At 42.8% G+C, this 567,640-nt stretch overlaps 2 protein-coding genes across 8 annotated transcripts; one reads left to right on the top strand and one right to left on the bottom strand.

Moving 5' to 3' along the window:
* Positions 1–81,365: 81,365 nt before the first annotated feature.
* On the bottom strand, positions 81,366–153,067 carry CHM (CHM Rab escort protein). 4 transcript variants are annotated; one of them, XM_060270452.2, is made up of 15 exons: positions 152,926–153,067; positions 142,899–142,965; positions 133,150–133,222; positions 132,419–132,543; positions 128,345–128,747; positions 124,279–124,395; positions 122,280–122,400; positions 120,451–120,676; positions 109,360–109,437; positions 101,147–101,251; positions 96,830–96,893; positions 94,632–94,728; positions 89,519–89,611; positions 87,315–87,484; positions 81,366–84,145 (listed from the first exon to the last, which is right to left on the bottom strand). In XM_060270452.2, exons 1-15 carry the CDS (start codon positions 152,972–152,974, stop codon positions 83,954–83,956), a joined length of 1,980 nt encoding a protein of 659 aa, XP_060126435.1. In that variant the 5' UTR covers positions 152,975–153,067; the 3' UTR covers positions 81,366–83,953. The 4 variants fall into 4 exon arrangements, with proteins under 4 accessions (XP_060126435.1, XP_060126434.1, XP_088520725.1 ...); XM_060270451.2 differs by lacking the exon at positions 152,926–153,067 and adding an exon at positions 152,652–152,887; XM_088664599.1 differs by lacking the exon at positions 101,147–101,251.
* Positions 153,068–183,631: 30,564 nt separating this feature from the next.
* DACH2 (dachshund family transcription factor 2) lies at positions 183,632–486,813 on the top strand. 4 transcript variants are annotated; one of them, XM_060270328.2, is made up of 13 exons: positions 183,899–184,742; positions 336,882–336,997; positions 349,698–349,769; positions 379,691–379,822; positions 411,694–411,849; positions 417,420–417,592; positions 431,224–431,359; positions 434,657–434,737; positions 470,461–470,606; positions 472,262–472,409; positions 474,775–474,918; positions 476,060–476,125; positions 485,877–486,813. In XM_060270328.2, exons 1-13 carry the CDS (start codon positions 184,195–184,197, stop codon positions 485,912–485,914), a joined length of 1,956 nt encoding a protein of 651 aa, XP_060126311.1. In that variant the 5' UTR covers positions 183,899–184,194; the 3' UTR covers positions 485,915–486,813. The 4 variants fall into 4 exon arrangements, with proteins under 4 accessions (XP_034969735.1, XP_034969733.1, XP_060126311.1 ...); XM_035113841.3 differs by lacking the exon at positions 485,877–486,813 and adding an exon at positions 476,257–479,459; XM_035113844.3 differs by lacking the exon at positions 349,698–349,769 and having other exon boundaries at positions 183,632–184,742.
* Positions 486,814–567,640: the final 80,827 nt, after the last annotated feature.

Below are 567,640 nucleotides of genomic sequence, written 5' to 3'. Positions count from 1 at the left end.
CTAGGAACCAACTCCTAGGGGCACTCCAAGCGGCCGAGGTCCCTTCACCTCCTCCAATAAAATATTTGAGGAGGCCTCTCCCCCCCACCCCCGCAAAAATTGGTGAGCATTGCCACTCAAATAGTGTCTAAAATTCTTTTATTCTAAGCCTTCTGAGTAGTATCTTGTGGCAATGAATTCTATATGGGTTTCCCATGGGCATCTGGCAGTGTGAACAGGACTTCATGGACCATGATTCAGCAGAGTGAATATTCTTAATTCTTCCAAGTTACTTTGCTATGAGTTGCATACTACTTTTATTTCTATATTACATTTCTAGCCCAGCGTTTCTCAACCGCTGTTCCGCGGCACAGTACTGGTTGGTGTACCGGGAGCCGCTGGCGACGAGAAGGGCGATTTGCTGCCCTGTCACGTGACTGGCGGCCGCCATTAGGGGTGCTGACCCGCCGGAAAGGAAGCCGGCCGGGTCACGACGGGGGCGGGGCGAGCGCAGCTCTCAACAGCCACCACCGCGGCTGTTTGTCTCGCTCTCGCTCCTCTTGCTGGCGGCGCCCGGGAGTTTTTGGGTCGGCGCGGGAGTGAGCGGCCTCTTCGGCAAGGAGTCCTGCAGAAGGTGAGGTGCTCTTCTTGCTAGCCCAGGGGTCGGCAACCCACGGCTCCGGAGCCACATGTGGGAGCCTCAAAAGGGAGCCTCACCAAGAAGCCCCAGCCCACACAGACAGGGACCGATCGGAGGTCAGTCCGTCGTTTGTTCCCTTCCGCTGCAGAAACTCCGCCACCGGGGCTGCGCGCACGGGGAGAAGGCGGCGAGTGGCTCCGCCAAAGACATAATGCAGAACAGACCCGCAAAGGAACCCCTCAACAGTCTTTTGCCATTAAACTCCAACTTTTACACCATGCACTTTTTGCACCCGTGTGTGTAATGATTACGTCTCCCCTCCAAACTAAACTAAATATAGGGCGGCACAGAGTTGGTGTGCCGCGGGATTTTTTTTCATAGAACAAGTGTGCTGTGGCCCCAAAAAGGTTGAGAAACACTGTTCTAGCCTATCCTTCCTTCCAAAGGAGTCCAAGGTTGCAAACATCAAAACATTAAAATAATGCAATTCAAAATAATAATAAAAAACATTTTAAAACATTAAAAAACCCAACTGAAAACAATTCAAAACATTTAGAACATCTAAAGAAGTTTACAACCAATCACATGTTCTTGCAGTTGCTAATTTCAAGGTTGCCATGGCCAGTATCTTTCAGACATCAACTGTCTTGGTAGACAGGACTGGAGTTTCACTTTTGCTGAAAGTCGAAAGTGATGATCAAGACACTAACACCACATCAGGGAAGCATTCCGTAGATGGAATTACCACCAAGAAGCCTCTGTCATGGGGGAGCACCTCCATATAGCACAGGAACATCGAAAATAAAGTTCACTGGATTATTTGGGGTCAGCCAAATGCCCAATCAACAGGTCATTTGGTAGAGTGCCTACTTTCCAGATCACACTCAGCACTGGTCAGGTTGAATCAGGGGTACTGTGTCCAGTTCAGGGTGCTACATTTTAAGAGGGGCATTAATGAATGGGAACATGTCCAGAGAAAGCCAAACAGGGTCTGGAAACCAGTTCCCATGAAGAACAATGGAAAGACTTGGAATATTTATCCTAGAGAAGAGAAGGTTAAGGGAGGAGACATGCTAGTGGTCCTCAAATATCTGAAGAGAAAACTTGTTCACTGTTCCTCAAGAGGATATACAGTATCTAGAACAAATGGGGAGAAATTCAGCTATTCATTAGAAAACTCCTAATGGCAAGAGCCATTCAGCAGCGGAGCAAGCTATCTTAGGAAATGGTGGGTTTGCCTTTGCTGGAAATATTTTAAGCAGAGGCTGGCTGACCCACCTGTCAGGGATACTGTAGAGGCATCCTGCACTGCAGGTCCAGCACTGAGCAGTGGGTTGAACTAGATTACCTTCAAGGTACCTCCTGATTCTAAAATTCTGTGATTCTTACTGATACAGTGGTACCTCTGGTTATGAACTTAATTTGTTCTGGAGGTCCGTTCTTAACCTGAAACCATTCTTAACCTGAGGTACCACTTGAGCTAATGGGGGCTGCCGCTGTGCGATTTCTGTTCTTATCCTGGGGCAAAGTTCTTAACCCGAGGTACTGCTTCCGGGTTAGTGGAGTCTGTAACCCGAAGTGCTTGTAACATGAGGTACCACTGTAGTGCTTCTTTCTCAGTAAGTCCACTGGCCCTGATCCTGTTGGCATAGGGACACTGAATTTGCTCTTAGAAGGAGTGATGCAAAACAGAGAGAACCACTTGAACTGGATTTATGCCAGGAAATAAGAGATGCTCAATATTTTTAAAAAGGCAAGTGAGCAACCCCCTCCCCCCAGTGCAGCAGGACTGGCTTACCACGTTTTGAAGGCACTGAAGTAGTGCCCATTGCCATCTAAAGAGCCGCCCCGCCCCCACAAGCATAAAGATCATACCCTAAAATTACATGAAAAGGTAAAGAGACCCCTGACCATTAGGTCCAGTTGCGAACAACTCTGGGGTTGTGGCGCTTATTTTGCTTTATTGGCCGAGGGAGCTGGCATACAGCTTCCGGGTCATGCTTCAATCCCTAGCATCTTTAGGTAAAAAGGTAAAGGACCCCTGAGAGTTAAGTCCATTTGCGACTGGGGTTGTGGCGCTCATCTCGCTTTACTGGCTGAGGGCGCCGACGTTTGTCTGCAGACAGTTTTTCCAGGTCATGTGTGACCAGCATGACTAAGCCGCTTCTGGTGAACCAGAGCAGCACACGGAAACGCCGTTTACCTTCCTGCCAGAGCGGTACCTATTTATCTACTTGCACTTTGATGTGCTTTCGAACTGCTAGGTTGGCAGGAGCTGGGACCGAGCAACGGGAGCTCAGTCCGATGCGGGGATTCGAACCGCCGACCTTCTGATTGGCAAGCCCTAAGATACAGGGTACCTAAACCTATTACTATCTTATATTTTCCCTGAATTCTTGCAAGAGACTGACAATGGCTTCTGCCTCATGTTAGCTTTTAAAGACAGCTGTTAAAATGTGCTTGTTGAGGGCAGAATAACACCAGTCTCGCCTCTAGCAAGCTTTTTGTCTTGGTAACATAATAACCATATCTGTACTGTAATTTATCGGCATGCAATGGCTGCACTGTTATTATATCCCCATAGACGGATCTTGAAGCAGGCAATGTAAATTAGTTATAGTATTCATTAAAGCCACACGAGAGCAATCCCATAATAAGTGTGTATCTTTTTCATATGCAGTTTACCAGAGACTGCTAGAGAAATGTTATTTGGCAAGGTAAGGATGGTGTGAATTAAGTGGCTATAGTGTTATGCTATGCAATATGTCAAGTGTGAGGGCCTTTGGGCCCTCCAGGTGTTGCTGAACTACAACTCCCATTATTCCCATTAGCCATGCTTGCTAGAGCTGATGGGATTTACAGCCTCAGGGGCACCGCAGGGGGTGCCACAACTATGATGTAGAATGGAAGGTGAGAGGCATGGGAGGGGGGGCAAATTTTGGCATGACACAGGGGGATGCTGACATTTGAGACCACAAGCAGAAGGTGCCAGGTTCAATCTCTGCTGGCATCTCCATATGGCCAAGAAAATTCACCAACATCTTAGTGTGACTTTCTCCTGATATACACATTTTCATGTGCAGTTTTGCCTAACATGCACATTTTTTCCAAAGCAATATTTTCTAATATAATTGATTTTTGAATGATATTTTTTCCACTAACACATGCACATTTCTGCACATTTTTACCCTAGCACATGCTGTTTTCTACACATTCCTTGGCTGGAGAACTGCATTGCAAAATCAGAAATGTGCCTGTTTCGAATGACAACTCTGTTTTGGTTTGCATGTTGCTTTGTGTGAATCAGGTAGGCTTGCTTTTAAATGCAAGCAGAAAAAGAAATTTCAGCAGATGCAGCTGTCCCAATATAATTTGAAGCAGTCCCAAAATTGTACCCCACCCTTCTGATGCTAATCCTCTAATCCAGGCACGTCCAACAGGTAGATCACGACCAGTAGATCACTGGACATCTGTTTTTGGGGATAGACTCCCCCCCAAAAGCTCAACAACTTTGGCTCCCCTCTTCCCTAAAAAATGCTCAACAACTTTGACCCAAACCCCTAAAAAACAGGCCTTCCTCCGTCCAAAAATAAGCTGCCAGTCTTTAACTCTGTGAGTAGATCACAGTCTCTTGGGAGTTGGCCACCCCTGGTCTACTCCATGTGCGGGGAACCTTTGACCATCCAGATGTTGTTGAACTACAGCTCCCATCAGCCCTAGCCAGAATGGCCAGTGACCAAGGATTATGGAAGCTCACATCTGGGTGGCCCAAGATTACCCACAGCTGCTCTGGAAGGTCTTGCTAGACCCTTCAGACACCATCTATTTTCCTCTTCCTCACAATGCTACCTGAAGCTGGGAGCTTCACCCTACTGCATTGCAGCTAAGCCACTCAAATTTGTAGGGAAGGCCATTCTCTGAGCTTCCCATGCAAATGTATTTCACCTGGGCTCGCAGGAACAGGGCACTTTTTTTAAAAAAAAATATTTTTTGGGAGTAGGAGAGATCATATCCAGCCAACACCCTTTAATTGGCAAAGAACTTTGTGCAAGATCAGCACCTCAACGCCACAAGCTGTTGTAAGGAGAGGACAGGGCTTTTGTTTAAGAGAGTTCTCACACATGGGAAATTTTTTACAGCCCTACCAATTTAAGGCATCTGACTCTTTTGTTTTTTACTTTTCTCAAAGATAAAAAACAAAAATTATCACAAATGCATTAAGTGAAGCTTTTCCTAACATGGAGAGCCAACAACAGGGATGCTTCACCTCCTGAAATTCTGTCTGGTCTGTGGTTCCCAAAGGCAAAAGTGGCAAAATCCTAAAGCCAGACAATGAGCTTCTTTGCTGACAAGCAGGTGGAAAATATACTAAGAGCCTGCAGTCTGCTTATTATACCCAAGTGCAGTCATCGCTTGCAGAAATCAAAGGGGCAAAAAAACAGGCACACCAACACACTAGTCATCAGTAGTAATAATAATGGTTCTGGGTGTTTTGAGCCAATTACAACTCTGCCAAACTGGAACCTATTCATACCCAGACATTATCTTGCCTTCAAGATACCAGTTTTGGGGAGGAACATGCAAAAACCAAATATACTTTATTTATCTTTCATCATTCATACTTCAGTACACAAAAATTGTCATTTCCCCCCCCCCCTAGTAAAATGTGAGTTGGAGGAGGAGGAGTTATCAGCCAGCAGCATTTCTATTTACGTGATTGCAGCCTCTGCCAGCTCATGACCAGGACTTCGTAAACAGAGGTATTGGTGAGGGGAAGGCCCTGAACACTCAGTGTGTGTAGGACCAAGAGATATGTGAATGGCAAGTGAGCTGCTGCAGTGACCTGCAACAGCTGTGCCACAGTTGTCTTCCTGCTTGAGAATGTGCAAAACTACACCTGCAGAAAGGCACCATCTTAGGGGGTGTGTGCTGAGTGCCTTGGCACCCACAAAATTTCCACTGTGGCTGCTTGGCCAGGTGACCCAACATGTCACACATGTGACATCATATGGACTCCAGAGAAACGGGTTGGGACCTGGATGGGTGCATGCATGCGTGACCAAGGGGATGTGGGCCTGCCTAGATAGCTCAACGACGGCTGCCACAATTTCAGTCTCGGGTTGCAGAGCAGAGGAGAGGCCGGAGCAACATGAGGAGACGCATCCAGCAGGCAGGAGGAGACCCTGCTGAGGTCAGAGCAGGGCTGTTGGTTGCAGTCAGAAAAGTTGCGCTTGTAAGGCAGCAGCTCTTAAAGGCTTCAGCATCCAAAGCGGTCATAGGGCACCTAGCAGGTTGGAGATGGGTGACACTGGGCAGCTCTGAATCTTCTCCTGCCTCTGATTCTTGCCCCCTGGCTGGTACAAATCGCTGACCCCCTCTCCCAAGTCAGTCTCCAGCCTCTGTTCCCCGAGTGCAACCTGCCAGTAATCTGCTGGAGAAGCAGTGCCAGTTTCCTGCAAGATCTCACCAAAATTGTGAGAGATCTCACCAAAATCTAATGAGTTCTTTTGCAAAATGCACATCAAAGTCTGAAGCCCCCCCCCTCCCCTGGTTGTCAGAATAGCAAGAACCCCAAAGATGGTTATTCCTCTTCTCTAAATTATGCTGTTAGGATTCCTGATCTGCAGTAATTTTGACCTAGGTGTGTACTTGTATATGCAGGTCATTCCACTAAGAGTCATGTGGTGCAGTAGACCACACCCACACCCACACACCCCTGAGGCACTGTTTTGCACCTGGCTCTATGTGGTGGGCCAGAAGCAAAATCCTTTCTCTGGTTAAAATGGTGCCAACAGGTGGATTTCCCCTGAAAGTAAATAATTTTCCCAAGTGACACAGCAGAGCTTAATTTCCCCCCTCTCCTCTTCCTGCTATTTGGATTCTAAAACAAACAAACAAACAAACAAACAAACTGCAAGTAGAATGTGAAGAGGCACAATTGGGTGACAAAGTACACCTCTCTTTCCTGGTCCATGTTTTAAAATGATTACAAGTCGAAGGACACAGATGGGCACAATGCCCAGAAATACTGAATGGCACTCAAAGAAGGGGGGCATGTCTTAACAACAAGAAAACAGCAGGCTGCCCTGCCTATGTATGCCCCAACTCCCCACCCACCCACTCCTGTCTTTAAAATTCTGTTGTAGCCAAGAAGATTTAACACAAGCTGAACAAGTGAGGATGAAGAGTGAGGATGAAGAGCAAAGCAAAGGTGAAGCAAAGGTGACGTGGACAGAAGATGGTTACAAACCCATCTGCACCAGGGTGTGGAGTTAAGGTGATTAGTATGGAATTCTTCTTAGCTACATAAGTCATCGTTCAGGATGTATTCAGTACATTTAGTCAACTAAAGGATGACTTACGCCAATGTGAGCCTGCCCAAATGCTCAACTCCAGGCCAGGTTCAAGGTTGTTGTGTTAATTCACAAAGCTCTAAGCAACTTGAGTGGCAAAGTTCCTTTAAGACCAGAGGGTTTGACTGATAAAGCGATCTTCAGTCATCTCACCCCTTGCTTTTTCATGCAAGACCATTTGCAGTCATTTACAGTCGTCAACAGCTATCAGTCAGTCAATCACCCATACCCCTCCCCACCCTTTCTCTACATATAAGCATCTGGGGACTTCTATTTCAGTGTATCTGAAGAAGTGTGCATGCACACGAAAGCTCATACCAAAATAAAAAACTTAGTTGTCTTTAAGGTGCTGCTGGAAGGATTTTTTTTATTTTGTTTCCACACAGAGAATGACAGCTCCGTGATTTTTTTTTGGGGGGGGGGGCTCCTCCTAACATCTCGCAGCATCCTTAACAACCCACAGCTTCCAGAATTCTTTGCAGGGAGACATTATTGTTTTTCGAGTGGCATCAACGTGCTTTAAATGTACAGTGTGGGAGGTGAGGATCAGCAGTGGCTGAAGATATGTGGGAAAGTACTTGGGAAGGAGATGTCAAAAAAAATTCTGCTTGCTGACCGTTTCTGCCTTTACCCCCACACCACACACACACACACACATCTCTCTAAGACAAAATTCCAGCCACATATTGGGAATTGCGTTTTGTGGGGAGTTCGTGTTGTGCACCTCCTCTAGTGTTTGGGGTGCCACTCAGGGCATCTGTTGCAGACCAGGTACTGTCGACAAACGCTGTATAAGGTCAGGGTGGACTTTGGTCTCTTGCATTTCAGCGGCACCCTGTGCATGGTCAAATTCAGCACCCCCTCTTCTCTCACCTTCCGTTCCACTCAATTCACTATGTCATTGTTGCAGTGCTATGCAGCGCCCCTAGGCTCGGTTTCCAGTGTGGCGGAATTGGTAATGCTGCCCAAAATCCGCCTCTGGTGAGGTAAAGGCAGACTTACTGGCCATTAATACAGAGGTGGAATGCAAGCCCTGTTTCAGTGAAATATATATATTTGAAACCTGGCAAGTAAGAGAAAACAAGGGGTGTGGAAAAGACGGAGTCTGTGCGCAACTATCTGCAAGGGTGCACATGCATGGACGGGGGGGGGGGGCTGGGGGAGACATTTCATACATCACATAGTCCCTTCCATTTCTAGGGATTATAACTCTGTGAGGGGAAATCTCAAAAGTTGTCCCCTCTTGTGGTTTATCTCCGCACATCTTTATGCCTTGTCCACCCTTTCCTGGGTCATTCCTGGCAGGGGGAGCTGTTTGTCCTGCACCCAGCCTCCATTCAAGGAAACAGCTCTCTTATGCCCCCCCCCCCATTACAGCCATAGAAAGCTTTGGCAGCACACTGGCAGTAAAACAGAATCAACTCAGACCATCAAAGATCTGGGAGAAAGGCAACTCTTTACCTGGAATCACAAACATGCCAACAGCAGCAGCAGGTGGGCCTCAGAGGGGAGAGCATTCCACATAGGGGGAGCCACAACTGAAAAGGTCATGCCCCTTGGGGTCACCCTCTGAGCCTCCCACAGGGGAGGATTCCGAGAAAGGCCTCTTTTTATGAAGTTATGCTTTCAGTAAATGGAAGGGTTCCGCCCTCCCCTCTCCCGCCATACTAGAACGTGGAGCTCTTCCCATTAAATTGTTTGGAAGTAGATTCTGTCCAGACAAAAGAAAGTACTTTCACATAAGATATCAATGGCATATAAAATCCAGTGTTACAAGATGTGGGCTGTGCCCGTTATAAAGCGGATGAGAGCAATTCATGGGAATATAGGTCTATAATTCCTTTTATTATTCCCTCAGGTGTGAGTGCTGTTGCCTATGTTGCTCAAGCAACAACACCCAACCACAAGAAGGAGGTACTGGCAGGCTTGGGGGAACCCAAGGTTTGCAGATGTAAAAAATAATAAGAAAAGGAAATCCTTAGACAAAAACACTAAGAGGGGAGGGGAGTAGCCTATCGAAGCCTGAGCATGCTCAGCAGCCACAGGATGTTGACTGTAGGAAAATGGCAAACTGGCTGGGGAGAGGGAATGACATTGTGTATCCCTGAAAACGGAGGGCCCTGAACAAGAACAATTTGTGCTGCAGCATTGTGTCACAGGTCCTGCTTGTTGACTATCAGCTAAGACAACTACATAGTTCAGAGTCTGTGTGTATACTGGTAGCTGAAGCAGGGCAACAGTGGAGGAAGGCTGCACTTCTCAAAGATGTCTGGTTGGCCAGTGTTGGAAACAGGATGCCAGAACTGGTGGACATTTGCTCTGATTCAGCAGAGCTCAGCTTAAGTCCTTATCCTCAGGCAGTTTCAAAATGTGAGTGCAGGCACATTTTAACTGCCCTGTTCCGGTTTCATCAGGATCTTCACAATGTTCTGGGACCTGATCAGGAATCTCAAACATGCAACTCCTTGCAATATGTAGTTCAAGGAACCTCTCCCCCACCCACTTGTGAGGTGTTTCAAAAATTCAACACACAGTCACATTATCTGATCCTACCATGTTGGATCATGATTAGTCCCACCCACCCAGCCAGAGCTACAATTCCCAGAAACCTTAAGAAACTACATTTCCCAGAATTCTGTGTGTGGAACAGTGTGTTTTAATTGTGCACAGAGACATTGTTTAGCATGTCTTCACAGTGTTGTGAGTCTCTTTTCCATGTACAGCTTTCTTGGCCCCATGTTACAGCATTTAAGATTTCACAGACACCCAAGAGCTGTCATCTGTGAAGCTGTCAGGACAGGTCTTTGGGGCAAAAAGCCTAGGGCCCCACTCAGCAGAATGAACAAAAGGATCTTTAAACACATCAGGGCAGACATACTGCAATTTAAAGTAAAGAGTCTATAATCACCTAATTGCATCACTCACTAACATGCTGAAAATTCACAGCTCCCCGCTGTGGGCTGGGGTGGTACATATATTGCAAGGGCAACCTTGTCAAACCAGACAGATTTCACGTCACTGTCAACCCACCAATTCCTGGCTCCAGCGTGTATGATCAGGGTGAGTGCAAAGCTTGTGCTACTCATGAACCATTCACCACAAAGTGACAGCTGGTACAGGAGTGAATTTTCAAACGTTTGACTGTTTCCCAGTATTTGTGTGCTTTGTACCCAGGAGGAATCTGAGAGCACTGTTTCAGCCGCTTGAGTAGAAGAAATAATTGTATAATCGGGAGTCAAACTGGTTTCACAGAAACTCCACCCACCAAGGATCAAAGAATAATAGACTGCAATCATCATCACTAACCGAGAGGGAATATAAAAAGGCCTACACCTGTTACATAATGCACACTTGTTGATTCATATCTCATAAAATAAATTATGCTAAATCCGCAAATGAGATGATGCCTAGGCAGCACTGAAATGCAAACATAATTTGCTACACTGCTGCAATTCAGGACTCTAATTGGTCCTGCAAGGCTACCTCAAGCTTCTGCCGCAATGCAGGCTGCGTAGAACTTGGAAGCCCGCAGAAACTGCTGAGTAAACACAGAAAGAGAAACTCAGTTTCTTGTCTGTTTTGTGCCTTGATCTAGTCACCTTTCAAAGCAGTTGTGAGCCAGCATAGTATTTCTTGTGCAGTATAGTTTTGACTGCATTTGTGAAGAGTAGCAGGACAGTGGTACCTCGGGTTACAGACGCTTCAGGTTACAGATGCTTCGGGTTACAAACTCCGCTAACCAGGAAGTGGTTGCTCCAGGTTAAGAACTTTGCCCCAGGATCGGAACGAAAATCGCTCATCAGCGGCACAGCGGCAGCAGGAAAGCATGCTTCAGGTTAAGAACTGTTTCAGGTTAAGAACAGACCTCTGGAACGAATTAAGTTCTTAACCTGAGGTACCACTGTATATGTAATGCATGGGGTGAGAAGGAAAGGAAAATCTGTCCTGAGTAACCACCTTCGCTGAGCAACCTTTGCTGAGAGAAGGGAGCTGGTAGACATATCAGCAGGCAACTAGCAACTAGAGATGGGTGGATCTTCCAATTTTGGTTTCTCATTTTTCTAATCTTAAATTTAGTTCATGACACCTGAGCATCAGTTTGTGATATTTTGTTTTTTAATCCTCATGAAAAATTGTCAGCGTTTAGTGTGCATGTCACCTAATATCTATGCTGTTTGCACTAATATATACATTTTTTAATGCACACTTACTCACATTACTGGTTTGGAAAACTGTGTGGCAAATTTTGGAAAAGTGTGCATTTCAAAATATTCCTGTCTTTCAGTCCATGCGCTATTTCAGAAACAACAAGTTAGGTATATTAATCTTTAAATGAGAAATGGACTAAATTTATTTTCCATTCCTACCAGCAATATGGGCCCATAAGTATTTATTTAATTGCAGATTTATAAGCTGCTTCAAATCCAATGTACAATTAAATAAAATGCAAAAGATTGCAGGCACAATTAACTCAAATCAGCAAAACCATATCTACAATCGCTAGATTAACATTCTATAAAATAACTGGGTCACACTTCAGGGTAAGCCTTCCTAAACAAAAATATCTTTCACAGCTGCCTAAACATCAAGACACCATATGTTTATATCTAATTTCAGTTGGTTACTGATTCCAGAGGGCTGGAGCGTCAATACTAAAAGCCTGGTCTCATACTAAGTGTACCTCTGGGGCATGTGGTCCTCATTGCAATTCCTCATCTAAGGTGTAATTGTCACGCAGGGAAATAATGCAGTTGAGGCGGCCTGTTAGGTTAGCAGGTTTTGAGTTGTTTAGTGCTGCTATTGCTAAAAGCAAAACCTTGAACTGTGCCTGATAGCAACACTCACATTTCAGTTCCCTGAGGAGAGGTGTTCCCTGGTGTTGATGGGATGCCCCAGTCACCTACCTAGTTGCTGAATCTGTAGCAGCTTTGGAACTAAGGTGAAGGGAAGCCCCACACAGAGTGCATAGCAGTAGTCTAGCATGTACACTCCCCCCACTTGCTCAGCATCATCAAGTGGTTCTTCTCTGGAAGGGCTTTACCACTTGCTTGTTTTTGATTGAGTAAGCTAGCCCTGAGTCATAGGTTATGAGCAAAACCTGGAATTCTGTGCGTCCAGTCGTTCTATGGCAGAAGGTTTTGCAATGATGTTCATCACGCCACATTCTTCTCGTGGCTAATGTTCCAGTGGACACGTGCAGGGAGCAACCATAAGCACAACTTATGTGGCCCAACCCTTCAGGGTTATTGTGACTTGGTTTTTAATACATTCTCCCCAATAACTCTCAGATTAATTAATTAGTGACCCCACCCCCCACAGATTTTGTGTCCTTATGGAATCCTGCTAATACCTTATTGTGTGCGCATCAATAGGGCTGCTTTAACTACATATGCTACCATATACTACCAGGCATTGTAGTTTGCTAATACTGAGCCTGGATGGCAATTGATTAATATACTGTGGATTATAATATGCTTCGTGTGTTAATTTTCTTGAAATTGTATTTCATTTTGAGCTGCCCTTGTAATACTGACAAAGGGTAGGTATAAAAATGTTTTTTAAACAAACAAACAATCAGCACTCACTGATAGAGATGTGACAGATATCTGCTTCAGTTTTACTTAATTTGTATACTTTTATTTTATTTTATTTTTAAATGCATTTTAGGGTGGTATACTGTACAAAGAAAGTTTAAATTACAAATTCATTATAAAACATATTCCATGATACAATAAAATTGGGTTTGTTTTTTTTAAATAAGCTAAAAATATTATAATCTAAAATGCCTTGGCAAATAAAAAGGATTTAACCTGGTGCCCAAAAAGAAGAGTATTCCATAACTGAGGAGCCACCACAGACAATAAGGGTTTGTTGGTGCAAATGTTAACAGAAGACCAAATCAAGTTACTGGTATATTGGGTCAGACCTGAAAAAGAAGCTTGTGGTATCCCAAAGGCCAAGGAATAAGAGAAACACTTCCTGTTGCCTACTGATCCCCCAGGAGAAAAGAAAAGCTTTTAGGGGGGGCACCAACCCTTAATTTCAGAATTAAAAGAACAGAGGATCTGCAAAGGAGGTTCTGTAGATGTTTAACCCAATATAGGTCAAGGAAAGGGAGTTTCTGAGCATTCACTCACACCCATACAGGTATGGCATGATTTCTCTCTCTGCCTCTTACACTTTTCTTTTCTGGCAAGCTGCATAGCCTACACTAAAACTGAATCATGTTGTTCAAAGACCACATCAAAGATGAACTGGATGGAATGTTCTTCAATGGGTCTTGAGTTAGAAACACAAAGCCGTGTGCACATGGATCAATCATGTGTGCATGGATTCCATCCAGTTCATCTTTGATAAGTGGCTTTGAACATTTTTCATATTCTCCTTTGAGCTACCCTCACGTTGTGGCGGCACGGAGTTGCAGCTCTGTGTTTGGACTCACGACACACGTTGAATGGTTCATTAATCCAGTCTATATAACGTTTACTGTGCATGTATTTGTTTAGATACAGTTGTACTTTCACCCATTCCATGTCCACAGTATTTCCTTTTTTAAAAAATAATAATATTCATTTTACAAATACAGTGGTGCCTCACTAGACGAATTTAATTCGTTCCACGGGTCTATTCTTATAATGAAAAAATTGTGTAGCAAATCCCATAGGAATGCATTGAATATTTTTTTTTTTAAAAAAAATTGCCCATAGGAACGCATTAATTGAATTTCAATGCATTCCTATGGGAAACCGCAATTCGCTAGACGAATTTTTCATAAAATGAATTTGTCTAGCGAGGCAACCTCCGCTAGAAAAATCCTTTCTTTAAGCGAAAATTTTGTCTTACGGGGCGTTTGTTAAGCGAGGCACCACTGTAAACATAACAATTTAAACATAACAAACACATACAAAAAAGACAAAAAAGAAAAGTAATAAAACAAAAAACAAAAATCGAAATACTATACATCCTTTTCCATTAATATTGTAGAGGGGGGACTTCCTCGAGTTCCCCCTATCTGCGGTTCATTTAAATTCATCTTTAGCAATTTCCAATACATTATTTAAAACTCCTTCCTATTTTAAATATCTCATTTCACCAAATTATTTAACATAATTCACATACTTGCAGTTTCTATTCACTTCTAAATCTAATCTCAATATACAATTTTACCATATTTTTTAAAATACACTTTAAAATCTTTCCAATCTTCTTCTATCACTTCTTCTCCCCAGTCATGTAGCCTCTCAGTCATTTCCGTCATTTCCATGTACTCCATCATTTTCATTTGCCAATCTTCCACTGTTGGTAACTCTTGAGTCTTCCAGTTCTTAGCTAATAATACTCTTGAGCCATCGTAGCATACAGAAAAAAAGTTACATCTTTCTTGGGAATCTCTTTTCCAACTATACCTAGTAGAAAGGATTCTGGTTTCTTAATAAATGTGTTTTTCCACACTCTCTTTAATTCATTATAAATCATCTCCCAGAAATCCCTTACTAGTGGGCAAGTCCACCACAAATGATAAAAAGATCCTTCATCTTTCTTACATTTCCAACATTTATTATCATGATTATGATAGATCTTGGCTAATTTAACTGGTGTAAGATACCATCTATACATCATCTTCATTATATTTTCTCTTAAAAGATTACACGCAGTAAATTTCATATTGTGCTTCCATAACCTTTCCCAATCTTCCATTAAAATATTGTGTCCCACATCCTTAGCCCAAAGTATCATAATGTTTTTTGTTTGTTCATCTTTCGTATGCCACTCAAGTAATAACTTATACGTTCTGGAAAGTATTTTTGTTTTTGGTTCTAACAATTCTGTTTCCAACTTTGACTTCTCTGTTTGAAAACCAATTTTCCTATCCAATTTAAATACTTCATTAATCTGATAATATTGGAGCCAGTCGTCAAGCTTATTCTTCAACTGTTCATATGTTTTTAACTTAAACTGATCTCCTTCTTCTACCAAGATATCCCTATATTTTAACCAACTGGTTTCCATCACAGTATTTCCAGGTCTTGACTTGCACATGGCACCTTAATATGTTTGTTGTTTGAATGGTTACTAGCCTATCTCTATTCTAGCTTTTATTCCAGTAAATTTGGTTTTATATTGACTAGCCAGTTTGTGGTATTGTTGTTTTGCTGTGTTGTACTATTATTATTGTCACCACATTTGATACTTGGTGTATATAATTTGCTATAACTGCTCCCCTGCATTGGCACTCACCTTTTCCATCAATGCTAAGTGGTGGAGGATCATGGTCAAGCGCTTGCCACCCCAGGCAAGACACTAGCAAAAGGTAACCCTTACATGCCCTCCAATGCGATGCAGGGAAAAACCAGGATGCCGTCTTCCAGGGCCACATTCCTATGTGAGTCACATGATCCACGCTAGATCGTGGCCTGGGTAAAAGCATGTTTTTCGGGCACAGCGCCCCAAATGGCCACCATGGTCTCACAGGGGGGAAACAGGATGTCCCAGTTTTTGCATGACAGTTGCAGGGTATGCTCTTAAGCATCTAGTTTCCCTGCACATTGAAGGCACTTTCTACTTACAAACTGGCTCCAGTAAGGAGCTTTGAAGTGGTACATGGAGCCATTATTGTCCATCGTTTACACACATGTTTCTTTTGCACCTCCCATAATTTCATCTCAAACAGGTTTTTCAGGCTTTTAAAACTCTCTCCAAAACCTGTATGCCCTGTTACCCCAAGATGATAATCGGATGAGTGTCATCATAGTCAACAGTAGCTCTCCCACATCAACTTTAACATAGTTCTCACAGCATTGTTCCCACCTTAGGCTATCAATGCCCGTTTTTTCCTTGAGTATCGTGTGTTTTTATATTGGAAGCCTGCGGGTAGGGACAGTCTTGTTTTGATGTATATAGGCCGCTCTGGGACCCACAGTGGCGCTGTGGTTAAACCACTGAGCCTAGGGCTTGCTGATCAGAAGGTCGGCGGTTCGAATCCCTGTGACGGGGTGAGCTCCCGTTGCTTGGTCCCAGCTCCTGCCAACCTAGCAGTTCGAAAGCATGTCAAAATGCAAGTAGATAAATAGGAACCGCTACAGCGGGAAGGTAAACGGCGTTTCCATGTGCTGCTCTGGTTTGCCAGAAGTGGCTTTGTCATGCTGGCCACATGACCTGGAAGCTATACGCCGGCTCCCTCGGCCAATAATGCGAGATGAGCACGCAATCCCAGAGTCAGTCATGACTGGACCTAATGGTCAGGGGTCCCTTTACCTTTTACCTTTTTTAGGCCGCTCTGGGAACCTTTGGGGATGAAAAGCAGGGTACAAATTCTCTAAACAAATAAATATGAGACAAAACCAATGAGGGTAACAAGTGGACCAGGTTCCATTGTGGGATGTTTGCTAGGGACTGTAATGGGATTTAGGTCTGCCTAACACAGCAGGTCTTTTTTTATGGGATGGCCACTTAGGCTTTGCCCCCAGCCCCAAGGGAAATATAACACCCCAAACAATGCTCTCTAGCCATTAAAATGTTTCTCCTAATGTTCAACTGAAATGTATCCTCATATATCAAGCTAATTAGATCTAGTCCTGCCCTTTGGGTAGAAGGGAAACAGCTTCTGCCTTCCTCTGTGTGGCAATTATGGGTGGGGGAAGAAAATCAATCCAGTTTGCATTTAAAGCTGAATATGTTGAATTTTCACTTGCCAAAGCAATATGTGAACCAAATCACAGCACTTGTCTGAATTTTGCAATGCAGTTCTCGCAATGCAGTTCTCCTATCAAGCAACATTTACAGAACAGCATATATTAGGGGAATGTGTGCATAAAGATGAAGATACTAATAAAAATAACACACAATAAATAGGCATTATATTAGTGGAAATTGCTTGCAAAATGTGTCAAAACTGCAGGCAAAAGTATGTTTATTAAGAGAAATTCTCACTGAAATGCTGATATAATTTCACACAGTCATTTTAAATAAAAAAAGTTCTAATTGCTGCAAAATGTGGAGTTTAAGAATTTAAGAATGGAAAAATGAGAAAATTATTGAAAGCATGAAAATACAAAATAAAAACACAAAATACATAATAAAAACAAGAACAAATCAAATCAATAACCCTCCTCCAACAAACACAATTAAAAGGACATAGAATGTTAATCAGTCAAAAGCCTGGTTAAAGCCTGCTTTCGGCTGGTGCCTGAAGAGGTATAAAGAAGGTGCCAAGCAAGCCTCCCTGGGGAAAGCATTTCACAAACAGGGAGCCACCACAGTAAAGGCCCAATCTCATGTTGCCACCCTCTGGACCTGACATGGAATAAGGGTCTCAGATGATAATTGCAGGATCCAGGTCAGTTCATATGGGGAAAGGTGGTATTTAAGGTATTGCAGTCCTGAGCCATTTAAGGCTATATAGGTTGAAATCAGCACTTTAATTGGCTAACTGCCAGCCAGTGTAGTAGGGCCAGGATCAGTATAATATGCTCAAACCAGCCTCATGCATAACACATTGCAACAATCTAACCCAGGCATCCCCAAACTTTGGCCCTCCAGATGTTTTGGACTACAATTCCCATCTTCCCCAACCACTGGACCTGTTAGCTAGGGATCATGGGAGTTGTAGGCCAAAAGATCTGGAGGGTCGCAGTTTGGGGGTGCCTGGTATAACCAGAGCTTGGGCAACAGAAGTAAGGCTATCCCTGCAATATTTAGCTTTTCAATGTCATCTGAACCAATTCCCACATCCCTACCTATTTTTTCCACATCACTAACTTTAAACACTGTTTTCCCTCTGGAATGTTCATCTATGTCAGGGCCTGCTGGCCAGGCCTGATGGGAGTTGGAGTCCAACAGCGTCTTGAAAGCCACAGGTTCCTCATCCTTAGCCTTTATCCTTTGAAAGCACAACTTAATTCTGCTTGGAACTCTGAAAGCACTCACATTTCCTGAAGTAACTCTTGCCAGCTGGAATCATTACTCACTCAATAACTCAAAGTAATTGCACAGAAGACTTATAATCACAACTTTGCATGGATCAGTTTATTCTCTTAGTATTATTAGATTTCTTAAAAGTATAAAATGTTGTGGATCTCAACATATTTTTCTTTATATACCCATTGAGCACTTTACAAATTACTTTCCATGAATTATTTTCTGAGGACTTATTTCTCTCAATGAGATCAATTTTCCATTATGGTCTACCAAAATTACCTTCCTTTATTGTTCTTCGATGAATGGACAACATTTGAGACAATAATAATAATACTACCATTTATCCCCCGCCCTTTCCTCTCACCACCCAGAAGCTTACATTTCAATCAAAAGTGCCGTTATCTCTGTGTCTGGTATTTTTTACTGCAAATAATTGAATACAAAAATGTACGCAATGTCGAGGAAGTAAATGAACCAAAAGAAATAAGCATTTGATATAAAAGCAGTATAGCATAAAATGTGCAAAAAATAAAATAAAAAATAAGATGACTTAGCTTACTGAAAATAATATGAAATTGGATGATTTCACTGGGATATTTAAACTTAATTTTGCACTTGAAATCTTTTAGCACATAATGGCATTACAAAAAGAAGAAATGCCAAGTCAAATAAATGGCTTTTCTGTAGTTCTAGTTTTTAGCACGCACAGGCACAAAGTTTTTTGGTAATGCAATATTCCAGGCTAGCGATGATCACAGGTTCGTAGCTTAAGGCAGATCTACACTTTATGCTTGACGAGAGAAGATTGCTGCAGAAAATGGCATCCCTGTGTTGAATTATTTTCTTTCCCCTCTTTTACAACATAGGATGGCACATCCTGTTATGTCATCAGAGCATATGGTTCCTCCATGCTCTACCATTAGACAGAGGTCACATCTGCCCCATACATTGTAAAAGGAATACTTAGAAAAACATTAACAGCAGACGAATTGTAGTTTGTTAAGGGTGTTTGGAACTGTAGCTCTGTGAGAGGTAATCTACAGTCCACCAGGATTCTTGGGGGTAAGGGAGAAACATATACTTTAAATGAATGGTATGGGCATGACCAGAATAACACAGATACCTCAGGCGATGTATCTTGGGGGGGGCAGAGAGGTGGAAGCAGCAACCCTCTGAGTTCCTAAGCTTGAACCCCCTGCATTCTCTAACTAGCTGACCATGGTGAAGGGTGCTGTTTCATTATCAGTCCAAAGTTTATTGGTCAACTAGGTAAAGGTAAAGGGACCCCTGACCATTAGGTCCAGTCATGACCGACTCTGGGGTTGCATGCTCATCTCGCATTATTGGCCAAGGGAGCTGGCGTATAGCTTCCAGGTCATGTGACCAGCATGACAAAGCTGCTTCTGGCAAACCAGAGCAGCACATGGAAACGCCGTTTACCTTCCCGCTGTAGCGGTTCCTATTTATCTACTTGCATTTGACGTGCTTTCAAACTGCTAGGTTGGCAGGAGCTGGGACCAAGCAACGGGAGCTCACCCTGTCACAGGGATTTGAACCGCCGGCCTTCTGATCGGCAAGCCCTAGGCTCAGTGGTTTAACCCACAATGCCACCTGGCATTGTTTCATTATAGCCAATGAAACAAATGCCCCAATGAGCAAACAAATATAATGAAAACAGCATAATAAAACACGTGTAATAAAACACATGTAATACATAAAAGATTTTTGCACATGTGGCATACATCTCAGGCTGCAAGGCTGCAAGACTTGTAGGCTTTCCTGAGATGAGCCTTTTTTACTGCAAACATAGCTATATTAAGCATAGCAGGCTTAGCCACAAAATTAAGCAGATGCTTAATTTTATCAGTGTCACTAAGGGTGGCGGTTGGCTCTAGAATTTTATTTAAATATTTTGCCCTTGGGGTTTCATATAATGTGCCATGCAACACATATTGAATGATGTCCTCTATTATCTGACATCTGCAGATACAGAAGCACTGTTCTCTAGGTGCTAAAGTCACCTTCTGTGCAAGGAATGGGGAAGGGGCAAAACCCTTTTCTTCATCTCAGGCAGCAAGGTGTCTTGGGTTGGCCCTGCCTTTCCCTTTCATTACCAGGGCAATCAAGGGTGCAACATTTTACAGGGGATGTAAGGAGGCACTGTTTTCTATTCCACCTTCTATTTGTCACATACAGCATTGTTTCCACGCTGCTGCAGTTCATCTTCCACCAAAACCGACATTATTCACCTTGCTGTCCACTGTGGCAAAATTATGTAACTTACATAAGCAATTACCATATTTTTCTATCTATAAGACGCCCCTACGTATAAGACGGCCCTTATTTTTGGGGACCCGGATTTAAGAAAATGGGGGGATCTATCCATGTATAAGACACCCCCAAACTTTGGACATTATTTTTTAGGGGGAAAAACCTAGTCTTATACACAGAAAAATACAGTAAGTAAATTCCGTAAATTCCATTGGCGTCATGTCATCGCACCCCATTAATTGCAATGCAATGGAAACACAATGCCAGCCAAACCCTTCAGGTGCCCCTATTTTCCTGGGATGTCCCTGATTTAGAGAAGCTGTCCCGGTTTCTGATTTGATCCTGGGATGTCCCGCTTTTCCATCTGAAGGCAATCCTGTACAGGGATTTTTTTAAAAAAAAATGTTTAATGTTTTATTATGTTTTTATATGTGTCGGAAGCTGTCCAGAGTGCTGAGGCAACCCAATAAGATGTGTGGGGTATAAATAGTAAAATTAGCATTATGGAATAGGACGTTCCTATTTTCATCAGAGAAATGTTGGAAGGTATGCAGTGCAAATGATGAGGGGGGATTACCAATTAACAATTACACCATCAATTACAGACTGAAAACAGCAGCAGCAAATACTGAATAACGGAGCACCTGCAATTTCCACTCCAGTCCCTGTTTTTGTCAGAATTATCAAACAGCCCTTGTCCAATTGATAAAATAAATTCAGGAAGGATGGTTCCACCAAGCCATGCTAGGAGAAAAATGAATAGTCCCATATTCAACTGGGACTCCCTGTGAGCAATCCTCTTTATTCTTCCTGGGAATACTCAGGGATGGTCCAAGATATATTGCTGCTACACCAAAGTCCCCACCTACAGCATGCATTTAAAGTATGATTACATTTAGTAATCATGGCCTGATTCTGCAGCCTCTTCTGGTGCTCTTATATTCATGTTGAAATCTTTAACAATGCATATATTATTCTAATAACTTTACTTAGATTTCAATAAGGTTTTAATAGTTTTTAAGGAGAGGAATAACAGTGTCACATAAGCAATGTAATCATTTGCAAACATGTTTATTGAAACATATTCATATATTGGATTAACCTACATTCCTGTTTTGTGCAAGCTTTCTATTATTCATAGCAACAGTAAAAGGTAAAGGGACCCCTGACCATTAGGTCCAGTCGTGACCGACTCTGGGGTTGCGCGCTCATCTCACATTATTGGCCGAGGGAGCCGGCGTATAGCTTCCAGGTCATGTGGCCAGCATAACAAAGCCGCTTCTGGCGAAACCAGAGCACCACATGGAAACGCCGTTTACCTTCCCGCTGTAGTGGTTCCTATTTACCGGTATCTACTTGCATTTTGACGTGCTTTCGAACTGCTAGGTTGGCAGGAGCTGGGACCAAGCAACGGGAGCTCACCCATCACAGGGATTCGAACCGCCGACCTTCTGATCAGCAAGCCGTAGGCTCAGTGGTTTAACCCACAGCGCCATCTGGGTCCCATAGCAACAGTATATGTAAGAAAAATTATCTGTATCTATTAAATGCTGGTGAATTTTTGGAAGGCCACTTTTTAAATAAAAAAACACACAATTGCATACTGATGCAGAAAAATGGGAAAAGAAGAAACTGAAATTGACAGTTGTCCACCTCTATCAATGGGTCAGCATCCTCCAATGCATTTGTGGGCAGGAAGCTAGCTAAGGGGATGCAGGGCTTGCTGTAGCTGGTGCACATTTAACCCTGTCCTTCAATACTTCATCACCACTCCACACCTCCAATCTGCCACCTGAGGTAGCTGCTTCATGCTGCTTAAAGACAGGGCCAGCCCAACCAAAGACTCTCCTTTGGTTTACAAGCTAGCAAAATTTGTATGGCAGAATAGACTCCCATCACCCACACACAGCAATGTGAATGAGATCCAGTATAGTGCTGTGCAATGGTTTAAGTGTTGAATTTAGACTGCGGAGATCTAGGTTCAGTACTTGCTTGGGCACAAGGCTTGGTAGGCAATCTTGGGTCAGTTGTTGCAGAACTAACCTACCTAACAGGGTTGTGGTGAGGCAGAGAGAGCATGAATTTTGACACCCTTGAGCTCTTGGGAAGAAGAAATATATATATACATAGTCCATGCTTGTCTGTTGAGGCCAGGATTTGTTTTGCTTCACTTAAGCTAATCCCTAATAGTTGGGTGAGTTCAAGGGATCAACAGCCACTTAATTAAAAACTAGCCACCAGACAGTTTCAAAGGGATAGATCCATTTACACAGGTGTGTACACAACATGCCACATCACAGAAGCCTAGAATTTTGTAAACACACCTCCTTCCCCTCCTTTCTGGAGGGAGATGAGCTCTCTTTGTGCACTCTGACCTTGGTTTCTGTGGAGTCCCTCTTGATAAGGGCTCAGCTGAGAGGGTGGGGTAAAAGAAATAGCAGCTCTACAGATGAATTAATGAAAGGGAGACAGACTTGTGGGTTTTCTGCATTGCAGGGAGCTGGACTAGAGAACACTTGTGGGTTCCTTCCAGCTCTACAATTCTATATTTCTATGATTCTGTGCAGAAAGAAATACCTTGGCGAAAGGCGGAGCCTTTTTTGGAAGGGGGAACAGGGATATAAGAAGGCAACAATTTCCATTCCAGCGTGTTCTCATCACAATCAGTGCTGCTCCTATTATACTGCAGTTTGGCTTCTGCCAAATGCTGCATTCTTCATCTCACTATTTAAAGTAAGTTACACAACTAACATAATTATTTACATAACCTAGGTAACTTACACTGATAGGCAGGGTGTGTACACTCCCCCCCCCCATATTTGTTTTTCGTTAGCCCACTTGATTTGAGCTGCTATGACGGTGCCCAGATGGAGGTCTTTAGACAATTAATTGATGTCGATTTTCAGACTTCCATTGAACTGGTGACCAGGAGTTGCTCCAATGTGATATGTGAAGGTTTCTCTGCACTTCCTGGGAGAATTGCACTCATATGTGTCCCTTATATGTTCACAGGAGTTGAGATGGCTTCTGGCCAAATGTAGTTTGAATTCTTTGCAGTTTATTGGAGGTTAAAGAATGTTATGGCGCTTGGTGCTTATTATTGTTGTTTTTATTGTTATTATACTAACTTTCCATACAAAAGTGATGCAAAGTGGTTTACAAAAATTGTATAAACATTACAACACACACACAGCTTAAAAACAGATCTATACAGATGTGCCCTAAAAAGCTGGCCTCACTAAAAGACACCACAAATACATGAAACCATTCAATTAAGGGCCAGAAGCCAAGTTGAAAAGGAAAGTGTCTTTGTAGCGCTTAAAAAACAGATGAAGATGACACCAGGTTGCCTCCCCAGGAAGAGGCAGCATTCCACAAGCAGGGAGCCACCACTAAAAAGGCTTGTTCTTCTGTTGCTACCCTCCATATCTTTCATGCAAGGTGCACAGGGGAAAGGGTCCCAGGTGATTGCAGCGCCCATGTAGGGAGAGGCACTCCTTCAGCTTGGACATTGTCTACTGGATGCCCAAAGGTAGAGGATACAGGCACACTTTTCATTTGACTGTCCTTTGATTTTAGATCTCAGGATTCCTTAATTTGAGTACCTTGTTGTTGGAATAAGAAATAACTCTGTTAAGGAAAACTTTATTAATATGGACCAGAACAGATTACTATGTTATATTTAGGACTTGTAAGAGTTGGACACGACTAAACAACTAAACAACAAGAACTCGTAAAAGTGGCTTTAGAGAAGTAGAAGATACTTACTGTTTTAGATTATAATGCATGTTAATTCCTTCCAACTGGTTGCAATGGTATAATTTTTAATCATATTGTAGCATGGCTCAATGCATTTTGGATGTGCATTATTCTTATTGCCCATGAGTGCAAATTGCCTGATTGGCTAATGAACAATAAGCTTCTTGTTACATACATACATACATACATACATACATACATACATACATACATACATACAAAAATACATAAAATAGAGGGCTGAATCTCAGTGGTACAACATCTGCTTTGCATGCAGGAAATACCAGGTTCAATCATTAGCATATTCAGGTAGGGCTGGGGGGAATATCTGCCTCAAATCCTGGAAAGCTGCCATACAGGTAATACTGAGCTAGATGGAGTATAAGGCAGCTTCCTCATTTGGGGATTTGTAGGCTGATTGCACCAAGTAGTACCCATCCAGACATTGCTGGACTCCATCTCTAATCATCCCTGACCAGTGGCCAGGTTGATTGGAACTTGTGGGAGTTGGAGCCTATCAGCATCTAAAGGGCCACCAGTTCCCCACCCCTGCAGTACATCCAACTGTATCTGCCTATGCATATTAAAACACGTGTATCTATATTAACACTAATGCGTAACTCACAATCGTTAGCATCCCTATAACAGGCCCTCTAGTTGTTGTTAGGCTCCAACCCCTTCAAGCCCCAGCCAGCATTCTCAATGGTCAAAAAAGGTTAGAGGTGTAGTCTAGCAACTCCTAGAGGGCAACAGGCTTCCTACCCTTGCCCCAGAGTGTGTGGCTCTTTCTGGCTCCATTGTTTTCCCCAAACATCTGGTCCTTCATGTGTTGGTTCAACAATATCAGATCATCAGGGCCAATCAGAGGATGATGGTCAGGAGAGCCATGCGGCTCAGGGGCTTAAACTCCAAAGGAGCCTCAATTTTAGGCCTTTGTTAATTTTTTGGTATTTGATCAGTTTCACAATCTGTTTTTAAGGACAAAATGTGACACATTCTCTGAAGAGAGTTCAAATAGTCTTGCCATGCCTAATATCAACTGTGACAGTACACAGAAGCTAGCTCTCCCCCCGCCCCCGAATAATTAGTGCATTTCCACAGGAAACAGAAAAAAGTGTTAAATAATTTTTTAAAAAATCAAATTATATATATATCACTCTTCTTCTTATTTTCTTCTCCGCCTTAATTTGTTTTCATGAGCTGTTGTTGTTGTTGATGATGATGATGATGATGATGATGATGCTGTTGCTGTTATTGCTATGGCCCTCAAAAACTGGAAGTGGTCTGGGCCTCTCTCAACCTCTGAGTGGGCCTGCAGGTCTTATGGTGGGATTTCAAAGTGTCATAGTAGAGGAATTTGCAACTGAAATGGATCTCCTCCTCCTGACTTTGTCCTGCTTCACCAACTCTTACCAAGAAACCAGCCTGTCCCATTTCTTAACTCTTATACCCATTTTTCTTGCTTTATGACATGCATAATGAGACACACGTGACACCTCGTACAGAAGGGGAGTCATAGTATTCAATGACTATTTCTCACACTTCACTGGTGCCATTTATTTTGCTACTTGGTACAAACCCATGTTGTTCCTGGAACCGTGCCTATAGAAACTCAGCAGTAACATGTTTGTGTTATATATAATTAGGCGCATGCTGTAACCTGTCCACAGCTGCTGAAGAACATCTTGCACTATCAAGAGAACATAAATCAGACCTGCTCTTGCTCACTCGTCCCAACTTTACCTCCAATGCTTTGGGAATCACAATGAAAATAACTTTGGAAATGGCAGGAGCTGTTTACAAACAACTCAACTGGGAAGAATTCTTACATAAGATACAACCTAATTATTCCTATAGCTCTGGGATCCCCAACTTGGCACCCTCAGATATCCCCCATATGCCTGCAAAAGCCCCCTACTCCTCTCACTTTTTAAAAACTCAGTTGTGTGTGTGGTTGGTTGGTTGGTTTTTTTCTGTCCCTTTTGGGGGTGGCCTTTTTTTGTCTGTGTTTCATTTGTTTGGGAGCATTTGTGTAGAAGTTTAGCCTGTTATGGGGGAGATGGTGTTTATTCCCTGTGAAATTGATACTTTCTGTTGGACCCCCCCCCCCAAAAAAAGTTGGGAACCCCTTCAATATACCCCCATCTTTCTGGGTTTCCTCTTCTCCTCCAGAACATCACCTAAAATGGCTCTCTGCTACTTGAAAAGAAAAATAACTGAATAAGCAAAATATTCCCCTGCCGCACCCACCACCATCTTGCTAGAAGAACAAAGTAGGCTGAAAGTCCATGTAGCCTCATTCAGCTTTCCTTTCCTTTGGATGAGAACAGCCATGTCCTTTTTTTCCTTGACAGCGGAACTGCAGCAACCATGACTCCTGGGAAAGAGAATTCCATAGCACAAGAAAGAGGGACCCTGTCCACTGTGATGCGTCTTCTACACTCAAGTTTGACTAGGAAGCGGTTAGTGCAGAATACAGCAGTTTGACTGCTCACGGAGGCAGAATATCACCATCATATTATGCTGCTGCTGAAATAATTGCACTGGACTAAGTTCAAGGTGTTGGTACCAGAATACAAAGCTGTACACAACTTGGGAACAGAATATCTAAAAGATTGTCTCCTCCCTTAAATACGTGCTCAACCAATCACTGCACTCCGTGGGAGATGGCATCCTGTAGATCTCATCTTAGCAGGAGGTCTGTTCTGCACAATGTTGAAATTCATTCTCATTACATATCAGAAAAGTGGCATATGTATGTAGCAATCCTTGTATAGTCCACAGCTTCCAGCAAACTTTTCATACGGAAGATGCTGTAGTGTTGTTGTTTTTAACTGCCACTTCTGATGCGCCATAGCTCCATGGTACAGTGACAATGTGCCAAATGGGTCACTTCTTTGTGATGGGTGTAGCCACTGCCACATACTTTCTGTTGGTGCAACCGAGCAGTCAGTGCAGATTCCATAGAATAAGTGTAATATGACTACATGCCCAAGCACCTGTCGATACTCTGACTACAGCGATTGGCACTAGCCGCAGTTTCCAGACCATCTTTAGGGGAAGGTCCACATAAAGTGCACTATAGCAATCTCATCACAAGGTTGCAAAAGCATTGGGTAAGGCTATTCCACTCCAGGAAAAGCCAAAGCTTGTGAACTGGTCATAACTGGCAATAGGCACTCCTTGTCCCCTGAAGCCATCTGGACTCCAAATGGCAGTTCTGCTGGATCCAGTGCTGAACTATGGGTTGCATCCAACCAAATCCAACTCGGAGTAGATTCCTTGAAATAAATGGATCTATGTTAGTTATGTCAATTAATATCAACAGGACTGCTCTGAGTAGGATGAGCATGTACGGTCACACCCACACCATATGCATTTAAAACAGGCTTCCTCAACCTCAGCCCTCCAGATGTTTTTGGCCTACAACTCCCACGATCCCTAGCTAGCGGGACGAGTGGTCAGGGATGATTGGAATTGTAGTCTCAAAACATCTGGAGGGCAGAGGTTGAGGAAGCCTGATTTAAAACATATCCCTTCCCCCAAATAATCCTGTGAACTTAAATTTGTCAAAGGTGCTGGGAATTGTAGATTTGTGAGGGGTAGGCTACAATTCCCGGGATTTTGGGGGGAAAGCCATGTGCTTTGAATGTACAATGTGGATGGGACCCAAGCTGGACCACAGTGGGGACAGGGAGTAGACAGAGTGAGGTAGCAGTCAGCTGTGTGTTTGTTATAAAATACAACATTATCGAAAGAAAGTAGAGCTATTCAAATGAGATCACATTCCTGACACCAGCCCCTCAGGGCAGTGCCTGTGTGAGCAGTTGTGGGAATGATGGGGGGAAGAAAAGGAAGCTCCATCAGGATTCAACAAGAGATGTAGCCAAGTTGGATGGGCCAATAGAGCACTGGGCCTCAAGGGCTTCCCAAACCCAGGGTGGGGTTGGAGGTTGGACAACTTTAGTATTAGACCCGGAGCTCCAAAATTCCTGGATCGAAAAAAGCTGGGAACTGCCTAGGATGCCATTCCCTCTATGTAAATGCGTGACTCACATCATTCAATTAGCTTCCTTTAATAGTGCAAATCAAAGGGTGAAGCTAAATACATTCCTAGGCAAGTTTCAGCTTATTGCACTCTTTGATGTTCTAAGTGTTGTGTTGATATTAACATTTTCTTAAGCAAATCTGCACTTAACTGTCTCCACAGAGGAAGAATCTCTTTCACAGTTATCATTCCCTCTTAATTAAGGCAAAAAAAGTGGGCTGGCGGTTTGTTTGGGGGTTTTTTTGTTTTTGCAAAACAGCTCATTCATTCATTTATTAAATTTCTATCCCATCCTTCCTCCTAAAAGAGCCTTGAGCAGCAGAACAAAACAGCTCAACAACACAATAAGTTTAGGAAAGTGTTTTTTTAAAATAAATAATAATAATCAGACATTGTCACAGCTTGTGGAGCCCCAGTCACCTAATGCATAAGGCAATGGCCTCCTAAGCCACAGATTGTGGGTTCAAGTCCCATCTGGGGTAAAAAAAAAAAATTAGAAGCTGGGATAGCTCAGCTGGTAGAACATGAGGCTCTGAATCTCAAGTTCATGAGTCTAAATGTCTGTCTAAATGTCTATAGAAGAGAGATGCACTTGGGGAGGGGAGGGTCATAGCATGGTGGGGCACAGGGGCAATTGCCCCAGGTGCACAATTGTTAGGGGTGCAGAACACCTGTTGCTCCCTCAGTACAGCTGAACACTTCTGTCACTGGGAACTGTTGAAAGAAACAGCTTCTCCATGCGAACCAAGAAGTGACCTCTCTAGACAACAGAATGACCCTTCTCTTCCTATCTCTGCAACTGCGGTCTCCTGGGTGATGTGGACACTGTTAGAAAGTTGAATACATACTCTGTCCATTTCCCTCCCACCCACCCACTTTGTGTGGCCCTCGATGCTCGCAACCCATGCTATGCCATTGGAGGAGTGCATTCCATAAATGGGGAACTGCCACCCAAAGACCCTGAACTGCTGCAACTACTATTTTGCATGTATTGCATACTGTTTATTATGAATTGTGTGTCTTTGTTTCTCAATTTGATCCTTTTACATGCTTCTGTATGTATTGCAGTATTTTATGCATTGCGACTTGCTGCTATTGTTTTATATAGTTTAGTAATAATTTATTGTAATGGTTACAAATGAATTTCTGTTTAATTCTTATTTGCCGATATTTCGAGAGTTAGTTTTATTGTATACTGTTATATTCTAATGGATTGTTGAATATTACTTTATTTGATATAAGCTTATTTTAAAGTTATTTTGTTATTGTGATTTTTTAATATTGAGTCAGGTTGTGATCTTTGTTGTATATACAAAGTGAAATTGAAAAGTGAAAAGGGGTCATGTCAGGGGTCATGACAGTAATACCTTTATTAAGGAATCAAACCACTGGGTACAGGTGTATCATCTGGAGCAAAGTATCACATGCATGCTATTCTTCCATTTTTGCATTGGTATCTGTGATGGCCGCCTCCCAACTATCCTGGTCATGTGCTGTTTGATGGGAGAGTGCTCCCAGCTAAAACAGAGTGAACCCCTCTATGCACCCCATTCTTGCCCTTTGAAATCCCCAGCTGCCACCAGATCCCTTAGCTGGGTCAATACTTTGGCAAGGCCAAGACCACAACAGGTTCATGAAACAAGTCCTGAAATTTACTAAACCAGAAAACGGTCTATGGAATTTTAAGGGGAGGGGGAATGACATACCCTCCAAGTGTCCCATTTTAAGCGGGACATCCCAGTCCTGGGTGTCTCATCCTGTGCTCTGGCCGCTCAACACCAGAGCGCAGGACCAAAAAACAGAAGGAGAGCTTACCTTGACTCACACAGTACCACTCTTCTTCCTCCTTCTGTTTGTGGTGCCGGTGGTGGTGGAGGAAGAGGCCGCGCCGATTGGCACAGTGTCTCCCGATGCCACACAGACCAGTGCAGCTTCCTGTGGCTGAGGAGGAGGAGGCTGTGGAAGAGCAGGAGGAGGGCAGTGGGCAAATGTAGGAGGGGTAAGGGAAGGGCGAGTGGGCAAGCAATGGTGTCAGTGGGATGGGGGGATGCCCCAATTTGTTCTCTCAAAAACAGGAACCCAATATGTTACCTTTGTGGGAAAATAGCAAAATAAAGCATTAATAATAAAGTAGAAAGAATGGGGAATAGCATTAATAGCAGAAAAAAGAACACAGGAATCTGCCTTTTATTGGCTCAGCCCAGTATTGTCTATGGTGATTGACAGTGGCTCCCAAGGGTTTCAAGGCAGTGGTCTCTTCCAGGCCTACCTGGAGTTCCCAGGGATTTAACCTGCAGCCTTTTGGACACAAATCCTGTGCTTTGCTAGGGAGCTATAAGCCATTCCATGACTGCTATGAAATGAGCCTTATTCCATTGATCTCATTAGTCAAATTGCCAGTGAAATCTTATTTCCTTTAAGCCACCCAAAAGCAGTGTGTGTCTCCCACCCCCACCCCCTTATAGTGAGTTTTGTGCAGATAAAAGGAATAATAAGAAAGGACACCCACTTTGAACATTCAGTTGTTTTCACTCACTGGCATTTCCCTAGGAGTGTGCCAGTAATACTCCTAGTTCCATCTGATGAGGAGGAAGCCTCCTGCTGAGAGTGCAGGGGGACGAACAACAAACACCCTCCATGCCTGCTGGAAGCAACTGTGTTTGCTGCCAAATGCAGAGAGCTATATTTCAAGAAAAGCACAACCATATGCCATATTTTTTAACACAAATGTTTCCTGTGGTTAGGCAATTAGACTGGGGACCCTCAGCTAGAGATCTTGCTGGGCTTTCAATGGGATATGTGTGAAGCTGTCCAAAACAATCATAAGAAGAGCCCTCCTGGAACAGGCCTGTGGCCATCGAGTCTAGCATGCTGTTCTCACAATGGCCAACTACCGTAGATGCCTATGGGAAGGAAGCCCACAAGCATGACCTGAGCAGTACAGCACTCCCTCTCCTCCTGCAGATTCAAGCAATTCAGAAGCCACTGCCTTTGACAGGGGAGGGTTAAGAGACACTGGTGAACGTATCCTTCATGACTGCATACAACCCCCACACTAGGCCATGTGTGAGTTTTTGCCTGAGCCATCCTTGGTCTTCCCCACACCGTGGTCTTTCATCTTCTCTTCTCTTCCTACAATCCAGTCACTGCCAAAGCACACCCAGTTCCTGGTGGTATGTGACTTCTTTGCCCTATCTGAAGTTGGGACTCATCTATATGATACGGTAATGGCCACCAATGTAGATGGTTTCGGAGTTGTCAACATGATGCCTGCAGGCACCACTGAGCCCAGTGTGGGATGTCCTATGACACCCACAGGTGTTAGTAATATCCCCTCCAAAAATGAATGGGAGACAGTTTGCTCTTCCGGTTTGCACTGTCACAGATTCTCCTACATTGAACACACTGCCCTAAACATCTCCTTACATCATTGGATGCCAGGACAGGGCACCATCCGTTCTGAATAGAGGAGAAGTGCAAGGAGATTCTCTCTGTGAGTGTAGTGTGGTGGCAGATGTCCAGGGCCTTTTTGATGGAAGGGGTATGGAAGCAGCATTTTAGCTATGGCAGGCATTTTGCATTATATATATCATTCCCTCACAGCAGCCAAATTTTGCTATGCCAGCTGAAAATAGTTTGTACTTTGCCATGCCCCCATAACAGCCATGGTAGTTTCTCAAAATTCCAAGGGTGCCCATTGGCCCCCAAAGGTTAGAATCATAGAATCGTAGAGTTGGAAAAGACCACAAGGGCCATCCAGTCCAACCCCCTGCCAAGCAGGAAACACCATCAAAGCATTCTTGACATATGCCTGGCAAGCCTCTGCTTAAAGACCTCCAAAGAAGGAGACTCCAGCACACTCCTTGGTAGCAAATTCCACTGCCGAACAGCTCCTTACTGTCAGAAAGTTCTTTCTAATGTTTAGGTGGAATCATCTTTCTTGTAGTTTGAATCCATTGCTCCGTGTCCGCTTCTCTGGAGCAGCAGAAAACAACCTTTCTCCCTCCTCTATATGACATCCTTTTATATATTTGAACATGGCTATCATATCACCCCTTAACCTTCTCTTCTCCAGGCTAAACATACCCAGCTCCCTAAGCCGTTCCTCATAAGGCATCGTTTCCAGGCCTTTGACCATTTTGGTTGCCCTCTTCTGGACACGTTCCAGCTTGTCAGTATCCTTCTTGAACTGTGGTGCCCAGAACTGGACACAGTGATCTCTGGACTGGACAAAACCTGTGGAGGATAAGGATATCAGTGGATACTCATCATTGTGGCAATGTGCTACTTCCAGGTTTGGAGGCAGCATGTGTCTGAATGCAAACGGCAGCAGAGAGCTATTATCCTCAGGTCCTGCTTGAGGTCCTGGAGGCATCTGGAGGGCTTCCTGGAGACACTGTGAAAAACAGGATGCTGAATGTATTAGAGTTCTTATTTTATTCTTATGCCTTAACCTGGTGAGGTAATCCCTGGGTGGAGTAAGGAAGAGGAAGATGCCCCATAATCAGTGGAATTGCTAGGCACTTACCTAGTCTATTGAATGGCCAGTAATCAATGCATAACCAAATTTCCTGAGTGGTGTAGGTTAGGCAAATTGCACTGCTCCATCACCAATAATGGAGGGTGGAAAAAGAAGAGCAGGTTGCACATGGCACAGACAAATGCCTAGCCCATGGTAGGTGGAGGAGACAATGGGTGTGGGTGGTTGTGGCACACCCCAGGAAGGAAGGAGCAATCTGCTCTTGTTGGGCCAAGCAGCAAAACATTATGGGTCACATTCGGCTACCAGTTGCCAACCACTGAACAGGGCCATCCTGTCCTATTTCACCACCTGACGCAAAACAGAAAGGTGCCGCCCCTGTTCCTCCGAAGCCTCTTTTACTGTGGTAGCATGGCTGCAGCAGCAGGGACAGCTGTGGTGCCTGCGAGGGATGCTGCCCTATGGGATTCTGCCGCCCGAGGCAGCTGCTTCAGTCTGGCCCTGCTGTTGGAAGAGTGAAGCAATTTTTAAGGGATTCTAATGGAAAGCAAGAGACTGGTTGTAGGTGGAGATGGGGAGAAGGCGACTCGCTTAACTGATAATAAATGCCCTGCCATGTTGGCAGGCAAGGAGGGAAGGGAGAGGAGGAGGCAACATCATCTGAAGGATGACAGATGAGAATGGTTAATTGTCTTCCCCACCCAAGGCTCAAGGGAGTTTGGGGATCTAGGCCTCCTTTTCTACTTCCTCTTGACTGATCGTGAGACGGTGATAAAACTGCACAACTGCTAAAGCTATGTGGCTGTTAAAGTCAATTCATAGTTTCAATTCCCAATGTTTTCTCCCCTTGAAAAACGTTCTCCAAGCACAATTACCTTTTGCCCGCCTGCTATTAACAGAAAGACGCAACACATCTCAAGGTGTGCCGTTTTATCCAGATCTCTCGATTAGAGAAGAAGACACTTTCATAGAACAGGTTTAGCATTATCTTAGCCAGGAGCAAGGCTTGTTATTACTGCATTGGAGCAGGTCATGAAAAAGCAAGCCAACCATACCAGGATGCCAGTTCAGCTCCTCACAGAGGACAACAGATGTAGCTGCCTTGCACTGAGTCAAACCACTCGTCCAGCTAGATCCATATTAGTCAAATCTGACTGTCAATGGCTCTTGGGGGTCTGAGGTACAGAATGGTCTTTTACAGCCCTGCTAACTGAGATAGTTTAGCTCAGGGGCTGGGAAACTTTTTCAGGCTGAGGTCCATGTTACCCTGGAGGAAAATGTTAGGTGCTGCATTTCAGCAGTGGGCAGAGCCAAGTTCAAAAATAGGCAAGGGCCAAACCCACACACAACCACACTCCTTACACACACATTTCCCATGGAAGCAGAAGCATATATTTAATTCTTAGTCAACTCAAGTACTACTTTCTATTTTCTCCAAAGACTTCTTTTTAAGAGATAGTTTACAGAAACAAAAACCCCAACATCTCCAACACTGTTTATCTGACCTTATCATGCAATGAAATGAAATTCAGTAATTCCAGCAGAAGAATGCAGATAGGGTCAGTGCAAGCCAACTTACATATTCTCTATGCATTTGGGCATCTCTGAATGTATTGCCACCAAATTTGGCACAGTGATTCCTGAGATGAAGGAGCTTGGTTTTGTCTACAATTGGATGCCATTTTGAATCAATATGGCAGACCAAAGCATCACAAACTGCACTGATTTGGTCACCTATTAAGACATCATCATCAAATTTGGCATGATGCAACTGAGATCAGGGTGCAGGTTTTGGTCTACATTTGGATATCATCAGATACCATTTGGAATCAAGATGGTGACCTGAACCTATCAAAACTGTACTGATTTGGAAACCTCTTACAACTGCCATGCACTCACTGGATGAATTATATTCAGAGGACAACCTGGCGTCCCCCAAAGTAAAATTTGATAACACTTATATAACTAGATACAGGTAGGTAGCCGTGTTGGTCTGGTGTAGTCGAAACAAAAAAAGAAAGAAAATATTTCCTCCAGTAGCACCTTAGAAAACAACTAAGTTTGTCAGTGGTATGAGCTTTCGTGTGCATACCAATGACAAACTTAGTTGGTCTCTAAGGTGCTACTGGAAGAAATAACGTATATAACTATTTTGCAACACTTTTTAATTTATAGTTTATTAGGGTTTTCACATTATTACAAACAGTACAGCCTCTTACTCCTCCTCTTCCCTCCCTCCCTCCCAGTTCTCCTCTCTCTTCCCTCATGCCCTGCAGTTGTTGTTGCAGCATTTTCATAGAGCATGTGAGTTTTTATATGTAGTTTTCAAGAATATACACAATTATATTGTTGCACACCATCCCAATCTCTGAGCGGTGTGAGATTCCATGTTTTCCAGATGCTTACCAAGGGTTTGGTTTCCTAAGAATGAGGACGGCAAGGATTGTGATGTCCTTAGGATATATGATTTATTGACACATATGTACAACTTGAGCCTATGATGGAGAGGCTTACAGCATTAACACCCCAAGAAGGCACTGCTTCTACCAAAGCCACAGCCTTGGATTTCAGCAGAAATCAGGCATGGCTCTGTCTCTCAGGTGCCCAGCCTGCAGCCTGCTTTAGCTTCTAGCTTACACACACCATTCTCAACTTTGGCCTTTGTCTTTCAAACTAACAGGCAGTTGAGGGAGGAAGTCAACCCATTCGGTGCACAGAACCACTTCCTTTGTTACCTTAACAACCCATACTTAGACCATTACCAAGAAGCTCCCTTGGCTATTCTAGCATTTGAATCCTTGTTGTATCTAGGAATTGGAAGAGACTCAGGCTGTATATGGAGCAACTGATTGGTTCAAAATTAAGAAAGGAGTACGACAAGGTTGTATATTGTCTCCCTGCTTATTTAACTTATATGCAGAATTCATCATGCGAAAGGCTGGACTAGATGAATCCCAAGCTGGAATTAAAATTGCCGGAAGAAATATCAACAACCTCAGGTATGCAGATGACACAACCTTGATGGCAGAAAGTGAGGAGGAATTAAAGAATCTTTTAATGAGGGTGAAAGAGGAGAGCGCAAAATATGGTCTGAAGCTCAACATCAAAAAAACCAAGATCATGGCCACTGGTCCCATCACCTCCTGGCAAATAGAAGGGGAAGAAATGGAGACAGTGAGAGATTTTACTTTCTTGGGCTCCTTGATCACTGCAGATGGTGACAGCAGTCATGAAATTAAAAGACACCTGCTTCTTGGGAGAAAAGCAATGGCAAACCTAGACAGCATCTTAAAAAGCAGAGACATCACCTTGCCTACAAAGGTCCGTATAGTTAAAGCTATGGTTTTCCCAGTAGTGATGTATGGAAGTGAGAGCTGGACAATAAAGAAGGCTGATCACTGAAGAATTTATGCTTTTGAATTATGGTGCTGGAGGAGACTCTTGAGAGTCCCATGGACTGCAAGAAGATCAAACCTATCCATTCTGAAGGAAATCAGCCCTGAGTGCTCACTGGAAGGACAGATCCTGAAGCTGAGGCTCCAATACTTTGGCCACCTCATGAGAAAAGAAGACTCCCTGGAAAAGACCCTGATGTTGGGAAAGATTGAGGGCACTAGGAGAAGGGGACGACAGAGGATGAGATGGTTGGACAGTGTTCTCGAAGCTACGAGCATGAGTTTGACCAAACTGCGGGAGGCAGTGGAAGACAGGAATGCCTGGCGTGCTATGGTCCATGGGGTCACGAAGAGTCAGACACGACTAAATGACTAAACAACAACAGGCATACAGCTTACCCTCACCCCCCCAACTCACAACACTCTGCTCACTTTATCCTAGTCTATGCCTTTTGTACAAATTGCTTTGCTAGAGAGTCACATTGCAAAATTCAGAAACTTAAAATTTTGAAGGTTGGCTATGTCTCAGTTCATGTATTGTTTTAGGAAGTGTGAATGAGGCGGTTCCGGTTTCCGCCGGCAGGAATGGCGGACCTGTTTTCCATCCCTCTGACCTTCGTAAGGAATTTGGCGGTTGCTAGGGGAGTAAATGGCAACCCCCTACCCTCTCCGGGGGTTACGGAGAGGGGCCGCTGGCCCGCAATGCCCCCAGACCCACTCCGACTGTTTATGGAGTGGGGGGAGCTTGGGCTGAAAAGCACTTACGAGGGCCAGGACTCCCGGACGCTAATCTGCATGGCGGGGATTTCCATGGTTAAAGAAGATAATTAGGCTTAAATCTATGGACATACTTCAGAAGGAGGGGAAGAAGCGCTGTTTACTGCTGAGAAATCTATGCTGCTGAGGGAGAGGAGTTAAAGGCTGTATATCATCTGGAAGAAGGATTGATGGGGACGGAGCGATAAGGGAATGGAGTTTTATTTTTCTTCATATGAGTTACTTCGTACCTTCCCAGACGCGATGTCCTGGCTTGTTTGGAGTGAAAGAGAAGCAAAAGACTGTGTGAGTTGAACTTTATAAACTGTTGTTACTGAGCATAATTTTTAAAGATGTGGAGTTGCCGATGAGAAAAGCCCCCCCCCCTAGTCGGACGGAAGGAGTCCTGGACGCGTACGGAGGATTTATGAGCTGTGACGCACTTTGAATTGGAGCAGCGACCTGAAGCTAAGTTCAGCTATAGGGCAAGGAGATCCATTAATTTACTAAGAGTTTATGGTTTGATGTTTGGGTCTTCTGCCTGGAAAAGCTGTAAATTTTATAAAGATCGTTAATCTTCATGGCTATGAGAGAAAACGAAAGTGATTTGAGCTTTTTAAGATGGCGCTGCTTCGACGCAACAGGGAGCTTCAGACTAAGAAGATTTATGGGGAGGCTGGACTGATTAACCCACACAGGAGAAAGAACATTTGTGAAACCTCGTTTGATATTTATCTCAGCAGCTGGGAAACAATCGGTTGAAAGTGGAAAACATCTATGTGACTGTAAGGGGAAGATCTGGATTATTATGAACTTGGAGGACGATTTGAACTTTAGAAAAAAGACGGCAGTGGACGGTTGCGAGGAATCCCCAATTTCTTGAAGCATGGGAACCCAAATAAAAAATTCTTTAGACGATTTGGCACAACATTCGGTTTGATTGATATATATATGTGTATAATTTGAAATAATGAATGTGATATAATTGGTTTTAATTGGAAAATTAATAAAATATATTTTAAAAAAAAAGGAAGTGTGAATGAGGCATGTTTGCCTTTAAATGTGAGCTGAATCAAATTGCTCACCCGTCCATAGCTGGGACTGATGTTTAGGGCTTAATGTTATGAACCCTTGTCCTGTCATACTGTATGACAGCTTCAATACTTGCCAGCTTAAATTGTTGCTGAAATATCTTATAAAACAGGTTGTTAATCAGCACTATTACATCCTGTTGTCATATAAATATAGCTTTTAATTGAACCCTCACACATCCTTATGACTGTTCAGCTCAATGTTGCATTTTTTATTCTTATTTTTTGTATCCCGGGGGTAGCCATTGGGCCTCTACTGACTTTAAACAAAAACAAAAACAAAGGAAAGGAAATGATTGGCAACAGGATTCTTTTTAATTAGATGTTAATGATGATATTACTTCTTTGGTCAGGACACTAATGCAACCCTTTGAGTTTATAGTTTTTAAAGCATACTGGCTGGAATCCAGATAATTTATTTTAGACTTGAGCTTCATCTGAAGTGCTCCCTACTGCAGCTCTAACTGACAAAGAGGCGAGCCTCCCCCCCCCCCTTTGGACACAGAACTGAGGCTTTCTTTTCACCTTGCCGACAAAGATATGCCGTGTTTCTCCAAAAATAAGACACCGTCTTATATTTATTTTTACTAAAAAAAAAACACTCTATGGCTTATTTTCAGGGGATGTCTTATTTTTTTCCTCCTTCTGCCACGGCTGGCATTGCTGCTGTGCCTATCACTATGTCTTATTTTCAGGATATGGCTTATATTCCTTCAATGCTTAAAAATCGTGCTATGGCTTATTTTATGACTACGTCTTAAAATAGGAGAAACAGGGTATGTGAAATGAGCCAACATGAAGTGAAACACATTGTTGGAGTGTCAGAATGCATAGATAGAAGACACAGAAGAGTTCTAAGGGGTTTGTTTGACTTACTTGCTTACTCTACAGTAGAACTGCATGTTCACTTCAGAAACAAGCAACTATGTGAAATAAGCCAACATGAAGTGAAACACATTGTTGGAGTGTTGGAATGCATAGACACAAGACAAATAAGCGTTCTAGGGGTTTGTTTGAATTACTTGCTTACTCTTGAGTAGTACTGCATGTTCACTTCAGAAACAGGCAACTATGTGAAATAAGCCAAGCAGGCTGAGGTGTAGCACAGCAGGCAGCATCCCTGCCTGTCCTCTCCAGCTGCCCTGCTTCTAGGGGGGCAGCTGCACCCCCATGGGCGTAGGCAGGGGGCAGGAGGGGGCAATTGCCCCCCTAGAAGCAGGGCCGCTGGCCAGCTTGTTCCGCTGCCCGCCCGGTGCCATCTCCCTTCTCTCTGGCTGGCTGTGGGGCGGGCGGAGGGAAAGCCAGGCAACCGCTTTGCGCGGCTCTGGGGCTTTCCCTCCACCTGTCCCGGCGATTGCAGAGGGGGAGGAGGGGATCAGAGCAGCCCGATTTCGGGCTGATCCTGGCTCCCCCTCGCCCCTGCCGATCGCGGAGGGGAGGAGGGAATCAGAGCAGCCCGATTTCGGGCTGATCCTGGCTCCCCCTCGCCCCTGCCGTTCGAGGAGGGGATCGGAGCAGCCCAATTTCGGAGCAGCCCTCCTCGAACGGCAGGGGCGAGGGGGTGCCAGGATCAGCCCAAAATCAGGCTGCTCTGACTCCCTCCTCCCCATCGGCAGGGGCAAGGGGGTGCCAGGATCAGCCCGAAATTGGGCTGCTCCGACTCCCTCCTCCCCCTCCGCAATCGGCAGGGGCGAGGGGGAGCTAGGATCAGCCCAAAATCGGGCTGATCCTATCCCCTCCTCCCCCTCTGCAATCGCCGGGACAGGTGGAGGCAAAGTCCCAGAGCCGCACAAAGCGGTTGCCTGGCTTTCCCTCCGCCCGCCCCACAGGCAGCCAGAGAGCCGGAACCAGGCAGGCAGCGGGGCAGCCTGGCCAGTGGCCCTGCTTCTAGGGGGGGCAATTGCCCCCTCCTGCCCCCTGCCTATGCCCATGGGGGGGTGCAGCTGCCCCCCCTAGAAGCTGGGCAGCTGGAGAGGACAGACAGAGACGCTGCCTGCTGTGCTACGCCTCAGCCTGCTTGGCTGAAGCGAAGCGGCAGCGAAGCTGCCTCCGCTGGAAAAAATCTGGATCTGGACCTGGGCTCACTTCAGCCCACACTCCTTCAAGTCACAGCGAGCACAGCACAGAAAGTGCTGCCCCACAATGCTCTGCGGCCTCTCATTTGCATACATGCAAATGAAGTGCTGTGGAGCATTGTGGGACAGCACTTTCTGTGCTGTGCTCGCTGTGACTGGAAAGAGTGTGGGCTGAAGTTAGCCCAGGTCCAGGTCCATGTTTCCTTCAATGGAGGCAGCTTCGCTGCTGCCTTGTTTTAGTCTTGTTTTAGTCACCACCTTGTTTTAGTCACCGCTGCCATTAAAAACATCGGGCAAGGCAGAAGTGCAAGCGTGGGTGCCTCCGTGAGCTGCCTTGCAAATGGCCCCCTTTCCTCTGTGGGGCGTGGATGTTGACCATGCCTACTGGGGGGATCCTTGCCACATCATTGCCAGCTAGCCAATCAGCGTTCTAGGGTTTTATTTGAATTACTTGCTTACTCTTGAGTAGAACTGCACATCAGAAACAAGCAACTATGTGAAATAAGCCAACATGAAGTGAAACACATTGTTGGAGTTTACGAATGCATAGACACAATACACTTAAGCGTTCTAGGGGTTTATTTGAATTACTTGCTTACTCTTGAGTAGAACTGCATGTTCACTTCAGAAACAAGCAACTATGTGAAATAAGCCAACATGAAGTGAAACACATTGTTGGAGTGTCAGAATGCATAGATACAAGACAAATAAGCGTTCTAGGGGTTTATTTGACTTACTTGCTTACTCTTGAGTAGAACTGCACATCAGAAACTAGCAACTATGTGAAATAAGCCAACATGAAGTGAAACACATTGTTGGAGTGTCAGAATGCATAGATAGAAGACAAATAAGCGTTCTAGGGGTTTATTTGAATTACTTGCTTACTCTTGAGTAGAACTGCATGTTCACTTCAGAAACAAGCAACTATGTGAAATAAGCCAACATGAAGTGAAACACATTGTTGGAGTGTCAGAATGCATAGATACAAGACAAATAAGCGTTCTAGGGGTTTATTTGACTTACTTGCTTACTCTTGAGTAGTACTGCATGTTCACTTCAGAAACAGGCAACTATGTGAAATAAGCCAACATGAAGTGAAACAAATTGTTGGAGTGTCAGAATGCATAGATAGAAGCTTGCTATACCCAGCATGGGGCAGGGGGATGCAGCTGCCCCCCCCCCACGAAGCAGGGCAGCTGGAGAGGACAGGCAGGGACGCTGCCTGCTGTGCTATGCCTCAGCCTGCTTGGCTGAAGTGAAACGGCAGCAGCGTAAGCAAAGCTGCCTCCGTTGAAAAAAATCTGGACCTGGACCTGGGCTAACTTCAGCCCACACTCTTTCAAGTCACAGCGAGCACAGCACAGAAAGTGCTGCCCCACAATGCTCCACGGCACTTCATTTGCATGTATCACTTCAGAAAGAAGCAACTATAACTTACTTATTTGACTTACTTGCTTACTCTTGAGTAGAAATGCATGTTCACTCCAGAAACAGGTACCTATGTGAAATAAGCCAACATGAAGTGAAGCACATTGTTGCTGTGTCAGAATGCATAGATAGAAGACAAATAAGCGTTTTAGGGGTTTGTTTGACTAACTTACTCTTGAGTAGAACTGCATGTTCACTTCAGAAACAAGCAACTATGTGATATAAGCCACCATGAAGTGAAACACATTGGAGTGTCAGAATGCATAGATACAAGACAAATAAGCGTTCTAGGGGTTTATTTGACTTACTTGCTTACTCTTGAGTAGAACTGTGCATGTTCACTTCAGAAACAAGCAACTGTTTGAAATAAGCCAACTTGAAGTGAAACACATTGTTGGAGTGTCAGAATGCATAGATACAAGACAAATAAGCGTTCTAGGGGTTTATTTGACTTATTTGCTTACTCTTTAGTAGAAATGCAAGTTCACTCCAGAAACAAGTAACTGTGTGAAATAAGCCAACATGAAGTGAAACTCATTGTTGGAGTGTCAGAATGCATAGATAGAAGACAAATAAGCATTCTATGGGTTTATTTGACTTACTTGCTTACTCTTGAGTAGAACTGCATGTTCACTTCAGAAACAAGCAACTATGTGAAATAAGCCAACATGAAGTGAAACACATTGTTGGAGTGTCAGAATGCATAGATACAAGACAAATAAGCGTTCTAAGGGGTTTATTTGACTTACTTGCTTACTCTTGAGTAGAACTGCATGTTCACTTCAGAAGCAAGCAACTATGTGAAATAAGCCAACATGAAGTGAAACACATTTTTGGAGTGTCAGAATGCATAGATACAAGACAAATAAGCGTTCTAGGGGTTTATTTGACTTACTTGCTTACTCTTGAGTAGAACTGCATGTTCACTTCAGAAATAGGCAACTATGTGAAATAAGCCAACATGAAGTGAAACAAATTGTTGGAGTGTCAGAATGCATAGATAGAAGCTTGGTATACCCAGCATGGGGCAGGGGGATGCAGCTGCCCCCCCTGAAGCAGGGCAGCTGGAGAGGACAGGCAGGGACGCTGTCTGCTGTGCTACGCCTCAGCCTGCTTGGCTGAAGCGAAACGGCAGCAGCGGAAGCAAAGCTGCCTCCGTTGAAAAAAATCTGGACCTGGACCTGGGCTAACTTCAGCCCACACTCTTTCAAGTCACAGCGAGCACAGCACAGAAAGTGCTGCCCCACAATGCTCCACGGCACTTCATTTGCATGTATCACTTCAGCAACTATAACTTACTTATTTGACTTACTTGCTTACTCTTGAGTAGAACTGCATGTTCACTTCAGAAACAAGCAACTATGTGATATAAGCCACCATGAAGTGAAACACATTGATGGAGTGTCAGAATGCATATATAGAAGACAAATAAGCGTTCTAGGGGTTTATTTGACTTACTTGCTTACTCTTGAGTAGAACTGCATGTTCACTTCAGAAACAAGCAACTATGTGATATAAGCCACCATGAAGTGAAACACATTGGAGTGTCAGAATGCATAGATACAAGACAAATAAGCGTTCTAGGGGTTTATTTGACTTACTTGCTTACTCTTGAATAGAACTGTGCATGTTCACTTCAGAAACAAGCAACTACCCTGTTTCTCCTATTTTAAGATGTAGTCATAAAATAAGCCATAGCAGGATTTTTAAGCATTCAAGGAATATAAGGCTGAAAATAAGACATAGTGATAGGCACAGCAGCAATGCCGGCCGTGGCAGAAGGAGGGGAAAAAAATAAGACATCCTCTGAAAATAAGCCATAGAGTGTTTTTTTGAAGAAAAATAAATATAACACGGTATGTGAAATAAGCCAACATGAAGTGAAACACATTGTTGGAGTGTCAGAATGCGTAGATACAAGACAAATAAGCGTTCTAGGGGTTTATTTGACTTACAGGCAACTACGGTAGTTAAAGCTATGGTTTCCCCAGTAGTCATGTATGGAAGTGAGAGCTGGACCATAAAGAAGGCCAATCACTGAAGAATTGATGCTTTTGAATTATGTTGCTGGAGGAGACTCTTGAGAGTCCCATGGACTGCAAGAAGATCAGACCTATCCATTCTGAAGGATATGAGCCCTGAGTGCTCACTGGAAGGACAGGTCCTGAAGCTGAGGCTCCAATACTTTGGCCACCTCATGAGAAGGGAAGACTCCCTGGAAAAGACCCTGATGCTGGGAAAGATTGAGGGCACTAGGAGAAGTGGACGACAGAGGACGAGATGGTTGGACAGTGTTCTCGAAGCTACAAACATGAGTTTGACCAAACTGCGGGAGGCAGTGGAAGACAGGAGTGCCTGGCGTGCTATGGTCCATGGGGTTACGAAGAGTCGGACACGACTAAACGACTAAACAACAACAACAATCTGGCGTGTAAAAATAAATTCCAGCGGTCCACATGGGTTAATTTATTTATATATTGCCCCTTCCTCCAATGAGCTCAGGGTAATATGCATAATTTTTCTATCACTGCCCCTCATAGTAATCCTATAGGCATCCCCAAACTTAGCCCTCCAGATGTTTCGGGACTACAGCTCCCATCATCCCTGACTACTGGTCCTGTTAGCTAGGAATTATGGGAGTTGTAGCATACCTGCCAAGTCCTGGACGGAAAGATCGGGGATCGGCAGCGTGCAACACCGGAAATTGCGTGAACGCAACTTCCGGTGGCGCTTTGCCCTTCTATGGGCACCAGAAAATGGCGGCACTGGCACCGGAAGTCGCTTCTGCGCATGACCGGAAACACGTAAAAGCGACTTCCGGCGCCGCCATTTTCTGATGCCCATAGAAGGGCAAAGCGCCACCGGAAGTCGCTTTTACGCATTTCCGGTCATGTGCGGAAGCAACTTCCAGCGCCGTCGTCGCCATTTTCTGGTGCCCATAGAAGGGCAAAGCGGCACCAGAAAAATGGCCGCCGGCAGAAGCCGATTTAAGGGAGAATATCGGGATTAAAAACTAAATGGGAGACCGCCGGGAAACGGTAGGAAAAAAGGGGTTTTCCTGTTGGAAACGGGATACTTGGCAGCTATGAGTTGTAGTCCCAAAACATCTGGAGTGCCAAGTTTGGGGATGCCTGCTATAAGGGATATTAGGCTGAGAGACAATGATTGACCCCGGGCCACTCAGTGAACCTCCTGGTAGAGTGGGGGATTCGAACCTGGGTGAGACTAGTTCAGCAATGTAACCCCCTGTTACCATCTTTGAAACCAAAGATGGGGAACCTGCAGCCCTCCAGTTGTTGTTGGACTTCATCAGCCCTAGCTAGCATGGCTAGTGGTAAGGGATGAAGGGAATTGTAGTACAGCAGTGTCTAGAGGGACAAAGGTTCCCCAAACCCTCCTTTAAGGCACAGATTAGCTTCCCCCCTCCCCCAACAAGTCAAAATAAAAACACTTGAGTGTGTCACACTGGCTCTCAATCGCATTGTGAAACTGGGTGTGGATGGGCAGGAGTGTGGATTCTAGAAGGAACCCATTCATTCATTGTTTTGCACCTATATTTCTGGGTGGCGGCAGCTAGGCTTAAGATAACAAACAGGGCAACGTTAAATATATAACAAGCTTTACATAATTACACTGGAATTCACCTGATTCCAAAGACAGGATGAGCTAGAAATCCAGTCCGATTAGCAAAACTAATGTCATGGTTTTGTTCTGGATTTATCAAATATTTCAAAATTATATCAAATAATGGCAACTCTTTTTTTAAAAAAAAGGTAAGCCCTTATTAGTGCATTTCCGAACACATATCCATATTATATGCTCTGTGAAAACCAGGCATTTTTCTGTTAAAGCAAATCAAAAAGGGAGCTAAATGTCTCCAAATATTGCACCTCAAATGTGATCCAACAAGTGGAGAATTAAACACAGGGACACACATTTCACCTGAGACTGCAAACACACCATACATTGAAAACACATTAAAAACATGAAGCCCCACAATAATCCTGGGAACTGCAGTTTGTTAAGGGAGCTAGGAGCTACAGTGGGGTGTGTGTGTGGTAAACTACAGCTCTTAGAAGTCTTGGCGGATGTGCTGTTAATGTGCTTTAAATTGAGTGGGTTTTTCTGGTGGTAATCACCATTACACAGTACTGACACCTAGTTTTCCTAGAGATGCTCAGTCACATGGGGATTGAGCAAAGCCCCGCCAGGGCCCAGCTGCCACCCCACCCCCGGGACTGGCTGAAACACGCAAACCCTGCTCCTCGAGGAAGGCAAGAGTGGTTGGTGCAGCATGTGATGTGCTTCCCCCTGCTTTGCGCTGCACTCTCCTGCTGGCCATGTGTACCCTGGTTGTCTTGCTGGTGGTGCTTGCCATGGTTGGGGTGGGGTGGACTCAACAGTGTTCCTAACAGTGAGTTATGGCACTCCCCCCGAAAAAAGCACTGTTTAAATGCCTGGTGCGTATGCAGCCCGATTTTGATCCTGTATTTCTACCATTTTCACGTCTCCCTGAGACTCTGTTACAACTGCAGCTGGGATTCTCTTTACGCACAAAAGTGGAAAGCAGCAGAAATGCCCACTGGAGAAGAATGGATAAGCAAGGTGATGGACTACAGAAAATTGGCAAAGTTAACAGCTAAAATAAGAGAAGCCAAGGATGAAGGTTTTGTGGAAGAATGGAAACCCTCTTCAGATTTAAAGAAATAGTATCATATGATGAGCACGCGAGCAGGATTTGAACAATGAGCAACAGAAAGGATTAAAGATTGCAATAGTTTTGTTAAGGTTTAAGAGACAGATAGGGTGCACCAGAGAGAGAAACAGAAGCACCGTGGGAAAGGAGGTGGGAAGTTTTTATTATGTATAGAAATGCATGTGTGGAATTTTTGGAACACTTAGTAAACGTTTTATATATATATAGCCTTGATAAATCTGTATGGCAACTTGGTGGTCCAACAGTTACATGATATGCTCAGTTATGTGCCAATCCCTAAGGTGTGTGTGTGTTTGCATTTTAGCATGAAGAAAATGGGCCACAGGGTGTGTATAATGGAAATTAGGGCTAGCTGGGAGAACGCAATGATAAATATCTGTATGCTTCAAACAACTGCAGCAGCAGAATCAAAAGGGCAAGGCAGAGCCTCAGTACACATGGGGAAAAATCAGCTTGTGCGGTAACATCAAACAGTGAGCTTGAAGGACTTGTTCCCACAGTGCCTCCTCCACACCACAGATTTTCACAATTCAACCACACACTGATCACGTTTTATCCACACAGATCCATCCATGGACCTGCAGAATGTCCACATTCAGTGAAGGAACCCTTAATCAGGGATAGGGAACATTGTGTATGAGAGCCAAATGAACCTCTCAATCCAGCATTCAGGACTCATCTGTGACACACACCCTCCTGAGCCACACCTTGCACCAGATCTCCTTTGCACCCTTCCTTGGGTGTTTTCACCTGGCTAGGTTGTGTCCGCGAGCTCTGATAATGGCTCTTGCTTGACTGGACGTATATAGGGTGTGTGCATAGAAACTAGCCTATAGCACAAATGCAATAGCCACATTTCTTGCTCTGCCCGCTTTTGCTTTTTTGGCCCTGCTCACCACTGGCATGTGGCTCCCAGATGGTTGTCCAGAAGGGCTTTTGGCCCTTGGGTTGAAAAGTGTTCACCACCCCTGCCATACGCCATACTATCCCCACATATGAGATTATATTGTTGAAACAACATATGAAGGAGCCGGTGCAGCCAGGAAGAGCTACACACTCTAGGGCCAGGTTAAGGAACCCGTGGCCCTCACAATATTGCTAGACTACAACTCCCACCTGCTTTGCCCATTGAGCATGCTGTTTGGGGCTGGAAGGGATTGGAGCCTGTCAGAGCAGGTGTCAGGAACAGGTCAGCAATAACTCACAGGGTGTCAGAGAAGTTAACTCTTTATTCAAAGAAATGAAACAGCTCAGGAGGTCAGGCTTAGTGGTCTCACCCAAGGACCACTTACAGTTCTCATGTCAGCACCCAATTTAGGGCAGTGTGGCTGTCGAGCTGAGGAGGTGCATCATCATCATCATCATCATCATCATGATCATAATAATAATAATAATAATAATAATAATAATAATAATTAATTTGTACCCTTCCCATCTCCCCAGACACTCTGGGTACCAACCCATTATTGTGAAAATAGGAATTGGGGAGGGGGGATTTTGTCTTAGCTCAGGATGCCATATTGACGAAGTCTTCCCCTGCTCTTGTGCTTCTTGCCTTATTCTTGCCAGAAGCCCTATGGGAGAAGAAATGTAACACAAGGCATGTGTTGTGCAATAGTGATTAATACACTGAAATATTCAGAGATGGCAGTATCAAATCAGTGGCTTCCACTCTTTATAAAGACTTGAGGAATAAGATTATCACTCCTCTTATTGTCCATTCCAGGTCACCCAACCACTGCCACAGTGTCCTTTCTCTTGGCAGATCAAGATGAGCAGGTGACAGCAAAGTTTGCAAGGTTTTTAGCTGGGGCAATCAGAACAAGAGCCACTATTTGGCTATTGATTCAAAACCCTAAAATGTATTTTATATGATTGACTTTTTATTTCTATTCTTTGTATATCGTATTGTTGTTTTATTGCTATGGCTGATGGCTGACGCGAATAAAGATTCATTCATTCATTCAGTAATTATGCTTCTTGCATACAGGAAGAAGAAAATCAGATTGAATAATGCAAAAACTCAGGGCCTGAGTAAAGGGCACTGGGAACTGTAAGTGGAAGCATTTCCTGTGACCCATCGTCTTGCAGCTGATTTGTCATCATCATCATTATTAGTCACATGCTGCACATAAAAATGTCTCCAAGCAACTCACAATTTTTGCAAAGGACATAAAGCATGAATAAAAAAAGAATGCATTACAATTAAAAATGTATTAAAACTGATGGTTGCTTTTATAAAAAGAAATCCACATTCAACCCCCAATAGAACAGCAGGAAGAGCCATACAACATAAATTCTATTGTATAAGAACAGATAAAAGCAAAATAGCCTTGCTTTGATCAATGCATTCAGATCCAGCAAAAGAACCATTGCTTTTGGCACTCTCAAATACAGGTGAGGGATCGCAAGAGCCACCTGCCTCATTCATTTAAATGGAGAGAGGCAACAGATCTGTGCTATATAGGGGTGGCTGGATCAGTCTCTTTCTACTCTATGCCAGTTTCACATGTGTTGATTTATAAGTCTGTTCCCTCCGGTTTTCACACTGGTCTGTGAATTTTTGTGAATTTTTAAAAAACTCTTCATGAAAATTCCCCAGAAGTTCTCCTATATTTTCATACCTTTTCATCTGCAGTTTTCACTGATGTATATAATCAGCAATCTCTCCTAACAGAATGCATTTTTGTATGTTATTTTCACCAATATATGCCTTTTAAGCACACTTTCCCTTAACATAATGCAAACTTTTGTAAATTTTGGTTGGCTGAGGAATGACAACACAAAATTCAGAGAAGGGCAAACTTTGAAGGGTGAATGCCTTTCAGTATATGTATTGTTTTGAAAAGTATGGGTCAGGTAGGCTTACCTTTAAACATGAACTGAATCAGAAGGATATCTCCTATCCTTGAATTAGTCTGGGAGGTGTAAAATATTTCAGTTTGCTTAAAAATATTCTTCTTCATCCTTGAATGAACAGTGCTGATTATGTGTGCATTTACATACCGGTACATGGATAGGATTTTTTTCACTGGTATTTAGGGTAGTTACAATTTGAACACACCACAAAGAAAGCAACCGAATAAAATACCAGATTAAAAGATAATGTACAATAACAAAAATGGGCTGCAGCCCTAAACCCCTCTTTATCTGGAAGTAAGCCTCATTGAATTCAGTAGGACTTAACTCTGAGCAGACTTGGTAAGGACAGCAGCCTAAAATTGTAAAGCTTTAAGGGAGGAGGGGGAATAAAAACTGAGTATCATGTTTGATTTTGCACACATGGGCATATTTAGGAAATATACTACTATGTCCTTTGCAACTACTCTAAAAAGGAGTGCTAATTTTAAGTAATGCCTAGATAGTACAAAATCTTAAAGAGTCAGCTTTAAGACCCCCAATTTAACATAACATGCTGAGAATCAATAATTTGGGTATGCAAGACAAGGTGCTGTCTCAAGTGAAAACTAAGAAAATAGCTCCCTCTGCCGGGCTGTTTAAGCAGTTATTTGTTCCCTTTCTTATACTTTTTTAAAAGAACATTTCACGGGATCACTCCCAACTCCCCACCACCATCCAGGCCATTGTGTTTCTCCAGAGTAATGTTTGTTCCAATTTAGCAGGAAAGACCAGGTTTTCCATGGGAAAGGAGCAGGGCTGGATTTAGGTTTGATGAGGCCCTAAGCAACTGAAGGTAATGGGGCCCTTTATATGTCCAGCTGTCCTTTGTCAACAACAAATTGTCACTGGTGTGTATGTGTGCGTGTGCGTGTGTGTTTGTGTTGGATATATACTATATGGTAATTTATGGACCTAATAGGTATCTAATTTGCACATAACAAAATATGTATTTTATCAATGTAATTGTTGAACTGAAATACAATTAAGAAGAAGTATATTAATAGTGTCTTTGTCCATGGAGTTTTCTTGGCAGGGATACTGGTGTGGCTTGCCAGTTCCTTCTCCAGGTGGATCACGTTTAGTCAAAACTCTCCACTATGACCTGTCCATCTTGGGTGGCCCTGCATGGCATAGCTCATAGCTTCTTTGAGTTATTCAAGCCCCTTGGCCACGACAAGGCATTGATCCATGAAGGGGACCATAAAGAAGGCTGATCGCCGAAGAATTGATGCTTTTGAATTATGGTGCTGTAGGAGACTCTTGAGATTCCCATGGACTGCAAGAATATCAAACCTATCCATTCTGAAGGAAATCAGCCCTGAGTGCTCACTGGAAGGACAGATCTTTCCCAACATCAGGGTCTTTTCCAGGGAGTCTTCTCTTCTCATGAGGCTTCAATACTTTGGCCACCTCATGAGAAGAGAAGACTCCCTGGAAAAGACCCTGATGTTGGGAAAGATGGAGGGCACAAGGAGAAGGGGACGACAGAGGACGAGATGGTTGGACAGTGTTCTCGAAGCTACGAACATGAGTTTGACCAAACTGCGGGAGGCAGTGGAAGACAGGAGTGCCTGGCGTGCTATGGTCCATGGGGTCACGAAGAGTCGGACACGACTAAACGACTAAACAGCAACAACATATTAATAGTGAAACACAATTAAGAAGTATATTCATAGTGAAATAATTATTAAGCTCTAACTGTATGTAGGTTTTATTTTATTTGTTTTTTATCTTGAATTTTGGAAATGTGCATCCATTTTTTTCCTTTAACTTTAACTTTTTTGGGAGCCCCCAAGATAGTGGGGCCCTAAGCTATAGCTTGTTTAGCTTATACGTAAATCCAGCACTGGAAAGGAGTGGGGCAAGGCGGAAACCTCTCACATTCGTGCCTAGGAAGCACAGGTCAAGCAGAAAACTGCTCAGCCCCCTGCTTCCGAAGCATGGGACAAGCTTAAGTGTGGAGGAGCCCTTAATCACCTTTCAAATGTGTTTACTGGAACAAGGTTTTATTTGGATACTATGTGTATGTGGGGTCATGCAAAGGGTTAAATTTAAAATATTAAATGATTTAATTAAACTGTGTTGTTACATATTTTAATTATGGGTGCTTATAATGTTTGTGTAATTGTTTTTTTACTTGAGGAAACTACCTAGAAGCCTGCTCGGGCACTAAGCACTGTTTCTCCAGGAGAGAACTTTCTCTGTGGCAGAACAAAACTGTGGAACTCCCTGCCCATAGAGATATATCTAGCATCGCCATTGTACAATTTTCACCATATACTGAAGATGCACCTCTTTAACTTGGCCTTTAGCAATTAAGGTGCTTTGGGTTTTTGTGTGCCTGTGTGTTTTGTTGTTGTTGTTGAATTTACATTGTTCTGTTCCCTTCTGGAACAGTTTTACATGTTTTAATGTTGCAGTGATTTTTATCGGTTTTTAAATTGTATTTTCTATTCATTGTGTATATTAGTGGGGGATGAACCTTAGTGGAAATAACATGCAAAAAATGCATTATGTTAGGCAAAAATTGCTTGCAAAAATGTATATGTCAAACAAAACTGCACACAAACGTATGCATATTAGGAGAAATGCGCCCTGAAATCTGGTGAATTTTCATGCAGACTTTTAATAAAATTGCAAACTGATCTGGAAATGTGAGGATGTGCACTGAGATAAAAAGAGAGAGATAGAGAGAGAGAAAGAGGGAGAGAGGGAGGGAGAAATTGAGATAAACTAAAGTTAGTCAGTCAGTAAAAAAAGAAAAATGCAAATATTTGTTTTTCCCAGCAGGGGTCAGTATGTAGCAGGATTGGTTTACGAGACTTTAGATAGAAAGCAACAGTTCAGATTCAGTGTTTGCAAAGGAAGAGAAATATATATTTAATAATGGAATAGTAACTGGGTGAGGCACAAGTTGGCAAGCTGCTACTAAAACAAACTTGTATTCAGTTTGTTTGTTTGCTTGCTTGCTTGCTTGCTTGCTTGCTTGCTTGCTTGCTTGCTTGCTTGCTTGCTTGCTTGCTTTTGAAGGATGAGTGGGGAATCTGTGGCACTCCAGGTGTTGCTAAACTACAGCAACCTCCCATTCCTGAACATCAGCCATGCTGGCTGGGGCTGATGGGCAATGGAGCCCCAAACCATGTGGAAGACCATGGGTTTCCCACCCCTGTTTTAAAGCCTTCCCTGACATCTTTTTGAAGTAGGTATTGGACCAAACCTGTGACATCCCTCCTGGCAGCCAACCAGCCTTGCAAAACACATTAGCCAAAGGTGGAAGAAGACATTCTTAACAACAACAACAACAACAAAACAACAATTTATTTTAATAATAAATTAAATAATTTATTGTTATTAGTATTATTATTATCAGTATTATTATGGCCTTGGTCCAGTATACCTGAAGGAGCGTCTCCACCTCCATCGTTCTGCCCGGACACTGAGGTCCAGTGCCGAGGGCCTTCTGGCAGTTCCCTCGCTGTGAGAAGCTAAGTTACAGGGAACCAGCCAGAGGGCTTTCTTGGTAGTGGCATCCGCCCTGTGGAACGCTCTCCCACCAGATCTCAAAGAGAAAAACCACTACCAGACTTTTAGAGGACATCTGAAGGCAGCCCTGTTTAGGGAAGCTTTTGATGTTTAATAAATTATTGTATTTTAATACTTCTGTTGGAAGCTGCCCAGAGTGGCTGGGGAAACCCAGCCAGATGGGCGGGGTATAAATAAATTATTATTATTATTATTATTATTATTATTATTATTATTATACCTCACCCATCTGGCTGAGTCTCCCCAGCCACTCTGAGTGGCTCCCAATCAAGTGTTAAGACAATACAGCATTAAATATTAAAAACTTCCCTAAACAGGGCTGCCTTCAGGTGTCTTTTTAAAATAGGATAGCTGCTTATTTCCTTGACATCTGATGGAAGGGCGTTCCACAGGGCGGGTGCCACTACTGAGAAGGCCCTCTGTCTGGTTCCCTGTAGCCTCACTTCTTGCAGGGAGGGAACTGCCAGAAGGCCCTCAGTGCTGGACCTCAGTGTCCGGCCAGAACAATGGGGGTGGAGATGCTTCTTCAGGTGTACAGCAAAGATATATACAATGTCTTTTAAATATCAGTGTTGAGTCCAGGAGCATTTCAGACTTTGTAACTTGACCACATACAGCAACTGGAAAATTGGCTATGCCCACACCATACATTTAAAGCACTTTTGTACCGCTTTAGCAGTCATGTTCCCCCCACCCCTCAAATCCTGGCACACAGTTCCTGCTTACTGAATGCAATGTGTTCTGTGGAAACTGTTCGTTAGGTGAGTGTTCACATAACAAGTCCATGATTTCTACTATTTCCTATGGAAATATTTCTCAAGTGGGATTTGCCTGATCTCCCTCCCCTCCCGCTCCATGGCTTCTTCCTGAAATGGCTGTAGCCATCAGCAAAGAGACACAGGAAAAAAACTTATTTGTCTGAACTTTCCTACTCCCTGATTCATCCAGTCTTGCTTCTCTCTCCCTCTCCTCATGGTTGCTGCCTGAAAGTACCTGCTGCTGACCTTCTAAGCATGGGTAAACAAGAAACTAAACAATTCTGTTATTTGGATAAGTGAATCTGCAGTGCATATAGTGAGGTTTGGGCATAATTCTTTATGTGCAGAGAAGTGAATTTTTGGATAGTAAGTGTGTGGATAGCAGGACCTGTGTGTAGTTTATTAAATGTGTTGAGAGACTTTATTCAGCTCATGTAGCTGCAATACCAGCACCCTTAACAAACTACAGCTCCCAGGTTTCTTTGGGGGGAACCATTACTGTTTAAATGTATTGCTTTAAATGTATGGTGTGGATGTGACCCCAGTCAATCATAAGCAAACTACATTCTTTGTGCTTTTCAGAGATGTGTGAAGCCCATTGGATAGCTATATTCAGATACACATGTCACATGAAGAGATGGAGATCAGGCTGTTAGGATCATCCTACTTGCATGTAGGACCCTGGTAGAGACATATGCCCGACTGGCATGTTCTCTCCCACCTGGTCGGTCGGTCGGGGGCTTCAAAAGCTTTCTCCAGCCTGCACATCACAGCGACTGATACCAAGAGGCATCAGCACACTTAGGGACCCTGCAGAGTATTGGCGGTTCGCGTAACAGATTCAATAGCTCGGCATTTTGGCTAATCTATGTTTATTTACATATAATACACTCAGAGCATTCTGACCTTGCTCCTTTCCTCTTTCTCATCAGACAAAGAGAAAGAAACAAAGGACAATAGCCCTACATTCCAGAACGTGGTAGTAGTACAAAACCTCCTGTCTCTGTCACTTCCCACAATGTGGAATGAAAACATACACCGTCATGTGATAGACAACAATCCCATGACTGCAAACACAGAGCAGGAATCCTAACATCAGCCACTCCATATTCACAAAGGCCAAAGTCCTCAAAGAATCCCTCATAAATTGATATTTCACATTTGTTGCCTAGAACTTCATCAACAATCTCTTAATATCAAACTTCTAAACAAAATATATATATATTTGAGATTCAAGCCAGAAGTGGAAATTTCTCCAAGTGGTACGACATTTTATTTCGGCTATCAGAAAGTGCTCTCCTCTCACACTCAGTGGCGGAGCTTCATGCTCCGGCACCGGAGGGCAGAGAGCAGGTGGGGGCAGGGCTGGTGTGCGTCCCAGGGACGGGGCGTGCTGCCCACAGGGGCGTGGCACACATCCTGGGGTGGGGCGTGCCACCTTCAGGGGCGGGACATGTGTCCGAGGTGGGGCACACCGCCTGCAGGGTGTGTGTGTGGGGCAGCTGCGATGGCACCCTACTGGGATTACGCTGCCGGGGGCGGTGCGCTCCCCCCACACTCATCTTCCTCCGCTAGTGCTCACACTTTAAACCTTCTCGTTCTCTGCATTCTGGGAATGGCAGAATTAAATCTGTTGAGCACAATACCGCAAAAGTGAAACGCTTTTACATGCTGCTGATATCTTCGGGAGAGCACAAAGTACTTAATTTTGGCTGGATCGCACCCAACTTGTTTGCTGGGGTAACCGATAGGCGCAACAGTTAACCAAATTAACCAAGCGTGTATCTCGGAAGCAAGAGCAACTGGGGTTGCAAAGTCCTCTGCTCAAATGGTGACCGTCATTGCAAGAATTGACGTGGCATTTGGAACCCGACCATTGTTTCCATCTGTATATATTACAAGAAGCCATACTTAATTGCATGACAACGTCCTATTTTTATGTCTCAGTGCTAGCTTGGCTGCCCGTCAGTACCGAGGATGGATGATGCTCAGTGAATGAGGCAGCTATTCAATAGTTCTTTTCATCTTCATCATTCAATGTGCAGCTCCCCATGCCTTATCATCCAATCCCCGCACAGGCTACAGAACCATTCATTTCCTTATTGCTGTTTGAATGTTCCTCGTCATCACCATGGTGTCTGAATGTCTCCTGCATTAATGAGTTCATCTTCAGAACTTCCCCCCTGCCCAGACACAACATTCTTTTCAATCATATTTAACAGATGAGGAAACTGAGAACTCGGAAGCAATATGTGAATCCAGGAGCTCTAAAACAGACTGATGCTGTGCCCGAAGACTCTTTGTATGGCATCCATACCCTATGTGTTCTTTTATAAATTCATCTTCTTTTTACATATACCTTTGTTTGCTTTGTCCCAGTAGCAATTTTGGTGTAGGCTCATTTTTTTAATTTAATAGGTTTTGAAACCATGTTTTAGGACGTGGATGTTGCTGGACTACAACTCACATCATCCCCAATGCTTTGCTGGGGCTGATGGGAGCTGGAGTCCAACTGCATCTACAGGAACCCCAAATCCCCATCCTGTCCCCTCGGAACAATTTATAAAATTACAATTCTATAGGGCTGTATTCAGCAATTGAGTAGGGAAAAGAAGGACAAACTTTTCATGCTGGCGACACACTTTTTAGACATGCATCAGTTTGCAAAACAGTAATTCAGTTTTGCCAGCAAACCGGAGGTTAAACTAACCCCTTTCTAGTCCCGGAAGGAGCGTGAGGAGCATTTGTGTGACACAGCTACGCACTGCAGCCAACACACTGATGTGCTGCAACACACAGTTTGGAAAGCTCTGGAGTAGACCCATTGAAATGCATCAACACAACTAACTTAATTCCATGAAGTTTTACTCTGAGTAGAACTTACTTGGGTACAACTGACAAATTTCAGGCAAGAGTAATGACCACAGATTATAATGGTATATAGCCCAACGAAAGATAACAAAGTAATATAGCCCTAGCAGAATAAAACTAATATTGCATGCCCTCCAACATTTCTCTAATGACAATAGGGACGTCCCATTCCATAATGGTGATTTTACTATTTATACCCCACACATCTTACTGGATTGCCCTAGCCACTCTTCTTCTTCTTTCTTCTTCTTTGGCGAGTACTCATAGCCAAGTAAGATTGTCTGCCATGAACACGGTCTTAACAGTGAGTCCGTAAGTGACTATGGAGGCCAATTCTGGATCCACACGTTCTTCCACAGTGGAGATGTAGGTTTCCGGGTGGGAGTTGATCACGGTGAGGATTTGCCAAGCGTGCCTTCCTCCTAGCACTTTTCTCCCTTTCGTCCTGAGTTAGAGCCACTCTAACATATATTAAAACATAATAATATATTAGACATTTAAAAAACTTCCCTATACAAAATTACCTTCAGGTGGCTCAGGGGTTGGATAACTCCATACCCTCCAACATTTCTCCAATGGAAATAGGGACATCCTAAGGAAAAGCAGGACATTCCGGGATCAAATCAGAAACCAGGACAGCTTCTCTAAATCAGGAACATCCCTGGAAAATAGGGACACTTGGAGGGGCTGATGTGGTAAAACAACAGCAATGGAAAATCTTAACTAAAAGCCAAAATGGTGGCCATGAACTACTGACTGACTATTGATGGTGGTGGGATTGAAAACTGGGGCGGGAACAGGGGAGGAAAATGAATGTAGGGTAACATAAAAGGTTACACTCCACAGTGCTAGATTTTATCATTCATTCTGCATCTTCATGTCTACTTGGAATTGCTTATTTTTCACACATTCCAACCTTAATAGGTAATAATAGATAAGACCTTTTGCATATATATTTTTTTTTAAATGCATCACGTTACCAAATACTACAATACTATCTAATTGGATTCAGTAGGACTTGCTGTCTTGCAAGTATCCACAAAAGTCTAGTCAAGGGCTGCAGTCCTAAATATATTTAACATTTTAACGCATTAAAAAAGAGCACCTTCCACTGCCTACATGACTAGAGTCAAATGATGATGACATCTTAATGGTACCCATCTGAAAAGCAGCGATCAGAATCAATTTGTTTGGCAATCATGCAGTTGTAACGACTGCTTAAGGAAGGAATCTCCTATAATAATTGCAATGTGTACCATTAATGGATTATTATCATTGCAGCAGCTCCTTGGTACTCAAGTGAATTAGATCGCCAGGTGACTCAGTCTTCTGTGTTAACCCAGACTAAGTATTTCTCATAATTATGTAACAGAGTGGTTGCAATGGTCATTACTTGGCTTTGGGAATTAAGAAAACATAATGAGGATCAGGTCTGTAAAGTGATAGTTACACATCCTGGCAAGGACTTTGCCCAAGTTTGGATGTGATTAGTCCTCATTTTTAAATTGGTAAGTATGAATCCTAATATAAAAACATAGGAAGGGCTCTGCTGGATCAGGCCAATGGCCTATTTAATTTAGCATTCTGCTCTCAAAGTGGCCAACAATATGTCCCGATGGGAAGCCTGCAAAACTAGAGCACAACAGCACCCCCTGCAATTCCCAGAAACTGACATTCAGAGGCATGCTGCCTCCAACAGTAGAGGTAGGTAAAGGTAAAGGGACCCCTGACTATTAAGTACAGTCGCAGATGACTCTGGGGTTGTGGCGCTCATCTTGCTTTACTGGCCGAGGGAGCTGACGTTTGTCCACAGACAGTTTTTCCGGGTCATGTGGCCAGCATGACTAAACTGCTTCTGGCGAAACGAGAGCAGCACATGGTAACGCCGTTTACCTTCCCGCCGGAGCGGTTCCTATTTATCTACTTGCACTTTGACGTGGTTTCAAACTGCTAGGTGGGCAGGAGCTGGGACCGAGCAACGGGAGCTCATCCCATCGCGGGGATTTGAACCGCCAACCTTCCAATCGGCAAGCCCTAGGCTCTGTGGTTTAGACCACAGCGCCACCCGAGACCTAACAGAAGAGGTAGAACATAACAATTGTGATTAATGGTCATTTATAACCTTATGCTTCAAGAAATTACCTAATCCTACTCAAAAACTGAGGGCAGAGAATTATCTGCAGTAGTAGTTTTTTATGCTAAACTTAAGCACACATGTATACCATACCATTGTTTTGGTATGGTTCCAAAATGCATTGCATAACAAAGAGGATAGCAGGAAATAATATACTTGCATCCCCTGGTGAAGATTGCACCCCGAGGGCAGCGCAGCAGCTCCAGCATTCTGTCGGCATACACAGAACTTGAGGAACAAGCATGGGCTTTGCAACTCACATCTATCACAGCAGCTCCTCTCCTGTGGGACAGAGAAAAATGGTGCTGCAGAAATTGAACTCCCTCATTTCTATGCTGCGAGAGCTCATATTCATTTCTGGGAATGTTCATAGCTTTGGCGAGGTAGTTTTTCTCTGCAGAGACCATAAGCGAAGCCACAGATGACCTGGTGAGGACACTCCATCAAGGAAATCATGGCTCTCCAGGCCTCATATAAGTGATGCCCAACTGTCTTCATATCCTATTAGAATGCTCCAGGAAAATGTGTCCAGGAACTCTTAATACCTTCAACTTTGGATTTTTAACTTGTCCGCTGTCATCAGCTGCTCCTGCCGATGGATGAATGGTTTATGAGCACAATCCACTGATAGCTTCATCTCTTGAGCCCGAGGCAGCATTGTGCATAGCTTCAAGAATTTTGCTATGAGAAGGGGCTAAAGGTACATCTGGGAGTGGGAGAAACAATGCAGAACAGCCAGAGCCTAAATGTAGAGAGCCCAAAGGGCTTCAGCTCAGTGATGGAGCATCCACTTTGCATGCAAAATGTCCCAGGTTCAATTCTTGGCATATCCAGGTAGAGCTGGGAGAGCTGGGAGAGAACCATTGCCTGAACCCCGAAGAGCCACTTTTAGTTGGTGTACTGAGCTAGGTAGACCAAATGGTATGACTCGGTATAAGGAAGCTTCTTATGTTCTTATGTTAAAAAGTAATTGGATGATATTAAATATTCTCTCATTCTCTCTCTCTCTCTCTCTCTCTCTCTCTCTCTCTCTCTCTCTCTCTCTCTCTCTCTCTCTCTCTCTCTCATACTTATATTCCACTTTGCAGCCTCAAGAGGCTCCCAAAGCAGATTACAAAATATTCTCAAGATCTAATACAAGGGTAGAAATTGTATGGTGTGTCCATATGAAACCATGATAGTTCCTGCAGAATTAACTGCCTTGTTCTTCCCTGGTGTAATGCCAAAAGCTTCTGAGGCAATATATCTTCCCAATATATACATTTCTGTGTGTTTTTTCCCCTAATATGTGTCTTCCCAATATATACATTTCTGTATGTTGTCTTCCCTAATATGTGCACTTTTAATGAATTTGTTGTTGTTTAGTCGTTTAGTCGTGTCCGACTCTTCGTGACCCCATGGACCATAGCACGCCAGGCACTCCTGTCTTCCACTGCCTCCCGCAGTTTGGTCAGACTCATGTTGGTAGCTTCGAGAACACTGTCCAACCATCTCGTCCTCTGTCGTCCCCTTCTCCTAGTGCCCTCAATCTTTCCCAGCCTCAGCTTCAGGATCTGTCCTTCCAGTGACCGTTTTTTTAAAATGAATACTTTCCCTTAATACCAGCATTCCTGTACATATTTTTTTTGCATACATACTGCCTTGCAAAATTTGGAGGAGAGTGAACTTAAAAGGATGCCTGTGTTTCATTTCACATATTGTTTCTGGAAGAATGAATAAGGTATGCCAGGATCCTTCTCTGAATCTTCAGCACTAGTATTTAATATATATATATATATATATATATATATATATATATATATATATATATATATTGAAGTGCTCCTTTCTCCTAGAAAAGTAAAGAAAAGCATGCTCATTGTATTTTACCTGGTTTTCCACAAAATTAAACCTATTGCCCTTTGGTCTTCTCAACGTTGACTGTAAAGCAGAGATGGGGAACCTGCAGCCCTCTAGATTTTGTTGGACAAAAGCTGCCTCACCATCAACCTAGTTCATTAAAGTTGATGGGTGCTGGAATCCAACATTTGAGGGGGCAATGGGTTCACCTCCCCTGTGAAGCAAAGGCATTGGGATAATTGACAATCCCTAGGCCCTTATTTTAATTTTTTTGTACTTTTATAAATTAAAACCAACAATAAGCGAAAGACCAGATTAAAACATATGTAAACATTCTATATGACTGGATAGGCTTAGGCTTTTGGGCTGGGGTGTTGTTTCCCAGGGGTGGGGGTGTTGCTGTTCAAGATACTGTTTGTTTTTTTTAAAAAAACAGATCTTGTGATTTACCCGGTATGTGGAAATCATTCCATTTGGTTGTGTGTTTTTAAATGTTTTATTTATTGTTCATGACTACTTTTGTTATGTTGCAGTTACGTTGTTTTTTCATGTTGTAAGCTGCCTTGAGCATGGTTTGAATTGTGATAAGGTGGCATGCAAATAAAATTATGGAAGGATGGATAGATGAATGTTTGTATTAGAGGATGTAGGTAGGAGCTTCTGTCTGGTCTTGCACCAGGGAAGAACAAGGCAGCTAAGGCTCCCTAAACAATTCTGGTTCCACATAGACACCATTAGGGTCTATGTTTCGTTTTCTCTCAGTTCAGTTCTCCTGTCTTCAGTTTATTTATCCACCTTTCCATATCAGCTTGCAAGTTTCTTTTTTAAAAGCATGCAAATCTAGCAGAAGTTTAGCACTCATTAATGTCTGAATTATTTCTGGGTGGGGGGTGGGAATCATTTACAACCCTGTTAACTTGGATAATCACTATAGTTTGCATTGTAATATTCCCACGGTTTTCATGATCGTACCACTGCTGCTCAGATGATGAAATTTGGGGTGGTGTCTTTCCAATTTTGTCCTGCCGTGTAAGATTTAGTGCAAGTTAGTGGTACAGTGGTACCTCGGTTTACAAACACAATTGGTTCCGGAAGTCTGTACTTAACCTGAAGCGTACTTAACCTGAAGCGAACTTTCCCATCGAAAGTAATGGAACGTGGATTAATCCGTTCCAGACGGGTCCGCGGAGTACTTAAACTGAAAGTACTCAAACTGAGGCATACTTAAACCGAGGTATGACTGTATATTGATTAAAGAGCCACAGTTCCATATTGCTAGCAGGTACTGGGACAGAATACATAGAATAGCATTCATAGAATTTTGTGTTGGAAGGGACCCTGAGGATCATCTAGTTCAACCCCCTGCAATGCAGGCATCTCAACTAAAGCATCTGTGAAAGATAACCATCCAACTAGGGCTTTAAATCCTCCAATGAAGGAGAGTCCACGCCACCACCTGAGGGAGTCCGTTCCACTGTTGAACACCTCTTTCTGTCAGAAAGTTCTTTCTGAAGTTTAGTTGGAATCTCCTTTCCTGTAACTTGAAGCCATTGGTTCAGATCCTCCCCTCTGGAACAGCAGAAAACAGGCTTGCTCCATCTTCCATGTGACTCCCCAAGAGCAGAGCAAAGAATCCAGTGTGGCTGGAAAGTTGGATTTTAAAAGTGGAGGATGGGAGGAACTTTGGTAGATGCCTTATACTACACCAGGCTATTCTCTGTCCACCACAGAGTTATTTAACGTTGGGTCCTCAGATGTCATTTGGACTACATCTCCCATCATGTTTAGTGAGCTTAGTCAATGGGCAGGGATGGTGGGAGTTGTAGTCCAACAACATCAGGGGACTCAAGGTTGAAGAAGGCTAATACAGGATGGTATTATACACTTTGACTGATGGTAGCTCTCCAGGGTTTCCGGCAGAGCTCTCCTTGTTCCTTTAAACTTGAGATATCAGGGACTGAACCTGGAACCTTCTGGTTGCAACGCTTGTCCTGTACTACTTAAAGGTGAAGGGTAAAGGGGCCCCTGACCATCGGGTCCAGTCGTGTCCGGCTCTGGGGTTGCGGCGCTCATCTCACTCTATAGGCCGAGGGAACCGGCGTTTGTCCGCAGACAGCTTCCGGGTCATGTGGCCAGCATGACAAAGCTGCTTCTGGCAAACCAGAGCAGCACACAGAAATGCCGTTTACCTTCCCGCCGGAGTGGTCCCTGTTTATCTACTTGCACTTTGATGTGCTTTCAAACTGCTAGGTGGGGAGGGGGCTGTGCTACTTAGCTAAGACAAAACAAGGTGTTCTGAGTCTCTCTTTATCTCTCTGGTGAGGAGAGAAGCAGGAGCTGGTGAGCTGTAGGAATAAAGTCTAAGTAACCCCTTTGGCTGAGTTGCAAGGTGTCCACAGTGGACCCTTTCCCTCCTTTCTTACAGAATGTAAGGCAGGCATCGCCCAGCTGGTACCCTCTATATGACTTTGGACTACAACTGATGGCTTGGTGGGAGTTGCAGGCCAAAGAAACTGGAGGGCACCAGGTTGGCAAAGGCTGATTGAAGGTCTTTGTTCTTCCCATAACAAAATTCCAACAGAATTCAGCTAAGTCCCATCTGCAAACCTTGGGTTGTTCTTGTCCCTGGGATGAAGAACCACACGGACGAAACACAGCTATCTGGTAGGAGAGAGGGAGGGGGAGAAAGAGAAAGCGACTGTGTAAAAATGAGATATACGCGTGTAAATAAAACATTGATGAATGAAGGCCCTGAAAGCCAAGATGAAAGTGAAGCAGAACAGACAGGTAAATCATTTTGATACTTATGTTAGTGCTGAAATTATGTTTCTGTGCTTTTTGAGGGTGCTTTTTTTCCTCCCCTGTTCTGCTGACAGTGGTGCAGGTGACAGAAAATTTGTCCAATTGTGTTGCTGACACAAAGGGAGGTTAGCAAGCAGTTTTGAGTTTTGCTGCTGAGAAAGCATGCTTTGGAGCTTGGAAGGGATGGCAGAAACCTGAGCTCTTGCTTTTTCACACACAGCCCATATATATTGCAACCATATACACATGTACTTGGGAATAAGTTCTCATCTTTTCAGTGGTGCTTACATCAGAATAGGCATGGATAGGCCTGCACTATAAGTCACACTGTTTCAAGTATGTTAGCCTGAAGTTCCAACATCATCTCATTTTCACAAGAAGATTTTGGGTGAACCTCTGGGATTCGGCTAAGGGTCAGAGATAGTCCTAAGAAGTTGCCTTCTATCAAGTGACACCATTGGTCCATCAAACTCAATCCTGTCTACACCAGAGGTGGGGAGCATTTGGTCCTCCAGATGTTCTTGGGCAACAGCTCTCATCATTCCTGACTATTGGCCCTGCTGGTTAGGGCTGATGGGAGCTGGAGCCCAGATGGGACAGGTCGCCCATGCCTGGTATAATACATTACAAACTTATTTTGCTTTCACACCAGTTTAACACTTACGGCTTTCTCCCAAAGAATCGTGGGAACTGTGGTTTGGGGAGTTTGCTAAAATTCTATAATGATCTTCACAAAAGCATTGTTCCCAAAGAAGAGGGTATTAATGATAAACCACTTGGATATATATTTAATCAGTGTGTTTTTTTCTGGGGGGATGCAGGGGTACGCATACCCCTAAACATTTTGTGAATCTAAGTTTGACCTTGTTGAGGGGCAGTATTTCAATGTGAGTAGGAAAATGATAGAAGCCCTGAACATTTTTTTTAGAAAAAAAGCACTGTATTTAATATATTGAGCAGTATAGAAATTAAATAATCAAATCAAACTAGTTTAAGATTGAGATGTGTGTGTATGTGTATATATATGGTGGACACACATTTATTTACTCAGTGTTGAGACTCATGCACACAGTTATATCTAGAAAATTCATATCAAGTATTCTGCAAAAGATGTATAAAATATGAAAGCTGATATGAAATTAGTAGGATTCAGGACAAACAATTACAGTTGGTGAATGACATTTCCAAGAGCAGGACTGAGCTCTGGGGATCCAGAGTGTTGTTATTTTAAGTTGGATTCAGTCACACACTGACAAATTCAGGTTGCACAATTAAAGTTGATTTTCAGTCTCATGCAACAAACCTGCTCTTCACCACCACCAAAAGAATTAGAAATCTGGTGATGAGGAAATGTGCTGTAAAGCATGGGATAACATTTAATACAGTGTCATATAAAGGTAAAGGGACCCCTGACCATTAGGTCCAGTCGTGACCGACTCTGGGGCTGCGCGCTCATCTCGCATTATTGGCCGAGGGAGCCGGCGTATAGCTTCCAGGTCATGTGGCCAGCATGACAAAGCCGCTTCTGGCAAACCAGAGCAGCACATGGAAACGCCGTTTACCTTCCCGCTGTAGCGGTTCCTATTTATCTACTTGCATTTTGACGTGCTTTCAAACTGCTAGGTTGGCAGGAGCTGGGACCAAGCAACGGGAGCTCACCCCGTCACAGGGATTCGAACCGCCGACCTTCTGATCAGCAAGCCCTAGGCTCAGTGGTTTAACCACAGCGCCACCTGGGTCCCACAGTGTCATATAGCCTGTCCCAAAACCAACTAGAATGAATGCTCAGCAAATAGTTACCACCATCCAACATCCAGCAAACTTTGTGCAGACAAATCAGGATCAACACTGAAGCAATCCAGGGCAGCAGCTTTGTTTGTGTGTGTGTGTGTGTGTTTAAGTCAACTGCCCGTCTTTTTCTATGACATTCAACACACACACTCTAATCAACCTAACAAAGACATCACCAGCACATTAATTTTATAGGTTCCTTTGTGAGTCAACAAAGCAACCATGTACAGAATTATGTGATTTATTTCTGAATGATTTGGCACTATGTAGCAGTGAACCAGACCTGTCATATCATATGCACTTGGCACATCCAACAGACAGCTGTGGGTGACATCCCATGGAATTGGTTTACCAATGCATGAGTGAATGGCAGAAGGAGGAGACCAAACAGCAAATGTCAGGCAGTAAGCTTTCAGGGGCTGGAATGTGGTGGCTTTTAAAATCTTCTTTTATTCAGGCAAATCCTCAGTCAGCATGTCTGGTTCCTCCAGGCATTTTCCCTTCATGTGATGAAGCACCATCAATCAACACAAAACAGAAAAGGATGTAAGAGCTCTTGTAGATCAAGCCCAAGGTCCAACTGGTTCCAACATCCACTGCCTCACACACTGGCCAACAAGATGCTTCTGGGAAGATCACAAGCAGAATGTGAAGGTAATAACCCTCTCTCCTCCCAATCACTGGCATTACCTGAGCAGTAGTGGCTGGAGCCCACTGGCATTGGTGGGGCAAAAGGCTAAAAAGCTAAGAGCAGGCGGAGCCCAAGCCAGTGATGGGAGGAGCCAGATCTATTAATAGAGCCAATTAATAGTGCCAATTAATTCTAGTTTTGTCCCCATACTCTCCCCAGCTGAGTTCTATCATTACTTTTGCTATTATTAATTATTTATTTATGCCCCAACTTTTCCCTTGACAGGACTCAAGGCAGCTTACAGATAAAAATAAGAACCACTAAAAACATAGGAAACACAATCATGAAAAACAAACAAAACAATTAAATGTTGATAAAATTAAAACTATAGTACGTACTTATACATTCCAAAGCTGTTTGTTCCAATGCCGAACAGCTTTTGCAAATAGCCTTCCTAATATTTAGTGACAATCACCTGGTTTAATGTTAACCATGCTTTATTTAACCCTATGTGCAAAGCAGGACAATGAATCCTGATGTTTTGCACAAAGGTATACTTCTTTTGATTTGGTCTGTACCTAACAATTTTGTTCATTAAATTGTAGATGTTGGTGTTTGTCAAATTATTCCCCTCACAGAAGTGAGGAACTCTATGCAGGTTAGCTATAGGGAGCCTGCACTGGCTTTGGTCTGTATCTTCAGTGCTTAATGATCCTGAATTTCCCCTCTGTTTACATAATTCAGTGTAAAACGGAAGATGTTCTATTGGATTATTGCAAGGTGTTCAGAAATCTCCATATAATATCACAACTTGCTATAATTTGGCACAGTCTATCACATTATATATGTCTGATGACTTGGAGAAATTGCTCTCAAAATAGGATTGGAGTTGTAAAGAAAGCAGTAGGGAAAATATGATTTTTCATACTGTAGAGCTTGGTGAATTTATATAATCACTTAAAAACTAAGGAAGCTTGGCCTTTAGTTGTATTTCCCCCCTCCCCCTCCCTTTGTAGTTATTATTGCCTCATTATACAGTCATTTGTACAATGTTTTGGCAGACATTCACTGTTGCATAAATTAAAGTCACTGAATCTAGTTTTTGCCTACAGGTCTTTGATGAAAATACCAGGAACATTTTTATTTGAATGTCAAAGTTTGTCAACCATTAAACTGATTGATTTTTCATTATACAATTCAATAGGAGAGGCAATCTCCAGTCTGTATGCAACATTACACTGAGAGATATACTCATCTCTGAAAAATCCTTCCTGCTTATGCTTTTTAAAAAATGATATTCCTAGCACGGAAGAACCACATGTTCCTAAGCCATCTCTATACATGAATTGTTTTGTTAATATGCCCAAGACAGGTATGCTACCGTAATTCAATTTTCATGAAAATAAATGAAAAGACATAACGTGGATGCAAAATTTCACTTTAACAACTTTTCAATGGGCTTCAAATGATAAGAGGATAAGCAAGGATTTCCTGAAACTATCGGGGGAAGCAGTGAGAAAGAGAGAGAAAGTGTGTAACCAAGACAGAGAGAAACCCTCCCTAAATGCTAATCTTACTTCTACATTGGGGGGAGGGGGAGACATGAAACCACATTGTAGATTGGGATAGAGAACCCCTTACAGTGGTACCTCGGGTTAAGAACTTAATTCATTCTGAAGGTTTGTTCTTAACTTGAAACTGTTCTTAATCTGAGGTACCACTTTAGCTAGTGGGGTCTCCCGCTGCCACAACGCGTGAAGCAAAGTTCTTAACCTGAGGTACTATTTCTGGGTTAGTGGAGTATGCCTGTAACCCGAGGTACCACTGTATGGGCCAAGGGCCACATTGCCCACATTGATAACCTTCCAAGGGCCACAGTCCAGTGGTGGGCAGGAGCCAAGGGAGAAAGTGGGACGGACATTCCAGCCATAAAAAAATCACAGGTTTCCACATATACAAACACCTCCAACCAGAGAAGCAATAGGTACTATCACAACTGATGGACAATTTCTAGCAAGGCAAAAGCAATTAAAAAAAGCACAGAGCAGTGCCAATGAAGGGTGAGACCTGGTGAGGGGTCGTGGCCCAGGGAGAGCCTCAAGGGGCAGACAGAGAGATCAGAGAGGCTGCCTTTTCTCTGATTAAAATAGGGGCATCCTAAGGAAAAGTGGGACATTCTGGGATCAAATCGGAAACCAGGACAGCTTCTGAAAATCTGGGACTGTCCCTGGAAATAAGGGGCACTTGCATTTTACAAAGCAAAATATCATCCACTTTTGTATGTTAATATGTGCTGGTGTGCACATTGTGACCTAGTATGTGCATATTTATACATATCACTGGGCTTGGAAAACTGCATTACAAAATGCTAACTTCTATGCCACAGGTAGAGAACCCGTGATCCTCCAGATGTTTGCTGCACCATAACTCCCATCAACATTGGCCATGCTGACTGGGACGGATGGGGGTTGGAGTCCAGCATTAAAACCCTATGCAGGTTGGGAGCAGGATCTGCATAAAATTGTCTCACCCATCATTTCTCCAACTGATCACTGTGTTCTGCAGGATAAGGCCTCCTCCAGATGTTGCCTCAACAGGAGGCCTGTTCTGTAGAGCTTTTTTGTGCAACAACTCTTGCCCTTTGGAACATCCTCTCATAACATATCAAACAGGCATCATCTCCACTGGCTTTTGGGCACCTATTCAAGATCTTCCTTTTTCAACAAGCCTTTTGAATAGAGATTGCTATCTCAGTTCTGTTTTGGAAATTGTTTTCATATGTGCTTTTTGCTGTTGATGGTCTTAGGATGTTTTCATTGTTGATCACTTCCGAATGGGAAGTGATCCATGAATGAAATTAAACAATTGAAATAAGTAACATATGGAGAGTGGCTGTTTCCCCATTACTGTGCTACGCAGAAGTACAGAAGACCCTCCAAGAGTCCTTATTTTCCAGGGACAGACAGTCCCAGATTTTCAGAAGCCATCCCAGTTTCTGATTTGATCTCGGAATGTCCTGCTTTTCCTTAGGATGTCCCTGTTTTCATAAGAGGCTACGGAGTTATGTGACCCCTGAGCCAAGGGGAAAAGTAACTATACAACGTTTAGAAGACATCTGAAAGCAGCCCTGTATAGGTAACTTGTTTAATGTTTAATGTTTTATTATGTTTTTATATATATTGGAAGCTGGGCAACCCAGTCAGTTGGGCGGGGTATAAGTAATAAAAATTATTGCTATTATTGAATAGGTCATCCTTATTTTCATCGGAGAAATGTTGGAGGGTATGGTACAGAAATATTATAATGTCTGGAGTGTGAATTGGCTCTTTGACAGTCAGCAAATCTTTCTCTGGTGAGTCTACTCTATTGGGGGCTTGTCTGGGGGTGGCAACATGGGCAGCAAGTGTGTGATCAAAGCCAGGAGGCAGTTTCAATTTCCCACAATGCTTCTGGCATACAATGGCTCTGAGGGCTGACTGCCTGTGTAATGTGAACAAGGTCTGCAAATAACCCTCATTCTCAGGCTCTTCCTGGAAGAGGAAAACTATAATGATAGGCAATATAAATAAGCAACCTAATTTTGTACTGAGCAAAAGCGGTTAAAAAACAAACACTGCTTCTTGCATATGGTAATAATTTTCTTAAACAAGCTGGATCCTTAATAAAGCCAAAAATGAATATCTGGTTCCAGTTACTTCAAAAATTATTTTTAATTAAATTGCACAGTCAGAAGTCCTCTGCTGCAAAAAATCACGACTGCCATCATTATCTGCCCATAAATAGCCAACTTTGCAGATTAACACACAGAATGTTAATGACACTGGCATTAAGTCCCAATTAAACAATGAAGTAATACATAAATTATGACATCTCAGTGGAACATATACCCAAGTGAGATGCATTTCAATAAAACACCATTTTATGTTAGATTTCAATAACTTTCACTTCCTTCTCCTTCTCTGAAAGTACTGACAAAAACTAAATATTCTGATGCTCAAATAAATACCTTTTTTAATCCAATAACAATGTGGAATTGATGTGTGATTCGGCAGGGGGGCGGAGCGGAGAATGTGGTCTACCAAACATCTGCTATCACGTATCATTACAGTTAAATTTGATTTTCCAGCCTGAAAATTGTTTGCACCTGTCCTCAGCTTATTCTAGCATACAGTGTATCATTAACACTTTCTGTTTGTTTTTGCTTTCAAACAAACACTTTACACCATTAAATGGGTGCTGCTACGTGGTGTGTCAGAAAACAACCAGGTGGTGGGTAAATATGGTGGACCTCGCAGTGAGTAGGCAAATTTTAATGATTCATTTTGGTTTTTATAGTGAGCCCCGTGTAACATGCACCCCTAGAGATGGGCTGGCTCCCCCAAGTTCACCCTGGCTAAATTTGGCAACGACCTAAGCTTTTTCATCCCCTCCCACTCCAACAATCTTTCCCAAGCCAATATAAGACCTGAATAAAGAAAATGACACCCCCCCCCTCACCCTCTTAAATCTCTCCCTGGTTTGATGCAATGGAACATTGAACAGAGCAGGGCTTGCCAAACTCTTTAGAGGTCTGTGGGCACATTTGAACTTTTCGGCTTGTGCCATGGGTGCTGCACCCAACCTCTGCTAACCTTTATCCTGCTCACACTCTTGGATCAGCCCCCGCCCCAATCTACAGGGACACTGAAAGAGAAAGTGCACCACACACTGCTTTCCCAAGGTATCTGGTTGAAAGCCACATCCAGCAGAATTAGTCTGAGCCTTGAATAGCACCTAGAGCTGAAATTAGAAAAGGGAAGAGCATCATTCTCCCAACTTCCTTCCTCACCTGTATGTACTTTTCACTGCAGAAAAGGATAACCACCCTCACCGTCACATAACCAGTGAGTGTGGGAGCTCAGAGGCTTCATGGAGCCATGTTGGAGACCTCTGGAATGGGGAAAGTTGCAGCGGTACAGTTAGGCAACATTAGATCCTGGACTAAACGGATTGCAGGATCTTTTGTTGGGGTGGTAATGTGTATTACTTCACTTAGATCAGAATAATGTTATAGCTGGGGCGCCAGAGTCTGCTGGTTAATATTAGGAATGAATAAATGGTAGCATTTAGATAATATTTGCAAAATTGAAGGGAAGATACAGACTGCAGCAGTTCCCCTGAACTGTGCCAAACACGGAAATTCCCGGTTCTGGCCACTGAAAACTAGCCTGGCTGGTTTGGTTGAACGTAAGCCATTACATTTTGTGCTTTTATATTGTATGTTGTGAACCACCCTGAGATTTGCAGGCGAAGGGTGGTAAATAGATTGGATGACAACAACAACAACAACAACAACAACAACAACAACAACAACAACAACAACAAAACAATGGCCACACAGAGCTACACATCAAAGAAGGTGTTTGGATCTGCGCTGTAAGGTGTTGCCAAGGTGACGGGGAGGGGTCTGATGCCATAAATTAAAATTTGCCCCTTTTTTACTCAAGGTTTAGAGAAGAGGATGTGTTATGTTTGACTAGGTGTTTTGGAGAAACCTATCCATTCATGGATCAAACCTATCCATTCTTAAGGAAATCAGCCCTGAGTGCTCACTGGAAGGACAGATCCTGAGGTTGAAGCTCCAATACTTTGGCCACCTCATGAGATGAGAAGACCCCCTGGAAAAGACCCTGATGTTGGGAAAGATGGAGGGCACAAGGAAAAGAGGACGACAGAGGATGAGATGGTTGGACAGTGTTCTTGAAGCTACCAACATGAGTCTGAGCAAACTGCAGGAGGCAGTGGAAGACAGGAGTGCCTGGCGTGCTCTGGTCCATGGGGTCACGAAGAGTCGGACACGACTAAACGACTAAACAACAACAACAACAACAACAACAACAGGTGTTTTGGAAAGGAGGAGAAAGGGAGAACACCATATGGGGCAGAAGGGCAGAAGTCATTAGAGCTGGCTGGGAAGCAAGAACAAGGGGGTGGTGCTCTGCCTGCAGAGCTGGGCTGCTGTGAAAAGCAAGCTGCTCTTGAGATAATAATCCTGGAAGATCTGCAGCCCCATCATTTAAACTCAGGTATAAAAAGGTAAAAGGTAAAGGGACACCTGACCATTAGTCTAGTCGTGACCGACTCTGGGGTTGCACGCTCATCTCGCATTATTGGCTGAGGGAGCCGGCGTATAGCTTCCAGGTCATGTGGCCAGCATGACAAAGCCGCTTCTGGCAAACCAGAGCAGCACATGGAAACGCCATTTACCTTCCCGCTGTAGCGGTTCCTATTTATCTATTTGCATTTTGACGTGCTTTCGAACTGCTAGGTTGGCAGGAGATGTGTGTAATGAAGCCATATCACGTAAAGACACCACAGCCTCTGCTGTGTCTTGCTTCTCAACAGTCCCCCCCCCCCGAAAAATAGGTGCTGTTACTCACCATGAAGTTGTTACAGTAAGTTTTACAGTAACTTTTTAAAAGAGGGACCAGTACTGCGTACCCTTGAGTACCCCCTGGGGGGGAAAAGAAAGCATTGCTTCTGAATGGGAATATGATTCTGAGTGAGCACCTGGAACCCCTTTGTACACTGCTCAGCAGAAATAGGGTAGCACACAACCTCACATCAATAATATAAGCTGGGCCTCCTTTGTTTGAAGGCCAATGGTTCCTTCTGCTGAATGGGGCCCTTGATGTCTGCCCCAAAGTATTGTCCAGGTGGCACCACCTGTTGTAGGGGCAAAAACTGAGGGTGGGAAATAGGAAGCCCAACCCAGGCACAGGACCCATTGAGATGAGTTCCTCCACACACCCCTGGTTTTCACAACTGCCAATACACACATACATGCATTGAATGTAAGGAAGCAACATCATTTCGTTGAACTCAATGGAAATGATGTGAAAGGCCAGGGAAGTTAGCAGTTCTTCTCTAGCTTAGATCTGAATACGAGCCTGTTTTGAGATACCTCTTTTGGCATCTCCAATACAAACAACATGCAAGAACAGAAATAAGAAAATAATGCACAAGTTGCATCATTATTACAGTTATAGTCTCTATTGTGGTGTTTCCAGGGATGCTGTGGGGTACTAGTCACATTTCTCGTTTCCCCCACCCAGGTTGAATGGGCATAAGATTTGGATTTAGTGGTCAATCACAAACATATATCCAGATCTGGCAGAGGGTGAGTACAGTATAGGATTTCTGGGTTTAAAATCCATTCTCTGATATATTGATATCTTTATCTATATACCTATCTATGCATAAAATACTAGTTTGTTTGTGGAGTAGAGGACTCAGTACACATTTTCCATATAATTTATTATTTCTCAGTCATTTGAATTTGTTAAATCATAGCACTCCCAGTTGGGAGATCACAGTAAAATTAATGTGTTCACCTAACGAATAAGATTCCCCCAAAATACCCCATATCAGCAAAGAAGAATTCATTTTTTAAAAATTGTCTCAGTAACACTGAGTGTTTAATCCATAGTGGAACCTTTCAATAGATTTCCCCACAAAATACATTAATACCAATTTCTTATTATCATTGACTTGATTTTTCTTCCTGAGCCCATTCCTTAATAAAGTATTTGCCAACCCAGAGCTCTCCAGATGTTTTGGACCACAACTCCTATCAACGCCAGCCAGTACACTGGGAGTTGCAGCTCAAAACATCTGGAGAGCAACAGGATGGTGGGGACTGACTTAATATATGTACCACTATCTCAAAGGAATAGCCAAAGAAAGAAGTTAATAAAGATATCTTTCCTATCATTCCCAGCCCAGAGAACATTTCAGTAATACCACACTTTAAAGGAATGAGTGCATTGCCTACATTGCTTGGGGGGGGGGGGGCAGATACTTCTCTGAACAGAAGGTTGCATTGTCACATAAAATATTGAAATTATGGAATGAAAACTGAAATGTGCGTAAGAAGGGTTGAGCAAGAGAAGGTTGGAATGTGAAGGTTTGTTTGCGAGAGAACCATGAGAAAAGGACAAAGCAGCATGTAAGCAAGAAGAAGATAAGGATGAAGGACGAAGGCCATTGCTATGTCAGAAGGTAATTAAGCTACGCCACATGCTGTAGCTGGGCAGAAGAGCTGTTGTTTGGGAATGCTTAAACTATAAGCATCCTGTGTCTTTTATATGGGGTGGCCGTTTCCTCTAAAGGCAGGTCAAGAGGTGTCCATTGCAATGCTAAGGAAACCTCTGGAGTCCTGATTTTATTAGCTGTCCAGGCTGAAGCCACAGAGCACTGAGTATTGAATGTACATCTCATATCTTAGGTGGATCTACATCAGGACTTCACTTAGGCATTTTGCTTGTGAAAATATAATGCCTCATTAAAGAGGTATTAACTCCCGCAACCATTATAATGGATTTTGCAAGATCAGAACAAGTCTTGCTAGGGGCTTTCTATCCCTGTCTTCAAGCATTTCACTGCCAAGGAAAACTGTGTGTTAGATAGAGTGGCCACTTATGCAATGCATCATGGGGCGGAAAGAAGACAAAAGAGGGCACAAATTTGCATATAATTTGGATGTGCTAAATAATTTGTATGGATACAAATTTAGAAATAATTACTGCAATTTAAATAAATACCTGAAGGAGCATCTCTTTCTCCATTGTTCAGTCTGGATGCTGAGGTTCAGATGTGAGGACCTTCTGTCGGTTCCCTCATTGAGAGAAGTGAACTTACAGGGAACCAGGTAGAGGGCCTTTGTGGTAGTTGTGCCCTTCCATTAGATGTCAAGGAGATAAACAATTATGCAACCTTCTGTAGACAACTGAAGGCAGCCCTGCATCGGGAAGCTTTTAACATTTGATATATTGTGTGTTCTGCTGGAAGCTGCCCAGAGGGGCTGGAGCAACCCTGCAGCAGGGTACAAGTAACAAATTATTATTATTATTATTATTATTATTATTATTATTATTAATCCAAGACTCTCAGCCAAAATTAACACTTCTTCAAAATTGAGGGAGTGGCACGTGCCATCTTAATGAGAATAGTAATGGGCTTTCCATAGGCTCAACCCTGCTGGCCAATCTCTACCAACCTTTGAAATTTCACTACATAAGGGACACACCAACATGCTACCCATGTTGCCCATGTGCCTATGGAAGTCTTCCCTGGTGCCAACAATGTCTCCCCTCTTTCCCATGCTAAACTTAGGCTTGCAGTCAATATAATCATAGAATCATAGAGTTGGAAGAGACCACAAGGAAACACTATTTGTGCTGTGTGGTTCTAGAGTGCATGGAATGTCCTCCTCAACAGTTTCTCCAGCTTGTAAATGTGCTTAAAAAAAAGGTCGTTTCTGACCTACTTCTATATCCTTAGGAATATAATCCGATACCTCTATCTCTATGAATGAAAGCTAAGTTTCCTAAGAGGCTTAAGTTCGTCCCATATCCCCAACTCCATGTTTGTACACTGCATGATGGAATTGCAGAAGAGATACATCCTGTCTGTTGGAGCATTCAGAAAACCAGTCACCATGAGCAGAGAGATCAGACAGAGTTTGGGGGAATATCCCTTCTATAAGCACTTTCAGGCACAACTTTTCGGAGTTTGCTCAAGTACGCACAGCTGGGTTTGGTAATGCATTGTGCATACATCTCATCTTTTTCTTGCCAATGTATGCAACTGGCATGGAATTTATTGTCTGTGAGAGTTATGACAAGAGAAGCATTTTCTATTAAAGTCTCCTTTGATCAGACCTCCCATGCAGCCAACAGCAGCAGCTTCTCCTTGATGAGTCACTGTCAACTTTCTAAATCTCAAGTGCTATGAAGATTTACAACATTCCTGTATGGATTCCCATCCACATTCTGATAAGCAGCAACTGCCAGCCTGTAAATAAAGATAATGGTGGAATTGCTAACAAGCTGTGCTCCCACCTAGTGCTTTATTGATAGATCTGACTCCAGACTCCCATCATTCCAGAGGCTGACAATAGTTTTTGAGGGACAGCCTAGAATGTGTCTGGGAAATGGCTGTAGTGAAATGAGGTGCTCTTGCAAGTCCAAATGAGCATAAGATAAGAACACAGGCAACAATACGATTCTCAGAGTAGTTTAACAATCTAGGCCTCTTCCCAGGGAACTCTGGGAATTGTAGGTCTGTGATGGGAATAGGGACCTCTTAACAACTCTCAGCACCCTTAACAAACTACAGTCCCCAGGATTCTTTGGGGGAAGCTGTGACTGTGGAATAATAAAGGTATAGTGGAATAATTAAGGTAAAAAAGTGGAATAATAAAGGTATAGTGTGGGTGTGGCTTTAAAGCAAGTATAAAAACAAAAATAAAACAGGGAACCAAAATTCCTATTCTCATATACAGTATGTATAAAATGGCAGATCCCATTGTGAGAATATTTTGGCCTGATCCAGAAGAACTCTTCCTATTTTCTTTTGACATTCCCAGCCTTACCTAGAGAGGTCAGGGATCAAACCTGGGGCTTTCTAAACATAAAGCATAAGCTTAGTTTGATAGACAGCCCTTTGCAAGGTAAATAAGGGTAAGTCCTTGCAGAGCCCTCTCTGCCCCCTGTCCAGTGCTGAGCCACCAATTCCACCAATTCCTCTCTTCTGTATTTGACACTGGGGAGGGGTCATGCTTCCCCCAATTTTTTCCTCCCACAGGAAGATAAGGAGATACATTTTTCTACTTCTTCAGCAATTATTTGTTCTTCATTGTGAACTAAGAACCTGATAATAAGAGAAAAACCAGCATTGGTCATCTTCAGGGAAAGAAAATTTCATTGTGATTCCCAGACAGTTTCCGAATCAACCCACCCACAGCCACGTGGATTTCTTTCAGGGGTCAAGTCTGTCATTGACACAAGGAGAATTTACACATGCAAGTCCCATTAGCATTAATGGGAGTTACCTACATAAATCCCCCCTTGCAATAATAGGAGGAAAAGGTCCAGTTAGTCTTCAGGCATTCAAGTTCTAATGATTACCTGTCAAATGGCCCAAAGCACAATCATTTGAGGAGGCTGGTGGGGTGGGGGGAAGAGAGAGACAAGAGCAAATGTAGCCATTTGCTGGCTAAGAAGGCTTCCAAGAGATAGAGGATCAATTACAGGCAGCAGAAGAATGATAACAGCATCCAAGTCTGGATTTAAACTGACAAAACTTGACTGATTCAACAGTCATAAAACAATTACAAACCTCGAATTCACCAGTGCCAGGGACTGGCTGGATGACGAGGAATGCTGGGAGGCACCAGCTGGTGAACCTGCAAGGGCAACCCCAGAGGAGGAAGATTCAGAGCCAGGGAGTTGGTGATGGGACACTGAGGAGAGATCAGAGGCAGAAGATTGGGAGAAGGGGCTGGATGCTGTAAGGGGCTACAGGGTTTAGTGAGAAGGGAAGAACCTGTGACAGGGAGCAGTTCAGACGCTGAGGATGAAGCAGAGGGGGGTGGGTCAAGAGACTGTAGAACAATCCTGGGAGCCCCCCCCCCCGGTCTCCTAGAACTTGCAGAGTAATGAGAAGAGCAGAACAGAGGCCAGAGGTGCACAGCCACAGTCTGAGACTGCTTGGGAAACATTTGGGAGAGGAGGAGCCTTAGAAAGGGTAACTGGCAACTTGGCAACTGCTCCAAGACCCACGGGGAAGTGTTGCTCAGTTGTATGCTGTTTCCTTGAATAAACAGCTAACTTCACTGACAACGGAGGCCTGCTTCTTTCGTGCTGGCCTGCATCTGATTGCAGCCCTGAAAACCAGCCTGTAATATAGGATTCACTTTTAGACTGCAATACCCTCCCAGAGGGCAGACATCAGAACCTTTTGCAGCCTAAGGACCACATTTCCTTTTCAGTCACCTCCAGGGGGCCATATGCCAGCTTATGTACTGGATTCTACACTCATTCACACACCCCTCTCTGTCCTCCATCCATTCAAACAAGAGGTGTTCTCAGATTTTGAGGACTCATTCCAGCTAAGTGAAAACACCCAGGATGCAACGGAAAGTCAGTGAGGGCTGTGGCCCGGGGAGATTTCTGGGGGCCAGGCAGAACTGAAGGGCTCCATTCAGGCCCCTGGCCTGAGGGACCCCATGTCTGCTTTACACACCTCCGTGGGAGTAACTCTCAAGAAGGATGCACACTATTCATGTAGCCCTGTTCAGGTGAACGCATATGAGCATAAGCTGGGGACAGGATGTGCATGTTTTTCAGACCTTCTTTAGCCTGATAGTGTGAGAGAGCTTCTTAAATGTGTTAGCAAAACTCTATGGTGCTGGATTCCCAACGATGGGAAGGGAATCACCTTCACATTGAAAGGTCTGAAATGGACTCGGTATGGGTGGGTATGCTGAGGCTTGGGAATTTGTGTGCCCCTGTCATCCTCTCCACAGTTTAAGCCTGCATGTCTGAATAGGGTTTGTGGTTAATTGCACAAGCCCTAGAGCTGAAACACTGGGTGATATTCAACTGAGTTTTAAACACAGACCCACTGAAATTAATGAACATGATTAAGTTAATTTCAATGGATCTATTCTGGGTATATAGTTGAATGCCACCTGTTTAGTTTGAAATTAATCCATTGTTTTGAACTATTTAAAAAAGTTACAGGTAGGTAGCCGTGTTGGTTTGACATAGTCGAAACAAAATTAAAAAATTCCTTCCAGCAGCACCTTAAAGACCAACTAAGTTTTTTATTTTGGTATGAGCTTTCGTGTGCATGCACACTTCATCAGATACTTAGTTGGTCTTTAAGGTGCTGCTGGAAGGAATTTTTTAAATTTTGTTTAAAAAAGTGTTCCTGATTAAATCAGATAGGAGACCCCCCAAAAACTGAAACCAATTTCATTGCCTTAATGTTTTTTAACAGGCCATTTCAGCTAAGGCTGTGCACTCCATACATTTAAAGCACCCCCTACCAAATCCAAGGGATGGTAAATTTCTAAGGAATTGCAGCTTTGTTATAAGTAAACTGCAGTTCTTCTTCTTGTTGTTGTTATTTGGCGGGATGGTGGTGCTTTAAATATATGATGTGTACACATCTTAATAATTTGGAAAGACCAATTTGGAATAATTTGGAAAGATCTGAACAGACATGTCTGGACTTCTTTAACTTAGTTCCAGCTATAGTAAGTCCAGCTCTCCCCTGCCTTCTTCTGCTTAAAAACAAAACAAAACATTGGGGAAGGAGAGTTTGTGTGTCCCATCTTCAGCTGTGATTCTAATCCACTAGACCAATAGTGCAATGATCAATAGTCCAATAATCACAAGTTTTATTTTATATGTGTTACCTCTTTTTTTAAAGGAATAATTCAAACCTGAGGTATCACTTCCAAATGGGATAAAAAGGCGTGAATATTGAATGAGCTCCAAGGTGCTTGAAGGATAACACAGCCACTCATTTAAAAATTCAATTAACCTTATCTTTCTCAAACTTGATTAATAATCCTACAGATAAATCATCACTTTTTTATAAAAAAAAGCTGTATTATCTTTTGAATATACTCTGTAACTAACAAGCCTAATAGTGCAATCCTATGCTATCTACTCAGAAGTCCCATTGGGTGCAGTGGAATTTACTCTCAAGTAAGTGAATGTAGGATTGCAGCCTTATTTTATTCCACCTACCCAGGGCAAGTCTACTCTTCTTTTGCAATGCTTAATTTACGAAATTCAGAGCGAGTGTTTCAACACATTATTCCTGGGGAAATGAAAGCGCAGCCGATATTGCATAGCAAACCATTGGGTACTCAACTACCCCAGCAAACTCATTCAAAATGCACATCTGCCATGTGAACAAGTCATGAAAATAGTTTGTACACATCCAGTGTAGTGTAAAATCAAAGCCTGAGAACATCTGCAGTCTTTAATTTGCTCTGAAAGGCAAAAGCTGAGCATTTAAACGGTTTAAAACGAAAAAAAGACATCGCAGCGACTAGAACAAGCAAAACATTTTTTCCCTGCATGCGTTCTTCTTTTTACTATGCATCTCATTTCTGGTTAGAGAGCCATGACATTCTTGATGCAAATCAGTCAGGGATAGATGAGCAACTTGGGAATAGGGAAGACCAAAGCTGCCTTATGCCTGAGTCAGACCATCAGTCTATCTGCCTCAGTGCTGCCTACATTGTCAGGGTCTCTCCAGAGTTTCAGTTGGGGAAAACTTCCAATACTAGCAGATGCTGGAGACTGAACTTCTGCATGGAACTTCTGCATGGAAAGCAGATGCTCTACTACTGAGCTACGGCCCTTCCTCTGAAGGGAGAGGGGCAGGGACCCCCTTAAACATAGAGAGGGAGGAGGAAGGAGGGTTCTGAGGTTTGCTTTCTGCCTAATTTGTTTTGACACACCATCAAAAGTTGGGGGAGGCAATGTCTTTTACCTGGTTCTGGGCTCCCAAGTGGGAAATTTGTGTGAGAGACCTGCTTCCATGTCAACCTTTTGGGGCCTGGTGGCCCAGTGCTCCCCCTCCCGGGGGTACTCAAGGGTACACAGTACTGACACCTTTTCTTTTCTAGAAGAAAAGCACTGTGGGGGCCCATCTGCAAACCAGATAAATTGTTGTGCCCCACCACCACCAATTACAACACTGCAGCCCATTCTATCAGCTACAGTAGAATGCTTCTTTCAAGCCTAATTTAGCGGGGGGGGGGCATGTGAGTGCTGGGAAAGGCCTCTGTGAGTGCAGATGGATGCCACGCTGATAAGCCCTGGCTCCAAGGCTTCCATGATTAGCCCCTTGTTTCTGATACTATGTTTTATTGCAATGGGAATAGCTGTTCTAACCCCCCGATCTGCGCTGTGGGGTGGAGTGTTAGCTCGTGGCAGACTTGGGTATGTGAGTGAGCTGGGCTAGAAGCAGGCAGAAGCCAGGGAGTGAGAGCTGTGCTTGATTTCTGCTCGAATCCAAGGATGTGGCTATAGAAGCAAGACCAAACCTGCTGGTATCTCCCTGAGTTCCAACAGGCCCTTTGTGCCCCACCTGTATCATGTTAAAGGAAAACCTGTTAGATTAGACCAATGGTCCAGCTTCCATCACGTTGGCTGAGGCTGGGGGTAGTTGGCATCCAACAAAATCAGGACTACTGATTCCTCTCCTCTGATCAGGCTGAGTAATCAGATTCACACTGGACAGGATTGCGGAAGTGATCTTCTCTGGACCTCTGCATCTACAAAGCTGGATGCAACTCCCATCTTCCCTGCTGAATAGCTCTCACCATTAAGGAAATTTCTCTTAATGGTTAGTTAATATGATTCCTCACCATTTCACCCATTATAATTAGTCTGCTCCATCTTCTGCATGACAGGTCTTCAGCTATTTGAAGACAGCTGTCACATCTCCCATGAATGTTCTCTTCTCCAGCCTAAAACATATCTAGCATCCTGCTTCTCACAGTGTCCAATTGGATGGGTTAGGGTTAGGGTTAGGGCATAGCTGCCAAGTTATCCCTTTTTTAAAGGGATTTTCCCTTATGCTGAATAGGCTTCCTCGTGAGAAAAGGGAAAACTTGGCAGCTATGGGTTAGGGTTAGGAAGATTGAAGGCTGCTATCTTTTCAGTGGTAGTGGTAGCTTTTGTCAGCTGTGTATGTAGAAAGTGTCCCTGAAAACTGGGGAGTGGGAAAATCTTTGTGAAGTTTATAAGCGTGGGGACCAACCTTAATAACTTTGGATTGTACCGAACTAAGTTCTACTCAGACCAGTTAGTCACGTCAATTAACTTCAACAGGTCTGCTCTTTGTAGGGGTTACACAGGATACAACCCATTACGATGTAACCTGGGACCATTCTTCCTTTTACTTGCTACCCCCCCCCCCAATTTTTTAACACCTTTCTCCACCCTGCATCTGTGCAGCTTCCCTGGCCATACCTGGAGTCTCAGTAGAAGAATGCAATGATCTAGCTTTCTCTCAAGGCAATCCAAGAAGGGCAGATGGACAGGGAGTCTGTGGAGATAGCAGAGTGTGAGAGGCCTTTTTTAAAAGGAAAAAGTATAAAAGAAAAGCCTCCATGGTCATATTTAGTTAAGCACCAACTTTCTGCCACCCCCTGAAAAATTCAACAAAATTATCTGCCTCCCACCAAAAAAAAAGCAAGAAGATGGCTGCTGTTTTTGTAGATGGCAAAGAGTTCCATGAAACAATTCGAACAGAACATCTACACAAAACAGTAACAAAATAAAGTGACACACCATTTTGCATTAATATTCACAACCATAATGAAACATGGAAACACGCTTGCAAGCAAACCTTTAATTTCTTATACTAAAGTTCATTTCCAAATTTTTAAAAAAGAAATTTTCAGTAGGAACTTCATTCTTGAAAGCTCTTGGGAGCAGGCCCTCATTTTGGCTCCCGTTTTGATTTGTAAACATTCAAATATAATTGGGCTACATTCATGCTTTCTGATTTATGCATAGGAACAGCAATGGCAAAGGAAAAATAGGCAGACTCTCTCTCTTACCCAGCATAAATAACAGCTTAATTGTAAACACCACAAGAACTACGTAGCGACTGAAATGAATTTGAGCCACTGTTTTTGTACAGAAAGGCTGTGTGCCAGTGATAGTTGGATCTTGCTTTACTGTGCTGAACGTAATTGTTATGTTTATGGAATAAACTTACTTTTGCGGCACAAAGCAATCACATAGGCTCAAGCACTGAAGGGCTGTATCACGGACCAATGACCTAGCTATCTCCCACCCAAACTGCATATTGATCATGAGGGGCATTTGTGGCCTTTATTAAGGAGCTGAATTTAAAAACGTCAGTGCAGTGAGCTACACAGTAGCTGAAATGCTACCTGGGCTTTACGCAACACAATTTAAGCTCTGCTACCTGAGTTTGTCTACCACAGCCTGTCTCTTCTTACAAATATTAACTGTGAATACAGTAGTACCTCGAGTTACAAACGCTTCAGGTTCCAACTCCACTAACCCATAAATAGTACCTCAGGTTAAGAACCTTGCTTCAGGATGAGAACAGAAATCGTGCTCCGGGGGCACGGCGGCAGCAGGAGCTCCCATTGGCTAAAGTGGTGCTTCAGGTTAAGAACAGTTTCAGGTTAAGAACAGACCTCCGGAACGAATTAAGTTCTTCTCCAGAGGTACCACTGTATATCTGTTGCTTCATCCTGGGTTTTCTGGGTGACCTTATGCAAGTTACTTGTTTCTAGCCTCAGGCTCTCATCTGTAAAATGGGAATAGCAAGATAGCACCACTGGAAAGACCAACAAGAACGTAAAACATTTTTGCATAATCTAAGTGCTGTGTAAATGGTTACTAATTATGACTTATTAGTTGGCTTTTTAGATTCAACAGCACAGAATCACCTCTTGTCCTTTTCTCCTGTATAGTCTTATTGGATTCTTAGACAGATTGTCTTATATATTTACAAAGGCCAGTTTCCAACTGTCTCTCAAGGATGAGGAACATGTGGCCTCCTGGATGCTGTTCCGGCTACCACTTTCATCACCTCAGTTGATTGGCCATGCTTGCTTGTACTGATGAGAGTTGGGAGCCCAACAATACGTTGTGTGACAGGTTTCCCATTCCCACTCTAGCATACCCAAGAAAGAATATTAGCGGCTAGGGGGTCTTTCAGAGGACACTTGCAAAAACAAGCCCCACTTCACTTTTCAACTCAATACTTTTGGCTCAGTACTTTTGAGCAGCAACTTGTGCTGTTGTTGGGGGAAAACAAATAGATGGTAAGAAATATAGCTCAGTTCTTGAAAGTGATCCAGTGAGCAGGCGTCCAAGTGCTTCCAAACAACCATTTCCAAGAAATCTATTAAAAGATCTATTTATTTTGCATTTCTACTGAGTATATGACAGAAAAGCTTCAAAACTACTTCTGTGATATTCTGCACAGCCAGTCAAACAAACAAACAAACAAACCAGACAGACAGACAGACAGACAAACAAACAAACAAACAAAAAGAAAACACTTGAATCTTTTCCTTTTGGTGAGCTACTGCTAGATCACCAACAACTGAATGTTCAGTGTTTAGTGCAGATGTAGCAAAGTTCACTTTCCTCTAGACTTCAGGCTCCAGCTTCACCAGCCCCAACCAACATGGCTAATGGTCAGGGATGGTGGGAACTATAGTCTTGCAACAACTGAAGGGAACCACAGCGGTTACTCCTGGCCTAGCACCTACTAGTCTACCCCAAGAGCTGTTTCCAGTTAATGGAATTATTCCCCACACTTCCTGTAGAGCAAACTGAGTTCCATATGTTGTGCTGCTGCTGACTTTGGCAAACTGCAATTCTGTGGAATGAGGGAATGCTTTATTTACAAACTGATAAAACTGTATTTCCAGGAAAAATGAGTCAATAATGGAGTTATGTTTCAGGAGATGGCTTTGGACAAGACTCTCCTGTTCCAACTCAAATCAAGCTATTAAGCAACTCTGTAAAATCCCGCTAGGATTGCTGGGGTTACATTTTTTTAAAGAAAAATTTAAAACAATGTTTATTTACATTTTAAAATACAAACATATAGGCCTACGAACAAACCAAAAACACAAATCATGAAGTACAAATACAAACATACCTACCAAAAAAAGAAAAAAGAAAACACAACCCTTTAAATTTGACTTCCAATCATTTGCATATTGTTTCCCTTAATCATTATACATAACTTGCTATTCCTCAAATAAAAATTGAAAATAAAAATAATATATATCCCCTTGTGTATCTCAATTGCTGGGGTTACATTTTGTGTATGACAAACTGGTTGGTTGGTTGCACTTTGGACTGGGTCAAGCTTCCCCAGACACCATGGTGAAATGAGTTCAGTCTTGGCCTTGCCATCCATTCACTCTTCAGAGGGTCTTTCATTCTCTTCAGTGCTTTTCTCAGGCAAAGTCTCTGGATTGGCCTCAGATGGATTACCAAACCCAGGATCCTCTGGCTGAGTCCCATCTCCATCGTAGATGATATCTTCTGGATTTGGGGGTGGTGGGCAGAATTCCTCACTGGGAAACATCTCTTGAAAAATGGCCTCGGCCTATTTGGAAGGAAGCAAACATTTAGTTAACCTGGTTTGCTGGTTGAGATTACAAACCAATCCACATGCATACTGTGGTGTGTCCACAAGCAACAAAACCACATTTCACATCTGCCTCGTCACATGCTTGTTCATAATACTGCTGCTAAGAGATACCCAAGTACTTATTCGTTCATACTCAGGTCCCCCTAAGAAACAGAAAAATGAGAAAATATTTGCATGCACACACTTGGACTTTACTCAGATCCCTTGGAAAAGCTGTAGAATTCATTTGAGCCTGAAAAAGCACACAGAGCTAAAAGAGGAAGTGGAAAAGTGTGTCACTCTTCCAACTTCCTCCTTCCACTCTATGCATTTTTCAAGGTAGCAAAAAGGTTGCCACCCTTACCATCTCAAGACCAAGGAGGGCAGAGAGTTGGGACTCAAAGGCTTCGTAAGTGCCAGGGGAAAGATGACAAAGGCATCATTTCACCTACCACCGAGTTAAAGATTTTTATATATATATATATATATATATATATATATATATATATATATATATATAATTATGGGCACAATGCTGTCAGGGTTGAACACTTCTAAGTCCCACTGATTTCAAATGAAAGCGAGCTAAGTGAGCAGCATATATTTTTACATTCTGATATCCAGATAGGACTACATAGAAACATTTTCAGCCATTTCTGTCCGAGTAAGCATGCAAGGATAACATGCACAACTTCTTAAGCTCACAAGGCTATAGCAACTATTAATTTTTAAATGACTCAGGCCAAGTGAGAATATATGCAAGAAATTTTAAGCAGCTGCAGTTCCCCTCCCTATGGCCATCATCAATGGGCTTTTTAACAGAACAGCTGACACAGCCTGAATGCTCACATCTGATCTGTATATTCAAAGGCTAATAGTAGCCTTAATTTTGTTTTACAAGGCAATAATCTGACTGGTAAGAGGATAAAAGATGAAGATCAAAGACTTATATTGGAAGCAGAAGGCTTCTGTGATAATTTTAATAAATTCCTCCTTCATTTTTTTTATAAAAAAGATAACTGTTGGAGATTTATTTATTTCTAGAACTGGGTGAACTCTAGCAAAATCTTCTTAGATTAATTTTTTTTTGGGGGGGGGGGAACGCCCAACCTTCCTCCCTGCTCCCAAACGACCAAGAAAAGTTATTTTTTTTTGGGGGGGGGAGGAATTTGAAGGCTTGGAGAAATCACCTCTACCCACCTGTCTTCCTACAACACACTGTCTCCATCATAATGGAACTAGGGTGGAAGAAAGGAAACGGCACAGACAAGGAGAGAGGAGACTGTCTATTCTACATATCCTTCTCTTCTGCTGTCTACCTTTGCTCCATTTCTTCCCTCCTCCCATCCCCAATTCCTCAAACCCATATAAGCCAGCAGAAGAGGGTGGGGGAAAATGATTGTGCATATAAAAAGGGCCGAGGGAACCATCCCATTGTCGGGGTAGGTCATTTCCCAGTTCACATTAAGAAGCTATAATTACGGTAAATGTCCCTTGGTATCTGAAGAAGTGTGGATGAACACGAAAGCTCATACCTATGACAAACTTAGTTAGTCTCTAAGGTGCTACTGGAATGATTTTTTTTTAAAAAAAATATTTTGTTTTGTCCCTGGGTATGGAAGTGAGAGCTGCCCATAGACAATCAATTGATATATGCAAGAGACACACAGCCCCCTCCAAACCCAATAGAGAAGACTCCTCACTCTCTGTAACTCAGCTTTTACTGTGTGAAGCATTTAGCTAACAGCTAATAGAAATTCCAAAGCAAATGCAGTTTAATGTTTCCATATGGCAGGCTGGAAGGGCCTGGAGCTGAGAGAGCGTGGCTTAAGACAGCCCCATGGTGTATTTAACACTGAGTACTGCAGGTGAGACTTGTTCATAACAATCCTGAATGGTTTATAACAATCCTAAAGTGTTCCCTATTTCTCCTGTCCCCATTTAGCAGGTCGGGCTGTGAGAACAGCAAGCAACAACCTTGCAGTGTAGTTCGCTGTTATATGAGCAGCAAGTGGGAGAGGGAGAGAGTAGCTTAAGGCAGCGCTGCAATACAATACAATACACCCTGCACACTGTAAGTCAAAGGAGGGGCTGAGACTGGTTTAGAGTCTCTTGTTCTTTAAGTTTTTATTTATGCTTTTCAAATTTATGCATTTCATTAGTTTTACAATCAATTTAACATTTCAAAGTTTGACTTCCTTCCACCTCTTTCTTTGGTTCCTGAAACTTAATTTTTTAATATCTTCTGCATATCCAAATTCATTTAATTTGCTCATTAAATTATCTACTTTAAATGCATATTCTTATGAAACTGCAGGTTATTACAATAATCCTGCTAATGTTTTTATCCGTTTGCAATGTATCTGTAAATATTCAATAAACCATTTCCACTCTTTTATTAAAGGTTTGTTATCTTGATTTCTTATTCTTCCAATAAATTTCACTAGATTGGTCTAGAGCAGTGGTCCCAACCTTTTTTTTGCCATGCCCCACCTGAGCATCTCTAAAATCCTGATGCTGCCACCCCATGACGTATAATTCTTATTATTCAAAAAGTGAACTCCTATTCACATGGAGGAAGCCTAAAAGGCCATTCACTGTTAATAACTCATTCTCGAATTTCCTCCCCTTAAAAATCAAATTGCCCCCCCCATGGGGTGTGTGCCCCATGTTGAGAACCACGGGTCAAGAGTCTCAGTCAATCCCCCTGCCTCTCTCAGGCTGCAGCAAAAGGCAGTTTACTGCTCTCAGACCTCCTCCCACACCAAGTCCAGCACTCAATTGCATGCAGTAGCCTTGTGCTCCACTGGTACTTGCAACAGACATTAGTCAGAGTTCTAAAAGTAAATAGGACTCCTGTCTTTGATGCTAGCTTGATCTTTTTTCAGCCCCCTGAGTCACATCTAACTTACTTTAATTTTAATTACCGTAACAGGATTTATATGTGGTTTAATCTTCCATAACCTCTAAGTGGTCTACATGCACACCATGGACAAGTTGCAACATTTTGTTGCAGAAACCCCACTCTATTGCCTCTATTTCTTGACTGGCCCACAAAACAAAATAGGTATTACAACCCTGAAGTGTACCATCACCCTGAAAGTTCCTCAGTCAAAAGCTGAAAAACATAGGACACCTCCCTTACCTGTTTGACAGCACAGTCATTTCCCAATGCGTTGTCTGGCCCAGAACAAACATAGATGTTGGGAGGCAAATTGGCATAGGATGTCCTGTCTACACCAGATGAGTCTCTCATGTTGAAATATACCGACCAGAGAATCTGAGGCTTTTGCCCTTCTCCTGCGCCTTCACTTTCTGGAACAACGGGGGGAAGACTTTACTCACCGGAATTAAAACGCAGCAAGACTGGTACAGTACAGCAAAATGGGCACTGAGATCAACTAAGGAGGACGAGCCCACTCCTTAAGCACTCCAGTATGGGTTTTAGGGCTCAAAATGGAACCAAGACGACACAGGCTGTTCTATATAGCAAGCCACAGACTAGCACGCCTTCAAAACAATGGAGGATACCCACCTCTACTGCCTCAGGAAGCAGTGGCTGACCTCATACACAGGATCTTACTTAGGTGGTATCTTTCCCACACTTTTCAGGGGCCCTGTACAGATGTGTGCATATATAATTCTGTAGCAATGAGGGTGGTATGTTGGACTGAGAAGATCTGGCTTCAAATCCACACTTAGGCATGAAGCTCACTAGGCAACTTGCGGCCAGTCGCTATGGCCCCAAATGCACATCATACTAAACCACAGGTTATAACAAACCATAGTTTAACATGAACAAGCAGTGTGCTGGTACACCCTGCTCAAAATTTCCTGTGGCACATCTCCCCTGCTCTGCCATGTCACAGACAACACAAGCACATCTTTATCATCTGAACTTGGGCTCTTCGTTTCATTTCCCACACACAGAGACCATGAGCAGTCAACCAGGATTTGTTATTGGCTTTCTGTTTGGGAATATTAAGTCTTGCTGCTCTACATTTTAATTATGTATACAAGAAGCAGTAGCCAACCCTGAGGCTTTTAAGGCAGGGAAGAGGGGGAAACACACACCCCTGAAATAAAATTTAAAACAAATGATATGCTCACATTGCTTAAAAAGAGAGAAGCCTTTCATAATGGATAAGAACAGAGGTTTGAAGGTATTTTTAAAAGGCAACACAGGGCAACTAATCTCTCTCAATTTCTTTCTTTCTTTCTTTCTTTCTTTCTCTCTCTCTCTCTCTCTCTCTCTCTCTCTCTCTCTCTCTCTCTCTCTCTCTCTGTGTGTGCGTGTGTGGCATGTGTGGCATGTGTGTTTAAACAGATGTATAATGATTGTTCTCAAGGAGAGAGCAGTTTACTTTTTCCAATCTATTTGGAAAGGATAGTCAACCAGCAAAAAGATGTGGGGCCTGATGCAGTGCATTCTTTAAAAAATATTATTAAAAGTTCCTAGTACTCTTTAAAAAAAGAAGTTACTTCTTCCTCATTTAGGCAAGAAAATGAATAGAGTCCTCTTCTTCAGGTGACTTTGCTTCTCTGACCTGCCATGGCCCAGTGCTCACTTTATCTGGTGATTCATTTTCAATAACTCCAACAGTATTTGTTCTGACATTTTAATTAAAATATGACCACTACCTCATCTTGATGATAAAAAGGCCTATGTGTCAGTGAAAACTAGCTTCTCAGTGCCTCAGTGCACCTGAGGACCCTCCTGATCACAGAGTTCCTCCAAAAGAATTTCAGGCAGCTTCTAAACAATACATCACTTCAAAACCAGATCACTTTAAGCATTAAGATTAATGTTAAGAAGAAGGCAGGAGGGAAAGGACAAGATGATGCTAAGTGGCAATCTAACCACTTTTTTTATATTCCGATGTGGTTTTTTTCAGATCTGTACAATGCTGGTTTGGTTTCAGGTTTTTTTTTTTTTAGTTAAATTGCGGGAGATGAATTGGGAGCAATAGAAAACGGATTTGCAGTGTTTATATGAACGGGAGTTGAAAAAGTAATACCTGCATAAATAAATAAACAGCCATACAAATTTATAGTGTGATTTGTTGTTATTCTGCATGATTAAGTCCCATGGCATTCCAAAGCAAGTGCCTCCCCAGACAATACTGAACTTGGACAGTCCCCACAGGAAGACCATGGCACATCCAGAGAACTAGCTTCTTATTTTGTCTGATAAAGCACAAAGTAAATAAAAAGATGCACACACATAATCAGCCAGGCTATTGACGTGACTTCTGATACCTAAGTGGAAGAATGGCTGTCAATCAACTTGGGCTGAGAGAAAAGATTGTAAAGCATGACTTTTGTTTTAAAGTAAAACAAAGCATTTACCTGTTTCTGTACTTTCACTGAACAACTGGCTCACAACAGGCTCCAAATCTTCTTTAGCAGTTTTAATGGACGAACAAGTTAAATGCACCAAATCTGTTGGAATGGGATAGAAAGGTACTTTTAGGATGCTCCACAGCCTGGCATTCACAATTTCGACTATTAGCGTTAAAAGTGTAGGTCAGCTTGGAACTGGGCTGTATCATGTGGAGACAGGTCAGTCTTCTGAGGCGAACAAGCTGCAACTTTCTTGGGACAACAGCATTCAATGGTAGTGATAAGGCATGGTAAACTTCCTCATTGCACTAAAACGTGGTCATGTGAATCCACCCTGAACTGCATTTAAAATTGCACATAGCTTTGCAATTTAAAATAATTTCCAACCCAGGTGACAACAATTAAAAAGAAGAAGATGCGAGCACCACCAACTGAAATCAAGTCATGAGTAAAATACCTTAAACACTATTTCAGCTATTAATATGCAAAAATCAATCTTTGTCCCTCCCCGCTTTCTAAAATAACTGGATAAACCTTTAAAAACAAAATAAAACCCAACAACACCCTCTTCCTAAAAATTTCAAAGAAAGAAGCTTGCATTTTGAATATGAGCAAGAGAGAAGTTTCGAATGCTGAGTCCGGCCACTGCCATTGCAAGCCCCCAATAGCATCCAGTTCCTCTACCAATTGTTATGGACAATTCTAGATTCCCTTCCAAGGTTTCCCAGAGCAGGATCTCCAGAAGTGATCAATACAAATAAGAAGGCTCTATAGAGGGCAGAAGGCCAAAGGCCTATCTGATCCAGCCACTCTGTTCTCAAAGTGGCCAGCCAGATGTCTAAAAGAAAACTGCAAGTGGAACCTGAGCATAACACACACTCCCCACCTGCAATTTCCAGCAACGGGCATTCAGAGTTATACTGTAATAACTGGAGGTAGAACTACAGCCACTGTGGCTGGTTGCTGCACCTCTGTGGGTGCTCTCTCAGAGCATTGTTTAGGTTAAAAAAAAACACCTGTCCACACTCTAAATTTGAGATTTATCTTGATTATTTGCTTTGCTTGTTTTATCATTTGAGTTTTTGGAATCTACATTTTAATGCTTAACTTTTATTATTGTTTAACCTATTCTTCCCAAACACCTTCAGAATTCTTAAAGAATGAAAAAGTGATATAATTTTTAAAATAAATAAGCAAATGCAGAGAAAACTGAAGCATTTGCTATTTTGTATAACGTTTGCCATAAAAAAATCTATTAAAACCACAATAATCAAAGTTCACTTTAATTTACTATATAATTATCTGATCACATGTGATGTTACTGCTATGAGCCATCAGCATGCTCCCACCACCACCACCTTGGCTGTGTGTCTCTAATGTAATTGGGTCTAACTAAATTAGTTATACAGTGTGCCACTGCTGGTCTTTGAGTAATTCATTTAGGGCTGGGGAAGTATATAGCCTAAGGCAGTGGTTCCCAATTAGCTATGTATTGTGGACCCCCAATTTTCAGAAAGCCAAGCCATGCCCCCCCCCGATGGGTTACGTGAACACCCTGGGGTCCATGGACGACCAGTTGGGAACAACTGGCCTAAGGGAAATCCTACATCAGTCATACTCTGGGTATACCAACTGAAATCAATGGACAGAAGAAGAAGAAGAAGAAGAAGAAGAAGAAGAAGAAGAAGAAGAAGAAGAAGAAGAAGAAGAAGAAGAAGAAGAAGAAGAAGAAGAGATGGAGGAGGAGTTTGGATTTGATATCCTGCTTTATCACTACCCAAAGGAGTCTCAAAGCGGCTAACAATCTCCTTTCCCCTCCTCCCCCACAACAAACACTCTGTGAGGTGAGTGGGGCTGAGAGACTTCAGAGAAGTGTGACTAGCCGAAGGTCACCCAGCAGCTGCATGTGGAGGAGTGGGGACGCGAACCCGGTTCACCAGATTACGAGTCTACCGTTTTTAACCACTACACCACACTGGCCCATTGATTTCAATGGGTCAACTCTGAATATGACTAGTGTTGGAAAGTGCTCTCAGTACTTAGGGCATGAAGAAGGGAGTTTGGTTCCACTCAGCGCGCAACATCAATTATATGCATGTCTTCTGCACCATGTGACCCAAGGTCAGGTGTATCTGCATGCTTATCTTGCATAAATGAGTGGAAGATATCAGCCATGTTAATAACCATTAACAGCAAACATCCAAAAAAATAAAATAAAAGGGGGAAATATTATTTATGCTTTGTCCAATATCCAGACACAATTAGATCATGACCATGCCTTCATACACATCTGGCCAAATCACAGATTGTTTCATTGCATTTGTTAATTATAGATGTTTGTATTTTCATATGCTTGTGTAATTATATACTTGTAAACTGCTCAGAAAACTATTTTGGCACTACGTGGTAATTATATAGATAAATAATAGCCAGGTAGATATTTGAACATGGAACTCCATGTCCAATCTGAATGCTATATTCATGACAACACAATGACAATAGCAAACAGTTTGTAAAATGGAAAAAAGCATATAAGCTAACGGGGTGGGGTGTGGGGTATTGCACTCATTGAAGCTAAAGGAACACTTTAAAAATGTTTGAGAACAGCCATAACCATATGGGGCAAGCAGGGCAGAGGAATGTGATGGGTGTTTACCCTCCATTTGTCAATACAGTTGTAAACTCATTGACTAGAGAAGAAAGCTAAGTGCTAATGCCTTGCAGATATGGGCTTCCTGTGGTGTGTTATAATAGAGTTTATATATATTTATAAAAATTAGCTAACCACCTGTCATTTTAATGAATGAGCATTAGCAGTCCAATTGACCCTGAAGTGTAAATACATAATTATAGACTTTTTAATAAAAGCTTATTAAAGTGATTTTTAATAACAAAAGGTGGTGGTGGGGAAAACACACAAAGTCTATAGGCAGTTTATAAGAACAGCTACTGGTACTTCTCAAACTAGTGCAGAACTTCCTTAGTTTTCATTGTTTGCAATTTATTCATCTTGGAAAGTAGAGGAAGTGGGTGACTCACCTATACTGACACTGAGTTCTTTAACTAAATGGATATTCAGTTTTTTGGGACACACAATGAGCAGATTTAGTGTGAGCTTGTGGCATTTTGAGACAGCAGCTGATGACACACTACCTGGAAGGGTCCTTAAGTGATACTTGCCCTGTCTCCCACACACACTGTAAGCAACTGGGTATGAGAAAGGTCTCTCCTCTCTCACTAGTTATTCCAGCTGCCGCCACCCCATTCCATTACGCAAGCAGGATAGTTCTACCTGTAAAATGAACCCCCCCACAAGGTCAATATATCACTGATAATACAGAAGTTCTATTAAAAAGAAACATTCCCCAAGCAACTGGAAACAGTTATGTTTTAGACCCCCTTAGTTTATTATGTTCAGAGTAGAACTTTAATAGTAAACGTTCCATTGTCAAGAAAAGGCAAATGGATAGGAAATTAAATTGCCAGGGCAAGCATTTGTTCCAACCTTTAACATCCGCATTTCAATGCAGTTTATTTGAAAGATCTCTTAGAGGAAATGCCACAAAGCCCTTTTCAGGAATGCCATTACTTTTCTATACAATATATTATATACTGTTAAAACACAGAAATCATCAAAAAAACTTTATTGCTATATTAACAAGGTCCCATTTCCTTTAAGCTATTCTTATGCAAATACATATATATTAATCTCATTTACTTCTGCTACATTTTGTAGCTGCAACCATTTAAATAGGTAACAGAATTGGCTACATGTTGGGTTTTGGCCTGGCAGATAAAGGGCTTGGGAGATTGGTGCAAACAGAAGGTTGCAGAAATACTGGGGATATGGGATAATTTTATATTGAATCTTCTATCAAATTTCTCCAAATTTTTCAATGCAATTCTCTAACTAAGTTGTTCTTGTTGGCATCTGTTTGTCTCAAAAGACAACCGAGTGTGCCTCCAGAGGTGAATTCAAACTGCTGCATTAGCAGCACCAAGCTGACCTCCCTGGAGTGCTAGCCTGGACACAGTGTGTGTGGATGTCCTGAGATGCCCAGATGACAAACCTCACATCTCAGCCTCACTGACGTGTACCAAAGGAAAGCAGAGCAATATGTTTGGCAGCAGCTTGGCTGAAGGAGTTGCCAGAAGGAGGCATACAAGGCGCCATCCAAGCGTCTTAGGGTTTACTCTTGAGCCTTTCCTACTCCTGAAAGAGAAGGATCAACAAGGTTTAGGATCAGAGTTTTCCTTCTCCTAGATGGGCTTCCTTCCCAGGTTGACACGCCCTATCTGCCCCTCCATAGCATGTGAAGAAACTGCCTTCTTAACCATTGAACCCACAATCGGCCTTGTCCACTCAATCCACCAGAGCCTGTCTTTGCAAGCAGGGGAAGTCTCTAACTCACCAAGGGTTTGAGACCCACCAGCTACCCTCACCTGGTCTAGCCGGCAGGTCAAAGCTGTTCCCGGCGTGTGGCTGCTGTCACATGCTGACAGTTTGCAGGAGCCACAAGTGAGAACTGAGTGCAGGGTGGGGACCAAAGGTGGACCAACCACCCCAGAAGGAGCATGGCGTGTCCCCCACCAGAGGTATTACTTCTCCCGTAACACCCCAAGTAACAGGCACAAAAATAAATATACTAGAAAAAGGATCTATAAAAGGGCATATAGGTGAAAACAGCAGACAAAAAATGCACCATATTAGGAAAAACAGCTTGCAAATATATAGAGAGATTTTCAGGAGAACTTTTTTTATATATAAAAAAGAATTTGCAAACAAATGTGGAAAACTGAATTTAAAATTAGAAAAAAAGAGAAACAGCGAGAACCTGAAACTGACAGATTTGCTCATCCCTAAGAACACACACAGAGGAATCTATGCCAGAGAGCAGCTGTTGGTGACAGGTTCCTAGAGTGTATCTACTGCTGTATCTACTACTACTACTTGCAAGTCCCTTTCACACCAGTGTAAGTCAGGACAAATATGCATGCTGCTATCAAGCATGTATTGGCTACATTCCTGAAATTTAAAAGGTATTTGCCATTCCCACTGAGAGTTGGCACTTCCCTTCTTGCCACAATAACAAAGAACGAAGTCAGAACATGTACTCACATGTATTTTTCATGCATGTCATGGTTGAAGAACACAGTTCTATGAGGCAGACAGCAGGCTGACCTGGCTCCATAGGTGGGACAGTCAAAATGGAAATCTGGAAAGAAAGAAAACAGAATCTCTTTTAAAAGTCTTCCAAAAGAATCCATCTAGTAGTTCTTTGCAGGCTACAATGCAAGGCCCTTTTGCCTTTGCACCAGCATATTTAGCATATTTTAAACCCAAGTCTGCCAAAGCGCTATTCAAAAAGAGACTGGGGGATGTTTGCCCCTGCTGCCTAATTATGCCTATTTTATTGAAAGCCACAACCACTGTGCTCTTCAAAATGGTATGCTTTGCTTAAGAAAAGTGCAGCATTTAGATTTCAGCAATAAATGATGTCCACTAAAGAAATGGCCACTATGGAAATGTGATTGGAGGCACTGTATTTGTTCAGGTGGGATGTATTTGTGGAGGTGGAACATATCCCTTGCTGTAAAATTGATTGTCCCATTCAAAGTGAGACTAGAAATAATAATAATAATAATAATTTTTATTTGTATTCCTCCCTCCTAGTCAAATAGCTTTATCTACATTGACTGCAGAGATTTTCCAAATTTAAACCAAGCAACTTTATATGCACACTTATGTAATAGGATTATTTTAAAGAATCTCTGGTATTATCTGATTTGCAAAGCTGATCTGTTAAGGCTGATCTGTATGCTTGTTCCTGTTACAACCTAGTTTACAGTTTTAGATTTGGAAGTTATACAGAGATGCAGTGGGGTGTAGAACGTTGACCTCGAATCTGGAAGACATTTGTCCAAATGGGATCCTCCTAATTGAGGGTCCTGGTTACGTGCGGGCACTCAGGGCACACCAAGGGTTAATCTAGATTGAAGGGTGTGTCCCAAGCCCTAGCCATGGCCCTGGATCACACCAAGCTGTCTGGGCCAATTGCCTGGGGGTGGTGTGATCCCAGGGGCTGTTAAATTTGGCAGCACAACGTAATTGGGGGCATTTGCTTCAAGGTGCCGAACTCTCACCCTCCCTCCCTCATGTTAGACAGTGTTTTTTTGGCCTTGCTTTGGATTGGGTCACCTGTTTTGGAACAGGGGCTGGGTAGGAATTTTTCCATTTGGCAGATTGGCTATACCCTCTCATCAATCGTCACAACTTGTAAGGTAGCAGTTAGGCCCTGGCTCATTGAAATGTGGGGGAGGGGAGGGTATTCCGGTAAAGGAATCTGGGGGTCCTGGATCTCGACCAAAGCCCGCTTGAGGGGCTAGGGTTATGCCAGGACCACAGGAACCCCAGGGTGAGCTTCGGTTGGTCTTCATCGATGTTGATCCCTCATTTGGTTTACCCTTTTAGACTACCAATCAGAAAGGTGGAGTCAGTTATAGTTTGGAGCCAATGCCTAAGCCCAATACCGCTCACATGGTTGTATTTAAATAAAGTTGTGGCCAAAAATTTCCCAATAAAACTAAAATAAGTGCCAATGTGAAGTTATTTCAAAGGAGGTGGGATCCTGAGGGCCTCGAAGTGCAAATCCTCACTCAGCCATGAAGTTCACCAGCAAATTTAGGTCAATCATAGCCTTGGTTTAATCTACCAATAGGGTTGTTGTAAAACTACAATGGGATCACATCCAACCATACCAATCCCCTTGAAGGAAGGCCATGGTTTCAAGCAACCTGTTGTTTGTCTGGGCCTGGTATATGTTTGGATGGGAGACTGCTTGGGAACCCCAATGTACATGCTTGAAGACTGCCATGCTGGAAGAAAGCTGGAATTATAATTGCAATAGAGATCCAAATATAAATGAGATATATATTGTGCAGAGAAGTGGGACCAGATCTCTAACTTGATGTTTATAAGCTCCATCTATCTGTTAGGCAGGTTAGATCCAGGTTAAGTTGTTGTATCCAACTTATTTCTTTGATTTCAATGGGACTAAAATATGATTAACTTAACCTGGATCCAACACATAACCTTTGCTTAACTTCATTGATCAAGCATCTATGATCTTGTTTGTCCATTTCCAAGTTTTGAGCATTCAACTTAAAAACTCTTCTGTTTCCTGGCAAATGTGTCCAATGGTGACAAAGGCACTTAAATGGCTTTACAATGAATGGAAATTGTGATTGAAAATACAGTCACAAGCAAGCAGCTGTTTATAAGGCAGAAAGTTACCAATGCTTAATGGATGGGCTAACCTGCTGATCTGAGCTTGCCTTCAAAATCGACCGATCAGTAATGAGAACCGCTCTGGAGATCTGCCTGTAAGTGAATAAAGCAATTATGGTCTATCACCAAAACGTAAGAAGAAAGCAGCCATATGGATTCAGGGTTTCTCTCTCTCCAAAAATAACTATTACCACCATGAGAAACTAACATTCCACCAGCTTGCACATTGCTAATGACACATTTGCATATGGCCAGCTTAGCTAAGAAATTAACAATGACTCAAGTGCATGCAATATATGAAGGCTGCCAGATCTGACTCTTAATATTTATCAAGTTATAATGAATATACTCAGTACTCCGTATGGAACATAATGTTTACTTCACCCATCACAGAATCACTCTAATAGCAAATTGTTTTAGAGTGTAGAAATATGCAAACACATCAACCAATACAGCCAATGACTGAGAGCCAAAAAACTGTGCAGCTAGTGGGAATATACCTAGAGGCTTTGGGCTTATGTTTCTCCCACAACATGCCACATGGCAAACTACCTTTGAAATGAAGGGGACATTCAACACAGCAGCTTGCAGTAAGGTGGAGGGTTCTGATGTATTTTTAAAATTCCTCTAGGCCAGAGGTAGGGAACCTGCATTCCATCTCCCATCCGCCCCTACCAACATGGCCAATAGTCAAGGATAATGAGTCTTGGCATCCAACAGCACCAAGAGAGCAGCAGGTTCTTCATCCCTTATATTCACCTAAAATAGCTATTTGGATCTTTGCCACTACAAATATGAAAAGAATAAGAAATTTATAAATGTGGAACCACTTCCAAAAGACAAATGTAGGAGAACCTAAGACCAAGGACACTTCTGCCACCACCAGCTGAACAAAACAGAGTGTGTGGAGGGCACAATAATCTGCTGGAGTAGTCTGCTACTATTAGAAGCTGCTGCAGATATAAGTCATGGATCTGTGTGCTGTTGATCCACATGGAGTCTCACCAGGATTGCATGTTTTGTTCTATATTGAGATATACATAGAAAGCTACCTTATAGAGTCAGGCCATTGGTTCTAGCTCAGTACTTGTCTATACCAGGTGCGAGGAACATTTCACCTTCCAGATGTTGCTGAACAACTCTCATCACCCCTGGTCATTGGCTACACTAGCTGCAGCTGATGTGAGTTGCATTTCAGCAACATCTGAACAGCCAATGGTTCTCCAGGGGGTTTACACTGATTGATAATAGTTCTTCAGGGTTTCAAAAAAGGGACATTCCGAAGCTTACCTGGAGATTGAACCTGGGACCTTCTGCAGGCAAAGCAAATGCTCTACCACTGAGCTACAAACCTTGCCCTGAATCGTTCCTGGGCTTGTGACTCTGCCTACCTACGCTAGCCTTCATTTTCCTCTCATCAGGAATGACTAGAAAGACTCCCAGGCTATAGATTTGATTGGTCAACAACAGCACTCACTGGTTTTTGGCATCGGGATCATGATTATGGTTCCTCGGGCTCACTACAAAGTGGCTTTCAGCTCAGCTCTGCCATCAATGAAGTGTGTACGGATAGCATCTTGCCAATGTTAGTGAAAAACAAGCAGCACAACAGAACTGAAGGGGGGCGGAGGATGTGTGATTATCTGGCAATCAACATGGTGTTTCTCAAAAGACACATCGGACCAAGCTTCCTTATTAGATAAAATAATGGGTTGCATAGGCAAGGGGAAGTTATACCTCTGTAATTAAGATTCTTGGACTTCAAGCCAGAATTTTGATCTAGTTCCATGTTTTCTTTACTGAAGAGACTGAAACCACTGCCGGGGGGGGTGGGGGGGTGGATCATGTAATGTGATGAGCTTGAAATTGGCTGAAGAAGTGCACATAAAGGAGGAGTGTGCAAAGGAGGAGTAATAAACAGCCTTATGACAGACTGGAAATGGAGACTTCTGCATGGATCAATAGTGGCTATCACATTATTGGATATCTTCATCTACAACGAGGATGAAGAATGAAGTGTATGTACCACATTTGTAAGAAATCCTGTTTCTCACAGCAGCCAGCCAAATGCTTTGGGAAAGCCCACAAGCAGGAGGTAAGTGAAACAGGCCTCTCCTGCTGTTTTTTCCTCAGTAACTGGTATTCAGAGGCATTTTGCTTGACTTCCTCCTGGAGTTTATCTGTAAGACCTTAATGGCTACAAGGTTCAATAAATTTAATTGGGTTTTTTTTAAAAAAAGAAAAGACTAAGGTAAGTTTTCAGAAAGCAAGGGGCTCTTTTTTTATTTGGACATCACAATGCATTCAAAAAGAGCCCTGAGGCACCAGACCAAAGACCCACCTAGTCCAGCATCTCCATAGTGGCCAACCAGATGCTTTCCCTCATTCTTGCCTCTCAGCAACTAGTACAAGGCATGGTGCCTCCAGATGCAGAGGCAGCATGTCTATGAATACCAGTTCCTGGGGGACAACAACAGGTGAGGGCTACTGCCCTCACAGCCCACTGGTGGGCTTCCCAGAAGCATCTGATCAGCTGTTACTGAGAGAGTAAGGCTCTTACTAGGTCCTTATCACTCCACTGTTTGCTTGCTATCCCAAAAGCATGAGAAGCAGCAGCTAGACTCTTGGTTCTTGTTTCAGCTCTTCAAAGTAATGTTTGAAGCTGACCTAAAGTTCAAGCAATGATTGAAACTTTCCTTATAAATAGAGACAGTGAGCTGACATAGAAGGAAAGTGGAGGGAAGTACCATTCCTTTAATTACCTTGTTTTGGTTAAATACCTTCTGAAGCATCCAGTATTAGCCATTGAGAGAGAGAGGAGACTGGATCAAACAGGCCATTGGCTTGACCCTCAAGAGCACTATGGCAGCTTTTTAACATTCTTAAATAGCCATTAGCTGGCTACTAATTGCCTCAGCAAAGGTTAATGGCATAAATGAAGCAGAGACAGGGAGGGGGTGAGGGAATAGGTGTAAAATGCAGGAAAGTTCAATTCTTTGTGACTTCAAGAGGCATCTGAGCTACTCTCCTGGGTAACTGGTCCAGAACCTGAACAAGGACACAAATGCCAGGGCGAATTGCAATATAATACAGAAGAGTTTTTTCCCTTAGCTGGTGGGCCAAGTCCCACGTTTTTTGTCAAAGCTTAAAGACAAATGCTCAGGGAGGTCTGAGTTTCCCTGTCTGAAATCAAACATTTAGGTAAAAGCTGCAACTGCTAATAGCCTCACCAAGGAAAGAAAACAGGTACAGATATAAGTATCTGCCTTTCCCAATCCACCTCTTCACCAGTTTACACATATGCATTTCCTCGGGAGATTCTATAAGCCCTGCTTTCAAGCCAGTTTTGGCACACAGTACTTTGGTTTGGAGATCTTGATATAAACCATTGTTTTGTTCTGATAATGTACTGTAGCAGGCATTAAAGGTAAAGGGGCCCCTGACCATTAGGTCCAGTCGTGACCGACTCTGGGGTTGCGACGCTCATCTCTTGTTATTGGCAGAGGGAGAATGCGCACAGCTTCCAGGTCATGTGGCCAGCATGACAAAGCCGCTTCTGGCAAACCAGAGCAGCACACAGAAACGCCGTTTACCTTCCCGCCGGAGCGGTACCTATTTATCTACTTGCACTTTGCACTGCTTTCGAACTGCTAGGTGGGCAGGAGCAGGGACTGAACAACGGGAGCTCACTCCGTCATGGGGATTCGAACCGCCAACCTTTCTGATCAGCAAGCCCTAGGTTTAACCCACAGCGCCACCCGCGTCCCTGCAACAAGCATTAGGCTTGCATTGATCACCCACAGAACAACTGTAAGGAGGAATTCTGCAGCTTTCAGTTCCATTTTATATTAACCACAGTTAGCTATGTCATCTGTACCCCAAACTGCAGTTAATATTAAAATGGATTGTGGAAACGATACAACTTCAAGTTTATGAAGCTTGCTTACTTCAGCTAACCATAGCTAAGATTAACCACAGTTTAGGGTTCAGATAATATGCTAAAGAGCAGTTTAAGTGGAACCTTCTTCTGGAGGAGTAAGAGCTAGCCTCATTCAACACCATGGTTTGATGTTATGCCTGAATGAATGCAGTGCCTCTTGGGGCATGACTACACATAATTTATTAAGAAGGAGGGTGTCTCCAGTGCATGTATGCACAAGAGTAGCGAGTTAGGGAGTGGAACAGAAAATGAAGACATATGTAGGTCATCTGTACATAGCTTGCATTCATTGTTCACATAGCACTATGTGACAACTGAATACCTGGAATGGGTGATTGTAATCTTTAAGGCTGGCAGAAAGGGGCATGAAATACCTATTAGGCTTCTCTTCTGTCTTAATACGTACCTGTAGGACACATTTGCACAGGTTTCCTCTGAAAAGTAACTATCTTCCACAACAAAATAGCTGGCACTTATTCTTTGACCAAAATGATCAATGACTGCCTTGCACCTGTTAAGAGAAAGATGGACAGATAGAGGGGAAATCATTTCCTTTTGACAGGCATATTTATGAAAAGCAAATTGAGGAGGCCTTCATTTTATGCTTCAGGCAAGTTACTAAGCACTTTTTATTTTGAAAAGCTTTAAGAAATACAAGAGCTGGAAGGGACTCCAAAGGACACCCAATCCAGTTTGCTGGTGACGAAGGAGACATGCTGCTAGAATACCCCAGATAGTTGGCCATCCAGCTCCCGCTTAAATAATTCTAATGAATGAGAGTCCATCACCTAAGTCCTAAGGCAATCTGTTCCACAGCTGAACTGTTTGCCCCATCTGGGAATTGGTCCAAATCATCTGTGCAGCACCCCTTTAAAAATTTGAAAACAGCTCTCATATCACCTCTTAATCATCTCTTCTCCAGGCTATAGATACTTAACTCTTTCAACCTTTCTATGTCAGACTTTCAGCATAGGTTAAAGTTGACTTTTCTGATTTTAAAGCAAAATGGTTTTATTGCAAGAAATTGATTTTAGTAATTGGGCTGTTTTTACTGCTTTGTGTATTTATGATGATAATGATGATGATGTTAGCTACTTTGATTTGATTTTAGAAAAGGCAGGCAATAGCTTATGTTTTATTTATTATAAAATAATAAATAAAACAAATGCAAGTCCCATTCAATGGGCCTAATTATTTCTCCCTGAATTTGCCCAATCACTATGTTATAAATATAACCTACTGAAGAGAAATAATTAATGTATTAGAACATTTGATTCATCTTGGCCGTGGCAAAGTTTCTTTCAGTAGTCATACGAATCAAAGATCAACATATCCATTATTGAACAAATAACGCTTTGGTCTCCCTTCCCTGGGGGGTTGTCTGTATGAATCTGCATTTTATTCTGAATCCATGTTATGGGTTGTCATGGGTTGTTGGACTGCAACAACAACAACAACAACAACAACAATTGATACATCGTTTCACAATGTCATACTCCATCATTTTGGAAGAGGCTCCTCTTTGAACACCTCTACCATGTACACTGTTTAGCAATACAGGCAGCTTCATTGGGGGTAAATGGGACACTGCCCCACCAGCCTCAGTCTGCCCTCAAGCAGCCTTCACCTGCCTGCCATCTTAATTACAACCTGTCCAAGAGAAAACACTGACTGGCAGCTTCCTCCTCCTCCTCCATCTGTGCTGTAGAACTCAGCAGCAAGGAGGATGGGGACAAAACGAGAATGAGTTGGCTGTGCCTGTCGTTGGCTCTGGCTCCACCTACTGTTGGCCTCCTGCCCTACAAATCCAGTTGGGCACCACTCACCACTGCAGCTATGACAGCTTTGTGATCAAGGGTTTTTCTAAATCTTTCTATATAAATAATTGAAATCATCTAAATAAATAAGTATGAGGTAGGGGGACACGAGACCGTCTTGGTCTTGAATCCCATCCCCAGAGTCACTCACCTGGCACTGTCCTGTGATCCTTCAGATGCCTCATTGTTCACTGAAGCCTTTGAAAGTTTTTAAAAGTTCTGAGTTTTAGCGCAACCTGCCATTTTAAATTGGGCAGCTTTATTTGTTCATTGTAAAACTGCAGAAAAAGACTATCTCATTGGAAAAGCGCCCTGGGGGACTGTGGTGTCGAAAGATGGCATATAAATACAGAAAACCAAGAAATAACTTAAACCGAATTGGGCAGACATATAGGATCATCTATTCAGCTTGCAACGTTACCCTGATTTAATTTTAACTTTTTTAAAAAGATCACTTTAGAGTTGCTCATTTAAATGCTGCTAACAAACAGCTTGGTCAAGCTGGCACAGTTCATATTTAATTATAAGCTATTCTATTGTTTATGAAACAATTTCTCCCCTCTCTCTGAATATTCCAGTGGGAAGAGTGGAGGTTGATTAAATGTCATGTTGCAGCACTCAAAATAAGCAAAAAAGCAAGTCACTAGTTCTTTATTTCCCCACTTTTTTCCCTTTTCTCCTTCATTCAGTGATGCTTAACAAGTCGGACATACAGTAAGGTTTTATCCAAAAAATAGGAAGGGATAGTATATGCACACATCTTTTAATACTGATTTCTACTTTTACTTCAAAAGGGATGATCAGCAGAAGAATTCTTTCTAGTGCCACGTTCAAATAAGGAAAACACTTATGCAATGACATTATCAGGTCTTTGTCATCTGATATGTTAGGACAATGAATCATACAGAACCCTCCATTGACCTTCTTCAATGTGTCTAGATAAAAGGATGAAAATTAGAATCCATCTCCTTGCCAAGTGCCACCAGTTATAAATGTACTTTATAGGGCTCATTATCCAAACTAATGGACTAAGGGCGACATCCTTGAAATGGACTTACCAGCACTGACAAAGCCACTATGCAATATTTCAGGAAAGATATGTAAATTACAGTGTTTGCTATATCTTTTTTTTACTATGGAAATATAAATTTACATTTGTCACATCTCTTCAGTTGGAGGCCGGGATTGTTTCATTGGAAAACGCACTTAAAACTGTGCTAGAAGTAAAATGCGGGCAATTATTTTTAATGTAAGGCCTGCTCAAAATATACAGACGTAAATTAAAATACCTTAAATCTTATCAAATGGAGCCACATAAGCAAGATCTATGCAGCATAAAAGAACTGAGACACAAAATTAAAAAGGAAAGGAAGCTTATAGGGAGCGGAAATTCAATTTTCGTCCCCCTAAAGGCAAAAGTCATGAGGAGATTCTCATTCACAAGCAAAGCAGGCAACAAATTTGATGGGTATCCAGTGGCATTAGCAAAACGAAACAAACCCACCCCCCTTATTTTAACTAGAATAATGCTGTATATGGAAAAAACTTTTTTCTCCTATTTCCCTCCTCAGCATCTTGTTTAAGATATAAAGCCACACACCCTCACTTATTGGGGCACGTAAACATAATCTATAATAATCTAGGGCTCTGTGGCTTGGAGAGATAATTAAGAGACAAGACAGGACTGCTAAACTTATAAACTGTGTGTGTGGAACCTCTGGCCCTCCAGATGTTGCTGAACTCCAACACCCACAATCCCTAGCCATTGGCTATGCTTGCTGGGGCTGATTGGAGTGGTAGTCCAGCAACACCGGGAGGGCAAAAGATTCCTCACACCTGCTGTAAATCTTGATCTACTATGTGCCTCACACGGCCATTTCTTAGGGCCATGGGAGCTCTAACGCTCCTAGGGCTCTGTGGAAGCAAGGGCTTCCACATTCACTTCAATGGAAGAAAATGTTCCAGTTTCCTTTTGTATTTGTAATTCACTCCTGCCATTAAAATTAATGGGGCAGACCAGACATGTGGGATGTTCCATGCTCTCACAGTGAAACACATATGGAGACAAATATTAGGGGTAGGGGTAGATGTACATGGAGCTTCAGTCTCTCTCTCTCTCTCTCTCTCTCTCTCTCTCTCTCTCTCTCTCTCTCTCTCTCTCTCTCTCTCTTTCTGATGCTGGGAAAAGCTCTTGTGTGCCTTGAGCTTGTAGTGCTCAACATCATTTCTGAGAATGAGATGACCCACCTAGAAAAGAGCTCCATGTGTTGCTTTGGTACACCCCCAAAATTTTCAACCCATGGCAGGAAAATTAGGAAAGAAACAATACTTGTGGGATTCTGATCTTCCATTAATGCTAGTCCTCAAGATGCCTTCTACCTTTTGTCATTTTGCATGAAAGCAATATGATGCAGTTCATATAAAAAGGTTATGATTACTTTACTTAATCTCAGGAAGTGCCATTCCATTGCTTCCATTTTATGTCAGCTTCAGTGATTTAATGGCAGAGAAACTGCAGGACATGCCTTGCACAGAGTTAAATCTTTGTGACAAGAGCATTCTTTCTTAGCGTTCCTGTAATCTGTCACATGACATCCTCTAAAAAAATGGAAGTTATGCTTCAAAATAATAAGCGTTACACTGAAGGTAACCAGGCAAACATTTTTTTTCATTTCCTTTGCTATAAGCCACCTTTTCCCAGTATCTCATTGAAGACCTAAAGGTAAAGGGACCCCTGACCATTAGGTCCAGTCGTGACCGACTCTGGGCTTGAGGCGGTCATCTCGCATTATTGGCCGAGGGAGCCGTCGTACAGCTTCCAGGTCATGTGGCCAGCATGACTAAGCTGCTTCTGGTGAACCAGAGCAGCACACGGAAACGCCGTTTACCTTCCCGCTGTAGCGGTTCCTATTTATCTACTTGCATTTGCACTGCTTTCGAACTGCTAGGTTGGCAGGAGCAGGGACCGAGCAACGGGAGCTCACCCTGTTGTAGGGATTCGAACCGCCGACCTTCTGATCGGCAAGCTCTAGGCTCTGTGGTTTTACCCACAGTGCCACCCGCATCCCAAGACCTAATCTTGAAGACCTAATCTTACCCAAATCTGCTCTGCCCAAACCTAAGAATGAACTTTTGGATCAGAAATATATATACACACAAAATCAATCTATAAAGCAGCCTAAACACAGTTAGCTCCATATTAGCATGTAAGGAAGTTTTCAGACACTAGGGAAACAGTCCCCCCCCCTTTCTGAATGTGAATAGGCCACAAATAGGCACAGTATTCATGGCTAGTAACCACTCCAAACCAAGTGAATGGGCAGTAAAATGGCAAATGCAATTCAGTGACAACAAGTGTAATGTTGTGCATATTCATTTCACATGCACTTGTGGGGTTTGAACTGATGGTGACGGGCCAGGACAAGAACTTGGAGTCATAGTAGATAGCTCAATGAAAATGTCAGCTCAGTGTATGACGGTGACTAAAGAGGCAAATTCCATGCTAGGAAAAGAATTGAAAATAAAACTGCCGACACAATAATCCCTTTATACAAATCTATTCTGCAACTGCATTTGGAATACAGTACTGTGTGTGGTTCTGGTTTCCTTGCCATAAAAAGGATGTTTTAGAGTTGGAAAAAGGCTCAGAAAAGCGCGAGCAAAATGAGCAGAGGGGTGGAGTGACTCCCCTATGAGGAAAGGTTGCAGCATTTGGGACTTTCAAGTTTAGAGAAAAGGTGAGTAAGAGACAACATGGTAGAAGTCTATAAAATTATGCATGGCATGGAGAAAGTGAATAGTGAAAAGTTTATGTCTCACACACATAAAACCAGAACTCAGAGACATCCAATGAAGCTGAATGCTGGGGGATTAAAGAGAGATAAAAGAAAGTATTTTTTTTCCCATGCAGTGCATAGATGAACTATGGAACTCACTCCCACGGGAGGCAGTGGGATAGACAACTTGGATGGCTTTAAAAGAGAATTAGACCAATTCATGGAGAAGGTAATCAATGGCTACTAGCCATGATGGCTATGCTCTGCCTCCTCAGTTGAAGGTAGCAATGTTTATGAATACCAGTTGCTAGAAACTGCAGGAGGAGAGAGTCCTTTGTGCTCGAATCCTGTTTGCAGGTTTCCCACAGGCATCAGGCTGGCCACTGTGAAAAGATGCTGCTGAACAAGACATGCCATTAACATGGGTGGATTGATCTGTGAGGCTGATGTGGCATCATCCTCTTCTTTTCAGTCTCCCCGCTTCCATGTGGGGAGCTGGCCAGATACTCATCTTACCCCAACCCTCGTAGGCCAACTGTAACAGGTGGGTGGAGTCATCCACCTGCCAATCACCTGATGTCATTATGACAGGGGACAACTTCAGAGGGGTTAACTTTCAGTGTCAATTGAGATTGAGCTTCTTTGAAGGCATACTATCAGTGCCAGCTGTCACTAACAGCACAGCTTCAAAGTACCCCTTTCAAGCCCATTTGCATTCAAACCACACCTGCAAATAGAGAGGAAAAACATCAACTTGCAAGCACAGCAATGGACTTCTAAAGCATGCTGTTAGGCAAGGGCTTTGCAAGTACTAACTATCGGCTGATCACTGGCCCTTGCAAAGGCCTTGCCTAGCACAGCACACTTAAAGGAGGCTGCTGGAACAACTAATCAGTGGTGACTACAAACCCACATTTGCTTCCCTGCACCCGACATCATATATGACACAAACAGTAAGCAATCTTCCTTTCCCCCATCTTCAACGGGACAAAAGAGCATAAGAACGGCTTGTTGGATCAGGCCAAATGCCTATCTAGTCCAGCATCATGTTCTCAAAGCAGCTGACAAAATGACCCAATGGGAAGCCTGCAAGCAAAACTAGGGTCCAACAACACTCTCCCCACTTGTGATCCTCACCAACTGGAGGATGTGCTGCTTCCAACAGTGGAGGTAGAAGAAAGCTATTAGGGGCTCCTAAAGTGGAAGGTTGGGATAGAAATTTAACAAATTTTTAAAATCTAAACAAACACTTTAATAACCATTGACAACCTTATTTCCCGTGCATTTGTCTAATCCTCTTTAAAGCCATCTAAACTGATGGCCATCTCAACCTATTTCACTGTCCTTCTCTTGAGTTGTAGGTGGAAACAACTAGCAAAATCAATCCAGTCACTGCCATGTGGATCACGTTTGTAGAAATCTTAATTGTATGGGTGCATGGGTGACTGAATATACACGGAATCATAGAACTGTAGAGTTGGAAAGGACCCTGAGAGTCTTCTTGTCCAAACCCCTGCAATGCAAGAATCTCAACTTAAGCATCTATGACAAACGGCCATCCAACCTCATAAACCTTCAAAGAGAGTCCACCATCTCCTGAGGGATGCGAGGAGACTGGGTCTTACATACATATGTGGTGGTTTTGCAAATCTGTTTACCAATTTTTGGTTCTGGTATTTAAAGAATTGAATTTAATATACAAAACAGGCCTACAACCTTCCCCTCAACTTGGTTTACTTGGAATAAAGGACATGTCTAATCCACCAATTGCTCATAAAAGTCCTTATACCACTGGTCTGTCTAAGCCACTACTGCCAATGCTTGCCGGCATTAGTTGTCCAAGGTCCTAGGCAGACATCTCTCTTGGTCCTGCAAACCTCATATCCTTTAACTAGATGTGGGGGAGGGGACAGTGTTGGCAAAGGCTATTTCTACAGGTGAAGACTATCTAAGCAGAACATCAGAGGTCACTGAACTTTTCATTGCCTTACTCCCTGAGCTGTCAGTTTTTCCAGTATATTTTCAGTAACTGGAGATAAAACCTGGGACCTGCCACACACAAAGCATGTAGTACCACTGGACTACTCTCTCTCCTTAACTGATGGTTGTTGCATTTAGCTGGCAGGCTATCAAGCAAGCAAATTGTGCATGAGTTGCTCTTGCTTAATTAAGTAGGGTTGGGGGAAGGCTAGCTTGTAGTACATCACACACACACTGAGGAGCATTTAGTCACAATTCTAGCCAACATATGCAGATACTGTGTGTGATTCAGACTAAGCTATGCTTAAAGTGGACCTACTGAGATCAGTGAGCTTTATGTTCATTACGGCAGATGTTCCACTGATTTCGGGAGGTCTCTTCTAAGCATAAGTCTGGATCCAATACATTCTTTCTAATAGACCCTTTCACAGGAGTGAATTCCATTCCCACAGCAAAAAAAAAAAAATCAGCCAATTTTGATCCAACTTTTTAAAAAGTTGCCCAGAGGCCCGATACTATTGTAAAAAGAATTCATCCTACAGTAAGAGGGCAGCATAGTTTATGACAACAATCTACCTAAAAACTCATTAAAGCCTTTTCTCTTAGAGTGACATGCATTATCAGCAAAGATTAATCTGATGAGTCTTTGGGTGAGCTTCATTTTTAAAAATGCAATAACAGAGGGCTTTGTTGTCATCTGATGAAAATCAATTAGAGTAGGTAAGGCCACAAGGAAAACTAACATCACTCATCACCAGACCCCCGGCAACCGAAATGATTTGTCTTCCAAGCTTGGGTGATCAGGAAGGAGGCTGCAGTAATATCGCAGGGAAATTAATTTAGTTTCTATATTCTAAACCCACTTTCCTTGTTCTGGAGGACCTATACACAAATTACTTTTAATCAAGGTTGATGTGTTATTAATACCAAGGAAGATCTTTGAAGAACCATTTTTAAAAAATTGACTCCAGCATTTTTCATCTTGCAGTTCTGTGTATATATATTTATATAAAAAGGAGAGAAAGGTTAATTCTTGCTAGCCTTACCTTCTAGTTTCTTTGTCCACCACAAGGCACTGCACAGGATGGCGGAGACAATAGACACCACCAAATACAGCACACATCCTAGAAGAACATCAGAAAAAACAAACAAAAAAAATGAGGGGTGAGGTGTGAATAAATTTCAATTCCCAGACCCTCCGAGTGTCCCTATTTTCTAGGGATGTCCCTGATTTAGAGAAGCCGGCCTGGTTTCTGATTTGATCCCGGAATGTTCCGCTTTTCCTTAGGACATCCCTATTGTCACTAGAGAAATGTTGGAGGATACAGAGTTATCTGACTCCCGAGCCATCTGAAGACAATCCTGTATAGGGAAGGTTTTTTAAATGTTAATAATAAGGATAATTTTATTATTTATACCCCGCCCATCTGGCTGGGTTTCTCCAGTCACTCCAGGCGGCTCCCAACAGAGGACTAAAAACAGAATAAAATTTCAAACATTTAAAACTTTCCTAAACAGGGCTGCCTTCAGATGTCTTCTAAAAGTCAGATAGTTGCTTATTTCCTTGACATCTGATGGGAGGGCATTCCACAGGGCAGGCGCCACTACCGAGAAGGCCCTCTGCCTGGTTCCCTGTAGCTTTGCTTCTCGCATTGAGGGAACTGCCAGAAGGCCCTCGGAGCTGGACCTTAGTGTCTGGGCTGGATGATGGGGGTGGAGACGCTCCTTCAGGTAAAGTGGGCCGAGGCTGTTTAGGGCTTTAAAGGTCACCAACACTTTGAATTGTGCTCGGAAACATACTGGGTGCCAATGTAGGTCTTTAAGGACTGGTGTAATAAGGTCTCGGCGGTCACTACCAGTCACCAGTCTGGCTGCCACATTCTGGATTAGTTGTAGTTTCCAGGTCACCTTCAAAGGTTGCGCCACGTAGAGCGTATTGCAGTAGTCCAAGCGAGAGATAACTAGAGCATGCACCACTCTGACAAGACAGACTGCGGGCAGGGAGTGTCTCAGCCTGTGTACCAGATGGAGCTGGTAGACAGCTGCCCTGGTCACAGAATTGACCTGTGCCTCCATGGACAGCTGTGAGTCCAAAATGACTCCCAGGCAGCGCACCTGGGAGCGCTCCCAGGCAGCGCACCAGGGAGTCCCCCACACCTGCTCGCCCCATGTCCCCCAAAACGAGTACTTCTGTCTTGTGAGGATTCAACCTCAATCTGTTAGCTGCCATCCATCCTCCAACTGCCTCCAGGCACTCACACAGGACCTTCATTGCCTTCACTGGTTCTGATTTGAAAGCGAGGTAGAGCTTAATTTTTAATGTTTTATTATGTTTTTACATATTTTGGAAGCAGTCCAGAGTGGCTGGGGCAACCCAGTAAGATGTGTGGGGTATAAATAGTAAAATCATCATTATGAAATGGGACGTCCCTATTTTCATCGGAGAAATGTTGGCTAGCATGACTTCTATCTTCTCTAAAAAAGGTAGCTTGCAATGATTCAAAATAATTCATGATGTACGTTATGTGACTAAAGCCACATGAAGGCCACAATCCTATGCATGCTTTCCTAGCAGTAAGCTCCATGGAACAGAGTGGGACTTGTTTCTGAGTAAATGTGTTAAGGACTGCAGTGCAAATGCAAATTTGCATCTTACTAGACTTCTTAAGAAACCATCCCTTGATGGGAATATAGAGCTTATTTAATATTTCATTTATTCATTTATTCATTTATTTTTACAATAATTTGTTTATGGATTTTTTTTACAAAACAAAGCTGAGCAAGGCCCAAGAAACAGGCAAGGATTCACTAACCATCTCAACCCGTCAAACCTCCCCAGCCACCCCACCAAACCCCTGCCTCTCCCCCACCCTGCCCCTGCAATCCAATCAACATTATCCATGCACCTTTTAATAGCAGTTCATTTCAGATGGAGCTGCTCGCACGCCATAATAAAACGGGCTGGCCAAGATAACTTTGCCATATACTTTGCTCCTCTCTGCTACCAGAATAAATCTAACCCTAAAATAGCATTCCTCTACTAATATTTCTGATTTTATAAAAGGAAACGAAAATCAGACCCATTCATAAGTGATCAAGACACGTGGATGATGTCTTTTAAAAAATGAGCCAAACAATTCTCTCTCAGTTGAGAGCAAGGTCACAAAACGGGGGAAGGGAGTTAAAATACAGTAGCTAAGAAACTGAACACACACAAGAGAATGCTCAGGAGAAACCAAGAGGCACCAAAGAAATAAATGAGGTCCTGGTCTTCTTCTTTAAGTGTGTGTGTGTGTTCAAAAAGAATAACATTTCCATAGGAAAATCAATTAGATTTGTTTGCTCACATAACTGGCAATTAAACACAGCCAGCTAAACATGTGTGTTTATTAGACAAATGTTTGTCTAAAAACGGTAAACTAACGAATGAAGATCTAATATAGGGGTGGCCAACTCCCAAGAGACTGTGATTTACTCACAGAATTAAAAACTGGCAGTGATCTACTCCCTTTTGGGGGGTTCAAGTCAAAGTTGTTGAACTTTTTTAAGGAAGGAAGCAGACCGATTTTGGGGGGGGGATTTTCAGGTCAAAGTTGTTGAGTTTTCTCAGGGAGGAGGTAAAATGTTGAGCTTTTTTAGGGGAGCCACGGTTGTTCAGCTTCGGGGGGGGGGGCAATGATCTACTGCAGACGTCCAGTGATCTACCGGTAGATCACAATCTACCTGTTGGACATGCCTGATCTAATAGAAGCAATGAGGCACGGTCAATTTTTCAATTAAATCAGTCCTAGAGGTTTTTATGCAGCATCTAGATGAATCAATGTGTAGAACAGATATCTAGCACAGTATTGCACTTGGAAATTTATTTAATAATAATAAACATGTGTCTGTGTATGTTTCACACACATACAGCACATATTATGCTACACTATATTACATTATTTATTGATAACTGAACTCGTTGCCCAGCCTTCCAACTGTGGAGCCCTGAGATCAGTTGCTGGAGGATGCGGGGCATAAATGAAGCACGCAAAGCTTCAGGGAAGGGCAGAATGCAAATTGCCCAGTATTTATACCAAACCTGGCAAATCCAGAGGTTTCATGTTAATCGCAAGGGCAAATATTATATATTATTTTAAAATACGTACCCTGCTTTGCAGTTCTGTGAGTTTGAGGTGGCTTACCATTAAACAACAATAAGACACCAGCATTGAACGAAAGGAGAAGTAGTATGTGAACAACTTATGCACAAAACAGCTTATTATAAAAGACTCTGGGATGGGTCACATTAAGTGGGGATCTTAATCTAATCTACTACATATTTTTGGAAAGTAGTTTGCCTGCCCACCTGTCCGATTGTTCTCTATAGGTTTGACCACCTCTTGTGATATTGTCATCAAATTCAGTACGGGGTTACCAAGGTGTAGGGAGAAGTCTTTGTTGACACTGGGTCACTAGCCACCATTTTAAATCAAGATGGTGAACCAAAATCATGACTTCACTCGGTTTGGGGCATAAGTCTGTGTCCTACTGAGGTATTGTCACCAAACTTGGCACAAGGGTTCCTAAAGTGGGTACAGTGGTCTCTGTCAATGTTTAGATGCCAGGCACTATTTTGATTCAACATGGTGGACCAAAATGTGACTCTGACATGACTTTATCCACTTTTTGGCATGATGGGTCCAAACTCAAAAGTTACATGATTCATTTAAAAATAACTTATTTTTATTTGGTGTCTACAGTCTTCTGAGTAGTGCCCAGCAACTCCCTGCTAATCTCTTAAATGGAGATCACACTGACAGACATAAAACAAAAATCCAGCAGTGTAGGGCTGCTGGCGAGTGAACAGAATCTGGGCAGGGGGTGGGCACTTGAAGTGGGCTGTGCCTGCTTCAATTCTGCAAATGGGCACTTAAGCATAGGTGGGAATCTTGCTTAACATCCCCTGTGTGTACTGCAAGGTCAGGGAACGTGGGGCCCTCCAGATGTTTCAGACTCCAGCTGACATGGCCCATGGCTGCAGAAGATGGAAACATGTGGAAAGCTACCCTGGTGTTCTGGATTTCCTGATCACTTCAATAGCAAGGGCAGCTGCCTGCCAACAACATCTTGCAGTGCAAGGAATATCAAAGGCTCCCAGAAACATATAGGGCTGTATTCAACCAAGTCCTATTCAGAGTAGACCCACTGGAATTAATGGGACTAAGCTATTCATTAATTTCCATGGGTCTAGAATTGGATACAAGCCATGGAGATCCTGGGCAGGATGCAACTAAGATGTTGCTGCTAACGGAAGCCAACACAAAGACTCCTGCTAGCTCAATGGGACTTTCACCCCCACCCTCCTTCCCATGTTGCCTCTGTGACTTCTCCAAACCTGCTCTGAAAAGTGGGGGAAACCCTCAGAACAGAGTGCAGGGGGAGGAGGGGGAAATTATTCCATCAGGCAAGCAAAATACCTGAGTTGGTGGAACTATCTCCTTAGTGCTACATTTAGCACCGCCTCCTGGATTTTTATTTGTTACAGCTTTGTCCCATGCATGTAATTTGTCCTCCTACCTAGCCTTGCAACAGTCCTATGATTTGGGTTACGTTGAGTACGGTAATCCCAGATCACCAAGTGAATTGCATGATGTAAAGTTGATTTGGTCTCCATAGCCCTTGACCAATGCTCTTGCCATGACATTTCAGTTTGTAATGAAAACAAACAATTTGCCATCTTATCTATTGACTACACCAGCACACTGATGTAGCTGTATCAGAGGGAGAGGTGAAACACCAAAGCCCTCATTACTAATTCGGTTGGGATCAACTTCTATCTGGTTCCTATGTAACACAATGTAAGAACTGGTTCCAGGTTTGCTTCTTTTCCTCTTCCCATCTCAACCTTTCTGCCTTTGTTCCATAACTATTTGATTCTATGCCAAAAAGACTGTATGTAATTGTAGTAAATATATGAAATAAGACAGGTGAAACAATTTGGAATTCTCTAATGCTCTTTAAAAGTCAAAATCTATATGAAAATCAAGCAAACTGTCTTGTCAATTTCTTATTCTACAATAGGATGATTTGGCTAGAACCAAAGTACAAGGTAACTCTGATACTATTAACCCTAATGACAGACGTTTAAACTGATTCTCCTCTAATTAACTGGCTACTGTCTCAGCCAATAATTCAGGTTTTGCTGAAAGATCGCGCCTGTTACGCACTGTGTTTCAACTTTGCCCTGGTGACATCAAACTGCATTACAGCTAAATTAACAGTTGCGAAAAATTTTGGCCTAGTAATTCCCCGCCCCCCGCCCCCAATCATCTCTAGCCTTTAAATGCCATTTCAATTCCTATCAAGCCAAGGAATCAGCAGCTGCAATTTCAAATACAGCTGCAAAACAATAGACCCCATTAATAGCTGAACTTTTGACAGCACATTCACAGTGATTTATGAGTTTGTATATAATTTGATTATTCTATTAATTCTACTGATTACTGCTGGAGCTAATACAGTGAAGGTCACTCCCTAAAATAAATCTTCATTACATTTCACAGAAAGTAACTGCCTCCAACTGGTTGTTTTCTTTAATTAAAACACTAATGTTACAAGGAAAGAAAGAGGCTTCAGGGTTACTGCATCTTTTGCCACAGGAGGACTATGCTATTGTAATGTGATGCTCCTGGACCTGAGTATTTGGGGAGGGAGTGGGGGAGGGGATGCAGATATCTATCAGATATCTTGATTTTTAACTCACCACACACACAGGCACACAGGCACACAGACATTGTTTGGATAACAAATAGGATGCCTGTGGGAATATTATATATATGTGTGTGTATATGTATGATTAGCGAGACACAGGTGGTGCTGTGGTCTAAACCACAGAGCCTAGGGCTTGCTGATCAAGTCGGCGGTTCGAATCCCCGCGGCGGGGTGAGTTCCCGTTGTTTGGTCCCAGCTCCTGCCCACCTAGCAGTTGGAAAGCACATCAAAGTGCAAGTAGATAAATAGGTACCGCTCTGGCGGGAAGGTAAACGGTGTTTCCATGCGCTGCTCTGGTTCGCCAAAAGCAGCTTAGTCATGCTGGCCACATGACCCGGAAGCTGTCTAAGGACAAACGCCGGCTCCCTCGGCCTATAGAGCGAGATGAGCGCGCAACCCCAGAGTCTTCCGCGACTGGACCTAATGGTCAGGGGTACCTTTACCGTGTGTGTGTGTGTGTGTGTGTGTGTGTGTGTGTGTGTGTGTGTATGATATCCTGGTTGTTGTTTTCAGCAAAGATCTCCAAAACGCTCACAAAAAGCAGCTGAAAGCAACAACAAAGCGCTTTTAGTTGTTCATAACACCACACAGGCATTATCTAGTTGCAGGTAGATAATTATCTAGTTACAACAACTGTGCATGGTAAGTCAGTGTTAACTACTATCAACAATATTACATGTACAGGTACTGAGAATGAGGGAGCATGGCATGCCTAAGTGCATTCAGCGACTTCATAGCAGAGATTAGATTTGAACTAATACACAGCTCGGATCACAATCACAACACGCATTTAAAGCACTTTTGTAACACTTTAAGAGTTACAAAATCAATAGCACCAAATTCTGCATCATGTTTAGGACATTTAACTGATATATTCAAAACAAGCATCCAGTTCAGCTCTGAAAACTTCAACATCTGCACGCTAGCAGCTATTTCTTAAATGCTAGAATTATTCCAAACAATGTTTCGCGAGAAGGATTTCACTGCTCAACATGGGATCGTGGAGTGCCACACTCACAAAGGACTTTGTATGCTTAGGAGGGCATGTTTCAACACAAAGGTTATTTTCAAATTAAAAGTCTTGTCCTGTCAAAACTTGAGAAATAATATGGGCAAGGACACAAAAGCATTCCATAGCTTTATTAACGACAGCGCTCACTGATCTGTGAATAACCCGAGAAGGAAAAAAAATGAAGATTATTGAGTTACTTTACCAATCTATCCATCCATCACTGGAGAACAGGGCTCAGAAGTGATGGATTATCTCACCTCACTGATGTTTGTCCCAAACTAAGGTTCTCTTCTCAAGGGAGGGGGGGCACACCAGCCAACTCCAATCACAACGGTGCTATCCACACCCTTATATCTGTCATCAATGCAAAACTAAGAATAGAAAATGCTGAAACCAAACGATTTCTTTTAACGATAAACATGCTGCTTAAAATATGAAAAAGTATTGCAAAGTTCAGAAAGTGGGAAACATAGGAAACCACCTTATGCCATGGTAGACTATTTGTTCATCTAACCCGGTACTGCCTACTCTGACTGGCAGCAGCTCTCCAGGCAGAGGTTATTTCCAGCATCTGTTACCTGATCCTTTTAACAGTGGATGTGGGAGACTGAACATGGGACCTTTAGCATGCCAAACATGTGCATCTTATCAATGATCTATAACCATCCTTGCACTTAAGCTTCAAACAAGATAGTCTGAGCTTTTTATTCCAAGCTATGAAGCCAGCTATCTTGTCTATATTCATTCACGCTTTTACCACCCAGTCCTACAGGTCTACTTCCCTTAAGATGAGAATGAGAGCTAGAGCTGTGTGTCATCACCATACAGATAACATTTCAGCCCAGAACTTTCATGCAGATGTTTAAAAAGCATGGGACGCAAGGTAGGACCACATAATAACTGTTGGATGGAGAACTCAGATGTTTCTACTAAAAGCTTTAATGCTCAAATGACAACAATACATAAGCAAAACAGGTATCAAAGGCACAGCAGGTGCAAGACATGCCTAACAAGCTAAACATTGATCCAACAAGTCACACACACCCACACCCTTGGCTCCTATTATAAACTAGTGGGACAGGTACTGCTTCAGTGCAGCAAGTGGGACGTTTCTTTGGACTGGGCAAGCAAACGGGAATACCTTTGGGTGGGCTAAACCTGAGTGGTCTCTTTGCAGTGGCATGGATCTCTCAATGTTCTAAGCAATGGAAAAGGTGTAGTCAGACTGATCAGCAGGGGCCTCCTTGGGGACTGGAGGGTCACCCAGGTCATGGACAAAGAGCAGTGCAAGGAGTTGCACTGGATCTGGAGGTGAGGCTGGCCCAGAGTGCCTGGGTGATGGCTTGCTGAATCCCTGCCTGTTGCTCTATCCTTGGGTGGTTCCACTGCAGCCAGTCCCAACCACCTGGCCCCGGTCACCAATGAGCAACTCCTCCAACATGTTTTATTGTTTTATTGATGATTTGTTAATTACAGAATATGATTTATGCTGTATTTGTGATGTTATTGTTATCTATTGTTTGTAAGCAGCTTCGGGATTCGTTTGAATGGAAAGCAGCATAGCAATACGTACAATCAATCAATCAATCAATCAAATCAAAACCATATATCATGGTAGACAGTACTGAAAGCTGCTGATAAATCCAGAAGAATTAACAGGCTCATTCTCCCACTGTTGGTCTCCCATTACAAGTTGTTTACTATGCCAACAAACCATAGTTTGATTGAAAGGGAACTGCACTATCCAAGCAGACCTTGAAGCAGAGTTGCTACAATGCTCTTGAGCACCAGAATAGAACATTTAAAACTGGCTGGTCATTACCCAAGATAGAGGGGGTCCAAAGCTGTTGTTTTGAACAAAAGCAAAAATGAAAGATTATGCACCCATTATAAAGGATTGAGAGTTTTGTTTCTGTGACCGAGCATATTTTCACATGTCATTCTATTAAGAAACCCTAGTCTGGATCCAAAGGTTCTAATCAAAACTCTTTCTGATGGAGGAAGGGAGCCTATGTAAGATCAGTGGATCTTACAAACATCCATTCATCAGAAAGAAATTGTATAGTTGTAAAACCATGGATAAAAAGCAAAATCACAAACCCAGTTTCTATTGCATAAATCTCATTCTGATAAGCTCTGAAAACAAAAATGTGAACCTCGCATATGGAAGTTACATAGTAGCATGAAAAAGAATCCCATTCACTGAGGGCAGTTTCAGAAATAAGAACCAATCTTATTCACTCAAGGGACTACCACAGTTCTAGTGAGCCTTGTAGAGTTTATGCAGAATTCACTCAGAATGGAAGGATATGACTTACAAATGTCTTTGAATCATTCACATAAATATGCATACCTGCCATTTATAACAGTAGCCTTGATGAGAACACACAGGGTAACTGACTGCAAGAAACGCTTAAGAGGGTTACATTAAAACAGAATATGAAGAGATGGTTAGAAATCACAGGACAAGTGACACCTTATTCTGATAACCTGGCGATAAAAATTGTAGGGTATGATGTATAGGCAGAGATGTTACCACTTGGAAGACTGACTGAACACTAATCCTAGAAGTCTTAGAAACGCTGCTTAGAATTAGCAACACAAGCTGGGGCAAAGGTGGTCCTGTACATAAGAAACAGAATCATTACAAGTTGAGATCTTTAAATAATGAAGTGGCTACCTTCCAAGTTAATTGATCGTGCGCTAAGAGACCATTTTAAACAAATATTTTTAATTTTTAATGCAAGACAATTACCTTCTTACCAGACACAGCACCAACATGCTTAAACAGCTGCCAAGAGCCCATCACTGCTGCCAGGAGTGCCCGGGTCTCCCTTTTCTGGCACTCCAATAAGTGCCAGGCAGCCACCATTGTGATTGCCTACGATGTCCCTGATGCTATGTCACTCTGGTGCACCACAGGCAATCAGAACCGCAGCAGCCTAGCATTCATTGTAGAAGCACCACTGCTGCCACCCTCCTGGTCCTCTAGTAGGCCTCACCTTACCTGCCCTTCATGTCTGGTGGAAAGAAATAGGAGGAGGACAGGGGCTGGCTGGCTGGTGACATGAGAGACGCACCAGAGGACCCCCTTCAACCTAGAGCTACTTGCCCTTCCTCCAAGGAGTTGCCAAATGGCAGTACAGCCTCTCAGCCACTGGAACCTACTTAATTAAAAAGCAGCTCCATATATTCCTGGGTCAGGATCCATATAGCGCAACAATGTCTATATTGGCTGGTAGCAGCACTTCAGGCTTTCAGACAAGAGTCTTTTCCAGCCCTACTACATACAGATGCTGGGACTTTGGGCATGCAAAGCTGATGCTCTATCTCTGAGCTGCGCCGCTTTCCCAAAGCACCCTTTAAAATCGGTTAGGGCAGTGATTTTCAAACTTTTCCTCTGGGCCACTTGAAAGCTGCCATGGGTCTTGACATGCCACTTAAAAATACACACACCTTTTGTTGTTATCCAAATCAATGAACTTACATAAGTCATATCTTAAATGATTGTAGTCTTGCTGTTCTAATACAATGGGTATGTGTCTGGTTATGTAAGCAGCGTTTGGTGAAGTTTATCTCCATCAGCAGGGAAAAAATCCAACCAAATACAGAGCGAGGTGTGGGTATTTTCAGCTGTTCCACAACCTTTCTATGAGCCACCTGAGTGCAGCTCAAGGACTGCTAGTAGACCACAGGGCACAGTTTGAGAACCTCTGGACACAAACAGGGATTTCACAAAGGCTACACACTGACTGTCAGAAACAAGTATCACACATCATAACCTAAGGTCGTCATTCCTGGACCACACAGCAACTTTCTATATTTATGGAGAACCTTCAAAAAGCTGCTTTGAGGCTTGATGGGAGAGAGGTAGGAAAAGAAAATTTTACTGACGGGAAAGGAAAACACATGGATGGCGGCTGTAAACTGAATTGAGAGACACAAGATGACTTTCAATGCCACATTTAACTGCTCCCAAGGGACAGCTCCAAATTAAAGTTTCATATTTTAAAGCTCCAGTTAATGAATTAATAATAGAAAACAATGTACTAGAGCTTTAGGGATTGGATCAGTCCACAGGGATGCAGGTGTCCCTCGTAGGCTATTGTGATGATGATTGGGGGGGGGGAGAAAGGGGAGGAGCCACAAGTTTAATATACTGTTGCCATCTCAGTTCTTCCACACGATTCACCGCTAAACAAAGGAAGCCCTAAGGAAGCGCCGAATTCTTAAAAGGCTTTATTTTCCACGTACAAATATGTAAACACAGGGAAATGAAAACAGTTAAGTGTCTAAAAGGAATTAAATCAGATTAGTCAGTATTCCCAACTGACTGGCTTTAAAAAAAGAAAAGAAATAAAACATTGCTTACCGGCAAAAGCACTGTGGGATCTCTCCTTGGCCATACAAAGGAAACAAGAAGGGAGTGTTTCCGTAACGCCCAAGGCACTGGAGGAACTTCTGGGTCGCCTTCAGGCCATCTATGGTGTAGCAGTCAGCCTCCGAGACCATCGCAATGGAATGCAAGATGAAATGCTGCAGATTGGGAGTCAACTTCTGGGTTTTTAAGTAGTCTGAGAATTTACAGTCCTTCTGACCTGTTTCAGGGAATAAAAGAAAAGTCCAGCATTAGTCACTCCGGATAATTATTTACAACTACAGCAACAAAACAACAACAACAACAACAACAAAAACCAGCCAATCAATCAATACAAGGCACACTACAATCACAAAAGGACTGTACTATGTCAAATACTGTGTTAGTCATCTTTTAGGCTTCTGGCATCTCTCAGAACTCTACCAGGCAACACTCAAACACTAAGCCTCAATTTGTGTTTTTTCTTTACTGGTTACATTTGTTCCCCACCATTCCTCCAAACCTATCCATTCTTAAGGAAATCAGCCCTGAGTGCTCACTGGAAGGACAGATCCTGAAGCTGAGGCTCCAATACCGGTACTTTGGCCACCTCATGAGAATGTTGGGAAAGATTGAGGGCACTAGGAGAAGGGGACGGCAGAGGACAAGATGGTTGGACAGTGTTCTCGAAGCCACCAACATGAGTCTGACCAAACTGCGGGAGGCAGTGGAAGACAGGAGTGCCTGGCGTGCTCTGGTCCATGAGGTCACGAAGAGTCGGACAGGACTAAATGACTAAACAACAACAACATTCCTCCAAGGAGTTCAAGGTCATACACACACTTCTTCTCCCTCTCTCCATTTTATCCTCCCAGCAACCCTGTGAGGTAGGCTGAAAAACGGGGACTGGCTTAAAGTCACCCAGTGGACTTCATGACTGAGTGGGGAATTGAAACTTGATTTCTCAGGTCTTAGTCTGACACTAACCATTACACCATACTGGCTCACACTGTTTTGGATCCATCCCTCCCTACCCAACACATTTTTTTAAAGCACGGCAACCAATAACCCCATTTCTGCTGTTATCTCTCGCCTCAAGAAACAAAATCATCGCTCACAGCTTTGGAACCACATGTACTGCCTGGATTAGAAATGCACTTAGACGGATGCTCTTAGCCCAGAGATGGAAGGAAGACAAAGTTCCCACCAGAGAGGAATGGCAGACCAAACTGATGGACTATGCGGAGATGGTGAAAATGACTGGGAAAATCAGAAACCAGGAAGACCAGCATTTCCACAAAGAATGGGGGGAATTTATAATTTACCTTGGAGACCACTGTAAACACTTGAACTCTTTAGCAGGATTTGAATAACACTTGTAGTGTAACAAGAACCAGGTATATATGGGATACTTAAAAACTGGAGTGACTTAAAATATGCAGCAGAAAAAGCACTAGCGACGGAACCCATGGAAGGGGGGGGGAAGCCCAGAGATTTGGGTAAACCTTTGTTTATTTACCTTTTTATTACTTATGATTTTGAATGTGAATTTTAATTTGTAAAACCAAATAAAAAATATTATAAAGGAGGGGAGAGAAATGCTCAGAGCTCCACATGCTCAAAGGCTTCAACATCAACTCGAATGATCAGGAAGGTTCCGCACATGTCCCAGAGGAGCGTCCACCAACAGTAATGTGAATGGAAAGCCTGCACACATGGGGCTTCCTTCAGCACATCAGAGGTAATAGGGAGATCTTGTATAGCATCTGAGAGCCAAAAGGTGCAGACATTTAAAGATCAAATGAAAATGCCCAGTGAGATTCTCCTGTTCAACAAATAGGTACCTTGATATTCATCAGGGTGCTGCTCATAATCCAGACAAAATGTAAGAAATTTCATCAGCATTCTTTTTTCCACCATGGTCAACTGTTTGCTGTTGAAGACGTCCGCTCTAGAACATGGAACCTGAAATATAATTTGGAGGTTCGTTTTCCACCATTTCAAACACAGTCAGGCCAGGAAATGATCTGTGTCACAGAACTGGAGAAATCTGTATTTTTTTAGTATTATTTTAAAACGGGATTTTTCTGTGTGAAAAATGCAATCTCTTGCACACATCATGGATAGATACCTCAACCACGCTTAAGAGGTCTGGAGTGGGGTGTGGGTTATGCACTCTCTTCCTTGGTCCCATGGTTTGCAGGCACAAATACCCCCTGCCCTCTCAGAACCATGGCTTGTTCCTCAAAATTTAAATGCTGATTGAGAGGGAACCTTGGTTTAATATTAATCATGGTTACATAGGGAGAGGGAAGAATTTCTTAGCCATGGTAAAGAAGAATGGGGACATTACATTTACACCTGCCTTATGAGTCATGCTTTCTAACAGTCATTATATTCATGCTTAGCCATTCAGAGTATTCTGAAGATTATCAGCATGGATCACAACCTACCTTCCCTCCAGAGGGAAACTGCCTGCTTTTCAACAAGTTTAAGGATTGTTTTTTGAGCAATCACTCAACTTTTGAGAAATCTCTTGCAGCTCTTCCTTAGTCCTATAAACTTGTGTTCAGATGTCTGCAAAAACTCATGTTTGCTGCCTCTTAGACTTCTTTTCTCCCATATAATAAGCCACTAATATGCTATTCTTCTAGACAAACACTTGATGTTGGTTCATGTGATGGTCTTGCATTTTAAACAACCTTGTTTCAATGCTGGGCAATTGTGTCCTTCAAGGACCTCACCTCTTGTCCTCACAAAAACTATAATGATTTTGGTTGATATGATTTTCCAGTCAGCATCCTGTTGACTGCAGAGTTACATTAGAAGACATTTCCTTTCTTAGTTCTGCTAATAAGCTCTAGCACCTCCTTCCCAACTGAATGCAAATAATGAATTTGGAAAACTGCACTATTTGGAAATCTATTGCTAATATTAGCTTTATTATATCAACAGTCAACTGGTGAGAATGGGAGATTTGGAGCACCAATCAAATTAATTCTCTTTTTCCAATTCCTTAACATATTCCCAAACCTCAGGTACATGTGCTCCCTCCTCTAGCCTTCTCCACTCCAGTTCCCTTCCCAACTCCTTTTGCTGGGCAAACCTTTATTATCTGAATTGGTAAACTTTTAGTTTGCACTTGCCCTCCAAACCACTACAAGGCCATTTAAAACCATATTTTCCAACTATGGGTTGCAGGGCAAATCAAAGTTTGCTGTCACGGCGTTGACAAACTATGGTTTGCCTGAATAAGAAAGTGAGAGAGAACTTGAATAGATAAGGGGAAGAGAGAAGGTGGAGGGGAAACTGTGTGTGAGCTTGAAACTTTGATCCTAGGCCTGCATCAGCAGTTGGTATCACTAGGAATGTGTCAAAGCCCATGCTTCTACTGAGGACACACTGCCAACTCCAGATGCCCACTGGCTCCACTTCTCTCTCTTCCTTACAAGCAGTGATAAGAGGGGAGGGATGTGAATACAGCATAGACTTTCACTTGACTTGTACACTTCCTCTGGGAAGTTGTGAAGATTGGGACCAGAGGGAGGAGGCAAGTGAGTGGGTAGCAGTGACAGTGGTGAGGAGTAGATGGGCCCATTCAGAAAGGGGGTCCCAATGACAGCATCTTATTCAAGGCGCTTCAAAACATGCACCTGTTCCTGCTTAGACAAGCCAGATCAGGGTTGGTCATTATATCAAAACCAGTCCATGAATGAAAGAGCGTATAGCAGAGAAAGTGGTAGAGTGAAAGGAATTATAGCTACATAAAAACTTATGTTTGTCAAATTTGCACTTTCACATGAATTACAAGCTCAGCTTTTGCAATTAGGTCCATCACAGTACCTGTTCCACTCTGCCTTCTCGAAATGCAAGGATCCGGGTGACATTTTTGAACTCGGCATAGCGACTAACATTTGACTTAATTAGGAGGTCAATCAACAATCCTCGGGAGTACAGTAACTGCACAAAAGAAAACACACACACATATATATTTGAAGACAAACTTAATTTCAATTATCTTCTTTCTAGCATTGTTGAAGAGGAACACACTGTCAAGGCTCCACATTTTTGCAAATTAAAAGTGTCATTTATATGATAACAGTGGGACTACTACTTCTGTATCTTAAGCCTTTGAATAAAAGTAGTAAATGCTCCCAGTGCTATAGCCAAAGTGGGAGAAGTGAAAAACAAGAGGGAAAATGTCAGCATGCTTGGGGGAACCTTGAGATTTCCACAAGTACAAATAACCTTTATTCTTGAAAAAGTAGAAGGAGCAAACCGCCACTACCCTACAAAAACAAAATAATACTGCCCAATGAGAATAAACTGCCACCTAATGCAGCTGTAAAAGTAAAAGAGTAAAAGGAGAAGGAGATGAAATGCCTTGCTTTAAGAGAATGGTTGGCTGAAACAGCAGCATCGCTTTCAGGGTGGAGGATACACAACAACATTTTGTTGCAGTTGGAATTTGTCTATATACTAATACTATGTACTGTACTACAAAAGTTCCAGCTTCAGTGTGGGCTTGAAGCTATTAGGAGGATCATGCCTACTTGGTTCAGGACTTAAATTAAAAGGACATACTCTTCCAGATTTGGTGGAGGGGAATAAGGATGCTCCCCTACACTCCGTAACTCCACGGGCAATAACTGCTGCATATCTGACTTTACCTTACTGAAAAGTTCACTCCTATGCTCACTTGAAGCAAAGCCAGAGGCTTCAAGGTGAAGAAAGGATGGAGAATAAAGGTAAAATGCAAAGAGTTGAAATCTGGAAGGGCTGCTTCCGATTTTTCTACGAGTGTCCGAGTAAGTGGGAGAATCATGCTTTTCAAATTTCCAGGTCATACCTGAAGAGGGAGGGGAGAATCTACTACAGACTAAATCCAGGAGGAGGAGGAGGAGGAGGAGGAGGAGGAGGAGACACATAATTCACACATTCTCTCACACATAGTTTCTGGCTGCTTTGACTATTGTCCAGAGAGAGAGAGAGAGAGAGAGAGAGAGAGAGAGAGAGAGAGAGAGAGAGAGAGAGAGAGAGAGAGAGAGAGATATGAAGGATGTGTTTTTGCTGAAATAGTCAAGAGAAAAACCTAGGGGAAGTCAGAGGAGAGGCACAAATCCTTTCATGCAATCTTGGCAGAAGAAGTCATCTACATCAGGGATAGTCATCATGAATTCTCATCATCCTTGATCCCCAGCCATGCTGGCTAGGAATGATGCAAATTGTGATCTAGCAGGTGGAGGGTACCACGATGGCTATACTTGCTTTATATAGTGAGTTACTGGGTATCCAGCCCCGCAACACACGAACTAGGGTCCAAATGGTTTACTCCCACTGATATGTGAGTTCCAAGCACTTTCACGGGTGCAGTATTTACTTTGGACTGTCTCATGGGGTGCTGGTTCAAAAGGCCACCTTAATCTGCAGAGGAAGGGCAGTTTTGCGGTGAGCTAAAGAGCCTCTGTGCATGAACAAAACAGTAAATGCAGAGATTGGGATCCCAGCCAAGGAACTGAAAAGAGCAGAAGAAAGGATGCAGGCAGGCTGCAAGCCATCTGGTAATCAGAAATAAAGGGAGGCAGCAACCAATGCCAGTTTGGTCTACCTGGAGGTGAGGACAATGGAAGAGGTAGAGCACTCGAGACCGAATATCCTTTCAAAATAAGTGACATATTTATTGTAAGGCTCCCTGAAGTCAGAACCAAAGAGGATACAATATGCTTCTGAATACCAGTTACTAGAATTGCCAGAATGGAGAGTACCCATAGGCATTTGGTTTGTCTCAGTGTGAACAGGATGTTGAACTAGATGGGAATTTGGCCTGATCCAACAAGGCTTTTCCTATATTCTTATCTTTGGAAGTAAACTTCCTGGAACACAGGGTGCTTCCAACCAATCTGTTTATAGAGCATTTATCCTGATTTATTTGCAGGGAGATCAGATGACATTGGCTATTTAATGAGCATTCATTTCAAATTATTTGCATGGAGGTTAGGTGGTGCTGCATTAAAGCAAGTGTAATCCCAGGGCATTTTCTTTTCACTTTCCTTACTGCATAAAATCTGATTATTTGGGGGAAGTAGGTTTGTTGCCCAAGAGTGTGAAACCAACTGAACAATCTGAATTTTGCCAGGGTGCAACTGAACCCCACCCTAAATATTTGACAGTCAGGAAGTGCCCTAGGTTTGATAAATTAGAATAGAGAATCTTATGGGAGTTCTCCAAAAGCTACCCATGCTATCAAGAAAAAGCTGGAGATCTTCTTCCCATTTCTACTGCATAACATACTTACCAGTTTTTGGAGGTTTCAAACTTGTACATTCTGGTTGCATTTGGACAATGCATTAGCTTTTATCGACTCGTACAAAACCTCTTTGGCTCCTCCCTTTGTGCAAGCAGGGAAAACAAACTAAGAAGTTGCAATGTTTCCTATTATGTGTCAATTGGTAACTATGGTTTATGGCTTCCAAACAAGCCAGGTTTTGAAACCCAACTTCCTTACACTTACGCGTTTGCGGGTGATGGGAAGCTCTAGTTAATGGTGGCTTCCTGGTTTGTTCCCTTGGTTGTGCATTCTTTATATGTTTTCTCTCCCTCAATTTCCGTCTTTTTTGAGGCTTAAACTACTTCCTCATTTCCTCAATATCCCAGCAAGCAGTGTGCTCACAACGGTTACAAGTTAAAACCATAAAACTTAATCTTCTAATACCTTTGCTCACTTTATATAAGCTAAAAATTTATTACACATTCTGGGAAGGACATGAATGTAAAAAACCACAGTGCAAGATGGATGACTTAACTTTTTAAAAAAGAAGAAGCAATGCTCCACTGAAGAAAGTTACTTATGCAATGCCATCACTCTCAAAGTCTCGAGGAGAGAACTTTGTAAGGCCTAGCAAGAGATGTGGGAGGCTGGTTGCCTGATTAGAACAAAATCCAAAGGAAGCTCACAGGGGCACGATAGGGCAAAAGAGGCCAGAGTTGCAGAATCTGGGAGAGCTCTGACTGAGCGACTTACTTTGCCAGCAAACCCCCACACAGTTAAAACAGGTGGAATGTGGGGGACATAGGAAGCTGCCTTATACCAGCTCAGACCATTGGTACATCTAGCTCAGTATTGTCTCTAATGGGCAGCAGTGGTTCTCCAGGGTTTTAAGCAGAGGGCTTTTCCAGCCCTACCTGGCGATGCTGAGGAATGAACTTGGGACCTTCTCCTACCATGCAAAGCAAATGCAGTGGGGGACTGTTTGGAAAACTCAAATCCAATGACATCTGGGAGCCATAGACCTAGTTTTGGGACTCTTTGGACCCTGTCTCTGTTTAGCATTGCCACAAGTACTATGTCTGCAACTTTACACGACTTCATTAAGCATGTGTACCGAATCATAACATTTGATTCTCCCCAATAGTTCATCCTGCAATAATATTTCTCGCAGCAAGGTAGAAGAGAGTTAGAATAGTACGACAGCACAGGAGAAGTTGTTTTTTTGTTTTCTGGAAATACAGTTTCTTAAAAAGCACATAGCTTTCAGAGAACATGTAGTACAGTTCTCCCTACAAAAACCCAAATCCCTGATCAGCAAAGCAATATTCCTAAAGGAAAAGGTGCAAGAAGTATCTTGTTTTGAGACCCAATATGGTTGTACTATCCCAAAAGCAAAGCGTGCTTTTAGCAGATACTTTAGCTTTGGTTCCTTTTTTTTAAAAGAGAGCATGTGTGTCTATTTAAAACCCCCACAAAAAGTTCTTTTATAAAGTAACCTATGTTCTTTACAGCAGAATACTAGGTCCCGGTATCATCATAATTATCTTGCATTGCCTGTGAAGTTTCCAAAGGAATATTTTTCAATGAAGCAAACATAGGGTGCAGGATTATTAAAGAAAACATAGGCAATGAGTTCCCTACCTTAGAAATTAAATCAATATTAAATCGTCTCCCTTCTTTAACAATTTGGGAATAAGTAATTTTCCTTGGTTCAACTGCAGCTTCCACTATTGATGCAGCTTCGTTATTTTCCACTTCCAGTACTGACTGACCAGGTGTTACATTGTCACAGGGATTCTCCCCCAGAGAGGTCACTTCAACAGCTTCGTGGTCAGCTGTACATTCTGCTTCACTTCCTGCAGCACTGTCAGGGAATGTTTCTTCACCTTTGGTCCCCAATGGCTGATCCTCCAAAGGACAGCACTCTTCCTCAGCCTCTGGGGTGCCAGAGACCTCCTCTACAACCTCACTAGAAGAAGAAGCAACAGAGGCAGGGGCCTTCGGAAGTGCACCAGCTTCTTCCACATCTTCAGCAAGATCCTGACTGATTTTTCAAGGAGAGGGAGAGGGAGAGAACAGATGAAAATCAGTCCCCAAAGCTTTCTTGCAACATTCTGGGTACAACAGCTATTTCAACCAACTGATCGAAACATTATAAGAGCCATGTCTGCTTTGCCTAGTCAACACAGATACACAAAACAAGACATCTCATCTCCTATATTTCTAACTTTCAGAGTGTGAGTGTCGTAGCTTACGTTACCGAAACAGCACAACCAATTAAGACAGTGGTAGCAATCGGTTTGGAGAAAGCCTCCAGCAGTATGAAAAATAGCCCCACTAGGATAAAGCACACTCATTGGCTAAAGGATACTGACTGATGTTGGGCAGAAGGGACAAAAGAAGATGGAGCAAAGCAGCTGAAATTCTGAATAGCAGCATTCCATAATGCAATATTTTGTTACAAGTCCCAGGTAACGGCGTGAGTAGAGTGCATGTGCACAGGTCTCATCCCCAGCCACTGACTGGCTGAACTGCTGTGAAGTAACAGAATGTTTTAGAAGGGCTCAGTGGGGAAGTGCCAGCAACAAAATGTTAACAAATACAATACAGCTTTGTTGAGGGAAGTGAATGACCAGCTTGGATGGAAGAATATCACACCACAGGGACTATGAATAGAAGGAGCTGTGCATCATGGATTGTGTGCAAAGCCATAATTTGGAATATCATTAAAAGTGGCTTATGTGTACATGCACGCACACACATATACGGAAACAAAATCTTCATCTTTATTACCGATCCACCCATGGCCTTTAATGAAACATAATGAAGGCATGCTTTAAATCTTACTGCTGTGACCATTAATCTTGTGGCTGCCTATCATGATAAAGGTAAGGAGGTCAAAAGAGCAAGGTCAGCAGATGTAACAAGTCTTTGGCATCCTCCTTTCTTCCTTAATGGCAAAATCCTTAACATTCTCCTTCTAAGGCCACACTCCACATTTCAAGCTCATTTTCCTTTTTAATCTTCAACTTCAATGAAGTCTACCTCAGCAACTAGCATTTTTGAACTTGGGATTTCAGCTTAGGCTACCAGCAGAGATGAATCAAATCAGTGTCATTATTAGTGGGGGGCGGGGGAGGAAGAGTTCAGCAACCATTTTGCATTATCTTTTTATCTCAGCCACTTAGCTATTAATCCTCCGAGTAAATGTTTTAAGCCTAGCCGTCAACAAATGAACTGCTATCTGAAAGGTGATCTGAAATGATACAGCAGTAAAACTTCAGTACTTATCAATAAAAGGCAGAGTTTCCCCAGTTGCCAGAGGTAAAAGCTATTTAATTTTTCAGGTCTTCTTATGTCTATCTCTGATCTAATTAGCAACCACACTAGTTTTTTTTTTTGCAAGAGAAGCCCCCGAGTGAGCTGGACCGAAATAAAACTCATCACATCACTCGGCCCAGGTAAGCTTTATAGGCTTCACCTAAATGTATTATTTCAGAAATATTGTTTCCAGTAACAATGTATTTTCAACTCAGGGCTGAGGGGTTAGGCTACATGTGACAGGCAGGGTTTTTGTCATATATATTTTTAACACAGCTGCAGGGGTGAGGGTGGGCTGCAAAGTGAATTGGAAAAACAATACTAGGTGAGAAATATTTTGATCCTCTCTACATTTTCCACGATTAAAATGATTCCTCCCCTGAAAGCTGCTATTGGCCCTAAGAGGGGAGGGGCAAGGGGAGGAAAAGGAAGAGACAGAGGCTGTTCTCAGAATGCCTCCCTGGCTTCTTTCGAGTTTATCCTCAAAACTCACAGTTTCCAGGAAGCCTATGGAACAACCTCCTACTCCCAACTACAGATATGGGAGGAATGGTTCTCATTTTAATGCAAATTGACCAAATTATCACTTTCTAAAACAATATGTAAACACAGCTACATTCAGACGTACATTAGCTGCAGCTATTAAACCTGCTGACGGTGTGACTATTCAAGGATTCCCAGCAACCTTATAACAACAACCAAAATATTTTTGTATAAAACTTAATTTCTCAACAGAACTGTAGCTATAAAAACCGGGCTGGGGGGGGGGGGCAGGAGAGACACCCAAGTTTAAATCTTTTGTGCAGACGGAGATTTGTTTGTTTGTTTAAACCTGTAATACTAATTCACAAGGATACATCTGCAGCACAAATTGTGGTGTAAATTCTGAACATTATCTAGCGTCATTCATTAATTAATGGTACTAACAAAAGAATCTCTCAAAGCCAACGTGTCTTATTAATGCCTCGTAACAGCCACCCCTTCCGATAGGTCAAAAGAAAAATTGCCAACCAGCTGGTTAATTTATGCAGCACAGGTGTTCACTATTTATTTTTCAACCATTTGCCTTTTTTTCAATACCGCTTGTTGCGGAGATGGTTTTCTTCCACTTTGATGGATGCACTTTGTTCTGTGGCCATTCATTTCGGTTTTGTGCACTATATTACCACTGCAACCCAGCTGTTTTTATTCTTTCAAAATAAATGTTTAATGGCAACTTCATAGGAGTTCAGGGAAATTAAGCAACAATGGCAAAAACTAACTGAAGCATGTAAACCGTCAGAACTGCTGTGATCAGCTCTCTCCCTCAAACATTAAGTTATTAAAAGGAAGAGGTTTTTTATTTCCAATTTTAATTTTTTAGATACATAACATAAACTCAAATAACACTTATTCAAGACAAAGAGCCTGTTCTGATGTAACAGGCAAACTGTCTTCAGTACTGGTCTGCATGGCTTGGATATGGTTCGCTTAAACCAGGAAGTGAGTGAATTGGTTCACATGTAACACTAAGCCAAACCATGGTTTAGGATGGATGCACAAGGGTTCCCACAGAGGAAGTGCACTCTTCTTTTGGCCTTCTTGCAGGTGTGCTGCCATGAGCTATGCTACAGTTTAGTTAAGTGCATTGTCCAAACTCAATGCATGCCTCCATGAAAAAACCACAAACTATAAACCCAAGAACATACCTTGGTTCTAGCTTGTGGTTTGCCAGGAGCAAGACATTCTGTCAGCCCAATTTTGGACATAATATGAAGCCAGACAATGAGTCTAAAGAATTTACAGGAGTTCACTATTCACCTCTGAGTCCAGTTCAAGGTGCTGGTGCTCACCTTTAGGGTTTCAGATCCAAATACCAGAAGGATCTCCTCTCCCTATCAAAGCCTGCCTGTACTTTAAGATCTTCTGGGGATGCTCTTTTCCACACTGAAGGAAGCTTGTCAAGCAGTGGAATGAGACAGCCTTATCTATAGTGATGCCTCAATTACAGAATGCCCTACACTCACAAATATACCAGACACAGAAATTGCCTTCTGATTTGTTTGTCCAGGAATTCTAAGCTGATATTGTTTAGCCTGCAATTACATTTTTAGCTATTTCTTTTATTGTTGTACATTTTATGATTTTATTTATGCTCTGCACCCCAATTTGGTATCTGTATAGATGAAAGATATGCTACAACTATTCTAAATAAAATAAAACAAACTGCTTGTGGCATCTCTGAAGCCAGCTGTGGCCACAGCAGTGAGCGCCAAACCTTCCTTTCTCGGGTCTAAGTTGGGGGAGCAGGTATCACCATAGAGGACCAAGCTCACACAGTTGGCCCATTGGCTTCCCTCAGTTCAAAATGTGCCTCCACACACACCATTTATGTGCAGAACAGGAAGCACTCACCTGGCATAGCAGAAATCTTCAACATGCTGAATGGTTCGGTCTGCCTTGTTCAGAGGAATACCTTCTTCGTTTTCAAGGATCAGTTCTTTCCAGGGGGTGTTATCCTCACAAGGCTCAGCCGTTTTCTTGCAAGAATATGCAAAAAAGAACAGAAGTGTTTCATTAAAAAATTTTTAAAAAATGAGCAAATGATGTTTTGGTTTTATTTAAATGTTAAGAAATTTGAGAAATAAATATTTGATTCACTTTCTTTAGCAGTGTGAGGGGTAGGGGTTATACCAGACCCCCTCCATAGACTGAATTTTTCCAGTCTATGTACCCTTCAAATGTGTGTGTGTGGTTATGAAATGAGAGGTCAAAGGAAACAGGCCTGGAAAGTTCCTATGTTCGTGCTGTAATTTAAAAAAGAAGTTGCAGAGGATTGTAAATGAAATTCTGGGCAGCAATAGAATCTTAACACCAAAATGTTTATTGAAATATCTGAAATGCACAGCAAACAAGGAAAACTCGGAAGTTGCAACAGTAATGATTACTGCAGCCAGACTAGTCACAGCAAGAAATTGGAAATCAGATATATCAGGTGACATTTTGCAAGGATATAAAAACATATGGGATATAGCATAGTTGATAAAACCTACATATTCTAAAATAGATATTGAATGATATTTTCCCCTGAAGTTTTTAACCAAAAGGCTGAACATTTAGCACAATACAAAATCACTACTGCTTACCTGGTTCTCTTTTATCCAAGACAATAATCCAGAGAAACTAAAACTTGCCCAGTTTCCTCCATAGTATTGTCTTCTATTGTGGAGATGGGGGAGGGGAAGGGGGAGAGAAAAGAAGAAAAGAATAGCTAATGGAGTAAGCTTTCATTTTTGCAGATTCTATTGCAATTATTTAAACATAATTTACAAACTACTTAGTACTTTTTAAAAAAAACCAAAAACCTCCTTGCAGTGAACAACAGAAAAAAATGAATATCATTAAAGCAAATATACAATGCAGAGTCAGTAAAAGTAGTAGTATACACATAAAAACAGGAAATAACACAGGGTCTGATCTTATGGTTCACAAGCAAAATGAAGTGAGTAAGTTCTGCTACCAAAAAGGCTTCTGTTCCACAGGAACAGAAGAAAAGCAAAAACACACCACAGCAATCCCAAATAAGTAAAGTTTACAGTTTCTAATTCATATACATGTAGCATTGGTAGAATTTTGGGTAGGATGTTTTTTGAGTGTGGGGGTGACATTTTGTTTCTGCTTTTAATAAAACCCATACACTCTGAAAATACATTTGCATTTTTCCACCTTAAAAATGATACCCCAAAAAAGAGTCTCAATTGTAGGACAAAAGAATAAGATAAGATATTCCTAGCACTTCTGTGCATAACCACTGTCAAGTGCTCTGTATCATTCAAGAACAGCAGCACCATCAAAGGCTGCTCTTGAGCTGAGAAAATAGAAGGGCCAGGTTTTCTTCCAACTCTTAATTTAGTTTCTGTAATTAGCATATTCCAAATCTGCAGAAACCTGAAAGCCCCTGGCCATCTGGGGGGAAAGGGCCACTACAGAAAAACATGGGCACTGTGGCTTCTAAATTTTTGACAGAGCCTCCTAAAGCAACTCAGATTAGGTTGGCTACTGTTAAACAGCATTTTTGTCCCCACTTAACAATAAAAAAGCAGGTTGCACAAAGAAATGTCGAGTTATATGACCTGATAAAAGGATTCAAATCAAGTGTGCATTTGTGTGCTGTGCAGAATGTACTCAGCTTGCCACAGAGAAGCACAAGTAGCTACAGAGGGCACTAAAGGGTTACCCCAATCCAAGCTCAAAGGAAATCCCACTTAGCATATGCATTCACACATTTAAAGTACATTTACGCACATGTTTAAGGGAGCTGAGAACTGTGGCTCTGTGAAGGGTAAACTACAGTTCCCTAGATCAGTGGTTCCCAACAGGTGGTCCGGGGACCCCCAGGGGTCCGCGAGCTATGCCAGAGGGGTCCTCAAGATGCTATTAGAATAAAAAATATATTAAATATATTTAGTATGATAACAGATTTTTTGTTTTGGCCACTCCCTGCATGAGCAGAGTCTAGCGCAAAACTAGAATTAGATAGAGGCAGTAGTTCTGCTGTATGCCATTAGGTGGCGCTTTACAAACACTACTGTTTTGCAAAGAGGCAGCGCGCGCATTCTACTAACGCTCACCTCCCCAAGATGCTTTGCGCGCGTCGGCTTCATTTGTGCGCTACTGTGCAGGTACCCTGTCTTCTCCATTCCCCTCCCTCCTCCCTGGCGCGCGCTGCCTCTTTGCAAAACAGTAGTGTTTGTAAACAAAGCGTTGTTTTTCGCGGAAGCTACAGTTCGCGTAGTTAAAAATGGACCCTTGGTTAAAAAGTGGTTCATCTCATTAAGAACTGAAAATTAAAACTAACTGTATACTGATGGAGTACTCTGTTGTAACTGTAAAAAACGTATAAATATAAAATATAAAAAGACTCTTAATTTGGCTCTCACTTTTTAATTTTAGGATTAGGAATTAATGGGGGTCCTTGTCACAATAGCGGCTCGATGAGGGGTCCTCGAGAAAATTTTGTTGGGAACCCCTGCCCTAGATTATTTGGGGAAAGAGAGGAGGGAAGCATGCAACCCCAAATCTTGTGCATGCTTGCTTCTATAATGTGAACCATGGTTTAGTGCTACATCTGAAGCACGTTTCTGTCTTCCAGAGACAGGAGACCTTCATAACTGTGTGGTCAGAAGAACGGTGTCACTGATGCAAATGCAACAGTAGACTTGCAGGAGGGGGCAAGAACAGTTCTTTTGTAAATGTTGATTAGGAAAGTTACACCTCTCGATGCCGTAATAGTCCTGGAAAAACAAATCAAAACTGCTGATGCCTGAGAAGAAGTTTCTGTTACTTTATGATTTCTCCAGAGCGCAGCCTGCATTTGTCTCTCCCCTTTTTGATCTCTGGAGTGTGTGTGCATGTCTCCTGTCACCTTAATAAGCTTTCTCTTGTTACTGACCCGGTCAAATGGATTTTAAGGCAAGAATGTATAAGGACTTCTGGGCCTAATCTTAAATTTCAACTAATCACTTGGCTGAAGCACTTATTAGATAGGGATATAGGGAACCTGTGGCCCTTCTGCTGTTGCTGGATACAACTCCCATCAGTCCTGGTCACAGGCCATGCTGGCTGATGGGATTTGGAGCCCAACAAGATCTGAAGGGCAGGTGATTGGCATCTCATCCCAAAATGGTTTGAGGGCTAGTCAGCTTCTTTGAACACCTCATATTTTTCTTTAAACTTTTCATATCACTGAAAAAAGAATGAATTACCAACGTTTGATCATTTTCACACATTACATCAGCAGGAGACCCAGGTCAACTTTAGTGTAAAAGCAATCTGTTGGACCAGACCAACGGTCCAACAGTCTGTGGCCCCTGGGAAAAGCTCACCACCAATCTCCTCAGTTTTTCCATACACACACACGAGGGAAGAGGAAATTCAAGGCCAAATGGAGGTTCCATGTAGCTGTCATAGTCAATAGATGCTGATAAATACTAGGAAGACAGATCTATCTAACCCCCTCTCCCCTTTAAAGCCATCTAAGTTAATGTGGCAGTGAAATAAGAATAAATGTGTGCCCCAAAAGCCATTTTGTGATTGCTTCTACTCAAAAAGGGCAAGATCAGAAATTTGGAACAGGGTGAGTTTTTCCAGTATTTGGTCTACATGACCAACATATGGCTTTTGCCATGAAGATCAGGGCGATCGTACATCAGAGCTGATTTTATAGATTATCCCTGCCCAACAAAGGAGAAAATAAAGTTTGAGCCTCCCACAAAGATAACTAGGTGGATGGCATGGTGGCTATTCAGATAAACATCCTAATATTTTACAACCAGTACACTACCACAACAATGAATGGAAAATAAACATATTAAAAAGAGAGACTTTCCTTCCAAGAATGAGGGATAAATTTGGCTTGGAAGTATTCTGTTCTATCTAGTATTTCACTAAGGCACCTATAGTGAGCTTTTGGTAATACCCAAACTTACTTTTATGCCAACTGGTTTGACTGATTAAAAAAGCAAAGTGAGAAAGCTGCCTATTCCTGCATTGCAGGGAATTTGGACTAGAAGATCCTCAGGGTCCCTTCCAACTCTAGAATTCTATGATTCTATGAATGAAAGAAGTAAGCTGACTAGAGAGTAGTGCAGGGGGGTGGGGAGGATCTATCTATTCCCACCTGCCCCCAGTTTTCCAGTTAGATTTAGATAAGTGTATAAAGGGTTGGAGCCAAAGCAATTTTTACTTTGTGGTTACAAACCTTTGTGCACTTAGTAAGCTCCACCAAACTAAGCATGCAATATTTTGCACACTGCTATATAAATTTCATAAATATGCCGAACAGGACAATTTTATATGCCAACTAAGGTATAAAGAAACCATTTTATGTTGTCAAAGCAGTAATAAGATTAAGTTTGATAAGAAAAAAAGTGTTGCATATGTTTATATTTTCCCCAAAATCTCCAGTGCCCCCACAAAAAGAACTAGGAAGAAATCCCCCACCCTCAGCTTCAAAATTTCTGGAGGTTTTACATCCCTAGTTCAACAGCTTATTTCTTTGTACTGTGACAAAATGATTAGACTCATAAACCAAATTTTACTGTCAGACACGAAATAGACAACCTGAAGAAATATGCTGCCTTCCCTTTGCTTTGGTTATTCCACCAATGCATCCAGAATTTACGAACAAGAGCAAAGTCCCCTAAAACAAGAACATTTGGGGGAAGGGGAGGGGAGGAGGGAGGTCACTAGGAAGAAAGATCTTCATGCATAAACAAATCGCTTTCACAACTGCATTCAATTCTCAACTTTCACAACTTCAAATTTAAAGTCAATGCCAAGTCTCACGTTCCGAATTGCAAATTACTTTTCTAAATCACTTAGCATCTATCCTTGAAATTTCACACGTCAACAGCTCATTAATATCTACAGTAAATGTAGCTCTCTGAAAAAGAACCACATTTTTTTTCCCCAAAAACATTTTATTGAGACGGATAGCTAGCACCCAGAAATAGAGCCCCCTTCAATTACAATTTGGCAGAAGCTAACTTTGGTTTTAAAACATGACTACCGGAATTTATGGCCAGGCTGCAATGGAAGTGACTATTTTGAATAAGATTAGCTGTTCTTGATGGGGGATGCTTGGACAGTGTTTATAAATCAACAGAGGTGCTACTCAGTGGTTTATAATGGTCCACTTCAGACCATCTACCATCATCACATAAGCGGTATATTATGATAAACGCAAAACAGTGGCGGGAGATTAAAAGTAATAAGATCCACCCAGGGTAATGAATCCAGGCGGCACTGGCACACAAAGTACTTCAAAAGTTTCATTTGACTCACAGTTTCTCGCTGCCCCCCTCCTATTATGCTTTCTATCCAACTCCTATCAGAAAAGAGAGATTTAAAGTTTACACAGCATAGCGAGGATCAGATTTACAAGTGGGACCAATATTCCATTCCTCCTTCTTGTATGCCATAACACCCAAGAATATTGTTTAGGATTTATGGATTTAAATTTTGAGGAGCAAACCCAAGTGGTAGTTTTCATCTTTTATTTCTCCAAATTTTAGTTTTATTTATTGATGGAGGCCTATCCCTGTCTTGCAAACACTCTTAGAAGCAACAGGCAGCTGTCCAGCCAGGATAAATGAAAGTGGGAAATGTGTTTTATGCAATTCGATCTGGAAGGACTCAAAACACATAGCTACTGTAACGGGAGGGGAAAACATCCCATTGTATGCTGCATTTCAACAAAAAATGAGAATTATTAGATATGTTTTACTTACTCAAATTGTTAAGACAGTGCTTTAGACAGCTGACAATTCTTAATACATTTTTCCAAGTCCATTTCTCATTTACTGGGAGATTGGAAACCCACTTGTTCTAGATAGGGTTGCACTCCCTCTGAAGGAGCAAGAGTGTAGCTTGCGGGGTACTCCTGGATACATCTTTGTCATTAGAAGCAGAAGTATCCTCTGTGGGTATGAGTGCATTTTACCAACTTAGCCTGGTTCACTAGCCTGATCATTTTAGTTCATGCGGTGGTAACCTCAAAGTTTGATTGCTGCAATGAATTTTACATGGCGCTGCCCTTGGGCCTGGTTTGAAAGCTCCAGCTGGAGCAGAATGTAGCATATGGATTGCTGATTGGGGCATCTGGCAAACAACATATGACAATATTGTTTTTTTAAAAATGTATTTATTGAAGATTTTCAAACACAAAAAACATACAAAAATACAGAACACAAAAAGAAAACACAAAACACAAAAAGAAAAAACAAAACACAAAAAATACAAAATACAAAAATTCTAACTTATATCTTGATCATAACACTTTGGACTCCCTCGACACCCCCCACCTTGGGTCCCTGCTACAATATTATTTAGACAGTATTCATTGTTATTTAACACATCTTAAACATTGCTCTCTCAATCCTTTATTTCTATATTCAACTATAATTCCCAATTCTATTTATATCACCTTTAATCTAATATTTCAAACCAAATATTTCTATTTTCCCTTTCTTCATTCTATTAAAATTTTCCCTTCTGCCTATAGTTTTTACTTACAACGATTCATCATTCTAATATTAGCTCTTATATCATAATATTGTTTCAAACATAATAATATATCTCCCCCCCCTTCCCCCAGATCTAGATTCTCCAAGAGTTTTCAGCGAAATCCATTTGTCATACCAGTATTGGGCCTTCCATTTCATCCATCCTAATCAACATATATATTCTTTTAACCCACTCCCACCCTTTCCCATAACTTCCACAGGACATTTTTACCCCACTTCTGCTGTTTCCTCCCACATCCACCTGTACCTTCCTTTCTAACTTCCCAGAGCGTGCCCTGTCCTCCTTCTCTCACTAGGAGGGCAAAAGCCCACCCTGGTTCGTCCTTGAGGTGTTCTTGCGTCAAATCCTTTTTCTGTTCCACATCTCCCACTTGTGGAGCATTCTGCCATTCTTCTTCCTCCTCCTCTTCAAATTGTACAGCTTCTTCATACACCATGGAAATGTCCAATGTTGGTGATTCCTCTTTGTCCTCAGCATCCAATTTTACAGCTTCATTTCCAGTTCTATTTTCCGTGCAGCTTTCTCCATTCGCTTCTCTTTGTTGTTTATTATTTTCACGCAGCTGCTTAGTATATGAATTCAGTTCCTTTCTAATGTCAAAAAGTTCTAAAAGAATCTTTTGCCAAAGCTGGTCTTTTGCGGATGTTGGGTCTAGAGCCATCTTTTCTATTCCAGTCCCATGGGAAAACAGCAAATTGCACAACAGGAAATAGTGTGAGGCTTATTCCAAAACATTGTACTGGGTACAATCTGGGTATCTTCTCCTTTTAATTTCTTTCAATCACACCCCCCTTCTTCTTTTTAGCAGTTCCAATCACAGAGTCCAATCGCTGATCCCTCCAGGGACCTAGATCTGGCTTCCGGGGGGGGGGGGGTTCTTTTAAGTCCAATTGTTAATAAATTAGATACTTCCTTTCACCTTCCCGGCAAGGGATCAGGTTACTGTATCACAGTCTCTCAATTAGAAGAGGCCGACTCCCTTTTTAAACCTCTTCCGTGGCCAATTCTGTCTAATCTTAGACTTTTAGAGTTCTTTTACTCACGGTTTCCGAATTTTAATTTCTTTTGCTATGGAAGAATCCACCGCTCTCCGCCGCCGGCACGAAGCTTCGCTACTGCGAGGGTGACAATGATGCTCAAAATGGCCCCCACGACTACCAGCCCACTCTAACCGGGGCTCTTGACCGAGCTTACCGGAGAGTAGAGGAGTCAGAATTAGGGCGCTGCTGAGCTCTTCGTCCCCATAAAACACAATATGGGGCTCTTTCGGGTAGCGTGTCGCTTTCGCGGCTCTCCCCCCCCTCGCGGAGCCGGGTTGCCTCGGAGCTCGAGGCGAACCCCGCCGGACAGCACTGCCAGTAGACTGGAAGTCCCATATGACACTATTGTTAAAGCATCTGCGCTGGCTGCCCATCTATTACTCAGCCAGCTTTAAGTTCCTTGTACAGTATCAATTTACAAAGCCCTGAACAAGTTATGCCTGAACCCCTATATCCCAGCTCAATCAACGGATACGGGTGGCGCTGTGGTTCAAACCACTGAGCCTCTTGGACTTGCTGATCAGAAGGTTGGCAGTTCGAATCCATGCGATGGAGTGAGCTCTCATTGCTCTGTTCCAGCTCCTGCCAACCTAGCAGTTTGTTTGTTTTTTATTAAAAAAGACTTTATTTCGTTTAAAAATATACATAGCCAACCCAACAGTTTGAAAGCACACCAGTGCAAGTAGATAAAAAGGTACAACTGCAGTGGGAAAGTGTTTCCGTGCACTCTGGTACTCATCATGGTCCTCCGTGCACCAATAGCGTTTTAGTCCTGCTGGCCACATGACCCAAAAAGCTGTTTGTGGATAAACGCCAACTGCCTCGGCGGCCTGAAAAGCGAGATGACCGCTGCAACCCCATAGTTGCCTTTGACTGGATTTAACCGTTATCCCAGCTCAATCACTGAAATAATCTGCAGGAGAATTGTTGGTTGTTCACTGAGTTGTTGAGGCTCGATGGACAATAATAAAATGAACCTGTAGTGTTATTGGCCCAGTACTATGAAATATTTTTCCAACAGGGATTCAACAGGCACCTTCTGTGTCACCTTTTAACACCTGCTGAAAACCTCTCTATTCCATCAGGCTTATGGGACAAGAAGCTACAGTTAGAACTGGATATGGAACAACTGAGTGGTTCAAAATTGGGAAAGGAGTACGACAAGGTTGTATATTGTCTCCCTTCTTATTTAACTTATATGCAGAATTCATCATGCGAAAGGCTGGACTAGATGAATCCCTAGCCGGAATTAAGATTGCCGGAAGAAATATCAACAACCTCAGATATGCAGATGACACAACCTTGATGGCAGAAAGCGAGGAGGAATTAAAGAACCTTTTAATGAGGGTGAAAGAGGAGAGCGCAAAATATGGTCTGAAGCTCAACATCAAAAAAACCAAGATCATGGCCACTGGTCCCATCACCTCCTGGCAAATAGAAGGGGAAGAAATGGAGGCAGTGAGAGATTTTACTTTCTTGGGCTCCTTGATCACTGCAGATGGTGACAGCAGTCACGAAATTAAAAGACGCCTGCTTCTTGGGAGAAAAGCAATGACAAACCTAGACAGCATCTTAAAAAGCAGAGACATCACCTTGCCGACAAAGGTCCGTATAGTTAAAGCTATGGTTTTCCCAGTAGTGATGTATGGAAGTGAGAGCTGGACCATAAAGAAGGCTGATCGCCGAAGAATTGATGCTTTTGAATTGTGGTGCTGGAGGAGACTCTTGAGAGTCCCATGGACTGCAAGAAGATCAAACCTATCCATTCTTAAGGAAATCAGCCCTGAGTGCTCCCTGGAAGGACAGATCGTGAAGCTGAGGCTCCAATACTTTGGCCACCTCATGAGAAGAGAAGAATCCTTGGAAAAGACCCTGATGTTGGGAAAGATTGAGGGCACTAGGAGAAGGGGACGTCAGAGGACAAGATGGTTGGACAGTGTTCTCGAAGCTACGAACATGAGTTTGACCAAACTGCGGGAGGCAGTGCAAGACAGGAGTGCCTGGCGTGCTATGGTCCATGGGGTCACGAAGAGTCGGACACGACTAAACGACTAAACAACAACAAATTTCCACAATAGTTAGCCGATTTTTGGTGGTAACCTTTTATAGTGTTTTTACTGTATGGCTTTATATGTACAATTGTTGTAAACCACTCTAATATTCTTTAGGAATAACGGTATATAAATAGATTTATTCACTGGAAATACATGCAGTTTTGAAATCAGAAGTCTATTTTAAGTGTATTCAAGAACATGTAAAATAGTGTTTGGTGCTGCCTATGTCTGAGCATTCCTACCAATCCTCTGCCAGTCCCAATTCAGAGAAGGGTGATGTTCAATTGTTATTTCCTCCCTCACGGGCTAATACCATGGCTAAGGAGAGATTTGCAGGCTCTCACACACTCTCCCGCAAACGTCCTCACTCCTGGAAGAGGTGAACAACTGACATATGAGAGTCCATGTTTTCCTACATATTTATTTAAAGTATTTCTTATCCATCATTCAACACAAGGTCCCATACAACCAAGGAGATACTGAAAGGAGTGATGGAATCTCACCCAAAAGCTCCAGTGTAGACTGCAGAAAAGGGGGGTACTTACACTCATTCCAGGGGAATGTGTCTCAGATAATATCATGTTGTTTAGTGATCACAACAAAAATAAATGTCCCTAAAGGTATCATACAACAGTTAATACAAGGTGAAACCACAATCTGTTATGCCAAGAAGACAACATGTAACAAAAGATGACAATTAGTTAGAAGACTTACGAATCCACATGGAGAACCCGCTGGCCACTTCTTGAACATGCGGCTGCTATGATAGATTCAGGCAAACCTGTAAAGGAGGGAGACATGGGCACCACTGTTATACCAGACCAGCTGAGAGCTGCCCCTTCTGGCACATCCTCCCTACATTCAGAGGAAGGAATCATGGAGCTTTTAATGGGGAGGGTCTAATATTTTAAAGTTCTCTTTTCCACCCTTGTTTACCTGTTCTCCCCCAACTTTAGGCACACATTCCAGCCAGGCAAAAGCCTGGGGAAGGCATGGCCTAGGTTGAGTCCCAAGGGCCATATAAAGCAGTCCAGAGGGCTGCATTTGGCCCCAGGGCGCAAGGTTGCTCGCCCTTGTTCTATGTGCACATAACAGGGTTGCCTTTGCTTCTGCACTGTAATGGAAAGCGACACCAAAGCTGTCTATCACGTAAGACCATAAAGAAGACCAAGCCGAAGCCTGTAGATGAGCTTTACGCAAGTTCAGCAAAATGACTCCATAACAAGATCAGAAATCGGTATGAAACCAGGAAGCATTCTAATCTATTTCATATCTTCAGGTGCCCTTAAGGTAGAAATTCAGACTTTCAGCAACTTTTTAGTCATTTTTAAGGCCTACCTTTTTGACAGATAGTGGAAGATTTAATCTCAGCTGGCAAAAGGGGGGGGGGGAGTTATAAAGGTTCAATGCAAGTTCCCAACATCAATGGCTGTTTTGTTGTGATGGAACACCATTTTAACACTTGGGTTTTACCCCAGGGTGGGGAGGAGAAAAAGGATTGCTATGCTAGGAATAGATGAAAGTTTATTTTGTCTAGTAGACAATTCCGAAGGCATTGGGAGTTTCACACCACAGGCCAAGATTCTTTTTTCCTATAGCAGTGTTTCAAACTTACACAAGTGTCCCCAGTTCTATGAGCCAATTAGCATATTGATTTCCATTGAAGAAACACTATTTGGGCGAAGCTTCCAGCTACTTTCGTTGACACATTGCCGGTATCTAGGAATGGCGCATTGCAACAGACAACGCCTGTAGTTTATGCTTGTTTGGCTACACAAGCTTTTCAAATGCCTTTAAATCTTAAAGCAATGCATACCAAGATTTCAAAATCACCATCTGTAATCAAGTAACAACCACCTTGCATTTGCTACATTTCATCCAGAAATCCCCATGAGCTATTTTACAGGCTTTTTGCTGTCAGATTTAAAAGTAGTATTAATAAAATGTTAGCAGTTTATAATCTAGGAAATGAATGCTGGATACGACTGTAAAGGAAATGGAGGCAAAATTACCCTTTTCCAATTTGGGATGGGGCAACCTTCCAACTAAATTTGAGTTTGTCTAAATAGTACCGTACTCCTTGTTTTGTCACCGTAGCAATGTGGGGGCCACTGCACTAAAAACTCTTCCTGACCCACAGAGATGTAATGGGGTGCCCCTGTGCCAGGTTCAGTGCACACCAGGGCTGCCCCAGGGCATCAGATGTTATTTTCACAGCCCAAAAAGGCATTAAGCTGCAGCATCTCCCATACCACAAAACGTAGATTGAGAAAGGGGTCCTGCAGACGGGTAGTATGTCAAACAGAAAACTGGTTTACACAATGGAACCCCCTTCCCCCCCAAAAGAAAACATTGACTGTGGCTCTGCAAGTGAGATATTCCTGCTAACTTTAGAGAACTGGCTCCTTTGCTGCTCTAATGATTTAGTTCAGCAGAATCCTAGTTCAGTAGAGTTGGCAGGGGTCACTATGGTCATCTAGTCCAACCCCCTACAATGCAGGAATCTTTTGCCCAACATGGGGCTCAAAATTCAACAGAGCACCTGGGATTGCACCTTTTTCCTTAGAAATTCCTGCCCACAGTCATCCCTGGGGGGGCTCAAACCACCAACCTTCTCGTTAACAGCCAGGCACACTAAACCACTGCGCCACAGAGACATTTCCATTATTCTGTAACACAGGGTTGGCAAACATGTGGCCCTCCAGATGTTGTTGGGATGTAACTCATATCACCCCTGATCATTGGTGCTGCTGGCTGGGGCTTGAAGGGAGCTGGAACCTAGCAACATCTGGAGGGCCACAGCTTCCTCAACACTTTTTTAAAAATAAAATCTTCCTGGTGAGCCCTACAACAAAGTGGCAAATCTTTTTCAGGCCTCCACGATTAAAGTGTCTCAATTCTAGCTCAGGGTTGGGGAAGTTGTGGCTCTCCAGATGTTGCTGGACTCCCATCAGCCCCAGTCAGGATGGCCAGTGACTGGGGCTGATGGGAGTTGTATTCCAGCAACAAATGAAGCGCCACAGATTTCCTCACCCCTGCCAACCATCTCCACAGAGTTTTTGCTAACCTTGCATCACAAGCAAGCAGAGCTATAACTTAAGCCAATAAGTTCAGAAGCTCACAAATCTGTATGGCATTAAATAAAATAGCTGTATGACAATATGAAAAACAAATTCACACCATCTAGTTTTGAGAGTTCCCTACCCCCCACCCTGTGCCAGATGCTTAAATATTTGCTTGCGTGAAATGAAGCCCAATTGCTTACAAAAATTTGAACTATGAAAACATTGCAGCAGGAAATGCATTATGATGAAACTGAGGAAGATCATGCCCCCAAATATTCAGTAGTTATCAAAACATTTAAGGCTTTCAGTGATTTTCAGTGACAGAGAGAGTGTGTGTGTGAAAGAGAGTGTGTGTTTTGCAGGGAGCTAAAACCGGCGCCCCCAATGTTTCACTTTGTACCTCATCTTTTGGTTAGTTTGCCACAATAGATTTTTAAAACTGTATTAGTATCTGGAATTGATTTTTCTTAACACTATACTTACATAAGATAAACATAAAATAAAGTACTACCACCACTCCCGGCATATCGAACAATAAATAATAGATTCCCCTGACAGGACTTTGATGACTGGGCAAAGCCCAAATGCTTTCAGCCAAAATCATATGGAGCCATAAATCACTCTTTATTTTATAGAATATTTCAAAATGGATCCCTGCTTTCTACCTTGAAAGTCATTTCATGTGTTATTTATAACTAGTGAAGACTAGAAAAAGAAAAGAGGGGGGGGGATGCATGGAACCAGGAAATTTACAGTGACTCTTTTTTTATAAAAAAAAAGAATAACTTCTTTTTCAGAGAGAGAAAAAGAGGGGGGAATAGATTGACTCAGGCACAAAGAAAGAGAACCCAAACTCCTTTCAGAAGGGAATCTCTTTTATCTGATAACTTAACAGATGTGTGGTTTAGTTTTACTGGTTGTAATGCTAGGACTCTTGTCCTCATTTCAAGCTGTGGTTCCCGAGGAGACATGGTGGAGAGGAATCAGATCAGGATGAAGGGTAGAAGTAACCATGGACAACTGGGGATGGGCCCAGAGGAACAGAACTGGTCATATCATAGTCCCAGAATATTAAGGAGTCATCAAGGGAGGAGGGCTCTGGGGAGGGATGCAGGGGATGCAGTGGAAGGCATCCCTCTGGGGAGGGATCCCATTCTGTCTCCCTGTCATCCACCTCAGTGCTTCGTGCTCACCTTGTCAGCGGCTTCAAGGCCAGCTGCATCTCCAAATCTGCCTTTACCTCCAAAACTACCAGGCCCTGCCCCCAACTTACTTTCCCAAGAGGAGACTTCTGCCCCATCTGCTCCAGAAGCGTTGCTAATGCCTCTTCTGTCATCTGGGTCATGGAGAAGCCTGTTCGCGTAGACAGATGTCACACCTGGGCCAGGTAAAACCCCTAAAACCCTGTGTTATGGAACTCACAACTCAGACCAAAGTGCATGCTGGGAAATAGAAGCCAGTAGCTGTGTCTCCAAGGCCAAGGCAAGAGCATGACGTCAGCAGCCAACATTCTATAACTGCCACAAAGGCCATTCCTCCACAAAGCCCAACGCCGGGATCCTGCCCCTAGCCCCCCCCCCCCGCGTCCAACCGTCACAGACAGAGTGTGCCACGCCGACATCACGCCAAAAACCACCCCCACCCCGCCGTTGCCTCCCCCCCAACGCCAAATACCTGACATATAGGCCAGGATACGCCAACACCGGCACTGGGGGAATCACAGGGATGCATTGGGGGGGCGGGCAAGGGGGGGAGTCACAGGGATGAGCCGAGGGGTGGGGAGGAGGGGGTGCAGGGACCACTCACAGGGCTGTGCCAGGGGAGGGAGAGCGATGGCTCATGGGTCACGACAGGGTGGGGACAGTCACAGGGATGAACCGGGGGTGGGGGGGAGTAGGGGGCAGAATAGCTCATGGGTTGGGACAGAGTGGGGGGAGTCATAGGGATGAGGCACAGCAACAGGTGGCCGGGCCAGCTAGTTCCTATATAATGGAATTGCAGGGGGCATGTCACTTATTGGATCAACATCTTAGCTTAACTGGCTTTGCATGGAACCTGCTATGTCTTCTAACTCTTGCCTTTTTTTTTTTACTATGTACCAATTTCAGCAATTAGGATTTATATACAACATTCATATCTACAATCTGAGTTCAAGTTCTTCATTCAGTGAGAACCAGGACACAAGTGTTCCTCTTACACTACTTAAATTTCAGCAGTAACACAACAACACACAACATTACACATGCTGCCATTCTCTCACCCTTTCCACATATTACCTCATGATTCACTATATGGTACGGTGAATACTACCCTAAATTTCAAGAGGGGGTTGTGTGATTTATTAATACCACAAGAAACAAACAACGTTAAAACCAAACAGGGAAAATACAGAATGAAGACAAGTCTTGCATTTTCAACCTACAGGCCTAGAGTTTAAAAGTTTTGCACTCTCGGAATCCAAACTTGAGTCCCATCAAACTCTACTTAAAAGGCTGCGCTTAGAAATTATCTATTTATGTTCCAAAAGTGTTGTGAGCTAGAACAGGAATGGGGAGCCTCAAGTCTAAGGTCCCAGTGCTGCCCCAGGCCACACACACACTAAGCCACAACCTTCACGAGCCCTGGCTTGCACTCTCCTTGAAATTTTCTGCCTGGCTACAATACATCCTTGGATCAGAGGGGGAATATGTGAATTTGTAGAAACTAACCTTCTGTACATAGGGAAATTCGCATTCATTGTTTTGCCCATTTTTGCCTCTGGGTCTGCCTACCCCCCCCCCCCGGCACACAGCTCCTGAAAGGAAATGTGGCTCTCAGGCTGAAAAAAGTTCCCTATTCCTGAGCTACAATATCTGACAGTAGCATTCAATAGTGAAAAACACAAACACTTTCAGAAGCATGCAGCTGGAGCTAATCAGCCCACTGATCACAATATTACCTTGTATTTAAGCCACAGGCGACAAGGAACTGTGTGAAGGCAACTGTATGAAATTCCATATACAGTGTATAAGAGTGAAAGGGCTGGGAGGGAAGGGGTAGAGCACTACCTCCCTCCTCTGCAACAAGCAAGAAACACAGAGGGCAGTCAAGGGGCAGAATTCTCCAATCATCCTCTGCCAGTCCCCAGCAAACTAGCGTATAGATACAGTGGTGCCTTGCTAAACGAATGCCCTGTAAGATGAATTTTTCACTTAACGGAGAGATTTTACAAATTCGTTTTACAAAAAATTCATCTAGCGAATCACGGTTTCCCATAGGAATGCATTGAAATTCAAGTAATGTGTTCCTATGGGTAAAAAAATTTTTTCCCCCAATGCATTCCTATGGGATTCGCTAGACGAATTTTTTGTTATACGAATTGACCCATGGAACGAATTAAATTTGTCTAACGCTTGGTTTAATACCTTAAAATGTTCTGGAAGTCTGTTCTTAAACCAAAGCATTCTTAAACCAAGGCGTGCTTTCCCATAGCACTGGGGGACTCAATTTACAAATGGAACACACTCAACAGGAACCAGAACATGTTCTTATTCCAAGGCAAAGTTCACAAACCGAAACACCTACTTCCGGGTTTGCAGAGTTCTTAATCCAAGTAGTTCATAAACTAAGCTGTTCTTAAACCAAGGTACCACTGTATTTCACAGGCTAGTTACTTCTGGCAGCTTATTCACAAGTCTGTACTAATACAAGCATCCTTATTTAAACTGGAGTAACAAGAACTTTGGTGGTACCAATATACCACCAAGGTACAGAGGAGGGCCACATTTCCTAGCAGGCAACCTTTTGGGGGCCACATGTCAGTGGTGGGTGGGGCAACATATCGCTTATCTTTACACTATGGGCTACATCCCAACTACACAAAAGTCAGAGCCTTCTACATGTACATCTCTCCATAGGTAGAGGAGGCATGCCCTGGGGAGAGTTCTGAGGGTCAGAGAGAAAGGCTTGGAGGTGCTGGATGGGGGCTTCTCATTGGCACTGTTTACTTTCTGCCAGGAGCCGAGGACTGGGTAGGAGGCAAAGCTCAATTGTGATTCTATTAGTAAATAAAGTCCTAAACGACTTGGTGTTATATTTAATATTCATCATACTCAGAGCAGACGCACTGAAATTTATGAACAGGACTAACTTTGGTCCATTAATTTCAATGGGTTCACTCCAAGTAGAACTTAACTGGATACAAACAGTGTGGCTGAAGCACCTGATAAAACGCTGGTCTACTGCCAACATTCTGTCCCAGAGATGAGGAACTTGTGGCCCTCCAAATGTTGTTGGACTACAACTCCCATCATCCTTGACCCATCATCCTTGGTCATAGAGGAACATTTGGAAGGCTGCATTCACTTCCCTAGGCTAAGTTCTCCACTGCTGACCTAGGCGAATGGTGGGCTCTCCCCTACAGAAATATTTGGGGAAAGCTAGAGCATCCCCAAATAACAGCGGTCTAGCTTCTGGATTTCCTGTACCGAGCAGGGAGCTGGACTAGACGGCCTGCAAGGCCTCTTCTGTGTCATTTATCTCCCAACTTCAGGCCCAAATTCATAAAATGGGAAGCATTATGACCAACCTACCTACCAACCACACAGGACTATTTGGAAAGTGAGGAAAAGTCTGCTGTGGAACATTATTTTAAATACATTCAGCATACAGCAGTTATTTGATATACACAGAGCACAAGTATTAACAGAATGTCTCCAAACACACACACACACACACACACACACACACACACACAATTCAATTCACTATGGCATTAGCTTTCATGGACTGAATATTGTTGTTGCTACTCATTAATCATCTTCCACATTATGCCCCATTGTGAGGCACAAAAATATATATTCCTGCGTATAAGACTACTTTTTTAACCCAGGAAAATCTTCTCAAAAGTTGGGGGGTCGTCTTATACGCCAGGTCATATTTCTTATATGGTGAGTATATCCCAAACTCTATATTTTAACTGGAAAAGTTGGGGGTCGTCTTATATGCCGGAATATACGGTAATAAAAACAGCACCAAAAATAACAGAAGATGAAATTTAAAAAACAATACAAAGTGGACACCTATAGCAGAGATCTATTCATCCAGCTGAGAAAGCTTGTCAGAGCAAAAATGTCTTCAATTGTTTCCAGAAAGTGCAGATGGGGGACACCTGTCATATCTCAACAGGAATGTTGTGCCACAGAACAGGGCAACCACAGTGAAAGCCCTGCTCCATGTTACTGTGGAGTGGGTTTCCAATATCTTTGAAACTTGAAGGAGAAGCTCTCCTGAAGACTGCAGTGGCCTACCAGGTACATAAGGGACAATGCATTCTCTCAAGATCCAACAGATACTCTTAAATGGATAAGAAGCCAGGGTGAGGGGAAGGATATTGTTAGGGTCTGATGCACAAGCAGCTGTGATACAGAAGAAAAAACATATGGGGGAGGGGACCAGGGGAGATGTGAACACAAGGTGAAGCTACATCCTTCATACACAACCTCTGGCCATGGTCAGAGTTAACTGTGATTCATAGAAACAAAATTGTTGAGTTGGAAGACATCAAGAGGGCAATCTAGTCCAACCCCCTGCAATGCAAATCTTTTTGCCCAATATGGGGCTCAGATCTACAAACCTGAGATTAAGAGTCTCATGTACTACTGGGATTGCCAATTTTACTTCTGGCTTGACTTCTATGCAATGGCACAACAACCAGAATTCTAGCTGGTGAAGACATTTCCATCACTTCATCTGCAGGCTAGGAAAAAGCTTCACCTGCTTTTGCTCATAACAATACTTGGATGCCCTGCAAAAAGGGAGGTTGGCAACACTAGCTCAAAACCTTGCTTGTCTGTAGAATGTGTGGGTACATGGAAGCAAGTAGCTTGTTTTCAGCTTCAGTTTCCTCTTTGTAAAGACAACCACAAAAACCCAGATGGTTGGTGGAGGTACCCTGGGTGAGAGGCAGGGAAGCAAAGAACTCCCAGGGTGAGAGACTGGGAGAAGAAGAAAAAGCTCCAAGTGAGAGCTGGGAGGCTACACCACCTTCTGTGTGAGACAAAGGTTAAGCGTTGCTTTTGAGGGAAGACAGCGTTGCTTTTGAGGGAAGACTCTGCATTTTCTTTTCTCCATTTAGGTTTTTATTTAGATTGGTTTCTTTTACCTTATTGCATCATGAAAAGGTTTTTTAAAACCCTATTTAGAAACACACACAACCACCACAACCAAACTTCAAAAACAATAATTACCTTGTGAAAGTGAACACAAGGACTTCATTGCACAACTCATAAGGTGGTGTGCAAATTATTATTTTTACTAATAATAATTATACTGTATTAAACATAGGAACTATACCAAGTAAGAGCTGTTTGACAGTGAGGAGGTCTGCCTCAAGCAATGGCTGTCTTTTGTTGGAGGTGTTTAAGCAGAGGCTGGCTGGCCATCTGTAAGAGATGCTGCAGTTAAATCATGCACTGCAATGCCTGCATCAAGCAGGGGTTAGACCTCCAAGGTCCCTTCCAATGCCATGATTCTATGACCTGGCCTTAACAACAAAGTACAGTCATACCTCATGTTGGGTGCGCTGTGGGTTGTGTTTTTCCAGGTTACAAACGTGGCGGACCCGGAATTGTTTCGCCGCGTGTGCATGCGCAGAAGCATTCTGTGTGCTTCGCACATGCGCAGATGCACTCTATCAGGCTTTTGCACATAAGCGCTGCTCGGGGTGTGGACTTTTCGGGGTGCAAGCAGCACCCCGGAACGGATCGGGTCCGCAACCCGAGGTACCACTGTAAACCACAGTTTGTCACAAACTATGGTTTAATTGTGAGAGTGACTCCCTGTGCGGCTCTACAACTGCATTTTTATGTTGTGAACTGCCCTGAGATCTGCGAATGAAGGGCGGTATTTAATAAATTTATTCATTAAACAAATTTTATAATTTCACAAACAAGCCAATACTATGGCTTGCCATGTCACCTGAACGCTGAACGCAAGCAAAAAACAAACCAGGGTTTATTCTCACATACTCCTATCCGATTGTTACTTTGGGATGAAGGGTGGGGCATTAATTGGATAAGTAACAATAATGACATCAAACAGACAGGAAAGTTGAAGCATTTGAGAAACCCTATATTTAATGAACTGAAAGGGCCTTTCGCTGAATCTACCAAAGCTGATTACATGAGCAGTGGAACGGACCCCTCAGAAGGTGGTGGACTCTCCTTCATTGAAGGTTTTCAAGCAAAGGTTGGATGGTCATGGAGGCTTTACAGTACAGTATTTAAGATTCCTGTGCTGTAGGGGGTTGGACTGGATGACCCTCAGGGTTCCTTCCAACCCTAAAAACCTGTGAACAGGCATTTCTTATAATAGGTTACTGTGGTTTTTAGGAGGATGGGGTTGCAATCCTAAACCCACTTACCTTGGAGCGAGCCTCCACTAGTAGCCCTTACTTTTGAATAGGCTGCACTGTACGACATTGGGAAAGGGGCGTGAGGTAGGGAAAAGGCAGGGGGAAACGGAGGGCAGGTAAAATGGGGTCGGGGTCTCCCCCTGTGCGCCTCCTGCTGCCCCCAAGCCCATCTCTCCTCCATACTCCAGCATCTCACTTCCTAGAGGAGACCGGCCACCCGCCAGCCACGTCTGATTCCCACGTTACATACACACGCGCGCAACCCTACCCACCCCGCCCTTACCCGTTCCTATGACCACCACATCAAACTCCGAGGGCAAGTTATCCGCCATTTTGGGAGGGGGAAAGCCGCCGATGTCCGCCCCGCTAGAGTGTCAGCTCCTGGCGGAAGTGAAGCTGCAAGGTAGCTTATGGCACCGGACGCTAAGGAGCGGAGGTTGTTGGCGGGGTGGCGGTGCATTGTGGGTGATGTAGTCGTCCGCCTAGGCCTGACGAATAACTGTTTTACCTGGTCAAAAAAAACCTCTCTCCCAGGTAAAGAAGGGAGGGAGAGAGGCGGGAACAATTATTTATTACTGTAAATGTAAATGCAGCCCTTCATCTGAAGAGCACAGGGAGCTTCACAGTATAAAAACAACACCATACTATGGTAACGGAACAAAAAAACAGTAACCCTCCCCCCCATCAAATGTCATGAATTAATGTGGCGCCAGATATTCTGGCCTCCAAATCCCATCCGCCCCAGCCGGGATGGTCAATGGGCAGGGATGATGGGAGTTGTTGTCTAGCAACGTCTGGCGGAAACTTTTTTGCATACAGTACTTACCTATAGAAATCAACATCAGTTCGCAGATGACGAAAAAAGCGTGAAAACTGAACTTCTCTTCGGTTAATGTAAACTAAATTAATGTAAACTAAAACTATGCTGCTCAGTGTCAGTTTGCTTGGATGGAATTTTGCTTTGCTTTTTTTAAAAATGATTTATCTTAGAGCCACCAGATTCCTGGATTGTCACATTTATTGTGAGAGATCATAATCAACCTTACAATTTGCTACTTAAAATCTAAATTATGTCATAGACTTTATCATAGACTTTATGGCAGGTTTTCTTAACAAAACATCAAAACTTATATTAATCTTTCCTCAAACACATATCTATTTTAAAAAAAAAAAAAAAAAACTTTGAAAAAACTTAAAAAGTATAAGAACTCACATTAGGTAGTCAAAAAAAAGTAATTTAAACAAAAAGCTTATATAAAATAAGATATGTAATTACTTAACGTTTAGCTTCTATTGCACATTATATCCACTTAAGTCAATAGAAAAAGTATAAAGTATAAAGAGATGATTACAGGTAGGTTGGTCTGAGTGTTGGTCTGCTGTAGGTGAAACAAAATAAAAAAAATTCTTTCCAGTAGCACCTTAGAGACCAATTAAGTTTGTCATTGGTATGAGCTTTCATGTCCATGCACACTTCTTCAGTTGATGTTCGAGATATGCCCTTTGGGAAATTTGGTTTTGGCAAAGGCAAAACAACATCCTTGAAATCAACGCTTGCCTTATCTTCTACAATGGGGAAGACAAAAGTACAAGATCCTGGTTTTTCCCTGAGATATCACACTTGATAATCAATCATATTATATTTAGAAATGACTTTGGCCACATAGTAAACAACAGTTTTTTTTTTTCCAAATTGAATGAGTTGAGAGATTTCATGCAAACTTGTATACAGTGGTACCTCGGTTTAAGTACACAATTGATTCCGGAAGTCTGTACTTAACCTGAAGCGTACTTAACCTGAATCGAACTTTCCCATTGAAAATAATGGAAAGTGGATTAATCTGTTCCAGATGGGTCCACGGAGTACTTATACTCAAACCGAAGCGTACGTAAACCGAGGTATGACTGTATCGGGGCACTATTGTATACTTGCGGGGCACTTTTATATGTATTAATGTGCTCCGTGTCTTAGTGTATCAAAGTGCCCCACAGACATGTAAAAAAACAAAACAAAAACTAACAATCATTAATAAAACCACTGAACTTATTTAAAATTCATGTCTAATCCTGATTATCTGTACTGAGTGGAATAACTTACCTTTGGTATTTTTAAATCTTAACTAAAAGACGTAAAACCGTGTTGGAACACTTTTACATTTCACGTAATTTTTTTAGTTGGCCATGCTAAAAACACACCTACTCTCATCAAACACCAACAGCTAACTGGCGGGCGGTGCGGTCGCAACTGTTGTACTCACGCATGTATAGACACATTTTAGTGATGTTGCGACACAAATAACATTTCTCAATATTTAAATACTGTTGGTGTATCAACATGCCCCATGCATCGATGTGCCCCACTTCCCCCCCCCCTACTGATTTTATTAATTTGTTTCATAAAATTTATACTGTACACTGCTTGATGATTATTTTGAATTCAAGAATTCAAGAAAAGCATGCAAAAGTAAAAATGCCAAAAAGATTAAAATTACTTCAGCTTCCTGAGCATTTAGGTAGGCTTGTGGAACAAAAACATTTTAAGCAGGCACTAAAAAGAGCACAGTGAAGATACCCATTTGATATCAATAGGCAGGGAGTTCCATAGTGTAGATGCTGCCACACTAAACAACTGAGTTCTTACAAATTGCCATTATCAGAACTTTTCTGCACTTCATTATCGTCTGACTTCACTAGCTCCCCCCCCCCACTCCATCCTTACAACACATCTATTGTCATTATTATTATTATTATTATTATTATTATTATTAAGGTTATTAGTTGCTTCTTTTTTACAAAAACAATTCACAGTGACTTGTAAAGGTAAATAAATAGCATACATTAAAACCAGCTTAAAGCAAAACAAATAAAGATCGAAAACATTCATTTAAAAAACAAGATTAAAGTATTCGACCCTCTGAAGGAGGCCACAGATAATTAAAAGCTAATGTTCTGGAGGGGGGGGGTTGCTGGGTACCTAAAGATATACAGTGGTACGGTACCTCTACTTACGGTCACCTCTGGTTATGTATCCTTCGGGATACGCACGCGGCAAACACGGAAAAATTTCTGGATTTCGCTGCGCACGCATGCGCAGAAGCGGTCCCTCCAGTTGCAGAAACCTCGGGATCCGAACAGAGCTCCGGAACGGATCCCATCCGCAACCAGAGGTACCACTGTATAATGATGGTGCCAGGCGAGCCTCCCAGTGGAGAGCACAAGGATGCCTAGAAAGTTGAAGTTGAAATAATTTTAATCTGTTTTAATATTTTAACTTTTGCACGTTTTAAAGTATGGTTGTGAAGTTTTCCTGATTGTATTGTTTTATCTTTAATAGATGACTTTAAGGGTGTGTTGTTGTTGTTGTTTTAAAAAAATCAAGCTCTGTATAATTTTTTTATACATATACATATACAAATAAATAAATTCCACTGGTGGAGAAATATTCTACTTTGTATACCAAGTTATATGCACAGATGCAGGTTTTAAACATTCTATGTTCCAATTACTATAATTGAAGGAAATACATCTCACCAAAATGGGGAAGAATGTGCCCAGATAACCTATGCACCTTCTGCTGCTGCTGCTTACGTGCTTAATGAACTTTAAGGCTTCCGCAGCTCTCCCTTTTTAGTGTTCCTTATCTTTACACTGAACAATAGACTAGACATGCCTTCTAGACATGCCTAGACTAGACTCCTTCAAATAGATAAGGCATGTCCAACAGGTTGATCGCGATCTACCGGTAGATCGCCAGGGTTCTCCAGGTTGATTGCAGGAGTTTAAAAAAGAGATCGCCCGGTTGCTCCTGAGCGATCGTGATGCGCCCCAACCCTGGCGCTATGTCGTATTGGTGCCATTGGTGTCGTATTGTTAAAGGTTCTATTCCCTTCGTCTGCAGCAGAGTGGGGGGGAAGAAGAAATGGGTGTGGACTGTAGGGTGAGCGATCTAAAAAAAAGGTCAACAACTCTGGTTCTCCTCCACCTAAAAAAAGCTCAATGACTATGGGCAATGACAATGGGTAGATCACTGCCAGTTTTATTATACAGTACTGGGAGTAGATTGCAGTCTCTAAAGAGTTGGACGTGTCTGAAATAGAGGACTATTCTCTGCAAAGTAGAGTACGACCCTACTAGGGAGTATGCTTAGGATTGCAGTCCTAGGCCCCTGACCCATGTGCTACATCAGCTTCTCTTTACCATTGCATAATGTAATGGCATTCAGAATAGCTAAGCTACAGCGCAGCAGTAGAAAAAACACGTGCCTTTCATTAAAAGCTTCCAGGTTTGATCCTTTGTGTCTCCTGGTAGGGCTAGGAAACATCCCCTGGAGAGCTGCTGCCAGTTAGTGCCAACAATAGTGAGCTGATTAATAGCTGCTGGGAGCCATAAGTGGGGAAAGTGCCATTTGACTCAGATCACACTTGAGGTTTTTTTTGTGTTTTTTTTTTTTTTTTTTGCTTTGGTGGCAAGCTGTGAGAACAGGATGCTGGGTTAGGTGGACCTTTGGCCTGATCCAGCAGGACTCTTATTACATTCCAATCTAAGGCACCTTTCTATGTTTTCCTATGGGAATCTCAGACCTAAAATGATCCCTGTTTAATCATCTCATGCTGTCCATGTTTTTCAGTGCTCATGGTTGGGCAGGTTTTCCTGACTGAAGGCCTGCCTTGCTTGCCAGAAGCAGGATGTTGTGCTAGCTGCGGCTTAACATGCCTGGGCCCCCGAAATGTGTGTGAGGAAATACTCAAGTCTTAACACCCGACATCATAAGGGGTAATAACCTGACTGGCAGCCCATTAACGCCTTGTTATAAGCCCCTTGCTTATTCACAAGAGAACACAAAACCACTAATGGAAACCAGAGACCACTTCAGCCTTAGGAATCTGTTAGGCACAGTACAGCTAATGCACAGTCTTGTTGTCAGGCTGGCTAGAAACCTCAGAGATGGAAAAAAAACAAGGGGATTTCCATCTTGATAATAATAAGAATAATGTAGAAAAGGTAGCCAACCAAAAATGACCAGAGGACTGGAGCTCAGCTGCATATTATTTAATGAATAAATTAACTGACACAACACCACTTAAGAAAGAGAATTAGACCAGACATCCCCAAACTGTGGCCCTCCAGATGTTTTGGCCTACAACTCCCATGATTCCTAGCTAACAGGACCAGTGGTCGGGGAAGATGGGAATTGTAGTCCAAAACATCTGGAGGGCCGAAGTTTGGGGATGCCTCGATTAGAAAAATATGATTGTATATATATGACAATAAGAAATATAAGCAGCCTCTTTGCAGTAGTGAGCAACCAATTGCAGTAGTGAGCAACCTCTTATCTGACAAGAACAACATCAAAGGCAGATTTAGGGGAGCATGACTGGTTTAGTTGCAACTATGATGTAGAATGGAAGATGAGAGACAGGGGGGTACCAAATTTTGGCATTGCACAGGGCACTGCTAAATTTGAGGCCCCAAGGTCTGCCACAACAGCATTTGCAAGTGGAGGCAGCAGAAGGGCACTACTTGGAACTTGATGTGTCATGGATTTATTAATCTGGAATATAGATCAATGTGCTTCCTTTTTTAACCTGTCTAGAATCCCCGATTCCCCGCAATCCTTGGAAGCAAGCACTACTGCTTTAACGCTCAAATAAGCGTACAGAGGATTATTTATCTGTTTAAATTACAACTAGCATACCATTATGGAAAACGAGCGAAAGGAGTTTTATTCTAACTTTAGTTCACTATACCCATGCACATGCGCAAACACAGCAGAAGTATAATGATTTGTCCTCAAAATGCTAGTAACTTTTTTTAAACACCAGAGTATTTTATTTATATAGAAATTAAATCCCTCTGTTTCCCATGAATAGTCTCGAGGCAGCTTTCAGTGGTGCACCACAATAAAAACACAATAGCAAAAACAGCAGTAAGGCCACAAAAGTGAAAGTAACAAAGCCAGTCAATAAAACTGCCAATATCCATTAGAAGGATTTCAGTTGTTTAAAATGGGGATTGAAAACCTGTGGCCCTCCAGATGTTCCCGAAGTACAGCTTCCCTCTCCCTAGCCATTGGTCATGTTGATGGGAGTAAAGAGTTCAGTAACAGCCCTGCCCTAAGCCTTGCTCTTTGGACAGAGGTCAATCTTTTCCAGGCCTCCACCACTGATATGTCTTGCCTCTTCCTCAGGGATGAGGAACCTTTGGCCCTCTAGCTGTTGCTTGATTCCCATCCCTGAGCTAGAGACAAGGCAAGCCAGTGGCAGAGGCCTGAACAAGATTGGTCTATTTGTTGCTCAGACTAAAGAGCAGGATTGATCAAGAAGCTTTTGTTGTAGGGGTGTGGAAACCTCTGGCCCTACAGATGTTGTTGGACTGCAACTCCCATTGACGTCAGCCAATGAGCAGGGATGATGATCAGAGCCGTCTTAAGCACATCTGGCGCTGTGGCGCAAAAATCCCTCTGACGCACCCCTCCCTTTCCCCGAATTTAGAACTTGGGGCCCAACTTGCGGACCACCTCACAGCCCCAGGAGCTGCCGCCCACAGAAGACGCCGCCGATGGCTAGACTGCTGGAACCCCGTGCTCGCTTGCGAGGCTCCGAGGCGCCTCCTCCTCCTCCGCTGCCTGACAACAACAGCCCACTGCTGGCACTCTCGCTGCTGCTCAGCGGCCCAAGGAGCAGGAGGTGTTTGCCACGCCACCGCTTGTGCCCCGGAGAGTGGTGGTGGGGCGGCGGGCACTGGTGACGTGGAAGAGGCCCCTCGGGAGCTACTCCCACTCCCTCCGCTCCCTCAGACAGTGGCTTGGCGGGCGGCAGCTGAGGGGATTCCCGTGGCTGAGGGAGAGGAGGAGGTGGTGGCGGTAGCAACAGAGGAGCCATAGGGCTTAGTGGCTCATTGCACCCCCAACCATCTGGTGGTGTGCAGGGAAAGGGGAGGCCGCCAGCAAAGCCGCACAGTTCCCCCACTCGCTGGGGCACCTCTGAGAGGCCGACGCCCTGGCGCAATGAGCCACTAGGCCCTATGGGAAAGACGCCTTTGATGATGAGAGTTGTAGTCCGGCAACATCTGGAGGGTGGTAGGGGAATATGACAGTTGCAGCCCAGCCACTGAGCCAGAGGGAGGTATCAGCATCCCCATGGGAACCCCAAAGTTTGCTGCAATACAAATTACACACAACACACAATCCCTAAATCTGAGGGGGCAACCCTTGAAAGAGAAAAGGCCAACTGAGGGCCAATCATGCTCAATAACTACAGTACTGAATTTTGAATGGCAGTTGGGAAATAAAAGTGGGGTGGGGTGTGTGGACAGAATGTAGTACAGTGGTACCTCGGTTTATGAACACAATTGGTTCCGGAAGTCTGTTCATAAACTGAAGTGTTCATAAACTGAAGCAAACTTTCCCATTGAAAGTAATGGAAAGTGGATTAATCCGTTCCAGACAGTCCGCGGAGTACTTAAACTGAAGCGTTCATAAACTGAAGCAAACTTTCCCATTGAAAGTAATGGAAAGTGGATTAATCCGTTCCAGACGGGTCCGCGGAGTACTTAAACTGAAATGTTCATAAACTGAAGCATGGGTGTAATTGGTTCCGGAAGTCTGTTCATAAACTGAAGCGTTCATAAACTGAAGCGAACTTTCCCATTGAAAGTAATGGAAAATGAATTAATCTGTTCCAGATGGGTCCGCGGCATTCATAAACCGAAAATTCATAAACCGAGGTGTTCATAAACCGAGGTTCCACTGTATCCTGCAGCAGTGCATAGAGGGCTGGGCAGCAGCACTTCCTCTTTGATGGCAAAAAAATACACTGCAACATTTTGTTGCAGATCCCACCCCTTGTTACCTCTCTAGTAACCATAACTTTGCATATTTCTAAGAGCAGACACAGTTATTACCTTTTGTAGAACAACCAAGCTGGAATGCTTGCAAACATCAAGATTTGTTGTGTGCATGCGTGCGTGTTTTTAAAGTGAGAGCTATTTTATAACATATACAAAGGGAGAATTATTTTGCTGTCAGCAAATCCTGGTTTCCAAAGTATCGGAGTATTTATCCTAGCGGAACATGCTATTGGCTGGCTGCTTCCCCGAGTTTCTGTTAAGTTCATTCATAAGATGGCAGTCGATGCAATTCTATTTCATGATGACAGTCATTAGTCACTGAACCAGAAACCTTTCTTAGTACCGGCTGAGTTAGCCAAATGTTTATCTAGGTTCCTTAACGGCAGGATTTGTTGATCTTCTACAGTGCAAAACTATTAGCTTGTAGTATCAGCATCAACTGGTGAAAATCTAATAGAAAGTGTGAAGCAGGGGGTGAGAGAGACACAATGTATGAATAATTTTTATGGGAATGTCATGGCCCTTTAGAAAAATGTCATACACTGTTCCACACCCCCCCCCCTTGCTATTTAATTGCAATGTCATAGTAACAGAAAGCAGCATACCCAATTCTGCACGGCTGAATAAGCGCATTCAATAAAGAAGATTTAACAGAGTAAATCAAACACTGGATTAAACATTTTCTGCATAACAGACCACAAAATGGGCATTCATTTTACCAATAGATCCTCTGCATTAGAAACAAATAGAAGTGCCCACCGACATAATTAAACAGCACATTCAATGGCGTGATTGAAGAATATCCTTATATTTTATTGAACAAGCACCCCAGTCAATTACAATTGCCGAAACCTATTCAAGAATGAGCAAGATTAAATGCAAAATGCAGCCATTTGCATTCAATAAATTAATTTGTTTTCTTTTGTACATTTTTAATCGGCAAAAGTTGGGAATCATTTGTAATCCGTGGATGGCATTTTAACAAATGAGCCGTTTAAGTGCAATTAATTAATATGCATGGAGGAGGGGGGGAGGGAAATAATAAAACATGCAAATCTGGATTTAATATTCCATTTTTTAAATTCTTCTTACATTCAGAAGCGGCTCCCATTAAAAGTGATTTCCCATTACAGTACTGCAATGGCTTTGAGCAAACTAAAGGGAACATAGGGGCAGGGGGAAATCACAGAACACAATTTTTTTGGGAGAGCCTTTCAGTTCTCACACTAATAAATATCTGTTTGTTGCCATTGTTAAAAAGAAGTAATATTTGAGACTCAGCATTCCGATGCCTCATATGACTATAAATTAGCTGAATATTTTTACTTCCATTTCACTATGAGACAAAAGTTGCACAGTGGCTCAGGTGACTTTTGGAAATATAGCATTGGAGAATAATCTGCCAGTTTCACTGTTGCCTGCTCGTAGTTGCAAACATAGATTGACAGTGCAATCCAGTGCAATACTCAGACATAAGATCAACTAGGTTCAATGCAGCTTACTTCCTAACAAGTGTGTGTGTGTAGGATTACAGTCTAATTTTAAAAAATTAAAATACTATAATTACATGCACATCTGAAAATCAACACAACCCACATAAATGCCTACAAGTCAGCTATTGTTCTCAGACAATAAGGCAGGAAAACTTACTCACACACTTTAAAATTCATAAGCCACATTGTGCTATTTAACTTAGGGTTGGCAACCCGTTGCAAATCTTCCAGTTAGTTAGTGCTCTTGTTTTCAACCAACTGATGAATCAGACTGCAACATTCCAATTAATGGTTGATGCGGGTTTTTGTTTTTAAAATTAATCTCCAGACTGTAGGTGATACTTCGGCACAGAAGTGTCACACTGAAGCACACGCAAACACACCCATCCCACTCATTGCTCAGTGAAAGGAAAGCCCTCTTTATTACTTTCGATAGACGTGTGAAACAGGCAAACACCATGACCCTCATCACTTTGTGAGTTTAGCTGATGATTTATGAGACAGCGCGAGGTGACAGGGCTAACTATGACTCTATTCTTCCCATCAGCTGGTGGTCTTCAACCACAATATAAAACACACCAGCTAGTTAATATTGGCACAGACAAAAGACAGCGCTACTGATGTGCATGGGATGTGCATTGTTTTGCATGGCTGAGGCCTGCAGTCACGCAAAGGCAATTTGGGAAAACGCTAAGAGGATTCTGGATCCTAAAGTCTCTACTCTATCTGCTGTATATTAAACAGACCAAGTTTATTTTTTTTAAAGGTGAGAATACTTAAGGATGTTGAAAGAGAAGAGGGATGGGGACCTGCAGCTTGTGGGATAGATTGGATTACTGCAACTCATTCTATGTGGGGCTTCCCTGGCGTTTGAGCTGGAAACTGCAGCTTGTGCAGAATGCAGCAGCATAGCCACTGACAGGACCGAGACCCTTTCTGCATATAACGCCTCTGCTCAGAGATCTATAATGGTTACCCATTCACTAATGGGCAAGTTCAATGTGTTACTATTAATATATAAAGCCCTTAATAGCTTGAGTCCAGTTTTGCCTTGTATATGCCGAGTTAACTACTTCAATCTGCTCTGCAGAAGTGACACAGTGCTGCATAATACTCGTCCTATACTTGTAAGTATAGCAGCACCCCACAGTTGGAACTCCTTGCATATTGACATCAGGCAGGTGTCTTCACTGTATTATTTTTGGTGCCTGCTTAAAACATTTTTGTTTAGACAAGACTATCCAGGCATGTTGACGTTTACATGTGTCTTATCATTTGTCAAAGGATGGTCTATGTTACAAATCAGTCCTAAAATGAAGACCCATGTTGTTAGATCTTTATCATTGAAGCCTCATCCCATATAGCTGTTTAACGAGTCCTTTTAATCCCTCTTATTAGTTTTACCCACCCATTATTTATGCTTAACCAAGTATTTTATGCATATGTTTTAATCTATGGTTAGTTTTTGCCCCTAGTTATTTAATGATTATTTGTTCAGATTCATATTGTTATGTTATTTAAATGTTTTGCTTATGCTGGTCTGTGACCGAATAAAGTAAATTCATTCATTCATTCATTCATTCATTCATTCATTCATGTGTCTTATCACTTTTGGTTCCAGGGCAGGTAGGCATGGAGGGGAGGGCCGGAACTTTTCAGCAACTTCTCCTGGGGACAGTTTGCTCAGAATGAGGAGCTGACTATGATGAAGGCAATTTATAGGGTCTGGTGAGTCATAGGAGCATAAGAAGGGTCCTGCTGGATCAGGCCAACATCCTGTTCTCAGAGTGGTCAACTAGATGCCTCTTGGGAAGTCCAGAAGGGCCTAACTGCAGCAGCACCTTCCACAACTGTGATTCCCAGCACATCATCTTCAGAGACCTACTGCCTCCAACAGTGAAGGAAGAACATAGTCATCATGGCGAGAAGCCACTGATAGCCTTCATGATTCCATGTGGAGTCAGCTGACAATCAGAAAACTGTCTAGCAGGCACCCTTGATCTACAAGCTTTTTGCTGAAAAGGCAGAGCAAGGGTGTGACAAGAAACAAGGCACTGGTCGCTACAGGTCCTGGTTTGAGACCCACCTCTCCCTGTGCCTTAACTGGCGCGTTGAAAATATCTCTTCTCACAACAGAGCCAGCTGCTGATCTCAGCAAACCTGTGGGCTATGCAGTATATTTCTGTTTCTCTTGGTATAATTGACAGCTCAGCCTGGCCCTTTTCTGTCCTACTAGTCACCTTATCCACATATTACTATTCCAAACCATCTTTTCATCGCGAAGCCAGTGTGTTTTTGCAATGACATTTCCCTTCAGAAATGGCAGGGGAAGGAAGCTACAGACAGAAAATGAAATTGTCTGAGAAGTGTGGCGTTCTTCAGAGGGCATGTAAAAGTTGGGCCATAAATCAAGATTTGTGAACAGGGATAATTCACAGATCTTGATTTATTAGGATAAGTATTGCTGTACTATTAATAAGTATTACTCTACTATTTTATTCCATTTTCAATGACAGATTGAAATATCTCAGAATTGTTCGAATTAGTTGTACTGGTGCAACGGAAGTAAGCCAGAGCGGGGGGGGGGGGGCAGAAGCCAGGCTGCTCTTGAGATGTCTGTGTGAATGAAAATTGTATTGGAAGCAGGGTAAAAGGAAGCACAATTGATTGGTGTTTTCTCTCCTATCACTTCTATATCTGAAGGCCTTTGGGAGTGCCAGTGTAATATGGTGGGAATTCTTTAAAAAAATAATACATAGGGCTGCCATATTTCAAAAAGTAAAATTCCTAAAATTTAGGAAACCACCAAAATTGTTGAGTTTCTTTAGGGAAACATCCCCCCAAAATAGTGATTTTAAGCTGTTTCTGTTGCTTTTTCCATTTTGTCAGTTCGGCAACCCCCCCCCCCCGATGCCATTTTCACACCTGAAAACAGGACATGTCAGGAATTTTCCTGACGTATGGCAAGCCTAACAGTGCACTTATTGCTCCAGGGCCGAGAAACAGCAGCACCCTTCAGACATTCTTAGCCCTTATCAACTCAGCTGGTTACTGTGGTGGTCTGTGAGAGAGCTTCTCCTTCAGATTATCCTTCAGATTCCGAAATTCTCTGAAGCCTAATCCACAGTACTTCAGAACAAGGCTTTTAGTGTTCCCTGGGATAGTATTCCTGTCAAGCTATGACAGGTCCTCACTATCTGCGTTTTCCTGAAACAATTGAAGACAATTGTTCAAACACGCTTTCTAACCTGGAGAAATAGGTCTCTACCATGGATGTCTACTTGAGCTTGTTTTTAAATTTATTGGACATTATTTTATTTGTTGTTTATATTGAATTTTGCATGTTACCTTGAGGTATGTTTGTAAATCAGAATATTATTATTATTATTATTATTAAGAAGCACGGAAATTATTATTTTTTAAAGAACTAGTTATATACTGTACCATTTACAGGTAGGTAGCCGTGTTGGTCTGAGTCGAAGCAAAATAAAAAAATTCCTTCAGTAGCACCTTAAAGACCAACTAAGTTTATATTTTGGTATGAGCTTTCGTGTGCATGCACACATGCACACGAAAGCTCATACCAAAATATAAACTTAGTTGGTCTTTAAGGTGCTACTGAAGGAATACTGTACCATGTTTAACATATCCAAAGTGGAACTAATTCCAGTTCATTTCATTCAGTTCCCATTCGGTACAAAGTCATCCAAATAATTATTGGCAAGTTTACCCCCAGCAGTCAGAATGTTATGAGCTGCTGTGCTGAAGTAAAAAATATATACTTAAGAAGACTTAAATATCAACACTGAGAGTAGAATAATAATTGTTTAATTTATTTCTCCCAGCTGTAATGATATTGAAGCTTAAAGACTCAAAGACTCTAAAGAGTAAACAAAAACACATGTAAGAGAATCAACTTGAAGATGAACCAGAAATCATTCATAGTTCTACCCACCAAACAAACTTAATTCATGTTCAGTTTACTTGGCAATGGTGGGAACTGCTTTCATATGAATCAGAGATTCTTGAACCAATTCAATACAATTTGTTGAGCCATACTAGTTCATTCCAAGCCAGGGGGTGTGAACTTGAATACAATATTGGGAGAGGGAGTTATTCCCTGCCTTGCATAATTGACCACAAGATGTGCACATGCACACCATTTGAATAGACATGCCCATCAATTTTGGGGGGGGGGGTCACCCCCTCGAATATTTTATTGGGGTGTGTGTGAAGGGACATTGGCCCCTAGGAGTTGGCTCCTATGTTCCAAACACTAGTTCTACCCACATTATTGCCATGAAGGATGTCATATAGAAGAGGGTGAAAGGTTGTTTTCTGCTGCTCCAGAGAAGCGGACACGGAGCAATGGATCCAAGCTACAAGAAAGAAGATTCCACCTAAACATTAGGAAGAACTTCCTGACAGTAAGAGCTGTTCGACAGTGGAACTTGCTGCCAAGGAGTGTGGTGGAGTCTCCTTCTTTGGAGGTCTTTAAGCGGAGGCTTGATGGCCATATGTCAGGAATGCTTTGATGATGTTTCCTGCTTGGCAGGGGGTTGGACTGGATGACCCTTGTGGTCTCTTCCAACTCTATGGTTCTACGATTCTATGTTTTATGGATACGGTTTTTATTGATGATTTTAATATTTCTGGTAAGCCGTTTTATTACAATCAAGTGGTATATAAATGTTGTTAAAGAAAAACAAAATAAATATGTAAAAAAAATTCAAATCCAATCGAGATTCACATATAGATTTTCGTTTAAAAGGCTTGTTGAAAAAGGAAGCATCCAAAAGGCAACAGAGATGGTGCCCATCTGATATGGAAAGGGAGGGAGCTCCTAATGGGAGGTGCAGCAACTCTAAAGCCCTGATTCCTACCTCACATGGAATGGATCTCCTGAATGGTACCTGTGAGATGCCTCTCCTGGAGCGATGAATTTGGGTGTACAGTATAGGCAGGAGACTGCAGTCAAATAAAACTAGCAAGCACTGAACTAGTTAGTGCATAAAGGGGTAAAAGATCACAGAGTTGTATTGCTAGATGGACTCAGCTAGGGTATGCCCCCTCTCCTCTGGAAAGGGAGGAAGTGAAGCCTACTTCCTTTCTCTTTGACTGTCTCTCTCTCTCTATCCTGTAATCCACCAAGCAGGACATGTGTAAACTTTCTCCCAAGTTTACAGCATATGTTTGGAACTATATTCTGCACTTTCTACCCCACAGTATTTTGCTTGTGTTATGAGCTGGCTGCTCTATGGAACAATGCGTGACTGAGACCTTAAATCTGTAAGTAAAGCCTTTTGAACTTACTTAACAGTGTGCAATCTGCTCATTGCAAGAGGGGTAAAAAGAGGTCAACTGCTGTGTGCAGCTGAATGGGATAAGACAGATCTAACAACCTATAGTCCTCATGCTTCACTGTGCTGCATATTTTTGTGCGTTTAATCCTCTGTCTGGAGCTGTCTGTGTGCAAGTCCTTCAATTTGAATCTAGGCACCGAGTTGTTTCCTTTTGCACCCACACACGTGGGTCCACAGGATTCATATATTTAATTCCCCACAGTTTTGGTGCTGTCTAACTCTGTGGCAAATATAGAGAGGAAGATAGGAAGATCTACTTCTGATGCATACTTCAAAAGAAGCAAACATTTTCAAAACCCACCGGTCCATCTTGTTAAGTGTAGAAAGAGTTGGCTAATGTATAATTTATGACAACTGTGGTGTGAAATGTGTAAAGCTACAGATTTTAAGTTGTGGGACTGCATATTCTTACTCTTTTTCTTCTTGCACTGTTGTACCTAGGAATAAAAACGATGAGGCCGCGTGTCAGCAGAAGGCAGCTCGTAAAATGCCAGCCCTTGAAAAGAAAACCTTTTGCTTAGAAAATTCTAACACAAGGAAGGGGGTTGAAGGAGAAAAGCTGAGAATTTGTTAATCTGGAAAAAGTTATGAAACTGCTTAAAAGCTCCTTCAGAAAACGCACCATAAATATCATCATACAATTAAAAAAGGTTTAAGGTGATCCATAAAGTTGAGTGAATTGATGTCTCTCATATGCAGTATTTTAACTTAGGCTTCAAGAGAGAAACCATAAACAAAAAGCTATAAAGGCATCAGAAGAAATGGGTTCTTGCAAGCTCAGATTCTTGGGAAGAAGCTTATGTTAGAGCCAGAACAGTAGATTTTGTACTGACGTGTGGGTATGCGGGTTGAAAATACTTGTCCCTTGTATGCATGGTGCAAGAACACCTTTGCTTTTCCTGTGGAAAATGCAAGTGCCACCAGCACAGAACTTTGGGTACCGCTCAACAAAATGAACAGGAGGGCTCCAAAACAGGTGATGTGATACACACTACCATTTAAGGAAGACCATTAATTCCAGAGTCTTACATTGCCTGTCTATATCACTGCGTGCTCTGGTCCATGGGGTCACGAAGAGTCGGACACGACTAAACGACTAAACAACAACAAATCACTGCACAGGAGTTTGGTCCTTTGCCAGGGACTGCTTCTGCATATTTCTCTGCAAAAAAGCGGTTGTTTAAATGAGCATAGGTCGTTCACAGCAGACTGCAAGCACAGGGATTTTGTATTCAAGTTTGCATAACATGCTTCCATTCCACTGCCTTCTACTTATTCTTTAGAAACCTCAGAGCAGATTGGGTTGCAGTCTAATACCAACTTCACTGGGGATAAGCCCCATTGAAAGCAATGGGAACATCTTGCTGGCACCCAACAGCTGCCCCTCCTCTTGACCATGTAGGACCTCCCTAACTATCTACACCAGCCTTTGCTAACCTGGTGCCGTCCAGATGTTTTGGAAAGCAACTCACACCAGCCCAAGCAAGCACAGTGCTGACTGGGGCTGATGGGAGTTGCATGTCTGGAGGGCACCAGGTTGGAAAAGGCTGTTCTGCATTTTTGTTAGATGCAGCTGTGTGTGGAGAAGAAGGAGACCCACTTTGGATCAGGACTGTGTATTGGGGGAAAGTTTGTTAAGGATGCTGAAAGGCATTAAGGCAACCCTGTAGCGGGAAATTTTTAATGTCTAATGTTTTACCATTTTTTATGTGCTGTAAGCTGCCCAAAGGAGCTGGGGAAACCCAGCTGGATAGGTGGGGTATAAATAATAACGTTGTTGTTGTTGTTGTTGTTGTTTTTGTTTTTGTTATGAGACCCATAGTAAACAACAGTTCCTTCAATTCTTTGGGGGAAATAGTTACTCTTAAAGTGGCATAAGGTTGCATTAAATGTATGGTTGTTGATGTGAGTCTAGACCAATACATGGCTTCCCCCAAATATTCCTGGGAACAATAAATTGTTAATGGTGCTGGGAACTGTAAATTCTAGCTCCAGGATTCTTTGGGGAAATCCATGTGCATTAAATGCGTGCTATGGGTGTGATCACAGACACCAATATGATTTGGTTACAGGTAGGTAGCCGTGTTGGTCTGGATCGAAGTAAAATAAAAAAAATTCCTTCAGTAGCACCTTAAAGACCAACTAAGTTGTTGGTCTTTAAGGTGCTACTGAAGGAATTTTTTTTTATTTTACTTCAATATGATTTGGTCACTGTTGTTCCTGACTTTCAAAAAGAAATGTTTCACATAACAATTGGTGAAATGTGAATGAGTGGCTCAAGAAATGCATCTTTTCTATTGATAGTTCCACCCTGTGCATGCTTACTTAAGAGCACGTCCCACTGAACTTTGTGAAGCTGACTTCCGATTTGAAGTGCATGAGATTTATTTGGTTTTTTTTCTTCCTGTGCAAAGTGTTTGTACTTTGACAGAACTGCCGAGACTTCCCTACTGCAGAAGTTAGATTTTTCAAGGCATGCTTTCAAAAGAAGGGGAGAGGGAGAGAGGGAGGGAGAGAGAAGAAGAAGAATGGGAAAGATTGCTTAAAATGGGCACAATCCTATTAAACAAGTGAAATCTTAATTTGTATTTGTATGAAATCAAATGGAGTGAATTATTTGGAGATGATTATAATTGTCATTGTCATCAACATAATCATCATCATTATTTTTTTTTGTAAGTCTAAGTGGCTGATGCAAGATGAATTATTTTAAAATATATATTCCCCCCCACATGCCATTGTGATTCTCTCTTGTGGCAATGTGCTTGAAGCTGGTACTTGCTTTCTTCAGCCCCTGAACTTTTCACAATGTAGCTGTCATCTTTTAACAAGCATTTAAAAGGAAAGAGTCTAAGAATGGAAACTGTGGTGTTGTTTGTAATTTTTAAAATATTTTTTCCATTTTTTAAAAAATACACTTCATAGCTTCATTTCTGCACAGTTGAGAAACAACAATGTAGAAGTAGGACCTGCAACAAAATGTTTAAGTATCATAAAATCACAGAATTGTAGAGGTGGAAGGTACCACGAGGGTTATCTAGTCCAACCCTCTGCAATGCAGGAATCCTTTTGTCCAATGTGGGGCTCAAACCTACAACCTTGAGATTAAGAGTCTCATGCTTTGTTGTCTGGAGTTCCAGGCAGCCATGCCCCTTTTCAGGATACTCCATTTCATTCCTTCTCCCCCTCTGGTTTTCAGTCCCTTGCACCCAACAGGCAGTTAGGATTCTGCAGCCTCTGAGCATGCTCAGTCCCCAATGGTCTGTTTTTGTTTCCCACACACAAGGGCTTCTGAGAAAATCCATCATAGGAATGCTTGCAGTAGCAACATAGATGATACGATTGCTGCTGCTATTAGTAATTGTTAGTCATTCGTTCTTGTGCATTGTGTTTTATTTTTATCAATTTTTGTAATTTTATCTACTTGTATAGCGCCCTGTGGCTTGTGTAAAATGCAGCGTATAAATCAACTCCTACATAAATAAACAAGGAACATTACAAAATATAAATACCATAATGCTTAAGGATGAAAAATGGGTGGAGACGTGGGCAGGCAGGTGGATGGGATTGTTCCAACAAACCTTCAGTTTCTTAAAACAAACTGCTTCAAAGGCAAGGCACGTGAGTCCAATCCACTCTCACAACGCCCCACCATCTGCACCCTTTTAAACAGTCATGGCCAGGGGTGCCAACTTGAATAAAATATTGGGGAGGGGGGAAGTAAGCCCCGCCTTACATAATTGATCACATGATGCAGTGCACACACACAGTTTGAATGGCAATGCCCAGTGCTTCTTTTCGGGGGGGGGGCGCAGGGGTACACGTACCCCTAAACATTCTGTGAATCTTTGTACTTTTGTCCATTTACTGTATTTATTTCCCCCGATTTGAACTATAAAATGGTGATATTCTTGAGTCAAAATGAGAGTACTCCTAAACTTTTTTAAAAAAAAAAAAGGAAAAAAAGCACTGGCAATGCCCATCATCTTTTATTGGGGGGGGCAAAGATTCCTAAGCACCTAGGAGTTGGCTTCCATGGTCATGGCTTACCCCAAAGAATCCTGGTAAGTGTAGTTTGTTAAGGATGCTGAGAAGGAAACCCTCAATTCTCCCACCCCCTCCAAATGTTATGGAAGAGGGAGAAGTGTCTCTATCCATTTTCTGCACACCATGCATAATTTTATAAACATCTATTATGTCACTTGCCTTTTCTCTAAGTCGTCTAAACCAGTGGTCCTCAACCTTGGGTCTCCAGATGTTTTGAGACTACAATTCCCATCATCCCTGACCACTGGTCCTGCTAGCTGGGGATCATGGGAGTTGTAGGCCATAAACATCTGGAGGCCCAAGGTTGAGGACCACTGGTCTAAACCACTGAGCCTCTTGGGCTTGCTGATCAGAAGGTTGGCGGTTCGAATCCCCGCGATGGGGTGAGCTCCCGTTGCTCGGTCCCAGCTCCTGCCAACCTAGCAGTTTGAAAGCACACCAGTGCAAGTGGATAAATAGGCACCACTGTGGTGGGAAGGTAAATAGTGTTTCCATGTGCTTTGGTTTCTGTCACGGTGTTCCGTTGTGCCAGAAGCAGTTTAGTCATGCTGGCCCCATGACCCGGAAAGCTGTCTGTGGACAAACACCAGCTCCCTCAGCCTGAAAGCGAGATGAGCACCACAACCCCAGTGGACCATTTTACCTCTAAGCTTTGTTGTTTAGTCGTTTAGTTGTGTCCGACTCTTCGTGACCCCATGGACCATAGCACGCCAGGCACTCCTGTCTTGCACTGCCTCCCGCAGTTTGGTCAAACTCATGTTCGTGGCTTCGAGAACACTGTCCAACCATCTTGTCCTCTGACGTCCCCTTCTCCTAGTGCCCTCAATCTTTCCCAACATCAGGGTCTTTTCCAAGGATTCTTCTCTTCTCATGAGGTGGCCAAAGTATTGGAGCCTCAGCTTCACGATCTGTCCTTCCAGGGAGCACTCAGGGCTGATTTCCTCAAGAATGGATAGGTTTGATCTTCTTGCAGTCCATGGGACTCTCAAGAGTCTCCTCCAGCACCATAATTCAAAAGCATCAATTCTTCGGCGATCAGCCTTCTTTATGGTCCAGCTCTCACTTCCATACATCACTACTGGGAAAACCATAGCTTTAACTATACGGACCTTTGTCGGCAAGGTGATGTCTCTGCTTTTTAAGATGCTGTCTAGGTTTGTCATTGCTTTTCTCCCAAGAAGCAGGCGTCTTTTAATTTCGTGACTGCTGTCACCATCTGCAGTGATCAAGGAGCCCAAGAAAGTAAAATCTCTCACTGCCTCCATTTCTTCCCCTTCTATTTGCCAGGAGGTGATGGGACCAGTGGCCATGATCTTGGTTTTTTTTATGTTGAGCTTCAGACCATATTTTGCGCTCTCCTCTTTCACCCTCTTTAAAAGGTTCTTTAATTCCTCCTCGCTTTCTGCCATCAAGGTTGTGTCATCTGCATATCTGAGGTTGTTGATATTTCTTCCGGCAATCTTAATTCCGGTTTGGGATTCATCTAGTCCAGCCTTTCGCATGATGAATTCTGCATATAAGTTAAATAAGCAGGGAGACAATATACAACCTTGTCGTACTCCTTTCCCAATTTTGAACCAATCAGTTGTTCCATATCCAGTTCTAACTGTAGCTTCTTGTCCCACATAGAGATTTCTCAGGAGACAGATGAGGTGATCAGGCACTCCCATTTCTTTAAGAACTTGCCATAGTTTGCTGTGGTCTAAAAAGTCCCAAATGCTACAAACTTTCTTCATAGGGGACTTGCTCCATCCCCTTGATCATTTCGATTGCTCTTTTCCCCTGAAACTTTTCCAACTATAGAATATCTTTTATGAGTTCAGGCTACTTCAGAGTAAATGAAAACAGAATGTGGCAGAGAAGACTCTTCTTCTATATGTAACAAGAGTGGTTATAGCAGGCACAGAAGCATTCAGTTACCTTCAGGAACTGATTGCAGAACACCGCTGAAAGAATACTTTCCCAGGCTGTCTACAAAGATTACAGCAGAAGGAATCTCTGGCCTCCCACATATTGTTGGACTTCAACTTCCACCCACCGCACTCAGCATAACCAATGGCCAGGGGTGATGGGACTTGTAGTCCAAGGATCAGAGAATGTTGTTTCCCACCCTCTGTGCGTGTTTGCCTTACCACTACAGAGAGGAAAGCAAACAAGCCGTTTTCCTGCCGCTAGGTGGCAGTGCTTTCGGGTCAGGGGCTGCACGAAATCTAATGGCAGATACAGACAACGCAAACTGGGGATTGTGTTATGTTTGGCTATCTTGCAAGGGGAGAGAGAGGAAAAAATAGGATGAAAAGTGTCTTAGAGAATACCTAACAATTTTCTGATCGGAAACATTTTCCTCCAGAAATAGAGATATGCACCATTCTTCTTTCTCTCTTCTTTGGCGATCACTTGTAGCCGAGTAAGATTGTCTTCCATAAACACAGTTTTAACAATGAGTCCGTAAGTGACTGTGGAGGCCAATTCTGGATCCACATGTCCTTCCACAGTGGGGACATTGGTTTCTGGGCGGGAGTTCACAGTGTGGATTTGCCAAGCATGCCTTCCTCTTAGCACGTGGGATCAGGTGTTAAACAGGGTTGTGTTATTGCCCCAACTCTATTCATTATTATGCACCATATATTTAAAACACCCTCTAATACTGTAGTTTGTTAAGAGTGCTGGGAACTGTAGTTCTGTAAGAGATACAATTCACTCACAGGATTCTTTGTGGGTGGGTGGGTGGGAGGGTGTATTAAATGTATGGTGTGTGTTCTGTCTCAGCTTCATGTATCATGGAATGATGAAAACCTGTTGTTCCATACCCCCCCATTTTAAAAAAGGGCACCCATCCATAAATCTGACATTTACAGAAAAGTTATCAGGATATGTTATATATTATGTTTTTTGCTTTGCTTTTTATATGAGATGGTGGTGATGATACACCAAGAACTGCCTTTCCCCACATGAACCAACCAAAAGATTTAAAAAATAGAAAAAGAGCATGCCAGTGCAAAATATATAAAAACATCTGATTGCACCCGAATCAACTAGGATAGAGAAGCACGGCTGCAATCTAAAACCCTTCCTTGTTCAGCCCCCCCCATCAGTAATTGGCACACAGAATTACTTTGGGGGGCAGAGAACAGAAGCAACGGAAAGCCCTGAAAGCCCTGAATCATGTCCCAACCTCAACATTGCATCCTCTGCTGCATTACTTATTGATGGCATTTTAGCACACTTTTCCTGCAAGGAACGCATGGCAAGGCACATTGCCCTGTTCCTACACCCAGCCCTGTGCAGAGCTTGCCTGAGGCCCAGAGTGGGAGTCTTGTTAGAATAAAGTTGTAAATGCTATCAAAAAAGCAGCCAGTCCCTGGACTGGCTTAGCCCTCTGAGGCCCCGGGCAAGTGTACCTGGCTGCCCCCCTCCATGCTCACAACCACTCTGTTAGACTGCGAGAGTGGCTGGACCTACATCTGGAGTTGTTGCAGCAAGAAATGGGAACCATCTCTTCTGTATGTGGCCTGGAACATCTTCTCAAGGTCTGGACCAGCCACCCCAGCTGGTGACTGGCCCTCCAGGACAGGATGGGCTCTAAAAGCCTTGTTCTTTGGGCTGGACCTTTGCCTGAGCAACAATGGATCTTCTTGGCTATGGTGTGCTCCTCAGCTCTGATGCACCTCTGACAAGCTGCTTAGGTTTCAGCCCTAACACCATAAGTGGTTTCAAACAGTGTGCTTCCACTAGCACAAGGGCTTTGGGTTGTGCCACAGAACTCCCTTTTCCTTATTCTCCGCCCCCCTCCCAACCCTTTGGAGCAGATCTGGGGAAGATGCAGTGGATGGGGAGCATGAGTGAAAGCATTTGCCAATAACGTTTTCATTAATCAAGAACGCAAGTCAGAGGTTCGAAGACGATCAGATACTCTCATCATTCTGTCCATAAATTATGCTGACTGGTGGTCTGGTGCCATTACTCCCATGACCCACCGGGCAGCTTCTGAAAAACCAAAGTCTTTGGGTTCCAGGGGAGTATGGTTGCAAAGCTGAAACTTAAATGAATCATTACAGAAGGACACCACCAGGATTGGAGCCTGTGGCTTCATTTGACTCAACACGGGAAAGCTCGTCTGGCCAGGACAAGAAAAGATTGATAGCTTTTTATTGATTCTGTGGGTGGGTGGGGACTGCATGGCCGTTCGTAGTTGGTGGAGCGATATGTCTGGTCAATTCCAATAACGCCAACGAGTTATGCCATTCCTGAGCAGTTGGAGCACAACTTTTTAGAAGCATAAGTGGCCATTCAAGATTGAGTGATAACAGGTGCAATAACAGATAGGTGGCCATCTGTCACGGATGCTTTCGTTTAGGTCCCTGCATTGCAGGAGGTTGGACTAAATGACCCCCAGGGTCGCTTCTAACTGTACGGTTCTATGATTCTGTGAGTTTATGATTATGTTCACAAGCAGAAATCCTAGCACTAGCAAAAACATTTTGTTGGTGCCACGAGCAACGGTGATGTAGTGGGGCAGGATTATGGAGAAGGATTGTAGCATTGCCACTTCGTCTATGGCAGGAGTGATGCTGTCATCTACCGGAGGTGGGTTTTTTTGCCAATATTTTGATCTTGCAGGATGGCATACGGTAGCTTTGCTCAGCAGGCTAGACTCAAACAGTGACTGGCCCAAAGTCACACAGTGGCATGCCAGGGATGTGAACTTAGGTCTCCACGGCCAAAGTCTGTTAGGCTAAGTAATTACTACTACTACTACTACTACTATGATTTATATCACCCTTTATCAAAAGACCTCAGGGCAGTGCACAACATTAAAAACACTGCTTGCCAAATCGTAATTTTATGACAGTTGTGTGATCCTAATAGACTGGCCACTATGCTAAGTTTATGTATGTGAGGGGGGGGGATTTGCAATAGATTTAAACTGTTTTTGTATATGTAACTGCTTTGTATATGTTTGTGTATGTTATTATATTGTAAATCACCTCAGGATGCCTCATGGAAAGTGATTAAAGGTAAAGGGACCCCTGACCATTAGGTCCAGTCGTGACCGACTCTGGGGTTGCGCGCTCATCTCGCATTATTGGCCGAGGGAGCCGGCGTATAGCTTCCAGGTCATGTGGCCAGCATGACAAAGCCGCTTCTGGCGAACCAGAGCAGCACACGGAAATGTCGTTTACCTTCCTGCTGTAGCGGTTCCTATTTATCTACTTGCATTTTGACGTGCTTTCGAACTGCTAGGTTGAAAGTGATTAGTAATACATTACTACTACTACTACTACTATTGTTGTTATTATTATACATCCTACCTTTCAGATCCCAATTGAACACTCTAGCTACTACAGGGTCAACACAACAACTGCATTTTTGGATTCCCCTTGGGTGTGTGACTAGGGACTCTGTTTGGGGGCATGGCTAGGTGTGTATAAGGGGAAGCTGTCATACTGAGCTCCTGCACGTCAGACTTTTGAACTGGTGAATAAGCATTCAAATCCAGCTCACCCCAGTCATAGTTCAACACACTAACCACCCTACCACACTATCTCTTGTGACAGTGGATGTCAGCATGTAGCTTTTAGCTCTGAGAAGCGCACCCCAGGAACTCTTGCAACACTGCAGTGAATGTTGGTGCTCAGAATGTCATGTGTTGGTTGCCTCTCTATAGACTTGCATGGAATGCAAATCCACCCCCACCCCACCCTCCACCTTAGCATTCTCCCCACCCCTCCCTTAACTTCAACAGAGCTGTCAATCACAAAAAGAGCATACCTAATACTTAATAGGGAATGTCACATCTTAGAGACATTAGAAACAGATGTCCCTGCATCACTTCACTGCTGATGTATGTAATAGAAATGACACTCTAATTAATTTAATGCAGTATAAAAGGACTGATTATTTATCATGGCTGACAATAAAATTAAGAAAACATTCAATTACAATCAGGAGTAATTCATTATTTATTGATTTTGCATTATGCACATATTAATACAATGCGTTTAATTACACAGGAGAGGGTATCATTTCTCTATTGGCAATCAACCCTTTGGGTCAATTTCATCCCCCCCCCCAATTTCATTTCAATAGGGAGTTTTAGGATATACTTCTAGCTATACCAATCTGTGAAATACCAACCTGGTGCCCTCCATATGTTTTGGACTACAACACCCATCATTCCCAGTCAGCAGATATGTGGGTGAGGGCAACCATAAGTATCCCTAGGTGTGGACAGTTAAGTATGTATGTTTGTGTGTGCACATCTCAATATAGTAGCCTCAGATCTGCATCTTAGCATTGCTAGAGACTGCTGCACGTTCTGAATCTATCACTGTAAGGTGCTCATCAGACATAGGGATGGGTTCATCTGCCAGTTTTATTTTTGCTTAGCTTCTCATCTTTCCACTCTTTGGTTCAGTTTCCCACATTTCTCAGTGAGTTTGTATTTTAAGGGAAAAGGTCTCACAAAAATTCTTCAGTATTTTAATGTGCATTGTGTGTGTGTTTGCAAACAAATTTGCTGAACATGTATTTTTTTTTGTATTGCTGGCTGTGTATGCACTAACAGCTTAAAATGCAACCCCTGGGCTGCACTTCAAATTGCATTTGCACATTGCTGTACACACCAGAGAGGGGGCAGAGATGCCTTCATCCAATGAACACTACCTGCATCCACACACCTTCAGCTCCCAGAACTCCTTTTAATGAAGCTGTCATCTGCACATGTGAAATGGCTGTCTCAGAGGTACACACATCAGCCTAACTGGGAAGTGAATGTGGCCTGCTTTTAAACTGGATGGAAGCCAATTTGAGGGGAAATTAGGCAAAGCAACTGTATTGCGCAAGAAACTACAGGATATTCATGGATTTTGACTAACGTCACGTGTACACAATGATGTGTGCTTTTTAATGCACACTTTCTCATAATGCATGCATTTTTGTACGTTGGGGTGGGGTTGGAGGACTGTGTTGCAAAATTTGGAGAAGTGTGGGTTTTGAAAGACAGCTGTGTTTTGTTACAGGTAGGTAGCCGTGTTGGTCTGACGTAGTCAAAACAAACAAACAACAAAATTCCTTCCAGTAGCACCTTAGAGACCAACTAAGTTTGTCATAGGTATGAGCTTTTGTGTGCATGCACACTTCTTCAGATACACTGAAACAGAAGTCACAGTGGTAAACAGTCGTTAACAGTCGTCAACAGGTTTACCACTCCTATCAGCCAATCACCCATTCCCCCCACCCTTCTGAGTAATACCCCTCCCCACCCTCTGACTATACATAAGGGTCTGGTGACTTCTGTTTCAGTGTATCTGAAGAAGTGTGCATGCACATGAAAGCTCATACCAATGACAAACTTAGTTGGTCTCTAAGGTGCTACTGGAAGGAATTTTTTTTTATTTTTTGTTTCAGCTGTGTTTTGGTTCATCTATTGTTTCAGTATGAACAAAGTAGGAAGGAACTGAACCAAATTTCTCCCCTGCCCTTAGTCTGCTGGGATACATGCTGGAGACATGGTCATGGGTAGAGGTCAGACACCAGATCAGGTGAACAGAGTAAGGACCATGTTCTGGCTAGTTTTGTTCGAAGCTGCCTAGGAGGGGTTTGTTCTTACAAGCAGCATATAAATTCTTTAAATTAGTAACTGAAGATGCCTACTGCACATACATGCATGCTTTCAATATTTGCCAACCTGATGCCCTCCAGATGTTGTTGGACTACAACTCCCACCAGTCTCAACCAGTGTGTGCTGGGTGGGTCTGATGTGAGTTATGGTCCAACAACACCTGGAGGGTATCAGGTCAGCGAAGGCTGTTTGGAATACTAAAAAAGAACATTTCTCCAAAATGGGTTGAGGAGAGTGCTTTTACTAGGGACTACTTGGGACATTTCATGGTAAAAAGGCAGCAGTTGGAAGGTATGGGTATTGAGGTCTGAAGGGACCCAGAAGTTTGCAGTCTCACAAATCCCTCCCCAACCCAACTATTCTGTCTGCTATAAAACATAAAATCCCAATTAGTTGCTCTTTTTGTAGCATGGATGCTGTCAATCCATTTTTTATTTGTACTGAAAAGTGCTCTGATATCCCCCCCCCCCCGGTTGCCAATATCAAGTGGATAGGTTAAAAGTTAGTTTTCGAAAGCTCAAATGGGAAGATTTATTAGATTACGAACTATCACTTGTGATGTGGGGCTGCTGGGCCTCCATTTTGGAGGGAGCCTAAATAAGCTGCCAGACCCAGGAGGCTGCATAAAAGGGTGCCTTCAGTTCACAGCAGGAGTGGCCAGACTTCAGAACTGCTGTATCTCTCTCTCTCTCTGTGTGTGTGTATGAACCTCCAGATTCACCATGCAAAAACTCCCAGATTAAATCATTGGCATTTGCAGATAGAAAGACCCTCCTGAAACCCTAAGAGTCAGTGTGGACTAGGGGTGTGGTGGAAGACCTCTGGCTTGCATGCCTAATTAAGCCTGATAAGCCACTATGAGAAAAGGATGCTGCACTAGATGGGCCATTGGCCCAAACTTGTGGCCCCCCAGATGTTGTTAGATTCAGCCTCTCTTTAGGCCAAACCAGCATGACCATTGGTCAGGGATGATGGGAGTTGTAGTCCAACAACATCAGGAGAATCACAGGTTCCCCATCCCCTGAATTATAGATTATGATAGGTAGGGCTGGGTACAGGTTTGAGGGGGCCCTGAGCAATGCGCCCCCTTCTCCATCAATGAGCCCTTGCAGACTTACCTGGTGGAAATGGAACAGCAGTGTTTTTAACCAACATTTTCACTTTTTTCAAGAGACCAAAGTGATGCATAATCTGGGGAATTAAGATGGACCCTGGGGCCCAATCCTTTTTATTGTGCATTCAAGATGATGTGTGCCCATGATCACAATTGCAACTGGAGCGGTTTTACATGATCCTGCTTTCAACACTGTTCATGCTTTCAGGGCGGGAACATTTCAGGGTTCAGGGCAAACCTATAGCTTTATTTCAAACTGTGCATTCCTGCTGAAATCCTGTAACTTTTCATACAGCAGATGTTGCAGGTGTGTGTACGTCCTACTTTTGTTGGTGCAAGTGTGCCCTCCAGGTGACAATAATGCAGTAACATTGGGGAAGCATCGCAGGGCAACTAACAAAGCAGAATGAGGTGTGGATGGTCCAGTATAAACCCACCAGAAATGCACTCTTATTGTGTCCTTGTAATGATCTGTTTTTTAAAAAATATTTTTTTATTGAAGAAAAAGAATTTCGAACAATACAAATTACCAATAACATAGCCCATTACAATTTTCCCCCTTTCCCCCTCCCACCCCTCCCTCTCTCACCCTCTAAGGACTTCCATCAGCTCCCCTCTGATTTGTTTGTTCATATTGTTTTCTGCATGTTATAAAATTGTACATATCAATCATATGTTCTACTAATAAATTGTGGATGTTTGTTCAAAACCTGCCAAGGAGTCCAAATCCTTTTGTTGTCTTTTAAAATAATTTGTAAAAAGTTCCCATTCTTCTTTGAAGTCACAGTTGTCCTTCTCACATAGTTTGTATGCCATCTTTGCCAACTCCGCATATCTCATCAGTTTTTCTTGCCATTGTTCCTTCGTTGGCTCATTCTTCCATCTTTGTGCTAACAAGACTCTTGCCGCTGTTGTAGTATACATAAATACGTTTTTTTATTTTCCTTGGCAGGTCTTGTCGCAAACCATGATCTCTGATCATTTGGATCATCCTTTTGTGTGAACACAGTCAATACACAAAAGATTCAGAGTATTTTTAAAGCGCCCAATATATTAAAACTGGGTCATATGTTGGAGCATCTTTGTTTTACCCTGAAAAAATTATGGGAAATAATCCTGTGGACTAATGTAGTCAGCTCTTCCATGCTCAGGTGAGCTGGGCCATTGCCTGGTATTAATTCACAAACCTTGAGCCTTTCCTTAGAGTAAGTGCAGTTCTTTTCTCCATGGATAGTCGCTTCTCAAGGGTACCGTTTTTTACTACAGCCTTTATGATTTTATATTGCTGCATGCCACTCTAACATGCAGGGTGGGAGGGAGTTGGGGGTGTGTGTGATGCGCAAGACTTCATCTGGCCTTGCAAAAACTCAGCCTTATTTAGAAATATATTTAGCCTATGGAAGGCATTACAGTCCAAAGCTTGGGGGGGGGGCTAAAATCCCAGAGAGTGGAATTTGATAGTCTCATTAATCTGCAAGCAAAAATTCCTTGAAAGGGAGGAAAGGAAGGAAAACAACAACAATGCAAAACCTATAAATCAGATTTATATTTCCTGCTCAAAGACCTTTGCATGTTTTTGTTTTTGTTGTTTGCAGCTGAAGATACAAACCTTAAAAGCGGATGGAACATGAGAGACAAAATCCTTTGGCTGGCCAGGAATTCTTTGGAATGTTTGAACTCACTATTTCTCAGCTTTTGTTCTCTCTCTCTGGAAATGGGGGTGTCACAATGACCTCCCTTGGTGGGTTATTGTGAAGATGAATGATAGAATGGCTGCAATGTAGCTTTGGAATCCTAAACCCAGGGGTACGTTGCACTGAAGGTGGGAGGTCTAGTAGGTGCAAGGGCAGAGTAATCTTAAAAGGGGCTAGGGAGGAACAGTGTAGGAGTGGCAGCACCTGTCAGTTTCAGTTCTATCCTTTTCTCAGTTTAAATTCTGTTCTTCACATTTCTGCAGCTATTATTATTATTATTATTACCCTTATGAAAACTCATTAGCATTTTTAGTGCTGATTCCTCCCTAGAAACACATTTTTGTATGCTGTTCTCCCTAATGTACACTTTTTTGCAAGCAATTTCCCAAAACATAATGCATTTGGGGTGTTATTTCCCCCTATACAGTATCTTCATTTTTGTGCACAGCTTCCCCAAATATGTACATTTTGGGTAAACGTTGGATGATTGGAAATCTACATTGCAACATTTAGATCAGTTTGGATTTTGGTCCACATACTGTTTTGGAAACTGAATTTGAAAGGTTTGCTTGTAAACGAGTACTGTATCAAATTTCTGCCCCATTCCTTCCTCCACAGAGTGGTAAGTTCACCAGTGCACCCGTACTCCTGCTGTCTCCTGAACTACAATCTGCTTCACGAGGTTAACACAGCAAATGCTATTTGCAGGGTTAATGGGAGTTGTACTTCAGCAACATCTGGAGGGCCAAATATTCCCTTCATCTGAGTTTAAAGAAGAGTTCTAGGGAACTAAAAAAAAATATGCTAATGATTTGGTAATATCTTGGTTGGTCTTAATAAATATATGTAGTATGATAGTGTGGATTTGGGGTTAGCATAATGAAAGGAAAAGTCCAACCTATTTACTTACAGCACAATCTTGCTCATGTTTACTCAAATGCAAGTCCTGGTTCCAGGGTATGGTTTGAGGCTACTACAGTACTTTAATAAAGCCAAGTAAGTCTTGGGTTTGGTCAAGATGGCAGATTACTAGTGAACCACATCTTCTGGATAGGGCATGGTGCTTATAACGCCAAGGCTGCAGGTTTGATCCCCATATTCATGCATTGCGGGGGGGGGGAGGGGGGGTTGGACTAGATTATTCTCAGGGTCCCTTCTAACTTTATGATTCTATGTATGTATGTATCATAGCTGCCAAGTTCTCCCTTTTTTAAAGGGAAATTTCCTTATGCTGAATAGGCTTCCTCGCGAGAAAAGGGAAAACTTGGCAGCTATGGTATGTAGGCTTGAGTGCTGGGTAATAAATCCCAGGATGGTGGGTAATACATAATAAATAAATGTAATAATAAATGCAGTAAATGTATAAGCGTACACATTGTGTTCGAGGGTGCTTTGTCCCCGGTAAACGTGGCACAGGGTTTCAGATTCGTAGCAGTTGTGCACTGACTTGAGTGTCTGAGTACTCAGAAAGTAACTTCTAGTTTAAGCGTGCACGAGACGGCAGCTCTCCTTGTCTCGCATCCCTCAGTCGGATGCCTTAAGTCCCGCTGACCGAGATCCTCGGCGGAGGGTCACCCTCGCAGAATCCGGCTGCACCTCTTGCGCACTTTCCCCTTGGCTCAGAAATTCAGTTGGAAATTCAAGCGCGCTCCCGCCCCGCGGCTTTTATTTCCCAGTCACCTGTGCCTCTGGTTGGGGGAGCGCGCAAACTTCCCCGCCACCCCTCAAGTTTTAACTTTCTTTCCTGCCTCTCGCCCCCCCCCCCGCCCCATCTCCCGCCGCGGTTTTCTCTTTCTCTAAGTCTTAAAAGGCGTCCCACCCGCCGCTCACTCCCGCAGCTAGAACGCCCAGCCCTTTTCCAAAAGCGCAACCTCGGGTCGCAAACTCTCTTCTACTTTCCCTTTCCCTCCTCCTCCCCCAGCTGGGTGGGAACGGTACCCTCCTCCCGATGCGTCCCGGCGCTCCATTCACAGGTACCCAACGCTCGGGGGCAAGGGAGAGAGGGCCCCGCCCCGCCCCGCCTCGCCTCCCTCTCCATCCTTAGCCAGTGGCTGGCGGCCAGGCTGAGACCCCGACGCGTCGCATTGGCCGCCGGCCGCTGCCGCTCCGCGCTCCTCCTCCGCCCCTTCGCTGGGAAGTGGGAGGCGACTCCGCGAGCGGCTGGGTCGTGGGAGTGCGTGCGGGGTGTTTTTTCCCTCCCCTCTCCCCCACTTCTTCCCCTTTCTCTCCTCTTTCGCTCAGCGTCTCCGTCTCCTCCGTTTCCTCGAGTGTTGCAAACAGTTTCGGGTGGAAAAGTGGAGCCGGCAAGGTTGGATGCTGTAGCTGCCGCCGCCGCCGAAGATCCAGGCGCCCGGGGCGGAGTAGAAAGCATGGCCGTGTCTTCTCCCCCGATTATCCCGGCAACTTCGAGCGGCGGCGGGGGCAGCGGCGGCACCGGCAGCGCCAGCACCGCCGCGAGCGCTGGAAGCTTGTTCCGGGCGGACGCGCTCTATCCCTCCAGCCCGTCGGAGTCCCCGCGCCTGACGAGCAGCCTCATCCACAGCTTCATCGCGAGCACCGCCAACGCTGCCACTGGCGTGCCGGGCAGCGGAGCTGGAGCTGGAGCAGGAGGCGGCGGCGGCGGGAACGAGTGCAAGATGGTTGACCTGCACGGGGTGAAGGTGGCTTCATTCCTGGTGGACGGGCAGGAGCTGATTTGCCTGCCGCAGGTCTTCGACCTCTTCCTCAAGCACCTGGTCGGAGGGCTGCACACCGTCTACACCAAGCTCAAGAGACTGGACATCGCGCCCGTGGTGTGCACCGTGGAGCAAGTGCGTATCCTGCGCGGGCTGGGCGCCATCCAGCCCGGCGTCAACCGCTGCAAACTCATCACGCGGAAGGACTTCGAAACTTTGTACAACGACTGCACCAATGCCAGGTGAGAGAGTGAGAGAGAAAGAGCGCGTGCGTGGGTTTGTGCCTGTGATGGGTGGGTGTATTTTTTAGGGGGCATGGGATATGGCGGTTCAGGCCTCTCCCTCCACCGGGGTCCCGACCGTAGCGAGGAGCAGAGAGGTCCCAGTCCGTCCGGCCAAGTCTCCCTTCCCTGCAAAAACCGGGTCCGTTTGTGGAAAGCGTCGCTGAGCAGGATGTCGAAAGTATCCTAAGTGCTTAGCTCGTTGTCTTCCTGAAGCTGAATGAATGTTGCGTTCTTCTTCTTCTTCATCACCCGCTTTTTTATTTGGGAACAAATCCCGTTAGGTTTCTGTGATGCTTGTTTTAAAAAGTAGGGTACGCTGCTTTTTTTCTTTGCTTCAGATCACAGTTCTGTATAAATCCGACATCCATCTAATTGCAAAGTCTTAGGGCAGGTCAACAGAATTGTGTTTTGAAGATCCCACGTGTGCACAAAAAGTTTTAAGCCTTGTCCAATTTGCTTGAAACCCAGGAAAATGAGCTGAGGGAGTAAGGAACTACCTTTGTGAGAGATGCAAACAGGTCTTGTGAAGTGCAACTTGCTTGGGTTTTGATTAAGAAAGAAAAAAGTTTCTTTGAAAGGGAACTTTTAAAACTCTTTGGAAGTGACTTGCCTGAGCAGTTGCAATTAAAACCAGTGTGTGTGTGTGTGTTTGGAACCTTAAGCAAACTTAACTTCTGAAAGTTTAGCTGCATTGTAAGTAATGGGAGTTGTTAGGTAAGTATGTGCTCATCATCATTGATGATTTGGGGCAGATTTGAGCAGACCTACTTGGACATTAAGCTCACAGAAATCCTAAATGGGGCTTGTTTGCATGGAAGCTGTAGGCGAACCTACTTAGGAGTAAATTAGGCTGCAGCTGTAGGCAAACTAAGTTAGGAGTAGTGCTTGTCAAAATCGGTGAGATTTGACCCAGTACATCTAATGCTTACCGGTAGTAGATGTTCAGACAAAGCGTTTATCACAGGTGCCCTGTGCTGGGTGCTGTTATCTTACCTGCAACTGAGTGGCAAACTCTGGGATGTATGGCCAATTCACACATTATGTTGGACACTGGTTCTGCGGGTAATATCCTAGTACCTGTATATAAATGATGGGTTTGATATTTGCCCGGTGATCAATATTACGCATTTTGGTAGGAAAATTCTCAAAGGGTAGAAAATTTTTCCAAGGGGAAAGAAAGACTTAGCATCAGCAATATAGTTCTTTGGACATCACTGGGTGCACTTAGAGGAATATCTTGTTGATTTCAGCAACCTTTACTTCCAACGGAAGGCGTTTAAAGAGTGGTTGCTTAAAACTTAGCTTCCTTGAAAGTAAGCTACGTACTTTGATTGGGACAAACAGATTTTGCTTCCCCAAGCAAATAGGGTTAGGAGTGGGGTGTTTAGTATGCACTTACCAGGAAGAAAGTTAAAACAAAAAGAATGCAACTTGTATAACTGTAAAAAGTGGTAAAGTGTTAGGGCCAGCCTCTTCCTTTTGATAATGAAACCCTATTTGTGCCTACCCAGAAGTAACTCCCATTCAGCTCAATGGGACTTGCATTCAGATAGAGTGCACATAAGATCACAGCCTAACAGTGCAATCAGCGGTGAATTCCACTGAGTTCAGTGGGCCTTGTCCCTAGGTAAGTGGTTATCTGATTGCAACCCTTACGATGCAATAATTAGCATGTTATATTAGGAACATGTGTGTTTAGGGTTGCAGCTTAAACGAATGAGCAGGTGAGCATACCTGCACCTGAGTTTTAGGAAAAGGAGCTGCAGGAGCCTTGAGATGCTGCCTGGCTTCCCTTTGCTTTTCCTGACAAGTTTTTGTCTGTGGGGAGAGTCCCCCTCCCCCTCCCTGTCTCCTTCTTTATCCTGTTCTTCATTTCAGGATAAATTCAACATGGATTGTTCTTTTTCCCTCTGCCACATTTTTCTTAGTTTTGTATAGTGTGTTGTCTGAATGCTTGCCCTGCCAGGTAGCATTATTGGGGTATAAGTGACTAAAAGCCCCGGGGGGCACTTTGGAGTCTGCTGTCATGTACCCTTGGTGCAGTAGGTGAAATGGTGCGGCAGGCCAGGGAGTCTCTCTTTGTATTCATCCCCCCCCACCCAGAAAATTGCACCAATTGCTCTGTGTTGTAAGATTCCAAACATGGCACAAAGTTGGTCAGTCCAGAAACTGTGGCTGCTTCTTACCTCTCAGTGAAAGTCTTATTGGACCAGCTCAGCCTGGTGTAGACCCCCATATGGTCTCTTCATTGACCCTAAATCTCATTGACCCTAAATTTTCTGTCCTCATTAGGATGCTCTTTGCCCAAAGGAGATTGTGGCTGAATTAGATTATGCAAAGAAGTGTGTCCCAACTTTTCCTAATAGTGATATAATATACGGGCTTGAGATATTAATGTTGGGGGTTATCTGGTATCTTTGTCCAGAGAATAATAAGGTTCACAGTTGTGATGAATGTTAAAAGGAGAGAAGTGTGTTTTTCAAATGTGTAGTAATAAATTTCTTTCTTTTTCTTTTTCTTTTGCAATTGTTTGGCAATCATTTTTTGCAATAGTTTTAACGTGCATGAAAGGATATACTTCTTTGCATCAAAACAGGACACGCATACTTCATCTTCCTCTGAAGACGAAGAAAGTTCCCTGTTAGATATTATTTTCTGTGAAACTTTACCTGTTAGGGTTTTGCTAGAGGTTGCGAACATAACTTGTGATGCTGAAGCAGTTAATTAGCGCTGCAAATGAAGTGGGGGGGAAATTTACAAGAGAGCATTGTGAGATAGGAACCTAAGAACTGAAAGAGAGTTTATGGACTAACTGTTGCTCAGCATAATTCCGGAACAATATCTTGCTATTTAGCCCAATGAGTTAGGAGGTCTGTTCTGTCATCTCCTTTGGAACTGTTTAAAAGCAGCTCGGCTCCAGGAAACTGTGAAGAAGCTTCTTCAAATTTTAGGGTGCTTAATTCCATTATTAATTGATAAAGAAATGCATGCAATGTAAGCAAGAATCTTCAGGAATCTATAATGAAATTAAATAAATAAAAGCTTGCATTGGATCCTAAAACCTAAATCTATTAAATCACTTTTATTAGATTCCTCCCCACTCCGATCTTCTTCTGTGGAGAAGGACCTGCGTTTAGAACCTATTATACATTTGCACATGAGCAAATAAAGCATGTGTTAGTTAAAAAAACCACATGGCAGTTTGATTAGGTCTATTGTGACTCATTGTGAGGTAAATGTTTTGCAACTTTTTTGTCCGCAATAGGAGCCTGGTGGTTGGTTACATGTTACCCCTTAGAACTTTTTATAGGAAAGTGTTGATCTTACATACAAAAGTGGGACTTGGATAACACGCTTTCTGCAATTGCTGGGGAAGTGTCCTACTCCCTTAGAAACTGATAATTTCTGCAAGACTAGGCTCTTGATCATCACATGTTAATTGTCGGTTTGGCAACAGGTAAAATTCTAGAGCTGCTCAGAGCACTTAACTCTTGCTTACATCCATATCTATTCAGTAATTTAGGTGCATGTGTGACGGAACAAATTTTACTTCGGGGTTGATTGTTTATAAGCAAAGTCTGAGGTTCAAACAAATGGAGACCACAGTGCATATACAATGTCTAGCTTTTATTTAGCAGGTGAAATCTAAAGAATTACTGCTTTGCACACTAAGTAAGTCAAAATCATGATCTAATCTACTCACCCAAAGGTGATGCTCCCATGCCAAACACAAACTGCTTGGTGACTCTCAAAACCAATTTGTGATATGGCGGGCGGGGGTCTGTTTCAAGAATAAAGAGTTTAAAATTTCACAGGTTGGCTCAAATTCCTGGGTAGTTCTTTAGATTGAGGAATGCAGACTTCAGGCTTGCAGGACCTTCTTGGTATTTTACTAGAATTCTGAGATCTCCCAACTGTAGTCAAGTGACAAGCACTTTGAAATAAAACAATTCTGAGCCCAGAATTTTCTTTTAAGTACAGAATTCAATTGAGCATTTGGTTCACTCTGAGTTACTCCTACCTTCCTTCATTTCACAGTACTTTTTTTTTGGAGGGGGGAGAAGTGGGAAAAGTTTTTGTTGTTGTTGCTGCCCCTGCTAAACAATTAAGGGACAGGAATCTTTGCTGGTCCAATATAAATCAGAATCTCTACCAGTAGATTTACTGTCCTGCCTGCTTAAGATCCGGTTCTTGGTTCTTAACTAGCACCATGCTAGTTGACCACTGCCCTTAGTTAACAGGGCAGCACATTTTGCTGACAACATAACTGCAAAAAATCCAATGGGAATTGCAAAGTTCTTAACAAATGTATTTTGACATTCTTGGGTCCAGTCGGCACTGAGTGGGAGATGGGCTCTTTGAGCCATTGATAAAACCTGCTGGAGGGGAGTTATGAAATCGGGTGTAATAATGGATAAATCTGATGGGGCACCCTGAAAGCAAGAGGCTTGGAAGCATGGAGAAACATAAAATGTGAATATGGGAGAGCTATTTGTGCAGCAAAGATACAATACAGAGATAGGGAAAAACAGCTGCTGCCTCCCAAAGCGAAACAGGAAAAACTCAAAACTGTTATGTGTGTTTTGCTAGTTAGATTTTTTCAAGTCTGCTCCTACAGCTAACTCAGTGGCTGATATTCCTAATTGTTTCTCCTATCTGCTTAATTTCAACTCTCTGATCAACTTGTTCTGATAGCAATTATCAATCTTACCGGAAATGAATTGCTGCATTTTTATATTAATCATCCTGTGAGATACTTGTTTTCAGTTTTGACTCAACCACCAGATCAAATGAATCCATCCATCAAAACAAATCTACTTCAGATTTTGATTTCAGATCTGTGTCATTACATGTGTGGATCATATGTACTGGAATTTTCTATTATGTCAACATTTCTGAGTTAGACCTGCACATATAAGATGAATCCAACAGTCTTGCAGGGTCACCTACACTAGTTCAGTGCCTGCACCTGGAAGGTGGAATTGTCAAGATGATACTATTGAGCAGGTGGGATAATTTTCCCCCTATATGCATTTTTCAAAAATATTGCTCAGTCATTGCACAAGCCAAGTTATGGGCTATTTTGCTCGCCAATCACCAACCCCAACAAAAAAGTTACAGACACTTCAGATTGCCCTGATATAATGTCAACTTCAGTGGGGGTTTGAAAAGCTGTTTTGAAGTTTCACATCCTTTTCGTGCAGTAGGATGAAATATTAAACAGGAATACCTTAAGCCAAGTCGAGGGAGAAATGTTTCCTTATATGTCTCTCTGATTTTTAAAGTGGAACTCAGCTACTGAATTTGTGACAAACTATAGCAAGCATCTCATGCACTCAGATCCTAAATGTTCCATGGAAGTCCTGTTGAAAACATACACTGCTATAATTTAACATTGGGGAAAGGCTGTAGCTCAGTGTTAGAGCATCTGCTTTGCAGAAGGTTCCAGGTGTTACACCCAGTGTCCAGGTAAGATGACGAGAGACTCTTGCCTGCTGGGAACTGGTCCCAGTCTGTGGTGGAAGTACTGAGCTAGATGGAGCAGTGGTCTGACTCAGAATAAGGTGCAGTTTATGTGTTAGGATTTCAGACAATGATAATCTGCCCATATATTTGTGTGAGCGCATGCAGCTTTTGGAGATGGCAGGAATATAATTTTGTGTGTGTATTTCTAGAGTTGTTTCAAATTCCACCAGTCAGCATGTTGTGTATTATTCTCACATCTTATCACCAATTGCAAGGTGGGTAAGGTCATGTTTTCGGCTGAAATATATTGTACAGTATGTGCTTAATTAGAAGTCAGCCCCATTGAGTTCTGAGTAGATATGCATAGGATCACACTGCAAGAAGTTTCTTACTTGCACTCTGAATTTTAGAATCAATGTTAGAAGAAACTTTTCTCACATAAGCAAGGAAGGGTGATTAGAATAGAATAGTAGAATAGAAGAAGTGTGCCTGCACACGAAAGCTCATACCAATGACAAACTTAGTTGGTCTCTAAGGTGCTACTGGAAGGATTTATTTTATTTGGTAGAATAGAGACTGTAAATTAGCTAACAAGTTTTACAAATAACCTTTTGCTCCTTTCCCTCCTAATAATGAGTAAGCATTGTTAAAAACAAACACCAAGAAACTCCCCTGAATCTGGCCTGTACACACTTTATTCTAACTGTTTCTAGTTGTAGGGTCTGTTAAAAGGAGTCCAGTAAAGTCACTGGTTTTTTTAATGAGAAAAACGATGTCAAAGTTATAACTCCAGGATTTATGCGCCACTCTGTAGATTTCAGTGCACACATTGTTCACCAATGCTCACTTAAATAAATGGCATGCTTCTCCCTACATAAATTGTCAGCAGGGATTTAAATTTGCCCCAAGCTGTATGTGGAAAGTGTTAATTCTGTTGGTTTGGGCACAGATGTGAATTTGGGGGTGGCAGTCTAGGGGGTCATGTAATGCAGTGGCTAAGAAGTGAGCCTTCAGTTCAATTCTTTAATCTGCCACCAATTAGCCTTGTGGCTTTAGGAAACCACTGTTCTCTTACTCTCCACCTCTTATCATTTGTAAGATGGGAATATTAATACTGAACGACCTTACAGTGGTGGTCAAATTATGAGAAGGAAAGTGATGGAGGGATTAATCCACCCCGGGAAACTTCCCCGTACTAGCCAAATTATTTCCCCTCCGTAGCATTTGAAATACAGTAGCAAAAAGGGCCAGTATAAAAGACAACATGATTGGTTTTGTTCTGCCTTTTCCCTCAAATTTGAGCACCACATTACACGTCTGTTAGAATCAATGTGTGTGAAGCATCTTGAACACTGAATATACACTATAGAAATGCTTTGCATAGTTAGTAGCATTATTTTACCAGCATTTTATCAGCTTATTCACAAAGTCTCACTGAAATTAATGGGATTTACTTCCTAGTAAATATGTTTAGGATTGCAGCCTACGTGTCTAGAGACATGGAGAAAGAGGGGTCCCCCCCCCATTCTCTTATGAGAAATTATCAATACTTTATAAATCTCGGGAGATTTAATGTGCTTCTGTGTGTGCATTTCAGAGCAGTTTTGGCATTTGTTTGCCTTTAGCACACTGAATGTCTTACTGGCTCATTGATAAAGAAATCTAATTTGAAGGAACAGTGATTTAAAACAAATCTTGTAATTTATGAGAGCTCTAGATTTCTCCAGCTGCAGATGAAATCCCCCCCCCCCTGAAAGGGAAATGTTTGTACGTTTCTATTAGATGTTTGAGTTTTCATGGAAGCAATTTCTTCACAAACTCTCCCTACCACCTCCTCCTCTCTCCTCCCCCTCCCCAAAAATACGACATTCTGTGCTCCTGGAGCCAAAGCAAAATAATTAGGCATTAATGATGTTCTCGCCACATATTCAAAAGGTCTTTGGAAGCATTTTCCCTCTCCCCGCATCTCTTTTTCTCCTTTTCACCATCTCAACCTGCAGAAGAACTCTTCAGCGTCACTTCAAATCCGACAATTCTGAAAAGATGTAGGGATCAGAACGTGCACACTTTTAAAACTCATTGGCTCTGGCAAGGGAAATTGAGCATTTGCACCCAATAAGCCTGATTGTGGAACTGAATGCAAATTGTGTTTTGATTTATCTCTTTTTCGCTTCCCCCCCTCCATTTGAATTGATCTTGCATTAATTTTGCCAAGCAGCTCTGTGAGGCTGCAGATGTTGCCCTGTGTTTAATAAATCAACGAGACGGATCTGAATGAATCACTTCAGATGGATTCTCTGCTCGGTTTGATGTCTAGATGTTATTCTTAGCTTGTTATCGTGACAGATGCATTAATGTTCCCATACACTGCCAGCAATGTCAAAGAGATTGAAGCTTTTAAAGTGGCGGTAACCTCTCTCCCCCTCCCTCCCTCTCTCCAGGTTTTCTAATGGGAAAGAATCTCACAATCCCCCCCCCCAAAAAAAAACCCCAAACAGTATTTTTAGGAAGAGGAGGAAATCATAAGTAAAGCCATAAACTTAACCGTGGCGTAAGATGATTCTGGAGGGTGGGTGAAGAAGGGGAATTAACCTCTTGATTAGCCAGCAATTCAGGGTTAAATTTGTAAGAATTTATTTCTGAATGATAAATTATTGCACAATGGCAGGAATCAATATATGTATCTAAATATAGCACAAGGTCTTTTAATAGCGTAACCATTTTATCAACATTAATATTTCATTGCAGAAGGAAAAGGAGGAGGGGAAAAAAAGAGGATGACCAGGATAAGTAATATAAGATTAAGTATGTTGAAAATGAAAATGTTGAAAACAGAACTAAATTGATTGCTTTTGTTGCCATGGCTGAGGGTGGGCTTTTCTCATTTTGGAGGTGGGGGTTAATTCAGTTGGACTTGACATTTCTGAGGTTGCTTCTCTTGAATCCATCAATTTTACACTAATTTAAAACGGTCTCACACATGCACCAATACCTTGGTTGGAAATGAATGAACATTTGTTGACTGGCACATTCTGGTAACTTTTCCTACAGAAGTAGCACTTCGCATCACAGATCATAAAGTTGCGTAAAGTACCCTGACGGCTGCTGCTTTTTTAACAGAGCGTGCTATTTTAAGTTCTAAACATGCTGGTGGAAAAGGAAAGATATCTTGGTTATTGCACTGTAGCATTTCACCCTACCGTACTAAATCCAATTTATTACCTGGCTTATAATATTTTAATGGCCTCTTCGGACCCCCTGCCACCCCCATGACCCTTATGACTGACATATGAGGAACTAGTACTTTGTATGGGATCTGTTTCTGTCTGCGTTAAGGGTTTTAGAATGTTATTCAGCCATAGCTGAACACTTTTAAATCCCGTTGATTTCAAGGGGGGATTAAGCATGCACTTCAGTCTACCTCCTACTGAAACTGATGGGGCTTAAAAAGTGTTTATAGTTGGCTGGATCATGCCCTTGGTGCCCTGCCAAATGATGTGGGAGGAGAAAATTTCTAGTGCTTTATTTTTCTACGGCAAATTTTATATTTAAAATAAGTTTGTTAGGAACAACAAATGGGTGTTGATTTCAAATGTAATAATAAGGAAGTTTGACAGTTTCAAAAGCACTTGTAGGTTTGTTTATTAAACACAGTACAAGTAAAACAAGCATGTTGAATTAAATTTGTAATTAACATGGAGTCCAATAATTACCGGTTGCACTTTCACCCAACACTTAGCCATGTTGGCTGAGTATGGTGGGGATTGTAATCCAAAAAAATATGGAGGGCATCAGGTTGACAAGGTCTGATTTAAAACTCTAGGTTGTTCCGCAAACTGTGAGCCATCTTACAGGCAACGGAACTATGGCTAGTTGCTCCAAAGCAGGCGTCAGCAAACTTTTTCAGCAGGGGACCGGTCCACTGTCCCTCAGACCTTGTGGAGGGCTGGATTTTTTTTTGGGGGGGGGGGGAATGAACAAATTCCTATGCCCCCCACAAAACCCAGAGATGCATTTTAAATAAAAGCACACATTCTACTCATGTAAAAACACACTGATTCCCGGACTGTCCGCCAGCTGGGTTTAGAAGGCAATTGGGCCAGATCCCACCCCCGGGCCTTAGTTTGACTACCCATGCTCCAAAGACTGGGTCACTTTCCTGCTGCTCTTCCATTGTGCTTCTATAGCTTGATGAGCATTTGGAATTGGCTGGCCAAACGAACTATGGTTAAGTGAGGCTGCTAGGCTTGGACATAACACCAAACCACATTTAAACAAGCCATGGTTTATGAGCCAACAAAAAACTGTTGAAGTTTGTTTCCAGAAAACTAACTTTGGTTAAGCCATGCTTTGGCTAAACAACTATAGCTTAGTTCAATGTTCAAACCTCGACAACATCTTCTAATGGAATTCATTTATCGTCATTGAACCAGTGATATTTAAAATAGTCATATGGTCGTAGATGATATTGCTGTGATGTGTTTGCGTTTTTTCCCTTGCTGAGACTTTCAAAGTTCTCTTCCTCCTTACATCTGTTGAATTTTTCCATCTCTCTTTCAGTTTTGAGTAGATGTTTCTTTTATCTGAGCCCTTTTCTTCAGATTCTCCTGATGTAAGCTTTTTTTTTTGACTGTCCTCAACTGCTTAAACCTGCAATATATATATTAAATGGAATAACTGGTGTAAAGACACTTGTAAAGAGGAGATTTTTTGCCTTGTGTTTTCACCTGAGCAAATGTAAAGTTCTTCTTGATGTTCCAAACAAAGGGTTGCCGCTAATGCTAGTCCTATGTAGAGTAGACCCATTGAAATCAATGTGAATGCCTAACCCGGACCCATTAATTTCAATGGGTCTGCTCTGAGTTGGACTTAGGTGGATAAAACCCTATGTCTGCAGTTCTGCATGCAATGAAGCAGCTTAAATCCCGCTGATGTTAAGGGGGCCCATGCGGCTTAACTGTTTTCAGGCCCGCAGCCAAAGGTGTTCTCTTTCCCATTCATTAAGCCCCTTTATACGAATCCTTCGCTGCACCTCATTCAGTTGTTCTGTAGGTTTTTTTTTTTTTTGCTGTTGACCTTCAACAACAACTTGTCTCTGCGATGAGAACGCAACAAGCTGTGAAGAAAGGACAGACCTGGTTGGAAAAGCCACAAATTTGAACTCTTAGTGCTCTGAAAAGAAGCTCTAGCAGTGCAGCCGGGCGCATTCTTTGCTATGTATGTGCAGGGCAATTTATTTATTTATTTTTTAAAAAAGAGTGTTTTGATTAGACATGAATTACTAAGTGCAACAGCTAGTCTAGCATGTAATGGTTCTCAGTGATTACAGATTTATTCTGCTTGATATATTAGAGACATCCCTAGGGGCAATGCGGTTTTGCTCTCCGTGGCCACCGGTTAACGCACGCTTCTGAAAGGCAGCAGAGTGCGGGGAGAAACTTTTCCCCACCAATTCTACAGCTGGAGAATTAGAAATATTAATAACCACAGCTAAAGGCATTATGTCTGTCCCTGAAAGGTCCCAGTGTATGCCTTTTTATATCCATGTAATTAATGACCTAGCGATATAGCATCCCTTGTATATGTCCTTTTTCACATGAACTTCTCTGTCGTCTCTCTGCCATAAGTGAGAGTAAGGAGATTATGTTTCTTATGTCTGTATGCTATTTTGACCTTCTAAGCCTGTTTTCCTTGTTGTAGTGCGTTGCGCCAGACCCCTGTTCTTGATCCAGCTCTATGAATTCTCAATAAAAATCCAAAGTCATGCAAAGAATTAAATTGACAGCATAACGACAGTTCTTATGTCCATGCAACATTTCTTTTCCTTTTAGGAAATATATATATATACATACACTGCTCCTTATCAGTAGTTCTAATGTAGTTTCGCAAACGTTTAAAGCTTTACAAAATGTTCAATTACAGTTGTGTGCAGTGATCATATCGGGTTCCTCGTGGCTGATCTCTGGTAACAGCGTTTAAACTGCAGTTAGAGACAACATGCTATTTATGCACTGGGTTAAAAAGGAAAAGAGTAATATTGATCTGCCTGTGGATTAAAGTTTTCTTTTCTTTTTTAAATCGGTAACAGCTCAAACACAAAAGGCTTCTCCTTCCCCCCCCCCTCCCCTCAAACCCCTTTATGATTTCTCAAGCCTGCCATTGATCTACTGGTTTTATTGCATTCATTATTTATTAAAAGAATTTGCAAGCTAAACATAACGCTAAGCTAGTTTGCACAGAGGGACCGCACTTAGGAAATTGAATGGAGATTGCATTAGGGATGAACATCTGTGCTGTTTTTCCACTTGTGTATTTATTGGTTTGTATAAAAGGTGTATTGGATTAACAGTTATAACTGTTATGGCATGAAGCTTTCTCTCTGAGACCCCAGGCAATTTAGTTGTTGTTAGGGAAGGTTGCCGCCTTTACTTATTGTAAAACCCGCGACAATCTCAGACTTGGCATGTTCTCTCTTTTTTTTTAAATGCAGCTGTTTCTGTTTGGATATAAAACACAATACATTGATTGTATGATACATGCAATACCGCAGATGATGTACCATACAGACGGCCACTCTCTCTACTTTCTGGTGACGACAGGTGTAGTTTTGTAAATTAGTTAGCTGTCGCATCAGATGTATGGAAATAAACTTCATCCTACAACCCTAACCTCACTTACTGGTTACTAAGCACCACTGCAACTCATTGGAGCTTACTAATGAGTCAATATGTATAGGGTTGTGTTGCATGTCTTATTCTCTTCAGAATTTGTGCTATATTATTTTGACTTGGTGAACCACTCACAGCTCTGGTGGCAGCACTCTTCACTAGTTGCAGCTTCTGGATAATCTTCAAGGGTAGCCCCACATAGAACACATTACAGTAGTCTAATCAGAAGGTTACCAGAATATAATTTCCCCTTGCAAGGCTCTAATGCAGGTGTCAGCAAACTTTTTATAGTCCACTGTCCCTCAGACTATATTTTGAAAATAATAATAATGAATGAATTCCTATGCCCCACAAATAACCCAGAGATGTATTTTAAATGAAAGCATGCATTCTACTCATGTAAAAACACGCTGATTCCCAGACCGTTCGCGGGCCAGATTAAGAAGACGATTGGGCCAGATCTGGCCCCTGGGCCTTAGGTTGCCTACCCATGCTCTAAAGGTATATAAATGGCTTGTGAATCCTCCACATAGGCCTCCTTGTGACAATGTTGAATCAAGGAGTGCCCCCAAGCCACACACTAGTTCCTTCAAGGAGAGTTCAACCACATCAGCGACAGGATGTCTTCTCGGTCTCCCCAAGACCCACCAACCCAGAATACCTTTCATTTATCTGCATTAAGACTCAGTTTATCAGTTCCCATCCAGCCCATTACTTCCTCTAACACCGCCAGATTCAGAAGATTAAAAACCTGCATATTGATTGCAACTTCATATAGACTTCATATCATTGTATTAGTTTGATATCAATGGATGAAATATGAAATGGGATAAGTAACACCCAGGAGCAGGTAATGTGTTGGCTGAAGTGCTGGTTTCTATAGAGTCCTTCCCTTATTGCTTAATCTGGCTCTTGCTGCCATTTCTCAGAAGCCCTCTAAATGTCTAGGTTGAAATGCCAGCTGGAGCAGGACTGCTTATTCCACATGCTCTTTGGGTGGAATATCCAACCTTGTGTGTCATTTAGACTTTGTGACACATGTACCCACCCAAGGCCTAATGACTTGTCTGCAGATGAGCTGTTATTTATTACAGTCATGTAGAATAAAATTGATTGTCTTCTGAAATTAATCTTTCATTTGCCTCTAGCTCTGTTTTTAATACAGGACACACAGTTGCCTGTTTTGCAGAAATACTGTTTAATCACATTAATATCTCCCCCTCCCCTTTTCTCTCTTCTTTTCCTCCCCCCCTCCCACCTGCCCGCCTCTGGGCTGGGGAAGATAATTGTACAAACGAACAGCAAAATCTGTATCTTTAACTTCTCTTTATGATTAAATTATGCAAATGACTTATCTCCTGCCCTTCCAAGCAGTAATCATCTAATTAGGAGTGATGTGTTAAAGGGACAGTTTTGAATTGGGAGGGAAGAGTTGGAGAAAAAAAAAGAGAGAGAGAATGAGACATGGAAGGACTAATTTTTTAGCCCTAATGCAGGGACAGATATGGATGGCAGGTCTGAAAGCTATATGCTTAAAAGCTCTTGTTACACTCTGTGCAGGTGTTATGCTAAAAGGGGTTGTCTAGCACCTAGTTATTCATTGCCTGACTTCAAGGATCTGCTTTGCAATATGATGCCCCCCAGATCTTGTTGGACTCTCAGTTCCCATCAACTCTGACCATTGGTCTTGCTGACTAGGGATGATGGAAAGTGGACTTTGCAACATCAGAGGAGCACAGGCTCCCCACTTCCATTTTACTGCCTTGTATTGAGTTCTTTGGTTCAGAGATCATTATAAAAAGGGGATTGGCTTGCTTTGAATGTTGAGAACCAGTCCCCAGTGGCAGCCTTTTGCAAGCCTGGGTTCCTAGTTGTTGCTGGACTCCAAGATCCACCATTGACTTTGCTGGGCATGATGGGGACTGGAGCCCAACAAAAACTGGGAAGCAAAGTTTGGGGAAGAACACACTGTTGCCTGTCTGATGCAGACAGCAACAAGGAAGGAAAGAAGTGATGCTGCTTATAGGTATGAGCATCAAAAGTATTGAGGCAGACAGAGAAGAGTAAAATTGGTATTGAGCAGACCTAAATTACACAATCCTCTCAGGAGCTACTGGGTTAAGAACCAGAAACACTCAGCCCATTATGGTGAGCTGTGCTATGGAGCATCTTCTAGGGCAGTGAAGTATTCTAAGACTTTGGTTTCTCTCGCCATAGGTTGCCATTGGGCACTTGTAGACCAAGGGCTATAGGAATGTAGGAAGCTGCCCTATACTGAATCAGTCCATGTAGCTGAGTGTTGCCTGCACTAACTGGCAGCAGTGCTCTAGGCTTTTCAGGTAAGGGTCTCAGCAAGCCGTACCTGGAGATATGAGGGCCTGAAGCTGGGACAATCTGTATGGAAAGTAAATGCTGTACCACTGAGCTATGGCCCTGTTTGGGTTGGGGTTTGGGCAGTTGTGGCTTATCTGGCTTGGGAGCATTTTGATGTGAATCCTCACCTCTGACTCTGTGGCGCAGCATCTGGTTTCTGGCTCTTCTCTAGCAGCTACCTGTGACAAATATTTATGGCTATGCTAGGTTAGGAAGAGCTAGGGATGTGTGGTAATTTTTATTCAGTTCACATTTAAAGGCAAACCTTACTAATCTACACTTTCCAAAACAATGCTTGAACCAAAATAGCTATCCTTCAAAATTCAGACTTTGCTGAATTTTGCAGTCGAGTTCTCTAACCAACCAATATCTACAAAAATGCATATATTAGGGGAAAGTGTCCATATAAAACAATACATTACTGAAAATAACATAGACCATATTTTAAAGCATTCAATATACATTGCCTTGTGCTGGCATGGCCAAACCTGGCCCTTCAGCTTTTTGGGACTACAACTCCCATCCCATCATCCCTAGCTATTAGGACCAGTGGTCAGGGATGATGGGAATTGTAGTCACAAAACAGCTGGAGGGCCAAGTTTGGCCATGCCAGCACAAGGCAATGTATATTGAATGCTTTAAAAAAATATCTGTATATTAGGGAAGATTGCATACAACTTGCATATATTAGGAAAAATTCAAATGAAAATTCTACTGAATTTTCATGATGACTTAATTTTTGTTGTTGTTCCTGAATTCAAGATTGTGGAAATGGGAAACTGAGAGAATTGAATTAAATTTTATTGCATATTTTCCCCTACTGTATAAGTATTTGGAAATATTACTTGGCTGGAGAACTGCATAAAACACAGGATTGCTGTGTTATACTTCATTTATTGCTTTAGGAAGTGAAAATTAGGTAGGATCACCTTTAAATGTGAACCAAATCAAATCCTGCCACCCACCCACCCCCCACCCATCCCTTGCTGCAGGCCTGTAATCTTAAAATTTACAAACTGTACCACTGACTTACCCAAAATATAATATGATCTAAATGAACAGGATTTACCTGCAATGAAACAGGTTAAGGATGGGAACATGAATGTGAACCTCTCAATTTATTTCAGAAACAGTGGGACAAAACAACCCACTGCCTCAGAAACGCACCTTGCCACTTCTGCGCGCCCCCTCCCCAATTTTTTTATGTTGCATCCCTTGAATTATTATTGATGCACAGCTGTCATCTTAGCTTCCAAGACAGCTGCAAATGGTGTGATCTTTCTTTCTAGGTGTGTGATCTAGGCAGAGGGAAACTTCAAGCGAGCTGTGTTCATGCTGCTCTGAACCATTTGCCATGCAAAAATAAAAAGGGTTCATGTAACATGATAATCCTGGGCAGCTTGTGCCTCTCTTTGTATCTACATCTTCCCCTTCATGCTGTGACAATGGTGGTGAATGCTAATGAAACAGTACATAGGTTAGCCCCCAGAGCAGTAATTTTAAGATAATTAGTTAAAGAGTCTACAAAGGAGGAAACACGAGTTCTTTTTTACCCCATAAAATAGTCCCACTATGCGGCTCATACGAACGACTTGGATTATTCACTATGTGATCTCATAGAGTAAAATCACTCCACGGCTCTGTGCACAGGATGACTTGCATCAAAGTCTAAATGACCTTCACCAACTTGAGTATTCCTTTTGTTGATTCCCAAGACCAGATTCATACAGCGGCCTATGAACCAACCACCATTTGGGGCCTCGGGGTAACTGTGGCAGCAGCTCTCTGAACTGATGGAAAGCGGGTATGGAGAGACCCCTTCTGGTCCTCTGTGTCCTCATGCAATCCCAAACATTGGCATCTTTTAACAACAGGAAGTATCAAGGATGTCGGAGGGACTTCCTCCTTCCTCTCAGCACCAACTTGAACAAAATATTGGAGGGTGCTCCCTGCCTTTGTGGGAGATGATTATTCATCACACACATTATTGCAACGGACACAGTTACCTTAGAACTGCCAGTGTTAACCTTGCTCAGTTTGGGGAAAACGAGCTGTAACAAATAAATGCCAATATTATCTTACTTAGGGGAATTAGACATACTCAAAAAACTTGTGCCCCCCACAAACAGTATTGTAACTCTGAGAAAATGCAAAGGCCCCATGTCAGCTGGCTAATGCTTGTAAACTGCTTTGAAGATGAAAAGGAGAAAATAAATTTTAGCTTGCAAATAGTGACATTTCCTTCCTCAAGAAAGGCTAGTTGGCACACAGATTGCTCCTATTTATTAGCTGTGATTTATTTGTGAAATTCCAGCAGGGAGCCATACAAAGGTCTCCAAGTTGCAGGCTGAGATAAATTGTGCATTTTGAAATGTATTTAGCTAATTAAAATGAAAACTGCATTAAAAATATATTAAAAAGGAAGTGGGGAAAATCTTCAGTGGCTTGAAAGTTATTTACACTCAATGGCTGAAGCTATTTACCATCCGTGCTTGCTGAGGAATATCTTTGGCCGATACACCTGTGCTTGCAGTCTAGATAAGCTGTTGTCCCTCTCAAGAATAGCTGTTGGTACGTTTTAATTCTCAAGCATGTGATCAGGTCCACTCAACAAAACTGTTTAACACTGCCAGTTTTAAACTTTTTTTAGGCCTTGAAGAGGACATTTAAGATGTATTCTATTGACACGGCTGTGAACTGCTCGCACAATTACCAACAGGTACCATTGATGACCCTTTGCTTGCTAAGGACCATCAAATGGTTGGAAGTAACAGTGATTTGCATGTAGCACAAAGGGAAAGGGGTGAGTTGGAAGCAAGAAGTTCCTGTTTCAAATCATAATACCCTATAAATCAGGCTAGATCAGATAGGGTTGCCATATTTCAAACAGTGAAAATCTGGACAGAGCTCCTTTTCCCGGACATTTATCCCAGACACTGCCGCCGCCTGCAGTATTCTGGATATGTTTGGGAAATTCTGGACGTATGGCAACCCTAGATCAGACCTGTTCCCAGTAGTGGACAGTTGCCTTCTCTGTCCTGAATCTCCTAATCAGCTTAGCAGGATATGACTCTGAATTCTATTCTTAAAATGAACTGTATTTCTATATACGTAATAAAATGTAACAATGCTGTCAGGTATGAAAAGGGCAAAATTGGTGACACACAAACACAGTCTTGGTGGGGGGGAACCTGGAGAGGAGAGGACTTAGGAAGCTCTGGGGACCTGGGGACCTTCAGTCTCAGCAACAGCTTCATGGGGGTAAGACCCCCTGGAGTTGAGTTGCTGTGCTCAGTAGGCCTGACACTCCCATGTTGATGGTGTATTTGCTAATAAAGAGTTATCTCCAACTTGCATGGTGCAATTTATTGGTGGCTCACTCCTGACACCTGTCAGCCATTGCTAAGCTTTTCAAATTCAAGGCCCCCTAGAATAGAAGTTTGAGTAAAGCAATGTAAAAAAGGAAATGGAGAGGAAAACAGTGGTTTTAAACAACAGCAGTGATTTGAATAAAGTACCTTTTAAAATGATCATTTCCCTCTCAGGGATCCACTACCCTTGCTTTACTCAAACCTCTGCTGTTGTTTAAAACTGCCAATTGCCTCTCTCAGTATTTCTCAGCCCACTTTTGTCAAAGTTCTGCTGTTTAAGAGAGACAACTTTCCCCTTTCAGTACTCAGCTTCTCCCTCTTCCATTCCTCAGCTGCGTCATGTGAGAGAGATAAAAGAGGTGGAGCCATCTAAAGATTCCATAGTTCCTTCTCACCATGTATTTTACTTCTGGTACCATATGAAGTGCTAGGTTCAATGTAGCTTTGTACGCATCACATGTAGACAAAGCATGTAATTTAGAAGAGATATTTCATTGCCTGCAATACAGAAATGATAATGTTGGCCTACTTTGCAGGGCTGTTTTAAGGATTCCCCAGGTGGCGCTGTGGTTAAACCACTGAGCCTAGGGCTTGCTGATCAGAAGGTCGACGGTTCGAATCCCTGTGACGGGGTGAGCTCCCGTTGCTTGGTCCCAGCTCCTGCCAACCTAGCAGTTTGAAAGCACGTAAAAATGCAAGTAGATAAATAGGAACCGCTACAGCGGGAAGGTAAACGGCGTTTCCATGTGCTGCTCTGGTTTGCCAGAAGCGGCTTTGTCATGCTGGCCACATGACCTGGAAGCTATACGCCGGCTCCCTCGGCCAATAATGCGAGATGAGCGCGCAACCCCAGAGTCGGTCACGACTGGACCTAATGGTCAGGGGTCCCTTTACCTTTACCTTTAAGAATGTACCAAAGGTACCTTATTAGGGTTGCCAGACTCAATAGTGGACAGGACTTCTGTGCCTTTAATTGCCCTGCTCTCTTTTGAGTCTGGAAACATTAAAGAGAAACCAGCAGACCCTTTGCTTGGAAATTAAACAAAGGGTCTGCTGGTTTCTCTTTAAGGTTTCCAGACTCAAAAGAGAGCAGGGCAATTAAAGGCACAGAAGTCCTGTCCTCTATTGAGTCTGTCTGGCAACCCTAGTTGGAATGTATCCTTAAACTCTTACAATGCCTCTTGTGGTGGAAGCCCCAGAGACAGTGTTCCTGTGGGCACCCCACCTACCCTGGCAGCACCTGCAACAGTGTCTTCTGGTGGGATCTCACAAGATCTTGCTGGAATATTGCAGCAGCTTGTGCTCTCCATGAGATCTCAGAAGAGCTCAGCTAGGCTATATGAGATCTTACCGGTACCCACTGCGGCTGCCGCTGTTTTGCAGGTGCTGTTGTGCAAGGTAAAGGAGGGAGTGGGGCAGAGCGAGGTGGCACCTTCCCATTCTGCGTCAGGAGGTGAAATGGGACGCCCCACCCCAGCCTCTTGGTGGTGTGGATAGAGAATAGGGAGGTGTGTGTGTGGAAACACAATGCAGAAAATTAAGAGTTGCATGTATTTCTCTGTCCACTTTTTCCTCTGATCACACCCTCCACAGGCATGTGGTCCAAGGGAGGTTGCACATAGGTGATGTGGCCTTTGAGCTGTAGAACATTCACCACCCTTCCTCTTCATAGAGACTGTTATTTGGGTAGCCTACTTCTCCCCCCCCCCTTCCCTCTGTAAGTGTGCATTGGTGAGCAACCCTCCTGGCTCCTGCAGCACACGGAGGAGAAATTGGCAACTTCTTGATTTCTTGGTGTGTTTTAAGAGATTAATTGAAATGGATAATTAAATCATCTTGTGCCTTAAGTCAGCAGCTAATCGAAGCCTAAGAAACCCAGATTGCATTCTGCAAATGCATGCTCTGGGTGCAAACGCCCTTCCTTTTAAAGACTATCGTTGAGCGTGGATGGCAGTGGAAATTTTACTCTTGGGACCCACCTGCACCATACCTTCAAAGCAGCTTCATATCATTTTAAACAGTCATGGTTTCTCCCCAAAATCCTGGTAACAGTAGTTTGTACTGAGAGTTCATCATCACTATTCATCATCATAATCAGTTTTAGTAATAAAAATTTGATCTGTAATTCATCCTTCATCCTAAGGTCCCTCTCACATGCCTCTTAGAAATCAGAATGGTACCAGCAATGTGTTATTTTAGGCACCTCCTTAAGACTTTTAAAAATTCAATCGGTTGACATTAACATTTTCAGGGTGGCATTGTTGGATAAAAACAACAACACCTTTTATGTCCAGCACATGTAATCTCCACTGAGCATCTGTTTGTCTTTGCTCTTTAGCTCATAGGAACTGAGAGTGCAACCTTACTCCTTAACAACTGGTAATCTGTTCCCCCCACTCATTTGCTGGGTCCGAATGGCATTTACAAGGTGAGCTCCCACTCAGAAAAGCTTGTTCTCATGGAGTGGTTGGACACAGAGGAACAGTGGGAGGAACCAGCTGGGGAGCCCCTAAGCAAAGAAGGCTCAGAGGGCAAAACGTCCCGGAGATGTGCTGCTGTGCACATTAGGCCTGACACTTCTGTGTCAATTGTATTTTTGTTAGCGAAGAGTTAACTCCAACTTGCACAGTGCAATTTATTGCTGGCTCGCTCCTGGGAAAGGGGTTAGTGTGTGTGTGTGTGTGTGTGTGTGTGTGTGTGTGTAGGGGGCGGCAGCAGCAGGGTTGATGGTCAGAGTAAGCAGGGGCGCATCCTGGTTAGCAGCTGATGGGCATTGGAGCTCAGGAACATCTGGTGGATCACAAGATCACCACAATTCTGGTGTCAGGTGTGTTCATAAGTCTGCCCTGCCCTATTTCCATGTCTATCTTTTTAAAAAAGCACAAACATTCACATTAGGCAGTATACAGTGGTAGTCCTCCTCAGAGTAGACCCATTATGTTTAGTAGATATGACTAATTTAGGTTCATTAATTCCATATTATTGTAGAGTTGGAAGTAACCCCCTGCAATGCAGATATTTCAATGTGTCTACTCTGAGTAGGACTTTTCTGAATGCTATCCATGATTTTTGAATGTATTTCCCCCCACAAATTGTCCATTTTTAAATGCAATTTAATCTAAAATATAGGCTTACACATTCAATTTGATACATTTTTCAAACCAATAATGGTATCACAAAATTGGGAGAAGTGTGAAAAACTAAGGATAACTATGTCCTGATTTGTGCTTTAGTCCAGAATCAAGTTGATTTACTTTAAAATGCAGACTGAACAAAATCCTCAAGCATATCTAGTTGGCAGTCACAGAACATCCAGAGTTAACACTGACTATTTTAATGTCTGCAAAGACTCCTATAATTGTTGCTTTCAGTCCACAAGTGATACATAATCAATGGCATTTTCTCCCATTTGCATTGTGCTTCCTTTGCATTGGAATGAATGCATAGCAGAGTGTCAATGTAATTTATGTAATTAATTACATAAATTGTGTAAGTTAAATAATTCCACCCCAATGAACAGCGAGAGAAATAACATAGTTTTCAATGTAAGATGATCTGTAGCATTATGGAAACAGTGCTGTATGCAAAGAATAAAGGGCCATTAAAGAAAATGATGCCTTCTTACATCTATAGCCACCATATTTTATTTTATTTTGGCACTTCCTTAAAACATAATTATTTAGCTATTCAGGTATAATTCCAGTTTCCGTTCTTCTTTTCCTAGTGTTCTGCAAAGTATTTTTGTTAATTTTACTTGTGTATGTTGCACATTTTTTATATGAGGCTTTGCTTTGGATGAAAAAAAGCATCCACCTTCTTCATCCGGCTTCTGTGTCCCTACTGAGCATCTGCTTGTCCTTGCTCTTCATAGTACCTTGATGTTGCTGGGGATCCTTTTCCTGGTCCTTTGCTGGGTCAATCTGGCATTTTGAAAGATCAGCTGGCATTCAGAAAAGCTTGGCAACCTTTGTTAATCTCTCCAAACCCAAGGCTCCCTACAACACAGTTCAAAACCCTCTCTCCTATAGGCTTTCCGCTACCACCTGACTCTGGTTCTTGCTGAGACTGAACAGACTCATGTTTTAAAATCTCAGCTGAGATGCTAGTTAGTGTGTTGTGCAGAACAGATATTATTTCCCTGATCAAATTTTAAAATAATTTTTATTCAGAAATACCATCAGTGAAATCTCTTAACTAGAGTTAATGGGCAGCATTCAACTAAGTTTTACTCAGAGCAGAGCAATTGAAATGAACAAACACAATCCATTAATTTCAGTAGGTCTACTCTGAGTAAAATTTAGCGGAGTGATACCTTTTATCTCTTGCTTTGTCTACATGGGATGCCTACAAAGCTCCTCCTGCCTTGCTCTGTTGGCCTGCACAAAAATTTCAAAATGTCAAAGAAGTATTCTGTTGATTCCTCATTGCTCTACCTGTAATCATGCATTTTTTTAAAAAAAAACTTTAACAAAAATCCTGCAGAAGTCAAAGGTGGTGTGTGTGGATGTGTGTGTGTGTGTGTGTTGAGTGGGACGCTCACACTTGCACCGTAAAAACCTTGTTTATTGCCACCATCCGTCTTCAAAGATGCACCCCACAATGGGATTTGGTAAAGCCATTACAAGGTGCCGTATGAGTTCCATTTGCCTACAGTAAATAGAATGTCAGAAGTGTCAGAGGGAAATAAATATCGGGCTGGTTAAAAGGGAGCAGAGATGGCTCAAAGCATCATTGAAAGGATTGATTTATCTGGCGTGCTGTAATGACTGCAGATGTGGATCTGTTATTCTAGATGAGCAATGAATTTGATGAGCTGATAACACGGGGGCTAGCAAGGCCTGGTTTTAATTACTGATGAGGAATTTATTTGTGAAGTGTTGTGATTTACGGAAGGTTTGTTCGGTTATTGACAGGTGACCTTGGGTCTCCCCCCCCTTTTTTTGAGTAAAATAAAGTGGCACACCTCCCTGGTCCCTTCCTTGCCCACCTCCAACAACAAAAGATGATGTGCTTTTATCTGTATGGAAAATACAAAAAGGGCCATTTTCCTATGATACATTTTTGGAAATTATGCCTGTATAAATATATTCCTTTTGTGGAAACTCTTCAGAAGCAGCGTCACTGTGAGACAGAGCAGGGTTGGCTTAACCTGAAGCCCTCCAGATAATGTTGCCTTACGGCTCCCATCATATCTGATCATTGGCCATGAGGTAAGTGGATGTGTCCAGCTGATTCTGGCAATGCATTGTGGGTAATGTTAAGGACAAGAGAGTGAGAGACAGGCCATTCTAACTGAAGAGGGTACCACACTACGTTTGCCCAACTCTTGTCCATGGCAGTTACAGTTCTTTGCCACTGCAATGACATAGTTACAGGGGACATAGCTCAGTGGTAGGAATGTGTGATTTAGTGATAAATAATTGAAAATCCACATTGCGATAACCGATTCAAAATATCTGCCTTCTAGATGAACAACATGAAACCAGCTTTTGTCCGTTGCTCTGCTGATTCTGCTCTCCTGCAGGGGGCAGCAAACCACAGAGCAGGTATAGACCAAGAACTTGCCTCTGGCAATGCTTCCATAAGCTTCTCTTCCAGAAAGGCTACATGGTTGGTAGGCAGCAGTGTCTGCACTTGGCGCAGATAGAGCTGCACCGTGATACTAAGGAGGAATGGAGGAGCTCCCAGTAGTCACCGCTTGCACAAGAAGACCTTCGATGTGAGTGGGAGCTGGGGGGTAGCCCAGGGAGAGGGTGTGCTGCAATGTCACTGATTGCTACAGAGGGCTGGCTGGCTACTGAGCCAGTTCAAACAGATTTGAAGTCCTCCTTCCTCCTTATTTTCAGACATTGGGCTGCTTCTCTATATCACTATGTTTAGTGGGTTTGAAAACCTACTCAGCCCTACTCAGTGGTAGAGCATCTGCTTTGCATGCAAAAAGTCCCAGGTTCAACCTCCAGCATCTCCCAACAGGGCTGGGCGAGAAGTTTTTCATAAGACTGTTTAAGATCTCTGGATGACGGAGAGCATCTGGACCATCAACTTTGGGCTGGATCTATACTGATTGTAAAAACACTAAAAAAAACCCAACAACCGTTATATAGCTCTCAATGCAATTTAACATTGGCGATTTTTACTTGCTCTACAGCGCCCTCTGGTTTCGCATGTTTATAATGCATTTATAACTTTTTGACTGACCAGTTTAGATGAGTCCTTGGCCTATCTGATATACCATTTTGGGATGAAGCATCATTTCTGCACACAGACCCTGGGGATGGACAAGGGTTACAAGAACCAGTCGTTCTTGTTAGTGGATTACTGCCTAAGAGAGTATACGTAAGGAAGCCCTTGAGACTTTGGGGAACAAAAGGCCTGTATACACTTTGCTGGACTTTTGCTTTGGTTCATTCCAGTCTTGACAGTGTCTGCCTCATCAGTTCATGTTAATTCATTGCTCTTCAGTGGGTTTTTATGATACCTTTTCGTTCTTAATGTTTTGATTTGTTAACTATCTTGAAAGGTGGGATGCAGAATAGTTTAGGTAAACAAACGAAGGTGGCACAATAGATTCCCCAGGTGTTAATCAAGGGGATGCTGCCCTTTGCAAAATTTGAGTGCTGTTTTACATTGCCTCTTTTTAAAAAGGATCCTGTGATTACCACGACTACTGCCGTGTTTGAATGCGGTACTTTATGTCCCTCCTTCTTTATGTGTGAAAAAAACGTAATCTTCCCAAGAGGCCGTGAGCTTAAAAGACACAATGTTGTACAGTGGTAACTCATATAGAACACAATTGGTTCCGGAAGTCTGTTCATAAACTGAAGCGTTCATAAACTGAAGCGAACTTTCCCATTGAAAGTAATGGAAAGTGGATTAATCTGTTCCAGGCGGGTCCGTGGAGTACTCAACCTGAAGCGTACTTAACCCGAAGCATGGGTGTAATTGGTTCTGGAAGTCTGTTCATAAACTGAAGCATTCATAAGCTGAAGCAAACTTTTCCATTGAAAGTAATGGAAAGTGAATTAATCCGTTCCAGATGGGTCCGCGGCGTTCGTAAACCGAAAATTCATAAACCGAGGTGTTCATAAACCGAGGTTCCACTGTAGTGCCTTCTTTCCTCCTGTTAATGCTGTGATACTGTACAGAAGGATCTGCTTTTGAATGTTGTCAAGTCAGGTAGTTAAAGCTGAGCACTTAGAATGTCTTTATAAAGAAGACCTTTAAAAATAATTTAACAGGAAGTCATCTGGCAGAGCTACTACTTTTACATGTGTTTTAATTCCTGGGTTCTCTTGGGAGAAGGTAATTAGAAGAAGGAATTGCATGCTTTGGTGTCACCCTAATTTCTCTCGCCTGTCTGTTTTGGAAGAAAACGTTTCCTACAATGCATTTGAATGGGCTCCTGCCCTTTCCAATTGGCTAAAGTTAGCTGGAGCAAAGTTGCCAGCCAGATGGGCCCAGGGTATTGTGAACACATCCTTAAGAATGTTAGAAGAGCCTGCTGCATCTCAGAGTTTTAACCTTTCTGAGCACATTGCTCCCTGTTCTATATTCTTTCTGATGCTCCCTGTGGCAAAAAAAATCCCACCCCGTGCTGGTATTTCGTCATAGATAAGTTATGCCAAAAAGGCAAAGCCTAGAAGACAGGCAGAAGGTAGAGGGAAAGGAGTAACATGGAGGAATGACACGTATGAGTATCATTTACAGCAGGGGTTGGTAAGGTTTATCTTGCCTGGGCCGGATTGGTCCCGCGGAGATCCCTCCGTGGGCCGGATCATGAGCGCGCCCACGATTTTCTGCGAAGACTATTTTTGGCACCACGGAAATGAGTCCCTGCGCTGCGTCAGTTTAGTGCAGCACGAGAGCGGGCAGCTCAGTTCGGGGGCAGCTTGTGGGCCGGTCAAACGGCTGCTTCCAGCCCATGGGCCTTAGGTTGGTGACCCCTGATTTACAGCAACATGGTGGTATAGTGGGTCAAGATGTGACAAAGCAGGCATGTGCAGTGTGAAAGGAGCATTCGAAAATGGGACACAAGCACTAGCCTTATAATCAGTGAAACTAATCCAATTAACCCCACGTATGAATGCAGTTCAATCTGGGTCAAGGCCTGGTTTTCATACCAAGTCATTTTTGGCTTCCCTTATGGGTGATCTTTATTGTGGTAGGTGAAGTGGCAGTTTGGCCCTGTTACTCTCACCTGCTCAGTGGCTTTTGATACCGTGGACCATGGTAACCTCCTGGATTGACAGTTCAGGATGGGCATTGGAGGCATGGCAATGCTGTGGTTTCATTGCTGCCAGGTGAGTCCACGGGGACTGTTCTTCAGGGAGCGCTCTGTGCTGAAGCAGGATTCAGCTGCCAGTCCAGTCAGGTTCTGTATGTAGAACTGTGCGTGCGCACAACCGTCTTGTCGTTTGCCCGAGGCAGCAAATGCCTTTGGCCAGCCCTAAGGGTTATACAGAAAACTGAGAAATGATGTGAAAAATCAGGTCTTAGAAAACAAAATAACCCGAGGTCTTACACCAGCAGATGCTAAGCTTCTTGGGACTTTGAAAGCTGTGATCCTTGGTTTTCTCTCACCCCACTCTTTTTGGTGGGATGAACAAATTCCTCCCCTGTGTGTGCTGAATTAATTGCGAAGTCAGAGAAGTTCATTTTGTGGAGTTATGTGATTATTATGTCTGATCCTGTGGGTTCCCCCCACTATGCAAAGAGGAGATGCTTCCCTCTTCTGTGAATAACAAGGGCTTTATTATCAAAATACATGAAGAGTTTGACTCCAGGGACCGTGTTATAATTAAACATCTATTGGACTGTTTTAGACTATATTTGTGACTTAACTCTTGCCTTTAAGCAAATGTAATTAGAAAGACTATTAGATAATACTCCTTCTGAGGGTGAAACTTATCATAACCCTGACAGAACGTTCAGTGTGACCTCCCCACCCCCACCCCCCTCAAACAACAGCAGGACTATTATGTGCCTTGGATCAGTATACAGCAACAGACTTCAACATTTTGTTCCACTGAAAAGCAACAGCAAAGGGCATTATGCTGCTTAAATCTCTTTAGAATGCACCTGTCACTTCACCCTCCCCATTCAATTGAATAATAGTTCAGTATTGTGCCAAAAAAGGGAAAAGGATAAAAGGTTAATGAATTTGGACAGCCAGGTAAGTGCACCAGGGCCCTGTGATGGGTGTGTATGTGTCACCAAGCCTCACCCCCTAAGCCAGCCCTGATCTCCACCTTCCTGAAGTCCTTTTATATGGCTGGAATGTGTCTTTGGACTGTGATACTCTGTCCAGGCAAGCAAAAGGTCCATGGAGACTTTTTGTGTTGTGTATGTAGATCACAGGATCATGGAATTGTAGAGTTTGAAGGGACCCCAAGGGTCATCCGATCGAACCCCCTGCAATGCTGGAATATGCAGATACTTTGTGAATTTGTGTGGTTGGAATATAGCCTACTGTAGAAACTGCTAGGTGGTCCCTGGAATGTTTCCTACAATGGAGTATGGCTCTCAGGCTATGGTTTTTAACCTCACCCAAATAACTTTCCTTCAACCTAGGGATGAGGGTGTGGCCCTCTAGATGGGTGGTGGTGGATGTTGTTGGACTGCAGCTCCTCTTCAGCCCCAGTCAGCATGGCTAATAGTTTGGGCTGGTGTTAGTTGGAGTCCCAACATCTGCAGAGCCACAAGTCCTCTGTCCCTGATACAGGACAGTTGTGAGGTCCAACAGTCGGAGGAGCGTGAGCAGGTGCAGGTCAGGCTTCCTGCCAGTCTAGCCCAGTACTCTCTACTCATGCCTTGATAGCTCAGTTGGCTAGAGCGTGGTGCTGATAACACCAAGGTTGCAGGTTTGATCCCCGGAGGGGCAGCTGCACATTTCTGCATTGCAGAGGGTTAGACAAGATGATACTCAATGTTCCTTCCAATTCTATGATTCTAATGGACAGCAGCTGTCTAAGGTCTTGGGTCCAGAAGTCTTTCTAATGACTTGTTACCCGCTCCCATTAATTGGAAAAAAATAGACGTCGAGCCTGAGACCTTCTTCATGCAAAGTTTCTGATCTAGCCTGGTGCATAAACTGGTGCATGTTAACATGCCAAACCACCTTCCACAACCTTGGGTTTAGATGTTGGTGGGCTACAACTTCTGCCAGACCCAGCGAGCATGACCAATGCTCAGGGATGGTGCGAAGGCTATCTACTGTAGCATTCAATGCTCCATTGATAGGCCAGTTTGGAAGTGATTCTTTGAAAGCAGAAATGCTCTCTTGTAACAAAAACTCCCCCAAACCTCTTCATAGCATTTGTTTTAGAATGCTGAAAATGTCAAACTGTTAAATGCCCCCCACCCCTCAATCAACTGTATTTTGGTGCTGCTCCAAATTTTGGTGTAGCCTGGGCTGCGAGTGCAAATATTTTGAGGTGGGGAAAGAGAGAGGAGCTGCTGCTACTCTTCCACTGGTTGTGGCATAGAAGCAATGGAAGGTGCTACAGCACTGGAGACTACTACAGTTTCTGCTATTTACTCATTTAGCATGATGTTAACATTCTTCAAATATTAGAAAATATGATGAGCAATAGAGTTCCCTTGAGAATATTTGCATGGATTTAAAATGGTTTTTCACATCTTATTGGGGAGATCCATCTTTGCTAAAGAACAGGCAACTGTTAGAGTACCCATCCAAATGTGTTTTTTTTTGCCATGGAAGGATTTCTTATATCATTTAATGTCAACCCAGATGGAGATTCATCATAGTGTTGTTTCCTCTTATTCATCATTCTGTCAGAGCAATCATACCACTGAAATTATGATTTCACATTGAGTGGGTTTTTCCCCATTGTGTGCAGAGTTGACCTCTGATAGAAATGAATGAAAAGGTTTTTGCTGCAGGGTTGGGAGTGGGCAGGAAGTTTGGAAATGTATATTGGTTTGCCATTTCTTCAAATGATTGTCAGGATGGGAAAATTAGACACTGCTCCTTGACTGCAATCCAGCACACAGTATGGAAATAAGTAGCAACTAAAGAGAAGAAAGCAATCTTTCATTTTCCATGAAATTCTATATTGTAATTCCTCTAGCAAAGGGATGTGGAACCTACCGTATGGCTCTCCATATGTTGTTGGACTCCATCTCCCATCAGCTGCAGCTAGCCTAGACAGTTATCAGGGATGATGGAAGTTGGAGTCCTACTAAGATCTGGATGACCTCAGGTTCCCTATCCTGCTTTAAGAGATTTTGTGACGGCTGTGGAAGTTCCTTGGCTGAAATCCCAGAAAGGTACAGCAGCAGGTGGTCTTGGCCATTGGCTGACTTGCTTAATCCTCAAGCACCCCAATGCGTGACATCAACCCAAATAGCGGTGTGCTTTGCCAGGGAGATTCAGAATGCTATGTTTGTTCATGCTTTGATTCATTTTAGTTTTAACATAATCTTATTCAGATTTGTACATTCTTCTTTTGTTTTAGTCATTTTAGCAAGTGATAACCTTTCATTTTTTTAAAGGTAATTTGCTAGGGGATTTTAGCATTCTGAGTTTGTTCATGTTGGGGAGAGGAAGCCACTTCCTGCACTTTCCTTATGTTCTCTCTTGGTGGTTGTGGGGATTGGGCCAAAAAAGGAAGAGAGCAAGGAAAACAGGCAGAAGTAGTGAAGGGGGGTGGCTCACTTAGAGCAGTGGGCAACTGAGGCCATCTTGCCCAATGCTCCACCCCCCCAAAAAAACCTTGCAGCTCATACTAGTACATAGGGAGGAGATAGTATTCCAAAAAGGGGCTCATTCCTGATTCTCCAAACCACACTTTGAAGGATCAGAAACATTCTGCCGAAACATCTCATATTGTTGGAGTCTTTGAAGTGATGACATCAAGGTAGCTTGGCTTGGGGGGGGAACCTGCCAAGATTTTTGTATTTATTATTAATAATTGCCTTTATTTTCTGTCCCGTGACCCAGTGTATCATTCTAGAGTGTACTGGTTTTCCAAGGCACCTTATTTGCCCTTAACAAGTCTGCAAGGAAAGGAGGAGGAGGAGGGAGTAAAGGAGCGGAGACCCATCTTTAAAACAACAATCAGGCTTTGTAAGGTTTCATTCCAGGCTAATGGCTGGTGAAATTGTTCCGGGTAGTTAAAATGGAATGAAATGAATTAAGGAACATGAAAGGGAGCAAGCTGGATACTTTATTGCTTTTCTTTGAAGGCCCAATAGCTGCGCCTGGTGTGTGTATATAATATATATATATCTGTGTCAGATATTTAAAGTCCAGTTCTTGAGGACCAGGGCTATAAATCCAAAGCTACAGTGTACCATTCAAATGAGGGCAAGTACTCAAAACACACACACACCACATGCTAACAACACTGAAGCTTAAAGTAGCATTTTGCCCAATGAATGTAAACATAGGCTTTTACCTTATACCAGGTTATGCTTTTTGCTCAGGATTGTCTTCTTTTGACTGTTGCCTACCTGAGCCCTTCCATCACATGCTACTTGACCTCCTTCACTGCAGATGCCAGGTACTGAACCTGGGACTATTTGCATGCAGAGCATATCCTGTGCTGCTGAGGCATGATTCCTGCAGAGATCTGTGCTCAAAATACAGAGGACACCTGGGCCTAGCATGCTTAACCTTTTGTGCCCTGCCCTTCTTAGCATTGCATCATTACCTGAGGTTACCTTACCTGGAGATGAGGTTCCGAGAAGTCAGAACATGCTACGCAGCTCTAAACCACAGTCTGGCCCCTCTCTTTGGGAAGTTCAAGCCATGGTTTGGGATTCTAAACTGGGATTATTGTAAACCATGGCATTATGTCTAAATCGAGACTGAATTCTCTCACCCTTCCAGAATTCTGAGATTTTGGCTAACATTTTCATCATGCCTTAAAATATATATCATAAGAACTAGTGACCTTAATGCCAGTTTTCAGAACACAGAATTCTGTGTCATATACCACATGACTGTGCTTTTGGGGGATTACTGCAAATGTAGTGTCCTGGTAGCTACTACCTACATAGAAGGAACTGTGGGTAAGAGTGGACACCAGCTGGTTCACCGGCTGATAGATCTTGGCTTGAGGATTTTGCCAGAACTGATTTCTCCTCCACCCCCCACTTTCTCCATGGAGGAAAGAATATTTCCCAGGAACTAGTCCTTATTTGCTGTCTCAGCAAATCTTATAACATTTCCCTTTTTCTTTTTAGCTTGTGATTTCCCCCCTTTAAGTCTCCTGCCTAGAAACCTCTGAAAGGTGACTTCTCTCCCCTACCCCTCCTCATGCACAATCCCTGCTGAGAGCTAAAGAAGCCCCCCTTCTCCCAAACAGGGCAAGGGATAAGGGAGCTTAAAAAGCACCTGGTATGTGCAGCCTCTTTTTTTTTTTAACACAGCTGCAAAAATAAAGTGTCCTATCAGGTTGGGGTCACATTTGTCTAAGAAAAACTAACAGGAGTATTTCTTTTGTCAACACAGGAGATGAGCAGGATGATAAGGGCAAATTATACTCCTCTGATCTGTCCCTCTTAGAGAAGTGACTGGAGATTAAAGCCTCGGTCTGGAATTTCAATACATCTATGCATTTTTCATGGAAGACAATGTTTGTCAAAATTGCTGGGAAAGAAGGGTCAGAATTTTTCATGAAAAAAGCCACATTGTTTTTCTCTCACACTTTCATCTGAGCTGATGTGCATGGCTTAGTAGGTTTGGAAGAAAAAAATGCAACCAACTCCTTCCCCCACTTAACGGATGTTTTAATTGTGCCTTTTTGCTCTCACTTACTTTTTGCCCGGTGCTTTCTAGTCATTCTAGACTTTCCCAGTCCGTGTATGAGGACTGTCTGCAACTTTCCCCAGGAAAACCTGATCTTTCCTAAATGGCAATTCAGGAGCCCAAGGATTATAAGTACCCCACGTTTTTCTGTAAAACATTGGAAGAGTATGCAGTAGTAGTTGCTCTCTCACTGAGGAGTGTATTAAATCAGTGGTGGCTGGTCTGGGGACCTCCCAATGTTGATGGACTACATCTCCCATCATCTCTGACCATGGGCCAGTCCATTAGTGGTCAGTGGGGTGGTTCATGCAGGGCAGCCTTGCTCAGTTGCCTTTCCAACACTGAGCATCACTGCTGGTTCCTGAGAGGATGAGGTGGAGAGAGAGCTCAGTTTAGGTACAGCAGTGGGGTTAATCTGATATGATTATTCATCACCATCATAATTTTCTATTACCCTAAGGTCCCAGGGCAGGTTACAACATCAAAACACAGTATTAAATTGAGTTCAAAACAACTTACAATCACAGAAATAAGGTGTGTCCTAAAACTGGGGGTACTGTTCAGCGTTGTTTATATTTGAGTAGACCCACTGAGGGACCCAGGTGGCGCTGTGGGTTAAACCACTGAGCCTAGGGCTTGCTGATCAGAAGGTCAGCGGTTCGAATCCCTGTGACGGGGTGAGCTCCCGTTGTTTGGTCCCAGCTCCTGCCAACCTAGCAGTTCGAAAGCACGTCAAAATGCAAGTAGATAAATAGGAACCGCTACAGCGGGAAGGTAAACAGTGTTTCCATGTGCTGCTCGGGTTTGCCAGAAGCGGCTTTGTCATGCTGGCCACATGACCTGGAAGCTATACGCCGGCTCCCTCGGCCAATAATGCGAGATGAGCGCACAACCGCAGAGTCGGTCACGACTGGACCTAATGGTCAGGGGTCCCTTTACCTTTTTAGACCTACTGAAGTGCAGGTGGGCAAGTCCGTGGATCTCAGTAGCTCTACGCTTGAGTAAATTTTGGACTTCCCATGGACTTCCCCTTCGGTGTAATCCTGATTTGAGGCATGCATGAGAAACACTTTTCTTTTTTAAACGTCAGCAGCAGCATACACATTCTGACATTTCTGAAACTTTGAATCGGTGTTACTGTAAAAATATTTATCGTGCTTCAGCTTCAAAAGCTGCCATTGAGTTTAAAATATGGCAGGAGTATTTATGTAATGGAAAAAAGCTGTATTTCGGCTTGTGTTTACTTTAATAAAACAGCTCACTGCTTTCCTCTGATAGTATCTAGGCTTGGATAAAGGAGCGATAATTGGTCAAGGAGCATAGTGAAAGAGGGGCCTCTTGTCTTATCTAACATGGCAACATGGCATTAATCAAAATATCAGCACTAAAAAAAGTGGAAATGTTTCCTTTGAATTTCATTGAATGTGTGTGATTTTGGGGTGGGGCGAGAGTGGTTGAGTTTTATATTAGGTTTTTTTTTCATTTTCAGCTTTTACCTTTGCTAAAACAAAAACCCACTTTACAGTTCAGATTGTAGTTTAATCCTACGGGAATAAGCCTATAGTCACAAGCTGTGATCCCTTAGTGGGGAGAATATGTGATTCCCTTAGTGGGGAGAATATGTTTGTGGGGAGAATATGTTCCGTGCAAACCATAGTTTGCCTAGTTCAGAAGTAACCATGGAATAATTACAAAGGTTTTTTATCATTAAACTTGTCCATGTAGTGCCAGCCCTGCTGTTGGGCACCAGTGTGAAGTGACCTGCTTCAGGAAACACTTAGGGAAGGATAGATGAAGGGAGAAATTGGTGTCAAAATGCCGCATGGAATACTTTTTTTCACCTGTTTGGCCTCGCTCGGACTGCCATGGTGCATTTTCATCACAGCTGAGTAATTCGAAGAGCCAGCTGCCCATCCGATTTCCTCTTCCTTCCATGATCAGGGATGTTTATCTATAGCTGACCACTGTATATTTTATGGTAGAACTGGACTCAACAGCTGACTACTACTTATTGTTATTATTACTACTACACCTTATTATGTGCCCTTTACTCTAAGGTACCAGGGTGCGTTGCAACAATTAAAACACAACATCAATTATTTTCATTATTATTTTTGGAAAAAGTATTTTTTATTATTATTTCATTTTATGATGTGTAGAAAGCAGAGAGAACAATTATAATAACAACAGACAGAAACTAAAAGATGAAAAAACAAAGCTATAAAATAGTTACATGGAAAGAGTAGTTGCCCATGAGTTAAAATAACCAACTTTTTAAAATCAACTTTATCAGATCATAAAGTATAGCTATGCTCCAGATTTGCGAGGCTTGTGACAAAGGTTGTCTTGAAACTATAAAACGTTAATATTAAGACACAATATTACAAAATAGTTTAAAAACAACTTTAAATTCCCCCCAAAACTTGAAATCAGTGGTGAGCTATCAAACCTAGATTTGCGAACCCCTGTTGAGATGAGATGCTAGAACAAATTCCCCCCAACCTGGCTCCTTCTGGATCTTTTGGACTGTAGCTCCCACTAGCTTCTGCCAACGTTGCCTGGTGGCGATGGAAATTGTGGTCCAGCAACATCTAGAGCATGTCACATTGGTTGCAGCATGCTGTGATCTTACAGCATTGTGCATGGCCTTAATGGCCATATTTATTTTGTTTACTTAAAAGTATTTTTTTGTCCTGCTCTTCAGTCAAAGAAAGGCTCCTAGATGGGTTTGCAAGCATTTCTAAGTCTGGGGATTAAAATCCAAAAAGCATAGGCATCAAAGGGGAATGGAATTAGGAGAGAAGAGGAGAAACTCCAAACACCAGTTCTTCTTATTCATTTATTAAATTTCTATACCACCTTTCATCTGAGGATAACAGGGCGGTTTACAATATAAAACACAGAAAGGCATAACTTAGTAACAAGCAGAAACAGTTACACCCACAATACAATACAATACAATACAATACAATACAATACAATACAATACAATACAATACAATACAATACAATACAATAGTGTTAGAGAGAATAGGTGACTTCTCTTCCCGCTTCCCGCCACAGGAAGTCCGAACATGAGTTGGCCTTCCTTTGCAATTGCAATTAGCATTGATTGTCATACCTTGCTGACATGCCAGCCTACTTTCACTGAAAACCTTCAAGGAAGGAAGTTCTACAGACTTGCTTAGCAGCTTGTTGTGCTCTGGCAATGCAGTAACTGGGACAATCAACAGTCTGCTTTGCCACAGCATAAGCATGAACCTTGCCATGCATGTGGCACGGTTCATCTGTGGGTTGCTTTCACCCCCAGTTTGGTGAAGACTTGTGTCAGGTCAAGACATTCTCTCTCCCTCTCTATATATACATATGTGTGCACACGCGCGCGCGCACGCACACACACACACAGTGGAACCTTGGTTCCCGAACGCCTCTGTTGTATGTTTTTGTTCTCAAACGCCAAAAACCCAGAAGTAAATGCTTCTGTTTTTGAGCTTTTTTGGAACCCGAACATGCGACACGGATTCCGCTGAGTGTAAGAAGCTCTTGCAACCAATGGGAAGCTGCGCCTCAGTTTTTGTATGTTTCGGAAGCTGAACAGGCTTCCGGAACAGATTTCGTTCGAGAACCGATGTACCACTGTGTGTGTGTGTGTATGTGTGTGTGTGTGTATGTATATGTATATAATGTACACACACTAGACCATAAACAGTTCTCTGCCCATTGTCCTAGGATAACATCTGTTGCATGTGTGATTTCACCTTTTATAGACCCACAAGTGGCCTTGTACTTGATGTGACTTAGGAAATCTAAGAAGCCAAAAATTCAGTGCTGTTTTGAAAGGCTAAGCCTACAATCTAGATTTAAAACTATGTTTAAAACTGCTCCTTGATCTCTGAAGCTTTCATGCAAAATTTGGTTGCGATAACTTAAGAGGTGTCCAAATACGCAAAGAAGGAACAACTTTCCAAAATTCATATTAGATTCGGTATTTAAACCAGCCATTGTTAGAAGTGCTTGTATTTCATTACGCATACCTTTTTAGAGTGATCCCCTCTCCCTGATTAGCTTGCTGTTTATATTTATTTTTACTCATGAAAAATTCAACAGATGGTGCTGGGTTAATTTTGTTGTAAATTAATCTTGCAGTTCACCGCCGGTCTTCTTTTTTTAAAAGGAGTTTAAAAGGCCACGAAGGCAAAAAAAAAAGGGGGGGGGAGAGAGAAGAAGCTTGAACATGCTGTTAGGATATAATATCACAGCTGAAATTCTACAGTATATTAGTGCAGTGGATTCACAGCCATTTCATACTGTATAAAAGAGTTGTACAATATTGATCCTCCTAGATTACTACATTTGCTTTTAAAGGCAAATGAAGCATTAACACCTGGGCCCACAGCATTGATCATAATGTTGGCACTGTAAAAGCTTTCCCGCTGTTAGCGGACTTCCAAGGTAATATGAACAACAGCCTACTTTTTTTTAATTAGGTGATGGGCAGAGCAATCTTATGCACTAGTTTCATGGCGCATAAAGGATATGCCACTGCTGTGGTGGTGGAGCAGTTTCTGTACCCAATGTGTGCGCTCTGCCTGGAAGGGAAAAACGCACATTCAGGAAATATGTAAATGTTTGCGCTGGTATAAGTTGTACTGTCAACGAGGGGCCGTGGATCATAGGTGTAGAGTAGGGTGGGGAAGTGGATCCTGCCAGCAGGCCAGATCCTTCACTTCCTGCCCCCTGCTCACTGTGGGGCAATTCTGGCAAGTGAACAGGGGCTGTCAATCACCTGGTGTCCCAAATGATGGCAGGTGCCCCCCCTCTTTTTTTTTTTTGCAAGGCTCTTTTGTGTTCATGCACTTTATATTCATTCACGTTGCAAACAGGAGGCATCCCACACAAAGAAAAAGCTTGGACCTTGAAGTAGAAGGCCACATGTTGGATTTGGAGCATAGGAAGCTGACATACCATTGGTCCATTTTGCCCAGCGTTTTGTCTACACTGACTGGCAGTGGCTCTCCAAGGTTGTGGATAGTGTTCTCTACCAGCCCTCCCTTGAGACACCAAGGATTGAACCTGGAACCTTCTGCATGCAAAGTGCGTTTGCTCCATCACTGAGCCACTGCCCTTCCCTCATTGCTCTTCAAACACTGCAACTAAAACAAAAATCTTACGCTATTCTTTACCCTTACTATTTTCTAAGTACCCCTCTGGCTCCACGCATTAGTTGTCCATGCATTTCTTATTTTAGGAATATAGGAAACATATGCTGAGTCAGACCAATGGTTTCTCTGAGCCAGTGTGGTGTAGTGGTTAAGAGCGGTAGACTCGTAATCTGGTGAACCGGGTTCGCGTCCTCGCTCCTCCACATGCAGCTGCTGGGTGACCTTGGGCTAGTCACACTTCCTTGAAGTCTCTCAGCCCCACTCACCTCACAGAGTGTTTGTTGTGGGAGAGGAAGGGAAAGGAGAATGTTAGCCACTTGGAGACTTCCTTGGGTAGTGATAAAGCGGGATATCAAATTCAAACTCTTCTTCTTCTTCTTCCTCCTCCTCTAGCTCAGTATTGCCTTCACTGACTGGCAGCTGCTTTCCAGGGTTTCAGGCAGGAGCCCAGGGATTGAACCTGAGGCCTGATGTGTGCCAAGTGGATGCTCTGTCTCTAAACTGCAGTGGTCTTGTTCTGTAGGGCCAAAAAGGGGACGTGCCAAGGGAAGAAATGGATCCAAACTACAAAGAAAACTACATTGGCCTAGGAGCTGGCATAATTCACTTCCCTTTTTTATTTCCTTTTCACTTAGAACAATGGGAGAGGGGAAAGTAAGAAAAGAAATCCTGGAAACAGACGGAGGGATGTAAGAGTACTTGCTTGTCCTCTCTTCCACCCTGCCTGTGAGTGTTGGATTATGCAGAAGGACTACCATTCGCTTCCTCCCCACAACCTTAGGTTTGCCATTGCAGCCTCGATGTCTCCTTTGAGAGGAGGTTTTATGAGGATGAAAACATAGCAAGAAGAATGTATGTGCACTTTTTTATTAAAAAAAAAAGTTTAGTGGAAACTTCAATCATTATTAAACAGGAAAAGAAAGCGAGGATAGAATTGCTCTCTGCTCTTCTGGAGACATGTCCTTCCTTCTTTCTTTAAAGCGATTCTTAGCAAAACCTCAGTTTGTAGCAGTTTGTTTAGCAAGAACGGCAGAGCTTACTGGGATTAAAGATGAAAAAGAAAGAGCTGAGGGAGGAGGCGCTATTAACACCCACAATGATGGGGCTGACAGATCAGACCAAAAGTGGCACCGGGGCAGAGAGGCATCAGCCCTCGTAATGGAGACATGTCTGGTGGAAAGATTGCTCTATCACGGTGATGGGTTCCTAGCATGTTATAAATCTAAGATTGTTTCTTTCCTGCCACAGAGATGAGCAGGCTCTTTCTCCCCTTCTAGGATGAAATGTCGGACCGAGACAAGGAGCTGAGATGAAAGCGCCCCCTCCCCTCCACAAATAAAATAAAAAAGTGGAGAAAGTTATATTTTTAACATAAATCTTTTGTGGCAACTCTATTGGACCCTCTTGCGATCTGAAGGATTAAAGCTCTACTGTTCCACCTGGCCCTGGAGAGAGGGAGAGCTGACCCTCTCTTTTTTACAGCCCTCTTGTGCATTTTTGTCTCTAGGGCATATCTATATCTATATATCATCTATATATCTATATCTATATCTATCTATATGGAAAAAGGATATGTTTTGACATATCAGAAATGCCTAATTCTTTGGGGCAAAATAAGCTTGCTGTCATCAAGGATCATCGTTATGCAGCGTGTTAGCGACCTGTTTTTAATTTTATTGGTAGGTACATATGAGTCAGACCATTGGTCCATCTAGCTGAAGATTGTCTATCCTGAGTGGAAGCGGCTCCTTATGATTTCAGACAGGGAATGTTCCTGGTCTTGCCTAGAGATGCTGTGTCTTCAATGTGGGATTTCCTGCATGCAAAGCAGGCGCTCTACCGCTTATATAACACGCTTGTTCTCTAACCTCTCTCCCGTCCCATATTACTCACGGACAAATGCCTGTCATATGTTGCTTGTGTTTACTCCGCCACACTGTTGTTTTGCTGATACTATTGCTTTCTAGCCCACCTTCCCTACAAGGAGCTTGCATGGTTCTCCTCTTTGTTTTACCCCACAACAACCCTAACAAGGTAGGATAGGCTGAGAGGTAGTAAGTGATCCAAAACCATCCAGTGAGCTTCATGGCTGAGTTGGGATTTGAACCCTGGTCTCCCTAGTCCTAGTCCAACACTCTAACCACTACACCCTACCCAACTCCCTGTGTTAAGTCAATACTTTTTGGAGTAGAGCAAGAGAGATGTGGAGAATCAGTGGGAGGGAACAGGGAAACATTTGCCCTCCTACCTGGTCTCAGTGGGGCTACAGATGTGGGTATGTATAGGATCACTCTGCCTAGTTTTCATAAATAGTCTAGAAGAGCTGCAACTCAAGTATTTTCAGCAAAATGCACTGTTTGGTTGGAAGTTATCTGGTGTGGGCTGGGGGAATAGAAAAGGACATACCCCCTTCTACATGCATGCAGGTTAGTGTTTTTAAAACATTTCTGCAGAGTGTCCTTGCAACAGGTACAATTGTTTGTCAGACAATGACTAGAAAATAGCGCTCCTGGGGTATGGTCTGAGGCAGTGTGAGATATATAAGCTAGGTGCCAAATGCCTCCTTAAACCAGGGTTCCAGTCACCAATACAGAACGCTTAGTTGCAATTTTGGGCCAGATGGCTCAAAAGGTTGTATTTTTCAATATGACTTTTTGGTTCCTGCTTCCTCCCTTCCCTATGCTGCTGCCTAATTTTTTTTTGGGGGGGGGTGTACTGCTATGTGCGGGAGAGGTGATAGAGTGATAGAGTTTCTCCTTTGCAAACAGAAGGTGCTAGCTTCAGTCCTTGTCATCTTCAGCTGGGAAAACTTGCCCAAGACCTTAGCAAAACACTGTCGGTCAGAGATGCCCTAGGTACTCGACTATATAGGCTGTTGATCTGACTCTTATTTAAGCATGTGCAAAATGCCTTCCTGTTGGAAATTCATAGCTATGGCTAGCCGCTGGTCTGCCACCTACATGGGTTTAACCTTGGGTGAGGGATTCTCTTTTTGTCAACAGCTGTATCCCTGTTGAGTTGTCCCTGCAAACACCAGCCTCGCCCACTTGTAGGAAACTCTGAAGAGAAAGCTGGAACTCTTGCTCTTATAATTTTGCTCAAACATTATAGTGATAATGGGCAATGTTTTTAAATTTGTGTTTTGAATTGGGCAACACATGCAAATGGACCGTGGCCACCCCATCCTCGATTGCCAGCTGCATTATTGTTTTTCAGCCTGTGGGAAGTTATTTAACTTCAGCCAGCAAGCTCATAACTTGCCTTTATAAATGCTAAACCTCTTTTAGCTTGGAACAATCAATGTTTTATAAATATTAATTAACCCTCGCAAAGTCCCTGTGCCTCATGTGCTCTGTTTTTTAACCTTAAAGAGAGAGGTTCAGACACAATGTGGTTAAGAGCCTTTTTTGTGTGTGCAAAAACCGTTTAAAAAGGAGAGGAAAAAAAAAAAGAGGAGCCTGCTGATTCCTAGTGAGGATTTGTCAATGACACAGCACACGTGCCGTTTCCGATGAGGACAGAGTGAGAAATTTGCCGGCCCAAGGCCACAGGGAAAATGAGTGGCAGACTAAGAAATAGAAACCATGAATCTTTACTATCTTTTTCTCCCTATGTTTTAACTACTGACCAAGCACTCCCGTCAGCATGTACAGTTTGAAAGAGACACTGTGCAAGGGCTCTTTTTTAATGAAAAGGTAACACTATGGAGCTTGTTACAGGTAGGTAGCCGTGTTGGTCTGAGTCGAAGCAAAATAAAAAAATTCCTTCAGTAGCACCTTAAAGACCAACTAAGTTTATATTTTGGTATAAGCTTTCGTGTGTGCATGCACACGAAAGCTCATACCAAAATATAAACTTAGTTGGTCTTTAAGGTGCTACTGAAGGAATTTTTTTATTTTACTATGGAGCTTGTTTAAGGAAACGAAAGCTTGTGTGAGGGTTGCTTGGGAATCTCACATCATTATTGTTGTGAACCACTGCTTAGTTACATGATGACAGGCAGGGAATTTTGGATCACTCCCCACCCCACCCAGAATAGGGCAAGTCCCCTGTTTGTGGGGCATGGGGATTAGGAAGGAGGCAGAGGGACATACTACCTCCCAATGAAAGAGTTTTCATCGGAGTCTCAGTTGATAGCACTAGCAAGGGATAGCGAAGAGGGCACCAAAGGTGGTGGGATGGCACAGGTGAGTCGGGGGGAGCTGCCATTTTCTGTTATTGCTTCATGTGGCAAAAATGTCCTGAGCTGGTGCTGGTTTTGTGGGAAATTAGCCTTTTCTCACCTTTCAGTGTGTCTTTAGCCAATGATTGACATTTAGGAAAGTAGATCTAACCAACTGGACCAAGATAAGGCGAGAGTGTTTCGATTCCCAAGGGAAAGAATGTCTTGATTTGTTTTAAAGCCTTTTTCTGCTGGTCTTCCCTGGTGGAGAAATGATTGTTGCTGCCCCATAGAAGGAACTCAGAATGTTAAGTGTACCTATGATTGGGGAACAGTGTGTCAATTAAAAATACAAAAATGAAAAGCAGCAGCAAAGAAAGGGATTCATGCTCTTTGTAATGGGTTTTATTTCCTGCAAAAAATTGTGACACCCTCTCCCGTGGGTAAATATTTTAAAAATTACTCCATGGATGCTAATGCAGATAAAGTCCATCACAGAGTCTACTGGGCCCAGATAATCCAGTTGACATTGCTTGCTGCTGACACTTACCACCCCAGTAAGTGGCGCTATCACCCCTGGCAAGCACCTACCCCTTTCATATGTATTTTTAATCTAAAATACACCTTTTAATACACATCTTTGTAATTCTCTTCTCCCTCCAGAGAACCCTGTTGTTGGCATCCATCTGTCTTAAGAGACAATGGAGTGTGCCTCTGGGAGCGAAGTCAAACTACAGATTTGCAGGAGTGCAAAAAATGAAGGTTAACTGATTTCTGATCCCATGTATTGGTCCAGAAAGCATAGATCGGGCCTGCTTACTTTAAAAAAAGAGCCTGCACAAAATCTATGGCCATCCTTAGTCTGGAGTTGAACCCCTCCTGTGGCAATTCCTCAGCTTATGAGAGAGAGACACTACTTAGAAGTATTTCTAAAGGCAGCCTTCGCCAACCTGGTGCCCTCCAGATGTTTTAGACTGCAAACCTGGCCTCTTCTGGTAGGTCTGGGTGAGACCCCCACACACCTCAAATTCTGGAGAGCCATTGATAGCCAGTGTAGACACTGCTGAGCTAGACAGACAAGTGGTCTGATGTCCCAATTTGGAATTGTACGGAAAATTCCCCGTATGTGCACGTTTGGCACATTCACGACCACTGACGTGCACACATTTTTGGGAACCAGAAGCGGGCAAAGCGGGCTTGTGTGCTTCCTGCTGTGCATCCCACGGTGCCTCAGAATGCAACCCCTGCACAGATGTGAAGTTTCCTGTATTCTAACAATGCTGGAGAACACCAGATTAGCGAATATCGCATGTTCTTTTTCTACGCAATTTTCCTTAGGATTGCTTCTATCAATTCTATTCCCCCCCTCTACCATGACCCATTCCATTTAAATTCTCTGTATCCTGGGGAATACATAATATTATCCTTCAGGTTGATGAGTTATGGCTTTGTTGTGTGTCCATTTTGACAGGTAAGGTCAGTAATTATGAAGTGCAGGGCTTTAGCTGTGGTGGCACCATGTTTGTAGATTTTTATTATTATTTTCTAGTCCTATAGATTATGTAGATTCTACCTCACCCAATGTCCAAGTCAGCTTGCCATTGTTATTCAATTAACATCCACCATGAATGAAAAATTATGACACCTCAGATAGTGTTAATTAGGTCCCAAGGTCAACTACCAAAGCACCTTTCTTAATAAGGAAGCCACTCCAAAAAAAGGTGGTGATAATCTAGGGCAGGGGTCCCCAAACTAAGGCCCGGGGGCCAGATGCGGCCCAATCACCTTCTAAATCCGGCCCGCGGACGGTCCAGTAATCAGCATGTTTTTACATGAGTAGAATATGTCCTTTTATTTAAAATGCATCTCTGGGTTATTTGTGGGGCCTGCCTGGTGTTACATGAGTAGAATGTGTCCTTTTATTTAAAATGTATCTCTGGGTTATTTGTGGGGCATAGGAATTCGTTCATATATTTTTTCAAAATATAGTCCGGCCCCCCACAAGGTCTGAGGGACAGTGGACCGGCCCCTTGCTGAAAAAGTTTGCTGACCCCTGACCTAGGCTATAGGACTGGTTCAGTTACCCTTGTGAATGTTGCCTTTTGTGAAGGCTTCTTTCCAGATCAGTAGCCAGATTTTTTTTGGGGGGGGGGGACACTAAGTGAAGGCACATTAGCCTTATATACTTAACATTATTTAATGGTATTATTTTTTCGTGAGCACTTACGTATGTTTCCTTCAAATATCCACAAGGAAAGGAGCTAGATTCTCAAATCCCAAAATTCAAAGAATATACCATATTTTTCCGTGTATAAGACTAGGTTTCCCCCCTAAAAATAATGTCAACAATTAGAGGGTGTCTTATACACAGATACACCCCCCACTTTTTCTTAAATCTGAGTCCTCAAAAATACATGGGAGCTTCTTACAGACTGAAAAATACGGCACTTAACATAGGCCTGGAACCTACAACCCATTCATAGCTACAGAACTGCCTCTTTCTCTCTCTGATGTTTTTTTTTTCCTTTTAAAAGAACTAATGGAGAGAGATGTGATGGACACGACGTGCAGATTTTAAATAATGGATTGTTTAATGGAATCATGAATAAATGGTAACAGATTTGTCTGTCAAAAATTAAATAGTGGTATTTCTTTGATTAATATCAGAATCTAATCTAAAATAGTTTTAGCCATTTCATACAGGTGACATCTGTGCTTAAATATAATTTTCCTCTCCCTGTTCTGGCATGACTGTTAATTACTTACTCAATGTAGTTCAACATTTAGTTAATAAATATGTCAAGCTTTTACCATGGTGTTCTTTTTGCAGAGTTGTGAATTTGCAATTAGTTTTAGATTTACTACATGGTGACAGACAGTGCTGTATAAATAGAGGTTAAACACACAATTTACATATTAATTTCATGATTCATTTATTCAATGATTTATGTGGATATAGATTGTATTTAATCTCTGTGCTGTAGTTGTTTGAAGCATGACGAACAGAGTCGCTATACTGGCAGAGCAATAATGATCGTTGCATTGAGCTACTGGAAACTTGGGAGAAGAAAAAACACCCGCGAAAGATTTGGAAACATGAGTGTTTATTAGCCTTAATGCTGGGGAGGTGGGTAGGAAGAGGGATAAAAAAGTAGATTGATAGAAAGTAGGGATTATCTTTTTTTAAAAAAGGCCCATGGAATAAGGATTGTATGTGTGTATTTATACATAGCTACAGGAAATGCAAGTTGTACTCTGAGGAAAGCTGATTTCTGTGAGGTGCAAATTTGCATTATGAAAATTCCATCATTTATTGCTTTTCTGAAAAACACAATTTGTATATTCATCTTCTTTGGAAAAATCTAACTTGCTTATGGCACACAGATGTACAAATACAACCAGAACTGGGCAACGTGTAAGGGTCTCATTTAACAATTGCTTAAATCATGAATGCCACCACCCTTTGTATACTTTTTTGAGAGCAGTTGCTATTGGATTTCATAGGACTTGCAAGTACCTAGGACTGGACTGTAAGAATCTGTTTATAGATTCAGTGGGATCTAACATGTAAAACCATTTTCGAGCTCTACTGCTTCCATCTACAGCCTTGACCCAGTTTACTTTGAATGCAGTTTTTTCTTACCGGTACATGGCACTTGTATTGAATACACACTTTTTTCTGAGTTATTACACAAGTTCATCAAATGTTTTGCATGGTGTGGTAAGTACTAAAAATGCACTTTTCCTAAGATATTGCGACAGGAAATACAGGATGTTTTGATGCACCTCCGGGTGCAATACTCATGATGTTTCATTGGTGCAAAAACTCTTGCATCTGATACTGTTCCCCTTCCTGGCTTTCCTTGGTTGGCTATAGGATTCTTCCATATGAGCCCACCCGTGAACTGAGACCTTGCAGCATGTGCCTTCTCCAGCTGAATCAAAGTGGTGGCAGCAATGATTCTTAGCACGGATGGCAATGCTGTGGAACAGGCATCCCCAAACTGCGGCCCTCCAGAGGTTTTGGCCTAGAACTCCCATGATCCCTAGCTAAGAGGACCAGTGGTCGGGGAAGATGGGAATTGTAGTCCAAAACGTCTGGAGGGCCGAAGTTTGGGGAAGCCTGCTGTGGAACCTCCCTCCTTAAGGACATTTCCCTCCTTTTCTGCTATTGTTCAGACGGATGGTATTTTTCTAATGGGCTTTTGGGGCTGAATGATCCCCCTGGATCTGCACCTTTTTGCTGCTGTTTAATGCTTGCTTCCTGATGTTCGGTGCATTGCTGCCAACTTTCATTTTGCTCTCTTGATTATTGTTGTAGTGATAATATTTGTACATTGGGCTTTTAAAACAATGACTTTGCTGCCTTGTGGATTTTTGAATGGACATGCTGGGTTGAAATGATAAATCGAGGCTTATTGTAAGGGTGTCTTTCTCGCCACAATTGGAGTTAGCAGGGAGGAAGCTCCTTTATTGATTTTTTTTTTTAAAGCAGGTTGCAGACTTCAAATATGGCTTTCCGACCCCTTGAAATTGGGAGCCGTTAAGGAGCAGAGATGGAAGGGAGCAGGTGCCAAACAATATTTAAATGACAGTCTCGGCAAACTAAATATTGAATTGCCGTGTCATTTTTTGTGAAAGAATAATCTACTTAAAGAAAATCGTTGCAAACTGTCCCTGACATTTGTTCTGCAGAAATTATTTTCACTTTATCTTCTGCAGTGAAGCTCCCCCTTCTTTTAATCAGCCCAACAGGTTGTTGAAACTGCTTGCAATGAAAGAAAAGAAAGGGGGTGGGAGAAGGTAATTGACTCTTTTATCAAATGTTTGCAACAAAACAGACTCTTTGAGTCATAAATGAAGATTAAAACTCTTGATGGCAGGGATGAATAAATAAGAATGATTTATTATCCGAAGCATCAATATGCCGTTGCTTCAGAATTTATTTTACAAATGAAGGCTGTAATCCTATAATATTTAACTGGAAGTAAGCCCTATTGAATTTGGGAGGGGGGGTGCCTTACATCTGAGTAGATATGCATACAATTGTGCTGTTAAGAAATAAAACAAAACCTGTTCATCCTCCCTTTCCTGCAAGGATGCAGGTGCTTCTTGTCTTAACCAAGCCAAGGAAGATGCATAAATGTGTACTTGAGATCAGGAAACAAGGTAGGTAAATATGTCAGAGGAGAGACCGGCTTCTGTAAGACTTTATTTGAGCAAAAGATACAGTAATAAAATAACTGCGTCAAAGCAACACTGTGTGTACTTTACAAGGGGCAATGTGGGTTTACCTACGGTGTACAGTCATACCTCGGTTTAAGTATGCCTCGGTTTGAGTATTTTCAGTTTAAGTACTCCGCGGACCCGTCTGGAACGGATTAATCAATGGGAAAGTTCGCTTCAGGTTAAGAAGTACGCTTCAGGTTAAGTACAGACTTCCGGAACCAATTACACTCATACCTTGGGTTAAGTACCCTTCAGGTTGAGTACTCCACGGACCCGTCTGGAACGGATTAATCCACTTTCCATTTCTTTCAATGGGAAAGTTCGCTTCAGGTTAAGAAGTACGCTTCAGGTTAAGTACAGACTTCCGGAACCAATTGTGTTTGTAAACCAAGGTACCACTGTACTAATTTGTAAAACGTCAGTGCCTTGAAATGGAAAACTATCTTAATCTCTCTTAGTTGCTGGATATTGGGACTCTCACAACAGACAACATTAATGCGGAGGTTTTGTAATTAAACTCTCCCTGGATATTTTGGGGGAAATAGGCCAAAAACAAATGTCAGTGCACAAGTGGATTCTCTTGCCTCTGTGACACGCGGCAGCTAAGGTGATGCTAAAATGGGTTTAGTTCCAAGGACAGATTGAGAGGCCTGGAGGGCCACATTTGGCCTCTGTGTCTGAGGTTGCCCACCCTAGACTGGTCAGAGCATGGACCATTTGCCAATTATTGGCCTATTACATAGCAGAGCCCCTATTACCTAGGCTTCGGATGCTGGAGGATCCAGAGTGGAGAGGACCTGAGATGAAATTGAAATTGAGGCATGACTCTCCATGCTGTCTTTTCTGAATGCCATTCTTTCTGAAGAAGGTACATAGGCAGCAGTATGCTATTGTGCTTGGATCAGGAAATCCCTGCTTCGTTATGATGTTTAGTGAGTGCTGTTAGGCAAACCTTGATCTCTTCCAGCCTATCACCACAGAAAAGAGTCATCTGTATGTTGGCTTGAGTTCCTTGGAGAAAAAGTGGATATAGCACTGTAACTGGTACATAAGCAAATTGCATCTTTTATTTATTCCATGTCCTTTCCCTAGAGCAGTATTCTTCAATCTTGCCTTCAGCCGCAAAATGCATGGGGGTGTTTTGGCATACAACTCCCATCAGGCTTGTACTTTGAATAAGCTGGCTAGAGATCATGGGGATTGTTGTTCAACAAACATATAGGGACTCAAGTTTAAAGAGCACTGCTCTAGAGCACTGCCTAATTTTACACATTTTCAAGAAGCATATACAGACTCTAAAAAGTATTCAGGGGAAGAAAGTGATACCCCTCAAGCACACGCACACACACACACACACACACACACACACACACAGAGGCTGAAAAGTTGACCATGCGAAACCAGCAAGTGGAATTCAAGCACAATAGTGTTCTCCCCACCTGTGGTTCCCAGAAACTGTTATTCAGAAACATTGCTATCTCAAACTGATAGCAAGCTAATTCTTACCTTTAAGAAGCCAAAACAGTAAGGCTAACCTTGGTCTTGGAAATAAACAAATGTCCCTCAGTGTCATGCCAGTGATGAGTCTTCAAACCTCCAGGAGTTGGGTTCCTTTTTTGCTGAGTGGTGAACCGGATCCTTGCAGCTCAACACCACTTTCCTCACTTGTGTTTTATAGAAACTAGTAAACAGGGGGATGCTGTATCTGCCAGTGAAGATTGTACACAGTCATGATGGTTAGTAGCCACTAATAGGTTTTATCCTTCTTGGATTTTAGTGTAAGCTCTTTTTAAAGGCACCCAAGTTGGTGGCCATTAGTCCATCCTGTTGCAAAGAGCAGAATTTGTGGAAATTCAGAATTCTCTGCCAAGGGCATTACAGTGGGATTCCCTGCTAGTAGACAGCCTTAAAACTTTTGGATTTACCACATCACTGATCATCTGAACAGGTCTTTTGACACGTAAAGATGTTTTATAATTGTATATGTGTGTGTTTTTTAAAATAAGTATAGCATAGTGTTGCTTTCACCTGCCCGTAGAATTGCCCTTTCTTGGACCTTGATGTGGAAAGATACTACTTTGAAAGCTCAAATACTGATTTTGCACTATTTGAAATGTCTCACGAAGAACTGTTTGTTCACTATTTGCATGCACTGTGCAGAGCTAAAACATATCTGTCTCCGTTCAGCCTGACTTTTCATATCCACCAGCTGTGAGTCTGTTGTTGCAGCTCCGTAAACCTCTGACATCGTATAAAGCATTCTAGAGCTCTTTTGTACTTTGTTGTAAAGGTGATCCTTGGAAATTGTTTGTTGAATAACCCCATGGTATACTGTACATCATTTTTATTCTTTGTAATAAAGATGGAGAGGCTACATACCATCTGCACAAAGTTGGTTGGATGCTTGTATAAAACATTATGTTCCACAGCCACATAGATCTCAGGAGCTGCAATATATTCCTTCCCTTGCTATTTCCATTCCAGTGGAAACTCTTCCCAGTCTCCATGCAATGCAGCTGGGAATGTTTTCAAGGTTGGGTTGGACTGAAAGTTTGATTGGGCGTCTGAGGATCTATTTTTAGCTCCCCAAAACTGTGTGAGTGATTTGGAAATTATTTCAGAGGTTTTGTGGTAGTGGTAGAGTTTACTGTGGCAGTTAGTGGCAGCATTTTCTCTTTTTATATAACATAAGACACACACAAGAGCAGACACTTAGTTTAAAGTCAAAATACCAGCAGATTTTTTCTCAGGCAATGAATGGGCAATAATTGAAGAGGATACAGACCCGACCCATCCTCTGATGGAAGGAAGTGATATTGTTTAGCTATCCATGTGAAATGTGTAGTGCTTAAATCAGCTTAACTTTGGCTGTATAGAGTAAGGAGTTTATTCATTTCATTCCCTTGGTTGTCCAAATACACAAGTTGTAGTGGTGTTTGTGTATTAATTATTTAAAGCAGGTGTGGTTTACCCAGACATTTGGCTTTTCAGATGTTGCTGAACCACAACTCCCATCATCCCTGCCAATTGGCCATGTTATCTGGGGCTGATGGGAATTGTAGCCAAGCCACATCTGGAGGGCCAGAGATTCCCCACACCTCCTGTGTACCAAAGAAAGTCAACCTGTTTTCCGAGGGCCTCATCTGGCCCCAATGCCTCTTGAAGCTCCCCATGCCTCCACCCCATTCCTCCTCCTCCTCCCTTCTTGTTTCTTTCCCACTTATTTGTCCAGGATTCTAAAAGTGCCTCCCTTATATAGAAGGGATAGTGTTTTATTTTTCTTACAATTTTGTCATGGAATAATTGCTTTGTACTTCCAGAATCAAAATTTGTAACATGAAAAACAGATTTCCACTCCACAAATTTCCACTCCCATTCTGTTGCTGGTTCAAATTCCCCTACTTGCTTAAGATGTTCATTAAATAATTTATTAATTAAATTTTTGTATGTCATGCTCCTCCCCCTAAAGGAACACAGGGCAGCAGACACACAAAATGATGAAACAGTTAAAACATTTAAAACAATTCAAATACAGATGCAGTTTGGGAAAGATCCTTACTTAAATGACATGCTAGAAGAGGAAGGTCTTCAGTAGGCAGTACATTTGCTAGAAGATTCGTTGAGTAAATGATTAGCAGCACACTCCCATTCATAGTTACTCAGAAGTAAGACCCATTGGAGCTTATGATCTAGTAAGTATGTTGAAGGGTGTTGCCTAATTTAGTAATGAACGGACAATAAAACAAACAAACAAACAATAATTAATCAAGCAAGCATACTCTAATAAATAGAGCAACTTGGCTATGAGAAATCAAGTATTGAGGAATATATACATGCAGGCTTCTTAAAGTGGTGGCTCCTGTTTGTAGAATCCACTTCCCAGGGAAATGTGCCTGGCACCATCATTGGCAGTATTTAGGTTCCAGGCTGAAGCATACTTATTTATTGGTGCTTAAGTTAGTGTCTGCTGTGAAGCTCATCTGCATAGCTGTCAAGTTTTCCCTTTTCTTGCGAGGAAGCCTATTCAGCATAAGGGAATTTACCTTAAAAAAAGGGAGAACTTGACAGCTATGTCTTTTAGTGAGGTGGGGTATGTCTTATTATTGTTTTGTTGGATGAGCATTTTAGGATTTTTTTGTTGCATGTCGTTTTTCTTTCTTTTTTGCTTTGATATGGTTTTAGCTTTTTGTAGTTTATCATGTCAAGACACAGCAACATCTTCGAAAAACTATCTCCCTCCCCAAACTCCAGGGCAGTGCGGAGAGGCAGCTGCTGCTTTTTTTGTATAAAGCAACAAACAAATATTATTATTAATAATAGAGTATATCCAATGTTAGTCCTAGTCAGAGTAGACCCACTGAAGTTAATAAACATGACTGCCTTAGGTTCATTACTTTCTGAGTAGGACTTTGTTCAATATAACCTAATTTGTATTTCAACCTGAAAAAAAATACTAATCCCCACCTTTTCACAGATAGTATTGGGTATAACAGCTCACTATTAATTTAAACGTAATTTAAACTGTATTTATTATGGTGATTATAGCAGCTGTTTAATTATGATGAAGGCAGTGGATTTTGTGACAACTTGGGAAATAAGGTAACAATGCTTTCACTAAAAGATCCCCACAAGTATTTTGAGGGAATAAATAGAAATTATGAGTTGCGTTCATAATTGAATGGGGTACAAAAAAACTGTACTTGTATCATAAGAAGTTGATTTAAGTGAAGACTGTTTGTCCACCTATTTTGGTATTGTCTACACCAGTGGTTCACAATTAGCTGAGTACTGTGGACCCCCGTTGTTTTTCTAGAGCCAAGCCATGGACCCCCACCTATCAAAATTGATGGGATTGTACATTCAGTTGTACAGTATCAATATTCTATTCCTGCATAATTTCCCATCTGTTTCAAATAGGTGCTTTGAGTAGAGAAACTGGTAGAGCCAGGAGCCAAGATGAAATGTGGAAAGTGAGAGGATGGAGCTGGAACAGAATCTGGAGTTAAAAACTGACTTCTCAGATCCTAATATTTTGGTGGTTTTGGTGATCAGACCAGAAAAATTCTAGTTATTTGGCTGGTATTCCATTCTGTAAAAATGACTCAACATTGTCATTCTGAATGAACCAATTATATTAAGTCCCCCACCACTACCACCACTGTGAAATCAGTCCGTGGAAGCATTCTAACTTTTAAGAAACAATGCTCCCTTATCAGGGTTTATCCTTGTGGCCTCCCCCTGCCCATGAGGCATGGATACTGGTATAAGGAACCAGCTTATCACATGAAGATTCACAGCCTGAAATCGTTTCAATGTTTTATGAGGTCTCTCCTAATTATAGCTTTTTAATTAGTGCAAGTCGTTAGTTTCTGATTAGTTTACAAAAGAATAAAAAGAGGAGGTTATTGCTCTTTAATAAGACTCCTAGATTTGAATTCTTGAACATTAAGTGTGGTGGTGGGGGGCTGGGTCTTGGGGGCTGGCTGGTACACAACGTAAGAAGTCCTCCAGGGTTGTAGCCAATGAAGTTTTTACTCACAGTGCATCCATCAGGAATGGTAATAAATTTCATGGTCATAAATTTCAGTGGCTCTACTCTTAGTAGGCATTGGCTACAAGCCCTACCTCCCTTCTTGAAGAATACTTTACTAGTTTTTTGTCAGTGATATGTGGTCTACTTCAGCTTCTGTAGAATGGAATGGAATGGAATAGGTTAGTAGGGATCCTGAGGGTCATTTAGTCCAACTCCCAGCAGTGCAGCTGGCCAATAAGCTGGATTGAACCTGTGGCCTTGGCCCCATGCTCTAACCCACAGAGAAGATGCTCTAGGTCCAGAAGTGGAATGACAGACAGAGGGGGTGTGGTCAGGAGTATGAGTTTCAGGAAGCATAGATCCCATCTGCACTATACATTTAAAACAGTATTATACCACTTTCATCGCTCTCTCCCAAAGAAAGTTGGAAATCCGAAGCCTCCCATATTAAATATCTTTTGGAAGACAGGTCAAATGATATTACACTGGCCGTGGCAAAGTTTCTTTCAGAGGTTATAAGAAACAAAGATCATTATGCCCAAAATAAAACAAAATGACTGCCTTGGTTTCTTCCATCTGTCTGTATGGCCGTTTTAACTGTATCTTGTTTTGAAATTGTTTTGTGGGTCTTTGGACCGCAATAAAGTATTATTATTATTATTATTATTATTATTATTAGTTGACAGCAGAGTTGGCTCCAGGTGAATTTTGCTAGGGAAGGCTCCCACCCCCAATCTGGGTGCCACCACTATGAAGGTTTAATGTCTTGAAGAAGGAGCCCTGCTGAAGACCTTAGTCTACAGCAGGGTCAGGGAACCTCAGAGCCAAGTGTGGCCCTCCAGGTCTCTCTATATAAACAGTTCCAGTTTGGAACTTATCCTATGTTCTGAAAGAAACCAGCCATCAAACTTATTTCCAAAATATGCTTAGCCTTGCAAGTTAAATGCAGAAGTTTCTAACAGAAGTTGCTATGCTCCTTTTGTCTCTACCTTCCACTGGCATGGGGCCTCGTGAGAGTTGTTCTGGAAGTGAATGTGGCCTTTAGGTTGAACAATATTCCCAATACCTGGTGGACAGGTAGACCCTTGTGGAAATAGGTGTTCTTCCAGGTGCCTTGATCCCAAATCATAAATGGATGATGATATTTCTTTAAAATTCTTTAACAACGCTAGTATTGTTATTGTTTTTATTATTATTACCCAGCCTTCAGGACAAGGGAGCCTTAAAGGTCAGAACCAGCACTAAAACAGCTTGAAAGCCATTATAATTTATAACAGCCATTGACAAACTGAAGTGTATTTCTAATTTGCTTTTATTTTATTAAGCTGGGCTGTGCATTTGTTCTGAGGTTGGGGACAGCAATCCCTTTAGTAAGTAAAAGTATTAGGTGCTTTAAATTTATTTTGTTATACATACGTAGAACATTTCACTCAACTCAGGGCTCGAGGTGGTATCCATGGGAAGCGGGCGGCTTAGGTGGTCTCCCATCGGGTACCAACCAGACCCAAACCTGCTTAGCTTCAGCAATATAACTGTACTATGTACATCCAGACCAGCTTATGAGGTTGCTCTTGCCTTTTATGCAGTGGTACAAGCACATTTCCTACTGTATGACATCTGAATAGGCTCTGATTCATGCTGAGAGATGTGGTCTCTTAAGCTATACAAGCCTTGATCAGAAATACATCTGGATATGCAGTTTTTGAGCCTGACATGTGTGATGCAAATGGCAGTTATAAGACTGTGCCAAAAATCAGCCTCCTCCTCCTCCTCCTTTTGTTTTGCTTTCCAGGTGGTGTATATTTGGAATCCTTGTGCTCTTGATTGTTATGTGCATTTTAGATTTAGACATCCTATTGCGATATTTTTATACTTTTCCTTCAGGGATCGTTATTCTACTGCATCCAGCACAGGAAGTTTCAAGGTCAGCATTACTTGAACAGTTGTAATAGTCCCAACAGAAAGATAAATATATATTGACTGTAGCTGAAGCTACGAATCTTGCAGTTGCTGAAGGTCAACGACCCCTCTGAGGTGCTCTTCAACCTTCAAATGTCTATAGGTTAAATCGCTGATGAATTGCCACACGCTTCTGAAGGGTGGAAATGCATAGACACTAAGATTGCAACCCTGAGCATAGCAAATCATGCACAAGTTCCACAGAATTCAGTGAGACTTATCCATGCATTGCAGATGGTAGATTTGCGTGTGTGTGTGTGTGTGTGTGTGTGTGTGTGTGTGTGTGTAGTAAAGGGAGGAGAGACAGAATAGAGAGCAAACCAATATTTATTACAACCAAAGACCTAAAATAGGGTGAAGTAAATTAAACAACAACAAAAAAACCATAATGGCTTTGCATTCACTATGTCAAAGCTTTTTGCCCCATTCTTTTGATTACAAACTGTTTTAACTGATTTGAATATTGTATTTTTCCTTCCATATCACCCACCCTAGGATGTTATTGTGAAGGCCGGGTATGCCACATGGGAAGGGGTGTTGAGCTTCTACTTTGCGTGCAGAAGGTCTCAAGTTCAACCTCTGGCAGTTCCTGGTAGGGCTGAGAGAGACCCCATCTGAAACTGTAGAAAACCAATGCCAGTTACTGTAGATCAGCTTTCCCCAACCTAGAACCCTCCAAATGTCACTAGGCTGCAACTCCCATTGTTCCTGATGATTGGCCATGCTGACTGGGGCTGGCGGCAGTTGGGAGTCAAACAAATCTGGGAAGCCCCAATTTGGAAGAGGCTAGGTAAACAACATTAAACTAGAGAAGTCAATGGCCTTACTTGATATGCATTTCTGAGTGCAAGCTTTGGCAGGACCATTCTGGGGTCAAGGGGACATGCCCAGTTCAGAACAGGAGGCTTTGTTCACCAGCTTTAAACCCCTAATGATGTGGAAGGCACTGTTCTGTTGATCAGATAAAGTCAATGGGACTTACTTCTGAGTACTGTATATATGTATAGCATTGCTCTGATCAGGAAATCCCCTCTCCGCTGGTTGTGTGGTGGGGTGCAGAACTACTCAAATGTAATCAGAACCACTCAAAAGTCAATTAGCTGTGGAACCTAGAAGTGGCAACTCAGTGGTCCAAGGCTGTGTACCACCTGACCCCCATCAGCTGCTGGTGATGGGAAGGAAAAATGAATAAGTCTATATTTTCAGGGAACCTGTTGTTTTATGATTCTGCGGATGTAGATTGAATTTTAGAATTCCACATTGAAATGTACTTCCTGCCGTTTGCTTAATGTTTTTTCCCCGTGCCTGTTTAGCACCAGTAATATGAAAGGCATATTTACGTATAAATTTTAAAAAATATTTTAAAAATTAATCCCTAACCTTCATGAATATTGCACTGTTGACCCATTTATTTAACAGCTTACTAGAATACGGCCTAGTGCACCTCAACCATCCAATGCATTTTTAATTCAGCCCCATGGAGAGCAGATGCTCAGTTTCACCTGCGTAACAATACTGGACCATAAGCAAAGTTATGAAGACCAACCTCAATCAAGATGCAGTGCTTGGATCTCTGGGTAGTATCCTGCTGTAGGCAGCTGTTCCTTCCCTCTGTATATTCTGAGGCAGGGGTGGACAACCTACTGTCCACTGTCTAATTTCAAAAACCCTCTACAAGTGAGTAGTTAGACCTCCATAGATAGATAGATAGATAGATAGATAGATAGATAGATAGATAGATAGATAGATAGATAGATAGAGTGGTCCAGCGCTTTGCTTTTGCCCATTCTGAAACAGAATGGCCCATCTATAGTGACTACCCATCATTGGACTTCTGATTCTCAATTGAAAGCTGCAGTTTGCAGAGTTCCTTTGCTCTGTTCCAGATAACCCACCCTTCAGCTTCTCTGGTCCTCAGTCATGCAACACTTTATTAAGTCCCTTTGCAAGGGCTATGCTGTCAGGGCACGTGCTTCTGTGGGTTCTGTTCATACTTATTTGGAAAACAATGGAAAAGAAAACGGGAAAGAAAACTGTGCACTTTCTGAACTTTGGCAAAGAACTTCAGGACTTTCCGAATCTGTCAGAGTTGTCACATTGACACAATAGTGTGAGACTAGTGGGGAAATTAGCATTGGTCAGAGATTCCATTGTTTTACACATAAAAACTTAAGTGTTATATATATTCCAACATTTTAATTTTTAAATGTTCATCTTTCTCTTTCAGTGCTAAGGGGAAAAATATTCTTGAAATATAAAGGAACTGCCCTGTGGTCAAAGATAGTCTTAACTACCTGTCAATCAAAAGGAGAAATTTGTTGAGACACTTAATTACAAGATAATGTAGTCATCAAAATGTCGTTGTGGTAACTGACAGCTCATTTTGGACTGAAAGCGGAGAGCACCCTCCCCTGAGGTCAGAGATGTTCTGAGGTTAACTCAGTAATGACAAGTCCTTTATTATCACATTATGACATTGAAAAAAAATTGCAATTATACTAATAAATTAATAACAGTAATAAAATGACAGTCATAATTGCATAATATACATGTTGTCAACTACATTTTGGGGACATGGTTTGAATTTTTATTTTAGCAGTGTTATCTTATATGAAGTCATTCCAACTTAGCACAAACATTCCTTGCTTCTGAAGCTTTGGGTGGTTGCACGTCCAGCAGCTTTTCAGCAAGAAATAGGAACAAAGAATGTGAACATTTTGAGGCCCCCTCCAACTAATAAATGTCTGAGGCCTTTCCCAATCGCTTTCCTTCCAAACATGTGTATTTATAGATTTTGCTCTGAGAATTCCTATCCCATTCTATCCCTTGATTTCCCTTCTCTTATTAGCTGGACTTAATCTGCATACAAGGCTGATTGTGGCTTAGCCATTACTCCTTTTTATTGATACCATTCACCGGTGGAATATATAAAATAGTGAGTTCTTAGAGCATATATGGAGTGCTTCTTATTCACTGTTGCATAATCAATAAAAACCCTGCTCCCCACTCATTCATTTCAGGGATTCTTTTGAAATCCTCCCATCTGGTTTTGAATCTTGATCTTGGAGTTCCAAGTTGTCTGGTCTTTTCTGTGGAGTGATAGCAATGCTTTAGGGACCTGTCATTATTCTGTGCAGTTTGCTGCAGCTAATTGGTTCAACCCATTCTCCTCCCCCAGCCCAATGCACAGAAATGATTGCACACACTGATAAAAGGGTAGCTGAACAAGGCAACTGGATGCGCCTCTGCCTGTATGTGCTATGTTTCATCAGCTATGAGCATTTCTAAGAGAGGAGCAGAGGGCAGAGTAAATGAAAGGAAATGCAACTTGTGGTAGACTATATATGTACCATTTCTAGAATTAATTCTAATAAATCGACCATGTTCAGCCAGAATGTTAGCATGTAATAGTGAATGAACCCATAGAATGGAACCAGAGATGTTCATCCCATGTTCATTCCTCCTTCTCTGTGCCAATGTCAGGATTAACACATGATGCTTTGAGCAACCAGCATTTGCTCCAAAGGAACTATCACACAGTGCACAACACTCCTGATGCAGTTGGACTACTATCCCTGATGACTGACAATGCTTGTTGAGGGCTGATGGAAGTTGGTGTGCCATATATACTGGAAATAAGTATATATTGGAACTGATCAGGCCTTGAGAATAAGTTGAACACGTGTTCGAAATTGCAGCATCTCACAGTCGATGCAGCACTCCATGTGGTTGCAGAAAGTCCTTGTTCTGTGTGCTTTGCCCAAATCATTCTTCCCATTTGTCCATAGTTTTATTCCCCTCTGAAAGCAGTTCCCATTTTTTCCTGAGTGGGCATTTGAAGACTTCTTTTACATTTAAGGTAGTGTGGGATTTTGAGTTCATCTTATTGTCATAAGGTAAGCAAGGATGGTGTATGTATTTTCCTTTAGAGTAAACATTTCTCCAGTAGCCTTCAGATGTCCACACTTTTTGATCTGAAAAAAGCCCTATGAGAGGAGTGATAGCCAAGGGCTATTACTAAAGGCACTTGGGATTGCTGTGGACTGCGGGTAAATTGTTGAAGGGAAAAAAGGACACTCAAAAACACCTCTTGACCATCTCAGAAGTTAAAGCAAACACATAAAAATCCCAGTCTCCCCCACCCATGAGAATTTCACTCCAGTTTTTAAATTCAATTTCTTTTCTCAAGAAGAGGTGGAGAACGGTTGAAAAAAGAGCACCAAGCTAGCCCTTATATTCAGTTCAGCAAATGAAACAGCTCATTGTGTCCACATAGTCACCTCCTCCATTGATGAGTATGAGGAAGCCATTGCAGATGCAGTGATGGAGCCCGCAAGGACTCTAGGGCAATTAGCATTTTACAGCAAGTACTCAAAAGTAAATGATTTTTAACTTTGCTAACTGAATGTGCTTCTGCCTCTCCAGTTTAATGTCGGGAATTAGATTTGCATTGATGCCACTATACAAATGGAGTCCTGTTTCCCGTCTGCTAAATGCTTAGAGGGGATAGTTTTCTTACAGAGAGAACTTGGTGCGAGCAAGCTGGATTTTATTTTTATTATTATTTTTGCTTACTCAGAGAGGAAACGTAAGTGAAATTCTTGTTGACAGAGGGTCTTCTCTTGCTCACCTTGAAGTCTGTGCCAAAGGTCCTATTGATTTCATTGAGTAGCACTGTCCACCTTTGTTCTGGCTGGATCAAGACATGCTCTTGGTGACAAGTAAGCATAACTCATACCTGCCCTTGGGGCCAGCCCTACCATTAGACAGAGTGAGGCAATCAGCTGGTAGATACTGTGGGTGGGGGCAACAGCAGCCCCCCCCAATGCTATTTCTCATGAGCTCCACCTTAAACTAGCCTTCTCCTGCAGATGAAGGGAAGGATGTTGCACCTCTAGTGTTGAAGCCAGGCTACAGCTGCGCTATACATTAAAAACACTATTAAAGGGTAAAGGGACCCCTGACCATTAGGTCCAGTCGTGACCGACTCTGGGGTTGCACGCTCATCTCGCATTATTGGCCGAGGGAGCCAGCGTATAGCTTCCAGGTCATGTGGCCAGCATGACAAAGCCACTTCTGGCAAACCAGAATAGCACATGGAAACGCCGTTTACCTTCCCACTGTAGCGGTTCCTATTTATCTACTTGCATTTTGACGTGCTTTCGAACTGCTAGATTGGCAGGAGCTGGGACCAAGCAACGGGAGCTCACCCCGTCACAGGGATTTGAACCGCCGACCTTCTGATCAGCAAGCCCTAGGCTCAGTGGTTTAACCCACAGTGCCACCTGGGTCTTTAAACAGTCGTGGCTTCCCCCAAAGAATCATGGAGCTGCAGTTTTTAAGGGTATTAATTTCCTCTCACAGAGCTTTAACTCCCAGACTTCCTCAGGAAGGGGGATTAATTGCTAAACCAATCTGAGCTAGTGTATTCCCCCATACCCATCTTGGAGGAATGGGAGAGAACCGGACTCCAAAAGGATCCATTCCAATAAACGTCTGGAACACTCCCCCCTTTTTATTTCTGCAGTGACAACAGAGGAGCATTGGTGGCAGCCCTTTCTGTTGGAGCTGAGAGGGGGATCCCCAAGGCAGATCCCCTTCTGTCCCCTCTGAGAAGGAGATCCTCAAAATCTCATGGTCTCTGGAACAGCCTCTCAGCGACTATGGGATTGCAACCAGAATCTTAAACTTGGAAGATGGGTACGGACTGTAGAAGTTCCTACTTTATGCAAAAGACAATAGATCTTCAGAATAGAGATGATCCAGCCTAATGTCTGGATTTGACAAATAGCCAAACTAACCCCCCCCCTTTAGTTTTCTCATCCTTTTGGCTGCATTTGCTGGACCGAATTTTCTTTCTGGTGGCATCTGCCCTGTTCACTCTCCTTTTTCTGACTTACATTATGCGATATCTCTGGGGTGCGCTTAAGAAAGGTCACCATCTGTGTACTTGGGGAGGGAAGAAGAGGAGAGATAGAGGTGCAACTCCTGGAACCAGGAGTTGAGGATTTTCTGATACTGAGCACAAATGCAAAAACGGCAGCATCCAGGGATTAATGAATAGCAGAAAGTGCTTTAATTTATTTGGAAGCAGTTTGTAAATGGTGTGGAGTGCAACACAAATTTCCCCCTTGGTGTATTTTATTCTGGAGAAAAGAACCTGAGCCCCGGGCCCTCAGAGAGATGAAATATATGATACATGACAATTGGCTGATAGAAGATCCCTTCCTTTTCAGCAGGAGGGGGGTGAGACAAGGAGACCTAGGCCTATAGCTTTCTTTTATGTTAATAGTAAAAGTTCTTACTCAACTGCAGAGTGCCCTTTCTTTATCGCATAGCACAGCAGAAACCTGGTGTATTTGATGTGTTTTACGAAGCATGTGTATCTACAGATGGTGTTTTTGGAACATGCGAAATATCCAGAGTTTGGAAAGTTCATTTTACAAAGGAAATAGTGCTAGTTGAAGTTCAGCATGCATGTCAAAGAGGGAACTAATTCCAGTTCACATTTGATAATCAGAGTTACACCCACTCATAGCCACTCCCCTTCTAAGATCATACAATTATAATTATACAACAACAACAATAATAATTGGGGGTGCATTGCAAATATCAACACAGATCTCCAACTAGATTTTCAGCTAGATTTACTATTTTCTGTGCATGCAGTCTGGGTGGCTCCAATCAACACAAAAGGTGAGGTGGCTTTTGCTTGGTGGCTGGACAGCTCCCCTTTCATGCTGATAGGGTGGCTGTAAGATGCTGGAGGCTGGGACCCTGCTGCAGAAATAGTCAGGGGTCTTCAACCTCTCAGTGACCCTAGACAAGTACACCTCTTCTGGAGAGCTGATGTCCATCCTAGTGTACAGTACTGAGATGGACTAGATGGACTATGAGTGTGGCTCCATATCAAGCAGCTTTTATTATTCTGTAGATGAGGGGAAATCAGTGGATATAGTATATCTTGATTCAACAACACACACACACCCCCAATTATATTCTAGCTGTTAAACTGTGGGTTAGATTGGACAGTACCCACAGAATGGTCATCAGTGGCTCCTTGTCAACAAGTGCAGGGTTCTGTCCCAGGCCCAGTGCTGTTTAACAGGTTTAAGAATGACTTGAACAAAACAGTGGAAATGATGCTTATCAAATTTTCAGGTGACACAAAACTGGGGTGATGGTTATAACTAGCATCTTAAGAAGTCAGAAACAGGATTCTAGGTAATCTTGACAGGATGGGGAACTGAGTCCAAACAATAAAAATGATTTGTAATAGATAGAAATGTAAATTGCTGCGTTTAAGTTGGAAGAGCCAGGTGTACAGCTACAGGATAGGAAACCCCTGGTTTGAAAACAATTTTCAAAATGGATCTATTGATTTTAATCATATTGCCAGCTAAACATGAGACTGTGGTGTGATGCAGCAGCTAAACGGACTGATGCATGTCTAGGCTACATTGATTAAAAATGTGGTGTACAGATCCTTGTTTGTTAATGTCTATTGTCATCAAGATGCCAAGTGTATCTTTTTAACCATGATGCCCAGGAACTTGCATATACAGTTGTACCTTGGAAGTCGAACGGGTTCCGTTCCAGAAGTCCGTTCAACTTCTAAAACGTTCAAAAACCAAATCGTGGTTTCTGATTTGCTGCAGGAAGCGCGTGCAGCCAATCAGAAGCCATGGAAGCCACGTTGGATGTTCGGGTTCCAAAAGAATGTTCGCAAAGCGGAATAATCACTCGTGGGTTTGTGGCGTTTAGGAGCCAAAACGTCCGAGTTCCAGGGCGTTCGGGATCCAAGCTATGACTGTATTTAAAATGAAAACTGGATTCTCAGCTGATGATAAGAACTTTTAAGTTGCAAAAGATTTAGCAGGTGGGAAGCCTGCCGTTCAGGTGTGTGTCACTCCTTGGATAGAATGGGTCCTTTGTGTTTGCAGTGAGGCTTAAAAGAATGCCATTATTGCTTTCCTATATCTGTAAAATGTGCCGTAATAACACTTATTGAGAGTCACTTTTGCAAGGGTAACATTTTGAAAGGGCCACTTAGCAGGAAAGATAACCCCCCCCAACACACCCACATGCAGGAAGAGCATGTGTCTGAGTCAGATGTCCCCAAAGCTTCATTCATTGTTGTAGAAATCATAATTGTGCAGTTACACGAACCTGAAGTTCAGAGATGCTCCTTTGTGCTTTTCCTTGTAACAAACGACCCTTTTAAAGGTTACTTGTATGTTGTGAACAAATCCTTTTCTTACCCCTGTAGCTGTGTTTGGAGGTATATGATGTAGCACCCCTGTTGAAGCTAAGCAGGTCTGGGTCCAGTCAGTTCCTGGATGGGAGACCACCTGGATGCATGTTGCCTTGAGTTACTTGGTGGAAGAAAGGTAGGGTGTTTTTGTACAGCTCTCACTGATTTCAGTGGGGGGATCACAGTTATACACTGTGCCTCATGTTACTTAGTGGGAGGGGGTTGCCATTTGGATTTTCCAGTTCAGTGTCAGGATCTGCTGACCACTGCCCCATATGGTGATGTGCATGACTGCAACCTCTTGCTGAAGAGTCAGGAGCAACTGATCATTGCCCCCATCAGGTGAAGTGCACAACTGCATCCTCTCGGTAAACAGCAGGAGGTGTTTTGACTCTGCCTAATAGGCTGCATGTTGGTAGGAAGGGAATGTATAAAAGCTTCCTGCCTCCGTGGTGCTTTGCTTGAACAAGGCCTTCTGAAGTTCTATTGCTCCTAGTCTTGCTCTTCTAGTCCTGCTTCTTGGCTTGTGTTCAGGTCCTGTCTCCTGGTTTCCCCTCCCTCTCTGATTCCTGGCACCAGCTTGCTACCCTGTCCTGACAATCAAGCACTAAAATGCCTTGAGTAGATCATGTCTCATGAAAGCCTGAGAACAGTTTTGCTAAGTGAGCCCATTGGTTCAAGAACACCTATCATTCCGTTTCTCACAGTCGCCAGTCAGATGCTTCTGGCATGCCCACTAACTGGAAATGAAGGCAACAGCCCTCCCCTGCTCCCTAAGCAACTGGTATTTCATGCTAGACTACCTCTGAATATGGTGATTCCATTTAGCTGTCATGGTTAATAATAACTGATAAATACATTTTCTGCAAATCTATCTCTACCACCCCCTCGCCACCCCCACAAACAGCACCTCGCCGTCCAAACAAAAATTCCACAAGGCAGGCCAGACCCCACGGCCCCTGCTGCCACCACCGACACAACCCAGACCCCACCCCCTACAAACCAACCCCATGCCACAAAAAACACCTCGGCACCGCTGACAAAATAATGTCAGCCAGGCCAGGACCCGCCGCCGCCGCCCCCACCGCTGCTTGAAGCAGGACCTTGCCTCCAAAGCACCAACCCCAAGGCAGGCCAGGATCTGCGCCTGCCGCTGCCACAGCCGCCGCCACCATAAGCCGGACCTCCCCGCCAAACCACCAACCCCACGGCAGGCCAGGACCTGCTCCCAATGCTGCCCCCGCTACTGCCAAAAGCCAAACCTTGTCGCCTCACCAACAACCTCGTGAGGCAGGCAAAACCCCAAAGGCACCACCAAAATAACACCCAACCCCCCCCCCAAAATAATAATAATACAGGAATTTGCTCCTTCCCCAACCCCCCCTCAAAAAAATTAGTTATCCCCTCACCAACAACCCCCCGAGTCAGGCAAAACCCCAAAGGCACCACCACAATAACACCCATAATAACCCCATAAAACCATACAAAAACCATACAGGAATTCAACCCCAAAATTAAAATTAAGCAATAATAATTTCTGCTGTTCAAGATCATATTTCAACATATTTTAATCCAAATATATGAAAATGTACCCGATGCGTTCATGAGTCCCAAGGTATGGAGATACAGGGGGTGAGGGGACAACATTCCCCTGGGACAGCAGAGGACTCGGACATGGAGATGGGGGGAGGAGCGGGCTCTATAGCTCATGGGTCAGGACAGGATGGGGCCAGTCACAGGGATGTGCCGGAGGCCTGGGGGATGAGGGGGCTCGATACCTCATGGGTCGGGACAGGGTGGGGCCAGTCACATGGATGGGCTGGGGGTGGGTGGGTGGAGGAGGGATCTCAATACCTCATGGGTCACGACAGGGTGGGGACAGTCACAGGGATGAGCCGGGGTGGGGGGGAGGAGGGGGCAGGATAAGTCATCTGTCCAGACAGAGTGGGGGGAATCACAGGAAAGAACCACAGCAACGCGTGGCCAGCTAGTATGTATGTATGTATGTATGTATGTATGTATGTATGTATGTATGTATGTATGTATAGAGGGGGGGGGCTGGGTGTACATGCACTCCTGAAAAATCTTCTAGGTTTAATGCATGGTTTCTCTACTTAAAAGGGTCAGACCACAGAATATTCAAAACACCTCTATCTGCCCAAAACCCTGGAGACATGCTGGCTGTCAGAGTATATAAGAACATAAGAAGAGCCTGCTGGATCAGACCAAAGGCCCATATAGTCCAGCATCCTGTTCTCACAGTGACCAACCATATGCCCACAAGAAGCCCATAAGCAAGACACAAGCACCTGAGCATTTTCTCCTGTCGAGGTTTCCAGCAACTGGTATTCAGAAGCATTACTGTCTCCGACTGTGGAGGCAGTGCATAGCAACATGGCTAGTACCTACAGATATCTCTCTCATCCATGAATTTGCCCATTTGTCTTTTAAAGGCATCCAGGTTGGTGCTTATCAATGCCTCTTGTGGGAGTGAGTTCCACAGTCCAACTATACACTGCATGAATAAATATTTTCTTGCCAACTCAAAACAGCCCAACTTGCACTTGCTGACTCTTGACTGGTAGCATCCCTCTAAGGTCCTGGGCAGACTTCCTCATCACTTGCCACCTGATCTGTTTAAGTAGAGAGGTCAGGGCTTGAACCTGGGAGCAGTTGCATGCAAAGCACACTCTCCATCTACCACTGAGCTATTTCCCCACCTTACCTGACTTTTATCTCGATGAACCCAACCCTACCCTAATGTGTCAGTCTTTCCTCCTAAGGAAGGTGCTCCAACCGCTCGATAATTCTGACAGGCCTTTTCTGCGCCTTCTTGAAAAGAGCTGTGGTTCCTAGTTGCATAATGGCACCCGAAATCTGCCACCTTCAGCAGGGATCAAACCTCTTTGCTCTGTGCAATAGCCACGGGGACTGAATTGCATTGTTGGAGGTGCCCTCTGCAGAGGAGCAAGCCGTCCTGAATGCATTTATCCCAACAGCCCAAGGGAGGAAAAGGTGAAGGTTCAAGTTGGGTTGAAAGAGGGACTTTGCTTTTGCCAGACCCTGGCTTCTTCTTGCTTTGCTGCCTTCTCTTTGGTTTCTAATTGTCTTACCTTCTGCAGTCTGTTTGCATTTGAATTAGAAGACAGGAGCATTATGCTTACGCCTGGCTTTCAAGTTGTTCACCTTTAATTTCTGAACTGCAATTAGATCCAGTGTGGTGTCTCCCCCCCCCAATACACTTTTCTTGCTGCTTTTCAGGCTAGCAATTAGGAAGGGTTGGGTGAATAAGGTTACCATTTGCTCCATCTCTATTACTCTGACGGATGGAGCTATTAAATAAAGGCAAACTGTAATTCCTCATTACCTGCCTGCCTCATTTCTGCTCTTTGCCCTGGAGAAGAGCTGCATAAAAGATCAGAGTGTTATTGAGAGCTACCGGACAAATATTGAGTATTTGCAGCAGAAAAGAAAAGGAGCAGCAAAGATTTAGCAAAAGGGCAGCTGCAGTTGGGGCAGAAGGAGAATTTTTTTGCTGTTAAGAGTGACTGCAGAGGGCAAACAAAAAATGTTATAAGGCAGCTGTCTCCAACCCTGTGTACTCTATATATTTAAGGCCTATAACTCCCATCCAAACACCTGGAGGGCACCAGGTTGGGGCAGCTGGTATAAAGTATGGGGGAGAGCCATAATGCATGCAGAAGGTCCCAGGTTCATGCCTGGCATCTCAAGCTAGGGCTGGGACGCTGGAGAGCTCCTGCCAGTCTCTGTGGACAGTGCTGAGCCAGGTGGATTACTGTTTCAGTTCAGTATAAGGCAGCATCCTATGTCTTGACTGCAGACTTGTAAATAACCCTGTAGTGGTAATTAGCCTGCACGGTAAATTGACCATTGACCCTGCTGGCTGGGACTGATGGGAGTTGGAGTCTAATAACACCTGGAGTGCCACAGGTTTCCACATGTTGGGGAGTACAGTATGGATGGCACAATATGTTTTTAAACAAAATGGTGCCACTACAGAGCAGTCAGGAAGCATTCCCTTTCCCTCCCTCAATAAACCAAACACCAGAATATATCTTTGAGTCTCTAGTATGAAGGACAGACAGTTCCCTCTTGTGGTTTTAGCTGGTGAGTACTGTCTCCAAGATTTTGAGAGCTCTTGAGCATGCCACCCTCACTGTCATCCTCCCCAACCTGGAAGAGACAGGGCATGTAAACTGACAACCTCTTAAATTGCACCTGATCTTCTTGGATGCAAAGTGGAAACAGTAGTGCTGTTAGGGAAGTGAGCCCTCTGCTGGTCTTGCCCTGTCAAATGCCCATTGATGTTACCCTCTGGAACTGGCCCTAGAAATGAGGTCCAGTGTAGTAGAATTTGGAAATCGCTTTACAGTTTGGTATACTTCATTTATGGAGAAGAATTTGCCAGCGAACTGCTGCTTTACTTACGTCAGTGTCCACTGTATCTAGAATCAGGAACCAAACACTGAGTTAGGTCGCTGGGTGCAAACAGCACTTAACTTAAACTATATTAGCCAGAAGCAAGAGTGACACACTGGAAGGTGGTAGCCTCCCCCCCCCCCATTTGCATCTTTGTTTGTGTATAGGTTGCCAGCGCATGCAATTGACTTCCTGTTTGATTTCACTGTAAATGCCAACATGGACTGGCTGGGTGCAGAGGAGTGGTGGGAGGCCCCAGCTGGGCAACCCCCAAGGGAACCCCTTGGGGAAGAAGGCTCAGAGCCAGAGAATTGGTGGTGGGATGACAGTGAGTGGTCAGACGGAGAAGACTGGGTGGTGGTGGTGGTGTTGAAAGCTGGAGGGGCAACAGGGTTTAGTGAGCAGGAAGAGTCTGTGGCAGACTGCAGTTCAGACTCTGAGGCTGAAGCAGAGGCTGTCTTTTGGTTTACTTGCATAAAGAGTTAACTTCACTGGCATCAGTGACTTAATTACTTAAGTGCTGATTCCAGCCCTGACACTTTCTCAAGCAGTGAGTGAAGCAGCTTTCATGGTTCCCACTTAACAGTTTTCAATGTGATGTTCATGCATGCCAAATCTCAGTCACACAGGAGCAAGATTTGAAGTTATTGAATGAGATTCAGATTACAATATCCTAATAGGGTCCTAATAGATCATTGACCTGTTTCCTCTGTGTCTTGTCCTGTCTTCTCCCATGTGGGTGGGGAGAGGTGGGAACCTTGCAAGGTGGAGCTTTTTGTTTCTGGCTTTGTTTGGGCACCACACTTAACTCCCCCTTTCCCTCTCTCCTTCCTATGTGGCTGAGAAGAGTTTGGAAGCTTCCATTTCCACTTTTCAAGCTTCTAGAGTAATCCTAACAGGGAACTGTGGTTAACATTAAGTGTGCTTAGTTTAAAATCTGCTGGCTTTAGAAACTATGATTTGAAGTTGAATTGTTTTCAGCAAACCACAGTTGATGTTAATTACAGTTCATTGGTAAGGACAATGCAACAAACTGTGGCTAACTAAAGCAAAAGTGAATGTAGGGGAAATCATGCGAGCCCGATAAAACTTATTCTTGCTTTTGTATGTTACCCTAAACCATGGCTTATAATTATTTTCAAAGGTGCCCACTCTCCCTCTATACCTGTCTTCTCATATGGGTGGTGGTGGGGAGATGGGGGGAGCATTTTGAGTATGATCTGAAGGCACACATTGAAACAAAGTTAGAAATAGATCTGTAGGTCTGTGTCTGATCACTGTATGGTTGGAAGACCACTCACCTAAGAGCTCCATGATAAAAGAAAAGCAGGATCATTAATGTGCTAAAATGTATATTGCACTTTAGAGGACTTAAAGGGCTTCACATACATTATCTTCTGATCTTTACATCAACCCTAAAGGTAGGACAGAAGTATTTATAACCATATTGCAGGTAAGAAGGCAGAAAAGAAGGACTTTCTTTCTGGCCATTGAGTTAGTTCCTGGAAGGGGCAGCATTTGAATCGGGGATTTACTGACTGGATACACATTGCAATGAGGCCGCTGCAGACTAAGGATGCTCAACAAATTTGGCTTTTGTGAATCAAGATAGAGACTGACATGAACCATATACCCCGGATCAATGTATGGACTGTCAAAGGGACACAGTAAGGGACACAGGCAGATGCTCCAGAAGGTAGAGGTGGCTTTCTCAGTCTCTTACAAGACCTCCTCCTTGGGCTGTTAAATAGCTCTCTGAGCTGCTTGCCTCCCCCACTTAGCCCTAGTTGGACACAATTACAGATGTGGCTGTTCCAGTGCGTGTTGGTGCTTTGCCCAGTTCCTAACACAGAGCTTTCCAAACTGTGTGTTGCTACACGTTAGTGTGTTGGTTGCAGTGTGAAGAAGGTGTGTCACACGAATGCTCCTCCCGGGGATGGAAAGGGGGTTAGTCTGACCTCCGGTTTCCTAGTAAAACTGAATCACTGTGTCGCCAAATGATGCATGTCTAAAAAGTGCGCCACCAACATGGAAAGTTTGGAAAGCTCTGCCCTAACCAATCAGAACTTCATTATCCACCAGCGTTTACACATCCTGAATGTTGCAATGCAGTTCACAGTTCAGGAAAACAACAACCCAACCTATCAAAATATGTTTAAAGTGAGCATTTTAAAAGTATGCTCAAAAGTCCATGTTTAAATACATATTTAGGAAGCAAGTTTTAAATATATACAGTGCCATAACCCCCCCCCCCCAGATTTAATGCAGGAACAAGATGGAACTGACTTACGGGGGCATGGGGCGGGGGGGGGGACACATGTGAAAGTGACACGGACTGGATAGAGATTGATTTGCCCATTGCTGCTCCAGCCCGGTCTTCTCCTGTGGGGTGAGCAGGTGTGTGTATTTGGGGCAGGGTGGGCTGTGCTGCTTAAGCCTCCATTTGCTCTTCCCTTGTCTGCATCTCCCAAGAAGGAGAAATACTGTAATAATTAGTGAGATCATTAGCATGGACCCCGTGTACTTTAGTATTCACAAAGAAGTCTTTAAGCTAAGCAGTAAGCTTTCCGATGCAGGCGAGAAACAAATGGATTAGATCTTGCTGAATAAGCTCTTTAGGATCTCCAAGGAGGTGACTTCTCCGCTGATGGCCAGTGGGGGTCTGGAGAGTGAAATAATTACTTAACAGTGTGTAAACAATGTGAGATGTGAAGTGTGCTTCGCCCTCCCCCTCCTCCCCTCTCCCTCCATCTCTTTCCACCCCTCTCCTTTTCCTTCATTGAGAGAGTTTCTCATTGCGATGGCTCCGTAGGGACACACAGCAGAGAAATTTGATTAAATGGATGCCTGGGGTCGTGACCCTGTCTAAACACGTTGCAGCTCTCAGCATTAATCAAAGAACAGTAAAAGAAAAAAATTCTGACCTTGGTGCACGTGAGGTTTGTATACAGTTGCACAGAGGAAGTTTGTGTGTGTGTGTGTGTGTGTGTGAGAGAGAGAGAGAGAGAGAGAGAGAGAGAGAGCAGGCAGGAAATAAACACAAACTAGGGAAGAAGCAGAAGATCAGAGGTCCAATAGCCTAATACTGTATTAGCATCATCATCAGAGTCCTGCTGCATCAGTCCAAAGGTCCATCTGGTTCATTGTCAATATACTTATTATTATTATTATTATTATTATTATTATTATTATTATTATTTATAATTATAAATTATATTCATGTCCCTCCCCTTCCTCCCAAGCGAGCCCAGGGAGATGTCATGTTTTCACAGTATCCACTAGGGTGCCTCTCTGGGAAGCATGCTACCTGCAACAATGATGGTGGCGATGAGTAATGAGATGATGAAAAAGAACAACAAAAATAATTCAGAACCTGCACTTTAGAATGTTCTTTAGACCAACCATCTATTTTGCATTGGCCCCTAACTGCCCTTGTTGCATTTGAGCATATTTCTTAAAAACATCTGTTTCAGGCAGATACCTATCTGGACATTTGGATATCAGTATATATGTTTCAATTAAAATATATGATTCAGTTAAATCAATATATGCATATAATTAAATTGATATGGATGTGAGCTGATGAGGTTTTCCCCTTCATCCCCCTTTTTTCTCCCCCTAGTTTCTTCATTAATCTTTAAAAAAATAAATAAATAAGAAAAACAAGAATATTCCTTAGGGTATTTGGAGTTCCTTGTATTTTTTATGGAAGCTTCATACATTTAACAGAGCCAAGTGGTAAAAGCTTTTTTCTGGACTGTACCACCTCAGGATGTGTCATGGGGGGTGTTGCTTATATATTATGGAACACACACCTATCTTCCCTGCATGTAGACAAACAACATTTCTTAACCCTGACATCCTGTTTTTCCACAAGCAGGGAATTTCCAGTGCTAATTTGAACTGGCCCCTGGAAATCACTCACAAAACCTATTTAATGCGGTTATGTGCTGGGAATATAGGAGGCCCAAATTATTTTAAACATTCTGCATTCAATCCATAATAGAGTTAAGACTGGAGATTTTAGGCTTGATCCATCATTACGAGATATTACCTATCTGTAAAATGGGAACATTCAAAAGCCTACTTTAGGAGTAACAAGAGACTAAACTTAATTGCAACTGCTGTAGTAATGTATCAAAAGATGGCGATGAATTATTTTGGTTTAATGGTCAGGCAGTAATTGTGCTGTCTATATGGTAGTTGTGTTAGAAATGCTTTATTTAATAGTTTAGGCACCACACCTTTATCTCTCATTAATCTAATGCCAATACCTGCCTGCTTGCCTGCAGACTGACAAATGTTGGGTAGATGACTTTGATTACAGCCTGACTGCTCTACATGTGCTAAGCCAAAACATGGTGCCAAACCAGTTGCATGAGGTGGCAGGTAGTCCCAGAATACCATAGGGAGCCTTCGTATCTGAAGGATAGTCATCTTTCAAATAAACCTGCATGATTGGTAAATCTTCAGCGGAGACACTGCTTTGAGTGCCCCCTTCTTCATAAACGTCCTTCCCAGTGTGATAACCATCAAGTGAGAGGGAGAGATGGGATGGCCCTGTTGGCCTCGTTCCTGCAGGCCTAAGGACACCCAATGAACTTGACATCAGAGGATTGAATCTAAACCTGCTATGATTGCAGTGTTTGGCATATATATGTGTATATGTGTGTACACACACACGCACAGAAAGAGAGAGAGAGATCAGTTCCATAGAGTTCAGTGGGGATTTCTCGATAGGTTTTTGGAGTTTTTAGGCTGTCATGAAGAAGGAAAAGCCTCTTCTAAGGTGGTACCTGCCATGCCAGTTGTGTGCATAATTTTAATTGAGTACTGGTTTCTATTTACATGGAACTCTGTGCAACTTTAGTCAATGAGTGTAACTACTAAAACTCATGTGGTTGATAAGCATTTTTCTTTCTTTCATCATATGGCAGTCTAAAACCTATCAATATGTCCAAGAAAATTTATTTATGTATTTAAAACATTTCCATCTCACCTTTTCCACACATGTGCCCAAAATACCTAATAAGATACATTTTTAAAATAAATAAATAGCTATAACCACTAAAATTCACACTCAGGGAGTACCTAAAACAGGTCGTACATTCAGTGGGTGGGAAGGTACAACACCACAAAACATCACACCATTAAATGTTTGGCCCTCCAGGTGCTGACTACAACTCCCAGCATCCCTGACTGTGAGCCATGCTGACTGGGGTTGATAGGAGCTGGAGTCTAGCATCATTTGGAAGTTCTATGGTCCACTAGTTCTGCTTTAAAAATAAATAAATTATGGCGGCTGACTGAAAGACTGCTGAAAAAGTGTTGCACTAGGGCAGTGGAGGGCCACTGGAGAGTGACCAATATGAGCTCTCCTTAGTAGGGATTTCTGTAGCCACAGAGAAGTCCCTTTCACGTGTGCTTGCCAGCCCTACCACAGTCACTGATGGGACATAAAAAAGAGCCTCTCCTGCCGATCTTAACAATGGGATAAACTCATGTGAGAGGAGATGGTCCTTTGATATCCTGGACACAGAGCACCCTGTAGTAGTTCAGTCTCACAAGGTTATTAGAGTGCAGTATCTTATCTCTTCAACACAAAGTCTTCAATGCCCAGCACTTTGAACATACCCTCCAACATTTCTCCAATGAAAGCAGGGACGTCCCATTCCATAATGATAATTTTACTATTTATACTCCACACATCGTACTGGGTTATCTCAGCCACTTTTGGCAGCTTCCAACACATATAAAAACATAATAAAGCATTAAATATTTTAAAAAACTTTCATTTACAGGATTGCCTTCAGGTGGCTCAGGGGTTGGATAACTCCATCCCCTTCAACATTTCTCCAATGAAACTACGGGCATCTTAAGGAAAAGTGGGATATTCTGGGATCAAATCAGAAACCAGGACGGCTTCTCTAAATCAGGGACGTCCTTGGAAAATAGGTACACTTGGAGGGTCTGCTTTGAATTGTTCTTGGTAACAAACTGGAAGACAGCACTGCTCACCTCACACTCCCCCCCCCCTTTGGTTGGCCCAGTGGTGCAGCTGCATCATCTATTTTTGTATATTGGGGAGGGATTTGAAGGACTTGAAACCCTTGTGAGCGGTCTTGGAAGTGATGGCTGCTGTGTGAGGAAATAATACTCTCCACAGAACAGGCGAACAGTTGCAACAACAACAACAGGATTTTAAGAATTACCAAGACAGGTTTTCTGCCTTGCAAGCACAGGCGAATACTGTACACAAACGCATATGGCAGTTCATGGATGTTCTCTCTCCCACAATCCTCTCCCTGCTACCCAGGTTTTGAATGCTACTCTGACACACAGAGAGCAGTGCTGTGCTGAAAGAGTTAAATTTTCTCTCGCACCCCTTGATAAAACAATTCTACAGTAAATATTTTAATTAAGTTTTCTTGGAGAACACAAAGGTTCATCTAGACACAGGTCACATTGACAGTGCTAAACAGCATGGCAAGATTTATGAGCTCCCCTTGTTTACCCAGGAATGTAAAAATTTCCCTTTCTAAATGGGACAGTCTTATCTTTATTATTCCAGGGCCCTTTCAGTTTACAGTTGTGCTGTAAGCAATGTTTCTGAAGCTTATTTCGGGATTCCTAAATAAATGAACAGACAAAATTAATGTTTGGTGCCAGCAATCTTAACATTTTTATATATTTTGTGATTGAGAGTTAAGTCTTGCTAAACAGAGGCAGGAGAAGGGGGGAGAGAGAAAAATTGACTGCTGTACTTTATTTATACAGAATTTATGTGATAACAGACAGTAAATTGAGCTTCTGGAAATAAACCTTGTTTACAAATCTTTTTTTTTTTCTTTAAAGGAAAAAAGTGGAAGCCAAGCTATGATGACTTGAATTTCAAGTCTTGGTAACATCAAAGAGTGCATCTCTCCTTTTTAATCTAATATCTGTCAAAATGGATGTCTTCATGCATCTTATTTATCTGAGCCCTAGGAACATGTGGCTCTGCTAACCCACTCATGCTCTAGCTTTTGTTGTTGTTTAGTCGTTTAGTCGTGTCCGACTCTTCGTGACCCCATGGACCAGAGCACGCCAGGCACTCCTGTCTTCCACTGCCTCCCGCATGCTCTAGCTAGGTTGTTATAAACTATTTCCCCTCCCTTTAGTGAAAAGGCCAAAAGCCAATTTTTATTGGCTGCAGGATGCATCTTCCTCCCTTGCCCACACTGAAATGATCATATGTTAGAGGCATTGTCCTAGCCTTGATGTCTACAGGAAGCGTTGACTTCCACATCTTTGTACAAACTCAGAGTCTTTGTGTTCTGCAGAGAACTTTCCAATACGCCTTGTCAATAATAATTGGGAAAACAGCTAATCTTGAGCTTCAGGAGAGACTATTACTTGCTTCCTTAAATAAATGATAGGCTACGGAATAGAACAGCTGACCAGGGTGGGGGGGGCGTGTTGGAGAGCTGTTCCCATCGGCTGATTTTAAAATCAGATAAAATAACGAGGGAGGTCCTAGCTGGAACAAAGAGTACCATTTGTATGCTAAAAATATTGGAAGAATGTTTGCAGACCAGACCATCTGTGTTTTCTTTCCAGTAACAATTAGTAATGCCATTATCTCTCCCCCCCTCCCCCCCGCCCCGGGCCTTGTGTTAGTTAGAGCAGACTTCGACAACTGGGTGTCCTCTGCTGTTGGGAGTTGTAGTTCAAAGCATTTGCAAGGCATCAGGTTGGTGAAGGCTGACCTAGAGACACAGCTTCGTAGGGCTCAGTCCAAGAAGATGTGAAGAGACAGGGAAGCTGAAAGAAGAGATCCTGGATGAATTTGATTTTTATTAAGTTCTGATATAGACTGACGTACACAGCAAAGCTCTGTCTAATATGCCCATTCTATCCACACTTCCCAAATGTTCTGGTGCACACACTGACTTAAAAATGTATTTAAAAATAGTTTAAATCAGTAGTTTGAAAGGAAATAGAAACACATATTGTGAAATATTTAAATATCTCATTTTTTGTGTAAATCTTTTTTATTAAACATTGGATTATTGTGGAAATGGATGCAACAGGTGGGAGATTCTTTAAAAAGAAGATGATGATGATAAGAATAATATGATAGCTGGCAGGCCACCTATAGGGATGGTAGAATTTCTTTCAGTCTGCATTTTTAAGATAAATGACTTACTGTTAATTCATATCTCATGAATTAATACAGGAGTCGGCAAACTAAGGCCCGTGGGCCGGATCAGGCCCAATTGCCTTCAGGATCCGCCCCGCAGACTGTCCGTGGATTGGCGTGGGGATTCTGTTCATTCGGACTGTGCCATTTCCCCCCCCCCTGCACCATTCTATTCCCCGCTCCCTCTCATACACTGTGCCGCTGCTGCTGCCGCCCTCCCTCTTCCTGGCTTCTCCCTGCCCTCCCTAGAGGAGGAAGGGGGGTGGGCTGAGCTGTCTGAGCACCATTTCAAGCCAGCCCTTTCGCACCGCTCATCTTCCCTCTGCTGCCGCCACTGCACTGGTGCTCCTGTGGGCCAGAGAGTGGAGCGGATGAGCTCGCTCTACCTACCCACGAGAAGCAGCAGCAGTGGTGGTGGTGGCAGCCCCTGGGAAGGTAAGCGCAGCGGCTGGGAGTGGGGGGTGGGGAGGAGGATTACTTGCCCCCCCTCACCTCTTCTTCCAGCTCCCCCCCCCCCGGTGCCACTTCTCTGGCCTGCCACAAGGTCTGAGGGACAGTGGACCGGCCCACGGCTAATTGTTTTTACCGACCCCTGAACTAATACATGGATTGGAATACAATTATACTTCAAGTTTCACACTAGGATCCCAGTGCTTCAGGTGGCAGGGTCTGTGAGCTGCCTGGCATTTTAATTGCCCAGAATTAAGGATGGTTGAGGAGTTTGATTTCTGTGAATTCCAGTGTGAACAGACCTGATCAAAACCTCTTAGACCTGTGCTCCCTAAAATCACCTCCCGCACCATGAATCACTTGAAGATGGCTGAGGGTCTCGGTAGACTACTTTATGATTTTTCTGCCAGTTGTAGCAACAACAGTGCCCTGTGCTACATGCAAATGATTTTTAATTGTGTTTTCTTTCTTTTTTAGAATTTGATTTCTGTAGAATTCAAATTGTAAGAAAAGAAAATACAATAAAAGAAGTAATGTAAAAAAAAATCATAATGACTATTTAATGTGACGAATCTACTACCTCTCGACCAGAACGAACCTGGCAGACTGCTGGTTTGGGAGCCCCTGTCTTACACTGATGTGTGCACTGGAATATAATTGTCCTTTGGTTTTCACAATTTCCCCCCAAAACTGATGCAAATTCCTGCTCAAAGCACCCTGTCAAAACATGTTAGCATACTCTCCAACATGTTGCTGTGGAAAACCGGGACACATGTCTTCCGGGATGTGCTCCTGCAGGAGTCACATGACCCACGTGCTTTGGGGCGCCATGTTTTCAAGAGCACGTCCCCCAAACAGGATGCCCTGATTTAGTGGGGGGAGGGGTGCCGTTGAGGGGTTTGCATTAGTCATGTTTATTTTGTAAAAAAGGTACCATTGGAGTTGCATACGTTGAAACAAAATAAGTACGGTATTTTCTTTTCATACGGTGCGTGGGATTGAATGGATTTGCAAACGAACACATATGAAATGGCTTGCAGTTCACATTTTAACAGCTTGCAGGGCTGCCGCCGCTAACAACTAGTCAAGACATTGGTAGGTGAACACTGATGTAGCACAGAGAGTTCTCTGATAGGGAACCCCTGAAACCTGCAGCTGCCCATTTTGTTTTGTTTTTTGGTTGTTTTTGTGTGTGTGTGCACTGTTTTCATTTGGACTCTGGCCTGGAATTGCAGCTGGAGCTTCTTTTGTCCTCAATAAGAATATACGAACGAGGAGCCTGGATCAGGCTAAAGGTCTATCTTGGTCCAACACCCTGTTCTCACAGTGGCCAAGCAAATGCCTGTGCAAAAGACACAAACAGGATCTTTAGTTAAGTTAAAAAAAGGGGAAAGATTTATACGATCTGAGGTGAAACCAGAGTATGACAAACAGGATCTATGTGAAACAGCACCCTCTCCCATTGTGGATGCCAACAACTGGTATAGTGGACATAGCATGTAGCCATTGTGACTAGTAGCTGTGGGTGTTCAGAGGCAATCCCTGGGTTGCCATTTGGGAGATCAAGGAAGCTATTCTCTTTCCTTCTGGTGCTTGAAACCACATGTTCCTCAGGAGTCCCTATCTCTTTCTGGTTATTCTTATATGTTGAGCATAATGGTATTAAAAGGCACTCCTTTTTTATGCAATGTGGTCTTGAATAGATTGAAGCAGGGGCCTTTGAACCTTTCTGTGAACCTTGACACCCGCCTTTTCTCCCTGCAATCTCTGTGCCCCTCAGTTTCAGGCTTTGCCTTTTTTTGTTTTAATTTCCAAATTGGATCCATGCGATCCGTTAAGCTGGTTTGTGAAGTTTCCCTTTCTGCGTCTTCACTGTCTCCAGCCAGACAATGAAAACAAAGATACAGTAGGATTCATTTTCTCATTATTGATTTCACGTGCCAGCTGCCAGCTGTTTTTGCTTGTTCGTTTATATAACCCTCCGGGCAACTTTTTTTTAAAAAAGTACTTTTCTTTGACCATCTGCTAAATGCAGTTGGTTTAATAATTAAAGACTTGCCGTCCTTTCCCCCCAACAAACACAACTGCTGCCATATTTGCAGCTGAGAGATCAACATTTCTGGTGTTCCTCTGTCGGACTATTTCCCTTTTAGAGACAAATTCACAGTAATAGAGTTTTTAGATAGATTAAATAGATGAATAAATAAGATAAATGGAAAGACAGGCTAATAATATAAATCCATAAAAATATGTTGGATAGATTTTGTCTCATTTACTCATAGCAGGGATTTTATGCATTGAGAATCCAGATAAAACTTCTGACACTCTTTGCAGATTTTCATGTTTGCCATACACCTCCTTGTGCACACTGACGATGTTTAGCTTTTCACTGTGCTGCCTTGCAGCCACATCCTCTGTGCATAACACACACTCTCCTGCTCATTGTTCTGAACAGTGCATAAAGACATCATATTGCAGCTCGGCAGAGAAGTCTCTGTTTGTTTTCGTGATGCCTTGACAGTGACAGCTATTTCTGTAGTGACGTTTGGATGTCTGTGTTTCGCCATCTGTTTTGCTCCTGGCAAGGGATAGTGAGGCTGGTAATGTTTCAGAGATGGAAAGGTACGGCTATTCCCTTCAGTCCCTAACAATCTGAAAGAAAGAAAGAATCAGCTGGAAGCACAAATCCTTTGCATTTATGAGCTCCTTGATTTGATCTTGCCAGAGATTTTGAGGCTTAAACTGGGAATCCCATCGGCTGAGGCATGAGCTTGGCTACAGACTACCTGCACTCGGAGATCTCTCCAGGTGCAAAACATAGGAACGAGGCAGGCTGCCATAAACCGATTCAGACCATCGTTTCATCTAGCTCAGCATTGCCCACACTGACTGGCAGCAACTCTCCAGGATTTAAGGCAGGATGCTTTCTCATACACACCTGGAGATGCTGGGGATTGAAACCAGGACCTTCTGTATGCAAAGCAGATACTCTGAGATTGAGCTATGGCCCTTCCCCAGAAGGGAAAAGGACTGTGTAATATTGACCCTCAGATTGGCAGACAGTATGAAGTGGCCAGGCCTGGTATATAAGCACTTTTGCCTTTCCCTGGCCTACAGAGAAGGTATTTCTGCCTGTTCTTCTTTTCAGTTTCCAGCAAAAGCCCTTGCTTTTAAAATTAAATTAAATTATTAAATTAGTATACTGCCCTTCATCTGAAGATCTCAGGGCGGTTTTTGCATGGACCCAGGGCTGAGAGTAGGGATGCCACCCTTCCCTAGAAAAATGGGACCACCCCGTTTTTGGACAGAAGTATCCTTTGTCCTGTTTGGACTTCAAACCGGACACTTCCCCCCTCCCGGGTATTCAAGCTCTGCTGGCCGCAAATGGCAGTCACATCGCTTTTGGCTCTGCACAAGTGACAAGAGAGAAAAGGGGGAAGGAAGGACCTTCTCTCCCTCCCTCCCTTGCCCACCCCTTCCTCCTCTCTCGCTGATGCTCCTCTTCAGCTACTGTCCCCCAGTCCAGCATGGTGTGGGTCCTCCGATGCTTGGCCACCTCTGCCACCCCAAGCTGACCTCTTCTCGTCCCCCCTTCCCCCTACATGCTTGAGTCTCTTCCCACACCAGCATGGGTGAGAGGCTGCAGCTGCTGCTCAAGTTGGGAGCTGGCTGTCTACCCCTGGCCACTGCTTGTCTACATGAGATTAAGGGGAAAGAGGGGCCAGGGTGGTGTGGGAAGCAAGATGCCAAATATGAGGAACCCCCTTCCAAAAAGGAGAGTGGAGGATTTGGAGTCATGAGAGTGTGTGTGCCCCCCAATCCCCACCCCAACCTGTCTTTTATTTTGCCTGACCTGTCCTGTATTTTGCCTGACCAAAGGTGGCAACCCTGGTTGAGACCACTAGGTGTTCACCCTCACCTTTTCTGAATGTTTTTCAGACTGAAGACTGTAATGCAGCTTTCTATGCTCAACTAACCTTTATGGCCACCAGGTTAGTAACCACCTGAATCAGGATGCGATTGGGCAAGACTCCTTACGTTGTCTGGAAGCTGGATTTTACAGGATTTTAACCTTTTGTCCATTTCCTTCTATCACCCCCTTTCCCAAAAGAAAAATAGAAGTACTTTCAAAAATCTGATTGAGGACTTGTGTAAAACAGATTTCAGAGCCATAATGTTCATGTGAACATCTTTCTGAGTGTGGTATGCATCCTGTTTATCCTTAAGGTTACAAATAAAAAAGGCTACTAAGGAACTCAGGATAAGTTCATAAACTCTTCTTGCTTTGAATGATGAAAGGTTTGATTTGCTCTTTATACAGTTGTTCATTTGTCATCTTATTTTGAAGGGCATCCAAAAAAACCTTCCTCCAGTTTACCATTTTCTTCAAATGTATCTCGGACCTGACCTGCAAGATTGTTCTCTTGAGAGGTGAAAAGGGGTAATCCTCTTTTTAGAAACAAAAACAATAGTCTTTTAATCTTTGGGTCCTTTCGAGAACTGTTTCTGCTGTAATAATTTGGTTTTGTTTTGCCGCAGAACCGTTTGTACAATCTCCCATTCCTTGCCACATAATTTGTTCACAAGGCAGTGCAGATATTTATGTTTCTGATGGCGATCTTAAAAAATTGTGCTGGCGTTTTTTCCTTCAATAGGACTAAATGAGCCTGAAAAAGGAAATGATTGTGTGTTTTCTTAATGAGATGAAAAGATACCCATATTTTTCCTTTTGAGATCACTGTATTTGTTTGTCTAAAAGATCTTTTATACTTTTTATATAAACACAACTCTATTCCAGACAGCTGTTGTACTCAGGAACTTTTTATTACTTGTAAAATTGATATAAACAAGTTTACTTACCAATGTTATCTTGATTGCTTGATTGCTTGACAGCAGGGATAGAGGCCTAAGATAAGGGGATCCAGCGGCAGAGCTTTATGCTCCGCCACCGGGGGCAGAGAGCAGGCACGCTGCCCCCAGTGACGTGGCGCAAGTTCTGGGGGCGGGGTGCGCCGTACGCAATGACGTGGCATGCGTTTTGGGGTGGGGCGTGCCGTGTGCATGCAGTGGCGCATGTTTTGGGGGTGGGGCGGGCACCAGCGATGGCGCCCCTGGGATCATGTCGCTCGGGGCGATCCACCCCTATCTTCCTACGCCCCTGAGGGGATCGCTACACTTTTAGGCCTTCTTCATACAACCACTGAATGCATGGCTGCTCCACTGGTGTCATTTGCAGCCATAGAATCATAGAATCATAGAGTTGGAAGAGACCACAAGGGCCATCCAGTCCAACCCCCTGCCAAGCAGGAAACACCATCAAAGCATTCTTGACATATGCCTGTCAAGCCTCTGCTTAAAGACCTCCAAAGAAGGAGACTCCACCACACTTCTTGGCAGCAAATTCCATGGCAGAGCGGGCTTGTGCACTGAATAACAGGGCTATATGGCTCGTCCATTAGGGCACAGGAGCACTACCCCACCAACTGCAGTTTGCCCTTAGCTACCCCTTAGCTTGGTTTTTTTATTTGCAACCAGTTTAGACTTTCTGACTACACAGTAGAACTCAGCAGGGAGTCATAGTAGAACTCAACAGGGAGGAGGATGAGGGCAAAATTAGATGTAGTTGTCTTTGCTTGGCTCTTGCTCCCCACCAGAAACAATGGGCAGCAGCCACTACATAGAGTAATAGAAGTATAGAGTTGGAAGGGATCCTGAGGGTTATCTAGTCAAACCCCCTGCAATGCATAGAAAAAAACAAACCATTGTAAGAGTAACTTGTCTACTTTTTGATCACTCAGCTGTTCGCCCCATATGCATGGTGCAGTAGCCTCTGCTTGGAGCGGAACCGATGGTCAGAACTCTGCTGTGTCAATTCCGATGCCACACCAAAATAGTTAGCACAAGCCATGGCTTGCAAACACATTTCAATACATGGTTTCTGGTTCCAGTTTGTTGACCAATTGCAAACCATCTCATGCAATGCCAAAATGTACTTAAGCTCCCTGAACAAGGATCTGGCACAATTTTTGAATTGAATTATTGTAACACACAGTCCAGAGGGCAGGGCTTATTTCAGAATAGCCCTAGTTTGTTGGACTTTTTGGTCTGGTCCTGCAAGTCAGTTCTTGAGTTGTGGGAAATCCCCGTGGATCTCTTTTGTGTCCTTTGTGTTCTGTTTTGGTTTGGTTATTCAGGGACAGGGAAACTCTGGCCCTCCAAATGTTTTTGACTCTTGACTCCCAACAGCGCCTTCCAGTATGGCCAACTCTCAGACCAGTGACAATTTGGGCAGGGGCAAGGGGGAGGGGTGGCACACGGGTTTCTCAGCCTCGCCATATGGGATGCCATGGGATTGCCTTTGGTTTCCCTGAGAAGAGTTTTCATAGTATCATAGAATTGCAGAGTTGGAAGGGACCCTGAGGGTCATTCCATCTAATCTCTTGCAATGGAGGAATTTAGATGTGCTGGATCTATTGAGGCTTTCTTCAGAAAGCAGCATTTTGAGTTCACAGATCAATTTTTTCATTAGGTAGTTCACACTTTGAAAAGGCTAACCTCAATAAAAGAAAATGTTGCAGTAACGCCATATAACTTTCTAGAAATGAAAGAACATCTAGTCAGTCCTCTTATCTGTCTCTGCTTCTCCCAAGTTTTATAAAGCAGATATTTTAAATCCACTTGCTTGTGATGTTCCCATCTCCCAACTGCAGGGCAGAATTATGCACAATCACCTGGATAGTTTTCCTTTAGACCAAGCAGAGAAGGTCACTGAAGGCACCTCTAAGATCTCCCTGAAAGGACTTGCCCTCAGTGACTGCTTTCCTGGAGTATTAACAGAAATGGTGCTACGTGACTGAATTTCTGTTTAAAATGTATACCACCATTGGAATGGGAGTGAGGAGAGGAGAGAAGGGGCCCACCTTACAAAAAACAACAACCCAAAGTTGTATAGTTTTGTCAGTTGTAGAAGTAGAATGTAAGTTTCCTGTAGTGGCTGTAACATTTTGCATGAGGGCCTAGTAGTAAGGCAGGAGGTCTGAGGCTGTAGGTCTGGCCAAAGCCCAGATCTTCCTGGAATAACCTAGTTCGGTTAAGGATTCAGGCTTTGGCCAGATCCCATGCACTGCATAGCCCTAGAAATCACTTTCCCCTCCCCAGGCACAGAGATAAAAACCTAGAAGTACAATGTGGGCATATACCGTATATTCCGGCGTATAAGAAGACTGGGCATGTAAGACGACCCCCAGCTTTTCCAGTTAAAATATAGAGTTTGGGATATACTCGCCGTATAAGAACTATGACCCGGCGTATAAGATGACCCCCGACTTTTGAGAATATTTTCCTGGGTTAAAAAGTAGTCTTATACGCAGGAATATACTGTATATGCCCTGGGGGTGACTAACAGAAGTCCCAAATTTCCATTATAGAGAGTTTATTGGGGGGATTAATCCCCCCTTTCTCCAAGTCCACAGCTCTGATCCAAATTGCCCTCCCTTTGGTGGAAAATATATATTTTATTTGGAAATAGCTTCAGTGATTCCCCATGTCAAGTCTACATTGGCCTGTGGTGTGCGGAGATGTGCTAAAATGTTAGACACATGTGCTCTTTAAGGAGCAAAGGTTGAAGGGGAGGGGGGGGGGTTAACTGGAAAAAAACACAGACTCGCTCCGAGAGCTAGAAAGGGAGAGGTTCTGTCACCTCTCCTTTTTTCACTGCAAGTTAACTCAAATGGGCATCTGTGAGTCTTCTTCTTTCCAACCCACCCTGCTATGTCACGCAAAAGAGCAACCAATTCAAGTGACATGCAACTTGATGGCGAAAGGAATAAGACTTTGGAATAATTAAAACAATTAGTGCAGGCTGAATTGAAAGGAGGAAATGAGTGTGAATGTCACTCAGTAAGGGAATGGAGAATAAATGTGATAATTCAGGGGGTGGGCATGCCACACTTCCCGTGGAGCCTGTGGCTGAGGGTGGGGATTTCATAAGACATCCTGGGATTCTCAGCTTTCGTTAACAAAAAGGGCAGAAGTTGTAGCGTTTGTGGTTTGGAGATGGCAACTGTGCTGAAGTTTGATAAGAAGGTACATAAATCCTGTGTGCTGGCAGTCAACTCATTCAGCAGATCGCTGTTTGGCCTAAACCAGTCACATAGAAGGCGGAAGTATCAGCAGGCTCAGGGGAACCCTGAGGTTTGCAGAAGTATGAAAATATTTAGCAGAGGGATGGAAAACTGGCCAGCGAGGATCGGACAGAATTCAGTTGCCACAGAGTTCTGGCTGTTGGAGGGGAGGGGATGGAGCCATAACCAGACCCAGTGCTGTGATTTCCTTGGAGAGGGTGGTTGGATGCTGAGGAGGAGTGGGAGGAGATTGGAGAGCTGGAGTTGGGACGACCTCAGGGAGGATCCTAGTTATAGAAGGGAGGAGAAACTGGGACCCTCAAAAGGAGCCTGACACAGACAAGGGGCCCAGCAGGCTGGGAGGTGGAGAACTGGATCCCAGGAAGGGACAAGCCACCAGTCAGAAGAGCAGTCTGCCCCTGTGGCACTAGATATCCCGAGGCCCTGCTAGTTGAGCAGTAGCACATGTGCTTTGCACATGGAAGTTCTTCAGTTAAATCCCTAGCATCTCCAGGCAGTGCTGGGGAAGATTCCCTGTTTGAAACCCAGAGAGCTGCTGCCAGTCAAAGTAGACAATACTGCCTTAGCATACGGCAGCTTCCTGTGTTCCTTAGATGTCAAGCTGGCTCTAACTCTGCTCCCATTTCCATGGATGCAGCGGTGCCAGCGCATGCTAATCTGTGCCTTGCTAGGCCTACACATCCCATCACACTCAGCAGTTATGTTTTATGCACACAGTACAGCAGCCATGGTGGTTCAAACCTGATGGCCCTGTGCCATGTTTGTGTCTCTCCTTTAGAAGCTGTGTGGACCTCCGTGCATATATTTGCTGCTTTTGATAAAGGTTCACAGAGCCAAAGTATCACAGAAATTTTGACATTGGCATGGCACCAAAACGAAAGTGAAAGCTAAACATGTTTTAGCAAACAGGAGCTGGAAATGTGGTTTGGGGCAAGGATAGATAGACCATGTGCTCCCGTTGTCGGTTTTGAGACACAGCCTTCTCATAGGCTGCCACTGAGTTCTAATTCTGGCAAGGTAGGTGAGGGCCAAGTAGGTCAGAATTGTCCACACTAGGCATTTTCTGGCAGTGGGCCGGAGCATTCCCACGAACTATCGTCCGTGGACTGGACATGCGCAGAAGTGATTTCCGGCGCTGTGCTGCCCATGTCTGGGGCGCCAGGATCGCTTCTGTGCATGTCTGCGCATTTCGAGCATCTGTGCTGGTGCAGGCTCCATTTCCGGCACTGCTCAGCAAGTCCCCGCCCCACACTGTCCTGGTTTAGCGCAGCACATAGGGGACTTGGTGACCGGGAGGCTTGTGGGCCGGATAAACGGCCTCCGTGGGCCGCATCTGGCCCATGGGCCGGAGGTTGCTGACCTCTGGTCTACACTGACTGGCCATGGTTTCAGGCAGGGAATATATCCAGCCCTACCTGGAGATTGAACCTGGAACCTTCTGCATGCAAAGCAGATGAGCTATTGAGGAAAGGAAAGAAGCCACTGGGAGTGGAGCCTGTTCTGTTCGGTTCTGGCACTTAGACTTTGGACTACTCACCCCAGGCATGTTTACAAAGACTGTACCTTAATAATTTAAGTGCCAAGGAAAACAGTTTCTATTTCTGTTAAGGTTCTTGACCATCCTTCCCCAACCTTGGTGTCCTCCAGATATTTTGGACTGTAGATCTCACCAGACCCACCAGTGTAACTGGCAGTCAAATCAGCCCCTTTTCTTGGTTTTTATTTCTTCTTTTAATGTATGAGATGGTTTGCTGTTAGCCACCTTAGATCTGTGGAAAGTGGGAAGGGTGTGTGCGAGTGAGAGATTTTAAACAAATTAATAAAACCGCTAAGCCAGACTCTTCATCAGGAGTAGTTACATTTAATCAGAAGGGGAGGGTGAAAGATGTCCACACTTTCAGCTTCAAAGATTATGACACCTTGCTTTCTGAGAGAGAGATTGCAGCCCAAAGATATTAAAGTTTGCTGGCTATAAGGCAGTGGCATTTCCCATTCTCTCCATTCCTGCCATGGAGATCATATGTCTATCTGATCAGTGAGGCAGAGGAGCTGTCCAGCAGGTGAGGGACCAAGGTGTTCCATATTTCAGGGTAGCTGTCCAGCAGGAGAATCACTGACTAAGCAACTCTGTGGCCTGCTGTGCTTCCCCATGCCTCCCTAGCCTAGAGTATCATCAGGACCTACCGTAGAAGGTTTTCTTGGATTCTTTGTAAAGAAGCCAGTAAGAGATACATATCCTGTAATCAGCAGTTCACAACCGTTGGCTTGATTACCATTACTTATGGTTGCTATCAATCATTCATCCTTCTTTCCCCTTTGAAGAAAGAAGGAAATATTTGTGTTGGGCATTGGGAACAGAGGTACTCCTCAGAAGGAAATAGGTGCTTGCTGCTGGTGAATGGGCAATTATATTTATTGAACCCTGTTTACGAGGGTACAAAACAGGGCACCAAATATATGGTATTCCCTCTCTTGGGAAGTCCACCATTCTCTTTTCTGTTTTTAGGGAGAAGACAAGGTACAAGTTGTTGTTTTTAAAGCTGAATAGTATCCTGCTGCAGATTATAAATTGTGGTTCTTCCTGAGGTATTGGGTTATTTTGTGGTTGGGGAATTGTTACTGCTCTTTTGTTTTGTTTTTATAATAATCTGCATTAATAGTTTCTGGATTGCAATCTGAATCTCATCCCCAGACGGGAACCCAGAATATAAATACAATAAATAAAAAATTCTGGCTCTACCACCACCACCAAAAATCTGACAGCCACCCAGGAGGCCAATGAAAACAAACACAAAACATGGCCCAATCATTTGGTTAGAAACTCTTAATTAGCAACAGATAAAGCTGCCTTCTGCTCTGTTAGTTCATAGGTTTGCCTAGTTCAGTATTGTCAACATCATTGGTGGCTAACCTCGTGGCCATTCATGTGTTGCCAAACCTCAGCTCCCATCATCCCTAGGCCATTGGCCATGCTGACTTTGGGCTGACAGGAGCTTTAGTTCAGCAACATCTTGAGGACATCAGGTTAGCCACCCCCTGGTGTAGACTGCCTGGCAGTGCCTTCTCCAGGGTTTCAGGTCAGGATTTTCCCATCCCTGGAGATACCAGGGATTGAAGATGGGGCCTTCTCAATGAGCTACAGCTGCTCTCTCCAATAAGTGGCTCAAGTACAGTTTGATATAAGTGTATCATGACCATTAAGCATAAGTTTTTGGAGTGAGAAGGAACATTCTGATGAGAAGCTTCTGAACTTCAGTCAAGATTAAAGCATCACGAACGGCCTCAAGTGCACAGTCTGCTCTGAAAGAAAGAAATTGCCAATGTTGTTGTTTTCTTCCTGTTATTTCCCACTGTTTCCCTTTTGGAAAAAGGAAGACCAAAGAACAGAGAAGACAGGACTTGCTTGGGGCATTTTGTTAGAAACATAAGCAGCTACACCCACAAGCTGATACTACGTTTGTTTTTTGTTTCCCCCCCCTTTTGAAATAGGAAGATATGTTAGGATGACTTCCTTCTCTCTCCTTTGCTTCAGCATTGTTGCCATCATCAGCTAAAGAAGAAAACTTTCATAGAGATTAAAATACTGTAGTTCTTCAACAGCTACTAGAAGGGATTTGTTGTTGTTGTGCATATGAAACAGATCAAAGCCATCAGTTTAAAGAGTACAGGGAAACTTGCTTTTCACAAAGGGCAGAGTTGAATGTTTAAATCAAGGCTTAGGAAAAAAACAAGGATTGAGTGACTGCAATAAACAAATCTCGATTTTCGATGACAGGCAGAAATGTACAAGAAAAGGAAGATGATTATGCTTGGGTTATTTGTAATTTATTACATGTGTCCCCTCATTGCTGTTGTAGGAACTGAGTCTTGGTCATGCTCAGAGTTGTTAGGCAACCCTTATTCTCCTCACAGCTACAATTCCCAGAGTGATTTAACATTCACTTTCCCCAAAGAACTCTGGGAATCTTGGCTCTCCAGGTGGAATAGGGGTATCCTAATAATGCTCAGCACCCTTAACAACCTACCCTTCCTATATTTCTTTGAGGAGGAAGCCATGACTTTCTTTGAGGAGGAAGTGGAATCATAGTGCAGATATAGCCTTAGCTACTCTTGAGCATTTCTGACAGTTACTTCTTCTTCTTCTGGGTTCAATTGGATTTAAAAAGAACTGTCCTCCTGATAAGCCAGAGCACTGAGTGTTTCCATGACATACATGACATCTTACTCTTAATCACTTTCCCCTTTCTGTTGCATTCCAGATGTGTGTGGATGGATGAGAGAGCCTGGCAATGTTATCAGAAGCATTTCTTAATAAGAAAGGTAACCCTAGGAGTTAGCATAACAGAAGTTGAGTTGAACTGCTGATTGGAACGCTGAGGTGGATAAAACAAAAGCTTGTTATCTGAGATTTATTTTATAAGGGTCTTTTCCAGCAATCGGAGACCTTCACTTGTTTGCCTGTCTTGCCCTGGACCTTGGCACGTAATTCCACAGTATAGTTGTCTTTCTGACATCCTATTGGCCTTTCCATCAGCATCAATCCGACAGTGTGTTTGTCTAGAAAGGAAACAATTAAATTCCAATCTCTCTTGAAAAATCCTAGCTTTTTAAAGAAAACACACTTAGGCAGTCATAGAATGGTGTTTGAAGAAACAGAGACCGTATCAGAAGCACAATTCGGTAGGCTAGAACATCAGTGTTTGGCTATGAATCCTGCAATTTCAGTAATAATAATAAAAAAGAGTATAGCCTCTTTCTTCAGCTACATTTTTTTAAAGTTCAGTTTGCATTTCTTTTTTACAACAGAAGAAGTTTCTAAACATGATTTGCTGCGTTCTTCTGCTCTCCTACATCAGACTGAGCACTTGATGAAGATGCAAAAAATATTAACTCGAGGTTTTAAATATCTGTATGTGTGCATGCATGTACCGTGTTTCTCATATTATAAGACACGTCTTATATTTATTTTTTCCTCAAAAAACACACTATGGCTTATTTTCAAGGGATGTCTTATTTTTTTCCTCCTCCTCCTGCCGTGGCCGGCATTGCTGCTGCGCCTATCACTATGTCTTATTTTTGGGGTATGGCTTATATTCCTTGAATGCTTAAAAATCCTGCTATGGCTTAATTTATGGGTATGTCTTAAAATATGAGAAACAGGGTATACAGACAAGATGCAGAATTTCATTGTGGTAGGAAAAGAAAAGTAGAGCAGAAAGAAATAGGTTCCTTCAGATTTTTACACCCAAGTAGTTTCTTTGGACGGTGTTAGTATATTGAGTGACTGCCTGTCTCCTGCAAGCTAACCGTAGACTGGGCTGCTCTGATGTATTGCAGTGAGTATTCCGAGAGCTGAGCTGCAAGTGGGAATGATTCTATATATTTGAATGTAGCGACCAGCTGCAGATTCCTAATCGGTTATGTGCTTTGCTCTAAGGATTCAAGCCAGAAAAGGTTCCCCAGCTCTGGGCTTTATAGACAAATGGTCTATTTTGTCCAGTATATTACTACGTGATACCAAAATATCAAATCATCAGTTTTGCTTTTAAAAAAATTATCCATGTGATCAATGAATGATGCTGGATTTCCTTCTTGTTAAAAAAACCACTTTGCATCCCCTGAAAACATGGATTTTCCATAATTCTTCCCTTCCAGCAGTTATTTCATCTGTCTTTCACTTCACCTTCTGTCTTTTTCAAAAGCCAGTTATGATGAAAGTGTAGATTGTTAGCCAGCGCTCTTGTGAATCCTCTCCCGCCCTTTGTGCAGCTCAGATTCTCTCATCGTCTGTGTAGATGATGGAGGAAATTACAGGTGAAACTTGGAAAATTAGAATATCGTCGAAAAAAACATTTATTTCAGTAACGCAATTTAAAAGGTGAAACCAATATATGAGATAGATGGATGACATGCAAAGCAAGATATGTCAAGCCTTTATTTGTTTTAATTGTAATTATTTGTTGTTAGGCGGGTCAATTATAAATGGAATGAAATTAATGAAATGTAATAGTGATGTTTAGGGATGCAGGTGGCGCTGTGGGTTAAACCACAGAGCCTAGGACTTGCCGATCAGAAGGTCGGCAGCTCGAATCCCTGTGACTGGGTGAGCTCCCGTTGCTCGGTCCCAGCTCCTGCCAACCTAGCAGTTCGAAAGCACATCAAGTGCAAGTAGGTACCGCTCCAAATGGGAAGGTAAACACCATTTCCATGCGCTACTCTGGTTCGCCAGAAGCGGCTTTGTCATGCTGGCCACATGACCTGGAAGCTGTACGCCGGCTCCCTCGGCCAATAACACGAGATGAGCGCCGCAACCCCAGAGTCGGTCACGACTGGACCTAATGGTCAGGGGTCCCTTTACCTTGATAGCGATGTTTATTTTTGTATTATTGTAACTATTTTTTTTGTATTACTGTGGAATTTCCAAAAGAAAGCATTTGTAAAAATAAAAATAAAAAAATAATAAGTTGTATTTCTGAAATAAATGCACTTTTATACAATATTTTAATTTTCCGCGTTTCACCTGTATATGTCCTAAAGATAGATAGTCTTATTAGGATTCATTTATAAGAAGGAGTGGAGTTTGTCCCCGTGAAAAGGACTGAGTTGGGTTCATGTTCCCTCAGGGCAGTCTCGAGCAAGTTGCACACCCTGGCGCTGAGGGGCGGAGATCGCTTCGGCGCCCCCGCCCTTGCAGGGCGCAGCATGGCTTCCGCGCGGCTTTGCTGTGCAGCGCCCTGCCTACCGGCCCGGCACCCTGGCACCCCGTACCACCGGGACTCTACCTAGGGCCGGCCCTGTGTTCCCTTTTCCAGTTTCCCACATTTTCTAGAAAACTGCATGCACTACACAAATGTGCACCATAACTAACTTTGGAAGCAGGTAATCTGCCGTGGAAAGTGCTGGAGGAAGGCGATTTGGAATTGAATAGTGGCAGGTGTAGAAAAGAGTTAAGGTCCTCCTCAACCGTCACCACTCCAAATTTCATCCCCTTGAAGTTTCCATAAAAGACATATACCCATGAGGGTTTTAAACACCTTATTCATTTGCGACATGCAGTTAATCATCTAATTTAGATGATTGTTTCAGGGAGTGTGTAGTCCACACTAGTGAGCTTCTGCAGATTTAGCAGCTGGAACCCTGGTTATGCAGGACCCATGAAGTGATACTATCCATACTTTCACTATCATAGTGTGTGAGGAATCCACACAGAGAAGCTTTTCTCATACATCAATAATATGTACAGGGCTCTAGATTGGAACATATCTCCATATAGGTTATATATCAATGTATAGTTCTGAGCGTTTGAAATACTTTGAATATTTAAAAAATGGGAATCCCACTCAGGGCAAGTGAAGGGACTTGACATCTGAATCTAACTCGCCAAGCCTTGAGAAGAAGTTGCACACATGTTCAATATTGCACCACCACTCACAGTTGTTGCAGCACTCCATGCAAGCAGCGTTGTAGAGAGCTCTTGTCCTGCCGGGCCAAAATCTGTCCTCCAGTTTTATCTAAACCTTTCTTCCCCTGAACTAGAGGCTTCTATTTTACTACCTCATTCTTGGGACATTTTAGAATGTCTTTGTAATTTTGGTGATTGCAACCTTGAACTTACCTTATTGTCACAAGTTGTTGTTGTTGTTTAGTCGTTCAGACATGTCTGACTCTTTGTGACCCCATGGACCAGAGCACGCCAAGCACTCCTGTCTTCCACTGCCTCCCGCAGTTTGGTCAGACTCATGTTGGTGGCTTCGAAAACACTGTCCAGCCATCTTGTCCTCTGTTGTCCCCTTCTCTTTGTGCCCTCAATCTTTCCCAAAATCAGGGTCTTTTCCAGGGAGTCTTCTCTTCTCATGAGGTGGCCAAAGTATTGGAGCTTCAGTTTCAGGATCTGTCCTTCCAGTGAGCACTCAGGGCTGGTTCCCTTCAGAATGGATACGTCTGATCTTCTTGCAGTCCATGGGACTCTCAAGAGTCTCCTCCAGCACCATAATTCAAAAGCATCAATTCTTCGGTGATCAGCCTTCTTTATGGTCCAGCTCTCACTTCCATACATCACTACTGGGAAAACCATAGCTTTAACTATACGGACCTTTGTTGGCAAGGTGATGTCTCTGCTTTTTAAGATGCTCTCTAGGTGTGTCATTGCTTTTCTCCCAAGAAGCAGGCGTCTTTTAATTTCGTGACTGCTGTCACCATCTGCAGTGATCATGGAACCCAAGAAAATAAAGTCTCTCACTGCCTCCATTTCTTCCCCTTCTATTTGCCAGGAGGTGATGGCCATGATCTTAGTTTTTTTGATGTTGAGCTTCAGACCATATTTTGTGCTCTCCTCTTTCACCCTCATTAAAAGGTTCTTTAATTCCTCCTCACTTTCTGCCATCAAGGTTGTGTCATCTGCATATCTGAGGTTGTTGATATTTCTTCTGGCAATCTTAATTCCGGCTTGGGATTCATCCAGTCCAGCCCTTCGCATTGATGAATTCTGCATATAAGTTAAATAAGCAGGGAGGCAATATACAGCCTTGTCATACTCCTTTCCCAATTTTGAACCAATCAGTTATTCCATTTCCAGTTCTAACTGTAGCTTCTTGTCCCACATAGAGATTTCTCAGGAGACAGATGAGATGATCAGGCACTCCCATTTCTTTCAGAACTTGCCATAGTTTGCTGTGGTCAACAGTCAAATGCTTTTGTGTAGTCAATGAAGCAGAAGTAGATGTTTTTCTGGAACTGTCTAGCTTTTTCCATAATCCAGCGCATGTTTGCAATTTGGTCTCTGTGTTGTTACTTCCCCTTAAACATTTCTGCAATCTCCCCAGTTGCCTGCAGTTCCTGATCTGACAAAATTCCCCAGTGAAAGTTATCTCATGACATATTTCTCTGAGCTTTAATTGAAGCAGGGGAAGCCAAGGCAGCTGGCTACCGAGTGCCTGAGAATTGGTGCAGTCACCAATTTTGTTTCTAAGGGAAGTACTTAACTTAGACAAAACAGCTGTCAAGTGGAGAACAGTCTCCCCATCTTCTCATGCTAACATGAAAATCAAGCTGAGGACATCATGAGCTTTTCAGGAAATACAGGTACCAGGAAAGTTCTAAAACTGTGGTTCCTTATTAGCTAAGTACTGCGGACCCCCTGTTTTTTTCCCTAAAGGCAAGCCATGGACCCCCTACTTTTGAAAATTTTGATATCTCTGTGGTAGTTTTTTTTTATGTGAATGGTGCCACAGACTCCCTGGGTGGGTTATGCAGACCTCTTTCAGAGCCTGCATAAGGATGAATTATTTAGCCCTGCCGTTTCAGTTTCCCTAATATGAAAATTAATTAGTACCTTTTATGTCATTGGAACAGAAGTAGTGTGTCTCTGTTTGACAGGTGAGGCTATTCCCTGAAAGGCTTTCAGTGTTTTGACCATGGATCCCCTCAAGGAATGGATTCCTTTGTTAAGATATTAAGCAATGCGCTTTTGATCTTTCCTACAACATAATACCCAAATGTTGGTGTAGAACATAAGCCATTTACTGCTCTTAAGAACCCAGCTTGAACCTCCTGAGCTAGTCATTTACATGATGTTTTCTTGGGATTACCTATATTCTTGTCCACTCTGACCTTGTAATTTTGTCGCAGTTGGAACCGTAATGCAGAGTGACTAAGATAATGTTGTTTACACAGCCTTTAAGTGGAGTGACATTATAGTCAAGCAAGTGTCACATCACCCAAAGTGAAGGAAGACTTAATTACCATAATCCTGTGAATACTAAAATTCCTTAGCCATGTGCAGCATAGTAATGTAATGTTCTGCATGTTTGGTTTAATAACCCAAAGGATAAACATACTAGCTCCTTGTCTTTCCCTTTGCTTCCCACTCCAAAATGAGAACAGTCAGGTTTTAGGAGTGAGCAAAACAAATCTTAGTCTTAAGGAAAAAAAGTTTTGTGTAACAATAAAGTACCAAGATAAAATAAAGTACGGCGGAATGTTAGAAACCTAAGAGTCAATCCAGACCTTCAAGAAAACCCCTAGACAGTGTTATTTCTTGCCTGCAAAAGGTCTCATTTTTTTAAAAAAATGTATCCTTTGCAAGGTGTCAAATCTTCTTGCATTGGGAAAGCTAGCATGTGGGAAGATAGCCAAGCTAGACCCAGAGAGTTTTCCACATATGGTAGTTCCCCCCCCCCCTTTGAGACCAAGCAAGTGACCTTCACATGTCATTCTGAAGTGACATGTGTTATGCTCTGTTGCTAGATAGGTTCATGGGTTACATAGAGCCAATTGCCATTCAAGGACTGACATGTCAAGTAAAGCCTTCTTTGCCTTCTTGCTGTGGTTCAACACCACACAGAAGGAGCAAGAAGAGCCTAGTTTAAACTCAGTGTTTCTTCACTGTTTGCCCTGCAAAAGGGCCTTCAGCGTTTTACTGTTTTCTTCTCATTGAGCTCTCCTGAACTGCCTTGAAAGGATGCCATGAGTCACTTGGTGTGGTCCACAGACTATGTTTTAAGAATAATTGTTTCAGAAGATAAAATGTAGTTGTTTTGATGGTGGTGGGACTCTCCTAGGAAATGGAATTCTAAGGCTGAAGAACATCTGAATTCTAAGGCTGAAGATCATCTGTGCATGATGGAAGAGTTGACTAACTGTTCTCTGTTGATATGAGACCTCCCATGGGATTACAATCTTTTTAAGCAGCAGAAGCTCATCCCCATGTTAAAGCTATAACAAAACATTCACTTCCTGTGCTATCTAATGGTTTCCGTGATGATTAGCAGGCTACATGAGCTATTCCCAACCCAATGCCCTCCAGATGATGTTGGACTACAGCTACTATCATCCCGGACCATTGGCCCTGCTGGCCATGACACCTGAGAGTTGGAGGCCATCAGGTCACTGATAGCTGTGCTACATTTTCTTTGTATGTTTGCCCCATAACAAGTAAAAACAAAAACAAATGGCTGTTCTATATTTCTTTACATTGGGTCAAATAGTACAGGAAATGCTGCTCTGAAAAAGGGCACTGTAACCAGTTATATACAGTTATAATTTCAGTCCTACACCAGAGTCATTTTACTGGTTAATATTTTCATTATTGTTATTCATACCTGGTCTAGTGAATCTCACAGTCAAAACAAGTTTAGCTATCTTGCTAATGGATTGTTTATTACTCTTGAAAACTGGGTGGCCTGACTACCAGCAGCCCTACTAAGTACTAATAGTCCTTTAAATCATTTCTATCCATGATAGATTAAAAGTTGCTGTTTTCTTTTATCTTTCTAAAGTGGTAAAGCAGATTAAAGTTAACTGAGTGACAGAGAAGGAACGAGACTGAGAAGATTATCATTCTCTATTGAAGAATGTTGGGAATTGTGCCATTTTTCTAAAGTCATGAACAACTGTCCTTCAGTATTTAGATGAACCTACAAGAATCTGATGTACAATATTTTTGAGCATTTTTGGCCTGGTTTACACTGGCAGCAGTATGAGGTGATATGAAGTTCTGAGAAGGTGAAGTGGACTGATTGGACTACAGACAAAGGGCAGCATTTTTAAACACTTGTTTGCTTCAAATACTTCTTGCCTATTGAAAAGTAGCACAGCAAGGAGTAGGCTTGCCTGGAAAAGGTGTGGATGGAAGGTACCTTGGGATCTACTGACTGGTCTCTGAAATTAGCAATTGTTTGAGAATAACAACAGGTGGGGGAAACAGCGTTTTTCCTTCTAAGTTGGGATCTTTGAATAAGGCCCTTCTGTCCATCAAGGAAGTGCATTATGCATCGATAGATATAAGGGTCTTTTTGGGGTGGCATTCTGATTTTAGAATCTCCTCTGAAAGGAAGGAAGACTGGTGCAAACATTGTACTATTTTTGCTGACAGATTGAGTTTTTTATTCGCCCAGCCTTTTTCAATGGATATATTGTCTTAATGGTAAGGTAAAGGGACCCCTGACCATTAGGTTCAGTCGTGAACGACTCTGGGGTTGCGGCGCTCATCTCGCTCTATTGGCCGAGGGAGCTGGCATACAGCTTCCAGGTCATGTGGCCAGCATGACAAAGCCGCTTCTGGCGAACCAGAGCAGCACACGGAAATGTTGTTTACCTTCTACTTGCACTTTGATGTGCTTTCGAACTGCTGCGTGGGCAGGACGTGAAACCAAGCAACGGGAGCTCACTCCGTCGCGGGGATTCAAGCCGCTGACCTTCTGATCGGCAAGCCCTAGGCTCTCTGGTTTAACCCACAGCGCCACCCGCGTCCCGTTATATATTGTCTTAGGTGGTATAATAGTTTTGGCTTTATTATATTTGAGATTTTTTAATATTTTGATTTTTAAACGTGGTTCCTTTTAATATTGTACAGGACTGGTGCCTGACTTCAAGGAGTCTCTACACAGTGTCGCCAATGCCCTCTCTTTCATGCCCACAACCACACAGTATTTTTTCTTCTAGTGCCTTTTTAGCTGCGTAAACAACACTGCCCTTCCCAGCTGTACTCTTGTCTTGTCATTTAAGTGGTGGGTGGAAGTGCTGCTTTCATATGGGAGCCAAACTTAGCTACTATCTGTGGTGGCTGTTTCCCATCTCAAATGCCTTCAATCGGACTTGGCTTTATGATGTCACCAGAAAGCCAAGTCTGATTAGTTTTGCGGTACCATGGCATCATCACAGTAGTTACGGTATATGATTGACTAGAAGAGGCCATTGACCATCTTAAATGTTCTCACTCTGACTTGACTTTATGATGTCATCACAAAGGCAAGTACAATTGGTTTTACAGGGCCATGGTATCATTACTCAAAGATTATCTCTGACTGGCTGGAAGAGAAAATCCCTTTTTTGGGGGGGGGAAGAGCCACAAGAAATACCAAATAGGAGTGAATATGGTGCAAAAATGTAGTGTGGTGGGGGCGTTTTCCAAAGATGTTCTTTTTCACACCAAAAAGGTTCAGCCATGTAAAATTTGCTAAGCCTCAATTATGAGAATTGCCACAAGCTTTAATCAGTGTAATCCATGGATTAATCAACTAAAGCTTGAGGCCGTAATTCCATAGTTGTATGCTTAAATTCGATGGAAGTCGAAGATTGATTGTTAGTTGGTGAGGGCAAATGTTAATTGATGGTGCTGAGAATTAAGGGCACACTTGTTTACTTTTTGAAGTCATTTTACCTCTGCTGTTTTACTGGATTAGGAAATGAGAGAGAAATGGGAGGTGGGCCTTCTCTTTCTTCTAACTGTGTCCATTAACGTCTTGTGTTACCCAATTGAAAATGGTCCCACACTTCTTTCAGTATCTGAAGAGGACCATTAATTAGTTTAAAGACAGATTTTCTGCTACAATTCTTAATAGTTCCAATAACAAATAATGTCACATTGAAATAGTAATGCCATATCTGCACAAAAATGTTACTTCAAGTCAAAAAGCATGTGTGCATTTAGTTCTTTATTTTTCTTTCTTTATTCATTTCATATATTTATATCGCACTTAATATTCAGAATTTCTGTTGCTTCTGTTCTTGTTAAAGCTAGCTGCATTCAAGGTGTACAGAGGAAAACAATAGGCTGGCTTATACTGAGTCAGATCATTGGTCCATATAGCTTAGTATGTCCAACACGGACTGGCAGTTGCCAGGGATTGAACCTGCAGCCACTTGCATGCAGAACAGAAGCTCCAACACAGAGCTACTGTCATGGACTGGCTGGATGCTGAGGAGTGGTGGGAGGCACCAGCTGGAGAACCCCCAAGGTGAACTCCAAGGGAAGAAGTCTCAGAGCCAGGCGACTGGTGATAGGACAACAATGAGTGGTCAAGGGAAGAAGAGGGAGCAGCTTGGGAGGAGAAAGTGTCAGAAGCAGAAGAAGTAACAGTGTTTAGTGAGCAGGAAGAGGCGGTGGCAGAGAGCATTCCAGAATCAAAGGCAGAAGCAGCGGCTGGCAAGGAGTGGTGCCGAGAGGCAGAGATCAGGCAGGCTGCTTCTGAAGCCAGGGGGTTCCCCCTCCTGCTGGGGCCAGCTCCCCTCCCCTTGGTCTCCCAGGACTAGAAGAGGTATGAAGAGGGCAGAGCAGAAACAGACACATCAATGGAGTCTCAGATCGCTTGGGAAGGACCTGGGGGAGGAGGAGGCGGCTTAGGCAACTGTGGGAAGGCTGTGGGATCTTCAGTCCTCACAACTGCCTCATTGGGGCAAAATCTACTGGGGAGAAATACTAGGCTTTTCAGGCATTAGCTGTTTTGTTTCTTTGAATAAAGAAATGCTGCATACTGGCAGCTTGTGAGTAATTACTTACCTGACCCCCGTACCCGCCTCTGACAGCTACATCTGTTCCCCTTGTTGATACATTTTGGACAGCTACAGATCTTACAACTGTAGTGTGCCTGAATTTCTGCTGAAAGCCTATTTTTACATGGCGGAGTAAGCGGCAACCTTGTGGACTTGCTGGATCGTGCTGCAAGTCACCAGCGGCCTCCAGAGGGAGACAGTAGGAGCTCAGAGATTTGACAACATGACTCAGTGTATCCACATGGTTGATGCTTACAAATGGTATGGCAACTACCAGTATACTGTTCTTCCGAGAGCTGATGCTAGCTTGAGGGAGCAGTTAAAAGCAAAGTGAGAACAGGGGTACGGGCTCCTCTTAGAAGGGCCTCATGCTCCAGATCTGTTCATTAAGAACCCCTTCCCATGAAATCTCTGTACCTCCAGCATACTGCTGTGAATAACTACATCCTCCGGCAATGGCTAAGGTGTGCAGAATATTCATGTATTTTTGCTGACCTCCTTGCAGGGTGGGAAATGAGACTGTGGGACTGTACATATTTAGAGGAGCGGTAGCCAAAGTGGTGCTGTCCAGATTTTGTGGCCTGTGGCCTGTATCAACCCCAGCCAGGATGATCAGTAGCCAGGGAAGATGAGAGTTGTAGTCCAAAACAAAGTATCACATTGGCTCCCCCTGATCTAATGTGACGTGTGAGGACTAGAGGAGATTAGGGACATTTTTCTGAACAGACCCTGCCAGAGAACTTAATGTTTAATTTTGTTCACGTGAATGCAATCTGGAAATCATAATATGTGCACTGGTTCGAAGAAAGGCTTAAAAGGATAGCCTAATCTCAATTGTCCACGGTCAGCGACCTTCCATCTGGACTAATGTAATGCAGTCTATATGGGGCCATCCTGGAAGGGCAGCCTTCAGGCTGCAGCTAGTTACGAATGTAGCTACAAGGTTGGCCAGTGGTGCAGCCAATAGAGCAATGTGTGATTTGGTCATGAAATCGCTACAGTGGCTGCCAATGAGCTACAGAGCCCAATTCACAGTATTTCTGATGTGGATTGGATATAGAGTGGCAGAGAGGGTATTTAAAGAGTGTTTAGACGGTGCTCCCCACCTATGCGATTTTCACTTATGTCTGCAGGATGCTGGACTGTAACCCCCACGTAAGTGGGGAGTCATCTGTACATAAAATAGCTCCTTTCCTAGTATTGACCATCACGGTTCTAAGATCACCTTTTTGCTGGTGCCTACTGCCTGGCCGACGCTGACTTGTAACAGGACCTTCTTGGTGGCAGTTCCCTGTTTGTGGAATGCCCTCCCTGATGAGGTTTGCCTGTCTCTATCATTATAAGCCTTCAGGAAGAACTCAAAAGATCAGTGTTTGTCATAGGAACTGTGGAGTTGGAAGGGACCCCCAGGTCATCTAGTCCAACCCCCTGCAATGCAGGAATCACAGCTAAAGACTGAGATTCAGGGATACTGAGGCATCCAAAACATCTGGCAGCTGCAGGCCGGAGAGGGCAGTGTTACATCTGCACATTTAGGCATTTGGTGGTTGAAGACAGTGCTCCTGGCCACCTTGGAATGGTTAGCTCTGGGGGTATATAATGTTTTTAATCGTTTTTAGCTGTTGTTTTAAATCGATTTTTTAAACATTTCTAGTTGTACTGTATTGCTTTAATATTTTAGTGTTCATCGCCCTGGGCTCCTTTGGGAAGAAGGGGGAGGGGATAGAAATTTAATAATACATTAATAAAACCCAACCTAATGGTAAAGATAAGCACCATGTGCAAAAAGATCTGAACTTCTGCTGGTTCTTCTCCCCACCCTGATCTCTCCCCGGCCCCATGTAGTGCTCTTTTCTGTGATGCATTTGCTTGAAAAGCGTTTAAAAGGCTCTGAGAGAGAGAGAGAGAGAGAGAGAGAGAGAGAGAGAGAGAGAGAGAGAGAGAGAGGACGCAGAGTTCTATTTTGCTAGCTCTCTGCACATTTACAGAAAAAGTAAAATCAAAGCCTTGCCTCCTTTTGTTGTGGTTGTTGGGGTGTGTGTGTGTGTGTGTGTGTGTGTGTCATCTTCCCCCCCAGTATGTGCTCCCGATCGACAGCTAGCTGTGCTTAGATTAGTTTTCATTGCTTCATGCTGACCAAATTTCCCTTTGAAATAAGGGCACTGGAGCTTTAACCTTGACTCGGCGGTAATGCAGCAATCCTGCCGTAAAGTCACTGAGCTGGTGCTTGAAAAAGCATGGAGCACCTGTGAGCACAGACTGTTGGACTGAATTCCCAGCCCCTAGAGTGTTGAGGCTGCAGCTGCCGGGCTCCGAAGCAGTTGGAGGTGCTTCGCAGCTCCCTCTTGTCGCCTCCCCCGGGACCCACTAAAGGGTTTTAACTTTCTTTGGATGTATAATTTTTGTTGATTAACAGGAGGTTCCGGGAAGGAGCGCTTTTGTAAAACTGATGACAGGGAGGAGCTGCGGAGAGTAGAAGCTGTCAAGCAGCCGTCTTTGTGGCAAGGCTGAGTGCTGAGACTGCCACTGAACCCAAAATTCCCTTTCTCCCCATTTCCTACAGTTATTTGGGGCAGTGGCTTTAACTAATAATAGCATTAGTATTAGTAGTATTAGTAAGGTTGTGCAACCAATATCCCCAGAGGGATGAATCTCAAGTTTTCTAGCATTTTGCTCTTTCTAATTGCATTATATAACACAATTGTGGCATCATCACGTTGAAGCAGGCATGCTGCCATTTCCCCCCAGCCCTCTTAATTTTTCCTTAATGAAGAGCAGAGCTGTACTGCAAAAGGCATCGTTGAAATACATTTTCTAAAATCCTTCCTGCAGGGCTGTAAGCTTGATTTGTAGAACTACTGGTGTTCTTTTCCCTTCAACTATCCCACTTAAATAAAAAAGAAGTCATTGTAAACTATCAAGGCATAGGACTTAATAATGAAGAAAACAATAAAAATAAAAATAAAAGAAATAAATTTATTTCCAAGAGGGGAGAGATGATCATCATTTACTATTTTTTATAAGACATCTATCCCGATTGTTAATCAAAGAATGGGCTCTCAAACTGATACATCCAATATTTTTTTTAGTAAATTCATATAAGATTTGAGAATGCGAAGATATTAACAGTAAAAAATATCAACAAGCCAAATACATGTTAAAAATAACTTTTAAGAACCTTTGGGAAGAAATTAGGAGCATCAAAATTGTTTCGCAATTGGTTCTGGGTTTGTGTGTGTGTGTGTGTGTGTTTGTTTGTTTGTAAGCCAAAATATAAAACATGTATGTTAAAAATAACTTCTAAGAACATTTGGGAAGAAATTTGGAGCAACAGAATTGTTTCGCAATTAGTTCTGTTTTGTGTCTGTGTGTGTTTCTATGTGTGTGTACACATGTACATTTGGATAGCCATCTGGCAAAATTGCCTGAGGCTGCTATCTAAGCCCTTAGGCCTATTTAACTCTGAGTCAGCGCCATTGAATTCAGTGGAATTTACTTCTGAGTAGACTTGTATGCAATCTTAGGTTTCAATAACATCCTTTTAACATGCAACACTAAAGGAAGAGTCACTGGAATAGAAGAGAGCTTGAATCAAATCTGAACATTTCACCATCTGTCTTTCATGACCAACCATGTGCAGCAAAGCCATTTGTAAAGTATTTAAATTACTGCATAAACTTTTTCTCCACTGCATAAACTTTGGGTTTTACAAAGGACATGCAAACTTTAAAACAAAAGTCTAAAACTCACAGGATGTCTTCAAAAAAAGGGAGAACCTTTCCTTCTTTTCTTCTCTTCAGTAATACTGAAGGGGAAATTGTGCATTTAGCTGTTATAAAGATGATAAGGGTTTATGCAGACACAAATTATTAGTTTTTATATAAAGTTCTTGCTCTTTCACAAAAATAAAAGAAATAATATGTTCCCTTTATGGAGCCAGTTACCGTACATCCAGAATTCTTCTGACTGCAAACCTAATTAGTGAAATTAAGTTGAAAATGCTGTAAACAAGTAAAGTTATTATTCATTCTGCTCTACACTACAAATGTGGGAGGACATGTTAAATGATAAATTAGGCATGAACTGCTTTAATCTGTAAACTGAACATGTGAGAAACGGACTGCATTTGTAATTAGTGTTTACGGCCACAGGAGAGTGGGTCTTTTTAAAACAGTGACAGGAAATTGATCAGTTTAGGTTGTCATAGCAACCAGAAAGGCCTCAATTTCTTTGGCTGGCTTTTGCCTATTATGCTCTCCCCATGTTTCGAAATATATTTATGAACTGTAAAGATAATCTACTCAATAATGCAAAGTGGTCTGGAATGGTTAAATGCCAAACTGACAGGGTCCGAGTGAACGCCTGAACACCCTGATAACAAGCTTAAGTGTCCTATGGTTGTCATGGCGCTGTTTTTACAAAGCAAATGATGTCTGGAGAAGGGGGGGGGACCCTCAAAATTAGCTGAAAATGCAAATTGCTTTATGAGGCTGTCACCTTCATAATAACAGACAATAATTGATGATTTATGAGATGCCACCATAGCAACCTACTTCTTGGCAGCCTCCTGTTTTTTGGTGGTACAGAGAGGTTCACAACACTTCCGTGGAAAAGTTTTGAATGTAAGCAACAACAAGATCTTCTAGGCAGTGCTGTATGTCTGTGAAAAGCACATTGTCACACTTAAAAATCAAACAGCCCCCCCCCCAAACCCTGTAAAACCTTTGGTGCTTGTGGCAAATCCAGAGGACACATTTTGAAATGATAAACTAGGCTTCTAGTGTTGCTTAAAACCTTGTGAAATAAAGGGCAGAAACCTTCAATGGCAAGCAGTTCCCCCTCTTAGGTTTGTAAGTGTGCCTTCAAGTTCTCTTCTGGGAATGCATTTCATAAAGCACTTCATTTGAAAAATATAAGCCTTTAAAAATTAATTGCCCACGCTAATCCTTTTGGTCAGTGAAAACTAGCTCTTTTTTATTATTAACACAAACATTTACTTGGTTTAGTAGCTGTTCTTCCGTTATTAATTGGAATTTTTTATTAATGGCTGTGATGCCCCTAGATGGGGAAGAGACCTTGCTGTAATGATCTATTTTAAAAAATAAAAATAAAAATGGGCTTTTTAAATTCAAAAAAAATTTTTTTTGATAAAAAGATTTGATTAATAACCACAGCTTTTAAAGAAAGTATAATAAATGCCTATTATGCATTTTTTTTAAAAAAAGAAGCCATGTACATCTACTGTCTGCAGTTACATATTGTTTGATACACAGAGTTTGCCTTTGGTTCTACCCTGGAGTGACAATCTGGCTTAATTAGGAAGCAAAGGAATGAGAACCTGCCTCATAGAAAGTCAGACCATTGGTCAACCCAGCTTGGTGCTGTTGACACAGACTGGCAGAGTGCTCCAGCCTCCCAGACAGAGATTTTTCCAAGCCCTACCTGGTTGTCTGGGAAAACAAAATGCCTGTCTGGTCAGTGGCCTCCTTGAGGAGAACACTCAAGTCCTTTCCTTCTTCTTGGTCCCTCTTTTCATAACTTGGGTTTTCCGCTATCCATTCCCCTTCATTCAGCTACTCCGAGGACCATTTCTTCAAGCCTTTTGACTCTTCAAACCTTACATGGATGAAGGCCCCTAGACCTAACGAATTGCTTGTCCGTATACGAATTTGCCTTGGAGGCAGCAAACAGAGAAAGGCCTCAGATCATGACACTTAGGATCTGGGCAGATTCATATACTGTATGGAAAAGCAATCCTTTAGGTTTAGGGGCTTTCAACCATGTAAGGTTTTAAGAGTCAAAAGGCATGAAGAAATGGTCCTTGAAGTACAGTGGTACCTCGGTTTATGAACACAATTGGTTCCGGAAGTCTGTTCATAAACTGAAACGTTCATAAACTGAAGCGAACTTTCCCATTGAAAGTAATGGAAAGTGGATTAATCTGTTCCAGGCGGTCCGCGGAGTACTTAAACTGAAGCGTTCATAAACTGAAGCGAACTTTCCCATTGAAAGTAATGGAAAGTGAATTAATCCGTTCCAGATGGGTCCGCGGCGTTCGTAAACCGAAAATTCGTAAACCAAGGTGTTAGTAAACTGAGGTTCCACTGTAGCTGAATGAAGGGGAATAAATAGGAAATGTACTGGATGCAACCCATCGCACGGATGTAGCCAGGGCGTGCAGGGGAGGGACATCTGCCCACCTAAATCAAGTAAATAAATAAAAATACTTAACTAATTGACCAACTGTAATGCAGATAACTTGGTTCTGCCTCCCCCCAAGCCTGCCCCCCCCAATAAAGCCTGGCTACTACACCCAATACCCATTTACTAAGTTCTCTTTGAAACCAATGGCTGTACCATGTGCCGGGGTAGCCAACATAGTGCCACTCCAGGTAATTGTTGCACTGCAGTTCCCATCAGTCAGTCCAACCAATGGTCAGTGATTGGAATTGTAGCGCAAAACATGTAGAGGGTACCATGTTGGCTACCCTTTGCATATATGATGCTGCATTGAATTGTGGCTGTAGAGCTTTGTTGAAGGTGGTGGGAATCTGCTACATAAGCCTGATCTTTTGGAAAAAATTTTTTAGAGAGTAGAATAAAGTCTGCCTGGTTCCCCCCCCTCAAGAATCACAAAATGGCTTAAAGTGTTGACAAGACACATTTATTCTTAATTAGCTCTTCCCGCTTGTTTTCTTTAGACCTCCGCAAATTCATAAATCTAATTTTTCTCATATTTAATTCTTCATGGTGTTTTATTTCTTCTCCCTCATTGCTTCAGTGAGGTGTCTGAAGAGCTCTATCATATTATGAATAAACTTCAAAGATCTTGGTTAAGATTGCCATATTTCAAAAAGTGAAAATCCAGGGCCAAAGTGGTTGAGATTTTTGTGTGTGCAAAATCTCAACAAAAGAAGAAGTTTTTGTCCAATTTTCAAGGAAATTCATTTTTTAAAAAAATTAAACACTTCTGACATGGGTTGCCATATGCCCGGGTTTCCCCAAACACTTAAACTAATTTCATACTGTTTTCAACATACGAATCCTGGATATGTTTGGGAAATCCCAGATGTATGGCAGCCCTAATCTAGTTTGATTCATCCATATAAGTTGCAGAATGTATGCATGGTGGGATTCCTGCCAACCACTGACTTTATGCCACTTGGAGATTTCAACACTTGTGGGCCACTGAGGTTTTTTTTTTTAATGGCTTGTGCCCTCCCACCCTTAAGTGCAATGCAAAATATGTATTTGAAGATGAGCTGCTGTTGCATCTTGTACCTATAGGAGAAAGCTAGCATCAGCATTCAGCGAGGTCTTTACCATAAAGACCATTTGAAGTTGATAAATGCCAGCTGTGAAAACAGAGAATTAAACAAAAGCAACTGAAAAGTTGCTCTGAAGTAAACAGGTGAACAGTATGTAAGACAAAGTAACTTCCCAAAGGCATGGAACATGGTCATTATTTAACCCCTAGCTGGAAATAAACAATGTTGACAGATAATAAATGGTTGGAGGGAGGGGAGCTATGATATATTAACCACATCGATACTGTACTTGTATAGCCTATATTTTGACATCCTTATCTGTAAGCTTAGACAGACATGTCAACTTGTTTTTGTTGTATTTTTAAGTTGCCTCTTTTGATATCAAAAGATAATCTTCCCATTGTCTAATGCTTGACTACAGGAAATGTTTGGAGAAATGTCAATAATTCTGGGGAGTTTTCTCCCTCCTTTTTAAAAACAAAATCCTTTACACTTGGCTACATCTCTTGAGCACAATTGTGAATATGGGACAGAGTTGTTTGCATATCAACAGCGGACAATAAACTGTTTTGTCATATTCAATTACTGATGTCAAAGAAATGATGACAGCTTCTCTTATATATATTTTATAACAGCAACACAAAACACATGAATTCTTTGCTAGAGTGTAGTTGGAGAGCCTTGAACCAAACATTGTTGTGTAATAAATTAATATTTAGGTCTTGTGATCCTTTAATTGGAAAATAGCAGCTGTGCTTAGCTAGAGAGTTACTCTTCTTTTCTTCCTTTGTGATTTACAACTGAACTGTAATAAAGGTTTTGCAAGCTTCTCATGGGGAGGGCAAGAATTATTTCTCCCACCACCTATAAACTCCTGTGTTCGTTAAGTTGGAAGAGGAATTGTCAAAATAAGGTATGATTCCATAAAGGCAAATTCAGACACTAGGGATAGTACACATTCTCACCTCCACCCCGCCCCGAGAAAGTGATTCACAAGGCTTCTACATGTGAATCAGAAGCAGATAATAAATTAGATGTATATCTAGTTTATATCTGCATAATTATTTTAAGCAGCGTGCAGGTTCCAGTGCACATTTTAATATGCATCCAATTGTACATTCTGGTGTACATCCAAATGCACGCTCCATTGAAAGTACTGCAGTGTACTAGATGGACAATTTCTACAGTGAGATGCTCTTCTGGTTTCCTACTATGTCCATGAAAGCCTTGTTCATGTGCAGATTGCCTTTTATGGATTGAGGTTCCAGTGCAAATGAAACCAAAATGCTCATTTACAAAGCTATTGCACTTTAAATCTTACTGTATGCTTGTGAAACATGGACCACTTATAAACACCATCTCCAACTCTTTGAAAGTTCCATCAACGGTGTCTCCGAAAAATTGTACATATCAACTGGGAAGACAGGCAAACTTACGCCAGTGTACTGGAAGAAGAAAAGATCTCCAGTATCGAAGCAATGATTCTTCAATATCAACTTTGTTGGACTGGTCATGTTGTTTGGATGCCTGATTATTGTCTTCCAAAGCAACTACTCCATTCCGAACTTAAAAATGGAAAACGTAATGCTTGTGGTCAACAAAAGAGGTTTAAAGACTCTCTCAAGGCAAATCTAAAAATATATACTGTAGTATAAACACCAACAATTTGGAAACACTGGCCTGTGAGCGTTCCAGTTGGAGAACAGCCTTTACCAAAGGTGTAATGCACTTTGAAGACGCTCAAACTCGGGACAAAAGGAAGAAACGTGCTAAGAGGAAGGCACATTTGGCAAACCCTCACCATGATCAACTAGCGCCCAGAAACCCATGTCCTCACTGTGGAAGGAAGTGTGGATCCAAAATTGGCCTCCACAGTCGCTTACGGATTCACTGTTAAGACCATGTTCATAGAAGACAATCTTCCTTGACTACGAGTGATCGCCGAAGAAAAAGAAGACTCGAGTAGTCCTGTTGAAATCGGATTTCAAAGGATATACACTGAGTATGTCTAATATTGCTCACTTATTACCTTACAGCATTTTAAAAAACAAACAAACCTGAAAATGCAGAACATTTCAAGAAGGTTTGTAATAGAAGGGGATTCAGAATGACCTGGGAACCCTCATTTAAAACAAAGAACACAGTCTGCTTAGCTTGATTTTGATTGACAAGGATGCCCAGGATGAACCATTGGGTGACATGTAAACATGTCTCATCAGAGCAATCTGCAACACTCCGAAGTCAGCTAAGCATTAAGAGACCTTCGAGCAAAAGGTTTTTTGGAACTGGCTTTAAGTGACAGGAAACATACTGATTCAATATTTCCCCCCTTTTTTGTCTGTAGGTACAAAAAGAAAAGAAGAAAAGGGAATCTAGCATATGTTTACATCTTCCCATGGCATTTTGCTCCAATAAGTGATTCAGAAAGATTAGGGAGAATATTAAGAAACCCATGGTTTAGGGTTTCTGCCTTTTCATGCCGAGTGACAGTAATCCTCTTTGACAAAAGAGGGTTATTACTATCAGTAAATCACATTCAGTAGTTCCCTCGGCAGCCTCTAACAAATTCTCATGAATGCGGGGCAAATAGGAATTGTCAGGTTGAAAGACTGCTCAGAACACCTTGGCCACAAGGGTACAGCAAACGACTATCCCTGAGGCACCAGCACTGGACAAGCTCCAGTGGACAAGCAGGCATCTGTGCTGGTCCAAGCTCACATTGAAACCTTGTCTCAAGCCAGACTTTTAATATTTACTGAAGACTGACATTTGATCAGTCTGTCCAAATCCATTGGTGAAATTTAGTCCTCACCTTCTTGACCCCTCAGGCTACTTTCTCCACCTTTTGAAGCTGCCTTGGTTGCCCCTTTCTTTTCTGTGTGGCGAGATAACTCTACACCTATTGGGAGTGTTTCGCTGATGGATATAAAAATGCCAAATGGACACAAGTTATTGGGAAGAGGAATTAAGCCAGTGGGTGGTGGTGAGCAGTGGGGCAGTTCTGGCAAAAGCATACAAGAAAAGCTCTGTCGGATCTGGCCAAGGGTCCATTCTGTCCAGTATCCAGTTTTCACAGTGGTCAACTAGATGCCCGTGGGAAAGCTTGCAAGCAGGCCTGAGTGCAACAGTGCTCTCCCCACTTCACGTCCCTAGTTATTGGTATTCAGAGGCACACTGCACACTGCCTCCAGCAATGGAGGGAGAATACTATTTAGCCATTGTGGCCAGTATCCATTGGTCACCTTGTTCTCCATGAACTGGTCTAATCCTCTTTTAAAGCCATCTGAGTGGATGACCAGCACTACATCTCACAGGAGTGAATTTCATAGTCTAAGCAGTCATCTGTTTTCAGCTGTTAACTCAGTGGTAAGGGGGAAGAGCATGAATTAACCCATTGGTCCTGCCTCTTCTCTCACACCCTTTTTACCAATCTCCACAGCCCTCCACACTTTGTGGGGCTTAATGTTGGCAGCAGGGTGCTATTTCTACTTGTGAAAGCTCTGTGCACAATCTAGAACCCTGATTGCGCATGGTTTTAAATTGCACTAGGAGCCCACTCTAGGCTCCCCATGGCAGACATTCATCCCCCATAACATGGAGAGTGGTGAGGATCATTGACAAGGGGACAACAGAGGGGGTGGAGCCAATGACTTGGTCCCCTTTCTCTCCTTCATGTAATTCTAATCATGGGCAAACAACTGAATAAGGCTTTGGTTTGGCATGAAGTGCGCAAAGGAGTAACTCCGTGTCTCACATGTGCTTCCTAAGAAGTAGAGGCCTCTGCTTTTCTGTTTATAAATACTCTTTCTGTAAGGAAAACAACACAGTTTTATTTGTGTGTTGGTGAGGAGGGGCGATCTTACAGATAGCTTGCTTACTCTTCTCTCTTTGAGCCCTTGCAGTGTCACAGATAGCAAAAAAGCAAGGCCTTTAAATCAGCCCAGATTAAGACCCTGTTAGCAATGTGAAAGGGTAACGCTCAATCTGAAAATTAAAGGTAACATCAGAGGTGATGGAATGTGATTAATGAAGGAGATAATGGACTGAGGGGATCTAACAACAGAGGACATTTGGCTTGTATGAGATCAGCCATGTGAATACTAGCTGAAGAATACAGTTTTATCTAATTTCAATGCCGAAACAGATGTTTAGAGATAACAGTGTAGAAGGTCACCGTGAGAGCACACATATGAAACATAATCATGATATAAGTAAAGTGCATTCTTCAGTCCCTTGTGGGATACTCATGCCATCCAATGGCTATGGAATAATCATAGTGCAGCAGAGAAAACAGCAAATTAGGAGGATTGTATGGGAATTAAGTACTCAGATCCAGAGCCTTTCGTGTGCTTGGATATGTGCCTACAGAGACCCTTTAGTGCACATGGATTGCCCTTTTCACTGTAAGAAGCCAGGTTCATACATCTGCTAACCTCTGTGCAACTGACTCTGGAATGATTTGCAAAACTCAGCAGTCCAGTCAGCAGTGTGTGGAGGACCTGCTTTGTATGACTGATTGCTCCATGTGTGGGCTGTACAGGCAGCTGCTTCTGCAACTGTGTGATGGTAGCCGTTTGGAAAACTAGCACTGTAGTTGTATCTAGGAATGGATTGAAAGGTGAAATTACCTAATTTGCATGAACCAAAACTCAGCCATGCTTCAAAATGTTCAGTTTTCCAAATTTTGCAATGTGGTTCTATAGCCCAGTGGTGCTGCTGCTGCTGCTGTTACATTTCTGCCTGGTGCCTAAAAGTTGTATAATAAAGGTGCCAGGCAAACCTCCCTGGGGAGAGCATTCCACAGATGGGGAGCCACTGCAGAGAAGGCCCGTTCTCATGTTGCCACCCTCATAACCTCTTGAGGAGGAGGCACATGAAGAAGGGCCTCAGAAAATGATCTCAGGGTAGGTTCATATGGAAAGAGGCGGTCCTTGAGGTATTGTGGTCCTGAGCCATTTAAGCACTTTGAATTGGGCCCAGAAACTAATTGGTAGCCGGTGCAGTCAGACCAGGTTTGGTGTAATATGCTCAAACCGTCTTGCTCCGGTGAGCAACCTGGCCGCTGAATTCTGCGCTAGCTGAAGTTTCTGAACCGTCTTCAGAGGCAGCCCTACATACAATGCATTGCAGTAATCTACTTCCAGGTTACCAGAGCATAGATGACAATGGTTAGGCTATCCCTGTACAGATAGGGGCGAAGCTGGGCCATCAGCCAAAGCTGATGGAAGGCACTTTGTGCCACTGAGGCTAGCTGAGCCTTGAGCAACAGCAGAGGATCCAGGATTACCCCAAGCTATGAACCTGCCCCTTCAGAGGAAGTGTAACTTCATCAAGAGCCGTTGATCTCCTACCCATCCCAACCCATTTTGTAGCATACAGAAATACATATACTGGGGTAACATGTCCATAAAAATACAAAGAAGCAATATTTTAGGGGGGAAATGCTTTGCAAATATTAGGCAAAATTATGATGGGACACGGGTGGCGCTGTGGCCTAAACCACACAGCCTAGGGCTTGCCGATCGGAAGTTCGGCCGTTCGAATCCCCGCGACGGGGTGAGCTCCCATTGTTCAGTCCCAGCTCCTGCCAACCTAGCAGTTCGAAAGCACATCAAAGTGCAAGTAGATAAATAGGGACCGCTACAGAGGGAAGGTAAATGGCATTTCCGTGCGCTGCTCTGGTTCGCCAGAAGTGGCTTAGTCATGCTGGCCACATGACCCGGAAGCTTTCTGTGGACAAACGCCGGCTCTCTCGGCCTAGAGAGCGAGATGAGTGCATAACCCCAGAGTCGCCCGTGACTGGACCTAACGGTCAGGGGTACCTTTACCTTTACCTAGGCAAAATTACATAGAAGCATGTGCATATTAGGAGATGCTGCTAAATGCTCACGAAGACTTAAAAAAAGATCGCAGAACGATGTGAAAATGTGGAGAATTAAACTTCAGATTGGAAAAATGAGAAACTAGGAGGAACCAAAACTGACAGCTTGACCCATTCCTAATTGTATCAGGAGATTGGTTTTGAATGGTTGTTTCTTTCAAGTCTCATGAGAACTTTAGAAGGGGACAACAAATTTTTTCACAACTAGGCTGACAGAGGTTCTACTTATTTCTCACAGGATTTCATTCTGATTATTGAATTACCGCAGCTATTTCATTAGTGCACAGGTAGGAATGCTGTTGGAAGGTGAATGCTTTTTCACTCACCTTTGCACAAGTTATTGGGTACAGTGACACAGAGAGAAACCGGGGGAAGATCAGAAGAGAGTTGGCAAATGAGTCTTCTCCACCCTTCACAAACTTTTTCCAGAAGAGAGCTTAATGGTATTTTAGAGTTGATATTACGCCACTGAAAAAAGGGAGTAATGCACCTTTAAAAGCTAAACTACATCTTCTTTCCTTTTATCAAATTCTCTATAAATCTTTCATGACAGTTTATTTAACAGAGTGTCATTGAAACTGTATGGGTGATTGATGTGACCCACGTAAGATCAACATGAAATGTTTGTAAATGTCAGCAAAATGTGACCATTGAGGAGTGAGTGAGGATGGCGAGGCAGTAAAAGTGGAAAAACAAACCAGGCACGGGGTAGGGGGGGAGGGGTGGGGGGAGGGGTGGGGGGGAGATATGTTTATCTTACTCTTTTTCTTTCTGGGATATAATTAGCCATTTGTGAAAACAAGTATATGATCTTTCTTGGAATTTGTGCCACAAGGGGACATTGACACTCGTTTTGACTTTTCAGCCTTTCAAAGCATTTGCTAGTTAAACCCCCCCCCCAAAAAAATCTCATTTTAGTAGTAGAAGCTGGAGAAATGAAGGTGTACTTCCTCCTGTAGAAATAAAAAAAGGTGTTCATTCGGATGCCCACAAAGAGATACAGTGGCTAAGTGGTACTTTACTCAGTTGCTGTAGGTTGCAGGGTCACTTAGCCTCATGATGGGTGAGCATTTGCAATGGTGGCCTTGGACACAGCACTTCTGTAATTCAACAAAAGCAAGTGAAGGAGTAGTCTGCTCTTCCTCCTGCCTGGCTGGGCTCTGGGCTACTGAAGGATCTCTCTCTCTCTCTCTCTCCCATTAATACTCAAGGTGGCTTACAAATGAAAACAGAAAACGCAGTTACAATACAAAAAGCTAAAATATATATAAAGCCATGCATTAAAAGGCAACCAAACTCTTAACTGAATCAAAACGAAATAAAAACAATATTGAATGACGTAGCAAGGCATTCTGAAACATACAAAACTTCTCTGTTTACTATATCAGTGTTTCTCAACCTTTTTTGGGCCACGGCACACTTGTTCCGTGAAAAAAATCACGAGGCACACCACCATTAAAAAAGTTAAAAAATTTAACTCTGTGCCGCCCTATATTATAATTATGACTGTAAGAAACACTTGCCAAATATTGCTTTCTGGCGGGTCAGTGCTGTGTATTGGCGGCCGCCAGGCTCGTTTGCACTGAGCTTTGGGAAAGAGGAGAAATATTGCTTTCCGGCGGGCTAGTGTTGTATATTGGCGGCCGCCAGGCACGTGACAATGCAAATCGCCCTTCTCATCACCGCACGTTGCGGCACACCAGCCAGCGTCTCGCGGCACACTAGTGTGCCGCGGAACAGCGGTTGAGAAACGCTGTACTATGTAATGGCTGGAATATGGCTAATTTGGACTGTCTGTCTTTAGTAGTAAAGGAAGATGGGTGGTAATCTATTTGCACTCAAAGCTTATAATCTTTCTTATAGACTGGGACATATTTTGATCTCTTTAGGTTCCTACCCATATAATTATATTTAATTAAATGTTAAAGGAACCAGTTGCCAGTTCTAGCAGAGAGGGATTTAGGCGAGTGCTACCAGTTGTGGGGGAGCCACAAGAATGATGTATAATGGAAAGCAGGAGGTGCTGAATTTTGGTGTTGCTCAGGGCACCATTGAAATTTGAGACCCCAAAGTCTGCCACTGGTTCCAGGCACATAGGAAGCTGTCTTATACCTGGTCCATTTAGTTTAGTATTGTGAACACTGACAGGCAGTGGCTTTCCAGGGTTTCAGGCGGTTCTCTCTGTATTGCATGAATAAATATGCAGTGCCATTCTTTTGCACATAAGTAAGTGTCCCTGCTTTCAGTTGGGCATACTGTGATTTCAGGATTGTAGTCGGTATGGCTAAAAGACAAAAGTATAGTACCAATACTTGATGAGGTTATGGGTTTCTCCTTTTTCACAACCCCCACCCCATACTAAATTCTAGCATTAAATAAATAAATAAATTGAAATGCAGAGTTTGGGAAATTATTCATATAGCACTTCTCTTCCCTCACCTTCTTTTTGGCAGAAAGGAAAACAATGAATAGATTGAACTGGCTGCTGGCCAACTCAAATTCTCAGTGGAAGTCGGCAGCTATGTTTGAGTTTATTTAATTGAAAATTAAACCCTAAAATGTAGCTTGTTTTGAATACTTGAGTAAATTGGTGTGTGCACAACTGTAGCTTTTTTGAGAGGCTGCTTTCGATCGAAGTAGTCAAGCCAGGTGTACAGCTTTTCTTTAAATAAGCATGGAAAGTTCAAAAGACGCTTTTCGTATCACAATCGCAAGTAATTTGGACATTTTCGTTTGATGGCTACTTCGGTAAGCTACTCAAGAGATGAGCTGTTATTGATTTCCCCCCCACCTTCCAGCCGAGAAATATTACAGAAAGGGGATGATGACAACAATAAAAATCTTGATGGCTATATGAAAACTCCAGGAAGCAATATAGGAAGTAGGGGAGCTACGCTGTTAGCTCAAGCGATGTGCAGTGATGTCTGTTTCAACAAGTATTGGAGAAGGACACAGACTTGATTAGGTGGGAAACTTCAGCATAATGTTTTTTTTTTTAATAAGCTTTATTGGTTTCAAAAGTATACAGACAATTAAAAAAAGCAATGTACATCAACAATGTGTTGTCGTGTGGTTATTCTTTTCCCCACCCCACCCCTCCCGACTCCCCCCCCTCCCTGACCCTCCTCCCTCATGACTTCCCAACCTGTACCAGGCTCCTCCCTGAAAAACCATATAGGATATTACACACTACCAATCATGTTACACGAAATTATCAATAACATATAAATATAAACCCTTTACAATTTACAATTATGTTTATACCTATGATAGAACCCTTTAAAGATCTGAGATCAGGTTTGGGTTCTCCACTTTATCCTTTATATAATTGATAAATGGTTTCCATATTTTTATGATTGCCTCTGAATCCGTTCCCTTGAGTTCTTCATATCTTATCGCTAATCTACAATATTGTAATACCTTGATTTGCCAGTCCTCTCTGCTGGGAATTGCCGAGGTTTTCCAATTTTTTGCAACTAGAAGCCTAGCGGCTGCTACTGCATAACTTATTATACACCTATCTTCAGATTTAACATCCTCCGGTAGCATTCCCAAAAGGAACATTTCCGGATTTTTCTTGATGGGATATTTCAGTATTTTTTTTAATTCTTTGTATAACATTTCCCAAAATCCCTTAATTATGTTGCAATTCCACCATATATGGATATATGAGCCAATTTCCTTTTTACACCTCCAGCATAGATTACTGACCCCCGGATAAATTTTTGATAGTTTTAGTGGCGTCAGGTGCCATCTGTTTAGCATTTTTAGAATGTTTTAAGTAGCAGTGCCAATAATAAGAACATACAGAGAGCCCTACTGGATCATACGAAATGTCGACACAGTGCAGCATACTGGGAAACCCGTTGCTTCTGGAAAGCACGGAAGAGGCCATGAGGGCAATAACCCTCTTCCTCTGCTATTCTACAACAACTAGTTGTACCGCTTCTGAGCAGGGAGGTTCCTTTTACTTACCACAAGTTTGACCTGTAGTAAACTGTTCCAGCATAGAATCTTCCAGCCAACTTATCCATGCCCCTTTCCCATTCTGCTTCCCTTCCCTTCCCAAGTTCCTGCCTTCTGACAACCAAACAGCATGCTTGGTTGTCACTGGTACTACAAGGAAATGTATTATAGGAAATTGCCTTATTCTGAATCACACCTTTGGTCTGTTGAAGTTAGTATTGTCTACGCTGACTGGGGCAATTCTTCAGGGTTTCAGACAGGGGATCTTTTCCATCTCTGCCTGGAGATACTAGCGAATGAATGCAAAGCAGATGCTCCACTACTGAGCTACTGTACACCCCTTTCCCATACATTGCTCTGTTAATGTGAACATCATTTTACAAAGCAACTCTCAGAGAGTTGAGAGGTTTGAGGTTAAATGACAGAAAATGCCTAATATGTTTTAAGCTTGACCTGTTGTTGCACCCCAAGGTCTCACCTTCTCTTCCTACCATCCTTCCTCTTCCTTCCTGAATGGGCCATCAGGCTTGACCTTTGTTTCCCCCATCAGCTTCCGGATACAGTTTAGGTCAGTATGTCAATTTCACAGGCTAAGATCTATAAATGCTTAGCCAAGTCCTGTACATAGGGGCCATAAATTGGAGTTAGCTGGTGAAGCCAAACAAATTCCATGCCGGTCATCTGCCAGAGAGGCAGCAAGAGAGATTGTTGATTTCAGCCTCAACTAGTACTGCAACCCAAAAGATAAACTGCCTGACTATGTGAATGGTTTGGACAAATTCAGAAGTTAAAAAGTTTTATTGTTTATTTAAATTGATTGCAGGACCATGCTCTGTATATTTTATTAATGAATCAAATTGTTTGGTTGAAGTAAAGCTGGTCACTGGGTAACCTTTCATCCCTAACCTCACATTCTTGCTGTGGGGCTTTAGCCAAACTGTGGCACAGTCCTACTTAGGAAGCGCCAAGACTCAGTGGCTTTGCACACAACCTCAGCATCTCCTACTAGGCTGGGAAAGAGTCCCTGCCTGAAACTCTAGAGGGGCCATTTTCACTAGAAGAAGAAGAAGAAGAAGAGTTTGAATTTGATATCCTGCTTTATCACTACCCTAAGGAGTCTCAAAGCGGCTAACATTCTCCTTTCCCTTCCTCCCCCACAACAAACACTCTGTGACGTGAGTGAGGCTGAGAGACTTCAGAGAAGTGTGACTAGCCCAAGGGCTACATCAACCCAATGATCTGATTCTGTATAAAGTATGACCATCCTGGTACACCCCCCCCCCAGCATGACTTGATAACTTCATATTTAATAATACTTTCCATCCGTTTTCCCAGAGCAGAAGTTAAGCTAACTGCCTTGTAATTTGATCCCTTTTAAATAATTGGTGTTAAAGTGCCTATGAAATTTTGCAGAAATGTAAACTCATAATATGCTCTTTCCTTATCCCTACCTCATCCTTGGTTTTGCCCCATCATTAGCCATATTTGCCAAAATTGCCGTCTCTTATCTCGCCTGCCTCCCAGACATCTCCTTCTTTTGGCTATTCACACCCAATCCCTCAATTGAGACACAGAGGCATTCCAGTAAATGAACGTGCTTGTATTAGAGGATGCCCTGAATTAGAGGACCTTATGCATTATATATTACGTTGTCCTTTATACAGTGATGCAAGAGAACAGTTTTTGACACCTATAATGACAAGGTCCCCTGGCCAGAATCCTTCTGATATGATTCTTTATCTTCTTGCAGACACAGATAAATATGTGACCTAGCATGTAGCACTTTTTGCAACTACCGCCAGGAAAATTAGAAAAAAATTATATTGCTGAGGTAGCTACTAACTGTAAAGGAGATGAATTTATCTGACCCCATCCATACCAAGATGCATTTCTCTCACCAAAGTTGTACACAATTATCAATTGTATTGTTTAATATTTCTTTTAATACATCAGTGGCCACGTGATGATTTTAGTTTATAAATTTTATTATTTAATGTTTCAACTGGTATATTAAAGTGTTTCTATAGCTTTGTGCTGATTAGGTCATGTTTTGATAATGTAAATGTTCTAGGTTTTGTACCAAATTTGTATATATTTTACTGAATGACATTGTATACATTGCATCAGCCTTTGGCTATAAGCAATAAACTTGATACCACTGGATACCACAATTCCTCAATTTAACCCCTGCTCTGCTCTCCTCACCTCAAAAGGACGGTACCCATTTGGGGAGACACCCTACCTGACTTGAAGCAGGAACTTTCAAGAGAAAGCTGATCAACCTGGAGCATTTTCCTGCCCTCTTTCACCTTCACCCTTCGAAAAACAATATGCAGAGAATGTGGCTCATTTAGCCAGGGCCAGCTCGATCATTAGATAGATTAAGGCAGCTGCTGCAGGCTGCAAATACTGAGCAGGTGGGCAATGGCAGGAGCTGTTATCACGTGGCCTGCTGCCTTTGGATGTGGAGAAGGACACTGTCCTATTGCCAGTGCTGAAGTAAGGTTCACGTCTCTGTCTTGTCAGTTCCTTTACATAGAAGGCACAGGGCGCCACATTGCCCTTTGCAGTGGAGGGTAGTCTGTTAGGGCAAATAGGGCAGTGCTCTGCTAACCTCAGCATGACCTCAGCCAGACCTACTTGCTTATGGGACTGGCCACCAGCTTCATCCTGGAATCATCCTTGGCCATAGTCTGCATTCATATGACAGGTTATTCCTTGACATTTCCCTAGCTGTTGTTGTTGTTTAGTCGTTTAGTCGTGTCTGACTCTTCGTGACCCCATGGACCATAGCATGCCAGGCACTCCTGTCTTGCACTGCCTCCCGCAGTTTGGTCAAACTCATGTTTGTAGCTTCGAGAACACTGTCCAACCATCTCGTCCTCTGTCGTCCCCTTCTCCTAGTGCCCTCAATCTTTCCCAACATCAGGGTCTTTTCCAGGGAGTCAGCTTCATGATCTGTCCTTCCAGTGAGCACTCAGGGCTGATTTCCTGAAGAATGGATAGGTTTGATCTTCTTGCAGTCCATGGGACTCTCAAGAGTCTCCTCCAGCACCATAATTCAAAAGCATCAATTCTTTGGCGATCAGCCTTCTTTATGGTCCAGCTCTCACTTCCATACATCACTACTGGGAAAACCATAGCTTTAACTATACGTACCTTTGTCGGCAAGGTGATGTCTCTGCTTTCTAAGATGCTGTCTAGATTTGTCATTGCTTTTCTCCCAAGAAGCAGGTGTCTTTTAATTTCGGGACTGCTGTCACCATCTGCAGTGATCAAGGAGCCCAAGAAAGTAAAATCTCTCACTGCCTCCATTTCTTCCCGTTCTATTTGCCAGGAGGTGATGGGACCAGTGGCCATGATCTTAGTTTTTTTGATGTTGAGCTTCAGACCATATTTTGCGCTCTCCTCTTTCACCCTCATTAAAAGGTTCTTTAATTCCTCCTCACTTTCTGCCATCAAGGTTGTGTCATCTGCATATCTGAGGTTGTAGATATTTCTTCCGGCAATCTTAATTCCGGCTTGGGATTCATCTAGTCCAGCCTTTCGCATGATGAATTCTGCATATAAGTTAAATAAGCAGGGAGACAATATACAACCTTGTCGTACTCCTTTCCCAATTTTGAGCCAATCAGTTGTTCCATATCCAGTTCTAACTGTAGCTTCTTGTCCCACATAGAGATTTCTCAGGAGACAGATGAGGTGATCAGGCACTCCCATTTCTTTAAGAACTTGCCATAGTTTGCTGTGGTCGACCCAGTCAAAGGCTTTTGCATAGTCAATGAAGCAGAAGTAGATGTTTTTTCTGGAACTCTCTAGCTTTCTCCATAATCCAGCGCATGTTTGCTATTTGGTCTCTGGTTCCTCTGTTCCCCTAGCTGTTATATTGGTCAAAAGTCCACAGTTCCATAACACAATAGTTATTGCAATGTGAGGGGGCCATTGCAAAATGTGAAAGAAGCACTAGCACAATACAACCCACATCTGCTTCCCTGCCTTCTTCCGTACCAGTTTCAGTGACTGCTAGTCTTTTCCCTTGGATAACCAAATGCCTTGAGTTGACCCTGTTCCAGAAACGTTGCAAATGTGATTTAGCCACACATATTTCACATTGATCTGAAGCAAATTGGCGATGTATTAACGTTTGTAAGTCTGGGTTTTTCCAGGTTTATTTATTTACACACCTCTGAGAGGGTATTTTCTATCACAACCTCCCCCCACCCCCCGGCACGCGCGTGCGCCCTCAAAGCAAACCTTTGAGATTTGAGGATTTTATCAAGACCTTAATCAACTGCTTTCACCCAGAGGAGGTTCATCATGTGATTATCAGCACGCTTACTGACAGTTCAGGATTCTGCTGCAGAGAATATATAAACACCACGTGTAAGATGAAAGCTACTTTGGATGTGTATCGGAATACATTGCATCGTGCCTTGTGAGTGACTGCACCATTCCTTGTTGTGACAAGCCATCACATAACAACATAACACGCAATGATGAATGCCCCACCCATCACGAAATTGTATCATTATGTATTCTGTTTGTTAAGCACTTTTAATAGTGTGGGGGTTTTTTTGGGGGGGGGATATGCCAGTCAAAATACTAAGGACATGATATTTTGGAGTGAATATCTCCTTGCTTCATGAGGTCCTTTAACCATGCATACTTGTAGCCAGGGAGCTTAGCAGTTGATATGGGTGCATTTGCCTCCCCAAGCAAGTTTATAGTGCTCATTGTTTGGGGGGGGGGATGAAGAACTGAAAGTAAATGGAGATGTCTCCTGAAATTGTAGAGCACACCTACACAAGAGGGAAGACCCCACCTGTTTCCTTGACACTTCTTCATATAATATCTTCATCCCCTGAAGAAACAGAGAAAAGATCTATGTGTATATAGTACTAGTGTATATATGTCGTTGAAGAAAAAGAAAAGTTAGTCAAATGTTTGGTTTTCTAATGTTGGGCACCAGTGCTTTGACACATTGGTCAGTTGTTTCGTCTCCCAGTATGCCCAGCGGAGGACCTTAAGGTCCATAAATAGCAACACCTTAGAGATCCCAGGCCCTAAGGAAGTCAGATTAGCCTCAACCAGAGCCAGGGCCTTTTCAACATTGGCTCCAGCCTGGTGGAACGCTCTGTCTCATGAGACCAGGGCCCTGCGGGATTTGATTTCTTTCCACAGGGCCTGTAAGACAGAGTTGTTCCGCCTGGCCTTTGGCCTGGAATCAACTTGATCCCCTCCCCCTTTTTCCTTTTTCTGATGAGGCTGCATTTTAATTTTAATGTTGTATTTAATCTTGTTTTTAAGCTGTATTTTAATTAATTGTTTTGTGTTCAGTGTTAGCTGCCTTGAGCCCAGTCTTGGCTGGGGAGGGCGGGGTATAAATAATAATAATAATAATAATAATAATAATATATTGGCAGTTGAACATATATTATTTGATTGTGATCAAATATTCCATGAAGCCCAAAGTGCAACTGCGCTTACCCCCCTTTTTTATTCCATTGTCAAGGACAAGATTAAAGGCTGTTTGTCCCCTAGCCCAGTAGCAATGGGGGGTAAATATACCAGTACCCCCCTCTTCTGCTGGTCACCTCCTGTAACTGCAGGCATTTCTGAACAGGAACACAAGCAAGCCAACTTCAGTGGGGAACATTTACTGCCTAGTACAGTATCACCTATGATTCCATCTTGCTTGTTGTTGGAAAGAGGGAAGCATATCATTTGCAGATCTATTCTGCAAAGATCCTGTGTGGGACTGGACTCAGGTCTAGAAAAAGCTCTTGATATTAAAACAGGGTGGATTTGATTTAAATCAAACTGATTTAAATCACGATTTAAATCACTAGTCAGTAAGGCTTGATTTAAATCATAGTTGATTTTAATCATAAAGACTAATTCTTGCTGGTATAACTTTATTATGCAAGTAGATGAAGATTTTTAGAATAACAACTTTTCATATTAGTTTTTTTATCCCCAGTTTAATAGGTTAATCATTCATATTTGGACAACTTTACTGTTGTACTTAGGAAGGAGAAAAATAATCATTACCTTAATAATAACAATTTAAATAGATTTATTCAACTGAAACAATAACATTTCAGCAAATGTTATTTGCTTAAACAAACATCCATGTTTGTTAACTAATTTGGCTAAACAAAAACAATATATATATATATTTTAAGAAACTTAGACCAGGGGTGTCAAACTCAAATTCATTGGGGGCCGCATCAGCAGTTTGGTCACCCTCAAAGGGCCGGTTGTATCTGTAGGACTATGTGTCCACTGTTTATTAGCATAAATTATTGTCACTGCATTCAATTATTACTGTTTTTTGTAATAATGTAAGTAATAACTAGCTCTGAAAGCAGAAACATAGTCAGAATAATGGCAAGTAGATATTCAAATGTAAAATTATTGTACAATTTATTGAAAAATGATTTTTGGTAACTGCACTGGGTGGTGGAGGCTCGCTAGGGTTTCATGCAGGACCTTTGCAGAGCTACTAGTACCTGGAGATGCTGGGGTCCTTCTGCATGCAGGACAGATGTTCTGCCAGTGAGCCACCATCCTTCACCAAAGGGACTGGCTGAGGTTGACTCACTGGAGCTGCTCTCCTGGTTCCAGGGTTTAAGGGCCAGAAGTATAAAGCAGCATCCTATGTTTCTGAGGAGAGGGAGAGGGAGGGGAGGGAGGGAGGGAGGAAGGAAGGAAGGAAGGAAGCAGGGAGGGAAGGAAGGAAGAAAAGAGGGAGTGGGAGGGAGAGAGGAAGGAAGGAAAGAGGGGAGAGAAAGAAGAGTAGGAAATAAGGAAGGGAATAAAGAAGAAAAGAAAAAGAAAGAGGGAGAGAAGACGGAAAGGGAGAAAGAAGGAAGGAAGTAGAGGGAAAGAAAGAATAAGAATGAGGGAGAGGAAGAAAGATGGGAAGGATGGAAGGAAGAAAGGAAGGAAGAAAGGAAGAAAGAAAGAAAGAAAAGAGGGAGCAGGAGGGAGAGAGGAAGGAAAGAGGTGAGAGAAAGAAGAGTAGGAAAGAAGGAATAAAGAAGGAAAGGAAAAGAAAGAGGGAGAAAAGACAGAGATAAAGAAGGAAGGAAGGAGAGGGAAAGAAAGAATAAGAACGAGAGAGAGGAAGAAAGAAAGGGAAGGGGGGGGTCGCTGCCTTGATTCAGCGCCAGAAAAGAGCGCGAAGGGACCCAGGGGCAAAAAGCATTTCCCGTGCAGCGTGAGGCAGCGGGTATCCGTTTTAGGAGAAGTGCGTAAAGCCTCAGAGTTGCACGTTCGTGAGGCTGAGCCGCTGCTGAACTCACGTTCATGAGGCTGAGCCGCGGCAGGAGCAGGAGGAGGTGAAGCAAGAGGAGGCGGAGGTGGCGGCTTGCCGGGTCGGTGCCCGGCAGCGCCGTGCGGAGAGTCCCAAGCCTCTGGGACGCAGCAGTGCTCTGTAGCACTTTGAATCCTCCTCCTCCTCCTCCACACGACGCTGCTGGGTGCTTTGTCTGTGCTTCAGCAGCAGCAGCAGCAGCAGCAGCAGCAGCAGCAGCCGTCTCCAGGCTCCGAGCCGTGGCAGGAGGAGGAGGATTCAAAGTGCTACAGAGCACTGCTGCATCGCAGAGGCTCGGGACTCTCCGTGCGGCGCTGCCGGGCGCTGACCTGGCAAGCTGCCTCCTCCTTCTCCTGCTGTGGCTCGGGGCGCTCCACGCAGCGCTGCTCTGGCCACCTTTCTACCCCCCCCCCCGGCCCCAGCTGTTTGTCGGCGCTTTGTCGGCGCGGCGCTTCAGCAGCAAGGTCCCGCTGCTGGGTCCCGCTGGCTGGGGCGCTCAGCGGGCCACATGATGAGGTCTGGCGGGCCGGATTTGGCCCCCGGGCCTTGTGTTTGACACCCGTGACTTAGACTGTCAGCCCAGCCTACACATGAAAAACTTAAATACTGTCCACTCCAAACAATCAGAAAAATATTGTTTCGTTTCTATTCACTGAACTTCTTGAAACTTAGCACTGAAGGGGTTGCTTCTGTATTCATAGGTTTGTAGAACAATAGGATTAAGGTCTTTTTCTCAACTCTGTTCATGTTATAACATTTTTGCTGTGAAGAAGAGGCATGTGATCTCTGTTGAGTCAAATTCAGTTTTGAGAACTGCAAAAGTAAACCAAGCACCTGTGATAATATCTTGTAGGCAGAGAAACTGCCCAATAATCTTACAAAAACCTCTGGAAGAGGTGAATGGATTAATGGAATTTATTTACCCCAAAAATTAAACATATACAACCTTATACTACATAATTAAAAAAACTATTCTTTATTTCATGATGGAATAACCTTTGGATGGTAATATGTTTCCCTCAAAAAGCATTTTATTTAAAAAAATCCGATTTAAATCAAAAAAATCTGATTTAAATCAAAAAAATCCGATTATTTTGATTTTTTTATAAAAAAATCATTGATTTTTATCCACCCTGTATTAAAAGATGGAAGGTACTGACTGAAAAAAAACATAACGCTGCAAGCCGGATGTTAAAATATGGATTGTTGAAAAGTCAAAATTGTTAGCTAAAAGTATAAATTTGCTAAAAGTGGATGCTTATGAAATGCATAACCATTCCAATCTTAAGAATAGTTTAGAAGAAGTTGGAATATCTGATAACCGATTGGAAATACTTTACAAGAAACAAAACAATAGTATTAATATTATTATGATATATATTTGGCATAAGTTTCAAGATAATCCTATGCACCCAGGTCCTTGTTTATCTCTTATTTTTCATTGCTGTAAAAACCATGATTTTCCTCCTTGTATGGTTTTCAGTTTTATGATTTGTAAACAAAGCCTTGACTATTATTTGACAACAGTTGACCCATTATCCAACTCTGGTACCACCTGGTGCAAAAGTGCAAGGCATTTCATACATAACATGCTCATCACAAAGCAGAAACCTTGCTGTTTGCCTGGCTGCCCTGAGCAGAACCAAAGATGGTTCATCTCGAACTGACAAGTTTGAGTTGAAAAGAGAGCATCAAGTTTAAAAGTATGATTGTAGTGAGCGTGCTTGGGGCTGTGTGGCTGTGCAAAGGAAGAACAGACATATGGAAGCAGCTTTCTCCAAGGTACCAGCGGGCACCGTTTGTGTGTCTCAGTGCGCCTTTTGGCATGGTTGGCAGCTCTGCTCCCCAAGAAAGGCATTGCTTTCAAACATGAGTAATTGATGAATTGTATGTAATATGCAAATGTGAATGCATAAATCTCCTGAATGACAGCTTAATTTATGTGAGCCTTTAAGAATGCAGGATTAGATTTTAATTAAATATCTTCAAAGGCACCCTGACTTACTCAGTGGTGTTGTTTTTTTGGCTGCTGCGCTCTGCAAAAGGGTGTGGGGCGGGATGGTGGGTCCTAATATCTACTTGCACGGTTTACTTTTTGCCCCCTATGCAATCAGTGCAATCTGATGCACATTTACCCAGGAGGGTGTCCCAATAAGTTCAAAGGGGCCTACTTCCTGTGACTGCAGTCTGTGTTGCAGAACAAGCGAATGTGACTGAATAAGGTTGCACATCTATAGCTGCTGTAATTATTTCCTTCTAATAAGTTTATATGCTTTTGCAAATTAAGGTCGGCTAACAATACAAAAATTAATAGAATCCCAAACCTCAAACAACAACAGTAAACAACCCTCCCCATCCCCTGTGTTCATATTAAACAAGAAGCAGCAATCAGCAAAAAAGGACCCAGTTTCCAAAGCAGCACAAATAAGGTAGTATCCACTGTCAAAAGCTTTTCTGGATGGCCTAGTTTCCACCAACCAGCAAACATTAACAGCACCAGGCAAGCCTCCTGTTCCAAGGTGCTGTACTTAATCAGAGCACCACCAAGTGATAGGTTCAATGCTTCTTCTGATACTTTCCTCCTCACTTCATGTGCCTGACTTAAGATAAGACATCCTAGTTTGTTAAACAATTTGTCCCAATATCCAAACCAGGAAACTATGGTTTAAGCATCTCCTCCAAGCCAAATTTGCAAGCCATTGTTTGGGCTAGGCAGCATTTAAACCAGGCACCCCCAAACTGCGGCCCTCCAGATGTTTTGGCCTACAACTCACATGATCCCTAGCTAACAGGACCAGTGGTCGGGGAAGATGGGAATTGTAGTCCAAAACACCTGGAGGGCCGAAGTTTGGGGATGCCTGATTTAAACTATGATGTCTTAGGGTTCAGATGTTATAGGAAACAGTGGGTAAAAAAAAATCAAAGGAGAAAGCCTTCTCTGCAGCTGGACATGCAAGGGGAGAAGGAAGGAGTGGTCAAACCTAATGGCTATTCTCTCACTTCAACAAACCAGTTTGTTGGACTAGGAATGCTACATCTAAAGTGAGCCACTTTCTGACAGCCTAGCTGAGTTGTTGGAAGGGAAGATAGAGAAGCATGGATACCACCTCGAGCAATTTGGAGGAAGGGTTGGATGAATAAGTTAGATATAACTTGATTATTTACATATATCACTCCTCCCATTTTAACTTCACAACAACCCTGTAAAGTAGGTTAGGCTGAGAGACCATGATTCCAAGTACAGTACTCAGTTTGGTATATTAAAATTAAATTAGACATACCCACAGAATATCTTGACCAATAAATTCTGTAACAGGCCAACAAATGACACTCTCTGTGCATGCAGATCAGGCCGGATCAAAGACATTGTTCACTATGTCCTGTGTTGCCCTTTTGACTCCTCTATTCATTTTTGAATTTCCCTAAAAGGTCAATCATATGATTTCAGAATTAGATAGTTGCTGTCAGGTGTTGCCTATAGGGTAGCTTTGAATGTGCTAGCAGTCTCGACTCCCTAGGGTTTTTTTTTTGGTTTTTTTTAAAACACATAATCTAAATGATTTGGAGGATTTTAAGACCTAATAACTTGCAATTCTGAAAATTGGTATGTTTTAACTTACCCTTTGATTGCCTTGTTTGTTTATTGCTATTTATATTATAATGGTCATTGGCCACTGGCAATAAAAATCTGACTGACTAGCCTGGGCAAAGGTAGGTTCACATGACTGAGTGCGGATTTGAGCCCTCACCTTTCAGGTCGTAGTCCGAAACCTGTCAGATGCACCTAAAAGAGTTGCAATGTGTAAGCGTAATAGCCAGGATCATATCCCCTGTGTATGATGAGATTTACAGTGATACCTCAACTTACTAACGACTCGACAACTGAATTTTTCGACTTACGAATGGGGCAAATGGCCGCACGCTTACGAATTTCTCGACATCCGAACGGAAACCACGGCGGTTTTAGATAGGGTTTTTTCGACTTACGAATTTTTAGATAGGGTTGCTTCGACTTACGAATTTTTCTGTTTCCAATGCATTCCTATGGGAAATTGCGTTTCCAATGGCGCTTTTCGACTTATGAATTTTTCGACCTACGAAGGTGCCTTCGGAACAGATTAAATTCATAAGTTGAGGCACCACTGTACCAGTATTTCCATTTTTTTGACCAAAAGGAGGAAGTTATATCTGTTTTTAGATTTCCACTTACTTACTTACTTACCACTCTTCAACTGAGAAGGACAGGGTGGTTTACAATATAAAAATGCAAAAGTACATAACAATAACAATCAAAACAGTACCCACCACACACAGTTTAAAAGGCCCTAGATTGATCGCTCCTCCATCAAGCTGCTCACTCCTAGTCATCTAAAGGCCTTGGAGAAGAGGAATGTTTTTGCCTGGCACCTAAAGATATGCAATGAAGGCACTAGGTGACCATCTGTGGGGAGAGTATTCCACAAACAGGGAGCGACTACAAAAAAGGCCCAATATCGTGTTGCTGCCCTCCAGACCTCTTGTGGAGGAGGCACACGAAAAAGGACCTCAGATTATGATCACAGGGTCCAGGCTGGTTCATATGGGGAGAGGCAGCGCTTAAGGTGTGGTGGCGAAAGCTTGGCTTTATACAGAATGGCTCAGAAATTGAGACGTGCATTGAAGTGGGAAGAGCACAGTGTGACTCAGAAACAGATTCACATTTTCAAAAACAGCAGCACAGATACAGGGTGAATCTTGGAGCCCACACAAAAAACTAATAATTAATAGTGCAGCATGCATGCATTTCTTATTAGACTCTCCAGACACATGATGGGAGTATATCTATTTCGCCATCGTAAAACTGTTGCCATAAAAAGCATGTTTATTGAGCACAAGACTTTTAAAACAAGTTAAGGAAATCAGGCTTTCATTCAGTAATAGGCTGAAAATAGGCTTCAGACATGAAGGTATTAAACTTGTCCTGTTTGTGAAAGAACTTCTTTCATAAACTGTTTAGAATGGAGAGCATGGAGCCTGAAGACAAGCATACTGTATTTAAGACAGAACTCAAAAATAACCTCTTCAGATAAAGAGAGAATGCATTCTGTCATTAGTGTTTACTTAAGGAAGAGCTATGCCTTCAGAACCAGGAAACCACAATGTGTATTAATGGAAAAGAAATCTAAAAATATATGACCAGCCTCTCCACCCTCCTCATTGCCCACTTCGGTCCCTTTAATAGAATTGCAGGTTATATGTTAACCGTTCTATATTCTTTCAAATGTGGTGTGTGGTAACCATAATGCATACATAATTCATAGGCCAAATGAACATGTGCCATTTTGCTAGGTTTGTCTATGATTTACCTATGCATCAGCTGCTGCATCAGGAGACCCAAATTGTGAATTCATTTTCATGTTTATGGTGAATTCATTCTGGGGCTGGGCAGATTCTCACCATTGTGGCGCATATCTTCAGTATTTGCCACCAGCTACAATCCCCACAGGTTTTTTTGCCAGATGTTGGGGGCAGCGGGAGCTATCCAGTGTTTCCACCAAATGCTTTTCCTCCATTGCCCTTCTCTTCCAAACCTGGTGTTACCTGGTGTCTTGGGCCTGTGGCTATTCTTTTTTTGGGGCAAGATTTTGATGCAGTATTTCATAATGTTTTGTATTTTGTTTTTTAATGGGGAAATAGATGAAAGGGTTAAAAAACAGAGATAGGGAGCCCGTGGTCCCCTAGCTGTTGTTGGTCTACAACTCTCATCATTATTGGCTATTGCTGACTAGAGCTGATGGGAGTTAGCGCCCATCAACATCTGGAAGGCCACTGGCCCTCCTATCCCAGGTGTACCATAATTGTTTGCAGCACCCTTAACAAAAATTAGGAATATAAGAATATAGTTATCAATACTGAAAAAAAAGTATTGCCGACTGAACCCTGTCCAGCTTTTGTTTCCCTCCTTTTCCTGAACAAGTTGAGCAACTGCAAGAGTCAATTACAGCTGCTGCTTTTCCTACCTGGAGCGAGGCTTGCTAATCTGTTTTCTCGCCATCCATTCCTGGCCCCAGCCACATCACATTGCCTTGGGCCAAGGCAGGAAATTGAGGAGATGAAGGTGGCTGGCAGCCTCAAGGAACAGTGCTTCTAGTGCCAGCGTAGTACCAAGTGTTGTGTTCTTGTCTGAGGTGATGGTCTTGATGATGCCTCAGGGATTCTGATCATCTTTAATTTCCTCTGCTAGCAGACATGGGTAACAAGAAGACGAAGCGAAAGGTAAGGCTAAACTTTAGGCAGAAAGTAGCAGGTGTCAAACATGGTGACGTGCACTTGAAAAGCAATGGGGGAAAAATGTGTTTATTTCCTTGTTACTGCTTACTCAGACTTCTTCCCACCTCTCTTCCCAGAACCCAACCCAGAAATTCTTCCAATACCTTTTAGGCTGCTGGTGTAAGGCATTGATGAAACAGTTGTGTTCTTGTACTTGAATCCTGCTTGCAGGTTTCTCAAAGGCATCTGATTGGCCACTGTGAGGACAGGATGCTGAACTAGATAATCCATTGGGCTGATGTAGCAGACTCCTCTCATGTTCTTATCTACATTGATTTTCTCTGTACCAGGGGTGATGATTTCTTTTTAGCCTGAGGGACATATTTCCTCATGGACCCTCTATGTACCAGTTGTGGGTGGAGCCAAAGCTGGAAATGGTTGGAGTTTGGAGGCAAAAGCCAGTGGAGCTGCAGGTGTGTTTCTTCCTTTTGTGCAGTCCCAGCCTTGTAAAAGGTAGATGTACCTGCCTATACACCTCTCTACATCCAGGCAAGCAAGTAGCCTTATCATTATTATTTAATAGAACACACCTCATGATCTTAGAGCCATCATGTAGCCAGGGCCGTCTTACCCAGAGGTGTTGGGCTCTCAGGGGCGCCAGGCTGAGTGTCCGGGGTCCGAGAGTTGAGTCTAGGGAAGAGCCTGCCCATTGGTCAGAGCACCGTGGCGGGATCTTCTGCTGTGGGCGGCTCTGTGCTGCGAGTTCGGGGGTGACCAAGCCAGAGAGACGTTGAGGCAGCCAGCTGGCTCCACCCTCCTGCGTGCCTGGGACTGGGCAACCTAGGGGAGGGGGCGCTGGGTGGATCTTTGCACCCTGGCACCGCATATGCTTAAGACAGCCCTGCATGTAGCTGATTCCCAATCCTTACTCTATGTCACTGGCAAAACCTCCCAGCCCACCTTGCATGTTTTTACTACTACTACTACTACTGCTACTGCTGCTCCTCCTCCTCCTACTCATTAGTACTGTGGAAGGGTTGGAGTGGCTGATTTCCTCTCAGCTCAAACATAAAAATAATATGATAACCCACAACAAACCTTTCAACAATCCAACCAATAGAGGCTGCTCCATTAAGCTAAATGGGTCACTATCCCACCAACCTCAGTCTGTCCTCAGCCAGCCCCCACCTGCTTGGTTTCTTGCTTACAACCGGCTTCTTCCTCCTTGGTCTTAGTTTTGCCCTTGTAGGGAGAAAGATGAGGATCAAGCTAGAATGAGTTGACTCTGACTGTCATTGGCTATGGCTTCACCTGTTGTTGGACTCCAAACCTTTAGCCTCACCAGTCCCAGTGGGCACCACCATCCACCTCTTAATCTAATGGTACAAATTTTTAAGGACAAAGCAAGTTCAGAGGAAATGTGAGAGTAGGCAAAGGAGGAACAATTTAGTGCTGTAAAAATGTCTTCAGTTCACCCACTCAGTGGTCAGATGTGAAATTGGGCCCCCAACATCTACTATCGGGGTCAAGCGTATTCTGTTCTTCTTAAATTGCAGTATCTCGTTGCAATTTTTGGAGTTTTGTTATCAAACTCAGCATTCTGAGAACCACAGGTTTTATTTGGTTTAAAAGCTAAAGACTCTAGCCCTCAAGTGTGAGCAAGCCACTTCCAATATTTACCAGGCAGGGCTTTGAAGTATGTTTGTGTGCTTTTCTGAAGCAGAAAGGACAATGGGGGAAAAAGAAAATTGTAAGGTAATTTCTCCAGTTTTGCATATACTGTTTGTAGAATTACAACATTTATTGACTTTTGCTTGTGTGTGTATGAAATTGAATTCATTGGCTTATATCATCATCATCTTCTTCATAATCACCATTATTAACAGTTTGTTTCAAAGGCTTCTGCATGACTTTGAGTGCTATCTCTGAGTAGTCTCTTAACTCTTTTCCAGGCAGCCTGCAGCAATATTGTTAACGGCAGTTGAAATGTGGGATGTAAATCCTCTTAATAAATAAAACACACATACCACTGAAATATTTAAAATGTGAATATTTTCACTCTTTGGTAAATCACATATGGCTGCAGCTGTTTGGGGATCTTTACACAAGAATGACTGTGCCTGCCTGCCTCATGTGGGGGTAACTTAAAATAACATTGATAATTATGTTCTTGGCATCACCATTGCCATTTGCATGCTCATGTTTTTGAGAAATGCTTCCCAATCCTACATGCCTCATTATTGGCTAGGGCCACCCTGGGAATGCAGGAGCTGTCAGTCAATCCCGAAGCATGTCATGCGTTGGCAAACTACATGTTGCAATTACACAGAAGCTGAGTGTTCCAAGGGCGCAGTTGCAGAGGGTTTGGGAACTCGATCAAAGCCTGGAGAATATTTCAGCAAAGCGGAAAAGCTTGTCTTCACTCTTCATGCCACCTTCTGATCATAAACGAAGGAGGCGATGGGAGGGAGGGAGGGAGGGGGAGTGAAGGGGAGAAGGCACTGCGGGTGGCAATAACAACTGCCTCATTTGCACTGGTGAGTCAAGGCTATATGCTGCAGTCATCACCAGTAAAGCACACCAGAGTTAGTACCTTCCTATCACTCCAGATCTCCTGAAGTGGAAATCTGATACAACGGTACCTCGGTTTTCGAACGTCTCCGTTGATGAACATTTCAGTTATCAAATGCCATAAACCTGGAAGTAAGTACTTCGGGTTTTTAACACGCCTCGGAAGTTGAACATGCCACACGGTTTCTGCTGAGTGCGAGATTCTGAGGCCTAGCTGAGTTTTTGGTTTTCGAAGGTTTAAGAACTCAAATGTTCTTCCAGAATGGATTACGTACTTTTGAAAACCGAGGTACCACTGTATATGCTACGAGTTCACACATTAATTTGCAATTCAGCACGTGCTGGATTACTCAGAATGCTGCCCTCTGCAAGGACTAGTTCTCCTAAGAAGAAAGGTTGCATGTTTTTAGCTTAGAGAAAAGTTGAGTATGATGTGAGATTATAGACGTTTTTAAAATTAAAAAAATGGCATGGAGAGAGTGCAAAAGTTTGTTTGTTTGTTTGTTTATTTAACTAACTAACTAACTTATTAGTTGCTTGTCACCTGAAAGTCTCCGAGTGACGAGTGTGTGTGTGTCTTATAATATATTAATATATCACCAAACATAACACTTATGAAAACAACACTCGCCGTAAAAATAATAATAGCAAACAAGATTAACTATACTCAAATAATGAAAAAGAACATTCCCAGCCACTAATTAGCAGATGAACAACTATTTCCCCACTTTAACCAGATTGAGATTGCTGTAGCTATTTGTTGACACTTTGTGCTTTGCGGAAAGTCTGTGTTCTCCCCCTGCCCCCCGCCCCGTGACTTTCATGGAAACACAGCCTTTGACTGAAAGAGATTACATGCTGCTTTCAGCATATCAACAATTCCTCAATGGTCACATTCAATTAGTGAAAGGGAAACACCTGTATTTGTAGAGGAAGAAGCTTGTAGATTAGACTGTGCAGCCTTAAGTGGTAACATTAAAAACAGAGTGTGTTACTTATTTCCGGTACAGCAATGTGTGGTGCTGTTGGGGCTGTGTGTGTGTGTGTGTGTGTGTGTGTGTGTGTGTATTTGGATAACTTGTTTTGCACGTGGACTTTCCATTATGCTTTGCTAACGGAAATCCATGGATAATCATTGCAGCTTTCTTGTGCTTTTATATAAAATATTGTTTGGGCATATGTAATGTTAGGAAGATCTGCGATGTCAACAGCTGTTTTGGCATAGTAGCTAAGAAAAAGAGCGGTGAGAGAACATCCTGGTTTCTAATCTCAACTGACACATCAATTTACTTGCTGGCCTTAGACAAGTGGCTGTCTTTCACTCCTTTGGATAGTAACATTTGTGTTATTCTGCAAGGTTGTGATAGATTTAACTGATAAAATGGGTGTGGTTCAGGTATAACATGCTTCCAAATCATGGTGTGTCAGGTCAGGAATGTGCTAGGTTCTCACACACATTCTTTAGTACAAATCATAGTTTACTCTTGCATCCCACATAAGCCTGAGGATAGCTCATGTAATAGTCACATGTGTAACATACACCTAGGCAATGCCAAGTCTTAATAATATTTATATTAGGAAATGCTAAGTACTAATATGTCCCAGACGAACGAAGTGAGGTGGGTAGCCAGGAGTGAGAGGACCTTTCAAGGGAGCGCTGTGGCTGAGAGCAGGCATTGCATGCAGAAAATTCCATATTCAATACCTGAATACCCAAGTAGGACCGGGGAGAATTCCTGCCTCATATTTTGGAGAGCTACTGCCTGTCGGTCTCTATAGTGCTAAGCTAGGTGGACCAAGGGCTTGATTTTGCGTGAGGCAGTTTCCAGTGGTTGAACGGGGCAACCTGCTTAAGAAATGGACTTGCCATAGAAGTTTGCCCAGTGCCATCTTTCTGCCAGGTGAAGAACTTATTTTGTTCACCCTGGCCTTTTAAATAAATTATGGGCTGGCATTCTTCATTTTAAAAATACATGCTTCAAGTACTTTTAAAGTAGTAAGGTAAAGGTAAAGGGACCCCTGACCATTAGGTCCAGTCATGACCGACTCTGGGGTTGCGCGCTCATCTCGCATTATTGGCTGAGGGAGCCGGCGTATAGCTTCCGGTTCATGTGGCCAGCATGACAAAGCCGCTTCTGGTGAACTGGAGCAGCACACAGAAACGCCGTTTACCTTCCCGCTGGAGCGGTACCTATTTATCTACTTGCACTTTGACGTGCTTTCGAACTGCTAGGTTGGCAGGAGCTGGGACCAAACAACGGGAACTCACCCCGTCACAGGGATTCGACCTTCTGATCAGCAAGCCCTAGGCTCTGTAGTTTAACCCACGGCGCCACCTGCGTCCCTAAAGTTCCTACTAAAGTAATAGTAGTATTAGTAAAAAAAAGGGTTTCACATTGTATTTTAATTGTTATGCTTTTTTTTGACCTTACATTATGGAGTGTCTATGTAATGTCTCTGTCTGTCTGTCTGTCTATTCATCCATAGGAGCCAATTGCTAGGGGTTGGGGTCATTTCACACACACCCAATGAAATATTTGAGGGGGCTGCCCCCCCCCCCAAAGTTGGTGGGCATTGCCTTTTAAATGGTTTGAGTGTGCCATGTGATTGATTATGCAGGGTTAGGCTAACCTTTGCCGCCATATTTTGTTTAAGTTGGCCACCTCTGTCTGTCTATCTATCTATCTATCTATCTATCTATCTATCTATCTATCTATCTATCTATCATCTCTTGCCCTTTCTATTTTACATGACAGTCTTAAGGAGTCGTGGTGGTGATGTATTGCTGCTGCCCCCCCCCCACACTAATTGATGTAATGTTAGTTTTTAGGTAGTAAGTGAGAGAATGTTATTCCAAATGCTTTCCAAAAAACATTTATTTTTTGCTGCTAGTTGTACATTCATAATTATTATTTTATCAAAGGAGAGCAAATTTCAAGGAAGTGGGGGTGGGGGATGTTATTCTTGGCAAGAGGCCTAAGGTGAAAACCTGCTGCGTCTAATGTGTAAATTATAATGTGTGCAGTATGAAGAGTAATTTTTGTGAAATGTTCACATAACCGTGAGATTCCTGAGGAAGCTGTCAGAGAGTCTGCAGTCTTCAAGGGCTAAGATTAATTGAAAAGCAGCTTGTAATACATCGCATATCTGAAGGCAAAATGAATAGTTTAACTTAAATAACAGCCACTAATCGTACAGAGGGAAAGGATTAGAATACAAAACAAATGGACCTTCTCTCAGAGGTTGACAAAAAGAGGATTCTTAAGCTCTTTACTGTGGAGGACCCCGAAATTGATTGATTTCCCTGTAAGTGAATGTAAATGAGACATAAGGCAAAAACTGTTACTTATTCTAACCCTTTCCTTGGTTTTCAAACTGAACTTGTCTGGGTGACCTTTTCTGATCCCAGGGACAAATGGTATATACTTAATATTTAAACAAGACATTTGAAGGAAAACATTTGTAGAAAGGTGGGTGGGAGGGATCTGTCCTGTAAACGTTTACTAATTCTCCTTTTACAATATAGACACACAATATATCAGTGTTAAGGAGCCTGGGACCTCCCAGATGTTGCTGGATTCCAACTCCCATCAGCCCCAGCCCAGTAATCCTTGCAGGGCTACAGGCTCCTCATCCCTAGAATACATATGTGATTTGCCCCTCTGCTGTCCCAACCCATCCCAGTCCCACAAACTGATTAGTATTCTGGTTTGAGCTCAGTTTTACTAACTGCATACATTTCAAAAACATCTATTTGGCAAGGACAGTGGTTATATTCTGGTCCCTGCCGATAGTAAATTGGGGTGTCTGTCTATCTATCTATCTATTTACCCTGTTTCTCTGAAAATAAGACGTAGCCATAAAATAAGCCATAGCAGGATTTTTAAGCATTCAAGGAATATAAGCCATACCCAGAAAATAAGACATAGTGATAGGTGCAGGAGGAGGGAAAAAATAAGACATCCCCTGAAAATAAGCCATAGTATGTTTTTTTTTGAGAAAAAAATAAATATAAGACAGTGTCTTATTTTTGGAGAAACACAGTATCTATCTATCATCTATCTATCTATCTATCTATCTATCTATCTATCTATCTATCTATCTATCTATATAATCTATCTATCTATAATATATCTATCTATCTATCTATCATTATCATCTATCATCTCCATTTACATGTCATCATTATCATCTCCATTTACATGTCTAAAGAGTTCCTCAAGAATAGATGTTTGCCATAGACATAACTGGTATAATGCTTTTTCAGGAGGCAGGGGGTAAGCTTCCTCCTCTCTTACCTGGCTGGATGCCATGCCATAGCATCCCAGGGGGTAGGAGAGTAATAGGCTGTGGAGCTAGTCTTTATTTTAGTCTTGTGTGAAACTGGGAGCTGTAAAAGACAGAGAGGCTTAATTTTGCTCTCTGGGCTGAATCCAAAGCAATAACTTTGGGGACTCCCCTAGAAATCTAATTGGGAAGCAAGATCTGTTGGGATGTTAATGCTATGAGCCCTTCCATCTTATGTTCAGGTTGTATATACTGTACAGTATGTGTAAATGAAACCATATACCCTGAAGACACCATAGTCTTCAGTGACCTTCATTCCATGGAAACCAAATGCTGAGCAAGCACTGGCTGAAGTCTCTCACTACTTGGAGAGTGGGGTGTGCACAACAATATGCATGTGGGTATAATTTTGCTAGAGTTTCTTGGATGTTTGCAACTCAACATATTTCTAATCCAAAGATGCACATGCAAATAATTATGTAAGGGAGGAGTTACTGATGATTGTTCAGGTTTCACTTGCTTCATTCAACTTTTGCTGGCGGTCAAGTATATTTATTGCCTGTGGCCGTAATACTATTGTGTTCATGTATTTCTGATGTCCATGTTTTCTGTCCACTGAAGAGCTGTAGCCACAAACAACCTCATGGAGCAGAGATTTACTTGCGTGGATTTAAATGGTCTACTGCTGCAGCTCCTAAATCCAATATAACACCCTTGAAAGTTTCAGAGGTACCTTTCCTGTGATTCATGCAGTCATGAATCGAAAGTATTCTGTTTTGTTTCCATTTCTCCCACCCAATCTGCTGTTGACCCAGAACCTTCTCTGCTAGATTCATTGACAGCTGGCACTAGAGTAAGGTTATCATATATTTCTTCAATGAATCCAGGGACACTTTTCAACTTCAATGGATTTTGTATGGGGACTGATTTGTAAATCCGGGGATGTCTAGTAACCTTACACTAGAGCTCTGGCTGCTTACAGTAATGCATGTGAGTAATTCACATTCTTGTAAGGAAACTAAGGAAAGTAGCCTAATTTACAAAGGTAAAATTACTCCTTCACTCCACCCACCATGGGGAGGTGGACCTCAGAAGGTTGCCAGAAGGAATGTGGTTCCCAGCCTCTGAGATAGGCCTTTAATCGAAACCAGCAGGGCTCTCCTTATGTTAACTAAGGTGCTGTCAGCTGATATGAATGCCAGCTACGCAATCCTGGCAACAGTAAGAAAGAAGTGGTGGTAAAGGAGTGGGGTGGCCCATCCACTGTTTAAGTGATTAGTGTTTCCATTAATGGAGAACAACAGTGCCTTTTCACACGAGAGTCACTCACACTCCTATCGGTAGTTAGTCAATTCATTCAGACCTCTCATGAAAATAGTTTTCCTAAGTTACGTTCCAGCTTTGAGAATTTGCTGAAATTATTATTTATCGAGATGATTTATGAGCTTCCTAGGCCTCCTAACTTTTCTGTGGAAGTCTTTTTCTTTGTTTTCAAACATCTCCTGGCATGCATACGTCAAAAGCAGCAGTTGCCCCCTTGGAAAAGGTCATATTTTCTGCTTGAAAATAGGCATCCAGTGTTGGATAATGACACTGCTGGATGAGCCGGTCTTTGGCGTAAAGATACTTCCTTTTAATTTCTGCGCTCAGGAACAGAAGTGCGTCGCTTGTGTTTGGCTTAGATGAAAGTGGATAGAACTAATTTTAGATTTCCAACCCCCCTCTTTGTTAGTTTTAACAACCTTTATTCTAATGGCTGGCCTGCTGAGCAGAGAATCAAAGCCCCTTCAAGGGGCAGGAAATCAATAACCAACAAGGAAAGTCTAAAGAAAATGAATGCATCCAGTGTGAGCAAGTGACAGAGGAATTACGTTGTGTGTGTGTGTGTTTTTTTTTTGGTATAAGAAGGGCAATAATAGAATGCACATACAAATATAATAGAAACATAAAAAACAGCAGGAAGTGGGGGCGGGGGGGGGGGAGAGAGACTGAGGCTCAAATATACCTAACTCTTATTTATACATCAAAGCTCCTGGCACTTTTGTTTTTACATTTTAAATGGGATTTGAAGATGGGTTTCAGCCGAAATATTTGTGCCTGTAAAGTGCTTGTAAACTAGCTGGCTGTAATAGAAACATCTATTTAATGTTTCAAGGGCGTGGGGGGGGGGAGAGAATCCTCCCCTCTCAACTTCATGGATTAGGCTTCCCACTTTTACTATATGATCATTATTATGTGTACTGCTTCGAGACTTTGGAGAAGAGGTGGTGTGGACAGGATTCAAATAATATTAATTTTATAAAGCATGTAACATTACTTAAGTATTGCACATGGTTTCAGATTGTAAACTGGAAGGCCTATCCCTGTTGAAAAAGCCCAACTCTAATGGGCAAAGAAATTAGCGGTGGACAATGAAAACATCTGGAGGAGTGCTAGTAGTGGCCACCCCCCCCCCCGAACCAAGGGCATGGCTCATGCTGGTGAAAAGTTGTGCCTTCAAGTGTACAAGTGTAGTGGGCTTTAGGTATATGGGACCCCATCCTGTTAGAAATCAGGCAGGCACCATCCCTGTTAAGTTTCACACACCAAGATAGGACCGTAGAATTGTAGCGTTCCACAACTATATGTGCATTTTCATGTTTCTGTTTTTGACATTTTGATTTAAGTTTTAAATTTCCTAGTGTGTATGCTTTTTTTCCTTCCTGCAAGCTGCTTTGAGAAACTTGGGTAGAAATCAGGTTGTAAGTTATATTAAACAAACAAATAAATGAAGATAAATTCAAAAAGAGGAAATCAGGCAAACTCACAGGCACCATTTCTTAAAGTGACATTGCCTTCATCCTTGCATTCATACATAAAATGTTCATTTGAATTTCCAGCTTGGATAGAAACAATTTAGGAAAGGGAGGAGCCAAAAGGCTTGTATGTGTGAGGTCATAAGAAAGAACCAACAGACACATCTAGTCTTGCATCATATTTTGAAAGTGGCCAGCCAGATGCGTTTGAGAAGCCCACAAGCAGGTTTGGGTTTGAATCCTCCTGTTCTCCTGCCAGAGGGAGAGAGAAAGAGTTTGTTTCGGGGAACAGACACACAAACACTCACACACTTACCTTCGAGCCAGTGTGGTTTAGTAGCTAGAGGAGTAGGGAGAGCTTGTTTCAAATCTCCACTCAGTCCATGAAGCTTGCTGGAAGATCTTTGCCCATATTCCATTATGTTGAGCAAGACCTAAACTGCAGCCTAATTTAGTGGGGTATTTCTCTGGTGCAAAATCAGAGGTGTTTTTTTTTTTGAAGCAGTCCATTTGTTGGCAGAACCCATCCCCTGGTGTCCCTGATGTAAATGCTGGAGGTGCCCATATCCCAAAGGTCTGGAGCAGACATAACCAAAATAGTGACCTCCTGATGTTGTTTCATTGCAAGTCACGGCACCAGCCAGCATGACCATTGTTCAGGGGTGATCAGAATTACAGTTCAATATGTGGATGCCTCAACATTGGCTTCTTCTGGTCTATGGGGCCTACATTTCACCCCTTCTGAGCCTGCTGAGATGCCTTTTTAGAGGGGCATAATACTTTCTGTCCCACTTCAAAGACTAGATGGAAGTAAAGCATCGAGCTATGCTTTGGCACACCCATTTTTGCCCAACTTCAGTCAGAGGCAATTAGGAGGAGAGCCATGTGTTTCCAAGACATTTAATAGCACATTCCTATAGTGCTTTCAAACATATTTTAAAATGCCTTTCCCTCATAAATAATTTACTTCAGTTTTTTTTTTTGAAAGGTTAGCACTTGCTATAAAGGACGCATCTGGCTGTAAGGGTGGTTTTATGGTGAGACATTAGATAAGGAAAAGTATGTTTGAATATTGGACATTGGGGTATTTGTCCACATTATGGCTATGTCTTTTTTTAAAAAGTTCTGTTGAATCTACCAGGGCAGAAAAATGGAGCTATGACTCAGAGGCATGATAAGCCAACAAATGGTTAACTTTTTTTATAGCAGTTTTGAATTCTCAACAAAACTAAAAAGGTTTAACATATCAAAAGGGAGAAAACCTGTGTAATAAGGTACATCAAATGAATTCTGTACTTACAGGAGTAGTACGACGCTAGTTATCTGATTGGCTTGGGGATATTTAATATTTAAAATATTAAGAGTGCAATTCTATGCATGTCATACATTCAATGGGTCTCACACTCTAAAGTAAGTGTGTTTAGGACTGCAATCTAAGCTTAGTTTCAAAAGAAGGAGATCCTGGAAAACAAATTGTCTTATCAATTTTGTATGATGTCACATCAGGAGCTCTCTGGGGCATTGCAGTCAATTTTAAATAGCTTCACCAAACTTCTCCAATGCTCATTGGAGCGTCGGAAAAGGGGAGCCCAGGCCAGACAGCAGCAGAAACGGCCTCAGTTGATGCAACTCTGATCACTGAGGAGGATCTTGTATTCCACAGCAGGGCCACAAATACCAAGTTGCAGTGGTGGTTGGTGCCAAGAGCCAAGGACAGGAGGGACCACTATGTCCCTCTGGACATAGCACTGGACTAAAGAGAAGGAAAATGACTGCCAGTGGCTTTACCTGGCCTGCCTGTAAGTAAGAAGGTGGGCAGGAAGTGGCAGGCTATGACCAGACTGAGGTGGTTCAGGCAGTGCCAGTTGCTAATGGCGCCTTAAAAACAGGGCTTGGAAGTTCGTTTGTATGCAGGGGTGGCAAGTCAATCTCTTTCCACAGGTGCTGCCGCTTGTAGGCTTTGGCTGCTGACTCCTTCTCCCCCTTCGGTCCACCCTCTGTCCTTTTTCCAGCTTAGTTTGGTTACTCAGCTCTGCTGCATTCTCAGGCTGAGGCCTGACCACCACCCCTATGTTTTTCTCTCATACACCATCTTAGTCTTGTGGATCCTGTTGACATGGATGAGGACCAAGGGGCTGATGGTACTTGAGGTGGCTGAGGTTATATAGGAAAGTGGTCATCTTTGTTTGTTTGCTTGCTTAGGGTATGGGGAGTGAATTATTTACAGTGGTGCCTCGCTAGACGAATTTAATTCGTTCCACGGGTCTTTTCTTATAACGAAAAATTCGTCTAGCGAATCCCATAGGAATGCATCGAATTTTTTTTTGAATTTTTTTTGCCCATAGGAACGCATTAATTGAATTTCAATGCATTCCTATGGGAAACCGTGATTCGCTAGACGAATTTTTCATAAAACGCATTCGTCTAGCGAGGCAACCTCCGCTCGAAAAATCCTTTCGTTAAGCGGAAATTTCGTTAAGCAGGGCATTCGTTAAGCGAGGCACCACTGTATATGAATCTGTGAAGAAATGAAAATAATATGCCTGGCAAAAGGTTTAAATTAAATGAAGAACAAGCAGGACTGCAGTTGAAGTATTCATTATTGTTACTGAGTATTCTGTTTATAGTTATTTATTTGTAATATTTATTCTAGCGAAGTAACAGTGCAATGCATTTAATAATTTCATATTAGGTGCCCTTTTGAGAATTAATCTTTTAATGCTGTTTCTTCAGATGCTTGTGACAATGTAAACTGTGCATGGTTTGTATGAACTATTAAAAATTAATGAAGGAAAAATTAAAAATAAAGAAAAAAGATTAATATAGCACTTAATAATAAAAAAGCCTTTAAGCAGTTTACATAAAATTATATAAAATATTCATACAGATGTAATCAACAGACCTAAAAGAAAACAAGTAGATTTAAGAAAACTTACACAATATACATAAAACAAACCATTTAAAAAACTAATGTACATAATAAAATTACATGTATAAATTGGTTTTCCTAAACCAGAAATGTTTTTAGCTGGAATCAGAAGCACCACAACCAAGGCAACAGCCTCTTATTAATAGACAGGGAGTGTCAGAGAATAGATAATGCCACACAATCAGTTGAGAATAAATCAGAACCTGATAGTGATAATAGAATCCTAACTCTTACTGCCATTCTCAAGCCTCCACCCAGGGCTGGCTCAACATGAGGCAAAGTGATGTAACTGCCACAGGTGGAATTTGCTAGAGGCACCTGTATCAACTCCCTGGCTATTTCTTCTGAACTCACTGGCACAAGACAGAGCTGTGTGCGCCTTGTGGCCTGCCCTACATGCTCATAACAGACCCGTTGCCCTCAAGTGTGGTTGGCATAAGGCATAAGGCTACCAGATTTTTCCAATGAATCTGAGGACACTTTTCAACTTCAGTAGGAATGATAGGATTTTTTCAGGGGACTGATTTGTAAATCCGGGGACTGTCCCCGGGAAACGGGGACATCTGGTAAACTTAGGTTGGCAACACTATCACGTTACCTGAAATAAGATTAAACTGTGCGTCAAGTCAGACACTTTGCCCTTCGCTTCAAGCAGCAGAGCTCTTAGGGGGGTCTTACTCCATCTTTCCCCGTGACTTGCCTCTTAGAAAATCTTGTTAGCTCTGACATTTTGCCAAAGTGTTTATACCATAGTTCCTAAGTACTCATTGTTGATGCCCTTCTCATTTCTTAGGAGGAGAGGAGGTGTATTTATGAAGGAAATGGGAATGAGACCACTGTGGGGTTGTCATCTGTAGAGATCAGCGGTGGGGAACCTCGGGACTGTGGATTACGTTCTAGGCATTTCTTGTCTGGTCCTTGGAATACACCTTAATGGTTTTCCTTCACCCCTACACACACGTTTTCACCTGGCTGGAATGTGTCCCTATGTTCTGATAATGCTTCTTGCTTGTCTAGATGGAGGAGAGAGGTATGTGCTGGTAGAAGCTAGCCTACTGGACACAGGTAAAAATTATATTTGCTGCTCCGCCCACTTTTTCCTTTGGCTGCACTTGCCATCAGCGCGTGGACCCCTAAAGGACTCATTCCAGATAAGCAAAAGGACTTGAGAAAGGCTTGGATCAGGGCCAGTGAGAGGTGTAGCTTGCAGAGAGGGCATGATCTAGGGAGAGACCTGAGGAAAGGCATGGCACTGAATCTCTCTACTCCTGAGCTGCATCAGCTGCCTTTAGGCCTGTGGATCCTAGTTTGCCATTACAGTGGAACCTTGGTTCCCCGAATGGCTTGGTTGCCAAACAAATCGGCTCCCGAACGCTGCAAACCTGGAAGAAAGTTTTATGGTTTGCAAATGTTTTTCGGAAGTCAAACGTCCAACATGGCTTCCGCTTGAGTGCAGGAAGCTCCTGCTACCAATCGAAAGCCGTGCCTTGGTTTTCGAATGGTTTTGAGAGTCGAACGGACTCCCGGAACGGGTTAAGTTCGAGAACCAAGGTACCACTCTATATGTGCAAACACACAAACCAGCTTGTGGATGAAGAGTCTGTTGCCCCAACTGCACTATACATTTAAAACACTGTGATACCACTTCAAACTGTCATGCCCCCCCCAAGTCTCCTGGGAACTGTAGTTTGTTAAGGGTGCTGAGAGTTTATAGGAGTTCCCTGCTCCCTTCACAGAGCTGCAATTCACAATCTATTTTCCCATTGAGCTCTGGGAATTGTAGCTGGCAGGATTCTCCTAACAACTCACAGCACCCTTAGCTAACTACAGTGCCCAGGATTCTTTGAGGGAAGCCATGTCGGTTTAAAACTGTATGATACTCCTTTAAATGCACAGTGCAGATTGGGCCTGTATTTGTGTGTACGCACACCTGCTCCCTGCTACCCAAAGAAGATTGTAAGATTGATGATTGTGCAAACTGGCTCCAAAGCTGTGGGTGAAACCTCAGTGGTATGCAGCTAAGCACCATGTCATTATACCATTGGTCATCCCTCAACAGTAATTCACTTTAGTCTGTTAAAGTCAAGAGGAGACAGCGGCCTGGCGTTCCCACAAGATGTGGTAAGGAGAGAGTCCGAGCATTAGCGTGAAGCCCTATTTTATGAGGGTTGCTATGGTGACCAGGTTCTAGTTATCTGCTTAAACAACTTCATGTATGATTAATGTTAATTACTCATTTTGCATGGTTGACTCCCCGCCCCCACCCCGCTGCTGAATTGGCCTGCTGTTGCCTTTGATCTGGTTAGTAATACAATGTGGTTCAATAGTTAGACAAGTGATCAGTTTGCCAATGCTGAGAGGAGACAGAATCGGGTTGCAGAGAGGTCATAGTTTCTTTATCTTCCTAAACACTCAGAAGGTCACATAGAGTTTAACTGCATTTGGTAGGGTGGAAATGTGTGCGGTAAGGCCCAAGTGAAGAGAACAATGTTCTGAGGTCAAAATGCAGATAAAGAACTTGTAGAATGAGGAGTAATGTGCGTGTGTATGTTCGTGTGTACTCCTTTTGCAGGGATAAAGCTCCAAAGAATATTTCAAATGCTCATCGCGTCACATCCTTTCCCTTGCATTCCATTTGGATATACTTATGAACCAATCCTATTGAAACTGACCTCCAATGGTACTACATTTGAACTGTAGATCTCTCTGTTCTTTGAGCCCTGCCTCTCAGATTGAGCTGTCATCATTCATGTAAACAGGAATTTCTGGATTTTCAAATTTGAGAATCAATGAAAAGTAATTTTTTTAAAAAAATAATTTTTATTAAATTTTCACTTTAAACAAAAAACAATAAATTCCAACATATATCAATCAATCTCATTCCCCTCCGCTCTGCCGAGCTTATGACTTCCTTCCCTCCCGCCATCCGGTTTTCCCTTTTCCAGTCTATATCTCACAGTTTCGTCTTATTAAATCAAGTCCACGTCGTAGGATTTATTTCAATCCCGCTAGTGTCTTCAAGCTTCTACAGTTATTATTAATATAGTCAATGAATTTACTGCAGTCTCTTTGGAATTTTAATTCGTCCTGGTTTCGGACTCTGCAGGTCAGTTTTGCCAGTTCTGCATAATCCATCATCTTTGTCTGCTACTCCTCCTGTATTTTCCACTTTTGGGCTAATAATATTCTCGCCGCAGTTGTTACATACATAAATAATATTTGATCTACCTTTGCTATTTCCTCTCCCATCAAGCCCAGCAAAAAAGCTTTCGGCTTTTTGGGAAAGGTATATTTAAACATCTTTTTCAACTCATTGTAAATCAATTCCCAAAATGCTTTAACCTTGGCACATGACCACCACATATGGTAACAGTCTCCATCCTTATCTTTACATTTCCAACATGTTCTCTTGCTCATCCCATACATTTGAGCCAACTTGACCGGTGTTAGGTACCACCTATACATCATTTTCATTATGCTTTCTTTCAAGGTAAGACATGCTGTGAATTTTAAACTTTCATTCCATAATCTTAACCGTGCATCATACTCGATATTGTGCTCAAAATCCATTGCCCATTTTATCATAACTTCTTTCGTCAATTCATCCTTTGTAAACCATTCCAATAAAAAGTTGTACATTTTAGATAATAATTTACTTCTTCATTCCAACACTTTGATTCGAAATCTAGATTTTTTTATCTTCAAATCCTACTTTCTTGTCACACAAAAACACATCATTTACTTGATGATATTGCAACCAACCTGTAAAGACATCTTCAATTTGGTCATACGGCTTTAATTTACAACCCCTATCAGTTTTCATTAAGATCTCTTCATAAGTGGCCCATCTCCCTTCCATATTCAACTTCTTTACCGTTAGTACTTCCACAGGTGATATCCACTGATTCCACTATGGTGTTTTCCTTTTCAACAGATTTTTATTCCTTTCCCAAACTTTTTATAAATATCGTCTTATCACATGGTTTGTAAAACCTCTATGCACCTTAACTTTGTCATACCAAAGATAAGAGGGCCAACCAAATCTGTTGTCATATCCTTCCAAATTTAATAAGTCTGTATTTTCCAATATAATCCACCCTTTCAACCCATAGAGACAGATGCCTCATAATAGAGTTTCAAGTCTGGCACAGAGAATCCACCTCTTTCTTTCTTATCTATCAACAGTTTAAATTTCATCCTTGGATTTCCCCCCTGCCAGATAAATCTTGAAAGTACCTTTTGCCACTCTTTGAATTGTCCTGTTCCCTTAATTATTGGAATTGTTTGGAATAAAAATAACATCTTAGGTAATATATTCATTTTTATCACTCATATTCTACCCCAAAATGACAACTTTAATCTATTCCGTATTTCTAAATCCCTCTTAATCTCCTTCCACACCAGTTGGTAATTATCATTAAATAAATTGATATTTTTTACTGTGAGCCAAATTCCCAAATATTTTGTTTTCTTTACCACCATAATTCTTGACCCTTGTTGCAATTCTTCTATGTCAGCTTTAGTCATATTTTAAACCACCATTTTAGTCTTAATTTTATTCGATTTAAATCCTGCTACCGTAATTGCCCAAATCAATGAAAAGTAATTCATGAGAGTAAATACTTTCCTGCTTGGGTCAAAGAAATTGAGTCAATGGAAAAGTATTTGAATACTTTATGGACTTTGCTGCTGTAAATTGATAGGTCACATCTACAATATTCATTTAAATCATATTTTCACCAGTTTAGCAAACATGGCTTCCCTCAAGGAATCATGGGAACTGTAGTTTCACCCTCACAGAGCTACAGTTCCTAGCATCCTTAACAAATCACAGTTCCTAGGGGAGTCATATGGCCATGTCGCTTAAATATGACTTAAATGTGTAGTGTGAGTAATGCATGAACAGGGCTTCTCTCTGAGATGTATTTCCCTCCCCAGCTGTAAAATGGAGATGGTCATTGTGGGTTTTCTTATAGAGTTTACGGACAATCTCTCTGTTAATTAATGAGAAACACTTTGAATGTTTGGGAGGTGGGGTGGGGAAGTGCTGTATAAGCAATTGTTGTAAAGCAGCACACGCCTGGCTCTTAAGGAATTACCTTTATACCCTGCAAATGCCTGAAAGAGAGAGAGAGAGAGAAGAAGCTCAATCAATACCCTGGTTGAGATGAATGAATTTTATATAAGCTAATGGAAACCCCACTGGAAGTTGTCTTAGAGGATTTTTGCTTAAGTGCGTTGTGGATTTGACTGTGTCAGATGTGCGAGAATTTGCCGAACGAAACATTCATAGGAAACTGCCTTATGTTGAATCAGACCACTGGTTACTCTATCTCACTATTGTCTACACTGACTGGTAGCAGCTTTCCTGGGTTTCAGGTCAGGGTCTCTCCCAGCCCAACCTGGAGGTGCTGGGAATTGAAGCTGGGACCTTCTGCATGTAAAACAGAAGCTCAACACTGGGCTACGACCCTTCCCCTTATAAAAGGTTCCTGCGATCAACAAGTAATTTACTAATCAGAGTCCCCAGGACAGAGGATAGGGTGGAAATCTGCCCAAATCAGTAGAGATTGCCAAATTGCCTGGCATTAATTCATAAGTAGCAGGTGTCAAAAATGAGGTAGCTACCAGTATTTTTTAAAAAAACTTAACGGAAAATATATTGGCTCCCTCATTTATCACCTTTTGTAGCAAACATACTTTGGAATGTGTCATATCTCATTGACACTCAGAGATTCAATGCTTTCCCTTCTCATCTAGATAACTGCCAAGCCCACAAAGTTTATAGGGAGGCTGCTGAGTTAATGTTGCTGGGTGATAATCCACTTCAGTTTCAGAAACATGAAGTACTGCTGAGATATATTTCCAGTTGGTTTATTCTCAGCACTCAGGGGGATAGGATACTATTTCAGTTTCTCTAATGAAGGCCAGAAAATGAAAGGCAGAGCATCAGGTTAAATTATGCCTAAATGAAGGGCTAGACCCCCAGAGGAAATCAAGCTTCTGCGGGACAGTATCCCACCATTAATCCTACAAAATGCTACATCTAATGTTAATTCTTTAAAGCTAAACTGTCGAAAGATCTGCAGATCCACCCAGTGCTTTAAACAGTGATCATTTCAGCATTAACATTTCATGCTCATAGGGAGTTGTTGCTACACAAGCAGTTGCATTGGTGCAATTTAATAGTATGCATTATGCACAATGCAAGTGGTTGGCCTGGCAGGACGTGAGCCTTGATGTGTTTTGTATATACTATCCCTTTAATACCCCTTTCCCTTTGTGGTCATTGGCAGTATGTTGCCATTGGGATGCAATCCTCTACAGTACCTAATAATGACAACTTCATTGCTGAAGCTCTCTCCCACTAAGGTAGGTATATGATGTTGCCTCAGCACATGACTGAAGCTGTGTCCTGCTGAGGTAGAAAGATGTTGTTCCAGCAGGGAGCTGAAGTCAACTGAAACATTGTGGGCTAATGAGACCTGTACTGTGACTGTGGCTCCACCGCCCTAAAGGAGCTGGTTGGGTTTTCAAAAGGCAGTCTGTTGATTTATTTGAAGGTGGAGACATGGAAGGTACTGCAGGAGACTCCTTCTCTGAGTCTGAGGGTGGTGGTAGAAGTGCGTCCTCTTGTTGGGAGGGACCTGGATATGGTACTGGCAGTTCTCCCCCTATGAAAGTGACCTGAACTTCATCTGAGTCCTCTGCCATGCCCTGCAAGGTCCCAAGGTCAGCAGTCATGACACCAACAGGCCCTGGGGAGCCACTTTGGGGAGGCACTGGTAGTCAGAAGCGAGAGTTTTGGGCCAGTGGTCAGACTCAGTACATGACAATATCACATGCTTCATGAAGTCAGAACTAACTTCCCTCCCCAATGTTTGATTTCAAAAGGATTTAAGACATTCAACTTTATTTATCTAGATGGGCTTTGAGTGGCTTTGTATTTTAATGGACATATGGTTCATAGGTTCATTACGCCAGCAGTTTTGTTTTGTGTTGTGTAAAAGAAAGGATATGCACACATACATCACATATATAAGAGAATGCATGATGTGGAAAGCTCTTCAAGTTGCATTATCGCCCTCCCCCGCTTTTTTTTTTACAAGGAATTGATGGTGTGAATTGGGCCCTCTTATAATTCTTTTGGTTTGGTTCAGACACAGTTAACCCAGTTAATTTCTGTTGCACCAGGAATGAGTTGTGTGCTCCCTCTCCCTGTTGTATCGCTTGTACACCTTAATTTAATACTTCCTGATTTGCTAATCCACAGTTTCTCATGATGTGCAAATCAGCTGCGGTTGAAGCATACTCTGTGAATTAGGATACCAAATTATAGTTTGATTCTGGCCTGGTTTGTAGGGAATGCTAAATCTTGATTTGGATGTCACAGGAAACTGTGAATTAAAAAACTAAAAAGATGACTCACAAGAGAGGGGAGAAGGGAGAGCATGGACACATGACTTATCCAAAGTCCAACAAATCATTACTTCTGAACTTGACCCCATATGGAGGGGGACTTACTCTGTTATCACAGTTGAAGTGGGTTTATGATCTGACCCATTGTCTTTCAGCCTACACCTCCCTCCCAAGAAAGAAAAAAAGATGAAATATTATATTATATTGCTGAGCATAAATAATCTAGTAATTAAGCAAAACACACACACACACAAGCAACCTTAATAATCACTAGCAAGCAATCACCATTCAATTAAAGAATAATTACATGGCTATTTGTACCCTGCAAAACAAGGCATTACTAAAATCAGTAACACAATCAATATTTTCACTGCAACAGGATGTGGTAGTGATGGACCTTTCAACCTGTGCTGATTAAATTGCCATCAGATTGTTTCCTAGTTAAATCCCCACATGTTTATTTGTCTTGATTAATATGTAAATTTACATCTGATTCTAGTAACTTTAAAAGTAGAGCCTTGGCCTCCATCAGGAAAGCTATGTTTTCAGCCATTTGCATACAAACTGCTTCTAAAAGTTTGTCTTTTAAGTTTGCAAAACATCAATTTTAGACTATCACATGACAGTCTACTCTCGTATCATTTTGGCCAGATTGGACTTCCAGTGAAGTTCACTTCCCCTCCTGTAAGGTATATGCATACATGGCTCAATTTCACACTAAACCATGGTTTGTGAAGCCATATTTTTAGAACCTAAAACCATACTATTGGCTTCCAAATGTACTGGCAAGACACAGTTTTGACGTGCTTGTGAAGTTTCTGTTTCTTTTTTTTTCCCTGTGCTGCCCGGCATGCCATAATATAGAGCTGCTTACTCATTTCAATCTTCTCTGGGGTTCATGTGGTTTCTGCAGAGTTGGAGCTACTATGGTTTGTCAATTAACCCACTGCATAAAACCATGCACTCCTTCCAAGCTTGGTTTCCAGTTTTGTTTCACAGGTCAATTGTAAGACATGCTTCAGGTCAATATCTTCTTTAGCCATGACTTGCACTGATGGTTGAAGTGAGCTCCTGTAAATCCAGAAGGGTAGGAACTGTTACTGCCACCTTTTCTCCCCCACTCATAGTGCTTAACTGTTTGCTCCCTGTCACAGGGAGAAGTGGATGGTAGAACATAGATGTCATATACAGCAGTGTGCAAAGGGTGCCGTAATGGGGTAAAACCTGCCTTCCTCAAGAGATGCTGGAGTTACGTGGAAAGGGGGCTATTTGTTCTTACAGGATCCTCATAGTTAGTTAAGACTATTGCAAGGAGAAGACCAGTGGAAAACCTGTGGCCCCCCAGAAGTGGTTGAACTCTAGAGACAAGATCAATAGTCACCGGTGATGGGAGCTCTGGCTCAACACAACCTGGCTCAAGTTTCTTTCTGCCACTCCATTTGTTCCATTGTGGTGATACCCAGCTTATCACTTCCTCATGACCCAATACTTAAGGTGCTTAGTTAGTGTGCATTGATGGCTGTGTGTAAAACTGCACACTTAGTAAGTATGATGTTGCAGTGATGTGAAAAACAAGTGATATTGTCATTCGGTTGCTGCTGCACAAGAGCAGGTCTCCAAAGCCGAGGACTGTTGTGCAATAAAATGTATTGATCTATACAGCACAGTTTTTTTATTGTGTTTTGCTGCATTGTATTGCATAGGACTCCCCAGAGTATATTTTTAAAATGCACTGACTATGGGACTTAAAAAATTAATCTAGATAAAAAGGACAAGGTTTATAGGCCTAAAGTAGTAAACTCAAGAATGATTTTAGGATGTGATATGTGTGTGTGTATCTGAAGTCTAGACAGATGTATAATAAAACAAATATGCACTCTTTGTGGAAGTATGAATACAGTAATGGCACCTCTGTGCAATAGTACCAGAGATTTCTAACATTTAACCACTTGAGTGTGTCTCCTTTTGATAAAGAGCTTTGCTACTGCAAGCTTGATGGAGTGAAATTTAACTTTCGTTTCTTTGCGAACAAGGGAAATCATTTTTGAGAGAAATGGTTCTTGCTATGAACCTCTCATTCATTGTTGCTGGTTGGCTGTATAACACAAAGTTTGTCAAAAAGCTTCTTTACTCATCTAGATGGAATGGAGTTCTCTCTACGAAATAAGAGGAGGGGGAATGTCCAATTCGTGTTCTGTTTAGTGAGTACTAAAGGCTCCAGGTGCTTTTGCACACGAATATTTCACTCACTGGGAAGTTGAAATGTGGGCTTTGTAGTTTTATATATGATTTAACAATTAGGCTGCAATCCTATTCACACTTATCTGGGATTTAGTTCCATTGCACTCAGTGAAGCTTCTAGGTGTACATGCATAAGCTCTTAATAATTCTGCCAGATGCATATTTGGCTCACAGTTGATCTGCAGGAAAGCTTGGGTTCTAAGTGTCTGCCTGTTTGGGTGGCAGGTCTAATTGGAAATCTAGCTTGATGACCCAAGTCTTCTTGTTTTGTATCACTTGCCCTGCATATCACAATTAGTGGCCAGGTTACAGTGTTTGTGTCCCATTTATTTGTGCCTCTGGGACGCAACCAGTGTTCTGTGTCTGGCAGCACGAGGACCGTTGGACTAGTGGGTGGCAGAAATTAAAGGCTGCACAACAAAGGAATCCAGTGCAACAGCTGTGCTAGCAGAAGCTTTTTTTGCAAGAGACGATTCTTGTTATGCAATCCATCGTGCAACCACCATTAGTAATGAACTTGCCTTTCCCCTTGTGCAAGAAGTATACTGCTAAGTGACTTCAACTTAGTGCTACATTGGATACAGCCCCTTCCCTTGTTGTTATATGCTTGGGTTGGATTACGTTTCTCATCCTGAGAGCCGTATTCCCTCATGGGGAACCATTTAGGGGAAGTGCACCAGAGGTAGGCCAGGGCTAGAGGCAAAAGTGGGCAAATTGATGCACGTGCTAAAGTAAGAGCTTTCTACACATAGGCCCTTCCGTCCAGGCATCAACATTATCTTCATAGTTCAAGAACACACTCAGGCTAGGCAACAGCAGACGAGGGTGCAAAGCAAGGCTGGTGAGGTGTGTGACATGGTGAGAAGGGTGGGGAGGGGTTGTGACCCAGGGAGAGTCTCAAAAGCCAGATACAGAGACCTGGAGGTCCTGAGGTTCTCCACTTCTGTTATACACAATATATTATATTTGTTTAAACCAGGCACCCCCAAACTGTGGCCCTCCAGATGTTTTGGCCTACAACTCCCATGATCCCTAGCTAACAGGACCAGTGGTCGGGGAAGATGGGAATTGTAGTCCAAAACATCTGAAGAGCCGAAGTTTGGGGATGCCTGGTTTAAACCTTGTACTTCAGTTGAGAAGTCCCATTGCTTGTAAAACAGGAATGCTTGAAGTGGGTTGGTCTGTTAGGGGTGGGGATTCCTGGAGTGTATTCAGATCTGCTGTCCTCCCCTATTTTAAAGACATTATAGGGGATAGTGCAGCATAAGCATGTGGTCTATTCATGGACAAGAAGCACCAGGTCCTAACCTTTTGTTTCTGTGAGTAGGAGAGAGAGAGAGAGAGAGAGAGAGAGAGAGAGAGAGAGAGAGAGAGAGAGAGAGAGAGAGAGAGAGAGAGAGAGAGAGAGCTGTCCAGAGGGGCGGGGCAACTCAGTCAGATGTGTGGGGTGTAAATAGTAAAATTATTATTATGGAATAGAATTTCCCTGTTTTCATTGCAGAAATGTTGGAGGATATGTCAAAGTTCAGAAAAGCAGATCGCCCCCAACACTTGTTTAAGGGCCACTGGCAGAATGGGTTACCGAAAGAGTTAAGGCTGAAGGAGCTGGTTTTGAATACAGCCAAGGCCCTCTATGCTATTCAGGACCTTAAAAAATCAATGCAGAGTGCATTACTATGCAAATCCTTTTGACAAAAGAGCTCTGAAAAGTTCATTTTCACTTTTGTTTCAACAGTTCACGACCAGGAAGACCCCCCAAGCGCTCTCTGGGGGTTGCAATACAAGAGAACACGCGCCTACTGCCCCACGGAGTACCAGGCATCTTATCACCAGGACTTATCTCCCCAACAGGTAATAAAATCCATTGGATGATCAGCTCTGTCTCTCCGTACTGCACAGCGGTTGAAATAAACTAATATTGATCTAACTGCCTTGTCCTTCAGGGCTTTTCAAGCTTTACCAGAGGTTACGCTATTGGATTTTTTGAGCATTCATGAAAAACCCCGTGTGGTGTTGCTGTGCTGACTAAAACCTAATGGATTTGCGATTTAGTTCTTCATTAATCGTAATTTCCTTAAAGGGAAAGTGCCATTAGATACTTGGCTATGTGATACAGGCGGAGGCAGGGTGGGATGTTGCTCTCCTAAGGGCCTCATAGGCTGGATGAATACCTTCTCTTAAGTGTAGTGGGGTGGGAAAAATTATTCTTTCTCCTGCCCTGTCGAAGCCACACGGAAGCCAACCGCCCAGTGCTGGATTACCAAATAGGCAGAGTAGGCACCGGCCTATGGGGCCTTTTAAATAATACTGGTTTGGTCTTGAAAGAAAATTACAACCAAGCTTTCTTAGTTCAAAGGCTATCCCACTAGAGTGTGTGCATGAGAAACCTCCAGAAACGAAGCTTTCTATGCGTTGGTGTGTCGCACGTTCCTGCCAACTCCAGATTCTAATAGAATATTTGTGAGTACAGTGGTAACTCAGTTTATGAACACAATTGGTTCCAGAAGTCTGTTCATAAACTGAAGCGTTCATAAACTGAAGAGAACTTTCCCATGAAAAGTAATAGAAAGTGGATTAATCTGTTCCAGACGGGTCCGCGGAGTACTTAAACTGAAGCGTTCATAAACTGAAGCGAACTTTCCCATGGAAAGTAATGGAAAGTGGATTAATCTGTTCCAGACGGGTCTGCGGAGTACTCAACCTGAAGCGTACTTAACCCGAAGCATGGGTGTAATTGGTTCCGGAAGTCTGTTCATAAACTGAAGCGTTCATAAACTGAAGTGAACTTTCCCATTGAAAGCAATGGAAAGTGGATTAATCTGTTCCAGACAGTCTGCGGAGTACTTAAACTGAAGTGTTCATAAACTGAAGCAAACTTTCCCATGGAAAGTAGATTAATCCGTTCCAGACGGGTCCACGGAGTACTCAACCTGAAGCATACTTAACCCGAAGCATAGGTGTAATTGGTTCCGGAAGTCTGTTCATAAACTGAAGCGTTCATAAACTGAAGCAAATTTTCCCATTGAAGGTAATGGAAAGTGAATTAATCCGTTCCACATGGGTTCGTAAACTGAAATTCGTAAACCGAGGTGTTCGTAAACTGAGGTTCCACTGTACTAGGAGATAATTTGCAAGGGGGGAGGGGAGAAAGATTTCGACTGCCTAGGGGCCTCCACAGGGTTTAATCTGGTGCTGCAACCATGATCAAAGAGGACCTTCATGCATGGTGATAGCTGTGGGTAGCACTAGTAATGTTTCCTGTGGCAGACCATGCAAGATGTAGAAATCATACACATGTGCACATAATGCCTTTGAACATCTGGGTAGGCAGTGCTAGGAGGGCTATCACAGAGGTGGGTAACAGGATCCAGCCATGGGCTAAGTTTGACCCATTTTCGACAATGACAGGCGACCCATTTTTGCTGTCCTGGTTTGAAATCAAACTATGTTGGCAAGCACATTGCCTGGAAAGCCCCGACAAACAGCTGAACATTCGATTGGGTCTTGCAGTGTGCTGTGCCTGCAGTGCTTCACAAGGCCTGACAACCAGCTGATTATTGGTGGGGCACGATGCACAGGGCACTGTAAGATCCAGTGATCAGATGACATCAGGTAGGGGACAGGTGAGCAGGGCTTAGCCAAAATGCCCTTCCATTAGCTGGCTGCTAATTAATTAGGTCCTTAGTCTGGGGGTTCAACCACCACTGGGTATCATGTACAAGAGGGCAAAGACTTGTTCTCTGTTGCCCCAGAGGGAATGCCTGCATCTACAGGATGGTAGATTTCACTTGAATATTACGAGATACCTCAGCCCCCATTATGCACTATGTGTTTAAAACAGCATCATACCACTTCAAGCATTTGTGACTTCCCCACAAAGAATCCTAAGAACTGTTGTTTGCTACAAGTGCTGAGAATTGTCAGGAGTTCCCTATTCCCGTCAGAGAGCTACAATTCCCAGAGGGATTTTTTTTTAAGGAAACTGTAGCTCTGTGAGAGAAACATCAGTGTAGCTCAGCGATTTCCCACAGCTGTAATGTACGGTGTTGTTTGAAGACAAAGCAAAGCGAAGGACCTAATACCACAGTGTATACCAGTGCCATTATTGTGACTCAGATAAAATGTCGTGCAATGTTGTGAACATGCTTTTTGGGCAAAACCCTTCTTCAGACTTTGAGTTTTGTACAAATGCATATTCATCTCAACTTTTACTGGAAGTTACCGTGTGGTCAAACTCTTCCTGAGTAGTGTAGATTGATGGTTGAAGATCTCAGTTTTTTTGTCTGCAGGGAGTTGTGGCATGTTTGTGTACCATTCCAACATACAACAACCCTCCCCCCAATGTAGTATGAAGTCGTATAGTCCAGGATCTTGTGATGATTGATATGTTTGGACTTAAGTAAAGCTTGAAAGAGAAATGGGATACCACCATTTTGCCCTGCTTAGATATCCCACCCCTGCTGGCTAGCGCCTGCGGATAGAATGCTGAACTATTGGAAGAACTGGACTGACTCAGTTTGAACATTCTCCTTGGTTTGACCATTCTCCATTGGCAGATGTGAAGGAAATGTAAAATCACTTCCAATATGCGTTTATTAAAAGGGCAGAAAACGGGACTGGTTGTCAAAGATATTTCACAGCTGCCATGTAATGACTGAGTTAAATTACCCCATGGCTGGCGGCTAATTAAAGGTGCAGGACACACACACACACACACACACACACACACACAGAGAGAGAGAGAGAGAGAGAGAGAGAGAGAGAGAGAGAGAGAGAGAGAGAGAGAGCGCTATGGGAAACACTAGTGTTAATGCTGTTAATGCAACAAATGCGTGAAACAGGGCATTGTATGTATGCTCACCTTTAAACATCTAAGTGTACGCATCAGGGAGACAGGATTTGGTCAGTATTCCCATGCTACCTGCCCCAAAGTGGAGACGATTAAAAGCAGCAGCTTCATGTGGCAGGCAAGACACATACAGTACCATCTTAGCCATCTATGATACAAAATGTGAAGCAAACTGTACTCCTTTAAAACGACAGTTTCATCCACTGTCTCTGTGAAGACTTGTTCTCGGTGACAAAAATTCTGCTGCGAATTACTTTGATGTTTGTGGCTAATAAATTAATATGATTAAGTTAATGAGCAGCACAAATGTTGCCAAACTCCACAAAGTCCATCTTTTGATTCCTGCTCTCTACCCTGTTTCTCATATTTTAAGACATACCCATAAAATAAGCCATAGCAGGATTTTTAAGCATTCAAGGAATATAAGCCATACCCCGAAAATAAGACATAGTGATAGGCGCAGCAGCAATGCCGGCCGCGGCAGGAGGAGGAGGAAAAAAATAAGACATCCCTTGAAAATAAGTCATAGTGTGTTTTTTTGAGGAAAAAATAAATATAAGACATGTCTTATAATATGAGAAACACGGTACATTTGCAGTCCTGCCTTTCCCCCTGTGGTGAGAGGATCGTTGCTTCCTACGCACTGTCACTGTGATAAATGGCAGATCCCACAGTACCCTGTGTTCCATCTGGTGTGCCCTCAAACTAATCCAAAATGAGAAGTATTTTATACAGATCGCACGCTCATGAGTGATGCCTTGCAGGGATCGTAGGAAGATCTGATTATTTTTAGTTTTAAACTTTCCTCTGATAACAAAGTCGTTCAAGAATAGTATCTAGGTCTGCAAGCTGTAATAGTTAAATTGATCAACTGAAGCTAAATTGGAGTGGGCAGATTTTTGATCTGTGGGGCTGCGAGTTAAGGGAATTCACAAGGTATGTTGATTGTGCTACAGCACCTGAAAATACTGCCTTTCTCCCAAATTTTTAAGTATCTCTTTTCTCACAAGACTTCTGTCTCTTTCTCTCTCACACCCTCTCCTGCCCACCCTTCCTTAAACATCTTGTTCCTTTCTTTAAACATTGAGCCTGTGGATTTGGTCTTTTAAACATATTTATTGCAAAACTCCTAATCCTTGAGGTGATCGTTGCTGCTGTTTTTACTTTTAATGCAATTACTGAATAGCTAGTCATAGTCGTTGCTGCTGCTGCTACCAGGTATTACTTAAGACCCCATGTCATCCATGATGTTACCTGCATGGTGGTAGGTAGCGGAGAAGCTGATTGCATAAGCTGAAACCGATCCCACAACACATCACAAACTGGCACTGCATGCTTCATTTGGAACTACAACTGCAGAGTCAAGGTCACCCGAAATCAAGCAGCTTTATCCCCAAAGTATATAGCCACTTGGACACAGCTCCATAGGCTGCTTCCCTACAGTGGGAGGCTGTAACCTCCAGACCATCTAAAATAACTCTGCTGGCTGACGACTAGAGGATGCAATGCAAGCTGTGAAATGATCATTTTTTGCACCCCACATTGCCTCATGGTAGGCATGAATATGTACACTAACCAGTGTTTGGTTGGCTTCCGAGCAAGGCATGTACAAGTTGTGCTAGAGTCTCTGTCCAGCTTTTTTCATAGCCTGAAGCTCCCCAGAATACAGTGTTGGAGAGGATGCTTTGGAATCATGTCAACTGCTTAGCAAAACCAGGGCTTTGACAGGTATCAGCTTTCTCTGCAGTAAAATCCTCCAGTCAGAGAAATATTTAAAGGACAAAGAAAAACAGTAATGTTCCCCATAGCTTCTGTATCCCAGAGCAACCACTGCCTCAAAAACTTAAAGACTTGGTTGACACTTGACATTAGATTTATGGGGACTGATGCACTTAAGACAGGGTGATATTAAAATTCATTTTGAAAGCATGACAATTGTAATAGTAGTGTTCCACATTATGGAAGGAGATGTGGAAGTTATAGGTTGCTCATTTATTTATTTATTGTATTTCCAAGGCAGTAACACTCCTGCTAGTTTGTGGTCTGTTATTGCATTGGGATGTGGGCTTAAGGATTGCCTTGGTATCTAGACTAGAAGATAAAAGAGAGTCATGTTTTATCATAAAAAATCTTAAGTGGTAATGGCAGCTCTTAGAATAACTTGACTGATAGTGAAACCCCCCTTTAGTTCATACAATTGAGAGGAACAAAGTTGGCGTTTATTTGCTTTTGACATAAGAAAAGCAAGCCATCATGCTTTTTAAGATGTACAGAATCCCAAATTAGATAAATATTTGCTTTACAGCATAGCATTTAATGTTATGTTTGCCATAATTTGCTGCTATTTTGACAGGCCACAAATAAGAAGTTAGTCTAACACTCCATAAAAATGCAATAAATTAGATACTACTTCCCCAGGAAATAATTATTCCACGTATTTATGAATTGTGCAGGGATCTGCAGTTAAGTATCAGAGCTATTCATTTTCTCAGTCAGACTTAAGTAACCAAAAGATGGAGGTGGTAATGGTGGGTTTTTTTGGATGGGTGGTGGGGTTTGCATCATCCAGATTTTTGTGCATACAGTGGTACCTCTAGTTACGAACTTAATTTGTTCTGGAGGTCCGTTCCTAACCTGAAACTGTTCTTAACTAGAGGCGTGCTTTCGCTAATGGGGCCTCTTGCTGCCGCTGCGCCACTGGCACACGATTTCCATTCTCATCCTGGGGCAAAGTTCTCAACTCGAGGTAACTCTTCCAGGGTAGTGGAGTTTGTAACCTGAAGTGTTTGTAACCTGAGGTGTTTGTAACTTGAGGTACCATTGTATTAGAAATGACCCTGAAATCTTGTTCATGGGATAGGATTTTAGAGACCCCAGAGCAAGAATTGGAGGCCATTTTCAGTCCAAGGTCCACATTCTCTTCTAGGTAACCTTCTGGGGGCCAAATGCCTGTGGTGGGTGGAGTCAGAGGAAAAATTGGACAGAGCAAATAACAGCAAAGTAACCTTTCTACAGTAGGCTAGTTTCTAGAGGCACTCACATGCCCTTCTCTATCCTTCATCCAGGCAAGCAAGAAGGATTATCAGAATTCATGAACGCATACTAGCTAGGCAAAAACATTCAAGGGAAGGTGCGAAGGAGGGCATTGGGAGATGTGCTCTGGGGAGATGGGGTGTGACTGGGAAAGCTTGTTTGGCCTGAGAGCCAGATAGAGAGACCTAAGATTTCCCATACCTGGCTAGATTCCTAATCTACTCGTAGGCTCCCTTCGTAATTCTACATTTCCATGTTATAGCCACTTTTGCCTTCTTTGAACACATCTCTTCATATGAAGTGGAGGTTGGCCCATATGGGGAAATGGGGCACTGTCCCAACAACATCAGCCTCCCTCAACCAGTGCCAATCCCCTCCTGCCTGCCTTCTTATTTGTAACGAGTCTATTGGCTGACTGTCTGTCAGAGTCCTCCCCCTTAGTCTCTGTGCCTTGCAAGGCAGAAGGGCAGCACTGGGCACAAAAATAAGATGCAGGTTGTAATATGTGCCTGTTAATACCAGTCACATAAATAAAAGCTGTTATCAAAATATTATATTGCAAACAGGGTTTTAAAAATTATAATGAATTAACAATAATGAAAATACAGCTCGGAGAAACAGACCAGGAAAGAGAGAACAACTTCTTCTGAAAGAACTAGACGATACCCTTTCTGGAATTCTTTAGCATGTTGAAAGAGTATTTTTTGCACTGACTTATTAAATTAGGCAAGGTCACCTTTTCATTTTATTAACAGATTAGGTTTGGACTTTGATTCTAAAAAAATATGGCTAAATCGTTCAGGAACCTATGTCAAATAGAAAATAGGCTGAAACAATGTTGAATCAATTTAAGGTGGCTTAAACCTTCGGTGTTGTTGTTTTTACCAGAGGATGATTTGTTAAAGCATGGAGACAGTGCTTTAATTTGTGATGATGTAATTCAAGGCTTGATTAGGTGGGCTTTTCAGATAAAGATGGAAAACAGAAAAATAGTTCTGAGTTAGCCTCTTTTCTCATACTGACTACTACCCTCAAAAGCAGAGAGTGGTATACACCAATAATAAGCCAAGTATGGATGCCTATGAAGCCAAAATGTCACCATTTTGTATCATCAGGGAGGTATCATCAGGTTTGGAGGAACCCCAAGGTTTGTAGTAGGGAAGCCCAGACAGCCCAGTGAGGACCAAAGGTGCTCAGTTGCTATAAAATGCTGAAGACCTGTTGGTAGTCATTGGCTACCTTTGGCAGTGTTAAATCTATGCCCCATTGCTCATTATTTTCATGGTTAAATAGTTTCATTGAATAATAATAATAATAATAATAATAATAATAATAATAATAATAGTTTATTATTTATACCCTGCCCATCTGGCTGGGTTTCCCCAGCCACTCTGGGCGGCTCACAACAGAATTAATGATAACGATAATAATAAAGGTGATAAAACATCAGACATTAAAAACATCCCTAAATAACCTGCCTTTCTTCCACTGTGCAGTTCACATGATAGCACACCTAGTTTCAGGTTGTGCTTGTGTAACTATTTTTGATATGATTCTTAATGTTCTTTTATATGCCAGTGGTTATTACTGTCTCCAAAGGGACTCACGGCTAAGGCAGTGACAGAGACAAGTAATATAAACACATAAACCATTAGCTGTTTTGTCTAAATAAAAGGTTCTTCTTACATTACTAAAATCATTATCACATAGTGACATATGAGCACCACCAAATGCTCAGCTGTAGCTAAACAATTTGACTCTTAAATTGGGTCTTGTTGGGTCTAGCTCTGTCTTCTCCACCTCAGCCTCTTCAAATAAGTGCCAGAATGGTAATTGCTGGTTCTTATAAAAACAAAACAAAACAACACAACCACCACCACCCATAAACAAATATTAAGGAGGCAGAGTACTTGCAGAGTCACCCATTCTATCCAGCCTTATTTCCCATCCTTCTCACCAGATCTCTTGTACAAGTTGAAGGGATCTGTTCTGAGCTACTAGTCTTACTAAATGGGCAACTTCTCTCTCTTGTCACCATTTCCCTTATTTTTATGAAATAATCTTTAGAATATTATTGAGAAGTGGTGTGTTGGAGCAAGCAACTAAGCTAGACGAGGAAGGGCCATAGTTTAGTAGCTAGAGTGCCTGTCTTGCATGCAGGAAGTCACTAGTATCCCCAGGAAGGGTTGGGAGAGACTCCAATCCTGACTCATATCCTGGAGAGCTACTGCCAGCCAGTGTAGACAGTACTGAACTAGATGGGCCAATGGTCTGACTTGGGCTACAACAGTGATCAATCCCCTCTAGTTCAGTTCCTCTAGACTGTGACCATCTAAACCAACCTTAAGAGAGCAAAATGCAGTAACTGTGTTCCAGGGAGAAGGTTCATATAGTAGTAAAGAAGCTGTTTCTAATATGCGGGAATGGGCTGTGTTCCACTATCATTTACATCTCAATAGTTCTGCACACATATGCAGCAAAGGTTCCTTTTTTGCAATGCATCGCACACCCTCGGTGCTCAGCCGAGTGCAATTGACTTGGCCTTGGCAATCATGGAGCAGGTGACTCGATTATGCTGAAATCAGGCAGAAAATGTCCTCTTCTGGCTACTCAAGTGAATCAGTCAAATTATCAAGTGGCAAAACCAATCTTAGGCCTTGGGCCATTGGATCTGCCACTTCCTATAAGTCAAGCCTGCATTTTAGTGTGAAATTGTTTTCTTTCTTTTCTTTAAAAACAAAACACTTTCATTTATTATGCTTATTTCAGCTAATCTGTTTAGCAAATATGAATTCATCACCCCCCAGGAGTCACTTCAGATGTACAATCTTCTCTGGAAGCTGTACTGAAATATCAGAGGGCCTGTCGCTGCCAATTTAGTGAGTGTCCAACCTAGGGATGACCTAAATAGGGAGAACAGAATTTCAGTGGTTTGTGTTGGATTTGGTTCGTTTTAGGACTTTATTTTATATTGCCCTTTGTAAAAGGCTAAAAAATGGAGAGAGGAGATAAGGGGTGAAAATGGTATAATTCCGAGAGGGGGTATACAACAACTCATATTTTATTTATACACAGCTCAATTCTAACAACGCCTACTCGTAAGTAAGTCCGATTGAATTCAGTGAGGCTTACTCCCAGGTAAGTGGGGTTAGGATCTCCAGCCTTGTTTAGTTGTTGGCATCTATATAGTGCTTTCTAGTCAGTGAATTCAAGGCAGCTTGCCATTTAAATTAATGGCCTGCTATGCGGGTGGCGCTGTGGGTTAAACCACAGAACCTAGGGCTTGCCGATCAGAAGGTCGGCAGTTCGAATCCCTGCGACAGAGTGAGCTCCCGTTGCTCGGTCCCTGCTCCTGCCAACCTAGCAGTTCGAAAGCACATCAAAGTGCAAATGGATAAATAGGTACTGCTCCGGCGGGAAGGTAAACAGCGTTTCCGTGTGTTGCTCTGGTGCGCAAGAAGCAGCTTAGTCATGCTGGCCACATGACCTGGAAGCTGTACACCGGCTCCCTCAGCCAATAACGCGAGATGAGCGCCGCAACCCCAGAGTCAGTCACGACTGGGCCTAATGGTTAGGGGTCCCTTTACCTTTACCTATCTCATAGATGGGAATTAAAATAATAATAAAAACCATGAGTGGAACGATTATGAGGAAAAATGAACAAAGTGAAGTCTCAGCACCTACAGAATGATGCATCATTGTGGTGACAGCCCATGTGTGTAGTTCTGAATAGGTGAGGAGTCCAATGGGAGTTGGTCACGTCACACCCAGGCCAATGGAGGGGGCTCACTGTCTCTTGTTTGCCCATGATGTAGTCATCTCGATGGATCTTCACACAAGTAGGATAGCTGCTGTGGGTGGCAGTTCTGGGAAGGTGGGAGCAAAACAGCAGCTGGTCTCAGCAAAGCACATAGTGTAGGTGCTGCTATTTCACTCGTAACCAGGTGGAGAGGGGAAGCCAGATGCCAGACTGTTAGAGCAAGCCTTGCTGTCTCAGCTGCCCCTCTGATGTGGCCAGGTTGAGAGGCTGCTGGCGGAGGGAGGCAGTTCTCACTTTGAAGAACCTTTCTGTTATTAATGGTGGGCTTTGAAGGACTTGTCCTCATGCCTGTAATGTTCATAGTGAGTAGTGAGAGGAGGGAAAGAAATCAGGCATCTGCAGCGGCTGAGTGACTTACACATGCAGTGGATCCTAAGCCTAGGATTTAAGGGAGTTTCAGCAAGCCAAGGGAGGTAACTGCAGGGAAACCAACCAGAAAAGCAAAGCAATATCTAACCCAGGCATCCCCAAACTTCGGCCCTCCAGATGTTTTTGACTACAATTCCCATCTTCCCCAACCAGTGGTCCTGTTAGCTAGGGATCATGGGAGTTGTGGGCCAAAACATCTGGAGGGCCGCAGTTTGGGGATGCCTGATCTAACCAAAGATACTCATAGGTCATGTGATACTCTCTGACCTATTAGCATACTTCAAGTTTAGACTTGCCACAGCCTTGTCCTCTTACCCCAGCTTGACACAAGCTCACCCTGACAGTTCTTAAGAAGGATGATGGGGGTGGGGGTAGAAACCCAACAGCATCTGGAAGACACCAGATTGAGGATAGAGGAAAGTTTCAGAAAGGTGAAAAAAGGAGGCTGGTAGGATTCAGCTGCTGCACAACAGAACCCAGTGGAAGAGGCCTTTGCTCCTGGTTCAACCACTTCTGGATGCGTCTCTCAAAGCCCCCCACTTCCACTAAATATTTGTTAATCCCATGGCTCTGAGAAGCAAAGGTTGCTGTTGTTGACGCGAGCCAGCCATTGCTCTGAAAGAGCGGGTGTACCTGAAACAGTAACCGTGGCTTTCCACTCTATTATTAAATTAACTGCATAGGGATTGCTCCCCCTCCCCATTTCCTCCTGTGAGTTGATGCATAAATGACATAATTTACCCTCCAATAAATCTGACATCAGATCAGGCCATGGCGCAATGTACACATACCCAGCAGTCCCATGACAGATTATTTTTGATTGCTTCAGGAGTTTACAACAGCTTGAAACCATTCAAATTTAAAGACATCATTGAAATTTTAGTGTTCCTAACTCATGCAACAAGCAGACATAGGCCAGCCAGAGGTTTTCTGGAACAGTTGCTGTTAGGTGGTGTCATTCAGGAGAAGGGGTCTGGATCTATGAGTGTCAACAATTCCAGATTCTCCTCTAGCAAACCTCAAATTATGCGATTGGAATACAGTATTCAAATGAGATCTATAAACAATAAGTACTTACTGCTCAGTACCACTCTCAGTAGAATAACATTAATAGGGTATCAAAGTCTTATGTTCCAGCTATGCTTTTCCAGCCTGGAATGGCAAAGTGGCCAACCGCAGGACATTGAGTGTATAGAGCAGGTCTTGGATAGTAGAATAGCTTACAACTGGGAACTGCAGCAAACTGTTGCCATATATTAATTTATTTAACAAAATTTATATAACGGATGATTGCAAAACAGCAAGCTCTATGCTTTCTACCACAATATAAAATAAAACATTAAAATTACCTGTAAAAAATAGTTAAATAGGGTATTTAAAACTATTAAAAAGAAAATTAAAATCAACACTAGCTAAAAGAAGAAGAAGAAATAAGTTACACATGTAACTTCTATATGTCTGGATAGGCATTCTTGAGCAAAAACATTTAAACAGGGGCCACATTCTCTTCCAAAGGCCACATTCCACAGGTATTTCTGAATCTGTATATTGGCTTTGACACAAAGAGTTCTTACTAGAGCTGTGTGCAAGTGGCTTCCCAGAATTCTCCACCTTACCTGTGGAAATGGAGGATAAGGCCATCAATGGGTACTAGCTGAGCCATTGGGCTGAGCTGTACCTCCATGGTCAGGGGTGGTATTGCTTCTGAATATCAGTTGTTAGAACCCACAGGAGGAGAGAGTGCTCTTTTGCTCAGGTCCTGCTTACGGTAAGAGTTTCCCACAAGCATCTGGTTGGCCAATGTGAGACCAGGGTGCTGGACTAGATGAGTCATTGGTCTGATCCAGTAGGTTCTTCTCATGTTATTGTGCTGGAGAAACTGGGAAGAGTCATGCTGGAGGTGGAGGAACGTTTTGCCAAAGTTCTTCAGCAGGCAGATAACTTATCCAACCATTTATTGGAGGTAGGGCTCACCATTACTAGTGACAGTGGCATAACTTATTTTGTCTCTTTTTGATGGTATCTTTTGTTTGTTTCCCACAGCAAGTGGGAGTAGCAGTGACTGTGTTGGCATCCTGCACCAGAACCTAGTGTCACCCCAGGGTAATGTGGTGGTGGTGGTAAATGACAACTTATACCAAAAAATGTTGGAAAATATTCAGGGAAAACTCTGCAAAGTGGCCTTACTTTTTTAAAGGAGTGGTGGTAGAAGAAAGGAAAAATCTCAGAAGCTTTCTAAGAAAAATAAATAAATAGTATTCTGAGAAATTCAGCTCAACGCTAGAACTTCCCACCATATACCTTATGGGTGGAAAGGCTCTCTAGTCACCTGTGAATGAACAAATCTTCCTCCTGCAGGGACTTCCAGATCTGAAATGCCCACCTCTTCTTGTTCTATCTGTATATATGGCAAAATGACAAAAAGACAGTGTTCCCATTCAATATTATGTAAAGGCTTTTAACAGTGTTTTTCTTTCCAGATATAAGAACTTTGTTTTTCCCTGATGAAAGCCACATAAAGTTTGCAGAGCTCAAGACCCTTCAAATACAAGGTGTTTACTCCTATTTATATCTTGTGTCACATACATTTTTCCCCTCCTCTGGAACATAACTTTGCATATATATTTTATTTTTAAAAAGCATGTGTGTTTTCCTGCATATGCATATGATTTCTGTCTGTTACCCTTGAATGATTCTAACTTGTAGCCACTTGAATTTAAAGCTTTGGTGTAGCTGACCTGGCAATCAGTTAAGATGTGAATGGAAAGAAACACTTCTTATACACAATAATTATTAACTTACTGAGGGTTTTTGTTTTTGTTTAAGCATAGCTGTGTTTGTGCATCTGAGAAATTTCAAAACCCACAGGTGGGCAATAACTTTATATTGACCGACCAACTAGAATATCCCAAAATACTGAACAAGTTCCTCCAGAGCCTCTTAGCTGGCTGGAGGTTAAGCAAAGCAACAGGAGGGATATGAAGCTGGTATTGTTGAAGCTACAATATATATACAGTGGTGCCTCGCAGGACGAATTTAATTTGTTCCGCAAGTCAATTCGTTTTGCGAAAAATTCATCTTGCGAATCGTGGTTTCCCATAGGAATGCATTGAAATTTCTTTTTTTGCCCATAGGAACACATTAACTAAATTTCAATGCATTCCTATGGGAAACCGCGATCCGCAAGATGAATTTTTCGCAAATCTTGCGAAAAATTCGTCTTGCAGGGCATTTGTCTTGCGAGCTACCACTGTATATGAATTCATAGTCTTAAGGTGGAGTGTAATAGGAGCTAGACTTACTTGGACCAGGCTTTTCTAGGTGCTGTGCATGTACCTAAAAATTTGGTGATGGCAGCTAGCTTAAGTATCCAGGTGGCCATGTCTATATTGCTCTGTTAATGCCATGGACTGACTTAGGTAGGTGCACACATATGGAGGGCACAAGTAGCCAGCAAGTGGTGCAAGCAATGGAAGGTTGCAGCACTCCTAATGAGGAGCAGGAGGCCCCATAGATCCAGCTGTGATGCAGCCATCATAAGCTGTCTTATATCAAGTCAGGCATTGACTCATCTAGCGCAGCATACCGTATGTTGACTGGCAGTGGCTTTCCAAGGTTTCAGACTGGAGTCTTTCCAAGCCCTACTGAGACATGGAGACTGACCCATGCATCAAAAACAGATGCTTTTCCTTTGAGCTAAGATTCTTCTGAATGTAGAAAGCTGCCTTATACCACTAGTTCATCTAGCTCAGTGTTGTCTACTCTGTGCCCTACTGAGAGCCGTTCAGGATTTTAGACCTGAATATTTCCTAGCATCTCTTTATAGATGCCAGGGATAGCATCGGGGGCTTTTAAAAAGGATGTGCTGTGCCACTGAGGCACAGCTTCTAAAAAGCATGGCTCCGTTTACCCTCTATTCAACAACTTATGTGGGAATTGAACACAGGACCTTTTGAACCGAAAGGGAGAATTGTGGCACTGACTAGGCCAGTAAGCCAGATACCTAGTCATCTGCCTCCGAAAGCGCATTAAAATCTCTCTGTGTGTATGCTGCGGTGTGCTCTAGAACAGCATTCTCCATGCATTTCGATCTTGATTTATGTCCACTTGCTGAGCATATTGACAGCCACTGATTTGGAGGCAGATGTTTAAGTCAAGAAGTGGAACAGCTGATGTAGAAATTACTTGTGTGCCGTGGGTCTTCAAACATCATGCAGTGTTGAGCACACTAAGATCCCTAATCCAAGCTCAGAATTGCTCCCAGCACTGAATTGGAGAAACCCACTTAGTGCTATAGTTCTATCCGTGAAGTGTTAGCAGCCACAGAACTTCAGAGTGGAATGAATGCACATACAGTTTGCAAGACCTAATGGTGGGTTCATGGTTTGAAGCCAAGCACCCCCCTCTTTTTTTTTTGTCAGGAAGCACACTTTGGGATCATGAATCCTTTGACTCGATGTTGACAGCGCATATAGCACTATTACTTGTGAATGCCACCTTTCCTTCTGACCCATGAGATTTGCACTATAAAGAAACTGAGAATAAATCTATTGTTTAGGTTCCAGATGTGTCCACGTAGCATCTGGGCAAAGTCATCTGTGCACCTGTAACCTCAAAATTTTCTGCATGTTCCAGCATAAATGCTTTAAGTAATACCACAACCTATTTCCTAACAACTTCAAAGGAAGCACGACCATGCTCAGACTGAAAACATGAATTGTTTATAATTCTTAAGTATTGTGTATATTAAATGCAATAAGCAATGGGTGGATTTGGGTAGAATATTATGTGTAACCATAGCCAAGGGACATATCTCATGTGTGCACTGTGCAGGAATTGTCAAACATGCACAATGTATGCTTTCAGCTTAAGTCTAGCATTTGGTTGATTTCTTTTTAGTATTTCTATCATCTTATAATTTCCTCCAGAGAAAAGAGAAGAGCAATTTGTACCTTTATGAGGGGGGAGAAATTGCTAATTGAAACTATGTAATAAAAGGGTAATTTGAGGGGGGGATGACACTATTCGTTTTGGGGTTTGTTCATTTATATATAAAAAACTATTTTAAACCGATTATTTTTAAAATTACTTTTGTATTTTAAAAGGCTGTAAAGTTATGTTGTGTGTCAGCACATTCCACCTTCCCTACACATTTCATTTCTGATTTTGTTTTTATTTGCATGAATAGTTAAATCTTTGTAAAAATGAGGCTGCAATTAATTGAAACAATTCCAACTGATGTTTTAATGCTTCTGTTTATGTTTTAATAAGTTCCACTGTACACCACTTTCTGCCACCCCCCCTACAGTTAGGGGATGGGCGACTAATGTGCCCCCCATAGGGTTCTCTGTGAAAACAGCCACAGTGCTAATGAAGAGGAGATGTCTAATCAAGCTTTTATTAGAGGTTTGTTATGCTAGATTTATAAACAAATGTGGATATAATTTATTTATGGTCCACTGACCACAGATTTGCCTCCTCCACCTCCTCCTCTTCCTCCTCCTCCTCCACCTCATTTTTCTTCCTATACTGCCCTTCATCTGAGGATCACAGGGCGGTTTACAATATAAAACCACAAAAATACATACCATAATGCCAAACGAAAACAATACTCCACACACAAGGTTTAAAAAGCCATAGATTGTTTAATTAACCAAAGACCTGGCAGAAGAGGAACATTTTTGCCTGGCGACTTCAGATAAACAACAAAGATGCCAGGCGGGCGTCCCTGGAGAGAACATTCCATAAACAGGGGGCCACCGCAGAAAAGGCTGTTGGTAGTTTATTTATTGATTACTGCACCCATATTCTGACTTTCCTTTGTGGACCTCAAGGTGGTATACATAGCTCCCTCATGTCCTCATGGGGGCTTAGGCTGAGAGAGTGTCTTGGCGTCACTGAGAATGCTTCATGACTGAGCCCTGGAAGCACCAGAGCCCTGGTGCTGCCCTGACCTTTTGGACCTCATATTCCATCATTCCCTGTCGTATCTTGAAGGCACCAGGCTGGTGGAAACTGCACTGCACTGTACTGATGCTCAGTGTGGTGATGACCGCCACCTAGTATGGCTTTAAAAGGGAATTAGACAAATTCATGGGAATAAATCTGCCAATGGCTGCTAGCCATGATAGCTATATACTACCTCTATAATCACTGCCAGCATGCTCCTGAATTCCAGTCGCTGGGTAACAGAAGTGGGCAACTGCTGCAGCTTGTGTCCTCTTTGCAGGCTTCCCTTATTGATCTGAAACAGAATCATAGAATGAAGGACCAGATGGGGCTTCAGGCTGATCATTTAAGATGTTTTCTCACAAACAGAAGAACCAAAGGGTTTGCAGCCTTGCTTCAGATCCTCCAACTGGCTTGACCAATTAGGTACATTCATGGGACTGGCATATCCATGGAAGAGCTTTTGTACAGCTCAGCTTTTCCCAATTTGGTGCTCTCCAGATATTTGGGGCGAGGGCTCTCACCAGCCCCAGCCAATAGACTGATATGATGGGACTTGTACAACATCTGGAAAGTTGCAGGTTCTCCACCCCCAATTTATTTATTGAAACCAGCTGGTTATATTTTTGCCCTGAAGGTCGGCAGTGATAGTCCTGCCATAAGGCAGACTAAGGCAACTGCTTAAGGCATCTGACTTCGGGTGTTGTAAAAGGTAGCAAGTTCTTAGTTACTTGGTTTATAAATTTATTGTATTTTAACTGCCAGGGAGTGGGAGGGCTGCTAGTGGAAGTTTCTGCCTGATGTGCCCAAATAATCTGGTTGGCCTAAAGTACAAAACACCTTTGACGTTGGGAGAGAAGACTTCCCAGACAGAATGTGGTAGACCTCCCTTTCCCTTTATCCCTCCAGATTGGAGCCGGAGCCAATGAAAAGTGGAACCAACAAATACTACTTTTGTTCCCCATCTTCCTCCCTGCTGAGTTCCACAAGGGCAACACAAAGACCAAGGAGACCAAGGAAGTTGGCAGGCAGATGGGTGCCAGCAGAGGGCAGACTGAGGCTCGTGGCATTTGCCCCACTGCAGAAGCCTCCACTGGGTGCCTAATGTGATTGATGGGAATTGTAATCCAAAACATCTGGAGGCAGAAATCTGGGGAAGGCTGGGCTCTGCCCCAAAGGCTACTTTGAAAGACAGTGGACTTTGTTTGCCCCCCCTCACATCAACACAGTCACACCAACAGAGTCCCTCCCCCATTTGTAAATTTATTCTTAATGTGAGGATTACCTGAGTGTTTGTTTTCTCCAAAAGCCATAATGTAATCTCAAACCTAATACTCTGACAACCGTGCACTAATTAAAACTACAATTATATATATATATATATACACACACACATATATATTGCTCAAACAAAACGACTTCATAAACATTACCACAAACTGTTTACCCTCCCCACCAAAAGGAAAATAGGAAGGAAAGGGGGAGAAAACAATTTATGCTCACTAATACAATTTCCCATTAAAGCTGCTGCCAGGTAAATTAAAAAAAACCCCTCTTGAAATAGTAAGTAAGTGGGAAATTAATTCAACAGTTTAATCTAGAGCTAATAACAGTTGCAAGCTCTGAAAGAGATTGCTACAGCAGGGAGTTAATTAACAGCTTATTCCCTATTTGATAAAAGTAATCCACTCTAATTCCAGTGTAATTTACCTCAATGTAATATAAAATCACAAGCTGCTTCTGGTGCCGGTAATAATTAGCCCTATCCTATGGCCATGTTGACAATGAAAGTCAGCAGTGGTATTATTATTATTATTATTATTATTATTATTATTATTATGGCGACTAAATACCTACATTTGAAGATTCTCTTTGAAATCTTCTAAATGTGTTGCCCTCAGTGTCTTTGTCTAATTATGGCAGCCTTCCCTACCTAACCAGGTGCTCTCCAGATGTTGCTGGACTACAACTCCCATCATCCCTGACCATTGGCCATGCTGCTGAAGCTGATGGGAGTCGGAGGTCCAAAGACCTCTGGAGGGCAGCATGTTGGGGGGAAGGTCCTGCATCCTTGTTTGCGCCATCTCTACTTAACACCTGGAGACTGAGCAAAAAGAAAACATGCTATAAGGAAGTGCAATCCTGCAACTGGTTGTTTAATAGCTTAGAACCAGAGTCCCATTCAAGTGACTCAAAGAAGCCCTGTAGGGACATAGGAAGCTGTCTGACCTGGAGATGCCAGAAATTGAAATTGGAACCTTCTGCATACATAGCATGTGCTCTGCCACTGAGCTATGGCCCTGCGCTTGATCAGCTGTGCTCCCCGCCACCACGCTGCATTTAGGCATTCCTTGTATTAGTACACATTGTATGAGTGCCCACAGGGGCCTTTGTTCTTAGGGAAGCTTCTATGTGAAGTGGAATACTACAAAATCAGGGTTCCAAGTCATGTGGAAGCATTTGTGCAACAGCTGCATGTGTGAAGGCCCCCTTCCTGCACATTTTCATGCTTTACCCATGGACACCACAGGGTGGGGCTAATCAAAGCACACACTGTTTGGGAACAGGGCTAGAGGGCATGCATTGCTCTCAAGTCTTGAACTCTTGTTGCTTTCAGTGAACGAGGCTTGGGATAAGCTAAGACCAGGGGTAGCCAATTTGGTGCTCTCCAGATGTTGTGGGTGGGAGCTGATGGCAGTTGCAGTGTGCAGGATCTGGGGGCTATACCTTACTTCTTAAGGCCAGCACCAGAGCTGTTCTCTTTCTATCTGACCACCATTAGAGGGTTTTTTAGGCCTTTTCCATGGCAGTGCCTGGATTGTGGAAGTTGATGCTCTAGGATACCCCCACCCCAGATTAACAGCTAAAGTTGTCTTTTTCTGCAGGCTTTTAATCTCAGATGGTTGCTGTGCTTTTTAAATGCCTTCCCGTGAATGATCAATGCTGCTTTCGGTGTTTTATCATAACGATGGTTTTCATGTGACATTTTTATTGGTTGCTTTAATCAGTTAGCCATTTTGTGTATGTTGTATGGAAAAGTAGGATATAAATATAGTGAAATAAACAAAATTATGTTTAAAAAGTGCTTATTTTGCATAATTTATTCTGGTATATATTTATATAGCCTCCCTTTCTTATGCTTTGGAATTCATAGCAATATACACAGGGAATTCCAGATAGTCTCTCATCCAAACACTGACCTGACCTGGAACTGTTTAGCTTCAAGCACACTTGTTGCATGAAGGGCCACGTGGCCTGGAACCCTGTAGAAGACCAAGGAGCTATATGGAGCACTGACTTAACAACTGGCAATCCTGCTCCCTCCTGCCCTGGAAATGGGGGAGCTGGATGTTTTAAAGCTGGGTTAGGGAACCCTTTTGGCCTGGCTGGCATTTTATCCTCACTCCATGGGCTAACTGATATCCTAATCATGCCAGGTAACTGACAGGTGGTTTGTTCAAGCCATCTGCCCTTCACTGAGAAGTAAAGAGAGAAGTCCTGCTTTCTGCAGAGTTCAGGTATGTGAGCAGTTGATCTAGCCAATATCTACCGTCACAACTTGACATCACATATGACATCAGGTGTGGGGCAGGTGGATGTGATTTGAGGGAAATGGCCTCATGGACCAAATGAGAATTGGCACGCCAAATTTGCCCTGTGGGTCAGAGGTTCTCTACCTTTGTTCTGAAGGAATTTCAAGGGAGGAAGTGCAAGTGGGATGAACTTTTTCTTCTCACACTACTTCTGATGCAGTGAGGCTTCAGGCCAATGTTCTCTCCATATGTTGCCTAGAAAGTTTCAGGAATGATGAGAGTTGTAGTCCATCAATGTCTGGAGGACTCCAGATCCCCACTCCAGGTTAGAACTTACTGAGCATCTCAGTAACTTAGAATATGGATTTAGATATCAGTTTGTGTGCCCATAGACACTCCATTCCTTCTCCGTGTGTCATTGCTGAATAATATTCAGTGGGCACCCACTGTGACCAGGGCCTTTTCTATGAGGGCACCAACTTTGTGGAATGCCTTATCTAGACAAGTGTCATTAGACCTTAACACTATGTTATTTTAAGGACTTCACTCTTTCAAAAAGCCTTTGGTTGCCTGGGTTCAACTTTTAGATTTTAACCTGATTGATTGATTGTTTCATGATGTTTCCATTGTTTTTTTACTTGTGACCTGCAAAGTGATCAAAGTGAATCAAGTATAAAAGCTAGAATAAAATTTAAAATGAAAAAAACTATAATATATATAAAAAGGCAAATTTAACTGCAGATAAATCTATCAGCTTCAGTTCTCCAAGTCTCTTCATTGTTCCAGTGTTTAATTTAGTTGTGCAAATTTCCGCAATGATTTGGATCTTTTAAAAAATCTAACAAAGATTTTAATTAAATATACATCTTTGCAAAGTAGTTCCCCCCATATATTGCATTACTGTACGTTATTTTCAGCAATATATGCATTTTTAATGCACACTTTACCATAACACACACACTTTTTTTTACAAGTTGCTTAGCTGGAGAACTGCATTGCAAAATTCAGAGAAGTGTGAATTTCTTAAGGACGACTGTGTTTCAGTTCACATACTGTTTTTAAAAGTTCAGATGTTCTAGGTTTGCCTTTAAACATGAACTAAACCAGTTTTATTCCCCATCCCTAGATCTAACTCATCCCACTCTACTAAAAGTTAGGAAAACAGACTTTGAATATCTGTAGTTGCTCAGAAAGAACACATATAGGAACACAGGAAACTGCCTCCTACTAAGTTAGCCTTTCGGTCCATTAGCTCAACATTGTCTACACTGGCAATAGCTCTCTAGTGTTTTGGGAGTTTTCCATCCCTACATGGAGATGCCAGGGATTGAACCTGGGACCTTCTCCACGCAAGCCATGTGCTCTACCACTTAGCAGCAGTTCTTTCTTATAGGTACTGTGTGAAGCCTCTGTCACACATCTCAGGTTTGAAATAAGCCAAGCAAGTGGTATATTAGCGAGCCTGATTTGTAGGGGGGCTTCCTCATTGTTCCATATATTATCTCCCCTGCCCCTGAGCTTTTGCGATAAGGCTCGGATAGATGCCAAAAAAAAGAGATCTGCAGTCTGTGGTAAGTAATATTTTTAATCCCCCCATCACTGATCCGTTTGGAGTTGTTCAACAAATGTAAGTAGGCTTTGCTTTTGTTCCGGCTGACTTTTGTTCAATTCTATTAGCATCAGACTTCCTTTAATGTATCCAAAGTACTCCCCGGCGCTTCCTATTACAGATATCTATCAATTAGACTTGACTACATTGTAATCTCTTTACCACCTTCCTCTTACCCTCTCTGAGGCCACTGACCATGCAGGAAATGATAATATTTAAGATAAGTGGGTTTAGTGTGAACATGGGCACCACTGAAGAACTTAATCATAATTTGAAAAGGCTGTTTTGCATAATATATCACACTGAGAGTAGAAATAAGTGGTGCATGACATTACTCTATCCAATTAGATGTTAACAAGGGTTAAATTGTGTGTGTGTGTGTGTGTGTGTGTGTGTGTGTGTGTGTGTGTATGTATGTATATATGTATGTATAGAGATAGATAGTTGATAGATAGCTAGATAGATAGTATACACATAGAGAGAGTTATTGTTTTAAATATTTTAAGTACACCATTGCTCTTCTGGAGTAGGTTCCTTCTGATTCTCTAATGGAATTTATTTTAATTGTCAGAAAGCAAATAACTTGTTGGAATACTTTCTATCTAATACAGTGGTACCTCGGTTTAAGTACATAATTGGTTCCGGAAGTCTGTACTTAACCTGAAGCATACTTAACCTGAAGCGAACTTTCCCATTGAAAGTATTGGAAAGTGGATTAATCCATTCCAGACGGTCCGCGGAGTACTCAACCTGAAGCGTACTTAACCCAAAGTATGAGTGCCTTCACTGTGTATTTTTTCCACACCTGCTAAAATTGTTTAGTTTAGGGACGCCTACCCAGGCACAGTTTTATTTTGTATATTTGGTTTTCAAAATATGTTGATTTTATCTTTATTTTGATCATTTCATTATGTCTTAATTTGCTATTTCTAAATGAATATGTTATGCCACGTTGTGTAAACTGTTTTTTAATTAAGGATTAGGTTAATTAAGATAAAGATAACCTGGATAGCTATGTGCCAAGATAGGATGACTACTGTGTTGCAGAAAAAGAGAGAGAAAGTGTTTGCCAAAAAAAGGCAGAGGCTACCGATTCTCAGTTTGCACATGCTAATTCATATGTATAGGTAACTATTCCATTGTAAATAGGAGCAGAATATCTCTGTCCCCGAAGGAGCAGGTGTGTAGTCTGGGGGTGCTACTAGATCCGACTCTATCACTGGTGTCATTATAGGCTAGGGGTGCCTTTTACCAGCTTCAGATGGTAAGGCAGGTACAGACTTTCCTGAACTGGGTTAGCTTGACCACAGTACTCAAAGCATTGGTAGTTTCAAAGTTGGATTGCTGCAATGTGCTCCATGGAGGGGCTACTCTTGAGGTTGGTTCAGAGGCAGCGGCAGCAGTGACTAGGTTGCTTGTGGGAACAAACTCCTGCTAGCATATAGCACCTTGTTTGTGAGATTTGCAATGATTCCTAATCAGCTATCCAGCAAAGTTAAAGTCTTCATAGCGTATATGGCCTTATACAAGTCAGGGCCAGGTTACCTGAGACACCACCTTATAGGCCCAGTAGTTCAGTGTTCTGCAGAATACTTACTCCCTGAAAATATCAGACGCCTGCTGCACACTAACCTCTGGAGCAAGACTTCCGGTGTGGCTGCCGCTGTTCTGTATTCCTGATATGTCAAATGCCCACTATGTACCCTCCAGAAACAATTAGAGACATTTTTTTCTTTCAACAAGCTTTTACAGCTAAATGAAAAGGTATTTGCTATAGATGTTGATTTTGTCGTGTTTTTAAAATTGTACTTGGTGGTTCTTCACCGGTTTTTAAAATTAATTCTGCTTTTTTTTTATGCATATACCTACAAATTGCCTTGGGACATATATTTGGAAGGCAATTCACACATCTATAAAAAAGTAATAATCTCACTGTAGTGGCGGAAACTGTGTGTTGTTCAGTCTGCTGTCCTGGTGTTCACTGTTGATGGGCCAATTTCAAGGCTTCTACTTTCCCTTCTAATGATTTCTTATCTTTAAACCAGACTTGGACCAGACAGCCCTTCAAATAGACAGCTCCTACAAACAGAGCTGTATCATCTGTAAAGTAGGGCATATGGCTGCCATAATCATAACCCCCAAAGATTGATCTGGTTTTTAAGGGATGAAATACTAAGACTTTTCATTGAATGGGCAAGGTTCTTTTCAAATATTGGATGACAAGGGTCTTTCTTAACTAAAAAAAGGAAAAGGAAAAACAACTATGTTGCTTCAAGTGGCATTCCAGTCTACCCATGGAAATGTCTCTGGCCTCCCAAAAGGTCTTGAAATCCCTTCCCTCTAACTCCACCTGAGAGCCAACTAATAACTCCTCCTCCACCACCACATTTGTAGAGGACAAACGTTCCTGTAGAAGGCAGATATTTGGTCCAGCTTTATTGTTTAGATGGCTAGATTGCCTGTCTGTCTGTCTAAGCTCATTTACTTTACTTTACCTGGCAGAGGCCACAATGAACTGTCAAACTTATGTCCCATTACTCCTGAAGAATAAAGTGGATACTTACTTTTAATAGTCTGAAACTCCTCACTAACCTAATGGATGTTTGATATTCAGATTTATTTATTTTTTATTCAGTCTTTTTCAACCCAATGAGGTAAATTGAGACAATTAACTCACGCATTGTTTCCTGGGGGTAGGAGGAATGTGTCTAGATAAAAGTGCATGAAATTAAGTTGTCCATGTCTATTCCAGTAGAATCGCCTAACATCACTGTTAATAACAGTTACATTTCCCTACTACAAACAACTCTGTTCACCATAATGTGAACACCTTTAAAAGTTGCTGAAATCAGCTCCATAAAAGACTTGGGAGTCTGGGAGTAATTTACCCCCCCCCCCCAATAAATTTTCAATTAAATAATTGGCTTTCTGACTTAAAAAACCCCCACATAGATTAAAAGAAACTGCTAACTGCTTTCAAATGCACTGGCTGAGAAGACTTCTTCTAAACTAAACAATGGCTTTGATTGAAATACAATTTGGCAAGTCATTAGGCCCAAACTTGATGTTGAATAGCTTTTAACGTTTTAGAGAATAAACTTTGAAGTTGAATTAGCAAAGAGACGCATCTTCTGTCTGTTTTCAATAGATGACCCACATTATGAAATGCCTTTGTACTATGTGATATTCAAAAAATAAGAATGCAATCCAGTCGAATTGAAGCACTTTTATATCCTGTTGTTTTCAGTAGGGGAAAGAGTCACGCTTTGCTTAATTCTGCCTTTGGTGGGCATTTAAGAGGTGCTTCTCTTCAAGCATCAACCACAGGCCATGAAGTTTAGGGCCGGCTGCAATCTCAGTTTAGCTACATGGGGCCTTCCAGGCCCCAGAAGAGTCCAAATTCAATCCCTAGTTTCACCACCTGGGGCTGGGAAAGAGATCTGCCTGAAATCCTGACAAACTGTTGAAGGTCAATAGACACTACTGAACTAGATTGACCAATGATTTGTCTTGGATAAGGCAGTTTCCTATGTTGCTTCCTATGTTGTCTCTCTGGTCCCAATCTGTAGTCTGATTGCCTGAAAATGGGCCAATTTATAACCAGTTTTATGTGAACCTCAGTTCCCATTGATCCTCATCAAGCTGAGCTGAAAAGAAGCAGTACCATCTCTGGTTGCATTTGGGTGGCAGTGTAGAGATGGCACTGATAACGCCTTCTGTCTGATTGTTGCCTTGATGGTTCAGGGAATAAGGCACCTTCCAAACAAACTGACCCGTCAAAACGTATGGGTGGGTCATGGAATTTGAAGTATTCTACAACAATTCAGTTCATTTCCAGTTAAACAGGTGCATGCAAGACCTCCCCTGGTTTCTGTAAGCAGCAGCCTAGCCTACCCCACTGTTTCCTTATTTCAAGGAACTATTCCTTAACTTTGAACCTAATTTATTTGTAAGATGTACCATAACTGCAAACCAGCAACAAAAAAGACACTATGCATTAATAAAGTACACTAAATGTTCTGACATTCACATCTGTTTTCACAATGTATTCCTGTTCTGGAGCTCTTAAAGCCCATATGCTAAACCTGGTTCCCCAAAACCAATAATAATAATAATAATAACAACAATAACAACAACAATAATATTTTACTGCAAGTATAACAAAAAGAAACATCAACTCACATTAACAATAAGAATAATCCTAATTTGAATATATAGTTATATAAGCAATTCTTATGTTCAAATAGATATGCAAATGGTATTGATGATTATATGATACACATTCTAATGTAGAAAGGGGAGTACAATCTTCAGACCATTATTGGATAATGGGTGCTTATACCATAAGGCTTGCTGGGCAATCACTTGTAAACACTATTGTACCCGTGATAACACAGTGCAATGTTACATGCAACACTAAGGAATATATTTTTATTTCTTACATTTATACTCCGCCTTTCCTTCTCAAAGCTCAAAAGTATTTAACTGAGCCTTTTGGGCATTATCACATCAACACATACTGTCAACTGCAAATTCACTTACTTTATGCAACCCCTACTGTTGTTGTTGTTGTTGTTGTTTGTTGTTTTAGGGCCCTTTAACACCAAGATGGATTATTCCTTAAAGTGTACGTGTACAGGTGGAAAGCAGATGTGAAGGCAAGCTTTAAAGTGTTTTTACACGGTGAATGATTGCACTTTATTTTCTCCAGCCTTGTATTACTTACGGTTATGTTAAAATAATGAATACTTTAAAATAACGAACTAAAATAATGAATAAAATATGATCTTTTTCCAGCTTGTTCCAAGGGTTTACTTATACTCCCAATGCATGCATCTTGTATATTCCTTAGACAGCTCAACTTCCTTACCTAGATGAACATTTTTCTTGCATCCCCTTAAGAGAGACATTGTTCACTCTTATACTGCTGCCCTGTTTCTCAGCTAAGCTCTTGAAGTGGCTGTTAAAAAACCTGAATGCACCAAATGTAAAATCCACAATTAAAACTAATTATTTAAAATGCAGCTGTCTAAAAACCACACACAAAAGACAGCAAATGGGAAAAAACACAAATAATGCTGGAGAGTTAGTGTGCTGTAGTGGTTAGCAGTGGGGGCCTGGACCATTGGGTCGAATGGGGCACTGCCCCACCAGCCTCAGCCTCGTCTCGGCTACCTTCCATATGCCTGCCTTCTTTCTTACATTCAGGCCAAGGGGTAGCACTGCTTCCTTTTAGCTTGTTAGCTTCCTTTTCCATAGTCTCATTGTCACCCTTGTAGAAATCTGCAAACAGGAAGATGGGGAGAAAACTAGTTGAGTCTGCCTGTCATTGGTTCTGACTCCAACCACTATTGGGCTCCCTGCCTCCTACCTTACCAGCTGCAATGGGCACCAGCCACCACTGGTGGTTAGAGTATCTCACTTGGACTGGGGAAACAAAGGCATAATCTTTTGTCAGCTATGAAGCTCCCAGAGTGACCTCGGGCCAGTTCCTATATTTAATCCTAACTACAGGATTGTTGTGAGGTTAAAATGGGAAGAGATGTGAAGTGCCTTGAGCTCTTTAGAGAATAGGTAGGTTACATGTGTACAGTCATACCTCGGTTTAAGTACACTTTGGTTTGAGTACTTGCAGTTTAAGTACTCCGCAGACCCATCTGGAACGGATTAATCCACTTTCAATTACTTTCATTGGGAAAGTTTGCTTCAGGTTAAGTACACATCAGGTTAAGTACGGACTTCCAGAACCAATTACACTCATACTTCAGGTTAAGTATGCTTCAGGTTGAGTACTCCACGGACTGTCTGGAACGGATTAATCCACTTTCCATTACTTTCAATGGGAAAGTTCGCTTCAGGTTAAGTACACTTCAGGTTAAGTACATAGCTGCCAAGTTTTCCCTTTTCTCGCGAGGAAGCCTATTCAGCATAAGGGAAAATCCCTTAAAAAAAGGGATAACTTGGCAGCTATGGGTAAAGTACAGACTTCCGGAACCAATTGTGTACTTAAACCGAGGTACCACTGTATAATATATATAGACTCTTTACTGGCAAATAATGGCTCGGGTGCTAATTGTGTAATATTAATTCAGATCTTTTAGTTTTTATGCTTAGGTGGCTCTGGATCTCGTATGCTACCTCAGCCCACAGCTGACTTGTCTGCCAGTCATTTATTTTTGTTTATTCCTGGCCAAGGTGAAAAGATTTCAACTCAGGGCTTGCCAACCTTTTTAGGCCTGTGAGCACATCTGAATGAGTGCTGTGAGCAACACCCTCTCCAGTTAGTTCTCTCACCTCCCCAGGCAGAGAGAAAGAGAGAGAACGTGCACTTTGCTTTTCCAAGAGATCTTGGTAAAAGTCAAATCTAATGGACTTATTCCAAGCCTTGCAAAGCACATAGCGCTGAAAGAGGAAGTGAAAAGAGAGTTTCTCTTCCTCCTCCAGGTCTTATGTACTTTTCCAGGGAGAAAAGGTTAACCTGACAGATTGTCCAAGTGTCCCTATTTTCCAGGGACAGTCCCGGATTCACAGAAGCCGTCCCAGTTTCTGATTTGATCCCAGAATGTCCCGCTTTTCCTCAGGACATCCCTATTTTCATCGGAAAAATGCTGGAGGGTTTATAGAATAGGATTTCCCCAGGGCTTTTTTTTTTTCCAGCCGGAACTCAGTTCTGGCACCTCTTTTTCTAGAAAAATAACACTGGACTTGCCCATTTTCATTGGAGAAATGTTGGAGGGTATGTAACCATCTTCACCACCTCATGACTAAGGGGGCAGTGAGTGAGTGTAAGTGTATGAGAGGGAGGGGAGAAGCCTTTTTGTAGGTGCCAGGGGAAAGTCTCAAGAGTGCCACTGCACCTATGAGGTCCATGTTGGCAGCCTCTGCTCTGACACTGACTTTGCATCCCGGATTCTCCAAGGCTCCTCTTTTACTGAGTTGGACCATTGGACCCTCCAGCTCAGCGTTTTTTGTTCTGCCAAGCGGCAGCTCTCCAGAATTCAGACAGGAGTCTTTTTTCTTTGTACCTGAAGATGATTGTTATCAGACCTGGGACCATCTACATTCAAAGCAGATACGTCTAGCACTGCATTACCTACACTGAATGCTTGTGGCTCTCTAGTGTTTCAAGCAATGGGCTCTCCCAGCCCTAACTGGAGATGCCAGGGACTTTCCACATGCAAAGCTCAGGTGCTCTACCCCTGAGCTCCAGCCCCTCCTCTATAAATATATTGTCACAACCACACCATGCATTAAAGCACATTTAAAGCACATGGCTTCTTTCAAGGAATCCTGGGACTTGCAGATTGTTTGTGGTGCTGGGAACTGTGACTCTGTGAGGGATAAACTACAGTTCCCATGATTCTTTTGGGAAAGCTGTTGTGTGGTGACCTCAGTCTCAGTTGCTGGGTCCTCAAAAGGGAGTCAGTCTGTTTTGAAACCAAAACTTTGCAACATTAAACTGTTTGAGCTCTGAAAATTTGCTAACTTTGAGAAGTTGGTGGTCTTTCTGGTCACCTATGGATTTGCATTTTTATTACACATGACAACATTATTATTGATGTGTGTTGAAGGCTTGTAATGTGACTTGCATGATCTTATGAAAATCAGGCCTTTTTGGGTGGTGCTCTGAAGATGAAACATGGACTATTTACTTTTTGCCTTAATGAATACTAATGTACCAGGGGACAAGCAAGACATCTTTGCCGTCTGTTCGCCTTGGCCAGAAAGAAACAAAAATAGATGAACGGAAGACAACAACCAGTCAGCTGTGGGCTAAGTGCAGTTGGAAGTTCTGACTAAAGCTAACTGATACCCAGACCCACAAACCTCTCTTGTCTCATTTTTGTTCTGACTAAATAAAATAGGAACAGACAGCAAATTGTCCTGTTTCCAGGATTCCTGGTGGGAGTTCTGCATAATAGATTCATTGTTTCTGCTTATGTTTACATTGCTTTTTAAAAATAATAATCTCATAATTAGTGATTGTTTTGTTCATTTGTATTGGGAGTTTTCTTCCAGGAAGGGGGAAAGAGCTCATTTCCTTGAAACAGAACTTTCTTTCTCTCTCTCTCCAGGCTTCAGACTGTGCTTTCTTGCCTATGCAAAAGCAAACTAATAAGCCACAAAATGTTCCAATAAAATGTAAACCATTGCTCACTCGCTTTGATAACACTGTGTGCTTACCTAAAACAGTAATTAGGTAGAGCAAGATGTTCTTCTGTTTGTATGTTTTTGTTTTTTCAAAAAAGGAAGATAAATTGGTTGTTTGCAACCGTTGGGACAAAATCCATCTCCTGTTATTCTTTTAGCTTTCCCTTACTGCCCAGCAATTTAGGCTATTTATTTCTAAAATGTGCAGCCTGCCTTTACATTATTCTGTGTTTTTACTATAAACTAGGGTATGTGCCCATGTTTAAAAGTGATTGAGTTATTAATAATAATAATAATAATAATAATTTTAGTTTTGCAAATATAAGCGAGGAGAAAAGAAACGTGGGCTGCATTAAAACATGGCTTTGATTGTGCTAGTTTTACTGGTTATAACTCTATAGCTTATGTCCCAATTTGTATTGTTCCTTTGACACTGTTTTACCTGTTGCATTATGGAACTGTTGCTTTTCAGTAAATATACCACCATGTCACACTGAATTTTAAATGGCAGGAAAGTACTCCATTCTTGGATACTGCCCCAAATTTAATCAAATGAAATTAAAGCACAAAACTCCTGTGATTTTTCAAGTTAAGAGTGTTGTATATTGCCCCCCCCCACCGCCCCCGAAATAACATAGAAAAGCATGCTAAATATCTGCTACATTCCATTAGATTTCCAGAAGCAGTTTTTACGTCGTGTGAAAGATAACATAATACGAAAAAACGAATAGGTAAGGAAATATTTCAAAAACCAAATAAAATGCTGCCTGATTGCAGCCATTGTTAGCTGACACTAAGAACAAAAATAGTCCACGTGAAACTAGCAATGACTGGCCATTCCCAAGACTTTCTCCCTCTGCTGACTTGGCATTTTTTTCTTAACTATTTGTTTCCTTTGGAATCAGCAACCATTTCTACCAGTCTTCTCTTCCTATAACCTTCTGGTGGCATTTCTGCCATTGGAATCAGTTGTGCAAAAATAATGTGTCATGCACTGGTTTGTAGAAGATCCTGGGGGGGGGGAGTGGTGTGAGTTAGGCTTGATAACCTTCTTTTGCATTCTGAGATTTTCTCAGAATAAACAAAAGATCCTATTGTGGTGGTTGGCAGCTGGAGGACTTTGAACTACAGCTAACCCATCCTTAGCCCACCACTTTCGCCTTCATCAGGGAAAGAAGCGTTTCAGCATTAGCTAACCGCAGGCCTTACTGAAGAAGAGAGGAGTTGCATACACACATTTTCTATTCCAATTTATTTGTTGCTCCTTATAGCAGAAAGAGTCTTGAAGCAACTTAAAATAGAGCCTATAAAGTCCAAAAATACAATAAATGGCAGATAGATAAGTTGAAATGCTAAAATGGACTTGGCATTAATTGGAGGTGTCTGAAACTCTGGCGAGCCACTGCCAGTCAGTGCTGACAGTACCAGCCTAGAGGTACCAATGGTTTGAGTCAATCTGTGGAAGCTTCCTATGTTCTTATAAAGACACTTGTGCAGTCTGAGCCCTTTGTTGTCAGGAAAACAGTCAAACTGCTTTGCAGGTGGGCTTTGTTCATCTTTATCTTTTTGCTTGGTAAAGTTCCATAGAAGGGCACACATACAACAACAAAACCCACCTCTGCATGATCGGTTTTGGTATCTCATTGTTAGTGTTTATTTAGGCAAAGGTGCTCTCATTAATGTCTCTGTGCCAGATGGTCTCATCCCATGATACCCCATATAAAATATAATATATAAGCATCTGTATCAATAATTCAGCCTGCATGGCATAAATCAGTCACATGGCCTGTTCCAGCAGATGGGGAATGCCCTTCGATTTTCATACTAATAACCTAATTCATAAAACATTATTTTGCTTATTTCCATATCATTTTCATATACGTTAGAAGGGGAAATGCTGAGCTCACCCATCTATCTTGTATAATTATGTGTCTGTATCCATGCAGATATTAAAGATGAAGGGGAGAAAAATGAGATTCCTGCAATCCCTGTGGTTGTCACCATGTAGAACCGGGGTGGGGTGGGGAGCAACCGGTGAACCTCCAGATGTTATTGGACTCCAACTCCCATCTGACCCAGCCAGCACAACCAATGGTCAGGGATGATGGGAATTGTAGTCCAGCGATATCTCAAGGGTCACAGGTGTTCTGCCCCAGATGCAGAAGGAAATATTGATAAACCTATAGGTTGCCCAGGGGAAGTGAGAAGTGAGTTATTCCCTTCTGGGTTAAGATCTCTTGTGAATGTACTCCTTATTCTGAAATCTATATTAAGCCACACCACAACAGTTGTCTGTTTGTATGGTCTGCCTTCCAAACTACTTAGATAGCATCAGGAGAAGAGGTACTATTAAAGAGCTTTGGCGGGTGGCTGATCCATTGTGGTAAATGGGGTACTTCCCTACCAACCTCTTGATGCCCACAGCCAGGCCCCACTTGCCTGTCTTCTTACACCCAGTTCTGGGAGTGGCAATGTCTGTGGCAGCTTACACTTCCTTATTCTTAGATGGGGGCAAAATAATAAAATAATAATTAGTTGGCTGCACCTGTCACTGGCTCTGGCACCACCTGTTGCTGGCTTCCTTACCTTCTACCTTATCACTTCCAAGGGGCACCAGAAGGGAATGACACACCTGCCAGGGAACCGGGTAAGAGAGGACAGATTAAAAACAACACTTTTGTCCCAGTTGAGAAAGGCAGACAAAGCCTTTGTGGTCTGATGCAGAAGCCTTAAATAATGTAACCAGCTCCAGTTTTTCTCCCTCCAAGATGCTGCTGAATGGGCAAAATGTTTTTTAGCTTGTAGCCCTGCAAGTTACTCACCAAAGATGACCTCTCTTCAAATTAGTCTACAGTTGGCATACTTCAGCTCCTTTGAATAAGTATCGCCTTTCATGTTTGAAGCAGGCAGCCTAAGGAAGTGAAGTTTATATCTGTGTTGAGAAAGAGGAGATCTGGTTGCATTTTAAGAATGACTTCTCAGGAAAGCTATGGCAGTGACCTATTTCAGCCACACTTATACTTGGAATGTTTTATGCATTATCATTCATGCTGCTCTTCTTATTGTTTAAATTTAAAAAGAAAGAAATTGTAGCTGGGAAGTTATGATATGCAGGGAACTGTGGTGGGGGTCAAAGTCCTCTCATATTTTCCTCCACTAATAATTACCCCCACACACCCACTGTTTGCAACAAACAGCATCTTCATGCATGAATAGGAACTTGAACCAACTTTAAAAGCAGTGCTATTTTTCTAGAAAAACAGGTGCTGGAACTCACCATGAATGCCTCCATTGTTCTCTTATGGCAATAGCGACCACCTGAGAGGTGCTGGAACTGAGTTCTGGTGAGTTCTGTCTGAAAAACCCCCTAGTTATAAGGCCCTTGAACTCCAATGTAGATTCATTTTTTAATATTTTTGTAAACCACTTTGAGGTTGTTGTTTTTTTACAATCAAGTGGTGCATAATTTTTGTGGAATAAATAAAATAAATTTCATGCTAATCATCATACTAGAGCTAATCATCAACCAGTCTGGAATCTGATCAGAAGAGTATCTGTGAGTGGTGGTGACATACTGAGTGTCCACCTCTCCTCCTCCCTCCATATATCTCTCAGTTTTCTCCAGCAAGCAGCAGGCTTTGAGGAGGAAGGATGCCTCTGAATACCAATAATACCAATTGGGAGAAATGCTGTTGTGCATGTGCACTTCCCATCAACATCTGGTTGGCCACTGTGAGAGCAGAATGCTGGAGTACGTGGTCCTTTGGCCTGATCCAGCAAGGTCCTTCTTGCATTCTTAATCTTACCTGTGGTCATAAACTCTGTCCCTGTTCTCAGTAAGGCAGTAAATGCTTGCTTGCATATTACCACTTGAGACTATAGTCTCTTTCACATACAAGTAACCATCACACGCTGAGAAGATTTATTTATTTATTTCATAATTTATACACTGATTGTTAAAAAACACACACACACACCTTTAAGAGTTTTGGAGTAGGCTCATACCCTAGTCTGGTGTGCTAGATTTATGTGGGCAGGTATTTGCTTTGTATAGAGAAGCATTGCACATCAAGACACAGGAAGCTGCTGATAACTGATTTGGGCCATTGGGCCATCTGGCCCAGAATTGTCTAAATTGGGTTGTCAACCTGGACCCTGGATGTCAACCTGGTTCAGGATTCCAGGTGGGCGGTAGGGGGTTCCACGGCACAAACTGAATCCTCCTTCCATTGAGCACTGGTGGGCGGTAAGGAAATTTTACCATCAAGAAAGATGCATTAGTGGGTGGTAGGTATAAGAAGGTTGACTACCCCTGGTCTAAATTGACTGCCAGCAGCTTTGCTGAATTTTCAGTGCCTTCCCCAGCCCTACACCACAGTGCCAAAGATTGCATCTGGAACCTTTTGCGTGCAAAGTGTGTTCTGTGCCAGTGAGTTGCACTCCTTTCCCACCTGGTCTGAAGGGGCACAACTGGCCCCCGCAGCGGTTTGCACAGTCCTCTCGCAAAACCCAGTCCTGTCCATTTCATCGAATCTTGCGCAGGAGACACAACAGACTTTCCCCACTGCCTGTGTGTCCTGTGTGCCCCGCCCCGTTACGAATTGCAGCATGTTTGCACCACCTTTAAACGTGTTCAGATTAATGCACTCAATAGCAACAAGCTTTTCTTTCCATCTGTTTCCCTCAACTTGCTTGTTTTATTGATCCCATCAATAACAATTATTAAAAGTGTAGGAAACAGTTGCTTAATTAAGTTCAACTACAGTGGAGGGATTGCTTTATCTTCTTCGCCTACCAGTGCTGTTTTTAAATTGTTTTAAGGTGTTAGTTTAAATATATACGCTCAAGCAACTTTGGATGTCAGATTTAACATAGTGGCACATGGCCATTGAAAAACCCCAACCTTCTGCCTTGCAGTTATAATGATAGGATATCTTTTCATCCCAATAAAATTGGTAACTAGGAAGCAAGCTTTTAAAGTGGGAACTATCTGGAGGGGACTGGGGAAAATAATTTCCTTCCCAGTGCTTCTTGACATGTTGAATTGAAGGTGGGGTGCTTTAAAATGCTTGTGAAGTACAGGCTGTGACCATTTTGCACGTATTCAACCAATGTGCAACTGCCAATGCTTGGGTTGATTTGGACTTAGAGGAGGGCAGAATGCGGGTGGGGTGGAATGGGGCAGGGTGATAGATAGATAGATAGATAGATAGATAGATAGATAGATAGATAGATAGATAGATAGATAGATAGATAGATATATTTATTACGGCCATTGGCCCATCACACAACAATTTCCCATACCAACATATACCAACCTCCAAGGTTAAAACAGCCAAAAACTACAGAAAACAAACAAAACAGAAACAAAAGACCAACAACATACAATACAATAAATTTACAACATAAACATCGCCCTCTGCTCATAAATTAATAAAAGACATCAATGTTGATGTCACTTAATTACATCCTAAAACACAAATCATGGTTTAAAAGGGTTATCCGAGCCGCACAGGAGTCCGTTTTTCTTCTTTAGGGATAGAACGCTGATCAGGAATCTGGCAACCGTGAGTGATCTTAAAGGGTCTTCATCATTTAGTAGGTATCTCAGTTTGGCTTCATTCGAATCATCGGCAATTCCCTTTAGGGGCAGGGTGGGCTTATGCACACAGGAGACAGGTACGCAACCCATGTACAACTCAGGGGTTTCCTGTAGTACACGCAGATTTTGCTCTTGGAGTCTTTGTTATCCAAAACCTTGGTTATCCAAACACAAGGAATTATTCCCAAGCCTCACTACCTGAATGGCAGATCGAATATATCCACACAGCCAGAGTTTGCACACTTTTTGTGCTTTGCTGGTCAACAGCAGCCATTTCAGGCAGAAAGCATGTAGGGGGAGGGGTATCTGACAAATCAGGGAGCAGGAGAGGTTGGACAAACCAGTTTTTCCTCTGCCTCTCTGTAGCTGGTTGACTGCAGCCATTTTAGGAGGAAACCATTGGGGGGGGGGGAAGAGATCACAGATTAGAAATGTTCCCACAGGAAATAATGGAAATTGTCAGCTTGTTATGCAAATGCTCACTTAATGAACAATTTCCTGGGAACACATTGTATTTGGAAAGTGGGAACTATGCGTATTTTGTTTCTACTTTTAACACTGCTGAGCTCTGTTTCAGAATTGTGTTAGACTTCGGTATCAAATACAACCAAGGACCTTGTAGCTTTTAAAAGACAATGATATGACTCAGACATTAATTCCAAACCATGTTTTGTGTTGATGTCTAAGCCAACATAATGCGATGGTCTGTGCTTTGCAGGTTGCCACCAAAGCAGAATCCCAACCAACACAGTTTCAAGATGGCTTGCAAACATCTGAGTAAATTGGCTGGAATGCAAACTCTTAACTTCAGTTTCAGAAAACACATAACCATCAGGGTATTTATTTGTTCATTTGCTCATTTGTTTATCGCAACACCTAATCCCTTTTTATGAAACATCTGAAAACAATTTAACAATAGAAACATTTCACATAAAAAGCAATTAAAACAATTTCATATGTAAAAAACATTTCAAGTCCAATACAATATATATATATATAAAATCTCCCCTTCAAATGCTTGTTGAAAAAGAATGAAAGACAATGGAGACTGTGCCTTTCTGATATTTACAGGAGAGAGTTCCAAAGGGTAGCAGCTGCCACTCACTAAAGTTCATGAATATTGGGATGGTTGCTGGGATGATGCAGATAGAATGAAAAGCAGATATAGGTGTTAAGTCAATGGGAGAGGGAGGGAGGGAGGGCAGGTTGGTTGAAGATGGTTGATGAGTTGACCTGGGGCTGTCCATTGAGAAACTGAACATTACCATGGTTGGAAGCTCAAAATGCCAGCTCATCTCATAACATCAATACAGTACTTGGTATTTTTGAAGTGTTCAAAACACTTTACGTATGTTATCTCAGTCATTATTATAACTGTTTTATGCAGGAGGTAAATATTATCGTCCTTATGCTACAAATTGGGGGAGCTGGCTGCGGTTGAGAGGTTGTAGCATTTTTGGACTTACATCCCACTTTTACTCCAGGGAACGTAAAAGGTTTACATGTTCCTCACTCCCCCCCCCCCAACTTCATTTTATTCTTTTGACAACTTTACAAAGCAGGTCAAACTGATAATATAGTTACTGGCACAACTCACCTAATGGGCTTCAAGGCTAAATGTGGATTGCAACTTGGGTTACCCCATTCCTAGACCAACACCCTTGTTACTTTCACTAACCTGGAACATTCATTTAGGTTGCCCAGTGAAACAGTGACAAAGGTACAATTTGAGCTAAGGACTTTTCTGGCTTTTGTTCATGCATACAGTGCAATTCTATAAAATGAAATCTCTCTTAATTTGATGGAAATTGTGCTTTTCAGATTGCACCCTTAACCACTCTGCTGAAAACGCAAAGTAGTGCTACTGTATTATATAAGAATAACCACCAGGTGTGGGGTGGGTGTGAACACCTTGTAGCCAAATTCTTAGAAAGCTTTTGTTTTGTTTTGTTTTTTTCCTAAACTTCTTCTGTGGTACATGTTAAAGTTTTACAAAAGCTATTAAAAAAGAAACTTCAAATAGAAGGCAGTTCATTTCGGCCATGATATCACTCCAGAATTGAAGCATTATAGAAAAGCTAAACAATGCCAAATGGATTTGGCCGAGATCAAAAGCCAAATCTATTTGTTCGCTTTCATCTTCAGTGTTCCATTTCCTAGGAGTCTGACCTTAGTCAAACATCTATTAAAGTTAGCTTTTTGATCTCCCCCCTTCTTTTTCAAAAAAGAAGGGGGGAAAGTCAATCTTGAAAAATTTTCTTCCAAAGACAATCACACTATTGTGTTTTTAATGTTCCTCCAGCATCTAAGTAAATAGGATTCTCTGGTGTATGCGACAGAACACTGGTTAAATGGGACAATCATTTTTGTGTCTTAGACAAGAATCAAAAGGAAGCATTCTTCAGAGGCTGTTAACTGGAACAAGAAAATCCCCCTTAGGTCACTGGAAACCTGTTAGCTGGTCGATCTATGGCCTGTTTTAGTCCTTTGATTTAAAAAAAAAAGCTTTGTAATTTGATAACAGGTAGCTTAGTTGCTTCTAATGTGGTTTCCTCTTCATCAGTCAAAGTTGACGGGTGCTTAATCAGGGAAAAGGTTCATTTACTCCTAAATTATGAGACTTGTAGTCCGGTTTCAGTACCAGTAGAAAGACAGCCACTACCAGCTCTTTGATGCTCCCCAATAATGTTAAAATGATCACTTTTTATTTACACCTTTAAAGTATTATACTTTCTGTAGCATGTTTTCTGTAAATAGTTCTTAGCGTAAATAGTTCTTAGTGTACTAGGAGCTGGGTCTCCAGGTGTGGCAATGGCTAGAGAGGGCACAGCCTGCAGAGGACCCTATAAGGAGGCCTGGAGGGTCACATCTGACCCCTGGGCCTGATGTTCCCTGTCCTTGCCTTAGCCTATCACCTCAGAACTGTGTCATTTAATAACGATGATAGAGTCATACATTCATAATTGTAATGGAAACAAAACCAAGAAGGGAAGCTTCTCAGTCTAGCTGCTATATAGAGGCCTATATTGTTCTTTCTTCTTTGGCGATCACTCATAGCCAAGTAAGATTGTCTTCCATCAACACAGTTTTAACAGTGAGTCCATAAGTGACTGTGGAGGGCAATTCTGGATCCGCACATCCTTCCACGATGGGAACATAGGTTTCCAGCGGGAGTTGGTCATGGTGAGGATTTGCCAAATGTCCCTTCCTCTTAACTCATTTCTCCCTTTTGTCCTGAGTTCATGCTGTTCTCCAGTTGGAGCGCTCGCAGGCCAGTGATTCCCAGTTGTCAGTGTTTATACTAAAAAAGATTTGCCTTGAGAGTGTCTTTAAACCTCTTTTGTTTTCCACTGGCATTATGCCTCCCATTCTTAAGTTGGGAATAGAGTAGTTGCTTTGGAAGATGATAATCAATGTGTGTGTGTGTGTGTGTGTGTGTGTGTGTGTGGAAGGGACCACAAGAATCTTTCGTCCAACCCCATACCATGCAGGAATCTTTTGCTCAAGATGGGGTTCGAACGCACAACCCTGAGATTAAGAGTCTCGTGCTCTATCAGCACTCTAACCTTGGAATGGGCAACTTGAACACCTCTAGGTGTTGCTGGAGTTGCACTTCTATCATCCCTGACTGTGCTGGCTGGGTTTGATGGGAGCTGGTGTCCAACAAAGTTCTGGAACAGGGTCAGCTCCACCATCAGGTAGAGTGACACAGTCAAAGACTGAAACCTCATCTCAGCTAGGCTACTGCCCTCAGGTACAGTTGAAGGAGGCTGTCCCATTACCAGTTAAGCTCTTGCATAGTGAGTGGATGCGAGGGAGCGCCATCCTGTCCTTTGCTCAGGCAGCAAATATTTATGGCTCAGCCCTGACCAAGAGAGCTACAGGTTCCCTATCCGTGCTCTAACCAGTACACCACACATGTGGCATATTTACTTGGGTGTATGCCCCACTGTATGCCCCACTCAGTGGAGAGTGCATAGGCTTGCAGTTTTTGCCTCTTAGCCTCACGGAAACCTAAGTTCAATGAGTACTTTTATTCTTCTTCGGTTAATGCATTTACCAGGACAGTTGCCACTTTTAAAAAAGAGGTTCAATTATTATAGGACATGGAGCACTCTGCTGATTTTCTGGACAGCCAGTCTTTCTTCCCCCTCCCCCTCCTCTCTATTCAACCCCATCGCCCAAAATCCCTTCTCTGCCTTTTTACATTCATCTTTGTGATCCTGAGAACCGAAAGGGTCAGGCAGTCAACTATAGAGAATAAGATAAAGGTCGCTGGAGTGGAGCTCACTAAAAGTATTAAGTATTACAATCCTGACAAATCATTCCCATAGCCTAGACTCTAAAAGGAACGGAAAATGTCATGAAATCAATCAACCATCATAAGCGGGTCTCTGAAAAGAAAGCAAGGGAAAATACAATCTAACCCGGCCTTTCCCTTTCCAACTCTGATTTTGTCATTTCCTCTCAATCATATAACTTAAAAAAGATTTTCTGAGTATGAGATGGATGCATCTTGTTATGTTTCATCCATCATTGATAATATTGTTATTTTACTGATTTTAACATTTTACATGGTGGAATAATATGCCAAGATACATACAAATAGTAATACACATACATTTTCACTAGGTTTATTTCAGATTCTGGGACTGACGTTTCCCTGAGAAGGGTGAGGCCAGTTTTCAATAAGCTCCTGATCAGTGCTGGGGCAATATCATAGGCTGCTTATTGGCTGGACTTAGCCTGGCATCTATCACTTCCACCCTGACATGTTCCATCCAAGATCCTAAAACCATCACTGCCATTTTAGGACTTATACATAAAGCAGAATGAATTGGTTGAACCAACGAGGGGGCAGTCAGTGAAAACAGCAAGTAGTGGGTAACATTTTTTTTCATGCTGCCCTTACATTGCAGTTAACAACTCCAAACAAAACAGCCAGGATGGAATTGGAACATCAAAGTTTGTATCAAAATATTTTCATAGAGAAGCATTAAAAAAGAAGACCCTCCCAATACAGTCATAAGTGATGCAGTCCATTCTGGCACCCCAGAACTCAACCTACTCATCCCCCCTTCTTTCTGATCCATCTGCAAACTAGGTTTAGTTAGGCTGAACATTTGAAAGACTGAAGGATTAAGCTGGATTTTGATACATTGAAAGAGGGATAGCTGTCAGAAGAGCATGAGATTCTTGATCTCAAGGGTTGTGGGTTCGAGCCCCATGTTGTGCAAAAGATTCCTGCATTGCAGGGGGTTGGACTAAATGACCCTGTGGTCCCTTCCAACTCTACAGTTCCATTATTCTATGTGTGTGCAGTAGAGCAGCGTTTCTCAACCATGGTTCTGCGGCACACTAGTGTGCCGCAAGACGCTGGCTGGTGTGCCGCGACGTGCGGCGACGAGAAGGGCGATTTGCATTGTCACGTGCCTGGCGGCCGCCAATACACAACACTGACCCGCCGGAAAGCAATATTTCTCCTCCTCTTTCCCAAAGCTCAGTGCAAATGACTGGAGGGTGGTTTTAGACAAACTTAAAGAAGCTGGCTGGATTAGCTCAACCTGAAACTTGCTGAGCAAAGGATTGTGCTGGCAGAGAAATCAGTGGCTTGTGAAGCCTTATTACAGGAGATTGCAACCAACACAGCAATTGGCAAGTGTTTCTTACAGTCATAATTATATAGTCAATATAGGGTGGCACAGAGTTAAATTTTTTAACTTTTTTAATGGTGGTGTGCCTCGTGATTTTTTTCATGGAACAAGTGTGCCGTGGCCCAAAAAAGGTTGAGAAACACTGCAGTAGAGGGTAAATTTCACCTTTGTCCGTTAGGTTAGTTTCTATACACACTCACACACCTCCATCCAGGCAAGAAACATCAGAATTCAGGGACAAATTTTAAGCCAGGCGAAAACACTCAAGGAAAATGCGAAGCAAGGCCAGTGAATGGTATGACATCAGGAGCAGGAGTGTGGCCTTGGGGAATGTACCTAGACCCAGGTACAAAGGTCCTCAGGACTAAGGTTCCCCACCTCTGCTCAGGAAGTTGCCTCCACCTTCAGACCTGGTCTGGCTCCCCTGTCACTCAGTGACAGTCTACCTTCCCTCAAGAGCAGGGGTCCCCAAATTTACTCGGCTTCGGGCTGGTGCCCGCAGCACCGATCGCGCAGAGGGCAGCGGAGCGCACGTCTGTGCACATGCACACATGCTATTTCTGGCGCATTTCCAGGTTGGAAAAGCACTGGAAATAGCTTGTGCGCATGCGCACGGGCCTTCTTTGACCCAGAAGGGTGCCGGAAATGACGCATGCACATGCGTGCAAGCTATTTCCAGCGCTTTTCCGACCCGGAAGTGGGCAGCCGCGCCGGCAAGAGCGGGTGGTGGGGGTCATCGTGGGCCGCATAAATCAGCCTCGTGGGCCGCATCTGGCCCCCGGGCCGTAGTTTGGGGAAGCCTGTGGTAGCATCTGCCTTCTGGCCTGGTCCTGAGGAAGGCACATGCTCCCTCTTGAGGAAAGCATGCAGTAGTAACTGGTGCAGAATGATAGATGGGTTCCTTCACCCCACAATGAGCAAGATTTCTCTGGTCTGGAGGGAGGACTGTTCACTCCAGCCTGCTTCTGAAGGAAGCCGGGAGCAGCTGCACTCATCTCTGAGGAGTATGGGATCCAGAGACCGCAAAATGTCTCCCCCCCTCCTATTTTCAATATGGCATTGCGCATTAAAATTTCATACCACCAGATGTTTCATTGTTCTTGCTTTCTGAATGTCTCACTTGACCCACAACAGGTTTGAATGCAGATATTGCATACAACCGGTAGAGCACCCAGAAACCAGGCACAATTTGGACTTGAAATCATAGCGGCACCAGAGCCTAAGTAGTTTCGTGTGTTTTCTCCCCCTTTTGGATGTTTCCAGTTACAAATAGTTTGTTAATTTAATTAAATGTTTTGTTTTAATATGAGGGACTGTAGTGCAGGCGGTGTGGCTTGCCATTCAATTTTAATTAATTAATTGCATACCTCAAGATTGGATTACTCATAGCTCCTCTTTAGTTAATTTACTCGTTCACAGTTTTGACAAAAAAGCTTCATGAATAATGCAGAGGGATGGGTACCATCTAACCAATTACTAAACTAGGAGGGTGTGTGTGTGAGGATTTAGTTAGAGAATAGTACAACCTTCCATCATCATCCATAATATATAAATATGAATGCAAAATACATATATGTGTGAATATATGTGTGAATATCTATCAGGGTGCCCACCAGATTCTATAACTCCATTTGCACCAGGTTATAAATTATAATTGCTGTGTGAGTCTCGCTTCCCTCCCTCAAGCAACTACTGTATCCACATTATCAATGGCTGAGAGCCATTATGGCAATGCACTGCTTCCTGTGAGGGAATAAGCCAAACATCACAAGTTGAGAGAGTGTTATTGTGTACGTATCTTGCTTGTAGGCATCTCAGAGGCATCTGGTTGGCCACTGTGAGAACAGGATTCTGAATTAGATGGGCCTTTGGTCTGAACCAGCAGGGATATTATGTTCTTAGGCAAGTTGAAATGACATAAAATACTGTTTGGTCATTTTGTTTAAATAATTTTCCTCTTTGTTTCTGTGGCTAGGTCTAACAGCAGCTGCCATGGCAGAGGCGATGAAATTACAGAAGATGAAGCTGATGGCCATGAATAGCCTTCATGGAAGTGGGAGTCAGAATGGGACAGAATCTGAGAATGAGGAACTGAATTCCAATGCAGGTAAGCAAATCTGAAATAGGTTTCTTTGAGTTTTCCTCTTAACTGTTCACTCCTGGGAAGGAGAAACTCTTCCATTGTCAAACAGTTGCTATTTTGGGTCGCCTGCAACTCGAATAGCCATTTTACGAGAGTCACACATGGAAAAGCTGCCAGATTATGCGGTTGATGGTGGTAACTCGCTTCTCCACCTTTGTCTCTCTGCGGGATGACTCATACTGCATTCCAAAAATTAGAATGTTTTGGAAGTCATCCATTATTGACAGGAAAAGTCCACACACAATGGAGGATTTTTTCTTTTCTTTTTTGGCAACAGGAGAAGTCATTGTTGCACAAATGAGCTTTGGGGGAGATGTTGATCACACCTTTTGCTTTTGGCAAATGGCAATCTTAATGCTTAGCCTTGGGGAGAATGATTGTGTGTTTACGTGTTAATCATTATAATTAGCATGGATCTAGCACATTTCAAGTTTTGAGAGCACTTAATGTATATCAGCTCAATGTCCTTATGGGATCTTCTAAGATAGGCCTCGATTATTTTCACTAGGTTGCAAATATGGCGCTGAGGCTTGAGATAAGATTTATTATTCCATTTTTTTAAATCTCTCAGTCTTGTTATGAGGCTGTTGAGTGGTCTCCTAATCCAGACACTGATCATATTCATACCAAAAGGTTGCTGCATTATATGCATTAATATCATAGCTCTGGCTGAATATTGGCTTGCCTGAGATCCTCTGGTGTATGGCTTGACAATCCACAATGGCACAATATGCCTGCAGGGTCTCATTTCCTGAAATTAGACTTGAAATAAGCCTTCTGTTGTAGCCCATAGAAGCTATTTTCGCCTGGGGTCCAAAAAAGTTTCTCCACTTTTCAATTTCTCCAAAGGCCCAAAAAAGGTTAGCAACCCCTCTTGACTTTGAAGAGCTCATATCATTGATTCTCCAGCTCACAGTACTGTTGACTTAGCTCCATTTGTGAGACCAGCCTGCACAAGGCTGTTCACTACGTAGTAAAACTGTTTCAGGCATCACCAAAAAAACCCAAACCGAATTGTGGCTTCCTAGTTTGTTCAGCTTCCTGATTCATTTCTCCCACTCATGGTGCAGGAAGAGCAAAGCAGTAGTGATCAAGCACATTGGACCAGCACACTGCTCATTCCAAATAATGCACAAGAGCCAGCAGTCTTATCATGATGTGCGAACATGGCCAATGTATTGATCTTGATTCAGCAGGGTAGATCAGAAATATGCAAAGAGGGTGGGTGATTTTGCCAACTTCCTTATGGCAATCGTATGAATAGAAAATGCTGCAATATACCAGACCAGACTGTTGGTCCTTCTAGCCCAACGCTGTCTACTCTGACTGCCAGCTGTCTTTCAGGATTCCAGACAAGCTACCCCTGTATGAGAAGATGCTAGGAATTAAATCTGGGACCTTTTCTGTGTAAAGCAGGTGTTCTGCCATTAAGCTATGCCCTTCTCCCCAGTCATAAAGTGCATACCAACAATTATCTCTTGTGCATGTTCCTTTGGGTGCTCTCTGTACCACCCAAGCCATGCAGATCAGCATTTCCCAACCTTCATTTCCTTAGCTATTGTTGGATTATAACTTCCATCATCTCCCAGCCAGTGGCCAGGGTTGATGGGAGTTATAGCTCAACAATATCTGGTGACCCAAGCTTGACAAACATTGACCTAGATACTTCACTGAAACTATGGTATCCCCATTATAATTCTATGTCTACACTCAAGCTTTCAACAAATGTTTGGGGTGGTGTTTTTGTGTGTATAGGCTCATACGGGCGAAATTACTGCTAAAATAAAATGGTGTAAAACAAAAATAAAAGGAGATTGAATTTTGAAAGTAACTCCTTAACAAAGGCAGGAGGCAACATAGCCACTGAAGCAGGAGCCATGTCAGTGAAGAAAACATTTTATTTTAAGGAGACAGACCTACAGTTTCTTTGATTCGAGGTTGTGTTTAATAGCTTCTATAATGGCTGCAACATGACTCTGCATCTCGATTTCAGCATGAATAACAACCTGTTCGTGTTTCATTTAGCTCCAAATGAGAAATTCTGTCTTTTTATTGTTTTAGGAAATTAGTCTGTGTACTATTGCTCCTGGAACTTTATAATTAATCACTAAAGGTTATGGCTGTTGAGAGTTTGTGGGAAATAGACGCCTGAGTGGTTATAACTATAGCTGTCAAATCAGAAATATTGGTTTACAGTGGTAGAGTTTGTTATTCTTTTGGATTTTTAATAGATACACATGAGTAACAAAGAGTTTGAAGTCACCTTTTTACTTGAAAAAAATATATGTGGAGTGTGTGTGTGTGTGTGTGTGTGTGTGTGTTCATGTCCGTGTGTCCTTTCATTCATTGCTACATTGTGATTTCCACCAGAGAGATAGAAAAGATATGCCTTTAAACCTCTTTTCATTCTGGGTGATTGCCTCGTTGCCTTTTGTGATGGTTTAAGTGGAGCAAGGAGAATGTTTTGCAATTGGGCTGGAATAAAATGATATTTGCCAGTGTCTTTCTTTTTTGAGTATATATTATTGTGCTTTTGTTAAGATTCAAATCCAAAGTACACCTGGCGTTTCTGTGAGAAGGATGTTGAACATGTAGTAGTGTGCCCTTCTTCAAGGGTCTCACAGGGGGTGGTAGGGTGGAAAGCAGGGAGACAAACAGAGGTGCTGTTAGAGCTAATGACAGGCAGAGGCAAATAACTCCAGTTTTGTTCCCACCCACCCCCACTCCTAGCAGAGTTCTGCGTGGGCAAAACTGAGAATAAGGAGGAGTTGGTCGGGAGACTTGTAGTCCCCTCACTGAGTTCCAATTCCCAGAGTTGCCTGGGAAGAAGAATTCATTGTTAAACCTTTCTGGGAATTGCAGTTCTGTGAGGGGATTACAGGTCTCCTAAGAACTGTCAGCACCCTGAAATTACCAGGATTCTTTGGGGGGGGCATGGTTGTATAACATGGCATGATACTGCTTTGAAAGGTATAATACAAATGGGCCCCAATTTTATGGAACTCCTTTCCAGCTGAGGTCAGGCAGGTCTAATGTTCTACCAAAACCTTTTTTAAAAATCTGTTTAGCAAGCATTTCGTTTGAATTCTGTTCTTACAGTTTTCACTTACTTTTATCTTCTTTGTATTATGGCATAACTTGCAACCACTTAGAGACTACCCGTAATTAAGTGATTATATAAATAAATAAAACACATAATTTAGAAGGACTAGTAGGGGCAACAGTCATGCCACTGATGATATTATTGGTTCTTTGCTGATGTGCTAAACATGTGAATGAGTGGATGCAAGGGAGATGAAAAGTGAATAAACTGATTGTTGCCTGCAAGTTTTTGTTGCTGTACTTTGAAGGACTCTTTATGCCATTGTGCTGTAATCAAAGGAGCGTCAACATATAACTCCAGAGATTGAACATGCCCATTCCGGCATGTTAAGCAAGGAATAAAGCAGTTGACTTACAGTGGGGTGGAGGCATTTTAATAGAAATTCTCCAGTACGTGTGTGTCAGTAGCATTCCTGAGCAACAGCACCAAAGAGCGTTAAATACTTATTGTGGCAAATATTCAATATCACTGGTTGATTTCTGAGGCAAACTGATATGTTAGTAAGGATCAGGGCAACCAAGGAAGCAAGCCTCATGCAGATTCTGGAAATTCAAGAACCAGGGGGAAACCTCTTTTATAGGGGAAGTAGTAGTAAGTAAGTAAGTAAGTAAGTAAGTAAGTAAGTAAGTAAGTAAGTAAAATTCTGTTTTGTGTGTGTAACATGAGTTTCCCCCCATGTACCTGCCATGCAGTTCCACCCGCCCCTCCTAAATGCAAACATCCTTCCCGATCTGTTTAAAAAACCACAAATACATCACTCAGAGGAATATTTAAAGGAGCATCAGGAGGGGAGAAACTCATTGGTTTAATGGAATGCTGTCAAGAAAAATCAGCATCAGAAATGACACAAGGGCAGAATTGATACTTCTGCACTGACACGTTAAAAGAAAATCCCATACATTATTTAGAAAACCTCGAAATCTGTCAGCAGTATGATTGCCGAGTTAGCAGAAGCAGGAGGGAAGGGGCTCGGAGTTGAAAAGAAAAAGCATAGGCATGGATCCATATTGTAACCTTTCATGTTCTACACCCACCACAAGTACCCAGCTATTACACGGTCAGCATTCCCTCCCCCCTCCCTTTTAAAAATCCCCATTTTAAAAATCTCAAGTTGAAAGTGGTAGGTGTTTTATTCAAAAAAACAGGCTGCCTAAGCTGTTATTTTGTTGTAAGTTAAAGATGACAAGATCCAAGAACAAGGTGTGTGCGTTTTGTTTTTTAAAGAATCTTTTAAAAAATGCCTTTGCTGATTTCCTAAAGTAGTTACCCCCGCCACCAACCCCCACCAGTAAAATAGGCATAATGTGGGCACGTTTTGCTTATTTAAACATGGACAGTTTTATATTCCAGTGGTGCTAATGTTTAATTCTCCATATTATATATCTTTATCTACCCACATATATCTAAAGGCCAAATAAAAGCACCTTGATTTTTGTTTTAATCTTTATGTTATATTTTGCATGAGAACTTATCCCAAAAAGTATAATCTGGGCAAGGATACATTTTATGGACATTGAGCATCTCTCTCTGTCCTGTTTTGACCACCACCACCCCACCAGTCACAAATGTCCAGGTGTCAATGGCAAAAGAAGACTTGTCCCTATTTCAAAAGCCACCTGGACAGGAATTCTGCACATCTAAACATGAAGGATGGGGCTGGCTCCAGGTCTCAGATTCCCCTAGTAAATTGCCCTCTTGTGGGTGCTCTTCTGTCACAGGGCCCCGGTGGATTTCCCCGGCTGCAGGCCATGTGGGGTGATCCTAGATCTGGGACAATGTGAGGTATTAAAGGGATGGCTGCTTGGTGTGCTAGGTATATAAGGGGGCCAGGTAGTAGACCCTACTATGGACCTGTGATCCAGGCAGCTCTTCAGTGTTCATCAATTTTGTTGTCATAGCAACTCAGTTGAGCTCCCTTTATCCCCTCCTAACTTTGACAGGAGCGAGGCTGGCTGGCTGTTGCAGCACCAAGGACAGCTCCTAGTCCAACTCTCCTACACTCAACTCCTTGTTGAGTCCTGTGCTACTACTTGTTAATTGCTTGTTAGCCAAAAATCTCCAAGCAATTTTCAGCACATTTAAAAACATAAACAGAAGTACATTGTACCATTTTTTTAAAAAAAAAATCAGACAAAACACCTGCCATTTATTGATAGACAGGTGTCTGTGTGCATTGGTGAGTGTGTGTGTGCGCACACACCCCTTCCTATCTATCTTACATCCATATATACACAAAGCAGCCATACATTACATCTGTTGGAAGCTTTGGCAGCACACTAGTAACACACCATCATTTCAGTCTATCAAAAACCCGAGGGAAATGCTGAGTCTTGACTGGTGCCGAAAATATGTCAGTTTTGTGTGTGTAACACAAGCATACCACAGGTAGGGAGCTACAACCAAAAATGCCCTTTCCCTTGTCACCACCCTTCCATCACAGCAGGGCCTTGGTGAAGGGCCTCAGAAGAAAACCTAAATGTCTGGGTAGGTTCATATTGGGTGAGGTGTTCCAAAAGATACTGGGATCCTGAGCTGTGAAGAGCTTTATAGGTCAAAACCAGCACTTTGCATTGGGGTTTGAAGTGTACTGGCATCAAGTGTAATTAGAACAGAACAGGTGTTATATTATCTGTTCCCCTGAAACCTGTCAACAGTCAGGCAGATGCATTCTCCACTAACTGAAGCTTCTGGACTTAGTACTAGAGTCTCTCAAAGGACTGACCCACAGGCCTGTTGGCAGGCACTTCTTCTCCCTCCCATGGCCTCCCACCTGCACTGCTGGACTGGTGCGGTGGGACTCACTGGAAGGCCCCCATGAGGGTCCTGACTCTGGTTCTACAAGGCCTAATGTATGGAATGTGGTCCATCAGGCCTGCCGTTTCAGGTTTAATGGTCGACTGATCACCTGACCTAGCTCTTTAGCTGTTGTTACTGTGGCCTCCAAGTCCGCAAGCTGGTCACTACTGGACTTTGGGGTCATGTCACATTGACAGGGAGTTAAACTAGATATTTGATCCCCCCTGCCAAATATTATGATCCCATAAGATGATTCTTGTTAATACGTGTTGTACACTGCTTATGAATTTGCAAAATAAAAAATAAATGAAATCACTAATAAAATAAACTCTCTGCTGCCAAATGATTAGAACTCTTGCTCTTTTTCATAGCAATAAACTAGAAGATAGGTGTTAAAAGTTCCTTTTGTTGTTTAGGCTTCTATGCTTCCATCATGCCTCCTCCCACAGAGATATTTGGGAGAACCCATCTGATAGATGGGAAATACAGTGCATCATATGCACCCATGGCACAGAAGGTGTAGTTTAGCAATCTGCCAGATTAGCAGGATGCTTACTGAGGTAGCACGTGCTCTGGTTGGCTAAGTTTACCTGAGAGGGTTTTCTTTTGCATGGTTTGATTGAATGTCTCCTTGTTACATACAAGGCCTGAAGTAAGATAGACAAAACCTCTCTGTTCCTTTCTCCTCAAATTATACACAGTTTTTGTTCAGTTTTCCTTAGTGAAGTATTATCAGGATTCATTTCCTCTTTGGACTCCCATCTCTGTTATTTAAGTGAGTTTGCCAACACCCACCTGTAACACATTACACTACTAACAAATGTCTCTAGAATGAATTGTAAGCAACTGTATGGCCCAGTTCTTCTGGGAGAAGAAGCTTGCCTGCCGCAGCTCATTTGCATATGTCAGTTTATATTCCTGGTTATGAAATTATAAATTGCCTGCTGCCATTCTTAAAGCCAAACTTAAGCAAAGAGTAAGGTGGCAAAAATCCATACAGGCCAGTTTATATTCCTGGTTATGAAATTAAAAATTGCCTGCTGCCATTCTTAAAGCTGAACTTAAGCAAAGAGCAAGGTAGCAAAAATCTATCCAGGCCAATTTGGAACCAGTCCAGTCATTCCTTAAGGCATGGGTGTCAAACACAAGGCCCGGGGGCCAAATCCGGCCCGCCAGACCTCGTCATGTGGCCCGCCGAGCGCCCCAGCCAGCGGGACCCAGCAGCTTGCTGCTGAAGCGCCGTGCCGACAAAGCGCCGACAAACAGCTGGGGCCGGGGGGGTCCCTTCGCGCTCTTTTCTGGCGCTGAATCAAGGCGGCGACCCCCCTTCCCTTTCTTTCTTCCTCTCTCTCGTTCTTATTCTTTCTTTCCCTCTCCTTCCTTCCTTCTTTATCTCTGTCTTCTCTCCCTCTTTCTTTTTCTTTCCTTCTTTATTCCTTCTTTCCTACTCTTCTTTCTCTCACCTCTTTCCTTCCTCTCTCCCTCCTGCTCCCTCCCTCCCTCCTTCCTTCCTTCCTTCCTTCCTTCCTTCCTTCCTTCCTTCCTTCCTTCCTTCCTTCCTTCCTTCCTTCCTTCCTTCCGTCCTTCCCATCTTTCTTCCTCTCCCTCATTCTTATTCTTTCTTTCCCTCTACTTCCTTCCTTCTTTCTCCCTTTCCCTCTTCTCTCCCTCTTTCTTTTTCTTTCCTTCTTTATTCCCTTCCTTATTTCCTACTCTTCTTTCTCTCCCCTCTTTCCTTCCTTCCTCTCTCCCTCCCACTCCCTCTTTTCTTCCTTCCTTCCTTCCTCCCTTCCTCCCTCCCTCCCCTCCCCTCCCTCTCCCTCTCCCTCTCCCTCTCCTCAGAAACATAGGATGCTGCTTCATACTTCTGGCCCTTAAACCCTGGAACCAAGAGAGCAGCTCCAGTGAGTCAACCTCAGCCAGTCCCTTTGGTGAAGGGTGGTGGCTCACTGGCAGAACATCTGTCCTGCATGCAGAAGGACCCCAGCATCTCCAGGTACTAGTAGCTCTGCAAAGGTCCTGCATGAAACCCTAGCGAGCCTCCACCACCCAGTGCAGTTACCAAAAATCATTTTTCAATAAATTGTACAATAATTGTACATTTGAATATCTACTTGCCATTATTCTGACTATGTTTCTGCTTTCAGAGCTAGTTATTACTTACATTATTACAAAAAACAGTAATAATTGAATGCAGTGACAATAATTTATGATAATAAAGAGTGGACACATAGTCCTACAGATACAACCGGCCCTTTGAGGGTGACCAAACTGCTGATGCGGCCCCTGATGAATTTGAGTTTGACACCCCTGCCTTAAGGCATGTGTGATAGTCAAATGTACTAGAAGAATATTTGAGAAAGCAGACTGCATGTCCACTTTTAAATATTTGACCCAAATGGCACTGTTAAAGTTAACCATGTGAGTCAGTATCAAGAACATATCATTGCAAACTTGTCGTCAGCTATTAGCACCATTTTAAATAAAAGTTGTGAGTATCACTTTTTTAAAAAAAGCATGGAAATTGACATTTAAATACAGATTTTAAGTACCCCCCCTGAAGATCCAGTGCTGGGGGGGGGGTAAATCAAGGTTACACAGTACCGGCACCCACCCAGCCCCAAAATGTTAAAAGTGTGGCACTTACTGTAACAACTTTATGTTGAGTTCCGGCATCTTTTTTTACTTAAAAAAAAATCTAGCAGAACAATCCAAAGAACCAATGAGGAAGAACCAATGAGATAAGCCACTTTTTTTTCTATAGCCTGCAAAGCCCGTGCTGGTATGAGAATCAGTGGGGTATACATTTCTCCTCCCTTCCCCCCTTCCTATTCCATTAAAAATGAAGAGCAATTTCCCTCCCATTGACTCTAGTGGGAAGGAAATAAATTATGCCAACTTCAAGGTTGGTGTAGTTCATCCCTCTTTCTGGGTGCATGTCGGAGGACTTTAAATCCTGTGATTCCACAGTGTCAGCTAGCACTCTTCCCATGTACCCCAGAACACCTCTGATGTTGAGGTTCCAGTGTTGAGGGGCACCATCTGTGGGCCGTTTTGGAAACTCTCAGAGGAGGCATGTGAGCCTGGGTCTCCCGCTCTGAGGTCCATAGCTCAATGGAAGAGCATCCACGTACTTTGCATCCAGAAGGTCCCAGGTTCAATCCCAGTATCTTCAGGTGGGACTGGGAAAGATGCCTTCTGGAATCCAGGGCAGCCACTTCCAGTCAGTGTAGTGTAGACAATACACAGCTAGGTGGATCAATAGTCTGATTCAGTATAATAAGGCAGCTTCCCTTGTTCCTGTATTTTTGTTCAAGTTGGAATTTGCTGGAAACTCTAAAAATTAACAACAAAATATTAAATTATTAAATCTTAGTGTGTCATAAGATGGCCTAGTGATGAGATTCAAGTGGAACAGAACTTTTTAAAACAACAAAAAAAGCCTCTTCCAAATGAAGAGAGTGCCTATATCTGTCACATTTTTTTCGTTTCCTTAACAAATTTATAGTATTTGAGTGCAGAGGTCTAACACTTCAAAGCATAAAAAAGAGAAAAGACATTCAGCATTCACTAATCTTCAAACACCCCCCCCCCCATTCTGCTATCTTCTTACAGCAGCACTAATGGAAATGTATTTTGTTTAATGACTCTGAAATCCTGTTTGTAATTAGATGTGGGAATTGGTCTTACTTTGTAACAGATGATACTGGAATAATAATATGAGAGACGCTACACTGAGACCACTCTCCTCCTAAATCTATATCATCTTTCAAGCTATTGACAGGAAATGTGTCCGAGAAAACATAGAAAACATAAGAGATTGATTTTTTTAATAAAGAAAAAGGCAGGAGTGTGTCTGATCCGGCTTTATTCCTCATCAAATTATTTATGGGTTTACGTAGTAAACCATTTAGTTTTTGTTTTTCATTCAGACCTGAGTATTTTAGGAGCTCATGTGGTGGGAAGGTTAGTGAGGCAATGCTTGCAAAAAGTGTGAGTTCTATTTCGGTCCCACTTAGAGTGCCGCTCTCTTCAAAACCAACATTCATTGCAAGAGACCCTCTAGGCTTCTCTCTGCCTGGCCCCTGGAACCCCTGGATCTGGCCCTTGGAACAGGCTACACCCTTCATTGGTCCTGCTTCAGACCCTAGGTGTTTTCACCTGGCTCAAACATGTCCCAGAAACTCTGATAAAGCCTCTTGCTTCCCTGGATAGAGGATAGAGAGGGGTGCTTGTAGAAAGGAGTGTACTCAACAGAGGTACAATTGGCATTAATTGCTGTGCCTCTTTTCCATCTGAACTCGCTCACATCTCTGGCATGTGGCCTGCAGAAGTTTGCCTAGAATGTCGCCTTTGGGCTAAAAAGGGCTCCCCATACCAGCTTTACTGTGAAGCCTTTGTGAACTCCTACTTCTCCTGTCATGCTATAACGTGATCTCTGAACAAAAGTTTTCAGATAATAAAATTGTAGAGTTGCAAAGGACCGTGTGGGTCATCTAGTCCGACCCCCTGCAATGCAGGAATTTTTACCCAACGTGGGGCTCAAACCCACAACCCTGAGATTAAGAGTCTCATGCTCTGTTGACTGAGCTATCCAGCTGAAGAAGTCACCCATTCTTTCCCTGTTTACCCCTCCCTACAGCTCTGTCCCTTTCCTCACCTATGTTGCATTTTAGATTACAGACTCCTTTCATTTTCTATGAAGTGCCACACACATTGATAGAATGGAATAAACAAACAAATAGCAAGAACAAGAATTTTTTGCATGGCGACAAAGCACTGATGCCCTTAAGAGTCATCCCTTGGCAGTTGTTTGACTGATGCTCTCCCTGAAAGGTACAAAGCTCTTTCAATGTTCTAAGAGTTAAGCTGCTCATACACCCTGGATCAGGTACCAGTACTTGAATACAGAGCTACACACAATTCTCTTACCCTTGTCTTTATGTGAGAGTGGTTTGGAGTGGATGCATAAAGGCCGGGTTACAAGATTTCCCCAAGGGGAGCACCATTTTCCATGACCTCTGCTCATTCTGTCTCCCTCTGTTTGGGGGTGGGAATGTATCATTGGGCCGAGTTCCTTTTTTTTTTTTTGTTAGAAATGAGTTTCACAGGGGACAGCTGAGAAATTGTGTTGTTCCTATTTATTTGTTGGTTTAATTTTTTCAGCCCCCTGAACCAGTAGCTCAGGTTTCTTATGCTTCATAACTAAGCAGTAAGAAGGTTCTGGCCATTTCCTAATTATTGCATTAGGAAGCTGCACATGACGATGATTAGTGTTTCCCAACATCTACTGATGGGGAAGCTCTTTACTAAAACTTAAGAAATTACTCTGTATGAATGTGTATGTATGATACTGTCATTCTATCTGAGCAGTAAAAGAGAGAGCCCAGATCTTTAGCTTCATCATCAGAGGCAGGGAGAAGGAATGAAATCTGAATAAAACACTCCCTAGAACCCAAAAAAATTAAACAGTTTATCCCGTCCAATCAACCGCACGCGCAAAACTGAAACCGGAACGAGCATTCTCTCTTTGGATTTGCAACTCCCATGCTGAGCGCAAGACGTTTCTGCCAGCTATACAGCTGCCAACAGCAGGAGCCACATAAATGCCAATTTTAATCAGAGCTGATTTTATCAAACCCACATGCAACAATAAAAAAAATACTAATTTATGTAGAAGGCAGCGATGTTTCCTGACAACATGAACATTAATTGTCTCATTGATTGCTTCTTTATGTATATGTATAGACCCAGCTGGTTCCAGGCTTTTGGAAGGCCCTGGGCAAGAGACCATTAAAGGACCTTGACAAATAACCAGCAAGGTGTGGAGGGGATCTAGGGCCTGCAAACTGAAAAAAGATACCCCCACCAACTATCCCTAGCCATCTGCAGCACTTTTTTCTTTTCTTTTTTTTGCACAGGACGTTGGCTCATTTGTACTACTTTTTCAGTTTGAAAAGAATCACAGTCATTAACAACAAACATCTAAGGCAGGTGACTATTGCTATCACTGCACTTCAGAGGAAAGCTGAAGAAGTCACCCATCCTTTCCCTGTTTACCCCATACTCTTACCTACCGTACCAGGTGACATGTTTGGTCCATGCCTGCTGATGTGTGAAGGTAAAGGTAAAGGGACCCCTGACCATTAGGTCCAGTCGTGACCGACTCTGGGGTTGCGCGCTCATCTCGCTCTATAGGCCGAGGGAGCCGGCGTATAGCTTCCAGGTCATGTGGCCAGCATGACAAAGCCACTTCTGGCAAACCAGAGCAGCACACGGAAACGCCGTTTACCTTCCCGCTGTAGCGGTACCTATTTATCTACTTGCATTTTGACGTGCTTTCGAACTGCTAGGTTGGCAGGAGCTGGGACCGAGCAACGGGAGCTCACCCCGTCACAGGGATTCGAACCGCCGACCTTCTGATCAGCAAGCCCTAGGCTCAGTGGTTTAACCACAGCGCCACCTAGGCTCAGTGGTTTAACCACAGCTGATGTGTGAAAGGATGGGGTTAAACCCTACAATGGCTGTGCATGTCTGTTCCCAGCATAGAACCAGTGTGAGCAGCTAAGGCAGCAGGATTTGACTGCTACTCATTGGCTGGGAATTAAATCTTGCTCAGTTCAGTAGAATTCCATGCAGGAGGAGTGATAAAGTGATTGGCACTTGTCAATGCGCTGAGCATAGGGCTAGCAATGGGCCTTCTGCTTCAGTTCCCAAGAGCACCAGCCACCAGCCAGCTTACTATTAGATGCTTGGGAACATTGCTTAAGAGATTTCGACAAGTTGGCAGGACCTGTTGAACCCACCTGTTGAACGCATGACACAAATGGCAGGTGGGTGATTCCCACCCACCCACCCACATGGAGCTAAAAAGATTCCCCACCCTTAACTGAATAACAGCAGCATGTACCAAGGGTAGCTAACACAATGCACTGCCACCAACCCCAGCCAGCATGTCAAAAGGTCTGGGTGTTGGGTACTGAAGTCCAGCAGCATCTGCAAGACACCACACTAACTACCTCTGCTTGATGCTATTCTCCAATACTTCTGTGTAATAGCCCAGCAAACTTGGTAAAAAAATGATGCACGAATGAAACAAACAAACAAGACATCTTAAAAAACAAGACATATCTAAAGGAGCGCCTCCACCCCCATCGTTCTGCCCGGACACTGAGGTCCAGCTCCGAGGGCCTTCTTGCGGTTCCCTCATTGCGAGAAGCCAAGTTGCAGGGAACCAGGCAGAGGGCCTTCTCGGTGGTGGCGCCTGCCCTGTGGAACGCCCTCCCATCAGATGTCAAAAAGGAAAACAGCTACCAGATTTTTAGAAGACATCTGAAGGCAGCCTTGTTTAGGGAGGCTTTTAATGTTTAAGAAATAGTGTATTTTAATGTTTCTGTTGGAAGCCGCCCAGAGTGGCTGGGGAAACCCAGCCAGATGGGCGGGGTATAAATAATAATATATTATTATTATTATTATTATTATTATTATTATTATTATTATTATTATCCTGTGTGTCACCATTTTATGATAAGCATTGAGAAGGCAAGGTAATAGCTGGCCAGCTGCATTTTGGCACGTAGTTTTCATACCAGGTAGTGATGGTTGTTGGTGTGTGTCCCATTAATCTGGCACTATTAAAAACCTGGCCCAATCTACACCATAGCAATTTGCCAAATCAGCATTAATTAACATTGCAGTTGTGCTGCCATGTTGCTTCCAGGAAACACAAATGTGTCCCAAGAACAGAAGTGTCAGGCCTAACATATTTTCCCTTATAATTTTATGACACTTTCCATTTGACTGGATTTCTCCAATTGAAAACATACACATTTCACGTTTTTGACATGAGATGCACCACATGCAGATTTGCTTACTTTGTTTAATATATGCGGGTTGCAGAAATGCTGTACAACTCTGTGCAATCCCCCCCAAAAAGCTCAACAACTAAGCCACCTCCCCCCCCATTTCTTAGATTTGAGTTCCCCCAAAATAGGGGGAGTCTTACGCGTGGGGGTCTTATAGACGGAAAAGTACGGTATCTGTGGCCCTTTTGCATGGGTAGGATGTTTTAATCTAATTTTTACAAGACAGAATGGTCTTTTAGATTATTATTTTAAACACTGGTTTTAATATATGTTTATGTTTATTTTATGCTTAAAATATTGTAAGCCACTTTGACTTGCCTTGGCAAAGAAGTGAGTAAGAAATGTTAGTAATTATTATAATAATTGTAAAACAAAACCAACCAGAATTGTTCATTGCATCAGAACTTGGGGAACTCTGGGTAGTTTGAACTCTGGTTTGTTTAAGCCACTGTTTGATTCTGTCGGATTTCTGAAAAAATCGCTAGAGGAGAGTGTGTGCTAAGTCATGACTTCATGTTGTATCTCAATTAAATTAGAATGCTTTCATTTATTTATTTTTTGTGCCCAAAGCAGAGAGTTGCTACAGACAATTAGGAAATCTGTGTGGATTCAGACATGCACATGTATCTGTTGCTCACAGGAATGCGTGGCTGGATCACTTCACTTTGTTGAAATCAATGGTTAAGACATTTGCTGGTTGTGTACCTGTTGGGCCTCTTGCATTCAGAAAAGATAATGGCAACTGTGTGGCAGTTATAGAGCATCCATTGTGCAAATGGATAGCCCAGATAGCTCTAGAATTGGATGCAATTACCTTAAAATACCATAGTCTACAGTGAGCTTAATTGTATGCGTGTGATACCTTCTAATTCAATTAAGACTAACTATTCCACATTAAAAAAATTCCTTCAGTAGCACCTTAAAGACCAACTAAGTTTTTATTTTGGTATGAGCTTTCGTGTGCATGCACACTTCTTCAGATACCAGGTGCTACTGAAGGAATTTTTTTATTTTACTTCGATCCAGACCAACACGGCTACCTACCTGTATTCCACATTAAGCTTTCTGCTAAAATCCATGCAGTGTACTATAAAAAAGTCATTAATTTGGTAATATCAATTTAACTAGTTTTAGCTCATTAACCTTGACACTGTCGGTGCAAGAGAGAAGAACCTTTTTAGATCATTTTTGTTCTCAGCACAATACCAAGGCGCTCTAAAGACCACTTGAAAGTCCACGTCCATTACCTTGGGCCATCAGTTACACAAATCTGCCTGTGCTTTGGAATTATAAATAGGAGGGTATTTATTTTCAAGTCACCTTCAAGGGTGTATACTGTTTCAGCAACTTGTTTTCCATGAAATTATTTTGTGTGTATTTTTGGTCCCTAAGACAGCTACAGGCATACATTTTATTTATATTAGGTATATAGATAGGTATTGTCTTCCTTTAGAAAAACTTGGAGCACATAACACATGGTTATCAATTATAGCCTCAACTTCTTGGTGTGTTTTGTTTTTTTGTTTTGGAAAAATGTATACTTCACATTTTAAATGCATGATCAGGACAGCTTACTAAAAATATCATAAATACTGTAATATAACTAATACTTTCAAATAAGCTAAAACCATCCACTCTATAAACAGATCATCCAGATAAAACAGATCAGCCAAAGTTTTTAAAACACAGGGGGACTTAAAGGCTTTGCTTGGTGCCAGAAAGACACCAGGGTGGGGCCCTAATGAGTCTCTCTGGTGAGTATTTTCTTCTGTTACAACTTGGGTCTCGCAGAGGCAGTAGAAACTATCAATAAACTCTTCCAAGTAGCTGTGGACCCTGGGCAACTGCCAGTGGATTGTGCTGGCTGAGCTTTGGAGGATGTTGTCTCAGCGGATGTTGTCTCAGCAAAGATCTGAGTGAGGCCTTTTATCGGTAGCTGAGATCTGCACCAGCCTTCCCAAACATGATATCCTCCAGATGTTGCTGGAGTGCAGTCCCCATCATCCCTGACCATTGGTTAAGCCACCTAGGGCTGGTGAGAGTTTGAGTCCAACATTTGTAGGGCACCAGGTGGGGGAAGACTGGCCCATACTGCAGTTGACCCCGCCATCTTAGGGAGCTGGCTGTGTTGACTTAAAGGTCCCTTATCCAGTTCTGAAGGTGTTGACCTATATGCTGTGGAAGAGATGGGGTTTTTTTATATAAAAAAGAAGAAGACTATTTGGAGAACTGTTCATTTATTTTTTTGCACTTGGCTTTCTGCAATTTAACCAATTCCTGATCTACAAGAGGACCTCCCCTCTTATTCCTTGACTGCTAAGCTTGACTGCTAAGTCTTCAGTGAGGTACTTTATCAAAAGTTATTTTGAAAGTCCAAGTACACTATGTCAGATGGATCACCTCCGTTTGCTTGTTGACACTCTCAAAGAATTACATTAGGTGTGTGAGGCAATATTTCCCCTTGTTCTTCTATGTGCTCGGTTTTATTGTATCTTTAACAATAATTTCTACCAGTTTTCCAGGGACAGGTGTTAAGCTAACTGGCCTGTGATTTCCAGGATCCCCCCTGGATCCCTTTGTAAAAATTGGCATTACATTGGCTGCTTTCCAGTCCTCGTGTATGGAGGCTGAATCAAGGGACAGGTTACATATTTTTGTTAGAAGGTGAGCAGTTTCACATTTGAGTTTCTTGAGAACTCTCGTGTGGATGCCACCACAATTAGGGCAGCCTATCTTTACTCTTCACCTGAATATTCTTCAGGGTAGCATAAGAGAATGGGTTCGAGGAAAGCATTCCAAAGCCAAGTCATTGCCACTGAAAAGGTCCTTTCCCCAGTGCATCTTGTTTGTGGGGATCTTGTGAAGAGCCTCTGCTGAGGTTCTCAGCCTCTGCTGAGAAAGGCAGAAATGGAGACAGACGACCTCTCAGGTACCCTTTGAATTGGTCCCAGAATCAGACTGGGATCCTGTGCATTTGGCAAAACACATTTGGTTAAAACAGCATAAACAAGATCTAAATCAAAGCTTTCCATAATAAGCATTTATCTTGTTCATTTTACATGTAACATATTTGGGGGAGGGGGCATAATTTGGATGGCGCAGTAGAAACACTGCTAAGAGCAAACGAAGTAAAGGTCACATTTACCCTTGCAATGCTCATTAGTATAATTACACACACAGCTAGATGTTTTGAAATGTGATGATAGGGGGAAATGTACAGGAGTAAGTAGGCAGACTGCTGGTCAGGGATTGACCCAGACACATATCTGACGATGCAATGGACTGATAAAATCTGATATTATTTATGGTAACGTAACTTTATGAGAAAAAAATAAAATGAATCACTGTGAAGCATTTTTTTTTAAAAGAAAAGAATAAGGAAATAAAATGCTTTGTGGGATGGCCATCTAATTATTTCTTTTTGGAATAAGGAGGTGGTCCACACCAACCTCAGTCTGCCTTCAGCAGCGCTCACCAGCCTGTCTTCTCGTTTACAACCTCTCTCTCTCTCTCTCTCTCTCTCTCTCTCTCTCTCTCTCTCTCTCTCTCTCTCACTCTGCGCGCGTGCACACACACACACACACACACACACAGCCGGTATGTCACCTTCCTCCTTCTGAGTCTCAGAATTGCCTTTGGCTCTATCTGTCATTAGCTCTGGCTCCACCTACTGTTGGCTTCCTTGCCTTTCGCCCTGCCAGTCCCAACGGACAGCCACTGGCACTGGGTGCCAAATAGAAGTTGCACCCATTAATTCAACGCAGGTTTGCGCACAACATTCTTGTGCATAGTATGCTTAACTATGTTTTCACTTCTGCGTTTGGTTGGTAATGTAGGATCAGCAGGTCTGACCCAGGAAGCCGCAGGAAGAAGTTCTGCAGATATCGGGATAATGTGATCTCCCTGCTCATCTGGAGTTATCAATGTCTCAGCTTGCTCACTGTTTGGTAAATGCCCTGGAAAATGTCTGCGCAGTGAAAGAATACTCAGAGCAGAAGCCTGCCTAATCCAGCATTCTATTCTCGTGGTGGCCAAACAGATGCCTTTGGGACCTACAAGCACAGCATGAGCTCAGTAGCACAACTGACCAGGTGCAAGGTTTTACATAGTAAGAGCTGAACTATGCAGGCAGAAATAATGTGGTATTGAGGTAGTGGACTACATGTTTGAATGCTATCTCTCTCTGACATTATTCCCCCCCCCCCCCCCGCCTTAGCCACACTGGAAAAGTAGCACTGGAAAAGAGAGACTAGACTAGTTCTTCTAGATCACCTGGCTTCCTTAGTGTAATAAGTTTCTGACATGAGGGAAGTATTCAGATACTAATTCCCACACTTGCAGGATGAAGTGGTGTAGTCCAGGAAAGACTGTATTAGGTAATACTTCTGAAGTGCAGATTTGGCTTCCATTGTCATTAGGAGGATATGTTCAGGCTTCCTTGGACGTCTTCTTGCAATGTTATAACATCTGCATGCTTCATACAGGGTAAAACTGCTGGGGAAGGACTTTCTCATTTCCATCCTTGTTTAAAGAGAGAAATGCCTTTTGCCACGTAAGAAGAGCTCTTGCTGCATCAAGCCAGTGGACTAATCTGGTCTGGCATCCTGTTCTCACAGAAGTCAACTAGGTGCCAATGGGACGTGAGAACAGTCTTCCCTCCTGTGAATATTAGCAACTGGTACGCCAGTGGAGGAATGTACAGGGAAACATGCTCATCGTGTACACAGAGTTGATTCAGATGATCCTGCAAACAGTGATTGTAAAGATCAGAGAGGAATGGTAGAATTTCACACACACACACACACCTCTTTCCTTTCCTGGTTCAAACCAGCCAAGGTTTGCCTCCAGACAAGTCCAAATAAAAGCAATATACAAAATGACTTGTTGATTTTCTCCAACTTGTTTTTGGGCAGAGAAACTGACAAATGTCTCCACGGGGAGGAGAAATTCCCCAATGGCTTCTCTGGGCGAGGCTCATCATGAGTAGTGGCAGGAGGGTGGCATCTTTATATTTTTCCTTTCTGATGTTTGTTTGTTGGCTTTGTTTTGTGCTGCCATTGCTAGTGGTAGCATAAATCACTGTCTTTGCAGTGTGGCCATGTTTCGACATCACCTCCAGTGCATGGGACCCAGCTTCATTTTGGAGGGGGAGGAAGGGTACCCATCACCCTCAAAAGTGTTGAAGAATATTTGGATAAATTTTTGTGAATTGACATTCTTTTTCTAAGTTGGTGGGGTAATGAGAAAAAGAAAAATTTCAGAAACCTTTTCTGAAAATCAACTTCTAAGAAATTTCTGCTCAGCTCTGGTTCAAACTATGTTTTCCAGTTCTGGTATGGAGGCAACCTGTGGTAAACTACAGGCATATGATGGTTTGCTGAACCAGAGAAGGGAGTTAGATCAGAGATCCTGATTAGGGGGGTGGGGATAAGCATAAACCTGAGGTTCACTCCCAATATTACAAACTGTGCTTTGAAAGATCAGCAGAAAGATCACAGCTTGACTGTGATAATAAGTAGAGAGAAAAAGTCAACAAAATAATGCACTCTCCACAAAAGGCACTGTGATACATTGCTTTTTAAGAAAGTATAAATTTTATTGCATGGGATGTCAAGAATGAACATCAACTTTCTTCCCAAAATGAAGAGCTTGGGTGAAGTGAGCATTTGTCATTATGTTTAATTTGCACATACCTCACCAAAGGAAAGGCCAAGGGAGCTAGGCCGAGAGCACAGCTGTACGGGCGCCTCAACTAATTGCCTCTCCATCCTCAACCTCATTTATCTTCATTTCTTCCCAATTATACCACATTATCAATAGTCTCTGTTGCATCAGAGTCTTAATCCCCTTTATTCAGGCAGCATTAGATAGTGGCAGATGACTTCTTGGAGGTAGTCGGAGTAAATAGCTATGAAATGCCACCTCTGGCAGATGGCGTTGCTTTGCAAGAAATGGGACAAAACATTTGGAAATGTGTTGCTGGGCACTGGTATGAGAACGCAAGCTGTCAATATTTTTATAAATGATCATCAAGGTGCTGCTTGCTTAGCACCAGAATGTAACCCAGCCAAGATGGTTAGTAAAGTTTGGAAACTGTTCCGATGTAGATTTCAGATACTTATATTCCAGAGAGTCCCTTTAGAAGGGGTAATGGCCTTGAAATATTATAGAAGGGAACTTCAAGGGCCATTTATTCTGACCCCTGCTGATGTAGGAAATCCACAGCTATACAGTTACCAGCATATATAGGAGGGGGTAGACTATGGGCACATTTGGAAATAGGAGAAATTGTAATGGGCATGGCAACAAAATGGTGTCTGTGAGAGCCTTGCAAGTCACAAAATGGCTGCTATGAGGGCCTGCCTTGTGACAAAGGACAAGTCACTAGGAGTCACAAGAAGAAACTGAGCCCGTCAGAGGTTTTGTCTGTGCCCTGAAGACCAAACTATCATTTGCTCCTTAAAACACATAACGAAATAACCAACTTCCACTGATCAACCCCCACCCCCACTGCAGCAACCACACAAACAAGCCACCCCACATAACAACCGCACACAAGACAAAACAACCTATTGCTCAGTGCTGACCTGTCTCAGCCCACATCAGGAAAGCAGGGGCTGTTCATACTGTCCTACAGAACACAATCAGGGCCACAGTAAGAAATATAGCTTTAACTCTTTGTGTCCCCTTTCTGTGCTTCTGGTTCTGAAGCCCCACACCTGTAAATTCCTTTTTTTTAAAAAAGACTCCACTAAGAACATAAGGAGAGCTCTGCTAGATCAGGTCAATGGCCCATCTTGTTCAGCATCCTGTTCTCAGACTGACCAAAGTGATGCCTACAGGAAGCCTGAATTCAGTTCAGATAGAGCTTTTTCTGACGTGCTACTTGGCTGCAAGGTTGGACCAACCTAAATCGTGACTACAGGGGGAAGCAAAGAGTGAAAGCACCCAACACTAGGGTGCTGCTCTAGATTCACATTCCCCAACCTGGCAATACGCAGGGAGGGACTTTCAAGTTCCTGTCACTCCCTTTTACCTTCTCTGTGCAGGTCAATCCCCACCATAACACTTTTCACTGCCTCCACTCCCACTTACCAGGCTGTCCTCCTTTTTAAAGGCAGTTGCCTTAAAGGCAGTTGCTTCCAAATGAAAGCCAGGAGCAACAAGGAGTTGAGGGAACAACAATGTGTTTTGTCCTCCACCCCATCCTACCTTTGAAATTTGTTCTCCAGTGGCCAAAATGTAAAAGTTAGCAGTTCAGTTACAGATCTCATGCTTTGAATGCAGAAGGTCCTGGGTTCAATCAGGTTCAATCCCTGGCATCTTCATGTATGGCTACAAAAACCTCCATCTGAAACCTCAATGAATCACTGCTAGTCCGTGTAGATCAGAAATAGCCAACATCATGCCCTCCATATGTTATGGGTTACAAATCCCATTATCCCTGACCCTTGGCCATGCTGACCATGGTTGATGGGGCGTGGAACTCAACAACATCTGGATAGGTTCCCCATCCCTGTTCTAGGCCTAATCTAGGTCTGGTGCAGGGAACCTTTGGTCCTCCACATGATCCCTGGCCATTGCCCATGCTTGCTAGGGCTGATGGAGGTTCTAGGTTCAGCAACATCAGGAGCGTTAAAAGTTCCCCACGCCTGGTTTATTGCATATATACAAAAGCAATGTATACAAGTTAACACATTAGCAGGACTTTTTTTATAAAAAAATGCTTGTAATATTATAGATAAGGTATAAAATTGGAAAGTAAAATGAGGTAAAGAATTTATAGACATGCATGAACAACATAGAACAAGGGAACTGGGGGTGGGGGTGGGGGAGTCAGGGAATTCTAGTAGTCCCATGTTTTGGATTCAATATGGATTGTGTATACGTATAGTTGTTTTAAGGTTTTGGTGTATGGTTTTTCTTTTTTATGTGATGTTTTGTTGTTGTAAAAATTATATCGATATTGATAGCAATATAGATAGCTATATAGGGGTGGGTGGGTGTGCGCCCCATGCCTGGTATAGGTGATCATTTGAACTTGGCCTGTCTATGTAATCCAAAACGTCTAGGGGGCACCAGGTTGGCTACTGGTGGGGTAGATTTAGATGGGCCAATGGTCAGATGGCACAAGGCATCCTGTGTTCCAGTGCAACTCAGCAGTATTGTGGCTCATGGTCTAGAAACTTAATCACAAGCATCAAAGACCCCGGCCGACATGCAATTTATTCCACCTACCCCCAGTTTTAGTTTTTAAAGTCAGAAAGAGTTTTCAAAAAGTTTGGGGAGAAAAAATGATATTCTGGGTGCCTTTCCCCTCCTTCCTCCCCAGTGACTTTTTATTATATAATTATCAATAGATTACCACACCTAAGTTGTGACAGACATATTTTTTAAGTATGACTGACTGATGGACAGACTGGGAATTGCTGAATTAATGGGCATATTTCAAAGCCTTGGCAGGACTGAGCAGTAATTACATCTGCTGAACCACTTGATAACTTTTTGGAAGTAGACCAGTAAAGCCATCGCTAGAGTTCTCAATTTTTAATATTTTAACTTAACCGGTTTTATAGCTTACTTCGAGTGCACAGTACAGAACACCCTAAACGCAGCTGTACAAACCGGTGCATGAAATGTCGAAATGCCTTTTGTAAGTCATTCATTTATCATTTCAGATTATTACTAGGCTAGTTCTTTGGGGAATTGTTTTGTCCAAAGGATTTCCAGTCTCTCTCTCTTTCCCTTCTCCACATTTAGAAACTCAATCCTTTCTCCATCACCTCAAAATGTCCGGTGCCTTTTCATGGTGGGGGGAGAAGGATGTCGATTCTTCTTTTGCACTGAAATTGTAAGGTTGTCAATTTAGAATTATATCACCCTGCGCTTAATGGTAAGCACTGTTGAATTCAGTGGGGCTTACCTTCGAATAAACATATTAGGATTATACTGTAAGTATGTCTTTCCCCTTTACTCTCCTTTCAAACACACCTGAAAGAAAAATCAGTTTAGAAATTTTATATGACGTTGATTTATTGGGGGGGGGGTGTACTCCGTCTTAAAGAGCAAAAACTGACTAACAGATGCCCACTTGACTGCTTCGGTTGGCGGAATCGGCACTACTGCAGGTGCCATATAATACTTGTTTTGCATTTGTAAGAACTTGGTTGTTTAGTGTGGCAGAAAGTGCACTTTGGAACTCTCTGCCTGTTGAGATCAAGCACTCTTTTTGGTGCATACTAGAATTCTTGTTTAGATAATCCCATCTCAGATGCTTATAAAGTTGAGGTAATTTCAATGTGTTTCTGTAGGGTTGTGAATTGTGGTCTATTTTATTGTTTTATCTTTTTGTAAACCGCTTTGAGGTATTTGTGTTTTGTTTTGTTTTGTTTTTACAAAGACCCTTTCCCCAAACTTAATGGGCATGTTAGTAAGGAGGGCTCACAACAGCCATCTCCATTAAGAACTAGATGTTGCAGGGAGTGTCCACAGCTGCTAGGGGGCCATGGAAAGATGGAATTCTCGTGGCTCCTAAAGTCCCTAGACATGCGTGCTTGGAATAGGAAAGCTTTCACCCTCCATATACCGTATTGCTGACATACAACTCCCATCATCCCTGGCCATTGGCCATTCTGACTGGGACTGACAGGAGTTGCAGTTTAGCAACATCTGAAGGGCCACAGGTTTCCCATCTGTTCTCTAGGGCCTCATAAGCCTGACCAGCGGTGGGGTGGGAGAATTTGATTCTGTTTGCATTTAAAGCACTTACCTGAATTTTGTGGTGCGGCTCTCCAACCAGTCTTTACAAAAATGCATATATTACTCTCTTTCTTCCTTTATTTGCAGTCAACAGACCATTAAAACATTTTTGTGGCAGTTGGCAGTTAGCAATTACAAATGATAGCATTAATTTAAAAAGTGCACATGAAACAGCTAAAAGCACAGAATTGAAATATTGGGCATGTTAGGGGGGGGGGAATGTGCACAAAGGTGAATATATGAGTGAAAATAACATACAAAAACACATTATATTAGGATAAATTGCTTGCAAAAATGCATACATTAGTTAAACTGCAGACAAAAATATGTTTATGAGGAGAAATCTGCACAAAAATGCTGAAGAATATTCATGAGGGCTTACAGAGAATATTACAAATTACTGCATAAATGTGGAGAACTGAATTTAAGATTGGAAAAATGAGAAACTTGAGTTGACCAAAACTCATGAATCTATTTGTCCCTCCAAAAAATGACAAAGCTGTTATTTAATTCTTTGATTAATTCCATTTATGCTTTGCTTCCTATGAAATATCTTAAATGGATTTCACAATAACTACATCAGCAATAAAAAAAACAATTACACAATTTCACGTATACAAACAATGAACTGCATTCAATGTTAATCCTATTAAGAGTAGACCCACTGAAATTAATGGGCATGATTGATTAGGTCCCGTTGATTTCAATGAGTCTACTCAGAATAGGATTTCACATACACCCCAGTTATAAGTGTTAAAAAAAATTGTAGAACAATTTCAGATATAAAAATAATGTCAAGTTATCGATTTTTTGTGTGAAGCACTTTGAGGTTTTATTAAAACCAAGCGGTCTGTAAATGTTGTGGAATAAATAATAGATAAAAATCCAAAGTAGGCTGGTTGTTTTCCTGAAGTCAAAAACAGCTCAACTATTCAGCTAAAGAAAAGATCACCATTTATAGCCCCAAAACCTTTCTAAACATGAAGGTTGTAGCCACCTGGCAGAAGAAGGCTGTTAAGAAAAGGCCACGACAAGCTTCTGCTGTGGGTTATTTATTTATTTAGAACACTTATATTCCACTTTACCTTTCCATGAGGCTCTCAAAGAAACCTACAAAAGATTATCACAATAAAATCACATTCAAGTCTGGTATCCATGACATAAAGAGAATAATAATAATAATTTATTTATACCCTGCCCATCTGGCTGGGTTTCCCCAGCCACTCTGGGTGGCTTCCAACAAAATATTAAAATACAGTAATCCTTCAAACATTAAAAGCTTCCCTAAACAGGGCTGCCTTCAGTCTTCTAAAAGTCTGGTAGTTGTTGTTCTCTTTGACATCTGGGTGGGTGCCACTACCGAGAAGGCCCTGTGCCTGGTTTCCTGGCTTCTCACAGTGAGGGAACCGCCAGAAGGCCCTCAGCACTGGACCTCAGTGTCCGGGCAGAATGATGGGGTGGAGACGCTCCTTCAGGTATACTGGACTGAGGCCGTTTAGGGCTTTAAAGGTCAGCACCAACACTTTGAATTGTGCTTGGAAACGTACTGGAGCCAATGTAGATCTTTCAGGACCGGTGTCATATGGTCTCGGCGGCCACTCCCAGTCACCAGTCTAGCTGCCGCATTCTGGATTAGTTGTAGTTTCTGGGTTGTGTTGTGCCTGTGCTGTGGTGTCAGGATTATGCAGGTGGCATTTCCCATTTGACCTGAGCCTCCTAAGGAGCGGAGCCTGCTGGAGGGCTCTTCCGAGACAAGAGAGTAGAGCTGAGAAGGTGAAACTCGCTCAGCCCATGATGGAGCCAAGCCAGCTGTTGCTGGTAACTGCCAAGCAGTGGCTCCCGCTGATGTTCTCTGGGGCAAGGCACAATTGCCTGGGCTCAGTTTTAATGGATTCAGAGTGCAGACAAAGTGCAAATATTTGCTTTATTTTTGCAAGCCGGTATTTGTTGTTATTGTTTCATTTTGCCACGGGAAACAAACAAACAAAAAAGGTGTTCAGGACTTCCCACCCTTGGGCTCTTAGGATCTGCATGTGCGCGTGCGCGCGCGCACACACACACACACACACACCAGCTTCTGAGAATTCACCAGGCATGGACACTGAAGGCATTATTGCTTTCAACTAGGGAATTCAATTTCCCCCTCCCCCTCCCTGAATTGTATAGCAACAAATCAAATGTCAAACGCAGATAGATGTAGTGGACAGTGTGAATTTCATTTAGACAGACCACACAATTTTAAAAATAGATAAAAGGAATCTGAAACCAAAGGAGAAAGTGCTGTCAGCCGATTGAACTTTAGATTGGTTTTTTGAAAACTTTTATTTCACCCCTGTCCATCTAAAACTTTGAAACAAATTTGCATTTTACAAAGTTGCCTTCCCCTGAAAGATGCAAGTTTGAAGAACCAGTGGTCGATACCTGGAGTGTGGGCACCTGATTGTATGCCTTGAGTTCCTTTTCAGAATCTTCCCTGCCCCAGAAAACCTGGCTTCGAAAAGCAATTGAGGAATTTCCCCCAACAGATTTGCTGGTGTGAGGTGGCTATTCTCCTACACAGGGAAAGTCACACGGTTGTTGTGAAGATGAAATGGCGAGGGCAAGGCCATGTGCTTGAACTCCTAGGAGGAAAGGTGGGATATAAAGGAAATAGCCCAGGGGTCCCCAACATTCTGATGGCACCTTTGGAAACTGTTATGGGAACCCATTTCACAGAAGAAAAAAACTGAAAATAAAACTCTATTTAAAAAATCCCAGCGAAGTGTCTTGGCCAAAAGAATACAATAAAGGCAACTGCCTGCATTCCCCCAAAGCCCCTGATTTTTTTTAAATGGGAGGGACGGTAGACTTTAAGCTGGCAACAAGGATATGTCTGCTGGTGCTATGGCACCCACAAGTACCACATTGGGGACTCCAGTGCTGGCCATACTGCCACACCCCCAACTCTGTATGGAGAACCAAAAGATAGAAAAGGGGTGCCTAGCTACATTAAAAGGCCTCTTTTCAGAAGTGAGGCCAGTGGTCCATGGGGATGTCAGGAATAGGGCTGGTGGCATAATCCTAACCTCCCCTACAGACATTTGTTCTACATGTGGAAGGGTAGATCTGAAAACAACATTTGTAGTCAGCCTATAAAACAGTACTCTTAAGAGGTCATAGCATCTTCACCTTCTTTGAATGGATGGCATCTCTGTAATATGTATTGTTTCTTCCCATACAGTTTCTGAAACCAGCTCAGCTGAACTTGTTTATCAGAGAAGGCTTCTGAATCAGACTGAAATTTTATATGTAGTGTTCCTTTTGGCCTGCATTTCAGTTTCTTTTCCTTTTGGTTAGCATCTATCATTCAGACATCTGGAACGTGCCCAGGCACAGGCCATCATCTTACTTTAAGCACTGCATCCACTGTTTAGTAAATGACGTGGACCTCAACAAACTTATTTATTATAGAAAATGTGTTGTTCTTTTTCAAAGGCAACATGGAATCATAGAATTGTTGAGTTGGAAGGGACCCTGAGGGTCATTTTTTCCAACCCCCTGCCATGCAGGAATCTCAGCTAAAGCATTCATGGCAGATGGCCATCCAGCCTCTGCTTAAAAACCCTCAGTGCATGAGAGTCCACCACCTTCTGAGGGAGTCAATTCCACTGCCAAACAGCTCTTATTGTCAGAAAGTTCTTCCTGTTGTTTAGCCACCTTTGGTCAGAAAAAAATATGCCCATGTTAAGCAGATCCACTGATTCAGAGTCAAAGTTGGCTTTAGCATTAACTACAGATTGTATGTGTATTTCTCTCTCTTGGTTCATCACTATAAAGAATCAAGTGTGGGATAGTGATTACAGTGTTGGACTAGGACCTGGGAGACTCAGATTCAAAACACCATGAAAATTTACTGGGTGACCTAGGGCCAGTCACTATCTCTCAGCCTAGCCTACATCACAGGGTTGTTGTGAGGGGAAAGCAATTTATGCTTTCCTGAGCTCTTTGGGAGAAAAGTGGCATATAAATGGAATAATAAATAAACAAAATTGTAGCATAACCTTTTTCTCGAAAGCCAAAGCAAGTAAGGTGTTTGCATTGCTGGAGGAAGGGTAGTTTGTGCCTCTTTTTAAAAAAAGTTACTTTGACACAAAATGTGCTTAGCAAAATGTGATGGAGATAAAATTCTCAAGCCCTTAAAACTTGCATTTGGTTCTGCCAATGTTATTTTAAAAGTTAGAAAACTTTGGCCACAATCCAGAACACATTTTTTATGTTTTTGTTAGGAAATGGATATATTAATTTATGCAGACACCATATTGTGTGTTGTTTGTGAGCATTTTATCTAGCTAACATTTGTAGACACAGTATAATTACATAATGGTACATGCAATTCACATTTGCATCCTGAATAAAAGTAAAAGATCGACCCCATAGCTGCCAAGTCCGGATCGTAAAGATCTGGGATCGGCAGCGCGCGCATGACCAGAAGTTGCGTGACGCAACTTCCGGTGGCGCTTCGCCCTTCTATGGGCACCAGAAAATGGCGGTGCCAGCGCCGGAAGTCGCTTCCGCGCATGACCGGAAACACGTAAAAGCGACTTCCGGCGCCGGCGCCGCCATTTTCTGATGCCCATAGAAGGGCGAAGCGCCACCGGAAGTCGCGTCACGCAACTTCCGGTCATGCGTGAAAGCGACTTCCGGCGCCGCCGGCGCCATTTTCTGGTGCCCATAGAAGGGCAAAGCGGCACCAGAAAAATGGCTGCCGGGAAGAAGCGAATTTAAGGGACAATGCCGGGATTTTCCGCCAAACGGGAGACCGCCGGGAAACAGTGAGAAAAAAGGGGTTTTCCCGGCGGATACGGGATACTTGGCAGCTATGCGACCCTTTTAGAAACCAGAATTAGTGGGCTCTTACATCACTTTAACAGGATACCCATATTACCGTACTGTCACAGAGTTACAATTCCCAGAGAGAACTATAGCAATTGCAGTTCTGTAGGGAGAATGGACAATGGTCTCCCAAAAACTCTCAGCTCACTTTATTAATTAACAGTTCCTAAGATTATTTGGGGAAAGCTCAGGGTGGCAATTAACCTTCTCCTACTTAGAGTAGACCTGTTGACACATTAATGGATATTGAGAAGAGAGTATAAAACTAGTGATCAAGACTTAAAGTAAAGGATTTGGTTCAACAAGAGAGCTCTTTTATAGGGACTGAATCCTTCTCCTCTCACACACATTGTAAAGCAAAAAAAAAAACACCACAAACCCTGACTTTGCCATGTAATAGTTTAAAGAAGAAGAAGGATGAGTCTACATTTTACTTTTATTGTTAGGTATACCCTTAAAAATGTGGGGTGTAAATCTAAAAAATGCAATTGATGCAGCTACTTACCTATTCTATTTTACCTGAAGATAATCTCATTAGTGATAGGGGGGAAAGAGGCAGCCTCACAAAAGAATGTCAAACAATGTCACAACCTGGTTCCCACCAGATGTTTTAGACTACAGCAGGGAAAGGCAATGTAAGGCCCGTGGGCCGGATGTGACCTAATCACCATCTCAATCCAGCCCACGGACAGTGTGGGAATCAGCGTGTTTTTACATGAGTAGAATGTGTCCTTTTATTTTAAATGCATCTCTGGGTTATTTGTGGGGCATAGGAATTCGTTACCCCCCCCCCCAAAAAAAATAGTCCGGCCCACCACAAGGTCTAAAGGAAGGTGGACCAGCCTATGGCTGAAAAAGGTTGCTGACCCCTGGACTACAGCTTCCATCGTTGCTGATAACTGACCACTCTGGAGCTGACGGGAGTTGTAATCTAAAGCATCTGGAAAGTGCTAGGTGGGGGCAAGCTGACCTATGAGAACTCAACTTCCAAGGAAAAGGAACTTTTAAATTCTAGAATGCAAAATGCATAGTGCCTGCTTTGTGCTCATTAGTCCAGCTATGTTTAATCGCTGGAACACTGGCCTTTCAGAAGATGCAAATGCCACCATGTTTTGAAATGCACCCTATTTCAGTCAGTGTGAATTTGGGACAGTCAATGCACAGTGTGTTAAATTTACGATGGAAGTGCTGACACAACTAACGCAAATATAGCAGCGCTGTTGAACACCGCTGTAATTATGCCACATTATATTAAAACATATGGTATAATTTAGCTTGGCATAAATGTATCTTTCTTTGTCACTGCAATGCTCATCATTTTTGAAAATTACAAATCTGTAATAGTAAAGGTAATTCATAGCTTAGCTGTAGTATTAAAATGATGGAGTGTTTCCCTTTTTGCTCAATCATTGATCTTTCAGTTTTTTTGTTCTGTTTGATAGCATTAATCACATTTATTAGCCAAGTGCTTATCATAAAGAATGTTGAGTGTTTCTATGCTGTTACTTTCATCTTCAATTAAGATACATATTTCCTCCTGCCACTGTCCCTTACGCACCAACAAAGTATTACTGATTCTAATTGGAAATCAAGTTAATGAATTCCTGGCAGTGTCAATAACCCAGACAGGCGCCTCCCCTCCCCCACCCCCACCTCCTTCGACCAATACAAAATCTAATCGAATGCTTTCATTGAAAACGGAAGATAACGGAAGATACCTTGATTAACATTAACATAATACTTTGCTCTGTAGAAAAGTATTGTGGGACATTGGCCCAGAACCGAGTGCATGGGCAAAATTAATAATGCATTCCTTAATTAGCATTTGGGGTTTTTTAACCTTTTGGGGGGGGGCAGATTAGAAACTTGAGGAGGTTTGGGCTGGCAGAAAATGGTTGGGTAGTCGGGGGGAGGGACCAGTTTGAGTGTCTTTGCCTGGCAACAGGAAATGCATATGATTTGTTACATGGAACAAGATGTGCCACGTAGAACAGGGCAGTCCACTTCACACACACACACACACACACACACACACACACACACACACACACACAACATTATCTGAAATAATTCCTTATGCCGATCTATGACTGTAATAAAGATGTGGATTGGTAATAATTCCAACAAAAACAGAATTCTCTGACCTATGCAACATTCAGCCAATGAGTACACATTTGTGTTGTCATTAGACTTTATTGCTTCTTCTTCTAGTTGTGCAGAAGGGCCATCAACTATGAATGGTGTTTCAAGGGACAGCTTGGCCCTGACTTCCAGGAAAATTCTCTTCAGCTGCCCACTCTGAGATGTGCTTGTTTACTTGAAGAGCTGAAAAGATTCCATACTCTGTGCGTTATATACCAGAGATGGGGAGCCTATGATTCTCCATATGGTGTTGGACTCCAACTCTAATCAGTCACAACTAGCCAATACAGTGGTTAGAGATGATGGAAACTATGATCCAACAACACCTGGAGAGAGACACTGGTGCCAACTATAGGGGGCCCTGGGGGCCTGGGCACCCACACCGCAGGGCTCTGATGTGACTTCCAGACTTCTGAGGCGATGTCAGAGGTCTTCAAGGCCTCAGATGTGCCGCTGCGAAGCGCCAATGTAATATGACATCATGACATCACGTTATGTCATGGGTGCCATTGGGCACCTATAATCTGAGGCCAAAGTTTGGAGAGTCACTGGTTCCCCATTTCTAGTTTAACAGCATAGGCTCTTTCCACATAATTGGGAATTCTGGGTGGTGGATTTCCTGGTCAGAGCTCATGTATTCTGTATGTATGTAGTCTTTGGTCACATTTGTGGAAGTCAGGGACATGGACAGAGAGTGCAGTCAATCTTCTCCATCATTTTTTTAAAAAATTTCATGGGTATGTCACATGCACAAATCTAGAGTCCATTATGTAGGAACTTCATTTAGCCATTGTCCCTGAACATCTTATTCCTGTGGGGTCTATTTGCTATACTGCAACAAAACAAAACAAAACAAACCAAACCCATAACTTACACCTATTACAAGGGAAAGAGAAAACACAGCCATTCAGTGCTATTTGGTGGAACTTTATTTTGTAATCCAATATGTTGGATGTTCAATTCTATATGTCAGCAGCAGCCCAGAATATATGGATGTCACTAGATCTTTCTTCTCCTTACAGATGGGCTTTCTCTTTTCTTCTGCCCGATTGTATCTTAGTAAACTCTTGACCTCACAGACATCCTGTGTTGGGGTTATATTTGTGTCCTTTCTTTAGTTTGTTGTATGTATTGTTGTTTCCCCCACACACCTTAATGCATAATTGAACATTTCATCTAATTAACTATTATTATTATTTTAATCTTCCTGTCAGGGTAGGGGGAAAATCTTTTCTTGACCCTTTGCCAGCGATGAAAAATAATTGCTCAAAGCCCAATCTTTGCACACTCTTTTCCAGGTGGAAGTGAATCTTCATGGGATAAAGAGAAACTTCAGTCACCCATCCCACCGGGATCCCATCATGGGGTCAGCCATGCGACACTGGCAGGGCAGCCAAGTCTGGGAAGTGCTCATCCTCTCAGCCCTCTGCAGCAAAACCACCTGCTCACAAACAGTATGTATGATGCTGTCCTCTTTTCATTCTCCACATGGCCATGAGAAGTGTGGGAGGAAAGCTGAAAACATGTGGTAGGGCTGAAAATCCTACCACACGTTCATCCCCTGCAAAAGTGTGTGGAGATACTTAGAAACTTTTTGAGAGCCAAGTGGATTCTAAGAATTGTCAGGATGGTGTTCTTAAATACAAGGTATTTACAGTATCAGGAAAACCTTAATACTGCTTCAAGTGACCAATGTGGCTGCTCTCAACAGCCCAGTCAACATTCCAGGAACACAATTTCCCTGGCCTGTGGAGGCTGGTTCTTTAGGGCAAATGGGCCCAACCAATCTCAGTCTTGATTTTTTCAGACTCACCTGTCTGCCTTCCTGCTTACAACATACTGTATCCAGGGGGTAGGAGGATGAGGTGAAGGTAGGATGTGTTGGCTCAACCTGTCTTTGGCTCTGGCTCCACCTACTGTTGAGCTCCGTACTTTCTGCCCTACCAGTTGCAATGTGTACCAGCTACCACTGTCCTTGGAAATCATCTGTCTTTATCATTTTGGTAAAGGAAAGGAAAGAACCTTGACTGTCCCTTATTTAAAGGTGAGACCACAATTAACAAAATGTTAGAATTCACCCACTCCATTAATCCAATCTCTGGGGGTGTTATTATCCCCTTCAAACTTGGGCCTAATACTTAGGACCAGAGCTTTAACTTGTAGTCCTAGATCTTTCATGAGTTACACTGAAATCTAAGCACTTTTGCTTGGGTTTGCTTACTTTTTTATGTGTGCAAACAAATGGGAAGTGAACATTTGGTTTTTGAATTAAAGCTGGAAATAATGATTCCTTGTTATACAAGTTTCTTTGGTAATTCTGCCAAACTTAGTGGTTTGAAATCATTGGAAAATACAGCCTTCTTTCTTTCCTGGTGCACAAAAGAATATTTTGTCCAGGCAGGAGAAGGAAAAGAATGTGGATGGGTTGCATGCCAGATAGACAAAGAGGAAAAAAGTTGTGAAAGGGTGACAGCAAATGAATGAGGGAGAAATAAATGTCTTAATTTGTGTTCTGAAATATTAAAGGTAGGTTTATGCAATTTACTTAAGATACATATATTTGTGATGTGATACAAAGTATATTGATTATCACTCCCAACGTTAGTTGAACACACTGAGCAATTTGCACTGGTTCTTATAACAACGCATTCTCTGATCCCCTATTTGGCTGAAAATCCCTAGACTTCTTGTGTCACACTGAATGACAGTAGCTAACTTCTATATACTGCTAAATTTCATTTTCTGTACTGAGGAGTTCAACACATTTGTAGTATCTAGTATCTTTTCAAGGTCTGCAAATGAAATTTCTTTCCTTCCTTTCAGATTATTTCACTATTTATTATTATTATTATTGTTGATCACCCTGTTGTCTTGCTGATCACTCAGCAGCCTTCCACAAGACAATTCAAGGGTTTACTGAATATCAGGCATTATGTCTGATTTGTGAACATGAGATGCATTTCCTTCACACACCCTTTTGAAAGCACTTGATGTATTGTCCCTTAAAACTGGCAATGTGCTGTTAAATTCCGTTTGTAGTTTGCATTTAGTTTGCATGTCAATTGGACTCTAAGTAGGCACGCAACTCAGTGCAGACAGATGGTGTCTGGGAGGGTTGAAAACTCCGTGGAGTATGAGGAAAGATTACCAGACTGCTGTGGGAGCATCAATGAGGAAACAAAGACTTATGTTTGTATGAGCTTGGAGGGTTGGGTGAGGTTGTAGAACTGCTTAAAGAAAAGAGATGTCACACGCACACTGTTCCAAAGCCCATCTAAGCGATCAATTAATTTTATTTATTTATTTAGCATTTTCTGTTAACATTTCTCAACTGGCAACCTCTCAGCAGTGTGCAATAAAATCAATGAAACACCAGAAAAAATTATAAAATCATAACATGCAGAGCAAATGACCAACACCGAATCAGATTAATTTGTGTTTAAATTCAGATCCAGCCCTATCTTCAGAGATTGTGGTGCACATAAAATTTAAACAGATTAACGTGCTCAAAAAGTAAATATAAAAATGGTTGGGGCTAAAGATGGATGTGTAATACATCCTTGTCCATCCCTAGCACAAAATTTATTCTCGGGATATATATATATATATATATATATATATATATATATATATATAGGTCTTGCATGACTGCTACTCCTGTGAGGGACAGTGGAAATTATTTCACGTCTTGTGCTTGGAAGTGGTGGTGAGAGGGCTAGTGCTCCAACATCTACAGTGGCTTCCTTTTGGTGTTCCATGTACAATTACACCTTCTGGTTTTGCTTTACTCAGCCCTTTAATGCATTGACTCCATATGACAAGCACAGTCTATACTAGGGATGGGGAACCTCTGGCCCTCCAGATGTTGCTGGATGAGAATTTCCTTCATCCCTGACCACTAGTTATTTTGGATAGGACTGGTGGTAGTTGGAGTCCAACAACATCAGGAGGGCTGCAGTTTCCCCATCCTGTATATACAACAGGAATTGAAAACGTTCCGCCCTCCAGGTGTTGTTGGATTCCAGTTCCTGTCAGGGGCAACCAGCATGGGGTGATGTGAGTTGTAGTCCAGCTATATCTGGAAGGCCACGGGTTCCTCATTGCTGGTTTAAGCGAAGAGCCTTCTCAGTAGTGGCACCTACCCTGTAAAACACCCTCCTATCAGATGTCAAGGAGATAAATAATTATACAACTTATGGAAGACATCTGAAGGCAGCCCTGTATTGGGAAATTTAAAATGTTTAATGTTATATTTGTTGGAAGCTGCCCAGAGTGACTGGGCCAACCCAGTCAGGTGGGTGGGGTTGCTCACGAACTCAGTGAATTGTGGTTGATTCCAACCACAAGTAACAGAAACCCAAATCAAACTGCAGTTTAATATCCTAGATGTTCTAAGGTTAAAATGCACATTTTCTTTCCCCTTGTATCGCATGAGCAGGAGGAGAAGGGTGTGCGTGTGTGCAAGCCCAAAGCATAGGAGCATACCCTCCAACTCCTGGTAAGAGAAATCCAGGATCAGCAGCGGCACAGCACCGGAAGTCGCTTCTACACATATCTGGACATGCGTAGAAGCAACTTCCGGTGCCTCTCTGCCCGATTTCCGGTGCCCAGACATGGGCAGAGCGGCACCCGAAATCGGTTCTACACATGTCCAGACATGCGCAGAAGGAGCCTTCCTGGCAGGTAGGAAATCCAGGGGATTTACGGGATTTTTTTTCCTATTCGGGATAACAGCGGGAAACGGGTTTAAATACAGGGGTTTCCCATGAAACGGGCGACTTGGCAGCTATGTGTAGGAGACAGGGGGAATGATCTCAAGATTCATTTCAGTTGATATCTGAATAATGATTTTGTGTCACTTTCATCAAGAAGTCTGGGGCTGATGGGAGTTGTGGCCCTAAACATCTGGAGGGCACCAGGTTGGTGAAAGCTGATTTGGATTAATGTGAATGAGCCTGGAGATCACCTCTTCCCTTTATAGTTATTAAAATGTTTGCCCTGTTTTCCATCTGTGGACATAAAGGTAGCTAAAAATGTCCTCAGTTACAAAAACATTTTAAAAGTTCATAATAAGTTCATAATAATTATAAATTTGAAAACAAGCCATCCCATCATTAAAACTTAACAGGAAGAGCAACCAACGCTTTGCTGGTCAGTTATACAATGAATCTTTTTGACTGAAGAAGTTTCTCCACTGACATCCAACTCTGTGTTCTTGCAGCTGCATATTTGTAACCTGGGTTATGCACCAGAGTTGTCTGTTTTTCTGGTCTTTTATAATTACCATTTATGTCAGTGTTTTATGCCCAAGTTCACTCTGCTTAAAATATTATCTCCATCTTTGTTAAGAAAGCTTCGCCCCTTGAAAATGCCATCTGTTTGCAGTGTGGATTTGTTTATTTCAACGTCTATTCCTCACCTTTCCCCAAGGGCTTGAGGAAAGTAACAATACTTAAAAAATAAACCAAGATAACACACCGTAATGAAATTCAAGATATCCTATAGCTGCTCAATCCTGGCCATTGCATGACAACTGAAACAAGAAAATACAGTTCTTCCGGAAGCTGTTTGGAGGATATGGTCTTGGATGGAGCTCTATGTTGCAGAGTATCTATTTGGCTCCCTCTCTGATTTTGGACTCCAGGTCAAGATGTTACACACTTTTTGACCTGGCTGGGAAGTAATGATTGGTCTTAATCATTTTAGGCTATCTTAAATCTTTTTTTTTTTTAAAACACATTATTTTATTAATGATATGTGTCAAGTAGTGGCTAATGCCCATTGGGACTTCTTCTTCTTCTTCTTCTTCTTCTTCTTCTTCTTCTTCTTCTTCTTCTTCTTCTTCTTCTTCCTCTTCCTCTTCCTCTTCCTCTTCCTCTTCCTCTTCCTCTTCTTCTTCTTTGGTGATCACTCATATCCGAGTAAGATTGTCTTCCATAAACACGGTTTTAACAATGGGTCCGTAAGTGACTGTGGAGGCCAATTCTAGATCCACACATCCTTCCACAATGGGGACATTGGTTTCCGGGTGGGAGTTGATCACGGTGTGGATTTGCCAAGCGTGCCTTCCTCTTAGCATGTTTCTCCCTTGCGTTCTGAGATAGAGTGTCTTCAAAGCCCATGACACCTTTGGTAAAGGCTATTCTCCAACTGGAGCGCTCACAGGCCAGTGTTTCCCAGTTGTCAGTGTTTATACTACATTTTTTATATATATATTTGCCTGGAGAAGTCTTTAAACCTCTTTTGTTGACCACCAGCATTACGCTTTCCATTTTAAAGTTCAGAATACAGTAGTTGCTTTGGAAGACGATCATCAGGCATCCGCACAACATGACCAGTCCAACGAAGTTGATGTTGAAGAATCATTGCTTCAACACTGGTGATCTTTGCTTCTTCCAGTACACTGATATTAGTTCACCTGTCTTCCCAAGTGATGTGTAAAATTTTTCGGAGACAGCGTTGGTGGAGGAGTTGGGACTAGTGCAGTGGTAAGCAGGGGGGGGGGCGAAGTTGGTGGGGCCAGGGATGACAGAGAGCCCTACCCCTAACTGGTTGCAAGTAAGAAGGCAGGCAGATGGGGGCTTGTCAAAGGCAGTCCAAATGGACCATAATCAATATGATTAACAGATGGAAAAAGAATGGGCATCATTCCATGCCTCCTTTTCAGCACTTCAAAGAAAAAGCCACAGATCTCTATATCTTTCAGGTCTCTCTGTGTTCCCTCACTTTCTTCCTCTTCCTCTTCATCCTCTTCCTCCATCTCCTCCAGTGCAGACAGAAAAAACTTAAGACATTTTAAAAGTGCCCTGTGGCTCTATGTAGCTTCCCACCCCTATCTCTTTTCTTGTAACATCCACAGATACCACAGATTTTCTTATCACTCCACCTGCAATTTGGTGGGGAAAAGATCTGATAGATTATTAATTGCATGGAACAGTTGCAGTCTTGAGTAAAATGTCAGATTATTAAGGAATGAAAAAAATAACAATACTTAATTGATCCACAGCCTGTTTTCCCCCCCCAGGAATAGATCTGCCTTTTATGATGATGCCCCACCCACTTCTTCCAGTTGGCCTACCTCCTGCTTCAGTGGCAATGGCTATGAATCAGATGAACCATCTCAACACTATAGCTAACATGGCCGCTGCAGCTCAGATGCACAGTCCTCTCTCAAGAGCAGGAGCTTCAGTTATAAAGGTAAGGCTCAAAGCTTAGTTACACAATCAACATAATCACATGGTGCAGCTCTTGTTGGAATATACCCTGGCAGCAAGAAGGGAGGACCTCATATTTACAAGCTCTTTTCCACACAGAGAAAATAAATACAGGAAACTGGGTTATCTCCTGAGATGATCTGTTTCTAGTTCAAGGGGCATGTCTCTCAGGTCAGCAAGGTTTAGGGGAGTGAGTTGTCATGCATAGGTAATGTGCTCTGCAAGTCATATAGCCCAGGGAAGTAGGAAGTGAAGTTCCAGGATCCTAAGAGTTATTGCACATATATGAACCCCAAACAGCAAAAATTGGAGCAATTGGAAAATGAATAGAAACAATGAATGGAGTCATCTCAAGTACTTAGAACACAGTGGCGACCTTCCTTCCTTCAGACTTCGTGGGTTTGTGTGTGTGCTAATCATGGTGGAGGCAACAGTTCCTGAGAGCAGCCTTTTCCTCTCCCCTGCCCCATATAATGCCTGGAATAGAGTCATCATCCATGGCATTGTTGAAAACAAAAATGGCAGACTCCAGAATCAAGAGTGTTGTTGTTAAACGACAGCCCAGAGCCTGCATCAATGTGGGCCTTGCTGATGCTCACCAATATTAGTCCATCTGTTGATTCAATTATAATGTTTAAATGGGATTAATGCAATCAATAGATTGAATTGTGCAAACCCTATTGCAAGCTGTTGTATGAGTTAGTTGCTTCTCTGTAGTGTCAGAAGAGTCTGCTTCATGGACATCTTTGAATGAGGTTATCATGTGTGTCTCCCTCCTTGCCTTAATTTATCTAAAACAAAGCTGTCTCTCCCTGCCTTCGCCACTACCCTGCTGCAAAATGTGCCTGCTCAGCAAAGTTAACGTTTAGTACTCTGGAAAGAAATGTCATAACTATGAAATTTGATTTCATCTTGACAAGAACACTATACATTAGGAAGAGCTACAGTAGGCCCATTTAGAAAGCCTTCCTTGCCATTTTTAATCTAGCCTCATGTGATTAGCAGGTCCTACTAGCACTTCTGTAGTAAAGACTCTTTGTCAAAAACTCTACTGTAAATCCCTGCCTTTACAGTCCCGCTGAGGAAACTCCCTCTCTTTGAATCTTGGCTTGCTGTAAGTCATCCATGGGATCAGAATTTTAAACAAAATGTTAGCACTCTCTGTTCTGCAGAATATGTCTTTAAAAAGCGCAGAATGAACTGAATGAGTGTAAGCTGGCTGTTGAGTGTAGGACTAGGAATGGGAAGATTACTCATTTCCCCAGTTCAGGAAGGCTTTGCACGGATGTTTGAAGCTCTAATGGAGGCTTCATCTTCTACACTATACATTTCCCATTGTGGTTTAATCAATGCCCCTATCCAGGGAACTTTGGGAACTGTAGCTCTGTGTGGGGAATGGGTTGCCTTACAACTCTCAGTACCCTCACTGCTCCTAGGATTCTTTGAGGGAAACCATGACTGCTAAAGGTGGTATAATAGTGTTTTAAATGTATGATGTTGTTGTGACTGGAGCTGTTACATAGGAGCCAGAGACTCCACCACCCTTCCTCTCAACCAGAACCTGATCCATACAAGTGTATATATGTACCATATTTTTCGCTACATAAGACACACTTTTTTCCTTCTTAAAAAGTAAGGGGATTGTGCGTCTTATGGAGCAAATGTGTGTTCCCTGGAGCCGAATTGCCTGGGGCAAAAAGCAGATCATGCTTTATATATATATAAAAAAAATAAGAACTAAAGGCTAACAAGAGGGAAAGAGGGGTGTTGAAAAGATGCCGCTCAGCAGCTGATTGCAAGAGATGGAGGAGGGAGATAAGGGACCCTAGCTTTCTGGCCCCACCCCCTTGCCCAGGCCTCCATTGTTGAATGTTCTGCAGAGGGAGGCTGTTTGTTTCCCCAGCAACATGTGACTGCCTGATTGGATTATCTGGCTGATTAGATTATCAGAAGCTGCACAACTGTGAGTTTAACAGGATTTTTTCCCTTTGCAAAGTAAACTCAACAAGTTTGAGCTGATCCTTTACAAAATGGGGCTTTTCCTCTTTGCAAAAGAAGCTGCACAACTCTGGGCTGATTCCCCCCCCCAAAAAAATGGGGCTTTCCCCCTTTCCTCCTCTGAAAACTAAGTGTGTCTTATGGTCTAGAGCAGGCATCCCCAAACTTCGGCCTTCCAGGTGTTTTGGATTGCAGTTCCCATCATCCCCGACCACTGGTCCTGTTAGCTAGGGATCATGGGAGTTGTAGGCCAAAACATCTGGAGGGCCTGCAGTTTGGGGGTGCCTGGTCTAGAGTGAAAACTACGGTAATTATCTCCCCTGCTAAGTAGCCTTGCATGAAGCTACCTGGGCACTTCACAGATGGTCCTGAAGCTCCTGGCTCACCTTCTTCCATGTCCTTATGACTCCAGATGGAATGAGCCAGCCAGGAATTTAGGCAACTGGTGTGGAGCCCTCTGGTGATGTCTAGGGTGAAGTGATACACCTGTCATTGGTCTGAATCCATTGCCACGCATGTCTTACCCAGTGACTCCATTGTCATTGATGCCTAGATCTAAGGACTCCCTTGTCAATGGTCTGAATTCATTTTCATTAATATCTGGATGCAGTGACTCCATTGTCAGAATTGCTGGCAGCCTGGAGTTCTGCTGGGGGAGAGGTTATGCTCCCTCTGCTCCTCCTTTAAGGAAACCCTAGGTTCTAGGTCTGAACTTCGACACAAGCCCCAGTCCAAATCCCCACTCAGCCATAAAAGTGAAGATGGTTAGCACTCAAAAGTGTCCACTAGTGAGCATGCCACCCTGTGAAACTCACTATTCCAAACAGTATACAGTCATACCTCATGTTATGCCCACTGCAGGGTTCATCCTTCCAGGTTGTGCTCCATGCCGAACCGGTTACTTCCGGGTTCAGCGCATGCGCAGAAGCGCTAAATAGTGCTTTGCGCATATGCAGAAACGCCGAATCACAACCCACGTGTGCGCAGACGCGGGTTGCGAACACTGCGGGTTGCGAACGTGCATCCTGCACAGATCACGTTGGCAACCCAAGCATCCACTGTACCGGTTTTTCTCACTGTACTTGTTTCTCCAACAGGTTGTGCCCTCTTATTTTTTTTGGGGGGGGGCAAAGTCTTCTTGGAAGACAGTGTTCTTAGTTGAAACTTGAGTTGAATTTTTTATCCTGCTGCCAAGCTCTGACTGCTGGTGGTTTCATGTTCTTTTCTGTCCTTTCTTGACATGTTGCTATGTATATTTTATATTGTGTGTCATATCTGCATTTTACAGAAAGGTGACTAAAAAGTTGTTTTTAAAAATAATAATAATGAATAAATAGCAAACTCCTTGGAACAGCTGTTAAGACTGAGAAGTGGGGGAGATCCAGGAAGTAGGTCCACTTTTTCTCACAGTCAACCTTCTGGGGGCCACATGCCAGTGTTAGGCAAGTCCTTCAGATAGCAGTCCTTTGGTTGTTTTTTTTATCACGCTCCCCCCTCCCCCAATAATCTTCCTTTCTCTAAGCTAAGTTTATCCAGCTCTTTCAACCATTCCTTCTTGGACTTTTAGTTTCCAAGGCTTTCACTGTTCTGGTTGTCCTCCAGGGGTCATGATCCAGATTGTCAACATCCTTCTTAAAATGTGGTAGCCAGAAGGAGGAAATAAACAGAAGGAAGTGAAATGATGCGGGAGGCAGTGGAAGACAGGAGTGTCTGGCATGCTCTGGTCCATGAGTCGGACACAACTAAACAACTAAACAACAACAAAGTGAAATGAAATGAATACAAGGAAGTGAAAAGTACAGCAAACTATTCCTTCACAACACAAAATTTCTAGTGTATCTGAAGAAGTGTGCATGCACACGAAAGCTCATACCAAAATATAAACTTAGTTGGTCTTTAAGGTGCTACTGAAGGAATTTTTTTATTTTACTTCTGTTTCAAGTGTATCTGAAGAAGTGTGCATGCACACAAAAGCTCATACCAAAATATAAACTTAGTTGGTCTTTAAGGTGCTACTGAAGGAATTTTTTTATTTTGCTTCGACTCAGACCAACACGGCTACCTACCTGTAACTAACACAAAATTTGTTGCATATATATTTGTAGATTCCTACTATATCACTTTAGAGAGAAGACCAGGTCATTCGAATTCAAAAAATAAATAAAGATAAATTTGCATGAGAAGCATTTCAGAAGAATTCCAGTTGGATAGTCCTAGAAGTCAGATAGCCACACATAACACTATCATCTATACAACAGGGATGTATAACCTAAGTCATGGGGGCTGATTGTGGCCCTCCATTCTCTTTATGCAGCCCACAGGACACTCCCCAGGCCACACCCTCTCTCCCTAGGCCATGTTTTTCATCCATCCTGTTCCTCAGTCTTGTTGAGTGCTTTTGCCTGGCCAGAATGTGCCATTAAACTCTGGTAATGTCTCCTGCTTGTCTAGATGAAAGATAGAGGGGGGCAAGGGGGGAGGTAAACCCCTATCTTTTGCATGGTCTGGAATGTAGCTTATTATTGTGCAAAGATAGAGTCATATTTGCAGCTCTGCCAACCTTTTGGCTCAAACAGACTTTTTCTCTGTCACTGCATGAGGCAGGGCTAGAATTATTATTAATGGGTAGAAATTGGAAGAAAACACACTTCAACTAAACATTAGGAGAAATGTCATGGCAGTGAAATCTGTTTGACAGTGGAAACAGGCTGCCCTGGGGAGTGGTGGCTCTTCCTCACTACAGGTATTTAAGCAGGGGGTGGCCACCCATCTGTCAGGGATACGAACAGGCAGGGTCCACACCATCGTACACCCAACACACATTTAAAGCACAATGTCTTCCCCTCCCAAAATGCTAGGAACTGTAGTTTGTTAATTGATTTGTAGCTCTGTGAATGGGAAACTACAGTTCTCGGGGGTTGGGGGGGGTAGCCAGGTTCTGTAAATGCGTGTTGGATGTGCTTTAATTGTATGGTGCAGACTGTTCCCATTGTTGCATTCTGCATTATAGATCCTGCACTGAGTGGGAGGTTGACCTCCCGAGATCCCTTGGAATCTTGAAAATCATTTGATTCATTTAAAAAAACAAACACTGGCGTAGGAGGCACTTTGATAATATGGCACTTCAAATGCATCAATATATTAGTAGTAGTAGTAGTTTTACTGATACACATGCCTAATGGTAAGAACACTGCAGATCTCCCAGTTCTGAAACAACTGCAATTCAGTTTGCTGTGCAATTGATGGTATAGCAGGAGGAATCGATGCTTCTTCCTTGGGGATGCAGGTTTGAGACCCATAAGTGCCAGATAAAAGTTCTTTCAAAGCTCAGTGGTAGCTTCTGGTAAATAATAACCAATGTGCTGTGTTTGTCTTTAATGTTGGGAGAGCTATTTTGAGTTGCAAATCCACATGCTTTTCTGTAAAAGCTAACCTGGGAATATTGTCAGACCAATCGCTTATTAGCCTTTTGCTGTGCTTCAGGTCCTTTTAATGTTGGCTCAGCCGCCAGCGTTTGTTGTTAATAACAAATATAGCCCTAATGTGGGCTGGAAATAGCATTAACGTCATTAAAGCCTGGAAACATCATTTAATCAGTCAGACACAGCATCAAATAAGGAATGTTTTCATAGTAGGAAGGAGATTGCTGGGAGCTCGAGAGAGAGAAAAGCCTAATTAGTTTGAAGAAAGTGAACCGTGTGATGGAAAATAATGGCTAGGCAAAAAGAAGGATGGGCAGTGCATTTAACATGACTAGAAGGGCTTGCTGCACCCCTCCCAAGTTTAGCCATGTAGATTTGAGGGACAGGTACAGCTGACTTCTTCTTTCTCCTTCTTCTTGTGTTTCTCGCAGCCAGAGGCAAATGGGACTTCTAAAGCAATGCTATACGGGTGGGGTGTATGTGGCTTTTCTGGCCTCTTGAATCTCTGTGCAGAGCTTGGGGATGGGGTGGACATGGCAGGGTGGAGGTGTTGCAACATGTCTGGAGTTGCAGTTGAGTCTCAGCTAACAGCCTCAGTATGCATTCACCTCCCCTGTTGTTCCTTAACTATATGATCCTATATACCTATATCCTATACCTATATCCTATATGGTCCTATATACCAGGTCCTATATACCTGAAGGAGCGTCTCCACCCCCATTGCTCAGCCTGGACACTGAGATCCAGCGCCGAGGGCCTTCTGGCAATTCCCTCACTGCGAGAAGCAAAGCTACAGGGAACCAGGTAGAGGGCCTTCTCGGTAGTGGCGCCTGCCCTGTGGAATGCCCTCCCATCGGAGGTCAAGGAGATAAACAACTACCTGACATTTAGAAAACACCTAAAGACAGCCCTGTTTAGGGAAGTTTTTAATCTGTGATATTTTAATGTATTTTAGTATTTGTTGCGGGGTACAAATAAAATATTATTATTATTATTATTATTATTATTATTATTATTATTATTATTATTATTATATTATATAGAACATACTAAGTGCCCTGCTGGACCTGAGCAAAGCTCCAGCTTCATATGTTCCATAGTGACCAACCAGATGCCAAAAGGAAATTGCAGCAGGGTGTGCAGAAGGAAGATGGCATTAAACTCAAGTTTCCACTTTTCTCATCCATGCCACCCCTGCTGAGCCCATCTGTCTGTTTGATGGGATTTTATCACATATGTTGTTGACTGACATATAATGTCGTTTGACTGTTCCTCCAAATGAGGAGTGGGGAAACTGTGGCTCTCCAGCTGTTGCTGGACTGTGACTCTCAGTATTCCCAACCATTTTAAATGCTGACCACAGCTGATGAGAGTTGTGGTGCAACAACATCTGGAGGGCCAGAAGTTCCTCATTCCTGCACTAAATGTCCTCTTACATTTTACATTTGTTACATTTTAACAAAGATCTTTGTTGGGTCATTAATTTATTTTTCCCCCTCCCCACTTATCTGGAGTAGCAATACTGATAACAAGTCCAGGAAATGTTATAATAGCACAAAGGAAGTGTCTGTTACTATTCTTCGACTGACAGAGAATTGCCAAAGTGGTGTGTTCTTGGTTGGCTATTTACCAATATCCTCTGATTATCTATGGGTTTGTTTGGGTTGTTGTTTTTCCTTTGGCTGAGCAGCTGGCAATTAATGAGTTGATGAGAAATGGTCACAATGCAGTGAAATTAGTAAGTGAACATCTGGTATTAAAAGCTAATGCATGCTGAAGGTGGAGTTAATCTTTCAGATTATAGTGAAACAAAAGTCCAGTTCGGGCCTGAACAGGAAATGCTTCTTGGAGGGGGCAGGGGGGGCATGCTGGCCCTGCCCCAAACATCCTATCCACTAGTAAGTGGATCTTCTTGTGTTGTGTGGTCCTAATCTCCTTGTGTTGTGTGGGGAAAGTCTGAAAGGGGCTTCTGATTGCATTCACTTGGACATGAGTTGAAGTATTCATGCAGTTAGACACCCTTGATTATCAAAGTTCCTAACCATGCTGAGTGTTCTATGTAAGTTCAGTGTTGAGAAGGTTGGGAACAGAGAGGGTGGAACTGGTGCATGCTGGGACATGGTGGCTGAGATGAGCTTGTGGAGTTAATGCCTTCAGGTTGATAGTTCTCCCCCCCCCCCGGCATAATACCTACACAGGACTATTCATTTTATTGATACCAAAGTTACTTCCTCTGGAGGGAAGTGTGAAGTTCAGGTCGTTGCTCCAGGGAGATGCTGTGGATGAGAAGCTTTGCTGTGTACAGGGAGATCCCCCAACTCCACCGTAAGAGTTTCATTCATTGGGATTGCCCCCTGTGTTGAAAAGAATGGGAAAGTCTACATTCCTGAAGCTAAATATGCAGGTTGTAGCTCACATGAGGTTCTGAATTGAAACACATCCATCCAATTTAAACCTGATTTATACTTTACCTGTGGCATGGTTGCCACTTCCTGGTGGTAGGATTGTATGGAACATTTGGATGATTCTCTCATGTGTGTTTACAAGGATAACATGGGCAAAACAGTTCAGAGCACCCCCATTTCTGAATATTTGTGGGGAGTGGGAATGTGATGACTAGTCGCTCCAAACATGGTAACATTTGGTCCTGAAGCAGGGTGATGTTGTTATGCTGCCTCCAGTTTCATTAGTGAGTTAACTCCCATATTGCCCTGCCTAGAAGATCACAAGAGGAAAGGCATAAATTAAAAAGAAATATCGAGACAAATGTATGAATAAAATTTCCAGTATTCAGACAGAGCTGCAAAACCCACTTGTCAGCAGAGAAATGCCATTAAGTCCTTTAGGAACTCATTAATAGATTAACATTTGGATGAGTAATTATAGCTGCACTAGAAATAAAAATAAACAAGCAAGCCTTAGCATCACAGCTCCTCTAAACACTTGGCACACAAATGAAGATCAATACTATGAAATATCACTGCTGGAAGTAGTAAGGTCAAGTTGATTATGTCAAGAATAGATATGCTCTGCATGTGTGTGTATCTGTGTGTTATGTATGTGTTCTTGTGAGCTTAGCTGACTTGGTCACTGTGAATGGGTAGCTTGGGCCCTGGCAAAAGCCATATTCTGTCATGTGGTAGCCATTGGTACTGAACTTATAAAGGGGCTATGCAAAATGCATGGACTAACACACTACTGATAGCTGCCACTCCCCTATGGTTGATGCATGATCTTCTCCATTTGCATATGCATAGGGTTCCATCCATGGAAATGGGAGCACTAATGTCAATACTTCCACATGTATTGTACAGTATGAATCCCTTTAGGGTATGGTTAGCATGTATGTTGACATCTATTGGGAACAGTTAACCAGTGCATTTCAGACAGTCCCTTAACAAATTCAAGGGTGACTTACATTTAAAACAAAAACATAAAAATGCATATAAAACATCAATGTTCTCATGCAAACTCCTACAGTTAAATCACATGTGTGTGTGTGCACGCACGCACACACACACACAACCACCACTTGCCCAATAATAGCTACAGAAAGCTTTGGCAGCACACTAACAGCACTAAAGTAGGACCAAAGGTAATGTTAAATGCTTTTTAATGACTGGATGGTCTGTTGAAGTTCTGCAGTTCATTTTCAGGGGAGTGGGGTATGAGAAAAATGTCCTGCATTTCTGTACATGTGTTAGAAGGGGGATGCAAAGGGAAATAGGACACTTATTGGTAATTGATATTATTATTATTATTATTATTATTATTATTATTATTATTAAGCCCATATGTGTTTGCCTATTTTAAACTGGCAGCAGTTTCAGTTTGTATGGAATGAGAAAGGAACAGAGAGAACTGGTAATTTCTCAACGAAGCTATTTATTAATTATTTTACTTCAATGTATATAAACTGTTCAACTTTTTAAAAATGCAAAGCAATGTACCAAAAGTAAGAAAAAACTGTGCATAATAAAATAATATAAAACCAATAAGAAATGCAATAATTTCACATATCCACAATAACCAGCAATATACATGACTCTCAGACAAAACTTGGAAAGCCTTGGTAAAGAGAAATGGCATAGAAGGCAAGGCTCTGCCACCCGGCTACAGGAGCATCAGGTGGCAGGTGCTGGTGGCGTGGCGTCGTGGCAAAATGTTGGTGCACAGTTGAGTTGTCTTTCATTCATACGCCATCCTGATGCCCTTCTGTGCAGTGAAGGACGCTGTCCCTTTGCCAGTGCTGAAGTAAGATTCAAATACCACCTCCTTCCCTACAGACCTTCTCAGGTGTTAAGACTGGAAAAGCGGCCCTCTTAAGACTCATGCCACCCTAAGAAATTCTGCAGGTAACAGCTGAGGAGAGGGTTTGACTGGTGCCTTCGTTTTGCACCTTTAGGTGCCAGGCTAAAAGGTGCCTCTTAACTAGGTGTTTGGCTGATTGACACCTAATGCCTTTTTAAATGTGTTGTCAAAGGGGAGATGGTTATTGGTTGTCTTTGTTTTGATTTTTAGTATGGATGGATGGATGAATGAATGGACAGACAGATGATAGATGATCGATTAGATGATAGATAGATAGATGATAGATAGATAGATAGATAGATAGATGATAGATAGATAGATAGATAGATAGATAGATAGATAGATAGTGATCTTATGCTGTTAACCACCCTGAGATCTACAGGTATAGAGCAGTATACAAATTTTAATAATAATGATGACCAGCACTTTGAATTGTCCCCACAATTGAACTGGAAGCCAGCACAGATTAGACAAAGATAAAGTAATATGCTCCCCCCCCCCAAAAGTGGCCAGATACCGTAGTACTCTTGCCACTGTGTTTTGCACTAGTTGAAGTTTCCAAACACTCTTCAAGGTAGTTCCATGTACTTTATCTAGGAAAGGGTGCAGCTGGTACTCCAGCCAAAGCTGTGCAAATGCGCCGCTGGCCACGTGTGCCACCTGGCAATCCAGGAGCACCTGCAGACTGCAACCCCGTTCCTTCAAGTAGAGTGCAATCCTATTGACAGCAGGCTTAAGTTTTGTTGTAGCAGTCTTCTAATACAGAAATGGGGAATCTGTGGCACTCTGGTTCCCCTGAAACTCCCACCACTCCTGACCATTGGCCATGCTTGGCTGGACCTGACAAGAGCTGGAGTCCAAGCACCACAGGTTCCCCTTGCGCTTTTCTGATATTTTCTTCTCTCTGAGTGAGTAGTAATTCACTATTCAGAAGGAAGCCTTTAATGTATTGGGCTAGCGGAACAACAGCTATTTTCAGGAGAACAAAACTGAAATACATGAAGAGTGACACGGGGCTGTAAAATTCAGAAACGACAGAATGAAGCCATCAAGGTGTAAAAAAAAAAAAGATTTCAGGCCTTGAGCTTTGCAATTTTTCTATTGAAATGTCCTCATTGATTTGTTACAAATACTGTTAACCCTGTGTTTGGAAAATGGCGGGGACATTATCGCTTGTGTTCTCATTTGTAATAAAATAGATTAACTTGCTGTGAAATTTTAACTAGACGGAGACACAACAGTAGCTACCTAATGAACCACAGCTCATTGCTGTTAAGTAGCTTAATAGATGCATACTGATTACGGGGCTGAAAAATGGATCTGTTTACGTGCAAAGAAGAAACTGCTCGCATATATTAAGGGGTAAAAAGAGAATCACAACTGCCTTCCATTATAGAGAACGTCTCAATCCACATCCTGGTTCTCATTGCTGGGTCTTCATTTATCACCAAGTGTCATCTAAATGTAGTTTGTCAAGAATCCAAACCTCTAGGGAGCTCCACTACTGCCTACCTGGGAAATGGAAATCCTCCTCACATCAAGCATGTGCCCACCTGTTTAGTTAGCAATGATGCAAATTTGCTTTCTCTTTCCAAAAGGGTTCATTATTTGCAAGTTAAGCTGTTCTATCATTGTTCCATTAGGCCAGAGACTACAACTCCCATCTTTCCTGACCATTGGCCATGCTGGCTGAGGTTGATGGGAGTTGGAGTCCAACAACATCTGGAGGTTTTGAATCAAAGGGGTTATTTGGGGAGAGTAAGGCAGGGATTGGAGACTAAGGGGGGGGGAACTCTTCAAATGTATGCAATAGATGGGAACAATTCAAAAACAGAACCAATGCTTCCTTGTTTCTCTCTCAGGTCCTTTCTCAATTTAGGTAATTTAATCCAGAGGCCATTTTCACTACCCAAAATAGTAGTGCCTATTGTTCTCCTCCTTTTCTTACCAATACAGTTATAATCTCTGAAATAATATCCTACAGGTCCCCTGGGAAGAGAGAAGGAAAAAACACCCAATGTTTGTTTCAAACTGATTTAAATCAAAAATGCCCTCAAGATACAGAGGCACAAAAGGCCTTGAATAGATTATGATCTGTTTAAGGTTAACAAATATTTTTAATTAGTAGACAAATAGTACAGCAATTAAATGCTTCTCTTTTAAGTTTTATTAGTTATTGTATGTTCATTAAATAAGAGATAATGAGTTAAAAAGCATGTCCGTTGAGGATTAACCACTGTATAATAGATAGGCATCTGTTACATGATTTTGAGGTTCACTTGGCATTGAATGTCCAATAACTATCCTATTAAAAAAACGAATTTCAGGCAACATTTTCAGCGCAGTGTGTTTGGAATAGGCAAATGCTACATACAGTATTACAATTAGGAAACTCTGTTCTAGAGCCCCCTGCACAGCCTGCTGGAAGCAGAGCTTGAAATATGAGGCCTGATTAGCAGTGTGGCAACTTAACACATTGCCAAAACAGAGGAAGCTTCCTTATACTTAGTCCCATCATTAGACCATCTAGCTCAGTGTTGTGTACACCGACCAACAGCAGCTTCCAAGATCTCAGAGGGGGGTTTCCCCCAGCCCTACCTGAAGACACCAGGGGCATTATGCATGCAGAGCAGATGCTCTACCACTGAGTAGTGGCCCTCCCCTCCCTAGAGGACATGCATCACCAACAGAGGACACAAAGAGGATAGATTTACATAAAATTTGCATGTGTTAATTTGTAGGTATAGATGCAAAATTGGAAATAATTACTGTAATTTAAATAGTGGGTTGAAACTGTGACCAGGTGACCAGTGTGCCTGCTTAGTCTGCTGTCCAGCTGCTAACTACTAATAAGGCAGCTTCAGGACTCCTGATCTCCCTTCTTTTTATCTTTAAATTGGACCTGGATCAATCAGCACTTGAAACAGAGAACTGTATTCCATATAGTATGGTACCTTACTGACTAGGGAAGCCGAAGCCTAAAATAAAAAAAATCACTGGGCAGGGTCTGGCATCGGCACGGAGAGAGATCAGAGCTGCAACAGGTGGTGAGAAAGAGGTCTTTGATGGATCTAAGGACAGAGCCTCTCACACTTTGGCAAACCTTGAGGTATAGCCTAGCAGATGTAGGTGGACCCAATCCACAGAACAGAACACAAAGCAGTTCAGCAAAGTTGTGCAGCAGGAGTGGCTAGCCTTTGGCTCCCCAGATGTTCCTGAACTACAACTCCCACTATTCCTGGCCATTGACCATGCTGTTTGGGGCTGTTGGGAGTTGTAGTTCAGCAAGATCTGGAGAGTCACAGGCTACCCCACCCCTGGTGTACAGCATAAAAATGCATTGGGGGTAAAATATACTGTCCTTTGGGTAACTGATCTTGAAAGTGTATTCTAAAGTAACACCAAATACTATTTGATTGCTTTAATTGCTTACTATGACATGGTCATCTCACACAGCTACTGCCTTAGCTTGTGCCCCAGGTATTAAGGAGTGGAGTTAAAGCACACACACCCCAATCTCTCTGGGCTCTTTTCCACCTTTGACTTTCTCTCACCAGAGCACTCTGGGGCTGGTTGATGCCTGGCTGCCTTATGAACAGCCACCTACAGCACTCTCCCTACCTGCTATTCCCAGCGGTCTTGAGTCCCCCTTGTATTCAAAGGCACTGCAACAGAGCCATGCCAGTATTCATTCCTGCTCTCCCTCTTGACTACCCTTGTCTGCCTCTTCTGCTGAGGCACCTAGGATAGTACTGTCTTGGCAGATATTTGTGTGTGTTCTGATAGGGTTTTTTTGGGGGGGGTGGCCTAGCCATGAGTCTGAATTGGGGCAGCAGCGATGTACTCCAAATACTTTATTTTAATGTGCTTCTTCTTTCTAAAGGAGAGAATTCATGACAGCCCTTCACCAGCCCCATCCATGGAAGAGAGTCAGCGGCCCGGGAGTCATGCCTCTTCACACCAGAGCAGCAGCATTTCAAGTTCTCCATCGCAGCTTGACAACACATCAGATAGAATTGGTTGGTACCCTATTCATGGTGACTGTTCTGATGCCACTGATGTCTGGAAGTGTCCTTTGTCAAAGATCTCTCACAAGAGACAGGTGGAAAGAAAGCTACATTCATACCTCGGGTTGAGTACGCTGCGGGTTGCGTACTTTCGATAAGAACCGTGCAGACCCGGAACTGTTTACTTCCAGGTTCCGCCGCATGCGCAGAAGCACTCTTATCAGCGCTTCGCACATGCGTGGAAGCGCCGCTCAGGCTGCGTAGTTTTCTGGGTGCGAACGGCACCCCAAAACAGGTTGAGTATGCAAGCCAATATACCACTGTAATTGTAGGAAGTGAGCATATATCCAAAGGATGCAAACAAGAAATAATGACTGTGGGTGGCAATAACATTTACTGGTAATCAGTTAGATTAGCCACTTACGAGCACAAGCCTAGAATTGTTTTCAGAGAAGTTCAATGTTGGATTTATTCCCTAGGATGATTGCACACAAAGAAGGTGCCCCAATTTTAAGTGGACAGAGGAATATGATACAAGCTTAAATCCAATTTAATTAGGTAACCGTTATAATTAGTTCTTCCTCACAGAATATGCTCTGGTTGGTTTCACCCTGAAAAATTTAGGAAGCAGATTATGTATATTAGTTTAGGAGAGTTCCTGCAAGTCCAAGTAAAGAATACTGAGCTGGATAGACCAATGGTCTGACTCTGTGTAGGGCAGGCTACCTACATTCCTATAGTCTCAGTCTGCAATCTGATTGCAACCTGAAAATCGCCATATTTGTTTTAAAATGTTTGCTCTCTGACAACAAACATTCATCAGAGTCATGTAAAGTATGTTGATAATAATAATAATAATAATAATAATAATAATAATATTATTATTATTATTTTAGGATAGAATTTTAATAGTTCTGTTAAGTATGACAAATGTAATTTTTAATCAATGGAGAAGATAAGCCAAATATCATATAGTTACCTCATCCATGTGATTTTACAGGTGCTACATTTTTTTTAAAAAAAAAATCTCAGTAGCACAGATTATTGTCTTTGAACTGTCATCCATCAGTTTGGGTGGTTAACCATCTAGCTGTCTATATCTGTCTATTAAGTGAGAGGAATTACAGATAATTACCAATTCCTTAAATCCTCTGGTCTATTAAAAGCATTTTTCTTCCGAAATGATTTCAATGAATCACTCTTCTTAATTAGTTAATCTGAACATTTCAGAGGAAATCATTCATGTCTCAACTCATCTGCAGTTTTTTCACTTTCTTCATGGTTTTCTTTGTACTGTATTGTGCTTGCAGGCTTGCAGGCTTATTTCCCCCTGTCTGCAAGAATTGGTAATTCGCTCCCTCCAAAAAATCCATTCATTTTGTCCATACCCCTAGACTCCCATTTCTCATGTGTATGGCTAATGGATGGAGGGTGCGCAGTGCTATTTTTCTAGAAAAATAGGTGCAAAAACGCACCATGAACACCTCCCTCATTGTCTTATAATGGCAATGGTGCCCACTGGAAAGGTGCCGGAACTCAGTTCTGGTGAGTTCCTGCTAAAAAAAACCTGTGTGTGTGTGTGTGTGTGTGTGTGTGTGTGGCATGGAGCTAAGCCATATGGTCTTGCCCATGGCAAGTGTGCTTATCTGGCTCTTCCCTTCTCACAGAAGACAGAGCCCCCTGTTCTCCTATATGTAATTGGGAGTCCCAGTGATGTGGAGAAGGGGGCCAATGGGAGTATAGCTGGCTACTCCCTTCAAATATTCACTGAACATGTAGATGCCATTGTAGCAGGGCACAGGGGTGTTGGAGTACAGCTGTTGGCAGAAAACATAGCCCCAGTCTACCTTTAATGTGTTAGGCTTTTATATGGAGGGGATAATGTGGGCTCCTAACACTAGGTGCCTTTTTACACAACCACTTCAGAATCTATCATACAAGGTGCATGAGCAAATGATGCATATGAATTTTTTTGAACTTGTGTATGTGTCCAACATGGTACAAAATATGGGAACTGGGCTTTTTTTTTAAAAAAAAGTGAAAGATAATTCCTAGAAATGGTGGTGATTTATATTTGAACGATCTAACTAGTATGCATTTTCATGTTCCATAGCAATTTTCCAGGCATCTATTACTAGACTCTAGTTACCAGTATTGATCACAGAGCAGGGATGGAGAACCTTTGGTCCTCTGGATGTCAGACTACAACTCCCATCACCCTTGGCCATTGGCTAGGGCTGATGGGATCTGAAGTCCAGCAACATCTAGAAGGCCACAAGTTACCTATCACTGACATAGGTGGGAAAAAGTATTTTGCAAATTCACTTAGAGATGTGACCTCTCTTACAATAGGAAATAGTATTGCTTCGTATTTCAGAGCGCATAAATGGATTGACATTTGAATATACCTCAGGCAGATTAGTAGAATACCATCAATGGTGATAAGGGAGACAAATAAATATTTATGTGAAAGCATCTGTAGTAGGAAGAGTAGGTATCCATCCCAGTAAGGCTTGCTTCACTTCACACAATTCCACACTGCAATCATAGTGGGGTTAAGCCTTAAGGACATCTGTGAATTCTTTGCAGTGGTCATAAAGTTAACTATTCTGATTTCTCTGGCTGGGATGTAATTTGACCCAGTCAAGGGCCACCAGTGGAAAAAGGACACCGAATAACTAAAAGGATGGGCTCTGAAGGTCATTTCCCATCTGACTTTGTATGAATTGGCCAGCTATGTTGAAGCTCTTGGGCTTCATAAAACCTGATCCTTTGTGGCAGGTGTGTGGCACAATACATTTCCAGTTCCTGAATAGCAATCTCAAGAAGATTGAGGGCCCCCCAAGAATATAGTAAAAAGGTAAAGGTAAAGGGACCCCTGACCATTAGGTCCAGTCGTGACCGACTCTGGGGTTGCGCGCTCATCTCGCATTATTGGCCGAGGGAGCCGGCGTATAGCTTCCAGGTCATGTGGCCAGCATGACAAAGCCGCTTCTGGCAAATCAGAGCAGCACATGGAAACGCCGTTTACCTTCCCGCTGTAGCGGTTCCTATTTATCTACTTGCATTTTGACATGCTTTCGAACTGCTAGGTTGGCAGGAGCTGGGACCAAGCAACGGGAGCTCACCCCATCACAGGGATTCGAACCGCCGACCTTCTGATCAGCAAGCCCTAGGCTCAGTGGTTTAACCACAGCTCTTAACTGTTGTACACTGAGGATATTGTTTATAATTTTGGCAAATATGCAGGTCAGTGTCCCTCACTCTTTCTCCTTCTCCTTCTTCACTCTGTCGTGCCCTTTCTTTTAGGCATGCTGCCAAATAATAGAGAGGGTGAACCCGTGGATCAAGATCCTGGACCCAACCCAAAGAAACTCCTGAAGGAAAAAGGTAATGTCCTCTCATGTTTCATTCTTCACAAAGGATCTTCGTTCTTCACAAAGGATCACAGACTAGATTCACTGCACTCTTTCTGTCTGTTGTAAAATGATCACAGTAGCTAAGTGTGTAGTTTTCATTTGATTTTAGATTGCAATTAGATCGCATTTGTTGCAAAGACACCCCCCCCCGGGTACTAACCGTGGAGAACAAACAAACAAACAAACAGTCTGGTTCATAGGCTGCAAGTTCTGCTTACGTGGTTCAATCAGTTGTTAGGGATATTGGTGAGATTCTTTCATGTAGAGGTAAAACAGCTGATCCAGACCTCGAGTTTCATGGAAATAAACAAACCAGAGAAAGGGACAGACAGAAAAGCAACCCACAAGTATAGGCATGAAGTTCAATAGAGCCAGGTTTTATTCATTGGGAAGAGAGCATTTACGCCGGTTGACGGACATAATACACAATTTCAACACAAAGATAGATGTTTATGCCCTTGGATAGGGATATCTGTTCCTGAATAGTTCTGGAGGACCAAGACCAAGTGTAGTGCAGGGGGAACCTTGAGATATTAGGGTCTTGAGCTCCATAAGGCTCATATATCAAACCCTGTATTGAAATACCCATCTGGTTCCTTCTTGTCTTGCCTTCAGACATGGCACCTTCTGCATGTCAAGCAGATGTTCTACCTCTGAGCTATGACTGTTCCCTTGTAACGTGGCTCTTGGGAATGTGCCCCAGCATTTGTCACCTGAGTCTTCTGCCTAACAGATGGTCATCTTATCAGAGTTAGGTCCTGGTTTTGCTGCTGCTTCTTTTCCCCAGTTTTGCTGGTTGCTGCATTCATTGATGAGTATATGTGTGTGTGTGTGTTGCAATGTCTGAGCTTTCTGATTTTTGTTGTTGTTGCTTCAAAGGACCATATGAATGGAAAAGCAGAGTGAACATGTCTACATAAATAAATTCATGTAGAATATGGTATGCAAAAAATAGATTAAATATGAATATGACTAAAGATTTTGAGTGCTTACTGTGACTCAGCATGTTGGCCGACAGTTGCATTTCTGAATACAGTTTTTTTTTCCTAGAACACGCAATTTTGGAGTGAGCCTGTGGCTACAGATTATTGCAAGTTATATGGCAAAATTATACAAATATTGATTCACACTCCAACAAAATTATACCAAGCAGATGAATATTAAATAGGGAATGCCAGTTCAGGAGTGCAAATTCTGCAGTCATACCTGGGCTGTGCCTTGTAGCTTACCTATATACTTCTGTTACTTGTGTTTTGTATACAGTATTTCCTTCCGTAATATTTGTATGAAATGTGAGCCTCATTTTTCATACCCTGACTGTTTGTCTTTACCGAGAAAAAAAATAGTATTTATTCCTGTGAAGGTTTTCAAAGTTATTATTAAGGTGGTATGTAGTTAACTCAAAATTATCAACATTTATTAAGTATGACAAGTCAGCAATTTACACAAGCATGGCAAACATATGTTTTCACATCTGGTTTGAGTAATATCATCATGATTTTTAAAATGATTTATAGCTCTGCAGGCCATAAAATGCCAGCTTTGCTGTAGCTTGGAGTTTTTCAGTCATTGAGCAAATTACTAAAAGCATGTAATGAGGGCAGGGTGGGGGAGCAGGGGAGTGAGGGAGAGATGTTTGCCCACGTCTTAAATGTAACTCCAAAAGTTTGGTATTCCATAACAATTAGCAGGGCAATTTGTGCAAAATCCAGCTACAGTTGTTAACACTCCATATTGAGAAGCCCTAAAATGCTGACAAGGTTATCTTGTTCCTCAATAGGTAGCAAGTAGAATTCAGAGTGTGTCCCTGTAGGATGCCGCAATAATCAGGGCCACCTAGGGGTGAGGAAGAGGGGTTACAGGTCCAGATCCAGCAGGGGAGCCAAACTGTGAGCTTTCATTTTAAAAAATATAATAAATGTGCCCCTAGCACGTGTGGAATGAAAGTTATGAAGCAAAATGTGCAGGCACCATTTGAAGCAATTGCTTTGTTAGTTATGAGCTTACTCATGCCTTTCAGTTACAGGTAGGTAGCCGTGTTGGTCTGATGTAGTCGAAACAAAATAAAAAAATTCCTTCCAGCAGCACCTTAGAGACCAACGTAAGTTTGTCATTGGTATGAGCTTTTATGTGCATGCACACTTCTTCAGATACCTTTCAGTGTGTTTCACCAGTGAGTGATGTCAGAGGTGTGTTTTATGAACCCTGTAGAGAAGCGTAGAGTCACACAAACCAGAGAAGACACAAACATGGCTTCCGAATGGCCAAGGAAATCTCTTCTCCAGAAAATACAGAAGAGATTTCCTGGGCCATTTTGAAGCCATGTTTACTGTATATTCCTGCCTATAAGACTACTTTTTAAACCAGGAAAATCTTCCCAAAAGTCGTCTTATACGCCAGGTCGTATTTCTTATACGGCAAGTATATCCCAAACTCTAGATTTTAACTGGAAAAGTTGGAGGTCGTCTTATACGCCCAATCATCTTATACACCGGAATATACGTCAAACTGGAATATACGTCAAACTTATACGCCCAATCATCTTATACACCGGGCACATGTCAAACTGGTTTTTCCTCTAGATTCAAACAATATCAAAAGGCTGCCCTGTTATTTTTTAAGGGACTTTCTGTGTCATTTTGAAGCTGCCCCCTCCATCTTTTTCCATAGAGAAGTGATTGCTACCCAAATAATAATAATAACAACAACTGAGAAATCCAGAACTGCAGTGTTGTGGTGACAGGGCAGTAGTGTGTCCTCTCAAAATTAGCAGCATAAACAGGAATCCATGCTATTTCTCAGATTAAGCTTCATGCTACCTTCTCCTCCTTCTCCTTCTCCTTCAGTATCTGGGTATCAAGTAATTGTCCTGCTAATGGAAATAAAATCCATCATTAGCATATGTTGCAAAGAGCAGGAGGATTTGTAGGTTATGTCATCCCTACAAAGTAGCCCAGTGTTGCTATACTTATTGGGGGGGGCGTGGGCGAGTAGTGTATGATCCCCTTGCAGTGTTGTACAGTGTTGCTATTCAGTCTCTTTTAGGTAAATGCAGTTGGTGGAGGCAGGGGTTGAACTTGGCAGCAATGGCCAAGGCAGGTGATTAATTGCTTTAGCACCCATAGAGGAAAAATAGGGGGATTCATTGCTGCTGGTGGTAAAAACTTGTAAATGGAGAGATTCATGTCAAAGGCTGGAATCCTTTTTGCTCAAAACAAGAAAAAGAAAGTAGTAGCTGTTTCACTTGTTCTGATAACATTGCTGTAACTAATAAAGAATAAATAAATGATCACAACAAATGTTTTTAGAATGCTCAGCTTGCTTTTTAAGAATTTAATGTTGATTTCTCCAGGCATGAGCTTAGTTGCCGTAAATCATCAATCTCCTTTGATCACAACCCCCATCTGAAATCTAGTACTGCTAACATAAGATCTGCTGACGAAAGCTCTACAGCAACAAAACCAGTTTACAACTCATGAAACTTAAGTTCTTTCCATCATTCAGGATTGGCACAGGCAGAAGAGCAGGGCTCTTGAGGTGTATGGCAGGCAGAAATCCGTCAGGTTAGGGCTTTTTTAATTATGGAAATAGCTCCTGTTGCTCTATCCCAGCTTCTGCCAACCTAGCAGTTTGAAAGCATAGCAACACAAGCAAATAAATAGGTACCGCTGCAGTGGGAAGGTAAACAGTGTTTCCGTGCACTCTGGCTTGTGTCACATTGTCCCGTTCTGCCAGAAATGGTTTCAGTCATGCTGGCCATGTGACCCGGAAAGCTGTCTGCGGACAAACGCCGGCTCCCTCAGCCTGAAAGCGAGATGAGCACCACAACCCCATAGTCACCTCTGACTGGGCTTAACCATCCAGGGATCCTTTACCTTTTTTTACCTTTACACCTATGGTGAAAGCTTCACCTGTTGGCATTCTGTCTGTCAGATATCTTACTTTTTTATTTTGTGTACTCCATCCCTCCTACAAAAGAGGGTATGAATGTTCTCATGGCACTTTTGAATGTGAGAAGGAGAACCCAATTCACATGCAGTGTTCTGGGCCCCTAAAAATCATGTCGGCAGCCCTAAGTTTAATTCTCCCCTGCAGTATTATGCAGTCCCTATAAACTGGAAAATTTGAATATGTTCAAAATAGGCAAGGGAAATAACGCACCAACCCTTTCCTACATTTTTGAATATATGACACTTTTGTTTAGCTGAGGATGGGAAAGTTAGTTCATGTCATTTTTGCATGTGAACAATTCCATTTGTGCTTTAATCTGTGAATTTTTAATTTTTCTTTGAACCAAAAATTGCACCAGAAGTTTCAGGAATTGTGAAACCTGGTAAATAACTGACTTCCAAACCAGACATGGAAGGTGCAAAGTCTGTTCATAGTGGTTTTTACGAACACCAGATTCCTCAAGCGACCCACGTTTTAGCAATAGATATCTGAACTAATTTGTTTTTTGAGAAAGCAATTGCCTACAAATACTGTAAAAGGACCATATCCTTTTCCGATTTGTTTGTAGAGACTAGGTTGTATTTGGTAAGTTGTATTATATAAGGGGTGAAATACTATCTACCTGTGTCTATAAACCCTTAATCATTCCCAGTTATTGGGATAATGTGCAAATCTCTCCCCCCACCCTCTGCTTTTTGTTTTGAAGTTTTATTCTGCATGGCATTGCAGTTTCTGATACTTTCAACCCTTCCAGCATCTGTTATTATTGCTTTCAGAAACTTTGGAAATAGTTTTGGGGAGGGGAGGGGTTGCAGTAATAATAGACAGTCTTTCAGATGGACTGTTTTCATTTTTGAGCAAGGGGTGAAAATTAATGAGTTGGAAGATAAGAAAAGATCAGTGATTTGGCTCAGGAACTTAGCTGACTCCCCCCCACACACACACACACACTCCTTCTCTGCTTTTTTGGTGTGTTTGTTTTATATGATTCCAGCACCTACTCAACAGAATGCTGTCCAAGAAGAATCAGTCACCCCCCTCCCCGCTCGAACAGTCGCAGTCTAGAATATCAGCATATGTCTTTCGCTTCCCATGAGGTGATCCCAGACTTTCTTCTCCCCAAAAAAGAGTAGCAAAGAAGTGCTTCATAAATGGCACAAATCTAGAGGGCAAGCAGATGGAAAGGCAAACTAATATCCCAAGTTGCTGTTTCCACCAATATGCCATGCAAACTGATAAATGCTGATGGGGTTAGCATCTATAGCTTTTAAAGCTACAAGCTGAGATCTTTTAATCTTTTTTTTAAGAGATCTGAGTTTATGGTGGAGCACTCATTTGGTAAGGGGACGATTTGTACAATAAAACAATGGCTTTGGGAAAGGGCTGCAGTTCAGTGGTAGAGTGCAGTAAAGCCCAAAGTAAATTCCTGGTGTCTCCAGGTAGGACTGGCAGAAACTCCTGCCTGAAACACTGGAGAGCTGCTGATAGTCAGTACTGAGCAAGATGAACCAATGGTCTGACTTGGTGTGAGGCAGCTCCTTGTGTTCTTATGAGCTGACCTGTGGTCTGCTGGAACAGACAAAATGTTAAGTGCATTGTGTGCTGGCAGGCACGTGGAATAGTGTCTTCTCCGTGGTGGCCCCCCAAATTGTGGAATTCAGTACCACATGAGATCAAACACATCCCACGCCCCTCTACACTTTTAAACAAGCCTTCAAGATTCAACATTGACCAAAGGCTCCCCATCTGTATCCTCAAAGGTGGGATGTAAATCAAAACATTCAAAGGGACCGGTTCCCTTCCCTTCCCTCTTACTCGTACCAGTGCAACACCAGGAGCAAAACACACGAATGTGAAGTACCTATTGTGAAATGACCCTAGGAGCAGAATCCCATACATGTTTCCACAGATGTAAGGCCGATTCAGTTCACGGAAGCTTAATGCACAGGTAAGTATGTAGAGGATTGCAGCTTGAAAGAAGGACAGCACAAGGGCTGATACTGGCAGGATCAGGAATAGTTCAGTGGTATTGGCAAGTATCTCCCCCACACTCCCGTCACAATTGACTGATGCTTCAGAACTAGTTGACAATAAACCTAATAGGCTAAGGCACTCTATAACTAACCTTTAAATGAGAAGTTGCCCGTTGTTCCTCTAGCAATTAATCCAGTGTTAAGGAATTTAATTGACCACAAGACTACATTATTAAAGGAGCGGGGTGGGTGGGAAACGGTCACCCTAATTGAGACTTGAACCTGTACCCTTTATTTACTGTGCTGCTCAAGATGTGATTTAGGGGTTAATTGACTGGCTAGCATTTCCCTGGCTGCAATTATTTCCTCTAACCAGCGCTAAATGCGCACTGTAGCTAAGACCATTTTTAATGGCATCTTTTGCTATCAGCTCTTAGAATAGTGTCACAAGGACAGCCATGAAAGGCTGACTTGTGGGGCCATGGAAGGATATAAATAAAGACATTCAAGGTTGTCTTTCAAGTTTCTAGTGAACACATCAAGAAAGAAAGAAAGCGGGTATTGATGTTGATTCACAGTTACAATGGAGGATGGCTAATTTGCACACGGCTGATCCACACATCCCGTAATTCACACGCAAACCTAAGCAACATCTTTGATGTCATAAGCAATGTTGAATTATCTTGGACCATTGCAGGCTCTTTGTCTTTTGCTAAGCCTTCATTAATCAATACGAAGCTTCTAACTAGCAGACTATTAAAGGCCATCGCTGGGAATGATCACATCTCAGAGGTTGAGAGGCTTGGTTTTTTTTGTTTTAACTTCACACAGAATATTTGGGTTTTCCTGATACATTGGAGCATTGTGCACTGTGTTAAGCTCTGAGCATCGCAACCCAAGAAGAGTGGCAATATATTAGGGCCAGTCCAGTGTAGTGTTTTGCGTGTCAGGCTAGGACCAGGGAGGCTCAGGTTCAAATCCTCACTTGGCCATGAAGCTGACTGGGAGACTCTTGGTACTCAGTCCGTTTCACAGAATGTTTGTGGTGCCGAAATGGGGAGGAGAGCAGCTTATGTTGCTTCCAGCTCCGTGGAGGAAAGGCAGAATACAAATTCAGTAAGTAAAAATCACGTTAAGAATGGCATTATGACATTAACTACCAGATTTTGGGTGTTGCATGGCTTATTCCTATGTGTCCTGTTTCCGAGCTTCATATGGGGCATCTCACTAAATACAAAGACAGAGGACAGATCTGTTACTGGTCTATATGGATCTTTGGACTGAAGCAAGACTCCAGGGAGTTGGAGCATGCCCTGCTGTACCCAACATTGGGGTGAGGTGGAGAATGAGAGGTGAGAGTGACATAGATACCCTTCCTTACAATGGTGGTGCATGATACCCAGCTGTGCTTGCCACTTATTATGTCCTTTTCTTTAGCATGGTTGGTCCAGGTCAGCATCTTAGTTGATCATATTTCTAGACATGAGCCAGCAGTGCAGTGTGCCTGCTAAAAAAAAGGTTAATGCAATGTTGGGCTGCATTAACAAAAGCAATAGTGTCAGGGTTAATAGTTCCATTTTATTGTATGCTGCTCAGGCCAACATCTGGAACGTAGCATCCAGTTGTGGGGACCACATTTTAAGAAGGATGTTGACAAACAGGAGCATATGCAGAGGATGGCGATCAAGATGCTAAAGGACTGGGAAATTAAGTCTTGTGAGTTGAAGGAGTTGTGTACATACGGTAGTACATTTAGCCTGGAGAAGATTAAGTGGAAACAAGATAAGCATCTTTAGATGTATGGGCAGGTGACATGCAGAAGATGGAGCACATTTATTCTCTGTGGCTCACATTGCAGTTTATTCAGTTTTACTGATTGTCCCTAACAGTTAATTCCTGCATTACATTTGAGCTTTCACATTACATTAAAAAAAACCAGCTTCCAGAAACATGGTGGAATAAAATGCAAGTTTAGCAAACAGATTTTTTTTTTCCTGGAAGCAAGTAACATATAAATGAGCACTAAATCTGTGCAATTGCATTGCACGATGTTTCTGGAAGTGGCTTTTACATCGTGTAAATGCAGAAATCAACAGTTAGGGAAACATGAGGATGGAACAAACTGCTGTGTGAACACACCCTATTTCTCCAGAGGGCAGCCATCTGTCAGGGCTGTTTTAGCCGCATTCTGCCTTATAGAGCTTTTATCATTTTATCATTATCTTTTTTTATCTTTATCATTATTATCGTTGTTGTTATATAGATTTATTTTCCCTGGCGAGACTCAATGCAGTTTACAGATATAAACAAGAACCACTAAAAGCATAGAAAACGACAATACTTTAAAACAATTAAACATTAATATAATTATAATTATGTATGTAAATAAAGTAGCATATGTTTAAAACATACAAATAACCACACAAAAGCAGCATGGTACCAGCCCTTTCATTAAAAGCAGTCAGTTCCCAATTCCCAGGTTAGAATGTGAATTCTTGCCTGCTCCCTTCTCTTATTTTATTTAACAAAATCTTTTTACCACTTGATTGTAAAAACAAAACAATTAAGTGGATTACAAAAATGTAGAATAAAACATTGAAATTATCAGTAACACACACACACACACACACACACACACACACACCCAAGTTAAAATAGGTATTTAAAAGGATTATTAAAATCAACAGTATCTGCAAAGAAGTAAAACATATGTAACAATATAAAAAAATTTTTTAAGCAGGTGAGAAAAAGAGTATTTCACAGCAATAGGCAGAGAATTCCAAAGTGTAGGTGCAGCCACAATAAAAGATTGATTTCATACAAGTGCAAGATGTACAGTAGTGCCTCAACTTACGAATTTACGAATTTAATCCGTTCCAAAGGCACCTTCATAGGTCAAAAAAATTGTAAGCCGAAAAGCGCCATTGGAAATGCGATTTCCCATAGGAATGCATTGGAAACAGAAAAATTCATAAGTCGAAGCGACCCCATCTAAAAATACGTAAGTTGAAAAAACCCTATCTAAACCCGCCGCCGTTTCCGTTCAGATGTCGAGAAATTCGTAAACGTGCGGCCATTTGCCCCATTCGTAAGTTGATAAATTTGGTTGTCGAGTCGTTCGTAAGTCGAGGTACCACTGTATATTGTGTAGCACTTGTAACAGTACCACTTATGCAAATCAAAGCGGTCAAGCAGGCACATATGGCGGGTTAAGGTGATCCCACAAGTAAAGTGGTCATAAGATGCCATAGTAACAATATGATCTTGGCCCGGGACTTACAAAACTTGATGGGCACAACTTCTTATCAGTTGGGTCCAGACTTCGAGTAAATTCACTGAAATCCACGGGACTCAGCTGAACCTGCAGAATATCTTAAATACTGTTTATTGCAATGAGCCAGCTCTAAGCAGATCTAAGTTTGGATCCAACCATCTATTTTTAGTGGGTTTATTCAGTCTTCCTGGGGAGATGGGCTTTGCCCAATTCACCAGACAGTGTTTTAGCCTACATTTGCATGATCCAGTTATCTTCTTCACCTCCTGGTTTGCAATACGTTTTGTTGATCTTTGCATCTGAATCACACAAACTGATTATTGCAAGCCATTGTTTCTTCATAAACTAGAAATAGAAACCATGCTTTGAAAAGGCTTCCGATTTTGAGTTGAAGGTGAATGATGGGTAGTGGTAATATTAGCTTGCTCAGAACAGGTGCAACAACCAGTTATACTTCATGCAAACCAGGAAGTGAGGGAGGGAAACGAAACCTGTGAAAGGCTGGGGGTGACCAAGGCTCTTTATATAGCAACAGTCAAACCATAGTTTCTCCCATAACATCTGAACTGGACCACTGAGTGTACCAAGACATGAATATTTCCACATGCACAATTGTGGGCCTTGGAGACACCATTCTGCAATTGTAAAGTGCACGGGAACCAATTTAGGGCACCTTGTAAAACCCTTAAAGATCTTTGCAATGATTGCAAAGCTTTAAAATGCCCAGCCTGCACACCCTTGCATGCTGACATACTTTTCTGTCACCATTACTTGGTGAAATAACTGATAGCAATCAATGTGATTATTTCCCGTCGCCAGAACATTTTTATTTTTACTGTGGTATTAGCTGGCTGTATGTTTTGGGAAAGAAGATATAAATATGTTTAGCCTCTGAATATAAGCTCCGTAGAAATGTTATATTACCCACTTGGAAGTGAAACTGTAGGTGACATACTGTTCAGGAACGAGGGCCAGCTTTGCTTACAAATCAGCTGGATGATGAGGTTGCAAAAGTTATATTTTCCCTGCTTTCACTGGTGGAATTTATTAGCTTCTTGGAATTGATTCTGGATGCCTTTCATTTGCCATTGGGCTAAAGTCAGAAGCAAAATGATGATATACCACATTTTTGCTCACTCATCTTTTTATTGCCTAACTATTGTTATTGAATAAAAGACATTTGATATATTTCAAGAAGGAGACCCAGAACGAGAGAGGGAGAGAGAATGTTTCATTTTCTTACTTTTTTAAAAATGGTCATCCATTTATTTGAATGCTGGGCTGGCCGGCCACAGTATTGAGCTAGCAACTGGGGTGAGGGGTTGGGAGAAAAGAAAAGGGGGGGGGAGAGCATGGAGAGAATAGATCCATTGACAGGGGGGAAGCAGTGAGGCCTACAGAGGCTGCCAAAACGTTGTGTCATTTTATTTGCCCAGGAAGAATGGACCGGAGCAAAGTTAATATCGATGCAGTGTATGAAAGTGTTTGAGTCGTTATCTCTGGGAAGATAATGTGAACTCAGCAGTATCATTGCTTTGATCTTTGGTTAAAGTCTTAACAAAACTAGATTGCCGTTTGACTGACAACCTTGTCAAGGAATGAATGAAGACTGACACTCCAATATTGAAAATGCAGCGTTTACAGAAGTTTTTTGAGTCCCAAGTTTTCTCATGACACTGCTTCTTTTGTGGAAGACTGAATTTCACATTTATTTCCACCACCCCCTACAAAAAATAATGAAAATAATAAAATATATACCTTGCCGGCTACAGCAGAAACTTACAATTTTTAGTCTCCTGGCTGCCAAAAGCTGCTGCCTTTCCTGACAAAGTTGTTTTTGATGTGTTCATGCTAGCAGTACAACCAAACAATCTCAGCTTGGCAACACTGGGATTTATCGTTTGGAACAGATACTGCTCTGGCAGTTTTTGAGAGTCAAACGAAATTATGAACTCTGCTACTCAGATGCAGGTGCCCATGTTTTCCCCCCATTCAGAGTTGCTTTTATTGGTTTTTTTTAATCTTCTTTTTTAATATCTTTAACCTGCTGCATCTCAAGGGCTCAAATGAATAGCAATAATTTACAAGGGCGTGGCAACAAACTAATTAACTATCAAATACAATGCCGAGTGAAGCATTACAACTGCATTACCATATTTTTTTTATTATGCACGGTGACAAATTTGTACAGATTTTGGGTTGGAAATTGCTCGGGATGACATATAATCCCTAATGGATCTGGGGAGGGTGGTTTTGATGTTTTGAACCATACAGTTCTCAGACCATTAAAAATAATCATATCCTGCAAAGGTTCTAGTTAAAGACAGCTATAGACAAGGTGAAGCAGCCATCTCCCTAGTTTTCCAGAGATGGAAAGTTTTCAGAGTTTTCCCTTTTAACAAGTTGTGAATAAAACTGTTTGCATGGAGGAGTTCTGAGGTGGTAGCGTGCATGGACGCTGAACAAAGCAGTTGCTGTAGGATGCTCCCATTTTGGAGAGATGTTACACCTGAGCAGTAGATCTCATGTTTAAGGCCCCAGGTTTGATACGATGCATCTTCAGGTAGATCTGAGAAAGATCTGTGTCTGAAACCTGTGTCTGTTGCTTGCTTGGATGCCGGTTGTGTGTATGTAGAAATCTGTGGGTTTTTATATGGCTGGAATGTACACGTGCAAGAGTCGTATCTGTTGCTTTGCTCACTTTCTGCCTCTGGCATGTGGCCTCCAGGAGCCCGCAATGCATTGTAGCCCTTATACTGTACTGAAAAAAGATCCTCACCTCTGCTTTCAAGAAGAAGAAGAAAAGTTTGAAAAACAACAAGTCTCTAGTATGCAGAATGCAGGATGATTTCACCAGGATGATTTCACCCAATCCCCATGCCATCTCTCATTTGCATTGAGAAGGGCAGTTGGTCGAAGAACCATTTATGCAGTTGTGACTGTGGGCTATCACACTGAAAATCCTGCCGGAATTGTCTCCTGGGTAAATTTATTTTACCTTGCTCCCTTTGGTTCTGCATATCCAGGGCACTTATTGGTAGCAGGATTAATCACAGAAGTTTGTTTCCCCTCTTCAGTTTTCCCAAGTCATCTTAGTTCTTTCTCATGGCTTTTGTGTAAATATTTCACGGTCAAAAGACATGTAAATATTTCTCTGTTGGGAAATGCAATACATTTCCGCATAAGTGTCATTCTCCTTTTCTGTTCTGATCATTTAGAACATGAAAGAGAAACTTGTTTTATTCTGACTTCACTCTCTCGACACTGTGACAATGTGCTCTTATTTATTGCTAAAACAAAGCTGTAGGAAACGTATATTTGGAAACCATTAAGTTACTGTTATCCTGGCAAAGCTTTTCAGAGATGGCTTACTTGTTGACTCTTATTGGTTTTTATGTTTAAGTAAATAAATAACCTTTCCACTTCTTCCAGAGAAAAGGAGTGAGTGAGTGAGAGAGAGAAAGATTAATATCTTCCTCATCCCCTTAGCTAACAATTTCCTTAAAGCAGATAAATTACAGCAACCACCACCACCCCTTTTAAAAGCTGGAGTTTTAATTTAGTGTTTCCTTTCATCCACTGAAATATTTTTTCTTTTCTTTTGAGCCTCCTATAGTTTGTTCTGGTCATTAACATTTCAGTAAAAAAAAATGAGTTTGAAAGGTGCTTTTTATGTTTGGGTAGACTGTGGTGCACATTTGGCTGTTAAAACCCAACCTCCTTAAGTCTGTATTGATGCTGAATACTCACAAGCTATTTGAAGCAGTTCACTGCCCAGTTTAATGGTGCCGCCAAGGGCAATGATCACATTACTTGCCATTATATTTGGGGTAGGTGGGTGTTACTTTGGCAATAAAGGCATATTTCTTGAATCGCACACCAAAGAGCTCCAGGGGTAGCAGCATATGTCTATTAACAACCCATGCAAGAATTTATTGCGGCAGGAAGATAGGACCTTCTTCAATCTTAGCCTCATTTGTTTCTTGGAGTCTGCAGTTCTGTCTTTAGAATACTTGCCTCTAAAGTTAGCAAGCTTCATGTAGATTGTTTAATATGTTTTCTATAAACATTCTTTTCATAGATCAAAAAACAACACAGGAAGGAGCTGCTTAGCTCTTACACCTCCCCTTATTTGTCTGCTTAAAATTGCAGTGTGCCCTGCCAAAAATTTGCTCGTTTTTTCTTCTTCTTTTGACAATTCTCCATCAGTTCATGAGAAAATAAATTACATTTGAAAATAATCAAAGGGGAGAGTGTGTGCCAGGGTGATGGTTGTGTGCTTACTTTTGAAGTGGCCAAGGGGTGCTTTTGAGTGTCCTCAACATGAAAGTGGTGGGGAAATCTGGATCATTTTGGCTATGTGTTCCCTTATTGGCTGGATCTAGTAAGCCATCCAGCAGAACGCCAAAGCAACTGCCTAGGGGCATGAATAGAGGTAAAACCAGTGCAAAAAGGACCTTTCAGATAATTTGTTGGTGTTCCCTTCCAAACCCGCTTTCATAGCGAAAATGTTTCAACTCAACCCCAACACTAAATGCTTCTCACCAGCACTTCAGAGAGATCACTGTAATGTTGGCAACAAATATGCCATCTCAAGTATTTAGGATCACAGGAACATCTATACATGGATTTGATAGATACAAATGAAGATGGATGCTGCCCATGACAAGCAGCCACCAAACATCTCCCTAACAAGGGGTGATTACGGAAAGGAGGAATGTTTGGGAAGGAAAGGGAAGCCACGGTTCCCATATTGTTTTGCTGGTATTCAAATATTAGTGAACTATTAGGGCAACTTCCCCACCCCCTTCTTTTCTTCCTTCTTTCTCTGCAGGTTCATAACCACCTGCTTCCACCACTTACTTTAGAGACTGGCAAAACAGTTATTTTCAGTTTCTCTCTGTTTTCTTATTTCCTAGTCTTCCAGTTCAGTTCTCCACATTTCCACATCAGTCCTTATGAAAATTCATCAACATTTTGGTGTGAATTTTCTCCTAATATAATATTTTTCTATGCAGTTTTGCAAAGCAATTTTCCATGCTATGTTGCATTTCTGTGTGCTATTTTCACCAAAATATATGCATTTTTATTCACACTTTACCCTAGAGTGTGCATTTTTGTACACATGGCTTGGGAAGCTACATCGCAAATTTGTCTCAGAAAGTATGGACTAAGGAGGTTCACCTTTCCCACATACACCCCTCATCACTTGTTCTTCTTCACCTTTTATTATTGCTGTTATTACTAATACTTGTTGCTTTATCATTTTGATTTACTCTCACGAAGGCACATCATAAGGCTGAATCAGTGTCCCCCTTTCTAGGTATTTTATTCTTTCTAGGAGGGAGGGAATTCAAGCCCAACTTTCCCTATGGCCTGCAATCCTCCGTTTTGTTTAGCATTCTGCTTCTTTCTTCCTCTTAATGGGGGGGGGATAAGCTTTGCTTTTATGTTTTTGTTCGCTTCTTAATTGTTTAATTGTGGGGGGGTGGATTGTTTGTTTCAGCTTTGGTTAAACCTCTTTGAGTACATTCCTTACAAAAATACTCAATGAATGGTGATGATAATAAATAATTGAGCCACTGTACGAGGCAGTCATCATTCCGACAAAGAAAGCAAAATCAACCATGGTGATCTTAAAATATTTGTGTTGTAAGGAGAATTAAGAAGTGGATCATACCAGGACAAAGCTGGCAGAAACTCTGCAAGACATGAAAAATAAATTTTCTCCGTTCCAAATGACATTGTTTGAAAAGGAGTGTGTTGTCGTGAACTTTGAATAAGAAGGAATGGCTTGTCACTAATGAACTCTGACAATTGTTGCAACATCATCTTGTACAAAACAAAACTAGAGCTAATAGGATTTTTTAAAATTGAAAACATCTTTGGTAGGCTGCAGTTGTGAGTTACAGGGGGAAAAATCAGGGAGGGGAGTCCTTAACCCTTGCTGTTTTCTCATCTGAGTCTCCCCATGTGTTGCTATTTTTCTGTATTTTTCTAGATACGTTCTAGATATGTTTACCCTCGCTAACAAGCATCTTTTACCCTGCAGAGGGGAAAGGAGCCCAGAATAGCAGTTGGGGGGGGGGAGGTTGCCCTGTTAGCATCATTCATCCCCCAGCAAGCCCCTACCTACCTGCCTTCTTACTCATAGCCAGTCCAGAGGGCGGCCCTGGTGTCAGCTTCCTCCTCCTGAGTCTTGATGTTGCTCTCACAGAACTCAGCAGGGGGGAGGATGGAAACAAAACTGGAATTACTTGGCTCTGACTGGACATACCGTTGGCCTCTCTGCTGTCCACCCTAACAGTGGCCACCAGCCACCGCTATTGCCCTGCCCTCCTATGTGCTGAAGGAGAGGACAGTTCATCTGTAGGTGCTGACAGCTAGTGATCCACATCACCAGGGCACAGTGGGGAACTGCACATCTTCAAGCCATGAGTGGAACAGCAGACTGACAGGACTTGGCACCTAGAAGGGAATAGCCCAGGAAGGAGGGGAGACAAGATGTAAGAGGAAAAGAGAAACTAGGAAGAGAAAGATGAAATTATAGACATGGGATGAGAGGTGGGGTTTCGTGAGGACATGTGCAAGAGGAAGGGGCTATGTGTACCCAACCTACCTGGCGATAGGACTTAAAGGGAAGGGCTATAGCTCAGTGGTTAGAGTAACAGCCTTGCTTGCAGGAGGTCCCAGCTTCAATCTCCAGCATCTCCAGGCAGGTCTGGGATTGCCCCTGTCTGCAACCCTGTAGAACTGCTACCAGTCCGTAGAAACAGTACTGGACTAGATAGACCAGTGTTTGCATAAGGAGTCTGAAGATCAGCAGGGCTCCTGCTTACAAGGGAACAAAGAAGAGTATCCATGTCCATTTGCTTGCTTGTTTTGCATTTTCCTTTGGTTTGTTTATTGCAAATGTTCACCTCCCACTCTTCAGCCCACAGGCTTTCAGAGAAGGTTACTGTTTAAAAGCATTTAAGCATTTAAAAGCAGAGATGGCATCAATAATAATTTAAACTACAGCAACAGAAGTAGATTCTTCAAGAGAGAACTACTGAAGCTCAAGCAGTTTGTTGTTAAAAAGACATCAGAGTTGAAACATTTGGGTCCCTCCTGGTGCAGCAGCTGGGAAGAGATATGAGGCCTGTAGCCAAGATGGAAAGCCAGTAAGCTACACGCCTACCTGAAGCTAATTTAACCATTATAATGGGGAGGGTCAAGGGTGGGATACCTGTGGCCATACAGATATTGTTGGAACATAACTCCCATCAATATCTAGTCCCGCAATAACTAGAGGGTTAAAAGTTCTCCATCCATAGCTTAATGCTCTGCAAATTAATCTCTGGCATATCCTGTTCCAAGATCAGGCAGCTGGTGAAGAGAAAGTAATCAGCCAGAGATATACCGCCATTCAGATTAGACAATGCTGGACTAGGCAAACCAGTAGTTCCTATAAGGCAGCTCATACAGTCATGTGATTGGATCTTTGCCTTCCTGTTGGAGAAGCATAGATACTTGCAACCACCCCACAAAGACCAATCAGTGCGATAATCCACGAGACTGAATCAGCCAGATATACCATATGATACAGTATGTCCCACTTTACTTGGACTAACTATAACGGATGCTAGAGCCTGGACAGAACCTTGCATGCCTTAATTTTCAACACAGGCACACTTTGCAGCACCGGTTACCACTTCCAGGTTTAGGGGGATTGGGGCAATGTGTCCTCTCAGGACCAGAGTACCCATAGGGTCATCTATTTATGTTTTAGCTGAGATTCCTACATTGCAGGGGGTTGGACTAGATGACCCTTGGGCCCCTTCCAACTATAATTTTATATTCTCCTTTATTACGCAAAATAGTCAGTACCTACGGGACCTACGGGACCGCCTCTCCTGGTATGTCTCACAGATGACCTTACAGTCCGCAAATAATAACATCTTGGAGGTCCTGAGCCTCAAGAAGATTAGACTGGCCTTGGCCGTGGCCCCAGCCTGGTGGAATACTCGTGTCACAAGAGACCAGGGCCCTGTGGGATTTGGCATCTTTCCACAGGGCCTGCAAGACAGAGCTGTTCCGCCAAGCCTTTGGTCAGGTTTCAGTCTCCCTCTCCCCTTTCATCAGAACTTGCATGAAAGAGGCCTCCCAATTTTTTTCACAAGTTCAGCACAAACAGTTGGGTCTGGTGAGCATTTAAGGTCCCCAGCCCTAATCTGCAGGTTGCCATCTGACTGGATTTTATTCTGATCCTGATCTGATTTTAGGATGTATTTTAATTGATTGCCTGATTTTATGTTAATGTGTTGTACATTTGATGTTAGCCACTCTGAGCCCAGTTTTGGCTGGGGAGGGCATGGATTATTATTATTATTATCTGTCGAGGTGGGTCATGGCCCATGGAGAGGCTGCTGATGTCCAGAAAGGGCACAATGCCTTTTCTGTGATGGCCCCCTTAATATAGAATCATCTTGCTCCTGAATTTTGGTAGGCACCATTTTTGACTGTATTTCAGTGCCTCTTTAAGACATACTTTTTTGGTCTTTCCAGGTCAGTAATTCAAGTTTTATGTTTTTTGTGGGGGGGGGGGGTTCTGAGCCTGAGGGCCAATTTCAGGAGCAATATGCTGTTGGTAGGTGGGGCCAGAGGCAATAGTGGAAGGGGCAATTGATGTAATTTTTGCCTTTGTTTGGAAGACTTTGTTTTCTACACACACTCACACCCTTCTCTGCCCCCCATCCAGGCAAGCAAGAATCCGTATAAAGAGTCCAATGACACATTTTAGCCAGGCAACACCACCCAGGGACAGGGCAGAGTAAGATTGGGGAGGCAAGCAGGCTTGGGAAAAGTCAGAGGTCACCTATGGCCTCTGGGCCTGATGTTCCCCACTCTGGAATAGCTTTGTTGATAGAGCATGAGACTCTTAATCTCTGGGTCATGAGTTTGAGACCCATCTTGAGCAAAAAGATTTCTAAATTTCAGTGGGTTGGACTCATAGCTGCCAAGTTTTCCCTTTTCTCGCGAGGAAGCCTATTCAGCATAATGGAATTTCCCTTAAAAAAAGGGATAACTTAGCAGCTATGGTTGGACTAGAAGACCCGGCTGGTCTCTTCGAACTCTTCAATTCTATGAAATTTTGAAAAATTAAAATGGCAGCTCCTCATCCCAGATGTGCTCTTTCAAAGGAGGAGGAAGACACAGGGCATCTCTCAGTAATGGGCCCTAGTGGGGCCTGGCAGATGCCCAAGGACGTCATGTGGTGGTGCTGGGTCTGCAGTTGCTTGAAAGAAGGAAGAAAAACAACCCACTGTTTTACTGATCTGACTGGCAGTCGTGTCCTACTACAAGTTACATTCATTAACGATGGCTTGCTAGCAGCTGTTGATGGGGCTGCAAGTGAGTATTCTTGCATGCTCTTTAACAGTTGAAACATTTTCTTTGGGTAATTTAAGGTTTTATATAGTTCATTACTTAAATTTTATTTTACTCCCAGACTCAATGTCCAATTTACATGGTCTTAGGACCCCCTCCCCCTCCCCCTCCTGCCCTTTCAGGAATAGTAGAAGTAGCTTATTTCAGTCAAAAGCCATTACTGTAGGATATAAATCCAAACAGAATAGGCCGTAAAAGCAGGAACATGTTTTATTGTTTGAGAACAATTGAACCACAGAGGTTATACACTACTTCATTAATCTGAAAGACTGAATGGCTCCTTTTTTCTGCAGTCTTAACAAGAAATGGTGGGAGAAATTGGGGGCGGGGGGAGGGACAGCTACTACTACTACAACAATTCTGTACAGGTGATGATCAAGATTGATAAACTTTCCAGTTCGTTATGATTGCTTTGGCTGTCTTAATGTTTGTTGGGACATTTGCTCATTTCACCTTTGCAAACACAATTTTTAGCACTTTGCTAACAATGGTATAGAGCAGTGATGGGATTCAGTAAAGAGCAGTGGGGCTGGTTCACACATGCAGCACAATGAGGTGGTAGCGGCTTGCTATGGTAGGCTGGGCTGTACCACTTCAGGGAGCCTGTGATGGTCCGCGTTTCTGAACGTTCCCTTATATCAAATTTCCCTGCAAGTAGAAACATAGCCTAGCGAGTAGGCTTTGCTAGAATTCCCCATTCAAAACCAGAACACATTTCCCAGCCACCCACCTGCAACCAGTAGTGGTCACAGTTCTCTCTACCAGCTTATGATTCTGCCATCTTGTTTTGCTGCTTATACAGAGCTACCAGTTCGCTACCCCTCCTGATCTTCACCTGCCACAGGGGCATTTGGGGCGCCTTTTAGGGTGTCCACTCAGTTCTAGGGTGTGCTCTCAGTTCATATTAAGCAATGCAAAGGCCAACAGGTATGGCTAACCACCCATGTGAGTTTATACCCTAGAGCAGAGCTTTCCAAACTTTTCATGCTGGTGACACACTTTTTAGACATGCATCATTTCATGACACAATAAGTCAGTTTTCCTAGCAAACCGGAGGTTAAACTAACCCTTTTCCAGCCCTAGGAGGAGCACCAGGCAGGGGGCAGGGCAGGTAGGTGGCATTCGCACAACACACCTACATGCTGCAGCCAATACACTAACATGTCACGATACGCAGTTTCGTAGAGCATGTTTGAGTATAGCATACACCCCCAGGTAAGAAAGCTGGCAACTTACAGACAAGTAGTTCCCCAGAGTAGTTCTGACCACCTTTAAATTAGATTTTATATCCTTCCCCTCCCCCATGATATTCTCAGCAATGATTTTATTATGAACAGGCATATGCCAGACACATCCCTAGCCAAATCTGCAAAATTTATGAAAGGTGGGCTAAGGAGTTATGATGATTTGCAGGGTCTGGGTGGAGACAGCTTCAGGCTTCTATGTACGGAACCTAAGTGAGAAGCTGATTTGACAGGAGTGGATGTGTGTGGGCATATGGCTCAAGCAGGAGGACTGCAAGTCCAGCATTTTCTAACCAAGCAGCCATAGTTAGTAAAGTGCCCTGAAGCACTTCAGAGGTCCTTGTTTTGGTTCAGGGTGATTTGGAGAGAGCCTGCTTTAGCTTGGACAAACCCCACTTTGGTTCTTGATGGAGGATTTGTTCAAATCTAGGTTAATCCTCCTTTCCTCGTTTTATCCTCAGAATAACCTCATGAGGTAGGATAGGGTGAAAAACAGTGACCCAAGGTCACCTAAAGAGCTTTCATGGCTGTGAGGGAATTTGAACCCAGGCCTCCCTTTTAAGATTCTCATTATATAACTACCACTGGCTCTTACATTTGAAGCCATTGTAAAAGAACCTGTGGAAGAATGACAGTCTTTCCTATCTTAATACTGAACAGATATTTGGTATAGGGGGGAGGCTCTGAAAATTAGCCATATTGGTCAAATGCCCTTGGTTTGTGTTGAATTCTGCTATTAACTGTGCCTGATTTCAAGAATCCGGCCATGATGGCACCAGGGAAATTAATAGACAATGTCCTCAATGGCTTTTCAAAGATTGGAGCGGGGTGGGGTGGGTGGGGGCTCCATTCTACCTCTTAAAATTATTTAAGCAGGTGTTGCAGGAAAGCTATTGCTTTTATATGACTCTTCAAATGTTTACAGCTAAACATTTTTTCCCCGTGATTGAATTTTTCACAGTGCTAAAATACCACCGAGAAATATGCTTCCCATCAGCTTTATTGCTCCCCGGATACTTTCTCGACAAACCTTGTATCTTGCTTGGACACAAACTCTCTATTGCAAGAAGATATCTTGCCGTTTTTAACAAGCTGTGTTGCTTTGAAAGGATATGCTTGTAGCGCCAGTGGGAATGTCAGTACCTTAAGAGTAATACTGCTTTAAGGGTACTATTTTATTAAAGCAGACATGAGTAATTCGTTCCTGACTGTTATACACCCCAAGTTTATTAAGGGTATTTTACATCTGCGGAGGAGATTACTACCTCACTTATTTTCTCCACTGCTTGGCTTTAATAGATGGTGGGGATATAATATTTATTAAGTCTAAGCAAGGAAGGGTATAATAGCGGGATTGTCCTTTATAACCTATTTAATACAGTTGTAAAATAAAGCTTAATAAAACAGGAAGTGGGAAACACCATTTCTTATCTGGTGTGTGTGTGTGTAGGGTTCATGGGGTGTAACTTGTCTCCATATATTGCTAATCTGTTAAGAACTTCAGCTTTACAATAGCATTAAACCTTGCAAGATTGTTGGATAAGTCTGAACTTGATCTTTTACCGTGGCCATTTCAAGGGTGGTTTCACGGGATCATGCTTTTTATCAATTCAGCAATTGCAGTTAGTGGTGTGCAGGATTCTGTCTCTGGGTCGCAAATTTTCGGATTGTATGACGACAGGGCTGTCTCTCAGTTCCCCTTTCCCATTTCCCCTACAGAATGGAGGGATCTGCTTCAGAACGGTCTGAAATGAATGTTCTCTGGGCCTCGGGACTCCCTCTAGTCTCCCCACAGCCACCCACCTCTCTGCATGGCATGACCCCTACTAGCCCTGATTTGTAGCCTCTTGACTGGAAGTGTATCCTTGATACTCTGGTCATGTCTTTGGCCTGCTTGGAAGCTGGACAAAGGGAAAACACTTGCCTCGTGTCCTGCCCGGCACTGCCACGTGGCCCCGAGGGGTTGCCAAGAATGCAGTGTAGCCCTCCAGCTGACAAAGTTTTGCCACCCCAGTATATATGTGGTATGGATATCAAAGTAAGTGCATAGGTAACATTGAAGGAGATGGTCATATTTAGCCTGGAGAAGAGATTATTAACAGGCACTATTTAGCTGCCTTCACATACCTGAAGGGCTGCCGCATAGGTGACAAATTCATCTTCCGTTGCTCTTGAGGGTAGATTAAAGGAACTAAACTGTAAGTGCTGGAGCACATGATAGCAAGTCAAAGAGGTCAAAGTGCCATAGGGTAAAACACATATGCCAAGAATGGAGAGCATAATCTATACTGGGTGCAACAAAACCTGGTGGAATTGACAGAACATGGTGGATGTAGTGGTGCTTGTTTTATCCAAATAGGATGTAGAGTCTGACAAGCTAGGAATCCCAAAAATATTTCTTATATTGGCAGAGGGTTGGGCTAGAAGAACTTTAAGGCCCCTTTCAACTCTGTGATTCTAAGATCAGATAAGGAACTTCAGCAAGGTGAGGGAATAGAGTTAGACATTGGTCCCCCTGCAAAATTGGCACTGTATCAACCTGCCCCACACTTAGGATTAAGTGAAATTAATGGCACTCCCCTCCCCCAAAAAAACTAATGTATTTAGGAAGGGAGGGGGAGGATAGCATAATGATCTCTGCTGATGTCCTTACAGTGTGTGAGTGAGTGGATTTATTTTTATTTTTTAATATTTTTTTAGAGAGATGCTCTAAAACCACCTACAGTGTGACAACAAGTAGAAGGATAATTGCTGAAAATGAAGTCTTCTCTGCCATGCATTTCCTTGAACATCTGTTGTTCCATATGGAGTCATAAATATTTGCAACAAAATAGCTAGGGGGAAAAATCATCTCAACATTAATATGGAAAGGCTGAATCTGCCAAGGAAACTCAAGATTCTTTAGAATTCTCTCCCCCACCCCACCCCACCCCACTCCGCATTGGCAAGTTTCACCTACCCATGATAGTGAGAAACAAACAAACAAAAATGTTATTTAATGTGTGTGTGGGGGGGGGGAGACTTCATGGGAAGTTTGGGTATTGGAAAGGGAGAAGTTTCATATAAATAGGTTTGCGAAGCTTATAGGCACATAGGAATCTGACTTAGGTCAGTTTGTCCTTCTGTACTCATATTGTATAGATGGGCAACCTGCAAGACTAAACCGCCCGCCCTTATTTTAAGGGGTGGGGAAGGGGCAAAAAAATGGGAGGAAAGAGAAAAGGGGATGGATGAGACAGAGAAACGAAGAGGGAGAATGGGTGGTTGAGCAGGAGAAGGAGAAGGGGAAAGAGGTTGACATTAGGGAAAGGCAGTGAGAAAATAGCAGAGGGGGGGGAAGTGGCAGAAAGTGGAAGGTGGGGAAAGGGGGTGACAGAGACATGGAGACCCAGAGGGTGACCTGATGCCACTTGTAGTAAGTAGCCTCTGACAGATTATCTCTGGGGGAATGTGCCCCATAGCAGTTGCTACCCCCAACCCTGCCCACAGTACTATCTACTCTGACAGGCAGCACCATTTCCTGGAGAAATAATCTGGAGATTCTTTTCTACAGGTGCACCTGTTGTTTATTTGTGGCTCATCTATGTAGGTTGTCATTGGGGGCTACAGGTTTGCTGGTGGGCTGTTGGTTTTTCCTTTACAGCAGGGACAACAGCAACTGTCAGTCCCTCTTGTAATTCTCTTATTAGTAAATTCTGGATTACTTGGAGGTGTTATAATTGATGGTGGATTAGGGTGTGTGTGTGTGTAGAAGAGCTGTTGCCCAGAAATACTTTTCAGTGGGTTTTATGGTATTTACATCAGCTTTCAGTCCACGTACTGCATGATTATTTTAAGTTTTTTAAATAGTTCCATCATCCCTAAAGACTGAATGTTTTGACTTGGTTGTTTCTGTGGCTTTGCTGATCCGAGCTCCTTACCAACCAAATTAACTGTGTTTCTCCCCAAATTCTTATCCATGTTTGCCATATATTTCTTGCCTCTGAGTAGGTTAGCTGTTCCCTCTCACCATGAAGATTTAAGTCCAAATTAGTTTTTTAAACACACACACACACACACACACACACACACACACACACACACAAACTGTTGACAGGAATTTATGGCACCAAAGTATATTTTAAACATGTACCCAGTTATAAATAAGTATAATCTTCAGTGTTATTAATGGGAGCTTCATGCAGGTAAATGTCACGACTGTATAAATTACCTAGGTATCATTGTTAACAAGTATACTGGCATAATTCTGCGTTGCAGGGTAATCTTTGTGCTATTGTACTGATATTTTCTAAGTGACTGTTTGTTTAAAACACCTTTGATAAGAATAGCTCTGTAAAACAGTGTGCGTGTGTGTGTGTGTGTGTGCGCGCACACACACACACACAGAGATGCACCACTCTATTCCCAGACCATGTCAGTTTTGCCTGTGTTCATTGATAAGGCCATTCTGTCCTGTTTCTGCATCAATCAGTCAATCTGAAACTAAAGAGAACAAACATACACACAAAGATTTACATTATTATTTACAAAATGCACATGTTTTACATGCATTGTATTCTAATATTAAGGATGAAAGAATCTGTCACAGAGCTTTAAATTCTGAAGTGAGCCTGTGCTTTCAGTTTGCCAATTGTTTAGGAAAATGCAAATTAGATAAGTTCATCTTTAAATGTGAGCTGCATCAAATTTCTCTCCCATCCCCATCTAAAACACACATATTGGTGTGGACTTTATACTAAATTTACACATTTTTTCTCCACACATTTTATCCTAAAAGTGCAGTTTTATTGTCCTTTTTTTTAGCAGAGAACTCTATTGCAGCATAGGCAGAAGTGCGAAAAACAAAATATAACTGCATTCTAATCTATGTATTAGGCTAAGAACTGCAGATCAGCTGTGCTTGAAATACAGATTGAACAAAATCCTCACAACCAGTAGGTTGAAAGTTGCAGTTGATACCTGTACAGAAAAGAACCTATTGATTTGAATGAATAGACAAACACTTCGAATGATACCATTGTTTTTTCCCTTCCTGCCTCTTATGCCTGGACATGCATCCTGCAACACCCGTTTGATGTCTCATGGTTCCTTAAAACCCCTTCTTCAAAACCCACCTTTCCCGTGAAGTCTTTAGCACAACCCTTGAGCCCTCATATTGTACTGTAACTAAGGGGCAGACACATGTGTAGCTTATGGGTTTTTAACAAAATTGAAATAAACAAATAGCTAGTGTGGGAGAGGACAAGTCAGACAAGTCAGTTTGCCCTACTATACTCCTGATGGGCAGAACCAAGTATGTGCAACTTAAAAAATCACCTCTTCATCCTGTTTTCTTTCCTCTTCTTCCTCTCATCATTCCCTTTTTTACAGAATTTTAGATTGTAAGTATCTTGGGGCAGATATTTGTTTGTAAAAAAAAATGTTGTACATACCTATGGCTTTCAATAATAGATGGCAGTGCAACTAAGCTTAACTGGCAAATAAGGTAATCTACAAGTTAGCTGTCTTTTTCATTTAATGCTTTTTGGAATGCTTCTGGGATGCCCTAGAAATGTTCCTTAAGCACCTTATCACAAATTGGACCACTGGAGGAGGTGGAAGGCACCACGGCACCAGGAAATATAAATCATACCGTTAAAACGATCCCAAAGTTTGATTTAACACTCAGCAACCAGATTAATCAGCTACTCCTCAAATTGCATTCATTTTGACCCCTTTGCGCATTCAGAGGGTGTAATTAAGAAAAACAGCCGGGACTTTAAATTTGGCACTTGAATTGCAAGGTTAAAGCAGTAAATTTGGGGTGGCTTGACTTCTGCCAGGTTAGAAGGAGGCATCCCTCTTTCTCACTGATGAAAAGAACGACTCACCTCCTGGCAGAGAGGCAATGAAAGCAGAAGCAGTGGACGAGGGAGGAGGTTGCAGCGCTAGTAAGTCATCGAAGGTAGATAGCCTTGTCCTTGAAGACTTGAAAATGGATGTGAAATTTCATGGAATCACAGAGGTGGAATCAGGGTGGAATGCGGATTTCCATCAGACTTTTTTTTTTTTTAAGGTAAGTCTCATGATAGCAAGATCTGATAACTGTAATGAGCAGGGGCGGATTAAGACAGGTCCAACTATGTTTAAGAGCAACAACAAAAAATATTATTTTAACATAAAATGATGCTGTACTGTTTTTAATATTCAGTTGGAAGCTGCCCAGAGTGGCTGGGGAAGCCCAGCCAGATGGGTGGGGTATAAATAAATTATTATTATTATTATTATTATTATTATTATTATTATTATTATTATTATTATAAAAGACAATGAAAATAGAAAATAATAAAGTGGGTTAGGTTGGGTGTAGTCTGCAACTGATCTGAACTGGACTTCAGCTGCCACTGGTGCTGTTTGGCAGTTTATGGACTGAAGTAACTAATGAATTCAACCAAAGCTAGTGATCTCCTAAGGCTAAGCATACCCTCACCCAGCTAATTCCATCTACTCTATTCCCTCTCCCTCTTCTGAGTAGCATAGCGGGTGGGGGCAAGGAAGAGGGCAGTTCTGCCCCACATGACCCATAATCTCCAGATTCTCAGTTTTCATTTTATTAAAAGTAAAGAGTATGTTCCTAGCATTTTTCTAACTTGAGATATGAGGCAAAATGTACAGGCACAAACATTTCACATTTTTGTGAGAAACTATCCTGTTCCATTCCCCTTTCAGCACCCTCCAAAAAAAGTATATTGTTCCAGAGCCCTGTGCTCTCGACTGTCAGCTGTCTGTTGTCAGTGCTCTGGTAAACTTGTAAATTGGATTGTAAATGCAATTTGTATTAAATGTAGTATATGTGGGGCTGCCTTTGAAGATGGTTTAGCTCAGGCATTCCCAAACTGCGGCCCTCCAGATGTTTTCGCCTACAACTCCCATGATCCCTAGCTAACAGGACCAGTGGTCGGGGAAGATAGGAATTGTAGTCCCTGACCACTGGTTCTCTTAGCTGGGGATCATGGGAGTTGTAGGCCAAAACATCTGGAGGGCCGCAGTTTGGGGATGCCTGGACTAGAAGATCAGGGTTCCTTTCAACTCTACAGTTCTATGTTTCTAGGTAATCTCTCTCCCCGCCCACCCCACCTCTCCAAACACAAGCCCCAATTACAGTTAATTATACAATATTCAAGCAAAACAAATGTTTCTGGTTTGGGACACCAGGAGCCATGTTCTGCCAACAGGTGGTTTGGACCAATGTGATATTCCTGCCCTGATTCCTGATAAGGGCAGGCAGCCCCACAAGTGATGCACTTCTATTGATGGCCTTGACCATATGAAGCATAGCTTAGCCCTTAGGCCAAAGTTTTAGCTAAGGCCAAGTAGACATGCATCAGTATTGTGCACACAGCATCCACTCAAATGAACATCTCCACTAATTTCTGTGAAAGAGGGTAGTTCTTTGACGTGCACATTGAGATGAGCCAATGGAGCTGGCCTCAGTGGGAAGTATTTGTTCAGGCCAGCTCCAAACATTACACTCATCTTGTGATGTGTGATGTTCTCATGGGATGCACTTGCTCAGTTGCAGTCTTGATCACATCCAGGTGGCTTGTGTCTCCCACTTCCCACCTCAGGAATTCCCTGATTGTTTGTCATGCTTCCTATTCTCCTGGCACAGGAGCAAAGTTTATATTAAAGAATACAATTCGTCTCTCATAATATTAGAACTCAAGACCATACGATGAAGCTGCATGCTGGCAGATTAAAGACAAGAAAAAAGAAAAATAATTGTTCACACAGCACATAGTTAAGTTGTGGAATGAACTCCCCAAAGAGGCAGTGATAGCCACCAACGTGGATGGCTTTAATGAGGGTTAGACAAACTGATGGAAGATAAGGCTGTCAGTGGTTACTAGCCATGATAGCAATGTTCTGCCTCCACTCTCGGAAGTAGCAAGCCTCTGGATACCAGTTTCACGGGGATTACCAGTGGGGAGAGCACTGTAGCACTCAGGTCCTACATGCCAACTTCCAATAGGCACTGTGTTAATAGGATGCTAAATTAGGTGGGTCTTTGGCCTGATCCAGCAGGGGTTTTCTCAGGTTCTTAATATAGCTTCCCTGCCTAACCCTGCCTCCCCTTCTTTCTGTTCTTTCCACTTTGTTGAATTTTAGGTTGCAAGTTCCATGGGGCATGAACTTATCATCTTGTACCTCTTGTAAAGTGCCATGCACACTGATGGTGCTATATAAAATGATGGTGATGATACTATATAAGATTATGATGATGATGATACATTCAGTTCTGCTTGGGAGGAAGTTATTTGTCTGCCGGAACAGATTGTGCAGTGGCCAGAATGGAAGATAATCTAGCCCTCTTTTTGTCTGTGTAGTTATCAGTCAAAAGCACGGGCACATAGGGAGGTAGTCAGTAGTCTGCTTAAGCAGATTGGCCAAATTAGTTAAGAGCAGACATTATGGAAAGAGAAATCAAAACTTCTATTACAATACTACCAGTGGTGTCTGGTCCCCATTGGGACGGATAGGGTAAAAGCATGGAGTCCAAACAGTAGTTGGAACTAGAGCCAGCGACAGGCAGAATCAATTAATTTTAGTTTTCTCCCAGTCCTCCTTCCTTCTGAGTTCTTTACTGAGGCTAAGAATGAGGAAGCTGATAGGCAGTGCTTCCCTCTGACTGAATGTAAGTTAGAAGGCAGACACCTGGGGGCTGGCTGAAGGCAGCCTGAGATGGGTGGGACAGTTCCCCCTTAGCCCTAATGGAGTAGTCTCCACTGAATACTACTAATGGGAGATACGTTTCTACAATGCAATTATATCTATATCTATATCTATCTATATATTAGAAAAGCTATCATGTTCAACTATGGAGGGGGGAGGAGCATTGGTGTAGCATGGTTGCTGGTGCCCGGGGCAGGTTGGGGGCAGAGTGTAGAGGGTGAACGGAGCCTGCTGTGTGAGCCCTCACCACTGACAACACCAGAGCAATGCCAGTCCCAGATGTGAGGCTGGGATCTGATCTGAATGATTCACCCATCTTATTGTGTGCGCATTTGTGGTGACAGTGTTAATAAGATGCCATTTGTCATGGTAGTATTGAACCATCATGGTCAATGGCACTTTACAGAGTAATAAGAAAAGGCTATGTTCCTGTCCCAGTGCATGGGAGGCAAGGGAGGGATGGGAAGAAGATGGGTGAGAGGTTAAACAGAAGAACTTAGTTTGGTTCAATTACACCAGGGTGGAAAGCCTTTTACACTCCAAATGTTGTTGCACACTTGACTCCCATTAGCCTTATCCAGCATGGCCAATGGGCAGAAATGATGGGGAATAGTATTCCAGCAACTCCTGTAGCACCACAGGTTGCGCACTAATGAATTAGGGCACATCTGTGCTAACCATTTAAAGCACTAACATGGCTTCCCCCAAAGAAACCCAGCAATTGTAGTTTCTTATGGGAGAGAGCCACTGTTTCCCTCACAGAGCTACAATTTCCAGAGTACCAGTGAAAGATGGATTGATGGTTATACCACTCTGGAAATTGTAGCTCTGTGAGAGGAGTAGGGGTTTTCTAACAATTCTCAGCACACTTAACAAACTGCAATTCCCAGGTTTCTTTGGGGGAAGCCATGACTGTTGGTTTGATACTGCTTTACATGGATAGGAAGCAACTCGCTGTTGACTGGAATTGAAATGTTTTGATGAATTAGATCCAGTGGAAACTCTTCCACTAGGGCTACTGGGGCACAGCCCTGCCAAAGATAACATCCAGTGTGTGTGTGTGTGTGTGTGTGTGTGTGTGTGTGTGTGTGTGCGTGTCCCAAATCTCAAAGCTGCACATGCAATAACCAGTTACATCCCCAAGGACAAAAGGAATGTTTTCCTTTACACAACAGTAGCGGCTAGATTATTATTGGTTAAAAATTGGAAAACAGAAAAAAATACCAGAAATATTGGAATGGCAAGCTAAAATCTGAGAATTTGTTGAGATGGCAAAATTAACGGCAACAATTAGAGGCTGTTCCAACCAAAAAATTTACAAAGAGTGGGAGTGCATAAAGGAATACATGGAAAGACTTGGTTTTGGAGCTTAAATTTAATATGCAATAGGTAAAATGTGCAAGGATACAAGACGATATATGAAACAACAAATACAAACTTTTGTTAACACAACGAGAAACAATATTAGGTAGAGATGATTGCACATGGGTGAAGGGAAGGAACGGGGGGGGAGGGAGGGAGGTATAGGGCAGCATTTGGGAAATTGTTAAAGATAGATACAGTATGTGATTTAAGAGGTTAAGAACAAGGAGTTATAAGAAGGAGATTAACATGAATGAAAAGCAAAGTCATGTTCTTGTTTATATTGTGGTTTATTTTTGTTGTAAAATCCTCTGATGTAAAGAGTGTACATTTTTTTAAAAAAATTAAATGTAAAACTTTTTTAAAAAAAAAAATCTCAAAGCTATACATGCTTGTATGACAAACAAGCTCTATAAAAGCAGTCTTCCCTTTGCCTCAATAAATGCAATGTTGCTTGTGCCCTTGCTTAGGTCCTAGTTTTATTTCCTGTTTATTCTGCCACCCCATGGGTGGCAGCTTTCAATGTATACATTGTGAATAGTGGGTGTTAAAATTCAAACACACACATCAAAGCCTTTGTATTCCACCCACAAAGAGAGTGACCTGTTTAGGGACATTCAATACTTACCGTGTTTCCCCTTTTTTAAGACACCGTCTTATAACTTTTTTCCCTCAAAAAAACACACAGTGGCTTATTTTCAGGGGGTGTCTTTTTTAAAAAAAGTGCTGGTACAACTGGGACCCACTGGCTCAGGACGCTCAGTGCTCTCTTCTGCGCGCTGCTGGGCGCGTTGTTGGCGCTGCCAGTTCCGAGCGCCTGCAGGGTGGGGTGGGGGTGGCAGTGCTTTAAACCCCCAACCCTTTAGAAAGCAATGGAAGTTATGGACCGTAACAATCCTTAAGAGGCGCAGGTCTTAAAAAACCCCTGGTATCACCCTTGAAGCACAGCCTTCCAAAGTCAGGGGGGAAGAGGTCTGTTTAGACAAAGGAAAGGATCGGGGGTGATTCTGCGCCCTGGGACCCACAGAACTACTTTAAAAATCCCAACCTGGGGGGGTCAAATAGTGAAGCCCCATAGCCCTGTAGCAACAGAAGGCACATTCTGAAGCACCCGATCTGTTCGGTTCCATAAGAAATCCAGGAATTGTAAAATTAACAACAATAATGGGGGGGCACTCTATCCAAAGAGTTAAGAAGGAATGGGAAAGTGTTGAGTTATATATGGAAAAATATGGAAAGGAAAGTTAAAGATAAAAAATAAATTATTATCGCAAGGGAAAAAATAACATCATAAAGGGTAATAATATTAAATATAAAATAGACAACACAACAGAAAAAGCAAGTATATGACTAAATGAGATCGCACAGGAGTGAGGGAAGTGGGGAGAGAGGGAGGGGGGTAAGGAATGGAAGGAGGCAATGGTTGGAGGAGGGTATAGGGGGATGAATTAAAGGAAAATTAAGACTGAGAGGCGCATGGTTTTTGTTTTTTAAAGATGCAAAGGCTTGCAATTAGCCAAAGTATAGAGCCCAACTTCCAGGAGACTGCGATCTACTTGCAGATTTATAAACTGGAGGTGATCTACCCCCGTTTTATTGGTGTTCAGGTCAGAGTTGTTTTTAGAGAGAGGAAATATCCCATTTTTGAGGTTAAAGTAAAAGTTCCTGACCTTTTTTTTATAATGAGGAAATGCTGCTAAAACTCCGTTCTTCATTCCACGAAGGGGAGAGGGGGTGGGGCCGGGTGCTCAAAGACAAAAGAAATGGAAAAGGAGATAGCGATCAACTGCAGCCTCCTGCAGCCGCCGGGAGAGGCAGGGGCTGCAGCCGAGTGCTGCTTCGCAAACAAACGGGGGAAAGTGCTTAGAACCCAGAGAATCCAGCTGAAAAACACGAAGCAGCAACAGCAATTGCACACACACCATCCCAAGCCAGCACAGTAACCAAGTCCCAAAAGCAAGAAAGGACTCAGCAAACACTGCTGCGGCCGGCGTTGCTGCTGCTGACTCGGGGAGCTCAGTGCTCTCTTCCGCACAGCGCCTATCACTATGGCTTATTTTCGGGGTACGGTTTATATTTCTCAAATGCTTAGAAATGCTGCTATGGCTTATTTTATGACTACGCCTTAAAAAGGGGGAAACACGGTATTCTTGCTGTTGTGATCATCATCACTTTGCCAATTAAGATTTTTATTTTTATGTCTTTAACAAATTAACAAATACAGTTCTACTCCCTCCATGTGCTTCTGTTGAAGGTAGCCCTAAAGGGGGGCACCATTCAGATGTGAAGATCTATTACAAGATTGAAATAGATTTCTAATGCTTATATCATTCATCTTCGCAGTGTGTGATTTCAATCAGGAGGAGAAAATGATGAATTGTTTGACAGGGGTTCTTTTCTCCCCACCCCCCACCCCCCTCTCCCTTTCCCACCCATAGACGCTAAACCGTAATATGCTTCCCCATGTCTTTTCCTAGCTATTACGGACTTTAACATGCAATGTGACCTTGGTTGGCAAACCATGTTTGGTTAGCACAAAAACTTAATCATAAGAAGTCATAAGTAGAATCCTTCTTCTTTACTGCCCCTTTTTTCGGGGACTTGGAAATTTATGGCTTGTGGGACAGGTAGGATATGAACAATGGGGCAAATGGAGTGCAGGGTTATCTCATCTGTGTGAAAACCGCGGGTAGAAATCGATGTGACCTCTGCTAGGCTGTCATCCCAGTCTCCACCCTCCGTCTCCTATTTGTCTTTTGGTGGGGAGCTTAGATCTGGATGCTGTCTCCCTGTGTCTCTCTTGGGCCAGATTATCAAAATGAATCATTGCCTGCATAGCTCTTATATTTCTATTTATTTTCCTGCTGTTGACTAGCTCGGGTGAAATATGATTTCTTTTTGCATTTGATCCTCACTGCAGCCAGCAGCACCTAATTTAGCCATGTCTATCTCTTTAAAGAAGACTAATGCCATTTTGAAACTTCAATCTACTCTACAGCAACATTACTAACCATAGACGGTGTGCCCTGTCTCTGCAGTCAATATGAATTTTCCTTTTGGCCATTTTAATAGCATTACTTTCCCCCACCCTCCCATGCCCCCCCTTCCCAAGCAGTTGAGGTTTCTAGATTGTTTTAAGCAGTTTATCCACAATTCATTCATTGCGCTCTCTCTCTCACCCGCTCGCTTGCTCTCCCCCTCTGTCTTTCCCTCCGCCTCTCCAAGATACATTTAGTTTACCTTGCTTCACAGAGGAGTGGTTTTGGGCACAAACAATTAATTTTAATGACTTGACCCTGCATATGAAATATTTGAGCATGAGAAATGGTATGTAGTCTTTGACTTGGGAATAACTTGTTTTAAGTGTGTAACCAGAGGATAGGGTTGGAGAGAATAGCAGAAAGATTGATCATACCTTCTCATAAAATATTAACTGAACTGATTTGCTGAGAAGACAGAATCTTATTAGAAACTCTGAGAAATAATCAGATAATAATATTGATAGCGATAATGACAGTAATAATAATAATAATAATAATAATAATAATAATAATAATAATAATAATAATGTCATGCATAGGAAATGGAAGAAATGGGAAATTACAAAGCAAGAATATACACCAGGCATCCCCAAACTGCGGCCCTCCAGATGTTTTGGCCTACAATTCCCATGATCCCTAGCTAACAGGACCAGTGGTCAGGGAAGATGGGAATTGTAGCCCTAAACATCTGGAGGGCCAAAGTTTGGGGATGCCTGGTGTACACGAGTAGCCAACACTTACAGGGAGAAGGTCAGCTTGTTTCTTCCTTCTCCAGAGGGTAGGACCCAATGCCTTGAAGTTACAAGAAAATAGTTTCTGACTTAACATCAGGAGGAGCTTTCTGACAAGAAGAGCTGTTTGACAATCGAAGGTGGTGGGCTCTTCTTCATTGAAGGTTTTTAAGCAGAGTTTGGATGGTCATCTCTCATAGCTGCTTTAGCTGAGATTCCTCCATTTTAGGGGGTTGGACTAGATGACCCCTCAGGATCCCTTCCAGCTCTACAATTCTATGATTCTATAAACTTCACTCCTAAAATCTGTGCACCCTGCCTCAGATCCTGGAGAATCATTGCTAGAATTTATTATTAGTATTATTATTATAGCACTTAATGCCGAAATAGGTTTCTAAGTGGTTTACATGAATAAAAACAAATTACGCAAACATTAAAACACAGAGATGCATAATAAAATGCATACTGAGCGATCCTATTAATATATTAACATATAACACCTAGAGTTAAAATATGAAATAAAGCAATCCTATAAATACGAGGATGCATGGATCAGTGGTCTGACTTCACATGGCTGTATGGCACCTTCATACAGGACACAGAGCTGTCCACCCATTACTAATTTCTGAACTTGCACAGTGTGGTTACAGAGTACACACAGCCCCAAATTTCCATTGTTACATGATCACTGAGTATCGCAAAGGGGATTAAAAAGAATTAAGCATTGAATTCATCCATCCATCAAAAAGGGCAATGGAGCAAAAATCAGATTTCTTTTAATCCTTTTTAAATCAGCAAGAGTGAAACAATATGACCAACGAAAAGCAAAAAATGTCTCTCAACACAGTGAAGATTGTGCACAATCTTTGTTTTATGTAAAGGCCAGCAGTTTTGACTGTATTTTAAACATTACACTATTATAGTTAGTATTATACCTGTTGTTAGAACCAAATTACTTCTCATTACTCCATTCTGTTTGTTGCTTCGTTTATTTAAGACAAAGAAGTCCCCAGGTCAAAAAAAAAAAAAGCTATCTCATTTCTTTCCTTTCTATAATTGTTCCTTTCTGGAACTGCAAGATGACCTCCTTTGATTAGATTTTGATTTGATTTATTGTATTTCTATGCAATTTCTAAAATAATTAGCAAATTATTAGTAAACAATTACAATGTAGAAAACAATCTAAATATCACAATTACAGCAAAGGTCATAGTGTATAACAGATATATTGTTGTTGTTGTTTAGTCGTTTAGTCATGTCCGACTCTTCGTGACCCCATGGACCATAGCACAGATATATTACATAATATATTATATATCATATTATGCAACAAATATTTATAATCTGTAAAACAATGTTAACAGCAAAATGGCAGCTACCGTAAATAAACAAGGTAAGCACTGTTCACAAACTCTCTCTCCACTCTTCCATAACTCCTAATATTTTACTCCATTCAGTTCATTAAAATACACATGGTGCCCATTGCCATACCAGCTCAGATAAATGCTGCATTGGCTGAGCTCCTCAGGTAGTGGGCCATGGCGGAGACTGTGAGGCTCTTGGGCCTATTGCCAATGGTAAGGTGAATATTGACTCCGAGTAGCCCACCCAGGTGCCATCGGTGAAGAACTCATTCCTGTGGCCCTTGATAATAATGAGATCCATTCCCACCTGAGAAAGTCCAAGATGATTCTGCCCTCCAGAGCAACTTTGGTTGATGGGCAGTTGTCCCTTTCCACCAGTGATTCAGCCTAACATTTCTCCCTGTTGAAATTCATTTTGTTAGTTTTGTGAGTCTGTTAAGGTCATCTTAAATCCTAATTCTGTCTTCTGTGGCATGAGCTACCCCTCCGAGTTTGGGAGCATCCCCTCGATTATTTAACCCAGGTCATTTTTAAAGATGTTGCCTCAGTTGCTCCCCAAGTAATAAGATGCTGATTAGTTGTAATCTGTTCCTTCTCTGTCGTGTCTTTACAGAAGAGATCCAGATTGGCATCCCAATAATGGCACCAACCCTAGAGAAGATCCAACTGGCTGGGCAGACTGTTCCTCCTGGTTTCCGTGCACCTTTTCTTTTTGCAGATGGATTGTCATCTGTAGAAACTTTATTAACCAACATACAGGTAAAATGCCCCAGTGATTATTCCACCTCCCACCCTGCATTGAGATGACAGAGACTCAGAATCAAATTATATTGGTATCAAATATTAACAGAAATAAGATAAATTATTGGTTATAAATGAGCAAGAGTTCCTCTAGTCTGTCTGATTATCTTAAAGAAGTGGTGTCCCCAAAGGACAACTGGCAACAGCTGCCCAGATGACTACACGGTATGATGACTATATGTCAAGTTCAGAAAAAGTCAGAAATTAGCAGTTTGGATAATGAAAACTTGGGAACAAGTATACAGTACATGTAAAAAGAACAAATGTAATCAGAGCCAGGGAAGGGAGGCAAATAAGATAATACATTCTCAGAGAAATTGAGTTTATTTTGTATTGGAATAATAATACAGAGGCTGTAGTAAACCCATATGCCTTATTATATGAAAGATGTGCTCATGTATAAGAGGTCAGATATGTGGGAAGGATAAATCTCTATTATCTATAATATAGTTGGGATTTGAGAACTTTGTTTTATGGTGGGGAATTTGGATTCAGTTTCAATCAACTATTTGTTGATCTCAGAATCACATTTGATTTTAACGTGAATTGTGAAAAGTAGAAAGTTTGTGTGTGATAATACATTTTATTACAAATGTTATAAGCTTGCAAGCACTTCAACCTAACTTTTTACCTTTTGCTTTTTTGTCATTTGTTTTCTTAGCTATCTTGAGGATCTTATAGTCAAAAAGCTTGATGGAAATCATTTAAATAAATCAACTAACAAATACTTCTTCTCCTTAGAATGCATATGCCGGATTATTTATGGATCATCTGCCAACATCCACTTGTCCTTCATTCATCAATAGATTTTAGCAATGAGATTCAGCTGATACATACAATTCCACTATATTTGAATGCCCTCAACCAATGGAGTTCTTACACACAAGGGACTTCAGGCACACACGGGTATCACCACCTTCAAAATCTTCCACAAGTATTTCAGACTGAGAACTCCAAACAATGTATGCAAGTTCTGAAATAAATGAGGAAGCCCCTAAATTGGAAGAAGACTGACGCATGAGCATTAGATGGAGCATGATTAAGCCATTGCTGCTGAATCTTCTCCCACAAAAACCATTTGGTCCTAAAATACATTTATTTTTCCAGTAACACAAATCTTTGGGTGAATCCAGTATTTGCTGAAATTGGGAGTGTTTGTGCTAAGATAATAGTGGGAATCTGTGTTAGTTAATGGTGCAGCCTTTCTAAGCCTGGAACCCTTCATATGCTTTGGAATACAGCTTCCATCAGCCTGAACTAGCATGGTCAATGGTAAGGAAAGATTTGAGTTTCAGACCAAAACATATTGAGGGCACCAGATTGAGAAAGACTGCTATATTGTATTGCACTGATGTATGAGACTGGAAATTGGGGTGTGCATTAACCAGAGCCTGGATCTGTAGTAAAGCATTTGTGTCCTGCAGACTCTGAACGGGATTGTTCATCCAGATGTCATCCAACAATAATGTCAACTACTAGATTCACCAGAATTGTGATCATGTCGACAAGGCAAAAAATAAAACAGCACCCATTGTTCCCTCGCCTGAGCTCAGCCCTACCATTCCATTAAAAAGTTGTTTTCAGGATCGGTTTGTGTGCAACTGTTTTAACAGGGGTTGCTGAAAGTTGCTGTAGATAATGCTCGAGTGCAGGAGAAACAGATCCAGCAGGATAAGAAAGAGTTGAAGATGGAGCTGTGCAGGGAGAGAGAACTGAGAGAGAGTCTGGAGAGGCAACTCACTGCTGAGCTGCAAAACAGAGGTAAGCCAAAAGAAAAACTGATTTCTGGCACGCTGCTCCCTATGGTTAGACGCCTTCCTCCTTCCTACCCACCAAGCCTTCATCTAAACCTAATTCACCATGGCCTCACCTCCTCTATATGTGCTCTTACTATATCACAGAGGGAAACAGGGAGAGGCTGCCAGAGGGAAACTTGAGAACAACAGGAGAAGAGAACTGTTGCCTTCATATCTTGTTTGTGGACTTTCCAGGGGCATCTGGTTGGTCACTGTGAGAAACAGGATGCTGGACTAGATAGGCCTTTGGACTGGTCAAGCTGGGCTCCTCTTAAATTTTTATGACATTGATGACATCTTTGGGTCAAAACATAGGAAACCTGTGATCGGATCTCCTGCTGTGCTTTCCACCACTGTTTTGGAGCAACTTTGATGGGCTCTGGTTTTGAATAGACTGTAGAGTTTCCCAAACTTGGGTCTCCAGTTGTTGTTGGACTACAACTCCCATCATCCCTAGCTAGCAGGACCAGTGGCCAGGGGTAAGGGGAACTATGTTCTATGTCATTATTCTGTTCAGGTGCAACTTTGTAGTGCTCACCTTCTATAATGGGAGCAAATATAACCATAAACCAATGCTGCACTGTAACTGGATTGTAGCAACTTGCTCTGATTAGGGTCACTTGTCTGTTCAATGCACAAATTGATCTTTATTCATTTACTTACGGCACTTACTCCTAGTGGAAGCACTTTCACTGCTGACCAACACTGCTGAAGTTAATGGGGCAGTGTTGGTCAGCAGTGAAAGTATTTGCACATTACATCTCCTTAAGAAATTATTGGGCTTGGGTAGCAATCTTTATTGAGGTCATATAGCTTACATATGCCCCAGATTCATGTTCACATTTATTCACCAGCAGTATTTGTTCATATTTAATCCCTCACATTCAGCTTACCTATAAAGAGCATGGAATTCGTAAATAGCAAACTGGTGTTTATTATCTATAACAATTGGGATTTTATGTCTGCTTATATAAACAAATTCATGCAAATAATCATTCAACAGCTTAATAATAGCCCATCGCTGATAGCCATTGATATGTAAGCTAAAAATTAATTTGGAATATAAAATTAAAATTTGAAGAAGATATTACCACAGACTTGCATTTCAAATGTGATGTACAGCTCACATTTCACTGGCTAAATATTTGAGGTTCATAGCAAATTGAGAGATTGTGATGAAATTCAGGTCACAAAAAGTAATTCAGCATCATGGCAGTGGGGTGGGGTGGGGTGGGGAATCAAAACTGTGGGTTGGATCCAGGCCTAGTGCTACGTAGAGTAGGCTATCATACTTTGAGAATATAATAGTTTATTCTCTTAAGCATGACAATGTAGATCCAACCCATTGTTTTGTCCCCCCCCCCCACAAAGAAAGTCCCATAGATTTCAGTGGGTCTACTCTAATTATCTAAAGTAAATCAAACCCTCTTGAGTTTTGCAAAAGCAGAACAAAAACCTCGAAGGTGTGCTTACCATTTTCAAATGGAAAGAAATTTGACATTCCAGATTCTGTCTTTGTTTTAATTGTATTATTATGGTTAAAAGTAGTACAGTATTACTATTACTGTTGTTTGTTTATTGTTGTTGCTAAACACGCTGCTCATGATTCATGGAAAGGCAGGATGTAATATTTTTAGATAGATAGTTAGTTAGATATAGATAGATCAGATAAATTTTCAAATGTGTAGCAAGCAGAATCACTATTACAGTGGTAGAAGAGTTTGGATTTGATATCCCGCTTTATCACTACCCGAAGGAGTCTCAAAGCGGCTAACAATCTCCTTTCCCCTCCTCCCCCACAACAAACACCCTGTGAGGTGGGTGGGGCTGAGAGACTTCAGAGAAGTGTGACTAGCCCAAGGTCACCCAGCAGCTGCATGTGGAGGAGCGGAGACACGAACCCGGTTCCCCAGATTACGAGTCTACTGCTCTTAACCACTACACCACACTGGCTCTCACAGTGGTACCTTGGGTTAAGAACTTAATTCATTCTGGAGGTCCATTATTAACCTGAAAATGTTCTTAACCTGAGGTACCACTTTAGCTAATGGGGCCTCCCGCTACCGCCACCGCCCGATTTCTGTTCTCATCCTGAAGCAAAGTTCTTGACCTGAGGTACTATTTCTGGGTTAGCGGAGTCTGTAACCTTAAGCGTCTGTAACCCAAGGTACCACTGTATCTAATTTTCAAGAATGTTTATATGGAGAAAGAGGGTGTAATAGTCTTGTAAACCAAAAGCAGAACTGGAATGTCAGCAGAGAAATATATTTGTTTTATATTCCCAGGGAAGGTCCCATTAATGCTTTCATAATTGTGTTTTCATCTTTCAGCAATAATTCAAAAGCGCTTGAAGAAAGAGAAGAAAGCCAAGAGAAAATTGCAAGAAGCTCTTGAGTTTGAATCAAAGAGGAGAGAGCAAGCGGAACAGGCACTTAAACAGGCAACATCAGGCGATAGTCTCAGGATGCTAAATGGTAATGTGTTAGTCGGGCATTGCTGGTGAATTCATTTATTTGTTCATTCATTTAAATCATATTATACTGCTTTTCAGGAGTACAACCGTCCAAAGCAGTTTATAAAGTGTGAAAAGATACAGTCTCGGTGAAGATTAATGCAGCACTACTTAAGAAGATCACAAGAGGAGAACATTTTAAAAGCCAGATAACTTCATCAGTCAAATTTGCAGAGCAATCCTAAATATATGAAGCCAGCAGAATTTATACCTGCTTAAATTAAGCAGGCATAAGTTAACTGCATTCCAAACTCCATACAGGAGTGTGGCCACTGTTGGCTGTCGGCCCAAGCCTGGCAGAAGGAAAAAAGCCATTTTTTAAAAAAAGAGTTTGACGTACAGCCACCCTTTTTGTCACAGTTGCCAGGTCATGTGAATGAGCTGAAAGAGGTTTGGAATAAGTGTTAAGTGTCTCCTTGCACCATCACATCCCCAATCGCATAGCTTTCTCGGGACTTAGGCCTTCTTAAGTTCCAACAGCTGAGCAAGCAAAGACAGGTAGAGGGATTTATTCCGGCATGCCCTCAGTTCGTCTTGGGTTTGGATTGTGCTGCACAGCTGCAATCCTAAATCCATTTTCCTGGGCTTCTGATGTGGATCCTGTTACCTGGTCAGTCAGGTTTGTGTGGAAAGAAGTGGTCCTTGCTGTATCCAGGGAACAACTGAGAATGAGGTGCGCCAATGTTAGGCTGCTGCAGTAAACTGCTCTGGAAATGTACTTCTCCAAAACAAGTTAAAATCTAGAATCCTTTTTAATCCCAGTTCAGGATGTATGCTTACAGAGTTGTCCCTGTCCAAACTTTTCACCAGTCTATAGCAAATCTCCAAAGACCAGAAAATTCTCTGGGCCAGACATGAACTCCTACCTCACAGGGTGGTTGTGAGGATAGACACAGAGAGGGAAGCTTGAGCCCTTGGAGAGAAGCTGGAGTATAAACATAATGGATAATGAAATATTATTTTGATCTGTGCTTAACTTTCTTCAGATATTGTGGTTGCATAAATTGTTGTTGTTGTTGTTATTTATTAAATGTGTATATTTGCCCTGTACCCGTAGATCTGAGGGCGGTTCACAACATAAAACTACAAATTGTGCTTTGCAGATGCTGGGATTCCAGACATGGAGACTGAACGCAATGGAACCCAACATGACAGTGCGCCAATGCAAGGTATGGTATGTTTCAGTTCTTCTCCTATCCTTTTTCCGCTTCTAACCCAGCAAGCTAGCAATTAATGGGAACAAAGCCTACACAGCCCTAAAGATGCTTCTGAAATTCTAATCATACAGATTTCTCCACAGATTTCTCCACCTGTGGCCCTCCAGATATCGTTTGTCTCAAGCAGCAAAATCTCTCAGGCCGGTCTTGCCCTTGGAAACCGCCACTGTTTCCTCAGCATGCAAGTCTTAACTCTTCACTCTTGTGTGGGCGTCCAGCAGGCAGTTGCATTGTAAAGCCGAAGAAAAGATTCACATTTGAATGTTCTTCTGTTTCAGTTGCCATAACTCACTTGCGGGGCCAAATGCAAGGATGGTGCATCAACCAATTTTTATCAACCAATCTCCGTTTCCCATAAAATAAACATACTGGGTGTCATTAAGTGCACCTTCAGATCAATGATTTTTGCAAATGACATTCAAGTACCGTTCGAGTGGTACATTTTTTGCTGATAAAAGCAAATTAAATTAGCACAACTACAAGCGGTGCTGATAAAAACTGAAGCTCGAACAGCAGCACCATTAGCTAACAAAGTAATATTTTCTCTTTACTGCTTTCTGCCATTTAGTTATTATCCTATTGGAAATCTAATTATAATCCTTTTACTCCCCAGTCAAACTTCACAGTTTTTGCAAGCTTAGCACTGACATGTGATTTCATTACGTTTGATTGCTCGCACCCAGATTGACTTAACTTCACTCGGAGACCTAAAAGCCCTCTCAGTTTCTCAGATTCCCTGTTTGCACATTACAGCAACAGCTCCTTTAATTAATTAGCATGAACAGCAGTAACATGAACTGCTGAACAGAAAATAACATCATTTTATGATCGCAGGGAGACTTCTCCTTTTGCATGTTTATACCTTAGTTAACTTTTGTATATTATTATATTTCATTTAGTAAGAGCCTGTAGGTGCAAAAAAGAGGAAAATAATAACCAATGCTAGTGTTTCATCTCTCTCTTCTTCTATAAAAATAAGAGTTAATACTCCTTCATATTACAGATGTACCAACACAGTAAACATGAAAATCTTCACGTTTAAAAAACAAAATAACAGCAAACTTGTAGGGTGATTAAGTTGAGCACATTTAGAGGCCAGTGATTTCATTTGGAAAGTCTTGACAATATTAGTGAGACCTTAAAAGAAGGCCTGAGCAGAATCTTCTGAAATAGAATATTTTGAATTTGAAAGTTAGAATGGTGGGAGGTATCCCTTCTTTGCCACCTTATTGTAGTTCTGGCAGCAGCAGTAACCACATTCCCTGCCACTGTTCAGCATCCATTTTTTGCTTTAGTTGCAGCAGAAAATATGAGCCTCACTCTGGTTTGGCTTCATGATATCATCACAAAACCATTTTATTGTCCTCACTCTGAATTGGCTTTGTTGGATCATCATGAAACCAAATCAGAGTGAGGGCATTGCTTTCCTGCTCTTGCTCTCATGTTGCATTATGCAGCTAAAAGAAATAACAGGTGCCACTCATCAACATGGGGTACCACCAGCATTGCCAGTGGCAGAAACAGAACTGGCAAACTATTTGTCTCTGTTCCCACCCCATCCTGAAGAATCACTGGAAAGGGGAACTCTTTGTACATCTTGAAAAGGGTGATGAAATTGAGGGGATGAGACTGACGCTTAGGAGCTCCAGTTTTGATTGTATGTAATCTGGAATAGAGTTAAAGCACCAATCAGCTAGTATGCTTTGCTAAACCCCCTTCTCACTAAATTACTGTATGACCTAAGTAAAGAGGAACAATTCAAATATGTGGGACCCCCTCCTTCAGAAATGGTACAGTCTAGCATTATAGTTTGCTCATTGGACAGTTTTATTGGTCCTCACTGAGGACTATCAAGGACAAGAGCAGAGCTGTTCTCCCTAGCATTTACTTACTTACTTACTTACTTACTTACTTACTTACTTGTTTGCTTGCCATTTAATTACCAAAGACTCTACATGTAGGGAGAGATTTGAACACACAGCAGTGTATTCAAACATGAAGTCCTGCCACCTACACTCTTGACGTTTCCAGTCCCTGGAGAGCATATGAACTGGCCTGTAGAAGCTGTGCTTGGGGCAAGATTCAACTAAATGTAAAAAATCTGTTGTGTGCATGTGCCCACAGTGCCAGCAATTTCATTGAGCAACATCAAATGAGCCACTTACTGTGCTCTAATGAGCATGCACTGAGAATTAAGGGAAGAGTTGCAGCACATTGGTAAGATCACCTACTTTGCCCACAGAAGGTGCCAGGTTCAGTCCCTGGCACCTGCAGGTAAGGCTGAGGAACAAACCCTGCCTGAAGCCCTAGAAGAGCTGCTGCCAGTCAATGCAAACAGTAGTGAGCTAATGGACCAGTGCTCTGACTCAGTATAAGACAGCCTCCTAGGTTGCTATTAAGAGTCCCACCTCCAAAATTACTGAGTCCCCCCCCCCCTTTTCTTCCATGATACCAAATATAGAACAGAGGGAGACATCTATACTATGTAATAACAACCCTGTTAGGAAAGAAAATATCATCCAAAGGGGAAATTACCATCATTAACATAGGATTTGGCTCACAGGCAAAATTGTGAGATCTTTATTCATGCTACACAATGTACTGGGTCTGAAAACCCTTTCTAAATGTCTTGCTTATTAAGGCAGTCATGCATTTCACGGTAGGTTGTAAAACAGCCTATCATGCACTGGGGGCTCATAAGCATATTTTAGTGTTAGGGAATATCATTTATACCCTTTTTATATTGTCAATATTATCCCTAGAGAATTAAATTATGCTTTAAACTACTGTAAATCCACAGTTTGGCTCACCTTTGTCTAATTTCATTTTTTAATAGAATGAAGCCCACATAAATGAATATTTGATTATGGGATAAACCTAATAAAATAATACGTTTATGGCCCAAAGATTTATTTAAAATCTTCACTATGTAATACAGTAAAAAATGCTATAAAATGGAAACATCAATAGGTCCTGAACATTCCATACAGGATGAATTTTTGACCTTAGCTTCTTTTCTTATTCAACCAGTTTGCACAAAGCTTGAACAATGAAAAAGATTTTGGTGGATTTGGGAATGGGAAAGAAGTGGGAAATAAGGTAGTAGGCATAATATCATAGGACTGGTTCCCACATCCACCCTTATTGAATGAGTGCAGTGTCAAGGTGCATCTTGAATGTGTGAGTCTCAGATTGAACATCCATCTGTATCTCAAAGTCAACACCTATGCAACTCTTAAATGCAATAACTCCCATGGTGGTTTAACAACAACTAAAAACTCATATCAATAAAAAAAAAAATACAAGCCCCAATAAAACTCGCCACAATTAAATAAGTAGGACAAAAAGAGCAATAAAATCAAATGGAGTAAAACTCCTCAAGTTATGAAAGCCCAGGGAAAGTAAAGAAAAATATTTGCCTGATGAAAAGGCATACAGTCACAGTAACACATAATTGTGGAGTTGGAAGGGAAACCCTAAGGTCATCTAGTCCAACCCCTTGCAATGCAGGGATCACAGCTAAAGTATCCCTGATGGATGGCCATCCAACCCCGCTTAAAAACCCCCAATGAAGGAGAGTCCACCACCCAAGAGAGTCCGTTCCACTGTTGAACAACTCTTACCACCATAATGTTCTTACTGACATTTAGTTGGAATCTCTTGTAACTTGAATCCATTGGCTCAGATCCTACCCTTCAGAGGAGAATAAAACAAGCTTACTCCATGTGACAGCCCTTTAGATCTTTGAAGATGGCTGTCATATATTCTCTCAGTCTCCTCTTATCCAGGCTAAACAAACCCAACTCCCTCAAACATTCGGTGCCAGGTGAGCCTCCCTAGGGACAGAGGAGGTCACAGCAGAGAAGGTGCTTTCCCTACCCAGTGACATTTATTATCATCAACATCTCTTACATTTGCATTGTCACTAATAATGTATGTTCTATGGGCTGCTCACAGAAATGCGTCATCTGTGTTCTGCAAGCAAGGCAATGGTAAATAGTGGTAATAGTGACACAAAGCCTGTATACTTAATAGCAGCTAATGTGAAATTGTTACTACATAACACAGACTGGCTGCATCCAGAAATCACAATAAACAATGGTGTCATAATGGAATGACCTTAGCTGGTGTGGCTACAAGGAGGCATTTGGAAGCTTTGGTTTCTGTTTTCAGTTAATTGTGGCTTGCTGTATTGTCCAAACCTGACAAATGATCTTAATTATGATTTGCTTCAAACTGTGGTTTCAACAAACCATAGATTAATCACAATTTGGGCTTGCAATGTAATGCTAAACTGTGGTTACATGAAACCAGAAGCAAAAGTTTTCAAACTTCCTAACAAACTGGGGCAGGGGGCTGCTAATTTGGTGATCTGATCAAGGTTCAAAGTTGCACATTAGCAAACCAGAGAATTAGGGAATAGTGCATACCCAGTGATAAATACCACAGACTCAAGATTATAACTGAAACAAATCCATCAGTTTATTGACATGCAGTGCTTCATTCAAAGCGTATTATTACCTTCATATGGAAGATAATGATACTCTGAACTTGAAACGGAACTTGGCAACATAAAGCAATGAAAGATAAGCAATATGGTACTTAGAAACTAATACAGGTTGAGAATGGCATAATAGCATTATAATTACATTGACAAAGCAATCAGAGTCATTTGAATGAGCATCTTAAGCTTTCTATTTCCAACTCTTAACTGATGATTTGGCCTCTTATCATCCTTCAGCTCACCTAGTTATCAGACAGAATAGAGTGGGACTATTATTTCCTTTGATCTGGCCACTATACTTCTGTTGATGCAGCATAGAATAGCATTAACTGGGTTGGGGTTTTTTTTTACATCACTTTGAGACATGTGTATGGAAAGCAATTTATAATATATTGTTAATAATAACATCAGTAATAATGATGTGCAGAGAATCATTTCCTTTCTTCTTTCATTGTTGCTGCCTCTCAGCTCTGTCTGGGCAACAATGAACTTTATTCCCAAATGCTAGGCATGCTGAGAAACACAGAAATGAGGATAAGGTATGGAACATAGAAATTAAGCCTTGGAGTACTGCGTTTAGTTCTGAACACCACAATTTAATAAGGATGTTGACAAGCTGAAATGCCTGTAGACGAGCGCAGCCAAGATGATCAAGGGTCTGGAAACCAAACATATGAGGAACTGTTTAGGGAATTGTGTATGCTTACCCTGGTTAAGAGGAGACTAAGAGGAGATATGATAGCCATTTCCAAATATCTAATGGGTTGCCACAAGGAGGAGGATGGAGCAAGTTTGTTTTCTCCTGCTCCAGAGGATTCAAGTTACAAGAAAGTAGTTTCCAACTAAACATCAGGAAGAGCTGTTCAGCAGACTCCCACAACATGTGGTGGGCTCTCCTTCCTTGGAGGTTTTTAAGCAGAGGTTGGGTGGCCATCTGTCACGGATGCTTTAATTGAGATTCCTGCATTATAGGAGGTTGCACTAGATTCCTCTCTGGGGTCCTTCCAACACTACAATCCTATGATTCTATGCAATTAAAACAGCTTTAAAAACAATTGTTTTAAAAATTAATATCAAGTAGACCCCCATGGCAGAGACCTATTCATCTGGCTGAGAAACCTTGTTGGAACAAAAATGTCTTCGATTGTTTCTGGAAAATGCAGATAGTGGTTGCCTGTCATATCTCAACAGGAATGCTGTTCCACATAACAGGGGCAGCCACAGTGAAAGCCCTGCTCTGAGTTACTGTGGATCCGGCTTCTGGTGCACTTGGGACTTGAAGGAGAAGTTCTCCCACAGACTGCAGTGACCTACTTGGGTATACAGTATAAGGGATAAAGTAGTTTCTTGTGCAGTATTGATCAGGAAATGGAACATAATTGCCCATCTTTTCCATCATTACTTGATTTGCGTAGGCAAGCTACGTGAGTTGTAGACCTTGAATGTCCATAATCTAACTAGGGGAAAGTGTATTTGGGGTTCATGCTTGTCCAGCATTGCTTCATTAAGATCATGGTCTAACCAACTCATCCCAGCACATTCTATTTTCAATAATGTTGGAAGCACTGTTAGGTTTTTCTTTTCTTTTTTGTGCTCTTTAGCATCTTATTCTGCTAACATTGTGCTTTTCCAAGATGCCAAGGTCTCATATGACTGTCACTGAGCGAGCTGGCTAACAGTTCCAAGCAGCCTTCGCAGAGTGGACCAGAGTTGAACTTTCCCATCCTTGCCATCCATTTTGATCCATCATGGCTGCTCTGCTGTTGGGTGAAGCTTGCTGAAATGGCTTGTGCCTTCATGCCTAGCAGGGCCCAGATTAACAGAGACTAGGCTCATTCCCAGAGCAATAAACCATGGTCTGTCATGACATCTGAACATATCCATTATCTGCCTACCATCATCTGTTCATTATTTTTCTGTAAAATATGCTTCCTGTATATTTTATACAGGCCATACCCTTGACCTACCATTGTCCACCATACGTGACCTTGCCCCATGGCTGCTAGACTCCATTCTGGGCCCTGTGACTCATGGAAAGCAGCACTTCGCTTATGTGAAATGTTGAAAGTTGTTTACTCTTTGCCCAAGCCCCTGTGGATCTCATGGCAGTAATGTTGCACCACTATAAAGACCTCCACAGTCCAGTTCTCCTGGCATCCTTTTTGAGGTTCCCAGGCTCCTGGACATTCCTCTGGCAATCATTTGTCCCTGGTATTTATTCGTGTTTATGTCCAAGCTCCATATTAGATCATCACTGTTTGGAAAGCACAAGCCCTCTTAAAAACATGAAACATTCAATTACTAATTAGCTGTTTCCTGTTTGTAATAGAGTGAACATGCTGGATGTGGATTAAAATTCAGCTCCTGCACTCGGCTGTTTATAGTTCCAGATGTTTTTGTTTTATCTAGGAGTTTACTTTGACAGCTCCCGTTAAATGATAAATCACTCATATTATAGCTGAAATGCATTTCAAAATTGAAATGTAGCAAAACTTGGTGATTGCTCCAAGGATCTGTGTCGGTTAGCCGGTCAATACAGGTTCTTTCCTTATGAAGATTTGGTATTGGCATATGTAAAACAGTAATGGGAGATATGTCAACATTATACACATGCCGGTTGGGTTGATCATTTTCCTACAGCCTCCAAAAGCAGTAGTTGCTGGTGCAGCTGTTTGGACTTTAAATGTATTCTAAGACTAATAGGAATATAGATTTGCATTCCTTTTCGCTCTCCGTAGACTCCTTCCACCCCCCACCACCACTGCCTGAACTTAAAACAGCATATTTCTTATCATTAAGAAAAGAGCTTGGTGTCTGTTTGCTTTTCCAGATAAAGAGGAATGCAGAAAACAAAGGTGATAGAAGTGGCTTCCCCTCCCAATCCCAGGAGTAGATATTGATTTACTAACCGTGCTGATTTGTAATGCAGTCTTTTATGTTTTAAAATAGGCCCTCTTGCAGATGGATTGGGCATGTGATGAGCTTAATTCATTTTGTAGACTAATGGAAGTATTCACTTGATTCACTCAACACCTATTTAGGTCTCTCAATTTCATATTCCAGGTTTTATTCAAGAATATATGCAAAAACAAAATGAATTAAGCTATTTCAGTCTAGGACCTCACATTGGTACTGCCAAGGCCTGGATAAAGGGCAGGCCAGCTGCAGGAGATCAGGACCATGGCCAGCTCTTGTGTGGATTGGGTGTCATGGAATGGCTGTAAAGGCACTAAAAGCAGCAAGTTGGGATGTTGCTGCAGCAATAGTCCAAAGTCAACTAGATTTTTTATAGTTCTGCACCAAAGAGGTTTTCTTTAACTCCACCCCCTCTGAGGAAGCTTGCAACTGAAAGAGCTTGTATGCTGTTTTTCAGGCATTGGCTTTGGTGGGGCAGGGAGGGAGGTCCTGTTTGGTGGTGTCAAGCTTCAGGGAATCGACTCCCCCCCCCCCCGGCAGTAGATAAGCAGAACAAAGGGAAAGGGAGTCTTCTTACCAGTTAGAAACTTTAATGATCACAGCAAGAGAATAAAGAACCCATCTACTAGGAATGGTGCTGCTCCCAATTAAGAATTTCACCTCCTTACATCTCTATTTATCCATGTTACTTCTGCATCTTGAAATCTGAGCTTGTAGCCCCTGTGCTTTGTGTGCTTTCTGTTCTGCCACTTTCTCAGCTCTTCTTGACCTTGGGAAGAGCAGAGGAGTGTTTTCCAGAGGCAGGGAATCTGTTAATCCTCTCTCCCCCAGTGTTTCTTCTCCTAGCTATTCCCCAGTATTTCCCAGCTTCTGCCTTCTGAACTATGTTCCTCTGCAAACCACTGTTCCAAATCTATACTGTCCTCCATCTCCTGGGAAGATTCAGGATCCAAGGGGAGGGGGAGGCTCCCACCATTCCTCTTCAGTGCAACCCTCTTCAGCATGGTCTCTGACAGGTGGTAGTGGTAGGGTACCCTCCCACACCGAGAAGGGTTCTGAAGAGGAGGCACCCTCAAAAGAGAACAGGGCAGATCTTGGCAGTGCTGACTCCCTGGGTTCTCTGGAAAGGCAGATATTTCCAGGTATGACTCCTATCCCAAGTCCCCACCCCACCCCCACCATGAAGGTCTGACTTAAACTTGTTGCTTATTGTCATACTTTTAAGCAGAAAAGAAAATGTTAAGCCTTTTTAAAAGCAAAAATAAATCTAATTGGTCATAAACTAGTTGTTGATTCCTAGTTTGCTGGATGAGGTCTTGAAGTCTTGCATGGAATCTTAAGTGCATGACCTCCCGGCAGAACTATCTAGCACCTTGGATTTAGCAAAGTTTTGTTTTTATTAACTTAGAAAGGATCTAGAGTCTTACTGGGGGGAAACCCAGCCAGGTGGGCGTGGTGTAAATAATAAATTATTATTATAAATTATTATTACTACTAGAGCTTCTTTTTTAATGTTCTGCATAGCTCTTTTGCTCTTATTTGACTAGTTCAGCCCATAATGATTTTGCCAAACCCATAAAGGCTTAAAGTCAGGAACCAATGAAGGCTTTTCTGCTGTAGAGCAAATTCTGCTTCCATTCATTTTTGCTCCTCTAATGACATGCATACCTGACTCTGAATCCAGTACAGGTTGCCCCCCCCCCAAAAAAAATGGCTAAGATTTTCTGCTTTTAAAAAATTGATGTGGCGGGTATGTTTAGCAGGTTCAATGTTTATTTTTGCACTTAGGTATGTTTTTAAGCTGGTCCATTGTTTTCTATCATCATCATCATTGCCATCATCACTACTATTACTATTGCATTGATCCATGCAGAGGAGGGGAAGTGAGTTCATAATTTCCACAAGGGCCAGCCAATCAGCACCTTGCACAGCCAGAATCAGGAAGAAATGGGTTGTTCCTGAGCTCAGCTCTTTTAGAAAGGTTGTATGTCTGACCCAAGCGAAGTGAAGGCGGATCCACAACAGGCTCACCATCTTTGTCTATCTATACAGAGCCTTACAAATATTGTTTGTATATTTACTCAGAAGGAATTGCCATGGTACATGTCTCACTTCTTGCTGTACTCAAAGTCTTACTTTTACTCTAGCCAATCAGGATATTCCTGCATTTGCAGATTTGAAACGTGTGTGATTCATAAATATTGATTTTAACTCAGCCTTTTCAAAAGTGCAAATATTAGATTTATGTAATTACCATGCTGTGTTCTTCTTTTTTTCTTCCAGAAAACAGAGCATACATCAAACCTACCATTATGTACTGAAGACAGTAAAAATGAAGGGGTGGGATGGGGAAAAATATAATGATCACTATTTGAAGACTATATAACTCATGAACGAAGTCCCTTCTAACCTTTGATGCCTTCAGTGTTCTGCGAAGGACAGGATTGGTAGCATTGAAATGTGGACAGTGTGAAGCAATTTACTGTTCCTGTGTTGAAAACTGCCAAAATGTCATTGAGAAATATTATGACTTCTTTCAAGCTTTCTGTACTATACCAAACCTGTTGTAGCAATTCATTTTAGGCCCCAGAGGATAGAGAGGGAGGGGGTAAAAGTTTTACTATATTTAAGCACACACAAGAATGATTCCCCAAAATAACTAACTTCCCACCCCCCCAAGGAGTTAGCTATTACAGTATAGCAATGGCACAATGAATAAAACAAGCCGCAAAGGTTCTCACTGGCTGTATGTCCTACAGGCCCAGTGTTAGCACTGAAACTGCTCAACATAGAGCCGTTTCAATTGTGTTTATAAATTTAAGCTTTGTTTACTGAAGCTGAAACTCAATATATAATACATTTCGAAGATAAAAGTATGTACATTTTTTATTATGATAACGATGTAAAAATTGTCCTTTCCTTAGATGAGCAATCTGAGAGGGTGTGAACTTAACCTACAATAGCTGATGTAATAAGGGGATTATAAATTGATGCAACATCATCATCATTATTATTACATTATTATTATTATTCTCAGTTCCGCTTGGCTTTTGGTCTTTCAAGAAGAATGGGGGGAGGGGAGGATGACTATATGGTAGAATATTAGACAATAGAAATTTTAAAGTATAGTTTCTCTGTTGTACAATATTAAGTTAAAGGTACACATTCTTTGTTAAAATGTTCTTGCTAAAAACAGCAGTATTAAAAACATTTTGTTTGACTTTGGAAATTGATTGAATTTTTTTAAAGTGTTGGGGAGGGGAAATGCCAAAGGGGAAAGAAGCCATAACAGTGGGGGGGAGGGGTTAAGGATATAAGAAAGCATTGATTTTCATTCTGCTCATATTCATTGCAGCATTGTTTCTAATCTGCTGCAATTCAGCTTCCATCAAAAATCTTATTGTCTTGCTGTCTGCCACAGAAAAATTTCACATAATTATTTAAGCAATTAATTGCATTATCCGACACCATTCATTTCAATGCAAAGAAAACACAATGCAGCTGGTGGGAGACAGGGGAAGTCATCAGTCACATAGAATTTGTATTGTTTTTGGAATGAAAACAAGAACAGCAGTGGATACTGATCACATTTTCTGGATTGATTTTCGTTCCAGACATCGTATGAAAAAGCAAGCATCAGCAATTTTAACTCATTTCAAGCAGTGTTCAAAACTCCCATTGTTCTAGGCGCATTTTGCGACAGAATTTAATTAGCACACGCAGTTTCTGAGCTCTGGGTGCAGTACTGCACCTAAGATTGCAGATTAAAACTGCAGGTTGGAAGGGAAAGGAGGACCTTTTCCTGCCTCCCCACTTCCAGCTACTCTCTTAAGAATATTAGGGGGATGGTCAGGGGAAGGACTACACCATGTGAAAAATGAACATAATATTTTAGCTGCAGTTCATTCAGCTTCAGCTTTGCATTCTGGTTATTAAAAAAGTGCACCTAGACATTCCATTATTGCACCCATAACCTAGGATTAACGTGCCATTTAGCTCCTAGCTTTTATATCTCAATTTCTTAACACTGATTTCAGGGATGATGGGAGTAGGGAGTTCAGCAACATCTGAAGTACCATAGTTTCTATAGCATTCATTGCTCTCTGGATCCTGCTGCTGCTGCTGCTGCTGCTGCTGCTGCTGCTGCTGCTGCTGCTGCTGCTGCTGTTGTTACTATTACATTTATATCCTGCCTTTCCCCCCAGATTGGGAATCAAGGTTAAAACAACACAGATAAAATACAGAAAGCTAAAAGCTTTTACATTATAATGGTTAAAAAGTCATTAAACTATAATAAAATTAAAGCAAATCTATTAAAATACAGATAATAAAAGCAGCATACCAAGAAGGTCCTCTACCACTTCTCCACCAAGAGTAGTCGTCATGGTATATACTGATTGCGATCTCGAATTATCTGAGTATTTACTTTGTTAAAGAGGATTCCTACATGCGGACTTCCAATGTGCACCTGGATGCTCAAATTAACAGGATTCTGAGTTCTCAGTGGAGCTTTAGTCTAATACGGCATAGCTTCTTTTGTTTTTTGTGTTACCAAGGTTGGGGGGCGGGGTTAGAATAAACTATAGTATACAACTGAATTTATCCTTTTAGCAGGCATCCCCAAACTGCGGCACTCCAGATGTTTTGGCCTACAGCTCCCATGATCCCTAGCTAAGAGAACCAGTGGTCAGGGATGCCAAAACATCTGGAGGGCCAAAGTTTGGGGGTGCCTGCTTTAAAGCAACTTCAGGAAAGTGATAATAGCATCCTTTTCCTACTCAAAGTCTGGTCTATGTTGATACTAGCTTAGCAAGCACAATTGCCAATACATAATAGTTTTAAATGTCAGGCACAGGCAAATGAGGTTTAGGGAAGGGGAAAGTTTCAAACAATGCATAACTTAGTTCATGTTCACCATCCATGTTGAGAGGTGTATGCATGAGCTCCTTCGAAACAATAGGTGCCCAAGGTTTTGTTCCTAACTTTTATGCAGCCAAATAGCATTTCACCAACAACAACTTTGTCAGAACTGATTGACAGAGCAAGTGTGGCATAATGGAGAGACAGTCAAGCTTCAGCTACTGGGGAAATCAGAGTTCAAGGTGGGGGGAATCACAGGGATGACCCACAGCAACGCGTGGCCGGGCCAGCTAGTATATATATATATATATAAATGTAAAAATGGCATGTGGGTGTGCTTCCACTTTTCACCGAAACCGCTTGACCGATAGCATTCAAATTTGCACACGTCTCATGCTACCGTGAGATTAATCTTATAAAGTTTGCTAAGACATATGTCACACTTACGCCACGTAAAACCCATAAAACCCCATGTTACAGAACACACAACTCACCCAAAAGTGCATGCTGGGAAAAGGACCAGGTTGCAAACCAGCACCCTCTAGCGGCGGCTACACTGGTACTACACCTATAGAACCTTCCCTCTCAACAGCACCTCAGCTGCTGTTTACATACTAGGCCGAAGCCTTTACAGACTCGGCCGAATGGAGGTACTGACTTGCCTGGGTGGGGGGGGAGGGGACGGGATAGGTCAGGACATGGTGGGGCCAGCCACAGGGATGACCCAGGGGTGGGGGAAGAGGGTGCATGATACGTCATGGGTTGGGACAGGGTGGGGGGGAATCACAGGGAAAACCTGGGGAGGGGGTTGAGGGGGCAGGATACATCATGAATCGACACAGGGTGGTGGCAGTCACAGGGATTAGCCATGGCAATGCGTGGCAGGGCCAGCTAGCCCCTTATATGAGAGCATAGGAAGAGTCCTACTGGATCAAGCCAAAGGTCTAATGTCCAGTCCTTACACTGGCCAACCTGGTCTCTGCAAGCAGGACCTGTGCAACAGTTTTCTCCACTCCAGCAACTGTATTCAGAAATATACTGCCTCTGTTAGTTTGCCTCCCTCTTGCTTCTATTTTCTTTCTTTAGCTCTTGGCCTTCGGTTTCGGTTGAGAGCACACATGGGGCTCCAGATCATGAATTTTTAACATGATTTTATCACACACACACACACACACTTCTCAAAGCCAACAAGAGAAATGTCCACACAAGATGTACTATCAGTGTTCACATCTGCATCATGGGTACGAACAAGGAACATAAGAGCTCTGATGGATGAAGCCACCAGCCTATCTATTCCATGCTTCACACAGTATTTAACCAGACGAGAATGGTGATCAAGTTTATTTCACGCCTTTCACCAGCAGGTCCCAGGGTGGTGATACACAACTCAATGTTGAAACAAATCACAGCCACAGGAATAGGGTGGGTCTCTAAAAAACATCTGAGGTGGTGAAGACCAGGGCAAAGAGGTGGATCATTATGTGATGAAATATAATGAAGGTGTATAATGAAGGTGCCAGGTGCACCTTTGTAATGAGGGAATACCATACCCTGTCCTGGGCCACTTCCCCCAAACTTCTGATAGCTGTGGAACTGCCAAGAGGGCCCCCTCTGTTAACATGTGAGGGAGTCTGTGGGGCAGCAAGTAGTCTTTCAGATATTTGGGCCCTGAGTGGCCTCTGGGAAGTTCACAAGCACAACTGAAGGCAGATGTTTTCTCCCATTCATTGCCCTCCATCAGCAGGTGTTCAGTAGCATACTGCCTCTGCCTTAATAAGGCAATGCCATTCATTTAACGGACATGCCTAACAGCCACTGATAAACCTTTCTTCCACCTCCTTCATTTGTCTAATCTCTGAGTCAATGGCTTCCTTTTACAATGGTTCTGAATCTCCTGCTGTTGTTGGCATCTCTCTGTCTTGAGAGACAATGGAGGGCACCTCCAGGGGTGAAGTCAGACTGTGGCATCTGCAGCACTAAAATGTCCTCCCTAGGGCCCAATCCTGGGCAGTGTGCATGGAGGTCCTGGGCTGCCCAGGCAGCAAGACTCCCTCTTGGCCTCTAGTGTGGTCCAAAGGAAAGCAGAGCAATACATTTGGCACCATCCTGGCTGCAGGAAGGTGACAGGAGGAGGCACACAAGGCACACAGTTTTCCATCTTCTAGATGGGCTACCTTCCCAGGTTGACGAGCCCTGTCTGCCCCTCACTTCCTTCTGCAGCACATGCAGAAACCCTCTTCTTGACCATTGGACCCACTATTGGTCTCATCTCCTCAACACACCGGAGCCTGTCTTTGCATGCAAGTGAAGTCCCTAACTCACTGAGGGTTTGGGACCCATCAGCTACCTTTACCTGGTCCAGCCAGCCAATCAAAGCTGTTCCCAGGGTGTGGCCACTGTCACATGCTGACAGCTTCTAGGAGCCACAGGTGAGAGCTGAGTGCTGGGTGGGAACCAAAGGTGGACAAACTACCCTAGAAGGAGCATGGTGTGTATCCCACCAGAGGTACTACTCATCCCCTAACACCCCAGTGTGCTCAGTGTTTTTGAGGAAATCATTCACTTCCTCTATGCTATGGCAAGCAAAATTTCACCATCCTCTCCCTTCATTCCCCACCCCGAAAACTAAACTAAAAGAACAGAAAAGCTCTTCTATGGGAGAGTACTTTCTCTTGGATCATTTTGTCTCCTCTGAGCTGCAGTGAACTTATTTGATACCCCCTTTAGATTAGGTTGAGGATATGAATTCACATAGGAGAGCTCAATGCGAGTACTGCATGCCTTGCATGCAGAATGTCCCATGTTCCATCGCAAGCATCACCTGGCAGTGCCGGAGAGGAAAGTGGCTGGAAACTCTTAGAATACTACTGGCAGTCAATGTAAACAATACTAAGCTAGGCAGATCCACTCCGTTGGGATAAGGACACTTCCCATGTTCCTTCTCCATTTGGGGAAGGGCTCCATTTGGGGAAGAGCACATGCGTTGCAGCATGCTGAAATACCCAGTTTCAATTGCTGGCATCTCCTGGAAGGACTGGGAAAGACCCCATCAGAAATGGGGGGGGGATACAGCTGGATTGGGGCCATAGTGTGTTGTGGAGGAAACAGTGTCCCCTGCCTCTCCTCCTTTGTGTAGATTAGGGCTGTCCCCAAATCTATTTGTTGCAGGACAATTCCTATCAGCCCTGACCTTGACCATGCTGGCTGATGAGAGTTGGTACACAACAACATCTGTAGAGCCACAGATTCCCCCATACCTAATGTAGATTATGAAAATTATAAATCATGCAATTCCCCGCCCCCAACTTTTGAAGGACAACAATCTTGCAAATGGAGCCTTTGCATTGTTGGGAATTTGAATAATGAGAGCTCAGTTCAGAAAATCAACATCATTTATGTGGATGGAACAAGCTACTCTTCTGCTCCATCACATGAAGGTCCTACAGCAGGTGTGAAGAACCTTTGACCATCCAGATGTTGCTGAAGTACATCTCCCATCAGCCTCATCAAGCATGGCCAATGGCCAGAGATAATGGGAGTAGTAGTTCAGCAATGTATTGAGGGCCAAAGGTTCTTCACACCTGTCCTATGGTAATGTAAGGTATAAACTGAAACAAAGGAATGTGGTGTTATCTGCAAACAATGCTTTGGCATGTGCCTTTTGTACACAAGCAGAAAACTAGCATCTGCATGTCAGCAGGGACCTTACTGTATAAACTTTTGATGAGAAGTCAGCATCTTATTCCTAAACCATTAAAATATTTTTTTAAAGAAAAAGAAAGTTACGTGTTATTATTCCAAATGGAAAAATTAATTGTAAATAACTGGAAGTCAATTAAGGTTGGGTTCTGCTGGGTAATGCAAATCTTTTATAGTTTTCTTTCAGTTAACTGCCTCATTAATGATTTATAGATGTGTATACAGCTGTGGGAACAGCAGCATTATCTAATGTGCTCTGAGAATAATTACATATGAAAAGAGCCACACAGTTCGGGTGGCGGGGGTGGGGGAGAACCCTCTGAAATTACTTCCATAACCCTCTGCTGTTAACTCCAAACATATAAAATGTAACACACACAAAATACTTTCTCTCTCTAAAACGTAGTACTAGATAGATAGTAGATTGAGCAAAGAACAGAAGTCTCTTATTAAAGAATGCAGTTTATAAAATGGTTCCATGAAAAGCATACATCCAACTACAGTGGTACCTCGGTTTATGAACACAATTGGTTCCGGAAGTCTGTTCGTAAACTGAAGCGTTCATAAACTGAAGTGAACTTTCCCATTGAAAGTAATGGAAAGTGGATTAATCCGTTCCAGACGGGTCTGCGGAGTACTCAACCTGAAGCGTACTTAACCCGAAGCATAGGTGTAATTGGTTCCGGAAGTCTGTGCATAAACTGAAGCGTTCATAATCTGAAGTGAGCTTTCCCATTGAAAGTAATGGAAAGTGAATTAATCTGTTCCAGATGGGTCCGCGGCGTTCGTAAACCGAAAATTCATAAACCGAGGTGTTCATAAACCGAGGTTCCACTGTATCAAGAGCCCCTGTATGAATTTCAGTCAGCTCTTGTGTATTTAATATGTACCCCTGCCTATTTGACTAGTACAGTGGACCCTCCAGATATGAACTTAATTCATTCCAGGGGTCTGTTCATACCCCGAAAATTACGTAAATAGAGGTGCGCTTCTGCGCATGCACATGGCACAATTGAGTGCTTCTGCACATGCGTGTGTCGCGATTGAGCACTTCTGTGCATATGTAAGGTGCATAGGGTGCTTCTGTGCATGCATGCAAGGCAAAACATGAAAGTATACACTTCCAGGTTTCCTGTGGCTGTAACCCAAAGATTCTGTATCCAGAGGGATATGAAAGTAGAGGTACAACTGTACTGAAAGGCTAGCACTGCATAGGTGGAACTGATCATGCAGCTTTTCCTCACCTGATTATCACACAGCCAGAAGGTAGGGCAAGAACAGGAATCCTTGAGTAGTCCTACCCACATTGGGCAAAAGATTCCTGCATTGCAGGGGGTTGGACCAGATGACCCTTGGAGTCCCTTCCAACTCTACAATTCTACGAGTCTATACTGAGTCAGTTCCTTGGTCCAAATAGCTCAGTGTTGTCTACAAAGACCTGTTGCAGCCGCACTTCATGCCAGGACCTCTGCTAGTGCAATGAGGCTTTCCTCTCCCTACTCTCCTACCCTGTGTGCCCGCTTGCCCCCTAAAATTGTCTCAGGGGCTTGGTAGTATCCCCAGAACAGCATGCAGAGGGAGGAGAGAGGAGGTCAAAAATGTTTGCACAGATGGAGTGATCTCCTTAGGGCTATGCTGAATTCCTTCCACAGAGTCAAAAGAACAATGCAATCATAAATTCACCAACAAAGCAACACCTTCGAGAATCACATCGGCAAAAGCAATAGCAAGATATTACCTGTATAGGAGCCATATTAACAACACAACTCACCCAAATCCCTGTGCAGCGGCAGAGCATGTGCCCGCGCTGCCCTGGGCGGGCATGCTCCCAAAGGGGGGCAGGGCATGGAGGGTGCCCTCCCATGCGCCACAGTTCAGGGTAGGAGAGGGGTGAGGAAGCTGCTTCTCACTCTCCTCTTGCTTTCCACAGCTGGGTCATGCATGACCCGGCAATGGAGCTGCTGCGGCTGGGTGTGCCTCGCCATGGCTGAAGAGGGCTGCTCTCTGTCGCTGGGTAATAATAATAATAATAATAATAATAATAATAATAATAATAATAATACTTTTTTATTTGTACCCCGCCCTCCCCAGTCAAAACCGGGCTCAGGGCGGCTAACACCAATAAAATTACAATAAAACATAAAAAGCAATTTATTAAAATACAGATTAAAATACAATATTAAAATTTAAAATGCAGCCTCATTTTAAGTAGTCCATAAATCCAAGCCATGAGGAAGGAAAACACAGGGGTCAGACTAAGTCCAACCCAAAGGCCAAGTGGAACAGCTCTGTCTTGCAGGCTCTGCGGAAAGATGAAAAATCCCGCAGGGCCCTGGTCTCCTGTGAAAGAGCGTTCCACCAAGTTGGGGCCAATACTGAAAAGGCCCTGGCCCTAGTAGAGGCCAATCTAGCCACCTTATGGCTCGGGATCTCCAGAATATTGTTGTTTGTGGACCTTAAGGTCCTCCGCAGGGCATACCAGGAGAGGCGGTCACATAGGTACGAGGGTCCCAAGCCGCATAAGAAGAGCTGTTGCCGCCGGGCACAAGGTGTGCCACCCACTTGCCTGCCATTTTGTCACCCCCGCTCCAGTCAGGACACCCTAGGCGAACCACACCCACTGGCACCCCCTTCCTATGCCTCTGTCCCTGTGTACATATTTTCCTTAATAAATTAGGAAGGATCCAAAGACTTACTTTAAGCAATAGCTGTGGTGCTTTTACATTGTTGGCCAGTTCCTCACCCTCAGCTAATTATTCAGTAAACTGGACATAAACTGGAACACAGGACAATATTTAAATGAGAAATCAGCTGCCCAAAATTTTCATGCCAGGCGGATTTCCATTACGTTTTCTTGAATAATGGCCAGGAATGTTTATGACAATTTCAATAACTTTTAAAAAAAAGCCAAAGAAAAGTATGTTGAAATGAGTCTCATACCAGAGTAGAAATAGCCACACTAACATTTACTGAATTTTATAATGCATTTTACTTTCCATAAACGCCCGCTTTCTGAAACTAGATATCGTTCTGCAAAAAAAAGGATGCTATTTGCATTTACACTTCTATCAATCCTTCCCAGGCATTGAATAACCAGAAAAATTAAATAAAATGCCCTTATTGGGGAAGCTTGTTGAATCCATGCTTAAAAAGACATAGCCACAATGTCTACATTTTCCCTCCACTGTTGGAGGCAGTATGTCTCTGAATGTAACTTGTTGGGAATCACAAGATTTTGATGTTTCATTTTAAGAGGTTTTGTTTCCAACTCTGTTTTCCCCACCCCCACCCCACATTGAAACTGGTGTACTAGAAAGCCACTACTGTATTATTTCTCTTTTAAAACATTTCTGGATTTTTGTACACAGAATGGCTTTGAAAGGGAATCTGACAAATCTGGGGTGGGTAAGGTTATCAAGGATAACCTATTAGGACCAGAGGAGTATTCACTCTAAATAACAGTTGCTGGGAATCACAGGTGAGGAATGTGCTGTTTAGGGTTGGGAGACATCTAGTTTTCAACTTTGTGATATACCACCAGCTAAACATCCCAATATACTAATATATCATGATGTCTGAAATAAGGATGGAGCTATGTGGAGTCAGTGGCTGGCTTCACGGTTTGTACCGCATCGTAATTTTTTGCATAGCACACACACACCATGATTCGTGATATTTTGCCAGGTCAAAAATCATGAAACTTATATCATTATATGGACTTCAAACTGGTTTTGGATGATGTATCGCCCAGCCCTAATGCTGTTGTGCTCATGTCCTGCTTGCAAGCTTCCCAAAGGCTACCGAGAAAAAAGGATGCTGGTCTAGGTGGCCTGATCCAGAAGTCAGGCTCTTCTTATTTTCATTGGGCTGGCTAACCACAACTTGGCCTCTTGTAATCCAATTGGTATCAGCCTGATCACGGACATTGCAGTGATTTGAGGGCCCTGTTTGTTTCTTCTTTGTTTTATTTATTTAACTCTCCTGTGACCATGGATGACAGCTTGTAAATAACATGGCAAACATTGAAGAGTATTTACTGGATATGTCAATGTCACATGTTTCCAGAACTTGCCTGGGCAGTGGGGGAAGAAGGTTTTACCGTTTCTTTTTGCTCACTATATTAAAAGGGAAGGGCCCTTGGGCTTGAATCATATTGTGAAGGGAACAGAGAGGGGGAAAGAATCCTATAAATTAATACAGGGTTTTACAGAGGCTTGTGTGGAATCAAGGGAGAGTTATCCAGGCCCTTCAACTGCTGCTTGAAAGATCAGGAGGACAATAGGAAAGATAAATCCACTTGTAGCTTCCACCCTGATCAATTTTAAGTTGAACATAATTTCACTTAATCTAGGTGCTGACGGCACCTCAAGCTATTAATACAAACCCAGACTCTGTGGCATAGGCTTGAGGAAGAAACATTTTATTGGAGCTTCACCTGATTAAAGAAATCTGATAGCTGGTTAATCATGTTTCAGGTGATTAACTCATGAGAAAAAAAGCAACCGTTCTGAAGGTGGGAAGGCCATGGGTATGTTCTGTATCAGAGACAAATTTGTGATTGCAACCTAAGGCCTTATTTTATCACAGGGACATTGGAGGATGCCTTACACAGAGTCAGATCATTGGTCCAGCTAGCTCAATGCTGTCTACACTGACTGACAGCAGCTCTCTCAGCTCTGCTTGGAGATTGATTGATTTGGGAGTATTTCTACCCCTCCTACGAATCGGATGTTTTTGAGGCAGCTTGCAATTTTTTAAAGCACAGTAAAATAGACAATGATACAATAGTCACTGAAGCAGGGCAAAGGTTTGGAAAGTGGTGCCTCGGTTTTCTAACGTAATCTGTTCTGGAAGACCATTTTACTTCCGAAACATCTGAAAACAGGCGTGAAGGGCACCCTGCAAATTTAATTGAGAAAATTGAGAAACACGCAGTGGAAACCATTCAACTTCCATTCCAAGGCATGTTCGAAAACGGAAGCATTTACTTCCAGGTTTTCGGTGTTTGAAAACCAAAACATTCGACTTCCAAGACATTCAGAAACCAATATATCACTGTATAATTTTTTCTTCCTTGTTCCCTTATATTCAAATGCCTAGATCATGAAGACTTCCTTACTGGGTGGTGGCTGCTGCTGCTGCTGCCTCTCTAGCTCCAGGCCCTGGTGGCAAATGCAGTTATGCTGGGGCGGGGGGCAAACGTGTTACAAACCTCCATCCCACCCTTCAGATCTAGCCCTGCCCTGTGGGTGACGGAGAACAAGCTGTCAATCTTCATGCAGCAGCACCATCAGGGTTGAACTGTCCAGAAATGTCTCACAGGAACTTTGGGGCAGGAGTTCCGAGGTCTCATTCAGTAAAATGAGCAAAAGGGGTCCAAATTCAGCAAGGGTGAGTTACATTTTGAAGTGAGAGAAGTATTGCATATTAATTCCTCACCACTTTGAGACCTATGCATATGTACCTGAAACTCAAGGTTGTGGGATGGTTTACTTTAGCAGAGTTAAACAATCCCCTTTATAAGTTTATGCAGCGATCAGCTTGTTGCTGACTCGTCTGAGTTCTATTAATAAACATGCCTTCCTGGTTAAAAATCCCATTGAATCCCTCTTAAAGAATACACACACGAATCTGATTCATGTTAATATAAAACTATTTTTTATATATATTTATTAAAGGTTTTCTTGGTTTACAAAGATATGTGCAATGTGTCATGTTATGAAACATTTTTACAAATCAGTTTCATTTGTTGAGACATTGGGAAGAAAAGAGGAAGAGAGGTAGATGGGGGGAGGGTGGGGGGGTGGGATCGGGTGACGATGTTTCTATTTTGCTTAATAATAATGATAATTTATTATTTATACCCCACCCATCTGGCTGGGTTTCCCCAGCCACTCTGGGCAGCTTCCAACAGAAAAATGAAATAAAATAATCTATTAAACATTAAAAGCCTCCCTAAACAGGGCTGCCTTCAGATGTCTTCTAAAAATCTGGTATCTGTTTTTCTCTTTGACATCTGATGGGAGGGCATTCCACAGGGTGGGCGCCACCACTGAGAAGGCCCTCTGCCTAGTTCCCTGCAACTTGACTTCTCGCAATGAGGGAACCGCCAGAAGGCCCTCGGTGCTGGACCTCAGTGTCCGGGCAGAACGATGGGGGTGGAGATGCTCCTTCAGGTATACTGGACCGAGGCCATTTAGGGCTTTAAAGGTCAGCACCAACACTTTGAACTGTGCTCGGAAACGTACTGGGAGCCAATGTAGATCTTTCAAGACTGGTGTTATGTGGTCTTGGCGGCTGCTCCCAGTCACCAGTCTAGCTGCCGCCTTCTGGATTAGTTGTAGTTTCCGGGTCACCTTCAAAGGTAGCCCCACATAGAGCGCATTGCAGTACTCCAAGTGGGAGATAACTAATATGTGTGTGTGGGGGGGGGGGGTAATATAAAACTATTTAACTCTCAGATTCATTCAGGTTTACAGAACTGTACCTGAAGGCAGGCTTAGGTTACATAACAAGCAAATAAACTATACCAGAGGGAAGTTGGTCCTGAGGTGACTGCAGCTGAGCAGTTATCTTTCAAAACTACCAGCAACCGACAAACTGGTTGTCACAGCAACTAGTTAGAACATGGAGGCCATTAGTCCTCTGTCGGAATGTTGCACTTGACTGCACCTTTACATCTTAACAAAAAGCTTACAACATCAAGTCAGGGCAATGCAGAAAATATCAGAGACAGGGTTTTTGTGATGTTTGAATGGGTTTTTATTACATATGCAAACAAAGCATATGTAGAGGATGCATTCCTCTTTCATTACAAAGGATACACAGATGAGGGATACAGAACCTCAGGCCCAGGGGCCAAATGAGTCCCTTCAGGTCTCTCTAGTCATGCAGGACTTTCTCCAGATATTCCTCATTGGGTGGCTGCAGTTAAGGTATCATGGACTGACTGGATGCAGAGAAATGGTGGGAGGGACCAGCTGCAGAAACCACCAAGGGAAGACTCAGACCCTGGGGAGTGGTGGTGGGATAATGATAAGTGACCACAGGGTAAAGACTGGGAAGAGGTGGTGATGGGAGCTAACAAGTCTAGTGAGCTGGGAGAGTCTGCGGCAGAGATATGTCCAGAATCAGAGTCAGAAGCTGAAGCAGGAGAGTAGGAGAGGGAGGCCAAGAGGCAGAGACGAGACAGGCTACTGAAGAATTAAGGGTGTCTCCCCCTCCTGCTGTGACAAGCTCCCCTCCCCCCACCTGACTTCCAGAACTAGGAGAGGCATGAAATGGGTAGAGCAAAGACAGGCTGTGTGCAGGCACAATCTCTGATGGCTTAGGAAAAGCCCTGGAGAAGAGGAGGCACAGATAGCTGTGGGAAGTTGGGGACCTTTAGTCTTAGCAACTGCTTTTGTAACCTATAGGGAAAAAGCTGCTGTGCTGACACTGAGCCAAGTCTGTGAAGACCATGGTTTTGCAAATAAAGAGTTAACTCCAACTTCAAATTGTGTGATTTACTGCCGGCTTATTCTTTGACATAAGGTCTCCCACAGCCCTGATGGCAGACAGAGGAGGGGCTGGGGAGCAAAGCTGTGAACATGCCTTCCACCCAGTTCTCAGGTGTTCCAACTGATGCTAATGAGACACTAAGGAACAAACCTGGGACCTTCTACATTCAAGGCAGATGCTCTACCATTGAGCTACAGCTCTTCTCAATGGTTTGTTTTTCTTCTTACTCCCCTCCCCACTTTTCCTCTTTAAATTTATTGTGAGTTTGTGCGTTGTGCAGTTAATTGTAAGCTGTCTGGTGACATATCATCATGATTGTTGTAGTCTTTTACTGCTTATTCTTTGTTTTTAAGTTAATACAGTGGGCAGTTCTGTTGCACAGGGTGCCAACCTCAGGGGGTGCAAAATTGAGAAGACCCATAACTGAAAAAATCCATTTGGGGGGGGGCACCAATTTTTGGCCTTGCACAAACAGAATACAGACATGGTGCTCAAGACATGGACCAAGCACTTAGTGCAATTTCACCCATTTTCCCCAAATTACACCAACAGAGGAGGCTGACTGCTGTGTCATGAGACCAAGCGAAAAGGGATTCGGAAGAGGTGAAAGTCTCTCCTTGCCCTGTGCTATCTCTGCCACAGTCCCAGAATACTGGATTAAGTTCCACTGCATGAGACCCAGCTGAGCCAGCTAAGCCACAGTGAGGGACTTAGGCTCAACTGGGAAAGCTGAAGATCTGTCAAAGCTCTCTCACCCTGGTGGATGCTGGATTTCGATTGTGCTGTAAGTGACCTTGGGCTGCTAGTCACTCTGTTCCTTAAGAAAAAAGAAGAGCCCTGCTGGGCCAGGTCAATGGCTCATCTAGTCCAGCACCCTGTTCTCACAATCACTGGTGAAGGAATAGAATCATAGAATCATAGAATCATAGAGTTGGAAGAGACCACAAGGGCCATCCAGTCCAACCCCCTGCCAAGCAGGAAACACCATCAAAGCATTCCTGACAGATGGCTGTCAAGCCTCTGCTTAAAGACCTCCAAAGAAGGAGACTCCACCACACTCCTTGGCAGCAAATTCCACTGCCGAACAGCTCTTACTGTCGGGAAGTTCTTCCTAATGTTTAGGTGGAATTTTCTTTCTTGTAGTTTGAATCCGTTGCTCCGTGTCCGCTTCTCTGGAGCAGCAGAAAACAACCTTTCTCCCTCCTTTATATGACATCCTTTTATATATTTGAACATGGTTATCATATCACCCCTTAACCTTCTCTTCTCCAGGCTAAACATACCCAGCTCCCTAAGCCGTTCCTCATAAGGCATCGTTTCCAGGCCTTTGACCATTTTGGTTGCCCTCTTCTGGACACGTTCCAGCTTATCAGTATCCTTCTTGAACTGTGGTGCCCAGAACTGGACACAATACTCCAGGTGAGGTCTGACCAGAGCAGAATACAGTGGTACTATTACTTCCCTTGATCTAGATGCTATACTCCTATTGATGCAGCCCAGAATTGCATTGGCTTTTTTAGCTGCTGCATCACACTGCTGACTCATGTCAAGTTTGTGGTCAACCAAAACTCCTAGATCCTTTTCACATGTACTGCTCTCAAGCCAGGTGTCTCCCATCCTGTATTTGTGCCTTTCATTTTTTTTGCCCAAGTGTAGTACTTTACATTTCTCCTTGTTAAAATTCATCTTGTTTGCTTTGGCCCAGTTGTCTAATCTGTTAAGGTCATTCTGAAGTGTGATCCTGTCCTCTGGGGTGTTAGCAACCCCTCCCAATTTGGTGTCATCTGCAAATTTGCTCAGGATTCCCTCAAGCCCATCATCCAAGTCATTGATAAAGATGTTGAACAAGACTGGGCCCAAGACAGAACCCTGTGGCACCCCACTAGTCACTACTCTCCAGGATGAGGAGGAGCCATTGATGAGCACCCTTTGGGTTCGGTCAGTAAGCCAGCTACAAATCCACTGAATGGTAGCATTGTCTAGCCCACATTTTACCAGCTTCTTTACAAGAATATCATGGGGCACCTTGTCAAAGGCCTTGCTGAAATCAAGATAGGCTACATCCACACAGATGTGGATGAGGGGGGCGGGGGGAGCGCACCACCCCTGGCAGCGCGATCCCGGTGGAGTGCCATTGCGGCTGCTTCCCCTCCCCGCACTGGGCACCATGCCCCTACAGGTGGTGCACCACACCCCCAGGACAAATGCCAGCCACCCCCCCTGCTCTCCACCCCCCCGGTGCCAGAACATGAAGCTCTGCCACTGATCACAGTGGCCAATCAGATGACCATGGGAAACTCACAAGCAGGACCTGGGTGCACACTCCCAACTTGTGATTTCCTGCCTCAACTGAACCGCTTCACAGGGTTGATGTGAGGATAAAATGGGCATGGGGAAAATCATGTATGCAACTCTCGGTATTTTGAAGGATGGGATAAAATGCAACAAGTAAACAAAAATTGCATGTGGAATCCCTCTCTGCAGCTGGAGAACCTGCCTTTTGTATGACCATTGATTACTGTGGAGTAGTCAACGTGGCACCCTCCAAATGTTGTGCACTATAACTCCCATCATTCCTGACCACTGGCGGTAGTGGCTGTCACTGATGAGCACTGGAATCTGAAACATCGAAAGGATGCCGCATTGTCTGTCCTTGGATTACTGCGTGGAGACCTGAGACATGTACAGCTTGTATAATGCTGCTTACAGCAGAGATGGGAAACCTGTTGCCCTCCAGATGTTGTTGGACTCCAGCTCCCATCTGCCCTAACTAGCATAGCCAAAGGTCAGGGGTGATGGGAGTTGTAGTCCAGCCACAGGTTCCCACCACCTTGGGATACAGTTTTGGGGGAACAGGTGGATAAGGGTGGGCCCTGCAGACACAGTCCCACTACTCCAACTACTCTTCCATATCCTTGGATATGTGGAATATGTGGCAATTTCATGCCCAGCGTGAATTGTTTTGTTATTGTGCTGCTATTAATGCACTTCAAAGGGGTGTGTGTGTGTGTGTGTGTGTGTGTGTGTAAGAGGAGGGCAAGTTGTTGTTCACTGGACAGCAGGCACACTTAAGGATGGCTTGAGCCTTATGAAGGACCAAGAGAGGGTTCCTCAGCGTAGAACAAATAGTATGTCCTGGTTCAGCAGCTCAGCCTGAAAGGGGCAGATGACGTTGGTGAGAAATAGCGAAGACAAGGTGTTCCAAGGGGAAGACAGATTTGTGTTTGTTCATTATACATTTCCAGCTTTGTTATTCTGGCAATGTCTAGCTTATAAAAAATAGGTGGCTTCAAACCAGGTGGAACTTCTGGTTTCATCCCAAGTTGTTTACCCACAGTGGCATACGCAAGATAATTTATTGGAGTGGCAAACATGGTTATAGATTTTACCTGTCACCTTTCTCCAGGCTGCTGTCCTAAGTTACAAAATCAAGGTGGGGAGGGGGGATTTGGGCAGCACATAGGCCATATATAATTAAAGTTGCTGGAAGAATCGCAGACTTTTGCTTTGTGGAAGAAAACTAAGAAGAGAGATCAGGACCCTGGACATTTCCCATCCGCCATTGGCACCCGGACAGCAGACTAAGTAGGCAGGACACCTGGTCACAGTATCCTATCCCCCTAGGATAAGAAGTACTTATATTTAAATTAAATGTGGGATTTCCTCTCTTTTTGGCAATGTACAAATGGCAACCCTAGGCTGAGATTCAGCCCCATTAAAGACCCCATTTATATGACCACTCTGGACAATGCTGGCCCACCCATGAGGTGGGGTGATGAAGACACCTCAGGCAGCAGAAGCACAAGAGACAGCACCCTGCCTGCCCTGCCAGCACCAGAACACCCCCAGTCCCAATCTTGCTTGTTGGCAGTGGAATTGGTGGGGCAGGCAGGGTGCAGTGGCTGTGGGGCATGTCTCCCATTTCACCTCAGGTGGCGAAACAGGACGGGCTACCCCTGAGTCTGAAGAACCCAACTGAACAAAGCAAACTTTGTCCTATTGCCTGTTGGAAGATTTACTTTCTCTTGGAATGATCTTAGAAGCTAACACATCGTAACTAAGCAAATGAAAATGTATTCATTGCTAGAGAGAAGGACTCTGCGAATTTCAGACCAGGAAACGAGTAATTTATTTTACATTTGATAAACAAGAGGGAGTGATTTACCAGACTGTACCCATCAGCCTTCTGGAGCTTGTAGACAGGGAGGGAAAAAATTGATAGAGATGTTTTAGAAGGCTAGGCATCCCTTGGGAGCATCTCTTGCATTTAATAAGGGGGAAAAGAGCACCTTTTGTGCGTCCAATAAAAGTTGAGCCTCTCACGAAGATTTATACCATATTACACTGAGAAATTCAATGTACAACGATCCCTCCTGGTGTGCTCAGATCTCAGAGTAATTCTCCTTGACTGTGTGATCAACTTAGGTTTGATGCAAGCTCTACCGTTTTCAATATTACATACTTGTAGAGGACAAGAAAATATTATCAGTTCATGAGACAGCTTGCCTCTTCTCTTAAACAAAAACTAGGCTACTATCTTAAGTCTGCTGAGAATTAAATTGCACATATGTAATTACTGTAATACATGGCAACCATCACAAGGCTGCTAGGCTCCAGTCTTGCACCTTTACCTTGCTTGCAGGGCAACTGGGGACTCAGCAAAACACAGTAGTTCTGGGCATCTATAAATAAAGTGCATGCAAATGTTATGCATATTTTTGTAATGGCCCTGGACCCTGTGTCCTTTCAGTATCTGAGCTCCACAAGATGCAGTGGTGGCTGCTGGCTCATATGTTCCTGGGTAGGAATGGAGGGAGAAATTCAATTCAGTTTACATTTAAAGATGAGCCTAGCCAATTCTTGCTTTCTCAAAAACAAACTGAAATACAGCCGTCCTTCAAACTTCATACTTCTCTCATTTTTGCGAGACACCTTCTCCAGCCAAGGAGAAGGAAAGAAATGTTTATTAAAAATGCATATAGATGAAGGTGAAGTCTGCACCACATACATATATTAGTGAAAATAACATACAAAAGGACATTTTATTAGCGAAAATTGCATTGCAAAAATATGTACATTAGAAAGAATAAACACTAACAAAAAATAATTTTTCATAATGACTTAAAAAGAAGCACCACCAATCATGCTATGATACCTTTCCTACTAAAATCAGACAAGTACCTACACTTTTGATATTTCATCACTGCTGAAAACAATGTTAATGTTTGTTGTACACCATCATGCCCCCCATGAGACAGTGGTTTATAAATATTTTTATGAATAATAAATAAATAAAAATGTTTTCTGAGGAACCCATTTCAGTGATGTCTTTGCAGCTGTTTCTGTGATCCAGGTCTCTCCATTAAAGCGTTCTTGAGCTACTGCAAGAAGTGCTGTGTTCACGTGACCATTCCTCTGTCTTTTCTGATACTTCTGTACCTATTCAAAAGCCCTGGCAATGATTTATGTTTTGGAAGGCTATGTGATAGAGTTTGACATTTTCCAGCTGAGGTGTGGCCCTCCTCCAGCTCATGCTTCATTACGTCTCACTCCCTTGGAGAGGGATAGAGAGAGTAAAAATAGCCAGGTTGTTTAAAATGTAGAAAGGCATAAATTAATTCTTACCAGATGGCCAGTTCAATTGTCATCTTTATAAAATTATGGTTGACAAACTTTTGCCCACCATGAAATGGAAGAAAGAAAGAAAGCTGGATCATGTAGGCTGAGAAAGACGTCATGTGTACCTTTTTTTCTTCCAAACATTCTCCTCTCCTATATGAAAATTAAAAAATATGGCTTAGTAAGGATTTCATACCTGTAACTGCCTGGTGGAAGTGGTGTCACCCAAAACTCACTCTCTCTGTGGTTCCAGAACCAGAATCAATGGTCATTAGCCATGATGGTGATTGATGATTTACACTTTTACAGCTTGCCCAATAACACCAGTTGCTGGGAATCACAAGTGTGGAAGGAGCTGTTGCACTCTCATCCTAATTGCAGGCTTTCCATGTGTATCTTGTTGGCCAGTGTGAAAATATGCTGGTGGACAAGATGGAACTTTGTCCTTAACCAGCAGGGCTTCCCTTATGTTCTTAACAGATAAAAAGAAAGCTTTAACAGGAGGTTTGTGGCTTATGTATGAAAAACAAAGAAATTGGAAGCTGATTTCTGTCTGAGATGGGTACACTTTGGAAAATATGAGTGTATGTGCAGGGTGTGGCTTACACAGCTAACCCCCACAAATCCCTGCATAATGGCAACATTTCCAATGATTCTGGAATCTGTTCACTTGTTTTTTGGTGAGAGTACATACTGCTGGAGTGTTCTTGCCATTTTCTTGTCATTGTTGGGAAGGCAATCTGAGGATCGAGCTAGAGTACATTAATATGTGCACCGGTAGCATGACATCTGTTTCCACCCTTTTAATTATAGGTTATTCTTATTTAATTAATATACTGTTTAATTACAAAGGAGACATCCAAGTAGTTCACTAGTATATAACCAATTGCTGAAGTATTAAAAGATAAACACCCGTAATTAACAAACACAGTAAAACAATCTCATTAGATGAGGAAAATGGAGGATTTTCATCAGTACCACAGTATGTGGGGAGGTGAGGTTTAACTCTTGCCTCCCTGTTGCAATTAGCCTTTGGGGGAGGGGGAAATATCCCACCAGGTCTCCCATCACCTGGCAAAATTCTAAATTGACACACGTGTTCCACCCCTTCTGATGTGCTTCAAATGTGTGGACTGTAGGGTTCAGGAAGAAATTCAGTTCAGTTTGCATTTAAAGGCAAACTTCCCTAATTCACACTTTCTGGAACAATACCTGAATCAAAACATTACCATCCTTTGAAATTCACAAGGCTCTGAATTTTGCACTGCAGTTCTCCAGCCAAGTAATGTGTACCGAAGAGCATATATTTGGGTAAAGTGTGCAAATAAATGCAAATAGTAGTGAAAATAACATACAAATGGATTGTATTAGGAATAATTGCTTTGTGTATTAGGAGAAAAAGTGTGTACTGTACATTCGAAACGGGCACTAAAATGCTGATGAATCTTCATGAGGACTTCTTCAAAAAATAATCACAAGCTGAGGTGGAAATGCCAAGAACCAAGCTTAAGGCTGGGCCCAACAGTGATCAAGTCAGAGGCTACAAAGTCACCAACAAAGGAGTCATACTGGGTACCTGACTCTAAGTGTGATCTTGCTGACCCAGTAGCCATTAAATCTAAGGCTGGCAGGCAGGAGCCTCTTGGACCAGATTACTTACCACCAGGTGCAGGATTCTCACAGGTATCTTCCTCTACAAAGAAAAGAACTACCGTAAGCCCCTTGAGTTCTTAGTACTGAGTACTAGGGGCTGGGAGAGCTGGGTTCAAATCACCGCCCACTTCATTGGGTAACCATGGGCCAATCCATATGTACTCCCAGAAGAAGTATTTTTTTTAATCTGTTTTGAATATCCCAACATTCAGCTTTATTGGGTGTCCATAAGTTCTAGTGTTACAAACATTTTCTCTATCCACTTTCTCAACCCCACACATACTTTTATAAGCATTTACCATGTCTCCTCTTATTCCCCTTTTCTCTAAACTAAAAAGTCCCAAATGCTACAACCTTTCCTCATAACAGAGTCGATCAACACCCTTAATAATTTTCTGAACCTTTTGCTACTCTATAATATCCTGTACACATGCCAGGACTGTACACAGTAGTCCAAATGTGATAGCACTATAGATTTGTATAACAGCATTATGATATCAGCAGTTTCACTTTGAATTCCCAATTTCCTAATGTTTCCTAGCATGGAATTTGCCTTTCCACAGCTGTTGCACACTGGGGCAACATCTTCATCAACCTATCCACTACAAATGCTAGATCCCATTCCTGGTCAGTCACAGCTAGTTCTGATCCCTGAGCATATAAGTGAAATTAAGAGGGGGGTGAATCCCCCCAACATGCCTCACTTTACACTTGCCTACATTGAATTGCATTTGCCCATTCACTCAGTTTGGAGAGGTCATTTTGGTCCTATTCACAATCTCTCTCTCTCTCTCTCTCTCTCTCTCTCTCTCTCTCTCTCTCTCTCTCTCTCTCTCTCTCTCTGATCCTGAACGATTTAATATCATCAGCAAATCTGCCCACTTTGCTGCTCACCCTTTAGATCATTTATAAACAAGTCAAAAAGTGCAGGTCCCAATACTTATCTTTGTGGGACCCCGCTTTCGACTTCCTTCCATTCAGGGAACTGTTCATTTGTTCCTACTCTCTACTCTCTGCTAATTAACAAATCCCTGGTCCTGTCATCTTATTCCATGACAGCTAAGCTTACTCGGGAATCTTTGGTGAGGTACCTTGTCAAGAGTTTTTTGAAAGTCCAAGTGTGTGGGGGGGAAAGTAAAGCCCTCATTAACATTCCTCAGGATTTCTCTTAAAATACACATATTTCTATGCAATTTTGCCCAACAGACACATTTTTGAAAAAGCATATGCTTCTAATATTTATATTATCGCTAATATGATATTCATATTTTCCCTTAGATAATATTGTATGTTATTTCCACTAATATATGCATTTTTGCACACTTTACCTTTGTTATCCATTACACACATTACTTGGCTGGAGAACTACATTGCAAAATTTGGAGAACTGCATATTTCAAAGGCTGGTTGTGTTACATGCACAATAAGAACTGGCAATTTTGCTGATTCGGTGTTGATCTGTTACATTGTATTAGTATGCATGTTGAGAACCTGTGTTATGTGCAGTCTCTGCGCCCCCACACCTGTGACTCCCAAGTACCATAGCTGCCAAGTTTTCCCTTTTCTCGCGAGGAAGCCTATTCAGCATAAGGGAAAATCCCTTTAAAAAAGGGATAACTTGGCAGCTATGCCAAGTACCCTGAGCCATTGGGGAGGGGGGAGCTATGCCGCTTTGCCGGGGTGCTGGCAATGCTGCGCAGCTCATCCTGTCAGAAGCCATGGCTCCCGTCCATCCCCCTCTCTCCCTCCCTCCCCGGCTCTCTGTCAAGTGGCAAAGCAGGAGCCACTTACAGCGAGCCAGGGAGAGAGGGAGGCTGGGGGGCAGTTTGCCGTAAGTGGCTCCTGCTGGTGGCGGAGGGATCCCACCGCCATCCATAAGGTGCTCCAGCAGCGTCGGTGGCAAACCACTATGTACAGCACATGTGCGTCGCCCGAGAGCCGTACGTACGGTGATGGGATCCTCTGCTTGTGGCTGCAACTGCGAACAGAGGATCCACCACATGCAGCTGCAGCGGTGCGATGGCTGCAGCGGTGAGAAGTCAGGCCGCGGCAGCAGGGCAAGCACCCCACATGGAACACGGAGTGCACTGCCCCCTGCCCCCATCTTGTGACGCCACTGGCTTTGAGCTGCATCTTTGTAATTCACATATTAGCTGTATTCCTGCCCCAAGGGGGCGGCAACTTGCAAAATCATCAGTTTCATAAAGTAACAGGTTACCATAACTTCTCTATTAGAAGCATAATCAAGGATTTACAGGGGTACACATTGTCACATTTATTGTGGCCCTTTGGGCCAGCACCACAATTGGACCTGTGCAGACCATTTGCCTGTCCACTGAAAGACCACACCAAGATACTTGAAAGAGAAATCTTGAGGGTACTGTTTATGCCCTTTGGAGGAAGTGCAGATTAGGTATATTTCCCTTTAAATGCAAACTAAACCAAATTTCTCTCACACCCCTACATTAGGGCAAAGTAGGGCTTCCTCTTCAACCCTTTCTCACTGCCTCAAACCCAGAATTTCAATATTTGCTTTTTCTCAGTTCCCTCAAACATAAGCTTCTGTACCCTGTTTATTCCAAGCGCTTGTAAATAGTACAGTTGCAAACATATGGTGAAGTGTGTGTTTAAAATGTTGACGGGCAGAGCAACTAAAAAGCAGCCCGCCCACTAAAATGTCTCCTCTCATTCCTGAAATGTGGAGAACCAGAATGCACTTGTCTTGTTCTTCATCCCATCTGTTTTTGTTATTGGACCTTTGGGTCATTGTTTGAGTGATCTACTGCACGACAAGAAAAGAAAAAATCAAAAGTGGGTGCCTTCATTGTATGGAACATCAGCAATAAGCAAAAGCACCGTGTTTACTTGTAATAGTGTGAAGGTCTCATGCTGGCTTCCAGCTCATCAGCACTTCCTGGGACATCCACATTGCTCTGCAATATTGCTCTTTTGTTATTTTTTTAAGCCTTGAATGCCCTCACAACAGTCAAAGGTCTCCATATGCCACCTTTCAGCTGAGCAACACTTCCTGGGCTGTGACATCACGGAGTCACATGAGCAAACCAGGAAGTTCTGCCCTGCTGGAAGCAAGCACAGTACTTTTACTTGAGGGGAGGGGAGTTAGCTCATGGCTATTTAATACAAATAAAACATTGCATCTTGCATTTAAAAATATCTCCTCCAAACTTCACTCCCACCTTACCCTCTTTGGGGTCATGTTTAATTCACATCCAAAGTAGTTGTGACTGACCAGGAATAAAAAACAGGATCTCTGGAAACTATTGAGTGATAGAGAGATGATATTGAAAAAAGGGAACCTAGATGAAAATAAAGCTGGGGCAAAAAACCTTCTATGGCACCAAGTACTAGTGGCAAAAAGAAAGTGGACCTCCAAAGGCAATCCTAACCATGCATACTCAGAGGTAAGTCCTATTGAATTCAATGGGACTTACTCTCAGATAAGTGGAAGTAGGATTGCCTCTCTCCACCCTGAAGGTTCTTGCTCACATCTTACTGATTTTCAGATTGGTATAATCACTGGATGTGGATATATAATTATCTGCTTACTTAATCACTATCTCAAGAATAATAAATAATAATCATTCTCTCTCTCTCTCTCTCTGGTTATATTTCAATGGCAAGTAAAATAAAGAGTCTAATGATGCAGATTTGTTGCAGCAGAAGATCTTCATAGAATCATAGAATTGTAGAGTTGGAAGAGATGCCGAGGGTCATCTAGTTCACCCCCCCCCCCCGGCAATGCAGGAATCTCAACTAAAGTATCCATGATAGATGGCCTTCCAACCTCTGCTTAGAAACTTCCAATGAAGGAGAGTCCATCACCTTCCAAGGGAGTCTTTTCCACTGTCCAACAGCTGTGGTGTTTAGTTCGAAAATCCCTTCTTGAAACTTCAATCCATTGGTTTGGGTCCTACCCTCTGGAGCAGCAGAAAACAAGCTGACTGCATCTTCCATCCGACAGAACTTTTAGACATTTGAAGTTAGCTATCATATCTCCTTTCAGTGTCCTCTTTTCCAGGCTAAACCTAGTCAACTCCCTCAACCATTCCTCATAAGGCTTGGCTTCCAGACCCTTGGCCATCTGGGTTGCCCTCCTCTACACACATTCCAGTTTGTCAATATCCTCCTTAAACTGTGGTGCCCAGAACTGGACATAGTCACTCCAGGTGGGGTCTACCGAAGGCAGAATAGAGTGGTACTATGGCTTCCCTTGATCTGGACTTGGCATTAGCTGATTTTGCTGCTGCATCACACTGTTGACTCATGTTAAGTTTGTGGTCTACTAAGACCCGTATATTCTTTTCACATCTACTACTGACAATCCATGTGTTCCCGAGCTTATATTTGTGCAGCTGGTTATTCCTGCCTACGTATAGAGCCTTACATTTGTCCCTATTGAAATTAATTTTGTTAGTGTTGACCCAGCAGACTAGAGACCACTTCATCAAATGCAAGTTGAAAAGCAAGATGACACACTTGCAAAAATATTTCTCGTTTTTCATTCAAAAAGAACTACACCCTCCCCCAACCCAAATCATACGAAACTACAGTATTTCCATGGAATTAGGCAATGACATCATTGTGCAGTATTCAAAGTTCTAGAGGGATAGCAACAAGTTTTTGCATGGATAAATTTCATTAATAAGTTGGCTGTCTTCCAAGGCTCTGTGTGTGTGTGCATATACTGCTCATCTGCCACAATGTCCAGAAGGTAAGGAAGACTCACCTGTTCTGTCATCTCTCTGCATTTTAATTGCTTTCTCTTTTGCATATTAGGGACTAAGCAGAAGGGGAAAGCCTTAGCCTCTTGCTGTGAATATGATTTTGTTGTGTGGGGGAGGGGGAAGGAGGAAAAACACACAGAGATAAGGAGAATTGGTAGATATTTGATTTTATTTATATCCCAGTGTTCCTTGAGAAGACTCCAAGTCAGGACCAGCCCTACCATTAGGCAGTGTGAGACAATGGCCTCAGGAGGCAGTGCTCTGGGGATGCAGTGGCAGCCCATGGCTATTCCTTCTGAACCAACCAGCCATTCCTTCCTTCCTTCCATTATGGTGAATAGGGCACTGCCCCACCAAATATAATGTGCTCCCAGTCAGCCCCCCAGTTGCCTGCCTTCTTACATAGAACCAGTTCAAAAGATGGCACTGCCTGTTAGCTCCCTCCCCCTTGACTCCTGTAGGACTCAGCAGGGAGGAGAGTTATTTGCCTCTGCCTGTCACCTAATGTTGGTCTCCCTGCCTTTCTGTCTTACCAGTCCCAAAGGGGACCAGTCACCACTGTATTCTCCTTTGTGGTCACATGGTCTCTCCTGGCCCCCTTAATCTGGCCTGCTGCTTCAGGTGTGGAAGGGGATGCTATCCCAATGCCAGTGGTGAACTAAGATTAATCTGCCAGTCCAGCTGACTTCTGAATGTGGAATAGAGGGGAGCACCATCTTGCCCTTCACCTCAAGCACAAAAATGTCTTGGGTTGGCCCTGCTCAGAGGAGTGATTCCCTAAGACTCCCATATAGAAAAGTCTTCATGTGCTTATTAGCTCCAACACAACTAATGGCAGCCCCATTAGCTTGATCAATGTTGTCTCCAATAAGATCCATTGGGTTATGAGCATGCTGTTAATGTGCCATTACAGTTGTCATCTCACCACTATTTTGCTAAGCAGGCTGTTGCTTTGCAGTTCAGCTTGAGCCCTGTTTCCCCCACAGTGCACTGTGGGAGGAGCAAGGCTGTGCATTTTAGTCCCACCCTTCATATTCTGGATAGAGCCCAGGGGAGTAACAGCAGCAGCAGCAGCAAGAACATTTTATTATTTATACCCCACCCACTCTGGGCAGCTTCCAGAAGAATATAAAAACATAATAAAACGTCAAACGTTAAAACTTCCCGATACATGGCTGCCTTTAGATATATTCTAAAAATTGTTGTCTCCTTGACATCTGATGGGAGGACATTCCACAGGGAGGGCGCTACTGCCGAGAGGGCCCACTGCCTGTTCCCGCTATTGGGCCCAAAGAATACAATTTGTTGCCTTTTTGAATCAAGATGGTGGATCAAACATTTCAGGACTGCACTTTTTTAAACCACTGATTTCAAAACTAAAATGATGAGGGGTTTTTTTTTTAATAAATTCCCGAGCAACGCTGGGTATGAAGCTGCTGGTGTTGAGATAAGTAGCTTTTAGCCATGAGATCATTATCTGTAAAACCATTAAGCCTAGTATCTACAATTATCTGACTGCACTACTGGATGTTGAAGTGGGTACACCGCCATCACATCTCAGTGTGTGTGTGTGTGTGTGTGTGTGTGTGTGTGTGTAATGAAAATAGAAAACTGCAAATGACAAAAAACCTAGTTTCACATAGTATCTGTAGTTATAGGTTTAGTTGGTTGGATAGGCAAAACAAGCATGATATGCTGTTTTAAAGCGGATGACATTCAATTAGTGTGAATACATTCCACCCCTATCATATTCATTCCCATCTTTCTGGGTATTAGCTGACTGCTGTGAGCATAAAGGATTTTTCTGTTTTTGTGTGCATTGCAAGCCCTGTGATGAGACATGATTAATGAGATGAAATCCCCAATTGGAGTTTCCTTCCAATCGATAGGCAGATGGGCAGGAATAGATGTTGAACAAAAAGACAGCAGGAGATGCTTAAGTGATTACTATTTTGGTGACAAAACAAGGGAGGGAGTTTCTGAGAATGATTGAGACATTCTATACTTCCCCACACTTCCTAATCAGATGTGCCTTCGTTTTCATGCCTCTCCATTCAAAAGCTTAGTGGAAGACTGTTTTCTTCCATGTGCCAGTTCCTAAGTGTTTGTTTCAGTGGGGATTGTGCTCGGACTAAATAATAATAATAATAATAATTTATTATTTATACCCCGCCCATCTGGCTCGGTTTCCCCAGCCACTCTGGGCGCCTTACAACAGAAAAATGAAATAAAACAATCTATTAAACATTAAAAGCCTCCCTAAACAGGGCTGCCTTCAGATGTCAGTGGGGTGGATCCAGACTGAGTTAGTTGAACTTAGGCCCAATCAAAATTAACGAAACAAGATAGTCATGCCTTAAGTTCCACCACTGCCAGATTTACACACAGGCTAAGTTAGCAATATTTAAGGCCTCAGATTGTGAGTGCCTTTATTTATTTATTTATTTATTTAAACCCTAAATTTCACGTTTCACATAATTGGTTACAAAATAATAGAACCATACTTTTTTTATTTTATTTTAGTAATGCATACCTGAGCCTTGAGTTATGCTGTTTACAAGGGGAATTAAATGCAACTAACTTACATTCATCCCTGGTAAAGCAGGGATCAGCAAACTTTTTCAGCAGGGGGCCAGTCCACTGTCCCTCAGACCTTGTGGGGGGGCGGACTATATTTGGGAGGGGGGGTGAATGAATTCCTATGCCCCATAAATAACCCAGAGATGCATTCTAAATAAAAGGGCACATTCTACTCATGTAAAAACATGCTGATTCCCGGATCGTCCGCGGGCCAGATTGAGAAGGCAATTGGGCTGGATCCGGCCCCCGGGCCTTAGTTTGCCTACCCATGGTTTAATGGAACTTACAAGATAGGGGAGATACTAATTTGGTTGCATTTTAATGTATTATCTACCTATTTCACTCTTCCAGAACTGAAACAGACACACTTTGAAGTTGGCACAGTTGTGCAGTTCTCCAATGGGGAAAAAAACATGCACACACCTATGTGCTTTATTTAGTGAAAATTACAAAAATACATCATATGGGGAAGATACTTGCAAAAATGTTTATCGGCCAAGATACATAGAATCATAGAATGGTTGAGTTGGAAGGGACCATGAGGGCCATCTAGTCCAACCTCCTGCAATGCAGGAATCTTTTGCCCAACGTGGGTCTCACACACATGATCCTAAGATTAAGAGTCTCCTGCTCTACCAACTGAGCTATCCAGTTACCACAGTGTGTACAGTGACAAGGATTGGGATAGCTCAGTTGATAGAGCATCAGACTCTTAATCTCAAGGTTGTGGGTTCAAGCCTCACATTGGGCAAAAATATTCCAGCTTTGCAGGGGGTTGGACTAGGACCCTCATGGTCCCTTCCAATGCTACAATTCCATGATTCTGAGTAAGGGAAAGATGCAGTAATAGGCATTGCATTTTTGTGTGTGCAAGCTGTAAGAAAGAATATGCAAACCAATGTGAAAATACAACAAACTGAAACCAAAATTGATGGATCTGTCCATCCCTACTCCCAGGTAAGTGTGCAAATGATTGAAAACTTAGACAGCGGGCCTCAATTTAAGCAGGTCCTGGCCACGCCCCCCAGCCAGCTGATTGGCCGGCCGAATGATGACATGGCCGGGATCCCCCAGGCAGCGTGGAACAACGTCCCCCGCCCCCGGAGGAGAGTGGTTGGCCACACGGTCCACCGCAACTCCTCCCCACTGGGAAGTTGAGCAGATTTATCCACGAAATGCTTTGCAAACAAGTCACAGTGAGTGCCATTGGTTCTGCCATCTACTTTAGGACAAACTGCAAAAGGCCCCACACTATCTGCGAAAGCTCTGCTGAGGATACAATGAAGGCACCATCCTTCCAGCACTTTCCCCATGCTGTATATACTCTGTTTATTTTGTCCCGCTGAGGCCTTTGTTCAAACAGGTTTTTGAATGACTTTTTAACACACACATACTCCAAGCTTAGCTGCCAAGTATCCCATTTTTCGCGGGAAACCCCCAGATTTTAATCCGTTTCCCGCTGGTCTCCCGAATGGAGAAAAATCCTGGAAATCCCCCGAATTTCCTACCTGCCAGGGAGCCTCCATTTTGGGTGCTGCTCTGACCATGTGAGGGCACCAGAAATAGGGCAGAGCGGCACCGGAAGTCGCTTCTATGCATGCCTGGTGGCCATCTTGGTGGTGGTCACATGGCGATGGTTGGCCGCCGCCATGCGGCCACCACCAAGATGGCCACTGCCACCATGTGGCCACCACCAAGATGGCCACCGGGCATGTGTAGAAGTGACTTCGGTGTCGCTCTGCCCTATTTCCGGTGCCCACACATGGTCAGAGAGGCCCCGGAAGTTGCTTCTACGCAACTTTCAGTGCCGCGCCACTGCTATTCCCGCATTTTTCAGTGGGTGACTTGGCAGGTATGACTCCAAGACTGCAAATTAAGGCAGTAATGTGATGAGTGCACACAGCAATGACTCTTACTATATTGCCTTTGGTTTTCTGGGAAGAAGGTCATAGCCTCATTCCCCCAAGTTCTAGAATTATCATGTGTGCATTATGCTTGCTTGTCACATTCTTCCACCCCAGAGATGGCAGCATGATTCCTGTATATGCCAATTCATAAAGCTGTATATAGAAAAAAGTAATCACGACTAAGGAAGGAACTTGATAGAGAAGATACAAATAAACAAAATATAAATAAAATAAAATAGTTTGATTCTGGAGATGAACCTGCACACTCACAATGAGCTTCTTCACACACACCACAAGCAATTGTGACTTCCTACATTGTGATGCATACATTTATCACATGCATGCCCTACACATGCTTTTCCCTTCAAAGAAGTGGCAGATATCCAGGGAGGACAGAAATCAAGGGTGGAAAATATATCCATGTATGTGGTTTTACCTGGGAAGCCTAACAGAGCCAACTCATGCTGTCAACAAAATCACATGATATGGCTTCTACTCAGCCTGTGCCACCACATGGCAGAATGTTTACCAATGCAAAGGAAAGTACTCAGCAAAGGCAACTAGTACATCAGGTAGAAAATGCTGTTGGAGAGGAGGAAAAAAGAGAGAGGGGCATGTATGTGCTTGGTTGCAGGACACATGTTCACAGTTGCAGCAAGTGCATGGTGCCCATAACAGTTTTTCCATTTTGCAAATATGCTTGAAAGGTCCCTGGAAGGTTTGCAACCACTGAACTAATATTAGTATTAGCGAGAAAAGAATTGGAAAATTCTTGTAGTGACAAATTTAATGCAAAAGAAGGCCGCTATGGAGTATGGACTATGGAGAGTCCTGGTGGCCAGATAGAGAGAGGCCTGCATGGCTGCATTTTGCCCTCAGGACCTGAACTTCCCCATCCCTGGATTGAGTGCTCTGTCGGGTGACTAGACTGGCACTGCAACATGAGTTGTGCTCTTGAAGAACGGAGCTCAGTCTTCAACAGCCAGCTGTCTGCCCCCTTTATAATACTGTACAAATTACTAGACTTCCATGACTATTTTAATGATTTCAATTATTTAATTTCTCCATTAGCAGTTGCAAAAAAAGGAGAAAACTCCAATAAAGCCACAAGAGATGGCTTTATGATAGGCACTTTTCTCCAAAGAGAAACCTTTTTTCCCTGAGGCAATGTCATTAACATACCACCTCGTGGCTTTTGAACTCTGCTTTACTTTCAGAGCTCCACTTAAAACAAAGGATGATGGGCACCTCCCCCACCCTCAAAAAAAACAACAACACAGAATCTTGTTGGGAAAAGGCAGATGTGTTTCACTAGGGCCATTGCAACACTTTAGCAGAAGGACCTGCTGGGCAATTTTGCTCCTTTGATCAAGAAAGCATCTGTTTGAAGATTACAGAAATCCTCTTCCTTTGAGCTAAACATCTGCTCTGCTGCAGCTGATGGTTTTCTGCAACTGCCTCTGAACCCTTCATTCTTCACCAAATGTATGGCGAGAGAGACAGAAAATAGGGCAGGGCAGGCAGTATCTACCTGTGGGACCCACTGATCAGTGGAAGCTACTCCATTATGGCAGATGGGGCATTCCCCCACCAATCTCAGGCTGCTTTCACCCAGCCCCCATCTGCCCACATTCTTACAATCAATCAGGGGGTAGCACTGCCTATCAGGTTCCTCTTAGTCTCAGAATTATAGAACTCAGCAAAGAGGAGGAAGGGAACAAAAAAAACTAGAATTAGTTGTCTCTGCCTTTCATTGGCTTTCACTCCACCTATTGCTGGCCTTCCTACTGTCTACCCTACAGGTCCCATTCATGCTGAATTTTCCCAACATACCATCTTTACTACTGAGGTTTCTTACCTCTTGCTTGACCCATCCTTCTCTCTCCTGCAATGTTAAATCTCTGATCTTCCCTTGATGCTCCTGAACAGCCAAAGTGCACAAGCCAATGTGGAGCTGGGAAGGCATTTTTTTTCTTCCATCTGCTGAAGCTGCAGAAGCAGTGCCCTCTATGAAGAGTTGGACCAAGACTTGAGACCCACTGGCTACCCTCAACTTGGTTAGCTAGCCAATTGAAGCCATTCCTGGGGTGTGGCCACTGTCACATGCTGACAGCTTCTAGAAGTCAGAGATGAGAGTTGAGTGTAGGGTGGGGACCAAAGGTAGACAAACTACCCAAAAAGCAGCACAATGTGTCCCCCACCAGAAGAACTACTCATCCCCTAACACCCCATACACCCCTCAGCCTATACAGTGGTACCTCAGTTTATGAACACAATTGGTTCCGGAAGTCTGTTCATAAACTGAAGTGTTCATAAACTGAAGCGAACTTTCCCATTGAAAGTAATGGAAAGTGAATTAATCCGTTCCAGGTGGGTCCGCGGCATTCGTAAACCGAAAATTCATAAACCGAGGTGTTCATAAACTGAGGTTCCACTGTATAGAGCTTCGGTTATCTGCAGAGACAACATCTCTGGAGCCGTCCTTGGTCCTGAATGCTCTCAGTTTGACTTGGATTTTCAGGTGGTCAGTATGCCTTCTTCTCCTGTAAACCTTGGCCTGTTGTCTAAGTTTCCAATCATTTGCACACTTACCTGAGAGCAGGGATGGACAGATCCATCAATTTTGGTTTCAGTTTGTTGTATTTTCACATTGGTTTGCATATTCTTTCTTACAGCTTGCACAAAAAATGCAATGCATATTACTGCACATGCTTGGTGGCCAGGTGATTCCGCAACCCGCTAGAGTTTACAGCAAGATGGCATTGTTTCGAGATGATTGTTGTCCACCTTTCAGATTGGGGAAATGACATCTGGTTGGCTGACATAATTGAGGGTGTGAAGTATTGGTTGCAGTTGTGAGGGTATGTGGCGACGAGCATTTAGGGCTCTTGTGGCGGTTAGGCATTGGGTGACCTTTTGATGGGGGAGGGGAGGTCTGGCCATCGCCTGCCCCTCCATGCTTAGGTGTATTCCGTTAAAAGAATCCGGGTGTGTGGATCTTGTCCGAAGCCTGGGGCAGGGCTAGGGCCATGCCACGACCCTTCGGGAACCCAGGGGGGAGCTTGAGTTGGTTTGCATTGACGGGGCTCCCCCTACCGGTGGGTTTACCCTACCAGAATTCCTGCACAACGGCAGAAGTCAGATATAGCCTGGTCTACTCAATGCCTAAGTCAATACCGCTAACATTCTGTAACCAATAAAGTTGTGGCCTAAATTTGCCCAATAACATTAACCTTATATCCTGTGTCTTAGTGTTTTTATTTCTTCTTGAGGGGGTGGTTATAGGGTTTCGACACGCAAAAACTCTTGCATCAGCTGAGAACTTGACGCCACTGTTACAGCAGATGACTCTCAAGAGGTGGCTCGAGCACTGTCTAGTCCTGTTGTGTTTTATTAGTTTCAGTTAGTAAAGCTTGAAGATGCAAACAACAAAGGTGCTTAGATTGTTCAGGACAACCACTTGCATTCTGGACCCCTGTCCCTCTTGGCTGATAAAAACTAGCAGGAAGGGGACAGCTGGCTGGGCCAGGGAGGTGATTAATACCTCATTGCAAGAGGGGATGGTCCCTGCCTGCTTGAAGGAGGCAGTGGTAAAAGCACTCCTCAAGAAACCCTCCCTGGATTTGGAAAATCCAAGTAATTACCGGCCAGTTGCCAATCTCCCTTTCTTGGGGAAGGTTCTAGAGTGGGTGCTTACATACCAGATCCAAGCACTCTCGGAGGAAACTGATTCTCCAGATCCATTTCAGTTGGTGTTTAGGCCTGGTTGGCACAGAAATTGCTTTGGTCACCCTGATGATGACCACTATTTGAAGAGAGACAGGGGAAATGTCTCCTTATTAATTCTCTTCAATCTCTCAGTGGCTTTTGATCCCATCAACCATGGCATCCTTCTGGAGTGGCTATCTGAGTTGGGGGTGGGTGGCACTGTTTTGCATTGGTTCTGGTCCTACTTGTTTCCTACTTATTTCTTCAGTCCTGTGGAGCATAGGTGCCAAGTTCCGGATTGAAAAATCTGGGATCAGCAGCCCCGCGGCACCAGAAGTTGCTTCTACGCACTTCTGGACATGCGTAGAAGCGACTTCTGGCGCTGCAGACATTTTGGAAATGGGCACAGCGGCATCGGAAGTCGCTTCTATGCATATCCGGAAGTGCCTAGAAGCGACTTCTGGTGCCGCTCTGCCCATTTCCAAAATGTCCGCAGCGCCAGAAGTCACTTCTACGCATGTCTGGAAGTGCATAGAAGCGACTTCTGGTGCCGGCGCGGCACCAGAAGAACATGGCTGCCGGCAGGAGCTCCGTAATCCGGGGGAATACGGGGTATTTTGCCATTCGGAACACCTGCGGGAAACGGTAAGAAAATACGGGGGTTTCCCGGGGGAAATTGGGTACTTGGCAGCTTTGGAGCCTTCAACATAAGGTTCTTCAGGGTTCAATTTTATCCTCCATCCTGTTTAACATCTACATGAAACCATTGAGTGGGGTCATTCGGAGCTTTAGAGTATGTTGTCAGCAATATCCTGATGTCACAGCTTCTTTGGATTTCAAAGAATATGCCATAATGCATTTCAATCTACTGTTATCTAACCCAAGCCTTTGGGAGCAATACGCTTCAGGGAGGTAAGTACTGATCACTTCACTTGCATTTTTGAGTTTTATGAACTGCTGCTTTTGCTGCTTGTTTGCTGCATTTTTTTGTTTTAGGATTGTATAAACCTCTTGATACAAAATATTTTAAGTGGTGAACAAGAGTATATAAAAATACATCGTATGAATTCAGTCATAAAAAAATTAAAAGCATAATAAAGAATCCTTTATTGTATTGGCTAGAAATTAAGGACAATTCAACTGCAGAATGCCTGGGGGAAATGCAAGTTTTTTGGTGATTTTGGATTTGATGATAATGGTAATTTTTTGGAGTGGTTTAATGTATTTTGAAAATTTGTTGTGAGCTGCCCTGGGTTTCTTTCTTTTTTCCTTTTTTTGTGGGAGAGTGGGCTATAAGTTTTTTTTAAAAAATAATACCATAAATATATAATTCAATGCTTCTAGTGCCCGCCTGTGTAACTGAGGCAGACATGGATATTTTGAATTGACATCTGCTGATTAAAAACACACTTAAAGCACATGGCTTTCCCCAAAGAATCCTGGGAACTGTTGTTCATTAATGTTGCTGGGAATTGTAGCCCCGTGATGGGTAAACTACAATTCCTTGGCTCCTTTGAGGGAAGCAGTGTGCTTTAAATGTATGAAATGGAAACGACTTACTGCCCCCTTTCCTGTTTTTGATGTTTGGAGACTGACATCTGATGGCCAAAATCCTTTTGTTTACCACTCCTGATGTTTCTGAACTCCCATCAGCCGTCACCAGGAAGGCCAATGATGGGAGTTATAGTCCAGCAACATCTGGAGGTCCACAGGTTAGCTGCCTCTGGTTTAGGATAATGTACATCTAATGAGACAGGTGTTTTCCTCATTCAAGGGGAATGGAGGAAAACCTGTAGGCACAGTTTAATTTTTGTTGAAGAGTCCAGAGTGACTTGGAAATAAGAAATGGTGCATTTTGGTAATTCTAAGTTCTCTCCTTTTTTTTTTCTTTGGGAAAAGTATAAAACCAGGAAAGGGGGAACAGACATCAACAATAACTGCATAATAGGTATGAAATCTGTGGAACTCATTACTGAGAAATGTTAATCTGTGAATAGGGACACTGGAAGAATGATGTTACTCAGCAGTATGCTAATTGCCTGACCAAGGCAGTTTAAAATGTCCTCAGTAAGTGCCTGTGGCAAATAGGGCATGGAACAACAAAGTTTCTTTGCTGGATTAGACCAAACTATTGTCTCCAATAGAGGGTAGTCAAGTGCTCTTGAGAAGCTCTCTTCAACAGTGCATGATGGGGAGAGCTAAGCTACGGTGGCCTATTTGGCATCAACAAAAAACAAAGTTGAAAAGGGGACTCAGATTTGCACATTATGGACATATGCTAATTTACATTTTTTTAAAAAGTTGAGAAATAAGGCCTATAATTAAACAGGAATGCAAAATATCTCACAATACTGCAGGAAACTCTGACCTGTGTGCCTGCTTAGTCTGCTGTTCAGGCGCTCACTGCAGATGGAGAACTCCAAGCCCACTGTAAACTGTGCTTTCTTAGAATCCTTCAGGTTTAAACTAGACTTGAACTGGACAGCCCTTCAAACACAAGACTCTCCTCCGTATGCCTTCTAATAGAGGATTAATATCTGTAAAGTAGGACACATGACCACCTTACAGCCAACAGAGTTCACCAGGTGATTATACTTGTATGACTAGTTGCATAGAGTGTTGGACCCTTTCAGCCCATGGGCTCCAATTCCCTCATGGAACACCTTCCAGGGGCCGCATGGCAGTAGTGGAGGTGGCCAGCAACAAAAGTGGGTGGAACAATTACTCTCACTCTCATCTTTCAACAGTAGCCATACAAGTGTGTGTGGATGTTTCCAGATACATACACCCCTCTGGGAGGATTAATGTGAGTATGCCAAAGAGCACATTGTCATGGACTGGCTGGATGCAGGGGCGGGGAAAGTGGGGTGTGGAGGGGACAGGCCACCCCAGGTGCCACTCTGGGGGAGGGGGTGACAAGATGGCTCCTGCCTCCCCCCAGCTGTAGAGTGTCTGAGAGCATGCATAGTCAGTACAGGCGCCAGCGTCCGTACAGGCTGCCACTCTCGTGAGCCGTCCATACGGGTGTCCACACTGGCTGTCTCTTGCATGGGCTGCCGCTCTCTGAGCACCTTTATCTGCAAAAAACTTTGCAAAACCATTGCAGGAGATCTTGGGGTCTTTACAAGGCCTCAATGGTAAAGGTGGTTCCATTAAATTGCAAACCACCTGAAAGAGTCTCCTGCTAATATTTTCTGCAGACACAATAGAGGCGGCGAAGAAAGTCTTATTTGCCATCGCTATCACCACTTGGTAGGCTCCACGTTGAGCTCTAACCCGTGTCCGGTCAGATTCAGAATGAATTTTCTGACAACTGCGCTCTAACCCTCTCAGTGATTATTTCCTTGTCCTCAGCTCCAGAGAAAACAATGGGGCTGTCTGGGCTCCATCCAATCGGAGAGGGTGCTTTGGAGCCAGACAACAGATTGTTGTTGTTTAGTCATTTAGTCGTGTCTGACCAGGGAATAAGCTGAAAGGCCATCAAAATGGGATAAAGCATCCCCTACCATTCTCTGGAAACCATTTGGATCCATTATGTGGCGAGGGCAGACCATCCAAATTGGTCCCACCTCCCTGCAAAGGGGAAGGGTCATGGAAAAGTCCAGTTGCACCAGGAAGTGATCTCAAGATGGCACTTGCACACCTTAGGCCAGGCGTCGGCAACGTTTTCTGCCCATGGGCTAGAGGATTCCCATGGACTATCGTCCGTGGGCCGGACATGGACTGCACAGGTGCAGAAGCGATTTGCGGTGCCGCGGTGCCCATGTCCCAAACACCAGAAATAGCCTCTGCACATGTCCGCGGTTGCACAGAAGTGATTTCCGGTGCTGGTTGCCCATTTCCAAAATGTCTGCTGTGCCAGAAATCGCATCTGCAGCTGCGTAGACGCGATTTCTGGCACCACTCGGCGAGTCCCCGCGCCACGCTGGTTTACCGCTTGCTGAGCGGGTGGCTCAGTTCATGGGCGGCCCTTGGGCCAGATAAACAGCCTCCATGGGCCGGAGGTTGCTGATGCCTGCCTTAGGCTGCTGGGGAAGGAACCTGGAGAGGATCCTTAGAGAGCACTAGGAAGGTGAGGACCTTTGGTCATCATAACTGCCTTATTGGGGCAAGACTTACTGGGAAGACTTGCTTTGATCACTAGGCCTATGCCGGTTTGGGTTCTTTGAATAAAGAGTTAACTTCACTGACACCATGTTGTTTATTGCTGACCTACTCCTGACACAAGCTTCGGACGCATGCCCCATATGTAGCTGAGGAGGTTAGGCCTAAGCAGGACACAGTGAGAAAGCAGCTAAAGGTCAAAAGGCCTATTGTACATACTGCCTTAATAAAATTACCGGTATGTCTTATTCAACTTCTCTGACTTGCTTATACTGTCCACCCTTCATCCAGGCAAGTAAGAAGCATTATTCCAATTTAAAAACACAATCCAGCCAGGCAAAAACACTCAAGGAGAGGGCAAGATAGGTGAGGGGAGTAGCCTGGGAGAGAATGTGTGGCCTGGGGAGCAGGTCTTGCCTAGGGAGAGTCCTGAGGTCAGACAGAGAGGCCTGGAAAGCAGCATTGAGCACTTGTGCCTAAGGCTTCCATGGCATAGGCAGAGTAAGCAAGCTATAGACTCACCTTCAGACTGCTATATGCTTTTAAACTTTCTATATGATTTCAACCCCTCCTAACACATACACACAGACATACACACCAACCATGAAGGTATTTATTTTCCCAGGCAGGAAAATGCCTTTGTTAGAAATTTAGCATTTGTTCTGCAAAAGTATGCAAAAAAAAAGTGTTTGGCATGGTGTGTGTGTGTGTGTGTGTGTGTGTGTGTGTGTGTGTGTGTAAAGAGGGAAGCACATATTTGTTATTTTGATTTGTTTTGGATCCATCCTACCATACAATGAGCAGTTTGTGCCTCATTCTTGCAGCCATCTGACTCCTTAATAATACTTTAGAAAACACTTAAATTGTTGTTTTAGATGCTGGATGTGAAAAACAAACCCAATATTGTCTGCTTCCCTCCCTCCCTCTCTCTTTCTAAGTCTTTCTCTCTGTTATCATATCCCTGGTTTCCCAGCAGGTTCAAACGCAGATGGCTGCCGTATTGCGACAGAAGCAGAAATACTACATTAATGTTTAAAGGGATTAAAAAATCCTCCTGGCAACAGTGGCATATGTTACCAGTTAATTGTAGCACTGGAAGATTCCCTGCTGTTTTAAAACATGGACTCATTTTACATGCTTTTCTGCAGAGCAGTATGAAATGTCAAATGTGTTGGTGTAAGTCTGGAATCGAGTCTGACCAAAAACAAAACAAAACAAAAAAACCCCACACCCTCATAAAGACAATGTTGTTTTTGCTACCTAACAGCTTTTGTATCCAAATAATGTTTTGTGATGGTGCCAATATTGGTGGTGCATTGATCAAACAGTGCAGATTGCGTTTGTGTTCTGAGCTCAGCGTTTTGGAAGATTCTTTGAGCCTTTTGATGGTGCTGCTTCACAGGAACATAGGAAGCTGCCATGTACTGAGTCAGAGCAAAGGTCCATTTAGCTCAGTACTGTATGCAATCCCTGGCAGAAGCAGCTCAACAGGGAGCCTTTCCCAGCCCTACTTGGAGTTCTTGGAGTTCTTGGAGTTCTTGAGAACGGATCCTGGGGCCGTCTGCATGCAAAGCACTGAGATATGGCTGCTTCACCAAATATAGGAAGTCAGACATGTAACGAAGGGGGGGGGGTGTCAATCCCCTCTACCCAGGGCTAAATTCCCATTTCTGCAACTTAGTTGCAAAGGGCTGCAAGGGGAAACCAACCCTGCCCAATAATACTGCCTCCACCCCTGAAAAGCCCCCAAAATCTGAGTCAGGATGCTCAGGTCTGTTTCTGGATGCCCTTGGGATTTACCCGAAAGACAAAGATTTCCACTTGTTGTCTTCCGAGATCCAAGCCCACAAGCTATTCAGTAGCGATAACCAAGCAGTAGCAATAACAGGAAGGTCAGTTTGTCTAATACAGGGAACATTTAAGGGAGAGAATCTTTCCAGTCCATGCAGTCCACAGTCTGACAAGATCCTGCAGCTTGTACGGCTTATTTATTTATTTATTTTAATTCATGGAATTGGCTTGAATACAGCTATCACTGGCAATTATCCATGTGAATGAGGGCTGAGACATCTATCTCCGCAGGGAATGTGATTCTCAGATTCTGCAGACAAGGAGCAAGCGATGGCTATCTCCATTTTAAGCCAGGTTACCCTAACCTGGCTTCTTCCAGATGTTTTGGACTATTTATTTAGTGTTGGCTGGAGCTGATGGGAATTGTAGCCCACAACATCTGGAGGGCACCAGGTTGGACTTGGTATGAGGCAGCTCCCTATGTTTCTGTTATTAACATCATATACTTCGGGTGCTACCACCATTTGTTTTCTCTTCCCAAAAATAGCACTGGGGTAAAAAACAAACAAAAATAAAACAAAACTCAAGAGACCATTTGATCGATTCTCATCAGTGATGACAAAAGCTTTCCTTGAAAGCAGTTCTATTTGGGCTGAACAATGTGAGTATTTCCTCTCATGGGGAATGTGAAATAATTTCATGTGCTAATATTTCTGTAAACACAAGACTTCCAAAAACTAAAATAAAAAAAAAAGAAAGAAATCTAGCATATGTTATGTGCTGCAATCCTCCAGAGGAACAAAAGGAACATGGCACTTCTGTGAAAGTCATTTAATAAGCACCAACACTTAAGAATTTGTCTCATTGGAATGAATCACTTCCTCCTGTGTGTCACACCCAGTGTTTCACCTATTTTTGTTTGCTTACTAAAAAGAAAACAATACATGGGTCAGCACACAATAAAACTGCTAAGCTTTTATGTTTTCAGAAAAAGAAATATTTGAACCCTACATATGCTTTTTTGGAGCCTCTTCTGTCAGAACTCAGTGTTGTTAGCAGAATATGAACTTTGCCAATGATAAAAGGATCAGTTCGTTTTTAGTAGGGCAGTCTCATTCCATCTGGCATTTGCCATTAAGGTGAGAAGCACCTTAGTTCCAAGCGAACACAGATATCCAGATTTCTTACCATTTCCAAGGTTGCTATTACTTGTCTCTTGTACAACTTGCAGGGCAGATTCATAGTGCTGCTGTTGCAATAGCCATGGCCCCAACCACCAGGTGAGAGGGTTGAGAGCTATCAAAATCACGTGTGTGTGTGTGCCTAAAATCCTCCAATATTGCTCATAATTGCCAGTCCCAGTCTGGCTCACACCTGGAGGAGTTTGCTTACAGCTGGCTGTGTCTCCTTCCGCAGTGATGAGGAGTTGGAAATGGAGCTGTTTAATGTCATTTTTTGCTTCACATCCCATTCAGGAGCAGGTATATTTCTAATTTGCAGCACTGAAGATGTTAGCTGAGAGAGCTTTGTTCACAGAAAGATGCCAACAGTCTCCCTGTTGGCTATTTAAACGGAGAATAGCAACTTTAAACTATCTATCAGTTGACTTTTCAAGCTACTCTGTAAAGCAATGGTCCCAACAGGGAGAACTTCATTTTACCTCTATTACTTACTTCACATATAGGCCATTTATTAAGTAAAATCACCATCCCACTTACTGGTAATAATTCCCAGAAGTCCGAGAGTGATGAAAGACGCCATAAGGCCTTTCAGAGATGAATTCCTAGACATAATACTCGACCTAAGGTAAGCGTAAAGACTTTGATTTCACAGTGCCTTCCTTTTCATTTTTAATTAAGGGATTCAACTATTTATTAGCCTTGTATAATTTTTTTACACTGCCGCATGTGTAAATATTAACTCAGAACACCTGGTTTACATGGCAACCAGCCTTTTAAGTTGCCACATCAAATACAAAAACAACAGCTTCACAGTTCAAACCCATGGCATAGAATTCCATTTATGAAGACTAAAACTTCCTTCCATTTCTAATGCAATAAATCAGGTATTGGAATTTATTAATTGGAAAAAATCTATTTCCAATCTTTCTTTTCTTCCTCACTCCCCCCCTTTTATAAATAGGAGGCTTGAAAGCATTATCACAGCAAGGGATCATTATATGAGAACATAATGTAGGCTTTGTACTGAGACGATCAGCCTTTGGCGGGTCTAGCTCAGCATTCCGTTTGAACGTCCACATGAGAGACAGTGTGGTGAAATGGTTAGAGTGTTGGACTAGGAGAACAAGGTTTCAAATCCCCACTCAGTCATGAAACTCACTGTGTGACCTTGGGCCAGTCACTGTCTCCCAGCCTAACCTACCTCACAGGGTGGTTAGGAAGATAAAATGAGGAGAGGAAGAACCTTACATGCTACTTTGAACTTCTTGGAGGAGAGGAGGCATATAAATGTAATAATAAATTAGGTAAGTAAATAAAATCAATGGCTTTCTCTAAACAAATTGAAAAAAACAAAACGAGAGGAATCTGTTAGACACAATGTTTACCCATTCAACAGACACAAGGCATTTAGAGCCGAAACGATATCAAGGCAGAATGTGATCTGCAGAGGTGGACTGTGCCTCTCCAAAACTGACATTTCTACAGATCCCCTCCACTTAGCCACTCCACCATCATGCCAACCCATCTTCCCACTGCTCCACTCATGTGAACCTCTTCCTAACTGTTTTACCTTCAGCCCTGCCTCTGCAAGCCCACCTATCAGTTATGACAGTCATGTTCAGATGCTCTCAGATGTTGAGAGCAAACAACTGGGTGGCACATGACCAAACACTGAATACAGGGACCTGAACTCTAAACACAACACCTCTCCCAGTCATTTACCTGTCCAAGCCTTCTCCATGCACACATTAAAGGTGTGGAGAAGAGCGAGCATGACCACACCTATTTTTTGTGACTTCCGAAAAGCAGGATCTATGCACACATGGCTGCAACACACTAATTTCAGGTCAAATTGTGTGCCCATTGATCCCAGTAGGGTCTACTCTGCTTGGATGAGACAGGGAACAGCCTTTCACATCACCTGCTACTGCATCCTCATAACTAAGAGGTGGGGAACCTCAGGCCCAGGGGAGGCCACACACCCTCCTCAGGCCACACCCATCTCAGGCCACACCCATCTTTGGCCCCACTCTGCGCCCTTCTTTAGTGATCTTACCCAGCTGGACTCTAATAACGGAGGATAGAAAGGTTGTCTGTCTGGCCACACCTACTTTCACACCCAGCATTGGGGTGTGGTCTCCAGAAAGCTGCAGCCCTTCCTCATGATTTGTGCCCCTCCCAGGAACTATGATCTATATGTGTGGATGTTGAAAGAGTGAGTTTGGGGCATGCATAACTTCACAGGTTGGAAGTATGCCCTGGAAGAGCTCTCTACAGTACTGCTATCGCTGCCCCAAGCTGCCAAGAGGCTACCACATGAACTGCAGCATGATGACAGTGATGGCCAAGGTGAGCCGCAGGGGAACAGGTAAGAGTAGCTCCCCAGCAACGGTTCTGCTCTGCTGCCACTGCACACCTCACAACGGCAGTGCCATTTTGGCCTCAGAAGCATAGGAGGCCAAGGGGTCTGTTTTTAATGTTGCATTCTAAGTTGTTTGTGACCTGCCTTGAGACCTTAGATTGAAGGGCAGGTAGTTAATTAAATAATAGTAACAACAATAATAATAATAGTGCTTGGGTTTTTAAAGGGGGTACTCAAGGGTATGCAGTACTGGCACATCTTTTTGTTAAAAAGTGTGGCACTTACTGCAACAACTTCACGGTGAGTACCGGCACCTATTTTTTATTGGGGGGGGGTTGGCACTGATAATAATTAATAGGAAAATATTATTCCAAATCTGCTTCCATATTTCAGAAACTTTCTGAAACCTGCTCTTATATTTCAGCTCAATGCACCAGATGATTTTTGTAAAGAGATCTACTTCTGTCAAGAAGGAAGGAAGAAGGGAAAACTTGGTGTGAGTGCCACACAATGGGTTTAGTAAAACATTGGCCCTCCTGGCTTGCCATACCAGGAACTCTCAGGCACTGTGCTTTTAGTTTCAGTTTTGCACTGCATGCAGCACCCTGCTGGCATGGTTTAACTTTAACCCCTCCATAAACTGTTTTGCATTAAAGTTGTTTTTGTTATGCATCCTCTCTGTGTGGCCACCTCTTCATGATTCTTTCAGGTTTCAACTTCCAAAATGAACATAAGGAGGTGGGGGGGGGGAGAAGAGTGGGAATATGGGAGAAATCTATTCCCTATTGATAAAAGGAGAAATTTGTCCAGCTTCCAATCTAAAACTTTACTTCAGTGATAAGAAATCTGCTGTTAATGAAACCTTTGAAGGGAATTAATTTAGTAGCCAAAGGAACGGTGCTTTCGTCTTTTGATCTGGCACTAGCGTTCCCCTTTCCTCTTAATGTTTCGCTGCTGCAACAACAACAAAAACTATGGGTCTAAAAAAATCAAAAAAAATCAGCAAGAGTCTTAAAAGGCTGAAAGGAAAACTAAAGCAAAGGAAAGCTTTTGGCAGGACACAAACATGGAGAAAATACCAAGAGATTTAAGTTGAAAGAATTCGAAAATAAACATTTCATAATGCATTTATTTGTCTAGAGGAATAGCACTTTCTGCGATTATGGGAAAGTTCTGGGCCTTTGTTGTGAAGTGTAGGCAAGTGTCTGTCTCTCTCAACTGTAGCTTTCAGTGGCTGGATCTTTGCTACCGTACTTCCCTTTCTAATTTGATCCCATGGGCCAAATCGTGTCCTCTTCACGGAGGGCACGGGTTGCGGTGAGATCACCAAGACTGACCTCACCGTTTGTGTGGGTGGGATCGTTTGGATATCCACCACAACCTGATTGGGTCCCTCGGTTGCTGGGGTAATTCTGGCCAATGGGGTTGAGAGAATTTGCAGCCGGGGTACCTATTTATATCTCTGCACATTGTGTCAAGCTTCCTCTTAGCGCCTCATGCATCGGATCACCCTCCCACCCTCCCTATATTTAGGGTCTTGCTATGACCTTGCTATGCCAACATGGGTTGTCTGCTTTTGGGGCAGGGGCCCGGTAGGAATTTTCCCATTTGGCTGATTGGCTGGTGCCACTTGGGTTTCCCTTGCCACGTAGCAAATCATGACAACTTTGTAAGGTTTGGCGGTTAGGCATTGGTTCAAGGTGTGGTGGAGGGGAGGTTGTCACACCTACCCCTCCCAATGTGTGATAGGATGTGCCATTAAAGGAATCCAGGGGCTCGCCATGCTTTTGTCTGATCCCCTTCCAGGGGTTAGGGCTATGCCAGAGCATCCGGGAGTATTTGGGGGTGAGGTTGCATCTGTGGTAGGACCAATGCTCCCCCCAGTCTGTTTACCCTTACTGACTTCTGCCAGTGTCCAGTTGTCAGTGCTGCCCTGCCGGAGGTGTAGGTGCAGTTAGTCAGACCAGTGCCTAAGCAAACCACTCACATTCTGTAATCAAAAAAGTTGTGGCCAAAATTATCCCAATAACCTTAAACTAATATTGCTGTCAACTGTATCTTTCTTTGGGAGGTCTTGGGGGTCTTCACACACAATTGGATCCCCATGTTTGGCCCTCAAGACTCGCCCCAGGACAGACACCTCCCCACTCACTGGTCACTGTCTCTGCTCTGTTGCTTCCTGAAAGGTTTTGCCTGGCTAGAACCTGCCATTCAACTGTGATAATGCCCATTGATTACTGGATGGAGAAGTGTGTTTAGAAACCTGTGATTTGGGGTTTTTTGCACCATGGCCTGTTGTCAGGGGCGGCTCACCAGTGCAGCCTGTCATGAGTGTTCAGATTGCCTTCCCACTACCAAATCCACCCTGCATCCACCATTTTTTCCCACCTGCCCTGCTCTCTACCTGCCCTGTTCCCAGGCTAGCCTGTGTGATAATAGAGATGGGTGACCCAGAATATTCTGCACTTCTCAGATTAGAAAATGTATAAACAATACATTTTGAAATGTGCATTTTGAATGAAAATACATTTGAAAATACATTCTGAGGTGTAAATTTTCATGCATATTCTTTTTTGAAAAACTGAAATTGGATGTTGAAATAGGACAGACTGGATTTATGGATAAGGACATGAAATCATTGGCCCACCTTTATCACAAACCTCCTCCTGTCCTCCTTTGATTTCTTCCAAATTTCAGTCTGCAGGCTCCCTGACTTCCATGTCCACTGCATCACATAACTCTCTGATCCCTAAGTATTGTGTTGATTTCCCTCACTTACACACTTGGCTCTCTTCCCTGCTCCCCAAATCCCCTGGCAGTCTTGACAAGAACCTGAAGTTCTTACTATGACAAGCCAACCTTTCTCTTGACTGATCCCTTAAGATCCTTTGAGTGAGCCATTCAGTCATGACCAGTAGCTTGTGAATCTTCTATGACATCACAGCAGCACAACCAGTACCAAAGGAGGCAAATTTATACAGTGCCATCTGTTATACCACTATTTGGGGAAAGTGTGACTTTCATAAATAGTATCTAAGTGCCAAAAAAAGGTGATGGTTCATATTAGCTTTGAGCAGGTATATTTAAGAAGACTGGGCATGTATACAGAAAGACAGGATGCTATGATGCAGCATGAACATAGAAGCTAGTTCTTACTGAATCAGCAATTTGATCTCCGGATGTAAATACAATTTTTAGAATGGAATCTGGCCAGCATAGTCAAGGACAAAAATAAATAACAGGGAATTTTGTCAATGCTGTCTGAACAAATGCAGGCATAGTTCTATGTAATACGAAATTATTCAAAGATGCAGTGAAATTTCTTATTACCCAATTATGCTGGAAACATCATAAATATGGTAATATACCCAGTTTGACACTACATCAAAATATAACAGTGGGCTTGACTAAGCCGTGGATTCAACAGACACAGTGGTTGGGACAATCTGTGGAGCAGGGCAGCTGTTGCGCGGTCAGGCGGAGTCCCCCAAAGCCCCCAGGCAGCCCCTGAGCGGAATGATGACACAAGACCACGTTCTATGGGATTAAAATTGGCCACAACTTTATTAAGAATTCGGATGTAGGGAGACTTTGGCTCAGGCATTGGGCGTATATCCTTCCCAGCCCCCAGCTGGGGATCTGGGTAATTTCAGGGTTATCCAGCATGTGTGGGGGTTGGGCTAGCTCTGGAGAACATATGTTCAAGCAGATAGCCCCCCCCCCCCGATCGCAGCCGCTGGAGAGGGAGGGCAATGACAGCCTATTGCATACGGTCAATGCCTCCCCCTTAGCCCCATTTACAGGAACCCTGTTATTGCTGCCGCAATGGGGGCAGGGGGTCACCACCTCACGCCCCCCTATTTATGTAGATGACTAAAGGATTCCACCCAAGACCTGTATCTGCCAAAGTTGTGACGAATTGCTATGGGAAAGGGGAAACCTGCCAATGCAGGAGAAATTCCTTTCTGGCCCTTCAACAGCATCCTTGTCATAGCAGCGCCTGCGTGCGTGTACGCCTGTGGAAGAAAATAACCTGTAATGCAACCATTAATTAATTTTTTTATTTTTGGGAGTGGAGGGTGGGAAAGCTTCTGGAGCTGACGACTGCTTCTCAGGAATGACTCTGCTTCAGCCGTGTTCAAGGTAAGTTTACCTCCTCCTACCTGGCCAATCCCCCCCGGCAACGCCTCCCCGAGCTGGATTGGGTGGAGATCACCAGTATCCAGCCCAGGAAGGTAGGGCCGGCCTCCGAACTTCCAGGGCTGCCACAGGGATCCCAGGGGGCTGCGCGTGACCGCACAAAATGCGCCTCCTCTTTTATGTGGGGAACAGTCATTCTTCCACCTAACCCCTGCTCAGTGCTGCTGCCCTTCTGTTCCCTTGCTGTTGAGTTAGGGCATCAAAGTGGAATTTGCTACCAAGGAGTGTGGTGGAGTCTCCTTCTTTGAAGGTCTTTAAGCAGAGGCTTGACAGGCATATGTCAAGAATGCTTTGATGGTGTTTCCTGCTTGGCAGCGGGTTGGACTGGATGGCCCTTGTGGTCTCTTCCAACTCTATGATTCTATGATCAGGAACATCACTGGCCATCTTTGTGACTCATTGTTCAGCCCGGACACTGAGGTCCAGCTCCAAGGGCCCTTCTGGCGGTTCCCTCATTGCGAGAAGTGAGGTTACAGAGAACCAGGCAGAGTGCCTTCTTGGTAGTGGCGCCCGCCCTGTGGAACGCCCTCCCATCGGATGTCAAGGAAATAAACAACTATCTGACTTTTAGAAGACATTTGAAGGCAGCCCTGTTCATGGAAGTTTTTAATGTCTGATGTTTTATTGCTTTATCATTAATTCTGTTGGGGGCCACCCAGAGTGGCTGGGGAAACACCGTTAGATGGGTAGGGTATAAATAATAAATGATGATGATGTTGATGATGACTGGCAGCTTGGCTGACTAGGCTTCTACTTGCAGGAGTGGGGTCTTTATACTAAGCTCTCCCTTATCCATGATCTGATAATGGATGTGAATGCTGACATGATGTATAGAATTGAGAGCTGAATGGATGAGATGGGGGGCAGAGAGTGGAGGAGGGAGGGGGCCTCACCTGGCTCTGCACACTTGGGTACTTAGTTTAGCATTGGAGCGGGCACTGCCCAGCCTGTCTGCGGCAGTCAAATTCCTCCTGATAAAAAAATACATTCATTCTCACATACCACCCACAAAAAAACCACTCCAAATTCTGGAGCTAATCATTTCTCCATCCTTGAATTGAATGGGTTTCCATAACACAAGCCCGAAAAAGGTTCCCCGAAATCTAACTGGATGTGTGGAATGGAGGCAGGAAAGGGACCTTTCCATTGGGAATCAGTTTCAGTGCAGCGTATATAATGAAACATTTAATATGTGTGAAGGGGTATATTTTAGTTAGTGCTCGGTATAACTTCTCAATATTTTGGTTCTCATGACTCCTGTGGCAGCCAGTCAAGAAAGAGATTTAACATGTATATTTATTTCTGCTTCTGATCTCTGTATGACCTAGCACTGGAATTCAGACTTCTCTCTGTCATTTCTCTGTTGGGTGTGCATGGCTAATATATAAGGGCAGGCAGCTTTGAGAATAAATAGTGTAAGAAATAGCACTTGCTCTGCCCACAATGGATCTTACTGTGCTACTGGATGAGTGTCTCTCTTAGCACAAAAACAAGAAGAAATATGGAGTAGGATGGCTCTGCTGTCTGCGTGGGGGGGTTGTGGTAGAGCTTTCATCAATCGGTAATCAGCATGAGCCAAAATTAGTTAAAACAAGCTTGAGTCTCTTCTGCTGACCCCCCCCCAAAAGGCAGTCTTCATTCTATGTCCACTTAACATTCTTAACATTGGGGTGTTGGGGGGCAGCTCTCCTTCCCCCTCAAGGCATACCCTCCAACTCCCGGATTGAAAAATGCAGGATCAGCGGCGGCGCGACACTGGAAGTCACTTCTACGTGGCGGTGCAGCACCAGAAGTCACTTTTACGTCCAGACATGCGTAGAAGTGACTTCCGGTGCCGGGCTGCCCGTGTCTGCATGTCTGGGCACCAGAAATTGCTTCTGCGCATGTCCAGACATGGGCAGACAGCCGGGAGCTGGGACATGGCCACTGGCAGGAGCTTTACGGGATATTTACGGGATATAATCAATTTGGGATAACAGCGGGAAATGGTAACAAAATACGGGGGTTTCCCATGAAAAATGGGAGACTTGGCAGCTATGCCTCAAGGGTCCCCCCCTAAGGTTTTCTGCATTTCTGCAAACCCAGGCCTGCTAATGCCTCCCCTCCTTGTGCATGGATGGTGTCATTTTGAATATGTAAAGGCCTGCAATCAGACAACAGGGATCACTATATGTGATATAAAACATCAAGCCATGTTGCATGGCATTAGCTGTGGAATTCCATTCCTGCAGGGGTGTTATTGGCACCTTCAAGGTGTATTTTTCATCATATGCTGAAGATGCAGTTCTTGGCCTTGGTCTTTTGACATGTGAGACCCACCTTACTGTAAGTTGTAAATTGTTTTAACTGATTTCCATCTATACCATTGTAACCTGCTGCCAGAGCTCATGATGAAGGGTGGGTAAGAAATAATGATAACAACACCAATAATAGGTGTGTCCTTCAAGTTGATTCACACATTAGTAATTGATGTGATAATAGGCCTCTTAAAGTGATTCTTTTAAGGAAGTTAAACATGTAAGGAAACGAGCTCTTCCCTCACCCACCATAGCCCTGATTTTCTAAGATGCCCAGGGAGTCTCCATGGATGCAATAAGCTCTTCAGTGAGTAGGTAGGTGTGTGAAGCGGTGATGCAGAGGTGGTTCCCCACCCCCACTCCCCAAAATACATACATATTAACACTTGAAAATAATGTAAAAGTGCCATAATTTCTTATTTCGTTTACTATGAAAATCTTTCATTTATATAGACTCTTTATTGGTTTCCAAATAACATATAACTTCGGCAACCATAAGCATTTCATCCAAAAGGAGAGCTGCTGGAGAAACATTGTTTTAGGAAGGTTAGCACTTCTACCACAAAATTCCAGTTTTCCTAATGCCATGATCTGTCGCAAGGTGTTGGTGTTGGTTTCTTTGGTCCCTGAGGGGATATTGCTGCATTCAGCCACAAACTCTCATCCTTTTACTTACACTCACAAACTAGCCACATATCCCACTTGAGTGAGAGTGCATATTTGAAACCAAATCTTACAGGAGAGAAGCCTTCTTCCAAATGCTCAGAAAGAGAACCACACAGAGAGTTAGCAAATTTACCATTTTCTCCTCCAAAACCAATTTAGCATTCCACAGAGCACTTTTTGAAACAGCAACCCGCTCTGCTATGTTCTTGCCCCTTCCTTTCGTAAACAGATTGCAATGAATGAGCCAACACAGATCAACACATATTGAATGACACTGGGCACATATTTGAAATATTTTTATTGCATTAAGGGCGGTTTTCTGACAACACATTTTGAAAGTGATTTCTTATCCAACAACCCCCAAAGAGGAGGAAAAACAATGTGGAAAAATATATGAATAATTATTGACTGTAATCTAGTACTGTAACCCTGAGTATACAAATGTCCACAATTTGCAATGGTAGAGGAAAACGGCTCATGTCAGACTTGGCAATTGTTCTAAAAAGGTTGTTATAGATCTGAACAGTAGCAAATCTAGCTGCCTATTCAGATTTGTATTTGCCACATTGGTTGGAGATGGGCCGTAGCTCAAGGTTTAAAGCATATGCTTTGCATGCAGAAGGTAACAAGTTCAATTCCCAGCATCTCCAGGTAGGGCTGGAGAGACCCGTGCCTGAAAACATCAAGAGCTTCTGCAAGTCAGTGTAGACAATGCAGAGCTTGATGCACCAATGGCATGGTTCAGTAGAAGGCAGCTTCTGATACGCCTGTTCATTTTGTGTTGCTTTAGCTGACTATGTGAATTGCTAACTCTCAAGTAAGAACTTGAGTGTGTACTGCTCACACCATTAAAAAAAACAAGCAAAATGACCATCACAATATTTTTTAAAAAAAGATATCACAAAATGGTTCTGAAAAATAACATTATAAAAAGGCCTAAATATTGGGCGCACCATGGGTTAGCATCACACAGAGCATGAGTGAGCCAGGCTTTGCAGTAATGGGGATGGGATAGGGGCCTCTGTGGAAGAGATGGGGGGGGGAGAGATTTGATTCAGTTCACATTTAAAGGCGAACTTGCCAGATATGCACATTTCAGAACAATACACAAGCTGAAAAACAGCCATCCTCCAAAGTCTACAGCCCCCCGACCTTTGCAATGTAGTTCTCCAGCTAAGTAATGGATACAAAAATGTGTATACTAGAATGCATAAACATGTTTATATAAGTCAAAACCGCATTAAAAAGCATTATATTAGGGGAGGATTTGCTTGCAAAAACGTGCATACACGTCAAAACTGCATACGGAAATATATTAGGAGAAATTTACAATGCTGACTAATTTTCTTGAGGATTCATTTTTTTTCTTCAAGAAAGGAAAATGGTTGCAAAAATGTGGTGAACTGGGTTTAAGATTGTCAAAATTAGAAACTTGGAGAAAAGAAATTGACAGAGTTGCCCATCCATTTTGGGTAACTCAGGTCCACTTTCTCCAGTGTTTTAATTCCACCTGTGGCCGTCCACACAATAATGAGCCACAGAGCTTTAACATAAAGCCATGGCAAAAGATATACTGGTAGGCAGGTTATAGGTTTCTGACTGAGACAGGCTCCACTACTGTCATCTTATCAAGATAATTGCTGGATATGTGTGCAATCCATTGAAAACAAATAGGACTTTCCGCTCAGATTGCGAAAAGATGAACTGCTAGATCCCTCGCTTTATTCCACATTGTGCAAGATTGTCCCAGATTTAAGCAGGCCACACTGGATGGCGTCTACATACATGGAATTTAAAGTACCTGGATTTTCCCCCAAATGAACTTTGTGAGTTTATCTTTAGCAGACACTTTTCTGGGTTGATGCCACTTCTGCTTGGAGAAATCCGGAGCCTTGATATCAAATGAGTGGAACCACAGACTTCCACTTCATTTTTAAGGAGAGGTGCTCTGGGGGAGATGGGTTCTGTAAGTACAGAGAATTATTTTCAAATCATGTACACACTCTTCTAAATTCAGGAACTGGCTTATCTTTAATAACGCCACAATATCTGCAGCAAATAGGAGCACAAACTGGTCAGTCCCCAACCCCACACCCTTCTCCCATGGCAGGACAATTCAGGAGCAAAAGGGAGAAAAGCCAGACCCCCAAGCAGATGGGGGGTCAGTGCTTTTCTGTTCCCTCCCTATAATGACTGGGGGGGGGCGCGACGACAAAAAAAAATGTGTTCCTTTTAGAGGGTTTGTTTGTTTTAAGTATTTCAACTGAATTTTCTTCATATAACCCAAATAAAACTGGTCCCTCAACTCTCACCTGTGGCTCTTAGAAGTTGTCAGCTTGCAACAGCAGCCACACTCCAGGAACAGCTTCAACTGGCCGGCTAAACCAGGGGAGGGTAGCCAATGGGTCTCAAACCCTTAGGGAGTTTGTGACTTCCCCTGCATGCAAAAATTTGCTCTGGCAGATTGAGCAGACAAGATTGATAGTGGGTCCAAGAGGCAGTTTCTGCATGTGCTGTAGCAGGAAGTGAAGGGTAGACAGGGCTCATCAACCTGGGAAGGTACATGAAAGCTTATACCCAGAACAAACTTAGTTGGTCTCTAAGGTGCTAATTTTTTAATTTATTCCTTCTGGCAACTCCTCTAGCCAAGCTGCTGCCAAAGATATTAGTCTGTTTTCTTCTGGACCATATCAGTAAAGGTTGAGAGGAGGATCTTGTCATCTGGGCAGCCCAGGACCTCCACACACAATGCCCAAGCTTGTACTCCGGGGGGGACACTGGTGCTGGTAACATAGCGGTTTGACTTCACCCCCAGAGGCGCACTCCAATGTCTCTTGAGACAGAAGGATACCAACAGTAACAACACAAACCCAACTAACAAAATAGAACTTCGTGAGACAAAAATATAAAAAGTAAACCAAACCAAGGCTGCCATGGGATGGTAGGGTCACAAGGAAAAAAAATGATAAAGTTGGTTACCTGGATATTTGTGGTAACATACAGGCAGGTAAGTGGAAAGTACCATCATAAGAAAAGGTGTGTTGCATGTGTCTTGCAAGATACACAGAACCTATGGATGAAATAATCGAAGGTGCAAGTAGTACCAAAAATAAAAGGAATCAAGAAAATTTTCCAATCAGATGTTACTTTCTTGAGAGACTTGTGTAAGAGACAAATGTAAACAGGAGTTTTTGAAAGTCACTTTGAAATGTAGGTCTGAAGTGGATAGTAATGTGTGAATGTGTGAGTTGGTTAGTAAAAGCTGATTGAATTCTGATTGGTCTGGTGAATGTGGAAGTGCATCTGACATCAAAGAGCTCAGGGTAGCAGGCTTTTAAATTCTGTTCCAGTGGGATGATTAACTACCCACATAACTTGCAAGATGACTTAAGTGTTTTTCTGCTATTTCTGGTGAAAGCCTAGCCACCCACCCACCAACTGTCCACTTTTTATACCCTGTTGTTTGCTAATTTGGCATATCATGTTATCAGCCACTGAAGCCCACATTTGTTTGGTTGATCTTGGACTGGCTTTGTGGTGCTTGAAAGAAACCATTAAATGTAGTGTAGAAAACTGCATTCTGAAGTGGCATAAACAGGTGAAGCAATATGGTTTCTTCATGAGTGTTGTGTGTGTGTGTGTGTGTGTGTGTGTGTGTGTGTGTGTTTTTGAACCAAAAATACACAAACTGCCAGAAATAAACTTTAGAAGCAGCACACTTTGTTGTGGTTTTAAAATAAATAAGTCTTATGCAACATTTTCTGTTTCAAAATGTTATTTAAAAAAGCTAATAATCATGTTTACCTGTATACCTGAAGGAGCATCTCCACCCCCATCGTCCAGCCTGGACACTGAGGTCCAGCTCCGAGGGCCTTCTGGCAGTTCACTCACTGTGAGAAGCAAAGCTACAGGGAACCAGGCAGAGGGCCTTCTCGGTAGTGGTGCCTGCCCTGTGGAACGCCCTCCCATCAGATGTCAAGGAACCTGACTTTTAGAAGACATCTGAAGGCAGTCCTGCTTAGGGAAGTTTTTTTTTATGTCTGATGTTTTATCATGTTTTTAGTCCTCTCTTGGGAGCCACCCAGATGGGCGGGGTATAAATAATAAAATGATAATGATGATGTTTCAGAATAATACTGGGATGAAACTCAAGATCTAAAGGTAATAGTTTTAGATAAGCTGAGGGCCCTAAGATTTAAACTTGCTACCTTGAGGCCCTAAGAATTTACCCAGTGTCAAAAACCGAGCTCAGGAGATCATTGTCATTACCAAAGTAGTGCAATTCATGAACAATCAGAATATGGGAGGGTGGAGGGGGGCAGACCACTGGTTAAAGAGGACTATAGTTATATGCAAAGTCTAGCTTTTCAGTCTGGTATTCCTGGGGATATCTCAAAAATGGGTGAGACAGTTCAACACCTTAAATTTCATTCATACCCCAAAGCACAGGCTACCCAAGATTGAAAGAGCACCTCACACACAGGTGACATCACAACGTTGTGCAGGCTGGTGCAGCCTTCTGCTAGACTGTGCTGGTCCCTGCAGCATCAGGAGATGCCTCACACACCTGAGCAACCTCATGCCAGACATACCAGTCCCCGCCGTGTCTCCTGACATTGCACAGGCCAGTTCAGCCTTCCACTAGCTGCAGGAAGGCCCAGTGGGGCCCACTGCAGCCGAGGGTAGGGCCTGTGGGCCCTTCCGCAGTCGTGGGAAGATCCAGCAGGGCCTGGCAGGCTGTGGAATATGGAGGGAGCCCTCCTTGAAAATTGTTTGGGGGCCCTCAGTCCAAGGCCATCTTAAGCATATCAGATGCCGTGGTGCAAAGCTCCCTCCGCCGCCCCCCATTTCCCAGAGTTTTTTTTAGGGAGGATGGTGCTGCCAGCGAGGCTGGAGAAGGCGGGCAGCGGCTGGAGGGCAGCTCCTCTGGCAGGGAAGAGGCGGAGGCTGGACGCGGTGCCTCCTGGCTCAGCTGGCCACTTTGTGCCGCAGTGGACACGGCAGACGGAGGCTCCGGGCGCAGCACTGTTTCAGCGCAGCATGGTGGAGGCGGGCGAGAGTGGAGAGCTGATGCCGGGGGCGCTGTGTCCAGCCTCTGCCTCTTCCCTGGCGCCCTCCAGAACTTGGCGCCCTGGTGCCCCGTGCCACTAGCCTCTATAGGTAAGATGCCCCTCCCTCGGCCACCCAGATGGCACCCCTGCTCATAAGAAGGAAGGCTGGCTACAGGACTGCTTCCAGAACACAACTCCCCTGTTATGTACTGAGCTGAATCCTAGAACAATAGGATTCAGAATCAGCGGGAGCTACCCAATCCAACTCCAGGTGGAAGTGAATCCGCAACCTGATTGGCCTGCTGGAGCAGCCAATCAGGGGGCTGGCAGAAGTGAATCTGCTACCTGATTGGCCTGTAGGAGCAACCAATCAGGCTGCAGGCAGAAGTCAATCCACAATATAATTGGCCCACAGGTGTAGCCCTGAAGTAGCCAATCACGCAAGGCCCATTGTGTAAATAATGTATATAAGCAGATGGTTTTGGGAAAAGAGCCATTCGTCTTCTCTTCTTCTCCTTGATGAATATGAGCTGAATAAAGAGCATGAAATTCACTCTCGACTCCGAGTATATTTCACTGGCGACGAAGGTGGGATCCTGCTGAGCTGACCGCCACCACGCACTGCACCGCAGCACCGCCACCTGCTGCACCGCTGCATCGCACCGTGCATCCAGGCTTCCGCTCCAGGACCCAAGGAACCCAGAATGGCAACCGACAGCAGCTTCTTGCCATTCAAACCAGCATCAGGAGACTGGGAAGGGTACGCCGCCCGTTTCAACTTCCTCCTGCAAGCGAAAGAAGTCACCAACGATGCCATGAAGAGGGCGACATTCTTCAGCGTCTGTGGAGAGGAGACGTTTGAAATCGCCCGGGCTCTCCTTGCACCTAGAGATGTCGCTACCGTCTCTTACAAAACAATAATGGAACGGCTGAAGGAGCACTTTTCACCACAGCCCTCGGTGGTAGCTTGCCGAAATGCCTTCTACGCAAAGCGGCAAGCCCCGGGGGAAACCATAACTGGGTTTGTGACCTCCCTCCGCCAAGCCGCCCGGTTATGCAACTTCTCAGAGTTGGAGAACATGCTTCGTGACCGCCTCGTCGGTGGCCTGAGGGACGAGATGTTGCAACGACGCCTCTACGCCAAAAAAAACCTCACGTTCCAGATTGCTCTGGAGGAAGCCCTGGCAACCGAAGCCGCCGAGAGGTCAACGCAAGAGGCACGACCGGCCCCGCCATCCCAACCGAGGGTCTACCACGAAGACCTCACCGACGAATCCGAATCTGACAGGGAGGAAGTACACCGAGTACAGCGGCGCACTCAAGCAGCACACACACCACAGCAGCCTCGACGAGAAGGAGGGAACTGTGCAAGCTGCGGGGAGAACCACGAGAGGAGGACCTGTCGTTTCCGCAACGCAGAGTGCAGGCAGTGCAGAAAATTGGGACACATCGCCCGGGTGTGTCGGGCTCGACTCACCCGTCGACAAGCATCAGATGACCGACCCAGGAGCCCCAGGTCACACGGCACCATGCACCAAGGCAACTCGACGGAGATCACGGACTACCAGGTATTCCAGTTGCCCCATCCCAGCACAGAGAAAATTTATATAGAGGTACAGATAGAGGGAGCCCCATGCCGCATGGAGCTGGACACGGGTTCAACTCTATCCATAATCTCAGCCCGAACATTAAGGGAACTGTGCCCTAATGGGGGTCCCAAACTAAGGCCGGCCCCATTCACCCTCCGGGACTTCCAGAAACGTAAGGTCCCTACAATGGGGGTGGGGACCTTCAGGGTGCAATATCGAGGGCGAAAGCAACAATTGGACTTGCTGGTAGTTAAGGGCCCCTACGTTAGCTTACTGGGACTGGCATGGTTTGGACCTCTGGGGCTAGCCGTTACCAGGGTGAACCGCACTAGCTTACAAGTGGACGTGGACGCCATATGCAAAGAGTTTCCAGGGGTTTTCGATGGGGCATTGGGACGATATATAGGACCCCCCATTGCCCTACAGCTAGACCCCGCTGTACGACCCATCAGGCACAAGGCCCGCCGGGTCCCGTTCGCCCTGAAACCCCGCATAGACGAGGAATTGGACCGGCTCGTGGAGCAAGGAGTGCTGGAGCCGGTGCCCAACGCCCCCTGGGAAACTCCAATTGTCACACCCGTCAAGCCTAACGGTTCGGTCCGCATCTGTGCAGACTACAAATGCACCATAAACAAGGCTCTCACGGCCCATGCATACCCAGTGCCAGTGGTCAGCCATGTCCTCGCCACCCTGGCTGGGTCAAAAATCTTTGGCAAACTGGACTTGGCCCAAGCGTATCAACAGTTGCCTGTGGACGAAGCCACAGCAGAGGCTCAGACGATTGTGACGCACAGAGGGGCATTCAGAGTAAAGCGGCTGCAATTTGGCGTTAGCGTGGCACCAGGCATATTCCAGAATCTAATGGACTCTCTCCTTAAAGGGATTCCTGGCGTCACCCCCTTCTTCGATGATGTACTGATCGCCGGGCCCACACCAGAGGAATTTGAGGACCGCCTCCGCTCCGTCCTGCACCGTTTCCAGACGGCGGGCCTCAAGGTGAAGCGGGAAAAGTGTTTACTGGGAGTGCCGCAGGTGGACTTTCTGGGATTTAAGGTGGACGCAGAAGGGGTCCATCCAACCGGTGACAAGGTACGGGCCATTTGTGAGGCCCCAGCACCCAAGAGCAAGCCCGAACTTCAGTCATTCTTGGGACTATTGAACTTTTACCATGCCTTCCTTCCCCATAAGGCAGCGGTAGCGGAGCCCCTACACAGACTCCTAGATAAAAGGGCCCCTTGGGTGTGGGGCCAGCGACAAAGGGCCGCATTCCAGGCAGTCAAGGACTTGCTCGTCTCGAACTCGGTCTTGGCACACTTCGACGAGAGGCTGCCAGTGGTGCTGGCATGCGACGCCTCTCCCTATGGCATCGGCGCTGTCCTGGGACACCAACTCCCGGATGGAAGAGAGGTGCCGGTGGCATACTTCTCCCAGACGCTTGCTGCAGCCGAACGAAACTACTCACAGATTGACAAGGAGGGTCTGGCAATCGTGAAGGGCGTAAAAAAATTCCATGATTTCTTGTACGGGCGGCCCTTTACCATAGTGACTGACCACAAGCCGTTGCTTGGCCTGTTTGCCCCCGAGAAGCAGACCCCCCAAGTGTTGTCTCCACGTGTCCTCAGGTGGTCAATTTTCCTTGCCGGCTACCAGTATGCACTAATCCACCGCCCTGGGAAGGCGATGGGCCACGCAGACGCACTCAGCAGGCTACCACTACCAGAAACAGGCCCCGACCCAGCGCCTGCGCAAGAGGTTATGACCCTGGAGCTGCTTCCCGACCGACCCATTCAGGCACAAGAAGTTGCGCACCATTCCACAAAAGATAGGGTCATCTCCCGGGTCCTGGACTGGGTGTGGCGAGGATGGCCCAGCAGCAGCCCCGGGCCAGAATTCGCTGGCTACACAAACCGCAAACATGAACTGTCGGCCCACAAGGGGTGCCTGTTATGGGGAAGCAGGGTTGTTGTTCCCCAGCCCCTCCGCAAAAGGGTCCTCACAGCCCTACACGAGACACACCCAGGGGTAGTGAGGATGAAGGCCCTTGCCAGGAGTTATGTGTGGTGGCCGGGGATTGACAGAGAGATAGAGGCCTGGGTCCAACACTGCCAGACCTGCCAAGAATCCCGCCCGGATCCCCCAAGGGCCCCTGTCCAGCCCTGGGAGTCCGCCCGACATCCATGGTCACGCTTGCACGTGGACTTCGCTGGCCCCTTCCAGGGAAAAACATTCTTCATAGTGGTGGATTCCTACACCAAATGGCTGGAGGTCGCACTGGTACCGTCCACTTCTACGGCGGCAGCCATCCGGGTACTACGTAAGCTGTTTGCAACCCACGGGCTCCCTGACACCCTCGTCTCGGACAATGGAACCGCATTCACGTCAGAGGAGTTCCAGACCTTCACAGCGCAGAACGCCATCCGCCACATCCGCTCAGCACCATTCCACCCTGCCACCAATGGCCAAGCGGAGCGCATGGTGCGGACCACCAAGGACAGCCTCCGCCGCATAACACAAGGGGACTGGGAATACCGCCTTGCCGCATTTCTTCTAGCACAGCACAGCACCCCAAGCACAACGACGGGCCGGAGCCCAGCTGAACTACTCATGGGCCGGCGCCTTGCAACTAGACTGGACCGACTTCACCCCGACAGAGCTCAGGATGAGGTAGTGGTGGGGAAAGGCAGGAACCCCCGGACATTTGTGGCCCAGGACCCAGTGTATGCAAAGAATTTTGGGGCAGGCCCAGCATGGGTACCCGCCACAGTCACCAAGGTGACCGGTCCCGTGTCGTACGAGGTACTAACGGAAGGGGGGCAATGTTGGCGCCGCCACTGCGACCAGCTACGGCGACGATTCCCAGGAGGAACCCGGGAGGAGAGCGGGACAGAGGGGTCCCAAGGGGACAGCAGGGCAGTGAGGCCTGTAGAGCGAGAGGGGTGGGCAGGGGAAGCAGAAGCAGTAGGCACAGAGGGGCGCCCCGAGGCTGGAAGGACACCGGAACCAGAGTCACAACCTAGTGGTTCAGTGGCGCCAGACCAGACAGCCCCGGCACAGCCAGCAGCCTCGGAACACGAGCCAGAACCAGAACCCCTGACCAAGGAACACCCCAGGCCACAACGCACACGGAGGCGGCCAGCAGACCTTGGGGACTACGAATGCAACTTCCCGGGCAGGACTGGAACTTAGAGGGGAGGGGTGTTATGTACTGAGCTGAATCCTAGAACAATAGGATTCAGAATCAGCGGGAGCTACCCAATCCAACTCCAGGTGGAAGTGAATCCGCAACCTGATTGGCCTGCTGGAGCAGCCAATCAGGCGGCTGGCAGAAGTGAATCTGCTACCTGATTGGCCTGTAGGAGCAACCAATCAGGCTGCAGGCAGAAGTCAATCCACAATATAATTGGCCCACAGGTGTAGCCCTGAAGTAGCCAATCACGCAAGGCCCATTGTGTAAATAATGTATATAAGCAGATGGTTTTGGGAAAAGAGCCATTCGTCTTCTCTTCTTCTCCTTGATGAATATGAGCTGAATAAAGAGCATGAAATTCACTCTCGACTCCGAGTATATTTCATCCCCCATCAAATGTCTAACTTCCTTTGAACTTTTGACCCTTCTATTGAGGAGGGTCTTCATAGCAAAAAAAGCAACCATTTTAAAAAAGCAACCACAAAATAACTGGGAAGTCATAAACCTCCACACTGGGCTTGAAGGCAATAGCCCTTTGCTCTCATTACTGCCAAGCATTTTATCTGTGAATCTGGAGGTTGTATATAGCCATCAGGATTCATAGCCATTGACAGACTTAACCTTCCCCCACCCCCACCCCGAATTCCAACTTTTAAAGTTATCTACGCAAGTGGCCATCAACAAATCTTGCAGCCACAAATTCCATCCGTTAATTTTGTGTTGTACAAATAAATATTTTCTTTTACATGCACTGCATTCCCAGTTATGGAACGAAGTGACATCCAGCTGCCCTACAGTTTAAATGTTCAATAGATGCCTGAAGACATTGTTTTATTTACCCAAGCTTTCGGATCTTGTGTGTGGTCCTGTAGATATTCATCACTCCTGTCCTTTTATATTTTAATGTAATTTAATTGTTTTAAATGATGTCTAGTTTAGGGTTGTTTTATTGATTTCTTTTGTGGTGGTGCTTGCTGCCCTGTGCTCCAGAATGCAGGATGTGGGGGATATAAAAATTCAAAATACGTAAAATAAATAGTGAGTGCTATAGCTGAGAGTAGCCTAGTAATTATTATTATTATTATTAATTATTAATTATTATTGGCACTGCGGTTAAACCACTGAGCCTAGGGCTTGCTGATCAGAAGATTGGCGGTTCGAATCCCTGTGACGGGGTGAGCTCCCGTCGCTTGGTCCCAGCTCCTGCCAACCTAGCAGTTCAAAAGCACGTCAAAATGCAAGTAGATAAATAGGAACCGCTACAGCGGGAAGGTAAACGGCATTTCCATGTGCTGCTCTGGTTTGCCAGAAGCGGCTTTGTCATGCTGGCCACATGACCTGGAAGCTATACGCCGGCTCCCTCGGCCAATAATGTGAGATGAGCGCGCAACCCCAGAGTCGGTCACGACTGGACCTAATGGTCAGGGGTCCCTTTACCTTTAGTTTAGGGTTGTTTTATTGATTTCTTTTGTGGTGGTGCTTGCTGCCCTGTGCTCCAGAATGCAGGATGTGTGGGATATAAAAATTCAAAATACGTAAAATAAATAGTGAGTGCTATAGCTGAGAGTAGCCTAGTAATTATTATTATTATTATTATTATTATTTATTATTATTATTTATACCCCGCCCATCTGGCTGGGTTTCCCCAGCCACTCTGGGCGGCTTACAACAGAAAAATGAAATAAAATAATTAAACATTAAAAGCCTCCCTAAACAGGGCTGCCTTCAGATGTCTTCTAAAAATCTGGTAGCTGTTTTTCTCTTTGACATCTGATGGGAGGGCATTCCACAGGGCAGGTGCCACCACCGAGAAGGCCCTCTGCCTGGTTCCCTGCAACTTGGCTTCTCGCAACAAGGGAACCGTCAGAAGGCCCTCAGTGCTGGACCTCAGTGTCCGGGCAGAACAATGGGGGTGGAGACGCTCCTTCAGGTATACTGGACCGAGGCCATTTAGGGCTTTAAAGGTCAGCACCAACACTTTGAACTGTGCTCGGAAACGTACTGGGAGCCAATGTAGATCTTTCAAGACCGGTGTTATGTGGTCTCGACGGCCACTCCCAGTCACCAGTCTAGCTGCTGCATTCTGGATTAGTTGTAGTTTCCGGGTCACCTTCAAAGGTAGCCCCATGTAGAGTGCATTGCAGTAGTCCAAGCGGGAGATAACCAGAGCATGCACCACTCTGGCGAGACAGTCTGCAGGCAGGTAGGGTCTCAGCCTGCATACCAGATGGAGCTGATAGGCAGCTGCCCTGGACACAGAATTGAACCTGTGCCTCCATGGACAGCTGTGAGTCCAGAATGACTCCCAGGCTGCGCACCTGGTCCTTCAGGGGCACAGTTACCCCATTCAGGACCAGGGAGTCCTCCACACCTCCCCGCCTCCTGTCCCCCACAAACAGTACTTCTGTCTTGTCAGGACTCAACCTCAATCTGTTAGCCGACATAGCTCAGTATTTAGAATCTGCTCCGCATGCAGAAGGTCCCATATTCAATCCCCAACATCACCAGGTAGGTCTGGGAGAGACCCCTGCCTGAAATGCTGAAGAGCTGCTGCCGGTCATTGTGGACAATACTGAGCTAGATGGGTCAATGGTCTGACTCAGTAGAAGGCAGGAAGCTGTTCCTTCCCACCTTCCCCCTTTTCTTTTACTATAACTCCATATGTCAACGAACTAAAAGGATTTCTGAAACAATACTTATTTTCCTTGTAGAATTGCAACCATTACGTGAAATTGCTGCACTGTGTTTTATATGTTGCTATTTATGAAACAATGTAATTTTTTTAAAAAAATATAAAAATATAAAAATAAAGTAATAATACTAATAATTTTGTAATGAAAGGAAACGGATGACTGATGTCAAAAGCTAATGAACTTTCCGGACTCGGCGCAAAATTAATTCCCACTTTTGAGTTTGCTTTTTTTTTTTTTGCTGATATAACATAAAAGTACAATTATCCATTTACAGGTAGGAAAGAAAGGGGGAACTGGTGATTATACACATAAAAATGGAAATAATAATAAAAGGTGTTATTATTGCCGCAGTGGAGCTTTATGAAATGCCAAAATGATTTTATTTATTTTTTTCCAAATAGAAAGGTGAAGCTTAATTGATGGTTGAGCTTCTTTAAACAGATGCAAGGACACTTCTTAATTTTAATGTCCTCTTTATTTTTTAATCAGGGACTGGATAAGGCTAGGGTCTTATAGTACCTGGAATTGCATATAAATTGAATATCTCTCACTGAAGCAAATGGTGTATATTTCTTCACAATATCATCTTGTTAAGGTATTTCCACAGGTACAAAATGCCATCGTTCTTTTCTCTTTGGCATTGCAGGCTGCCGGATCCCCCTTGCGCCCTGCAGCTGTCCTGTCTCCCACTTCTGCTTTGCTCCATCTATGCCCTCCACAGCCACTTGCAGCACTCTGTCAAGGTACATTCCACCAGATGTGCCACAGTGTCCTCTCACCAGATGTATGCCACAAATTCACCAACACTTCCTTCTTCCACAATAGCCTACCATTCCTACCTGTTCAAGCACTCCAATCCCCTGGGGGCAACAGTTGCCAAGGCTTCCCAGAACAGTCTTAACTAGCTTATGCTTACTTATTCCTCATTCTCCTCCAAGCAAAGGTTCCAGTCCTGGTCACAATGCCCAAATATGCATGAGGAACAAGGGGAAAGAAGGCCATGCTCCCAGTTCCGCATTGGAAGTTTGGAAGCCTACATGTTAAAACAGCTTCCGTTTCATTTACACTTTCCATGATACACATTGCTCCCCTTCAGCCTTTAAACACCAACTTGTATGGCTTTAAAAGAGGGTTAGACAAATTCATGGAGGAGAAGGCTATCAATGGCTACCCCCACTTTTGGAGGCAACACAACTCTGAATACCAGTTGTTGAAAACCACAGAAAGGGGAGAGTGCTGATGTGCTCATATTCGTCTTGTTAACTTCCCATAGTCATCTGTGAGAACAGAGGCCTGGAACTGAATGGGTCACTGGCCTGATCCAGTTAAGTTCTTCTCTTTTTACATCTGTGTGCTTCCTTAATGAAATCAAGACAACACGTAGAAAGTAAAAGTACTATTTATCCGCCTCTTGAGTTTCAGTATTTCCCAGCCTCTTGGATTAGATCTCAGGAAGGATTGTTTGCTGAAAAGGTCTTTATTTTAATAGGTGCTGAGCATCAGAACCAGTTGGAAGAGTTGCTAAGGACGGGGCTTTCTGCCAAATCCTCTGGTTTAAAATAGTTTATTATGCCCCAGCAACCCTGAGATGGATTACGGCGGAAGGTGGGGAGGGGAATGGAAATTATCACTTTGGTTTTCATGAGAAGGAGGACCGGGCCAGTTTGTGTGGTTCTAACAAAGAAACATTCCATAATCCCTTATACTTTTCAACAGAACTCCCTTTTAAGCCAAATATACAGCACATTGCTATTATATCTCTCCATGTTCCATTCACATACTTCTCATAATTTGCCCTAATGCCGAGAATCCAAGGAATCAATTTTATTTTCATATATTTTTGTTCCCTGAGAACAATCTATTTTCAGAACCTGATTCTCAAGAGCTAAAACAAGAAGCCAAGCTAAGAGGAGCAAATTCTCAGGCTGGCAGTGGTGGTGGTGGTGCATGTGTTGGGTGAGATAATTTGGTCCACCATTGGCAGGAGCAGGGGGCAGCATCTGCTGAGGCCACCGCCACTATCCCAGGAGCCACCAACCTTTTTTAGCCTCTGGGTGCATTTGGATTTTTGAGTGAGTGTTGTGAACTCTACCAGAGCAGAACCAGGCCTTGGCTGAGTTGTAAGAGGACAACCCCAGAACACCCCAGTTAGTGTTGGATGTCCTACAGCTGCCAGGGGATGGGGGTGTCAGGTGAAAAGGAGGGAGTTTGGCTGGGTGCCTGTTCCATAGCTGTCGAGTTTTCCCTTTTCTCACGAGGAAGCCTATTCAGCATAAGGGAATTTCCCTTTAAAAAGGGGAGAACTTGACAGCTATGTCCTGTTCCCAGCAGGGAGCACGTGGCTGCAGTCAAACTGAGCAGAATTGAACTGAATTGAATCCTGCAGGTTGCAGGGGTCTGCTTTTACCAGAGTGTTGCCCTGAGGGAAGGCACTGGGGAATCAGAACCCAGCAGGATTGGATCCTCAGCTTACCAGCTCAACATTCAATCCTGATAGCTGCAGGGCTTTGCTTAGTGTTCCTTGCTGTAAAGAGTTCTGAGGAGACCTCTGTTGCCCTCACAAAAGTACAATTCTCAGGGCGGTTTAACAGCCAATCACTCTTCTAGGGAACGCTGGGAATTGTAGATCTGTGAGGGGGACAAGGGTTCTCCTAGCAACTCTCAGCACTCTCAATAAACTACACTTCCCAGGATTCTCTGGGGGAAGCTATGACTGTTTAAAGTGGTACGGCACGGCCTTTAAATGTGTGGAGCAAATGAGGTCTTATTGTACAAAGACAAGAGATATTTTTGTTGCTCCACCTATTTTTTCCCCCTTTGGCTTCTCCCACCACCCTCATGTTCCCCTCCTCCCTGCCGGTTGTCCATGAGGGAATGGGACCCTCTGGCTGAAAAAGGTTCCTGACCCCTGTTTTAGACAAATAACAGTTATTACCTTTCCATGGCCATTGTCTCCAATGAAGAACTCAACCCCACCAGCCCACCCTACAGGGAAAGCCACCACTCCATGGCAAGGAACGCAAAAGTATTCTCCTGAGCAATATCATTGCAAATGAATAAGAACCATGCATTTAATAAAAGCAACCTGTTTTCTTAATTGAACCTAGGACTGTATGGTATCTCCACCCCTCCGCCCTTTCTGACAGCTGCCGACTTTTCAGGCTTAAAATAAACAAGCACTCAACGAACTCAAACCCCTTTCAGTTCTTTTGTAAACCAAACGGCACAATCTCAAAATTAATACTAAATTGAATTAGGTTTTCAAAGTTTGCTTACATTTTAGAAAATAAAATATTTCACGAGAATAAATAAAGCACAGATGTACAGGTCACAGGGATTGGGGCGGTGGCGGCGCAAGCTCGTTCGTTTTCCTGTGTGCTGATAGACGGGGATTGCTCATATAAAACTAACCTAGTGCTTATTGGAAAATTAAGCCCCTTCATTTGAATCACAGCTCCTGTTTCAGAGTGGGGAGGTAAAGCTTCAAGGTAATATTGAAAACGTATCTTTTGCATCAAAAGATTTAGCTGTGAGAGCCAAAGAAACAAAAAACATATTCTTAATATATCTGCCCTACGTGATGGGAGATGGAAAAAGTCTACTGCAGCTAGCTTTAGCAAGAAGGTCATTCAGCTTGATTTGGATATCTGTTGGCAGATATATTCACAACGCCTTCTATATTTCATTTAGGTTTTGAATAAATAAAGCAATCTGCACATTATTAAGAGGTTCAAAATGGGCTGTGGGCCACTTCTCTCTCTTTTTTAAGTCAATTGTCAGGAGCTGCTGGATCTGTGAGCGGCGCCGCCATGTGGTAAACCACCAAATTGCAGGCAGTAACTTGGGTCCAGGACTGACTCCACCTGCACAGGCTTGCCACTGGACCCTGTGGACAGGAATTGCTTTGTGTTCCAGCTGAGTCTTACTTGAGCAACAGGATCTCCCTGAGCTCTGTTGTGTACCTGTATTCTTTGGTCTTGTCTCCTGGTTCATCCTCCATTCCTGACTTCTGGCTTCTGCCTGTAGGCCAGTCTACCCTTCATAATTATTCCCATGTAAAGGATGCAAATTGTAGAAAAATGCTTACCTAATGGAAGGAGTGCATGGGTACATGAACATGTGGCATGCAGTGCCATCCTAGGCAAATGTATCCAGAATCATATCCAAAAACCAGGCTGGAGAACCTCAGGCCTCTCTCTCTGGCCCATGGAGCTCATCCCAGACCACACCTTTGCCACGCCTTGCTCCATACCTCAAATGTTTTTGCCTGGCTGGAATATGTCCCTGAACTCTGAAAATGTGTCTCGCCTACCGTAGAAATGAAATTTAAATAAATTGTGTAGCTTAAGGCAGTACTTCGGATAAACCGACAAATCATCCCAAGCTTTAATGGGATCATCACCAACACCAACACACCCTTTATTAGTCTTGCTTCACACCCAAAGTGTTTTTGCATGGCTTGCATGTTCCTTGAACTATGATAATGCTCTTACATGGTTGCTAGACATGCAAATAGATCTGAGAAGAGGGTTTGGATTTGTATAATGGCTGCTAGTGCCAGAAAGGCACTGATTCCTCCCGAGAGCAAGGGGGAAGTAGTGATATGACTCCATACATTCCCTAGCAGAAATGTACATTGGGCAGCCCCCCCCCCCCTTTTATGCTTAAAGAGCAGGCCCTACCCTTACATGGTCCACTCCCCTGGCTCTGCCTCCCCAGTCACAATGGGTTATTTGAACTGAGGTTTGGCGGGAACCTCAAGGTTCATGACTTGGGGAGGTGGTCCACGAGCACTCTGCCAGGAATCATGTAGGATCGGGGGTGCATGCAAAGGGTGCCCCCTCTTATATGTAGAGAGCAGTCATTGTAAGCAATGGTTGCAAATGTTCTAAACTCAGATACAACACATAATAACAATGACTTTGTGTTTGGGTTTTTCTGTGCTATGTTTCTGGAGTGTGGCTTTTGTTTCTGGAGTGTGGCTTTAATTCAGCAAGACTATGGGCTATCCCTCACCATCTGAGCTGATTCCCCCCCCCCAGTACAAATAAACTAATTCACACTACTTATGAAGTAGTAGCAGACCATTGCCTGCGGACGGTAGAGGTAATGCATTTTCTTTGTGTGTGTGTGTGTGTTGTGATGTGATTTTTTTTCTTTTTAACCAGTGATGTTGGGTGCACAAACAAGAGAGTAAATAAAGAGAGTTGTGTTAATTTCAAGCTCCATTAGGAACAGGATAACAAATCAATTTGAATCAAATGGGGAAAAGGGCAAAATTGGTTGGGCACATTTTTTTTTAAAGACATCTAAAAACGCATTAGGGAGAAAGAGTGTGGGAAAATTATCAGCCATCATTTGACTCCTTTTTTCCCCTTTTTTCTTTGGTAGTGTAAGCAGAGCTTGAGGTAGAGTCACACTGCTCTCTTTCTTTCAGATCAAAACCCATTTTCTGGTATGCTCAAGCCCTTGCTTACCCTAACCCTCCCACATCTCTTATTTGTCCCATCAGGGGTAGGAAACATGATGTACTTCAGATGTTGTGGGACTACAACTTCCATCAGCCCCAGCAAGCATGGGAAATGGATGATAGGAGCTGCAGTTTAACAAATTCTGGAGGCCACTACATTGTGTCGCTTTCCCCCCTGAGGGAGAAGACCTTTTCAAGGGTGCTCCACCAGTTGTGGAATGCTCTGATAAGAAGCTTACTAAATATAGGATGCTGCTGTGCACTAAATCAAGACCACTGCCCCATCCACCTTAGTAGTGCCTACACTGATTGGCAGCAGCTCTCCGAGATATCAGGTAGGGGTCACTCCTAGCATTATATGAAGATTCCAGGGATTGAACCTGGAGCTTTCTGCATGCAAAGCAGATATTCTGCCACTGAGCTACATCACTTCTACTTAGAGAGACTCACCTGGTGCCTATGCTAGCGTCTCTTTGACATCAGGCAAACATCTTTAAAATCTTTCAAAGAGTTCTCTTTTTTTGTCCTTCTGTTTGATGAAGGCTGGTTGGCTGGTTGGCTTTGACTTGTTTGGTTTTAGGTAACGTGTTAAATTATTTTATTGTGGTTAGCGTTGGTTTTGCGACAGTTTTTTTATTTTAGCACTGAACCCATTCGTGTTGTTGTCAGGGCCAGCCCAAGATGTTGAGGTACCTGATGTGAAGATGGTGCTGCTCCCCCTAACTTAACTAGCAGGTGAATCATGTTTCAACACATGATGGGATACTATCCTCTATTACACCTGAAGCGATAGGCCAGTTAGAAGGGGGAGGCTAGGACAGACCATGTAGCGACAGAATGAAATGACCAAGGAGGAACAGTTGAGGGTTGCTCTGGGGCTGCCACCAACAGGACCTGCCACCTGAGGCAGTTGCCTCTCTCAGCCTAATGGTAGAGCCACCTGTCCCTGTGGCACAATAAACTTTCCCTTTCACTGAGTGTGCTATCTCTTGCTCCTGAAAAGAACTATGAGGGCCAAGGTGGATGTGATAAGCCCCATATAGTGCTTGTAAATATCCCCTTGCAGCAAATGGCAGCTCCCCAAATGGTGATGGTGGTGGGGAAGGGAAAATATGCAACAGGACAACAGTACAAGGTTAAAAACATGTCCTTCATTTTCATGGCCTCATGAACCAGGGGAACCCAGCAGCTATTTAATAAAAGGAGGAAAGAATAAAATTGCAGGAGAACCTATAACAGATCTGGTTTAGTTTTGAGCCTTGAGAACCCAACAGCCTGAAGGATTTCCACCATAGTTGTGGCGTGGGAATCAGGTTGCCATATGTCCTCTTTTTTCAGGACACATGCTCTTTTTCATGGTTATGTAAAATGAGAGTCATCATAGTGATCCATAGTTAAAAGTAGAAGTCGTCAAATGTGTCCTCTTTTTTTGCTCTTCAAAATATGGCAAACCTAGGTGGAGTTGCCCCAGATTTACAACAGTTAAATAATTTACCATTTGCCTCCCTTTAATCATCAGAGAAGGAGGTCCAGAAGAGCGGTCAATGATTTTTATTGACCTCATTGCAGGTATGGCCTTATGACCGCCTCAAGCAGTGGTTCCCAATTAGGGGTGCAGGGCCCCTTGGGGGTCTGTTGAATGCACCCAGGGGGTCCTTGCCTGCCCCCCAACTAATTTTTTGTCACTTTTGCTTGGTGATATTGCAAATTTTATGGTCTGGTGTGTTTTTTTGTTTTTTGTTTGTTTTAGTATACCTAAAATCCTTTCTTTATTATTTTGTTCAAAAAAATTGCTTTGCTTTGCTGAGCCAGTTACCTTAGAGTTATCAAAATTTTCAAAAGTAGGGAGTCCTTGGCTTGGCTTTTGAAAAATAGGGGGTCCTCAGTAATTAGTTAATTGGGAACTACTGGCCTAAATAGTTGTATATATGGGTGACAGCTTTTTGTAAGGATCTAATGTTAGAATATATAAATCGTTACTACTCCCAACTGAGAAGAGAGGTTCTTTTGGTGATATCTGTGGTTGTATTCTCCTTCCCCTGCATGTCACTGCTAAGTCCTCATTAGCAGGTGAAATGAACTGGAAAGAATGCTACAGTAAAAGAAGAAGAGAAATAAATGTGTGGAGGAGTGGCAGTGAACCAAAACAGGAGGTTAATTTATGACACTTGGTTTTTCTGTCCTAAAATTTTTATCTGGGTTGTCCTAGTTAAGCATCTTCTGGCTGTCTTAAGAGTTACAGGAAGGAAAAGGCTTCCATGGGACATACTAGCCTCAGAAATACATGTTGTGTTTTTTTAAAGAACATAAGAAGAGCTCTGCTGGGTCAGGCCAAAGTGGGGACATCTACTACCAGCATCCTGTTTCTAGAAGTGGCCAATCAGGTGCATGTGGCAATCCAGGTGCAAACGGGAAATGAACACAACACTCTTCCCACTTGCAATTCCCAGCAACCGGTTGCCGGAGGCATAACACCTCCAGCAGTGGAGGTAGAACATGAATTTGCCATCCAAGTTGGTGGACATCAACAGCCACATAGGTGCCACATGGCAGGACTGGCACCAACACCTGGCAGCCTTGGGCAGTTACCAGTGTCCTGGCACAGCTCATCGCTGATGCCTGCCATTAATTTTCCTTTCCTTTTCTGGCGCTCCAGGTAGAGCCAAGCAGATGGATCTAGTCACCCTTCTAATTTCTGACAACGCTCTGAACTAGCTTCTCTCTAGATTGTTGTGCAGAATTAAAAGGATAGCTACCCAATATGGAGTCTTGCCAGGTAAGCCTACCTGATTTTATCCTCTCTTTTATATTTTACTGTTTTATTACACGGTTATCGTAACCCACCCAGAAAACTTTGTTGGTTAGTAAAGAAATAATGTCCCCTATTATTTGGGCAACTGGAAAGGTGGGTGAGATAACAGGCATGCTCCTAGGCTCAGCTCACTACAAAATAGCATGTTGTTGCTTCTAGGTATTCAGTATTGTGCAAGCTAAGTACTAGCTCCTCTCAGAGTCAGTGTGCAAGAAAACATCACCTTCTGCAGTGGAAAAGAAATGAATTCACTCCACCAGCAGGTCCACGTGGCACAAAAGAAATATAAAGCATGAAACAGACAAGAAAATGAACACATAGGTGTGAAGAAAATGCTCGTGTTAAAATTAGGTTCCTTTTCTTTTCCACCTCCTACTTTGTCTATTTTCTTTCATCCGTTCTTTTTTATCCTTTGTGAAACTTCATATGATTTGGCTGTTGGAGGTCTGAAGTGTGTTTATGCCAAACTTGAGGATTCTTGTAGTCTCCCACATGCCTAGCCACTGGGAACATTACTACTTGAGTGAAAGAGTGAGAATTTATGGGGGAAAGAGCAGGCTGCAGTGAGCCCCAGTGTGAGGAAGGAAGATGAATGCTGGCCCTGCTGTTCCTGATAAATTGAGAGGGATTTGGCTGACGGTGCTCAGTCTCAGAGTCACTTTGGAAGCAATTGCTTTGGTCTCCCAGACTTTGGTCTCCCAGACTTCACCCCACCTGGAGGTCATAGGGGTTAATAAAGGGTGTGGTGGCAGTATTACTGGATAGTTTAGGTCACAACTGGCCTACATTGCAAGGCAGTTGTGCAAGGAAGGCATAAGCAGGCTCTCTTTGCCTCCCCCTTCCATTACGAACTTAATGTACAACAAGGACCTTGTCTGAACCAGTCAATTGTCTTAAGGTTTAGGGCTTAGGGAACTCATTATCCATCTTCTATTGCAAGCTCATTATGAATAATAAATAAATTGATAATGCACACAAGCACCACTCCACACACACACACACACACACACACACACACACTATTTAACAACCCCGGCCATCCATTTAATATATCACTTTTCTACTTCAAAGGGTCAATAATCACATTTTCTTAACAGGGAAATACAGCAGCTTTCTCTGAAGAGCAGAGCAATCAGATTGCTTTATCCATGTGTCATTCCTGTAGCAAAGTGTTTAAGGAACATAAATTGACTGAGAAACTACTTACTTCACTGAAATGCTTTTGCTGGGTGTTGGAGCGGGGGGAGCGAAACAAAATCAGATAAAGAAAAACAATGCTTTAATCTGAATGATTTCAGAATCAATTACATTCATCAGAATAAAAGAAAAGCTTTCAAATGGGCTTCCATGCTTTCTTAATAACAACACAAATAATCTCTAAAAGGTCTGAAAATTTTCCATGCCATCTTGATACAATCAAATGGAAGACCCGTTTAGCCTAATGAGCATTATGATTAAATCATTCATTCACAGATCAAAGGAGATTTTAATTATGCAAACCAGTTGTTCAGACGCATAAAATGTTCCATTAAGCTTCACAATTAATACATCCAGATTTAGGAGTAGTTTAGTCTGTGTGGGTTTCCTCCGCAACCCCTCTCCCTGGTTGTTGCTTTTTTAAATGATTGTTACCATTTGAAAAGTTTCCTTGAATAATATTGATTGGGAGGAAAACTATTTTGAAGTTACAAAAGTAACAAGCAGCCAAAAATATTTTATTGCCTCTTTCACCCACACAATTACTTTTCTATTTTGTTCAGTTGGTACTAAAAAGCATTTTGTCTCCAGATGTTCATTACTTGTGTGGGGGGGGGGACGTGTGGGGGGGACGTGTGGGGGGGACGTGTGTGTGTGTTCATGCTTTTCTGTAGGGGAAATTCCATGACTATGTCTATAACAAGTTGCTGTAAAAATTCTCTGTATAGGAAAGAAGAGTGAAAGCAGAAACACTTTGAGGGATAGAAGGACCAGTCTATTGACATTCCATGACAGTTTTGCATGTGCTCCAACAGGCACATTCATCCTAGTGGGTTTTTTTTTGTGTGTCGATTGAAAAAATTAAAAATCTGCATGTAAATTGTGCACATTTTATACTAAGACAGGGGTGGCTAATCCATGGCCCTTCAGATATTGCTGCTCTCTGAGATCTCTGGCAGAGCTCTTTCCCATCAGCTGCTGGTTGTTGCAAAGTGTCTTGTGTGAGGATGTGCAGGTGTGATGATCAGGCTCACAGAGCACAAGGATATGCCTTTGCCTGCCCCCACCCAGTCACAGGTTCATTTTAAACCATGCAGGCAACCTGTGAAGGACTGGCAGAGCCCTGCAGTCTGTGTGGCAGAGGTCTGGGACCAGGGGAGTGAGCCAGGAGAGGGAAGCAGTGATTTGTGGGGTGTTATTCCACCCACAAGTCAGGGGCCAGGGGAGGAGGGAGAGTCAGGGCAGTTTGAAGTGGAGGAAGGCATGCTGGAGGTCGTGATGGGAGATAGGACAGTTCAGGAGAGGGACATGTCAGCAAATTCCCCACCCACCCCTGCCTCACAGTCTTCAAGCCTCTTTTGTTGACCACCAGCATTTCACTTTCCATTTTTAAGTACGGAATAGAGTAGTTGCTTTGGAAGACAATAATCAGGCACCGGAACAACACGACCAGTCCAATGAACAATCATTGCTTCGACACTGATGAGGTTTGCTTCTTCCAGTACATTGGCTTTAGTTTGCCTGTCTTCCCAAGTGATATGTATTTTTTGCGTGTTCAGACCCAGAGACCTCCCCCCCTAAATAAATTCACACTTGACTCAAATTTTGGTTTGGTTTTTGGCAGAATTTAGACCACAACTTTATTGATTACAGAAAGTGAGTGGTTGCATAGGCTCTGGTTCGACTAGCTCCCTGCACCCTTGCAGGTAGCGCTGACCCAGGGCACGAGCATAGGTCAGCCAAGGGTGAACATCTGGATAGGCGGGGAAAGCTGGGAACAGGCTATGTCCGCCACCCAGATGTTGACCAAACGATTTGAGTCCCTGGATTCCTTTAATGGAATACCCTTCCCATAGGGATGGCGAGAGCCTTCTCCCATCCCTATCACCTGAACCAGTGCCTATCCGCCACACGAGCACCCGCGCTCACACCTGTAACCAATCCCTTAACCCGGCTGACATGGTGGTCAGTCACAAAGCATTCCCAATCACAGACAGATGAACCCCATCAAGCCTGTAAAGGGATGCATCACGGAAGGTAATGCCCAGGTGACGGATCACCGTCCCACCCAAAGCCAGAACTTTCTTGGCCACTGTGCTCTGGACATGCCTCCTGGCCCTCTCAGCTTCCATGCCACACACGTGGCTGCAACCATAAAATTTCGAGTTCAGGAAGAGCTGTCTTGATCCGTTTGGACTGCGCCCCATTGGCCAGATTGAACCCAGCATCGAGGGGCCTACCAATGGCTTTGTAAATGAGCATTTTTGTTCTCTGTGAATGGGAAACACTAAAGTTCAGGAAGACCTGGTTGTTCAACAGGCCCAGTGCCAGTGGTTGGTTTAGCATTGATTGTATGCCCCGGGGCTTTAAACAGGACCCCCAATGGCCTGGCCCTGCCATGCCACCATTCATCACCCTCCATGCCCCCCACCCCCTCCCTGAGTCATTTCAGCACTTTTTACTACCACCTTTGAATGGGTAGCCACCCACCTTGTTTAGTTACCAGGTACACACTGCCCTGGCCTATAGGATACTAAGCAGCCCAGACAGATTCTGCAGCCAAAATTTAATGACTCCCCACACCTAGCAGTCATATATATAGACCAGTGAAGTTCTCAATTTGTGCTTCAGCTTCTCATCACAACTGTGCCAACATCATACAACCTTGGTTTCTCCTAATTTTGTGCCCAGTTAAAGAAACTCTGCGCCATTCCTTTCTCATATCCAAAGCACCATTCCCCCAAATAATGTGGTTGGTGCCCTTAAGCATCACCTTCTGGCATTGCCAAATGGCACTTGATCATTTCAATATGGCCATTTCATAAGGAGCAATGTTCCATGTCTTAACTTTAAAAAGAGAGAAGCCCTTGTCCATTGCGTCGGCATGATGGGTGGAACAACTTCTCAATAAACAGATTGTTAACCGGCCATGCTGTGTGGGCTGCTAACGAGGAAAAATTACAGTTCAGAGCAAACAAACGGCTGAAGGAGCACTGCTAAAATATTCAAGCTGTATTGGTTATTGAGTAATTTATTTCTAGCCGAAGTTTTACTAAGGAAAGCAAATCATGAGGATGGAAGGTTGCTGACACTAAATAATCTTGGAAATCGGAGGGAACAGTTGTAAGAAAACTGATTACTACTTAAGAATGATGAACATAAATCCTTCCAAACTCTCAAGGCCAGCTGTAGGCATCAGCAAATTTTTCTGCCAAAGGCAGTGCCGCCTCCATTTAAAGAAGCCCTGAAACAAACAATCACACACACACACACACACACACACACACACACACACACACACAATCACACTCACACACACACACACACACACACTCACACACTTTCTTTGCCACAGTTTGATCTCTGTGTTCACTGTTCAAGATGAGCGGTTCCGGGGTTCATTTGGGAGGTCCACATCAGTAAGGACGCATCCAAGCAACTAGTGACTCAGCCCAAGTACCATTAGGCAGATGCTGTGGGTGGCAGTGGCAGTCCCATCACCACCATTCACCATTCAACTAGAGCCCGGGTTGACCAGGCCACCAAAGGCCCATCTAGTTCCAGCATCTTGTTCTCATGGTGGTCTACCAGGTGCCCTTCAGGAAGCCCACAAGCAAGGCCTGAGTGCAACTCCAACAGCCAACACAGGAATGTAGGAGGCTGACCATTGGTCTATCTAGCTCAGTATTTTCTGCACTGACTCGTAGTGGCCCTCCACAGAGGGGAAATCCCCAGTTCTACCTAGAGATGCCAGGGATTGAACCTGGGAAGTTTTGTGTGCCAAAGGGATGTTCTCCCACTGAGCTATCGCCTTCCAGAACTGTGTGTATATTCCCTGTCATACACCTCCTATGCCAGCTTGCTGGCTTCAGCTGTCGTAGAGTCAAGTTTCAACTGGCTGTCCAGTTGGCTTTTGAACAGAGAATAGAATATTGTACTATCCATTCCATCATGTGTGTGCATCTATCCATTCATCCTTTCCATCTGTCTCAGCTCCACCAGGACTCCTATCTCTCAGATGTCACTTGGCAGGAGCCAATGTAGCATAAAGTGTTGGACTAGGATCTTGGAAACCAGGGTTCGATTCCCCCACTCAGCCAATAAACCTCACTGGGTCACCTTGGGCCAGCCACTATCTCTTAGCTCAGGGGTGCCAACTTGAATAAAATATTGTGGGGGCCCAGGTAAGCCCCACCCTGCATAATTGATCACATGACGTGGTGTGTGTGTGTGTGCGCACACACACACACACACACAATTTGAATGGGAATGCCCATCGACTTTGTGGAGGCCCGGTGACCTCAAATCTTTTATATTGTGGGGGGCCAAAGCCCCCATGGCCCCTGGGAGGTGGCTCCTATGTCTTAGCTTAACCTACTTCATAGGGTTGTTGAGAGGATGAAATAGTAAAGGTAAAAAAAAATCAAAATCATGGAAATGCCATTGAAGAGAAATAGATTCATAAACTGCCCCCCAACCCCTGAATCACTTTGTTTTGCCAATTCATTTTGCTGTTTTGTCAGCATGTTTAGTCAGGAGTAAGTCTCTTTGAACTCAATGAGGTTTCAGGTTATTTGCTTATTTGGAACATCTAACTTTGTTTTAGTCTTTTAGGGCGCCAGTGTGGTGTACAGCAATTTGGCATGCAAAGGAATGTGTTGTCAATCTCCGCTTACCCCTTCCAAAAACAAGGAGGGAAACGAAACACAACATTGGATCTTCTTTCAAATGAAGCACATTTTGCTTTTTGGAAGTAGGCGTACAAGTCAAATTCAATTCAGCACTCATCTAAAAGCAAAGCTATCTAGTTTGTACTTTCTGAAACTGTACGTGAACGATCTTTTGGACAGTCATCCTTTAAACTTGCATTTATCCAACTTTTGCAATGCAGTTCTCCAGCCAAGAAATGCATCTGATAAGGTAGGGTGTGCATATATAAATGCATATGTTAGTGAAAATAGAATATAGAAGTGTAGCATATCATGGAAAATATAAACATATGGGGAAATACTGTATGCTTTGGGGAAAGGTGTATATTCGAGAAAAGTGCGTACAAAATGTGTGTATCGGGAGAAGTTCTTATGAGGACCTTACTTCACTGAGACTGCAATCTTATACCCACTAATCTGGGAATAAGTACGTACATAATGAGAATAAGATGACATCACATTGTTCTGTTAAAATGGCCCTTTCTATACAGTTCTGGGCACATCTCAAGGGGCTAGTTAATGCTCCTTGGTTCAATCTAGGCTGTCTGTGCAGGTCTACTCAGAAATAGTCCCAATTCCCCTTTGAATGCAACGAGACGTACTCTGAAGTAAGTGTGTCTAGAACTGCAACTTGAGTTAAGGCATGTTTTATTCCCATTGAGATCAGTGCAACAAGTTAGCTCACGTGGAATAACTTCCAGATTGCACAACAGCACAAAAGATTGCCTTGGAAAGTGGTGTGTTATCTTTCACTATAGGTTTCTATAGGCTTGTTCACACATTACGCTCAACACAGATAGGAGACTGCTGCCTCTACACATGTAGAGATGTTTGTATGAAAGAATGCTACAGGTCAACTATTGTGTACATGGGTGTGTGGACTGTATGTTAGTTGGGTATGATGTGTGAACAACTGGATGGCCACATTTTGGGGATGTTGTAGCATTGGTTTCCCTGCATCAGTGTAGGGGGGGATGGACCAAATGCCCTTTGAAGTTCCCTTTCCATCTCTATGAATCGATGGTTTCATTGGGACTACTAATGTGTGATGACTTTAGATCCAACCAAAATTAATAACTGCTTGTCCAATATTGGAAGGGGGAAGGAGAAACAGGCAGGACTGACTCCCCTGCCCTCAGTGGTTGGCAACCACTATCAGAATATAATGCTCCAACAGCCCCCAGAAGACTAGTGTTTCTGCTAATTTTCCTGGATTCCAATACAATGATATATGCATGTGGCTATGTTTCAACAAGTTCACGTTATTTAGAAAGTTTCCTGTACTTGGGGATCATTTAACTAACCCCTTTTCTTGCCATTAACCCATAAATCATCTCCTTGTGTTACCATCGAACAAGAAAATGTCAAGGGTTTTTGTGTGTGTACATGAGGGTGTTTTGTGTTGTTGTTTTTAACAGATAAGCACTGTACTTAGGGAAGAAGGAGAAGCTGGTTTGGCTAGAGAGAGGCCGCTGTGAATTTTTAAAAGCATTATGAAATTGACAGGGTGGTGGTAGGGAAGTGGATGGAATTGTGCTAGCTTTGCCAATTTCTTTAATTAAAATAACCTTCATTCAACTTTGTTTTCTGCATTCAACCTGTGTTGTTAATTTCTAATGGGTTAGAGAAGCAAAGACTTGGGGGAAGGAGGGCTGTTTCAGTGTCATTTGCTGCCCCCTACTGGACATAGGTGGGCAAAAAGAAGAATTCTTTTTCCAGTCTGCATAGTTAAAAAAAAAACATGTGCAAAGACAGTAGTGTGAACAGAAAGACCTTGTTTTAAGGACCAGTTGGCAGCTTCTACCACCTACAGAGTTGCCGGGCATTGTTTTGGAAAATGTGGGTCGGGGGAACTTAACTTGAGCAGAAAAATGGCCCTCAATAATTCCCACCCACATAACTTTGTTGACCAGTGATTCCATTTCATAGCCAGCATCCAGCCCCTCAGTACAGTGTCCATCAATCCAACATAATCATTCTGGAATGACCTAGGGCTGCATCCAGCAGTCTCTATCCTCCAGCACAAGTTCCCCTCTTCTGGCAGATGGGTGAGTTTGTATATTGCATGGCCAAGGAATCCAAGGCAATAGCTATGCTAGTGGGGAATCGGTGCATAGCAGAATTGCACATTCTGTTGCACAGCATAGCTACTGGTAACCCACTTCTGTGTTCTCTTGTGCAACAACACCCCATTGCTTCTGTGGCAAAACGATTTGCCAGAAGAAAACATATATTGCTCAGTGACTTCGACTCGGTGCTACATTGGATCATACAGCCCCTAATACCACATATTCCATCTCTGTTTACCCAACAAAAATACCATTGACCATAGAACTGTAGAGGTGGAAGAGGCCCCAAGGGTCACCTAGTCCAACCCCTGCAATGCAGGAATCTTTTGCCCTACGTGGGGCTTGAAACCCACAACCCTAAGGTTAAGAGTCTCATGCTCTTACCAGCTGAGCTGTGCTGCAGCCAGTCCTCTGTTCTTTCTATCGTTTTTTCATTGCTCTTTCGTTTGTTTGTTAACTATTTGTTTTCTTCGTTTTGTTGATTTTTAAATAATAAAGAAATAAAACTCCCCCCCAAAAATGGTCTTCATACTTTAGAATGAGTGCTTGAGCATGCACAAAACGTGTTTATTCTGTGCAGGCTTTTTGTGTGTGGAAAGAAAACGAATTAAAGATGATGTGGCTGTAACCAACTGAATTCTACTCAGAGTCAACCCACTGAAATTGACAGACCTAAGATGTTTGTTGATTTTGATGGATCTACTCTGAGTTGAACTAAAACTGGGTACAACTCCAAATGTTGTTGAATATGTGCAGAATCTTTTTTTAATATATACTTCTGATAGAAAACAACTACAAATGATGTGCAGCCAGAAAGCCTTTGAGTATTTGGATAGTATTCTCCTTTTTGAAGAGCACCATCTCACCAACCTATAGTTCCCAGCACTCCCAATTAACTACAGTTCCCAGGATTCTTTGGGTGAAAGCCTTGTGCTTTAAATATCACTTAGATGTATAGCAGGCATCCCCAAACTTCGGCCCTGCAGATGTTCTGGACTACAATTCCCATCATCCCTGACCACGGGTCCTGTTAGCTAGGGATCATGGGAGTTGTAGGCCAAAACATCTGGAGGGCCGCAGTTTGGGGGTGCCTGATGTATAGTATGGATGTGGCCTTGATCAAATCATGCACCCAAAAGCTTTAAAAGTGTGTACTAATGAATAAAATATCCCAGTAGAACCAGAGAAAAAATTCTCACCCCTGTTCCTCCATCACTAAATCTGCATATCTTTGGGTACATGAATATTTGCCTATTTGGGTTTTCTATTTATTTATTCTCCTTTTCTCAACATTGATTCCTTAATCTTGTCAAGTGCAAACATGGATCTGTTTGTGTTTGTTTTCCTCCACATAATCATATGGAAAAGATGCAATCCATCACACACAAGCCTGTGCTGTTACTACAGCCAGCCAACAAGCACAATATTTGCATTTTTACTTAATGCATATGTTAAGGAATTTGCTGTATTTTAAAAAATCTCAGTGTTGGCAGTTAATTAATCTATTAAGGAATCCATCTCTATTTAAAACAACTCAATGCTGTTAGCATTTCAATATCTTTTAGTTTCTCTTTTTTCAGTTTTGAAGTTCAGTTCTCCACATTTCCACATCAGTTTCATACTCTTTTAAAGTACTTGTGAAAATTCACAAGCTCAGTCGCGTGGATTTCTCCCAATGTACACCATTTTGTATGCAACTTTTTCCACAGTATTTGCATTTTTGGAAATCAATTCCTCTGTCATAAAACACTTTTGTATGTTACTTGAATATATGCATTTTTATGTACACTTTACCCTAGTATGTACATTTTGTACACATTACTTAGTTGGAGAACAGGATTGCAAAATTCAGAGAGGTGTGAATTCCAAAGGATGTCCGTGTTTCGGTTTGCATATTGCTTCAGAAAGTGTGGGATAGGTAGGCTCACCTTTAGATGCAAAGTGAATCAAGTTTCTCTCCATCTCTGGTTGGCAGTTCACTCAGTTTTTGCAGTTAAAGATTTCATCCAAGCATGGTCCTTTTTTTTTTTAAAGAGGAAAGAGTGAACTAATGTGAGGGCTCCTCCAGATGACCTGCTTATTGAGCCTTCATTCTGAGTTGCTTGCATAAAGCTTATGTATAGGTTTAGACTCATAGCTGCCAAGTTTTCCCTTTTCTCGCGAGGAAGCCTATTCAGCATAAGGAAAAATCCCTTTAAAAAAGGGATAACTTGTCAGCTATGGTTAGACTGTGTCCAGTTTTCAACAGCCATTTGTTCCAATTTGTTGTCAGGAAGGTTAAATGACAATGAACATTCATCCTGCATTCACCCCGATTTGCTTGCATGTTTATTATACATCTTTACATTAATCATTCATTCATCCTACACCTAACTACAAGAATGCAAGGTTTTGTTTG

Source organism: Zootoca vivipara, chromosome Z2 (assembly GCF_965207765.1).
Source record: "Zootoca vivipara chromosome Z2, rZooViv2.hap1.1, whole genome shotgun sequence".
In the NCBI taxonomy this organism is placed as follows: Eukaryota; Metazoa; Chordata; class Lepidosauria; order Squamata; family Lacertidae; genus Zootoca; species Zootoca vivipara.
The sequence above is the reverse complement of the archived record's forward strand: the minus strand, read 5'-3'. Positions and strand labels throughout refer to the sequence as shown.

Excerpts from the sequence above, each read along its gene's own strand:
- CHM (XM_060270451.2), bottom strand. The coding sequence starts at position 152,823 with ATGGAGGAGAGATGGGCTTGGGGGCAGCAGGAGGCGCACAGGGGGAGA. Across the intron at positions 132,544-133,149 it reads CTTGGATAAAAGAGAACCAG|AAAACGGCTGAGCCTTGTGA; the intron begins GTAAGCAGTAGT and ends TATTCTTGCAAG. Across the intron at positions 94,729-96,829 it reads AGGCAAGCTCAGATCAGCAG|ATTTCCATTTTGACTGTCCC; the intron begins GTTAGCCCATCC and ends CTTTCTTTCCAG.
- DACH2 (XM_035113841.3), top strand. The coding sequence starts at position 184,195 with ATGGCCGTGTCTTCTCCCCCGATTATCCCGGCAACTTCGAGCGGCGGC. Across the intron at positions 184,743-336,881 it reads AACGACTGCACCAATGCCAG|TTCACGACCAGGAAGACCCC; the intron begins GTGAGAGAGTGA and ends TTGTTTCAACAG. Across the intron at positions 476,126-476,256 it reads TGACAGTGCGCCAATGCAAG|ATTTCTCCACCTGTGGCCCT; the intron begins GTATGGTATGTT and ends ATTTCTCCACAG.